The sequence below is a fragment of the Oncorhynchus tshawytscha genome, linkage group LG33 (genome assembly GCF_018296145.1).
Source record: "Oncorhynchus tshawytscha isolate Ot180627B linkage group LG33, Otsh_v2.0, whole genome shotgun sequence".
Classification (NCBI taxonomy): domain Eukaryota; kingdom Metazoa; phylum Chordata; class Actinopteri; order Salmoniformes; family Salmonidae; genus Oncorhynchus; species Oncorhynchus tshawytscha.
The window spans coordinates 11382896-11959611 of NC_056461.1; the positions used below are offsets into that span (position 1 = coordinate 11382896).

Below are 576716 nucleotides of genomic sequence, written 5' to 3' on the forward strand. Positions count from 1 at the left end.
GAAAGCCTTGGCCAGATCAATGAATACGGCTGCACAGTAATGTTTCTTATCGATGGTGGTTAAGATATCGTTTAGGACCTTGAGCATGGCTGAGGTGCACCCATGACCAGCTCTGAAACCAGATTGCATAGCAGAGAAGGTATGGTGAGATTCAAAATGGTCGGTAATCTGTTTGTTGACTTGGCTTTCAAAGACCTTAGAAAGACATGGTAGGATAGATATAGGTCTGTAGCAGTTTGGGTCAAGAGTGTCCCCCCCTTTGAAGAGGGGGATGACCGCAGCTGCTTTCCAATCTTTGGGAAATATATTTTATTTTGATATGTTTTCCTGTTACCCTTTCCCATTTTGTATCACACGATGTAATGGATCTATACTATAGTTCAGTTGGGGGCGGTAATGTAACATATCAAACCTTACCGAAGAAGAAGAAGACCGGAAGAGTATTTTTTCACGCTGTTTCGCATTTTCTTGCTCGCTCCAGCTAGTCTGCTCCGTCTGCCCGCAGCAGCAGATAGGCTAGGCCACTGCGGGAAAGATGGCGACGACGGATAAACAGAAACATGAAGGAAGAGTGAAAATCGGACATTATATTCTTGGAGACACACTTGGAGTGGGGACGTTCGGGAAAGTTAAAGGTAACCGTTATGGCCTTTCTTAGCGAGTTGCCACCGGCAGTTACCCGAGAGAGAGGATGGGGACGTTTCTCTGTTAGCTAGCCAGCCGTGTGCTAACACTTATTGGCCTCTAACGTCTTTTAGCTAGCTTGCTTTGCTAGGCTAGTTCGTCAACGTCGTTAGCTCAGCCAGGCTCTAGAATCAAACCGCTAAATTAGCGTACTAGGCGGTCTACCTTTGATCGATCAACGAATAGTGCTGTCATGTGTTCAATCTAGTTAGCTTGCTAGCCAGCTAACGTTAGTTATGTGGTCGAGTTACTCAGAGCTTTAGGTAACCAAGTGTACACGCTTGCTGGCTAACCGCAGTTGGCAAACTAGTATAATCTTAGCTCAAATTGCTAGCCAATGCAATACAACATTAATGGTTTCTCAACCAGGAAACCTGTTTATTCAGTTAACTAACGTGAGCTGCCCAGTTACACACTGACCATCTAGCCGTGCTAGCCCCATGCCATACATTAATTTATGCAAACTATCTTGGGCCTGGCTGAATTATTGAGGACAGACACATATCTCCCACACTTTCCATTTGTGTTGACACATTAGCCATTGTCCCTAGGTTGCTTTCAGTCGACACGGTCAAAATACCATACCTTTTCTAATGGCATATCACCTAAAACTATGATAGTCAAGAGGACCAAACTGACTTGTATAGCCCAGTTAGGTCCTAATATTAAGTCTATTTCAAACTAGAAAATGTACATTTCCCTTTTGTCTTCCTTGGCTTGGGATTTGAGAACAAAACTCCATATCAAGCCACCAACTAGACTATATAGCTGTTAATTCCTATTTCCTCCCAGTTTAGAACATGCTGGACATTGGACTGTTTATTCCATGACCTATTATGTTCTAAATGACTGGCTGCTGGGTTAATGCTTTACCAACATAACAGTTAAATCAATAGAAGTAATTTGTACAACCTCTTCTACCGTCCTCCCTCTCTGTATAGTTCAGTACATTTTTCACCTGTTCTTCTGACCAATTTTTAGTTAGGCCTATATTTGCTTGCGTTTTGCAATGAGGTGTGTGTGTGTGGGGGGGATGTAGGCCTATAAGCCGTGTAGAAGGAAATGGTAACCCCAATTTTTAGTTTGTGTACTGCTCACAGGTGACTCGGTGGTGGTGTAATTTGTATCACCTTTGGTTCTAAACAGCACATTGCAGATGTAGGCCTGTCAGTCATGATGCATAATGAATTGATTTGATTCAATGGTAAAATGCCATGCCAGTGTTTCACTGCAAGTAATGTCAGTCATCAATGCTGATTTGCTTGTGTCATTGTGTTAGCTGGGATCTGCTAAGCTCGTTATGACTGGATTCTTGTTACAGTATTTCCTAACCTCTCCTCCCTCCTGCTCTCTCTCGCTCTCTCTCTCTCTCTCTCTCCTGTAGTGGGGCAGCATGAGCTGACCAAACACCAGGTGGCTGTGAAGATCCTTAACAGACAGAAGATCCGCAGTCTAGATGTGGTGGGGAAGATACGTAGAGAGATCCAAAACCTCAAGCTCTTCAGGCATCCTCACATAATTAAGCTGTAAGTCTATAACCTCAGCTGCTTCAGGCATCCCTGCATCATTAAGCTCTAAGGCTGTGTACACACAAGCAGACCAATTCAGATATTTTTTCACAAATTGGTCTTTTGACCAAAAACATCAGCTCTGAAAAAGATCAGATTTGAAAAGATCTGATGTGATTGGTAAAAAGACCAACTAGTGAAAACAAAGATCAGTTGTGCTGCCTGTGTAAACGCAGCCTACATTAAGCTGAGAAGTCTAACTCCTCGGGTGCTTCGGGCATCCCCACATCATTAAGCTGTAAGAACCCCCAGCTTTTTAGGCATCCCCACAAGCTGTAAGTCTAGAACCTCAGGTGCTTGACACGTTCACACATCTTTGGAGGGGCGGCAGGTGGCCTAGTGGTTAGAGCGTTTGGCCAGTAACCGAAAGGTTGCTAGATCGACTCCCGGAGCTGGCAAGTTGTTCTGCGCCTGAACAAGGCAGTTATCCCACTGTTCTCAGGCCGTCATTGTAAGTAAGAATTTGTTCTTAGCTGACTTGCCTAGCTAATGTATTTTATTTTAAACCTTTAAGTCCAGAACCTCCAGCTTTTCAGGCATCATTAAACTGTAAATCCTAGATTATACAGCTCACTCTATCGTTTGGACCCCTACGTAATCCCACCACTGCCACATTAATGCCACCCAGAAAGCTATTTTAGGGCTTTTAATGGTGGGTTTTATAGTGTGCATCACTCTTTCCCTTTTGTTTTTGCTTCACTGATGCACACTTTTTTCTCCTCCAATCTCTCTCCCACCCACTTTCTTCCGTGTTCTCGCTCTCTCAACCTGTCCATCCCCTGACCTCTCAATTCTTTTCCCCGCTTGACCTCTGTCAGAGTAAGGGCAGCATAAATCCAGTGTTTTCATGATTTAGCTCATTGATAAGGAAGGATCAGGTCTCGCCTTTGTTTCCGGGTTCTTCTCTTATTTATTTTTTAAAACTAGGCCTACATCTATTGACTGAATGAAAAATCCCCGTACAATAGTCTTCTTGACCTGTGAGCGCCACCGAGTATCATTGCGTAGGCTTAGTTGGGGCATTTCCGGGCACCTGATCACTTGTGACTAGACCTGTATTTTCCCACTTAGCGAACTTTCTTTTTACACTCACCCCCTTGAGTCCAATTTGAAAATGACACGAGGCTACAGAAGAATGAGTGAAATTGCCCTTTGCCCTTTATTTACTGATGCCTTGTTTGTAGAGGCCAGTAGAATGTGAGTTTTCTGAAGCTGCGGTGGGACTGGTTTAACTTTGAACTTCACATGCTTGCTTCCTTTCCTTGGCTACTGTGCTGCTGTTTGAGACGGAGCTCAGGCAGCGAGCTTGTACGACACTTGTGTTGATAACCTTGTGGCACATGAATGAAGAATAGTAGCGTTTTGCACATGGATGCTTGCTCTAGGGAAGTAGGCCTATGTTTAGCCAGTTGAAGGGTTCCATGGCCAGTCTCCCTTACACCGACCAGCCATTGAATGGCCCACTAAGGAGTCTTCCTGCAAAATGTCTGCCTCTATGCTTAGGATCAATAAATGCCTCAGAAGTTGAATCTGTCCTGAAAGTGCTACTTCTCAATCTTAGACTTTATATAGCAATTTGCCTGCTTTTTATTGCTGTGGTAAAGCTGATATATAATTCTGTGGGTTTGTCATCCCTCTGAGAAGTTTGGTGATCCTTGACCATTTTCTCTAGTGTTAAACAGTAGTGCCCTGAGTTTTCTTGGTCAGGTGGGTGGCATGGTTATGGAAATCTCTTGGTCCAATCATGGCTAGCCTATTTTTTTTTCTCTAACTTTTGTGATTTATCCTATGGGACTGTAGGTACCAGGTGATCAGCACCCCAACAGACATCTTCATGGTGATGGAGTACGTGTCCGGAGGAGAGCTCTTTGACTACATCTGCAAAAACGGAAAGGTAAGGGGAAGAGAAATGTTATTTCCTCTAGCGTATGCAAGTTTTGGGAAAATTATAGACCTGTTTTTTTTGTTCAACCAAAAAAATAAAACATTAGGTGGTATTCTGGTATACGCCTATTTGTTGAAATACACGGTGGTTTGGGATTGTGGGTAGTCTTGTGCTCACCTGAATCTTATTAACTTAGCTCAGGGGTTTTCAACATTTTCTTGCCCAGGGACCCCCTCTCAGGCAAACCGTTGACCCAGGGACCCCAATCATATGTTAGCAAAAACAAAATGTATCATCCATTTTAAACAGAACATTTTAAAATGATTAGATTTCTATTGCTAATGTTTGTCTATTGAGATTGCATTGCTGTGTGCTCAATTTTATACACCTGTCAGCAACGGATGTATTTGAAATATACCCGGATCCACTAATTTGAAGGTTTGTCCACACACTTTTGGTCATGTAGTGTATCTGTGGTTAGGAGAGTTGGGAAGTATAATGGTTATGTCAATAATAGTCATGTTAGCACCTGCCTCATGTATGGACCACCCCTCTGTACACAACAGAAATCACAAAGCTCTATCGCTGCATTGCATTCTTTCCAATGGGTTTTTACGGCCACTAACACATTCAAGCAAAGACATTGACCAAATATCCAGAGTGGTTACAATACTGAAATGGACTGACTGGACAGCTAAAAAGGACATTTCTCACCTCTCGCGTGTGTTGCTGTGTCTGCGTTTTGTGCGTTTGCCATTGTGACTCCAGCTGGATGAGAAGGAGAGCCGTCGTCTGTTCCAGCAGATCATCTCAGCAGTAGACTACTGCCACAGACACATGGTGGTGCACAGGGACCTGAAACCTGAGAACGTCCTGCTGGACGCACAGATGAACGCCAAGATTGCTGACTTTGGTAAGTCTGTCACCCTCAACCTCACACCGACCAGCACCTTTCTACACCTGTACCTGATTTACACCTCCAGATCGAGCCACACCTAACTGTACTAGGCTGGTGTGGTTATGCATCCACTGTAGTTACTGGAACCCTGATGGAAAGGGTGTGTCTGAAATGAAACCCTAGCATTATATTGGACAAAACACTTTGTTTTGTGATATTGTCCGGTGTTTTCTGAAGGTTTGTCAAACATGATGTCGGACGGAGAGTTTCTGAGGACAAGCTGTGGTTCTCCGAACTATGCTGCCCCTGAAGTCATCTCTGGAAGGTACACTTGTCCTCTTTCTTTTCTCACCGAAACTGGCAGATGTGATGGGGAATATGCTAATGTATTCAAAAACTGCTCTTAGATTTCAATAAAGAGGACTGTTCAATTTCACTCTTTTGCTTTGTTGACAGACCCTACTGTTCTTAAGTGTCACTAAATATTCACCATGTTAAGACTCCCTTGGTTCATGTCAATGAGCAGCTCTGTCCTCTCCCCTCCCCTAGATGTCCTTCCTAGTTTATATGCAGGTAGTATTGTCCTCTGCTTCTGCCTGCTCTTTGGAGTCTAGACTTGGTTATGCTAAACTCCGTTTCGGAGTTTGTAAAGGAATTCCTAAATAAATGTTTGCTTGATTTGACCCTTGTGTCTTCCCAGGTTATATGCAGGTCCTGAGGTGGACATCTGGAGCAGTGGGGTGATCCTATATGCCCTGCTGTGTGGGACATTGCCCTTCGACGATGACCACGTGCCAACGCTCTTCAAGAAAATCTGTGACGGGATCTTCTTCACGCCCCAGTACCTGAACCCCTCCGTCGCCGCCCTGCTCAAACATATGCTGCAGGTGGATCCCATGAAGAGGGCCACCATCAAAGAGATCCGGTAAGGAGTGGCAAGAGATCAACTTCGTCTACAAAGTGCATTTAAACACCTATATGCTTTGCAGTAAAATAATAGTGCATCTACGTGCATCATTAAACTCCGATCACAGGGATGGCAAACTCCTGTCCTCTGTGCAGGCTTTTGATCCAGCCCAGCGTTAACAAAGTGAACCCACCCCTCCTGGTCGATATGTTTTCTAGCTGCCCTGTTAAGAGAACAAATGTCCCTATGAAATAATAGACTGCCTTGAACATGCTCTGTCTTCCCTCCCCACAGAGAGGATGAATGGTTCAAAGATGAGCTCCCCAAGTACCTGTTTCCAGAAGACCCATGCTACAGCAACAACATGATCGACGACGAGGCCCTGAAGGAGGTGTGTGAGAAGTTTGAGTGCACCGAGGAGGAGATCCTGACTTGCCTGTACAGCCGCAACCACCACGACCCCCTGGCTGTGGCCTACCATCTCATCATCGACAACCGCCGCATTATGTCCGAGGCCAAGGACTTCTACCTGGCCTCAAGTCCCCCAGACTCATTCCTGGACGACCAGCATCTGACCGCCGCGGCCGGCCTTAAGCCCCACCCGGAGCGTATGCAGCCCTTCCTGGCGGGGGAGACCCCTCCCCGGCCGAGACACACGCTGGACGAGCTGAACCCCCTGAAGTCGAAGCACCAGGGGGTGAGGCGGGCCAAGTGGCACCTGGGGATCAGGAGCCAGAGCAGGCCAAATGATATTATGTCTGAGGTGTGCCGTGCCATGAAGCAGCTCGACTACGAGTGGAAGGTGAGGGATGGGATAGAGAGATTGAACAACGGAGGGAGAATTGTAGAGAGTGGGGATGAGGGTGGTGGGAGGGAAAGGAGTGTGTAAAGAGGTCCGGTAGAAATAGACAGAACTGTCAAGTGGCCCCTCATATTTAAGTGGATCAGAGGTTTATTGGGATTTGCCTAGATAGTGATTCCACACCAAACTCAGACAAAAAGACAGTGATTAGTTTTGTTTTTCACAATTGTATCCATATAATAGTCCTTTGGAGGAAGGATTGTTGACATGTATATGACATTTGTATCTAAAAGCATAATTGAGAAATAATCAGTTGGCATATTTATTTTTGGTTTACCCCAGGCCTCCTTTAAGACGCTATAGTGCTTAATCTCTAAATGCAAAAATTTGCTCAAATTACGCTTTACCGCTTGCTCTATACGAGTATTTTGATTTCAATAATGTTTTTTACATTTTATGAATATTGAAAAACATGAATATTTGACATATTTCAATATTTTGATGAAAATATACTCCAAGGGCATATCAAAGTTCCAGAGTGGGATCCCTGCTAGTTTTAAAGTTCTGGCACATTTTATTCTGAGAAATTGGCTTAGTAGGCAATGCAACTAGTCACAGGCCCTCATTTTACTTGTATCATTGCAAATCACCAGCAGAGGCTACCTATATTGAATCCACTTTTATTTTCCTTCTGTTGGTAATGCTTACATTTTTTAATCATAATTCTAAAAATAGCAGAGATCCCAAACGCAAGGCCAACTGAATGGTTGAGTGCATGTATGGCACTATTTATGAGTGTGTGTATATGCACGGCATCAGCCTCAGGCAAACCGACATTAGCTGTAATAACATTGCCCCTCAGTGTTGTTCAAAGTTGATTTTTGTTCAGTTTTATCTTTGACTGTCATTCTATCCCCCGCCCAGCAGCGTCACTCTCACTTGTCTCCAATTCCACATCCCAAATCTCAGCTTCCCTCAGCCACTCGCACCTATCTCTGCTGGCCACCCTCTTCCGATTTCTACGCAACATATATCTTTCAACTATGCTGTGATGTTTAATGTACAATTTCAATCTATCTAATCAAATAGAATCCACAGATTGCGAGTTGAAGATAAATACTTTTACCAGCAGTATTAGTAATTGACGGACCCGGTCTCTCCAGATCTCCCAACAGTGCTATTTCTTTAGATCAATGTTATGCATTTTCAGCCATTACTAAACCTGAGACCAGAAAGCGGCTACTTGAGGGCAATGGCAAAATCAATGGTCTATTGATTCTATCCTCACTATAAAATCTGCAGCACTTCGATGATTGTATGCCTAAAATATATATTTAAAAAATAATAAAAAAAATTGGTGGCAAGAGTTCGATGTAATTTTAGCTGAAAAGCACGAAGTCTTGACTCTTGCTTCGTTTTATATCAACTCATACACACTATACTGTGGAATCGGTACATAAAATCTCTTCCCAACTATTTTGCAATCTGTATGGCACAGTTGTCAACATCCTGTTCCTCAAATGAAACTGGTATACATTCCTGTTTATGCTATTTTTAGTCCCAAGTTTTGATCCTTTATATTGGGCAGACAGGCCAGTTCCCTACTACCTCCCGCTGCCACCTGCCTCCTCCATTTTTGGGGTAAGCTGTAAATCAATTGATTATAATCTTGGATTGAGCAGACCTTCCTGTACAATTCTGTTAACTCAATGAAAGACAATTTACCCGTTTCAAACACTTGCCATAAATACAGGTATTCTATTAACCAACACATTTGAGTTAAGCCATATTTTTTCTATATTTTCAGGGGGATGAAATTGTAGCAAGTTTTGCAATGCTTGTTAAAATAGATACTTTTGAGTGATTTTCAATTAATTGAAAATGAGACATGACAATCTGCAAAAAGGCAATTTTTTTTAAACAATGAATGAGCTTTTTCTAGTTCTCTACTTGAGAACCATTTCAGGGTTCAATTAAAACTTTTGAATAAGTGATGCTTTTAGAGCCGTTTATTGCTTTTATATTTCATCTCAACCCACCCTATTCATTATATAGATGGGCATGCTTTATCTTTTCTAGTTTAGTGGGGGCGGTTTGCTCATATGATTTGAAAAATGAATCCTCAGGAGTAGGCAATGCCATAATTGAGTAAAATATGATATGACTTAATCAGGGCAATTTTTCCGTAAATAGACAGGTATACGTTTTCTAATGAAATTCATTGGAGAGCTCATTTATATCTTGTGATATGAATACCAACAATGTCTACTTCAGTCAGCCCATTTTATAGGTAATGTAAAAGTTTTATTTAAAAAAAAAAAAAATTTTTTAGAGCCAATATGTAATATTGTACACGTATCATAATTGTTTTACTCCAGAAAAGTAATCTAGATCTTCAATAAGACATCGCAGGGATCTAACTTGCGGACTTAATATAAAACTTGAGTCATCGGCATACATGGACACCATTTTGTTTTTAAGCCTTGGATTTCTAATCCTGTTATTTGATCTGATTTTTTTTTTAATAGCTAGCATTTTGATGGCCGTAACGAATAGATATGGTGACAGCGGACACCCTTTAACTCCTCTTGACAATTCTAAACTCTGAGAAGTAACCGCTATTTACTGTTTTATACATGCTATACATGACTTTTACCCATTTGTATAAGAGAATCACCGAATTTGGAAAAAAATCAAAGGCCTTTTCAAAATCTGCTATAAATACCAGGCCTGACATGTAATATGTTTCATGATCTTTTAGTTGTCGTATATTATCTCCAATGTATCGTCCATGTCGAAGAAAAAAAAATATATATATATATTTTTTAAAAACCTGTCTGATCAGGATGAACAATACTTGGTTTTTAAAAAATACTTTAATTTTGAGTGCTATGCATTTCGCTAGTGTTTTTGCATCACAACATTGAAGTGTAAGAGGCCTCAGTTTCTGAATCTTTAAATTTGCCATCTGGTCTTGTTTTAATAATAGTGAAATCAGACCTTCCTGCTGAGTACCTGGCAGACCACCATTTCTATAAGCGTAGTTAAAACAAGCTAACAATGGCGCTCTGCAACTGATACACCCTTAGAGTATATTATTGTCAATATATTGATCAAAAATGATATTGTCAATTCATAAATGTAATGTAAAAAAAAAGGTTATTGAAATAGAAATACTACTCGTATGGAGCAAGCGGTAACTTCACGAGCCCAATTTTAGCTTTGTAGCACCTACAGACTGTCTTAAAGGAGGATTCACTGTAGCCCAATCCCAAATAAACCTTAAAATCTATGGTCTTAATCTTTATAGTAGTTGTAATGGTGGAAGATCAAAAAAGGGGTAAAAACCTGGTTCTTTAAACATTAAGATGCTGTATATATATTGTTTTTTCTGTGTGGTGTAAACTACTGGCTCAGTCTGAGTTCTACTATCACCTAGAATGGAATGCTGCTGTTTCTTCTCTTGGGTTCTATTTCTGGTATGGCATGACCTTTAGACCTGAAGAATAGATCAGCTGACTGACTCTCATTTTGTATTCATCTTGGAGAAATGAGAGCAATTTCTGAAGGAAATGTTCAGTTTCCTGTTTATCCTCCTCTTGCCCTGATGGATAGAAAGCAGCTATTGATGGTTTAATGTGTTTGGGTACACAGTAGTGGGCAAGGCATTTCCGATACTCTCCCATAACATAAAGCACTGTTCGGCCTAGACTTTAGAACTGCTGAAATGGTGAAAGTGCTCTCTGTAATATTTTTTAGCAAAGTATACAAATTATACACAACAATTTTGATGACTGAACAAACAGAACATGAAATACAGACCACTGAAGCAGCTACAGAAGCCATGTTGAAAAATGTAATTTTACGCTGTGTATTCCATCTATTGTGTATCTTACCCAGCTTGTATGATTTAAAGTATGTGTAACTAATCTCCATATCCTCCTCCCCAGGTGGTGAACCCGTACTACCTGCGTGTGAAGAGGAAGAACCCAGTTACGGGCATGCAGACCAAGATGAGCCTTCAGCTCTACCAGGTGGACGGCAGGACCTACCTCCTGGACTTCCGTAGCATAGACAGTATGTCAACATGGCCGTAACCCTTTACTCTAACAACCCGTATGCGGATTGAAAACGGCCGAATTGGTCATTGATGAGCGCCTAAATTGGAAAGCGGTGGCTGTACAGTAACATGCTATACATGACATCTGAGCTCAAGGTCTCAGCTTTACAGTGCTGTATGGGGTTCAACTGACATTTCTGAGTGGTTGTCTTTACTGCCAACTTTGCCATTAATGGAAAATGCCTAAAGAAGTTGCTTTTCCCTGCTGTGCAATGTAAAGTGACTAGACATGGCACAGGTCTGTGTACAGGGCCTTTGTGTGTCTGGCTGTAACCACAGAAGTATGTTTAACATTCTCTTTCTCTTCTGTCTTTCTCTGTCTGAAGATGACATGTTGGAGGCTAAATCTGGGACTGCCACTCCTCACCAGTCTGATTCAGTGGGGAACTACCGCACGGCCCTTAAGAACGAAGCTGCAGCTGCTGCAGAGGGTGGGTCCCAAACTGAGGGGGCTAAGGAGTACGCTACCCCTGCCACATCTCTCCCTCCCACTAAGGCCTCAGAGAGCTCCCTGGCCTCCTCGCTCACCACCTCCGTTGACTCGACAGGAGGTGACCTCGCACCCATGACTGCGGTTCCGCGGCCCGGCAGCCACACCATAGAGTTCTTTGAGATGTGCGCCAATCTCATCAAACTACTTGCACGATAGCTTGCAATCAAATAAAACAACGTTAGCCTTTTTTCCTCTGAGTGTCTTTATAAGCAATAAGCATGCAACCGATTTCATGGCTCGATTCATCCCTACCGCAGGCGGGTGAGACTGCTAGGGTTGTTCCAAGGCACTGATGATGCAGGTTCAGTTCGCAACCCTCCTGACTGACTTGGGAGTTGTCAGAGCACGGGTGGGCTTTAGGAAAAGGTGAACGACAATGACCAAGCAACTTCATTATAATCATGATGACAGAATACTATTTTAGAGGTGGTTTTACATTTTCATGATCATTATTATTGGCCTATGACTATTTTCCCCCCTATTTGATCACGTTCCAAACAGCGTGTGTGTGCTAAGTGAGTGATGCACAGAATTTGCTGTACTGTGCTCAGTGGGCGTTGCTGTGCTTTTTTTCAGTAGAGAAAATAAACGCACGTTTCTGCGTGCGGAAAGGAGAGCTGTAAGGTTTGGGGGGTGCACTTAGGGTGGCTGAGGGGAACGAGGCACTTTTGCACAGTTCCGCTGTTCTGTCTGTTTCTCTATAGTAGATGTCTGAGATGCCTGTGCAAATTCGGGACACTGCACTACAGGCCTTTCAGGGGTAGCTGCACTGACCATAACATGGGTTGTCATGCCAACAATGTCCGTTTGACTCACTGAGGAAGTGCAATTACCCTCTCGATCGCGTCAGGCGAAAAAGGGAGTTACTACTTCTTCAGAATTATTATTATTTTTTTAGAAATTGAATTGTTAAGACTAGATTTCAATGTTTGTCTGTTTGGATTGGTCTGTCCCCTACATAATATAAAAAATATATATATGCATTTTGATTTGAGTGCTTTAAATGGGAATTGTAGATTTATATTGAGAAATTATTACTGACTGAAAGGTTCGTTTTTTTTTCGTTACGATGCCATTTTATTCCTTTACAGCTTTTTAAAATTATCAATTTTATTTTTTAATCATTTCTATGCACATGATTGTTTACCCTCACACTCTCAAAATGAGACCCACTGTCCTATAATGAATTCAAAAGTTAATTTTGTTAGATTTGTAAAATTATCTTGAGGTTAGGGGCTACATGTGTTCATAAATCTGAATGCGTGTTGACTGAGTGACATGCATTTTAGCAGGATTGAACTAATTTTGTACACACATGTCCATTGAAAGATCGGGGGCATTTGTAAGTGGTGATTTGCAGCAAGTACATGCAGTGCACGGACAATGTGTATTGATAAAGGAAACAAATCAATATTTTTCTGGTTTCAAAATTCTATTTCACTTTTCTTGTCCCACATTCCCCACAAGAAGCTACATTTGAATTTAAGTTTACATATTTTCCCAAACCTTAAATTTGTCATGTGCATCTGGAGAAAGTTTTTTTTTTCTGTCATTCTGTTAGCTGCCTTATCAATACTGTTGATCAGTTGTATATCAGTGAGTATAAAAGAGACATCTACTTCTATCCTCTTGCGTGGGGCTGGTTTTGGTCTGAAGAAATCTTGCGTATGGATTATGTGACTGCAAGGTCTCCTTTTTAGACCAAATACTCATTGAAATATTTATAGGACTACAAACAAACTTGTTAGTTTTCAAGGATGCGTAAGTTCTGATTCCAAGTAGTGCATAAGGTGAATTGTGGGGTTGTTTTGAAAAAGTGTGTGAGGCCATGATCGGCTTATGTGAGTTGCACATTGGGTGAGTAGTTTTTCTCTTAAGTGGGAGTGTTAAGTTCTGACTATTTGCAGGATCAATATCAATCATTGTATCTGTCTTAACTGCTTTAAACCTTGTTTTATTTGTTGTGTTAAGGGACCCTACTACTAGAATGACCAATGTAAATGTCAAATGGACAGTGTTTAAATCATTTGTATAAATAACTGCCTAATAAAACAGATCAATTGCACAAGTTTTCATGCATTACTTTGTTTCTGTTGGAGGCATTGGAAAATGTCTTTATTTTTTTTAAATCAATACTATGATGCATGGCTGCAAAAGTCAAATATTAGAAAGCTCTTAAACTCTTTAAATTTATCAAAATTCCTTTATCATTTGTAAAACTGATGTACAGTAAATTTGGAATGTGTTCATAACCCTTGACCTTTTCCACATTTTGTTACGTTACAACCGTATTCTAAAATGGATTTAAAGAATGTGATCTGCACACAATGCCCCATAATGACAAAGCGAAAACAGGTTTTTAGAAATGTTTGCAAATGTGTTAAAAAAATCTTCAGAAATCTTATGTACATGTCTATTTAGACCCTTTTATATGTCTATGTATATAGGGCAGTAGCCTCTAGGGTGCAGGGTTGAGTAAGCGGGTGGTAGCCGACTAGTGACGGCTATTTAACAGTTTGATGGCCTTGAGATAGAAGCTGTTTTTCAGTCTCGGTCCCAGCTTTAATGCACCTGTACTGACCTTGCCTTGTGAATGATAGCGGAGTGAACAGGCAGTGGCTCCGGTGCTTGTCTTTGATCTTTTTGGCCTTCCTGTGACATTGGGTGCTGTGGGTGTCCTGGAGGGCAGGCAATGTGCCACCGTTGAACAGGCAGTTAACCCACTGTTCCTAGGCTGTCATTGAAAATAATATAAGTCAGTTCTTAACTGACTTGCCTAGTTAAATAAAGGTAAAAAAATATATATATGAGACTTGAAATTGAGCTCAAATGCATCCTGTTTCCATCGATCATCCCTGAGATGTTTCTACAACTTGATTGGAGTCCACCTGTGGTAGATTCAATTAATTGGGCATCATTCGGAAAGGCACACACCTGTCTATGTAAGGTCCCACAGTTGACAGTGCATGTCAGAGCAAAAACCAAGCCATGAGGTCGAAGCAATTGTTCTTAGAGCTCAGATAGGATTGCTTCGAGCCACAGATCTGAGGAACGGTACCAAAACATTTCTGCAGCATTGAAGGTCCCCAAGAACACAATATAGCCTCCATTATTCTTAAATTGAAGAAGTTTAGAACCACCAAGACTCTTCCTAGAGCTGGCTGCCCCGGCTATATGCAATCGGGGGAGAAGGGCATTGGTCAGTTGATCAAGAACCCAATGGTCACTCTGACAAAGCTCTAGCGTTTCTCTGTGGAGATGGGAGAACCTTCCAGAAGGACATCAATCTCTGAAGCACTCCACCAATCAGGTCTTTATGGTAAAGTGGCCAGACGGAAACCACTCCTCTGTAAAAGGCACATGAAAGCCTGCTTGGAGTTTGCCACAAGGCACCTAAAGACTCAGACCATGAGAAACAAGATTCTCTGGTCTGATGAAACCCAGATTGAACTCTTTGGCCTGAATGCCAAGCGTCACGTCTGGAGGAAACCTGGCATCATCCCTACGGGGAAGCATGGTGGTGGCAGCATCATGCTGTGTGGATGTTTTGCAGCGGCAGGGATTGGTAGACTAGTCAGGCTTGAGAGAAAGATGAATGGAGCATAGTAGAGTGAGATCCTTGATGAAAACCTGCTCAGGACCTCAGACTGGGGGGTGAAGGTTCACCTTCTAACAGGACAACGACCCTAAGCACACAGCCAAGACAACGCAGGAGTGGCTTCGGGAGAAGTCTCAATGTCTTTGAGAGGGCCAGCCAGAGCCCGGACTTGAACCCGATCTAACATCTCTGGAGAGACATGAAAATAGCTGTGCAGTAACGCTCCACATCCAACCTCACAGAGCTTGAGAGGATCTGCAGAGAAGAATGGGAGAAACTCCCCAAATACAGGTGTGCCAAGCTTGTAGCGTCATATCCAAGAAGACTCGAGGCTCTAATCGCTGCCAAAGGTGCTTCAACAAAGTACTGAGTAAAGGGTCTGAATACTTATGGAAATGTGATATTTCTGTTTTAATTTGTAATAAATTAGCAAAAAATTCTAAATGTTTTGCTTTGTCGTTATGGGGTATTGGGTGTAAATTTGAGGAAAAAACTATTTAATCAATTCTATTTAATCAAATTCTAGTATAAGGCTGTAATGTAACAAAATGTGGAAAAAGTCAAGGCAACTGAATACTTTCCAAATGCACTGTATGTATAGAAAAGCAGAGCTGTCTTAAAACATTCTCACTCATGACCTCTAGATGGAATAGCAAGCACAGTTATGAGGGTTCCCCTCACTTATAGAGCACCACAGTGGAGGTGTCCTATCCATATCCAGCTTCTACCACCAAGCTATAAGACTGCAGAGCAATTAATCAAATTGTATTGGTCATATACCATTTTCTTTTAGCAGATGTTAATGCGGGCGTAGTGAAATGCTTGTGTTTAGCTCCAACAGTGCAGTAGTATCTAACAATTCTTAATAATACATACAAATATAAAAGTAAAAGAATGGAATTAGTAAATATATAAATATTATGATGAGCAATGTTGGCGTGGCATTGACTAAAATACAGTAGAATTGAATACAGTATATGAGATAAGAAAAATAGTATGTAAACATAATTAAAGTGACTAGCGTTCTATTATTAAAGCGGCCAGTGATTCCATGTCTATGTATATAGGGCAGTAGCCTCTAGGGTGCAGGGTTGAGTAAGCGGGTGGTAGCCGACTAGTGACGGCTATTTAACAGTCTGATGGCCTTGAGATAGAAGCTGTTTTTCAGTCTCTCGGTCCCAGCTTTAATGCACCTGTACTGACCTTGCCTTGTGAATGATAGCGGGGTGAACAGGCAGTGGCTCCGGTGGTTGTCTTTGATCTTTTTGGCCTTCCTGTGACATCGGGTGCTGTGGGTGTCCTGGAGGGCAGGCAATGTGCCACCAGTGATGTGTTGGGCAGACTGCACCACCCTCTGGAGAGCCCTGTGGTTTCGGGCAGTGTAGTTGCCGTACCAAGCGGTGAGACATCAAGATAGGATGCTCTCAATTGTACATATGTAAAAGTTTGTGAGGGTCTTAGGGGCCAAGACAAATTTCTTTAGCCTACTGAGGTTGAAGAGGTACTGTTGCGCCTTCCTCCGCACACTGTCTGTGTGGGTGGACCATTTCAGATTGTCAGTGATGTGTATGCCGAGGAACTTGAAGCTTTCCACCTTCTCCACTGTGGTCCAATCGAGGTGGATAGAGGCATGCTCCCTCTGCTGTTTCCTGAAGTCCATGATTAGCTCTTTCGTTTTGTTGAGGGAGAGGTCATATTCCTGGCACCACTCCGCCAGGGCCCTCACCTCCTAACTGTAGGCTTTCTGGTTATTGTTCAGTAGTCAGATCTGCTACTGTTGTGTCGTCTGCAAACTTGAAGATTGAGTTGGAGGTGTGTGTGGCCACAGAGTCATGGGTTAACAGGGAATACAGGAGTGGGCTGAGCACACACCCTTGTGTTGAGGAACAGAAAAGTGGAGGTGTTTGTTTCCTACCTTTACCACCTGGGGGCGGCCAGTCAGGAAGTCCAGAACCCTGTTGCACTGGGCGGGGTTCAGAACTAGAGTCCTAATGATGAGCTTGAAGGGTACTATAGTGTTGAAGGCTGAGCTATAGTCAATGAACAGCATTCTTACATAGGTATTCCTCTTGTGGGAATGGGCAGATGGGACAGGGCAGTGTTCAGGGCAATGGCGATTGCATCATCTGTGGATCTATTGGGGCGGTATGCAAATTGAAGTGGGTCTAGGGTGTCAGGTAAGGTAGAGGTGATATGAACCTTAACTAGTCTCTCAAAGCACTCCATGATGACAGAAGTGAGTGCTATGGAGCGATAGTCATTTAGTTCAGTTACCTTTTCTTTCTTAGGTACAAGAACAATGGTGGACATCTTGAAGCAAGTGGAGACAGCAGACTGGGATAGGAAGAGATTGAATATGTCCGTAAATACTCCAGCCAACTGGTCTGAGCATGCTATGAGGACGCAGTTAGGGATGCCGTCTGGGCCGGCAGCCTTGAGAGGGTTAACACGCCTAAATGTCTTACTCAAGTCAGCCACGGAGAATGAGAGCCCACTGTCCTTGGTAGCGAGCAGTGTCGGTAACACTGTCTTATCCTCAAAGCGGGCAAAGAAGGTGTTTAGCTTGTCCAGAAGCAAGACGCTGGTGTCCGCAACGTGGCGGGTTTTCCCTCTGTAGTCCATGATTGTCTGTAGACCCTGCCACATACGTCTTGTGTCTGAACTGTTGAATTACGACTCCACTTTGTCTCTGTATTGACATTTTTCCTGTTCGATTACCTTACAGAGGGAATAACTATGCTGTTTTATTCGACCATATTCCCAGTCACCTTCCCATGGCTAAATGCGATGGTTTGCACTTTCAGTTTTGCGTGAATGCTGCCATCTATCCCTGGTTTCTGGTTTGGGTAAGTTTTAATAGTCACAGTGGGAACAACATCTCCTATACACTTCCCTGTGATCTCAGTCACCGTGTCCGTGTATATGTCAATGTTATTCTCAGAGGCTACCAAGAACATATCCCAGTCCGCGTGATCAAAACAATCTTGAAGCATGGATTTAGATTGGTCAGACCAGAGTTGAATAGACCTTAGCATGGGTACTTCCTCTTTGAGTTTCTGGCAATAGGAAGGGAGAAGCAAAATGGAGTCGTGAGCTGATTTGCCGAAGGGAGGTCGGGGGCGGGCCTTGTAGGCATTTAGAAAGGGGAAATAGCAGGGATCGAGTGTTTTACCAGAGCAAGTACTACAGTCAATGTGTTGATAGAACTTCGGTAGCGTTTTCCTCAAATTTGCTTTGTTAAAATCCCTAGCTACAATAAATGCGGCCTCAGGATATGTGGTTTCCAGTTTGCATAAAGTCCAGTCTAGTTCATTGAGGGCCGTCGTGGTATTGACTTGAGGAGGAATATACAAGGCTTCGACTATAACTGAAGAGAATTCTCTTGGGAGGTAGCATTTGATTGTGAGGTATTCTAGGTTGGGTAAACAAGGTCGGGTGAACAAAAGGACTTTAGTTTCTGTATGTTATCACAATCACACCATGAGTTGTTAATCATGAAACATACACCACGCCCTTCTTCTTCCCGGAGAGTTCTTTATTCCTGTCTGCGCAATGTACTGAGAACCCAGCTGGCTGTATGGATGGGGACAGTATATCCCGAGAGAGCCATGATTCTGTGAAACATAGTATTTTACAGTCCCTGATGTCTCTCTGGAAGGAGACATTAAAGCTCATCTACTTCAATGTCCAGAGACTGAACATTAGCGAGTAATATACTCGGAAGCGGTGGATGGCGTGCACGCCTCCTGAGTCAGACTAGAAGTCCATTCCAAATACATCTTCTAAATTGGCGGCATCTTGGAGCAGCCTCTATGATAAGTTAAATTGCCCTGGGGTTATAAACAAAGGATCCAATACGGGAAAATCTTATTCCTGTTTGTAATGCTGGTGATTTACCGTCACTCTGATATCCAAGTTTTTTCTGGCTGTATGTAATAACACCCCAAAAAATTCTGGGCTAATTATGTAAGAAATAACACACTAGCTTAGGAGCTAGAAGCAGAGCTGCCATGTCTGTCGGTGCCATCTTGCTATATTTACCACCCAGACTATTTGCATTGACCCTGTATATGCATAGTAACTAAACCTCTACCTACATGTACATATTACCTTGACTAACCTGCACCCCTGTATATAGCCTCATTATTGTTATTTGTTTAGTAAATGTTATCTTAACTCTATCTTCTTAATTGTTAGTTAAGGGCTTGTAATTAAGCATTTCATGGTAAGGTCTCCTGCAGACTCCTCCGGTTCTGTCCACCAGTGTCAACATCGCGGAGAACGACCTTATCCAGTCAGGTGCAAGTGTAGCACATGGGGATGAGTGAAACTTACTCCTCAGCCTGAAGTGTCCCCACTTGTGCCAGTGAATAGCTGAAGTGGCCATTTTTATCTTCAGTAAACCTTTTTTTGCATTTAATTTGAACATGTTTTGAATCTTAATTGGAACCACAATACAGGTTCACTTTCATAGTCACTTTACAGATATAGGTTTATCATCAAATGGCATAGAATTAAAATCAAATAAATGTTTAATGGTCACATACACATATTCAGCAGATGTTATTGTGGGTGTAGAGAAATGCTTGTTGGAGCTAGAAGCAGAGCTGCTATATCTGTTGGCGTGGATGTTCTGGAACATGTTAATGTGGGAATATTGAAAACATGTGGCAACAACGACATTCTGTTACAATGTAACTACAATCAGCTGTCAGCACATTTTCCTGACAATTACACGTGATCTGACAAGAGGAAGACTGACCCACACAGATAGCTGGAGACTTTTCAAAATAGTTGTGCTGTTCCTTTCGTGCACCAACAAATTACTTCAAAATATCTGTACTGTCTCTTTAAATGTTGTGGTTAAACAAACAGGAGCTTCCGGGTTAAATAGAAAGCAGCACAGCATCGGTAATCGCGTTTTGTGAGTGTTGAAAACTCAATATATCCAGCCACATATTAAATCAAAAGCATTTGATGAAGAATGAATAACAGTTGAGGATAACTGTTAAACGTTAGCTATATGCTAGCCAGTTACTATCTAGCTAACATTCAAACATTAGCTTGCTAGTTAGCTATAGTAACTCACTTTCCACACTAGCCAATTCAATGTGAACAAACCTGCCTTTTTGACATTCCAAACATAAGGTTAGAAGTCTCAAGTGTCTGTCAGCAGTAGCGAGCTATTTGCAAGTAGAGAGGTTTCACAATTCTACAGTAACGTTACAGATAATTGACTCATTTCTGTAAAATATGGCTTCGTTCGGCTGGAAAAGGAAAGTGGGCGAGCGGGTGTCCAAGGCAGCGGTGCAGCAGTTTGAAGCCGCAGCGGAGAAGCCGGAGGAAGATGGAGTAGGCAAAGAGGACGAGGTGGACTGGCTTTATGCTATCAAGCGGCGCCGGGAGGTCCTGCTGGAGGACTGCGCTGCCAAAAGCAAGAGACTAAAGGAGGAAGGGGTGGTGCTGGCACAAGAGGGCAGGTGAGGGTGACAGCCTTGTTCATGGTCCTGATGTTCTTACATTTTGGCAGGAGTGAAAACAGGCAAAACCTAGGAAGGGACCATATAATAGGACCCAGAGAGGGATGGACAGATTGTGTGTGTCCAGGAAATGTTCCATGTGGCCCGGCCATTTACTAATCCGTTTTTTTGACACGCTCACGCCCAGATGTTTCGGAGTATTCCTCAGCATGCAGACCACACGCACACAGTCACTCAGACTCCACTGATATCCCCTATGGCTGTGTACCATTTTGGAACTGCCACAAAATGCTGCAGAAGTGCCTGTAAGTGACAGACTGGTGCCAGGGCCTGTGGAAAATGGCTCTCTGCCTTCAAGTTAAGTTTTATTGTCACGTGCAGTGAAATGATCTTCTTGCAAGCTCTTTCCCAACAATGCAGTAATCAATATCTGTAGTACTATTAAAAAAAGTAGGAACAAAAACACATGAGAAATAGAAATAAGAAGAACATAAGTAAGTAAGCTATATACAGGGTCAGTGCCAATACCATATTTACAATGTGCAAGGATACAAGAGTGGTAGGGCTGTTGCGGTGACCATATTACTGTCACTCTGGCAGCCATTAGTCATGACCACAGTCAAATTCCACAGAGTCACGGTAATCTCCTTTTATGCGCTCTGGACATGTGTGTTGGTAGTACCCATCTCGCTAACAAGCATAAGGACACTAATGGCCTGCTCCTCAGTGCTCTATTGTCCCTCTATCCACTCTGACATCATTGCAAATGCAATCTAAAATCGTATCATGCTTTTAAAACTCAACCATTAGGCTACATTTTTTTTACATCACTGTGGTGATCAATTTGAAGAAAGAAGTTAAACAACAGGTTGAAACTGAGTGGGAAACAGTTGTTGTGGATGTTGTTATGAAGCCAAACACAACGAAATGGACAGTGCTTTCTAAGGGGACTATTAATTCAAAGCATTTAAGACATTGCATGTAGAACACCCATACACTTGTGCATACAGGTCTAAAGAAACATGTGATGTTTCATATATGTTTTAATTTGTAAGACATTAAAGTTTATCATTCACAACTAAATTTGCCAAATAATTATAAATCTACCATATAGGACCTGTTTGAAATGATCACTTTTGCCCTCAACATAGCCTCTTCATATATGCGCACTCGCTCCGGAATGGGGGGAAAAATCCTTTCTATTTTATTCAGCTAAGTTCAATGATATTAATACGTAAAATCATGTAATATAAAATAATGACATGGGACTTATAAGCACATCTTATCAGCTAAATGAACTAGCCTACAGCCTATGGCATGGCACATAGCCAGATAACATACAGTAGCCCGACTCATAGCCTATTCGGTTCTTCTGAAATACTTTTTCTTCATATCATAATGTTTCTTCATAACTGCCTAAAATAAATGATGGATTTATTGTGATGGTGTATATAAAATGGATTTATTTAAGTGGAGATGTTCCAAATGTCTTCTATGTGTGGAGGCCTTAAGATGCTAAACATGGTTATGTTAATTAATGGTTCCAGGATGTGTTCCATTCCTATGATTAGTATTGACATTTTCCACCGGAAACACTCGCTGCTTCTACATTTTAGTGGCTGCAAAAAGTAGAGACCCCGTAGCATGGGCTTAGTTTTGCCACCGTTGGTTGGGGGAAAAAAACAAAAAAACAAATTGGAATCAACGGCTAAGCACTGTCAATGTACTGCTTGAAGCCAATGAGGGTTTTTTCCCAACCATTGGTGGCGGCACCGAGCCCATTTTACGAGGCCTCTGCGTTTTGTATCCACGAGATCAGGGCTCTCCAACCCTGTTCCTGGAGAGCTACCCTCCTGTAGGTTTTCGCTACAACCCCAGTTGTAACTGACCTGACCTTAAAAAAAAAAAAGAGGAAAAATGTAGGGGAAAATCAATAGCCAAGTCACAAAGAAAAATGGGTTGCACATTGACCTAAAGGTGAATTTAGCTTTTTTTATAACCAAATATGTTTTTATCAAGCAGGTAATTATTAGTCAGGTGCGCTTGATTAGGGTTAAAGTGAAAACCTACCGGACGCTAGTTCTCCAGGAACAGGGTTGTGGAGCCCTTCACTAGATGGAGAAGAAGCAATGGACTAGGCTGCGATGTAGTGATGTACTAGGCTGTCCGCACCATCCTCTGTAGAAGCATGCCATCGAGGGTGGTGTAGTTGACATACCAAGCAGTGATGTAAGCCAGTCAAGATGCTCTCAATTGTGCAGCTTCAGAACATTGAGGATTTAAGGGCTCATGCCCATAGAGAATGATACAGGCCTCTAGTGGCCAAAAGGCTAGATTAGAATGGGCAGCGCCACTGAGGACTTCCACCATTTTATTGTAGTCAACTGCCTTGATGACAGATTTGCACACTCTTGGCATTCTCTCAACCAGCTTCAGCTGGAATGCTTTTTCAACCGTCTTGAAGGACTTCCCACATATGCTGAGCGGTCCTACTCATCCCAAACCATCTCAATTGGGTTGAGGTCGGGTGATTGTGGGGGCCAGGTCATCTGATGCAGCACTCCATCACTCTCTTTATTGGTCAAATAGCCCATACACAGTTTGGAGGTGTGTTGGGTTATTGTCCTGTTGAAAAACAAATGATGGAATGTTGTATTGCTGCAAAATTCTTTAGTAGCCATTCTGGTTAAGTGTGCCTTGAATTCTAAATAAATCACAGACTGTGTCACCATTAAAGCACCATCACACCACCACCTCCTCCATGCTTCATGGTAGGAACCACACATGCAGAGATTATCTATTCACCTACTCGTCTCACACTCGTCTCTGCGTCTCACACAGACACGGTGGTTGGAACCAAAAATCTCAAATTTGAACTCGTCAGACCACAGGACAGATTTCCACTGGTCTAATGTCCATTGTTTGTGTTTCAAGTCTCTTCTTCTTATTGGTGTCCTTTAGTAGTGGTTTCTTTGCAGCAATTCGACCATGAAGGCTTGATTCGCGCAGTCTCCTCTGAACAGTTGATGTTGAGATGTGTCTGTTACTTGAACTCTGTGAAGCATTTATTTGGGCTGCAATTTCTGAGGCTGGTAACCTCAGATCAATGTATCCTCTGCAGCAGAGTTAACTCTAGCAGTCCTCATAAGAGCCAGTTTCATCATAGCGCGTAATGGTTTTTGCGACTGCACTTGAAGAAACTTTCAAAGTTAGACATTTCCGTATTGACTGACCATCATATCTTTAAGTTATGGCTTCAATGTATGGGTTCAATGCCATACAACACTCCTTCCGTGGCCTTCTTTTAAATGCCAGTAAAACTAAATGCATGTTCTTCAACCGATCGCTGCCACACCCGCCCGCCCGACTAGCATCACTGTGTCTCACTGAAGGTCGAGATATATCTCCCTCACTAACTTTAAACATCAGCCGTCAGATCAGCTTACCGATTGCTGCAGCTGTACACAGCCCATCTGTAAATAGCCCATCCAACCAACTACCTTCCTCATCCCCGTATTTGTTTTTGTTTTTCTGCTCTTTTGCACACCATATTTCTACTTGCACATCCTCATCTGCACATCTATCACTCCAGTGTTAATTTCTAAATTGTAATTACTTCGCCACTATGGCCTTTTTATTTCCTTAACTTCTTACTTCATTTGCACACACTGTATACAGATTTTTCTATTGTGTTATTGACTGTACGTTTGTTTATCCCATGTGTAACTCTGTTGTTTTGTCGCACTGCTTTGCTTTATCTTGGCCAGGTCGCAGTTGTAAATTAGGACTTGTTCTCAAATGGCCTACCTGGTTAAATAAAGGTGAAATAAAAAATAAAATACATTTTAAAATGATGGACTGTCCTTTCTCTGCTTATTTGAGCTGATCTTGTCATAATATGGACTTGGTCTTTTACCAAATAGGTCCATCTTCCGTATACCACCCCTACCTTGTCGTAACACAACTGATTGGTTCAAACACATTAAGAAGGAAATAAATTCCACAAATGTCATTTTAATAAGGCACACCTGTTAATTGAAATGGATTTATGTTGACTGCCTCATGAAGCTGGTTGAGTGAATGCCAAGAGTGCCTACTTTGAAGAATCTCAAATTTAAAATATATTTTGATTTGTTTAACACTTTTTTGGGATTACTACATGATTCCAAATGTGTTATTTCATAGTTTTGTGGTCTACACTATTATTCTACAATGTAGAAAATAGTAAAAGTAAAGAAAAACCCTTGAATGAGTAGGTGTCCAAACTTTTGACTGGTCCTGTATATTTCGATAGACCAAAGTATCAGCTGTCATACCATAAATGAAAACACCTAATTATACTTTTTCTCTCATAAAATGCAACTTTCTGGACTTATGTAAACTCTGTCAGACACCATAAAAGGCATTTCATTTGTACAATTATTGTCCAACAAGTGTTTAAAGGCCTTGATTAATTCTAGTATCAACACAAATCTCCATATTTATTTAGTTTGTTTTGTTTTATAGCACTTGTATGCGCCAGGGATCGTCTAAGACCAGTCACCCAGACAGGTGATGAAACTGAGTAGTTGTTCTGTCTGTAACAAAACACCTTCGTGGGGGGAAAACTCATTCTGATTGGCTGGGCCTGGCTCCCCATGGCTGTGCCCCTGCCTATTCATGTGAAATCCATAGATTAGGGCCTAATGAATGCATTTCAATTGATTATCCTTATATGAACTGTAACTCAGTAAAATTGTTAATTGTTGCATGCTGTGTTTTATATTTTTTTTCAGTAAAATTTGATCCCCTTGCCTTCTGTTTACATGACAGGATTTTACTCAGAATTAACAGAGAGCAGCAGCTTCTGGAAATAATCAATGCTGGCCTTCTGGAAGTAGATTGGAAGTAATCAATTCCTAATAAATATACAGTGAGTGTACAAAACGATAGGAACACCTGCTCTTTCCATGACTAAAGCCCTATTCTCACGGTACTAGTATTACTATAGAACGTTGATTATGCAATTATTACTCCAGCATGTCCGTTTTTCCAGCGGATGATTCGTACGGGATTTGTTTTACCAAACTGCCCCTGGAATAAAAAAAATGTTTCCTCATTCACAAGGCTGATATTGACCTGATGACCTTCCGTTTGGAGAAAGTCAAAATAATAGTGTTTATCAATAAGAACCATGAACTGTAACCTATGCAGACATTTAATTACCTGACAGATTTGGAAATTCATAAATTAATTGGCACAATATCATCCACTTCATCTTTCAAAAGAGAAGTATGGCATGAGGAAAGTTGATATAACCAAACGGATGATTCACCTGTAGGCTACGTGCATAGCACGTTGTTTTAAGCGTCTATTTGTTCCCATGTCCTTACCCAATCTGGGTGCAGCACCTGTGAAACTCTGTAATATCCCTCAAAACACAGGGATGACTATTCGCATGGGATAAGCATTATCAGAGGACCTTGGAGTTTGCCGATCCTATCCGAATAGGGCTGTAGGCTGACCAGATTAATCCAGGTGATATCTATGGTCCTTTAGGATTGCGTTGTCAAATGTGGCCAGAAGAGGGAGCCATTGAATTGGGAAGGCTCTGTATCAGCTAGGCTACTTTGTAGTGCAGCATTTCCCAAACATAGAATCAACTGGTTCACAGCTCAAACACCCATGCATATGCCACATGAGGTCTCTTCACATTCCCCAAGTCCAGAACAGACTATGGGAGGCACACAGTACTACATGGAACTCTATTCCACATCAAGTAACTAACGCAAGCAGTCAAATTTGATTTAAAAAAACACCTTATGGAACAGCGGGGACTGTGAAGCAACACAAACATTGGCGCACACACAGACGGTAACATACGCACTATACATACACATGGATTTAGTACTGTAGTGGTGGAGTAGGGGCCTGAGGGCACACAGTGTGTTGTGAATCTGTGAATGTATTGTAATGTTTTAAAATTGTATAAACTGCCTTAATTTTGATGGATCTCAGGAAGGGTTAATAGAGAGCCACATTTGTATTTATTTTGGATCCCTATCTTTTGAACCGTTTAATCTACACAATATTATGACCCCCATCACTGAAATATAAGACTGTCAGGAACATGTATGTATGTATGTATGTATGTATGTATGTATGTATGTATGTATGTATGTATGTATGTATGTATGTATATCTGTATATCTTAGTCTTATGTTTCCCTCTACAAGCCACGTATGACTCATTAGAAAAGAGTGGACAAGACTAAATTGGACTGGGGAAAAAATAACTTCACCAATGATGATACCTTTCTGATGCATTTCAATGTTTGATTACTTCTAATGAGCTGGAGCTAATGGTGTTATGTCTGTCTGTTGACTGCCCAACGTGGAGCAGAAGATTATCAGCCCTGTTTTCTCTGCTCGGTGGCAGGCAGATGTTGTACTAGACAGTGCATTATATTTCTCATTTGTTGTGGTTATTCCCTATCTATTCTCAAAAAAGCATATTTGCAGACATTCGGAATATTCCAGTAAAACTATAACACAGAAAATTATGAAATGACTCCAGGGGAATATAATGTTCATCATATATGTAGGCTACAGATGAATCTCAACTGTAAAGAATGATGTGAAAAAGTTCCTAGATGAGATACTGAGATGACTCAAGTTTTACTTACTATTTTTTCCCAACAGCAGTCTATACTTCCTTCAGATTGAAAGACTGTCAAAAGTACTGTCAGACTGATTTGTAATAGGCTGTCAAGTAAAGAGTAAACTGTTGAAGCAGAAGCTATACTTCCTGGGGTACACACAAAACATAGAACATGACAAAATACAGAACACTAATGGACAAGAACAAAAACACAAATTTGAACTAAGAACACTACGAGTAAAGAACAAGATTACTAAAGTCAAGTTGAGGTGAGTGTCACTCAAAGGTGACACACCTGTGATATATTTTTAAAAAGAATAGAAAATAAATCCATAAATAATACTAATCTCAAACATTCAAATGCTTTGTCAAGTAGACACTGATTGCGTGTCTTGTGGGGTATGTCTGGGTTTGTGAGCTGTGTGTTAACTGACTGAACAGACGATTCGGTTCTTTCAGCATGTCCATACTTCTTACAAAGACCAGCCGTGATGCACTCACCAATTAAATGGTTGAGGTAAACCCTTTTGTCTGTAATCCCTTTGCCCTTTGGGACAGGTGTTTATGAGTGGGATATTAATCCCACCTAGGGACACTTAACCAATTTTTTTTTTACTGTCAATAGCGGCAATGACGTCTTTTCTGACCCCTTGAAGGAAGTAATTTAACGCTAGTAATGCATTATTTGAAACCAGGATATTTGATAAGGTATAAACCAATTAACTATGCCTCTCGAGTGGCGCAGCGCTCTATAGCGCTGCATCACAGTGTTGAGGTCACAGCCGGCCGTGACCAGGTGTCCTATAGGGCGGTGCACAATTGGCCCAGCGTCATCCGGGTTTGGCCAGGGGGCTTTCCTTGGCTCATTGCGCTCTAGCGACTCCTTGTGGTGGGCCGGCGGCCTGCAAGCTAACCATGGTCATCAGTTGACTGGTGTTTCCTCCGACACATTGGTGCAGATGGCTTCCGAGTTAAGCAAGCAAGTGTTAAGAAGCAGCGCGGCTTGGAGGGGTCATGCTTCAGAGGACGCTTGACTCGACCTTCGCCTCTCCCGAGACCGATGGGGAGTTGCAGCAATGAGACAAGATCGCTATTGGATATAACGAAAATGGTGGATAAAAAAAACTTTCTGCTCATTACACTGAGTGTACAAAACATTAGGAATGCCATGATATACTGACCAGGCCTTATTGATGTCTCCTCTTAAATCCACTTCAATCAAGTGTAGATGAAGAGTAGACAGGTTAAATATTTATTTTTAAGTCTTGAGACATGGATTGTGTTTTTGTGCCAATCAGAGGGTGAATGGGCAAGACAGATTTAAGTGTCTTTGAACGGGATATAGTAGGTTCCAGGGGCACCGGTTTGCATGTGTCAAGAACTGCAAAGCTGCTGGGGTTTTCACGCCCAACAGTTTCCCATGTGTATCAAGAATGGTCCACCACCCAAAGGACATCCAGCCAATTTGACAACTGTGGGAAGCATTGTCAATATGGGCTGTCATCCCATGGAACACTTTCAACACCTTGTAGATGCCATGCCCCAACAAGGGCGAAAGGGGGTGCAAATTCAATATTAGGAAGCTGTTCGTAAAAGGTTTTGTACACAAAGTGTATTTTGAGTTTTTGAAGGTTGTTAGTAGCCTAATCCATAATATTCGGTTATATATTGAAGACTCTTCATATCAACAATCCAGTCCTGCCCAAGGCTCAGCTACTCAGTCATATTAAACTCTCCAACCCTCCCTTCTCTCTCTCTCGTCTTTCATCAAGACGTTCATAATATTTTTATCCCTACCAGTAGAATGAATATGATCAATCATTCTTTGTCATTAACCACAAGTGTTTAGCTTGAAGGAGCTGACAGTCATGTGTCCCAAATGGCAACATATTCCCTATATAGTGCACTACTTTTGACCAGGTCGCATAGGGTGCCATCTGGGATGCAGACACACAGTAATAACCTACCTGCCATGTCAGCGTGATCGTTCGGTTCTCTGTTCCACATTTGTCCTTAGGTGGGATGATGCTATTGAAAAATGCAGCTTTTCCCAAAGTAGTTTGACTGAATTTTAATAAGAAATTGAAAAGATGTTGGTATATGCCATGCTGAGTCAGCGCTATAATCAACCTCCTCTTGTGTTCATCTGGTGAAGGACAGCATACATAATTACCCCCTGTATTGTAGTCATGCAGCCATGCGTACGTCATGTTTTTGTGCATTAAAAATGTTTAATGAGGGGCAATTCTAGGGTAACGGGATTATGCTGAGACGTTTTTCACTTTAAAATGTATGCCAAACAAAGACCAATGATTTCAAAGTTAAAGGCCCAATGCAGCCATTTTATATCAATATCGAATCATTTCTGGAATTTTGCTAGGACTGTCTGGAAGTGGTCTGAGTGAGGAGGGGGAAAGTAGCTGTTATTGGCAGAGGTTTGGAACCCTCTTTATTGGCTTATTTACTAATTTACCGCATGGTGTTGTCACCATGGAAATTCGAAACGCCTGCCCATAATGCAAAGGTCCTGTGTAGATTGTATTTTCAACCAGCAACTATCAGGAAATAACACATTTCTTTAGTGTGTTTCATCAGCTGTTGTACAATATGATATAAAACACAGGCAGTGTTTCCCCTAAGATGTTTTTCAGCAGCGGTGGCAAAGTTTGCCAGAGGTTTCAAAGCTAATTCCCTGCAATTGTACACATTTTACCATGGCTTATGCCTTTTTCTTATGCTATCTGAGTGACTCAAACATTATCAATTATCAACAAAATCAATGACATTTTTGGAATTTCAGATTCTCCATGAGTGTCTTGTAGTGATTGATTGTTTGTTCTCAAAGATGATCTTATTGAAAAATATGTTTCTCCATTAACTTTTCTATATACTTTATCTGGTTTTAGTCATTTATGTTTACACTGAAAATGTTTTCAGTGGCGTCCACAATTTAGCAGTGGCGCAAATGGACATAGGGGAGACTGAGAGGAAAGAACAGAATTTTAACTGCACTGGGCATTTAACAAACTATACAACTCTATTTAGAATGACAACTTTGAACAATTTTTAAATAGTAATTTAAAAAATGTAAAAACATTTACTGTAAAAACTGCAGATGCTAAGTTTGGTAACAGGATTACAGTAAAGCTCCCCTCAGTTCTATTCTGTTACCAAACTTTATCTGCACAGTTCTTCCTGTAAATGTGTTTTTTTTGTCAAATCAGCATAATTCTGTTACCATGGAATTACTTGTCATTTTATATTGTTTTTGATGACATCATGAAGACCAATTTGGCTCACTCACTAGCCATTTACTATCACTAAAATTAAATAGGGGAAAAGATTCCCAATCAGTTGAATCAATCGAGATATGTTCAGCTGAAATATAATTATCAAGCTAAAAGTGGGAGTTTCTCGTGGAACAAACTACGCAGTGATGTGAACATGCATCACACACTCACATGAACACATACATTATGCTAGATTCGGAATATCATCATGCCATTATCCTTGTACAGTATGTGACCTTTGCAACTGACCTTTCAGCCAATGAATGCCCAAACCCCAGACATTAGATCCTGTTGCTCACCCTACTTTACCAGATGCATGTTGCCAGTGGTGACCAAGTGTAATTAGGTTAGTGAGAGAAGTAACTAGATTCTGCTGAGGAAATTGTCTCTCTGGAACAGTATGGCTGTCCAGGGGGTTTTAGGGCTGTGGTGTTCATTAGGGCATGTATGAAACCATTTTTAAAACGTTTTGCAATGGAAATGGGAATTCATGTTTCTCATTGAACCAGTAAGTCCATGTAGTCCCTCTGTTTTTTCTCACTTTTCTTCTGTTTGGTGCCTAATGAACAGAACCCTGCATACTGCCGGTTGGGGAAGGGATGTTGTTTGCGGTGTTTCCCCTCCTGTAACCACATTGACCCTGATGTCAACCTGCTTTACTGAGGGTTAGAAGCCCCTGAGGCCTTTTAAAGTTTGTTATCTGGTTAGAATGGGCAGATTACTCAGGGTTAGATACCCCTAATGTAATAAAGCATCTTCCCGTTATCAGTGTTGGGGAAGCTACTCTGAAAATACAGTTTGCCAAGCTACCAATTACTTCAGACCGGAAAAAGTTAAGCTACCCTAAAGAAAAACATAGTGTACTTAACTAAAGTTACGCTGAAAAAGTAGTTCACCGCATCCAAACTACTTTTGATAAATGATCATATGTACTGTCGTGGCCAAAAGTTTTGAGAATGACACGAATATTAATTTTCACAAAGTCTGCTGCCTCAGTGTCTTTAGATATTTTTGTCAGATGTTACTGGAATACTGAAGTATAATTACAAGCATTTCATAAGTGTCAAAGGCTTTTATTGACAATTACATGAAGTTGACGCGAAGAGTCAATATTTACAGTGTTGACCCTTCTTTTTCAAGACCTCTGCAATACACCCTGGCATGCTGTCAATTAACTTCTGGTGGCCGCCCGGAGTTTGTCAGAATTTGTGGGTTTTTGTTTGTCCACCCGCCTCTTGAGGATTGACCACAAGTTCTCAATGGGATTAAGGTCTGGGCTGTTTCCTGGCCATGGACCCCCCAAAAATATATGTTTTGTTCCCTGAGCCACTTAGTTATCACTTTTGCCTTATGGCAAGGTGCTCCATCATGCTGGAAAAGGAATTGTTCGTCAACAAAACTGCTCCTGGATGGTCGGGAGAAGTTGCTCTCGGAGGATGTGTTGGTAACATTCTTCATTCTTAGGAAAAATTGTGAGTGAGCCCACTCCCTTGGCTGAGAAGCAACCCCACACTGAATGTTCGTTGGATACTTTACTGTTGGCATGACACGGGGCTGATGGTAGCGCTCACCTTGTCTCCCCCCGGACAAGGTTTTTTCCAGATTCCCCAAACAATCGGAAAGGGGATTCATCAGTGAAAAATGACTTTACCCCAGTCCTCAGCAGTCCAATCCCTGTACCTTTTGCAGAATATCAGTCTGTCCCTGATGTTTTTCCTGGAGAGAAGTGGCTTATTTGCTGCCCTTCTTGACACCACCTCCAAAAGTCATTGCCTCACTGTGCGTGCAGGTGCACTCTCACCTGCCTGCTGCCATTCCTGAGCAAGCTCTGTACTGGTGATGCCCCGATCCCGCAGCTGAATCAACTTTAGGAGACAGTCCTGGCGCTTGCTGGACTTTCTTGGGCGCCCTGAAGCCGCCTTCACAGCAATTGAACCGCTTTCCTTGAAGTTCTTGATGATGTGATAAATGGTTGATTTAGGTGCAATCTTACTGGCAGCAATATCCTTGCCTGTGAAGCCCTTTTTGTGCAAAGCAATGATGACGGCACGTGTTTCCTTGCAGGTAACCATGGATGGCAGAGGAAGAACAATGATTCCAAGCACCACCCTCCTTTTGAAGCTTCCAGTCTGTTATTCGAACTCAATCAGCATAACAGAGTGATCTCCAGCCTTGTCCTCGTCAACACTCACACCTGTGTTAACGAGAGAATCACTGACATGATGTCAGCTGGTCCTTTTGTGGCAGGGTTGAAATGCAGTGGAAATGTTTTTTGGGGATTCAGTTCATTTGCAGTTTTCCGTTCAATTGCAATTAATTGCAATTCATCTGATCACTCTTCATAACATTCTGGAGTATCTGTAAATTTCCATCATACAAAATGAGACAACAGACTTTCAAAATTAATATTTGTGTCATTCTCAACTTTTGGCCACGACTGTACATCTGAAATGTCATAGACTGCAAATTGCAATGACAGATCACTCTGGAGTAATTTGTGAATAGATTGTTTGTGTTTAATAGGATAAATTACACAATGTTTAAAGAGAGAATTAGGCAGATCTGATGCCAAAAAAATGTTGGTCTACTTATTTTCTTTTCATAAAAATAGTGTTGTCCCAGTAGTTATCTACACCACTACATGGCAACAAGTAATTAACTACTGAAAACACTACAAAGATTAGCATTTAGATCAACTACCAACAAGCTGCTGCAAAATGTAGTTAAATTACTAGGTGAAATGCATGTAGTTGATTACTCTCCAACCAACACTGCCCTTTATTAGCTAGCTACTTGTTTGTGAGGCCTTTTTACAGTTTATCTGGCTAAACTTAGCAAAGAGGGTTTTATTTCTGTCACTTGTTCTTAAAATAAAATAACTATTTTTTTATTGACGCCAGACAGCATTTTTTGTGAGGTTATTCGTTTATTCTAATCTGTTGGTCTGTCATTCCCACATGGGGTGGGTGGATCGGTGTGGGTGGGGGGAACATCTGGGTGCGTCAGCCAGAAGAATATTTATCTGATTTAAAATCCTACACACTTATCCTATGGGCTCAACTTCCTCATTCACATCTAAATTACTCACTCACACTTACTGACTTGGGGTAAATGTTAATCATGTACATCATGTTCTAACTCTCCAGTTACATTTTTGCAAAAAACACCCTTATGTGTCACTGACATCACAGGTTTGTGTTGTTGTTTCCTTGATGCATACAACTGTAATGGTCTGCGGCAAAGATTTTTACACCTCTCTTCACACTTGTGCCACCTCATTTTTCACCCCTTCCTCTTTCGATCTTGAACAATAGTGTCCTATTGTTCACTTCATGAGAGGTTTTGAGCAAGCACTTAGTGATTTCAAGTGTATGGAGGTTGACTTCAGTGTGAACTGCTAAATTCTCATCAACAGCTTCCGATGGCTCATTTTTGACCCCATCCTCTCCACTGCAAGTCTCCCACAGCGTTGTTGTAAATGAGAATGTGTTCCCTTATCAACTCACCTGGAAAGATAGCCTAGATAATAAAATGAAAGTAGAAAGATTTACTTCCGGCTCCATGCAATGTCACCAGTGCAGCTAGAGGTGACAACTCTAGATCACTTTTACTCCACACACAGAAATGCATTCAAGGCCCTCCCTTTGGCAAATCAGATCATAATTTAGCGTTAACCAAACTCTGTCCTCTGGACCCCAAGGGGTGCGCATTTTGGTTTTTGCCTTGACGCTACACAGCTGTTCAAATGATCAAAGCTTGATGATTAGTTGATTATTTGAATCAGCTGTGTAGTGCGAAGGCAAAAACCAAAACGTGCACCCCTTGGGGTCCAGAGGACCGAGTTTGGGAAACCCTGCCATAATTCAATCCTCCTGCTTACATGCAAGAACTCAAACAGGAAGTACCAGTGATGCGGAGGTGGTCCGATGAAGTGGATGCTAAGCTACAGGACTGTTTCACTAGTACAGACTGGAATATGTTCTGGGATTCATGGAGTTTCCCACATCAGTCACTGGCTTCACTGATAAGTGCGTTGACGACGTCGGATCCATAGTAATCGTACATACATACCCCAACCAGAAGTCATGGATTACAGGCAACATCCTCACTGAGCTAAAGGCTAGAGCTGCCTCTTTCAAGGAGTGGGCTCTGATGCTCGATGAATGTGGCAAGGCTTGAAAACTATCACAGATTACAAAGGGAAACCCTGTCATGAGCTGCCCAGCGACACTGAACCATGCACGAGCTGTTATGGACAACTGTGTGGATCTCGCTCTCTGTAGCCGATCTACGAAAATTCTTGAAACAGGTTTACATTTGCAAGGCTGCGGGGCAAGACTGAATACCAGGATGTGTACTTGGAGCATGTGCTGACCAGCTGGCAAGTGTCTGTCTTAACTGACCTTTTCAACCTATTCCTGCCAGGACAACAACCTCGCCCTCAACGTCAGCAAGACAAAGGAGCTGATCATGGACTACAGGAAACAGAGGGGCGAGCATGCCCCCACCCACATCGATGGGACTGTAGTGGAGCGGGTCGAGAGCATCCAGTTCCTGTGTCCATATCACTAAGGAATAAACATGGTCCACACATATCCACACTGTTGTGAAGAGGGCACTGCCTCTTCCCCCTCAAAAGGATGACAAGATTTGGCATGGGCTTATCAGATACTCAAAGTTTGACAGCTGCACCATTGAGAGCATCTTGACTGGCTGCATCACTCCTTGGTGCGGCAACTGCATCACTGGGTCTAAGCTCCCTACCATCCAGAACCTCTATACCAGGCAGTGTCAAAGGAAGGCCCAAAAATTGTCAGACTCCAGACATCCGAGCAATAGACTGTTCTCTCTGCTGCCGCATGGCAAGCGGTACCAGCGCACCAAGTTTGGAACCAACAGGAGCCTGAACAGCTTCTAGCCCCAAGCCATAAGACTGCTAAATAGCTAATCAAATGGCTACCTGCATTGACCCTTTTTTGCGCAAACTTTCTTGCGCTGACTCTATGCACTGACTCTATGCGCACACACACACACTGGACTCTACCCACACGCTCACACATACTTACACTGACACCCCAACACACACTCACACACATGCATACTGACGCCACACACATTCACAGTCACCACATACACTGCTGGCTGCTACTGCTCAGTCTTATCTATTCTGTTGCCTAGTCACTTTACCCCTACCTATATGTACATAGCTAACTCAATTGCCACATCATTATTGCATCATTATTGCATCTGTCAAATATGACATTTCCACAAACTGGCCTAGCCTTAGCTTATTGTTTTTTTTTCTACAGATGACGAAACAAGTTGGTGGTCTAAGGTAGTTGGATAGCAGGTCAATGTCCGTGTTTGTCATTCTTGTCCATAACCTGAATGACTCAGGGCAGTCGTATGGTTAAAGATGTTAGATAATGCTTTGTGTTCTTTGTGTGGATGCATGCTTATGGTATTAAAGTGTAACTGACAGCATTTTAGCAACATTAAATCTTATTAGAATTATGTTCATATACACCCCCAGTACGAGGACATAGATATGGTCCTTTTTTTAAATTCTTAGAACGTTTGGGATTTACATATAGTAAAGCGTTTGTGAAAATAATATAGCAATATAGAGTGGGGAAAAAGGCTGTGTTTTGACAATTATTAGACACTGCAGGAAATAAAACTCAATAAAAATATCGGTGTCATCCAGGAGTCTACGGAGATCGGTGTGCCAAAGCCAATCAGAGCTGCAGTAGGCCTTTATGCAAATAAGCCATTTGCCACCTGAATGGATTTCGGCAAATATGTAAATACCATGGGAGTCCTCTTACATTTGAGAACTTTACAGTCCTATTGATCAAGTGATGAAAAAGTAGGCTATCTTATGCACATCAACAACAAGATAAATAACTAATGCTAGCCAGAGCAAGATGAGCTAAAATCTAATGAGGGAACGTTAGATAAACCCTCTTTTTCAGCTAGTGGGGAATTGTAGCTTGTCCCAACCAAACACCCAAGCTAACTGGCTAAAGATGGCTAGCTTGCTAGCTAGCTACTTCCAGACACAAATGAGAGAACACCTCACTCTGACCATTTTATTTGCCCTAGCAGAGCTGGTTAGGCATGTTATCTAGAGCATTCGTGACTAACTTACTGTTATCGCCTACGTTTAACTGTCACTGATCATATGCAATGGGTGTTGCGCATTCGTAAATTAATCAGTTATTCTGTGTCTCTGGCACACTCTGACGAGTGCTCTGAAAACGAAGTGTTCAGCCAGAGTTACTTTTCGAACGAATGAGATATGCTAACTAGAAAAGTCGTTAAAGTTCAGCATAGCTAGCTAGCAAAACAAATCACATTTCTTACTAGCTATCCAAATAACACCTGTATCTATAGCTGTGTATAGCCACTGAAAAATGATATTAGGTTAAAAAGTCAGTCACTCACCCACTCCTCCAATGGCATGACATCCTCCTAGCTAGCTTGCTAGCTGCCATCTAGCTAAAATTAGGCTCAGTGTTTTTAGCTAGCTAGGAGGATGTCATGCCATTGGAGGAGTGGGTGAGTGACTGACTTTTTCCCATGACTGATTTGTGATCATAGTTTGATTGTATATTGACATTCTCAGTCTTGGTTACATTTGTCTGTTTTTGTCCAATATATTGAGACATTGAAACTGAAATAGTGCATCCGAATGGAGGCAGCAAACAATGTACCAGGCCAGCTGTGATTTACAACTTGACAGCAATATTTTTTTAGGCTACCCAGAAATTATTATATGAATCATGCATTGAACTGCATCCATCTATTCTGCCAACAATGCCTTAGTGTAAGTCATGGAATGTTGAGTAAAATGGAACCTATTTTCAAACCTCTTATAAAGTTGGTTTGGTAGCATAAACTGGGAATTTGAAATTTGACTCATTATGATTGTATATTTGTTTCATATCTGCAAAGTAGTTTAAATGCTGTCAGTTCCACTTTAACTGAATCACTTCTCAGCCAATATTAACATATGTGAGAGAAGGTCGTTGAGGTGAGACAGGGAGAGCCTATCACCTTACAAGACATTATGGTGTGTTCTTAGTCAGCAGGACACAAACGGTACTGAAGCTCTTAAACTGAGACATTAAGGTTGGCTTTTACATTTTACACTCCAATACCAATTATCAAACCGTAATAGATAAAGTTACTTTTTACTTTTACAAAAACGTTATTGTTGCATGCTGAGTGAAGCTGGTAAGCAACCCCGTTGCTCCTGCTGCTCTCAGACGAGACACAAACAGACAGGCCGATGCCCTTACTCCTCAAGAAGGCCAGGCAGACTGTGTGTACATCCACTGGACCTTCTGTGAAGTGATAGCTACCTCCCAGGTTTATTTCAGTCCTGTGTACTACTTCTGGGTATGTTTGGTGCTGGCTGTGTCTAGAATAAAGAGGGACTCAGGTGCTGCCTGCTTGGTTTCATATGTACTTTCTAAGCAGGTGCAACACAAATCTATGAGTCAAATACAGAAGAGACTTAAATACTGGTGGGAAAACGGGCGGATGCTAGTCATACATTTCCATGAACCATTTCCTATCTGAGTCAGTCACATAGTTCAATGACAGATCACATCAACTACACCAGACAATAGTTATAGCTGAGGTGACTCATCTTGAACCATAGATTACCACTGATATCGTATGTCATTTAATAAGCTCACATTCTTCAGGATAATAGATGTCATATCCTCCTCCGATGAGGGACAATCACACAGGGCGGATCTGATTTCATAACTTTAATTGGTTTTCTTTATCAACCCTACACTGTTCATACAGTGTGAGCATGTGTTTGCGTTCCACAATGAAGGTTAATCAAACGGGAGGCTATCTGTGGGCATTGGTGTTGTATTACAGCATCAGTCTATTGTCAGATCTATGTCTGTCGAGTGGGTCATTCTGCCTGCCTGCCTGCCAGACAGACATCAGAGGTCTTGTCTAGAGCTAAATGAACTCCTAGTTGTATCAAGGGCTTAACAATGCTTCTCATGATGTTGCGGCCCATCCGCATCTAAACACTTTAACACAACAATGAGTCAGATTTTATGCCGTTTGTCACAGCTCAACAGAGGTGGGACCAAGTCACTATTATTCAAGTCACAAGCAAGTCTCAAGTCACAAGGTCCGAGTCTCAAGTCGAGCCCCATGTAGAATGGGCCAAGACTAGAGTCAGGTCCAAGTCGTGCAGTCTAAGAGCAAGCTAAAAATCTATACATGCAATGACTTTTTCAACTACAAATCTTTGTCTTTTTATTGAAGCTACCAGACACTTCTTCATTGTTTTGTCTACAACATTTTTATTAGCCTATGTAATTGTAAAACAAGGACCTTGTAGCTATGGTAAGGACATGAAATCAGCTGAAGGCAAGGCAGGTTGACATGCTCATAGTGTATATTTATTTACAGGTCTTGGTGATCCAATGGTGAAAGTGCCCTATCATGCAAAATACACCAAGTAGATTTACCACATACAAGGGCAATAGCACAAAAGAAATCTGAACGGACACCGGTAGAGGGCTTGACTGTATACCCTCTCCCTGAGAAACCAAATTGAAACTGTCTTACAGGAGCTCAAACTGGTAGGCCTAACGTAAACTCACCCCATTCCGCAACCGCAACATTCAAACGAGGCTACAAAGAAAACTAATGGGTCTATAGCGACTGTGACTTCAAAATCGGGGGTGTGAACTAGGTTTCTATTCAAGCGTTGATCGACATGGTAATGGCTCTATAGTATTGGAGAAAAGTTGAAAAAAACGGACCCTCCGTTACATCGGGACGTGTCATGTCGTAACGTACAGCACGCATAAAGCAACTATTTCTGTCTTACAATCTCTCTCCACCAGGTGTAGCACGACTCTCATCCTTTAAAAACAAGAAATTGACAGTGATGGGGGTAAGGGGGATTACCTAGTCCTTTTTTGCTTCATCATTGCATGCGATCATCATTCTCAAAGCCGCTGTTTACTTCTAAGATCACTTTCGCACCGCCCTAAAAACCCGATACAAATTCAACACAAACTTTCAAATAGGTATGTAATGACACATTATATAAACTCTTTATAGTGTTTTATTTACATTTTAGAGGCGATAAGGTGATAAGTTGGACAGATCGAGTGAAAATAAGCAATTTTCCCACACGACATCTCTCCTTCTCACTATCACGCATTAGTTTCGCTTCCCCACCCACCATTTTTAAAAAGACCCAACGAGGCTCATTGCCTGCTTGAATTATGCAGAAACGGGCAGCGTTTAGGTAATGTAATTGATTTTGTTGGAAAGGGGAGAAATTGTGCTTTACAATGGTATTGACATTACAGTTGATCTGGAAGTATTTTGTTTTTGGGGCGCTAAAATAAGGGCAATTGTACGGACCAAGGCGATGTACTAGTTTACATAATATAAGCATTTGCTCCCCCCCCCCCAGGACCATGCAATTACCCAATTGGAAATAAACAAACTGGTTCTACAATGTAAAAGGCAATTTCCACATCCATTTTTACATTGGTACATTCGTCTTAATCAGACTTAATGGTTATTATTAATGATATTTCAACACCATGCATACATGGAACAATCATTTTATCGTATTCAACGTTCTTCTGACTCCAAAGCCTGGGGCGCAGGACACAGCCTATTTCTATGCGCACAACAAAAATGACAGACATAGGACACAGACACATGGAACTCTGACATAAACAGTGAAACATGAACAAAGGAAAACATATCTTGAATAACAAACAGAACTTCGACCAAGAGTATTGCGAATGGCCGTGTGCACGATAAACATCGCGCCTACTCAGGGCAGGGTAAGAAATCGTTGGCAATAAATTGAAAATGTATCGTAGGCTTATCGAACATGAAACCGATGTCTATGTGTTGCAATGAACGGTACAGGGATTGGATGATGAAACGCTAGTAATTCTTGTAGTATTAGATGTAATATATATTTACCACATAGGGCCTATGCATTTAAAATGTGTGAAAGCAACACCAAACGTTTCAACAAGAGAGAAAAAAAAAACACTCCACTGGCCGGAGTTTGGAGAGCAGCGCCTGTGGTGCGTCCTTGCCACAGTAGAGAGATCAACACAACAAAACTGAGGGGTGGTTCTATTCTTTGTGGCCTTTTTATTTTATCTTTTGTCTTTTTTTATATTGCAGATACAGTGCCTTGCGAAAGTATTCGGCCCCCTTGAACTTTGCGACCTTTTGCCACATTTCAGGCTTCAAACATAAAGATATAAAACTGTATTTTTTTGTGAAGAATCAACAACAAGTGGGACACAATCATGAAGTGGAACGACATTTATTGGATATTTCAAACTTTTTTAACATCAAAAACTGAAAAATTGGGCGTGCAAAATTATTCAGCCCCCTTTAGCTAATACCTTTAGCGCCACCTTTACAGCTGTAAGTCGCTTGGGGTATGTCTATCAGTTTTGCACATCGAGAGACTGAAATGTTTTCCCATTCCTCCTTGCAAAACAGCTCGAGCTCAGTGAGGTTGGATGGAGAGCATTTGTGAACAGCAGTTTTCAGTTCTTTCCACAGATTCTCGATTGGATTCAGGTCTGGACTTTGACTTGGCCATTCTAACACCTGGATATGTTTATTTTTGAACCATTCCATTATAGATTTTGCTTTATGTTTTGGATCATTGTCTTGTTGGAAGACAAATCTCCGTCCCAGTCTCAGGTCTTTTGCAGACTCCATCAGGTTTTCTTCCAGAATGGTCCTGTATTTGGCTCCATCCATCTTCCCATCAATTTTAACCATCTTCCCTGTCCCTGCTGAAGAAAAGCAGGCCTAAACCATGATGCTGCCACCACCATGTTTGACAGTGGGGATGGTGTGTTCAGGGTGATGAGCTGTGTTGCTTTTACGCCAAACATAACGTTTTGCATTGTTGCCAAAAAGTTCAATTTTGGTTTCATCTGACCAGAGCACCTTCTTCCACATGTTTGGTGTGTCTCCCAGGTGGCTTGTGGCAAACTTTAAACGACATTTTTATGGATATCTTTAAGAAATGGCTTTCTTCTTGCCACTCTTCCATAAAGGCCAGATTTGTGCAATATACGACTGATTGTTGTCCTATGGACAGAGTCTCCCACCTCAGCTGTAGATCTCTGCAGTTCATCCAGAGTGATCATGGGCCTCTTGGCTGCATCTCTGATCAGTCTTCTCTTTGTATGAGCTGAAAGTTTAGAGGGACGGCCAGGTCTTGGTAGATTTGCAGTGGTCTGATACTCCTTCCATTTCAATATTATCGCTTGCACAGTGCTCCTTGGGATGTTTAAAGCTTGGGAAATCTTTTGGTATCCAAATCCGGCTTTAAACTTCTTCACAACAGTATCTCGGACCTGCCTGGTGTGTTCCTTGTTCTTCATGATGCTCTCTGCGCTTTTAACGGACCTCTGAGACTATCACAGTGCAGGTGCATTTATACGGAGACTTGATTACACACAGGTGGATTGTATTTATCATCATTAGTCATTTAGGTCAACATTGGATCATTCAGAGATCCTCACTGAACTTCTGGAGAGAGTTTGCTGCACTGAAAGTAAAGGGGCTGAATAATTTTGTACGCCCAATTTTTCAGTTTTTGATTTGTTACATTTTTTTTGAAATATCCAATAAATGTCGTTCCACTTCATGATTGTGTCCCACTTGTTGTTGATTCTTCACAAAAAAATACAGTTTTATATCTTTGTTTGAAGCCTGAAATGTGGCAAAAGGTCGCAAAGTTCAAGGGGGCCAAATACTTTCGCAAGGCACTGTATATTTTGGATTCTGTGAATTTAATTGTTTGCATAATTTCTAATCCCCTTTTTATATAAAAACAATCAGCACTACGACCCCTCCCCTGATTGGAGGAAATTAACGGACAACAATACTTCTATTGATATTTTCGCTCACATGTACGGTATGTGTAGTTAAATAATTATACATATTTCTATTTTCCTCTTTCTGCAAGTGCTGGGTTTTTACCCACAGCGGCCAATCCAGCATTCATTCATATCTTAATTCCAACCCTTCGATGTCCACAGGTTAACAAATCTTTGCCAGTATAATACCATTTTGCTATTTCCTTTTGCAATACATCCCTCCATTTTACTGTGATGTCTTACAAGGGTCTTGAACCTCCCTATTTGTAACATTTCTACCAGTATTTCCCTAAAATTAAATACTTTACCCAAGAGGGTAATGATATTTCCCATTGACTGATGATCGTGGTTTTTCCAGGTGCTCTAACAGTACATTTTACAGTTTTGAACACCTATTAAAACAACCAACCATTCATGGACCTGACTCTTAAAACGAGCCACCAATGGACAGTGTCAGAAAATATGCTCTATTGATTCTGTTTTTCTTCATGGCAGAGTCTGCCCCATATATTGAGAATTATTTTTGTAGCAAGTATTTTATATAATACTGTAGCTTAGATTGTCAATTGTTTTATATACAGTGCATTCGGAAAGTATTCAGACCCCTCATCGTTTCCACATTTTATGGCCTTATTCTAAAATGTATTTAATCATTTTTTCTCTCCTCAATATACAAACAATACCACATTATGACCAAGCAAAAACAGTTTTTTTTTTGACAATTCACCGAAAATGTTCGGTTTTAATCTGCAAAACCCACTCTTAAACACAGGATGAGCCTCTTAGTAGTTTGGAGTAAGATATAATTTCGGTATAATTGATGTTTTAACAGAGTTTTAACGCCTTAACGTTAGGTAGCATAAATGTAACTACATGTAAAGTGCGAATTTGCATTAGTATACGTATAAAATGTTCCAATGCAAAGTTACATCTCACTTTTCTATTTTTCGAGTTCTTACATACGCCAATCAGATTGCCGATGTCATGTCAGAATTTGTTTTTCCGGGGAGTGATGTAATATGGAGGACCTGGCAAGCCAGCCTATTTCCTATAAAGAAACAGAAATAACTTCAAATTGAACTAAATCATTTGCACTAATTAATACTGGCTACAATTACATTTTCAGCAAACTTACAAGCAAATATTTTATGAATTTATTAAAAATCAACTTAGCCCTACCAGCCTGCTAACTTTAACAATATGTTAGCGCTATGTGAGTCAGCTAATTGCTATCATCACCTAGCTTACAGCTACATTAAAGTAAACCAAAGTTTTGGAAATACATAATGCCATCTAACCAGTTGTCAAAGAATGTTAGCTACATGCAGCTATCTTACCCAGCAAGCAAGCCAGCCAGCTAACGTTAGCTATTTAGCCAACTAGCTATTAGCCTAGCCAAACACCAAGGTGATGGTTGGCAAGCTACAGCCCAACTATTGGGGACCAGCTAGTAAACAACTAACACAACTAAAACACAACCACAGATCAAAGCAAAGAGAGAGCAGAGATTTACAGATTAATGGCTGGGGCCCATCCGATAGCAAAACTTTTAAAAGCATGCAGGCTAGGTTGGCAACCAAAGCCAGGGGGAAGCAGGTGCTTCACTGGCAGATGGAGAGTCAGAGAAATCCCAAATGGATAGATTCCAGATGTCTGTCAGCTGACGCACAAGCACTAAGGCAAGGCGGGAAAAGTTACAAAACACCAGTAGCCGACTTCACAGAGAACATGCAGAGAAGTTGTCAAACAAAAAGGTGAACAGACGTGGTACTACAAAATAATAGCAAGCAGGTATGACTTTCTTTCATTTTGAGCCCATGGGAAGAAGGCACCAGAGCCTGCCCTGATAACAGGTTCCCACTAAATAACAGAGCTACAATGTCTGTGAAGAGCATGCTGCAGGGCTGCATGAGCCCGATCTGGTTCTTGTTTACATCACAATTCCTGTGATTGGTTCAATGTAGTTCACCACAGCCAACACTTGGTCTGGAATGTAATTACATGCGAGCATGGCTAGTTGCTAACGTTAGCCAGCTTGAGCTAGCTATCGAGCTAGTATATGAACTCTGTAGCACAGAGTAGATCCTCCATATGACGTTGAGAATTAGTGCGTTGTAATAACCAAAATACATAACCGTTTGTACCTATAGATAACCAGATCGTGAATACAACTAAGTCTTTGACACCATGTTGTTACATTGGTGAGTAAAAATGAATGCTTTCTATCCTTTAAAGGGATACTTTGGGATTTTTGCAATGAGGCCCTTTAACTACTTCCCCAGAGTCAGATGAACTTGTGGATACCATTTGTATCTCTCTTTGTCCAGCATGAAGGAAGTTAAGAGGTATTTTAGCAAGCCAATGCTAACTGCCGTTACCCATAGACTTCCAGTCATTGCGCTATCTGCTATCATGGTAGTTAAAGGGCCTCTGCCGAAATCCCAAAGTATCCCTTTAATATGTTTTAACCCTCAAGGCATGTTCATTATATAAATATCCCATTGAACTTTATCTGGTTTGTCATTCCAAAGGAATTCTCGCATTACTTGAGAAAGGATTTTCCTGTAGTCGGTAGAGCCATGAATAAATATGTAAACTAGAGAATTAATCAGGTTAATTTTCCCTTCAATGGACAGGTGTTTCCGTCTCCACGGTTTCAAGATCATATCTATTTTGCAAAGTGTTTTTCACAGTTTTCTATCAAAGTTAGTAGTTGGGAAGATTGCTAAACTTTTCTGAGATATGTGTACCAAGTACATCAACTTTGCCATCCGCCCATTTAATCGGGAGACCACATCACAATTTAAAGTTTATCTTTTAGAAACGCAATGCGTAATTTAGTACACACAGTGCTTTGTTTCTTCTTTTCCTGGTACTCCCTGGTCTTCTGTAAGCTTGGTATAGCCAAAGTAGTCGACATATTGCCAGATTGCAGGGATGGGCAAGAGATGTTGGCGCGCAGATCAATTTAAATTATTTTTGTAAATCAGTCCGGGTTGAACTTACAGAAGGTGCAATTTAGACATTTTGTTGTTAGTCACTCTCACAGATATCATATTAACATGGCATAAGTCATGGCAAAATGTGTAGAATTGCAGGGAATTAGTAGAATTGCATGAGATTAGCTTTCAAACTGTTTTTTAAAAATCCACCCCATAGCAAATGGATAGAATTGCAGGAAATTCACTAAAATTTCACCTCCTTTCTCTCTGCCTCATGGCATTTTTTAAATATATTTCATGACATTTCTTATAAAGTTTCTAAATCTTCAACTAGGGTTGGCTCTGACTGCATGTGGGGTATGGATGTTTGTAGGCAGACCCCCAAGCCACTGTGGCCCGCAAGGTGGGGGAGGCCCTCAACCAAGTCTCGTTTAGGGCCCTCTAAAGGCTAGTGCCGGCCCTGGCTACTGATATAATGCATTTATTTAAGGGTTAAGTAGTTTAACTGCACAAACAGATTGATTGAACAAATCAGTTGACTGTATGTCTTGGACTGTGGGTAGGGTACGCATTTCCTTGATCCACTGCGATCGCTCATGATGAATTCAGATTTTTTTGTTGCCCATCCCTGGTGTACAGTATGTAACCTTGATTTTGTGTTTGTGTTCGTCTCAGGCACTGGGAGGCCGTTAAGAGGTGGGATGAAGCCATCCAGATGACTCCAGAAAACCCTCTACTGTACGAGATTAAGTCCCAGGTACATTACAGCATTACAGTACTACAGCTCTCAGCTACTTATCCTCCACTCCTCCTGTTGTCTCTCTAGTTCGACAATTCTCCAGCCATCAGACGACAGCCAGCCAAATAGGGCCAGATACAGCCAGATAAGAACTTCCTCGGTTTGTCTTTGCTACAAACAGAAAATGTTGTTTTGTATGAACCTTTTTTCTCCCTTTCTTGTTCTTTGTGCTGGTACAATACAAATATAGTGCGTCGAATTTACCTCCAGATACAATTTGACTGTCGGAGGTAAGTTTCTCCTGGAAGCTCCCTTTAGGCCACGGATGGGCAATTGATGGCCCGCTATACAGTACCAGTCAAATGTTTGGACACACCTACTCATTCAAGGATTTTTCTTTATTTTTTACTATTTTCTATATGACAACTTTGCACACTCTTGGTATTCTCTGAACCAGCTTCATGAGGTAGTCACCTGGAATGCATTTCAATTAACAGGTATGCCTTGTTAAAAGTATATTTGTGGAATTTTTTCCTTAATGCGTTTGAGCCAATCAGTTGTGTTGGTAAAAGACCAAGTCGCTATTATGGCAAGAACAACTCAAATAAGCAAAGATAAACAACAGTCCATCATTACTTTAAGACATGAAGGTCAGTCAATACGGAACATTTCAAGAACTTTGAAAGTTTCCTCAAGTGCAGTCGCAAAAAACATCAAGATCTTTAATGAAACTGGCTGTTATGAGGACCGCCACAGGAAAGGAAGCCTCAGTTACCTCTGCTGCAGAGGATGGAGTTAACTGCACCTCAGATTGCAGCCCAAATAAATGTTTCAGACTTCAAGATACAGACACATCTCAACATCAACTGTTCAGAGGAGACTGCGTGAATCAGGCCTTCGTGGTTCAAATTGCTGCAAAGAAACCACTACTGAAGGACACCAATGAGAAGAAGACTTGCTTGGTCCAAGAAACACGAGCAATGGACATTAGACCGATGGAAATTCAAAATTGATTGTATGGGGGTGCTTTGCTGGTGACACTGTCTATGATTTCTTTAGGCTTCAAGGCACAATTAACCAGCATAGCTACCACAGAATTCTGCAGCGATACGCCACCTCATCTGGTTTGCGCATAGTGGGACTATAATTTTTTTTCAACAGGACAATGACCCAACACACCTCCAGGCTGTGTAAGGGCTATTTGACCAAGAAGGAGAGTGAGCCTGGAGGTGTGCTGCATCAGATGACCTGGCCTCCTCAATCACCTGACCTCAACCCAATTGAGATAGTTTGGGATGAGTTGGACCGCAGAGTGAAGGAAAAGCATCCAACAAGTGCTATGTGGGAACTTTTTTTTTTTTTTCACCTTTACTTAACCAGGTAGGCTAGTTGAGAACAAGTTCTCATTTGCAACTCCGACCTGGCCAAGATAAAGCATAGCAGTGTGAACAGACAACACAGAGTTACACATGGAGTAAACAATTAACAAGTCAATAACACAGTAGAAAAAAAGGGGTCTATATACATTGTGTGCAAAAGGCATGAGGAGGTAGGCGAATAATTACAATTTTGCAGATTAACACTGGAGTGATAAATGATCAGATGGTCATGTACAGGTAGAGATATTGGTGTGCAAAAGAGCAGAAAAGTAAATAAATAAAAACAGTATGGGGATGAGGTAGGTAAAAATGGGTGGGCTATTTACCGATAGACTATGTACAGCTGCAGCGATCGGTTAGCTGCTCAGATAGCAGATGTTTGAAGTTGGTGAGGGAGATAAAAGTCTCCAACTTCAGCGATTTTTGCAATTCGTTCCAGTCACAGGCAGCAGAGAACTGGAACGAAAGGCGGCCAAATGAGGTGTTGGCTTTAGGGATGATCAGTGAGATACACCTGCTGGAGCGCGTGCTACGGATGGGTGTTGCCATCGTGACCAGTGAACTGAGATAAGGCGGAGCTTTACCTAGTATGGACTTGTAGATGACCTGGAGCCAGTGGGTCTGGCGACGAATATGTAGCGAGGGCCAGCCGACTAGAGCATACAAGTCGCAGTGGTGGGTGGTATAAGGTGCTTTCGTGACAAAACAGATGGCACTGTGATAAACTGCATCCAGTTTGCTGAGTAGAGTGTTGGAAGCAATTTTGTAGATGACATCGCCGAAGTCGAGGATCGGTAGGATAGTCAGTTTTACTAAGGTAAGTTTGGCGGTGTGAGTGAAGGAGGCTTTGTTGCGGAATAGAAAGCCGACTCTTGACTTGATTTTCGATTGGAGATGTTTGCTATGAGTCTGGAAGGAGAGTTTACAGTCTAGCCAGACACCTAGGTACTTATAGATGTCCACATATTCAAGGTCGGAACCATCCAGGGTGGTGATGCTGGTCAGGCGTGCGGGTGCAGGCAGCGAACGGTTGAAAAGCATGCATTTAGTTTTACTAGCGTTTAAGAGCAGTTGGAGGCCACGGAAGGAGTGTTGTATGGCCATGAAGCTCGTTTGGAAGTTAGATAGCACAGTGTCCAAGGACGGGCCGGAAGTATATAGAATGGTGTCGTCTGCGTAGAGGTGGATCAGGGAATCGCCCTCAGCAAGAGCAACATCATTGATATATACAGAGAAAAGAGTCGGCCCGAGGATTGAACCCTGTGGCACCCCCACAGAGACTGCCAGAGGACCGGACAGCATGCCCTCCGATTTGACACACTGAACTCTGTCTGCAAAGTAATTGGTGAACCAGGCAAGGCAGTCATCCGAAAAACCGAGGCTACTGAGTCTGCCGATAAGAATATGGTGATTGACAGAGTCGAAAGCCTTGGCAAGGTCGATGAAGACGGCTGCACAGTACTGTCATTTATCAATGGCGGTTATGATATCGTTTAGTACCTTGAGCGTGGCTGAGGTGCACCCGTGACCGGCTCGGAAACCAGATTGCACAGTGGAGAAGGTACGGTGGGTTTCGAGATGTTCAGTGAACTGTTTGTTGACTTGGCTTTCGAAGACCTTAGATAGGCAGGGCAGGATGGATATAGATCTGTAACAGTTTGGGTCCAGGGTGTCTTCCCCCTTTGAAGAGGGGGATGACTGCGGCAGCTTTCCAATCCTTGGGGATCTCAGACCATGAGAAACAAGATTGAACTATTTGGCCTGAATGCCAAGCGTCACGTCTGGAGGAAACCTGGCACCATCCCTACAGTGAAGCATGGTGGTGGAAGCATCATGCTGTGGGGATGTTTTTCTGTGGCAGGGACTGGGAGACCAGTCAGGATCGAGGGAAAGATGAACGGCGCAAAGTACAGAGAGATCCTTGATGAAAATCTACTCCAGACTGCTCAGGACTTCAGACTGGGGCGAAGTTTCACCTTGAAACAGGACAACGACCCTAAGCATGCAGCCAAGATAACGCAGGACAAGTCTCTGAATGTCCTTGAGTGACCCAGCCAATGCTCTGACTTGAACCCGATTAGACATCTCTGGAGACACCTGAAAATAGCTGTGCAGCAACGCGCCTCATCCAACCTTACAGAGCTTGAGAGGATCTGCAGAGAAGAATGGGAGAAACTCTCCAAATTCAGGTGTGCCAAGCTTGTAGCGTCATACCCAAGAAGACTCAATGCTATAATCGCTGCCAAAGGTGCTTCAAGTACTGAGTAAAGGGTCTGAGTCATTATTAGGAAACATTTCTGAATGGGGTATTGTGTGTAGATTGGTGAGGGGGGACAAAAACAATTTAATACATTTTACAATAAGGCTGTACCGTAACAAAATGTGGAAAAAGTCGAGGGGTCTGAATACTTTCTGAAGGCACTGTATATATATTTTGGGGGGACTCCGTCGGGGTCTTAGAATAGTAGAATCACATGTTGCAATTTTGAAATGTGGCTGTGCATCAGCAGTTTTTCTCACGTCAGTCACTGACATTCACTCAATTAGCCCATGTCAGCATAAAAATATGTTGTTTGGTAAATTAGTCGAGCCAGCTATCCAATTACTGACCGGAGGGCCCCCGTTGAATTTGTTAGTCACTCTCACTCAGATATCATTTTAAAAACTGCAAACATTTCTCTCCACCCTATGGCGAAATCTGTATAATTGCAGGAAATTAACTGTAAAACTGCTAATCTTTCTCTACGCCTCATGGCAATTTTTGTTGAATTTCATGACATTTGTTAAAAATGACAATCTTCTCTCAAAATATGTAGAATTGCAGGAAATTACCTCTAAAACAATTCACTTAGGCCCCCCAAAAGTCTACGGCCGGCTCTGACTACATGTGTGGGTATGGATGTGGGTACGCAGACCCCCAAGCCACTGCGGCCCCTCATAATGAGTTCAGATTTTTTTTGTGTCCCCCACCCCATCAAAGTTTCCCATCCATGCTTTAGGCTGTCAGGAGAGAAGTTAGCTCTAGGACCATTTGTGTACTTGAGCTTTGCCATGAAAAAAAACAGCCATTGGACACGGAACGGTCTTTCATAATGACCTGCTGTTAAGAGAGAAAATACGCAGCTTGAGATTAGAAAGTGAGTCTCTTTATATGAGGGAGGATACAATTTCATTTCAAATGGTTTATTTGACCATTTCACTCTGTCCCTCCCTCCCCTCTCTCCTAGGTGTCATTGAGAGTAGAGATTAGGCTAGCTAGCCAACAGAGGGGTGGGTGTGTGTGTGTGTGGGTGTGGGTGGGGGGGTGTAATCATAAAGCAGAATAGCGATCTAAACCCGACTGTGATGTAGTCACACCACATGTACCCTGACATACTCCAACAGTATCTGTAACACAATTAACTTTCTCCTTATAGCCTGAACCTTTCCAATAAACATTCTCCCTCCACCCTTTTAATGGCTGACATTATTAACCATGATTATGAAATCTGAGTAGAAATTCATTACGTGACCTATGTGGCAAATAATGAAAGCTTCTGTTATTACCTTCTTTAGGGGAAATGTAATATCATGTTCTTTTACTCATGTTGTGTGCGCTTTTAAATGTTTAACTTGGTCCTCATGTCCTCGACTCTATTCTTGGTTGCTACAGATTAGTCATGCTTTAGAAGGGATACATTAACAGGGTCACATACACACACACACACACACACACACACACACACACACACACACACACACACACACACACACACACACACACACACAAGTCTACTTGTATGCTGTGTAGCGGAGGAGACATATCCCTCCCTCATTAAGTTATATTCTGATGTGTTTCATTACACATGAATAGTCTGACTGGTCGGTGGAATAAAAATATATGTCCCCATTAGTCCAGTCTCTGTCTTTTGGACGTTCTGCACTTGCTGCAAGACCAGCTATAAGGCTGTCTCAGAGGTGAGATGCCTCTCTCCGAGCCAGAAGACTGGGATGGAGACACAACTCTGACATTTGCCATTCACTTCCTCTCATCATGTTCCTCCCTTTAACTCACTCAGTTTCTCTGTGATGCTCACAGTCCTCTCTCTGTCTGTTTGTCCATCCGTCATGCTCACATGGTCCTTTTGTGTGTTCGTCACTCTGTTCCTTTAAAGTTTTGATTGGTTGGCATGAGATCGATCTCATTGCAGCCATGGCGTCACTTCACCGATGTCTTTCTGTTAGGCTGCATGAGAGCATGAATGATGAGGACAAACTTTTATTGTCCATTGAATATAACGTTTGCCTTAGAAAAACAGTCAAAAACATAAATCACAGAACGAACAAAATTTGAACCCAAGAGATTAGAGTTTTGTTACTAAGACTCATCCACCATGTTATTTTCTCACTTTCTAACCTAATACACAACATATATTTTTATTTTTTATTTCTTAGACAATCACTTATGGAGTCACTTCTCTTCCCGGGCACGTCCTCTCTGGGCCCGCCCTTTCTACCTCAGTACATTACAGCACTAGTAGCTCCTGTGGTCTGCAGTCCAAAAACAGATGGCGTCATTAGCAGTGTATCACTGGAGGTCGCTGTGTATTATGGCCAGTACTCTAACCCTCATTTGTAATGTAATAACAGGTCATTTACCAGGATCCTGCTGTAGCTCGCCTGCCATTGCTGAAATTAATACATAACATAGACCGTAGGACTGCACTATAATGTCAGGACCAATATGTTTTCCAGAGGGGTGATTCCTCACTAAACCAGGACAAAAAAATAGCATGATTTTTACAAAATGTCATCCTTAAAATATTATTTTTGGAGGAAGGATTGTTAGCATATAATTGATATTTTGATCTTAGAGCATAATTGAGACATGTATTTAAAGTTGGAATATTTTTGACTTTTTGGCCTTATATTGTTTAATTTTGTTTGTTTGTTTAATATTGTTTAATTTGTAGGTGCTACAAAGCAAAAATTGTGGTGTCATGAAGCTTTTTTGTTGTTGGACGTAAAAGACTAAAACACCAAGAAATCAGCTCCAAGTCCATTTTTATTTTGGAACTCTGTATCAAAGTATTCCCACGCATAATAGAGCTGTACACTCAATGGCCAGTTTATTGAGTACACCAATCTGGTACCGGGACGGACTGCCATTTGCCTCCAGAACAGCCTGAATTATTTGGGTAATGGAAACGTTGCTCAATTAGTACCAGGGGGCCTAACGTGTGCCAAGAAAATATTCCCCACACCAGGCAGGATGGGGCCATGGACTCATGCTGCTTACTCCAAATTGTGACTGTGTCAACAGGAACTAGGATTCGTCAGATCAGGCAATATTTTTCCACTCCTCAATTGTCCAGTGTTGGTGATCCAGCCTGGTCTCATATTTTTATTTTTTATTTAATTTTTTATTTAACCTTTTATTTAACTAGGCAAGTCAGTTAAGAACAAATTGTTATTTACAATGACGGCCTAGGAACAGTGGGTTAACTGCCTTGTTCAGGGGCAGAACGACCAACCTTTTGGTTACTGGCCCAATGCTCTAACTACTAGGCAGCCTACCGCCCCTCATAGACTCGACATAACATAGTAAATGTAAATCCGGGACATTCAAATTATTATGATTTGTGCCTTTTGGTGTGATTACATGAGGCAGATGGTTACTTAAGGCAAAACTAAAGGAGGGTGGTTTGATGGGTGGGCATATGATGCAAACCACTAGCATCCCGCAAAGGTTGTGTGTTCAAATCTCATCAACAGCATGGTCATTACACCTTGTGCTAGGGACAATAAAAGGCCATTCTAAATGTGCAGCTTTGTCACACAACACAATGCCACAGATGTCTCAAGTTTTGAGGGTGTGTGCAATTGGTATGCTGACTGCATGAATGCCCACCAGAGCTCTTGCCAGAGAATTTAATGTTAATTTCCCTCCCATAAGCTGCCTCCAACATCGTTTTAGAGAATTTGGCTGTATGTCTAACTGGCCTCCCAACCACAGGCCATTGTGCGTGGGTACAGGTTAGTAGAGGTAATTTGTACATGAAGGTAGGGGTGAAGTGTCTATACATAGATAATAAAGATTGAGTAGCAGCAGTGTAAAAACAAAGGGGGGTCAATGTAAATAGTCCGGGTGGCTATTTGATTAATTTAGCATGATAATGCACGGCCCCATATCGCAGGGACCTGTACACAATCCCTGGAAGCTGAAAATGTCCCAGTTTTTCCATGGCCTGCATACTCACCAGACATGTCACCCATTGAGCACGTTTGGGATGCTCTGGATCAACATGTACAACAGCATGTTCCAGTTCCCACCAATATCCAGCAACTTCACACAGCCATTGAAGAGGAGTGGGACAACATTCCACAGGCCACGAGCCTGATCAACTCTATGCAAAGGAGATGTCGTACTGCATGAGGCAAATGGTGGTCACACCAGATACGGACTGGTTTTCTGATCCACGCCAATACTTTTTTTTTTTAAAGATATGTGACAAGGGCTGTGGAGGTCACAAAGCCAATAACTGCCGGGGTCATGGTAATTGACATAAACACATTTAGCATCTCGTGGCTTCCCTACAAGCCACTGCTGCAGGCCTTTGGAACATCTACATTTGAAAAAGGCAAATCCATGCAATATAGCCTACACCTTCACAATAAATTCATGATTTATTTTAGACAGGTCTAAAGAAACATGAAATTAAGAAAATGTAGTCTATTTTAGAAGAACAGAATAGCATACTCTGAGTTGTCCTTATGTTAGGTCCTCATCTGGCTGTGCCATATGGCTGTGGGCTACACTAGTTCATTTAGCAGACAAGATTTGCTTAGAATTCTGTGACCTTTTACATTATTTTATAGTATGAAGAATAAAATGAACAAAGCTGAATAAAATATAAAGGAAATGTTCTCGAAACGATTTGAGGGACATATTCTGTGTTAAGCAGTTAACAAAGAAATAGGTACTCCTATATGCCTAATTTAGAGTTATTAATGTAACTTTAGTTGTTCTACAAACGTTGGGCTATATGTTTTGATTTTTAATACATTGAAAGGTTCCATGATGCGACTAATGATGATTTGAAAATAGTTGCATGAAAGGCATGAGCTCTGCTTTGTTTTTCTTCACAGGCTGTACACACTTCATCAGTCTCTCATTCAAAATTTGACAAGCACTTGATAATGCCTTGAATTTCCCGGCAGCATCACCTTTTGTGTGGCCGTAATCCTCCATAAACAAAATCCATGCCTTTTGTGGCCAGTGGCCATTGTGCCCTTGGCTGAATATAATAATGATAATTCCCTTCTCCTACAGTGCTGCTTCCTCCGAAGCACCTCTCACTCACATGGCTCTACATCACGTGATTGGTCTTTCTCACAGGCTAAAAGTGAAGACAGACACATCTGGGACGCAACTGCACAAGTCCTTATCCAATTCCGAGTTGCGTATTTAAGATATCGGAAGAACTGTCCACAATTACTTTTCGTCAGCCAACAAGATGAGTAGGCCTACCGAACAGCAAAAGCTTTTTATTTTTTATTTGACCTTTATTTAACATCTCAAAGATAATCAATGGAAACCGGATGCACATGAGTTGAATTTCGAGTCTCATAGCAAAGGCTCTGAATTCTTATGTAAATGAGTTATTTCTGTTTTATACTTTTAAATGTGCAAACATTTCTAAAAACCTGTTTTCGCTTTGTCATTATGGGGTATTGTGTGCAGATTCAGAGAAAAAAATCTATGTGATCCATTTTAGAATAAGACTGTAACGTAACAAAATGTGGAAAAAGAGAAGTGGTCTGAACACTTTCCGAATGCACTGTATGGGTACGGCTACGTGAGGTGTGCGACTATAATTAGAAAAAGCTGCCAAAAGAAATCATTATTTCTTGTCTTACGCTGGGTATCATTCACAAGTGGAAAATATATAATTTACAAGTGATGGGCTAATATTTGTTACCTGTCAGACTATTCTTGATTTAATCTTGTCTTTATGTATTCTAAATAATATATGTTTAAATATAATAATATATGTTTATGTATTCTAAATAATATTTGTTTTGATTTAGAGTGGACCATTATCATGCACCTTTCTCGAAACAGTGGCTGGGGAAAAAATGCATGTCATCTATGCAATTAAATAGCAAATGGAGAAATCCATAGATGGCCTAATGAATTCATTTCAATTGACTGATTTCCTTATGGACTGTTTATTTTTTTGTATTTCCGACTTTTAAGCCACTTTGCAACTACTTAGCGTGTTATTGAACCCTTCCCCTAATCTTAACTCTTTAAATGGATACAATGGGATTTTGGCAGTGAGGCCTTTTATCTACTTCCCTGGAGTCAGATGAACTTGTGGATACCATTAACATGTTTTTCTGTCTGGTATGTAGGAAGTTAGAGGTAGTTTCCCGAGACAATGCTAACTAGCATCATGACTGGAAATCTTTGGGTATCTTCTAGTAAATACCTCTGCCAATATCCCAAAGTATTCCTTTAACCTAACTCCTAACCTTAATCCTAACCTAACCCTTAGCCTAGCTAATGTTAGCCACAACAAATTGGAATTAATACAATTTTGCACATTGGAAACATCTAATCAAATCAAATCAAATTTTATTTGTCACATACACATGGTTAGCAGATGTTAATGCGAGTGTAGCGAAATGCTTGTGCTTCTAGTTCCGACAATGCAGTAATAACGAGCAAGTAATCTAACTAACAATTCCAAAAAAAACTACTGTCATACACAGTGTAAGGGGATAAAGAATATGTACATAAGGATATATGAATGAGTGATGGTACAGAGCAGCATAGGCAAGATACAGTAGATGATATCGAGTACAGTATATACATATGAGATAAGTATGTAAACCAAGTGGCATAGTTAAAGTGGCTAGTGATACATGTATTACATAAGGATGCAGTCGATGATGTAGAGTACAGTATCAACGTATGCATGAGATGAACAATGTAGGGTAAGTAACATTATATAAGGTAGCATTGTTTAAAGTGGCTAGTGATATATTTACAACATTTCCCATCAATTCCCATGATTAAAGTGGCTGGAGTAGAGTCAGTGTCATTGACAGTGTGTTGGCAGTAGCCACTCAATGTTAGTGGTGGCTGTTTAACAGTCTGATGGCCTTGAGATAGAAGCTGTTTTTCAGTCTCTCGGTCCCAGCTTTGATGCACCTGTACTGACCTCGCCTTCTGGATGGCAGCGGGGTGAACAGGCAGTGGCTCGGGTGGTTGATGTCCTTGATGATCTTTATGGCCTTCCTGTAGCATCGGGTGGTGTAGGTGTCCTGGAGGGCAGGTAGTTTGCCCCGGTGATGCGTTGTGCAGACCTCACTACCCTATGGAGAGCCTTACGGTTGAGGGCGGTGCAGTTGCCATACCAGGCGGTGATACAGCCCGCCAGGATGCTCTCGATTGTGCATCTGTAGAAGTTTGTGAGTGCTTTTGGTGACAAGCCGAATTTCTTCAGCCTCCTGAGGTTGAAGAGGCGCTGCTGCGCCTTCCTCACGATGCTGTCTGTGTGAGTGGACCAATTCAGTTTGTCTGTGATGTGTATGCCGAGGAACTTAAAACTTGCTACCCTCTCCACTACTGTTCCATCGATGTGGATGGGGGTGTTCCCTCTGCTGTTTCCTGAAGTCCACAATCATCTCCTTAGTTTTGTTGACGTTGAGTGTGAGGTTATTTTCCTGACACCACACTCCGAGGGCCCTCACCTCCTCCCTGTAGGCCGTCTCGTCGTTGTTGGTAATCAAGCCTACCACTGTTGTGTCGTCCGCAAACTTGATGATTGAGTTGGAGGCGTGCATGGCCACGCAGTCGTGGGTGAACAGGGAGTACAGGAGAGGGCTCAGAACGCACCCTTGTGGGGCCCCAGTGTTGAGGATCAGCGGGGAGGAGATGTTGTTGCCTACCCTCACCACCTGGGGGCGGCCCGTCAGGAAGTCCAGTACCCAGTTGCACAGGGCGGGGTCGAGACCCAGGGTCTCGAGCTTGATGACGAGCTTGGAGGGTACTATGGTGTTGAATGCCGAGCTGTAGTCGATGAACAGCATTCTCACATAGGTATTCCTCTTGTCCAGATGGGTTAGGGCAGTGTGCAGTGTGGTTGAGATTGCATCGTCTGTGGACCTATTTGGGCGGTAAGCAAATTGGAGTGGGTCAAGGGTGTCAGGTAGGGTGGAGGTGATATGGTCCTTGACTAGTCTCTCAAAGCACTTCATGATGACGGATGTGAGTGCTACGGGCGGTAGTCGTTTAGCTCAGTTACCTTAGCTTTCTTGGGAACAGGAACAATGGTGGCCCTCTTGAAGCATGTGGGAACAGCAGACTGGTATAGGGATTGATTGAATATGTCCGTAAACACACCGGCCAGCTGGTCTGCGCATGCTCTGAGGGCGCAGCTGGGGATGCCGTCTGGGCCTGCAGCCTTGCGAGGGTTAACACGTTTAAATGTCTTACTCACTTCGGCTGCAGTGAAGGAGAGACCGCATGTTTCCGTTGCAGGCCGTGTCAGTGGCACTGTATTGTCCTCAAAGCGGGCAAAAAGTTATTTAGTCTGCCTGGGAGCAAGACATCCTGGTCCGTGACTGTGCTGGGTTTCTTCCTGTAGTCCGTGATTGACTGTAGACCCTGCCACATACCTCTTGTGTCTGAGCCGTTGAATTGAGATTCTACTTTGTCTCTGTACTGGCGCTTAGCTTGTTTGATAGCCTTGCGGAGGGAATAGCTGCACTGTTTGTATTCAGTCATGTTACCAGACACCTTGCCCTGATTAAAAGCAGTGGTTCGTGCCTTCAGTTTCACACGAATGCTGCCATCAATCCACGGTTTCTGGTTAGGGAATGTTTTAATCGTTGCTATGGGAACGACATCTTCAACGCACGTTCTAATGAACTCGCACACCGTATCAGCATATTCGTCAATGTTGTTGTCTGACGCAATACGAAACATCTCCCAGTCCACGTGATGGAAGCAGTCTTGGAGTGTGGAGTCAGCTTGGTCGGACCAGCGTTGGACAGACCTCAGCGTGGGAGCTTCTTGTTTTAGTTTCTGTCTGTAGGCAGGGATCAACAAAATGGAGTCGTGGTCAGCTTTTCCGAAAGGGGGCGGGGCAGGGCCTTATATGCGTTGCGGAAGTTAGAGTAACAATGATCCAGGGTCTTTCCACCCCTGGTTGCGCAATCGATATGCTGATAAAATTTAGGGAGTCTTGTTTTCAGATTAGCCTTGTTAAAATCCCCAGCTACAATGAATGCAGCCTCCGGATAAATCGTTTCCAGTTTGCAGAGAGTTAAATAAAGTTTGTTCAGAGCCATCGATGTGTCTGCTTGGGGGACGGCTGTGATTATAATAAAGAATTCTCTTGGTAGATAATTCTACATTTGATTGAGGAATTCTAAATCAGGTGAACAGAAGGATTTGAGTTCCATGTTTCTTTCATCACACCATGTCACGTTAGTCATAAGGCATACGCCCCCGCCCCTCTTCTTACCAGAAAGATGTTTGTTTCTGTCGGCGCGATGCGTGGAGAAACCCGTTGGCTGCACCGCTTCGGATTGCGTCTCTCCAGTTAGCCATGTTTCCGTGAAGCAAAGAACGTTACAGTCTCTGATGTCCCTCTGGAATGCTACCCTTGCTTGGATTTCATCAACCTTGTTGTCAAGAGACTGGACATTGGCAAGAAGAATGCTAGGGAGTGGTGCACGATGTGCCCGTCTCCGGAGTCTGACCAGAAGACCGCTTCGTTTCCCTCTTTTTCTGAGTCGATTTTTTTTTTTTGGTCGCTGCATGTGATCCACTCGGTTACACTGGTTGTAAGGCAGAACCCAGGATCCGCATCGCGAAAAACATATTCTTGGTCGTACTGATGGTGAGTTGACGCTGATCTTATATTCAGTAGTTCTTCTCGGCTGTATGTAAAGAAACCTAAGATGACCTGGGGTACTAGTGTAAGAAATAACACGTAAAAAAACAAAAAACTGCATAGTTTCCTAGGAACGCGAGCGAGGCGGCCATCTCTGTCGGCGCCGGAAGTACAAAGAATGGGCAATATTGTACGTTTTGCAAATTTGCAACATATTGTACATTTTTAGCAAATTCGTAACATATGATACGAATTGTAGTTCATAATTTGTCATGCAAAATGGATGATGGACATCCACAAATTAATGCATACCATACAAAAAGTAACATATACTAAATAGAGTGTCCTGGAAAGAATAATATGAAATTCTGAGATCAGGCTGGGTGATCATGTGCCCACTGAAGCCGCCACTTGTTTTTAGCTGATAGGAGTGGAACCAGATGTTGTCGTCTGCTGCAATAGCCCATCCGTGACAAGGACTGATGAGTTGTTCCGTTCTGCATACCACTGTTATACTGCACCGTTATTTGTCTGTTAGTTTGCACGATTCTTGCCATTTATCTTTCGGCTTCTCATCAACAAGCTGTTCTCGCCCACAGGACTGTCGCTGACTGGAGGTTGTACTTTTGTCGCACCATTCTCGCTAAAACCCTAGACACTGTTGTGCACGGAAAGCCCATGAAGCTGGCCATTTCTGAGATACTGGAACCTGCGTGCCGGGCAGCAACGATCATACCATGCTCAAAGTCTCTTAGGTCACTCATTTTGCCCATTCTAACATTCAATCGAACAGTAACTGAATGCCTCGATGCCTGTCTGCCTGCTTTATATAGCAAGCCACGGCCCTTTGACTCACTGTCTGTTGGAGAGAACCATTTTCGTTAACAGGGTGATGTACCTGATAAACTGGCAACTCAGTGTATGTGTTCGTATACAGATGTAAGCAAGGTTTGAAATTATTGTTTTTGTCAAATATTATATATGTTTGGGCTTCTTGTGGCTATTTGTAATTATGTTCCCGGCTCGCTGACCATCAGCTCAAGAAAATATCAGCCTGCGGCTGAATCTAGTTGATGATCTCTGCTGTAGGTAGACACGCCATAACAGCTTTTTTTCTTTTTTTTTGTCGAGTGTTCATGCAGAGGTGTTGTAACGCCTTCGACTAGATTTTGTGTATAGAGCACACTTCTGGCAAAACAGAATTCAGTTTTTCCTCCAGGTTTTCTGTAATGTTGCAAACTAACATAAGCAAAAACTCTGCAGGTTGTGTCCTACCCAGTGACAAACAACATGCATTACCCCTTCTACGGCCATATGGGGGAGGGTTGTTAAAATGTAACAGAATTCAATTTGCCGCTGGAAGTCAGCAGACCAAACGAGCCGTTTCTACTAATTCAAAATACTCGAGACTTCCAAAGGAGGCGTGACAACAACATGGAGGTATGGCTATGCGAGACTACATTGCCTACTATGTCAATCTGTATAAACTGGGCCATAACTTTAAAATTAGCAGAGATCCTACTCTCAAACTTTGAAAAGCCCGTGGAGTATATTATGCTCAATATTATAAAAGATTTGGCTAATCAAAAATGGTAGATTTTCAACATTAATGTATATAGTTTTCAATATTTATTAATTCATGTCATTTTTTGTTGAAATTAAAGTACTATTCATATTACAGAACAAAGCTTCATATGACACCGATTCTTGCTTTTGTACCACTTACAGATGAAAGGAGGCCTGGCTAAGGCCAAAATGTCAACAATATTCCAACTTCAATTAATTAATTCTCAATTATGCTTTTAGATACAAATGTAAAATATATGTCAACAATCCTTCCTCAAAATTTAATTTTGTGAAAATCCCCCAAATTATGGTCTTTTTTTGTTCTGGTTTTGTGAGGAATCACCCACAGGCACATCACTAGGACTGGCTCCTCTGTCACACACGCAGAAGGATGTACATACGCAGGCCAGGCACGCATAGCGATCAATCCTTTGGTGCCGAGTGCTGTGATCTCATTTCCTGCTGACTCTGCTGAACTGACCAACAGGCCTCAGATATCTCTGTCACTGATATTGGAGGTGTGCGTCTCACTGTCTGAAAATGCATTTTATTTTTCTAAAAAGAAAACGATCCATCTTCACAATCCTGACTGAGCTATTACTCTGAGCTCTTGTTTATAACTTTTCAGTGTTCCCTGATCAATCATGTCATGTCATGGTAGTTATTACAATTTTATAAAAAAATGTATAGAATGGTGCATTATTGAACAGGGAACATATGACTCTTAAATATGATTTCTTTTTTTTAATCCCACAACCCCAAGACAACACACATACACACACTATTTTATTTTCATATTGGTGCAGCATATTGTTTGACCATTGCATTCTGAACCTTGACTTGCAGGTGCTGACCGTCCTGCAAGAGGTGTTCCCGGCGGTGCAGGCAGCAGAGATGGCTGTGAAGCTCCGCCCCCTGTGGTGGGAGGGCTGGCAGACACTGGGCCGTGCCCAGCTTAGTCTGGGAGAGGTGGACCTGGTCAGTATTACCGTACATTTGTCATACCATTGTGCCAGCCTGGTCCTTTTGAGCAACTATGGAGGATGTGTAACCAGGCCAGCTTGGTTGGCCCGGGTAGGTTTTGCGCTGTAGTGTGACAAGCATTCAAGTTGTGTTTTATGCACAACTAGGTAGCCTAACTTGAGATCCAGGTGCATAAAAACCAAGATATTAGTGCATAATGCACTTCTCCCTTTGACATCAATGCAAGGTTTAAGTGAACAACTGTAATGCATCTCATGTTAGGTTTCAGTCCACTGTAGGGAGGTGAGTCTGCAGAGAAGTGGCCCTAGCTTGTCTGTCATCCCCACATACACTAATGTGCCAGTCATTACCCTGAGCTCCTATTTATAACTGTTCTCTGTGTAATAAAGTGGCTCTTCTTTAAAAGCACATCCAAGTGCCCGGGGCATGGAAGATTACTTAAAGTGCCCAACAGTGCTCACCTGAACCTCTCTGTACAGTGGGTATCATACGTATTCACCCCCTTGGATTTCTTCACATGTTATCGTTACAAAATGGGATTGAAATGGATTTAATTGTTGTTTTTTTTGTCAAAATAGAAGAACAGTTCTAACATTTTTTTTTAAAGATTCATGAAAAATGAAAGTATTCACACCCCTGAGTTAATACATGTTAGAATCACCTTTGGCAGTGATTACAGCTTTCAAGTCTTCATGGGTAAGTCTCTAAGAGCCTTGCACACCTGGATTATGCAATATTTGCCAGTTTTGTTCTTTTCAAAATGATTCAAGCTCTGTCAAGGTGTTGGCGATAATGGTAAGACAGCAATTTTCAAGTCTTGCCATGCAGATTTAAGTCAGAACTGTAACTTGGCCACTCAGGAACATTAACTGTCTTGGTAATCAATTCCAATGTTGATTTGGCCTTGTGTTGTAGGTTATTGTCCTGCTGAAAGGTACATTTGTCTCCCAGTGTCTGGTGTAAAGCAGACTGAAGTAGGTTTTCCTGTAGGATTTTGCATGTGCTTAGTTCCAGACCATTTATTTGTATCCTGAATAACTCCAGAGTCTTTGCTAATGTCAAGCATAACCATACCATGAAGCAACCACCACCATGCTTGAAAATAAGTAGGCAGTTACTCAGTGATGTGTTGTTGGATTTCCCCCAAATATAAGGCTTTGCATTTAGGCCAAACGGTTTGTTCCTTTTGCAGTATTACTTTAGTGGAATATTTTTTTATTCAGTGTATTTTTATTTTCACTCTGTCAATTGTGGAGTCACTACAATGTTGTTGATCCAGCCTCCGTTTTCTCCCATCACAGCCATTGAATTCTGTAGCTGTTTTAAAATCACCAATGGCCTCGTGGTGACATCCCTAAGCAGTTTCCTTTCTATCTTGCAGCTCATTTTAGAAGGACGACTGTATCTTTGATGTGTCTAGTTGGTTTAATACATCATCCCCAGCATAATTATTAACTTGACCATGCTTAAAGAGATTAAATGTCTGATTTTGTTATTGTTACCCATCTACCAATCATTGCCCTTCTTTGAGGCTTTCAACAAGCTACCTCTTCTTTATAGTTGAATATGTGCTTGGAATTCAGTACTTGACTGATGATGTGTGTATGGGGGCCAGAGAAAGGGGTAGTTAGTCATTCAAAAATCATCTCAATCCCTATTATAATTTATTGTGTAATTTGTTAAACCAAATTTGACTCTAGAATTAAGAAGCTTTCCTAAAAAAAAGGAAGTGAATACTAATGCAAAGAGGATATTGAATTTTCTTTTTAATTTGACATTATGGAGAGTTTTGTGTAGAAATTTCAAGCTGTTTAAAGGCAGTCAACTTATTGTATGTACACTTCTGACCCACTGAATTATAAGCGAAATAGTCTGTCTGTAAACAATTGTTGGAAAAATGACTTGTGTCATGCAATAAAAAAAAAACACAACTAAATATTTTTTAATCCCACTTTGTAACACAACAAAATGTGAACTAAATCTAAAGGGTGTGAATGATTTCCACTCAGTGGCGACCCGTCATTCAGGTCAGGTGGGGCACCTTTTTAGCTTAAACAAATATAAAGTTTGGACAACCCTACTTATTCAAGGGTTTTACTTTTCTTTGTACTATTTTCTACATTAGAATAATTGTGAAGACATCAAAACTATGAAATAACACACATGGAATCATGTAGTAACCAAAAAAGTGTTAAACAATTCAAATATATTTTATATTTGAGATTCTTCAATGTAGCCACCCTTTGCCTTGATGACAGCTTCGTACACTCTTGGCATTCTCACAACCAACTTCACATGGAATGCTTTTCCAACAGTCTTTAAGCAGTTGTTGGCTGCTTTTCCTTCTCTGTGGTCCAACTCATCCAAAACCATCTCAATTGGGTTGAGGTTGGGTGATTGTAGAGGCCAGGTCATCTGATGCAGCACGGCATCGCTCTCCTTCTTGGTCAAATAGCCCTTACACAGTCTGGAGGTGTATGGGGTCATTGTCCTGTTGAAAAACAAATGATAGTCCCACTAAGCGTAAACCAGATGGGATGGCATGTCGCTGCAAAATTCTGTGGTAGCCATGCTGGTTAAGTGTGCCTTGAATTCTAAATATATCACTGACAGTGTCACCGGCAAAGCACCCACAACATCACACACCTTCCTCCATGCTTCACGGTGGGAACAACACGTGTCTCACAAAGACATGGCAGTTGAAACCATAAATCTCATATTTAGACTCATCAGACCAAAGGACAGATTTCCACCAGTCTAATGTCCATTGCTTGTGTTTCTTGGACTAAGCAAGTCTCTTCTTATTATTGGTGTCCTTTCGTTGGGGTTTCTTTGCATCAATTCGACCATGAAGGCCTGATTCACGCAGTCACCTATGAACAGTTGATTTTGAGATGTGTCTGTTACTTGAACTCTGAAGCATTTATTTGGGCAGCTATTTCTGAAGCTGGTAAATCTCGCAAACTTATCCTCTGCAGCAGTCGTAACTCTGGGTCTTCCTTACCTGCCTTTAAAAAAAATGTTTTTGACATTGATGTTGCTGACAAATGTAGTTTCTACTGACAATTGAGTTGTGGTCCGAAGTCTGGGTTTAAGGGTCTCTTTTCCAAGCTTAAAAGGATGAACATTAAACATTGGCCAATCTGTCAATCAAGCATAACTTCTGCTGCGCTCAAAACAACTGTAAACTCGGAACTGGGAAATCTGACTTCAAGACAACTGGGAACTCGAGAGAGAAAAAACCTCTGTCTGGGAAAATACGTTTTGAACGGTCATCCAACTCTGAATTGTAAGTCGGGAACTCTGGCCTCTTTCTAGAGTTCTGACTTGAAGATCACTGACGTCATCATGATTCGACTTTTCTGATTTCCCAGTTTTCTTGAAAGCACCATAAATCCAGAGAATACCAGACTTTGACAAAGTTTGATGACAAAATTTGCCCATGAAGTACCGCCGTGCCACCTTCCTGTTCAAGTGAGCACAGCACCACAAGGTGAGGTGTATTGTATGCTGCTGCATAAATGATGTAAGATGCCTGGGAGATATGTACACTATAGCTAAGAAAGTTATACTAAGTGTATGTTGTGTAGTAAGCTGTTTGTATCCCATGTGCCTCACCCAAATAATGTGGTCCCTTTCCCCTATTAATTTCACCTACTGTTCTGACTTGGTGGTGCACATGTAGCTTATAGCCTGTTTTAGAGAAATGTAATCATAGAATATTGTAAATGCTTTCATTGTCTGCTTATATGCCCCCTGTATTTATCACTCGGTTCTAACTTGGTGTACAGGGAGAATACTGTAAGAACGGCCCATTTTCTAAATTCTGTCGCTGTACATTTCAAAAGTGCTGAACAAATAGTTATATTGACTACATCTGTCCTACCTTGCTCATTAATGTCTCAATCGGAATTACGGATTGCCTCTTATCCGCTCGTCGTACCCTTATGCCGTAGTTTGTACATCTCAATTGTCAGTAGAAACATTTGTTTTAAGCAAGTCAGCCATATCAGCTATGTGTTTGTAAAAGGAAAAACATTAGGCTGAATGAACCATTTTGCTGCCAGACAAAGCTCCGCTGATAGCCAGGTGTAGCAGTGGTAAGGTGTTGGTACTGCTGTTGTGACTCTGCTGTTGGTACAGCTTTATGTAGGCCCTAACAGTTTGTGGGCACCATTTGTCACCATTTATAGTGTAATTAATCTATAGTTTAGTGTTGTGTAGTGGCTTTTCTGGAATGCATCTTTAAAAGAAAAATGTTGTTTTGTTTGCCCCATCAAGATGTACATGCTAAAATTGCCACTATCTGTATGAAAACTGGCTGGATCACAGTTAGACTACTCCTCTGCTGTTTAGAGAGGAGAGAAAAACAACACCTCGCTGAACTCAAGAAACCCTATGGCTAATGGCCCTGTGTACATTTCTCCATCTCTAATGTCCCAGGGCAACAGAACTGTCAGAAGTGTTCCCAAAACAACAATGGGAAGTGTTGAAAATTGCCTGAGCTGAAGCTCGCCAAATATATACACACTTCCAATACATATAATGGATAGGTATTAGGAGGAGAGGAGAAAGTGCCTGTCTATTTTAAGAGGGGCTTGTTCAGTCGAGTTTCAGGACATTGTGTGCATCGACATGTTTGAGTAGTGCGATGTTTGCACATGGACTGGCGCAGTGATCTCCGGCATCACATATTCAAGTCTCCTGTTTGTTTTTTCATGTTTGCTTTTCTCTCTCTCTTTTCGATCTACCTTATAGTTTTCGCTTAGTCTGTTTCCCGCTGTTTTTTTCTGGCATTTATCTTTCCTTTTCTCTATTTCTCTCTCTTTACCTAGTGCCCGGAATTCACTCTTAATGGCATGTGTGCTATAATTAGGTGTCTAACGGTTCACTAAACCAGCAGTGGCGACATACTCTCTCTAATCTGCTGGGAAACCAACATATTCCCAAACTGAAGATTTAAACAATGATGGAGAATCCTCTTGGTTTATCGACCCCACCACTCACCATCGTACAGAACATGTTCCTGGCTGCGCCTCAACAAGAACATGTTTGAAATGTGGCAATTATTTATTTCAGCTCAGATTTACTCAAGTCATACAATACAGCGTAGGCATAGCCTAGTTTTTTAAATTGTTATTTTATGTATTCATTCGGGTTCACAGAGCAGACCGAACCTAGATCCCCCACCCTCCACCCCCACCCCCACGGTTCAGTATGAACACATCTACTGTTGCACCCCTAACTCTAATAATGCTATTATAGTGCTATAATAATAAATCATCCAATTTTTAGATGGAGGTTATAACAAAAACAGGCCTTTAGAACCCATAGCACGGTTTTGCCATTTGGTTGGGGAATTATTGTTGTAATAAACTAAGGAGAACAGGGAACCTAATTCCACCCTTGACGAAACTATGCTTTTGAAAGAGTTGTGCGACTACAAACCATTTATCATGAGTCTTGACTTGCCTGAGTTAATTTGTCAAAACTCTGGTTCTTCTTGGCAGTTTCACTTGACTTAGCCTTTATGGTATTTTTGTTTGCATACCTGTGCCAGTTGGGGAAACCAAACCAGTCTCTTTTAGGAATGTTGGCCTAAAAAGAGCTGAGGTTTCCTTTATTAGAGAGTGGCAGAAAGTTGCAAGTCCCATCCATTTAACACACAGATACAGATCATAAAAGTCAGGGTGTGGTTGTGGAGCCCTGTAATAAGTGGCTTGTAAAATCACTTCACCACTTTGAATCACGTCGTGGTCTTGTTTGGACCCTCAGGAATATGAGGGAAAATTATCTCTGCTCTTTTTTTAAACTTTTTTTTTAACCCTTTTTACTTTTCATTAAATGCTTCCCTGTTTGACGCGTGACACATCCTTGGCCTGGGGCCTGAGTCTATGTTGGCCAGGCACTGGCAAAGGTCTTCTTTCCCATGGATGGAACGTGATCCTGGGGCTCAGTGTGAGTAGCATGCTGCCTTCATCATGGAGCCCAGGACAGGTACTGGGGAAGTGCTTAGCTTTCTTCTCTGCTCTGAAGCAGTAGCGAGAAAGGGAGCAGGAGAGTGAGACAGCCAGAGAGAGAGAGTAGGAGAGAGCAGAAGCGAAAGGGAGAGTGCATGAGCGAGTGGCTTCACAACATATGGGAACAGGAATCTATAACTAGTGCCTAGAGTTTTCCCTAGTGGAAATACCCATGGGACAGTTACCTAATGATCAAATTAAATAAAGTTGTGTATATATCTTGTCTCATTAATCTACTGCTGTGAAAAGCTTTTAGGCGGTGGCCAGCCCCATCTTGGAACTCATCACCATAACAAAAAGTTTGTTGTTAATGAGTTTGGTCGGAGATAGCTAGAAGGGATTCAGCAATGCTTGTTTTTAATTTTTTTATTTTACTACCCTTTTTCGTGGTATCCAATTGTCTCATCGCTATAACTCCCGTACGGGCTCGGGAGAGACGAAGGTCGAAAGCCATGCGTCCTCCGAAACACAACCTAACCAAGCCGCACTGCTTCTTAAGAATTTTCACAACAGCCAGTGAAAGTGCAGGGCACCAAATTCAAAACAACAGAGATCTCATAATTAAAATTCCTCAAACGTGTTTTAAAGGTAATCTTGTTGTTAATCCCACCACAGTGTCCGATTTTCAATTAGGCTTTACAGCGAAAGCACCACAAACGATTATGTTAGGTCACCACCAAGCCAAATAAAAACTTTTTCCAGCCAAAGAGAGTAGTCACAAAAAGCACAAACAGAGAGAAAATTAATCACTAACCTTTGATCTGCATCTGATGACACTCATAGGACTTTGTTACAAAATACATGCATGTTTTTGTTTGATAAAGTTCATATTTATATTTTAAAAATCGGAGTTTACATTGGCGCGTTACGTTCACTAGTTCCAAAAACCTCCGGTGATATTGCAGAGAGCCACATCATTACAAAAATACTCATTATAAATGTCGATGAAAATTCAAGTGTTAGACATGGAAATATAGATATACCTCTCCTTAATGCAATCGCTGTGTCAGATTTCTCAAAAACTTTACGGAAAAAGCAAACCATGCAATAATCTGAGACGGCCCTCAGAAAACAAATCCAATTTTCCGCCATGTTTGGAGTCAACAGAAATCAGAAAATATATTATAAATATTCCCTTACCTTTGATGATCTTCATCAGAATGCACTCCCAGGAATCGCAGTTCCACAATGAATGCTTGATTTGTTCGATAATGTCCATTATTTATGTCCAAGTAGCTACTTTTGTTAGGGCTTAGGTATACAAATCCAAACGCTCATGCAGGTCCCGCATAACTTTGGACAAAAACTTTTAAAAAGTTATATTACAGGTCTTAGAAACATTTCAAGTCCTGTATTTCAAGACTAAGTATAGAATAAATCTTCAGGATGTTTTTATCATAAATCTTCAATAAAGTCCCAACTGGAGAATTCCTTTGTGTAGAGGAGCAACCTCAGATTGTAAACACTTCCTGTTTGGATTTCTTCTCAGGTTTTTGCCTGCCATATGAGTTCTGTTATACTCACAGACATCATTCAAACAGTTTTAGAAACTCCAGAGTGTTCTATCCAATACTAATAATAATATGCATATATTAGCAACTGGGAATGAGGAGCAGGCCGTTTACTCTGGGCACCTTTCATCCAAGCTACTGCTCCTGCAGCCATAAGAAGTTAGAGCGCATCCAAACCGGAAGCCAGCCACACCAATGTGTAGGAGGAAACACCGTGCACCTGGCAACCTGGTTAGCGTGCACTGCCCGGTCCGCCACAGGAGTCACTAGTACGAGATGAGACAAGGATATTCCTACCGGCCAAACCCTCTCTAACCCGGACGACGCTAGGCCAATTGTGCGTCGCCCCATGGACCTCCCGGTCGTGGCCGGCTGCGACAGAGCCTGGGCTCGAACCCAGAGTCTCTGGGGGCACAGCTAAAAGTCAATCTACCACTAAGTGATGATATCTATGAGTTTGAAAATTACAGCTGATTGTGAATGAAATTAGTTGAATAGCCTACCATTAGAAATGCATTGCAGGGGCCTCCCAGGTGGCGCCTTAGACCACTGCACCACCCGGGAGGCCCCTGCAATGCATTTCTAATGGTAGGCCATTCAACTCATTTAATTCACGGTCAGCTGTAATTTTCAAACTCATAGATATCACTTAGTGGTAGATTGTTTGACTTATTAACCCCATTACTGTGCGAAGTAGGATTTCTTCTCCTCTGTTAGATAATAATGTGTAAATCGATGTACTTCTGCCTGGCCAGATGAATGATGGAGACTGGAATAATGTCGCAGTAAATCTCTATACTGAAACTAATGTGACTGGGAAAAGTTTTGTTCTTGACGTAGCTGACATGCTGATAGACGACAGCTACATTGTTGACATACTCATGCTTCGTCGCATCATCAAATTAGAGGAAATGATTATGCATATACTTGTACGTCAGACTTGCATACGGATCCTTTTGAACGCATCTATTACGGAACGTAGATATTAAACCACTAACAGTTCCGTCTTCATAAATCATGTGATTCCTTTGACTTTTAGTTGTGCACCATTTTTGACAGGATGTGGTGCAACGGTTATTTACTGTACACCGTCTGGTAGAGTGATCTTTGATTGCAATATGAACCAGCAATGTATGTCGTTCCCTATAGTAGTGGAGCTGCCTCTCAGCAGGCATTGTGATCAACAACACCCAATACTCCTTTAACTCTTAAATCAGTTGATTTAGGTCTGCTCTAACAGTTGAATAAATAGGTATTCGATTTCAAAGCATAGCCCTGAATCTTTCCCTGCCAGTAGTATAAAAAATACATACCTTTTTTATATTTTAAAAAGTTTGTTAGAGACCTTCCCTTAACAAAATCTCCTTGATTCCTATTTCAAGACACCTGCACCCCATTCCCAGTGAAAGGGACAGATGGCCATTCGCTAGCAATGTACATAGAAACAGGACCCCTAGTGACAACCAAAGCAGTTTTTTTTACTCATTAAGATTATTCAATTATTACGGCAATGCTTGACACTAGAGTTTACCGATATTACGATCGTCTATCGGCGATGCTAGACAGCCATTGTCGACTGTGACGACGTCGTAATGTGACAGACGGTGGTTTAGCTTAATTCAACAGTCATGTCTTGCGACGTCTCGCAGGGACACAAGTGTTTTTTGTTGTTAAATTTAAAAATTAAAAACATGGCCTATTTATTTTTTACCTTTTATTTAACTAGGCAAGTCAGTTAAGAACACATTCTTATTTGCAATGACGGCCTAGGAACAGTGGGTTAACTGCCTGTTTAGGGGCAGAACGACAGATTTGTACCTTGTCAGCTCGGGGGTTTGAACTTCCGGTTACTAGTCCAACGCTCTAACCACTAGGCTACCCTGCCGCCCCTATAATTTTTTATAATATTTTATTTTTATTTAAAAAATAATAATAATTAACGGACACTATCTTGTCTAGCTGTTTTTTAAAAAACGCGGCCTATATTCCCTTCTCTCTCCATAATGGGAGAGAACAAACATTTGGCCTATCAAGAGTGTAGGCCTATAGAAAAATCGCACGACAAGATTAAGCTTATTAAGAAAGACATGATCCATGTGGGTTGAGAAAATCCCTCTATGCGAGGTTGAAAACCAAATGGCCAATTACCTATCCTCCGCTAGGCCAATCATAAAAGCTTTAAGACAAGTTAAAGTTAGTAACAGTAGCTTTTTTCTCAAATATTCTAACCTACGAAGGTGTTGTCGTTGTGGCTTTCAAAAATAGCAAGAATGGGGGTCTATAGTCTAAGTTTAGGCATAGGTTTTTCTCAATCACTTTGAGAGCGAGAACAAGCAATATTTATTTTTCTATTATTTTGAGGCAAATTAAGCATTTATTATTCAGTGCTGAAGACGGTAGGCTGCTTTTATCCAACCCATGAAGTAGGCCCATATCCTGGCTCACGAAGACAGAGCGTTCCTCATTAGACAGTCACTGCTCCATCATGTGCGCACCACACAGACCGACACAGGCACACAAAAAAACTGTTCTGCTCCTCCACCAGAAAGGAATATTCGAAAATATTTGCTGTTGCCTGCACTTAGCCTCAGCCCAGGCTTTCAACAACATCTTTCGTCATGATTCATCCGCGCTATAGCCCAATTGTCGTTTTAGCAATTTTGTATTACTTATTTTGGAGGGTGGCCAATAAGGTTGATAGCATCGTATATCATGATGTTTTATGGGTACATAATCACAATAAGACAAAGGTTGGCATCGCCCAACCCTAGTTGAAACCTTTGCTTTCAAAGCTATTCATCTTCCCCATGAAATGTTTCTTTCATTACCAGTCGTTTGTGTTGTGTTCATTTTAAGTCAATAAAAGTATGTTTACAGAAAGGAAAATACCACAAGTCTTCGTCCTATCCACAGGCGGTGAGGTCTTTCCAGGTGGGGCTCCACCTGTGTCCGTCAGAGCGCCCCCTCTGGTTGGAGGACCTGGCGTGGGCACGGAGGCTGCAGCAGCAAAGACTGGCGGCACGGGACCGGACCCAGCGGGAGGAGGCGGCCCAGCGGGAGGTCCTGAGCGCTCCAGAGCTCCAACAGGACTATGACTTTGAGTCCGATGAGGTGGTGGCGGCCTGCGCTACCATGGCCGAGAGACAGCGACGCTATGAGGATCTGAAGAGGACGGCGGTGGTGGTAGACGCTGAGGGGAACGCAAGGGAGGTAACCGCGGAGGAGGAGGGGTCAGGGGACACACCCTCATCACAGTATCAGTTGGTCAAAGCACGAGGGCTATGAGATGTTTCTAAGAACTTAAAAGCGCTGAAATGTGTCTCGTGAAATGGGTATTTTTGTTTTTGAGTTTTCCATCTTTAGTCTTATGCATGTCGTTATTATGTTTTGTTGTAGTATACAAGAGACTGTGGGTGATGGCAGTAGATTTAATCAAGTCAATTATGCTTGTTTTTGTGTATTATGTATACAGTCAGGTCCAAAATGATTGGCACCCTTGATAAAGATTAGCAAAATACACTGGATATTTTTTTTTTTAAAGACTGCCCTGGCAGAAGCAACCGGGTTTTTGTCTAAAATGTCTTGGGGCCTCATTTATCAACCATGTGTAAATTTCTCACAAAATTCTGGCGTATGTGGAGATGCTAGAATTTGCATGCACATCAAATTAGTGGTATTTATCAATCTGTCCCTGGAACATATGCACATGTTTTCATTGATGAATCAGAGCGATGCAATATTTGTGTGCTTGTGAGCAAGCGTTTACAACCCCGCCTGTAAAACGCCCTCCATTCACCTTTTATTGTAACAAAAACAAACACATTTGCTCTGCGATTTGGAGATGTTGGAACTGGGCCATGTTAGTTTCTAAAAGAAAGTGCAATGGGAAATGTGATCACATTTCCTAAGAGGTGCGGGAAGAATGTTTTAATCTTTTGCAGTGACTTTTTCAGACCCCCAAAAAAACGCATGCCGCCTGTAGCGAGTGCCAAACACTCGCTGCGCATTCTGTAAGATGAATTGTCCTTTCGAACAATTTAAAGTAAATGCTACACCCGACAGGCAAAGGACACATTGTTGTTGAATATTTTGTTTTATCAATACGTGATTGTCTCCAGCCTTGGTATAGGCTCTGAGAATAAATAGTAGGAATGTAACGATTCACCGATTTTTAGGCATCAGTTCCCGGTTGAAATGTTTAAGATATAAGTGCATCTGTCTGGGGAACCCCAAATCTCATATTTTGTGGCAACTGCTGCTCTTCTTCGGTGTCGAACTAAGCATGTAATTGTGTCGACAGTCATTGATCTACAAGTAATTGTGCATGCGGAACAACCTCGGGCAATATCAATAGCCTAGTCAAACTGCGCTAGGTAGCGTCTTTTCCTGATCTGGAACATCTGTGCGTCACCTTCAACATTCGACTGTTTGTAAAATGGTTTGTGCAATATTAGGCTTTGTTTTTTTCTATGAAATGCGCTGTTGAAATTGTTTTTTACCTAAATAAAAGTAGCCTAAGCTACTGCTGGAAACAACTCCTCTGGCTGTACATAATTTCTTTACAACCTATTTTGATTAGGACTATGTTATAGTTAAAGCTGCAATATGTAGAGTGCCTTCAGAAAGTATTCATACCCCTTGAGTTATTCCACCTTTTGTTTCCTGCCTGAATTAAAAAATGGATGCAATATTTTTTTTCACCCTCATCTGCACACAACACTCGATAATGACAAAGTGAAAACATGTTTTTAGACATCTAATTTACATAAGCATTCACACCCCTAGGTCAATACTTTGTAGAAACACCTTTGTCGGCGATTACAGCTTTGAGTCGTCCTGGGTATGTCTGTATCAGCTTTGCACATCTGGATTTAGGGATTTTCTCCCAATCTTCCTTGCAGATTTTCTTAATATCTGTTGATTAAGCTGGGGAGCAGTGATGGAGAGCAATCTTCAAGTCTTTCCATGGATTTTCAATGTGATTCAAGTCTGGGCTTTGGCTGGGCTACTCGAGGACTTTCACATTCTTGTTCTGAAGCCCATCCAGCTTTGCTTTGGCTGCATTGTTGGGGTCATTGTCCTGTTTGGACATAAATCTTCACCCCCAGTCTAAGGTCGTTTGAAGATGGTTCTCATCAAGGATTTGCCTGTATTTGGCTCCATTCATTGTCCATCTATCCTAAGTCTCCCAGTCCCTGCTGCTGAAAAGCATCCCCATAGCATGATGCTGCCACCACCATTCTTCACGGTAGGGATGGTGTTAGACTGTTGATGAGCTGTACCTGGTTTTTGCCAGATGTAGCGCTTTTGCATTCAGGCCAAAGAGTAACATTTTGGTCTCATCAGACCACAGAATATTTTAAGTCTTTCACTTGCCTTTAAACAAACTCCAAGCGTGCTGTCATGTGCCTTTTTCTCAGGAATGGCTTCTGTCTGGCCACTCGCCCATAAAGTCCAGATTGGTGAAGTGCTGTAGAGACTTGTCCTTCTGGCAGGTTCTCCCATCTCAGCCAAAGAACTCAGTTGTTCTGTCAGAGTGATGTTTGGGTTCTTGGTCACCTCCCTGACCAAGGTCCTTCTTGCCCGGTTGCTCAGTTTGGTTCGACAGCCAGCTCTAGGGAGTCTGGGTAGTTCCAAATTTTTCCCAATGATGGAGGCCACTGTGCCCTTTGACACTTTCAACACTCTAGAAATGGTTTTATTTTATTATTTTATTGTCCCTTCCCAAGAAACATGCCTCATCACAATTCTCTGAGATCTACAGATTCATGGTATAGTTTCTGCTCTGACATTCACTGTCAACTGTGTGACCTTATATAGACAGGTGTGTTTCTTTCTAAATCATGTCCAAACAATTGGCCACAGGTGACAACTCAAGAATGATCAAAGGAGATTGGATGTACCTGAGCTCAGTTTGGAGTGGCATAGCAAAGGGGTGTGAATACTTATGTTAATTAGCTGTTTCTGTATTTAGTTTTCAATACATTTGCAAAAATGTCTGAAAACACGTTCACTTTGTCATTATGAGGTATTGTGTGTAGATGGGTAAATAAAAACTGTAATCCATTTTGAATTCAGGCTGTAACAATAAAATAAGTCAAGGGGTATGAACACTTTCTGAAGGCACTGTACTTGCTGATCGGGTCTTACTTTAGATTTGATTTCGATTGTTCAGGTTCACCATCAGCAATAGTTTTGATAGTTTTGCTTGAAACAATCAGTAGGGAAAGTGGGATTTTTACATTCAGCATCACTCCGTCAAGAGAAATATGGTATTATTTCTAACAAAGATATCTACATATATTCCAGGATGTTGTGTATCCCTGGAAATAATCAGAATTCCGGTAAATGTTAGTTTTGAAGACATAGCTTGTCCAAAAAAGTGGTCTCTTGGCACAACTTACTCTGTACTGAATGAAATATGAACACTTCCTTTTAAACCATATCTATCTTTCGTTCCCAACCACTTCATGTGGTTTCTTCCTTCACAAACTCCATTAAATGATGATCTCTACCTAAATATTTGGTCAAATTATACATTGTGTGTATGGTTCCCTAGAAACAAGGGTGGCTCAACTTACCCCACTCTCCCCTATATAGTATTTTTATAAATATATATATATACAGGGTGAAGTTGATAATTTCATAACGAGGACAGCAATCACTTTTGCTACCCGCACTGTCTGGTCGAAGCGGGAGAAGAGGAGAAGCTCACTCAGAGTCCAACTTCCAAACGGTCTAAACCATTCGATTATGAGACTGGGGTGAAATCCAATGTTGTGCACTATATTCATTGGCTATGTCATGGGGGGGATGCAGCTCCAACAGAATGGAATGTATAGCACCGAACCAAATCGCACAGAATCGTTTCAAACTGAAAGGGTTCGTTCCTGTATCGTATCAGAGCCCATGTATCTAGATTCGAGTCGAATCATCTTGAAAGGGAAAGATGCACATCCCTAGGCTATGACATTGCACTCCTATTCCACAGCAATACTGTAGCCTATCCATACTTTCAAATAATTTAAATGGGCTACCAGTCTATTTACTTTCGAGTATGGTTGGGTGAGCAATGGATAAATGGTAGCCTAATATTTGTTGTATAGCGGGAATAAACCAGTTGTCAGAAAAGGAGAGACATGTCCTGCAATATGATTATGATTTAGGCCTAGTAAAGGTCAAATACCTTTTATTATAATTCCTGTGCATCAAACACCTCCATTTCCCCCAAAATAAGTGTTTGCTTCCAATACAGTTGATCAACTAGAAGTTGTGCGTACGCATGGTCTGAGAGTGTGCGGTGTCTCCACGCAAATATCACCTCAAGTTGAAAATTAATAAATACATTCCTTTGCAGGAAAACTGGTGTACAAGAGTCTATATTTTGTGTGTGTGCGAACGCACCTGTATAAATGAGGCCCCGAGTACTGGGTAACTTTAATGATGCAGTTGGCCTTAACAAGGGCCCCAGGACCAGTGGAAACAAAATAGCCCCATACAATGAAAGATCCACCACCATATTTTACAGTAAGTATTGGGTTCTGCACAGGTGTCTTTCTTTTGTCTGCCAAACCCACCACTGGGTTGTGTGGCCAAGGAGATAATTTTTCATGTCATCCAACAAATGTTTGCTAAAGGCACTGACACTTGGATTGGATCAGGTGCGATGTGTAACAGGGTTGGTTATGTTTCCACTTGCCTCTAAAGAAATGTGTATTTAATGTTCAAGCACTCTTATTGGTTGGTTCAATTCCGATGACAATGAGGCATGTTGTTATTGGCCCCGCTTGCAGATAGGGGGAGATCGCGAACGTCAGGTCTCCCCAGTATGAAAATGTGATGCAAGGGGTAGGCCACGTTCTGAATAATGTATTCTACAATGTGTACAAGTTTGCTGTACATTTCTGATTTATTCATGTGTGGGTATATGGTAACTGTTAGGGATTGAGGGGCTTTCTGGGATGTGCTTTAGTATATGATTGCTTGCACTTTGGTATAAGTGTGTTAGCTAGCATGCACTGATGTAATGCTCACATAAGCTCACTGCTAACAGTTTTCTGCGACAGATTTGATCATTGACAGCCATCAACATCATTAAGCCTTGCACAACTAACGTGCTGTTTCCCATTTTAATCACACGTTATATTTTGTTTTGAATTGTGTTTATCCCCCAGTATGAAAATGTGACGCAAGGGATTTTACCATCAACATCATTAAGCCCTGCACAACTAACGTGCTGTTTCCTATTTAATCACAGATAATAAATAACGTTCAACTGGGACCACTGGCTGCGGTGATTTCTTTGAACCAAACACAACGCAAGGAGAGTACGATTAACATCTGTTACATATGGTCAGGTGAAAGAAATCGTCATTTTGGAATGGACATCTGTCTCTGGACTTGAACCCGATTGAACACCTGAGGGTGCAGATTAAGTGCAGATGAAGGATATAAAAGATTCTGAAAGATTCTCTATGGAGGAATTGATCTTAGATCCCTCCCAATGTGTTCGCTAATCCTATAAAACATTTTTGGAAAACGCTTGTTGCGTTATCCATGCAAGGTGAGGTATTGGAAATGACTGAGCAATTGTCTTAGTATAAAATAATACGTTACAAATTGTTTTGAGTCTACAATATAGCTCAGTATTTGTATTATTTATTTTCTAGTCTTTTTTTTGCTCATCTTTATAAACGGTGCCAATCATTTTCGACCTGAATGTATGTTCCCTGTTTAAGCTTTGTTGTTTATATCAATGCTCTCTTATTACTCCTATGCCATTTAAAAGACTGGTTTGGAGTGTAGCCCCAATACATTTTTTTCTCATTATACACTTGAGAGCTCAACGGTCACTCATGTTGGTTAATCCTCCTGAAAAGAGCATCCTGTTGTGTTTGGAATATGTCTGTCCATCCCATTAACTCAAATACATTCCGGGTCAGTTTCCCAGATGGATTAGACATAATCCTGGACTAAAAATCGATTGAATGATGATTATCCATTGAGCTTGCTTTTAAGTCCACTACTAGGCTAACCCTGTATCCGGAAAACTGCCCCTTGGTCTTTTTTTAAATATCTCACGTTATGAGAAGTTTCAGAACGTCTTCGTCAGATGACCGGGAAATGATCTCCTTGGAAAACTCCTCACTTGAGTCAATTGTGTCAGTTGAGCTGTTATTAAAAAATAAACCCTTGGAGAAACAAACCCCACAGAGAAATAATATTTCCAGGTTGGGATTTGTGTGTCATGTGAGCCTCCGTAGGAGATTGGTGAGCTGCTAAAACAATCCAACTTTGTCCGGAATGCCAGCAGCAGGCTGGCGCTGAAAACTCTGTGCCGTCAGCCTGGACTGACCATGCTGAAAAGCCTAGCAGCTTGAACAGTCATTTTGAATTTGAATGGCATCTTCTAAGAGCAAGATTGTTTTCATGGGACACTCATAAAAGGGTTTTGTATGACTGAAACGGGCTATCAGATTGTTGTTAATACAGACAGGCAGTGAAAGAGGAGCCCGGTTTCTGAGAGAATGAATGTGTCCTCCTTGGATTTATTGAATTCATATTGTTGGATTCTGGCTTGAAATGTACTTATTCATGTTGCCGTACCAGAACTTAGTGATAACTTTACATCTATAAGACATGTATATGTCTGGGGTCAAGGAAGGGTAAAGGGTAACTTGGTGTGTGGAAAGTTACTGAGTGATATGGAAAGTTACTCAGTGAGAAAAGAGAAGTACAGAAAAGTAATATTCTGTTCAAATATAGTGTTGAATATGAATGTTGCTAAGGAGGGTGGTAAAGGGAAACGGTCTAGTATCAGTTCTTGAAAAGGCAGACCAGCTGCGGAGGAACCGGGACCATGAGGGCTGTGGAACTCAACTCCAGGTTAAGTCAACAGATGAAGAGAGAAGACCATGTTCGGATTACAGTCTTATCTCTCACACACACACACACTTCCACGCCCATGAGGGTCCTGGACTGAGGCAGGGCCATGACAATACCAGTAAGAGGAACCTACTGTGTATCTGCCTAACGCCAAAGAAGGATTGGTTATCTTAGACATGCAAGGAGGTGACTCCGCCTAGTTGTGAGGTGTAAAGATGTGCTTGTGTGACTTGTATATTGTCTTTGCAGATGTATGACCCAATGGGGTGATTAAACTTGGTTAGAGCTTTTCCTAGTCATGAGTTTTTACTCTGTTTGTTCCGAACCTAACCATATGAAATAATATTTAGACAATTTCGTAATCTATGTCAAAAATCAAATCAAATCAAATTTATTTATATAGCCCTTCGTACATCAGCTGATATCTCAAAGTGCTGTACAGAAACCTGTATGTCACTTGTAATGGATGCAGAAATATATTTAATTAGTAAAGGCCGATTTATGCTTGATCTGAAAATGTGGTCGGCGGCTTCGTATGGAGTGTGACGCAATTGCGGCGCATCCAGAGGCATGCAGAGGCCTAATGACACTCCGTTAAATGCTTCGTATGGCTCTGCATTGACATGGTAGACAGTAGGCGGGGGCGGTACGACTCGTGTGAATACAAACTTACTTCCTTGACAACTTACTTCATCATTGCTCTACTCTGCTCCGCTGGTATGAGAACCCTGACGTCTGCATCACACAATAAATGCTGTACGCCCACTTTGCTTGAAAGACTCACTCTGACACAGAGCGTTTCACTAGAAAAAGGGGACCATGAATGTGTTGGTAACGGTCATTCATTTCATAGAACTGAGCTCATCCTCTGGTCATTTGTTGCCAAAACTAGTCAGTTGAAGAAACTGTAAACGACAGCTAGTTTGTTGTCTCATCTAGGATATCTCTTCTTACTGGTTGTGGTTTTGTCATTGGGTGGAGCTGTGAACACACAGTGGGGAAGGTAACTGTTTTGACCATGACAGTGCTCATAGCCTATTTAGTGTGAATTGTTATCATGTTTCTGTAACTGACCCAGCTGACGTTGTGTACTAATACTTTGTTTGTGTAAATAATGAGAATGTATCCATCTTACCTGTAAAGTGTACATTTAAAATAAATCAATTGATTACAAGTAACATTGCAAATGTAATTGGCCTTTATTTTTTGTTGCCATATTCTAGATTTGGACAGTGTATACAGTGTCTGTTGTATTCACTCGCACAGCGTAAGTCTATAAAGTAAAACTTGGTTGGCTACAAATATTTCTCACTCGTGGATGTACAGTACAGAAGCCTGACATTGTTCAAAGAGTAATATGTTTACATGTTTTTCATTAGAAAGGAGCTGTAGTAGAATTGATTTAGTAGAGCCAAAATTGCCTCTAAAACATCTCGGACAAAGCCGTTTTCTTCCGAATAAAACATCAAAGCAGCCAACCTGAACCACCAGTCTTTACAACTGACTACCTGTTCAAGGCCTCTCAACAAATACATTCTGGAAGGATGTGATTGATATTGAACAATGATCTGTCACCTCCATCAATGTATTCCTGTAATCTATTACCCCTGCCCTCAATAATCTGTCACTCCATCAGATGAATCCTGTAACCAGTACTGATGTTTAGTTGTAGCGCCATCAAGTAGGCTGGCCTGATCAATAACCTATTTGTTCAGAAGCCTTCATCAGGTAGTTCGGTCAATAGTAAAGCCTGGTTCAGTTTGGCTGCATGTGTTTTGCTATGTTTTCCTGTGACCTGCCTATGACCTTCCTCATCGAGCTCTGTGGGTGTTTCCCTACTTCTTATGGCCATAACAGCTTCATGCAATGTTTGCCTATTGATAATAATGTCAGTCAAAGTTATCATGAGGTCAGGTGGTCACTAAAAGGCTGGTCCAGGTTGATTGTGCTTTGCTGTGACCCCTTTCTGTGTTTACAAACTTTGCAGCATGAGGGTAAGTTGGTGGCAGAACAAGGAAAAGCATCTATTTACAAATTGCTTTTTTATTTTATTTATTTAACTAGGCAAGTCAGTTAGAAACAAATTCTTATTTTCAATGACGGCCTACCAGAAGGCAAAAGGCCTCCTGCAGGGACGGGGGCCTGGGATACATTTTTATTTTATTTTTAAATACAATATAATATAGGACAAAACACACATCACAACAAGAGAGATAACACAACACTACATAAAGAGAGACCTAAGACAACAACATAGCAAGGCAGAAACACATGACAACACAGCATGGTAGCAACACAACATAACAACAACATGGTAGCAACCCAACATGGTAGCAGCACAAAACATGGTACAAACATTATTGGGCACAGACAACTGCACAATGGACAAGAAGTTCGAGACAACAATACATCACACAAAGCAGCCAAAACTGTCAGTAAGAGGGTCCATGATTGAGCCTTTGAATGAAGACATTGAAATAAAACCGTCCAGTTTGAGTGTTTGTTGCAGCTCGTTCCAGTCGCTAGCTGCAGTGAACTGAAAAGAGGAGTGACCCAGGGATGTGTGTGCTTTGGGGACCTTTAACATAATGTGACTGGCAGAACGGGTATTGTATGTAGAGGATGAGGGCTGCAGTAGACATCTCAGATAGGGAGGAGTGAGGCCTAAGAGGGTTTGATAAATAAGCATCAGCCAGTGGGTCTTGCGACAGGTACACAGAGATGACCAGTTTACAGAGGAATATAGAGTCTAGTGATGCGTCCTATAAGGAGCATTGGTGGCAAATCTGATGGCTGAATGGTAAAGAACATCTAGCCGCTCGAGAGCACCGTTACCTGCCGATCTATACATTTTGTCTCCGTAATCTAGCATGGGTAGGATGCTCATCTGAATCAGGGTTAGTTTGACATGTGGGGTGAAAGAGGAACGATTACGATAGAGGAAACCAAGTCTAGCTTTAATTTTAGCCTGCAGCTTTGATATGTGCTGAGAGAAGGACAGTGCACCGTCTAGCCATACTCCCAAGTACTTGTATGAGGTGACTACCTCAAGCGCTAAACCCTCAGAGGTAGTAATAACACCTGTGGGAAGAGGGGCATTCTTCTTACCAAACCACATGACCTTTGTTTTGGAGGTGTTCAGAACAAGGTTAAGTGTAGAGAAAGCTTGTTGGACACTAAGAAAGCTTTGTTGTAGAGCATTTAACACAAAATCCGAGGAGGAGCCACCTGAGTATAAGACTGTATCATCTTCATGTAAATGGATGAGAGTGCTTCCTACTGCCTAAGCTATGTTGTTGATGTAAATTGAGAAGAGCATTGGACCTAGGATCGAGCCTTGGGGTACTCCCTTGGTGACAGGTAGTGGCTGAGACAGCAGATTTTCTGACTTTATACACTGCACTCTTTGAGAGAGGTAGTTACTAAACCAGGCCAAAGACCCCTTAGAGACACCAATAGTCCTTAGACGGCCAATAAGAATTGAACTGTCTACCATATCAAAAGCTTTGGTCAAGTCAATAAAAATAGCATCACGATATTGCTTAGAATCAAGGACAATGGACAAAGACATCATTGAGGACCTTTAAGGTTGCAGTGACACATCCATAACCTGAGCGGAAACCAGATTGCATACCCGAGATAATACTATAGACATCAAGAAACCCATTCAGTTGATTATTGACATTTTTTTCCAACACTTTTGATTAACAGGGCAAAATAGAAATAGGCCTAGAACAGTTAGGATCAGCTGATCACCCCCTTTAAATAAAGGACAAACTGTGGCTGCCTTGCAAGCAATGGGAACCTCCCAAGAAAGAAGAGACAGGTTAAAAAGGTTGGAGACAGGCTTGGCGATGATAGTCCCCATTGGGGATAGTCGCTTTAGAAGGGGTGGGAGATGAGGAAATGTTGGACTGGCAAGGAGGCATGGCTGAGTCAAATAGGAATCCTGACCTGTTAAGCCTACCCCCTACTTTTTCGAACATTCTATTAAAAATCGTGCAACATTTCAGCGTCCTGCTACTCATGCCAGGAATATAGTATATGCATATGATTAGTATGTGTGGATAGAAAACACTCTCACGTTTCTAAAACTGGTTAAATCACGGCTGTGACTATAACAGAGCGTGTGTTTCATCGAAAAGCGCAAGAAAAACTGATCACTGAAAACTGAAAAAAAAAAAAAAATATCAATGCGCCACTTGCATGTATTGTCTATGGGAGACCAAATTAAATGGGGCTTAGATTGCAAGTCCTACAGCTTCCACACGATGTCACCAGTCTTGTCAATTGCCTGGACGTTGTTTCTTGGTCAAACGAAGGAGAGAGACCCCTTTCCATCCGGTCTCCGACAGGAAGTTTTGGAAGAGAGATTTCCGAACATGATTTGAAGACGTGGAGCTATTGAATACACATCGCCCCGTGATCAATTTGATAGATTATTAACGTTTACTAATACCTAAAGTTGGATTACAAAAGTATTTAGAAGTGTTTTGTGAAAGTTTATCGTCGACTTTTTTGATTTAAAAAAATGACGTAGCGTTTTCAAACAGTGTTTTTTTATGGATCACACAGTTTTCATAGATCGAGTGGAGTGCCAACAAAGAAGCTCGTCAAAGGTAATGAATGTTTTATATTTTATTTCTGCTATTTGTGTAGCGCCGGCTACGCTAATTCTTTTGTTTACGTCGCCTTCAGGTATTTCGGGGTGTTGCATGCTATCAGATAATAGCTTCTCATGCTTTCGCCGAAAAGCATTTTAAAAATCTGACTTGTTGGCTAGATTCACAATGAGTGTAGCTTTAATTCAGTACCCTGCATGTGTGTTTTAATGAACGTTTGAGTTTTAACGAGTGCTATTAGCATTTGGCGTAGAGCATTTGCATTTCCAGATGGCTGGGTGGGACGCAGACGTCTCAGGGGACGCTAAGAGGAAGTGGTGATTAAAGAGCTCAGCCATGTGCTTCTTGTCAGTAACAACCACATCATCAACATTAAGGGACATGGGCATCTGTGAGGAGGAGAGTTTATTCTCCAGGTCTCATTTTCCAGAACTTCTTGGGGTTAGACCCACAGAGAGAGAACTGCTCCTTAAAGTAACTAACTTTGGCCTTCCGGATAGCCTGAGTGCACTTATTTCTCAACGATAGCCAGTCAGCCTGAGTATGTGTGTGACGAGCCTTTCGCCAAATGCAATTCTTGAGGTGGGTGTGTTTGCAAGATTATAGTCGAACCAGGGGCTGCACCTGTTTTAATTCTAATGTTCTTTATGGGGGCATGTTGTTAACAATACCACCGAAAATATCAAAAACGAAGGTCCAAGCGTCTTCGACAGAGGGGATCAAGCTGATTCTATACCATTTTACAGAGGTCAGTTCATGAAGGAAGGCTTGCTCATTAAAGTTTTTTAGCAAGCGTCTACGACAAATCAGGACAGGTCGTTTCACTGAGCAGCAATTACGAACACAGGCTGTAAAACTGTGAACACTTAGGTCATTACAGAAAACACCAAACTGATATCAGGATTATTTGTGAGGATAACATCGAGGAGAGTAGCCTTTTCTGGGTGTTCGGAGTCATACCTTGTGGGATTGGTAATAATCTGAGAATGATAGAGAGTCCCACTGCTTTAGGACTTGGTCAGGTGGTTTAAGCATGTCCCAGTTTAGGTCACCTAGCAGGACAAATTCAGACTTAGTGTAAGGGGCCAGGAGAGACCTTAGGGCAGGTAGGGTACAGGCTGGTGCTGATGGAGGAAGATAGCATCCAGCAACAGTCAACAAAGAGCTATTTGAAAGTTTAATGCTTAAAACCAGCTAATCAAATTGTTTGGGGACAGATTTGGTGGAGACAACCTGAGCACTGAAGGTGATCCTTGCTAAAGATTACCACTCCCCCACCTTAGGGAGATCTGTTTTGCCGAAAAAGGTTATAACCAGAAAGGTTAACATCAGTATTCAAAACACTCTTCCTCAACCACGTCTCAGTAATGACCAACACATCTGGATTGGAGCTGTAAACCCACACTTTCAATTGATCCATTTTAGGTAATATGCTTCTAGTGTTAACATACAGAAAACCCAGGCTTTTACAAGAGCAGAAATCATTGAAGCAGATATCAGAGTCAGAATTGGGGCTAGCAACAGTAGATGGGCCAGGGTGTACATGCACATTTCCAGATATCATCAACAGTAATACAATCAAGGCACAGCATTGGACAGGGAGAGCTCTGCAGTGCTGATTTATGACATCTGAATGTGCATCAGATGGCAACAAGATCCTATTGTACAGCAATTTCATCAAGTAACATGAATACAAAACCCGGCGAGTGGTGGTTAGAAAAGGATGGGAGGCCAATAGTCCATGTAACCAATAGAGAGTCAGAGTCCCGAGTGCGGGAACAAACAGTCTGTCCCACGGTTGGGCAAAGAAAGTTTGTAGTCAACAAAGTATGCAGGAGTCATGAGGAAAATAGCCAAATGCACAAGATTTTTTTTATATATATATAACAACTAGCCATTGTAAGCCATTTTAAGTTCAGAGTCACTCGTCCGAAAGGGTGTATGTGCTGGAGGCGTGCAAAAGCTCTGGAGAGAGGGGTGAGTGTGGTGGAGGTACCTGTACCAGATGGGGGGAGACTGTCTAGGGCAGATCGCCAGGTGGAATCCAAGCAGCAGTGCAGCAGGCAACGGGAGTAGGTGTCACCCACTTGGGAGAAGCTTTTATTTCTGGAGGCAGATTTCTTGTAGAAAATGCCAGTGAATGGTTGCTGAACAGCAGGAGGGGGCTTCAGAGAACGCTTCAAAGACTCCCTCCACTTGTTGGGCCTTAAGACCTCGACCCCTTTTTACTTCACACCTTCGTGCTAATTGAATTTGTATCTAGTCTGTCCTTGCAAGCCTGGGAGCCTTAACTCAACATTCAGTCCCCAAAAAGTAAAATAAATCATTGTAATGTACTTTACACCATTGCTATTTTCTGCATTGTAAAATAATAGTGAAGACATCAAAACTATGAAATAACACATATGGAATTGTGTAGTAACCAAAAAATATATTTTATATTTGAGATTCTTCAAAGTAGCCACCCTTTGCCTTGATGACAGCTTTGTACACTCTTGGCATTCTCTGAACCAGCTTCATGAGGTGGAATGCATTTCAATTAACATGTGTGCCTGGTTAAAAGTTCATTTGTGGAACTTGTTCCTTCTTAATGTGTTTGAGCCAATCAGTTGTGTTGTAAGGGTGATATACAGAAGGTAGCCCGTTTGGTAAAAGACCAAGTCCATATTATGGCAAGAACAGCTAAAATAAGCAAAGAGAAATGACCATCATTACTTTAAGACATGAAGGTCAGTCAATACGGAAAATGTCAAGAACTTTAAAAGTTTCTTCAAGTGCAGTCGCAGAAACCATCAAGCGCTATGGTGAAACTGGCTCTCATGAGGACCGCCACAGGAAAGAATGATGCAGAGTTACCTCTGCTGCAGAGGATACGTTCATCAGAGTTACCAGCCTCAGAAATTGCATCCCAAATAAATGCTTCACACAGTTCAAGTAACAGACACATCTCAACATAAACTGTTCAGAGGAGACTGCGTGAATCAGGCCTTCAAGGTCGAATTGCTGCAAAGAAACCACTACTAAAGGACACTAATAATAAGAGACTTGCTTGGACCAAGAAACATGAGCAATGGACATTAGACCGGTGGAAATCTGTTCTCTGGTCTGATGAGTTCAAATTTGAGATTTTTTGGTTCTAACCGCTGTGTCTTTGTGAGACGCAGAGTAGGTGAATAGAGTATCTCCGCATGTGTGGTTCCCACCGTAAAGCATGGAGGAGTCAGTGTGATGGTGTGGGGGTGCTTTGCTGGTGACACTGTGATTTCTTTAGAATTCAAGGCACACTTGAGATGGTTTGGGATGAGTTGGACCGTAGAGTGAAGGAAAAGCAGCCAACAAGTGCCCAGGTTATGTGGGAACTCCTTCAAGACTGTTGGAAAATCATACCAGGTGAAGCTGGTTGAGAGAATGCCAAGAGTGTGCAAAGCTGTCATCAAGGCAAAGGGTGGGTACTTTGAAGAATCTCAAAAATATAATATATTTGGATTTGTTTCACACTTTTTTGGGTTACTACATGCTTCCATATGTTTTACTTCATAGTTTTGATATCTTCACTATTATTCTGCAATGTAGAACATATTAAAAATAAAGAAAAACCCTGAATTGAGTATGGGTACTGTATGTGTTCGAACATCTAAAATCACAAACAAATTCCAATAGAAATCTCTGTCAGAGTTTTGGTTTAGTTGTCATCTAAATATGTTTTGACTTAGCTTTCAACCTTTTAAAAGCACAACAAAGTTCGAATGGGAATTCAATTTCAGATATTTTTTACTCATCAATTATTCATTTGAAGAGAAACTAGAATCAAAGCTGGACAGTCAGTGGCACAGATGGAACTATCTAAGCAGAAAATATATCTCCTTCAAATATTGATATTTCGTTGCGTTGACAACCAAACACAATTCAATATCCAGTTTGTCTACAAATTAATATTTGGCATGTTGGATTCCCATCTCCATCTGAACCAAACATCTAAGTTAAATATTTACACTGAACAAAAATAAAACGCAACATGTAAAATGTTTGTACCATGTTTCATGACGTTGTTTCAAAGGTACAAATTCAACATATTTTATACAAGGTTTAGCTATGTTGAAAAGTGGTTATCAGGATGACATAATCCTGTTGATGAATTTTCACTCTCAAAACAACAGTTTACGTAGATTACTTTTTTCAAATCAAATTTAAAGTACTTTCCACATAGATTCCACATTACAAAACATTGACAAATGATGTTGAAACCATGTTGATTCAACCAGTTTGTGACCAGTGGGAGGCCACTAAAAATATACTGTAGCTTTCATCTGGATTCATCTATGTCATGGAAAGAGCATAATGTTTTGTACACTCAGTGTATATGCCTTCCTACTGCTTGCTATTATTTCTATCTGATAATGTATGCATATTTAGGTGCACTCCTCAATAGGTTTGAGCTAATATTCTATAGGTGGTGCAGTAACTCAGGCAGAAGACAATTTTCCGGTGAGCTTCTTCCCAAGTCAAGTACTGTGTTTAAGTAAAAAAGACAAACAATGTCCCGTTTGGAACACTGACAAGTAGAGCATTAAATCTGATTGGGTAGGCCTGGCTCCCAAGTAGTTGGGCCTGGGCCCATCAAGGCCTACTTGTGCCTAAGACCCTGGTGCCCAGTGCGTACTTCAGCCACGCTGAAAACAAATCATCCAGTTTTGCAGTTCGCTGATATCACTTAATTGGGGGGAAAGCAATGGACATGCACACATATGAAGCTGATGTGTCATTTGAACACAACAAAAGACAGCAATTTAAATAATCGTTGTTATTTCAACCATACAAGCTCAGTACAAGTAAAAGAGTGAAATGCACGGAATTATGCGCTCAATATTCTTGCTTGATTTTTATACTTCAGGCATTGTTGTGGAGCTGTCAAGTTAACCAATATGATGCAAATGTTGAAATGTAGCATACTGTTTCAATCCATCTTGTAACAATTTTAAATGGATACAAACTAACTTGACCTTCTCACAGAGAAGAAACATTTATTTTTCATGAAAAAATTAATTCATTTTATGGGACACAGTTCACATTATAGCCTAATAACTATTTACAGTATATCACAACGTTTGTAGTAGTAGTCAGTGGTAAGCAACATTCTTTACTGATAGCATTCTGACAGCCTTTCAATGGTTTTGAGTTCTTGAAAAGTGCAATGAAATCTCCTTATAGTTTTTCTAAAAGTTCATATGACATTTTATGTTCATTACTGATGTGTGTGCTGGTATATTATATTGGTATTCTTGTAATAAGACTGTGACATATACAATAGATCCATCCATGTCAATAGATCCAATCTCCTACAATCCACTTTGGCACCGTATTTCCATTTTGTCCAAACACTAAACAGGACATCATGTTTCTGCTCGGCTGACATTCCATTTTGGAGCATCACCAATGAACTCAAAGTTCGAAGAATAACACAATCACTATAGAACGATTACTATTTCTCCTCTTATCGTGTCAGCTGTTAGTAAAACCAACCGTGTGTTTGCACAGCTCCCAGAAATCCTTCACCTGTGAGTTCAGTTTATCAACGTGTATTTCAGTTCAACCCGTCAGAAGTCCCAACCTTTTAGGCTATTAGAAGTCCTAAATGCCCTTCCCTCTGTGACTTTTCTGTATTATCAGCCACTCTGGCTGAGTTTGTGTTTGTGTCCATCAGATGCATTTCTCCTGTAAGTTCAGTGTCTCGTCTGTAAATGTCACATGCAGAGTCTTGTCCTTTCGGTCCAATCGCACCCTGTTCAGACGTGAAGGGTCAACTGTCCCCTCTGACCTCATTGATATCCTGGGGCCCTTTTTGGGATCGTTTTGCATCCCCTTACCCGCTGGTGTCTGTTGGTCCCGGAGCAGGGAGTGCTCCACAGCAGGGAGGCTAGGTCTTCCCTCTCCCCCTGTCCCTCTAAACCCCCCCAGCCCCCCTTTAGTCCCCTCTGGAAGGTAAAGAAACGTCTGCGAGGTGCTGATGACGTCCTTCAACTCGCGGGACACCAGTGACGGGGAGTCCAGGGAGACGATGGACGAATTCCGATGACCTTCACCTCCGCAGCAGAATTGACCACTGACCCCTGAGCCCCGCCCCTGGCTGCCCAAGCGACAGAACAAACACTTGATCTTCTCCACCAGCTTCAGTAGGACGGTCTTCCTCAGCAGGATGTAGATCCAGGGGTCGAGGATGGGGTTGACGGAGGCAATTCGGATGGCGTGGAGATCTGGGTTCTTCTCTATGGGAGTTGAACGGGCGTCAAATTCAATCCTGGACAGCTGGTTTACAAAAATCCGCAGCTGAGGGAGGAAGGAAGGGAGATGGACAGGGTTTAAGGGTTATTGGCTATCCTGTGTATGTATGAGGAGGATGTACATTGGAAGCTTCAATAGGTGTGTTCAATAAGATCTGGATAAGAGCATCTGCTAAATGACAAAAATTTACAAATTTTACAAAATGATTGATTTCCTATTGAATCCTGTTGAACTACTTTAATTAAATACAATTGAAGTAGCATTCAAGCCTGCTTTCTTCTTCAAACATGAATAACATTCATCTAAACCTAGCAGTTCTTCATGTTATTGTAGTGCAAGAAAAAATATACATTACGGACATACAGAACACACTATCATGGTTGAAAAACTTCTAACCTATTTGACTATGATGTTGTAACGTTGGCATAAGATGAGCATTGGCATTGGAGTGTACTAGGAGCAATAGTATCAGCAACAGGCAGCGGCACGGAAGCCTGGGCAAAGAGCCAATGAAAACACAACCCCACTCCCCATGTTAATCATCAATCATATGAACGTCTCTGGCCATTGGCTCTCCCCTGGGTCCAATTAAACAAGTGAAGTAAAGTAACTAGCTTATATGATAAGGTTGTTACTGGTAAATACAGTAGGAGGGAGAACTCTTAAGGACACTGATTATTGAACTACAGGGAAAGGGGGATACCTAGTCAGTAATACAACTGAATGCATTCAATTGGAATGTGTCTTCCACATTTAATCCAATTCCTCTGAATAGGAGAGGTGCGAGGGGCTGCCTTAATGGATATCCACGTCGTCGGCATCCAGGGAGCAGTTGTTATTCGGGGTTAACTGCTTTGCTCAAGGGCAGAATGGCAATTCTTCCACCTTGCTGGCTCAGGGATTCAAACCAGCAACCTTTCTGTTACAGGTCCAACACTCTTAACCGCTAGTCTACATGCTGCCCTTACAGGGTCTCTTTCAGCTAGTCTTTTCATTTTTTGTTTGGTGGAGTTTTTGAAGCTTGCAGGATGTACTGTAGTGGCTTGGTCCTCTCAATCAGCACATGGGGGGGGACAGCATATAGAACACAATAATATCTAATTGTAGACCAACGGGTCTTCTTCAGACCTTAAGCCCTCAGTTTTATTTTCCAGGGGAGGGTTTTTGAAGCTTGCGGGATATGATGTACTGTCTCTAGTGGATCTGTCCTTACATGTAACTCTCAAATGCTGCATGGGGATGGTTTATAGAACACAATATATCATTGGTCCTCTTCAGAACTTTTGCCCTCGGTACCTTGCAGTTTGTTTTTTCATTTTTGTTGTGGAGTGTTTTTCAAAGCGTGTAGGATGTACAGTCTCTAGTGATTCTGTCCTTACAGTATCCTCTTTTGACTATCATGCAGTGCATGGGGACAGAATGGCTTGTAGTATTCTTTGCACTGTAAAACCATAAAACGTGACACGTTTATAACGTAAACGTCAGTGTTTAAAACTTCAACATTACGCATTTAGATTAGACAACAAGTGTTCTCATCTTAAACAAAGGCGTTTAAAATGCAAGATTAAACATGACAGTCAGCTGTTTCCTGTCAGTTAACCAATCAGGAGAACACCTACTGTATATCTCCTAAATGATCCGATTTCAAACACTAGTGTTTACTTTCCCATCATCCTGTTTAGAGTGCATTTAGTCATTACAAAGTGATGTGACGTTCCATAACTTTTGTTCAGATCAGTGTTAGGAATGTCTGTCACCTTACCTACATTTCAGCACTTAACAGGACATTTGACTCAAGACATCTTTTCAATCGAGTGGTGTTGTTGTTACTCAACTGGGTTGAGTCAATTTCCGTTAACTCTCCGAGGCGAAAAGACGTGGGAGTGGCATCATTATCATATTTCTCAGCATGCTTTGTTGCAGTTTGATTTTTAGAATAGTTTGTTTTAATATATGTGTTTCCTCGTGTAAATTGATCCGAAACACTCAGATCCTAAACATTTGGTTTTACAGTATGTTCAGAGGGCAGAGTTTGGTGGAAATGGTTGACACTGGCTGAGCAGTAGACAGACAGACCGATCCCATCAGAAACAATTGCTACGTTCTCCCACAAGACAACATTTCACTCACAGCAAAGGGAACTAACAAGGAAAATCACTGACTACCAAACCAGGGGTTCAAAAGGGGTTCTGAAGGACATCCATGGGGGTCTCCACTGAAAGTTGACAAGCAACTTGGAAAATGTACCCTAAAATATTCCCACCATGGATACACACTAAATTTGGCTAGCAAATGGAAAACAAAAAGAAAACCCCACACCAACTCCCAAACATCACCTGGGCCAGCACAGGTGAAACACCACCCAGCAACAAGATGGACAAGCCAGCACAGGTGCAACAGATACCCACCAACAAGGAGACACCACCAATCGATAAGCTGATGAAATCTGAATATTTGCATTTCTCAAGGTACACACAAATGTGAATTAGCCTGTCTTCCTTATCGGTTTGCTAAATCACAAATACTTGTTATTCATGCTATCAAATTAGATATTCATCTAAAATATTATGAATCCAAGGACTTCTCTTTAAGGTTTTGTTATAGTTATAGTTTTGTTACTGGTGACTTTTGTATCTAAAGATAAAAGCAAAAATGATCAATAGATCAATTATATTTACTTGTTCTTATTTTTCTCAAAGTAAGGAAATGTTTCTAATGGCAAGAGCGCCAGAAGTTGACATCAGAGTTACCAGAGTAACAACACCTCAGCAGACAAGCGTCTGAACAATAACAGTGCAATCACACGTTAATTAATTACGCGTGAATTATAATCAAGCCTATCAATATCTTTCATTCGATTAGGAGCTAATTTACTAAATATTAAACCATTTTCTTTAATGCACATTTTGGGCATGTTCCCTCCAATTAAGAATGCGTATGCTGACGTATAAAGTTGTTACAAATGACACCACACCAACCAGAACGTTATCCATTCCTGCGCACACACAACGAGAGACACAAAAGAGAGACCAACATGTTGCGAAACTTTTTTTAAAATCTGTCAAACTATTGCAAGATGTCAACTTACCACCAAAGGTATGGAGCAGATGAGAACAACCACGGAGGTAGCGATGAGCAGAATGACCATCTGGATCTCTGCGCCGGCCAACCGTTGGAAGCTCCGTCTGCGCCTCAGGTCCGCTATGCGTCCTCCCTGGTCCGTACCCAGCGATGTTCTGCGGATGAACCGCTTGTGCATCATAATCAGCGCCCCGCATACCAGCACGTTGCATATCACCGTGGCCAGGATAAGAAAGGAGCTCACCCCGGCGTACATGTAGGAGAAGGCGGCGTGCGTGGAGTCATTAGTCCGCCAGTCGATGAAGCACCAGGTCCCTGGGAACTGTTTATTCACTTTCCCCAGCCCCATGGCAGGCAGCGCGCAGAACAGCACGTTAGAAATGTAGATGCCCGCAAGCGTCAACGCCGCAAGTCTTTGGTCCACGCAATGGTTGTAGAAATACGCATGGTTTATAGCCAAGTATCTCTCTATTGACATGGCACAGATAATGCTGAGGCCGACTAGAAAGAAGAAGAGAAGGATGAAGCCGGAGTACTGACACAGTGACTCTCCACCCGGCCACTTCCCTTGCACATAGGTGGCGATGGTGACGGGGCTGGCCAGTAGCGTGCCCAAAAGGTCGGTCACTGCAAGCCCGCACACCAGGGTGTAAAAGGTGGTTTCCTTCTGTTCCTTCCGAGACTTTCGGAGCACCACGATGGCGATGACGTTCCCCACCACTCCGAATATAAACATAATCACCGGGATAGTAGGCTCCCGGGGCCCACTTGTCATCGTGCCGTTATTCATACCCGACATTATTCTGTAAATGTCTATGTGGAACGAAATAGTTAGTTATTCTTCAGTGTTATCTCCCAAACCGTTGGCATGTAGACGATATAGTTACTCTTTCGTTGGTGCGTGCTCTCCAAGTTGCTCAATAACGTGCAAATCCACCCAAGTTCCATCATCTTATCTATCCTTTACGCACTCGAATAACCACTCTAACGAGTGTCTCCGTGTATACCTTCGTCTCTTCTGTTAGTCGCGAACTTTAGGTTTTTGACTATGAGAAGTGTTTTTGTCTCAGGCGTTCTGCACACCGCGCTGCAGTGTTCAACATGTTCAACTCCTCCTCTGTCGTCGCTCCCTTCACTTGTAAGTTTGAAGCAGAGGCTCCGCACTTTTGGAGGTGGAGCAGCTTTAAAGACGTCCTCCAGTTAATTGTTTTACTTTTACTGTTGAAAAGCATATCCCAGAAGGGGAGGACCATCCTCCTCAGTGAAATTTCATAAAAAATTAAAAATAACGAAACGAAATAATAATAATAATAACGAAATAAGTTATCCTTTTTAGATAAAACTATATTAAATATATTCATTCTTAAGTCATCAAGTAATTGATTAAAACACACTGTTTTGCAATGAAGCTCTTTCAACAGCACTCTCTGGGGGTAGCACCATGATGTAGGCAGAGAACAGCTAGCTTCTGTCCTCCTCTGTGTACATCGACTTCAATACAAAACCAAGGAGGCTCGTAGGCCTCACCCACTTTCATAGACCTACATGGTAATTATGAACACTTCTGGGGGATGACCATCAACCAATCAAAGGTTTTGCAGTATGAAGTGACATGCTGTCCATCCAATCACAAGATTAGAATCAGAGAATTAACATAGTGTGTTGTAATGGGGTTGTGCCGCAGAGCATTATGGGGGGGTTATGTGTTGAGAAGCTTGGTGAGTTGATGACATTGTTGGATAGAGATTGTAAAGTGATAGTTGAGCATTTTGGGGGATATTATTCAATTCAAATTAGTTTCTTCAAAATACAGGAGATGGAGGAGGTAGATTATACATAGTTTTCTTGGTTTTATAACTTTATTTTTGTGTCCAGTTATTGCAATTTATTTCAATTTGTTTTGCTAACTTCAGTAGCAAGTAGCAGTAGGTAGCTAGCTACCAGCTCGAGCAGCTACTGTATCTACCAGCCGTTTTCACCGCCAATCCTACTGAAAATGTTGTTGACTTTTTGTTGAAGAACCCCTTTAATTCTCTGGGTTACTCGGAAAAGGTGCAAATTAAAACCGAGGGTAGACCTCTGCCTGAGATCAGTTTTATGAAGAAGGATGAAAAGGTGAGTGGGCTTTCAATACCAATTGGTATCAAAAGTATAGCTGTATAGCAGGGAGCCTTTCATCAAGCTGCCTGTATTGCTGGCCTTGCCTGCTTTTTGGAAAGAATTGAGCCTTGGGCGAAAGGGGGGTACAGGGACCTGAAGAACATCCATCGTTCAGCTAAACTGCAAAACAAAAGCAGGAGGCATATAAATGCCCACATCAGATTCAAGCTTCTGGGAAAAAGCTGTATCGATCATGACGAAGGTCTGCATATTGACACTGTGCAACACACAACAAGAAAGTAAGAAGAAACAGGGATGTTATTAAGCGGTTTATCAACACCACTGTTTTGTACATAATGTTGCTGCTACTGTCTCTTATGACCAAAAAGAGCTTCTGGACATCAGAACTTGGATTACTCACCTCAAATTGGACGAGGAGTTCTTCTTCAATGAGTTGGACGTTAGGGATATACTACAGACACACGACCAGGCCCAGATCCCCGTGATTCACTGGAAATGTAGGTTTCGTGGAAAGAGATCAGAATGCCTTGTGAGGATCAGGGGACGAGTGGCGAATCTGCCCTTGCCTTCCGTTCTGCCAGCTAAAACAATAGCTGGTGCACGATATCTAATGAAGTCTCAAGGTTTTGCTCTCCTGAGGTAGAGTTTCTCATGATAAGCTGTAAACCACACTATCTACCTAGAGAGTTTTCATCTGTATTATTCGTAGCTGTCTATATACCACCACAGACCGAGGCTGGCACTAGAACCACACTCAATGAGCTCTATTCTGCCATAAGTAAACAGGAAAATGCTCATCTAGGTGGCGCTCCTAGTGGCTGGGGACTTTAATGCAGGGAAACTTAAATCAGTTCTACCTAATTTCTATCAGCATGCAACCAAAGGGAACAAAAATTCTAGACCACCTTTACTCCACACACAGAGACACGTACAAAACTCTCCCTTGCCCTCTATTTGTCAACTCTGACTATAACTCTGTCCTCCTGATTCCCGCTTACAAGCACAAAAATTGAAGCAGGAAGCACCAGTGACTCGGTCTATAAAAAAGTGGTCAGATGAAGCAGATGCTAAACTACAGGACTGTTTTGCTAGCACAGACTGGACTATGTTCCGGGATTCTTCCGATGGCATTGAGGAGTACACCACATCAGTCACTGGCTTTATCAATAAGTGCATCGAAGACGTCGATCCCACAGTCACTGTACGTACATACCCCAAACAGAAGCCATGGATTACAGGCAATATTTGCACTGAGATAAAGGGCCTCTGGGCCAGACGGATTACCAGGATGTGTACTCCGAGCATGCACTGACCAACTGTCAAGTGTCTTCACTGACATTTTCAACAGAGAGTAGTCTGTAATATCCCTGTCTTAGTCTGTAATATCAACATGTTTCAAGCAGACCACCATAGTCCCTGTGCCCAAGAACACTAAGGTAACCCGCCTAAATGTAGCCATGAAAAGCTTTGAAAGGCTCACATCAACACCATTATTCCAGAAACCTTAGACCCACTCCAATTTGCATAACGCACCAAAAGATCCACAGATGATGCAATCTCTATTGCACTCCACACTGCCCTTTCCCACCTGGACAAAAGGAACACCTATGTGAGAATGCTATTCAGTGATTACAGCTCAGCGTTCAACACCATAGTGCCATCAAAGCTCATCAATAAGCAAAGGACTCTGGGACTCAACACCTCCCTCTGCAACTGGATCCTGGACTTCCTGACGGGCCGCCCCCCAGGTGGTAAGGGTAGGTATCAACACATCCGCCACCCTGATCCTCAACACGGGGGCCCTTCAGGGGTGCGTGCTCAGTCCCCTCCTGTACACCTGACGGGTTGCATCACTGCCTGGTATGGCAACTGCTCAGCCTCCGGCAGCAAGGCAGTTTACCCACTGTTCCTAGGCCGTCATTCAAAATAAGAATTTTGTCTTAACTGAGTTGCCTAGTTAAATAAAGGTACAAATAAAATAAAGGCACTACAGAGGGTAGTGCGTACGGCCCAGTACATCACCGGGGCCAAGCTTCCAGGCATCCAGGACCTCTATACCAGGCAGTGTCAGAGGAAGGCCCTAAAAATTGTCAAAGACTCCAGCCACCCTGGTCATAGACTGTTCTCTCTGATACCGCACATCAAGCGGTACCGGATCGCCAAGTCTAGGTCCAAGAGGCTTCTAAACAGCTTCTACCCACAAGCCATAAGACTCCTGAACAGCTAATCAAATGTCTACCCGGACTATTTGCATTGCTCCCCCCACCCTCCTACGCCAGCCACTTTTTTAAAAACTCTACCTACATGTACGTAATTACCTCGACACCGGTCCCCCCGCACATTGACTCTGTACAGGTACCCCCTGTTTATATAGCCCCACTATTGTTATGTACTGCTGCTCTAATTATTTGTTATTCTTACTTTTTTTTCAGGGATTTTCTTAAAACTGCATTGTTGGTTAAGGGTTTGTAAGTAAGCATTTCACTGTAAGGTCTACACCTGTTGTATTTGGTGCATGTGACAAATAACATGTGATTTGATTTGATTTGTGTTTTTGGGCATGTAAGAATTGTCTTTTAGAGGACATGACGAGAGGGAAAGTTTCCGATAACAAGGGCAACTACAAGGAGCTTGCAGTGGTAACGTTACGACGCTTTACTTGCTGAACATATGGAACTTTAGACTGTCTTTTTTCTGGGATGTCGAAATCAATTCAGAATGATTTGATATCTTCCATTGTATCATCCATTAAGAGTTAGATTAAAGAGAGAGGTTGACGCAGCAATTTTTTTCACTGCGTGCTCAAGTAGGGGTTTTCACTTCCCTCCGGTATTTATTTAGCAAAGATGATAACAAATTATCACTCCACACAAGCAAAAACTCATTATATAAATGTTGCAGCAGCCTAGGTTAAACCTAAACATTAAATCAAATCAAATTTTATTTGTCACATACACATGGTTAGCAGATGTTAATGCGAGCGTAGCGAAATGCTTGTGCTTCTAGTTCCGACAATGCAGTAATAACCAACAAGTAATCTAACTAACAATTCCAAAACTACTGTCTTATACACAGTGTAAGGGGATAAAGAATATGTACATAAGGATATGTGAATGAGTGATGTTACAGAGCAGCATAGGCAAGATACAGTAGATGGTATCGAGTACAGTATATACATATGAGATGAGTATGTAAACAAAGTGGCATAGTTAAAGTGGCTAGTGATACATGTATTACATAAGGATGCAGTCGATGATATAGAGTACAGTATATACGTATGCATATGAGATGAATAATTTAGGGTAAGTAACATTATATAAGGTAGCATTGTTTAAAGTGGCTAGTGATATATTTACATAATTTCCCATCAATTCCCATTATTAAAGTGGCTGGAGTTGAGTCAGTGTCAGTGTCAGTGTGTTGGCAGCAGCCCCTCAATGTTAGTGGTGGCTGTTTAACAGTCTGATGGCCTTGAGATAGAAGCTGTTTTTCAGTCTCTCGGTCCCAGCTTTGATGCACCTGTACTGACCTCGCCTTCTGGATGATAGCGGGGTGAACAGGCAGTGGCTCGGGTGGTTGATGTCCTTGATGATCTTTATGGCCTTCCTGGAACATCGGGTGGTGTAGGTGTCCTGGAGGGCAGGTAGTTTGCCCCCGGTGATGCGTTGTGCAGACCTCACTACCCTCTGGAGAGCCTTACGGTTGTGGGCGGAGCAGTTGCCGTACCAGGCGGTGATTCAGCCCGCCAGGATGCTCTTGATTGTGCATCTGTAGAAGTTTGTGAGTGCTTCTGGTGACAAGCCGAATTTCTTCAGCCTCCTGAGGTTGAAGAGGCGCTGCTGCGCCTTCTTCACGATGCTGTCTGTGTGAGTGGACCAATTCAGTTTGTCTGTGATGTGTATGCCGAGGAACTTAAAACTTGCTACCCTCTCCACTACTGTTCCATCGATGTGGATAGGGGGGTGTTCCCTCTGCTGTTTCCTGAAGTCCACAATCATCTCCTTAGTTTTGTTGACGTTGAGTGTGAGGTTATTTTCCTGACACCACACTCCGAGGGCCCTCACCTCCTCCCTGTAGGCCGTCTCGTCGTTGTTGGTAATCAAGCCTACCACTGTTGTGTCGTCCGCAAACTTGATGATTGAGTTGGAGGCGTGCGTGGCCACGCAGTCGTGGGTGAACAGGGAGTACAGGAGAGGGCTCAGAACGCACCCTTGTGGGGCCCCAGTGTTGAGGATCAGCGGGGTGGAGATGTTGTTGCCTACCCTCACCACCTGGGGGCGGCCTGTCAGGAAGTCCAGTACCCAGTTGCACAGGGCGGGGTCGAGACCCAGGGTCTCGAGCTTGATGACGAGCTTGGAGGGTACTATGGTGTTGAATGCCGAGCTGTAGTCGATGAACAGCATTCTCACATAGGTATTCCTCTTGTCCAGGTGGGTTAGGGCAGTGTGCAGTGTGGTTGAGATTGCATCGTCTGTGGACCTATTTGGGCGGTAAGCAAATTGGAGTGGGTCTAGGGTGTCAGGTAGGGTGGAGGTGATATGGTCCTTGACTAGTCTCTCAAAGCACTTCATGATGACGGAAGTGAGTGCTACGGGGCAGTCGTTTAGCTCAGTTACCATAGCTTTCTTGGGAACAGGAACAATGGTGGCCCTCTTGAAGCATGTGGGAACAGCAGACTGGTATAGGGATTGATTGAATATGTCCGTAAACACACCGGCCAGCTGGTCTGCGCATGCTCTGAGGGCGTGGCTGGGGATGCCGTCTGGGCCTGCAGCCTTGCGAGGGTTAACACGTTTAAATGTCTTACTCACCTCGGCTGCAGTGAAGGAGAGTCCGCATGTTTTCGTTGCAGGCCGTGTCAGTGGCACTGTGTTGTCCTCAAAACGGGCAAAAAGTTATTTAGTCTGCCTGGGAGCAAGACATCCTGGTCCGTGACTGGGCTGGATTTCTTCTTGTAGTCCGTGATTGACTGTAGACCCTGCCACATGCCTCTTGTGTCTGAGCCGTTGAATTGAGATTCTACTTTGTCTCTGTACTGACGCTTAGCTTGTTTGATAGCCTTGCGGAGGGAATAGCTGCACTGTTTGTGTTCGGTCATGTTACCAGTCACCTTGCCCTGATTAAAAGCAGTGGTTCGCGCTTTCAGTTTCACGCGAATGCTGCCATCAATCCACGGTTTCTGGTTAGGGAATGTTTTAATCGTTGCTATGGGAACGACATCTTCAACGCACGTTCTAATGAACTCGCACACCGAATCAGCGTATTCGTCAATATTGTTATCTGACGCAATACGAAACATATCCCAGTCCACGTGATGGAAGCAGTCTTGGAGTGTGGAGTCAGCTTGGTCGGACCAGCGTTGGACAGACCTCAGCGTGGGAGCCTCTTGTTTTAGTTTCTGTCTGTAGGCAGGGATCAACAAAATGGAGTCGTGGTCAGCTTTTCCGAAAGGAGGGCGGGGCAGGGCCTTATATGCGTCGCGGAAGTTAGAGTAACAATGATCCAGAGATCTGACATGCTGTATGGAATGAAAACAAGATGATTTTTCAGTCTGATCAACTGTCGGCTATTAATAAGAGCAGATGCATACAGCCTATGTGCTTTGTCCATTTGGTCAGAGTAAACTAATTGGTCACATGATGTATTTATAGTCCACTTGTGTTTCAGTAGAAAATGTGATTGTAATCCAATTTGGTTTATGTTCAACATTGGACTGGCTAGGCTGCCTATACATTTTCAATCCAAAATTATTCATTGGAATTAATCAATCAACATAATAGTAATGACAGATGTGAGTACATGTTTTATAAAGCCTACAGTTGCATAGGTGTGCACGATGCAAATGATGCAAGCTGTGAGTTCTATTTTCTATCAGTTGTTGTCTGTGTATGGGTGGAGGAAATCCCCCTAATAATCTAGTCTAAATATAATAAAGTATAAGGTTGCTGCAGTTTGACAGATTTTTCACCCAGGGCCAGGTTTTTTTTTTGCAGGGTTTTTTAAAAACCAGTTGAACTGATTCGGAAAAACTCGTCCCATCATAGCCCGTATGAAACCTTTTACAACTAATTAATCACTGTCATACCTTATAGTGTCCAGAGTTTTCTTGGTTAGGTTAACAGATAAGGAAAAACTCTGAGACCTATGGTGCCACCAGTCTGCTTGCAGTTGTCGGTTATCGTCAGGTATGTGGATGATCGGGGCTTTATTCAGGAATATTTCTTGTGCTACTTTGATGTGTCAAGTGGGCGAGATGCATAGTCTGTGTTTGACTTTGTGAATTTTGAGATGTCTGAGTTTAACTTCATGGAGAAACGTGTTGTTCAAACCTACGATGGCGCAGCTGTAATGGAATGTATCTGCTATTTGTATTATTTCCAGCTAAGTCCCCTCCTGTTCCCCAAGAGATGATAACCACTCCACTCCACTACCATTGTCAACTCTCTCCTGATATCAAGTTTCAGGTAAGACCCAAATGCAGACTGTGTTGAAATAACAATGTTTATTACAGCAACAGGGGCAGGCAAACGACAGGTCAAGGCAGGCAGGTATCGATAATCCAGAGTAGTGGGGCAAAGGTACTGGACGGCAGGTAGACTCAGGGTAAGGTCAGGCAAGAGGTCGGTAATCCAGAGGAGGGGCAAAGGTACAGGACGGCAGGTAGGGTCAGTGGCAGGCAGAGTGGTCAGGCAGGTGGGTTCAGAGTCAGGATAGGCAAGGGTCAAAACCAGGAGGGCGAGAAAAGGAGAGACTAGGAAAAAGCAGGAGCGGAGACAAAACTCTTGTTGACTTGACAAACAAGATGAACTGGCAACAGACAAACAGAGAATACAGGTATAAGTATCCAGGTGTAAGGGGTGCGTGTTGGTGGCAGGGAAGTCAGGCGCAGGAGAACGAACTTTGGGATAAACAGAGTTGTTTAATAAATGCTGACAAAACTCCAAAACAACCAAAATGTATAAAATAACAAAGTGGGTACAAAACCCGTCGCACACCAACACTAAATAGCACATCACATACAATCAAAACAATCTCCGACAAGGACATGTGGGGAAACAAAGGGTTAAATACACATGGGATTGGAACCAGGTGTGAAGGAAGACAAGACAAAACTAATGGAAAATTAAAAATGGATCAGTGATGGCTAGAAGGTCGGAGACGTCGACCGCCGAACACCGCACGAAGGAGAGGGACCGACTTCGGCGGAAGTCGTGGCACCAGGGGACAATGGGGAGGATGGGTGACACCTGGAGGGGGGTGGAGACAAGCACAAGGATAGATTAAACAGATCAGGGTGTGCCACCTGGCATGAACTGAAGCCACTTCTCATGTGCACACTCCTCCACTGGCACATTGAATGTTTCCTCACCAAACACTGTGAGTATTCCTATCAATTGCATCTCATTACTGTATGTTGATTCAATCACATACACAATCACATTATTACACATGAATGATTTTACTCCTTGCTTGGATTAAATCATTCTTAACTCTTTTGTCTAACTGTGTAGTGTGTTGTGTTATTGTTTTTTGCCTTCCCAGTCAAATCCTGTCCTGCACTGAAGTCAAGCCTCTGAACACCTCATTTCATGCCTCATACCATCATTCAATCACTGTTTTGATCCCTTTCCAACACTGTGTAAGTAGCCCTCTCATTCCCATTCCACATAGATGTCTTTATTAAATGCTTTAGGTTTTTGAAACACACTGTCGTCTCTGTGCGTTCTACGCCCATACCGTAGGTCTCCCATCCTCCTCAATTTTTCAAGTCACCAGCTTCCACTGTATACCAAGTACAAATACAGTAAAGTACTGTACACACTTTTTCTCTTAGCTAAATAGTGTTTGTAGACAACTGCTAACTTCAAAGAGTGGGGAATTCAGGGAGTTGGTCTGATGGGAATCCTTGATGCTATTGGCCTCCCCCTTGCTTGAGGAACAATAGAGGATAGCCCCCCCTCCCCACACTTACCTGGACCACCTATTGAGATGTGCTTTTTGTTATGTAAATCAGGTGAAAATGAGACTGGAGTGCTACTTTAAAATGGTTATTGTTCAGCATATTTATTTTGGGCAGGATTACGACCCGAGGTAAGTGTGCACATAAGTGGAACATAATTTCCTTTTTATGGGTATTCTGATCTTGAACTAATTTAAGCATTTAAATAGCGTGCTATTCACCTGCTATTCGTTTTGGGTGGAGATCAAATAAATGAAGGTGTACGGAGGTGTGTCTACAAATTTACAGTGACACTGTATTCTGACCTTGACCTAATTCCCAAATAATTCCACCACCTTTACGCAAAGAAAATCAATGACTTAAGGTCTAGCGAACCTACTGGTTCCAAGTGGAAAAAGCATCTACTTTATTTAAAAAAATAAAAAATAACACCACTCTCCATGTACTGTAATTTCTAACTTCCATCTTGTACTTCCGGCGCCGACAGAGATGGCCGCCTCGCTTTGCGTTCCTAGGAAACTAACTTGATAAGAGCTATTAATAAGAGCTAGGTAAATGAGTAATCCATTTGGATAAGGGAATTGTAAATATAAATGACACTTGTTTTAGATATACACTCAGTGGCCAGTTTATTAGGTACACCCTTCTAGTACCGGGTCGGACCTCCCTTTGCCTCCAGAACAGCCTGAATTCTTTGGGGCATGGACATGTTGCTCATTTGGTATCAGTGGAACTAAAGTGTGCAAGGCTAACGCTTCTCACAACATTACACCTCCGCCACCAGCCAATGTTTTTCCACTCCTCGATTGTCCAGTGTTGGTGATCGTGTGCCCACTGGAGCCTCTTGTTCTTGTTTTTAGCTGATAGGAGTGGGACCCGGTGTGGTCGTCTGCTGCAATATAGCCCATCCGTGACAAGGACAGATTAGTTGTGCCTTCCAAATGCCGTTCTGCACACCACTGTTGTACTGTGCCGTTATTTGCCTGTTTGTGGCCTGCCTGTTAGCTTGCACAATTCTTGCCATTCTCCTTCGACCTCTCATCAGTGAGTTGTTTTTGCCAATAGGACTGCCACTGACTGGATTTTTTTGGTTCTTGGTAAACCCTAGACACATTCGTGCGTGAAAAGCCCAAGAGGCCGGACATTTCTGAGGGCCTAGAACCGGCGCGGCTGGCACCGACAATAATACCACGTTTAACGTCACTTAGGTCACTCGTTTTGCTCATTCGAATGTTCAATCGAACAGTAACTAAATGCATTGATACCTGTTTGCCTGCTTTATATAGCAAGCAACGGCCACCTGACTCACTATCTGTAGGAGCGAACCATTTTCGTGAACGGGGTGGCCACTGAGTGTATTTTATCTTATAATCGCTGTAGAAAAATGTGTAACCAGACATATGGCAGCAAACTATAGCATATCAACATATCAACTTTCCCACAGTAAAGTTTATGGAATGCTGTGCCTTTATGCAGAATTTGTCTTAATTATAGGCTACCCCGACTTTCTGTTTCCTATTTCTATCATGTTAAATATTAGCACCTATCAGTATAGACAGTCAGTAGGTCTAATGACACATATTCAACTGACAATTTGAAATAAATTGCCTCCAACACTCTACACAGCAAATTGGATGCAATCTATCACAGCGCCATCCGTTTTGTCACCAAAGTACCATATACTACCCACCACTGCGACCTGTATGCTCTCGTTGGCTGGCCCTCGCTTCATATTTGTCGCCAAACCCACTGGCTCCGGGTCGTCTATAAGTCTTTGCTAGGTAAAGCCCCGCCTTATCTAAGCTCACTGGTCACCATAGCAGCACCCACCCGTAGCACGCGTTCCAGCAGGTATATTTCACTGGTCACCCCTAAAGCCAATTCCTCCTTCAGCCGCCTTTCCTTTCAGTTCTCTGCTGCCAATGACTGGAACGAACTGCAAAAATCACTGAAGCTGGAGACTCATATCTCCCTCACTAGCTTTAAGCACCAGCTGTCAGAGCAGCTCACAGATCACTGTGCCTGTACATAGCCCATCTGTGAATAGCCCATCCAACTACCTCATCCTCATACTGTTATTTATTTGATTTATTTTGCTCCTTTGCACCCCAGTATCTCTACTTGCACACTCATCTTCTGCACATCTATCACTTTAGTGTTTAATTGCTATATTGTAATTACTTCACCACTATGGCCTATTTATTGCCTTACCTCCCTTATCCTACCTAATTTGCACACACTGTATATAGACTTATTTTTCTATTGTATTATTGACTGTATGTTTATTCCATGTGTAACTCTGGGTTGTTGTTTCTTTCGCACTGCTTTGCTTTATCTTGGCCAGGTCGCAGTTGTAAATGAGAACTTGCTCTCAACTAGCCTACCTGGTTAAATAAAGGTGAAATAAATAAAAAATATATTTCTTTACTGTTAGTTCCCTTCAGTTGGTATAGCGAAACATTATCATTCCATTTAATGACATTGCTTTGTTTATCTTTATTTGATTGCTCGTTAAACACAGTCACAGCCGTGTGGTTGTTGCTGAGGATCAAAAGTAATAGTTGATCATTTAAAAAAAGACATGTTGGCAAATTAAATCGTTATGTCATCCAGCTCTTCTTGGAAAGAGGAATCATCAGAAGCAGCCATTGTAACCAAATAATTTATCAGTCTCGGACAGACATTTACATTTTGAAACTTGTGGAAAAAATCTTTACAGCCCTTAACAACAATAAATACACCCTTGGCATCTTTTTAGATTTATCCAAAGTATTTGACATGGTTGATCATGAAACATTACTTTCTAAATTGCATTATTACAGTTTTCATGATTATAAATATTATTGGTTATGTTTATGAGTAAAAAAATGTTTTATGCAAACTGCTGTGCGTCTACTAGGGCTAAGATATCCTATGGTAGGCCACAGGGTTCGATAATCGAACCTTTGTTATTCCTAATCTACATCAATGACCTTGCTGCTGTGTCTTCTACCGTACTTCCCGTTCTCTTTGCTGATGATACCAATTTGATCTAATCACACAATAATTTTTATTCACTTATTAATGAAGCCAACTCCGGTATGGCCTAATTTTCTGCATGGTTCCTGGATAAACAAACTATGTTTACATTTTGAAAAATCCAACTATATTTTATTAAATAGTAAGAATAAGAAATATTGTTCAAAAAAATAATAATCATAAAATAGACAGAAAAGAGAATGAAATGGAACAAGTTACATCCACTAGATTCTGCTGAGATCTAATTGATGAAAAGTTATCCTGGAAAGATAATTCTCAATTTGTCTGTGGCAAAGTGATGAAATCTGTTGGTATCATCAGAAAGACTAGTGGTTTGGTTTGTCAGGCTTGCTTCCTAACTCTATACTGTAGCTTAATTGACCCATTTCTAATTTTCTGTAATATTGTCTGGGCCAGTAAATACAGTTGAAGTAGGAAGTTTACATACAGTTTAGCCAAAAACTTTCAACTCAGTTTTTCACAATTCCTGTCATTTAATCCTAGTAAACAATCCCTGTTTTAGGTCAGTTAGGATCACCACTTTATTTTAAAAATGTGAAATGTCAGAATAATAGTAGAGAATGATTTATTTCAGGTTCTATTTCTTTCATCACATTCCCAGTGGGTCAGGAGTTTACATACACTCAATTAGTGTTTGGTAGCATTGCCTTTAAATTGTTTGACTTGGGTCAAATGTTTCGGGTAGCCTTCCACAAGCTTCACACAATAATTTGGGTGAATTTTGGCCTATGTCTCCTGATAGAGCTGGTGTAACTGAGTCAGGTTTGTAGGCCTCCTTACTCGCACAAACTTCAGTTCTGCCCACAAATTTTCTATGGGATTGAGGTCAGGGCTTTGTGATGGCCACTCCAATACCTTGACTTTGTTGTCCTTAAGCCATTTTGCCACAACTTTGGAAGTATGCTTGGGGTCATTGTCCATTTGGAAGACCCATTTGCGACCAAGCTTTAACTTCCTGACTGATGTCTTGAGATGTTGCTTCAATATATCCACATCATTTTCCTGCCTCATGATGTCATCTATTTTGTGAAGTGCACCAGTCCCTCCTGCAGCACAGCACCCCCACAACATGATGCTGCCACCCCGTGCTTCACGGTTGGGATGGTGTTCTTTGACTTGCAAGCATCCCCCTTTTTCCTCCAAACATAACGATGGTCATTATGGCCAAACAGTTCTATTTTTGTTTCGTCAGACCAGAGGACATTTCTCCAAAACGTACGATCTTGTCCCCGTGGGCAGTTGCAAACCGTAGTCTGGCTTTTTTATGGTGGTTTTGGAGCAGTGGCTTCTTCCTTGCTGAGTGGCCTTTGAGATTATGTCAATATAGGACTCGTTTTACTGTGGATATAGATACTTTTGTACCTGTTTCCTCCAGCATCTTCACAAGGTTCTTTGCTGTTGTTCTGGGATTTATTTGCACTTTTCACACCAATGTATGTTCATCTCTAGGAGACTGAACACGTCTCCTTCCTGAGCGGTATGACGGCTGCATGGTCCCATGGTGTTTATAATTGCATACTATTGTTTGTACAGATGAACGTGGTACCTTCAGGCATTTGGAAATTGCTCCCAAGGATGAACCAGACTTGTGGCGGTCTACATTTCTTTGCTGAGGTCTTGGCTGATTTATTTTGATTTTCCCATGATGTCAAGCAAAGAGGCACTGAGTTTGAAGGTAGGCCTTGAAATACATCCACATGTACACCTCCAATTGACTCAAATGGTGTCAATTAGCCTATCAGAAGCTTCTAAAGCCATGTCATCATTTTCTGGAATTTTCCAAGCCGTTTAAACGCACAGTCAACTTAGTGTATGTAAACTTCTGACACACTGGAATTGTGATACAGTGAATTCTAAGTGAAATAAAAATTGTTGGAAAGATGACTTGTGTCATGCACAAAGTAGATGTCGTAACCGACTTGCCAAAACTATAGTTTGTTAACAAGAAATACGTTTTAATGACTCCAACCTAAGTGTTATGTAACTTCCGACTTCAGCTGTATATGATATTGGGATTACTCCGAGAATCACACATGGACATTTCCTATGGCCTCATATGGATTCATTCAATATCCTGAGATATGTGACATCCTATTTTCTCTCTTCATGTTGACAAATACTGACTGTATACATACACTACTGTTCAAACGTTTGGGGTCACTTTGAAATGTCCTTGTTTTAAAAAGAAAAGCAAATTTTTTTGTCCATTAAAACAACATCAAATTGATCAGAAATACAGTGTAGACATGGTTAATGTTGTAAATGACAATTGTACCTGGGAATGGCTGATTGTAATGGAATATCTGCATAGGCGTACAGAGGCCCATTATCAGCAACCATCACTCCTGTGTTCCAATGGCACATTGTGTTAGCTAATCCAAGTTGATCATTTTAAAAGGCTAATTGATCACTGGAAAACCCTTTTGCAATTATGTTAGCACAGCTGAAAACTGTTGTTCTGATTAAAGAAGCAATTAAACTGGCCTTCTTTAGACTAGTTGAGTATCTGGAGAATCAACATTTGTTGGTTCGATTACAGGCTCAAAATGGCCAGAAACAAAGAGCTCTTTTCTGAAACTCATCAGTCTATTCTTGTTCTGAGAAATTAAAGATATTCCATGTGAGAAATTGCCAAGAAACTGAAGATCTCGTACAACCCTGTGTACTACTCCCTTCACAGAACATCGCAAACTGGCTCTAACGAGTGCCCCAGTGCACAACTGAGCAAGAGGACAAGTGTATTAGGGCTTTCTCCTATAGAGCTCAATTTTTATGGAATCGTTTGCCTACCCATGTGAGAGACGCAGACTCGGTCTCAACCTTTAAGTCTTTACTGAAGACTCATCTCTTCAGCAGGTCATATGATTGAGTGTAGTCTGGCCCAGGAGTGTGAAGGTGAACGGAATGGCTCTGGAGCAACGAACCGCCCTTGATGTCTCTGCCTGGCCAGTTCCCCTCTCTCCACTGGGGTTCTCTGCCTCTAACCCAATTACAGGGGCTGAGTCACTGGCTTACTGGTGCTCTTTCATGCTGTCCCTAGGAGGGGTGTGTCACTTGAGTGGGTTGAGTCACTGACGTGATCTCCCAGTCTGGGTTGGCGTCCTCCCTTGGGTTGTGCCGTGGTGGAGATCTTTGTGGGCTATACTCGGCCTTGTCTCAGGATGGTAAGTTGGTGGTTGAAGATTTCCCTCTAGTGGTCTCTTTCTTTCTTTCTTTCTCTCTCTCGGAGGACCTGAGCCCTAGGACCATGCCTCAGGACTACCTGGCATGATGACTACTTGCTCTCCCCAGTCCACCTGGCCGTGCTGCTGCTCCAATTTCAACTGTTCTGCCTGCGGCTATGGAACCCTGACCTGTCGTGCTACCTGTCCCAGACCTGCTGTTTAATCTCTCTAGAGACTGTAGGAGCGGTAGAGATACTCTTAATGATCGGCTATGAGAAGCCAACTGACATTTTCTCCTGAGGTGCTGACTTGTTGCACCCTCAACAACTACTGTGATTATTATTATTTGACCATGCTGGTCATTTATGAACATTTGAACATCTTGGCCATGTTCTGTTATAATCTCCACCCGGCACAGCCAGAAGAGAACTGGCCACCCCTCATAGCCTGGTTCCTCTCCAGGTTTCTTCCTAGGTTTTGGCCTTTCTAGGGATTTTTTCCTAGCCACCGTGCTTCTACACCTGTTTTGCTTGCTGTTTAGGGTTTTAGGCTGGGTTTCTGTACAGCACTTTGAGATATCAGATGATGTAAGAAGGGCTATAAAGATACATTTGATTTGATTAGAGTGTCTAGTTTGAGAAACAGACGCCTCACAAGTCCTCAACTGGCATCTTCATTAAATGGTACCCGCAAAACACCAGTCTCAACGTCAACAGTGAAGAGGCTACTCTGGGATGCTGGCATTCTAGGCAGTGATTAATTACCCTTTTAAAATGATAAACTTGGATTAGCTAACACAACGTGCCATTGGAACGCAGGAGTGATGGTTGCTGTTTCAAAAACAAGGACATTTCTAAGTGACCCCAAACATTTGAATGGTAGTGTATGTGTTTTCTCAGCACATTTAAGATAGGAAACTGTATTGATATGCTTCTCATGGCTGAGGTCCATATCCTGATCTTGATATGCTTTTTGATATGCTGAAAATAAGGACGATTTCTGATGCATTTATGAGTTTTCACCACATGCTGAATAATTTGACAAATATGATATCCTTATTTTTCTTTCATGCACAAATCATTTTTGGATTCCCTCCGGATATTGAGCCATTAGATGTCTCGAGAGAGGCCTATGTGGACATCTTCGTTTCTCTATATGATGACAAATACTAAGAGTAGGCCTACATAGGGTATTTTCTCAGCAAATACAATGCATATGCTCTTGACTGATGTCCATATCAGGATCTTGATATGTGTTTTGATATGCTGAATAAGGGTCATTTCTGATGCTTACTTGAGTTTAATGCTAAATGCTTAATAATTTGGCAAATATTAAATCCATATTCTTTCAGACACTAGCCATAATTGTTCTATTCCCTCTGGATAAAGGTATGCGCAAACTACAAACTAAAAGTGCTGTAACTGGTAGCGGAGCAACAAGAATCACATGTTTTCTGCTTTTGAGTTCCAACTGTCATTTTTCATTTGGGCACCACAAATGAGTGTGTGGTCGAACTGACAACTGGAAAATCAAAGAAGTGAGAAGCTGTTCAGAAAATAACTCAAAGAAGTAAATGCTAAAGTGAGTAGCTAATTTGAGATGTTTTATTTATCTTAGCTAGTAACTAGAATCAAGGATGTTAGCTAATTTGGCCAGCAGCCAGGTGGTCTAGCTTACTAGACTTGATAGAGGGGTAAAAGCTAACTGGTAGCTTAGCTATCTAACAAATAACAAAATTGACTTCCCTTCAGGGAATAATTTTTTTTACCACCTATCAAGCCTCAAGGTCAAAGCTAACATTTTAAAACGTTTTGGCATATTTTGTATTACTGGTTAATATAATCTAACTAGCTAACTAACTTAGCTAGCTAACTAGCAAATTAGCTCACCATGAATGAAATTGGTAGAGTAGCTACCTTGTGCTATAGTTCTGTGATATTACAATATTTCCTTGCAATATAGACATTATTTTGATTCATGATTTATGCATTGACAGTTTGGAGTGGATCACAGACCTACAATACCACCTTAGGTCTTGACTGGTGACCCAATCTGCACCCATCGTTCATACCAAACAGGGTAGGCACGGGTAATGAGGACATCCTCATTGTGCAACACATCCTGACCAATGAGGAGGACTCCAATCAGGGCAAGTCACACCCAAATGGAAATAACCTCGAAATCGACAATAAAATCGAGCAAAACTCCTATAACACTGTACTGTGCTCTACTGTACTGAACTCTACTCTATTGTGATTTACTGTGCTGTACTATAATGTCCATACTTGTGAAACATACAGTAGATGTCTATGATTGGTACAGATTTGGTCCGATCTGGACCAACCTAATTTGGTCGTGTTTGGGGCGGCGTAGAAAAATAGCCAAACATGCAAAGGAGGATATCACCTTTGTGTACCTATTTAGGATACAACACCATGAAGAGAATGACATTCATAATTATGCATTTCTGTACAGATCAAGGACTCAGGATGACATTGTGTTACTGAGTGTTGATCCGCCTACCGTAGTTCAATAACCAAAATAAATGTTTTTAAACTCACGGTGTCATATCATAGCGAACACCCCATTCTTTCTGCAGACATCTGTGAATCTTAATTCAGAGTAGATATTTAACAGAGTTCTGGGGAAACGTTTTCACCAAAAACTGAAGGAGCATCTGCACTGTTCCTCAAGGGCATTCGGGATGGCAGATGGGGGAGCGTTAGCATCTCCTCTCTAATTTCAAAGGTTGTATGTTAGAAACCAGCGATAAAAAGTTGTTTTTGATATTTTTGTTTTAAGCCTATCCCAAACCTTAACCCTTACCTTTGCCATTCAGAGTTAATGCCTAACCTTAAGAATTTGGAGTTAATGCCTGAACTTAACCCTTTTGTTGTCTTAAGTGTCAAAAATGACCCACCCCTATGTTTAACAGCAGAGAAAACCCCCGAAATGAGACTTTTCCTAGAGTGACCCCAACATTAGAAAAAGTGAAACATCGTCTTTGTTCATATTTCCATGAAAGCTGTACTCCACCAGGGTACAAAGATTGTCTTAGGGTCATTTTTGATCCAGCAGTTATAAAATAATTTACACAGCACAAAAACCACAAAGACACACACACACAAAATGAGAAATTGAGATTATGCGTGCTACTGATTGAACTGAGCCAGCAGCTCCTGAAGAGGAAGATCCCCCTGCACCCCTTACACCTGCAGGAGGATGACTGCCCGCTGGCCCATGGTCATCTTCCATAACATCATTGATGTATCCTCATACAATGCCTTTGTGATATGGAACAAGATCAACCCTACCTGGATGCCTGATAAGCAGAACAAGAGGAGGATGTTCCTGGAGCAGCTGGGAAAGGCACTTGTAAACCCCATACATTCAAAGAAGGGAGTGCCTTCCCCACACAGCAGCCTCTGCAGCGCTTGTGAAAGCTGTTCAGGGGGTTGAATCTTGTCCTGATCCAGGCTGCAGCTGGCTGGGGCAGGCAAGAAGAGGAGATGCCAATTCTGTCCCCCAAGGAAGGACTGTAAAACAAATACTTTGTTCTGCACATCTGTGAAATACATCTGCAAAGTCCATGCGCACACACTTGCATACCGTCTTACTTGTGCTAATTAGAGTTGATTGATTTATGTTCTTCACGTTCTTCTTTTGTATCTATTATCTTATTTTATTATTATCTATTGTTGTTGTTTATACACATTGTGGGTGGGGGCAATGGTTTAAAAAAATGGGAGAAGACAAGTATTTTGTCGTTGAATTTCTCATTGTACGGTATAAAATAATATATCACGATGTTGCCAAAAAGGTTCAATACTCTTATTGTTTCCCTTCAATAAAATGCATTCAAAACTACTTTCTGCACATTTCTGCTTCGTTCTTAGGCTATTTAAGTGCTGTCTTGCTAAAAAAAAATTTGGACACCTATGCAGTACCTTTAGCAATAATAATAATAATAATAACAAACCTCTACTTTAGTAAATAAAACAATGATGACAGGTGTGTTTTAATAAAAATGAGTGATGTCCACTGATTAAATTCAGTCTTTCTGCATTGTGAAGAGGGAAAACCCAAATATTCACAAACTTTGTGATGAATGACAGATTGTTTCTTCATGCAAAATAGATTTGGGGTTTAAAATTCAATTAAGCTGCTTCATTTTAGGGGATTATTGAAGGCAGGTAATTTTTTACCCTTAGGACAAGGGGAGTATACAGAATGTTAAAACTACACAAGGCTTAAACCTTAATGCCAAACTCAACCTTAAACACTTTGAAATGTGATGTTTGAGAAACATGGAAAATGTCTAATTCTGACGTGAGACTGTGAGAGCTGATGGTAAATATCACATGTGCTAGCATGACTGACTAACAAGGCGACAGGTGCAACACATCCTCCAATCAGGGCAAGCCACACCCAAACAGAAATAACCTTAATCAATATTGGTGGATGGGGAACAGTTGTTGGTTAACACTCCAAATTGAGCTCAGCTACATTCAATTTGCTTTGATCATCCTTGAGACGGCACCACAAATTGATTGGAGTCCACCTGTGGCCAATTCAATTGTTTGGACACGATTTTAGAAAGAAACACACCTGCCTATATAAGGTCCAACAGTTGACGGTGCATGTCAGAGCAGAAACTATGCCATGAAGTCCAAGGAATTGTCAGTAGAGCGCAGAGAATTGTGATGAGGGTATAAAATCATTTCTAGGGTGTTGAAAGTTTCCAAGAGCACAGTGGTCTCCATCATTGGGAAAAATATGGAACTACCCAGATTCTGCCTAGAGCTGGTCGTCTGATGAAACTGAGCAACATACAAAGAAGGACCTTGGTCAGGGAGGTGACCGAGAACCCAATGACCACTCTGACAGAACTACAGAGTTCCTTGGCTGAAATGCAAGAACCTGCCAGAACGACAAATCTCTATAGCACTTCACCATTCTGGGCTTTATGGGAGAGTGGCCAGGGCTGAGAAAAAGGCACATGACCGCATGCCTGGAGTTTACAAAAAGGCGTGTGAAAGGCAAAAGATTCTGTGGTCTGATGAGACAAACATTTTATTCTTTGGCCTGAATGCAAAGCGCTATGTCTGGAGAAAACCAGGCACAGCTCTTCACCTGTCTAACACCATCCCTACCGTGAAGCATCGTGGTGGTAGCATCATGCTATGGGGATACTTTTCAGTGGCAGGGAGACTGGTAAGGATAGAGGGAACAATGAATGTAGTCAAATAGAGTCAAATCCTTGATAGCCTGCTTTGGAGTGCAAACGACCTTACACTGGGGGCAAAGATTTACATTCTAACAGGACAATGTCCCTTACATACAGCCAAAGCAACTCTGGAATGGCTTCAGAACAAAAATGTGAAAGTCCTTTTAAGTTGCCCAAACTTGAATCCCATTGAAAATCTGTGTAACAAGTTGAGGGTTGCTGTTCATCGCCTCAACCCAATTGAGATGGTTTGGGATGAGTTGGACCACAGAATGAAGGAAAAGCAGCAAACAAATGCTCAGCATATGTGGGAACGCCTTCAAGCTGTTGGAAAAGCATTCCAGGTGAAGCTGGTTGAGAGAATGCCAAGAGTGTACAAAGCTGTAAACAAGGCAAAGGGTGGCTACTTTGAAGAATCTCAAACATAAAATAAATTTAGATTAGTTTAACACTTTTTTGGTTACTACATGATTCCATATGTGATATTTCATAGGTAAAGTAAAAATAAAGAAAAACCCTTGAATGAGTAGGTGAGTCCAAACATTTGACTGGTGCTGTATATACTAGGCAGTGTCAGAGGAACATCCCAAAAATGGTTAAAAACTCCAGTCACAGATTGTTCTCTCTGCTACCGGACTGCAAGCGGTACCGGAGTCTCTACCCCCAAGCTATAAGACTACTGAACAATTTAATTGCCACTATTTACATTTACCCCCCCCATTTCTTTCAACACTGCTGCTACTCTGTATTTATTATCTCTGCATAGTCACTCTTTCTTATTTAACTATGCTAGTCAGTTAAGAACAAATTCTTATTTCAATGACAGCCTAGGAATAGTGGGTTAACTGCCTTGTTCAGGGGTAGAACAACAGATTTTTACCTTGTCAGCACAGGAATTTGATCTTGCAACCTTTTGGTTACTAGTCCAACGCTCTAACCAATAGGCTACCTGCCGCCACTTCTCTACCCCAACCTACATGTACAAACTACTTTGCCTAACCTGTACCCCTGCACGTTGACTCGTACCGGTACCCCCTGTATATAGTCTTGTTATTGTTATGTAGTTTTGTTACCTTGTATTTTTTACTTTAGTTTATTTAGTAAATATTTCCTTAACTATTTATTGAACAACATTGTTGGTTAAGGGCTTATAAGTAAGCATTTTAAGGTAACCTGCTGTACTCGGCGCATGTAAACTCAGTGCCATTTGTTCTTAGATTATAATTAATCTCATGCCTCTGTGCCTCACATATACAGTATGTTTTGTGGTCAACTCGTATTGCCCCACTAGTTAGTAATATACTACATTACTAATATACTACGCACACCTTGAAATACAGTATGTTGATGAGCCAGAGACTCTTTCCTCGCCCACAACATTTTCCCACAATGCACCATAATTAATATTGTAAATGGTATTTACTGCACATTCTACAGTTTTTTACTGTTGAAATTACAGAAAGGTTTTACAGTGTGCTGTTAAACAAATGTACGGTAATTTACTGTGCATTCTTCAGTAATCTGGGTTGGCAGGTAGCCTAGTGGTTAGAGCGTTGGACTTGAATCCCCGAGCTGACAAGATAAAAAACGTGGCAGTTAACCCACTGTTCCCAGGCCGTCATTGAAAATAAGAATTTGTTCTTAATTAACTGACTTGCCTAGTTAAATAAAGGTAAAATGAAAATAAAATCAATTATGTCTGAAGCTTTGTTTGATCATGTGCTTTTTCAAACTGTGTGTTGCAAAATGATGAACCACTGATTTCGCCATGGTTACGGTGCTCTCTTCATTTCAAGCTGCTTTCTAACACTGACTGCTACTGGACACTGTAATTACATATATAGTTCAAATGTTGTACAATATGTTTCACCTGACCAGTAGCTTAGCAGGTAGAGTAGGGAGCTATGGAACATGAGCGTATGAGGTTGAATCCTGTTGAAGGCACAATATTTAGAATATATATTTATGTGAAACTACACTTTCTGCACTGTTCTAATTCGTTTTTAGTATTTTATAAGGTTCTGTCTTAAGCATCCTAAATGCTGCCATTGATTCTGTTTTTCTATAGTAAAATTTAAGGGAAGAATGATGTCTACAAAACTGGGATTCCAACTGATTATAAGCTACTAAAGCCAATGACGTACCGCTGCACTATGAGATTTTATGAAAACAGTGGAATAAAATTATATTTATATGATAATCGCATGCTGCTATATTGCTGACCAGCAGTATGCATTGTGAACATATAATGAAGCTGCGCGTAATTTATGTTTTTTTCCCGGCGCAATTTGGTGAGAACGCTGAAGCCTTAAGAAAGCCTTTGTTACCCATTACTAGTGATCAGCAGGTGAATGGTTCAAATCACAGGCAGTCAGTCTCCACCAATACATATGGCCTTATGTCATGGAAAAGGCAATCTGATAGTCTATTATGAGCAATGACTTATACAAGTCACTTGTGCGTTGACATGTGTACTAAGTATCGAAAGCCACTGCCTCCAATAGTATTTATTTACTTTCATTAACATCTGACATGTACGAAGTCCAAGTGATTACCAGTACACGCACACATTATCCTGATCCAAGACAAACTTGACTTGAGTGACCTAACACGGAACGTTGAATTACTGAAGAAATTCTGTAAAAGACTTTAAAATAAGAAAATACTTATAGCGGCCTGGGAAAGTCTGAGAAATTGTTTCAGTCCCCAGGGAGCTCTCCACAGTAATCTTCCTATTTGGTTCTCGACACCGGTTGGTCCCATTGGTGTTACTCGGATCATGTGACATGGCACTGACCTCAGATTCTCAGAGCAGGTCCATCCTGCAACTGGGGACCCAATGAAAACATATTAACCAGAGAGAGAGCATCTTATTGGTTTTTGAGGGAGGAACCCATGGGCCACTAATGCAAAGTAAAAAATGCCTGTCTGTTGTAATCCTGTTGTGTATACTCTTTTTCTATCAACCGTGCGTGCGTACATTTCTCTGTGGTTGTTTGCAACATTAATAGGTGTTTATTTCTGTTAGTCTGCATGTGTTATTGTAACAGTTTGAGTGTGGTTATCTTCCCTACCAAGTCTTTGACTTGGTTGTTATTAAACCATCGCTGAAACTGTAACAATGGGAGAGAGAGAAATGTCAAGTTATTCAAGTTCCTGTTATTCACCTTTCAGGAAGAAGTCCTTGAAAGACTTTCGATTATTGATTGTAAGCTGTTCTTCACAACAACAACAAATGGTGTAAAAAAACAACCCAATTTGGGCAAATATTGCACAGAACAGACATTGGTTATTTTGACCCAGCAATGTCACAAACAACACAATGTTTTATCTTTGCTGGGTTATTAAGCTATGATCCACCAGGTCAGATCATAAAACTGGAGGCGTGGCTTAGTAGGGGTGTGGCTTTCAGATAGTTATTTTTGAACAAACGTGAGAGTAAACGTAATTTCAAACATGAATGACATTTACTCTCACATTCAAAAATAACTATCTGAAAACCACGCCCCCCCAATAGTCCACGCCTTTGGATTACCCAATTATGGGTTCATTTAACCATCAATTGGGATTTTATTCACATTCATACTGGGTAGACCCAGCAGATGTTATTTTTCTTCACATAATCATAGGTTATTTTCCAGATGCATGGCTTTCGGATAGGGATTTACGGCCACCCGTGAGAAAAAATGTCATTCCTGTTCATCATGGTATGCTTGTACAAATGAAATTTGAATTTCCCTTCAATATTTTTCCATAGTACATATTTACATTCCTGTAATACCATTATTATTTAAATATCATATCAAAGTAACAACTATCCCAACATTGGGATACACATAGGCACTTGAGGAACTCAACTAGTCTAAGCCTTCTTACACTACAAAAACACGAGCGCTCAATCTTGATAATTATTGACAATACAACAGAGCAAATGAACCTGAAAGACATTTATTCTCATGGGAGGCCAAAAATAAAAATCTGAAAGCCACGCCCCTACTAAGCCAGGCTTCCAGTCTTCTGAGCTGAGCTGGTGGATCATAGCTCAATAACCCAACTGGCTGGGTGAAATATATTTACTGCCCAATATTTACCCAACGCAGTTCTTATTTTTTTACCCAGTATTTTATTTAGTGTATGTACAGTATCAGTATGTCATTACTCTGATGAAGCAGTGATCATTTATTTTGTATTATGTGAAGTCACACACTACATATACAGTCGAAGTCGGAAGTTTACAACTCATTTTTCAACCACTCCACAAATTTCTTGTTAACAAACTAGAGTTTTGGCAAGTCGATTAGGACATCAACTTTGTGCATGACACAAGTAATTTTTCCAACAATTGTTTACAGACAGATTATTTCACTCACTGTATCACAATTCCAGTGTGTCAGAAGTATACATACCATAAGTTGACTGTGCGTTTAAACAGCTTGGAAAATTCCCGAAAATGATGTCATGGCTTTAGAAGATTCTGATAGGCTAATTGACATCATTTGAGTCAATTGGAGGTGTAACTGTGGATGTATTTCAAGGCCTACCTTCAAACTCAGTGCCTCTTTGCTTGACATCATGGGAAAATCAAAAGATATCAGCGAAGACAAAGACATCAGCTAAAAAATTGTAGACCTCCACCAGTCTGGTTCATCCTTGGGAGCAATTTCGAAATGCCTGAAGGTACCACGTTCATCTGTACAAACAATAGTACACAAGTATAAACACCATAGGACCACACAGCCGTCATACCGCTCAGGAAGGTGACACTTTCTGTCTCCTCGAGATAAATGTACTTTGGTGCGAAAAGTGCAAATCAGTCCCAGAACAACAGCAAAGGACCTTGTGAAGATGCTGGAGGAAGCAGGTACAAAAGTATCTATATCCACAGTAAAACATGTCCTGAATGGCCACTCAGTAAGGAAGAAGCCACTGCTCCAAAACCGTCATAAAAAAAGCCAGACTACGGTTTGCAACTGCACAAAGAGCGTACTTTTTGGAGAAATGTCCTCTGGTCTGATGAAATAAAAATGGCCATAATGACCATCGTTACGTTTGGAGGAAAAAGGGGAGGCTTGCAAACCGAAGAACACCATCCCACCATGGTACAGACATTTCACATTCTTAAAATAAAGTGGTGATCCTAACTGACCTAAGAAAGGCTATTTTTACTGTCAGGAAAAACTGAGTTTAAATGTATTTGGCTAAGCTGTATGTAAACTTTCAACTTCAACTGTACATAGTATGTGGACAACCCTTCAAATGAGTGGATTTGGCTATTTCAGCCACACCCGTTGCTGACAGGTGTATACAGCCATGCTATCTACATAGACAAACATTGGAAGTAGAGTGGCCTGTATTGAAGAGCTCAATGACTTTCAACGTGGCACCGTCATAGGGTATAATTTCTTCCCTGCTAGACTTGCCCTGGCCGACTGTAAGTGCTGTTATTGTGAAGTGGAAACATCCAGGAGCAACAACAGCTCAGCTGCGAAGTTATCATGACACTAGTCAAGACCCAAATGCATACACCGGAGGCAGATGGTTGGAGTTCAAGATGTTTAATAAACCCAAAGGGAATAGACAAGAGAATGGTCGTGGACAGAAGGTACAGAGTGGCAGGCAGGCTCGAGGTCAGGGCAGGCAGAATGGTTAGGCAGGCGGGTATAGAGTCCAGAACAGACAAGGGTCAAAACCAGGAGGACTAGAAAAAGGAGAAAAGGCACAGCAGGCAACTGGGGAAAACCACTGGTAGGCTTGGACATACAAGACAAACTGGTACAGAGTGCCAGGAAACACATGGATTAATACACTGGGGAAAACAAGCGACACCTGGAGGGGGTGGAGACAATAACGAGGACAGGTGAAACAGATCAGGGTGTGACAGAAGTGGCTAATTCCTTTTTCATTATGTTAGAACATATTTGTAAATACTGACTTTTAGGCGTTTGGAAGACTTTACCACCGTCTAGTGAATGTGCAAAGCAAATCATGACTTCAGCGGCATTATCTGATCCTTAGCTAGGAACTTTCGCTACCAAGCGTTAAGATTTTACAAATGAGCATTAACCTGTAATGGTGATTTTTTTCAATGAAATTACGATAAAGTGTAGATTCAGGTTTTTCTCAATGAACAGTTGAAGTTTGTAAGGATGATGAGTCACAGGAGCTCAATTCAGATTTTCCCCCTTCTCCCCAAAGTGTGCACTATTGCATTGCCCTCAAGGATTTAAAAAGCATTTGATCATTTGATCATCAAATGTTCATATCATAACCACTAACCACTACCACTACACAGTCTACATTGTTGTCACCATGTTCAACCACTCCACAAATTTCTTGTTAACAAACTATAGTTTTGGCAAGTCGATTAGGACATCAACTTTGTGCATGACACAAGTAATTTTTCCAACAATTGTTTACAGACAGATTATTTCACTCACTGTATCACAATTCCAGTGTGTCAGAAGTATACATACCCTAAGTTGACTGTGCGTTTAAACAGCTTGGAAAATTCCCGAAAATGATGTCATGGCTTTAGAAGATTCTGATAGGCTAATTGACATCATTTGAGTCAATTGGAGGTGTAACTGTGGATGTATTTCAAGGCCTACCTTCAAACTCAGTGCCTCTTTGCTTGACATCATGGGAAAATCAAAAGATATCAGCGAAGACAAAGACATCAGCTAAAAAATTGTAGACCTCCACCAGTCTGGTTCATCCTTGGGAGCAATTTGAAATGCCTGAAGGTACCACGTTCATCTGTACAAACAATAGTACACAAGTATAAACACCATAGGACCACACAGCCGTCATACCGCTCAGGAAGGTGACACTTTCTGTCTCCTCGAGATAAATGTACTTTGGTGCGAAAAGTGCAAATCAGTCCCAGAACAACAGCAAAGGACCTTGTGAAGATGCTGGAGGAAGCAGGTACAAAAGTATCTATATCCACAGTAAAACATGTCCTGAATGGCCACTCAGTAAGGAAGAAGCCACTGCTCCAAAACCGTCATAAAAAAGCCAGACTACAGTTTGCAACTGCACAAAGTTCGTACTTTTTGGAGAAATGTCCTCTGGTCTGATGAAATAAAAATGGCCATAATGACCATCGTTACGTTTGGAGGATAAAGGGGAGGCTTGCAAACCGAAGAACACCATCCCAACTGTGCAGCACAGGGGTGGCAGCATCATGTTGTGAGGGTGCTTCACAAAATAGATGGTATCATGAGTCAGGAAAATGATGTGGATATATTGAAGCAACATCTCAAGACATCAGTCAGAAAGTTGAAGCTTGCTTGCAAATGGTTCTTCCAAATGGACAATGACCCCAAGCATACTTCCAAAGTTGTGGCAAAATGGCTTAAAGACAACAACGTCAAGGTATTGGAGTGGCCATCACAAAGCCCTGACCTCAATCCCATAGAAAATTTGTGGGCAGAACTGAAGCGTGTGCGATCAAGGAGGCCTACAAACCTGACTCAGTTACACCAGCTCTGTCAGGAGGAATGGGCCAAAATTCACCCAACTTCTTGTGGGAAGCTTGTGGAAGGCTGCCCGAAACATTTGACCCAAGTTGAACAATTTAAAGGCAATGCTAGCAAACACTAATTGAGTGTATGTAAACTTCTGACCCACTGGGAATGTGATGAATGAAATAGAAGCTGAAATAAATAATTTTCTCTACTATTATTCTGACATTTCACATTCTTAAAATAAAGTGGTGATCCTAACTGACCTAAGAAAGGCTATTTTTACTGTCAGGAAAAACTGAGTTTAAATGTATTTGGCTAAGCTGTATGTAAACTTTCAACTTCAACTGTACATAGTATGTGGACAACCCTTCAAATGAGTGGATTTGGCTATTTCAGCCACACCCGTTGCTGACAGGTGTATACAGCCATGCTATCTACATAGACAAACATTGGAAGTAGAGTGGCCTGTATTGAAGAGCTCAATGACTTTCAACGTGGCACCGTCATAGGGTATAATTTCTTCCCTGCTAGACTTGCCCTGGCCGACTGTAAGTGCTGTTATTGTGAAGTGGAAACATCCAGGAGCAACAACAGCTCAGCTGCGAAGTTATCATGACACTAGTCAAGACCCAAATGCATACACCGGAGGCAGATGGTTGGAGTTCAAGATGTTTAATAAACCCAAAGGGAATAGGCAAGAGAATGGTCGTGGACAGAAGGTACAGAGTGGCAGGCAGGCTCGAGGTCAGGGCAGGCAGAATGGTTAGGCAGGCGGGTATAGAGTCCAGAACAGACAAGGGTCAAAACCAGGAGGACTAGAAAAAGGAGAAAAGGCACAGCAGGCAACTGGGGAAAACCACTGGTAGGCTTGGACATACAAGACAAACTGGTACAGAGTGCCAGGAAACACATGGATTAATACACTGGGGAAAACAAGCGACACCTGGAGGGGGTGGAGACAATAACGAGGACAGGTGAAACAGATCAGGGTGTGACAGAAGTGGCTAATTCCTTTTTCATTATGTTAGAACATATTTGTAAATACTGTCTTTTAGGCGTTTGGAAGACTTTACCACCGTCTAGTGAATGTGCAAAGCAAATCATGACTTCAGCGGCATTATCTGATCCTTAGCTAGGAACTTTCGCTACCAAGCGTTAAGATTTTACAAATGAGCATTAACCTGTAATGGTGATTTTTTTCAATGAAATTACGATAAAGTGTAGATTCAGGTTTTTCTCAATGAACAGTTGAAGTTTGTAAGGATGATGAGTCACAGGAGCTCAATTCAGATTTTCCCCCTTCTCCCCAAAGTGTGCACTATTGCATTGCCCTCAAGGATTTAAAAAGCATTTGATCATTTGATCATCAAATGTTCATATCATAACCACTAACCACTACCACTACACAGTCTACATTGTTGTCACCATGTTAACGTCAAAATAAACGTAGCTACTAGAACTAAGGTGTTAGTAAAGTGTGCAGTACAGTGTACAGTCAGCAGCAAGCAGTTTACCTCTTACACTGGCAGGCCCGGGTTGCAATACATTAATAAAACCAAAAGCTTACCTCGACTTGGAAGAGTATCAGTGTTGGATAGCCATAGCCAGCTAGCTAACATAACATCCCTCTCTGTTTGAGCTAGGTGTTTGAGTAAGCTAAACCAGCTAGCTGCATTCCCTAGCTAAGTAAGTGAAAGTCAAAAAAAAAAATACTACAAAATATAGCTCTCTCACTCTCTCCTCGCTCTCTTGCTTCTTCTTCATCTTTGAAGAAATGAATTTGTTGAAAACTGTTAAAATATTGTTTTTCTCTCTTTTTGAGTCAACTACTCACCACATTTTATGCACGGCAGTGCTAGCTAGCTGTAGTTTATGCTTTCAGTACTAGATTAATTCTCTGGTCCTTTGATTGGGTGGATAACATGTCAGTTCATGCTGTAAGAGCTCTGATTGGTTGGATGATGTCCTCCTGAAGCTGCAATAATTACTGTGTAAGTCTATGGAAGGGGGTGAGAACCACTAGCTTCCTAGGTTTTGTATTGAAGTTAATGTACCCAGAGGAGGACGGAAATCAGCTGTTCCATAGCGCTACCCTACACAGTGCTGTTGAGGCTACTGTAGTCCTTCATCCTTCAGTTTTTTTTTCAATTGCTAACAAGCATCGGTCAATACTGAAGCCACTTTTTCAAAACTCTTCACACAGTCTGCATTACCAACATGCATATTGGCCAAACAGTTAATCTCACCTCCAGCACTCAATCAAACCACCAAAACACTTCATACATGTCTCAAAATAAGCTTGTTCGACCAGAACACTGGCAACAATTCTCACTCAGAAAGCATACATTGTCACTCATAGCACACTGACCAACAAAACACTAACAACAGGGAGCATTACATAAATTACGAACTTTTCTCTTTGAAGTTTGAATGATTTTTTACATTAATCAGTATTTCATTGTAGAATAAGAATAACACCTTTTCACTTTATTGGCTGTACCAAAGTATATGTAGCAAAAATTAATCAGAAATGCAGTAATTTGCTTCAATAGCCTTTATTTTTTCTATATCTTTGCATATTGTAATTTACTTGTGAAAAATTAACACATTCCTGACATAAACTTGTATAGTATAATCACTCATACTGTACAGTACTGTGAGGATTCTAGTTATCCCTCTCTCCTACATCACATCTTATGTCTTCTCTGGCGATACATCTTGGAAAGTATCTTCTGGAGTCTCTAATACAACCCTGACCGTCTTCAGGAGAAGTGCCTCCACACCCCGCATTCATGGCATCTAGTAAGGACATGTGGTCATGTGGATGGTGGTCATAAACCTTCCACCTCCACGCAGAGAAACACTCCTCTATGGGGTTTAGGAAGGGAGAGTATTGAGGCAGGAATAGTACTGACATCCTGGGATGTGCAGCAAATCAGTCTGTGACTGCAGCAGAGTGGTGGAATGCCACATGATCCCACACAACAACGAAGGTAGGGGAGTTTCTTGCCCCTCTCTCCGCTGGCACAAGTTGATTATGTAGGTCATCCAGAAAATAAATTAGCCTCTCTGTATTGTAGGGGCCAATGAGTGGTTTGTGTAACAGCAAACTATCATTGGACAGTGCTGCACATATTGTGATGTTAGCTCCTCTCTGGCCTGGGACATCCACGGTTGCTCTCTGTCCAATCACATTTCTTCACATACGGCGTGTTTTTGCCAGGTTGAATCCAACTTCATCCACAAAGATGAATGTATGTGCAATTTGCCTGGCTTCCATCTCCATTACTCTCTTTGGCCTCCATTCATTCTCCCTCTCCCTGCCACTTCTTTCCCCACCAACCTGTCTTCCTTGAGCCATGTTTCCAAACTAAATAATTCTGAAGCCGTCCTCTTTTATCTGTTTGGTAACAAGACTAAAAGCAGGACACTTTGGTAGGTTTTCAGCTGAAATTGCAACCACCTGTGTTTGGAATGATTAAATATTTTGCCGATTTTCAATCTGATTACTGCAGAAATGCACGACATTTGCCATCATTCTGTTTTGAATGTATTTTTAACTGTTTTGGAAACAGTGTGTTAGCATTTGGAAACGTGCTGCAAATATATAGTTTTGCAAGTGGTGGAGTATGAATGAGAAAATAGATTTCGGAGAATGTGGTCATTAAATGCATTTTGTGCGAAAGCAATGTAAAATGATTCACAGTTTGGTCCACACACACTGTGTAGGGTAGCACATTTGGTCCGCCTGTTTCGCTGACTGTGTAAAGAGTTTTGACAATGTGACTTAAGTTGACCAAAACTGTGATCAATTATTTAGTGACGTGAATATATTTAGTATAGTTGTATCTAAAAATTATACATTTTTCATTGTTTCACTTTAAATAAAAAAAATTATAATGGCCCTCCCCTTCCTCCTCTGAGGAGCCTCCACCGGTGTGTGTGTGCGTGGCTCCCTCCTACACATATTTCCCATGCTGTCTGATCTGGGAGCGAATCCTTTTAAGGTCAAGTCCAGACGGAGTTTCACGGTTCTGGATAAAGAAATAAACATTCAAACAACGACATAAACAAAAGAGTACAAGAGGACAACAGCAAAAATCTGAGGGTACCATGTTCATTGGTAATTTGGTCCAGTCATGTAACATCTCAAAAGGCACTAAAAAGCTATTCTATGTCAGCTCTATGACCTGGATGTAATTACCGCTGAGACTCATGCTATGAAGCTTGTTATGACATGGTGTTATACACAGAGTCAGGACACCTGATCTTTGCATGACACACTGACCAGGTGAAAGATATAATCACTTATTGATGTCACTTGTTAAATCTGCTTCAATCAGTGTAGATGAATGGGAAGAGACAGGTTAACAAAGGATTTTTATTCCTTATGACAATTGAGACGTGGATGGGTGAATGGGCAAGAAAAAATATTTAAGTGTCTTTCAACGGGGTATCATAGTAAGTGCCAGGCGCACTGTTTTGTGTCAAGAACTGCAATGCTGCTGGGTTTTTCAAGCTCAACAGTTTTCCGTGTGTATCAACAATGGTCCACCACCCATAGGACATCCGGCCTACGTGACACAACTGTGGGAAGCATTGGAGTCAACATGGACCAGCATCCCTGTGGAATGCTTTCGACACCTTGTAGAATCCATGCCCAGATGAATTGAGGCTGTTCTGAGGGCAAAGAGAAAGTGTTTCTTAATGTTTGGTACACCATGTGTTAAAGAACAGTTATAGATCTCGCAGAGAAACAAGGGCCTCACATTGTTAAGTAAGTCAGGCACTATTGATTACCAACATATTTAGTTTCATACAGTAAATTCAATTAAATAGTCCTGTTCTGTACACCTTAGTTACAGCTTGGATATTCAAGATACAGAAAGAGAATAACAAATTTATTTGGCCATAAAATAAATCATGATCGCTCAATTACTAAACATCAAACATACTGAAACAATCAGACAAATCATTTTAGAAATTGGGACTATAAGGTTCTATCTGCACAAAGCATAGTTCTGAGATACTGGGCATAAAAGTTTTCATTTCTCAGAACTGTTTTGTAGTGAATTCTTCTTTCACAAACTGTTAAGGTCCTCACCTTTAAAGGTACCTAAAGTGCAAAGTATTTTAAAAAGTCATTACATTTATTTCAATTAAATAGAAAAATACAGACATTTAATGAGAATACCCGCCTTTCTTTCTAATCACATCATCAAATATACTATTTTATGTTCATCACACATTTATTAAAGCGATAGTTCCCTAAAATGGCAAATAAACTATATCCTATGGATTACTAGCAATAGATTTTTCTGGTGTCTGACACCCAAAGTCAGTAAACTACTTGCTAGTTATCAATAAAATGTGGTAAGTTTCAAATTTGAGTGAAATACTCCTTTTATGGAGGTTTTAGTATTGATATAGAACAAGACAAAAACAACAGAGCTTACACCATGGGCATTCTTCTGAAAAGTGAAAAGAGGACCAGAAGCTACTATCTGCTAAAAGTCCCAGATCTCAGAACTGTTTTGTGATGTTTTCCTCTTTCACGAGTCAATAAGTATATCACCTTACAAACAATTATTTTTGATTGACAACCCAGCATTGCGTGATTGGATTGGAGATAGAACCTCATAGCACCAAGTTAAAAGGTATTTGCACCAATATAACTTTCTTAGCAACTCTATGTGAATAACTCATTTTTTACCAAAATGTCACATAGAAACTTATAGACCCATAAATGATCTTTCGACCTCACAAGAATTCCATGAGTAAGGTATGTCAAGGAGTGTCTACCATACTTTAGTGTGTAAGGTTGTCTAACATAACAGCATATTCTTTAAAAACTAGGACAGCTGTGGTTTATCTCACCAAGTTGTTCATGGAAATGTGGGAACACCAATGTGCACGTGTGTGTGTGTGTGTGTGTGTGCGCGTGTGCATACGTGTGTGTGTATGCCGTCCCTAGGAGGGGTGCGTCACTTGAGTGGGTTGAGTTACTGACGTGACCTTCCTGTCTGGGTTGGCGCCCTCCCTTGGGTTGTGCCATGGCAGAGATCTTTGTGGGCTATACTCGGCCTTCTCTCAGGATGGTAAGTTGGTGGTTGAAGATATCCCTCTAGTGGTGTGGGGGCTGTGCTTTGGCAAAGTGGGTGGGGTTATATCCTTCCTGTTTGGCCCTGTTCGGGGGTATCATCGGATGGGGCCACAGTGTCTCCTGACCCCTCCTGTCTCAGCCTCCAGTATTTATGCTGCAGTAGTTTATGTGTCGGGGGGGCTAGGGTCAGTCTGTTATATCTGGAGTACTTCTCCTGTCCTATCCGGTGTCCTGTGTGAATTTAAGTATGCTCTCTCTAATTCTCTCTTTCTCTCTTTCTTTCTCTCTCTCAGAGGACCTGAGCCCTAGGACCATGCCTCAGGACTACCTGGCATGATGACTCCTTGCTGTCCCCAGTCCACCTGGCCGTGCTGCTGCTCCAGTTTCAACTGTTCTGCCTGTGATTATTATTATTTGACCATGCTGGTTGTTTATGAACATTTGAACATCTTGGCCATGTTCTGTTATAATCTCCACCCGGCACAGCCAGAAGAGGACTGGCCACCCCACATAGCCTGGTTCCTCTCTAGGTTTCTTCCTAGGTTTTGGCCTTTCTAGGGGTTTTTTCCTAGCCACCGTGCTTCTACACCTGCATTGCTTGCTGTTTGGGGTTTTAGGCTGGGTTTCTGTACAGCACTTTGAGATATCAGCTGATGTACGAAGGGCTATATAAATACATTTGATTTGATTTGATATGTGTGTGTGTGTGTGTGTGTGTGTGTGTGTGTGTGTGTGTGTGTGTGTGTGTGTGTGTGTGTGTGTGTGTGTGTGTGTGTGTGTGTGTGTGTGTGTGTGTGTGTGTGTGTGTGTTTCAGCAATAATTCTGCTGGTCCTTTCAGAGAAGACAACATTTCCTGTTTCTTTCTGTGTCAGACGAGACTTAAGGGGCATCTTCTGTATGTAATATATACTCACATTTATCAGGCTCCCTATAGAAATCACTGTACATTTGGATTAGAATGGGGCTTGAGATTCTGTAGGAGAAGTTACAAAAATATATTATTTTCATGTTTCTGTGCATGCATGCTCCAATGTGTGTGCATATGCACGCATTTGAGAGCTCTTTCATTCAGGCTGCCATATTGTTTGGACGTGGAGTTCAATCTAGGCCAACCCTTTCCCTCCAAATGGGAACAGTCACAAGGGGGCAAAGACAGTTATGGCTTAAATCATGCTCATCATCTTTACGCTTTCGTGTGCGGTTTTAACATAAGCTTTAGAGGAACAAGTCTTAACAATGTTAAGGTATTCCCCTCCGGCAGCTCAGAGAACAAATAACAAGTTCTACATGTCCCTCTTCCTTGCTTGAGTGTGTGTACGTGTGCGTGTGTGCAGTGTGCTCAGTGTGCGCACAGTAAATGTTGAAGTCTCATCATCAAACTAAACCATGCACGGCCTAGGAAACAGCTATGCTTTCCTAAATTCAAATGCTGGCCTCTCTCCAGTCTATACAAAATGTCTCAATTGACATGGATGCATGAGCTCAGCTGTTTGCTCTGTTTCATATTCTGACTCTGGCTGACATAACAGGTTAATATTTACATTACAGTCGATGTTGGAACCTTTTGGGACTGCAGGTTGGGATATTACTTTCCATGACACGCTGGCAGTCAAAAAGAGAACAACAATACTCTGTACATAGATTTACACTCAGTAAATAGATGGCACAGTTTGCATGTTTCAGAAAACATCATGTCACAATCCAAGGGAATACAGCTGCAAAGCTTTTCAACCCTCTTCCTCTTTAGGAACTCAGTGTCCTTGTGGTTAGAGTGTCCACTCTGTGATTGGAAGATTGTGAGTTCAATCCTTGTCATACTGACAACTGTCAAAACGGAACCTATTGCTTCTTGGCTTGGCACTCAGCATTAAGGAGATAGATTGGGGGGTAAAGCCCTGTAATAGATGAGGAAACGGTCCAGGGGATGTACTTGCACATCAAGCGGTGTCATGCTACAGGAGATAGGCACCTGCCCTATGAGCTGTTCTGGCTCACGTAAGGCTCCTTAACTCTGAATAATTCAGTTTTGTTTCAACCTGGTGAAGTAGTTGTGGCAGTAATGGAAGAACAAACTTTACATTTCAGTTCAGTTCAGCGTTCTATCATTGCGCTATCATCCCACTACATACTTGTCCTCTCTTGCATTCCTTTGAATTAAATGAGCTCTGGTAAATGCACATAAAACCTTACTGCAACTGTCAATTAACAGGGTTGGGGAGTAAACTGGTTACAAAAAAACCTGTAGCTGTAATCAGTTACATTAACAGCTAAAATATTGTAATCAGATTACAGATGCTTTGAAAAACTAGGTGATTACTTCTTGGATTACTTTTATATTCCAAAAGGATGTTTGCGATACATATTGACACCTTTCTGTTTTCACAATTACATTAATTTCAGCATTATGAAAAGGCGCAAGTTTAAGTTTGTTCCACCTGAGTGTGTCTGACCATAAATCAGAGACCACTATGATGAGACTCCATATGCTTTTGATTGATCATTTTTGTCTTTTTCTAATACCTTAGAAAAAGTAATCCAAAAGTAACTGAAAGTAATCAGATTATGTTAAATTGGGTAATCCAAAAATTGTGGTACTAATTACAATTTTGAACAGGTAACTAGTAACTGTAACAGATTACATGTGTAAAGTAACCTACCCAACCTTGTCATTTACCTTTAAAGAGAGCTGCTTAGCGACTGATTGGCTTAATGTCTTGTGTGTGTGTTTTAAGAGTATATGTCTGCATTGTGATAGTGTGTGTGGGTGTGTGTGTCCTTGCTTGCATATGCATGTGCGTTTACACTACGCGGGTTGACCTGGAGCTATCACCCCCTCTGTATTTAACATATCTGTCTCTGTGACCTGTCATCACTCTGTAGCCAGAAAATTAGATAAAGATACAAATAAAAAATAAACTTTGCAGAAAAATCTTTCAGAACCACAAACATGGCACAGAACATGCCAAACACCTCCCCCACCTCTCTTTATCTCTCTCTCTCTTACTCTCTCTCTCTCTCTCTCTCTTCTTCCAGTCACCTGTCTTTTTTCTTTGATGTTTCCATTTTGGTGTTGGCTGTCATTTCCACCCCTGGGCCATTCAACACAATCAGAATAAATCAAAACAAAATAAGAAAACATCTACCTACAAGGATACAGTTACACCATTGTCCAAATAAACAAGTAAAGACCTATCTGGATGTCTCATCAAACATAATTGTTGCAATTTCATCATTCTTTTCCCTCTCTTTTGCTTTGGGCACTCGCCTGGTGCACATTCATTATCCAGCAAAATAGCAAAACAACAACGAAAGCTGTGAGTCTTGTACAGATTGCAACAACATCACTTTTTGAAAGTACAGTGGAAAGTCATTCAGACACCTTGACTTTTTCCACATTTTGTTCGGTTTACAGCATTATTCTAAAATAGATTTTTTTAAAATTGTTCCTCTTCAATCTTCACCCAATGACCCATAATGACAAAGCAAAAACTGTTTTTTAGAAATGTTTGCTAATTTATAAAAAGATACATTTCACATTTACATAAATATTCAGACCCTTTACTCAGTACTTTGTTGAAGGACCTTTGGCAACAATTATAGCCTTGAGCCTTCTACAAGCTTGGCACACCTGTATTCGGGGAGTTTCTCCCATTCTTCTCTGCAGATCCTCTCAAACTCTGTCAGGTTGGTTGGGAAGCATTGCTGCATAGCTATTGTCTGGTCCCTCGAGATGTTCAATCGGGTTTAAGTCCGGGCTCTGGCTTGGCCACTCAAGGACATTCAGAGACTTTTCCCGAAGCCTCTCCTTTGTTGTCTTGGCTGTGTTCTTAGGGTTGTTGTCCTATTGGACACACAATACCATCTTATGACAAAGCGCCAACTGAAATGTTTGCAAATTTATAAAAAATGAAAAACAGAAATAACTTATTTACATAAGTATTCAGACCCTTTGCTATGAGACTCGACATTGAGCTCAGGTGCATTCTGTTTCCATTGATCATCCTTGAGATGTTTCTGCAACTTGATTGGTGTCCATCTGTGGCAAATTCAATTGATTGGACATGATTTCGAAAGGCACATACCTGTCTGTATAAGACCCCACAGTTGACAAGGCATGTCAGAGCAAAAACCAAGCCATGTGTTGGAAGGAATTGTCCGTAGAGCTCCGTGACAGGATTGTGTCGAGGCACAGATCTAGGGAAGGGTACCAAACCATGTCTGCAGCATTGAAGATCCCCAAGAATACAGTGGCCTCCATCATTCTTAAATGGGAGAAGTTTGGAACCACCAAGACTCTTTCTAAAGCTGGATGCCCTGCCAAACTGTGCAACCGGGAGAGAAGGGCATTGATCAGGGAGGTGACCAAAAACCCGATGGTCACTCTGACAGAGCTCCAGAGTTCCTCTGTGGAGATGGGATAACTTTCCAGAAAGACAACCATCTCTGCAACACTCTAGCAATCAGGCCTTAATGGTAGAGTGGCCAGACGGAAGCCACTCCTCAGTAAAAGGCACATGGCAGCCCGCTTGGAGTTTTCCAAAAGGAACCTAAAGGACTCTCAGACCATGAGAAATAAGATTATCTGGTCTGATGAAACCAAGTTTGAACTCTTTGGCCTCAATTCCAAGCGTCACATCTGGAGCAAACCTGGCACCATCGCTACGGTGAAGCATGCACACTAGAGTGTGTGTGCATGTACACGTGTGTGCGTTAGTGCGTGTGAGCACATGTACGTGTGTCCATGTGTTAGAACATTTCTGTCTCTTCTCTTTCTTTAATCTTTGATGCCGGGTGTAACGGCTTTCCTCCTCTTCGTCTGAGGAGGAGTAGCAAGGATCGGACCAATATGCAGAGTGGTAAGTGTCCAAGATACTTTAATAATCACTGAACATGACAAAATACAAAAATAACAAAGTGAATGAAAACGAAAACCGAAACAGTCCTGAATGGTGACACAAACAACAAAACAGGAAACAATCACCCATGAAAAACACAGGTGGGAAAAGGCTACCTAAGTATGATTCTCAATCAGAGACAACTAACGACACCTGCCTCTGATTGAGAACCATACCAGGCCAAACACAAAACACAACATAGAAAAACAAACATAGACAACCCACCCAACTCACTCCCTGACCATACTCAAACAAAGACATAACAAAAATACTAAGGTCAGAACTTGACACCGGGTTTGCTCTGGACAGGGGGGGAATGTTCTGCCTCACTCCCACCATCACACACTGACCTCTTTCCTGTGGACACGTGAGCTTCCCGTCCTCTTGGCTAATGGTGCGATCCACATCCTCTCAAATCACAAGACTTTTCTTTCACAGCCTACTTAAAGTGGGAAAAATAGAACTGGAATAAAGTAAAACTTTAACATTACTTTGAAAGTCAAAAAGGTGGTGCAGGGAGATACAGGCCAATAGGATTCATCCATTTTGTCTGTTCAAATTTGATCACTTCCTCATCATGTTCTTGAGCAGTGGTAAATAATGGAAACAAAAAACTCTTTGATGATACTCAGAAAGAAAGTGGCAGAAAATAAAATACACTGCTCAAAACATTTATGGAACACTTAAATAACACAATGTAACTCCAAGTCAATCACACTTCTGTGAAATCAAACTGTCCACTTAGGAAGCAACACTGATTGACAATAAATTTCACATGCTGTTGTGCAAATGGAATAGACAACAGGTGGAAATTATAGGCATTTAGCAAGGTACCCCCAATAAAGGAGTGGTTCTACAGGTGGGGACCACAGACCACTTCTCAGTTCCTATGCTTCCTGGCTGATGTTTTGGTCACTTTTGAATGCTGGCGGTGCTTTCACTCTGGTGGTAGCATGAGACGGAGTCTACAACCCACACAAGTGGCTCAGATAGTACAGCTCAATAAGGATGGCACATCAATGCCTAGATGTGGCAAGAAGGTTTGTTGTGTCTGTCAGCGTAGTGTCCAGAGCATGGAGGCGCTACCAGGAGACAGGCCAGTACATCAGGAGACGTGGAGGAGGCCGTAGGAGGGCAACAATCCAGCAGCAGGACCGCTACCTCCGCCTTTGTGCAAGGAGGAGCAGGAGGAGCACTGCCAGAGCCCTGCAAAATGACCTCCAGCAGGCCACAAATGTGCATGACTGCCATTAGGTACCGAGATGAGATCCTCAGACCCCTTGTGAGACCATATGCTGGTGTGGTTGGCCCTGGGTTCCTCCTAATGCAAGACAATGCTAGACCTCATGTGGCTGGAGTGTGTCAGCAGTTCCTGCAAGAGGAAGGCATTGATGCTATGGACTGGTCCGCCTGTTCCCCAGACCTGAATTTAATTGAGCACATCTGGGACATCATGTCTCGCTCCATCCACCAACGCCACGTTGCACCACAGACTGTCCAGGAGTTGGCGGATGCTTTGGTCCAGGTCTGGGAGGAGATCCCTCAGGAGACCATCCGCCACCTCATCAGGAGCATGCCAGGGCATTGTAGGGAGGTCATACAGGCACGTGGAGGCCACACACACTACTGAGCCTCATTTTGACTTGTTTTAAGGACATTACATCAAAGTTGGATCAGCCTGTAGTGTGGTTTTCCACTTTAATTTTGTGTGACTCCAAATCCAGACCTCCATGGGTTGCTAAATTTGATATCCATTGATGATTTTTGTGTGATTTTGTTGTCAGCACATTCAACTATGTAAAGAAAAAAATATTTCATAAGAATATTTCATTTATTCAGATCTAGGATGTGTTATTTTAGTGTTCCCTTTATTTTTATGAGCAGTGTATATACAAAGAGGGTGTGGGGACAAGTAAAATCGCCTTCTGCTCACATCTGTCAGACTGGCTTTTTGAGAAAAGTGAAACAGAAATGGTATATTTTGGACTAAAGAGAAACATTGCTCAAGCAGCGACCTGTGTTGATATACCACACATTATTGGAACTGCAGTGGGGAATCTTAAAGGGCCGGCAGCGATTCTCTGTCCCCAATGTCCTGGTTCCCATTATTAATGAAATGACCGTAACAGATCCAAAAACATCTCACTGTGAAGTACAGTGAAATGATTAAATGTTTTTTCTCTTCTCCGCACTAGTTCTTACCAAAACTTTCAATCATGCAGGCTTTTGTTTGTGTATGTAACTTTATGCAAGTAGATGTTAAGGCCTGCCGAACGTGTGTGTATTTTTAGCTCTGCCAGGGGCTGTTAGGGCCTGCTGCAGAGTGATGAAATATTTGCAGAGAGAAACAAAGCACTTCCTGTTTTACCACAGTTTCCTTTGTGTCAGAGCAAAGTGGCTCTGGTCCAGCGTGACTGTTAAGCTGACAGGAAGGCTAACCCTCAATAGAGGGTAGGGCCAGGGGTGAGAGCGGGGGGTGCACGAGCTCTGGGGGCCCATGCGCCTGTCATCGATCTCTATTTTTTATTTATTTTTATAAATCATTTTGATAATAACCCTCCAAAATGTAATTCATAAACCTTTTAAAATTCCATATGTACTGGGAAGCTAATGATTTGTTTCTTGGGCTTCAAGAACGTGACTGATCAAAGTGCCTCAGGCCTTGAAAAATGAAGAATTGAACTGATTCAGTTCAGTTCAGCATTTTTAATTGAGCCTCTCGCCTCAACACGTCAAAGAAAGAGGCAAGGGGGGGACAGGTTGTCTGGATACTGGACAGACGATAAATTAGCAGATGCATAAAGGATGTCTTTCGCGGACAATCGTTCTTGAGGGCTCAAACATAAAAAGCGATTGGCGATTTTCTTCATACTGGTGAACCTTCTGTTTGAGTTATGTACTTGCAATATCAATAGTCCCTTATCTCTGGTATATCTTGGCATGCATCATTCAAGGCTAAGTTTAAATTGTGTGCAGCGCAATGGACATACAATCTACAATGTCTCAGGACGACAAAAGAAGACCAGTGGAGTCTCAAGTTTAATTTGCCTTGATTGCAGCCCATTTGTATAGGCTATTAGCCAGACAAAACCTGCTGAGTTCAACTGATCCTTCTATTATTGTATTTATTTTGTTCTTGTTTTTATAAGTTAGCCAGGTCGATTTGTGATATGTGATAAGTGATGTGTCGAAAACCTTATTCATGTGTAAATACCATCTGATCACTGTTTTTCATTTGACATTTTACACTGATCTAGTTTATTTATCTTTCTCACTGCAATTGTTGTCTGTCGGCCTATCTGACGTGCTAGTACTGGGGGAATAGGGAGGGGACTGGGAAAGGGATGGGAGGGAGCCCTACGTGCAGCTAGGTTACTAGGGACTCGGGGAGGGGGATATAGGAATAAATTGTTCATTTTGTGTGTCTATGTATGTTTATATTGGGAAATGTTGAACAGAATGTTCAAAAAATAGTGGCTAAATGTATTCTCAAGCCGACTACTTTAAAAAAAATCATTGTTAGGCTATTTGATGTCATTTTTTGTTTTGTTTATAAATCACATTTTATTGGTCACACACACATGGTTAGCAGATGTTGATGTGAGTGTAGCGAAGTACTTGTGCTTCTAGTTCCGACAGTGCTGTAATATCTAACAAGTAATCTAACAATTCCCCAACAACTACCTAATACACACAAATGTAAAGGGGTGAATGAGAATGTGTACATATAAATATGTGGATGAACGATGGCCGAGCGGCACAGGCATGGTGCAATAGATGGTATAAAATACAGTATATACATGTGATGAGTAATGTAAGATACAGTGGCAAGAAAAAGTGTGTGAACCCTTTGGAAATAACTGGATTTCTGCATAAATTGGTCAAAAAATTTGATCAGATCTTCATCTAGGTCACAACAATAGACACACACAGTCTGCTTAAACTAATAATACACAACAATTATACGTTTTCAACTTTAATTACAAAACAAGTAATTATATTATTGCCGCCAGCCAGCAGCCTAAATCATGGCAGCCGTACGACACCGCGTATAGCTTCATGAAATGTTTGGCTTAACATGAGAAAATTACAACCAAATAGGCCTAGCAATAAACATTCATCCATTAGCTAAAGCAAAGCTATTGTCTACTTGCCCTGGCACCACAGGAAGCCTATCATCGATATGATAGACAGCCACATAGACATGTCGCAATTTCAGGACCATAGACAGCGATCAGTAGTCTACAGGGCAACTGTATAGTGGCTGACCGTTCTATTTCTTCCTTTTTTAGGGGCGGGGGGCCCAGAGAAACTGTATTACACCAATGCTGGTGTTGCTTATTTTTGGGGGATAGTGACAGAACTGGTTTTATCAGTGTCAGTCTCAACGAGCATTCACAAAAAGTTTATGATTGTTAATGTTAACTTTATGCAGTTCTTGAGTGGATTCTGTATGAGGTTTCAGTTGATTGCACCATTACATTAACAATTTGGAAAGAAAGTGGAAGTAATGTTTCCAACAGAAAGTTATGTTCAATAAATAACTAAAGTTCCTTAAAAATCTCATATCCACAGGAGTTTGGCTGACCCCCTGAAAAACATCCCCACATCTCTAACCACTTAACCTGCCATCCTCCATCATCACAAGTATGGACTGAAGGCATTGGCTCCCCTTCAGTAACACTTGTTACTTGAATATACACTGAGTGCACAAACATTTAAAAAGCAACCCCCACCCCCTTTTGCCCTCAGAACAGCCTCAATTTGTCGGGGCATGGACTCTACAAGGTGTCAAAAGCATTCCACAGGGATACTGGCCCATATTGACTACAATGCTTCCCACAGTTATTTATTTATTTTACTAGGCAAGTCAGTTAAGAACAAATTCTTATTTTCAATGACGGCCTAGGAACAGTGGGTTAACTGCCTGTTCAGGGGCAGAAGAACAGATTTGTACCTTGTCAGCTCGGGGATTTGAACTTGCAACCTTTCAGTTACTAGTCCAACACTCTAACCACTAGGCTACCCTGCCGCCCCAGTTATGTAATGTTGGTGGATGTCGATTGGTGGGTGGACCATTCTGGATACGCATAGGAAATTATTTTGCGTGAAAAACCCAGCAACACTGCAGTCCTTGACACAAACCTGGCACCTACTACAAGACCCCGTTGAAAGGCACTTGCATCTTTTGTCTTGCCCATTCACCCTCTGATTGAGGGAGGGGACTGGGAAAGGGATGGGAGGGTGCCCTATGTGTCTTAAAGGCCTCAAGGCTTAAGAATCCTCCTTTAATTAACCTGCCTCCTCCCCTTCATCTACACTGATTTGAAGTGGATTTATAACAAGTGACATCAATAAGGGATCATAGCTTTCACCTGGGGTGCGTTTTTAAATCCCCTCTGGCTATCTATTCCGATTACAGTGGACTCTCATCTGAGTGTGCCAGAGCACAGAATAACTGATGAATTTACAAACGCTCGACACCCGTTGAATATGGCCGGGTGTCTCTAAACGTCAGCAAAAAAGCGTAATTAAATTGTTGCCAGCAGCATAGTTACAGTCACCAACGCTCTGGATAACATGAAAACAGCCTAACCAGCTCTGCTACGGTGAGAAAAATGGTTAGAGTGAGGTGTTCTCTCAATGTCTGGAAATAGCCTGGGACAGTTGTGGGATGCAATAGATCCCAAATTAATACAACTAGCACTAGCATCCCAAAATATTTTTACACAATGTGACTGATGCAACAGTTCAAAACATCATCAAAAGTCACCGCCAATGCTTTTCTGAAACTTGAAACTAACACGCTACATATGTATGACAGTTAAGCTCTAAACCCCTTGTAAAGCGGACTAATGTGCTTAGTTTTAAGAAGTTATTTGGTTGTGATAGAAACGTTATCGAAACATATAGGCCTATGGGCTAGACAACTTGAGGTGTGCAACTAGGATTAGAAAAAGTTGAGAGAAAAACATGTCAGTTTCCTATGCTGGGCATCATTCACAAGTGGTAATATATCATTCACAACTGATAGGCTAATATTATCACCCATCAGACTATTCTTGATTTATTCTTGTCTTTACATTAACTAAATAATATATGTGTGAAATTTGTTCTGATTTAGAAGGAACCATTATCTTGAAACAGTCTGTCTTGAAACAGAGGCAGCGGGAAAAATACATGTCGTCTATGCACTTAAATAGTGAATGGAGGGCGCATTTCCTGTGGTTCGTTTTCATGCCAGCCAGGTAGGCTATACTCTTGCTGTAAAGATAAACAATGTGCTTAATATTAGGACAGTCGAGAAACATTAAACAACGATACAGAAAAACCCTCAAATTGCTGAAATAAGTAAATCAAATCAACAATGCTCTCATTTTTTCTAATCGTCAGAATAAGTGTGCATAAATGCTCTCGTGATTTGAACTTGCAACATTTTGGTCTGGCGTGCATTCATATCTCAGCAGTGCGACCAGATGGTTATTTGTTACCAAGAACATACAGTGCCTTCAGAAATATTCACACTCCTTGACTTTTTCCACATTTTGTAGTGTTACAGCCTGAATTTAAAAGTGATTGCATTTAGATGTTTTTGTCACTGGCCTACACGCAATACCCTATAAACAATACCCTATACACAATACCCTATACACAATACCCGATACACAATACCCTATAGACAATACCCTATACACAATACCCTATACACAATACCCTATACACAATACCTTATACACAATACCTTATACACAATACCCTATACACAATACCCTATACAGAATACCCTACACACAATACCCTACACACAATACCTTATACACAATACCTTATACACAATACCCTATACACAATACCCTATACACAATACTCTATACACAATACTCTATACACAATACCCTACACACAATACCCTACACACAATACCCTATACACAATACCCTATACACAATACCCTACACACAATACCCTATACACAATACCCTATACACAATACCCTACACACAATACCCTACACACAATACCTTATACACAATACCTTATACACAATACCCTATACACAATACCCTATACACAATACTCTATACACAATACCCTACACACAATACCCTACACACAATACCCTATACACAATACCCTATACACAATACCCTATACACAATACCCTACACACAATACCCTACACACAATACCCTATACACAATACCCTATACACAATACCCTACACACAATACCCTACACACAATACCCTACACACAATACCCTATAATGTCAAAGTGTATTTTTTTGTGTTTCTTTTTTAACCCATTAACTAAAAATGAAAATGTTTTGCCAATTAGTATTCAACCCCTTGTTATGGCAAGCCTTTGTAATGGCAAATAAGTTCAGGAGTAACAGTTTTCTTAACAAGTTGCATGGACTCACTCTGTGTGCAATAACGGTGTTTAACGTGATTTCTTATGACTACCTCGTCTCTGTACCCCACACGTACAATTATCTGTAAGATACCTCAGTCGAGCAGTACATTTCAAATAGATTCAACCTCAAAGACAAAGAAGGTTTTCCAATGCCTCGCAAAGAGCACCTATTGGTAGATGGGTAAAAAAAAAGCTGACATTGATTACCCCTTTGAGCATGGTGAAGTTATTAATTACTCTTTGGATGATGTATCAATACACCCAGTCACTTCCTAACTCAGTTGCCAGAAAGGAAGGAAACCGCTCAGGGATTTCACCATGAGGCCAATGGTGACTTTAAAACAGTTACAGAGTTTTATGGCTGTAACAGGAGAAAACTGAGGATGGATCAACAGCATTGTTACTTCACAATACTAATCTAATTGACAGAGTGAAAAGAAGGAAGACTGTACAGAATAAGAAATATTCCAAAACAGGCATCCTGTTTGCAGCAAGGCATTAAGGTAATACTGCAAAAGAAAATTGTGCCAGTGGTGGAAAAAGTACCTAATTGACACACTTGAGTAAAAGTAAATACACCTTTATAAAAAATGACTCAAGTGGAAGTCACCAAATAAAATCCTACTTGAGTAAAAGTCTAAAAGTATTTGGTTTTAAATATACTTAAGTATTAAAAGTAAAAGTGTAAATAATTTCAAAATCCTTATATTAAGCACATCAGACAGCACTTTTTTTTGATAGCCAGGGGCACGCTCCAACACTCTTTCCTGTCCTGCTAAGTATTCAAAATGTGCCGAGTACTTTTGGGTATCAGGGAAAATGTATTGGGTAGGAAGTACATATTTTTTTTGGGGGGGGGGTGTAGTGAAGTAAAAGTAAAAGTAGTCAAAAATATAAATAGTAAAGTACTGATACCCTAAAAAAGTACAAATGTAGTATTTTAGGTATTGTTTATGAAGTACTTTACACCACTGTTTGGCAAATCCAATACATCACATTACTGAGTACCACTCTCCATATTTTCAAGCATAGTTTTTTTAGGCAAGTTGAGAACAAGTTCTCATTTACAATTGCGACCTGACCAAGATAAAGCAAAGCAGTTCGACACACACAACGACACAGAGTTACACATGGAGTAAAACAAACATACAGTCAATAATACAGTAGAAACAAGTATATATACGATGTGAGCAAATGAGGTGAGATAAGGGAGGTAAAGGTAAAAAAAGGCCATGGTGGCAAAGTAAATACAATATAGCAAGTAAAACACTGGGATGGTAGATTTGCAGTGGAAGAATGTGCAAAGTAGAAATAAAAATAATGGGGTGCAAAGGAGCAAAATAAATAAATAAATAGAATAAATACAGTAGGGAAAGAGGTAGTTGTTTGGGCTAAATTATAGGTGGGCTATGTACAGGTGCAGTAATCTGTGAGCTGCTCTGACAGCTGGTGCTTAAAGCTAGTGAGGGAGATAAGTGTTTCCAGTTTCAGAGATTTTGTAGTTCGTTCCAGTCATTGGCAGCAGAGAACTGGCTGCATCATGTAATGGGTATGCTTGTAAGTGTTAAGGACTGGGGAGCTTTTCAGGATTAAAAAGAAATGAAACTGGAGTTCAGGGGAGGATGGCTCATAATAATGGCTGGAATGGGGTCAATGGAATGGTATCGACATCATCAAACACTGGATTTCCATGTTTTTGATACCATTCAATTGACTCCACTCCAAACATTATTATGAGCCGACCTCCCCTTAGCAGCTGTCATGCCCTGGTCTTAGTATTTTGTGTTTATATATTTATTTGGTCAGGCCAGGGTGTGACATGGGTTTATTTTGTGTTGTGTTTTGGTATTGGGGTTTTAGTAGGTATTGGGATTGTGGCTGAGTAGGGGTGTCTAGCATAGTCTATGGCTGCCTGAGGCGGTTCTCAATCAGAGTCAGGTGATTCTCGTTGTCTCTGATTGGGAACCATATTTAGGTAGCCTGGGTTTCACTGTGTGTTTTGTGGGCGATTGTTCCTGTCTCAGTGTTAGTTGTCACCAGACAGGCTGTATTAGGTTTTCACAGTTTCTGTTTGTTGTTTTGTATTTGTCGTGGTTCTTCTTTCATTAAACATGTATCGAACTAACCAAGCTGCATTTTGGTCCGACTCTCCTTCGACGGAAGAAAGCCGTAACAGCAGCCTCCGTTGCTTGAGTTATTTACCAAGAAGACAGTGAATGTTCCTGAGTGGCCGAGTTACAAGTTTGACTTAAATCTAATTAAACATTGATGGCAAGATGTTAGTAGGAGACGTCAGTGGTCAGCATGTGGGAGTAGTGGATTTTTCCCACTTGAACAGGAAAAATCCCACTTCCCACTCAGTTACCAACGCAGCATTAGGTACAATCATTACTACACATTGAAATGTAGATGGGCGCTATGTGCTGGCGGGGCTCATTGGCATATTTAGGGACATGGTGTAAAATATGTTGTATTCGTCAACAGTGGACATTTTGTACCAGTCTAAGTAGTTTTGTTATTGTTAAGTTGATGAAGAGCTACCCCCCTGTAGGTTTTATTTCCTAGAAAGCTACCCTCCCGTAGGTTTTCCTTTCAACCCCAGTTGTAAATAACCTGATTCAGTTTATCAACCAGCTAATTATTAGAATCAGGTGAGCTAGGTTAGGGTTGTGAAAACCTACAGGATGGTAGCTCTCCAGGAATAGGGTTGGACAGCCCTGGCTTAGAGGTTACTGTGCCTTTTCCAGCAGATTAATGGCATTTGGTTCACAGACAGTTGTTTAATTCTTAATAATTTACTGTCAACTAGTTGCAAGTGGGTTATTGTGAAATTCAGAGTGACTTATTGTAGGTAATTCTTCACTCACAAACTTGATGTCAAATCAAATCAAATCAAATGTTATTTGTCACATACACATGGTTAGCAGATGTTAATGCGAGTGTAGCGAAATGCTTGTGCTTCTAGTTCTGACAATGCAGAAATAACGAACAAGTAATCTAACTAACAATTCCAAAAAACTACTGTCTTATACACAGTGTAAGGGGATAAAGAATATGTACATAAGGATATATGACTGAGTGATGGTACAGAGCAGCATAGGTAAGATACAGTAGATGATATCGAGTACAGTATATACATATGAGATGAGTATGTAAACCAAGTGGCATAGTTAAAGTGGCTAGTGATACATGTATTACATAAGGATGCAGTCGATGATATAGAGTACAGTATATACGTATGCATATGAGATGAATAATGTAGGGTAAGTAACATTATATAAGGTAGCATTGTTTAAAGTGGCTAGTGATATATTTACATAATTTCCCATCAATTCCCATTATTAAAGTGGCTGGAGTTGAGTCAGTGTCATTGACAGTGTGTTGGCAGCAGCCACTCAATGTTAGTGGTGGCTGTTTAACAGTCTGATGGCCTTGAGATAGAAGCTGTTTTTCAGTCTCTCGGTCCCAGCTTTGATGCACCTGTACTGACCTCGCCTTCTGGATGACAGCGGGGTGAACAGGCAGTGGCTCGGGTGGTTGATGTCCTTGATGATCTTTATGGTCTTTCTGTAGCATCAGGTGGTGTAGGTGTCCTGGAGGGCAGGTAGTTTGCCCCCGGTGATGCGTTGTGCAGACCTCACTACCCTCTGGAGAGCCTTACGGTTGAGGGCGGTGCAGTTGCCATACCAGGCGGTGATACAGCCCGCCAGGATGCTCTCGATTGTGCATCTGTAGAAGTTTGTGAGTGCTTTTGGTGACAAGCCAAATTTCTTCAGCCTCCTGAGGTTGAAGAGGCGCTGCTGCACCTTCTTCACAATGCTGTCTGTGTGAGTGGACCAATTCAGTTTGTCTGTGATATGTATGCCGAGGAACTTAAAACTTGCTACCCTCTCCACTACTGTTCCATCGATGTGGATGGGGGGGTGTTCCCTCTGCTGTTTCCTGAAGTCCACAATCATCTCCTTAGTTTTGTTGACGTTGAGTGTGAGGTTATTTTCCTGACACCACACTCCGAGGGCCCTCACCTCCTCCCTGTAGGCCGTCTCGTCGTTGTTGGTAATCAAGCCTACCACTGTTGTGTCGTCCGCAAACTTGATGATTGAGTTGGAGGCGTGCGTGGCCACGCAGTTGTGGGTGAACAGGGAGTACAGGAGAGGGCTCAGAACGCACCCTTGTGGGGCCCCAGTGTTGAGGATCAGCGGGGAGGAGATGTTGTTGCCTACCCTCACCACCTGGGGGCGGCCCGTCAGGAAGTCCAGTACCCAGTTGCACAGGGCGGGGTCGAGACCCAGGGTCTCGAGCTTGATGACGAGCTTGGAGGGTACTATGGTGTTGAATGCCGAGCTGTAGTCGATGAACAGCATTCTCACATAGGTATTCCTCTTGTCCAGATGGGTTAGGGCAGTGTGCAGTGTGGTTGAGATTGCATCGTCTGTGGACCTATTTGGGCGGTAAGCAAATTGGAGTGGGTCTAGGGTGTCAGGTAGGGTGGAGGTGATATGGTCCTTGACTAGTCTCTCAAAGCACTTCATGATGACGGATGTGAGTGCTACGGGGCGGTAGTCGTTTAGCTCAGTTACCTTAGCTTTCTTGGGAACAGGAACAATGGTGGCCCTCTTGAAGCATGTGGGAACAGCAGACTGGTATAGGGATTGATTGAATATGTCCGTAAACACACCGGCCAGCTGGTCTGCGCATGCTCTGAGGGCGCGGCTGGGGATGCCGTCTGGGCCTGCAGCCTTGCGAGGGTTAACATGTTTAAATGTCTTACTCACCTCGGCTGCAGTGAAGGAGAGACCGCATGTTTTCGTTGCAGGCCGTGTCAGTGGCACTGTATTGTCCTCAAAGCGGGCAAAAAAGTTATTTAGTCTGCCTGGGAGCAAGACATCCTGGTCCGTGACTGGGCTGGATTTCTTCCTGTAGTCCGTGATTGACTTTAGACCCTGCCACATGCCTCTTGTGTCTGAGCCGTTGAATTGAGATTCTACTTTGTCTCTGTACTGGCGCTTAGCTTGTTTGATAGCCTTGCGGAGGGAATAGCTGCACTGTTTGTATTCAGTCATGTTACCAGACACCTTGCCCTGATTAAAAGCAGTGGTTCGCGCTTTCAGTTTCACACGAATGCTGCCATCAATCCACGGTTTCTGGTTAGGGAATGTTTTAATCGTTGCTATGGGAACGACATCTTCAACGCACGTTCTAATGAACTCGCACACCGAATCAGCGTATTCGTCAATGTTGTTGTCTGACGCAATACGAAACATCTCCCAGTCCACGTGATGGAAGCAGTCTTGGAGTGTGGAGTCAGCTTGGTCGGACCAGCGTTGGACAGACCTCAGCGTGGGAGCCTCTTGTTTTAGTTTCTGTCTGTAGGCAGGGATCAACAAAATGGAGTCGTGGTCAGCTTTTCCGAAAGGGGGGCGGGGCAGGGCCTTATATGCGTCGCGGAAGTTAGAGTAACAATGATCCAGGGTCTTTCCACCCCTGGTTGCGCAATCGATATGCTGATAGAATTTAGGGAGTCTTGTTTTCAGATTAGCCTTGTTAAAATCCCCAGCTACAATGAATGCAGCCTCCGGATAAATCGTTTCCAGTTTGCAGAGAGTTAAATAAAGTTCGTTCAGAGCCATCGATGTGTCTGCTTGGGGGGGGATATATACGGCTGTGATTATAATCGAAGAGAATTCTCTTGGGAGATAATGCGGTCCACATTTGATTGTGAGGAATTCTAAATCAGGTGAACAGAAGGATTTGAGTTCCTGTATGTTTCTTTCATCACACCATGTCACGTTGGCCATAAGGCATACGCCCCTGCCCCTCTTCTTACCAGAAAGATGTTTGTTTCTGTCGGCGCGATGCGTGGAGAAACCCGCTGGCTGCACCGCTTCGGATAGCGTCTCTCCAGTGAGCCATGTTTCCGTGAAGCAGAGAACGTTACAGTCTCTGATGTCCCTCTGGAATGCTACCCTTGCTCGGATGTCATCAACCTTGTTGTTAAGAGACTGGACATTGGCAAGAAGAATGCTCGGGAGTGGTGCACGGTGTGCCCGTCTCCGGAGTCTGACCAGAAGACCGCTTCGTTTCCCTCTTTTTCTGAGTCGTTTTTTTGGGTCGCTGCCTGGAATCCACTCCGTTGTCCTGGTTGTAAGGCAGAACACAGGATCCGCGTCGCGAAAAACATATTCTAGTGAAGTGAGTAGTACAATTTCATGGTGATTAGTTAGAATTGAAATAGCTTCAGGATTATCAGTATTATATTCACTCCAGCCAGCTTTTAACAGGACTGCAGAACTAACAGTGTACACATGTAATGTTTATGAACAGACCATATTAACTGGGATTACATTTCCTCTAATGGGACACCAAAAAGAGCTTGTTGAAAACCACACCTAGAATTAGCCATGCCTGCAGTCTTCTGACAGGCTGCCGCTGTTACAGTAGGCTGCCAGTCAGCAAGTGATGTGCATGTTGTCAACAGAAGAGTCAGTGAAGGAACAGAAGGTTAATGGCAAGACTGCTATTGGCAGCAAGTGTCCTTCCTGTAGGTTACTGTCAACATTTTGCCAGTAAATTATTGTGACTTTTACAATAACTTACTGACAAATAGTTTCCAGTTAAGAAATGACAAATTCACAGCAACTTCTGGCAACAATAATATCCTCTTCACAGTAAAGCAGTAAGGTTACGTTTGATACTGCAGCTCCGATGCATGTGTCGAAATAGCTAAGCAGTGTACTTCAAAAGCAGTGTGCCAATGCCTGTATCACTTTGTCAGACGCACGTGATCATCTGAAGCTGTGTTTGGTGGAAGACAAAAAGGCTGCACCGATCACGCGGCTACAGGGTGTGGCACATCATCTACACTGAACAATAATATAAATGCAACATGCAACAATTTCACCAATTTTACTGAGAAAGTTCATTTAAGGAATCAGACAATTGAAATAAATGTATTAGGCTCTAATATATGGATTTCACTTGACTTGGCAGGGGTGCAACCATGGGTGGGCATAGGCCCACCCACTGAATGCATTTTTCTCAAACAAAAGGGCTTTATTACAGACAGAAATACTCATTAGTTTCATCAGCTGTCCAGGTGGTCGGTCTCAAACAATTCCCCAGGTGAAGAAGCAGGATGTGGCGGTCCTGGGTTGGTGTGGTTATGCATGGTATGCGGTTGTGAGACCGGATGGACGTACTACCAAATTCTCTAAAATGATATTGGAGGAGGATTATGTTAGAGAATTTAACAATCAATTCTCTGGCAGCAGCTCTGTTGGACATTCCTGCAGTAAGCATGCCAATTGCACACTCCCTCAAAACCTGAGACATCTGTGGCATTGGGTTGTGTGACTAAACTGCACATTTTAGAGTGGCCTTTTATTGTTCCTAGCACAAGGTGCACCTGTGTAATGATCATGTTGTTTAATCAGCTTCTTGATATGCCACATCTGTCAGCTGGATGGATAATCTTGGCAAAGGAGAAATGCTCACTAACAGGAATGTAAACAAACATGTGCACAAAATTAGAGAGAAATACAGTTCTTGGTATGGAAATATTTGTGGGTCTTTTATTTCAGCTAAAAATACATGCTGCAATTATATTTTTGTTCAGTATATCATTATTTTAACCAGCATGTGCCACTAACATACACTATATTAATCAAAGCCTTGAGCAATGAACTTATTTTCAACACACCTAGCAGGCTTGACACACTAGAGCAGAACATATATCTAGGGCGTTGTTAAAGTAACATTAGCATAACCATCAAACACTTAAACTGACACAATAGTTCCACTGATGGTGGCACAAATAAACAAATATTGAACCACGCCCCAAAATATGCTAACAACGACCAGTACATTTCCAGTACCTCTCAAAGCACAGTGATGATCGTACCTTATATTCAAAATATTGGGTCGAACAATGTCCCATTATACATACAAGGTACTGAACTAGATGTGAGTTTATATGTGTACCTGTGAAGTGAAGTGTACCTTTGACCTTTTTGTACCGCAGGTTTGTACCCCAGGTTAAAAAAATAACAAATAAAGCAACACCTCACAGCACAACTCCTCTCCCCCATGTGGCTGCTTTGCGTGATGTATTGTTGTCTCTACATTCTTGCCCTTTGTGCTGTTGTCTGGACCCAATAATGTTTGTACCATGTTTTGTGCTGCTGCCATGTTGTGTTGCTACCATGTTGTTGTCATATTGTGTTGTTATCATGCTGTGTCGTCATGTGTTGCTGCCATGCTATGTTGTTGTCTTAGGTCTCTCTTGATGTAGTGTTGTGTTGTCTCTCTTGTCGTGATGTGTGTTTTTTCCTATATTTTAATTTAATTTATTTTTATCTTTAATTCCAGCCCCCGTCCCCGCAGGGTAGGCCGTCATTGTAAATAAGAATTGGTTCTTAACTGACTTGCCTAGTTAAATAAATGTTAAATAAATACAAATAAAAAAATGTGACCTACTTATTGTGCGTATGTACTGACATGTACAGAATGTGAACTGTATTTCCCCCACAACAAGACAAAAACCCTACAGGGAACCATGACACAATGTTTTAGGAAGGTCATTGGGGACGTCCCTGGAACAAACCGGGAACTAGAAAAACTTGCAAGGGACCATGACTGTTTAAAATTAATTAACGTAAATATTGCCTTTCAAAGTAAAATATTATAAATTGCATTTGATACCTGGGGTTTCACATGTGCTCAAATGTTGTCACGTGTAGTGTCATGGCCATGTTGTCATATTTATTTCACGAGATCGTGTTTTCACGTGTTCACATGTTGTCACATGTAGTTTCATGTTATCACATGTTGAAATTTTGCATCCCTATGTTGTCGCATAAAGGGCTTATCTGAAAAGAGCAGAGTTGGTCACATGCGTCATCAGGTAGACCAACCGTAGCAATCACTAACTCAAAGTGGCTGCTGCCTTCAATTGAGACCCAATCACTGGCCACTTTAATAAATGGATCAGTAGTCACTTTAAAACAAAGCCACTTTAATAGTGTGTACATATCATACATTACTCATATCACATATGTGTACTGTATTCTATACCATCTATTGCACCTTGCCTATGCCGCTCGGCCATCGCTCATTCATATACTTATATGTACATTTTCTCCTTCACCCCTTTTAGATTTGTGTGTATTAGTTTGTTGTTGGGGATTTGTTAGATATTACTGCACCGTCGGAACTAGAAGCACAAGCATTTCGTTACACTTGCATTAACATCTGTTAACCATCTGTATGTGACCAATAACATTTGATTTGATTTGATTTGAAGGTGACACAATGGAAAGTTGAGTTTCCCTTTCGGGTCTCTGATCTTCCATTGATGCGTTGTAAATAAACACAGCCAACGACCACCCAGCGACAGAGGCCACTGTTCCTTTGTGTGACTGTTGTCATAATGTCCTTGTTTATTAAAGATACAGTCAGGGATCTTAAGAAATAAAAAATGTGTAACATATTGTACAAATTGGAATTCGTAACATATATGTCGTTATGCAACATTTTCCAAAATGGTCTGATTGCGGCAAGTGTCAAGGGGGCGATCCCTGCCAAGGGGCCTTGTCCTGACAATGGCTCCTTGCTAGCTCCTTGCTAGCTGTTCTGTCTTTGCCCCTTCTTTTTTCTCATTGGGTCTACGGCAGACTACGCCCCCAAGACAGACAGACCCTACTCACAAGAGAGTGAGGGGATTTGATTCATCTGGGCCATACGCCCGGGTTAGGTGTGTTTTGCTCCGGGACAAAGTTGATTGCATTCATTTTGGAACCTGCTCCTGGGCGTGATCCAGGTGTCCGGTTCAAAGCCCACGGAGAAGTCGGCTCAAAACCAAAGTTGCGTAAGTAAACACGTGGAATAACGATTAGGATTCTGTGTTTTTACATGCAAAAGTGATTCTTTTTGATTAAAAAAAAAGTTTTTTAACTGCCTTCCCAATGAGAACTAGTTTGAAAATTCTAACATATTTGATGGAAAAAGGTGTGGTACGTTTCTGGACCGTGCTGCCTTGTTGACAACAGGACAAAGCGGCTCATATTTTTCTTTTCAATGTTCGTGTCACTTGCCATAGACCGGTGCCTCACGGCTAAGCATAATCAACTCTGCTCTTTTACTTTGCTTGTCGTGCGTAACAAGGAAATTAACAAGAACCAGATGGAGGTCGTGTACATTCTTTGCTCATCTCTGGGAAACGCAAAGTAATTCTTAGAGAGAGAAAGAGATAATATGACATTTGAAATGTCATTATTTTCTTGGAACTTCTGTGAGTGTAATGTTTACTTTTAATTTGTATTGTTTATTTCACTTTTGTTTATTATCTATTTCACTTGCTTTGGCAATGTTACAGTTTTTCTCAATTGCTAAAACACTAAAAACCCATTGGCTGAACAAAGTTCTCAGTTGCCTGAACTCATTTAGCTAAGTATGCAGTCTGTTGTCAATACCTTAAACCATTTCACATGGTAAAACACAATTTGCAGATCTCACTTAGACTTTTCAGCAAAACTAAACACATTCTCATTCTCAAAACACATTCTGCACTATAATGCACATGTCATCCATACTGGTAAACACAAGTGGCAACAATCAAATACAAATAGAGAACAAATGTCATTGATTCAACACAACCACTCAAAATTGATTTAACCTGTTTCAAATGATGCGACACAACCAATATAAGCCAGTTCAGAGATCAAACAGGTTGTTGAAGGTGGGAAGGAGAAAGACTGAGAATGGATAGAAGAAACAATGTGAGAGGACGAGGATGAGTGCGTATGCGAGGTGGGCGATAAGGAGGAAGAGGAGGAGGAGGGCAAGAAATAGGAAGAGGAGGACGAACAGGAAGAGGAAGACAAAGAGTGGAAATATCTGATGAAATTCGAGCAACAGTTATAGACCACGTTCTTGTCCATGGACTGACAATGAGGGAAGCAGGACTTAGAGTGCAACCCAATTTGAGCCGATTTTCTGTGTCCACCATAGTAAGGACATTCAGAGAAGAGAACAGGTACAGTATACTGCTGTATTTTTGTAATTGCAAATTTACTGCACTACACTATATGCAGCTGTTTCAATAGACATTTGTAAAGTTAATCACTGTATGTATTGTATTGTACTGCATGAATATGTTTTGTAACTGCACAACTACGTTTTGTAGAATTGCAAGGCTGCCACATGCAGGTGGAATGACAGCTATATTCACTCGGGAGCAAGAGGCCATTATAGTTGGCATGGTCCTTCATGATAATGCAATACGACTCCAGGAATGAGTGATACAAGACAACACACACTTCCAGGGAATCGACAGTGTGAGCATTTCCACAATTGACCGTGTCCTCCATCGTAACAGGATGCGAATGAAACAAGTATACAGAGTGCCTTATGAGCGAAACTCACCAAGGGTGAAAGAACTGCGAGCTCAGTATGTGCAAGTAAGTATACATTCAAAAACATTTACTGTAATCCAGATTGTCTACAGTACTAACACATACTATGTGAATGACATTACTCTTCAGTACATACAATGTATGTGAATCAGAAGCCTAATTGTACTCTACAGTATAGCACTGTCTCTGTAAGACTTACAAAATCCTACATACAGTATATTGTATTTCTACACAGACAATATTTGACTTGGAATCCTTGGACAGACCCCATGAGTTAATCTTTGTCGATGAAGCAGGCTTCAATCTAACAAAGAGGAGAAGGAGAGGCCGAAACATGATTGGACAGCGGGCCATTGTTGAAGTCCCTGGTCAAAGAGGTGGTAATGTCACAATCTGTGCTGCTATCAGCAACCATGGTGTTCTACATCACCATGTTACACTCGGGCCATATAACACCGAACAAATTCTAAGAGTTATTGCCAATCTAAGAGATATTTTATTTGAGCAGCAGGTTCAAGAGCAGCAGGGTCAAGAGCTAAATGAGAATCCCATTCACACCTATGTGATAGTGTGGGACAATGTCAGTTTCCACCGAGCTGCTCAGGTAAGGGAATGGTTTAACATCAATGGGCAGTTTATGAACTTGTACCTCCCTCCATACTCGCCTTTCCTGAATCCGATTGAGGACTTTTTCTCCTCTTGGAGATGGAAAGTGTATGATAGACAACTCTACACCAGAGTAAATCTGCTGCATGCCATGGATTTAGCCTGTGGTGATATTGGTGAGGAATCATGTCAGGGCTGGATACGGCACACAAGAGGCTTCTTCCCTCGTTGCCTCAGGAGGGACAATATTGCTTGAGATGTTGACGAAGTGCTCTGGCCTGACCCAGCCCAAAGACAAGAAGAAGCACATTGATCACATGTTTACTCCTTTGATTTTTGTCCCTTTTAGTATTGTATACTGTAGTACAGTGCATTGTAGGCTGTATACTGTACAATGGACAAATTGTATGGCCCTGAACATTGTGCTTTCCATTTATTAACAGTATTGACTGCTCAATAGATTTTGACTGGTTGCAGGTTCATATCAACAAAGAACAAGAATTACAGTATCACAGAGACAAAGGACAAGTTTGTGAGATGCAGGGTACAGTACTGTAAAAATAGGGGTACAAGGAGGAGGAAGAACAAAAAAACAAAATTGCAAAGAGCAAAGCAGAGTAGTAATTTCTGATCAATTTTGAGCAACTATGACAGAACATGTTTTCATTCATCAAAAGACAATGATGGAAAAATATGAATATTTTTTTAGATTCAAAATTTAGAGTCTCTACCTAACTTGCAGGAGACAACGCACAGTTTAATGAATGCCAGTCATTTCACTTCAATGTATTAACATTGAACCTAATAGAGATGTAAAAATATACACCGGAGAGGTAAAGTGAAATGTGTTGTTTTGCAGGGTCTGCCATAGTAGTACAGCACCCCTGGATAAAATTAGGGTTAGGTTCTTTGCTCAAGGGCACATTCATTTTTCAGGCTGTATCACATTTGGCTATGATTGGGAGTCCCATAGGGCGATGAACACTTGACCCAGTGTCCACGAGGTAGGCCGTCATTGTAAGTAAGAATGTGTTCTTAACTGACTTACCTAGTTTGAATTCATTTGTATTTTTACAGGGAGTGTGCACAGTAACATTAATCAATGTTTCAGTAAAAGTGCCAGTTTTAACAAATGGCTAATTTTCAACCACAATCCCTGGGCAGGTTTTTAAAAACAATTACAGACAATCAATTAGCAGTGAGCACACGCAGAGCAACATAGGACAAGCAAGACATAGCATGCAGACAGAGCAACATAGCACAAAAAGCAACAAGACAAAACCCATAAAAGCAACAAAGTGTTTCCACACCTCACAAGCTACAGACAACAGACATGGAAAGCGGCAATACACAGCTAGGGATTATGTTCACAAATCTGATTGACCTTTAGCCATGTCTTCATGGTTTTTGTGAAAGTGTGATAGGTGGTGCAGTTATGTGTGTCTGATGGCAGTGTATTCCAGACATGGGAAGCTCTCACAGAGAAAGCAGATTGACTAAAAGTGTTTTTCCTTAAGGGAACTATACAGTCACCTCTCTTGGCAGACCTTGTGGATCTGCTGCCATATGTTTGGGTTTTCTGTTTAACAAAAGTACTAAGTGGAGGGGGAGCCAGGCCATTTAAAAATGTAATGAAATCATTATAGAATGGTGTAATATTATTTAACTCTTGTGTTGAAACGTGTAGTCAGTGGGGGAAGTTTGGCAGCCAAATATATCCATGTCAGTATTACTGCCCCCATCTTACATACAGTTGAAAAGGAGGCAAGGAGAAACACTACATGACCAGAAGTATGTGGACACATGTCCGTCAAACATCTCATTCCAAAATCATAGGCATTATTATGAAGTCAGTCCCCTTTCCACCAGATGCTAGAACATTACTGCATGGAGTTGCTTCCATTCAGCCACAAGAGCTTTAGTGAGTTTGGGCACTGATGTTGGGCGATTAGGCCTGGGTCGCAGTCGGCATTCCAATTCCTCCCAAAGGTGTTTGATGGGGTTGAGGTCAGGGCTCTGTGCAAGCCAGGCAAGGTCTTCCACACCGATTTGCACAAACCATTTCTGTATGGTCCTCGCTTTGTGCACGGGGGCATTGTTGTGCTAAAACAGGAAAGGACCTTTGTTGCCACAAAGTTGGAAGCGCAGAATCGTCTAGAATGTCATTGTCTGGTGTAGCATTAAGATTTCCCTTCACTGGAAAGAAGAGGCCTAGCCCGAACCATGAATAACAGTCCCAGATAATTATTTCTCCACCAAACTTTACAGATGGCACTATGCATTCAGGCAGGTAGCATTCTCCTGGCATCCGCCAAACACAGATTCGTCCGTTGGACTGCCAGATGGTGAAGAGGTTTTTTCACTCCAGGGAACACATTTTTTCACTACTCCAGAGTCCAATGGCGGTGAGCTTTACACCACTCCAGCTGACGATTGGCATTGCGCATTGTGATCTTAGGCTTGTGTGCGGCTGCTTGGCCATGGAAACCCAACTCATGAAGCTCCCAACAAAAATATAATGTGCTGACGTTGCTTCCAGAGACAGTTTGGTACTCGGTAGTGGGTGTTGCAACCGAGGACAGACGATTTTTATGCGCTACGCTCTTCAGCACTCAGCAGTCCCATTCTGTGAGCTTGTGTGGCCTACCACTTCGCAGCGGAGCCGTTGTTGCTCCTAGACGTTTCCACTTCACAATAACAGAACTTACAGTTGACCGGGGCAACTTTAGCAAGGCGGAGATCTTTGTGGGCTATACTCGGCCTTGTCTCAGGATGGTAAGTTGTTACGGCTATGAGGTAAGTTATGTTACGCACGCCTCTATGAAGAGGGAACGCAACACCCTGCTACAACTAAGCTCTCCGTGAAGTGAAAAAGGTATGGACTGTAGGTGCGAGTAAGAATGACAGCAGGCAGAATGTGGTACCGTTTACAAGGACTTTATTCCTTTACACGGTAATATGGGGAAAAGGGGCTGGACGGAACTAAAGCAAAGAAAGTAAATCTCAAAGCCCCCTGCCTACCCACTTCTTACCTAATTTAGCACCACCTGGTGCCCTAACCAAAATACACAGGGTGGTCCACCCAGGTCTTACCTATTGTGCATAGACAATGAATATACTACGGGTATATGTATGCCCACGGGCCTCTTGCCTAAGCACTCCCTAGGTGCCTTCCCCTTCTCCCCTGGGAACAAATGAAACAGAATATTAAACAATTTTCACAAACAAACTAAGAAACAAAGGACATCAAATAAACTCCCAGAACATACCACTTCCCAGCAATGAACTCCCAGCAAAATCAACCTCTAGTAAAATCTTTGCAATGACATCCCAGCAAATCTCTCTATCACAATCAATCTCAGCAATCCCTACCTCCAGCAAAATCTCCCTCCTGAACAGAACACCAGCTTTATATATAGCTTCAGAAGGAATGGGTAATTGGCTGTGTCTTGACGAGGGGGCGGGGTCAGCTCTCCACTTAGCCATGGAGTCGACCAATCAGCTGCTTGAGGGATTTCAGGAAGCCATTTCCTGAAATAAACACATGCAAATACACAAACTACAACACATAAACTGGGGAACGTAACACGCCCACCACAAATTACAAACCTAGTTTTTGCAAGAACAAAAGCCAACGCATCCCCAGTTAGCAAACCCGTGATAGAGCGTCAGCAACCACATTCGCCGAGCCCTTCACATAAGCTATCTGTACATTATATCCTTGTACAATCAGAGCCCACCGCATAAGGCGGCGGTTCTGGTTGTACATTTGTTTCAAAAACACCAATGGATTATGGTCCGTGAAGACCATAACAGGCAAGGCACTGGAGCCCACATATACCTCAAAGAACTGTAAGGCAGAAAAACGTGCTGACAGAGATGAGCCAGGGATTGGCAACAAAACTAAAACTTGATCCCCTGGTGCAAATGAACAGCCAACAGCCTTTTGTCATAATGCAACTTCATGCGTTTTTGAGACGAGGAGAGAGACTTTTGGGCTAACGCACATGCGGCGTGCAGTCTCTCCCGCATCTTACTGACATAATCCATCACATTTTTAGGGGCGCTACTGGGTGTAGGAGATCAGATATGCTCCTTCAAAACTTTCAGCGGACCCCGTGGGGTGTGTCCAAACACAAGGTCAGCAGGGCTGAACCCTAAGGACTCTTGTATCGTTTCCCTTCTAACAAATAGGACAAAGGGCACCCCCTCATCCCAATCAGTACTGGTATCCATACAATACTTGCGTAGCAATGCCTTCAGCGTCTGATGCCAGCGTTCTAGAGCCCCTTGACTCTCTAGATGATACGGACTGGAGACCTGATGGGAAATACACAATGTCTTTAACACATTTGAAAACAGTTTAGACATGAAGTTGGATCCCTGATCAGTTTGGATTACTTTAGGGAGTCCAAACGTAGAGAAGAACTTCACTAGTGCCTTCACCACAGTCTTAGCCGTTATAGTACGGAGAGGAATAGCCTCTGGGTATCGAGTAGCACTGCACATTATTGTTAGTAGGAACTGGTTACCTGACCTGATATCCCTCTAGTGGTGTGGGGGCTGTGCTTTGGCAAAGTGGGTGGGGTTATATCCTTCCTGTTTGGCCCTGTCCGGGGGTATCATTGGATGGGGCCACAGTGTCTCCTGACCCCTCCTGTCTCAGCCTCCAGTATTTATGCTGCAGTAGTTTATGTGTCGGGGGGCTAGGGTCATTTTGCTATATCTGGAGTACTTCTCCTGTCTTATCCGGTGTCCTGTGTGAATTTAAGTATGCTCTCTCTAAGTCTCTCTTTCTTTCTCTCTCTCAGAGGACCTGAGCCCTAGGACCATGCCTCAGGACTACCTGGCATGATGACTCCAAGCTGTCCCCAGTCCATCTGGCCGTGCTGCTGCTCCAGTATCAACTGTTTTGCCTGCAGCTATAGGATCCTGACCTGTTCACTGGACGTGCTACCTGTCCCAGACCTATTATTTGACCATGCTGGTCATTTATGACATTTGTACATCTTGGACATGTTCTGTTATAACCTCCACCTGGTACAGCCAGAAGAGGACTGGCCACCCCTCATAGCCTGGTTCCTCTCTAGGTTTCTTCCTAGGTTTTGGCCTTTCTAGGGAGTTTTTCCTAGCCAACATGCTTCAACACCTGTATTGCTTGCTGTTTGGGGTTTTAGGCTGGGTTTCTGTACAGCACTTTGAGATATCAACTGATGTACGAAGGGCTATATAAATACATTTGATTTGATTTGTATAATGCATGGCTGTGTGCTCTACTTTATACACCTGTCAGCAATCCACTAACATAAAGGGTTGTCCACATACTTTTGTATTCAGTGCAGTCAGAAAGTATTCAGACCCCTTGTCTTTTTCCACATTTTGTTACATTACAGCCTTATTTGAAACTGGATTGATATTTTTTTCCCTTTAATCTACACACAATACCCCATGAAGACAAAGCAAAAACAGCGTTTTAGATCAAGTTTAATTTAAAAAATAAAATAATGAAATATTACATTTACTTAAGTTGTCAGTCCCTTTACTCAGAACTTTGTTGAAGCACCTTTGGCAGTGATTACAGCCTTGAGTCATCTTGGTATGATGCTACAAGCTTGGCACACCTGTATTTGGAGAGTTTCTCCCATTCTTCTCTGTAGATCCTCTCTGTCAGGTTGGATGGAGAGTGTCGCTGCACAGCTATTTTCTGGTCTCTCCAGAGATGTTCGATCGGTTCAAGTCCGGGCACTGGCTGGGCCACTCAAGGACATTCAGAGACTTGTCCCAAAGCCACTACTGCTTTGTCTTGTCTGTGTGCTTAGGGTGGTTGTCCTGTTGGAAGGTGAACCTTTACCCCTGTCTGAGGTCCTAAGTTCTCTGGAACAGGTTTTCATCAAGGATCTCTCTGTACTTTGCTCTGTACATCCTGACTAGTCTCCCAGTCTCTGTCACTGAAAAACATCCCCACAGCATGATGCTGCCACCACCATGCTTCACCGTAGGGATGGTACCAGGTTTCCTCCAGACGTGACGCTTGGCATTCAGGGCAAAGAGTTCAATCTTGGTTTCATCAGACGAGAGAATCTTGTTTCCCATGGTCTGAGAGTCTTTAGGTGCCTTTTGGCAAACTACAAGCGGGCTGTCATGCCTTTTACTGAGGATTGGCTTCCGTCTGGCCCCTCTACCATAAAGGCCTGATTGGTGGAGTGCTGCCGAGATGGTTGTCCTTCTGGGAGGTTCAACATCTCCACAGAAGAGCTCTGTCAGAGTGACCATCGGGTTCTTGGTCACTATGACCTCTATGACCAAGGCCCTTCTCCCCGATTGCTCAGTTTGACGGGCAGCTCTAGGAAGAGTCTTGGTGGTTCTAAACTTCTTCCATTTAAGAATGATGGCCACTTTGTTCTTGAGGACGTTCAATGCTGCAAAAATGTTTTGGTACCATTCCCCAGATGTGTTGATTGACACAATCCTGTCTTGGAGCTCTACTGACAATTCCTTCGACCTCATGGCTTGGTTTTTGCTCTGATATGCACTGTCAACTGTGGGACCTTATATAGACAGGTGTATGCCTTTCCAAATCATGTCAAATCAATTGAATTTACCACAGGTGGCTTCAAACAAGTTGTAGAAACATCTCAAGGATGATCAATGGCAACAGGATGCAGCAGAGCTCAATTTCAAGTCTCATAGGGTCTGAATACTTATTTTTTTTTTATACATTTGCAAAAATGTCTAAAAACCTGTTTTTGCTTTGTTATTTTGGGGTATTGTGTTTAGATTGGTTATTTTAGAACAAGGCTGTAACATAACGTGGGAAAAGTCAAGAGGTCTTACTTTGATGGAATTGGGAAAAGACCCCTTCCCTGCTGTCAAATTACCAAATAACCTCACTCGTTCTTTAAAAGTAATTTCCTCACAATCTTAAAAAAGCATGCTCCTTTCAAAAAATGTAGATCTAAGAACTGATATAGCCTTTGGTTCACTCCAGACCTTACTGCCCTCGACCAGCACAAAAATATCCTGTGGCGGACTGAACTAGCATCGAATAGTCCCGCGATATGCAACTTGTCAGGGAATTTTGCACGCCCAATTTTTCAGTTTTTGATTTGTTAAAAAAGTTTGAAATATCCAATAAATGTCGTTCCACTTCATGATTGTGTCCCACTTGTTGTTGATTCTTCACAAAAAAATACAGTTTTATATCTTTATGTTTGAAGCCTGAAATGTGGCAAAAGGTCGCAAAGTTCAAGGGGGCCGAATACTTTCGCAAGGCACTGTATATCCATCCTGCCCTGGCTTTCTAAACTCTTCGAAAGCCAAGTTAATAAACAGATCACTGACCATCTAGAATCCCACCGTACCTTCTTCACTGTGTAATCCGGTTTCCGAGCTGGTCACGGGTGCACCTCAGCCATGCTCAAGGTACTAAATGATATCATAACCACCATCTATAAAAGACAGTACTGTGCAGCCGTCTTCATCGACCTGGCCAAGGCTTTCGACTCTGTCAATCACTGTATTCTTATCGGCAGACTCAACAGCCTTGGTTTCTCTTATGAGTGGAATGTTATTAATATTTTTCATAAATTCATAATTAACAAACATTATCTTCTTAATCTGCCGAAATTCCAGTCTTCTATGTTAACTTGTTTTGTTATATTTCAGTCTTCTGTGATGTACATAAGTACATAAGTGCAATATTGGGATGCAAACTCAAAATTGAAGTCTGACGTTTACATACACTTAGGTTGGAGTCATTAAAACTCGTTTTTCAACCACTCCACAAATTTCTTGTTAACAAACTATAGTTTTGGCAAGTCGGTTAGGACATCTAATTTTTCCAACAATTGTTTACAGACAGATTATTTCACTTATAATTCACTGTATCACAATTCCAGTGGGTCGAAGGTTTAAATACACTAAGTTGACTGGGCATTTAAACAGCTTGGAACATTCCAGAAAATTATGTCATGGCTTTAGAATCTTCTGTTAGGCTAATTGACATCATTTGAGTCAATTGGAGGTGTACCTGTGGATGTATTTCAAGGCCCACCTTCAAACTCAGTACCCCTTTGCTTGACATCATGGGAAAATCAAAATAAATCTGCCAAGACCTCAGAAAACAAATTGTAGACCTCCACAAGTCTGGTTCATCCTTGGGAGCAATTTCCAAATGCCTGAAGGTACCACATTGACATTCATCTCTACAAACAAAGGTACGCAAGAATAAACACCATGGAACCAAGCAGCCGTCATAACGCTCAGGAAAGAGACTCGTTCTGTCTCCTAGAGGAAAACGTATTTTGGTGCGAAAAGTGCAAATCAATCCCCGAACAACAGCAAAGGAGTTGTCATAATACCCATAAAATGTAGCAGTCAAACAGGGAAATGGTTCCAATTGTTTTTCCCATAGGGAATTTTAGAAACACTTAAAATAAGGCCGGTGTTTCGTGTAGGCTTACCCTGGTGTGATGTTTTGATAACTCTCTCAGACAAGGTGACTTTTATAAATATATTTGGCTCTATTCACTCTCAGATTCGAAAATGCTAATTAGTATCAACATAGTGTCAGGCATATGTGTATAGGTGGCAGGGAAGTCAGGCGCAGGAGAGTCAAACGGAGTGTAAAATGGAGTCTTTTAATAATGTCATAGTAACATGCTCCATAACACTAAACAGGAAAAAGAACATAAACAAATATGGGTACGAAGACCCGTCGCGCACCTATACAACAAAAACACTACGCTGACAAATAAACAATCTCTGACAAAGACATGAGGGGAAACAGAGGGTTAAATACACAACAGGTAATGAATGGGATTGAAAACAGGTGTGTGGGAAGATAAGATACAAATGGAAAATGGATCAATGTTGGCTAGAAGACCGGTGACGTCGAACGCCGAGCACCGCCCGAATAAGGAGAGCCAACGACTTCGGCAGAAGTCGTGACACATAGACATCATGCAAGACTACAAATCCCTGCAAGCTCCTGCACGCCATCTCTAGCTGACACCTTTGCTAACAGGCATTGTGTCAATTTAAAACGTACACAAGACTGTTCATAGAATTGCCAGTTAAAGACATTTTGCCAATGTATTCATAAATGCAGAAGGCACATTTCAGTTGAAGGCATTCAGTTGTACAACTGACTAGGTATCCCCCTTTCCCTAATACATTTTGAGAACAGTAGATACACTACATGACCAAAAGTATGCGGACACCTACTCATCGAACATCTCATTCAACAATCATGGGCATTATTATGGAGTTGGTCCCCACTTTGCAGCTATAACACCCTCCGCTCTTCTGGGAAGGCTTTCCACTAGATGTTGGAACATTGCTGCAGGGGACTTGCTTCCATTCAGCCACAAGAGCATTAGTGAGGTCGGGCACTGATTTTGGACGATTATGCCTGGTTCGCAGGCGGCGTTCCAATTTATCCCAAAGGTGTTCGATGAGGTTGAGGTCAGTGCTCGGTACATGTAACACTGCCTTTCATGGAGATTTGTCTTCATTAATGTGTTGAAAGTCTTATTGGTTGGATAGATTTTTATAAAGCTAGCTTTAAATAACTTGTATTCCTTTAAATCACATCTCCCCGGGAAAGTGTCAGACGGGTTATGAGCAGGTGACGATGACCTGTGGGCACTGTACAGCCACAAGGGGCGGAAGGGGAAAAGTCATAGTCTGTGATAGGATTTAGCATTCACACATTTAAAAAGGAGTACAGTACACAAGGTCAATTATTGTTTTCATCGGTGCATTCAATTGTAATCACAGGAATGTGGAGGTACAAGACCTGGAAACTTACACTGCTGTTTTTGTATCCTTTAATGTGCTAAATTAAGATATTGGAGAGGACAGCACAGAAAATGTAAGAAAAAAAAAGATTATTGCATTGAACCTGAATTCGCTTTTGTATATTTCATATGTGTCATCATTTTTCAGAATTGGTATTGCATGCATTTTTATGTGTTTGGATTGAAATGGAGAAAATGTCAAATGAGTAAACGTTTATGGTCGGTATTTAAGACGTACAGTATATGAATACACAATAAGACAAGTTATTTAAAGAAAGCTTTATAAATGTCTATCGAACTAAAATTACATTTCCTAAGACTATCAGCGTGATGAAGAACAAAAATCATAAAATACAGTTTTACAAGTACACAGCATATGAGGAGGATGTGAACATTTGAATAACTCAGAAACTGTGTTCTGTGTCCTGATGAACCATAATACCTGATCTATATACTGTAGACTGAAAAAACACTACAACACCCCAGCTTTCCCCTGGTGGCGCGGAGGGTTACTGATTTGAACACAAATCCAAAGAACATGTGTTCAAACGCCACATGTGCAGATTGTCAACATATGAAGTGTAAATAATATGGTTGTGTTTCTATGATTACATTTCCCGTGAATTAAATTACATGCTGTGTGTCTACATCACCTTGTACTAGTGGGTCTAGAATACAATACTAAACGTGAATTGCTATTAAAGCTGGAGAGAAACATAATGGGGATGAATTCCAATCGTATTTCTTATGCTATAAGGAAATAGAAATGTGCATGCACAGCATGTGGTAATATGATGTCAAACTGAAATATAACATGTTCCAAATGTTCTGAGAACCTCCAAGACAAGGTCAAATGTATATTGCGTGAGCATCAACGGCATATTATGTTAAACCTAAAACAAATAGGTTATGAACATCAGAAACACTTACTTATTTGGAAAGTGTGGAACATTGTGCAACATTGAGTGACTTTTCTTTGTTAAAACAATATGTGAATATAACTAGAATGTTCTTGCAACATCCCAGACATCTCACATAACTTAATTAAATACTCTGGGAACCTTTAAAGAACAGGTGTTGTGTCAACAATTTTACAACATTAAGGGAATATCCTGTGCAACCTAACTTAAAGAATGTCATCACATTGTGGTTTGGGAATCCATCTCTTGTAATGTACCCGCACTGTTCCCACAACCTAATTAAACACTCTGGGAACCATTTAAAGAGCTCAAAGGCTGTTCTGTCAACATTCTTGCAATATCAAAGGAATGTTTTGTGCGCCCTGATGCAAATATTATCTGGGATGTCAGCACAAATGGACAATTTGATTGTTTTTGGAACATATCTCTTGTCATGTCCCGACGATGTTCCCACAACCACAACGTTCCCACAACCTAAAGACGTGACTGATGACGCAACACACTTCTGTGTTGTCTCCGTATTGCTGTACTGTTTGTTGCTATTTGGCAACCTGCAAAACCTTTTTGCTTTTTTACCAATTAATCAAACTCTGTATTTAAGTTTTACCAAGGTCTTAGTTTTTGTCCTCACACAACTTTTTAATTCAACGCTTAATCTGGACATACAGTACACCTAGGTGTGTCCAAACTCTTGACTGGTACTGTATGTCCAGATTAAGCGTCGAATTAAAAAGTTGTGTGAGGACAAACTTTTTTTTTACTATTGTCTGCATTGTAGAGTAATAGTGAAGACATCAAAACTATGGAATAACACATAGTTATTAACACATAGTTATTCCACAATAACACATGTAGTGACCAAAAAAGTGGTAAACACATGAAAATATTCTTCAAAGTAGCCACCCTTTACCTTGATGTCAGCTTTGCACATTCTTGGCATTCTCTCAAGCAGTTTCATGAGATACTCACCTGGGATGCTTTTCAATTAACAGTTGTCTCTTGTTAAAAGTTCATTTGTGCAATTTCTTTCCTTCTTAATGTGTTTGAGCCAATCAGTTGTGTTGTGACAAGGTAGGGTTGGTATCCAGAAGATATCCCTATTTGGTAAAATACCAAGTCCATATTATGGCAAGAACAGTTTATGGCAAGAACAGTAAATGACAGTCCATCATTACTTTAAGACATGAAGGTCAGTCAATCTGGAAAATTTCAAGAAATTTGAAAGTTTCTTCAAGTGCAGTCGCAAAAACCATAAAGCGCTTTGATGAAACTGGCTCTCACGAGGACTGTCACAGGAAAGGAAGACCCAGTCTGCTGCAGAAGATATGTTTATTAGAGTTACCAGCCTACGAAATTGGCAATTAACTGCACCTCAGATTGCAGCCCAAATAAATGCTTAACAGAGTTCAAGTAACAGACACATCTCAACATAAACTGTTTAGAGGAGGCTATGTGAATCAGGCTTTCATGGTCGAATTGCTGCAAAGAAACCACTACTAAAGGACACCAATAATAACAAGAGATTTGCTTGGGCCAAGAAACACGAGCAATGGACATTAGACCATTAAATCTGTCCTTTGGTCTAATGAGTCCAAATGTGAGAATTTTGGTTGCAGCCGCTGTGTCTTTGTGAGACGCAGAGTAGGTGAACGGATGATCTCCCCATGTGTGGTTCCCACAGTGAAGCATGGAGGAGGAGGTGTGATGGTGTCTGGGTGCTTTGCTGGTGACACTGTTGGTGATTTATTTAGAATTCAAGGCATGCTTAACCAGCATGGCTACCACATCTGGATTGCGCATAGTGTTTTTCAACAGGACAATGACCCAACACACCTCCAGGCTGTGTAAGGACTATTTGACCAAGAAGGTGATTGATGGAGTGCTGCATCAGATGACCTGGCCTCCTCAATCACCTGACCTCAAACCAATTGAGATGGTTTGGGATGAGTTGGACCGCAGAGTGAAGGAAAAGCAGCCAACAAGTGCTCAGCATATGTGGGAACTCCTTCAAGACTGTTGGAAAAGCATTCCAGGTGAAGCTGGTTGAGAGAATGCCAAGAGTGTACAAATCTGTCATCAAGGCAAAGGGTGGCGACTTTGAATAATCTAAAATCTCAAATATATTTTTGATTTGTTTAACACTTTTTTGGTTACTACATGATTACATATGTGTTATTTCATTGCTTGTTTTGATGTCCTTACTATTATTCTACATTGTAGAACGTTTTGACTGGTACTGTAGGTCAGGCAAAACTTAACATGGCGGTGTTCATCTTAGCTATCTCACTCGAATAAAGACCTCCTCCATTCCTGTCATCATTGAAATAGATTATGATAATAACTCACATCTCAAAATAGGAATACTTAATGTTAGATCCCTCACTTTGAATGTACTAACCACTGATCATAACCTTGATGTGATTGGCCTGATGAACATTGCTCAAGCCTGATGATTTTACTGTGTTAATTGAGGCCTCTCCTCCTGGTTACGCTAGTGACCATATCCCCCACGCATCCCGCAAAGGCAGAGGTGTTGCTAACATTTCCAACAGCAAATTTCTATTTACCCCCCTCAAAAAAATATTTGTTGTGTTTTTGCCTTTTGAGCTTCTAGTCATGAAATCTATGCAGCCTACTCCACCACTTTTTATAGCTACTGTTTACAGGCCTCCTGGGCCCTGTACAGCATTCCTCACTAGTTCGCTGAATTCCTGTTAGACCTTGTAGTCATGGCAGATAATATTGAACGTTTTGGCGACTTCAATATTCACATGGAAAAGTACACAGGCCGACTCCAAAATGCTTTTGGAGCCATCATTGACTCAGTGGGTTTTGTCCAACATGTCTCCAGACCTACGCATTGCCACAGTCACACACTGGATCTAGTTTTGTCCCATGAAATAAATGCTGTAGATCTAAATGTTTTTCCTCATAATCCTGGACTATCGGACCAGCATCTACTTACGTTTGCAATTGCAACAAATAGTCTGCTCAGACCCCACCCAAGGATGATCAAAAGCTGCTCTAAAAAACAAAAAACATTTGTCAAAAGAAATTAGCTCCCTGGTATACAGAGTCTGCATAGAACTTCCAGGACCTAGGAGTAATGGAGACAGTTTTTTTTAATCCTGTATCTCTTGACACATTCACACAAATAGTAATGGCCTCTAAACCTTCCAGCTGCCTACTGGACCCTATTCCAACTAAACTACTGAAAGAGCTTCTTCCTGTGCTTGGCCATCCTATGTTGAACATTATAAACGGGCTCCCTATCAATGGTCCCTCTAAACTGCGCACGTACGCGGAGCTCCCTGAGACTGCTGCACAAAGCCAAGAAATATCAGTCCACTGAGAGTTTTCCCTATCAACTTTTTTCAACAATCGGCCCATATCGAATCTCCCATTCCTCTCAAATATTTAAGAAAAAACTCACGGCGTTTCTGAAGACAAATAATGTACACGTAACACTGCAGTCTGCTTTTAGACTCCATCATCGTACTAAGACTGCACTCGTGAAGGTGGTAAATTACCTTTTAATGACACCATCGATCACTACATTCTTTTGGAGTGATTAGAAACCCTAATTGGTCTACACAGACAAATTCTTGCCTTGTTAAGATCTTATCTGTTGGAAAGATATCAGTTTGTGTCTGTGGATGGTTTGTCCTCTGACAAATAAATTGTACGTTTTGGTGTTCCTCAAGATTCTGTCTAAGGACCACTATTTTTTCACTATATATTCTGCCTCTTTGTGATGTAATTAGAAAACACAATGCCAACTTTCACTGGTATGTGGACGACACACATCTGTACATTTCAATGAAACATGGTGAAGCCCCAAAATTGCCTACCCTGGAAGCATGTGTTTCAGACATAAGGAAATGGATTGCGGCAAATGTTTTACTTTTAAACTCGGACAAAACAGAGATGCTAGTTCTAGGTCTCAAGAAACAAAGAGATCTCTTGATTGATCTGACAATTAATATTGATGGTTGTACAGTCGCCTCAAATAAAACTGTGAAGGACCCTGATATTACTCTGGACCCTGATCTCTCTTTTGACGAACATATCAAGAATATTTCAAGGGCAGCTTTTTCCACCTTTGCAACACTGCAAAAATCAGAAACGTTCACTTCTAGATTAGATTAATGCAATTCTCTTTTTTCTGGCTACCCCGATAAAGAACTAAATATATTTCAGTTAGTGCTAAATACGACTGCTAGAATCTTGACTAGAACCCCAAAATGTGATCATATTACTCCACTGCTAGCCTGGCTTCCTGTTAAGGCTAGGGCTAATTTCAAGGTTTTACTGCTACCCTATGAAGTGTTACATAGAATTGCTCATACCTATTTCTCCGATTTGGTCCTGCCCTACATACACTACATGACCAAAAGTATGTGGACACATATATGCACGTATAAAATCAAATTCCAAAACAATGGACATTAATATAGAGTTGGTTCCCCTTTGCTGCTGTAACAGCCTCCACTCTTCTATGAAGGCTTTTAACTAGAGGTTGGAACATTGCTGTTGGCACTTGCTTCCATTCAGCCACAAGAGCATTAGTGAGGTCGAGCACTGATGTTGAGCGAATAGCTCTGGCTCACCAGTCGGCAATCCAATTCATCCCAAAGGTGTTCGATGGGGTTAAGGTCAAGGCTCTGTGCAGGCCAGTCAAGTTCTTCCACACTGATCTCGACAAACCATTTCTGTATGGACCTTGCTGTGTGCACAGAGACATTGTCATTAGTGGTGGAAAAAGTAAAAGTTGTCAAAAATATAAATGGTAAAGTAAAGCACAGATACCCGAAAAAACTATTTAAGTAGTACTTTCAAGTATTTTTACTGAAGTTCTTTACACCACTGATTGTCATGCTGAAACAGGAAAGGGCATTCCCCGAACTGTTGCCTCAAAGTTGGGAACACAGAATAGTCTAGACTGTCATTGTATGCCGTAGGAGCCTGAATCATGAAAAGCAGACTCAGACCATTATTCCTCCTCCACTTTACAGTTGGCACTATACATTCGGGCTGGTAGCGTTCTCTTCGCATCCTGCAAAACTAACTACCAGCTATCAGTCAGCAAACCATTGCCAGCGGTCATCAGCTAACCTTCAGCTCAGAAAAGCTCTCGCCAGTTCGAACAACGTAACTCTAACCAGAGCATAACGGACGTATTATTTTTATCCCCGGATTCCTACCGCAAACTGAACATTTTCATCTGGATCTTCACAACTAGCTAACCGCAATCCCGGATGACTAATCCTGGCTAGCCTTTCCATCCCAGAGCAAGCACCAATTAGCTTGAAGCTAGCCCGGCCAGGGCTCCTGTGCTACCACCGAAGCATACTCCTGGGCTACAATATCCGGACCCCTTCTACAGCCGGTACGGGGTATTGAACCCCGCAGATCCCCTACGACTGGAATACCGACATAATGTGCCCGAGGACTCCAACAGGCCTCTCAGGCGCGACGCCCGCTGAAGGCCCATTATGCTAACCAGCTAGGCCTGCTAGCTACCTATAGAGCTACTTGGAACCCTACTAATTCCACGACTGGTCTATCGACGTCACCGCATGAAGAGGCAAAAACAGACTTACCCCCATCGCAACGTCCCCCAAAGGCTAACTTTCTAGCCCCTGCTATCTGCTTGCTTGCTAACCTTGTCTGCTAACTGCTAGCTTGCCTGCCCGGTCTGCTAACTGCTAGCCCTTGCTAACTGCTTGCTTGCTAACCCGGTCTGCTAAATGCTAGCCCTTGCTAACTGCTTGCTTGCTAACCTGGCCTGCTAACTACTAGCTTGCCCCGGTCTACGTGCTTCTACACCTGCATTGCTTGCTGTTTGGGGTTTTAGGCTGGGTTTCTGTACAGCACTTTGAGATATCAGCTGATGTACGAAGGGCTATATAAATAAATTTGATTTGATTTGATTTGATTACTAGCTGCTAGCTTGTTTAGCCCCGGACTACTAAATATTAGCTTGTTAGCATCGGCCTGCTAACTGTCTGAATCGCCATGTCCCCAGCCAGCCCAACCACTCACTGGACCCATATGTTCACTTGGCTACCCATACCTCTCTCTAATACCAATATGCCTCGTCCATTACTGTCCTGGTTAGTGATTACTGTCTTATTTCACTGTAGAGCCTCTAGCCCTGCTCAATATGCCTTAACCAACCATGTTGTTCCATCTCCTACATATGCGATGACATCACCTGGTTTAAACATCTCTAGAGACTATATCTCTCTCTTCATTACTCAATGCCTAGGTTTACCTCCAATGTACTCACATCCTACCTTACCCTTGTCTGTACACTATGCCTTGAATCTATGCTATCGTGCCCAGAAACCTGCTCCTTTTACTCTCTGTTCTGAACATGCTAGACGGTCAGTTCGTATAGCCTTTAGCCGTACCCTTATCCAACTTCTCCTCTGTTCCTCTGGTGATGTGGAGGTTAATCCAGGTCCTGCAGTGCCTAGCTCCACTCCCATCCCCCAGGTGCTCTCATTTGTTGACTTCTGTAAACGTAAAATCCTTGGTTTCATGCATGTTAACATTAGAAGCCTACTCCCTAAGTTTGTTTTACTCACTGCTTTAGCACACTCTGCCAACCCAGATGTCTTAGCCGTGCCTGAATCCTGGCTTAGGAAAACCACCAAAAACCCTGAAATCTCCATTGCTAACTATAACGTTTTCCGCCAAGATAGAACTGCCAAAGGGGGCGGTGTTGCAATCTACTGCAGAGAGAGCCTGCAGAGTTCTGTATTACTATCTAAGTCTGTACCCAAACAATTTGAGCTTCTACTTCTAAAAATTCACCTTTCCAGAAACAAGTCTCTCACCGTTGCCACCTGCTATAGACCACCCTCTGTCCCCAGCTGTGCCCTCGATACCATATGTGAATTGATTGCCCCCCATCTATCTTCTGTGCTCGTGCTACTAGGTGACCTAAACTGGGACATGCTTAACACCCCGGCCATCCTACAGACTAAGCTTGATGCCCTCAATCTCACACAAATTATCAATGAACCTACCAGGTACAACCCCAAATCAGTAAACACGGGCACCCTCATAGATTTCATCCTAACTAATTCGCCCTCCAAATACACCTCTGCTGTTTTCAATCAAGATCTCAGCGATCACTGCCTCATTGCCTGCATCCGTAATGGGTCTGCGACCAAACGACCACCCCTCATCACTGTCAAATGCTCCCTGAAACACTTCTGCGAGCAGGCCTTTCTAATCGACCTGGCCGAGGTATCCTGGAATGACATTGACCTCATCCCGTTAGTAGATGATGCCTGGCTATTCTTTAAAAGTGCATTCCTCACCATCTTAAAAAAGCATGCCCCTCTCAAAAAATGTAGAACTAGGAATAGATATAGTCCTTGGTTAACTCCACACCTGTCTGCCCTTGACTAACACAAAAACATCCTGTGGTGATCTGCATTAATATCGAATAGCCCCCGTGATATGCAACTTTTCAGGGAAGTTAGGAACAAATATACACAGGCAGTTAGCTTTTCTAAGGCAAGCTTTTTCAAACAGAAATTTGCATCCTGTAGTACTAACTCAAAAAAGTTCTGGGACACTGTAAAGTCCATGGAGAATAAGAACACCTCCTCCCAGCTGCCCACTGCTCTGAGGCTAGGAAACACTGTCACCACCGATAAATCCACTATAATTGAGAATTTCGATAAGCATTTCTCTACGGCTGGCCATGCTTTCCACACCCCGGTCAACTGCCCGGCACCCTCCAAAGCCCTCACCATTTCTCCTTCATCCAAATCCAGGTAGCTGATGTTCTGAAAGAGCTGCAAATTCTGGACCCCTACAAATCAGCAGGGCTAGACAATCTGGACCATCTCTTTCTAAAATTATCTGCCGAAATTGTTGCAACCCCTATTACTAGCCTGTTTAACCTCTCTTTCGTATCGTCTGAGATTCCCAAAGATTGGAAAGCTGCCGCGGTCATCCCCCTCTTCAAAGGGTGTGACACTCTAGACCCAAACTGCTACAGACCTATATCTATCCTACCCTGTCTTTCTAAGATCTTCGAAAGCCAAGTTAACAAAAAGATTACTGACCATTTCGAATCCCACCATACCTTCTCCGCTATGCAATCTGGTTTCAGAGCTGGTCATGGGTGCACCTCGGCCACGCTCAAGGTTCTAAATGACATCATAACCGCCATCGATGAGAGACATTACTGTGAAGCCGTATTCATCGACCTGGCCAAGGCTTTCGACTCTGTCAATCACAACATTCTTATTGGCAGACTCGACAGCCTTGGTTTCGCAAATGATTGCCTCGCCTGGTATACCAACTACTTCTCTGATAGAGTTCAGTGTGTCAAATCGGAGGGCCTGTTGTCCGGACCTCTGACAGTCTCTATGGGTGTGCCACAAGGTTCAATTCTCGGGCCGACTCTCTTCTCTGTATACAACAATGATGTCACTCTTGCTGCTGGTAATTCTCTGATCCACCTCTACACAGATGACACCATTCTGTATACCTCTGGCCCCTCCTTGGACACTGTGTTAACTCACCTCCAGACGAGCTTCAATGCCATACAACTCTCCTACCGTGGCCTCCAACTGCTCTTAAACGCAAGTAAAACTAAATGCATGCTATTCAATCGATCACTGCCCGCACCTGCTCGCCTGTCCAGCATCACCACTCTGGACGGCTCTGACTTAGAATACGTGGGCAACTACAAATACCTGGGTGTCTGGTTAGACTGTAAACTCTCCTTCCAGACTCACATTAAGCATCTCCAATCCAAAATTAAATCTAGAATCGGCTTCCTATATCGCAACAAAGCATCCTTCACTCATGCTGCCAAACATACCCTCGTAAAACTGACCATCCTACCGATCCTCGACTTCGGTGATGTCATCTATAAAATAGCCTCCAACACTCTACTCAACAAACTGGATGCAGTCTATCACAGTGCCATCCGTTTTGTAACCAAAGCCCCATACTCTACCCACCATTGCGACCTGTACGCTCTCGTTGGTTGGCCCTCGCTTCATACTCGTCGTCAAACCCACTGGCTACAGGTTATCTACAAGTCTCTGCTAGGTAAAGCCCCGCCTTATCTCAGCTCACTGGTCACCATAGCAGCACCCACTTGTAGCACGTGCTCCAGCAGGTAGATCTCACTGGTCACCCCCAAAGCCAATTCCTCCTTTGGTCGTCTTTCCTTCCAGTTCTCTGCTGCCCATGACTGGAACGAATTGCAAAAATCTCTGAAGCTGGAGACTCACATCTCCCTCACTAGCTTTAAGCACCAGCTGTCAGAGCAGCTTAAAGATCACTGCACCTGTACATAGCCCAACTGTAAACAGCCCATCTATCTACCTACCTCATCCCCATACTGGTATTTATTTATTTTGCTCCTCTGCACCCCAGTATCTCTACCTGCACATTCATCTTCTGCCGATCTACCATTCCAAATGCTATATTGTAATTACTTCGCCACCATGGCCTATTTATTTCCGTAACATACCTCATTTGCACTCACTGTATATAGACTTTTTTGTTTTCTTTTGTTCTACTGTATTATTGACTGTATATTTTCTTTATTCCATGTGTAACTCTGTGTTGTTGTATGTGTCGAATTGCTACGCTTTATATTGGCCAGGTCACAGTTGCAAATGAGAACTTGTTCTCAACTAGCCTATCTGGTTAAATAAAGGTGAAATAAAAAAAAAATTAAAACAAAAACCCAGATTAGTCCGTCAGACTGCCAGATGGTAAAGCGTGATTCTCCAGAGAATGCATTTGCACTTCTCCAGAGTCCAACGGCGGCGAGCTTTACACCACTCCAGCCAACACTTGGCATTGTGCATGGTGATCTTCGGCTTCTGTGCGGCTGCTCGGCCACGGACACCCATTTTATGAAGGTCCCGACAAACAGTTATTTTGCTAACATTGCTTCCAGAGGCAGTTTGGAACTCAGTAGTGAGTGTTGCAGCTGAAGACAGACGATTTTTACTTGATACGCGCTTCAGCACTCGGCTGTCCCATTCTGTGAGCTTGTTTGGCCTACCACTTCGCAGCTTAGCCGTTGTTGCTCCTAGACGTTTCCACTTCACACAATAACAAACTGACTTGTTGGAAAGGTGGCATCCTATGACGGTGCCACGTTGAAAGTCACTGAGCTCTTCAGTATGCACCATTCTACTACCAATGTTTTTCTGTGGCGATTGCAAGGCTGTGTGCTCGAATGTTATTCACCTGTCAGCAATGGGTGTGGGTGAAATAACTGAATCCACTCATTTGTCCATGTAGTGCACCTACGCGTACTCTACGGTCACTAGACGCAGGCCTCCTTATTGTCCTTAGAATTTCTAAGCAAACAGCTGCCGGCAGGGCTTTCTCCTATGAAGCTCAATTTTTATGGAATGATCTGCCTATCCCTGTGAGAGACGCAGACTCAGTCTCAACCTTTAAGTCTTTACTGAATGTCATCTCTTCAGTAGGTCCTATGATTGAGTGTAGTCTGGCCCAGGGGTGCGAAAGTGAACGGCAAGGCACTGGACTGACCAACCACTCTTGCTGCTCTTGCTGGCTCTGCCTGGCCAGCTCCCCTCTCTACACGGTGATTCTCTGCCTCTAACCCTATTACAGGGGTTGAGTCACTGGCTTACTAGAGCTTTTCCATGCCATCCCAAGGCGAGGTGCGTCACGTCGTGCCAAGCTTTTTTCACTTTACTCGATTTGGGTGGGTTGAGTCACTGACATGTTCTTCCTGTTCGGGTCTTGCGCCCCCTCGGGCTCATGTGGTGGAGCAGATCTTCGGGGGCTATACTCAGCCTTGTCTCAGGTTAGTAAGTTGGTCTCTCTACCTCTCTCTCTACCTCTCTCTCTACCTCTCTCTCTACCTCTCTCTACCTCTCTCTCTACCTCTCTCTCTACCTCTCTCTACCTCTCTCTACCTCTGAATGCTCGGCTATGAAAAGCCAACTGACATTTACTCCTGACGTGCTGCTAACCTGTTGCACACTCTACTACCACTGTGATTATTATTTGACTGCTGATCATCTATGAAAGTTTGAACATTTTGAAAAACAATCGGGCCTTTATGTACTCTTATAATCTACACCCGGCAATGCCAGAAGAGGACTGGCAAATGTTTTATACAAACATTGTATAATCATCAGCACGCCTGGACAGCTTTTGTGTTATGAAAACATTTGTCGCAACCAATTTTGGTTTGCTGGGAACATTTTAGTGAATCATCCTAAAGTTAGATAACATATGAAGTGTAAAAAAGATGGTTATGTTTCTATGATTAAGTGCTGTTAAAATGAAATGCCATGTGTTTCTATATCACCTTGTAGTGCATCGTAGAGAAATTACAAGATTATGTTATAATACTGTTATTGCATTGAATGGTTGTTTTATGCAACAGAATGGGGTTCTTAGAACTCTATTGTGTCTGTGTGAACTGAGAGGAGCTTCTGAGATTTAACTCTAGCAACTGCTTTATGGTGGTCTTGTCCTCTCTTGGAGCTCACATTCCATAGAATGAGTTGGTGTTTGTGTCCTGGGAGGTACCAGGGTGGAGATGGCTCGGGTATGGATAATGATGAGGGGAACCTTTTTTTAGGGGCCAGGCCCTGATTTCCACACAATGAGAACAGTCTTTACAGCAGATACTGTCTGTTGTGAATTATGACTTTCTTTCATACGAATCCAAACCTTGTGACCCATTCCACACATCTGTTGTTTGTTGTGTAGGCTAAGGGGGTGTATCTTTGCTATTAAAGGTGTTTGCATTCTTTCTCTCAGGGCTCGAACCCAACAGGCACCATGTTGGGTCGACCAGCCATCCTTATTACTCCATGCTTTCCTTATTAATACGTTATGAATAATCACCTGATTGGGGATTGACCTTGTCTCTTCTCAGTATTGATTCAAACTTCATGACAAGTGGGCCTAGAATACAATCCTCAAATGTGAATTGCCATTAAATCTGTAGAGAAACATAATGGGGATGTATTCCAATCTGCTTCCGTATGCTTTAAGGAACTAGAAATGTGCATGCTGAGAATGTTGTGGAAATATCATGTAAAATCTAACTATAACATAACACCTCCAAGTCAAGGTCAAATGTATATTGTGTGAACATCAAATCAAAATGTATGTGTTACATGCACAGAATACAACAAGGGTAGACCTTACTGTGAAATGCTTACAAGCCCTTAACCAACAGTGCAGTTCAAGAAGAGTTAAGAAAATATTTACCGAATAAACAAAATAAAAAATAAAAAAACTAACACTAACATAACAATAATGAGACTATATGTACCTTTACCGAGTCAGTATGCAGGGGTACATGTTAGAGGTAATTTGTACATGTAGGTAGGGGTGAAGTGACTATGAATAGATAATAAACAGCGAGTGGCAGCTGTGTACAAAATAAATGGGAGGGAGGTCAATGTAATAGTCCGGTGGATTAATTGTTCACCAGTCTTATGGCTTGGGAGAAGAAGCTGTTAAGGAGCCTTTTGGTCTTAGACTTGGCGGTCCAGTACCACTTGCCGTGCGGTAGCAGAGAGAACAGTCTATGACTTGGGTGACTGGAATCTCTGACAATTTTATGGGATTTCCTCTGACATCGCCTGTTATATAGGTCCTGGATTGCAGGAAGCTTGGCCACAGTGATGTACTGGGCCATACGCACTATCCTCTGTAGCACCTTACGGTCAGATGCCAGAGCAGTTGCTGTACCAGGCAGTGATGCAACCTCTCGATGGTGCAGCTGTAGAACTTTTTGAGGATCTGGGGACCCATGCAAAATCTTTTCAGTCTCCTGAGGGGGAAAGGTTTGAATATTATGTTATACCTAAAATAAATATGCTGTGAATGTCAGAAATGGTTGAACATTGTGCAACATTGAGGGAATGTTCTTTGCAACCTCAAGTACAATATGTGAATATCACACGAATATTCTTGCAACATCCCAGACAATTCCCATAACTTAATTAAATGCTCTGGGAACCTTTAAAGAACGTACACCAAGTGTTGTGCCAGCATTATTACAACCATAAGGGAATGTCCTGTGCAACCGAACAAAGAATGTCATCACAACTGAGAATATTTTGTGCTTTGGGAACTTATTTCTTTTAATGTACCCACACTGTACTCACAAACGAATGAAATTGTCTGGGAACCTTTAAAGAACTCAGAAAGGCTGTTCTGTTGACATTCTTGCAACATCAAAGGAATGTTTTGTGCACCCTGATACAAACATTATCTCACTGTCAGCACAACTAGACAGTTTTAGTGTTTTGCGTTCTGTTGTCATATTCCCACAATGTTCCCACAACCTAAAGAAACGTTTTAGGAACATTTAAAGAACTGACAAAATGTGTTCTGGGATGTTTTAAACAAACGTATAATCATCAAAACGGCTGGACAGATTTTGTGTTATGGGAAAATTTGCCGCAACCTAACGAATGTTCTGGGAACCTTAACAAAACCAATTTTGGTTTGCTGGGAACATTTTACTGAATATTAGGAGAACATTCCAATGAATGAGAATCTTAACTTATCTTCTGGGGATGTTCCCAATTTGCTGAGTAACTATGTGGGAATACATGGAAAAAACAACTTTACCAGGAAAGTCTTACAGCATCTGAACATAGCTACTTGACTCCAATTGACTGTTGAGTACAGATGATGACAAGGGCATGCATGAGGAGAGAGAGAGAGAGGAAAAGATACTGATGTATCATGTATCATATTCACAGCCATATAGTTGAATATCACACTTCATCAACCACTCCAATACTCTCTACTACAGATTGCTCACTCATCCGTCTTTAGAAAATTGCTGTTCATGTGGTTGCTTCCTCATGGCCAGATGAGATCTATCACAGATATTGTAGTGGCTTTGTTCCAGCTTTCTCTCCAGCCCAGTAAGTTTTCCTGGAATCTCCCACTCTCTAACCTCCCATACCCTCTGTGGACCTGTGACTGGAATTCCGATTAGATATCACAATTAATGAAATATTACAAGTCCTCTGAGGGTACACAGACAGTCTAAGATTACATTTGGGTCACAAAGTTGCTGTGTTTGCAAATGAGAAATAGATAAATGGTAAAAGTCTGACCTCATCCAACAAATCACAAACGTTCGTTTCAATATTGGGAGCAAGCTAAAGCCATGGACATCTGCTAAATGGATAACAGAAACTGAAAGTTGATTGACGAGAGAGGTAAAACTCCCTCTGAGTGTATTTCCATTGTCATTTGGGAATCCATTTTTGCCTTTGGTGCCATTGAGTCTCATGCATCCAATGACCGCATGTAGTTCAACTGCACAGATGGATCAGCCATAGAGTATATATTGATCTATATCATATGCTGTGGGTTCACATTATCCGTATACCTTATGGGTTCACGTGTGATATAACTTGATTAACCCATAAACCTGTCTAAGCCGGGGGAGTTCTACTAAGCTATATGGAATTGTTTTAAGAAGGTCATACCATGGATGTTTTAGCTATTTGATTTAGAATTTTAAGACCCCTTGATATATAAGTAAGATCAGGAAACATTTTTACATGTATTTGATCCCTTATTTTAAGGACAGCCAGGGGCATACTCCAACCTTCAGACATCATTTACAAACGATGCATGTGTGTTCAGTGAGTCCGCCAAATCAGAGGCAGTAGGGATGACCAGGGATGTTCTCTTGATAAGTGTGTGAATTGGGCCATTTTCCTGTCTCTGCTAAACATTCAAAAATTACTTTTAGGTGTCAGGGAAAATGTATGGAGTAAAAAGTACATCATTCTTTCTTGAGGATTGTAGTGAAGTAAAAGTAAAAAGTAGTTCAAAATATAAATAGTAAAGTAATAGTAAATAGTACCGATACCCCACAAAAGTAGTACTTTTTAAGTACTTTACACCACTGCATGATAGTTTGTAGGCCAAACCGTTCGGACATTACATACAACTTTATGAGAAGACCGATGTTTGTGATATCTCATGGTCTGACAAACACCACTCTCGCTCTGTCACCTGCACCGCAGATGCAGAAGTGTGACATAGACGGATGTGGTGGATTGAGATGCATCCAAAGCAAAAAAAACAGATTAGCTAGCTTAAACTGACAGATTTTTTTTAAAGGATTTTTTTATTATGCTAATTCGAATTCCGCAGACATCAACCTTAGCGGGATTTAAGGGCCAACCGTTTGACCAGCCAGTACCAGCAATCAGCGAAACGGTACATCTGTATTGCCATAGTCATGTGAAGATTAAGAACGTCAAAGCATAAAAAACTCGGAACCGCTCTTTCTGTATTTCAGGGCTCAAGTTTCTGTGGGAACGTATAACGGAACAACAGAGCACTTTGTATGACCCCCACCCTGGACGTCGTCAGGGATGCAGGGCTGACACCCAGGTCTCCCCTGCTGACCTTGTGGTCCAGGCGTTTACATGACGCACATTGGGAGCTCTGACCTAGAGGGCTTACAGGGCAGGGATGGAGTATCCAGGAGAAATTAAGACTATAATGTCCCTAGAAATACTACAACAACTGCTGTGGCACAAGAACTTCAAAATGTGTTGTTCTTTTTTTTGGATCTATATAATTATTTATGGTATTCCCCAGTAGTCAACAAATTCCACCCTAGCCCAAGGGAGACTTTGTTGTGCTTTGTCCATGTTATATTGAGAGGATAGGAGTACCCCTCTGTGCCCCTGTGTTTGTGTGTGCTTGCACATGCGTGTGTGTGTTTCTTCTACGGCCTGCAGCTGACTCCAGTTTTCTAAATTTGTTGGTGGTCCTATGCCTTTTGAAATGCCCTAACATTTCCTGTCGCTGGACAGCTGTCTGGCGTAGCTCCTTGCTGCCACTTCTCAAGTATCGAATCATACCAATCTCCTGAAATGTATTTATTTGCCACTCTATCAACTGTTGGCTTTCAACCCCTCTCTTCAGAACCATGAGATCAGCATACTTTACCATTAGCGAGTTCAAACAATAGGCCAAACCTGTTTTCAATCTTCAATAACCGCTTATCAGTCTAACTAAATGGCAGTGAAAGAGGAGTGTTTGGTAATAGATGGTGTAAGCCCTTTTCCCCTATGCCTTATTTACAAGGCTTTGGTTCAGGCCAGTCAAACACTTTCCCTGAAATCGTATCAGAATCTAAGAGGCTCCGGAATTCAGAAGTCTGTTTGTTCCAACTTCCAAACTTTAAAAAAATGTAACCTTTATTTTACTTAGGCAAGTCAGAACAAATTCTTATTTACAATGATGACCTACCAACGCCAAATCCTCCCCTAATGTTGATGACACTGGGCCAATTGTGCGCCACCCTATGGGACTCCCGATCACAGCCGGTTGTGATACAGCCTGGGATCTAACCAAGTATCAGACCAGGGTCTGTAGTGATGCTTTTAGCACTGATATTCAGTGCCTTAGACCGCTGCGCCACTAGGGAGCCTTTTGGTGTTGTCACTGTTTCTGCTAATATTATTAAGACAACAGGGATGCACAACTATATAAAATGCAAATATGGACACTATTTGTGCACGATATCTTAACCGCCATCAATAAGAAACATTACTGTGCAGCCGTATTCATTGACCTGGACAAGGCTTTCGAATCTGTCAATCACCACATCCTCATCGGCAGACTCGACAGCCTTGGTTTCTCAAATGATTACCTCGCCTGGTTCACCAACTACTTCCCTGTTAGAGTTCAGTGTGTCAAATCGGAGGGTCTGTTGTCCTGGCCTCTGGCAGTCTCTATGGGGGTGCCACAGGGTTCAATTCTTGGACCGACTCTCTTCTCTGTATACATCAATGATGTCGCTCTTGCTGCTGGTGAGTCTCTGATCCACCTCTACGCAGACGACACCATTCTGTATACTTCTGGCCCTTCTTTGGACACTGTGTTAACAACCCTCCAGGCAAGCTTCAATGCCATACAACTCTCCTTCCGTGGCCTACAATTGCTCTTAAATACAAGTAAAACTAAATGCATGCTCTTCAACCAATCTCTGCCTGCACCTGCCCGCCTGTCCAACATCACTACTCTGGACGGCTCTGACTTAGAATATGTGGACAACTACAAATACCTAGGTGTCTGGTTAGACTGTAAACTCTCCTTCCAGACTCACATCAAACATCTCCAATCCAAAATTAAATCTAGAAATGGCTTCCTATTTCACAACAAAGCATCCTTCACTCATGCTACCAAACATACCCTTGTAAAACTGACCATCCTACCAATCCTCGACTTTGGTGATGTCATTTACAAAATAGCCTCCAATACTCTCCTCAATTAATTGGATGCAGTCTATCACAGTGCCATCCGTTTTGTCACCAAAGCCCCATATACTACCCAAACCCACTGGCTCTAGGTCATCTACAAGACCCTGCTAGGTAAAGTTCCCCCTTATCTCAGCTCGCTGGTACCATAGCAGCACCCACCTGTAGCACGCACTCCAGCAGGTATATCTCTCTGGACACCCCCAAAACCAATTCTTCCTTTGGCCGCCTCTCCTTCCAGTTCTCTGCTGCCAATGACTGGAACGAACTACGAAAATCTCTGAAACTGGAAACACTTACAGTGGGGCAAAAAAGTATTTAGTCACCGACCAATTGTGCAAGTTCTCCCACTTAAAAAGGTGATAGAGGCCTGTAATTTTCATCACAGGTACACTTCAACTATGACAGACAAAATCAGGAAAAAAATCCAGAAAATCACATTGTAGGATTTTTAAAGAATTTATTTGCAAATTATGGTGGAAAATAAGTATTTGGTCACCTACAAACAAGCAAGATTTTTGGCTCTAACAGACCTGTAACTTCTTCTTCAAGAGGCACCTCTGTCCTCCACTCGTTACCTGTATTAATGGCACCTGTTTGAACTTGTTATCGGTATAAAAGACACCTGTCCACAACCTCAAACAGTCACACTCCAAACTCCACTATGGCCAAGACCAAAGAGCTGTCAAAGGACACCAGAAACAAAATTTTAGACCTGTACCAGGCTGGGAAGACTGAATCTGCAATAGGTAAGCAGCTTGGTTCGAAGAAATCAACTGTGGGAGCAATTATTAGGAAATGGAAGACATACAAGACCACTGATAATCTCCCTCGATCTGGGGCTCCACGCAAGATCTCACCCCGTGGGGTCAAAATGATCACAAGAACGGTGAGCAAAAATCCCAGAACCACATGGGGGGACCTAGTGAATGACCTGCAGAGAGCTGGGACCAATGTAACAAAGCCTACCATCAGTAACACACTACGCTGCCAGGGACTCAAATCCTGCAGTGCCAGACGTGTCCCCCTGCTTAAGCCAGTACATGTCCAGGCCCGTCTGAAGTTTGCTAGAGAGCATTTGGATGAAGAAGATTGGGAGAATGTCATATGGTCAGATGAAACCAAAATATAACTTTTAGGTAAAAACTCAACTCGTCGTGTTTGGAGGACAAAGAATGCTGAGTTGCATCCAAAGAACACCATACCTACTGTGAAGCATGGGGGTGGAAACATTTTTGTGCAAAGGGACCAGGACGACTGATCCGTGTAAAGGAAAGAACGAATGGGGCCATGTATCGTGAGATTTTGAGTGAAAACCTCCTTCCATCAGCAAGGGCATTGAAGATGAAACGTGGCTGGGTCTTTCAGCATGACAATGATCCCAAACACACAGCCCCGGGCAACGAAGGAGTGGCTTCGTAAGAAGCATTTCAAGGTCCTGGAGTGGCCTAGCCAGTCTCCAGATCTCAACCCCATAGAAAATCTTTGGAGGGAGTTGAAAGTCCGTGTTGCCCAGTAACAGCCCCAAAACATCACTGCTCTAGAAGAGATCTGCATGGAGGAATGGGCCAAAATACCAGCAACAGTGTGTGAAAACCTTGTGAAGACTTACAGAAAACGTTTTACCTCTGTCATTGCCAACAAAGGGTATATAACAAAGTATTGAGATAAACTTTTGTTATTGACCAAATACTTATTTTCCACCATAATTTGCAAATAAATTCATTAAAAATGGCCATGGCCTTTTTTTGCCTTTACCTTTCTTATCTCACCTCACTTGCTCACATAGTATATAGACTTATTTTTCTACGTTTGTTTTACTCCATGTGTTGTTGTATGTGTCGAACTGCTTTGCTTTATCTTGGCCAGGTCGCAATTGTAAATGAGAACTTGTTCTCAACTTGCCTACCTGGTCAAATAAAGGTGAAATAAAAATAAAATATATAAATCAACATTCAATCACTAACATACAGAAAACACTACTACACTTTTAGTAAAAAATGCTATCGAGTACCTAAAAGGGTAGTTTTGTGGCATGGACACAAAAGGGTACTTTTTACTTTATGTGGCAGTCCCCACATAAGAACCCTTTGAAGAACTCTTTTTGGTTCCAAGTAGAAATATTTAGGGTTCCATGCAGAAGCCTTTCCACAGTGGGTTTCCCAAAAGGGTTCTCCTATGGGGACAGCCGAAGAAGCCTTTTGGAAGCCTTTTTTGTAAGAGTGTACTACTGTTGTTTAAAATGTGGTTGAAAACATAAGTGCTGTTACATAAGACACATTAGCCCTCGATCAAAATATAAATACTAGGCTATAAATAAGGATATGTTGAAACCAATATAGAGGAAATTAGAGATTTCCAGTGGTCAAAATGCCAGGAGTTAAATTGTGGGCTAGCATATATCTCTGAGGAACTGTGTAGATACACAATATGGCTGCTATATATGTGGGCTCAGGATTAATGGATTGCGGAGAGCCAGTGTGTGTGTGTGTGTGTGTGTGTGTGTGTGCGCAGTGTGTATGTGTGCGTGTGCGTGTGTGTGTGTGCTCTTTCTGTCCCTGAAAAGTCCCTCAGACCTCTCTCAGCTCGAGCCTGACTGAGCCAGCTCCCATGCTACCATGCTGTGGTTCTTGATCTTGCTTGGTCTTCAAAAACATCCACTTTAAAAACATTGCCAAAGATATCTGTCCCGGGGACTCTTAAAGCTGGCCTTGCTTGGTTTTCGTAAATAGACTGTCCAAAAAATGTTGTGGGTTTGGAAGGGCCATCCACGACAGCATGGCATCATTGTTGGCAGAGACTGGTAACATTGGCCAGACATGGCCACCGCCTCCTTCACACTGTGGAGAATGCACTTACGGGAAGATTCTTGTGAAATACCAACCAGGGAAGGGCTCTGGTAGAGCCAAACATGCTGTTTGAAAGAGAGTAGAAAAAAATTGTTCACATGCAAACCAGGAAGGGAAATGTTTGTATTGTAAGATTTTGTTAGTTGAACATCTGTCATATGTAGGGAAAATTCCAAATAAAGTGTTTAAGTAGTAAAAGCTTTCCTTCTTTGAACGGTGCTGATGATGCCAAGCCTGGACAAGTGTGTACGGTAAGATGCTGGGCAAAGGAGAGGGATATGTGTGTAGGAAGGCAACATACTATGAGGGCAAAATCGGTTGGATCAACCCACCTAAATACAGCCGATTACTAATACATATTGGGTTAGGTTTAAGGTTAGGGTTAGGGTTAGGGTTAGGGTTAAGGGTTAAGGTTAGGGTTAGCATGCACCCATGTAAACAGTCCAGACCTAGGTTTAATAGTAGCCAAGTAAGCTCAACCAAGAGCAAAATATTTGAAAGAAAACAAATACGAATTGAGCCCTAATTGTTTGACATAATCACCTGTCTTCACTATAGAACATCAAATCAATATAGAAGACACAATGTAGTAAGTGCATTTACTTTTCTCAAACCAATATTACACAGTGCACATACACAGTAGCTATTTTAACAAATTATACAATGGGTTTCAAGTTGCACCATGCTCTCCGTTGAATTCCTTAGAATGTTCAGATCTTTTGAGTAATATATTGCTCAACATGAGACATGCTCTATTGCAATCTACTTAAACAGCCACCACTAACATTGAGTGGCTGCTGCCAACACACTGACTCAACTCCAGCCACTTTAATAATGGGAATTGATGGGAAATTATGTAAAATATATCACTAGCCACTTTAAAGAATGCTACCTAATATAATGTTTACATACCCTACATTATTCATCTCATATGTATATGTATATACTGTACTCTATATCATCTACTGCATCTTTATGTAATACATGTATCACTATCCACTTTAACTATGCCACTTTGTTTACATACTCATCTCATATATATATACTGCACTCAATACCATCTACTGTATCTTGCCTATGCCGCTCTGTACCATCACTCACTCATATATCTTTATGTACATATTCTTTATCCCCTTACACTTGTGTCTATAAGGTAGTAGTTTTGGAATTGTTAGCTAGATTACTTGTTGGTTATTACTGCATTGTCGGAACTAGAAGCACAAGCATTTCGCTACACTCGCATTAACATCAGCTAACCATGTGTATGTGACAAATAACATTTGATTTGATTAGATTTGATTTAAAGTAAAAAAATGACTCTTGTTTGTTTTGTTTGGCGCCCTGGCGGGAAAGGTTCCAGATGGTTTGTGTGTGTTTGCGCATGTGTGTGTGTGTGTGTGTGTGTGTGTGTGTGTGTGTGTGTGTGTTGTGTGTGTGCATGTGTGTACATCTGTGTGTTAGTGTCTATGTCTCAATGTGAGTGGATAGGGTCAGTTGAGAAAATGCTTTGGAAGAACATCAGTCAGTCAGTCAGTCAGTCAGTCAGTGGGTAGTAGATAAGCCAGAGCAAGGAGGCAGATAAGACATGATTGAGAGCTGCACTAACATGAGCTACAGTGTACAGAAGCACTGTGTGAGAGTTCTCATTGTATAGGACATGACTGCACAGCATTAGCCGGTCTTGACATTTTGTTCACTACAAGTTTCAAAGCACTGATGAATTGAGCTACTGACTGTCATCTGGTTTGATGGAAAACATGGATATTGGTAATTGTGCCTCTCACAGTCATACAGCTATTATATTTTATGGGCCCATTAGTAGCAAATGGAGCATGAGAGAATGCCAAGAGTGTGCAAAGCTGTCATCAAGGCAAAGGATGGCTACTTTGAAGAATATAAAATACATTTTGATTTGTTTAACACTTTTTTTGTTTACCACATGATTCCATGTGTGTTATTTCATAGTTTTGATGTCTTTGTTATTATTCTACAATGAAGGAAATAGTCAAAATAAAGAAAAATCCTTAAATGAGTAGGTGTGTCCAAACTTTTGAGTGGTAGTGTATATTGCACTTGTAATATCTGAAAAATGACCATTATCTTTTTTACTTCTTCTAAATGGCTTATAGCTAAATACTGTAGATGTCCAGCTACATTAATAACGCAATGAGACAAACGAATAGTGCCCGACTAAAAGCATAAATCATATTGCGTAATCAAATCATGTTTTTTTTAAAAATCAAATGGTGGTTGGAGGTTTTTAGAGTGAGTTATGAGAAACCCAATCTCGCCTTATATGTTCTTGGGTGTCCTCCAAAGGCCTGTAGATAGCAGGAGCTATGGTGAGGTCTGAGAGCCACTCAATCACACTGCATGAGGTCATGAGAGCCAATGCAACATCTTCTGCAGTAATACACAAGCCAAATGTCTCTAAAAGTCATTGACATCAATAGTGTCGGCAAATTAAACCCTTCGCCATATATTTTCTAGAATCTGTTAGGTTTTCATAAACATACAGATTTTTATGTTATGTCAGTATTCTGCATATTGTATTTTGTGCACAAGTACTTAAATAGTGTCTTATAAACCCATATGGTGTACGACACTGAAATAAAATCAAACAAGGCAATGGTAAACATGCGATCCCCCATGAATGCCTCCTTGGGCCAACTGAGATGTCACGTGTGACATTTCAGTTATAGTGTGTGACCACAGATGATCCATTATGTTGACCAGATTATCAAGTGGCTGCTCTAACAATGAAAACAAATGTCTTAGAAAATGGAAGGCAGTTAGCATGGGTACTAGTCTCTTCAGCTAATCCACTCCCTGTAATCCACGTCATGTGCCAAATACTTTTTGCAATGACAAGGAGTGGCAAAATAGTGGATTGTTAGCTTAAAAAGACTGGTAGTCGGACGAGAAGGCAGTCAGGAGGAGGCAAGATCAGGTGGGACCATTCTAGCCAATGAGAGGGTAGATACGCTTGTGAACAAGCAGCACAACTCCGATATGAAGTGATTTTTGCTGGGAAGTGACGTTCTACTTATCAGTCCACTCGTAAAAATCTAAGCACTACTAAACTTCTAATCGAGCAAATAAACCATTCCATTTTTTGTTCAACCAAATTTGAAACTCATTGACCTTCAAACAAAAACTCCTTGCATGAGTGGAAAAATCACCACCTGCTGGAGAATACAGACTTTGTGCCCACTTATCCCTCTCGCTTCGCCGCTCCCTCTCTGGTGTGACTAACAAATTGTGTAATTTGTTAGGCAGAAATTTTGCCACTAACATACGAACAATTGACAGTCCCCCCCCCTGATTTCAATCAATCATATACCATCCAGTACATTGTAGTATGATTGGCTGTAATAGCAAACTTATTGCCCAATAGTGGTAGATAGAGGATAGTTTATTCAGCAAATACATGCCATTTAGCAGACACTTTAATCTAAAGGCATAGATACATACATACATACATACATACATACATTTTATGTATGCATGTTCACATGAATCTAACCCACTACCCTGGCATTACAAGTGCCATGATCTACCAACTGAGCTACGAATGACAGTTTGGTCCTCAAGGGTTCTCCCCCTGCTGTTACAACAACAGCCCCACAGCACCACCCTCTGGACAACGCGTGTATATAATCTACAGACTGACTGAAGCGTTGTAATACCGCTGGCTATCACACACACTGGCTCTCCGCTGTAATTCCGCTGGCTATCGCTGTTGTTTTGCTATTAAGTTCATTTAAAGACTATAAAAATCCCTTTGTTAAGTTGTGAGAGAGACCACAATCCTCCTGCTAGCTGAGTCATCAAGGCAAAGTGGTTTGAACAGTCTTCTTCCACGGTATGAAAACAAAACAAGACAGGTCTCAAACAAGCTGCCTCAATAAATACTGCAAGGTTGGATCTTACCTGTTTTCCTCCCTATCTTCCCTGGAGAGGGGATAACAAGCCATTGCTTATCATTTCTCTTTTTAAGTCTCAGGTAATGACATCCCGTGGTTCCTGGATGGGGACAGAAGGAGGCTAACATCCTGTAATGTACAGCACAGGATTTATAGAGTAGCTACTGTATGTCAGAAGTCAATGATGTCATCTTAAAAAGAAGTGCTGATAAGATAGAGGTGTGTGGGTGGCTGTGGAATGTTCTTCTGTAAACATTTAAGTGGTATACACACACGCACACACACACAGAGAGAGAGAGAGATTGGGTGGTGTTGGGTGAGAGAGGAATGTTTATTTTACGTCTTGTAACTGACAGGAAGTTACTCAGCGGGGTCGTTGGGTTCTAAAGATGGGAATCAAAGAGCACCTGGGAAAGGGAACCATGACGAAACACTGATGTGACAGAACGCAAAATTGTAGCTGGTCCCATCAGATGACATACATGTAGCACACGTTAGCCCTATGCAAGGCATAACGGAGTTGCCAGCAACCGGATGCATTCGGTTTTCAGGGATACAGCTAATTTAACCTAGCTTCCTAGGTTAATTTAACCTAGCTGAAAACTGGATGTGGGAACTTCTCAGAGGCGTTTTCCTTTATGCCTGCTACGTTACATTAGCCCAATGCTAAACTCACCAGGTGGCAGTGATTAAATTATATCATCAAATCATATCAAATTGGATTTGTCACATGCGCCGAATACAAAGTTGCATGCTTACGAGCCCTTCCCAACGATGCAGAGAAATAAAAGTTTTAAAAAACTAGAACAACAATTGTAACACAATAAAATGATTGTGGGGGCTATCTACAGCATCTGCAGCAACTGAAATGACTGCAACACGTAACAAAGAGTCGCAGTTAGTTTCAGAGTGAGTGGCAAGGAATAAGTTAGCCCTAAATATTTATTAAACTAAAAGCATAGTATTTGGGACAAAACATTCACTAAACCCTAAACCACAACTAAATCTTGTAATAAATAATGTGAAAATTGAGCAAGTTGAGATAACTAAACTGCTTGGAGTAACCTAGATTGTAAACTGTCATGGTCAAAACATATTGATACAATAGTAGCTAAGATGGGGAGAAGTCTGTCCATAATAAAGCGCTGCTCTGCCTTAACACTATCAACAATGCAGGTCCTACAGGCCCTAGTTTTGCCGCACCTTAACTACTGTTCAGTCGTGTGGTCAGGTGCCACAACAAAGGACTTAAGAAAATTGCAATTGGCTCAGAACAGGAGAGCACGGCTGGCCCTTGGATGTATACAGAGAGCTAATATTAATAATATGCATGTAAATCTGTTCTGGCTCAAAGTGGAGGAGAAATTGACTTCATCACTATGTGTATTTATGAGAGGTCATGTTGAATGCACCGAGCTGTCTGTCTAAACTACTGGCACACAGCTCGGACACCCATACATACCCAACAAGACATGCCACAAGAGGTCTCTTCACAGTCCTCAAGTCCAGAACAGACTATGGGAGGCGTACAGTACTACATATAGCCATGACTACATGGAACTCTATCCACATCAAGTAACTGATTCAAGCAGTACAATTAGATTTAAAAAAACTGATTAAAAAAACACCTTATTGAACAGCGGGGACTGTGAAGCAACACCACACAGGCACACACACATGCATACACACAATAACATAAGCACTATACACACACGTAGACATGGATTTGGCACTGTAGATATGTGGTAGTGGTGGAGTAAGGGCCTGAGGGCACACAGTGTGTTGTGAGATCTGTGAATTTATTGTAATGTTTTAAAATTGCATTAACTGCCTTAATTGTGCTAGACCCCAGGAAGAGAAATCTGTGAATGTATTGTAATGTTTAAAAAAAAAAAAAATGTATAGGCTGCCTTAATTTTGCTGGACCCCAGGAAGAGTAGCTAATACAGATACAAACGCAAGAGGAATAAAATACACAATAATTAAGTTATATACAGGGAGTACCAGTACCAGATCAATTTGCAAGGGTATAAGGTATTTGAGGTAGATACTGTATGTACATAAAGGCACACAGCAAATGAGCCAGTGTTGATTTTTCAGTGTTACATTTCTTGTGTTGATTCAGGAGTTAAATTCACACTGTAAGAGTGGTGTGAAATAACCCCCAGTTGTCACGTCTCTTGTCGGAATGAGGATCGGACCAAAGCGCAGCGTTTTAAGTGTTCATGATAGTTTATTTCTCACAAAACACTCAAAACACTCAAAACACACAAAATAACAAAGTGAAAAACCGAAACAGTTCTGTCAGGGGCAGACACTAAACAGAAAAGGCTGCCTAAGTATGATTCCCAATCAGAGGCAGCGATAGACAGCTGCCTCTGATTGGGAACCACACTCGGCCAAAAACAAAGAAATAGAAAACAGAATTAAAAGAAACTAGAATGCCCACCCTAGTCACACCCTGGCCTAACCCAAATAGAGAATAAAAGCCTCTCTATGGCCAGGGGGCGTGACACCAGTGCTGGTGTTAATAACCAGAGTTATTGTTTTACACTTTGGTGAGTATAGCACAGCAATCAAAACCATTATTATCATACTAATCAGCATACTCTAGATTTTTTTTTAGAATTGTTTTTTTATATCTGTGTTTTTTGCATGTACATTGCTTGATTACTTAATCTTACGATACACAGAGATAAGTAATATACATTTTTCTAAACTTTAGGTAGTGGTTTAAGTAGCCATGTACCTTACTCTGACACTCATTCTGCATGTAAGTTGCAGGTGAATAATCATTCCAGCTGCTGTACATCTGAACTAAAGGACATCAATGAGAAGAAGAGACTTGCTTAGTACTAGTTCGTATATTAGTACTAGTATCAAGAAGCCTAGTCAAGGACGCATCAATGCAATATTGGCACATAACATATTGTTAGAGATCAACGGAACAAAAGTAAACCTTGAATTTGCAGGTGTGAAATATCCCTCTACTGGCCAGGGTTGATCCATTTTAAGAAGTGCCAGTGGTTGGTGGAAGTCAAAGATCTTTGATAGGCGATTTATGTTGTTTTGCAAGTATGGTTTTGCGTAGGCTATTACAGTACTTATAATAGGCTATTTGGGCAGAAAGCTAATCCTCTTGAGGTCTGGAAGCACAGCATCCTGAGCGCATACAGTGTGATTTGTTTATCTGATAAAAAATATTTTATTACTGTAAATTGACTGGATATATTGGATATATTGGACTGGATGTAAATTGACTGGATATATTCACTGCCGTGTTAAGCCTAACATTAAGCTCATGAATTATGGGCTAACATGCATATGCTTCTAACGCTACATCTCGAGCCTTTCTCTGTCTTCATGGTTTTGTTGTGCAATTAGGCACCTGGCCTCCCCACTGCCAGCTATTCCTCTTAAATATTGTGGAGTCCCAGGAAAAGGTTGGACAATTATTTTGAGGTATTTTATTTTACTAATAGCCTAATTGAAGACAGATGCACACTTACTCTTGCTTGCTGAATGTAAAATACATTCATTCTTTGGAAGGGTAATAGTTCTATGTGGAACCATTATGACTCTAGAACCCTTTGAGCTCTTCAATGGTTCTTTACAGTTCACAAAAGGGTTCTTTGCTCTTTAAGTGATAATTAAAATGTAGGGGAGGCATCTCATTAGAATAAAAAATAATGGTTCTAAATAGTATCAAATAGGGGTTATTTGGCTTGTAGCTATAGCAGAACCATTTGTGGTGCTATTTAGAAGCCTTTTTTGTAGGTTCAATAAAGAACCATACTCAAGTTCTAAATGAAACCTGTATGGTGCTATAAAGTACCCATTTCTATGGTTCTATAAAGAACCATTAAAAAGCTCTATATACACTCTAAAAAGAAAAGGTTCCTGGAGGATCCTTTAGGGGTTCTTCAAATTGAAGCTGTGGGGAACCCCTATAGTTCTTCAAAGAACATCTATTAATGGTTCCTCTAAGAACATTTTTGACACCCCCCATTATTTTTTCATTATTATTAATCAGCATAACAATTACAACAATAAGCACTATTTTTTAGTTGCCAGTGTTTTATTATGATTTTAGTGGCAAAGCAGAATTATTTTCTTTTAAATATGAGGAAAACCCCAAGTCAAATGTATCCTCTGGCATGTGGATGCTGATAATTATAATTATGCAGATGGGTAACAAAACGTAGACACAACGGTATTCTTACCTTGGTTTTTGTGGTAAAAATCGAGAATTAAAACACTTTTAACTTTTGACAACAATTTTCATACACTTACCTTTTACAGAATGTAGATCTTCTGGGATCTTCATTGAAGAGCTAAGGGAAAAGCTGCTGTGACTGAGTCCTATAAGGTTTTAGAGAAAACATTAATTAACATTTATTGTAGATGATACATGTGATCTGCATAACATTATGAGACAAACCAATACCAATTGTACCTTTGTGGGCCTCCTCGTCAGTATACCTACAGACACATAAATATACTACATGACTGAAGTATGTGGACACCTGCTTGCCGAACATCTCGTTCCAAAATCATGGGCAATAATATGGAGTTGGTCCCCCCTTTGCTGCTATAACAGCCTCCACTCTTCTTGGAAAGCTTTCCACTAGATGTTGGAACATTGCTGCGGGTACTTGCTTCCATTCAGCCACAAGAGCATTAGTGAGATCGAGCACTGATGTTGGGTGATTAGGCCTGGCTCGCAGTCAGCATTCCAATTCATCCCAAAGGTGTTCAATGGACCTTGATTTATGGACCTTGCTTGTCAACCACAAAGTTGGAAGCACAGAATCATCTAGAATGTCATTGTATGCTGTAGCGTTAAGATTTCCCTTCACTGGAACTAAGGTCTGAACCATGAAAAACAGCCCCAGATCATTATTCCTCTTCCACGAAACTTTGCAGTTGGCACTATGCATACGGCCAGGTAGCGTTCTCCTGGCATCCGCCAAACTTAGATTAGTCTGTCGGACTGCCAGATGGTGAAGCGTGATTCATCACTTCAGAGAACGCATTTCCACTGCTACAGACTCCAATGGTGACAAACTTTACACCAGTCCAACCGAGGTTTGGCATTGCGCATGGTGATCTTACGCCTGTGAGCGCCTGCTCGGCCATGGAAATCCATTTCATGAAGCTCCTGACGAGGCAGTTTGGAATGCGGTGGTGAGTGTTGCAACCAAGCACAGATGATTTATACATGCTACGCGCTTCAGCACTCGGTGGTCCAGTTCTGTGAGCTTGTGTGGCCTACCACTTCGCGGCTGAGTTGTTGTTGCTTCTAGACATTTCCACTTCATAATAACAACAGCACTTACAATTGACTGGGGCAGCTCTAGCAGGACAGAAATTTGACCAACTGACTTGTTGGAAAGGTGGCATCCTATGACGGTGCTCTTCAGTAAGGCCATTCTACTGCCAATGTTTGTCTATGGAGATTGCATGGCTGTATGCTAGATTTGATTCACCTGTCAGCAATGGGTGTGGCTGAAATAGCAGCATCCACTCATTTGAAGGGGTGTCTACATACTTTTGAAGTGTTAGGGCAAAAACCAAAACGTGCACCTTTTGTGTCCAGTTTCTGTTTTAGAAATAATTTTTAAAAGAGTGAAAGTGTCAAATAACACAGCCATTTGCACAAATAATAAAATATAGATTGTATCATCAGAAAACAATATGAATTTAGATCATGATGGGAGAAACCTTACCTTAAATTAAGTGCCTCCATGAGCTGCTGCACCTTCTTCACGATGCTGTCTGTGTGAGTGGACCAATTCAGTTTGTCTGTTGACGTTGAGTGTGAGGTTATTTTCCTGACACCACACTCCGAGGGCCCTCACCTCCTCCCTGTAGGCCGTCTCGTCGTTGTTGGTAATCAAGCCTACCACTGTTGTGTCGTCCGCAAACTTGATGATTGAGTTGGATGCGTGCGTGGCCACGCAGTCTTGGGTGAACAGGGAGTACAGGAGAGGGCTCAGAACGCACCCTTGTGGGGCCCCAGTGTTGAGGATCAGCGGGGTGGAGATGTTGTTGCCTACCCTCACCACCTGGGGGCGGCCCGTCAGGAAGTCCAGTACCCAGTTGCACAGGGCGGGGTCGAGACCCAGGGTCTCGAGCTTGATGACGAGCTTGGAGGGTACTATGGTGTTGAATGCCGAGCTGTAGTCGATGAACAGCATTCTCACATAGGTATTCCTCTTGTCCAGATGGGTTAGGGCAGTGTGCAGTGTGGTTGAGATTGCATCGTCTGTGGACCTATTTGGGCGGTAAGCAAATTGGAGTGGGTCTAGGGTGTCAGGTAGGGTGGAGGTGATATGGTCCTTGACTAGTCTCTCAAAGCACTTCATGATGACGGATGTGAGTGCTACGGGCGGTAGTCGTTTAGCTCAGTTACCTTAGCTTTCTTGGGAACAGGAACAATGGTGGCCCTCTTGAAGCATGTGGGAACAGCAGACTAGTATAGGGATTGATTGAATATGTCCGTAAACACACCGGCCAGCTGGTCTGCGCATGCTCTGAGGGCGCGGCTGGGGATGCCGTCTGGGCCTGCAGCCTTGCGAGGGTTAACACGTTTAAATGTCTTACTCACCTCGGCTGCAGTGAAGGAGAGTCCGCATGTTTTCGTTGCAGGCCGTGTCAGTGGCACTGTATTGTCCTCAAAGCGGGCAAAAAAGTTATTTAGTCTGCCTGGGAGCAAGACATCCTGGTCCGTGACTGGGCTGGATTTCTTCTTGTAGTCCGTGATTGACTGTAGACCCTGCCACATGCCTCTTGTGTCTGAGCCGTTGAATTGAGATTCTACTTTATCTCTGTACTGACGCTTAGCTTGTTTGATAGCCTTGCGGAGGGAATAGCTGCACTGTTTGTATTCGGTCATGTTACCAGTCACCTTGCCCTGGTTAAAAGCAGTGGTTCGCGCTTTCACTTTCACGCGAATGCTGCCATCAATCCACGGTTTCTGGTTAGGGAATGTTTTAATCGTTGCTATGGGAACGACATCTTCAACGCACGTTCTAATGAACTCGCACACCGAATCAGCGTATTCGTCAATATTGTTATCTGACGCAATACGAAACATCTCCCAGTCCACGTGATGGAAGCAGTCTTGGAGTGTGGAGTCAGCTTGGTCGGACCAGCATTGGACAGACCTCAGCGTGGGAGCCTCTTGTTTTAGTTTCTGTCTGTAGGCAGGGATCAACAAAATGGAGTCGTGGTCAGCTTTTCCGAAAGGAGGGCGGGGCAGGGCCTTATATGCGTCGCGGAAGTTAGAGTAACAATGATCCAAGGTTTTTCCACCCCTGGTTGCGCAATCGATATGCTGATAAAATTTAGGGAGTCTTGTTTTCAGATTAGCCTTGTTGAAATCCCCAGCTACAATGAATGCAGCCTCCAGATAAATGGATTCCAGTTTGCAAAGAGTCAAATAAAGTTCGTTCAGAGCCATCGATGTGTCTGCTTGGGGGGGGATATATACGGCTGTGATTCTAATCTAAGAGAATTCTCTTGGTAGATAATGCGGTCTACATTTGATTGTGAGGAATTCTAAATCAGGTGAACAGAAGGATTTGAGTTCCTGTATGTTTCTTTCATCACACCATGTCTCATTAGCCATAAGGCATACGCCCCCGCCCCTCTTCTTACCAGAAAGATGTTTGTTTCTGTCGGCGCAATGCGTGGAGAAACCCGCTGGCTGCACCGCCTCCGATAGCGTCTCTCCAGTGAGCCATGTTTCCGTGAAGCAAAGAACGTTACAGTCTCTGATGTCCCTCTGGAATGCTACCCTTGCTCGGATTTCATCAACCTTGTTGTCAAGAGACTGGACATTGGCGAGAAGAATGCTAGGGAGTGGTGCACGATGTGCCCGTCTCCGGAGTCTGACCAGAAGACCGCCTCGTTTCCCTCTTTTTCGGTGTCGTTTTTTTGGGTCGCTGCATGGGAACCATTCCGTTGTCCTGTTTGAAAGGCAGAACACAGGATCCGCGTCGCGAAAAACATATTCTTGGTCGTACTGATGGTGAGTTGACGCTGATCTTATGTTCAGTAGTTCTTCTCGACTGTATGTAATGAAACCTAAGATGACCTGGGGTACTAATGTAAGAAATAACACGTAAAAAAATAAAACACTGCATAGTTTCCTAGGAACGCGAAGCGAGGCGGCCATCTCTGTCGGCGCCGGAAGTATCCCATACATGGTTTGTTATTCTGATCAGCCATATTATATTGTTAAAATTCCATAGGTGTTGTGTTAATTGTGTTAATATTTTGTAGTCGTTATTGAGCAGACAGATTGGACACCAATTATTGAGGAGAAGCAAGCCTTTATTGGGTTTAGGGATTAATGTAATCAGACCTTGAGTTAAACTGGGAGGGAGAGCATTATTTGTGATGCTTTCAAAAAAGACCTCAGAAAAGGGGCTAACTGTTGAGAAAACGTTTTGTAAAACTCAGCAGATACAGTATACCATCAGTCCCAGGAGACTTATTCTGTTTAAGGTGTTCAATAGAATAAATGATCTCTTCAACTATTATAGGGTCATCATATTATTCCCTCTCAGCCTCCCAAATGTATTGTGTTTTTTTAACCCATATTTCACCAGGTAGTTGACTGAGAACACATTCTCATTTACAGCAACAACCAGGGGAATAGTTACAGGGGAGAGAGGGGGGGGGGTGAATGAAATTATTTCACCCCCCCCCCAGAGAATAATTTTTGTTGTTGTTGAGGACACCTCACAATACTTAGAACGATACAACTTCCTGTAGAAGTTGCAACTAAAGATAGAGATTCATTTGGGATCATCTGTGATGAGACCATTCATATTTAATTGATGAATTTGATTATTTTTAGAGTGTTATTTTTCCAACCTGAAAAAAATAAGATGAATTTTGTTCACCCTCCTCTAGCCATTTCTTCCGAGATTTGACAAAGGCTCCCTCTGCTTTCAGATCATACTTATCATCCAACTTGTGTTGTATATCAAACAGAACAGATTTGTCCTCCTTTGAGAGACTTTCTACAGGCTTTTGAACAAGAGAGGATCTTTGTAGTTACAATTTCTTCTTCAGCTCTCCTTGTCTTGGCAAGAATACTCCCATATTTTCTTAAGTACTTTCCAACCTCATATTTAAAAAGCTCCCAGTTATTGCTGTATGAATTGTCATTCATAGCGTTGTTCCAGAAGTGTGTCATTCAATTGTTTGTCTCCATCTTGACCAACTCATGTTTTAATATAGAGCTATTAAGCTTCCAGTATGATGCTCTGCCAAGGTCATTATCAGAGATAAACCGTTAAATGTCAATATAAATAGCTCTATGATCAGTAAGGGGAGTGGCAAGGATGTTAACAGAAATAACCTGTTTATCAAAACATTTAGACACCAGCCAAAAATCTATGCGTGATTGTCTGGAGCATGCCTTATTACTCCAAGTGAAAGACTTGTCATTAGGAATCTTTGCTCTCCAAATATCTATAATATCAAACCTTTCCATAAACTGCCTCAAACTTGTATTCATAGAAGTGGACTGTCCCTCAGGCCATCTATCAATACAATTATTCAGAGAAGTATTAAAATCCCCACCTACTGTAAGTAAAATATTAAGGAACTTGGTTAGCCAGCGGAGAATACGCTTTTCCAATGATTCAAGTAACTGATCATTTTCAAGTTTGGAATTGTACCCATAAATGTTAGTAATAATAATAATGATGTTGTTACAGTTGATAACAAGACAAAGAAAGTGACCAAAAGAGTCACAGTCGGAGTGCAAAATACTTCCATTTAAATGATTCTTTAGAGTGATTACTCCAGCAGAGCGTTCAGAACCATGAGAGAGCCATACATCATTTCCCCACCGAGATCTCCAGAAGTTGACATCGGATGAAATTGAATGAGACTCCTGTAGAAAAAAACATAAATCTGTTTTGAACTGTTTGGCAAATAAAAATAAGGCTTTGCGCTTACCTTATGCGTTAACCCCCTAGCATTGAGTGAAACTATAGACAACGACAAACTGGAATATAGAACAGAAGTACTACGAGCTAATATAGATTTAAACGATTGAGTGAGAATAGTTTAAGCATAGCAAATATAACTGCCAGACACAACAAAGAGCTTGCTCACTGCATATAATGCAGGTAAAAATAGCAAAAGTGAGAGAAAAAAACAAATTATAAATAGACATTACCCCAGTAGTCCTGTACAGTTAGAACGGAAGTGACATCACCTAACATGCTGACCACACACACATACATGTTATTCAGTCATTATTCAGTCACACATAAAACGGTCAACCGAATCGTTTCTAGTCATTTCTCCTTCTTCCAGGCTTTTTCTTCTTTGGACTTTATAGGGCCATTGGCATTTAACTTTATAATAAGGTGTATTACCACAACTGACCGACTGACCTCAGTTCAACTTTCAATCACCCACATGGGTATAACCAATGAGGAGCTGGCACGTGGGTATCTGCTTCTATAAACCGATGAGGAAATGGGAGAGGCAGGATTTTCACCGCGTTGACTTCTATTTTAGCCCTTGACGCTCTCGCACGCCAACGAGCGTCAAGCGCTAAAATAGAAGTTCTATTTGTGACGCTGAACGTGTGAAAATCCTGCCTCTTTTTATTTTACACCCCATAACGACAAAGTGACAATAGGTTTTTAGAAATTTTTGCAAATGTATATATATATATAAAATACGAGGCTCGAAATTGAGCTCAGGTGCAACCTGTTTCCATTGATCATCCCTGAGATGTTTCTGTGTCTTGATTGGAGTCCACCTGTGGTAAATTCAATTGATTGGACATGATTTGGAAAGGTCCCACAGTTGATTTCAGAGCAAAAACCAAGCCCTGAGTTCGAAGGAATAGTCCTTAGAGCACCAAGACAGGATTGTGTTGAGGCACAGATCTGAGGAATGGTACCAAAACATTTCTGCAGCATTGAAGGTCCCCAAGAACACAGTGGCCTCCAATATTCTTAATTTGAAGAACTTTTCAACAACCAAGACTCTTCCTAGACCTGGCCGCCCGGCCAACCTGAGAAATAGCGGGAGAAGGGCCTTGGTTGAGGAGGTGACCAAAAACCTGATGGTCACTCTGACAGAGCTCTTGAGCTCCTCTGTGGAAATGGGAGAACCTTCCAGAAGGACATCAATCTCTTCAGCACTCCACCAATCAGGCCTTTATGGTAGAGTGGCCAGTCGGAAGCCACTCCTCAGTAAAAGGCACATGACAGCCCGCTTGGAGTTTGCCAAAAGGCACCTATCAGACCATGATCAACAAGATTCTCTGGTCTGATGAAACCAAGATTGAACTCTTTGGCCTGAATGCCAAGTGCCATATCAGGGGGAAATCTGGCACCATTCCTACGGTGAAGCATGGTGGTGGCAGCTTCATGCTGTGGGGATGTTTTTCAGAGGCAGGGATGAGGAGACTAGTCAGGATCGAGTGAAAGATGAATGGAGCAAAGTACAGAGGGATCCTTGATGAAAGCCTGCTCCAGAGCGCTCAGGACCTCAGATTGGGGCGGAGGTTAACCTTCCAACAGGACAACCACCCTAAGCACACAGCTAAGACAAAGCAGGAGTGGCTTCGGGACAAGTTTCTGAATGTCCTTGAGTGGCCCAGCCAGTGCCCAGACTTGAACTGATCGAACATCTCTGGAGAGACCAGAAAATAGCTGTGCAGCGACACTCTCCATCTAACCTGACAGAGCTTGAGAGGATCTGGAGAGAAGAATTGGAGAAAGTCTCTAAATACAGGTGTGCCAAACTTGTAGCATCATACCAAGATGACTCAAGGCTGTAATCACTGCCAAAGGTGCTTCAACAAAATACTGAGTAAAGGGTCTGAATACTTAATACTGAAAAAGGGACTGACAACTTAAGTAAATGTAATATTTCAGTTTACATTTTTTACAATGAGCAACATTATCTAAAACACTGTTATTGCTTTGTCTTCATGGGGTATTGTGTGTAGATATACGAGGGGAAACAATATTTAATCCAGTTTAGAATAAGGCTGTAACGTAACAAAATGTGGAAAAAGTAATTGGGTCTGAATACTTTCTGAATGTACTGTATACAAAAGTATGTGGACAGGCTGTAATCACTGCCAAAGGTGCTTCAACAAAATACTGAGTAAAGGGTCTGAATACTTAATACTTACTTTAAATTTGATAGCTCTTTTTTTTTTTTTTTTTTTTTTTTTTTTGCCCACCAAAAATGTAACGTGTTTTTGCTTTGTCTTTATGCCATATTGTGTGTAGATTGAAGTTTTTTTTAAAGTACATTTTAGAATAAGGCTGTGTGTCACGCCCTGGCCATAGAGAGGCTTTTATTCTCTATTTTGGTTAGGCCAGGGTGTGACTAGGGTGGGCATTCTATGTTCATTTTCTATGTTTTGTATTTCTTTGTTGTGGTTCTCAATCAGAGGCGGCTGTCTATCGTTGTCTCTGATTGAGAACCATACTTAGGTAGCTTTTTCCCACTGGGTTTTTGTCGTTAGTTGTTTTCTGTTTTTGTGTCTACACCAGACAGAACTGTTTTGGTTATTCCCTTTGTTATTTTTGTATTTAGTGTTCAGTGTCAATAAAATAACATGAACCACGCTGTGCTTTGGTCCTCACCTTCTTCCACCAATGGCCGTTACACTGTGATATAACAAAATGTGGAAAAAGTCAAGAGGTCTGAATACTTTCTGAATGCACTGCAGCAGAATGATTGAATTAGCATTATTTAGGAACCCCCCATCCATTTGAGGGGACTCATGTCCAGTGGCGACCTGTCTTTCAGGGCCACACCTGTTTAGCTGTTTTGCATGTAATTTCGGCATTCATTTGTGTTCCATATCAGTTTGCAAACGATGTACAAACAAAATTATCCCTGACTTAATAAAGCCCCATACAAATATGGTATTTTTCTTGAGTCAGACAGCTCCAAATTGCATGTGTTTTAGCCTAGCTCCGTGCTTTCTGTGGTGGAGGGGCAGCCAGCGAAAATACAGAGCCGTAGGCATTGGTAATCTTCTCGTAAAGTGCCATGATAGGCTCAGTGTTCTATTACTCACGGGGACACTATGTCACCGCAGATTCTATAGGGCGAGCTGGGCAGTTCAACCCCCCATTGGGTGCTGCCATGGATTTACTTTAGAAGTGTCCATCCAAGAAGGCTCAAGGCCATTGGCCACAGATAAAATGATGTCCAATCACGGGATATCTACCGTAGCTTTGATTGGACTGATCATGTCAACATCACACTTTCAAAACATTAGCTAGCATACTATACATGCTTATACTTAGAGCTAAGTGTTACTGATTTAAGAATAAACATGATGAATTTACTGAACATAAATGTGATAATGTTTGCGTGTGGTTCAAAAGTCAAAACTCACAGTGACGTTTGTTATTATTGAAGGAGAATGCAGTTCTTTTCGACTTGCAGAAATCCACAAGGAGTCAGTAGAAACCATATTGATTTAAGCAAGTCAGCCATATCAGCTATGGTTTTTAAAAAGGCAGTAAATGAGGCTGAATGAACTGTTTTGCTGCCAGACGAGGCTCCGCTGATAACCAGGTGTAGCGGTGGTAAGAATTAACTTCATGGTGCTGGAAGGAAAGCTCTGCTCTTGGGTCAGCTTTATGTAGGCCTGACTGCGGGCAATGTTTGTCACTGTTAAAGGGCAATTCATATATTGTTTAGCATTGTGTAGCAGCTTTGCAGGTATACATCTAAAAAAAATTGCCCGAGTTTGCCCCACCAAGATTTCCGTGCTAAAATTCCCACTGCTCATGTCTCATTCAGCAGGTCTGAGACCCCCTGGGCCTCCGCAATTTGCACTCTGAGCTATGTGTTTGTTGTGTAAAAATGGGCTGTATTTATGGTGCAAAAATAAATGGAACCGTATTACCACTAGAGGATGCTATCACTCAGTTTGATGCAAAGCTCCCTGGTCCTCAACCAGACCGCTCTCTGTGTAAACACCCATTCTCTTACTTAGCTTATTAGAAGAGTTCTGGCATTTTCTATTTATCTCAGTGATCGTAATTTGAGTAATTCAGCAGATACTCTTATCCAGAGCGACTTACAGTAGTGAGTAAATACCCTTACACACACACAAACACATCTCTGTCACTCACTCACTCACTCACTCACTCACTCACTCACTCACTCACTCACTCACTCACTCACTCACTCACTCACTGCTGGATATCACTTAAGCAGAGTAAGATCTCCAGTGCTGTGTCTAAAGATGCTATTGACTTTGCAGTGAAGAAAGAGAGACTGCCATGCTGCCCCTGCCAAGTTTCCCCTCCTCAACATCACTGGCCTGTCCTATGTACTAATAACGAATGACCGCTCAATCCTGGTCTGACATGGACAGACAGGGAATATTTTATGGATCCTTAAGTAGTTTTTGCGGGTATCTGAACTTTACTTTACTATTTATATTTTTGACAACTTTTTACTTTTACCTCACTACATTCCAAAAGAAAATAATGTATTTTTTTACTCCATTTTTTACTCCATACATTTTCCCTGACACCCAAAAGTACCAAAAGTTACATTTTGACAGGAAAATGGTCAGTTTCACACACTTATCAAAAGAACATCCCTGGTCATCCCTACTGCCTCTGATCTGGCGGACACACTAAACACAAATGCTTCATTTGTAAATTAATGTCTGAGTGTTGAAGTGTGCCCCTGGATATCCGTAAATAAAAAATAAAAATTGTGCTGTCTGGTTTGCATAATATAAGCCATTTGAAATTATTAATACTTTTACTTTTACTTTTGATACTTAAGTATATTTGAGCAATTCCATTTACTTTTAGTATATTTAAAACAAAATACTTTCAGACTTTTACTCAAGTAGTATGACATTTGAGTACTTTTTCCACCACTGGTTGAAGCATCCATCATCAATAGGAATGACAACCTTTGTGTTCTCGGATATTCAAAAACGTGTCTTATAAGAGTAAGAGAACAAGAAAAAAGCCATAGATGTTGTAGTTCGGAGGAAGGGAAGGGAAAGAGGATACCTAGTCAGTTGCACAACAGAATGCATTCAACCGAAATGTGTCTTCTGCATTTAACCCACTCCCTCTGAATCAGATGTATAGTAGCTGTGCTCAATTTTTTTCCACAGTCAGTGTCAGCTGAGGTAAAATAACTAGAGCAGCTCATTAGCCCAGCCTTCTAACCAGTCAGTCAGTCAGACGAGGACAGTCTCTGCCCAGAGCACAGTCAGCAGTGGTGGAAAATATATACTTAAAATATACTTAAGTATCAAAAGTAAAAGTATGAATAATTTCTAAATGCTTATTATAAAGCAAAGCAGGTGGTACTATTTTCTTGTTTTTAAAATGTACAGATAGTGGCACACTTCAACATAATTTACAAAAGATGCAATTGTGTTTAATGGGTCCACCAGATCAGAGGCAGTAGGGATGAACACGTTATTTTGTGTGTGAATTGGACCATTTTCCTGTCATGCTTAGCATTCAAAAGTACAAGTATTTTTGGGTGTCAGGGAAAATGTATGGAGTAAAACATACAATATTTTCTTTAGGAATATAGCGAAGTAAAAGACGTGTAAAAGACATGTTCCCAGCACAGGAAGATGTGCAGACACAACACTGAGTTCAGCAGGAGGGTGGACTAACACTGAGGGGTTGCCTTCAGCACACACACACACACACATATTAAAGGGCAGGCATAGCGGGGTGCCTGTGACACATGCCTTGATAAAACAGGTCTGACAATGTAATGGGAAATTATTTGATTTGGATTGTATTTACTGTTGATATGGATTGATATGGAACGTCTTGGAGCAACAACGGCTCAGCTGCGAAGTGGTAGGCCACACAAGCTCACAGAATGGTACCGCCGAGTGCTGAAGCATGTAGCGTGTGTAAATCGTCTGTTGCATCACTCCAAACTGCCTCTGGAAGCAACGTCAGCACAATGTTCGTCGGAAGCTTCAGAATTTTTATTTTATTTTTTATGGCAGAGCAGCCACACACAAGCCTACATTTGGTGGAGGAGGAATAATGGTCTGGGGCCGTTTTTCATGGTTCGGATTAGGCCCCTTAGTTCCAGTGAAGCGGAATCTTAACGCTAAAGCGTACAATAACATTCTAGACGATTCTGCTTCCAACTTTGATGCAACAGTTTGGGGAAGGCCCTTTCCTGTTTCAGCATGACAATACCCCTGTGCACAAAGTGAGGTTCATACAGAAATGGTTTGTCGAAATCGGTGTGGAAGAACTTGACTGGCCTAACCTCAACCCCATCAAACACCTTTGGGATGAATTGGAAAGCCTGCTGCGAGCCAGGCCTAACCGCCCAACATCAGTGCCTGACCTCACTAATGCTCTTGTGGCTGAATGGAAGCAAGTCCCCGCAGCAATGTTCCAACTTCCAGTTGAAGGCCTTCCCATTAGAGTGGAGGCTGTTATAGCAGCAAAAGGGGGACCAAATCCATATTAATGGCCATGATTTTGGAATGAGATGTTCGACGAGCAGCTGTCCTCATACTTTTGATCATGTAGTGTATGTAATAAACATAATTGTATGTGGGGGAAGACGCAGAAAAGACGCAGACAGACACATTCCCTTGGGCCAAGGGAAACAGGAGTTACTTACCATGTAAGTAAAATATTTTATTATGTCGTTTTCACTTTACAGTTACATTTTAGTAATTTAGCAGTTGCTCTTATTCAGAGAGACTTACAGTTAGTGCATTCATCTTCATTACTTGTTAGTCTATAAGTACTGATGTTCCTACCTTTGACCTGTTTAACTGTCAGTATCAAATGCCAGTATCAAATGCCTGCCATTGTTGAAGACTGAGCCGTGGACTCATTGATAATGAATCGAAATCTGGAAAAATGTGGAAAAAGTGAATGGGTCTGACTACATTTCCCGAATGCACTGTACTTAATGAAACCACAGTAGAAGGGCAGGAGCTCAGCAACCAACGTGAAATATGCTACAGATCTGAGAGGTCCTTACTGTACAAGCATTAGACAGCCTTACATTGTGTTTTAATATCTCGACATCATAATAACTGAAAGTAGAATAACATATATAAGTCTACTTACTGTTGGCCTACTGTTTCTGCCTGAACTCTTGACCTGTAACAGACCCATATCCTCATCAACATTAATCACAGCAGGATACTGTCGAGACCTCCTCTCTATCACCGGCACTTAGAGATAACTACTACCCACAAACCCCTTCTCTCTCTCTAATCGTCCTGTTGTGTGTGGCGCCATGGTGATGAGGTCTTAATCTCTTACACACCGCTAAGGCAGGACAGATGGCCACCACCTGACCAAGGAACCATAGAAACAGCACCCTGCCTCTGAGGTCAGATATGTCATTCATCATGGACACTGGAGAAATCTACCGCAATCCACCTGATAAGGAAGCTAAGGTGCAGGAAGATCAGAGAGTAAATGACATCATTTAACTTTTCATGTGTATAACTTCTCTAAATGTATGATCCCATTTGCCCATTTTTTTAAATAATCCTTCAAAAATTTATAAAGACCAAAGACCAAAACATTCAGTCCAGGTGTACCTTAATTGTATTTTTTATTGTTTTTAGCAATAAGGGGCTCTTTTAGGGGCTCTGACAGTCCTTTTTGGTCGTTCTGCTGAAGTGCTTCCTGAAACAGTTGGACAGCGTCCGTTGTCAGTCAGGGTGTTCTGACTGAATTGTCCATTTCTAAAGGCATTTTACACTTCAGCAGTATCCTCCTGATGATCCTCAGTCCCTTGAGTGAATGGCTGAAGCCTTAGATCCACTGTTTCGTCTCAGTTGTGATCCATGCTCTGTTTGGTACTCATAGGATCGCGATGCAACTTCTCTCTGCACACACCCTTGCTGCTTCCAGGTTCCTATAGTGATGTCTCTGAGTCGTACATGATCTCCAGGTTTCAGTTCAGGCAAGTGTCTTGCGCTTTTGTCGTGTCGCTGTTTTTGTTTGTCTTTCTGGTCTTCCTTCGCGAGGTTGACTTTGTGAGCACCTCTGGGTGTTAGCCAGTCCTCATGGACGGGTAGGTTGGTTCTAATGCGACGTCCCATCAATTTTGTGCAGGTGAAAGTCCGTTCTGCAGCGGTGCGCTGCTGTAGATCATCAGATTTTTTTAGGAAATCCTCATTTCCATCGTGTGCCTTTTTCATCAGACCTTTGACAATTTTGACTGAACTCTCTGCTAAGCCGTTGGACCTTGGGTAGTTGGGGCTGGAGGTGTTGTGTCGGAATCCCCAGTCATTAGCGAACTATCGGAATTCGGAACTTGAAAACTGCGGGCCATTGTCCGAGTACAGTTCAGACGCAGCCCCATGTCTTGCGAAGACTGATTTCAGGTAGGTGATTACAGCTTTGCTGGAGGTCGTTGGCAGTGTTGCTACTTCAAGGTAGTTTGAGTAGTAGTTGGTAACAACAATGTGACTTTTGCCATTGCTGTCAAAAAAGTCAAGTCCAACTTTGTAGTTGGGTACTGAATGAAGCATTAGCGGCTGTGCTTGCTGCTTTGGCCTGTAGGTCAAACACAGTTCACATGAAGCAGTGGTCTGGCTGATTTCCTGGTTCATTCTTGGCCAGTACAATACTTCTTGTGCTCATCATTTGCATTTTTCCTCACCCAAGTGGCCCTTGTGTATTTTCTGTAGCATTTCTTTGCGTAGTGTCATGGGAATGACAATCTTGTTGCCTTTGAACACTATGTCATCCACAACGGTGAGCTCTGCTCTGCACATCCAGTAATCCTGTATTCTCCTCGTTGTTTTTCTGTGCAGGCCATCCTATCAGTGTTGTTTCTTTCAACTCTGTTATTGTTTGGTCAGCTGCGGTCTCTCTTTTGATCTGATCCATTCTCTCAGAAGACACAGGAAGTGATGCTATGATCATGTCGACGTAGGCCTGAATCTCAGTGTTTTTCTGTGTGTCGAAGCTCTCTTTCTTTTCGACTGCTCGAGAAAGAGTGTCGGCGGCGAACATGAACTTTTCCGGAGTAAAGATCATCTTCACATCATACTTTTGCAGTCTGAGAAGAAGAAGTTACAGGTCTGTGAGAGCCAGAAATCTTGCTTGTTTGTAGGTGACCAAATACTTATTTTCCACCATAATTTGCAAATAAATTCATTAAAAATCCTACAATGTGATTTTCTGGATTTTTTTTTCTCATTTTGTCTGTCATAGTTGAAGTGTACCTATGATGAACGTTACAGGCCTCTCTCATCTTTTTAAGTGGGAGAACTTGCACAATTGGTGGCTGACTAAATACTTTTTTGCCCCACTGTATATCTTGACCAAAAATACAGATGCCTTTTAAATTCTCATATGTGTTAACAAATACGACTAATAAATCTGTGGCTAAAATAAATCAAATATGGGTGGGAGATTGGACAACCATGTCTAATTCCTCTAGTAATAGAGAAACGAGGGTATGTTCTATTACTCGTAGCCACCAAACTGCTAGCATCACAATACATCATCCTTATCACTTTACAGAAATTCTCCCCACACCCAAAAGTAGAGAGTTCTAAATAAAAGGTTGTGCTCTAAAGTGTCAAAATCATTTTTACAAAATCTAAAAACAATATAAACCCATCTTCTTCTATGAACTCACAGGAACCTTTTTTTAGCCTATTAGCATAGACATTGGCTTGTGACTTATAGTTGCCAACAACGTGATTGGTCTCCAATTGTCCGAGTAAAGAGAGTCCTTCTTTGGTTTTGGGTATAAGAACTGTCATGTAGTAACTATCATTAATGTGTTTGACTGTTATTTTATAAAATAATGACATACCTCGTTCAATTATTATACAAATAAATTAATCATATAACAATTAATTAAGTAGTAATCTGGGAATCTGTCACCAAGGAAAAAGTTATTTAACGAGTTACTATCTCCTGACTAAATATCTCTTACATCAGTCAGTCAATTAATTAATTATTATTTACCTTATCAGTTTCATTCTAAATGTCGCAAAATTCCCTAGCATAAATGATGAATCAACGATATACAAATTGGCCTAATTATTTATTTACTAACTAACTAAATCATCATACAGAAATACATAAACACACACACACACACGGTATAGTTATTGGTTACAATCACAATGCAATGAAAGGTCTCTGGTGGACTAAACCGATATGACGGCTTGTTACACAAAATGGCGGATTCAAAAGAAAGGGAAAGGGAGAGACAAAGGAATTCCACGATTGTACATACAGCTGATAACTATGCTCATGGAAATGTGAATACTTTGCTCATGAACAGGCGCTCATTTGAAAGAATTGCAATGTACATATTTACGTGTGGATGTCTTTGCTGTCTCTCTGTTGAAAACACTCAATCCATCTACGGGAAGTAATTCGACAGAAAGTCTCTGGTTGTCCGCCAGAGGTCAGCATGTCCTTTGTAGCTGTAGCGTCTCTGTCTCGGGGTGTCTATTAGACCGGATCTTCCAGAGGAAGTGTTCATTCGAATGGATCTTTCAAAGTACCACCCGGTGGTTCTTGTCAAGTTTACTAGACTAAACAGCTCCAGTCTTCTTCTTCTTCTTCTTCTTCTTCTTCTTCTTCTTTTCAGAGTTTCTAACCATTTCGTACTTTTCAGCTCACGCTGTCGGTCACGCTGGTCTAATGTAGAGCTAGAACCTTTTTACACGCCTGTAGCAATCCGGCAATGGTCTCTAGAAATTTAAATTCCTACCATTTCAACGTGCAGCCACGCTCCACGTTTTTCTCATCTCATAGAATCTAACCATTCGTGACGTCCAGTTCAACCCCATCCGCCTGCTTGGTCTGGTATGTTAATTCTTCACGAGGGGTTTTATGCACTCTAGCAAATGGGTCGTTCCATGACGTCGACATAATGTCTGTGCTCACGTGGGTGTGGTCACTGACTGGTATGTTAATTCTTCACGAGGGGTTTTATGCACTCTGGCAAAAGGGGCGTTCCATGACGCCGACATAATGTCTGTGCTCACGTGGGTGTGGTCACTGACTGGTATGTTAATTCTTCACGAGGGGTTTTATGCACTCTGACAAAAGGGGCGTTCCATGATGCTGACATAATGTCTGTACTCACGTGGGTGTGGTCACTGACTGGTTAAGACTTTATATGAAAAACTATTCTCTCATTTAAAAGGCTAACATCACATTACATCTTCTCACAAATAGTTTCATATTTAATCATATAAGTTCCTCAACATTTAGATGTGAATCTGATATATTTGTAGAGGTACAGTTATTTAGTTATACTGTCCTTCATGATATCACAAAACAACAACTGTTGGACTTGTCTATTCTTTAAATACCCACGGATCATTCCCAATGTTTGGATAACAGAAATGTTGTTTCATTATCCAGCCTTTTGATGTTGTAGTTTTGGCTGTAGAAAGAGTGATTTACTTATTAATAATCACTTCAAGCTCATCAGATATAATACATTAACATACATGGATGAAATGCTTTACCTAGTCTGCCTACTTTTCTCCAAATTAAATAAATAATATGTCATTTCTCACCTTTCTCAATCCATTTGGCCTTTGAGAGGATGAAGGCACCCTGTACCTTATCGTTGCATATGTCATCCATTTCATATTGCCATTTAGCAAGCTCAGCTTTTTCATCGTCATTTAAATCAAGTTTACTGCTCAGCCTGTTAACATCAACAATAATATATTTATTTTTTGAGCATTTTTTTGTTGTTGCATTTCATCAGTAGTGATGGCAAGACATCGAATTCTGAATTTAATAATTTCCCATTTGTTAGTAGCAGAAAGAGCAGAATCGAGACAGGTCTCCCTGATAAGATCTTTAGACTGTAAACAAAAATGCTAATTCTTTAAAAAGAAAATAGTTACATTTCCAGTATCCTTTAGAAAAACTATTGTCATCATCAAAACAAAAAGAAAGAACAATGGTCTGTCAGAGGAGCTGAGGAAATACTACATTCACTGACAAGATTCAGAAGATTGGACAATAATCAATTCTAGAGTTGAATCTTTTGTCGCTAGTTGTAGAGTTCAACCAATAAAATAGTTTTAAAGTTGGATTCTGAGAACGCCAAATATCGGAAAGTTGAAAATTGGAGCAGAAATGAAGAATTGAGTTATTAAAACAATGGGCTGAATGCCTGGTGGGATACCTATCCATCAGGTCATCAGGGGCAACCATTATAATCACCTCCAACAATAATGTTATCTGTTGAGTAGTCGTTTTTTTCAACTCAGTTAAGAGTTTGCTAGATGAGCCATGATCTTATCACCCTATTGTGAAGTCCAACATTTTATGTCAACATCTGAGGAATATGTCTCTTGTTCAAGGATAAAAAGGAAAGAGAAATGTTGAAGGAGAAGAGTATCCGAGAAAAAGAGTTGTCTGGAATAAACAGGGACCCTGAATAATATGAAAGTAACATAAGCGCTTCAGAATTATCTTGATGAACAGCAACGACCATATATGAAGAAAATAAATTGAGATTTACTTACATGATATCGATCTTGAAACAAAGTGAAATAACTAAAAACTGACTGATATTTTAGCAAGCCATCAAATGACAGCAAACAACAAACACACTTAGTGTGCTTACCTTGGTTAATGTTTACATACAAAACGTGCCACTACAAAACAATATGGCCCTATGCAATATCACCTACAGTGCCCTCGGAAAGTATTCAGACCCCTTGACTTTTTCCACATTTTGTTACGTTACAGCCTTATTCTAAAATGGATCAAATTAAAATAATTCCTCAGCAATCTACACGAAATACCCCATAACGACAAAGCAAAAACAGTTTCTAGAAATGTTTTCAAATTTAAATACCTTATTTACATAAGTATACAGACCCTTTGCTATGAGACTCTAAATTGAGCTTAGGTGCATCCTGTTTCCATTGATCATCCTTGAGATGTTTCTACAACTTGATTGGAGTCCACCTGTGGTAAAATAAATTGATTGGACAAGATTTGGAAAGGTACACAGTTGACAGGTAAAAACCAAGCAACGAGGTCGAAGGAATTGTCCATAGAGCGCTGAGACAGGATTGTGTCGGGGCACAGATCCGGGGAAGGGTAACAAAAAATGTCTGCAGCACTGAAGGTCCCCAAGAACACAGTGGCCTCCATCATTTTTAAATGTAAGAAGTTTGGAACCACCAAGACTCTTCCTAGAGCTGGCCGCCTGGCCAAACTGAGCAATCGGGGGAGAAGGGTCTTCGTCAGGAAAGTGACCCAAAACCTGACGGTCACTCTGGCAGAGCGCTACAGTTCCTCTGTGGAGATGGGAGAACCTTCCAGAAGGACAACCATCTCTGCAGCACCACCAATCAGGCCTTTGTTGTAGAGGGGCCCAACGGAAGCCACTCCTCAGTAAAAGGCACACGACAGCCAGTTTGCCATTAGGCACCTAAAGGACTCTCAGACCATGAGAAACAAGATTCTCTGGTCTGATGAAACCAAGATTGAACTCTTTGGCCTGAGTGCCAAGCATCCTGTCTGGAGGAAACCTTGAACCATCCCTACAGTGAAGCATGGAGGTGGCAGCATCATTCTGTGGGAATGTTTTTCAGCGGCAGGTACTGGGAGACTAGTCAAGATTGAGGCAAAGATGAATGGAGCAAAGTACAGAGAGATCATTGATGAAAACCTGCTCCAGAGCTCTCAGGCCCTCTGACTGTGGCGAAGGTTTACCTTCCAACAGGACATCGTCCCTAAGCATACAGCCAAGACAACACAGGACTGGCTTCAGGACAAGTCTCAGAATGTCCTTGTGTGGCCCAGCCAGAGCCCGGACTTGAACCTGATCGAACATCTCTGGAGAGACATGAAAATTGCTGTGTTAAGCAATGCTCCCCATCCAACCTGACAGATCATGCGAGGATCTGCAGAGAAGAATGGGAGCAACTCGCAAAACACTGGTGTGCCAGGCCTTTAGCGTCATGCCCAAGAAGACGCGAGGCTGTAATCGCTGCCAAAGGTGCTTGAACAAAGTACTGAGTAAAGGGTCTGAATACTTGTGTAAATGTGATGTTTCAGTTTTACATTTTTATGAATGAGCAAAAATGTCTAAAAACTGTTTTTGCTTTGTCATTATGGGGTATTGTGTAGGTTGATGAAGGGGGGAAAACTATTTAATACATTTTAGAATAAGGCTGAACCTAACAAAATGTGGAAGAATTCAAGGGTTCTGAATACTTCCGAAGGCACAGTATATGCTGTGTTCAGATAAACGGTTGCATGAATAAATGAAGTGTGATCATAATCATTAGGATAAGATATCCTAAATTCCCCCTTGCCTTCAGATGTGAGCCAAATGGCACACTTGCACTTGATGCTGTATGTGTTTTTAGGCTATGGATGAGAACGTGAACTTGACATTTCCAAACGTTTATGCGGCTTCGCGATCTATTGACAGCAAGGGTTGCATTAAAATAGGCACAGTATTTTTTTAATGATGCATTTGAAGTGAATTATTTCGCAAAAAACATACAGACAAAGCATTCACTGTGAAAGTTGATACAAGTAGGCCCTTCATACTGTATATAGGCTACGTGCAACACTTTGTTCAATTCATCTGAATCAGTTATTCGCTTTCTTGCTCAAATCGCGAGCAACACCTGCCAAACTCAGACATTTCTCTCAAAACACAGGAATGTCAATTCGCATGGGACTACTTTTCCCTAAAAAACAGTAGGTCACTCTGGCTGGAATTGTTACTCTCCTGCCATGTAGAAATTACTGACATGGCGGATTCGGACAGGACGAAAATGACAGATGTGGTGTTTTGTGCTTCTGTGCCTTAAATACATTACCCCACCTCCCCCAGTAAAACTAATCTTGTCCGAATAGGGTTTATGTCATGGATAGAGTATGTGTTCTTAATGTTTGGTTTGGACACTTCGTGTGTGTGTGTGTGTGTGTGTGTGTACATTGTTCAATCAATTGGTGAAAAAGAGCCTCAAATACCACATTCATTTGTACATATCCACTGTATACATGAATTGCGGCAGAGTTGGTTCCTGTTTCAAACACGTCTTCGGTCACCTTTATGTGGGTCAATCAAAAATACCCTAATGATTGGATGACAATAGAGCCTCCCACAATGCAGGTGATGGAGAAGAGCAACTGCAGGAACATGCAGTTGACTGCAGCCAAAACTTCAATAACTTTGAACACATGATTTTTTGATAAACTTCATGCACTCGACATGTAGGCGCAAGTTGGACCATTTTTATCCCCATAATGCAACAAACTTTGAAGGGCGGTGACCAACCTGACAGATCTCATCTCGTTAACATCTCCTTAATTCACTGTAAAACCAAATAAGTTCTGGCTACTCAAACAATTTGATGAAAGTGATTCCCCAAAGAATATCTGTTAAGAAACGTATAAAGCGGAAGTGAGTAGTACTACCTTAATATGAGTAATACAAATGTTTTTTTAGAGTAAGGTATATGTAAGTTTAATGACCCCACTAAGCCTCGCATGCAATAATTTCCCAATGTGCCTTGCCTTTTCGATTGAATTGTAGAGTTACCACCCATGACTGTATTTGTTAGTGACAGAGACATGATTGTTGAATTCATACTTTGTCAGTTCTGTGACCTTCACCAAGTGAGACCTGTCTAATCGCACTTAATATATCTGGGTACATTTATTTTAAATGATTTTGTAGTCATTACTCAAACTGATAGTGTCACAGTGGGTTCAAATTTGAGATGTATCAGCTGTAAAAAAAAAAAAAAAATTATGCCCCCACTAAGCCACGCTTCCAATATATACTGTGTGCCTTGGCTTCCAATATATACTGTGTGCCTTGGCTTCCAATATATACTGTGTGCCTTGTCTTTTTCGAGTGAATTGTAGTTACCACCAGGAGCACAACTTTCACTGAAATTGCATTTTTTGTCCCCCCCAGTTTTATTATTGGAAAGTGATAGGAAACGAGGCAACGGTGTGCTTTTGTCACGTCCTGACCATAGAAAGCCTGTATTTTCTGTGGTAGAGTAGGTCAGGGCGTGACTAGGGGTGTTTAGTCTAGTTTATTATTTCTATGTGAGGTTCTAGGTTTATTTTTCTATGTTGGTGTTTGTGTATGATTCCCAATTAGAGGCAGCTGGTAATCGTTGTCTCTAATTGGGGATCATACTTAAGTTGCATTTTTTCCACCTGTGGGTTATAGGATATTGTTTATGTTTAGTTGCTGGTTAGCACTGCATTGTCATCACGGTTTTTTTATTCTTTATTTTGTTTTGTATTTGCTTAAAGTTTCACTTTCATTAAAATATGTGAAACTCAACATACGCTGCGCCTTGGTCCGATCATTATTATTACGAACAACATGATAGCTTTAGGACCATGCGGACGCCTCCGAGCGGTCGGGTAGGCTGTTTGGAGTGTTTATCTGACTGGATAAAAGGAATATATATTTATATGTCCCCCCACTTCTAAAAACAACAGTTGCGCCCCTGGTTACCACCCATGACTGTATTTGTTAGTGACAGAGACATGGTTGTCAAATTTGTTTAGTTTCAGCCATGTGGCCTTCACGGAGTGAGTTCCTAGATGGATTTTATCATTATAATTAAATTCTTTATGACAATACATTACATATCTCATAAGGCCTTATTTTGATGCCTAGCTTTACCCCAATAGAGTGGCCTGAAACTCATGGTTTACATGCGACATCAGGACTACGAGTTGGGTTGCAGAATTCTGTTCATTTTCCCCAAATTCCCAGATTTTCAAAACATCCTGGTTGAAGGATACGGGAACCTTCCAACTGGGATTTCTGGGACGCTTGGGCAATTTATTAGAATTTTGCAACCCTACCTGCAAGTCACGTTATGCTGATTTGCAAAGTGAAGTGTATTTCCTATTGGAATTAGTGACGTTACATTTGATACTGGAGCTCCGAGGCATGATTCGAAATCGCTAAGCATTTTACTTTGAAGCAGTGTGCCGATGCTTGTATCACTTTATCAGAAGAGTGTGATCAATGGTGTCCAAATCTTAATTTTGTCAAACAACCACCTAATTGGTTTTGTATTGGTTTTTAGTAAAAGACAAAAAGGCTACCCTGCGCATGTGCTGCGGCATGTGCGATGTCAGCTATAATAATTTTGACCAGTAAGTGCTGCAAAATAAATAACATTGTTTTCTAAACTAATCTAATATGTTGGATTTAATGCACCCGTTACTGTGATGGTTGTTCCAGTTTAGATGATTGAGGTAGTCTCAATATTTAATCTTCCTTACTCAGTCAGTCATTTTTTTATGCAGGTTGTGTGGTGATTAACAATTCTACTTGTTGGACATCCTAATTCTGGTTGTATTTCAATAGGACTTACACATTACTTTGCCAGCCAATATAATGTGGTTTGCTGACCTTAATGTGGCTTTTAAATCAGGAGATTCCCAACACCGCTGTGTTAGGTTTTAACCAGGTTGTCATAAATTGTCATAAATAATACAATTTTAAAAACTAATAAGGCTGGTGAAATTGTTCATTGAGGGTTCTAGGAAGAACCCTCCAAAGATAAAATGGTTCTCGGTACCGCACCTTCATAGGGGTTCTATGAAGAACCTTTAGATGATCAAATGTTTCTTGGTAGAACACTTCATAGAGGGTTTTAGGCAGAACCCTTCATAGTGGGTTCTAGGTAAAACCATATACAGGGGATTCTCTAAGAACCCCGCATAGAGGGGTCTAGATTGAACCCTCTGTAAAGGGTTTTACCCAGCACCAAAAAGGGTTCCCCTATGAGGACAAACCGAAGAACCCTGTATGGTTATACTTCGCACCTTTTTTTCCTAAGAGTGTAGCTGTCTGGCTTTCGTCTTTTGAACACTCCTTTCATGTCAAAAGCGTCTTCTTTTGTCAGACAGTCAAGATAGGCTTTGTTCTAATTAATATGCACACATCTGTTTATTGTGATGTATCTTACCATATCAACAACTGGGGATTCACAATGAGGGGAGCTGGAGAATGTAATTAAGGGAATACTAGGGAATGCCGTGATATTATCAAATCAAATCATCAAATGTTATTTGTCACATGCGCCAAATACAACAGGTAATTTGACTTAAGGCACTTGGGAATGAACGGCATATATGCAGTTGTATAAAAAAAATCTAATGCAATATATCGTTTTACAAATACAACTAAAAAGGTATTTGTTTGTGGATAGCGAATTGCATTTGTGGAAAGCGATTTACATTTGTGGATTGGTGATTTACATTTTGTGGATTGGGATTTACATTTGTGGATTGGTGATTTACATTTGTGGACTGGTGATTTACATTTGCGGAAAGTGATATACATTTGTGGATTGGTGATTTGCATTTATGGTAAGTGATTTACATTTGTGGAAAGTGATTTACATTTGTGAAAACATTTGGCATGATATTGATCCCATAGTTTGATTCGCTGTGGATGGGAGCAAGAGCGCACCAGAGCACCGATTTCTCGTGTCCCTCTCCTCCCCCAGTTGCAAATCATGACACAATGTCTAGGGGTATAAAAGCAGGACCACTCCTTTCACAGCGCACTGTAAGTGTGGTGACGATCACTCAACTCCGTAGCCGGACAGGGGTGTGTGCTGCCTGGTGTGAATGCGAGGATGGCGACGCTTGTGGAGTCCGCAGATATTGAGACTTTAAGCAGCTCGAGCAACGTTATGGCATCCCCGATGTCCGCGAGTCTCTCGCACCGTTTTGTTGACAACAAATTTTACCTGCTTGTGGTTATTGGGGAAATGGTCACGGAGGATCACTTGAAGTGTGCCATTGCCGATATAGAAAAAGGTAAGAAGACTGAGGGATGCGATATCCTATTACGATTTTGAGGATGTGGTGTAGGCTAGCCTATGATGGTAGCGGCAGCAACAACATGCTTTGTCATAGGCTACAACTATACTCTATCTTATTTGGAATATTGAGAGAAGAACTAGCCTAGGCCTACATCACGCGCCAAGTCTGGATCCATGCTTTTGTAACTTTGGCTACTTTACGCATAACACTATCTAATTTTGGATGTATCCACTTCCATAAGCATTATTGACAATGATGCTCTCGGGCAACCAGAAAAATCGTGAACATTATTGTGTTGTTGTTAAAGTGATGTGTTATTGCAGGCTGCGTGCACGGCCCATCCCAGTGTGGTATCTGCAAATCGGTGGTTAACGCAAATCAAACAGATGGCATCGGTCCACACCTCAACACCCTTTCCCCCTTCACCTTCCTCCATACACCATTTCTATAGGACAGAATATATTATGTTATGGAAAGGTATATCCTACCTTTCCATAACATAATATATTCTGCAGTGTTACTTTAAATCAGTCACACACGTGGAAAAACTGTCGGGATTCGGGAATGATTCAGCATTCTTATTGTGCGTCAATGAGACATGTTTTTGCTTTTCTTGGGGATGTCATGCGGATCAGGGCCAGGATATAGACCACCTGCGTCAATACATTTGTCATGTTTTTGGTTTAGTGCATCCGTTGTTTCGTTGTCGTAAATGTATTCATAGGCCTACACATCACATTTTTACCTCCGGGAATAACAAAGGAGGGTGTAGGCTAGGCTTCTTTTTGGCCGGTGGGCGCACTCCAATAGTTCCATATTTTGAACACGATGTTGCTTTATGTACATGCGTGATAACACTCCTATTGCTGCTGCATCTTAAATCATCCACCGTGCCCGCCCCAACAGGACCCATCCCATTCCTCATCCTTGCTTTCTCATTCCTGTATCATGGTCTCTCTCATCCGACACCGGCATGTAGGCGTGGCCCACTCCGCACTGCGGTCCCTACGGAAAGTCGTAGGGAGCATTATTCAAACATAAACATAAAGGCGTTTGGGAATGACGGTGCTTGTGTCGTCTGTCAGCATTGGTTGGGCCTTGGGTGGTCATACAGGTTGGCATGACAAGAAGAAACTGTGGCGGTAGAAAAAAATGTGTGGGCGGATTACAGCGCCATGTTTCGTAAACTTGTGGAACACTGAAAAACCTGCTGAGGCCTACTGCACAGGAGTGATCAATGACAATTAATGCTGTGGTTTTCTACTATATTCTATTGTTTACAGTATAAACACACTATTAACAGAATTGCATGGATTATAAAAACAACATATGATGGAATCCTACACGTTCATATTTTAGGCCATATTCACAAAAAAATGTGTTTATGCTTAAGTAGATGGGGTCTATATTTTGAAGAGTTATTTATTAATTATGATGGCAAATCTGTTCATCTGTTCCCTACGGGATTTTAAAGGGAAAACTAGACATTTGTTTTGAAACCTATTATAATATTTATGTATTTGTCATTATTATGCGTTTGGTTGCGTTCTTGGCTAGCTTGTTGCATGTGTTGTTTAATGTCTGGTTTGAATGGGTCATGTCAGATATCAATCAGGAATTGGACACAGCTGCATCATGCTGTGCACACAGTTCCAGTAATGCTTCGTCATCTTCTAGCAGGGCATTTTCTCTCCGGATGAATCAATCAGCACAGACCAGGCTTCACCCTTTGGTTTTCTACTGTTTGTGTCTTCATCACCTCCATGATGTTATCCCTGGACTTGACCGTGTACAGACTGCTTGTCAATACGTTGCACCTTATTTTGTCCTATAGGCCTACTGGTTGTTATCTGCACTTTGGGGTCAATGTTGTTACTGTCTTGTATTACAGTGGGGTAAAAAAAAGTATTTCGTCAGCCACCAATTGTGCAAGTTCTCCCACTTAAAAAGATGAGAGAGGCCTGTAATTTTCATCATAGGTACACTTCAACTATGACTGAGAAAATGAGGGAAAAAAATCCAGAAAATCACATTGTAGGATTTTTTATGAATTTATTTGCAAATTATAGTGGAAAATAAGTATTTGGTCAATAACAAAAGTTTATCTCAATACTTTGTTATACACCCTTTGTTGGCAATGACAGAGGTCAAACGTTTTCTGTAAGTCTTCACAAGGTTTTCACACACTGTTGCTGGTATTTTGGCTCATTCCTCCATGCAGATCTCCTCTAGAGCAGTGATGTTTTGGGGCTGTTGCTGAGCAACACGGACTTTCAACTCCCTCCAAAGATTTTCTATGGGGTTGAGATCTGGAGACTGGCTAGGCCACTCCAGGACCTTGAAATGCTTCTTACGAAGCCACTCCTTCGTTGCCCGGGTGGTGTGTTTGGGATCATTGTCATGCTGAAAGACCCAGCCACGTTTCATCTTCAATGCCCTTGCTGATGGAAGGAGGTTTTCACTCAAAATCTCACAATACATGGCTTCATTCATTCTTTCCTTTACACCGATCAGTCGTCCTGGTCCCTTTGCAGAAAAACAGCCCCAAAGCATGATGTTTCCATCCCCATGCTTCACAGTAGGTAGGGTGTTCTTTGGATGCAACTCAGCATTCTTTGTCCTCCAAACACGACGAGTTGAGTTTTTACCAAAAAGTTATATTTTGGTTTCATCTGACCATATGACATTCTCCCAATTGTCTTCTGGATCATCCAAATGCTCTCTAGCAAACTTCAGACGGGCCTGGACATGTACTGGCTTAACTGCAGTCCCTGGCGGGGGACACGTCTGGCACTGCAGGATTTTTGAGATTATTTTGACTTCCGGGGTGAGATCTTGCGTGGAGCTCCAGATCGAGGGAGATTATCAGTGGTCTTGTGTTACTGATGGTAGGTCTTTGTTACAATATTGTTTTGTGTCCCAGCTCTTTGGTCTTCTGTAACTGTTTGAGGGTCAGGTGTCTTTTTCACAAGTTCAAACAGGTCCAGGTAATGAGTGGAGTTATGACTAGGTCTTGAAATCTTCTTGTTTGTTGACCAAAAAAACAAATGATACTCCCACTAAGCTGATGGCGTATCACTGCAGAATGCTGTGGTAGCCATGCTGGTTAAGTGTGCCTTGAATTCTAAATAAATCACAGACAATGTCACCAGCAAAGCACCCACACCATCACACCTCCTCCTCCATGTTTCACGATGGGAACCACACATGCAGAGATCATCCATTCACCTACTCTGCGTCTCACAAAGACATGGCGGTTGGAACCAAGAATCTCAAATTTGGACTCATCAGACCAAGGATAGATTTACACTGGTCTAATGTCTATTGCTCGTGTTTCTTGGCCCAAGCAAGTGTCTTCTTCTCTTCTCATTGGTGTCCTTAAGTAGTGTTTTTTGTTGTTGCAGTAATTCAACTACGAAGGCCTGATTTACACAGTCTCCACTGAACAGTGGATGCTGAGATGTGTCTGTTAGTTGAACTGTATGAAGTATTTATTTCGGCTTCAATTTGAGGTGCAGTTAACTCTAATGAACTTATCCTCTGCAGAAGAAGTAACTCTGGGTCTTCCTTTCTTGTGACGGTCCTCATGAGAGCCAGTTTCATTATCGCGCTTGATGGTTTTTGCGACTGCACTTGAAGAAACTTTCAAAGTTCTTGAAATGTTCCGGATTGACTGACCTTCATGTCTTAAAGTAATGAGTGACTGTCGTTTCCCTTTGCTTATTTGACCTGTTCTTGCCATAATATGGATTTGGTCTTTTACCAAATAGGGCTATCTTCTGTATACCACCCCCACCTTGTAACAACACAACTGATTGGCTCAAATGCATTATTAAGAATGAAAGCAATTCCACATATTACCTTTTAACCAGGCACACCTGTTAATTGAAATGCATTCCAGGTGACTACCTCATGAAGCTGGTTGAGAAAATGCCAAGCGTGTGCAAAGCTGTCATTAAGGCAAAGGGTGGCTACTTTGAAGAATCTCAAATATAAAATAAATTTTGATTTGTTCAACACTTTTTTGGTTACTACATAATGTGTTATTTCATAGTTTTGCTGTCTTCACTATTATTCTACAATTTTCTTTATTTGTGCTATTTTCTACATTGTAGAATAATCTCTCCTTGGCACTGCTGCTTACATATATATATGTATATGTATATGTATATATATATATATATATATATATATATATATATATATATATATATATATATATATATATATATATATATATATATATATGTATATGTATATGTATATATTTATATATATATATATGTATATGTATGTAAGCAGCAGTGCCAAGGAGAGATGATAAACAACAACATAATCCTGGTTATCATGACTCAGCCTTGGTCAGCAGCACCACCCAAAGCACCTGGCAAACTGAAGTTAAAGCACTTATAGATATTTCCATTTATAGATTTCCACTCTCATGCCAAATGGTATATTTTAATTCCAGGACAGGCCCAATGAACTGAGTGAGACCAATGTTTAATAGATGCTGGCGACAACATTGAAACTTATAAATTGAACAAATCTGGACCTGCTGCCAACCCAGCTAACACATTTGGTTCCTTGGAAGTTGTGGGAATGTACATTTTTGGTTTCCTATTGGTTCTGGGAATGAAGCCATAAGTTTCCTGACCTGTAAAACTGAATGTTTTTTCAATGTTCTGAGAACAGAAGTGAATATTTAGCCTGTTCTGAGAATGTTAATTTTATGTTGTAAATAAACAAGGTATTTCTTTTTACATTTTTTAAATACATTTGCAAACATAAAAAAAAAAAAACTGTTTTTGCTTTGTTTTTGCTTTGTCATTATGGGGTATTGTGTGTAGATTGCTGTAAAAACACATCAATCTTAGAATAATGCTGCAACATAACAAAATGTGGAAAAAGTCATGGGTTCTGAATGCTTTCCGAAGGCACTGTATGTCCTGCCTCAAACATCATTATGCCTAAACCAATATACAGCTACACTGGCATCAAAAGACATTCAAATCCAAAATAATCACTGCTGCACACCAAAGCAAGGGAGATTCTGAGAACGTTTTACTTTCCTATGAGGTTTTATTTATCTTCTGAGAACACAAATTATAAGTTATTTGAAGGTAATTAAATAATGTTCTGAGAACATGTTTCAATGAGTCTTTCAATAACACTGCTAGCTTAGGTTAACTGTTTTGTACTCCAGGCACAGATAGGACACATGGAAATTCATATGCTTAGGCATTAATCATGCAAACATATTTATTTTTTATTGTGGCACAGCGTCAGTGAGATTCAAATCTATGATCTCCTGTTCTCTATCAATGGAATTAGTCCGCTGGATGGAGCTAGCATGACATGTTGTTTTAACACATACATAGCTGTTCATTTTAGTCTATTCAAACAGACCCTATTTCAAAGGAAACAAGTGCTCATTAAGATCAGGATGGGCCAATTAGTGGGCACAGCCAACACACCTCGGCACACTTAACAAGATAGAGGATAGAGAGAGTTTTGTTGATGCTGAGAACGGAATGTAAATGTTTTTAAATAACATTCTTAGAACATTACTAATGTTTTCTTGTGTTTTTTATGGAACGTTATCTTAATGTTCTGAGAACATGACTTTAAAAATAATAATGTGGAAACCTTCAGAAAGCGTTATGCTAAAGTACTGACATTCCCACAGAATAATATTGTTTCTTAACAATCTCTGAACATTCTGAAAGCATGACTTTAAATAGAACCATGAGGAAACCTGTAGAAAACATTATGCTGAAGGACTGAAATTCTCACAGAAGAATGATGTTTCTTAACATTCTCTAAACATTTTGAGAACATTACTTTAAATAAAACCATGAGGAAACGTGAAGGAAACGTTATGCTGAGGTACTGCCACAGGTATTCCCACTTAAGAAACATATGGTTCTCAGAACATTATGTGCTAGCTGGGTATCCTGCAGCATTCCCAGAACATTATGGGAAGGTATGCAAATTAAACACAGGACAACCACGCTCTCACCAAGCTCTAAGAAACATATGGTTCTCACAATGCTACCTGTTACCTGCTAGCTGGGATGGCCCTTGATGCAACATGCATGGGGAATATTCATAGTGTGCTAGCCTCTGCCTGGCTAGCCTAGTGATAGAAGAAGTGGGTTTTTGCACTGATGTCTTTCTGTTCCTCCATCTTTTTGTTTTGTTTTCCGTGCAGGGATTCGCTCATGGGACACCAACCTCATCGACTGTAACCTAGACCAAGAACTCAAGCTCTTTGTCTCCAGACATTCAGCCCGTTTCTCTGCAGACGTACGAGGTAAGGTCAAGCACAAAACAAACGTGAAGATGTGACAACGCACCATTGGCTACTTTACAGTCAATGTGTGTTTAATGTTGGATATTCACCCTATACTTCACTTCTTTACATTTTCAGAGGATGCCTCTCGCTCTCTCTCTCTCTCTCTTGCTCTTTCTCTCCTTCTAACTCTCTCTCCTTCGTCAGGTACTAGGTGCAGTAACCCCCAGCAGTATTTAGTGTGTGATCTCTGTGCTGTCTGTGATTGTATTATGTGTCTCTGGATCTGTAGTGTCAGCATTGAGCTTGGCTGTCTCCCTATAGAGTGGGCAATAAAGCAGTGGTCCTGATAGACTAATAGCTAGCAGGACATGTGGCATGATAGTGGACAGGGTGACCTTGACCGGGAACAGACGTGCAGCCGACCTTTTGGCTTCACAAGGGGTCCCATTTTATAGGCCTTATTCCATAGGGATAATCTACCTAATATCCATGTTATTACAATGGAATATACAGCTTTTATTACTATGGAATATTGTCTCTGTATTGTAAAGTATAACCCATACAGGTCATGATCAGCTAGGCTGCCCATTGGGCTGATGGCTCCAGCCAAAAGAGAATAGATGGCAGGTGTCGTGGTTTGTGTTAATTACAAGCACACACCTACCTGGTGTAAGTTTGAACTGTACCTAGACAGTATACATAGATTCATATTTTTACTATCCTTGGAAGAGAACATTTCCCACATCTCCACGAGTACAAAGGCTATTTTAAGCGTAGGGGTTAGGTTTAGGGTTACAATTATGGTTAGGGCAAGGGGTTAGGTTTAGGAGTTAGGGTTACAGGTTAAGGTTTAGGGTTTAGGGAAAATAGGGTTTTTGAATGGAAATCAATTTTAAGTCACCATGAGGATAGAAAAACAAGTGTGTTTGTTTGTGTGTGTGTGTTTGCCTTTATGATCTCACCTCTCTGACCTTGGGTTGTGTCATTGTCAACTGACAGCTGGTGAATCAGCAGCAGTTTGTATATTTACATACCTAGAGGTTTGCATATTCAATTTGTTTAGTTTATTCTTGCCAATGATTGTGTGATGTTGGGATATCCTTGGTGGATGCAGTAGAATAAATTGAGTCATGCTACATTAAAATATTATGAAATCCTAAAAATTATTTTTTTAAAGATGCTAAATATAGATGAAAACCAAAGCCATTTATTACCATAGTGGTCGAAACTGGATTCTAGCTGTGTGGATTCTTGCTGTGTGTCTAGTTAAAATACACTTCTAATGTCGACCGCTAAACAGTGACACAGCAGGGGTCAGTAGCCATTTTACTTTCACCTCACAGAGCATAAAAGCCTTTAAGTGAGGTGAACTGTCCTCCTCTTTATTCCTCCTGTTATCCCTCTCGCTCTCTTTCTCTCCTCCAGCCTCGCCCTCTCTTCCTCTCTGTGTGTGTGTTGTTGCCGAGCAACGCGGCCCGAGTGCAGATGCACAGGAGAACCGTGGGTAATTAGCTCGATGAACCCCCCAGTGGCCTGGGTCTGGGCCTCACAATGACTGATGGAGGGAGGGATAGAAGGAGGGAGTTGGGGGAATGAGAGACAGATGAACTCCTCAGTAGCCTGGGTCTCACAATAAAAGGAGGGAAGAGAGGGATGCACTGTAAAAAAAAAAGGTTAAAAAGAAGAAAAAATAAACATGTTGATTCAACGTACAATATGATTGTGGGTTTGCTCAATAAAATAGCATTGAAGTTGATTTAACATAGGATTGTCATTTTTTTATTTTTTTATTTTACTAGGCTGTAACACATTCTTATTTTCAATGACAGCCTAGGAACAGTGGGTTAACTGACTGTTCAGGGGCAGAACGACAGATTTGTACCTTGTCAGTTCGGATATATGAACTTGCAACCTTTCGGTGACTAGTCCAACACTCTAACCACTAGACTACCCTGCCACCCCGTAATGTAACCAGCTGCAATAGGATTGTGAGTTGGCTCAGCATTTGGGCATATAGCTGACCCAACATACATTATCAAGTTAAATTGTATGTTCACTCAACTTTGAATTTCAGGTTGAGTGAACAAACAATTCAACTTGAGAATGTATTCTACCTTATTTACAGTGCCTTGCGAAAGTATTCGGCCCCCTTGAACTTTGCGACCTTTTGCCACATTTCAGGCTTCAAACATAAAGATATAAATCTGTATTTTTTTGTGAAGAATCAACAACAAGTGGGACACAATCATGAAGTGGAACGACATTTATTGGATATTTCAAACTTTTTTAACAAATCAAAAACTGAAAAATTGGGCGTGCAAAATTATTCAGCCCCCTTAAGTTAATACTTTGTAGCGCCACCTTTTGCTGCGATTACAGCTGTAAGTCGCTTGGGGTATGTCTCTATCAGTTTTGCACATCGAGAGACTGACATTTTTTCCCATTCCTCCTTGCAAAACAGCTCGAGCTCAGTGAGGTTGGATGGAGAGCATTTGTGAACAGCAGTTTTCAGTTCTTTCCACAGATTCTCGATTGGATTCAGGTCTGGACTTTGACTTGGCCATTCTAACACCTGGATATGTTTATTTTTGAACCATTCCATTGTGGATTTTGCTTTATGTTTTGGATCATTGTCTTGTTGGAAGACAAATCTCCGTCCCAATCTCAGGTCATTTGCAGACTCCATCAGGTTTTCTTCCAGAATGGTCCTGTATTTGGCTCCATCCATCTTCCCATCAATTTTAACCATCTTCCCTGTCCCTGCTGAAGAAAAGCAGGCCCAAACCATGATGCTGCCACCACCATGTTTGACAGTGGGGATGGTGTGTTCAGGGTGATGAGCTGTGTTGCTTTTACGCCAAACATAACGTTTTGCATTGTTGCCAAAAAGTTCAATTTTGGTTTCATCTGACCAGAGCACCTTCTTCCACATGTTTGGTGTGTCTCCCAGGTGGCTTGTGGCAAACTTTAAACGACACTTTTTATGGATATCTTTAAGAAATGGCTTTCTTCTTGCCACTCTTCCATAAAGGCCAGATTTGTGCAATATACGACTGATTGTTGTCCTATGGACAGAGTCTCCCACCTCAGCTGTAGATCTCTGCAGTTCATCCAGAGTGATCATGGGCCTCTTGGCTGCATCTCTGATCAGTCTTCTCCTTGTATGAGCTGAAAGTTTAGAGGGACGGCCAGGTCTTGGTAGATTTGCAGTGGTCTGATACTCCTTCCATTTCAATATTATCGCTTGCACAGTGCTCCTTGGGATGTTTAAAGCTTGGGAAATCTTTTTGTATCCAAATCCGGCTTTAAACTTCTTCACAACAGTATCTCGGACCTGCCTGGTGTGTTCCTTGTTCTTCATGATGCTCTCTGCGCTTTTAACGGACCTCTGAGACTATCACAGTGCAGGTGCATTTATACGGAGACTTGATTACACACAGGTGGATTGTATTTATCATCATTAGTCATTTAGGTCAACATTGGATCATTCAGAGATCCTCACTGAACTTCTGGAGAGAGTTTGCTGCACTGAAAGTAAAGGGGCAGAATAATTTTGCACGCCCAATTTTCAGTTTTTGATTTGTTAAAAAAGTTTGAAATATCCAATAAATGTCGTTCCACTTCATGATTGTGTCCCACTTGTTGTTGATTCTTCACGAAAAAATACAGTTTTATATCTTTATGTTTGAAACCTGAAATATGGCAAAAGGTCGCAAAGTTCAAGGGGGCCGAATACTTTCGCAAGGCACTGTACATATTTCCCAGAGTGCCTTTCCAGTGAATTGTAGTTACCGCCCATGCCTGTATTTGTTAGCGACAGAGACAGCATTGTTGTATTCGATGCATTGTAGTACTTTAGCCATCACCAAGCGAGTGCCTAAGTCAAGCCTGGGCAAAGGTTGGCCTGATGGCTATATGTGGACTGCAACTTGATTCAATATGGCCTATGGAATCATGCTCAGATCACAAAAATAATTTGCTTTACTAAAGTGTTGAGAAAAAAAATGTGTTATTCAAATTAAAAGCCCATTGAATACTTGCCTTTGTGTAATGATTTAACTCCCATGGCTTGTGGGACATTTATTTTTAAGGAACATATAAACAACTGCACGAGGACAGATAGTGACTCACAGGTTAACACACATCACAGTTACAAATAGTAGCTAGCTATAAATTGCGCAAAAATTTGTTTTTCAAGATTTCAAAGAAAAGGAAAGTAGACAATGAATGTAAGGGTGTTCCAGCAAAAGTGGACATAGAAATATGTCCTTATTGAGGTATCAGGGAAAGCTGTGTGCTAAGGGTACAAAGAGAGCATTGCTGTCTTGAAAGACTACAATTTGTCCCGACACTTCCAGATGAGGCATGCAGAGAAATATAGGAATATGTCTTCTGAGCAGATGGCAAGTGCATCAAGTGCAGAGTTGCTTTCTCATTTGCAAAAGCAGTAAGGACTTTTCACAAAACTGCATTCATTAAACAACGGAATTGCGAGAGCTAGCTACAGTTGAAGTTGGAAGTTTAGGTAGGAGTCATTAAAACTCGTTTTTCAACTACTCCACAAATTTCTTGTTAACAAACTATAGTTTTGGCAAGTAGGTTAGGACATCTACTTTGTGCATGACACAAGTAATTTTTCCAACAATTGTTTACGGACAGATTATTTCACTTATAATTCACTGTATCACAATTCCAGTGGGTCAGAAGTTTACATACACTAAGTTGACTGTGCCTTTAAACAGCTTGGAAAATTCCAGAAAATTATGTCATGGCTTTAGATGCTTCTGATAGGCTAATTGACATCATTTGAGTCAATTGGAGAAGTACCTGTGGATGTATTTTAAGGCCTACCTTCAAACTCAGTGCCTCTTTGCTTGACATCATGGGAAAATCAAAAGAAATCAGCTAAGACCACAGAAAAAAAACTGTAGACCCCCACAAGTCTGGTTCATCCTTGGGATCAATTTCCAAACGCCTGAAGGTACCACGTTCATCTGTACAAACAATAGTACGCAAGTATAAACACCATGGGACCACGCAGCCGTCATACCGCTCCGGAAGGAGACGCATTCTGTCTCCTAGAGATTAACGTACTTTGGTGTGAAAAGTGCAAATCAATCCCAGAACAAAAGAAACGGACCTTGTGAAGATCCTGGAGGAAACATGTACAAAAGTATCTATATTCACAGTATAATGAGTCCTATATTGACTTAACCTGAAAGGCCGCTCAGGAAGGAAGAAGCCACTCCAAACACCGCCATAAAAAAGCAAGACTACGGTTTGCAACTACAAATGGGGACAAAGATCGTACTTTTTGGAGAAATATCCTCTGGTCTGATGAAACAAAAATAAAACTGTTTGGCCATAATGGCTATTGTTATGTTTGGAGGAAAAAGGGGGAGGCTTGCAAGCCGAAGAACACCATCCAAACCATGATGCACGGGGGTGGCAGCATCATGTTGTGGGGGTACTTTGCTGCAGGAGGGGCTGGTGCACTTCACAAAAAAATGGCATCATGAGGTAGGAAAATGACGTGGATATATTGAAGCAACATCTCAAGACATCCGTCAGGAAGTTAAAGCTTGGTCGCAAATGGGTCTTCCAAATGGACAATGACCCCAAGCATACTTCCAAAGTTGTGGCAAAATGGCTTAAGGACAATAAAGTCAAGGTATTGGAGTGGCCCTCCACTAGGCAGAACTGGGCAGAACTGAAAAAGCATGTGCGAGCAAGGAGGCCTACAAACCTGACTCAGTTACACCAGTACTGTCAGGAGGAATGGGCCAAAATTCACCCAACTTATTGTGGGAAGCTTGTGGAAGGCTACCCAAAATGTTTGACCCAAGTTAAACAATTTAAAGGCAATGCTACCAAATACTAATTGAGTATATGTAAACGTCTGACCCACTGGGAATGTGATGAAAGAAATAAAATCTGAAATAAATCATTCTCTCTACTATTATTCTGACATTTCACATTCTTAAAAGAAAATGGTGATCCTAACTGACCTAACACAGGGAATTTTTACTAGGATTAAATGTCTTGAATTGTGAAAAAATGAGTTTAAATGTATTTGGATAAGGTGTATGTAAACTTCCGACCTCAACTGTATGTACTGTCCCACAAAATTGCTAGACATAGCAAGCCAATTGCTGAGGGTGAATTCATGAAATAATGTTTAATTGACTCTGCAGCAATACTTTGCCCCGACAAGATAGCTGTTTGAAAATGTTTCCCTGTTAAGACGAACAGTGAAACGGCATGTTGAGGACATTGCAGAGAATATGGAACAGCAGTTGAAAGACAAGGTAAATTATTTTTTGGTTGTTGATATTCTTACGAGGCATAACCCCAGACTTTGAAATTACAGAGAAGCTTCCTTCAGTGCAGTTAATGAAGACCACAGGGAAATATTTGTTGGAGGATGTTAGTAAGTGTGTGGCAATGCTGGGACTGAGTTGTGAAAAGTTATCCAGTCTGACCACTGATGGGTGTCCAAACTTGGCAGCAGAAAACATTGGCCTTTTGAAAAGGATACAAGATCAAGTAGCTGAGCTGAACCCAGATCAGAAAACTATTTTCCTGCATTGCATTATTCATCAGGAGGTGCTCTGTAAATGTGTTCTGAAAATGAGCCATGTTGTGGATACAGTCACTAAAGTGGTAAACTTCATAAGAGCAAAATCTTTAAACCACAGGCAGTTTGTCTCACTTTTAGAAGAGACAGAGTCGGGTCATGCAGATCTCCCCTACCACACAAACAGTAGATGGCTGAGTTTGGGGAAGGCACTTGAAAGGGTGTGTGACCTGAAGTCGGAGATTGCTGAGTTTTTGCAAATGAAAGGAAAATATGTGGATTTCCCTCAACTGCAAGATAAAGAATGGTTGGCTGTTTCTGCCTTCACCGTGGAAATCATGGCCCTCATGAATGAACTGAATTCCGAACTACAAGGGAAGGGCCTTTTTGCACATCCTTGTCAAAGCCTTCAAGGGAAAATGACTCCTCCTGACCGACCAAGTAGAAGCCAACAATCTCACCCACCTTCTGACACTACTAGTCGGTTCCCTGTCAGATGACCAGCGGGAGAAGTATACATCGCTGCTGCGTGCTTTGAACGGTAAGTTTTCTCAGTGTTGGAAAATGACATGCTGTTTGTTTCCTCTCCTCTCACCTTTAATGTGGATAACACTCCCACTGACCTGCAACTTGAGCTTATAGATCTTCAGTCTGATGCCGTGATTGGAGAGCTATTCAAAACAATGTCACTGATAAGGTTCTATGCATCTCTCGATGAACAAAACTTTCCAAAGATTAGGCGTCATGATCAGAAGATGTTTGTACTGTTTGGGTCAACCTATGTATGTGAACATACATTTTCAGTGATGAAATATAACAAGTCAAGGCACAGATCATCTCTCAGCAATCCTGCGCATAGCGATGTCAGAAACTATACCTGACTTCACTGCTCTAGTCAATGCCCATCAGAGACTTCACTCCCCACACTGGTTGAGTAGTTTAAATGTAATGTTGAGCTCTCTCTCTTTCTTGTGTTGTTGTGCATACCCGTTAACAAGGGTTCTGTCCGTGGTGCTGAATGCACAGTGTACTTTTCCCTCCGTGTAGTTCATTGCATGTTTAATAATGAAAATACCTACCAAAAGGAGAACATGGATGTGGTTTATTTCTGTTCATGTTAAACAAGTATAATACGTATCATATCTGGAGATGATTTACAGTAGATGTATCTGTCAACACAGTCATACACATGATTTATAATCCTGTCATTTGATTCTGACCCGCAATGGCAAAAATATATTCTAATGTGGCCCACCATGGAAAATAATTGCCCAGGCCTGGCCTAAGTGAAGATGTTATCTTTAAAAATAAACACTTTATGACATTACATTTATCATAAGGCTTTTCTTTGAGAGTTACACCCTAACACAGTGGGTTGAAACTCTTGGTTTAGAAAAATGGCATTATGCTTGCTTGCAAAGTGATGTGTATATCCTATTGGAATTTAGCCACAGAGTGGATATCCAACTTTTTTAATCACCCGCAACCTGCATTCCGAATGACTGCCAAGGTAGAGAATATTGCTTATTGAGACTACCTTAATGATATAAACTGAAAAAGCCATCTCAGTAACAGGTGCAATAAGTCCTTCTACTAACAGATTAGAAAAAAATATATGTTATTTGTGTTTGTGTAGCATACAATTAATCAACCAATCAAAGTACATGCAAAAACACAGATATTGAAACAAAGCAATTCTGAAAATCAACCTGCAAGATAGCATGCTGGGAAATATGATAATAGTGGAAAAGGTTGAGCTGTTTTAAGCAAACATGAATTCGTAATTTCACTCAACAAGCTTGTTTAAATTCAGCTGATTTTGAGCGGAGTTTGTTGACACTAATACATTATCTCATATTCTTGTCCTTCTGAAGTCCAGTCAACTTGCAAAATTACGCTGATTAAGTAGTTGGTGAAGTTGGCTTTTTTACAATGTGGAGGGAGAGAATAATAAGCTGTGTAAAGTCTTATAACATAGCAAGGATGATTTATGAGAAGCTTCTCATCTAGTGTTCCCCACAATCAAAAATGTAATTAGATATGATATAAATAAATAATATGCTCCTAGGATATAATTGACTAGAAATGTCATTACCATTTTGCATGGTGTATAAATGATGGTGTTATTCATGTTGAGAAATGTACTATGCAGGTGTGCTTTTAAACTGTCTTCATTGTGCTGTAAATTGGCCTGGTTTTAACACCGCTTCCCCAATAAACACAATTATTAACAAACATAATTAAGCAAGTGCATCTGTTCTCATGTTGATCCTCAATTAAAAGCTTTGAAAACATCAAAAGCCTACCATACTAACAGTGTTATCAATTATAGTTAATAAAAACAATTTAATCCTGGGCAATGCCATGATAACGGAGTGACACTGAGACTCACACTGAGACTCATATTTTTCACTTTGAAATGTATGTCCAACCAAAACCAACGATTGCAAAGGTAAACAAACTATACAAGTCTATGCACAATGACTACTTTTAACAATTTCTACAGAACATCTTACAAAATTACATTTACTTGAAGAACAGTAGAGATGCAAAGTTTAGTAACAGAATGACAGTTTGTGCACAATACCCGAAAGGACACTTTTCACCAAAACCACTAGTTATTGCTGAAAGGTTTAGGTTCCACAGAATAAATCAGGAATAGGGAGAATCAGTGACGATGGTTGCTGCTGCATTAAATAAACTATCAGAACACTGTGAGTTGAATGATGTTCTAAATGACACCATTATAAACAGACTAGTATGTGGGCTATGGAGTGAAGCTATACAAAAGAGACTATTGACTGAAAGTAATCTGACCTTGGCAAAGGCCATTGAAGTCAGTGTGTCCATGGAACTAGCTGCTAAAGAGGCTCAGCAGTTGAGTTCATCAGTAGAAGTGCACAGAGTTGCAACTGATATCAGAGACAGGGAGATCAAGGCACATTATTGTTATAGATATTTCATTTGACCTTTATTTAACTAGGCAAGTCAGTTAAGAACAAATTCTTATTTATAATGACAGCCTACACCAGCCAAACCCTGGGCACTGCCCTATGGGACTCCGAGTCACAACCAGTTGTGATACAGCCTGGATTCGAACCAGGGTGTCTGTAGTGATGCCTCTAATGCTGAGCTGCAGTGTCTTAGACTGCTGCGCCACTCTGGAACCCCTGTGGTAATGTGGGACATCAGGCGTGTACATGCTGCTTTAAGGACATGGATTTCTGAGCCTGTGATAAAAAGGGCCACATCAAACGAGCCTGCAGAAACAAAAAGAGCTCAGAGAAAATGCCAAAGACTGAAAACAAGAACGAGACATTCCAGGAGCAGATTATGCATTCTGGTGAAGAGAAGCGGATTGCTTTCGCATCGAGGACATTGAACAAAAGCAGAAACGAACGCACAACTAAGCCCTGGACATCATCTTTGGAGTGTTTCAGTTTCACCAGGATCTGTACTGGAGGAACTTACAGATCATGGTCCACTGACGAGCATCTTTGGACCGCATACTGATGTTCCGTCACTTAATGCAAGCTTATCAAATAAAAAATGAATACAATTTTAAACAACAGATGTAGACCAGCAGAGACTGCTGAGGGGAGGACAGCTCATAATAATGGCTGGAACAGAGCACATGGAATGGCATCAAACACATGGAAACCATGCGTTGATATATTTAATACCATTTCACTTATTCCGCTCCAGCCATTACAACGAGCCCGTCCTCCCCAATTAAGGTAGCACCAACCTCCTGGGTGTAGACTAACAGAATACAAAAGTATTTTACCCTTGTAGGATGGTAAAAATTAGGGCGACTAAATCAATGGAGGCCAGAGGAAAAAAAGTGGTCATAAATCAGGAAAATTGGCTGGATGCTGTGGGAGAATAAAGGCTACCATCATCTTTCTTCTCAAATCCAGAGGACATAAAACAATACAGAGGTAAGACAGATATCGATTTTGAGACATGAGTATTTTCATATGTTAGTTTAGGGTGTTCATATTAAACACAAAGTACCTGTTGTTTTTCAAAGACTTCTCACAAAAACAAGCGTATCTCTGTAACGTGTCAACTGTGCGTACCACAAGATTTTTTATTTTCAAAGCCTTTTTACATTTGATTCAGCTTGTGTCATGCTTATTTAGCTATTTGTGACACTCGGAAATAACTAGGAATACGACGACCCCCCAAAAAAAAAAAAAAATTGGGGGCTGCACCGCATCTGTCAACTTAGTTCAGTGCTTATTATTGGAAGTATTAATAAACTATGAAATACAGCTGTTTTATATAATGTTAATGATATGTTAGAGAAAGACCCATTTTGGACATACCCTAAAGAGGGGAGACGAGGTCAGTGAAATATCAAGGGACCTCTGGATTCAGTTCAAATCTAATTTTATTGGTTACATGCACATGGATTGCAGGTGTTGTTGCGAGTGTAGCGAAGTGCTTGTGTTTCTAATTCCGACAGTGCAGCAATATCTAACAGGTAATCTAACAATTCCACAACAACTTCCTAATACACACAAAGCTAAGTAAAGGAATTGAATAAGAATATATACATATAAATACAGTTTAAGTCTGAAGTTTACATACACCTTAGCCAAATACATTTAAACTCAGTTTATCACAATTCCTGACATTTAATCCATGTAAAATGTGCCTGTTTTACGTCAGTTAGGATCCCACTTTATTTTAATAATGTAGAGAGAATGATTTATTTCAGCTTTTATTTCTTTCATCACATTCCCAGTGGGTCAGAGGTTTACATACATACACAGTATTTGGTAGCATTGCCTTTAAATTGTTTAACTTGGGTCAAAAGTTTTGGGTAGTCTTCCTCAAGCTTCCCACAATAAGTTGGGTGAATTTTGGTCCATTCCTCCTGACGGAGCTGGTGTAACTGAGTCAGGTTTGTAGGCCTCCTTGCTCGCACACGCTTTTTCAGTTCTTTCCACAAATGTTCTATAGGATTGAGGTCAGGGCTTTGTGATGGCCACTCCAATACCTTGACTTTGTTGTCCTTTAAGACATTTTTCTACAACTTTGGAAGTATGCTTGGGGTCATTGTCCATTTGTAAGACCCATTTTTTATTTATCCGTTATTTTACCAGGTAAGTTGACTGAGAACACATTCTCATTTACAACAACAACCTGGGGAATAGTTACAGGGGAGAAGAGGGGGATGAATGAGCCAATTGGAAACTGGGGATTATTAGGTGACCATGATGGTTTGAGGGCCAGATTGGGAATTTAGCCAGGTCAACACCCCTACTCTTACGATAAGTTCCATGGGATCTTTAATAACCTCAGAGAGTCAGGACACCCGTTTAACTTCCCATCTGAAAGACGGCACCCTACACAGGGAAGTGTCCCCAATCACTGCCCTGGGGCATTGGGATATTTTTTAGACCAGAGGAAAGAGTGCCTCCTACTGGCCCTCCAACACCAATTTGCGACCAAGCTTTAACTTCCTGACTGATGTCTTGAGATGTTGCTTCAATATATCCACATTATTTTCCTGACTCATGATGTCATCTATTTTGTGAAGTGCACCAGTTCCTCCTGCAGCAAAGCACCCCCACAACATGATGCTGCCACCCCCGTGCTTCACGGTTAGGATGGTGTTGTTTGGCTTGCAAGCCACCCCCTTTTTCCTCCAAACATAACGATGGTCATTATGAACAAAGAGTTCTATTTTTGTTTCATCATACCAGAGGACATTTCTCCAAAAAACACAATCTTTGTCCCTATGTGCAGTTGCAAACCGTAGTCTGGCCTTTTTATGGAGGTTTTGGAGCAGTGGCTTCTTCCTTGCTGAGCAGCCTTTCAGGTTATGTCGATATAGGACACGTTTTACTGTGGATATAGATACTTTTGTACCTGTTTCCTCCAGCATCTTCACAAGGTCCTTTGCTGTTGTTCTGATATTGATTTGCACTTTTCACACCAAAGTACGTTCATCTCTAGGAGACAGAACACATCTCCTTCCTGAGCGGTATGATGGCTGCGTGGTCCCATGGTGTTTATACGTGCGTACTATTGTTTGTACAGATGAACGTGGTACCTTCAGGTGTTCGAAAATTGCTCCCAAGGATGAACCAGACTTGTTGAGGTCTACAATTTTTTTCTGAGGTATTGGCTGATTTCTTTTGATTTTCCCATGATGTCAAGCAAAGAGGCACTGAGTTTGAAGGTAGTCCTTGAAATACATCCACAGGTACGCATCCAATTGACTCAAATTATGTCAATTAGCCTATCAGAAGCTTCTAAAGACATAATTTTCTGGAATTTTCCAAGCTGTTTTAAAGGCACAGTCAACTTAGTGTATGTAAACTTCTGACCAATTCACTGGAATTGTGATACAGTGAATTACAATAATAATAATCTGTAGGTAAACAATTGTTGGAAAAATTACTTGTGTCATGCACAAAGTAGATGTCCTAACCAACTTGCCAAAATTATAGTTTGTTAACAAGAAATTTGTTGAGTGGTTGAAAAATGAATTTTAATGACTCCAACCTAAGTGTATGTAAACTTCCAACTTCAACTGTATATGGATGAGCAATGACAGAGCGGCATTCGGCAAGATGCAATAGATGGTATAAAATACAGTATGTACATATGAGATGAGTGATGCAAGAAATGTAAACATTATTAAAGTGACTAGTGATCAGTTTATTAAAGGGGCCAATGATTTCAAGTCTGTATGTAGGCAGTAGCCACTCAATGTTTGTGGTGGCTGTTTAACAATCTGATGGCCTTGATATAGAAGCTGTTTTTCAGTCTCTCGGTCCCTGCTTTGATGCACCTGTACTGACCTCGCCTTCTGGATGATAGCGGGGTGGACAGGCAGTGGCTCGGGTGGTTGTTGTCCTTGATGATCTTTAGGGCCTTCCTGTGAAATCGGGTGGTGTAGGTGTCCTGGAGGGCAGGTAGTTTGCCCCCGGTGATGCGTTGTGCAGACCTCACTACCCTCTGGAGAGCCTTACGGTTGTGGGCGGAGCAGTTGCCGTACCAGGCGGTGATCGAGCCCAACAGGATGCTCTCGATTGTGCATCTGTAAAAGTTTGTGAGTGCTTTTGGTGACATGCCAAATATCTTTAGCCTCCTGAGGTTGAAGAGGTGCTGCTGCGCTTTCTTCACCATGCTGTCTGTGTGGGTGGACCAATTCAGTTTGTCCGTGATGTGTACACCGAGGAACTTAAAACTTACTACCCTCTCCACTACTGTCCCGTCGAAGTGGATAGGGGGGTGCTCCCTCTGCTGTTTCCACGATCATCTCCTTTGTTTTGTTGACGTTGAGTGTGAAGTTATTTTCCTGACACCACACTCTGAGGGCCCACACTTCCTCCCTGTAGGCCGTCTCGTCGTTGTTGGTAATCAAGCCTACCACTGTAGTGTCGTCTGCAAACTTGATGTTTGAGTTGGAGGCGTGCATGGCCACGCAGTCGTCGGTGAACAGGGAGTACAGGAAAGGGCTCAGAACGCACCCTTGTGGGGCCCAAGTGTTGAGGATCAGTGGGGTGGAGATGTTGTTACCTAACCTCACCACCTGGGGGGCGGCCCGTCAGGAAGTCCAGTACCCAGTTGCACAGGGTGGGGTCGAGACCCAGGGTCTCGAGCTTGATGACGAGTTTGGAGTGTACTATGGCGTTAAATGCTGAGCTGTAGTCAATGAACAGCATTCTCACATAGGTATTCCTCTTGTCCAGATGGGTTAGGGCAGTGTGCAGTGTGGTTGCGATTGCGTCGTCTGTGGACCTATTGGGGCGGTAAGCAGATTGGAGTCGGTCTAGGGTGTCAGGTAGGGTGGAGGTGACATGGTCCTTGACTAGTCTCTCAAAGCACTTCATGATGACGGAAGTGAGTGCTACGGGGCGGTAGGCGTTTAGCTCAGTTACCTTAGCTTTCTCGGGAACAGGAACAATGGTGGCCCTCTTGAAGCATGTGGGAACAGCAGACTGGGATAAGGATTGATTGAATATGTCCGTAAACACACCAGCCAGCTGGTCTGCGCATGCTCTGAGGACGCTGCGGAGGCCTGCAGCCTTGCAGCCTTCATGTCATCATGAAGTTAGACATCCTGGTCCGCGACGGGGCTGGTTTTCTTTTTGTAATCCGTGATTAATTGTAGACCCTGCCACATACCTCTTGTGTCTGAGCCGTTGAATTGCGACTCTACTTTGTCTCTATACTGACACTTAGCTTGTTTGATTGCCTTGCGGAGGGAATAGCTATACTATTTGTATTCAGTCATGTTTCCGGTCACATTGCCCTGGTTAAAAGCAGTGGTTTGCGCTTTCAGTTTTGCACGAATGCTGCCATCAATCCACGGTTTCTGGTTTGGGAATGTTTTAATAGTTGCTGTGGGTACGACATCGCCGATGCTCTTGCTAATAAACTCGCTCATCATCAGCGTATTCGTTAATGTTGTTGTTTGATGCAATGCGGAACATATCCCAATCAGTTTAGTCGGAACAGCGTTGAACAGACCTGAGCACTGGAGCTTGCTGTTTTAGTCTCTGTCTATAAGCAGGGTGCAACAAAATGGAGTCGTGGTCAGCTTTTCCGAAAGGAAGGCGGGGGAGGGCCTTATATGCGTCGCGGAAGTTAGAATAACAATGATCCAGGGTTTTACCAGCCCTGGTAGCACAATCGATATGCTGATAACATTTAGGGAGTCTTGTTTTCAGATTAGCCTTGTTAAAATCCCCAGCTACATTGAATGCAGCCTCAGGATATGTGGTTTCCAGTTTACATAGAGTCAAATAAAGTTTGTTCAGGGCCATCAATGTGTCTGCTCGGGGGGGAATATATGCGGCTGTGATTATAGCCGAAGAGAATTCTCTTGGTAGATAATGCGGTCGACATTTGATTGTGAGGAATTCTAACTCGATGGTGCAGCTGTTGAAATTTTTGAGGATCTGTGGACCCATGCCAAATCTTTTCAGTCTCCTGAGGGGGTAAAGGTTTTGTCATGCCCTCTTCACAACTGTCTTGGTGTGTTTGGACCATGATAGTTTGTTGGTGATGTGGACACCAAGGAACTTGAAACTCTTGACCCGCTCCACTTCAGTCCTGTCGATGTTATTGGGGGTCTGTTCGGCCCTCCTTTTCCTATAGTCACGATCAGCTCCTTTGTCTTGCTCACATTGAGAGAGATGGTTGTTCTACAAAGTCATAAAGGGAAACTAAGAAGAAGCGAGGCTCAATAGCTGGTGTCAGGAACAGACTACGGAGGGGGGGAAGCTGTCACCTGCTCCCGGTGATCACCCTGTCAAATGTGTGGTCACTAAATAATAAACTGGATGAGTTAGCGGCAAGGTCTAAATTTGAAGAGGACTTTAGGAGACGAGCCACAGAAACGTGGCTCAAGCAGGACGATATTGATTTGAACATTGATGGATACACTGTTATTGGAGCAGATCGAGACAAATCAGCTTCACATAAATCAACATGTATCTTTGTAGGGGCTGCGTATCTTTGTAGATAATACTTGGGCCATGCAGTGTAATGGGATTGAACAAGTATGCACCAGAGACTATTATATTCTCATTGTATCATTCAGGCAATTTTAACTACCATGCGAGTTTGGACAAATTGCCATTATTCTGGTCAATGTGCCTGGATCTAACAATAAGGAAGCTGCTGACAGGATTACAGACTGTTTCAATGCTGCGCTTTCACGATCAACTGACCAGTCTGTATTTTTGCTTGGGGATTTTAATATGCTCTTACCTTTTCCATTACAGATCAACTGGACCTGAGCATGCTACCCTGACCTTGGTGAACATGGTGGCTAGTCACCTTCAACATGCAAAATCCTATGCACACATTTTATTTATTGATTTTAGTTCAGCTTTCAATACAATGCAAATACACACACTGCTGAAACGACAACTGGACCTGAATGTCAATGAAGGCCTCGCATGTTGGATCAAGGACTTTTTAATTGACCGCCCACAGAGGTTTTCCTCATGAATGGGGCCCTCTCTGATGAACTGACCCTGAACACAGGGGCGCCCCAGGGGTGTGTCCTTTCCCTGTTGTTGTTCACAATCTACACTAATGAGATGAAGATCCAAGGAAACAATGTGAGCCTTTTCAAGTACGAGGATGACATGGCTCTGGTAGGGCTCTTTTTTAAAGATGCTACGTCAGATGGGGACAGCTATTTTAAACAGACCAACAACCTTCAAGAATGGTGCCGGAAATCGTCTGAACATCAATGTGGAAAAGACAAAGGAGCTGATCATCAATGGCAACAACTTACCAATGTCCCAACTACTCTTTCTGAAAGACCAACCAGTGGAGGTGGTTGAGTGTTTCAAATACCTAGGGACACAAATTGATAACAAGCTGAGGTTTACAGAGAATGCAGACTGTATTTTTTTTTAAAGCAAGCCAGCGCCTGTTTTTAATCAGGAAATTGAAGGGGTTTGGTGTCAGCAGCTTGGTGGAGAGCATCCTCAAGTTCAATATGACAGTCTGGTATGGTAATCTGAGCATGAGGAGCTAAGGCAAACTGACCAGAATAGTAAACACAGCTAGCAAAATAATTGGTCGACCACAGGCGCATTTGAGCAGTCTGTTCCACAAGGCAACAAAAAGAAGGCACTGGCTGTTTGAGAGGCTTCCCTCTGTTCGGCGCTACAGAATGCCCATGGCCCAGAAGAACATGTTCAAACATTGTTTTTTTTTCTTGTGCTGTTGGACTACTAAATGCAAACTAAATTCGGTGTATGTAGTTATCTATCCAGTGCAGTTGGGACAGCGGTCGGTTGTGAGTGAATGTTTTAATGTCCTCTATGTTTTTAGTGTATGCAACATGATGGACTGACTGGTTTAAATGTGTATGATGTGAGAATGTATGTGTATGTGATCCTTTTAAGGGACAGTGATGCCAAAGAAAAATGTCCATTCTGGATGGACAATAAAGTTTTATTCTATTCTATTCTATTGAAGATGTTAGAACTGTCCATATTTACATTTCGTCAGCCAACAAGATGATTAGGCTCAACAAACAGCAAAAGCACCAGCCTATGTCAATTTACTATCACCCACAAAAGTTGCCCTATTCTATTGGTCAACATGTCCTTCTGTGCGAGAAAGAACCCTAATCCAAACATAGTCTGGGACAGTTGTTGGATGCGATAGATCCCAAATTAATACAACCACTCGCATCAAAAAAGTGTTTAAAAGCAATGAGGCTGATGCAACAGTTCAGAACGTTTAGCTTCACATGTTGATAAACTATTTCGGCTATTTCTTCACATTATAAGCGCAGCAATGCGCACACGTGTGAAAGTGTGAATGTTCCAAAATTCAATCAATTAACAGGCCAACACCTTTCTCGAAAGTGACCACAAATGTGATTATGCATGTAATGCTTTATCATAATGGTGTTTTTTTTATGGTGAAAATTATCTTCCCCTATCTTGCGCCGCCTATGTATGCCAGTTATAAAGCAGATTAATGTGCTTCATTTTAAGAAGTTCTTTGGCCACTTTAGTTGTGATACAAACCTTATCAAAACATATAGGCTAGGTTACATGAGGTGTTCGACTATGATTTGAAAAAGTTGCAAAAAAAAGGAACGTGCTGTTTCTTGCTTTACTGCACACTTTGGGCATAATTCGCAAGTGATAATATATCGTTCACAAGTGATAGGTTAATATTGTCACCCACGGAATATTCTTAATTTAATATTGTCTTTACATATACTAAATAATATATGTGTAAATTAGTTTTGATTTAGAATGGACCATTATAATACACCTGTCGTAGAAAAGGGGAATGTATGCGTTTCCTGTGGTTCATTTTCATGCCAGCAATGTGCTTAATATTAGGAAAGTTGAGAAAATATATAATAGGCCTAGCTTGTAGAAAGCTGATGGGATCCTCCTATTTTTAATAGAGGCCATCAAAACTGTTTTCTCACGCAACTGCAAAGCCTATAGAAATATTGCACAACATGAGCTCTCATGAAGTGTTTGATTTGATGTTTGATTACATTTTCATTGATGTCAGTGATTAGAGGGACAATAGAAGGCTGTTAGCCAACTTTAGGAGTTAGAAAGCTTGGTAGGCTACTAATGACCATCAGCAGCATCAGAGCTTGGAGAAGCCTAGTTACTGTGACTAAACGGTCACGTGGAATTTGACTGTGGTGATTTTATTTATTTGTTATTTAACCAGGCAAGTCAGTTAAAAACAAATTCTTATTTACAATGACGGCCTAGGAACAGTGGGTTAACTGCCTTGTTCAGGGGCAGAATGACAGATTTTTACGTTGTCAGCTCAGGGATTCAATCTAGCAACCTTTCAGTTACAACACTCTAACCACTAGGCTACCTGCCACCCCTACAAATGACTTGTGACCGCCGGTGTGGCGGTAAAACAGTCACCGTAACAGCCCTAGCCATGGGATGTTTTTTCCACACTGTCACTGCCATTGAAACTATTTCTTTGAAGTTTTTCAATACATTTTAATATTTGTAGCTACTTAGCTACTAAGTAAATACCTGCAGTCAACTTGTGCAATACGTTAGGAGATGAAGCAGATCGCGTTCTTCATTTCACTTTATTTTACATTATGAAGCTTACTGTAGTTCCCCAGTGTGTATTGACAGGGGTCGCATTTTATATTGTAAGTCAAGTGTTTTTTTGATTCATTAGACTAATCAGGGTGTGCAACTATAGAAATAATGTAGCCAGCTACATTTCCTAATATTTTGCGTAAAGTTAATCTCACATTTTACCAGAGAAAGTAGGCTGGTAAATGTACCAGAGAAAAGTAACTACACATCAGTCACAGCGTTGTCTGCTGATAGAATGCAGTTCATGAATTCTCATCCGAGTGGAGTGGTGCAACTGAAGAACAAAATTTGTCTGATTCCGAGCAGAAATTACAATAAGAAACATTTTAGATCTGCGTTTACAAAACGCAGCAAGAGATTCCGCATTAACACAAGCCTTAAGATGAACATGATAGTTATCTAAGTAAGTTACTGAATTAATAAGGTGACAGGGCATCATATTGTGTAAGCTTTCTGCCGTGTTTGAGAGGTCAAAGCCCTTTGGATGAGTTATCTGTACAGCTGCCACTGATATCTTTTGATTTCCTTTTTTTTTGTTTTTTTCTCCTCACCCTTCTTGGCTCGTTTGCTCCTACCCCAACTTCTCAGAGCAGAAAAGTCAGGCCCATTGCCCTAGCGACTCCAGACTCCACACAGAAACAGGGTGTACACACTTTGCTTCAGTGTGGGGTGACAGGGTAGCCTAGTGGTTTGAGCGTTGGACTAGTAACCGGAAGATTGCAATTTCAAACCCCTTAGCTGACAAGGTACAAATCTGTCGTTCTGCCCCTGAACAGGCAGTTAACCCACTGTTCCTAGGCTGTCATTGAAACTAAGAATTTGTTCTTAACTGACTTGCCTAGTTACAGTGCCTTGCGAAAGTATTCGGCCCCCTTGAACTTTGCGACCTTTTGCCACATTTCAGGCTTCAAACATAAAGATATAAAACTGTATTTTTTTGTGAAGAATCAACAACAAGTGGGACACAATCATGAAGTGGAACGACATTTATTGGATATTTCAAACTTTTTTAACAAATCTAAAACTGAAAAATTGGGCGTGCAAAATTATTCAGCCCCTTTACTTTCAGTGCAGCAAACTCTCTCCAGAAGTTCAGTGAGGATCTCTGAATGATCCAATGTTGACCTAAATGACTAATGATGATAAATACAATCCACCTGTGTGTAATCAAGTCTCCGTATAAATGCACCTGCACTGTGATAGTCTCAGAGGTCCGTTAAAAGCGCAGAGAGCATCATAAAGAACAAGGAACACACCAGGCAGGTCCGAGATACTGTTGTGAAGAAGTTTGAAAGCCGGATTTGGATACAAAAAGATTTCCCAAGCTTTAAACATCCCAAGGAGCACTGTGCAAGCGATAATATTGAAATGGAAGGAGTATCAGACCACTGCAAATCTACCAAGACCTGGCCGTCCCTCTAAACTTTCAGCTCATACAAGGAGAAGACTGATCAGAGATGCAGCCAAGAGGCCCATGATCACTCTGGATGAACTGCAGAGATCTACAGCTGAGGTGGGAGACTCTGTCCATAGGACAACAATCAGTCGTATATTGCACAAATCTGGCCTTTATGGAAGAGTGGCAAGAAGAAAGCCATTTCTTAAAGTTATCCATAAAAAGTGTTGTTTAAAGTTTGCCACAAGCCACCTGGGAGACACACCAAACATGTGGAAGAAGGTGCTCTGGTCAGATGAAACCAAAATTGAACTTTTTGGCAACAATGCAAAACGTTATGTTTGGCGTAAAAGCAACACAGCTCATCACCCTGAACACACCATCCCCACTGTCAAACATGGTGGTGGCAGCATCATGGTTTGAGCCTGCTTTTCTTCAGCAGGGACAGGGAAGATGATTAAAATTGATGGGAAGATGGATGGAGCCAAATACAGGACCATTCTGGAAGAAAACCTGATGGAGTCTGCAAAAGACCTGAGACTGGGACGGAGATTTGTCTTCCAACAAGACAATGATCCAAAACATAAAGCAAAATCTACAATGGAATGGTTCAAAAATAAACATATCCAGGTGTTAGAATGGCCAAGTCAAAGTCCAGACCTGAATCCAATCGAGAATCTGTGGAAAGAACTGAAAACTGCTGTTCACAAATGCTCTCCATCCAACCTCACTGAGCTCGAGCTGTTTTGCAAGGAGGAATGGGAAAACATTTCAGTCTCTCGATGTGCAAAACTGATAGAGAAATACCCCAAGCGACTTACAGTTGTAATCGCAGCAAAAGGTGGCGCTACAAAGTATTAACTTAAGGGGGCTGAATAATTTTGCACGCCCAATTTTTCAGTTTTTGATTGGTTAAAAAAGTTTGAAATATCAAATAAATGTCGTTCCACTTCATGATTGTGTCCCACTTGTTGTTGATTCTTCACAAAAAAATACAGTTTTATATCTTTATGTTTGAAGCCTGAAATGTGGCAAAAGGTTGCAAAGTTCAAGGGGGCCGAATACTTTCGCAAGGCACTGTAAATGAAGGTAAAAAAAAGAGTCAGTACTGGTCGTCAGACAAGCATGTGTCAAAACTTTGTTCATTTGCACAATGTCTCTCGTTCACATATGCTTGTAAATGTCCAAACTCACCAAAAATTATATTCGGTAGCTCCTATCTATAGATGTATACCTTTATGAGCTGGATTGCCGGTCTTTGCAATTTGTTTATTTTCTTATGCATATTTAGCTAGTAGCCTCTGTGGAAATTCATTATTACTTGTGCTAATGTTGTTAGCATTCTAATACACACAATAGTATTTTTGGTGCCCCCTTGTATACTAATCCGGTAATACCTTAAATCCCTGGCTAAGAGAAGGACGGTATGACCATATGAAAATCTGGATACCGCCCAACCCTAGTTTCACATGGCCTTTCCTTCCCACTGAGAGAGAGGTGGAGGGGTTGGAAGGACAGAGGGGTAGAGGGATGCAGGGGGTGGAAGAGGGTAGCAGAGAGGGCCCTTTTATCATCCAAGCAACTGTAATTGCCAGGGGTCAATCTAGCTTCAGTGGCCCTTCCATTATTGTTATCTCTTTCTTTTAAGGGGTAATGTAAAGGGATAAAGTAAACAGAGGCATTTTCCAAGTTGCACGGAGATGGGTGTGTTAGTTGTGTTTCTAGAAAATGAATGCTGGGACTGTGGCCTAGTACTGCATATAGCTGAGTTTTAACATTTTATTTTTGGGTTGAACTGTTCCTTCTGTTCTCTGCAGAAAAGTAAAGTAGGGCACTAACCAAAGCATTTGATCTACATAGAAACCCTGAAAAAGGGAACAAAACGCCCACTTTTTCATTCCATTAGCTGCAGGGCTGTGCACAGTCCTTTTTGGGGGGCATGTGCTCAACCCAACAAACAAACAAAAAACACTCAAACGCTGTCACAGACTCGTCAAGCAATTATTGCAAGAGGGGAATGCAGCACAATCTGATGAGTAAAGTATTTTGCTAAACTATTTTGAAGTGGAAATGCTGCACTTATTAATAATGACCAACACAATTTCAGTTAAAATAGACGATTGTAAGAAATACTGTAGCCTACTATTACTATTTCCAACCCAACTCCATTTGTTGCCATGCGCAAACAATCACTGTGCAATTGTAGCCTGTCATTACAGCCATAAACGGTTATGCATTTTCTAAGTGCAAGATAGGCTACAGAAATAAACTGTGTTTTATACCTACATGTGGGGCTGAAAGTCATTCATGTAAGCAGCCAATTTCAAATAGGGATATATCATGTCACTTCTCTGGATTCCAAAGCAAGCAAAATCATATGGACTATTGGTAACGGAGGTTGCAGGATTGGATGGAAAGCATGTTCTGTCTGCATCATCCCATCAGCCTGCCAGCAGTATGCTCATTGCCAGCGAGGTAGTGACAAAAACTTTGTTGAATCTCAAACTAACGATAGCAACGCCACAGCTAGCAAGGTTAGCATTAGCTCTGAGAGCACTGACGACAGTTCAACACGGTTCCTCTCCGCAGCCACTTCCAATTCTTCTGGTATGCTTGCTACTCTCCTCCGGGAAATTCAAGATGGTAAAAAAGGACTTTCACTAAAAATGTACAAGAAATCGTCTGAACTTCATTCTTCCTTTGACGGCCTGAAATCCTCCCTGAATGATCTGCTTTTGAGAGCAACTGAGGCTGAGTTGCACATCAGCACCATTGAAGATACCATCACATGTCATGACCAGGTGATCAAACAACTGCTATTCCTATCTCAAAAACAAGGTGGACTAGATGGAGAACCAGAGCAGACGTAGCAACATCCATGTGGTGGGATTGAAGGATGACAGCAAGGGCCGTGATCCCATCATTTCTTCACTAAGTGGATCCCTGATGTCCTGGGCATAAACAACTTCACCAAGCCACTAGAAATCAAACGCACCCACAGAACCTTGATGCCAAAACCCACACCAGATAAGCCCACACGGTTCTTCTATTTCCAGGACAGGGAGAAGATACTGTGACTTGAAAGAGCCAAAGGGGACATCACCGTTGCTGGCAAGAGGGTCCATCTTTTCCCGGATATGAGCGTTGATCTCGCAAGTCGTCGCAAACAGTTCACTCCAGCCACCACAGACCTGAAGGAGAAGAATATCACTGACTACCTCATTCACCCCGTGTGGATGAAAGTTCAGTACAATAGCTGAAGCCATCTCTTCGACACGCCGAGAGAAGAACTGAACCGCGTTTGAATTACAAAGGTCTATCGGTGGGATTTGACGCAGTTATTGGATTTATCTTGTTTTTGCTGTCCTGGGATTGAACTGCTAATGTCTATTTTGAATTTGGATGTGATTACCCCACGATTCGGCCGCTACAGGTGAGTGGGACAGTTACTAAGTTCTATTACACTCGTTATTATGGGACATTTAAGGGACAGCATATTTTGGTTTTGATATTGACTGGGCGACACAAAATCAGTAGGCCTGGGCCTATTGCTTTTCCCCTCATTTATGTTTCTCTTCTTCTCCTGAAAAGAGACTCAAGCAGCCCTTATTGTTGACAGTAAAATATTCAGCATAGAGAGTTCATAGATTTTAGTTTATGTCAAAGTTTAGGTAGTAAGAGCAAGATGGAAAGTGAGCAACAATGTATCTCTACAAATGTTTTAGTCCAACTATCGGGTTGGGTTTTTGTAAATGTTGTTTCCTTCCAAAAGAGACACATGGCGCCGGAGGAGATGGCCGCCGTTTTACAGTCTCCTAACCAATTGTGCTATTATGTGTGGGTTTTTCTTCGTGATATTTGTAAATTATTTTGGACATAATGTTTCTGCAACCGTATCTTACGGAAGAAAAGAGCTAGGATATCAGGACTGCGATCACTCACCTCGGATTAAACAAAGATTTCATCAACAGCAACAACAACAAGCAGGACTCACACGATATTCTCCAAACACCCTACAGGGCAGACATCCCAATTATTCGCAAAAGGAAGCGACGCAGAGGACGAAGAGCCGGATGTCTCGTCCGGACCCGCAAAAGACAACTAGGAAAGCTGCCGTTACCGTCAATATTACTCACCAACGTGCAATCATTGGACAATAAACTAGACAGAGTACGATCACAAACATCCTACCAATGGAACATCAACAACTGTAATATCCTATGCTTCACGGAATCGTGGCTGAATGACGACATGGATATTCAGCTAGCGGGATACACGCTGCACCGGCAGGATAGAATAGCACACTCCGGTAAGACGAGGGGGGGCGGTCTGTGCATATTTGTAAACAACAGCTGGTGCACGAAATCTAAAGAAGGCTCTAGATTTTGCTCGTCTGAAGTAGAGTATATTGTGATAAACTGCAAGCCACACTACTTCCCTAGAGAGTTCTCAGCTATACTTTTTTTGGCTGTTTATTTACCACCACAGACAGATGCTGGCACTAAGACCGCACTCAGTCAGCTGTATAAGGAAATAAGCAAACAGGAAACTCACCCAGAGGTGGCGCTCCTAGTGGCTGGAGACTTTAATGCAGGGAAACTTAAATCAGTTCTACCAAATCTCTATCAACATGTTAAATGTGCAACCAGAGGGGAAAAAAATCTAGATCACCTGTACTCCACACACAGAGACACGTACAAAGCTCTCCCTCGCCCTCCATTTGGTAAATCCGACCACAACTCTATCCTCCTGATTACTGTTTACAAGCAAAAATTAAAGCAGGAAGCACCAAGTGACTCGGTCTATAAAAAAATGGTCAGATGAAGCAGATGCTAAACTACAGGACTGCTTTGCTATCACAGACTGGAACATGTTTCTTCCGATGACATTGATTCTTCCGATGACATGATTCTTCCGATGACATTGAGGAATACACCACATCAGTCACTGGCTTTATCAATAAGTGCACTGAGGATGTCATCCCCACAGTGACTGTACATACATAACCCAACCAAAATCACGCTCTCCGTAGCCGATGTGAGTAAGACCTTTAAACAGGTCAACATACACAAGGCTGCGGTGCCAGACGTATTACCAGGACTTGTGCTCTGGGCATGTGTTGACCAACTGGCAGGTGTCTTCACTGACATTTTCAACATGTCCCTAATTGAGTCTGTAAAACCAACATGCTACAGCTCAGCATTCAACACCATAGTACCCTCAAAGCTCATCACCAAGCTAAGGATCCTGGGACTAAACACCTCCCTCTACAACTGGATCCTGGACTTCCTGACAGGCCGCCCCCAGGTGGTGAGGGTAGGTAGCAACACATCTGCCACGCTGATCCTCAACACTGGAGCTCCCCAGGGGTGCGTGCTCAGTCCCCTCCTGTACTCCCTGTTCACCCACGACTGCATGGCCAGGCATGACTCCAAACACCATCATTAAGTTTGCTGATGACACAACAGTGGTAGGCCTGATCCCCGACAACGACGAGACAGCCTATAGGGAGGAGGTCAGAGACCTGGCCAGGTGGTGCCAGAATAACAACGTATCCCTCAACGTAATCAAGACTAAGGAGATGGTTGTGGACTACAGGAAAAGGAGCACCGAGCAACTCCCCATTCTCATCGACGGGGCTGTAGTGGAGCAGGTTGAGAGCTTCAAATTCCTTGGTGTCCACATCAACAACAAACTAGATTGGCCCAGACACACCAAGACAGTCGTGAAGAGGGGACAACAAAGCCTATTCCCCCTCAAGAAACTAAAAAGATTTGGCATGGGTCCTGAGATCCTCAAAAGGTTCTACAGCTGCAACGTCGAGAGCATCCTGACCGGTTGCATCACTACCTGGTACAGCAATTGCTCGGCCTCCGACCGCAAGGCACTTCAGAGGGTAGTGCGTACGTCCCAGTACATCACTGGGGCAAAGCTGCCTGCCATCCAGGACCTCTACACCAGGCGGTGTCAGAGGAAGGCCAGAGGAAGGCCCTAAAAACCCCAGACCCCCCAGTCATAGACTCTACTACCGCATGGCAAGCGTTACCGGAGTACCACATCCAGGCTTCTCAACAGTTTTTACCCCCAAGCCATAAGACTCCCGAACATCTAATCAAATGGTTACCCAGACTATTTGCATTGAGTGCCACCCCCAGCCCCTATTTTACGATGCTGCTATTCTCTGTTTATCTTATATGCATAGTCACTTTAACGATACCTACATGTACATACTACCTCAATAAGCCTGACTAACAGGTGTCTGTATATAGCCTTGCTACTCTTTTTTCAAATGTCTTTTTGCTGTTGTTTTATTTCTTTACTGACCTATACACACACACACACATACCTTGTTTTTTTCCGCGCCATTGGTTAGAGCCTGTAAGTAAGCATTTCACTGTAAGGTCTACTAGACCTGTTGTATTTGGCGCACGTGACAAATAAACTTTGATTTGACATAGGTCACTTCAAGTATTACCTAATTATTTTCATAATAGTGTATACCATTCAGTTATCAATTTGAAACCCAGCCCATGCTTAATCCACTAACATATGTCACATTATACATAAAAGGAAAAGAGGAAAAGAGTGTATACATACTGTACCTTAAGAAATGAAAGGCTGACATTGTGTTCTTTATAACAAACACATCGTACAGCAGGTGAACACAAGAAGTTAAAGAGGGAATGGGTGGGACATGTTTTTGCGTCTTCTTTTAACTCCCAAGCAAGAGGAGCTGCAAAGTAGAAACATCCCCTTTTGTGTCAGCAACACCATATATGATCACTCAGGCAGGTTTGTTTTGGTGCAGGGACATATAGTATGTCTTCGAAGTCTTGGACCCTATTGAATATTTATGCTCCCAAACTTTGATGACCATATGTTTATTCAGAATGTCTTCCTTCAGATTGCTCAAGCACCAGGATGGCTACTGGCTGGAGGATATTTAAATGTTTGTTTAGATACAGTTCTTGACAGATCTGATAAACCCTCCCCTCTTAAAAAATCCGCCAAGCTCACCATGTCATTCATGAAGGATCTCAATTTACTAGACGCTTGGAGATAGAGGCACCCACAAGATAGGAACTACTGTTTTTATTCACACCCACACAACACACACACATGCATAGCTTTTTGCTGTTTCACAAATTGTTAGATACTGAATATCTCCCCAGATTGCTTACTGACCATTCTCTGGCAATATCACTCTCCATCCTTACCAGGGTAAATGGAGCTTATAAATGGAAAATAAATTCTACTCTTGAAGCAACCTGAATGTTGTGCATCCATCGAAGAGCAGATTCATATTTTTTTCTTTGATAAACAAACCCTCTGCTCCTGACAGTTTCATTCTTTGGGACGCATTGAAAACCTATCTGAGGGGACAAATCATTGCCTTTACTAAAGGGTTGAAGAGAAAACACGATGCCGGAATGAATGTCCTTTAAATCTGAAAATCTTGAGCTCGATAAAAACCTATCAAAGAGGCCCGACTAAAGACCTATACGGGCTCTTGGTAAATAAAAAACTGCAATATAGTACGCAGAACACATATCAAACTGAGAGGGCCTTTACTAGATCAAAACAATGATCCTACGAACTTGGAGAGAAAGCCCATATAGTATTGGCATGGCAACTGAAAACAGAGGAAAGTAAGACAATTCATGCTATAGAAACTCTTACTAATGAGATATCCTTACACCCTACTGAAATGAATGATACTTTGAAGAAATACTCTATACTTCCCAATCAGAGATCAACTCATTTCTCTCCTCTCTCAACCTCCCATGCCAGAGGAGGACAGAGAGTGCCTGAGTGATCATTTCTCAGTCCCTGAATTGTTGGAGGCCATTAAATGTTTGCCTTCTAATTAATCTCCTGGGGAGGATGTTTTTTCCCCCAGAGTTCTATAAAGAATTTAAGGAGCTATTGGTATCCTACCTTACGGAGGTACTTAAAAAAACGGGAACCACAACTGCTTTTCAGAGTCTTTTTCTGAACATGTGATTACAGTAATTCCCAAGAAAGGGGAAAACCCCCTAAAGTGCACCTCCTATAGGCCACCAAGATGTTAGATCAGACTGGCTTCATAATTAATAGATTGTCCTCCAATAATCTCAGAAAAGTATTTGATACAAAAACAATGCCTAGTGTTGCAGTGTCTCTCAACCCCGAAAAGGCCTTTTCTTTCACTTTTTAGAAAAGTTCGGTTTAGGCATCATGTTTTTAAACTTGGTAAAATCACTCTCGTAAAGCTAAGATCTCATTAAACTAGGATTGCAATCAATGGGATTACTTCCTCTTCTTTCCCTCTCTATAAGGGGAACAGACAGGGTTTCCCTATTATCCCACACCTCTTCGCCCTCGCCATTGAACCGTGGGCTGAGGCTATAACAGAATATGTGCTTTGAAATTCACTGCTCGACTGAGGGACCTTACAGATAATTTACAGATAATTGTATTTGTGGGGTACAGAGATGAGGTATTCATTCAAAAATCATGCTTATCTTATCATGTGACTTGTTGAGCACATTTTTACTCCTGAATTTATTTAGGCTTACCATAACAAAGTGGTTGAATACTTATTGACAGTTCAGCTTTTCATTTTTAATTAAGTTGTAAACATTTCGGAAAAAAAACATAATTCCACTTTGACATTATATGTAGGCCAGTGAGAAGAAATCTCAATTTAATCCATTATACATTCAGGCTGTAACACAACAAAATGTGGAAAAAGTCAAGTGGTGTGAATACTTTCTGAAGGCACTGTACACGGCTTTGAGTTTGGGCTATCAGTTTTTGTGGTCGACCTTATCTTGATTCTAACCCAGAACATTCCCTCTCTCACTTGCGGAACCTATTAGAGTGTTATAGTTCATTTTCTGGATACAAGATACATTTTTTTTTAAAGTGAAATTTGAACTTTGTGTTTGACCATCATACCATCAAGCAAAATGGTTTCAAATATTTGGGCATATTGATGGATGGTAACCTGAAGAACCTCTATAAACTCAATTTGGCCAGCTTGTTGCCAAAGGTGGAGGATAACCTGTGTAAATGAAAGGACTTGCCACTTGTTTTACTGCGTAGAATTAATGTAATTCAAATGAATGTCCTGCCCAGATTTCCATATTTGTTTAAATCTCTCCCCATCCCTGTACCCGCAGCATTAATTTTCTCTCTCAACAAGCTGACTAGACACTTTATCTCGCCCAGTAAAACGCCTAGGGGTTAGCCAGGACAAACTGACCCTTGATTAAGGTCAAGGGGGCTTAAACCTCCCCAATTTTAGAATGTATTACTTGGTTGTGCACTCTAGACTATGGCCCTTCCCCCTCATGGTTGAACATCGAAAGGTTTCATGTACGTGAGGACACTAGGGCAGATTTGTTTTACAAATGGGACATGAAGTCTATAAAAACTATCACAGACAACCCTTTAATTATACATTCCGTCCTGACTTGGTTTAAATTGCATGAGCTGTTCAGACGAGAGGGATTAATTCCCCTTAAACCCCTCTATGGAACAATAGATTGCTTCCCATGTGTCTCCAGAAGGAGGCCACGGAACACTCCTTCCGTGGCCTCCAACTGCTCTTAAACGCTAGTAAAACCAAATGCATGCTTTTCAACCGTTCACTGCCTGCACCCGCACGCCTGACCAGCATCACCACCCTGGATGGTTCCGACCTTGAATATGTGGACATCTATAAGTACCTAGGTGTCTGGCTAGACTGTAAACTCTCCTTCCAGACTCATATCAAACATCTCCAATCGAAAATCAAATCAAGAATCGGCTTTCTATTCCGCAACAAAGCCTCCTTCACTCACGCCGCCAAACTTACCCTAGTAAAACTGACTATCCTACCGATCCTCAACTTCGGCGATGTCATCTAGAAAATTGCTTCCAACACTCTACTCAGCAAACTGGATGCAGTTTATCACAGTGCCATCCGCTTTGTCACTAAAGCACCTTATACCACCCACCACTGTGACTTGTATGCTCTAGTCGGCTGGCCCTCGCTACATATTCGTTGCCAGACCCACTGGCTCCAGGTCATCTACAAGTCCATGCTAGGTAAAGCTCCGCCTTATCTCAGTTCACTAATCACGATGGCAACACCCATCCGTAGCACGCGCTCCAGCAGGTGTATCTCACTGATCATCCCTAAAGCCAACACCTCATTTGGCCGCCTTTCGTTCCAGTTCTCTGCTGCCTGTGACTGGAACGAATTGCAAAAATCACTGAAGTTGGAGACTTTTATCTCCCTCACCAACTTCAAACATCTGCTATCTGAGCAGTTAACCGATCGCTGCAGCTGTACATGGTCTATCGGTAAATAGCCCACCCATTTTTAAATACCTCATCCCCATACTGTTTTTATTTATTTACTTTTCTGCTCTTTTGCACACCAATATCTCTACCTGTACATGACCATCTGATCATTTATCACTCCAGTGTTATTAATCTGCAAAATTGTAATTATTCGCCTACCTCCTCATGCCTTTTGCACACAATGTATATAGACTCCCCTCTTTTTCTACTGTGTTATTGACTTGTTAATTGTTTACTCCATGTGTAACTCTGTGTTGTCTGTTCACACTGCTATGCTTTATCTTGGCCAGGTCGCAGTTGCAAATGAGAACTTGTTCTCACCTAGCCTACCTGGTTAAATAAAGGTGAAATAAAAATTTAAAAAAATAGATGGCCTGATAAGGGTATTACTCTTCTGAAACATTGTTATGAGGAGGGAATTCCTATGTCCTTTGAACTGCTGCAACAGCAATACCACTTGTCTAACAAAGACTCCTTTAGTTACCTACAACCTAATTTTATCAGGGTGAATCTCAAGGGCCAGTGGAACCTACCGAAGATGTCATCTATCGAACAACTCTGCCATGTGGACCAACCACTGTTCAAGACCATTTCCTATGTTGACGATCTATTTATGTCAGGATTACCACTGCCTGGGTTAGATAAACCCTGAATTAGATGGAGAAAAAAATATCTGGGTATCCAGCTTGATGAGGGGTTATGGAGTGACCTATGCAGGGATGGTGTTACATCCACATTGAACTCCAGATACAGACTGATCCAGTTTAATTTCCTCCATCAGCTCTATATCACCCCATCTAGACCTTCACAAGTTCCACCCTGGTATCTCCTCCCTATTTTTTTTTAGATGAACAGTAGATGAAGGAACATTCCTCCATTCAACTTGGCAGTGTTCAAAACTACCGTTTCTGGCAAGGGTATGTGATGCCATATCCTCAATCCATGGGGTTGCGTTCCCCTTAGACCCAGAGGTTTGTCTACTGGGTAACTTTACTAATTCCTATCTTTTAAAAAAGCAGAAATATTACTAGCAATTGCCAAAACATGTATTGCCTTGAAATGGAAAGCAGATACCCCGCTGCCAATTGGAATGTGACTATCCAAAGTTAATAGTTGTATCCCACTGGAGAAAATGACTTATTCGTTGAGGGACAAGTCAGAGACATTTTACAGAATTTGGCAACCCTTTATTGATTTTATGGAGAATCTCCCCTCACATCTCATTGATTGCATCTCTGTATAATCCTCATCTAATGTTTCACACTCAATGTGCAATATGTAGCCTCCTGTATTTGACTGTGTGAGCCAATGTCTCATTTATTTTTTTATTTTATAAACATTTTGTAGGTTCGTTGTCTTGTAAGGTTATTGTCACATTGTTATATTGTTGTCAAATGTCTTGAAAAATTCAAAAATGGTATATATTTTTCATTTTTGAGCAAATTATACCACCACCGAAAAGGGGCATTTGCTCGACATAGGTAGATGAAGCATGGCAACAGTCCTCTTACCCATCCTCCTTAGGGGGAGTGTACCAGCTTAATGGAGGATATCCTGTTGAGCACAAGAGGCGTAGGCCGCCGCCTCCTCCACCACCCAGCCCTCTCAGGCTGCTTTTGGAAATATGACCAGGCTTAGCAAAGGCAGGTTGGATTTAATCACATTATCAGGCACGTAATGTGGTTGAATTTAACTCCACATGTAAAACTTGTAAAGTTGTTTTTCTGAGAATTGATTTCATTGTTTTTAATGTAACCTTGTTACATCTGTGCACGTGCCTGATTTAGCTGCCAACTGCTAAGAAGATGGGGCCGGTAGAGAAATAGCCTGTGTTTGTGATGTTTGTGTATGGAGATTGTGTTTCCCACAGTCAATTATTATTCTCATACAGAAACACAGAGGCCCCGGTTCTAGGCTGCAGGGTTCTGCTTATCAATCTCCATGAAGACCATGGGGTTGAAACATTAAATCTGATGCTGTTAAGCCAGCCTTTGAAAATGAATGAATACACGGCAAGAGAATACAGTAATAGCTCCAGCTTTGAACTGCGCCAGGAAGTACAACACATAGTCAAAGAGACAACCAGTTATTTTGAACATGAACTAAGCTAAGCTTGTTCCGCAATTTTAAAATCACAGTTCTCTCCCTTGAATAAAATAAACGCTGTGGATTTCCAATAGAAGTCTGTGTGTCAGTATCAAAAGCTGTAAATCTTATAGGCAGCTATCCAAGACAAACAACAACAACTGCCATAACATTTCCACCATGGATTAAAAAGAAGTCCTTCAACTAGGAACTACGTCTGCTTAACCTATTCCTCCTTTCTAATTTGGAGTGCATGATCCATTGGCCATTGAAGATTTAAAAATATATATATACATTACAGGATACGCAACCAGAAAAAGTAACATTACTATCGAGCTAAATCTATTCCTCTGATATGTGAGCCAGTCTTGCATTAGTGGCAGTAGATTGAGCACCTCCTCCATAGTGAGTGACAGCCCTCAGGAGGAGGGTACAGCAGGTGTGTTAATGGGTAGGAGGATCGATCGGGAATATGAAATATGTATGGCTAAATCAGCCCTGAGGCCAGAACCTACTGCTGTATGGAGCCCCCCCAGACATTCTCCCTCTCTCTGAGATAATCACAACTGGTAGTCTTTCTATATACCAGCAGAGCAGATCCCCAACCCCGCCCTCAACCTCCAAGAAAGCATCATGCATTTCAGTTATTTCTGTTCTGTTGCAATCACGATGTTAGTTTTACAAATCTGTCCTGGTTTTCCACTAGTGATAGAACTTAAGCTTTTACAAGTGTTGGCATGTTATGATATGTGATAAATCAAAAAAAATATTTTTTGTAAATTATGAGGAACATAAACGCCTGTCTCTTGAATCAAGTAATGTAGCAGGAGTATACCATGGCTGTAGAACCTCTTGGTAAATACCACCACGGCTCACCACGATGAGTGAAAGAAGGAGAGGAGGAGACAGAGAGAAAGATCGATTCCCACTGGGCACACACTTGTTGAATCAACATTGTTTCAATGTAATTGCGATGAAATTACGCTGAACCCGCATGGAATAGACATGGAACTGACATCTATGCCCAGTGATTTGGGATGCCACTCAGGTGATTTAAAGGAAGGCATCGCAACTACTATAGGTGAATGATGACTCTGTGGTTGCCCTCAGTGTGTTGGTGCAACTTGGACCAGAGGAGCACAAACAAAAGGCAGAGGCACACAGTTGGATTAAATAGAGACTACATGACAGTTTTGTATTGTTATATTCTGATGCTCACCGACTCACTGTTTGCTCTTGATTGGGTAGTTATCAGGAAGCACAAGTCCTGTTTCCTCATTAAATTATGTGTCGCGTAAGAACACTGAATTCATGCATTAACATGTTGAAGGGTTACCCAGTTGGTTCTTAATGTATAATAATGGCGAAGGAAAGTATTCAGATAAAGCAAGCTCCTGAAAGTTCCTAAAACAGTGATTTCTTGTTTAGTCAGATTCTGAGTAGCTGGGCTGACTCTCGGATCCAGCCATTTCATGGCTATATTGGACAGGCAGTGATAAAGGCCACCGCTAGAGGAACATGACCATTTACATAGTCACATTAAGACTGTCAGAAACATCTGTATCTGAACAGTTTGATTAATAGACAGACAGACAGTAGAGAGAGAGAGAGAGAATACATGAGATTCCACAATAAATTATTAATGATTGCCTTTTGATATTAAAGGAGAGCATTATGGAGTTGGAGTTACATGATTAACAATTTAATGAAGAAACACTGGATTCATAAGATTCATATTGAAACAAATAGACTACAAAGAGATGTTTCTTTCTCACCGATTCCCTGGTTGAATTGGAAGTGACTGGGGGTAACTGGTGGTAATGGCTTCTTGGTGACAGTCTGTGGCTGGTGGTAGGTGGGTGATTAGTAGGCTGTGTGGGTAATTGGGTGTGTGCAGCCTTGATGATTGAGTGGAGGAGACTACTAAGAACATTTCGTCTCTGGAGGGCAGACATGCCATACTGGCCTGACAGGGCAAAGGAAAAAAATGATCTGCTGCAACTGTAGCCTCTGATTTAATAGGGCCATTGAATATTTTCAGCTATTTAAGGCATGCTTTTACATGCACCCACTATCAATTTTTTTTAAATCAATCAGCAAAAAATGTAAGTATTTCATTTATATATTTTCCACAGCACACATTGATTGAGTTATTCTTTCTCCCTTTGTTGTTTTCAGGGCAGAGAATTCTTCACCACAAAAGCAGCGTTCTCGAGACAGTAGTTCTTATCAACCCTTCAGATGCAGCTGTCAGCACTGAGGTAAGTACATTCCATAAGTACATAAATGGTCTAAGGCACTGCAGTGCTTGAGGCGTCACTACAGATCCGGGTTCGATCCCAGGCTGTGTTGCATCCGGCCGCAACCAGGAGACCCATGTGGCGACACACAATTGGCCCAATGTCGTCCGGGTTAGGGGAGGGCTTGGCCAGCTGGGATGTCCTTGTCCCATTGCGCTCTAGCGACTCCTGTGGCGGGCCGGTCTCATGCACGCTGACACGGTCGCCAGTTGAACAGTGCTTTCTCCCACACAATGGTGGGGCTGGCTTCCGGGTTAAGCGAGCAGTGTGTCAAGAAGCAGTGCGCCTTGGCAGGGTCTGTTTCAGAGGATGCATGGCTCTCGACCTTCGCCTCTCCCGAGTACGTACGGGAGTTGCAGCGATGGGACAAGACTGTAACTACTAATTGGATATCACCAAATTAGGGCGAAAAAGGGCTATATACAGTGGGGAGAACAAGTATTTGATACACTTCCGATTTGGCAGGTTTTCCTACTTACAAAGCATGTAGAGGTCTGAAAAAAAACTGAAAAAACACTGAAAAACATCTTCACAGCATGATGCTTCCACCACCATGCTTCACCGTAGGGATGGTGCCAGCTTTCCTCCAGATGTGATGCTTGGCATTGAGGCCAAAGAGTTCAATCTTGGTTTCATCAGACCAGAGTATCTTGTTTCTCATGACCGGATTCCTTTAGGTGCCTTTTGGCAAATTCCAAGTTGGGCTATAATGTGCCTTTTCTTGACGAGTGGCTTCCGTCTGGCAACTCTACCATAAAGGCCTGATTGGTGAAGTGCTGCAGAGATGGTTGTCCTTCTGGAAGGTTCCCATCTCCACAGAGGAACTCTGGAGCTCTTTCAGAGTGACCATCGGGTTCTTGGTCACCTCCCTGACTAAGGCCCTCCTCCCCCGATTGCTCAGTTTGGCCGGGCGGCCAGCTCTAGGAAGAGTCTTGGTGGTTCCAAACTTCTTCCATTCAATGGAAGAAGGCCACTGTGTTCTCGGGGCCCTTCAATGCTGAAGACATTTTTTGGTACCCTTCCCCTGACCTGTGCCTCGACACAATCCTGTCTCTGAACTCTATGGACAATTCCTTCAACCTGATGGCTTGGTTTTTGCTCTGACATGCACTTTCAACTCTGGGACCTTATACAGACAGGTGTGTGCCTTTCCAAATCATGTCCAATCAATTGTATTTACCATAGGTGGACTCCAGTCCAGACACATCTCAAGGATTATCAATGGAAACAGGATGCACCTGAGCTGAATTTAGAGTCTCATTGCAAAGGGTCTGAATACTTATGCAACTAAGGTATTTCTATTTTTAATTTTTAATACATTTGCAAAATGTTTTCGCTTTGTCATTGTAGGGTATTGTGTGTAGATTGAGGAGGGAAAAAAATATTTAATACATTTTAGAGTAAGGCTTTAACATAACACAATTTGGAAAAGGGGAAGGGGTCTGAATAGTTTCCGAATGCACTGTACATTTTCTACGAACCCAGTATATTTTACAATAGTTATGTTTTGTTTGTTTTTAGTCCCATCCTTCAGCTCAACTCAACTCCTCCCATCTGTCTCTGAACACCATCCAGTTTTGATTTCTATTTGCCAAATATTTTTGAACTGTGCTGTGATGTTTCACAAAAGTTCCGAACCTTTCTATTCTCATAGATTCTACATATTGTACATGTAATTTTTTTATTTCTAAGAGTATTATATTATTGATCGATTGACTATGACTTTTTAATAAGAAAGTAACACAATAAAATAACAATAAAGAGGCTATATACAGGGGGTACTGGTACCGAGTCAATGTGCCGGGGTACAGGTTAGTCGAGGTAATTGTTCAGCCGTCTTATGGCTTGGGGATAGAAGCTGTAAATCACCCAGCAGTGCTATTTGCAGAGGGGGACATAACTTGGCAGGGTGTCTGGGGGTCATCCCATTTTGGGGGGAAATCTAAAGAACATTTCCTGCATGTCTACACAATATAATATGACCCATGGCCCTTCTAGCCATCTCTATTTAGAACAACAAAAAGTAAGCAAAAATGCCCACAGTCATCAAGCTAGGTAAGAGATCATTAAATATGTTTAAGTGATTGATAAGACTAAACTCGATCCATGATAATGCATTAATCAATATTGTGTTGCACACCAATAGCCTAACAAATGAACAACTCTTACAAATAAAGTACAAATACAACTTTTGATTGTCTTTAAAACAGCACACCCACCATATAATTCATATCATAGGCCTAATAGTACTTGCACACAATATAGCTGGGTCACCCCGTCCTGCCCCTAGGGGTAGCGCCCCAACCTAACACACCCCACTCAGCTTTAGAATCTTAGTGAAACATTCATTATTGGTTTCAGGTGTGTTAAGCCAGAGTGACAGCAGTACAGCAGACCCCCAGGGCCAGGACTGAGCAGCCCAGCAACTAGGAATTGCCTAAATCTCCCCTGACGTGGGCATGTTTTCAATATAGACTCCTTTTGTCATACAGTATTCCATATATGACATCCAGACCTTATGAAAGTTGCACAGTAAACCCTTAATCTTAAAACAAATCTAGTGATACTGTACATAACTTGACATTTCTTCCATACATTGTGGGTGGATAACCAACCTTCCAATTAATTTTGTATATATCTTTTTTTTATTTAACCTTTATTTAACGAGGTAAAACCCATTGAGGGTTCTCTTGGATAATATAATGTATAAATGTACACCAAGGTAATTATTTGAAAACCCGACTGAAATGGAGATAGAAACTGAGTTACTACAAAGAAAGTCTTTCAACTGTGAGTTCACCAGGTTTTCCAAAACCTTTGCCAGTACAGACAGTTCATAAATTATAGGTCACACAGTTTCTTCTGACAACAGTCTCCAGTATCAACATTTCCATGCAAACAAAAATAGGGAGAAGGGAGAATCTGTAGACATGCTGAGATTAAAGAATTCAGCCAGCCTTCAAGACCACAACATATGCAAATATGTCCCCATTTGTGTTATACACTTCCAGCAGAATAATACCATTTCTGAGTGCATGATATTCAGTTTCACTGGCATATTGTACATTCAATGGATGGTCTTAAACTGCAGTAATTTATGTCTGAGATTATATGAACCTGACGGGGCATTCTAACATATCTGTATATGTTCATCATCATCAATAGCGTCTCCCAGGTCTTCCTCACAATTTTTGTTTGACATGTTTTGTGTCATCGGGAAAAACCTCTATCAACCCTTAATACCATTTGGAAATCAACTTTAGAGGTTTGTCAGACTGCCTTAAAATAGCATCTGGCTTGTACAGTGATTGCTGTATAGAGAGAATAAAGTATTGTATCTGCAAAACTTCACCTCACAGACTGGTCTTCCCTGGCTGCCTGACTCTGCTGAGTCCCCTGTCACCGTCTGATCCTACTAAAATGAGGCATGTCAAAGAATTACCTTGGTGTACATTTATACATTATACACTGCTCAAAAAAATAAAGGGAACACTTAAACAACACAATGTAACTCCAAGTCAATCACACTTCTGTGAAATCAAACAGGACTCTTGTCACCATCTGATCCTGCTGGGACTCTTGTCACCATCTGATCCTGCTGAGACCCTTGTCACCATCTGATCCTGCTAGGACCCTTGTCACCATCTGATCCTACTAAGACATGATGAGCATAGTGTTGTGTACTGACTGCACTAGAGGGCTGCATTCCTGCGGGAAACCTGCTGGACATGCAGGTCTCGACAGAGATCATTGCAGCACGACTCACAAGTCCTCAACTGGCAGTTTCATTAAATAGTACCCGCAAAACACCAGTCTCAACGTCAACAGTGAAGAGGCGACTCTGGGATGCTGGCCTTCTAGGCAGAGTTGCAAAGAAAAATACATATCTCCAACTGGCCAATAAAAAGAAAAGATTAAGATGGGCAAAAGAACACAGACACTGGACAGAGGAACTGCACCCCGAGTCGCCTCTTCACTGTTGACGTTGAGACTGGTGTTTTGCAGGTACTATTTAGTGAAGGTGCCAGTTGAGGACTTGTGAAGGCATCTGTTTCTCAAACTAGACACTAATGTACTTGTCCTCTTGCTCAGTTGTGCACCGGGGCCTCCCACTCCTCTGTCTATTCTGGTTAGATCTAGTTTGCGCTGTTCTGTGAAAGGAGTAGTACACAGCGTTGTACGGGATCTTCAGTTTCTTGGCAATTTCTCGCATGGAATAGGCTTCATTTCTCAGAACAAGAATAGACTGATGAGTTCCAGAAGAAAGTTATTTGTTTCTGGACATTTTGAGCCTGAAATGCTGATGCTCCAGATACTCAACTAGTCTTAAGAAGGCCAGTTTTATTGCTTCTTTAATCAGAACAACAGATTTCAGCTGTGCTAACATAATTGCAAAAGGGTTTTCTAATGATCAATTAGCCCTTTAAAATGATACATTTGGATTAGCTAACACTACTACGTGCCATTGGAACACAGGAGTGATGTTTGCTGATAATGGGCCTCTGTATGCCTATGTAGATATTCCATAAAAAATATGCCGTTTCCAGCTACAATAGTCATTTAAAACATTAACAATGTCTATACTGTGTTATTTTAATGGACAAAAAATGTGCTTTTCTTTCAAAAACAAGGACATTTCTAAGTGACCCCAAACTTTTGAACGGTAGTGTACGCCTAAAATAACATTGTGGGACTGCGGTTGGGTTTGGGACCAGTTCTTGCGGTTGCTGGTGGGAGTCGGTGTCACGCCCTGACCTGAGATATCTCTGATTTCTTTATATTTTGGTGTGTACTAGGGTGGATACTCTAGTTTTTGTATTGTCTAGGGGTTTTGTATTGTCTAGGGGTTTTGTATTGTCTAGGAGTTTTGTATTGTCTAGGGTTTTTGTATGCCTAGGGTTTTGTAGGTCTAGGTATTTGTATGTTTATGGTGGCCTGATATGGTTCCCAATCAGAGGCAGCTGTTTATCGTTGTCTCTGATTGGGGATCATATTTAAGTAGCCATTTCCCTTTGGTGTTTGTGGGTTCTTGTCTACAGTAAGTTGTCGTTGTGCACTTCAGTAGCGGCACGGTTCGGTTGTTCTTTATTGTTTTTGTTCGGCGCTCATATAATAAATAGAGAATGTACGCATACCACGCTGCACCTTGGTCTCATCATTACAACGAACGTGACAGTCGGACAGAAAGCCAGCAGGTGTGGGCTTGACCTCTACTGTGCACCATGACAGTGAAGCCTGTAATGTTATTGCTGTTTATTACTGTGCCATTGTGAAAAGTAGGGAATTAGCTTGGGAAACTGACAGATCAATAATGCACATTGTATATACTGACTAATACAAATCACATTGCACTGATTAAAAGGTCAGAATATTAATCTTCAATCATTTGGCTGCTAGTTTCATCGTTTGATTCAGGTTTAGTTTGATTGAGGCAGAAATAATAGCTAATGTAAGCCAACTTTTAGCCAGCGCTCTCTCTAATGGTACATCAACTGGCGAAAGCTTGCCAAGTTCATTTACTTCTGAAATGTGACAAAACAAAGGCTACAAAACATGTCCATACAAACATCTGCTGTTAGATAGCAATATGAGGTGGCTATTATTACTATCTGACAGATAACTAGAGGCTAGAGTTGATCAGGCTGTGATAGCTACTCACTAGCATAGCTTATTCATTCACTTATTCATTCACCTCAGTCGAGAGGGTATGAAACATTAGCTAACTTTACTTGCAGGTTACAATACTAGCTCAGCATTGCGAATAAACACTAGTTTAGTTTTTTTTCTGTTAAGTTAAACAGCAGTTACCTTGCCAGCTACATCAGTCAACTAAAGAGTAGCCAGTTTCTATTTATTTTACAAGCCGGTGAACGAGCGCAACACATACACTGAACTATGCTCAACTCTCCCGTGCTGGTGCAGCCAGCCTTCCAGAAGTTTTGCCTTCACACAACCTGTCAGCCCGCTGTCAAGAGTGGCCCTAAATCCAGTCGGATAAACACCCAAAACAGCCTACCCCACCGCTGCCTTGTTTTGTATGACATTCCAATGATAAAACTGAGGAGGACAAAAATGCAATTTCAGAATTTGAGGGACATGTCCTGTCCGTCAGTCGTATTGCTTGGGGATAGAAGCTGTTCAAGAGCCTGTTGGTGTCAGAGTTGATGCACTGGTACCTCTTGCCATGCAGCAGCAAAGAAAATAGTCCATGGCTTGTGGTTGGAGTCTTTGACGATTTTCCGGGCCGTCTTTTCACACCACCTGATATAGAGGTCCTGGATGGCAGGGACCACAGCCCTAGTGATGTACTAGGCTGTCCGCACAATCCTCTGTAGTGCCATGCGATTGAGGGCGGTGTTATTGCCATACCAAGCAGTGATGCAACCAGTCAATGTACTCTCAAGGTACAGCTGTAGAAACTTTTCAGGATTTGAGGTCCCATGACAACTTTTTCAAGTCTTCTTCATGACTGTGCGTGTGTGTATTGACCATTTTAAGTCTTTAGTGATTTGGACATCGAGGAAGTTGAAGCTGTCTACCTGCTCCACTGACGCCCCTTCAATGTGGATGGGGCATGCTCGCCCCACCATTTCCTGTAGTCCAAGGTCAGCTCCTTGGTCTCGCTGATGTTGAGGGAGAGGTTGTTGCTCCGGCACCACACTGCAAGGTCACTGACCTCCTCCCTGTAGGCTGACTCATCGTTGCCGGTGATCAGGCCTACCAACTTCGTGTCGTCAACTTGATAATGGTTTTGGAGTTGTGCGTGGCCACACAGTTGTGGGTGAACAGTGGGGGCCCCTGTGTTAAGGGTCAACGTGGCGGAGTTGATGTTGCCTACCCTCACCACCTGGGGTCAGCCCGTCAGCAAGTCCAGGATCCAGTTGCAGAGGGAGGTGTTCAGACCCAGAGTCCAAAGCTTGGTGCCGAGCTTGGAGGGGACAATGGTGTTGAACGCTGAGCTGTAGTCAATGAACAGCATTCTCACATAGGTATTCCTCTTATCTAGATGGGTGAGGGCAGTGTGGAGAGCAATTGAGATTGCGCCGTCTATGGATTTGTTGTGGCGGTATGCAAATTGGAGTGGGTCTAGGGTGGCTAGAATGGAGGAGTTAATGTGTGCCATAACCAGTCTCTCAAAGCACTTGATTACAGAAGTGAGTGCTACAGGGTGGTATTCATTGTGGCATGAAGCCTTAGAATTCTTAGGAACAGGAATGATTGTGGCCATCTTAAAACATGGGGATTACAGACTAGGACAAGGAGAGGTTGAAAATTACCATGAATATGCCTGCAAGCTGTTTTGCGCATTCTCTGAGAATGCGCCCTGGAATACTGTCGGGGCCCGCGACCTTGCAGGTGTTGACCTGATTAAAGACCCTTCTCACGTCAGCCTCGGAGAGCGAGATCACCCAATCCTCTGGGTCGGTGATGGACCCGGCTCAACATTGTTGTTGTCCAAATTAAATGCATTTAGTTTGTCTGGTAGAGAGGCATTGTTGGGCAGATCACGTTTGGGTCTTCCTTGCAATCCGTAATGGATTGTAGCCCCTGCCACATGCCTCCGGCGTCGGAGCCTGTGTAATATGACTTCACATCTTTCCTATATTGTCCTTTTGCTAGTTTGACTCTGCAGAAGTCATAGTGGGCCTTCTTGTATTTATTCCTGTTTTTGGCAGTAGCATAAACTATGATTGCAAAAGAGATTCATGTCACAATTGCACTGAAACTCCAATGAAACATATGTCTTTCTGACATGTTTGATGCCTTTTTTCTGCCTAGGTTTGTCAAATGATCTCAGACACAGCCAGACACAAGCTGCTGGTGCTTTCAGGACAATGCTTTGAAGACACAGGAGAGCTGATTCTGCAGTCCGGCTCATTCTCTTTCTTCAACTTCATAGATATATTCACAGACCCCGAGGTGAGTCAAATTGAGCAAATTGTTTGCTAAACAATTACTATACAATTATAATTGTATAGTTTGTAACACAATTCTTAATCTGCTGAAGTTTACTGACCTATCAATGAGCAACCCTCATCAATACATCAGATACAATACAATACATTTGTCATCTGTTATCTGTCATAATTGTGTTAATAAATATATTCTGTTTGATCAAACAGTCATGATTTTTATCTCAAGTCTGAAAATATCTCTCTCTTCCCCAGATTGGTGAATTGCTCATCACTATTCACCCAGCAAACAAAGCAAGCCTAGCCCTCTACTGCCCTGAGCAAGGCGACTGGAAAAATTCTAACCTGGACAAACACAACCTACAAGATTTCATCAACATGAAGCTCAACTCACCCTTGATACTCCCAGAGATGGAAGGTCTCTCAGAGTTCACAGAATACCTGTCGGAGTCAGTAGAAATCCCATCGCCATTTGACATGTTGGAGCCACCAACCTCTGGTGGTTTCCTGAAGCTCTCAAAACCATGCTGCTACATCTTCCCCGGCGGCCGCGGCGACTCAGCCCTCTTTGCGGTGAACGGGTTCAACATGCTTATCAACGGGGGCTCCGACCGTAAGTCCTGCTTCTGGAAGCTGGTGAGACACCTAGACCGGGTAGACTCCATCCTCCTGACCCACATCGGGGATGACAACCTGCCTGGCATCAACAGCATGCTCCAGAGGAAGATGGCTGAGCTGGAGGAAGAGCTGTCCCATGGATCCCAAGCTACCGGCGACTGGGTGAAGAACCTCATATCCCCAGACATTGGAGTTGTGTTCTTGAACATTCCTGAGAATATAGGGAAGCCTGCTGAACCCAACTTCAGGGTGAGGAGAAACATTGAAGAGGTGGCACAAACTCTCCATTACCTGAGCAAGCTGAATCTGAGGCCCGAGCCTCTGCAGAGGCCGGTCGGGAACACAATCGACCCCATCATTCTGTTTCAGAAGATGGGTGTGGGGAAGCTTGAGATGTATGTGCTTAGCCCATCAAAGACCAGCAAGGACCTGCAGCACTTTATGAAGCAGTGGACAGGTAGTGAGAACGACAAAGCCTCTGTTCTTCTGCCCAATGGAAAAGAATCAGAGCTCCCAATCTCTTACATGACCTCAATATCTTCATTGATCGTGTGGCACCCATCAAACCCTTCAGAGAAGATAGTGCGAGTTCTTTTCCCTGGAAATGCCACTCAGTATCACATTCTTGAAGGTTTGGAAAAACTAAAACACTTGGACTTTTTGAAGCAACCAGTTGTCACTCAGAAAGAGCTATCTTCTAACTTGGCTCCAGCCTTGAAGCAGGCAAAGTTGAAACATAAAACTGACAGCAAGGAGAGTCTGAAGTCAGTCTCAAGGCCATCACCAAGCAAAAGTTTCAAGAAAGAGTCAAAAGAGGAAGCTCCAGAGAAGGCAAAGACAGATGCAGAATCATCTCGAGAAAAGATCCAAAAATTTGAGAAAAAAGAGAAACCTTTGGTGAAAAAGGAGAAAGCGAAGGCACCGGAAAAAGAAGTGAAGGCTAAAGCAGAGCCGACACATGAAACTCCAGAAAAGAAGAAGCCTGAAATTAAACCAAAAGCTCTTAAGGAGAAGATTATCAAGAAAGAACCCAGGAAGTCTGTAGAAAAGAAAAATGATGAAAAGGAGGTAAAGAAAGAAGTAGTGAAGGAAGATGAGAAGCTAACATCTAAAAAGGAGGAAACACCCAAAAAGGAACAGAAGGTAAACAAAGAAGAGGTAAAGAAAGACATTTTAAAGAAAGACAAAGATTTCAGGAGAGATTCCCCAATGAAGGTAAGGAAGGAAGAGAAAAAGGAGCAAAAGAAAGAAGATCTAAAGAAAGACATAAAGAAGCCATCCAAGGATGTAAAAAATGCTTCATCTGCATTAGGTGAAGGGAAAAAACTTGCACCAAAACCAAAACCTCTGAAAAAAGATGACACTACAAAGAAAGACTTTGGAAGCCCTTTTAAGTCCAAGGGGAAACCAAAAGTCACCCAGAAGGACACCAAAGCCACAGATGCTAAATCTGCTGCTGCAGGAGCTGCAGCTGTCACAGCGGGAGTGGTAGCTGCCACTTGTGCTGTGGAGGTCCTTGAGACAGAAAGAGCCACGATGTCTTCTCCAGAGGACCTCACCAAGGACTTTGAGGAGCTCAAAGAAGAGGAGATCGTTCAGGAGGAAGAGCCGGTGGTGGTCCACAGAGAGGCCCTCCTGCACTCTAAGGAGTCTCCTGAAGCAGAAGAGTCTCTGGATGAGGGGATCACAACCACTGAGCATGAAGGAGAAAGCAGGGAGACCCCAGAGGAACAGGAGCATAAAGGCAAGTTGAGTGGCAGCGGCAGTGAGAAGTTTGAAGATGAGGGAACTGGGCTAGATTACGAAAAGAAGGGAGAGACAGAAGAGGTCCATGAGCCAATGAGAAGGGAAATGGACAAGCATATACATGCTGAGGATAGTGAAGACAAGGACTCTGAGGATGAGGGTGCGGATGCAGACCAATATGTAAGAGATCATAACAGAAATGAAAGAGAAGTACAGAAGCTGGGTCTGTCTGTGACACACCCTCACATAACATCTGAGCCTCTCTCTCCGGCTGCATCTATTCATGATGAGACCCTTCCAGCTGGCTCCGACGACGACGAAGTAGCCTCAGATGATGAGAACCGAGACGAGGCATACACTGCTACATCTGGCCACACCCAGTCAACTATTGAGATCTCCAGTGTGCCTACTCCAATGGATGAAATGTCCACTCCAAGGGACATTATGAGTGATGAAACCACTAACGATGAGACAGAGGATTCTCCCTCTCAGGACATGGCCAGGTTTGGAGGAACCACGTTAGGAGACTTTGAGAGGAAGAGGCTGTCTCCGCTACAGGACGGCCCTGAGTCAGACCATTCAAAGAGTAATGCCACTGAAGGCAGGGACTACCACGCTTCTGCGTCCACAATATCTCCACCATCGTCACTGGAAGAGGACAAAGAGGAAGGATTCAAGTCAGACAAATTTGGTCTTGATTCGGCAAGACTCAGCTCTGCACTCTCCACTACTTCTCCTCTCATACGCTCCCCTTCAGCTCCCAAAGGAACCTTTGACTCATACCCATCTGGATTCGCTGTACCAATTGAGCTGTGCACAACACTTTCAGGATCATCAAAGGCAGCAGCAGGGTCTTCCACCAGCCCCGATGACAAGACATTGGAAGGAACCACCTCACCTCATTCCTCTGGTCACACACCTTACTTTCAGTCTCCTGTGGATGAGAAGTATGGCTCTATACCACCTGCAAATGACCATGGCCCTGTAATCGTAGAGGTTACGGGTGACAAAGAGGATTCCATCAGGGTCAGCCCCATGGATGACCCAATTCCAGACCACACCTCACCTGTAGAGAAGGTGCTCTCCCCAATGAAGAGCCCACCACCAGTAAGAGGAAAGTTTGATTTAGATCAAATGTTAACAATACACTTGAGTCAAGATGAGAAGAAAAATGGAGCTAGAGACAGTAACTCAGTCTCATCCACAAACCCCTTCGCAGGTTTCAAAGAGGAGAGTAAAATGTCGATCTCAGAGGGAACCACTTCTGATAAATCGGGCAGCCCTGTTGATGAGGCTGTAGCAGAGGACACTTTTTCACATGTCGCCTCGGCTTCCACCACCTCACTGGCCACCAGCTCATTCCCAGAGCCTACGACAGATGACGTTTCCCCTGCTCTCCACGCTGAAGCCGGCTCCCCTCAATCAACGGAGGTGGAGGACTCCTTGTCTGTCTCTGTGGTTCAGACTCCAACCCCCTTCCAGGAGGCAGAGATCTCTCCCAAGGGGGACAGCCCCAGGCCCATGTCAATCTCTCCAGACATCTCACCAAAGACGGCCAAATCAAACACACCAGTACAGGAGCCCAAATCCCCGGAACATTCGACCATGTCATTTGGTCAGGAGTCCCCTGACCACTCATTAGCCCTGGACTTCAACAAACAGTCTCCAGAGCACACCTGTGCAGGCAGCTTGCGTGCCACGGAGAATGGACCGACAGAGGTGGACTACAGCCCGTCAGAGGACAATGATTTGAGACCCGCTGAGCAGTGCCCACCCACTATGGACAAGCCTATGCTCTTCAAAGAGAATGACTCAAGTCACGCCACCTCTGTGTCTCCTTCAGATGCATCCCAATCCACCCCCTCGACCACTACACCTTGTCAGATGAGGGAAATGTCACCTGTCTTAGCCCAGCAGATGGACAAATCCCCTGCCATCCCCTCTTCATCCTCCTATACTTGCTTCACACAGAAAACAGAGATGTCTCTGGGAGCAGAAACTAATCCCTTCAAATGTGGAGATTCCAAATCCCCTGTCAGTCCCAAGGTTCCCTCCCCATCCTACCTTCCACTCTCCTCAAACCTCTCTGACTATCAGAAGTGTGCAGGTGGCTCCAAGGATCCAGACTTCTCCAAGAAGAGCCCTTCTTCTGGTTCTAGAACAGATGTTGACCTATGCTTGGTGACTTCCTGTGAATACCGACACCCTAAGACAGAGCTGTCCCCCTCCTTCATAAACCCCAGTCCCCTGGAGTACTTCATGAATGAGGAGAACCCTCTGGAGGAAGAGAAGCCCCTGGCTAAGTCAGATGGAGGACCTCCACCCCCCAGCAGTAAACTACACGCTAAGCAATGTGAAGAGACTCCACCAACCTCCATCAGTGAATCTGCCCCGTCCCAGACAGATTCGGATGTTCCCCCTGGGACTGAGGAGTGCCCTTCAATTACCGCAGATGCAAACATAGACTCTGAGGATGATTCTGAGACACTTCCCACTGACAGAACCCTAACGTACAGACAAGCAGATCCTCCTCCCGTGGCCCCCAGGGACTCTGCTCCGTCTCCAGCCCACCCAGATGTCACCATGGTGGATCCGGAGGCCGACAAGCCACCCCCTGACGACAACAACCAGACCAAGGACAAGGACTCAAAGGCAGAGGGAGCTGAGAAAGCTAAGAAGAAGAAGCTCACCAAGACCAAGTCCTCCTCTCCGGCCAGAAAGACTGGGCTCTCAAAAGTAAAGGATTCAAAAGTAATAGCCTCTCCCAAAAAGAGTGCAGGAGAAGGGAAAGATGCCAAAAATGCCACCAATACCTCTGCGTCAAGGGGTGTGAAAAGTGCCACATCAGGTAAGACCTGGTACTCATCACTCATCTTTTCATACTTAATCATGTGTTTAGATCTTTTGCTTCTTTTTCTGATTTAAAAAAAAAAACAAGTTTAAGGTTTAAGCGCTATTTGCCTCGGTATAGTTTCACATTTCTTTCATCCATGATGTACGTTGATTTTCTAACATCTCTGTCTCAGGTTCAGGTAGTGGAAAGGCGGCAGCGGCAATGCCCGTACCCAACTGCCCTCCCACATACATGGACCTGGTTTACATCCCAAACCACTGCAGCGCCAAGAATGTGGATGCAGAGTTCTTCAAATGGGTCAGGTCCTCCTACTATGTAGTCAGTGGCAATGACCAGACGGCCCGGGAGCCCAGCAAAGCTGTCCTGGACTCACTGCTGGAGGGCAAAGCCACGTGGGGAAACAACATGCAGGTACAGGGAGACAGTCAAAATCTATCAGAATTAACTGTGTTATAATGCCATAGTATCAGAAAGATAGAGAGGATAGACAAGGCTTAAAAAGTGTACATAGAGGAAAAATAATATATACCTGTATATATTTGCCTTTTAGAGTGGAACCAAACAAAGCTCTGAGTTTTTGAAAAAATAGTATTCAAACCCTAACCTCTTTTCCCTGTTGGCAGGTGACCCTGATCCCGACCCATGACTCAGAGGTGATGAGGGAGTGGTACCAGGAGACTCACGAGAAGCAGCAGGACCTGAACATCATGGTGCTGGCCTCCAGCTCCACCGTGGTCATGCAGGATGAGTCCTTCCCCGCCTGCAAGATAGAGCTGTGAACCTGATCCCGGGCCTCGTTCCGTTCCAAATGATGTGTCTCTTCTTCCCTTCATTTCTCCCTTCACTGGAGTGTGCACTATTTAACATTCCAAGATGCACTTTCAGAGTGAGGGGACTGATGGAGGGAAGGGGTCGTAGTAATTTAGATTGGAACAACCCTCTGGACTCTCCTGATCAAAGGATCTAGTAACCGAGAGATCTAGTGATCAAGTGGATCATGTTGTTAGTGGTATCTTTGAGTTGGTGTGAGGGATGACGTAGACATAGAGTATAAACCACGTAAACATGTCATTTAAACAAAGGCTATTTGACAACATTAATGAACAATGCATAGCTTACATTACAATTATGTTTGAGTTTGAAATGACAACCGCAAATGTAATTGTCCACAATACTCAAACAAACTATCTCACACAAGTTAGCATCAGCTTTGTGGAACACTTTGAATAAGGAACGATGTTATAATAATATCCGGTATGCATGAAATATATGACCTAAACCAGTGTGGAGAACATGAAGAGAAGGTCCCATCGTATATATTGGTGCTCTTGACGTAGATTTATTTATTCAGAAAACTCTCTTTCCCAGGAGCACCAATTATATATGTATCAAGTAACATATAGATAGAAGAATCCATGAGAATACACTTGTTCATACTGGGGAAAAAATAGGTCTGACAATAATAAAAAATAGATATGATGAAATTCATTTATCCTCAAGGTTGGGACTACCAATTTAAAAGTCAAAATACTTCTGGTACATACATGCTGACAACTTAGATATTGGGTGTGATAGTTTAATAGGTCATCAAGCAGTCTCAATCCACTGATTACATCTCTGTCCATGAAAATAACTAATATATAAGATTGATTTAACCCAGCTGCGTACACCAAAGGATCAAGGAGAACTCATTTAAGTTATTGCCTTAGGAAGTGAATTGAATGTAAAAGATTGATGCACTGAGGACAAATAGAAGGCAGCATAAACCTAAAATAAAATAAAAAACGAGTTTGTCCCCAACTATCAGATATCTGTCTCTATCTGTATAGAGCTAGTTTCGTTTGAAACTGCAGTGACGGAGTATGAAGAAATACATAGAGCAAGTTCAAGTTCAACTGCACTGAGGGGCCTGTGGATCATGTTAACTGTCTTATTCCATTGCGACTATTTTGAGAACAATACAATTCTAGTAAAGATGTATCCATTCGTTGTGTATCCATTCTGTTTGCGCAAAATATTGTTGATTGTTTTGCCCATTAGTTAATAATGGGCGCCATGATTTTAAACATTTTATCTCAGTGTTTTTAAAAGTTGTTATTTATTCATTTTAAACGTATACAATTCAGTATAAAAATAATGACCTTCTTGCGGGAGAATTGTTTAATGCAAGGTCAAACGTACATTGCAAATAAGTAGAACTTGTTGGCCAAATGTCAAATATGTTTCTTGACCAATTGAATTTGAAAAACACTGTTTCAAAATGATATCTGTAACGTTCAGAAAGATTCAGAAATGGTCTGCTAACGTTTGTGTTGTACTGATTTCAATAGAACTCTATGTACTGTACTCTCCTGCTCAGTCCGTCCTGCAGCCTTTTGTGTCAACCACAAATGGAGCCCTAGCGACTGTTTGAATGTGCCACAATATGTTCCGGCTTGTGAAGCTTTCCTAAGCTTAGAATTTTTATTTTTTTTATTTTTTAACACTGTACTATAATTATATATAGCTTTGTGGCAGGGTGACTGGCCAAAAGAAATGTGGCATGAGTAATGTAAAATATACCAAGTATTTTTTGTCTTTTTATGGATGGGGAAATCTGCCCTTAACTGCCAAAAGAACAATGCAAAGGCTGTGCTAATTAATATAAGACATGGGGACAGACGTCGGTTCAACGTCTTTTGATTTACATTTGGATTAGTCTTCAAACTATTGTGAATTCAACATGAAATCAACAAAAAGTGTTGACATGATTAGATTTAGATTCAAAGTTGGGTGTAAAAAATAGTCAATTCGCTTATGTTGATTACTTTTTGCAAATCCAATCAGTTTTTCACATTGATTCAACGTCATCACATTGAATTTCATTTTTTAAATGTTGTGGAAACAATGTTGATTCAACCAGTTTTTGCCCAGTGGGAGGTACATTAATAGTTGGTTGTCTTTGGGGTGTTGCCTGCTACGCCATTATGGCATGGAGTGAAAAGTGAAACGAGCGGCCCCATCCTCTGACTATGTTGGCCGTTTTAAGGTCTTTAAATCTGCTCCATCATAGTCCATGGCCCTGTAGCTAATCAAAGAGGACGTATAGAACCTCGGCCAACCACAGGTCTGTAGAAAAATATATATGGCAGTACCTCTGCCAAAATCACTATGTGTCAGGTAAAGCGCTGTATAGATATGCCTTGAGAAGAGTAGAGCACGGGGGAGAGTGACTGTTTTGGGTGTGAGTTCCAGGTGTGAAAGACAAAAAAAACTTTAAAAGCCAGGACAAATAATAAGAAATGTAGCGCGAAGCCATGAACAGAACAATAGAAAACTCCAACCGCACACGTCAACCACAAATGACCGTGCCTATTTGGATGCCATGAACATACAACCATCCTTTACTCAGAACAAACGGTCACTGTTAGGTGAAAACTCACAACGTAGACAAATTAGTACAGTCAACCAACCAGAGGCAGGGACTTAGTTACTGTCTCCATGGCAACACAATTATCCAGTTGTCCTGTACAGCTCTGCAACAGGAACCTTTAACCATAAACATAACCATTCTGCCGTTCAACTACAAACTATGGTGACCGACCGACCACGCACACCACTCTTTCTTGACCTTTCCTCACGCTACTGCTTTATTGTATTCCTTGCTTTCTATAATCCCTGTAATCTCTCTATCTTTCTCTCTTTTGGATGATTGTTAATACTGTCTGCAGCCTTGTGATATAAAATTGTCTCGTGATCTCTGCATCCTCCCTCTCGTTTTCCAGACTCATACCTAATGTAGAGGTTAGTTTCAAGTGAAAGTATTACTTAGTGCTTTTCTGATATTTGCGTGTAGTATCTCCTCTCCCCTCCTATAGGACATTTGATGTAAAGGGCACAACTATTAAAAAGGAAACCTACAAAAAGAACCACAATAAACTCATGTTGTGGAGAATCATGAATGTGTGTCTTGGTGTCCTCCTTTCCTGAATGAATGTACAATATCAGTCAAAAGTTTGGACACACCTACTCCTTCAAGGGTTTTTCTTTCTTTTTTTACTCATTTCTACATTGTAGAATAATAGTGAGGAACAGAGAGAAGGGAGGAGAGATTGAAGGGAGGAGAGACGGAGATGAGGGAGGAGAGATTGAAGGCCCAGGAAGTCAACCTGTTTGTCACACTGGTTATAACCACTGGGATGGATAGGGGTGCTAGTCTAGTCTAGGCTGCAGCCCTTCTTGAGACACACATTGTCCCATGAGGAACATGTTGTGCAGAGTTTTAGGCAATGAGGGTGTGAGAAGCATGATAATGTAATAATTTAACTTCAGCTGAAAATGTAAACAAAACTGAAAAAGGTAAAACAAGCCATCAACAATCAATATTATTGAAACTGATGGAACAAATAATCAACTAACCGTTACGATAAACTAGACTATGGGCATTGCACTCGCAGGTGGTCTATAGAGTTTTTAAGGTGCCCTTTCCCATGGCAGCATCATTACCAGCAGCACGTTAACGTGTGTCTGTCTGTTTGGGCCACAAGAACGCATGTTCAGTTTGGAACAGGTTGGAACAGAGGCTTAATGAGCTAGTTACAGGGGAAGGTTATCACTGTAACCCCTCCAGATTGACACAACCACACACTCACGCTCACAAGAACACACATACACTTGTAACTCCTCCAGATGACATGAATTACTCATAAATGCTGATGGGGAATTCCCCTAATTAACTGTGCCCAGCCCAGTAGCCATATGGGGTCATTCTGAGTGCAAACATTGTCACTCGCTATCTATTCTGAAAAAAAAAAAAAAAACTCAACATGCAACGATTTCAAAGATTTGGCTAAGTTACAGTTCATAGAAGGAAATCAGTCCCTAATCATTGGATTTCAAATTACTGGGCAGATGGGCAGCCATGGGTGGGCCTAGGAGGGCATAGGCCCACCCCCTTGGGAGCCTGGCTCAGCCAATCATAATGAGTTTTCACCCCACAATAGGGCTTTATTACAGACAAAAATACTCCTCAGCCCCTCCCCTCACTGACGATCCTGCAGGTGAAGAAGCTGGAAGATGTGTGAAGAAGATGTGGAGGTCCTGGGCTGGAATGGTTACATGTGGTCTGCGGTTGTGAGGCCGGTTGGACGTACTGCCAAATTCTCTAAAACGACGTTGGTGGCCACTTATGGTAGAGAAATTAACTTTAAATTATCTGGCAACAGCTTTGGTGGACATTCCTACAGTCAGCATGCCAATTGCATGCTCCCTCAAAACTTGAGACATCTTTGGTATTGTGTTGTGACAAAACTGCACATTTTAGAGTGGCCTTTTATTGTCCCCGCACAAGGTGCACCTGTGTAATGATCATGCTGTTTAATCAGCTTATTGATATGCCACACCTGTCAGGTGGATTATCTTGACAAAAGATAAAATGCTCACTAACAGGGATGTAAACAGAGAGCGAGTCAGAGAGAGCGACTCGGTGGCCCATGCCAACCGTTTCAACCAGGACATTTATTTATTAATGATGATGGCACAGGCCCACCCCGGGGCACTTTCCAGCGCCCAGACGAAGAGCACACAGGGATAAATCAAAGAACAGTCCGTCGTTAGTGGAATAACTTGGCAGAGTCAGAGGAAAAAGTCTGGGTTGCAAACTAGACCCATTGTATAAGCTATGTGAATTGGTCAGCTGGTTGTGGCTGTCCACTTTAAAAGCCACTACAAACCTGCAGTATGTCTGATGTTTGCATATAAGATAATTATTATTCTCCAAAATGAAGACAGATTATTAAATGAGATCCAAGAAATCTCATTTCTCAAACCATCAGGTAGTGGCATAAGAACAGAGCTTTTTTAAGGTCTAGGAGGCCTTACAAAAAGTACATACTGTATCAGCGACTCAGGCTCCACAATGTCACAGATAATCCAGCAAGGGATGTAAACCAGCCAGGATGCGGGAGGAGAGGACTAGCAACCTAGAGGATGGGGCAGTCAGAGTGTCAGAAGAATGTGTCTAGTCAAGGACATTCACCAATTATCTGATCGTCTATTATCTGATCGTCACACTGTCTATTAATGTGTGTGGGAGAGAGAGAAGGAGAGTTCAGACAGAAACAAAGAAAGGGAGAGAGGGAGACAGAGAGCGAGAGGAAGGGAGACAGATGCAGAGAGAAAGAGGGAGAGACCGAAAGACAGATGCAGAGAGAGAGACCGACCGACCGACTGTTAACACAGTGTCCTTGACTTCTTTCTTGTCATGTCATTCTCATTGGCACCAAATGTTTTTTTTTACTATAAGGGATAGAATGCGGTCAGACGATCAGATAATTGGCATATACATTACTGTTACTGAATTTCCATGTGGGCGAGGATATAGGACATTTTTATCAAAACCTATTAACTAGGGAAGAGGAATTTATAAATGAATTTTTCATAACATAGTTACAGCAAATCTCCTTATTGTATGGGACACTTTTAATTCAATGTGCCTTTAGTGGCCATGCAATTCAATACTCATCTCTAAAACAAAATCAATTTAGGTCAAAAGAGTCCATACTAACAAGGTAGAAGGTCTAACAAAACAGATAGATAGCAATAAAACTGTACCATAGAGGCTAAGAATAAGTTACAGGAAAAACAAAAAGAAATGGAGGAACTTATTCAAAAAAGATAGTGTAATATGTTATAAAAAAAATGAAGCAAACTGAATAGAATATGGGGAAAAATGCACCAAAATATTTCTGTATCTTCATCATAGAAATGCTACCAAAAATTATTTACTGAAACTTGTTACAAATGATGGAGTCACCCACAAATCACCAAATTATATTTTGAAAGAGGAAGCAAAGTACTTTAAACCTATGGGTTTCCATGTGGCACAGTGGTCTAAGGCACTGTGTCTTAGTTTTAGAGGTGTCACTACAGACTGGTTCAATTCCAGCCTGTATCACAACTGGCTGTGATTGGGAGTCCCATAGGGCGGCGCACAAATGGCCCAGCATCGTCCTTGTTAGGGTTTGGCTGGGGTAGGCCGTCATTGTAAATAAGAATTTGTTCTTACGTGACTTGCCTAGATAAATAAATAAAATATCCTCTAACCAAAGCTAATTGTATGGATTTTCTATTAATGATGTCAAATTAACAGCCATACAGAAAGACTCATCTGAAGGAGAAATTACAGAGGAGGAAAGTCTTGATACAATTAAAGCCTTTAAGTCCGAGAAAACTCTGGGGCTGGATGGCATAACAGTTGAGGCGTACCCAACCTTTTTTGACATACACATAGGACCGTTATTAGCATGTTTTAACCACTCCTATGTAAACGGTAGATTATCAGACACTCAACAAGGAGGTCTGATTTAATTATTACTGAAACGGGATCCAAGTGGGAAATATAAAAATTGGAGGCCCCTTACATTTCAGTGTTGTGATGCAACAATTTGAGCAAAACGTATAGCACATAAAATATTTAAAGGTATTGTTGGACATTATTCATTCTAATCAGACAGTTTTTTTTACATGGACCATACACTGGAGATAATATAAGGCAAGTACTAGTAACAATAGAACACAATGAAAAATCTAGGAAACCAGGCCTGCTATTCATAGCTGACTTTGAAAAGGCTTTGATAAATTACAACTGGAGTTTATATATAAATGCCTGGCGCATTTCAATTTTGGAGAATCTCTTACAAAATGTGGTGTAAAATAGTAAATAATAGCTACTTCTCAGAAAGTTTTAAACTGTCAAGAGGAGTAAAACAAGGTTGTCCACTATCTAATTATTATGGCCATCAAAATGTTAGCTATTAAAATCAGATCCAACAATAATAGCAGGGCTCCAAAAAGAGAGACTGGGGAAAAGCAGAAGCTGAGACAAAACGCTGGTTGACTTGACAAACAAGACGAACTGGCAACAGACAAACATAGAACACAAGTACACAGGGGATAATGGAGAAGATGAGCGACACCATGATGGGGTGGAGACAAGCACAGGGACAGGTGAAACAGATCAATCTTCGTAAATTATATTAAAAATAGGACTGTTGGAGTTATGTCACACATGGATATGGACATACAGTATCTGCTCTAACCAAAATTACAACCAACTAATTGCAGCATTACCGCAAAAATGGAAGAGGAAAGTGGAAGGGGGAAAAGGTAAGGATCTTGTCTTTCGGCCCTATATTAGAGACCATAATTAGTTAAAGAAAATTGTGAAAAATCCAAAAGTATACCAGTTTCATTTAAGGACCAAATTGACAGCCATGCAATCAAGATTGCAAAATAGTTGGGATGAGATTTTTGACGTACCGATTGATATGCAAAACGAAGCCGGATTCAACACATACAACATTCCCAGCTCTGCAGATTTTGCTGCGAAGCGACAGAATCATTAGATAATTTGTTCTGGCACTGTCCATACTGTATGTAGCTTGTTTTTGGTCACAGGTCCAAGAATGGCTGAAGAACTGCAATATTTACCTGGAGCTAACCCTGCAGATAGCACTACTGGGTGATCTGAAAATGTCATTGATCAATAGTATAATAATACTTTTAGCAAAAAAGCTTCTCCTTCACCCAAATCCAGATCGCAGATGTTCTGAAAGAGCTGCAAAACCTGGATCCGTACAAATCATCTGGGCTAGACAATCTGGACCATCTCTTTCTAAAATTATCCACCGCCATTGTTGCAACCCTTATTACCAGTCTGTTCAACCTCTCTTTCATTTTGTCCGAGATCCCTGAAGATTGGAAAGCTGCTGCGGTCATCCCCCTCTTCAAAGGGGGTGACACTCTAGACCCAAACTGTTACAGACCTATATCCATCCTGCCCTGCCTTTCTAATGTCTTTGAAATCCAAGTTAATAAACAGATCACTGACCATTTCGAATCCCACCGTACCTTCTCCGCTGTACTATCCGGTTTCCGAGCTGGTCACAGGTGTACCTCAGCCATGCTCAAGGTACTAAACAATATCATAACCGCCATCGATAAAAGACAGTACTGTGCAGCCGTCTTCATCGACCTGGCCAAGGCTTTCGACTCTGTCAATCACCGTATTCTTATCGGCAGACTCAATAGCCTTGGTTTCTCAAATGACTGCCTTGCCTGGTTCACCAACTACTTCGAAGTTAGAGTTCAGTGTGCAAAATCGGAGGGCCTGTTGTCCGGACCTCTGGCAGTCTCTATGGGGGCACCACAAGGTTCAATTCTCTGGCCAACTCTTTTCTCTGTATATATCAATGATGTCGCTCTTGCTGCGGGTGATTCCCTGATCCAACTCTATGCAGACGACACCATTCTGTATACATCTGGCCCTTCTTTGGACGCTGTGTTAACTAACCTCCAAATGAGCTTCAATGGCATACAACACTCCTTCTGTGGCCTCCAACTGCTCTTAAACGCTAGCAAAACCAAATGCATGCTTTTCAACCGATCGCTGCCCACACCCGCCCCACCCATCTAGCATCACTACTCTGGACGGTTCTGAGCTAGAATACGTGGACAACTACAAATACCTATGTGTCTGGCTAGACTGTAAACTCTCCTCCAAGACTCATTTCAAACATATCCAATCCAAAATCAAATCTAGAATCGGCTTTCTATTTCGCAACAAAGCCTCCTTCACTCACGCCGCCAAACTTACCCTCGTAAAACTGATTATCCTAATGATCCTCGACTTCGGTGATGTCATCTAGAAAATAGCTTCCAATACTCTACTCAGCAAACTGGATGCAGTCTATCACAGTCCCGTACATTTTTTTACCAAAGCTCCTAATACCACCGACCACTGCGGCTTGAATGCTCTTGTCGTGTATTTGTCTATACCGGATTAAGTAATATGACATGCTATTCTATAAAAATAATTTCTCTGTAATTAATATTACCTGATTAAGCTAATCAGGTAGATAATTAACTAAAAAGTTGGGGCACCACGAAATAATGTTTATAGAGCTGTTATCTTCCGAATAAACTCTTAAAGACCTAGTAATATTTTACACCAATAACAGTCCATATTAATCGTCACCTTATTTCAGTCTCATCTGAAAGTTGTAAATTCTTGGTTATCTTCACGAACCCTGGCTAACAAGTTAAATCAGCAATACAAACTTTGGTTTAATTATTTTTTATTTACTAAATACCTAAATAATCACACAGAATTACATAAACACAGAATGGATAGTATGTCATACAGAAAACGTCCCTGGTGGACAGAGCCAACATGACGGCTGGTTACACAAAGGAAAGGGGGTTGGGTTTGAGTGAAAGAGTGGCAAGACTGAGGAACAAAGGGAGAAGCTATGCTATAATAAATACAGTGTCTTATGCATTCTAAATTACTGCCCATTTGAAAAAGGAGAATGGAATAAATATTCACTCTGAGCTGTGCTTCGGTAGGTTGGTCGTAGATGCTGGCCTTGTAGCCCAACAGAGATCGTCCTTGTCCTTTGAAGAGTGTCTATGGTGGTAAACTGGATACTTGATAGTATTGTGTTGTTTGTTAGATAGATCCTTTGTCCGTCCTTTCCTAGCCCATGTTTACAGCTAGATACCCTAGGAGGTATCACTTCTTTAGTGAATAAGAGTTCAAAGTTCATACGAAGTTGCCATCCTTTAATAAGCTCATGCTATATTCTGGCTGGCAAGTCAGTTAAGAACAAATTCTTATTTACAGTGATGGCCTAACCTGGAACAATTGTGCACCACCCTATGGGACTCCCAATCAGACAACTTTGTACACTCTTGGCATTCTCTCAACCAGCTTCATGAGGAATGTCTTGAAGGAGTTCCCACATATGCTGAGCACTTGTTGGCTGCTTTTCCTTCACTATGTGGTCCATCTCATCCCAAACCATCTCAGTTGGGTTGAGGTCGGGTGATTGTGGAGGTCAGGTCATCTGATGCAGCACTCCATTACTCTCCTTCTTGATCAAATAGACCTTACACAGCCTGGAGGTGTGTTTTGGGTCATTGTCCTGTTGAAAAACAAATGATAGTCCCACTAAGCACACACCAGATGGGATGGCGCATCGCTGCAAAATGCTGTAGTAGCCATGCTGGTTGTGTGCCTTGAATTCTAAATAAATCACTGATTTGTGGAGTGCTGCAGAGATGGTTGTCCTTCTGGAAGGTTCCCCCATCACAGAGGAACTCAAGAGCTCTGTCAGAGTGACCATCGGGTTCTTGGTCACTGGGTGGCCAGCTCTAGGAAGAGTCTTGGTGATTTCAAAATTCTTCCATTCAATGCTGCAGAAATGTGTTGGTAGATCTGTGCCTTGACACAATCCACACAATCCATTTTAGAATTAGGCTGAAACATAATAAAAAAGTGGGAAAAGTAAAGAGGCCTGAATACTTTCTGAATGCACTGAATACTGCTCTTGCACGGTGTACACATCATAGCCCATAAAACATATTCTTCAAGTTTCAGACAGCAACAACAAGAAGAATGCTAACAGAACATAACATTGTAAGTACAAGTAATTATACAAATGGTAAAAAAGGTACATAGATTTTTTAAATATATTTTATATATATATATATATATATATAAACAAATAAATGCAGAAAAGAATGTAACATTATAAAAGTAAATACATGTTTTGTGAGTCTACATTGTCACTGGTTTCGGTACTACGTCTTCTTTCCTCTTTCATAAATTCTTCTGTAACTGTGGCATTTTATGATAACAGTTTCTATTCTAGGGTCTCAAAACTACAGCTGAAATCAACAGTTAAAGTTACACTTACTATATGGTCGATGTCCTCAGATCTTCTTGAGGTTGAGTGCTTTCCAGACTCTAGCTTCAGCTCTTTATCAAATTATGGCATGAGGTCTGCCTGCTCTCCAATGGTCTTGCTGACTTTCTGTGGCTTCTCAAACTGGGCATGGGCCCCTTAATGTTGGATGAGGTATTTTGTGTGGCACATATTGTGTTTGCAGTTCTTGCATCAAATACATTGGTATTGCTCTGGGTCGATTACCTGGAAGACATACAGCATACTAATTCTTTCCAAAGGACCTCTAAGTATCTTGGACTTTGTGCCAGAAGTAATTGTAACAGTGACCTTAAATAATAGGAAAATATGGCCTCTCGGGTGGCACAGTGGTCTAAGGCACTGCATCCCAGTGCTAGCTGTGCTACCGGAGACTCTGGCTTCGAGCCCAGGCTCTGTTGCAGCTGGCCGCGACCGGGAGGTCCATGGGGTGACACACAATTGGCCTAGCATCGTCCGGTAGGGATATCCTCGTCTCATTGCACACTAATGACTCCTGTGGCGGGCCGGGTGCAGTGCTCACTGACCAGGTTGCTACACATTGGTGCAGCTAGCTTCCGGGTTGGATGCACGCTGAGTTAAGAAACAGTGCGGCTTGGTTGTGTTTCGGAGGACGCATGGGTCTTGACCTTTGTCTCTCCCGAGCCCATACAGGAGTTGTAGTGATGAGACAAGATAGTAACTACTAACATTTGGGGAGAAAAACCCTCCCTAACCTGGATGACACTAGCACTAAATAAAAAAAATAATAGGAAAATAAGGTTTGAATATCTGAGATTGTGCATTTTGCAACACATTTGCAATAATAAACGTATGCGCCACAATTGTCAAGGAAAAATAACATTATCTAGGATACAATTGAAGTTGATCAACTGAAGTTATTATTAAATGTGAGCCTGTAGGACTTGTGCAACAATGTTTTCAACCGATATGTTGAGTCTATGAACACTGTAATGACTCATACTGGGACAATAAACAAACAAACAATCTAACAAAGGTTCACCTGTAGCTGCATGGCCTATTGCATTGACAAAAGAGCTGTAGCTATGGTGTTTGAAGGTCGAGCACTTTAACTATGCTGCGATTAGCCTACTTTCGTTGTTGTCACTTACAGCCGATAATAAACCAAAAACCTGTGCTTGTATCAGTTGAATTCCTATATCTTGCGGCTGGTCAACAGTCGCTGGGGTTGGGTTCCTGAATAGGCCTCCTGGCCTCTCGGTGCTTTCCTGAACAGAGACACTTTTGGTACTTCTGGGGGTCGAGACAGCTGCGGCACATCTTTTCCTTCTAACTCTAGTATTGCTCTTTCCCCCACAAAACAGACGATTCTTTCCACATTATTGGCACTTCTTTTATATTTGAGTAGAAGATTGCGACAGGAGCCACATACTGCTTTTGAAAACCCATCACTCAGTGCGACCGGTCCCATTATCTCTTCTTATTAAGCCAGTGTGTAGTCTGGTTGCAATAAAGATGATTTGCCTCTCAAAAAGTTGTGTTTGTTCCTGTTACAGTCGTACGGTTCAACACAAACATGGCAAATGTCAACATATTTTGATGGGGTTTTAATTGCCGATTTCGCTGCAATGCTCACGCACTGTTGCACCTACAACAGTGGTTCCCAAACCCCCCCAGAGTTGTATTTCTTTTTTCAAGCAAGAGTTCCAGCTTTAAACTTACTCTTGGGTGATGGGTGATATATCTGGTGAGTATGTAGCCCATGGAAGAACTGGGATATTTTCAGCTTCCAGGAATAGTGTACAAATCTTTGCTACATGGGGCTGTACATTATCGTGCTGAAACATGAGGTGATGTTCGGCAGATGAATGGCACGACAATGGGACTCAGGATCCCGTCACGGTATCTCTGTGCATTCAAATTACCATCGATAAAATGCAATTGTGTTCGTTGTTTGTAGCTTATGCCTGCCCATACCATAACCCCACCGCCACCATGGGGCACTCTGTTCACAACGTTGATATCAGAAAACCGCTCGCCCACACGACGCCATACACGTTGTCTGCGGTTGTGAGGCCAGTTGGACGTACTGCCAAATTCTCTAAAATGACGTTGTAGGTGGCTTATGGTAGCGAAATTAACATTCAATTCTCTGGAAACAGCTCTGGTCGACATTCCTGTAGTCAGCATGACAATTGCACGCTCACTCAAAACTTGAGATATCTGTGGCATTGTGTTGTGTGACAAAACTGCACCTTGTAGAGTGGCCTTTTATTGTCACCAGGGGAACCCATCCTACTTGAAGGAGCTGGAGCAGTTTTGCCTTGAAGAATGGGCAAAAATCCCAGTGGCTAGATGTGCCAAGCTTAAAGAGACATACCCCAAGAGACTCGGAGCTGTAATTGCTGCAAAAGGTGGTTCTACAAAGTATTGATTGTTGGGCGGTGAATAGTTATGCACACTCAAGTTTTCTGTTTTTTTTGTCTTATTTCTTGTTTGTTTCACAAATATGTTGCATCTTCAAAGTGGTAGACATGTTGTGTAAATCAAATGATACAATCAAAGATCCATTTTAATTCCAGGTTGTAAGGCAACAAAATAGGAAAAATGCCAAGGGGGTGAATACTTTCATATGCCACTGTAGGCCAACAAGTGATATGTTTCAGTTAGATAGGATTTATAGCAATGGTTATCAACTGTACTGCAGGGATGGAACGTAGGTTGCAGAAAATTGTGGTTGTGGTTGCAGCCACAGAGAGGTATTTGGGTGTGCGAGACTTGACATCAGAATAGTTAAACGGTGTGTTAAGGGGTGGTGTCCCATCCTTTCAGGTTGTTGGCCTGAGGTAGGACTAAATAGATTTAAATAGTGGAGTAGGGTCATGTTATTTTTATTTTTTGAGTGTAGTAGTGTTAGATGGTAGGGTTTTTTTTTTTTCAAGCAAAGAATAAGGGAGTACTGACAATGTTTCTCGATGGAGATGCAATGTCTGTGTGCTCAATTTTATACACCTGTCAGCAACAGGTGTGGCTGAAATAGCCAAATCCACTAATTTGAAGGGGTATCCACATACTTTTGGTGATGTAGTGTCCGTATAGCGCCTCCCACATTACCCCATTGTAGTTGAAATGTAAAATGTTTAAGGTAAGGTTACGGTATGGACGTCCCAAGGAGGCCAGATAGCACTTAACATTTCGTGTTTGAGGACATATTTCCATTATAGTGGTCACTCGACTATCTTGTCAATATAAAATAACATATTTGTTATACCATATTGGTTGGAAGCAAATTGTGTATGAAACACTGCCTCCTGCAGGTTATATGACGTTTTGCCTTTCTGTTCAGCATGTGCGAAATTCATTTATTTGACTTGATATAAACACTACCAGACATCGGACAGCGAATAAGAATGGAGATGAGATGGAAAGAGATTGATTATTTTACTCCAAGACAGTCCATTGGTCAGAATAAATATTCGTTTTACGTAGACATTTGGAAATCCGATGTAAAAAAAAAAAAAGTAAACACGGTGACAGGGCGCAGACATTTTGGAATGTACCAACTAAATCGTGAAAAAGTCGAGCATAAAACGTATATATATATATTTCTCCATTGTTACATAAGTTATTAATTGCATGGTAAACAATAACTATAATTAGTCAATGTATAATAGTTTGCTGTGCTTCTAACAAACCCGGCGCAGCGAAAGCAGATTTTTTTCTTCACCCTTGGTTGTCGCAGTAATTGTACAGTCAGGGGGCAACATGGCGCTTGGAAGAATCAGTGTCTGCTTCCGAGTACTGCTTCATGATATTCCCTCAAAGGGATTATTTCGTGGCCTCATACAATCGGACTGTATGACATGCAGGGTAGGAGGTATATGAATAACGTATTTTATGTATATGATGTCATGGTGCCGTTTCTGTGCCGCTAGCGCTTGCTTGTCGACCACCACGGAATCTGTCTCGACTCAATATCAATGTTGTTGTGACGGCGGCTGAGCTGTCTCTCCTGTCATGTTATCATATTTATCTATCTTGGAACTACTTCAACTTTCCATACGAATGTGTAATGCATGCAGCCAATTATCACAAGTGTTGAACTTGTTCAGATAAGTGGGAAAGTACAGTACAGTACCCGGTCCTGTCCAGATGGCCTACAGCTTTTGTCAAATTGACATCAGTTTTTTTGTTGCATTTGAGCTAAAGCCCTTTCTCAACCTTAACCTAATTCATATCCATGTATATGCTGACTACTCCTGTTGCTTCATTCATTTCAGCAAAAAGGCATCTGCTGTCAGAGGATGTTGTCAAGCTACAAGAATTTCAGCAGCGGAAACTGGCAGTGGCTCATCAAGTGTCCGGATCAAAAAGTAGGCTACTAATTCTGATATGACCTTACTGTTTGGATCTAATACTACCGTACCACAACTACTACTTTTTGAAGTTGACAGACCCATGTTATATTCTCCAGGTCATTATATTGAGGTATTTAATCAGAAGCTGATGAAGAAACAGCTAGTATTGAAGGATGAGTTAAAGCTGCTTCTACACCTTTGCCAATCTGCAGAGGACATGGTCACAGCCAGAGGTGCCATCTACAGGTATGGGTCACAGTGAGATACTAGTTTCTTGCTAATGCATTGTGGCCACTGGCCTGATGATTGAGTATTTCATACTTCACATATTCAGTGGTGTCAAACCCTATCCTGAGTATGCTCACAATTAGCTGTCAAAACAGACCAGAAGATGAAGTCTCCTCAACTGTGTTAGCGACAGATAAAGCATAAGTTTGAAATAGTTTAATGCAATCTTGTAGTTTGACTAATGCTGGTAGTCTGGGGCTCCTTAGTGGCGCAGCGGTCTAAGGCATTGCATCTCAGTGCTAGAGATGTCACTACAGACCCTGGTTCGATTCCAGGCTGTATCACAACCAGCCATGATTGGGAGTCCCATAGGGTGGCGACACAATTGGCCCAGCATCGTTAGGTTTTGGCCGGTGAGGCTGTCATTGTAAATAAGAATTTGTTCTCAACTGGCTTGCCTAATAGTTAAATAAAACAAAATTCAGTTGAAATTCGTCATGGTTCTGTGTTTGTATATGTTTGTGTGTTCTGCTGTCCAGGTACCATGAGGAGAACAGAAACGTAGCATTTGGAGAGTTTAAGTTTGGTCCTCTCTTCATGAGGCTGTGCTATGAACTGGGGCTGGAGGAGATGGCTGCTGCCACACTGACAGACAAGGTAAACAATCTATTAATACGCAGTACTTAGACTATAATAATTAATCATCTCTGAATGAACTAAGAATAACAAGTGCTATAGAGATCATATGATGTAATTATTTTAGTGCAGTCCCATAGATTAGGGCATTGATTGAAGTGTACACATACTGTATTTGGTCAAGTTGTAAATATACAATCTTCTTTCTCTAACAGGATTTGAGAGGATTCTTCTCGGACTCAACCTCCTTCAATATTGCCATAGACATGCTGTTTATGAAAGGATTATATGAGAGTAAGTGACATCCTTTTAATAATAAAAGCCAGCAGGCATTCAACAAGAAAGGGTATATTTATAGATGACTGATCTCTGTCATCACTAAACCCTGTCCATACTACTAGGTGGTCTGGATGTACTGCGAGACATGAAGAACCAAGGTGTGCCATTCAACAAGGACACGTTCACATTAGCAACTGGTACTTGCTATAAACTGGTGAGGATTTGTCCACCTTGCAGACATTGTATTGTTCCACCCTATAGACCTTTTCAACTGTCAAAACAATAACATGTTCTATATGCACGCACAACCAAGAGGTTCCAGAGCAAACATCCAGTGCTAGCTAGCTAATTAGTTGGCCAGCTAGCACAAAATAACAAGTTCATATTTCTTGATTCAACCAAAAAAAACAGAACAAACGTGTCATATACACAAATTGACTTGCTACCAGAGAGACACTAAACAAAATCCTAAGACAGTGTTTATTTCCAGTTCATTCTCTTTTTGCTTTGGTGGTGTTAGCTAGTTGCAAATTGGCTAGCACGGCAAATAACCACATAGCTAGCGTGATCAGCGTACCTTGTTAGCCAACTAGATAAATTGTTGGCTGTCGTGAGAGAAATTAATCTAACAAAACTAAATGTAGCTAGCATACGAGTCCAATGTAAACAGGTTTCGTAATGCTTTAGTTGTTAGGAGTGTACTGATAATAAGTAGGACACGTGACATCCTGTCAACTTTGATGGGAAAAAAACAATGCATATTCATGGCATGAGGCTAGTAACATAGCATCTCGCTCAACTGAATACAGGCGGTTGACGTCAACAACCCTCATTGAATATTCCAAAAGGGATTACAATAGTGACATGTATCTTATCAGTATATGCATAACATTTGTCAATAGACAGGTGATGTAATGCCCTGTTTCCTGTTTACCAGAACACTCCAGAGTCCTATAGAATCTGTACTGCCCTGATGGAGGAGGGACAGACCAAAGGACACATGATACCCAGGCACGCCTACTGCTTCACTGTGGCGCTAGCACTTAGACAGGTTGGTCATCCATCCTCTCTCGCACTCTCGCTTTCTCTCTCATATACAAATGTGATTCAGTATATTTTATTTTCCTTCCAGAATGATGTTGAAAAAGCACAATCCATGTTTGGTCAGATTATGAGCACTGACAGCAGAATATGCCAAAATCTCAAAGTGAGTTCTAATATTCAGTCTTCACTATATCTTTGTAATGTGTCTAGCTCCCACCCTGGGAGCAGCCTATTTGATGTAGTTTTGTGGTGGTGTTCCAGGTTCTGATACTGGCTATGGCAGGAGCTGTAAAAGAATCCCTCTTCATCCTGACCCTAGCCTTGGGTTCTAGCACCACTGTCTTTATCAAGAAGCCTGAATTTGCACAGGAAGTGGTGAGAAAAACACCCTACAAATGGATGTTTGTAATGTCTGATGCATAACCTATACATTATTATCTCTATACGTTATTATCCAGTCACAAATATAATTCATCAATACGTGTGTGACGTATTTCTTAGGTGGACCTGGTGCGTTTGCGGAGTGAGGACAGTCCTTTGATGGCGGGTGTGGAGGAGGCAGTGTCCCGTCTCCAAAATGCTGGTCAGGTGACACAACGGAGCCTGGACGAAATGTTGTGTCACACCCCCACGGGGAAGAGGAGGATGCCCATAGGAATGATGGAGGAGAGATTGATCAGCCGGAGGACTCTGAGGCCCCTGCAGTCCACTCTGCTTTCAGAGTGAGGAGGAGGACTAGGTGTATCTCCCAGCATGTTTGAGGGGATCGGTTTGTGGTGCAGAATCGCCAATCTTGACCCCATAATGAGTAGTTATTTGGGATGCAAGGTGATTTGTAGATCAGTGATTCTGTGCAGTTCGACTGCAATGTAGTCATCCTAAACTTTAGCTGTCCCAGTCATGGCCATCTCACACCACTCAAAAGGGACTGAACAGAGATGGTCTCTGAGCTTTGCTCTCTCTCTCTCTCCACCTGGACCTTAGTTATACTGTACCATTCAGTGAAATCAACCTTTCCTCTCAACCAGAGACCCCTCGGTAATCCTTCCTTCTTGGTATTTTTGGTCTATCCTAAAATATGCTTTAGGATAGAACCGATATACTTGTAAGTTCAATGGCTTGGGAGATCCTTTAGAGCCTTTCAGAAAGAATAAACTCCTGGCTGTGGAAAGGCTCCCTTGAATTCAAGGGATGCTCACCGCACATCAATGCAACACTATAACATCAGACATTGACAGCAATGTGTGGAAAGAAGAATGTAAGGGTATGTGAGACACACCTGTAATTGTTTGATCAAAATGTATTAAATATTGAATGCTATAAAAACAGTCTTTTTCTTAGTTTTGATAGCACTAATATTTTTCCTCTACTTTGCTTTGATTCCTGTCACCAGTTCCTCCTTACATTAGGTAGATGCATTTTATTTTTAACATTTTATTTCACCTTTATTTAAACAGGTAGGCCAGTTGAGAACAAGTTCTCATTTACAACTGAGGCCTGGCCAAGATGAAGTAAAGCAGTGCGACAAAAACAACAGAGTTACATATGGGATAAACGAACGTACAGTCAATAACACAATAGAAAATCAATAACACAAATGCGTCATAGATATACCTGAGTAAATCATAACACTCATTATGTATCCCTAAACATTAGCATTACATGCAGTGGTGGAAAATGTACACAACTGTCATACTTGAGTAAAAGTAAAGATACCTTAATAGAAAATGACTCAAGTGAAAGTCACCCAGTAAAATACTACTTGAGTAAAAGTATTTGGTTTTCGATATATTTAAGTATCAAAAGTAAATGTAATTGCTCAAATATACTTAAGTATCAAAAGTAGAAGTATAAATAATTTCAAATTCCTTATGTTAAGCAAAGCAGATGGCCACATTTTCAAGTTTTGTTTTAATTTGCACACTCCAACACTCAAGACATCACAAACAAAGCATGTGTTTAGTGAGTTAGCCAGATCTGAGGCATCAGGAATGACCAGGGATATTCTCTTGATAAGTATGTCAATTAGACCATTTTCATGTCCTGCTATACATTCAAAATGTAATGAGTACTTTTGGTTGTCAGGTGAGCTGTATGGGGTAAAAAATACATTATTTTATTTTGGAATGTAGTGAAGTATATATAAAAGTTGTCAAAAATATAAATAGTGAAGTACAGATAGCCCCGGAAAACTACTTAAGTAGCACTTTAAAGTATTTTTACATAAGTATTTTACACCACTGATCACATGATTGTATCTTGAATGCACCCACCCATTTAATTTTGGCGCTGTAGAGTGCAGTATCTGCAGGACCAGCAAAGATTGTTATAACTAAACCAAGATAAACCACAGCGTGTCGTTTCTGATGGAAACAAATGAGTCATAGTGGGCAGAACAAGCACGTGCTAGTGAGATCCTATTGGGATCCTATGCGTTCCAGTATATTTCAGTTAGGTAACGCCTACTCTGCCAAGGGTGCATGTGCAATACCGCAATTCGCGTTTGCACTCCTAAACAACGCTTCTTTTTTCTTTTTTTACTTTTGCAAAGGGTAAAGTCTACAAAACTTAGTCCACTCTGTTCGTATCATAATTGTAGTTTTAGGAACAGAAAACTTTATTGAGCTGTTTCATCGATGAGAAAATTAGCAGAATTTCGGACAAAATCCATTACGGTCCATCTTCTCCCACTGCTGGCCACTGGGGTTTCTCAAACTACCCGCCAAGCGGATGCTTCTCATTTATACATCCGGTGAAATATCTGTCTCATTGCTCTATCTGTGGTACTAGCCTCTGCTGAGTCCAAAACAACTTGATGTTCCGGTTTTCAGGGGAAATGGAATGCTTGTGACGCACCATCGTCACTAGATACCACGGCCACGAAGTCGTAAACACTGCATATTAATACAATGTATTGAGTTAAAATGTGATTTTAAGATAACATTAACCCTAAGCTTAACCACACTGCTAACCTTATACCTAACCATAACCTTAAACTATGACCAAAAAGCTAAATGTTTGTTTTCATTAGTTTTTTCAATATAGCCAATTCTGACTTTGTGGCTGTGCTATCTAGTTGAAACTGAGACATAATAATAACGCTGTGACGCAACTAACAAGGCGACAGTCTATCTTACCACCTCTGAATGTACTATATTGGTTGAACAATGCAGGAAGGAGAGCGTCCCCTAAAGTGTTTTTTCTTCTCATCAAAACCAGTATCAAAGACCATACAGTATGGTTCTAGAAATTATGCGCCAGTATATAGGTAGTATAGACAAGATGCCGCCGACAGATATGGCAGCTCTGTTTCTATCAACTTTGCAGTATTTTGCTTTTTTGTGTGTTATTTCTTACATTATCAGCCCAAAATGTTTTTTTTGTGTTATTACATACAGCCGGAAATTACTTTTGGATATCAGAGCATCGGTAACTCACCAGTGTTACGACCAGGAATACGACTTTCCCGAATTGAATCCTTTGTTCATACCCCCAGGACAATTGAGGCTGCTCGAAGATGCCGCCGGCGGAGAAGAGGTATTCGGATTGGACTTCTAGTACAACTCAGGAGGCGTGCACAACATCCCATGCTTCCGAGTATATTACTTGCTAATGTTCAGTCTCTGGACAATAAAGTAGACGAGCTCAGGGCGAGGATCTCCTTCCAGAGAGACATCAGGGACTGTAACATACTCTATTTTACGGAATCATGGCTCTCTCCATACAGCAATCTGGGTTCTCAGTACATCGCTCAGAAAGGAATAAAGAACTCTTTGGGAAGAAGAAAGGTGGGGGTGTATGTTACATGATTAACTATTCATTGTGGGATTGTGATTATGTACAGAAACTCAAGTCATTTTGTTCATCCGACCTAGAATACCTCACAATCAAAAGCTGACCGTATAACCTCCCAAGATATTTATCTTCGGTTTTATTCACAGCCGGGTATATTCCCCCTTAAGCTGATACCACAATGGCCCTCAAGGAACTACACTGGACTTTGTGAAAACTGGAAACCACATATTCTGAGGCCGTATTTATTGTAGCTGGGGATATTAACAAAGCAAATTTGAGGAAAACGCTACTGAAGTTCTACTAACACATTGACTGTAGTACTTGCGATGCTAAAACACTTGACCACTGCTACTCCAACTTCTGGGATGCCTACAAGGCCCTCCCCAGCCCTCACTTCGACAAATCAGATCATGACTCCATTTTGCTCATCCCTTCTTGTAGGCAGAAACTCAAACAGGAAGTACCCGTGCTAAGGTCTGTTCAACGCTGGTCTGACCAATTGGAATCCATGCTTCACAATTATTTATTTATTTTTTAAATTTAAATTTAAATTTTTACCCCTTTTTCATGGTATCCAATTGTTTTAGTAGCTAATATCTTGTCTCATCGCTACAACTCCCGTACGGGCTCGGGAGAAACAAAGGTTGAAAGTCATGCATGCTCCGATACACAGCGCGCATCCAACCCAGAAGCCAGCCGCACCAATGTGTCGGAGGAAACACCGTGCACCTGGCAACCTTGCAATCACCATCGTACTGCACACTGCCCTATCCCATCTGGACTATCTACTATCTGGAATACCTATGTAAGAATGCTGTTCATTGACTATAGCTCAGCCTTCAAATCAAATCAACGTTTATTTGCCACGTGTGCCGAATACAACAGGTGTTCACCTTACAGTGAAATGCTTACTTACATGCTTTAACCAATTGTGCAAAAAAGGTATTAGGTGAACGATAGGTAAGTAAAGAAATAAAAGCGACAGTGAAAAATAACAGTAGCGAGGCTATATACAGTAGCGAGGCTATAAAAGTAGCGAGGCTACATACAGACACCGGTAAATCATGCTGATTGAGGTAGTATGTACATGTAGATATGGTTAAAGTGACTATGCATGTATGATTAACAGAGAGGAGCAGTAGCGTAAAAGAGGGGTTGGCGGGTAGTGGGATAAACAGAGAGTAGCAGCAGCGTAAAAGAGGGGTTGGGTTAGAGGGGCACACAATGCAAATAGTCCGGGTAGCCATTTGATTACCTGTTCAGGACTTTTATGGCTTGGGGGTAAAAACTGTTGAGAAGCCTTTTTGTCCTAGACTTCACACTCCGGTACCGCTTGCCATGCGGTAGTAGAGAGAACAGTCTATGACTGGGGTGGCTGGGTCTTTGACAATTTTTAGGGCCTTCCTCTGACACCGCCTGGTGTAGAGGTCCTGGATGGCAGGCAGCTTTGCCCCAGTGATGTACTGGGCCGTACGCACTACCCTCTGTAGTGCCTTGCGGTCGAAGGCCGAGCAGTTGTCGTACCAGGCAGTGATGTAACCAGTCAGGATGCTCTCAATGTTGCAGCTGTAGAATCTTTTGAGGATCTCAGGACCCATGCCAAATCTTTTTAGTTTTCTGAGGGGGAATAGGCTTTGTCGTGCCCTCTTCACAACCGTCTTGATGTGTCTGGACCATTCTAGTTTGTTGGTGATGTGGACACCAAGGAACTTGAAGCTCTCAACTTGCTCCACTACAGCACCGTCGATGAGAATGGGGGCGTGTTCGGTCCTCCTTTTAATGTAGTCCACAATCATCTCCTTAGTCTTGGATATGTTGAGGGATATGTTGTTATTCTGGCACCACCCAGCCAGGTCTCTGACCTCCTCCCTATAGGCTGTCTCGTCATTGTCGGTGATCAGGCCTACCACTGTTGTGTCATCTGCAAACTTAATGATGGTGTTTGGAGTTGTGTCTGGCCATGCAGTTGTGGGTGAGCAGGGAGTACAGGAGGGGACTGAGCACGCACCCCTGGGGGGCTTCAGTGTTGAGGATCAGCATGGCAGATGTATTGCTACATACCCTCACCACCTGTGGGTGGCCCGTCAGGATGTCCAGGATCCAGTTGCAGAGGGAGGTGTTTAGTCCCAGGATCCATAGCTTAGTGATGAGCTTTGAGTGTATTATGATGTTGAACGCTGAGCTGTAGTCAATGAATAGCATTCTCACATAAGTGTTCCTTTTGTCCAGGTGGGAAAGGGCAGTGTGGAGTGCAATAGAGATTGCATCATCTGTGGATCTGTTTGGGCGGGATGCAAATTGGATAGGGTCTAGGGTTTCTGGGATAATGATGTTGATGTGAGCCATTACCAGCCTTTCAAAGCACTTCATGGCTACGGACATGTGTGCTATGGGTCTGTAGTCATTTGGCAGGTTGCCTTTGTGTTCTTGGGCACAGGGACTATGGTGGTCTGCTTGAAACATGTTGGTATTACAGACTCAATCAGGGACATGTTGAAAATGTCAGTGAAGACACCTGCCAGTTGGTCAGCACATGCCCGGAGCACACGTCCTGGTAATCCATCTGTTCCCGCAGCCTTGTGTATGTTGACCTGTTTAAAGGTCTTACTCACATCGGCTACGGAGAGCGCGATCACAGTTATCCGGAACAGCTGATGCTCTCATGCATGCCTCAGTGTTGTTTGCCTCGAAGCGAGCATAGAAGTGATTTAGCTCGTCTGGTAGGCTCGTGTCACTGGGCAGCTCGCGGCTGTGCTTCCCTTTGTAGTCTGTAATAGTTTGCAAGCCCTGCCACATAAGACGAGCATCGGAGCCGGTGTAGTATGATTGAATCTTAACCCTGTATTGATGCTTTGCCTGTTTAATGGTTCGTCACAGGGCATAGCGGGATTTCTTGTAAGCTTCCGGGTTAGAGTCTCGCACCTTGAAAGCGGCAGCTCTACTCTTTAGCTCAGTGCGAATGTTTCCTGTAATCCATGGCTTCTGGTTGGGGTATGTACGTACAGTCACTGTGGGGACGACGTCCTCAATGCACTTATTGATAAAGCCAGTGACCGATGTGGTGTACTCCTCAATGCCATCGGAAGAATCCCGGAACAATTCGTTCCAGTCACTGGCAGCAGAGAACTGGAAGGAAAGGCGGCCAAATGAGGTGTCGGCTTTGGGGATGACCAGTGAGATATACTGTCTAGAGCGCGTGTTAAGGGTGGGTGTTGTTATCATGGGCAGAGATAAGGTGGAGCTTTACCTAGCATAGATTTATAGATGACCTGGATCCAGTGGGTCTGGCGACGAATATGTAGCGAGGGCCAGCCGACTAGAGCATACAGGTCGCAGTGGTGGGTGGTATAAGGGGCTTTGGTAACAAAATGGATGGCACTGCGATAGACTGCATCCAGTTTGCTGAGTAGAGTATTGGAAGCTATTTTGTAGATGACATTGCCGAAGTCGAGGATCGGTAGGATAGTCAGTTTTACTAGGGTATGTTTGGCGGCGTGAGTGAAGGAGGCTTTGTTGCGAAATAGAAAGCCGATTATAGATTTAATTTTGGATTGGAGATGTTTAATATGAGTCTGGAAGGAGAGTTTACAGTCTAGCCAGACACCTAGATATTTGTAGTTGTCCACATATTCTAGGTCAGAACCGTCCAGAGTAGTGATGCTAGTCGGGCGTGCGGGTGCCGGCAGCGAACGGTTGAAGAGCATTAATTTGGTTTTACTGGCGTTTAAGAGCAGTTGGAGGCCACGGAAGGAGTGTTATGGCATTGAAGCTCGTTTGGAGGTTAGTTAACACAGTGTCCAAAGAAGGGCCAGATGTATACAGAATCGTGTCGTCTGCATAGAGGTGGATCAGGGAATCACCCACAGCAAGAGCGACATCATTGATATATACAGAGAAAAGAGTCAGCCCGAGAATTGAACCCTGTGGTACCCCCATAGAAACGGCCAGAGGTCCGGACAACAGGCCCTCCGATTTGACACACTGAACTCTGTCTGCAAAGTAGTTGGTGAACCAGGCGTGGCAGTCATTTGAGAAACCAAGGCTATTGAGTCTGCCGATAAGAATACGGTGATTGAGTCAAAAGCCTTGGCCAGGTCGATGAAGATGGCTGCACAGTACTGTCTTTTATCGATGGCGGTTATGATATCGTTTAGTACCTTGAGCGTGGCTGATGTGCACCCTTGACCAGCTCGGAAACCGGATTGAACAGTGGAGAATGTACGGTGGGATTCAAAATGGTCAGTGATCTGTTTATTATCTTGGCTTTCGAAGACTTTAGAAAGGCAGGGCAAGATGGATATAGGTCTATAACAGTTTGGGTGTCACCCCCTTTAGAGTGTCACCCCCTTTGAAGAGGGGGATGACCACAGCAGCTTTCCAATCTTTAGGGATCTCGGACGATAGGAAAGAGAGGTTGAACAGACTGGTAATAGGGGTTGCAACAATGGCGGCGGAAAGTTTAGGAAAGAGAGGGTCCAGATTGTCTAGCCCAGTTGATTTGTACTGGTCTAGGTTTTGCAGCTCTTTCAGAACATCTGCTATCTGGACTTGGGTGAAGGAGAAGCTGGGGAGGCTCGGGCAAGTAGCTGCAGGGGGTTAGAGCTGTTGGCTGGGGTTGGGATAGCCAGGAGGAAAGCATGGCCAGCCGTAGAGAAATGCTTATTAAAATGTTCAATTATCATAATTTTATCGGTGGTGACCGTGTTTCCTAGCCTCAGTGCGGTGGGCAGCTGGGAGAAGGTGCTCTTGTTCTCCATGGACTTTACAGTGTCCCAAAACTTTTTGGAGTTAGAGCTACAGGATGCAAATTTCTGTGTGTATTGGTTCCTGACTTCCCTGAACAGTTGCATATCGCAGGGACTATTCAATGCTATTGCAGTCCCACACAGGATGTTTTTGTGCCGGTCAAAGGTAGTCAGGTGTGGAGTGAACGAAGGACTATATCTGTTCTTAGTTCTACATTTTTTGTAAGGGGCATGCTTATTTAAGATTGTGAGGAAATTACTTTTAAAGAACGACCAGGCATCCTCGACTGACGGGATGAGGTCAATATCCTTCCAGGATACTCGGGCCAGGTCGATTACAAAGGCCTGCTCGCAGAAGGGCTTTAGGGAGCATTTGACAGTGAGGAGGGGTGGTCGTTTGACCGCGGACCCATAGCGGATGCAGGCAATGAGGCAGTGAGGCAGATCCTGATTGAAAACAGCAGACGTGTATTTGGAGGGCAAGTTGGTCAGAATAATATCTATGAGGGTGCCCATGTTTACAGATTTAGGGTTGTACCTGGTGGGTTCCTTTATGATTTGTGTGAGATTGAGGGCATCTAGCTTAGATTGTAGGACTGCCAGGGTGTTAAGCATATCCCAGTTTAGGTCACCTGACAGAACGAACTCTGAAGATAGATGAGGGGCAATCAATCTCATATGGTGTCCAGAGCAAAGCTGGGAGCTGAGGGGGTCTATAACCGGTGGCAAGAGTGAGAGACTTATTTCTGGAGAGATTCATTTTTTAAATTAGAAGTTCAAACTGTTTGGGCATAGACCTGGAAAGTATGACAGAATCTCTGCAGTAGATTGCAACTCCTCCCCCCAGTTCTATCTTGACGGAAAATGTTGTAGTTGGGTATGGAAATTTCAGAATTTTTGGTGGCCTTCCTAAGCCAGGATTCAGACTTGGCAAGGACATCAGGGTTGGCGGAGTGTGCAAAAGCAGTGAGTAAAACAAACTTAGGAAGGAGGCTTCTGATGTTAACATGCATGAAACCAAGGCTTTTTCAATTACAGAAGTCAACACATGAGAGTGCCTGGGGACACGCAGGGCCTGGGTTAACCTCCACATCACCCGTGGAACAGAGTAGGAGTAGGATGAGGGTACGGCTAAAGGCTATCAAGACTGGTCGTCTAGTGCGTTGGGGACAGAGAATAAAAGGGGCAGATTTCTGGCCGTGGTAGAATAGATTCAAGGCATAATGTGCAGACAGGGTTATGGTGGGGTGCGGGTACAGTGGAGGTAAGCCCAGGCACTGAGTGATGATAAGAGAGGTTGCATCTCTGGACGTACTGGTTATACTGGATGAGGTCACCGCACGTGTGGGAGGTGGGACAAAGGAGAAATCTGAGGCATGTAGAGTGGGGCTAGGGGCTCCACTGTAAACTAAAACAATGATAACTATGCTAAACAACAGTATACAAGGCATTTTGACATTTGAGAGAGACATAAAGCGAGGCATAAAGCAATCACGTGTTGATTGGGAGAGCTAGCTAAGACAAGAACGGGTAAGACAAGAACAGCTAATCAGCGAAGACAACAACAACAGGTAAAATGACAATGAATGGGCAGAGGGTCAGTTAACTACACACAGGGTCTGAGTTCGGGGCTAGGGCCGACAGATAAACAAAAAAACAAAAGCAAAATGGAGTACCGTGATAAATGAACAGTCCAGCCGGCATCAGCTATGTAGCCAAGTGATCATAGGGTCCAGTGAACAGCAATAGATGGAGTAGGGAAGCCGCGGCGTAGTCGTTACTGCATTTAAAGTTAGCAGGCCGGGGTAAGTAAAAGCATCTGCTCCGATGTCCGGCAAAGGCCGATTGAGGGCACAGCGGATGGAATTATGTCTGCGGACCAGTTGTGGTGGTATGTCAGGGCGCCGTGTCAACGAAGGGACCAGGCCAGATGGCGAAAGAGGTATTGTAGTTGTAGTAATTTTGTTTGCTAGCCGGGAGATGTGCCTGGCTCAGGGCTAACTTCGGGGCTGGGTCACTCGGAGGCAGCTAGCTAGCTGCGATGACCAGGAGTAATGGTCCAGGGTTTACGACAGGAATCCGGCATTGTAGTGGAGAAAAACAGTCCTAGGCTGGCAGGATTTATCCAGGCTAAAAAACGGCTGGTGCCTGTACAGAGGGTAAAGGCTGCTAGCAGTGGCTAAATAGCTAGTAGCTAATTAGCTGGTTAGCTGCTGATGGCTGGCTTCTGATGAAAGTTTTGGCAATAAGGTCGGAAAAAAATAGCGGATCCGTGTCACATTGAGTGAGGTGGGTTAATAACGGAAGGTATATTTAATTTTAAAAATGGAAAAGAGATTGAAAAATAAATTGAAATATATACAAAAAAGACGAAAAATACAAACAGCAAACAAGAGGACGACAAACCACATCTGCACTGCTACGCCATCTTGGTTTTCCAAGAACCCCGCCCTGTGCAACTGAGTCCTGGACTTCCTGACGGGCCACCCCCAGGTGGTGAAGGTGGGAAACAACACCTCCACTTTGCTGATCTACCGCACAGGGGCCCCACAAGGGTGCATGCTCAGCCCCCTCCTGTACTCCCTGTTCATCCATACCTGTGTGGCCACGCATGCCTCATACTCAATCATCAAGTTTCCAGACGACACAACAGTAGACCTGATTATCAACAATGATGAGACGAGAAGGTGAGGGCCCTGGAGAAGTGGTGCTGGGAAAATAACCTCTCCCTCAACATCAACAAAATGAAGGAGCTGATCGTGGACTTTAGGAAACAGCAGAGAGAGCACGCCCCTATCCACATCGATGAGACCGCAGTGGAGAAGGTGAAAAGCTTCAATTTCCTTGACGTACACATTACTGTTGATCTGAAATGGTCCACTGTTGAAGGAATTCTAAATTCCTCAGTTTTATTTCCCAATCAAAATTAAACACTCTGTCAATGCATAAAGGGTTTGTAAGACCCTTTATTTTATAAGAATGGACAGAGCCCCGGTCTTAAAAGTCAGGTAACAGCGTTTAATTCAAGAGAGTACTGGCTTCATACACATTTTACCACAGGTTATAAACTGAAAATGACGTCAGCATTTTCTAAATGTTCTATCTCTTCTTGACACTGGTAGAGAGGCCCTATAGTTCTCGAGCCTTCCCTCCTCTCCTAAAGCCAAGGTCAGTCAGTGTAGATAAGCATTCTAGACAGTCTGGAGATAGTCCGTCCCTGCCATCTGGAGATAGTTCATTCATTTGTACCAAGGCATTGTTCTAAACTCCTGACTATATTATATACAATTGGGAATGGGAGCAAGAGAGAAAATTCATGCATGTACAGTACATAATAGCATTTGGACTAGTCAGTCCTGATTGAAATGTATACATAATTAGTCATCATTGATAAAAATTCCCTTAACATCCACCCACACAGACAGTGTGGTGAACGAGGCGCAACAGCGTCTCTTCAACCTCAGGAGGCTGAAGAAATTCGGCTTGGCCCCTAAGACCCTCAAAAACTTTTACAGATGCAAAATTGAAAGCATCCTGTCGGGCTGCATCACCACCTGGTACGGCAACTGCACTGCCCGCAATCGCAGGGCTTTCAATAGGGTGGTGCGGCCTGCCCAACGCATCACTGGGGGCACACTGCCTGCCCTCCATGACACCTACAGCACCCGATGTCACAGGAAGGCCAAAAGATCATCAAGAACATCAAACCACGAGCCACGGCCAGTTCATCCCGCTACCATCCAGAAGGTGTGGTCAGTACAGGTACATCAAAGCACGGACCAAGAGAATCAGCTTCTATCTCAAGGCTATCAGACTGTTAAATATCCATCACTAGCCGGCTACCACCTGGTTACTCAACCCTGCACCACTCCGCCAGGGCCCTAGACTGCTGCCCTAAATATACATAGCTTGGAATGGAACACTGGTCACTTTAATGTTTACATACTGCCTTAATCATTTTATATGTATTTACTGCATTCTAGTCAATGCCACTCTGACATTGCTCATCCAAATATTTATATATTTCTTAACTCCATTCTTTTACTTTAGATTTGTGTGTATTGTTGTGAATTGTTAGATATTACTGCACTATTGGAGCTAGGAACACAAGCATTTCTCTACACCCGCAATAACATCTGCTAAATATGTGCATGTGACCAATAAAATTAGATTTGATTTTGATCTAGTTTCAGGTGTTTATTTTACCCCTGCGACGTGCTGGCAGGCTACGTTAGGTTACTGCAGTACCACCGCTAGAAACACACCCACATGTAAACAAATGGTGACGTACAATATTTTAATCAGTCCAGGGAGGTTCATGGTGGACAGAAGTGAGGGAGAGGCTGAAAGCTGTGGCTAGCGATCAATCGTTGATAATCAAACAATCAATCAATCAAACTTTACTCGGTGTGGGAGCGGTTCGGCACTGCTATGCTGTGACTGGGTCAAAGATGGTAGGAGATAGTGATGGAGAAGAAAGTGAAGCAAGTATGGAGCATAGCGGTACAAATAAAGAGGGGAGTGAGAAAAAGAAAGCGGGAGAGAAAGGGAGTAGGGGTTTGATGGGGAGCGAAAGGTCTATGGAGGCAGAAAAAGGAGTTTGAGGAGAGAACCGTAGCTTCCAACGCTAGCGGCAGTTCAGAGGTAGAGTGCCGAGGAAGGGCAAGATAAGTCGCGAGGGGAGCATGGAGGTGAGGAGGAGCATAAAGTGATTATGAAGTTTAGGGAGGAAAGGGAGAGTTGGAACAATGAGTCCGATAAGGTTGACGGCTGTGATAAAATACTTGATTGGGGAAGTTATCCATGCTAAAGTGTTAAGAGATGGGAGCTTGTTGGTGTTCTGTAAAGTCATGGCGAGGAGTGAAGCAAATAGGGAAGTAGAAGGTGGTGCCGAGCAGCTGGACTGATCAAGCAGTGGATTAAAGATTAAATTGCAAGCAGGGTAGCCTAGTGGTTAGAGCGTTGGACTAGTAACCGGAAGGTTGCAGGTTCAAACCCCCGAGCTGACAAGGTACAATTCTGTCGTTCTGCCCCTGAACAGGCAGTTAACCCACTGTTCCTAGGCCGTCATTGAAAATAAGATTTTGTTCTTAACTGACTGGCCTAGTTAAATAAAGGTAAAAAAAACAAAACAAGGGGTGGAGTTAGGGTAGATAGCCTGTCTATTCTGTTCCACTTCAAGGACCAGGTACTGCCAAATAAAGTCATCATAGGATATACAGTACCAGTCAAAAGTTTGGACACACATACTCATTCAAGGGTTTTTCTTTATTTTTACTATTTTCTACATTGTAAAATAATAGTGAAGACATCTAAACTATGAAAAAACACATATGGAATTATGTAGTAACCAAAAAAAGTGTTAGTGGAGTTTATCATTGAGGGACGTAGTGGTTCGTAGGGACAGCGATGTAGGAGGGGATATGCCACCTTCATAATGCAAGATAATCCTTATAGGATGCTAGGCAAAGGTATTAGATGGGAATATGTGGTGGTGGAGGTGTGGTTGAGAGGAGGGGTGCTACGTAGGCGGGTGTTTGGAAGGGAAAAGTGGGATACATTTCAGGAGCTGAGGGAGCAGGTGATGGCTTGGGTGGATATGAGAGGGGATGTGGATAGTATGAATAACTGGGTGAGAACAGCATTTGTGGGGGCAGCTACTGAGGCTATACCAAACAGTTCAGGGAGGAGGAGGAGGAAAGCAGTCCAATGGTGGATGGAGGAGTGAGGGGAAATGGTGAGGAGTAGGAACAGGGCATTTAGAGTACTGAAAAGGATGCATGACTTCCAACATCTGATTCAGTGTAAGCAGGCCCTGGTGAGGAGAACTATCCGTCAGGCAAAGAGGTCATGTTGGCATCGGTTCTGTGACACCAGTGGAAGGGTGACACCTGTGGGAGAAGTGTGGGGGATGATTAAGAGGATGAGTGGGGTTAGAATGGAGTGGGATTATCCAGTGTTGACGAGTGGGAAGGATGTGGCAGTAACAGATGAGGAGAAGGCAGAGATGATGGCCAAAACGTTTGTTGAAGTGCATATCTCTGCAAATTTGTCAGAGGAGGGGCAGAGGGGGAGAGATAGAATGAGAGAGGAACATCCTGGAGTGCTGGATAGGAGGAAGGATGTCAGTGATGTGTTGAATGCACCATTTACCATGGCTGAGGTGAAAAGGGCAATAGGTAAGGCTGGGTTAACCTCACCTGGGAAAGATGAGGTATGCTATGTTATGTTGGCCCATTTTAGTGATGAGGCACTGGATAAGGTTTTGGTGTTGTATAACACAGTGTGGGAGGAGGGGAAACTACCAGGCAGTTGGAGGGAGGCAGTAGTGGTACCAATCTGGAAGCCAGGGAAGGACCCAACGAGACCAACAAGCTATCGGCCAGTAGCTTTAACATCACATGCATGTAAGATTATGGAACGTATCATTACAGAGAGGCTAACTTACTTTCTGGAGAGCAGGGGGCTAGTATCGCCACATCAGAGTGGGTTCAGGAAGGGAACGGGAACTATGGACCCAGTGCTCTGCTTAGAAGCAGAGGTGAAGAAGGCTCAGGTGAACATGGAGACTGTTGTAGCTGTCTTTGTTGATGTGGAGAAGGCGTATGATATGATGTGGAAGGAGGGGTTGTTAATCAAGCTTGATATTATGGGGGCAGGAGGAAGAATGTACAACTGGATAAAGGATTTCGTGTTTGAAAGGTCTATTCAGGTGAGGGTGGGAAAGTGACTATCAAGCAGCTACCTGGTGGATAATGGTACACCACAGGGGAGCGTGATTAGTCCTCTGTTGTTCACAATCATGATCAATGATTACTCAGGTACAGCCAGATATTGGGAGGTCGTTATTTGCAGATGATGGGGCCTCATGGAAGAGGGGAAGAAATGTGCCATACATAGTCAGGAAGGTACAGGAAGCAATTGAGGAGGAAGAGCGGTGGGCATTAATGTGGGGATTCAGGTTCTCTGTAGAGAAAATTCAGTGGTGCTAAATGTGACGAGGTAAATGTCTGACGAGGAAGGAGTGGGGAGCTGGGCTTTCCTCATTGAGGACCATGTATGCTGCATTGATTCGATCTGTAATAGACTATGGCAGTATAGCGTATGGTTCGGCAGCCCAGACCTCATTGGAAAGGCTAAATGTCATACAGGGGCAAGGACTCAGAATATGTAGTGGGGCGTTTCGGATCTCCCCAGTGGCTGCACTACAGGTGGAGATGGGGGATATGCCATTGTGGATTAGGAGACAGTAGCTGGCAATGAATTATTGGGACAACCTACAGGGACATGGGGTGTCTCATCCTGCGAAAGGGATTTTACAGGAATGCTGGGAACATGAGCGAAAACAGAACACAAGCTTTGACTGGGTGGGTAATACCCAGGTCGAAGGAGATGGGACTGTATTGAAGGGGTTTTAGTCGGTGGCTACTCCCGCCTCCAGTAGTTAATCTAGAAGTGTTGGAGAGACTACAGAAAGATAGGGAGGGTGATGATCCATCTGATTTGTTTAAGAGAAGTCTGGATACTGTGTATCAGGATTTTGTGGCCATTTACACAGATGGTTCAAAAGATCCAATGACAGGACGTACTGGGTCAGCATTTGTCGTGCAGGAATGTGGGGTGGCAGTCAGGAAACGTATTACAGATCATCTGACTGTATATATGGCGGAGCTGATGGCCATACTGTTGGCCTTGCAGTGGGTGGAGGAAGTCAAGCCACACAGAGTAGTTATTTGCTCTGATTCATGTGCAGTGTTGATGAGTCTCCAGTCCTTTAGCTCACGTAGCAGACAAGACCTGCTTTATGAGGTGCTGCAAACCCATGGCAGGGTTAAACCGACAAGATTGACTTGGGTCCCAGCCCATTTGGGGGTGGAGGGGAACGAGGCAGTTGATGTACTGGCTAAACAAGCACTTAGAAGTGGGGATGTTGATGTTGTAGTTTCAATGAGCAAGGAAGAGACAAAAATCCTGATATGGACAGTGATGGTGCAGAGATGGCAGGAGCTGTGGAATAGAGATACTAAGGGCAGGCAAGGCTATTTTTAGGGACAGAAGAGACAAGGCTATTTTTACAAGATTAAGGGTGGAACACAACAAGTTCAATAAATTATTATATGTGAAAGAGGCTGGAATCTAGTATGAGGGAGAAGGGGATACAGGAAATTCGTTTAAAGAGTATATTAAGTAGAACGTCATTAGATATAGTCTCAAATATTTTGAAATCGTTTTAACGACAACCGGGCTGGCAGGTAGGATTTTGTTTCTCCCCCACACTCCAGTACAGTACGTGGCGGTACTGCGCCATAACGTTGGATGCCAACCGCTGATAAACCCCACCGAAGAAGACAGGACAAGAAACAGCGGAGAGAGCAGGTCGTAATAATCGTCATTTTTGAATGGTGTAAATGAATAATGGTAGCTGTCTAATTTGAAAGAAAAACGGATAACTGGCAAGTTTGTAGGATAGGAAAGTTGGTTGACATTGGCAGTGACAAGCTAACAGGCTTTGGCGACAGAGGCAACCGTTAGCGTCTAAGTTAACCAGTCTGCTAGCTATGAGCTATCTTGAAGACAAAACCATGCTCAGTTGATAACCGCCGTAGATTGTTATCTAGCTAGCCAGAGTAGAGACACGATCAAAGCTATCGTTAACACGAAATATATGTTTTTGTCAACTGTTGAGATCATTGACGTTGGCCAGGTAACGTTAGCTTTCGTTGTCCTAGTGAGCCCCAGCCAATGGCCATTGTTATATTGACAAGGCAAGTCACTGAATAATTTATTGGGGCAAAATGAACTCCGACGAGGCAGCAGCTCCAAAACCTGTCACCGATGATGATGGCATGTCATGGTGGTATCGATGGCTCTGCAAAATCGCTGGGGTCCTGGGCGGTGTATGTAAGTAAACGCCAACCATCCATTTTCTTATCTCCTGTGGTTGCACCTGCTTACTGTATACACGACCGTCCGATTCCAATCGGTCCTGGCGCACCCTGCTTCCACGTCTACAGTCTCTAAATGTTTTAATGGGGTCTATGCCTTTCATGACAGTGACAGATCATGAAGCATGTTACCGGCAAGCATTTTAAACGTTTTTCTCATGACCTATTCCTGGCATACTAGCCTATTGTTTATTTATTTAACATGGCCCTTGACCAAACATCGAATAAAATAAAGTTGTATTTATCACATGCGCCCAATACAATAGGTGTAGACCTTACCGTGAAATGCTTAAGTCCTTAACTAACAATGCAGTTCAATAAGTAGTCATTTACTAAATAAACAAAAGTAAAAATGAAAAAAAAAAAAAAAAGTAACACAATAAATTAACAATAAGGATGCTATATACAGGGGTACTGGTACGAGTCCATGTGCGGGGCTACAGGTTAGTCAAAGTAATTTGTAAGGTAGGGTTTAAAGTGACTATGCATAGATAATAAACAGCGGGGGGGGGCCATTTGATTAATTGTTCAGCAGTCTTATGGCTTGGGGTAGAAGCCTTTTTGACCTAGTGCTAGACTTGGTGCTCCAGTACCGCTTGCCGTGCGGTTGTAGAGACAACAATTTATATATAGGTCCTGGTGGGCAGGAAGCTTGGCCCCATTGATGTACTGGGCTCTATGCACCAACCTCCAACCTCTGATACACACACAGAATTGTGAGTATTGTGCTGTTGGATAATGAGGCTATATTCTCTTTAGGAAGCTCTGTTGGTGTGCTTTCTTTGAAATATTACAGTGTTTAGTCAAGGCCTTCAGTCTCCTCACTGAGCCCCTGTCTGCCCGCCCAGACAAAGCACTGGCACACCACTCTACCCCCACATCTCTTTGTACAGTGCTAAACCCATTGGGCACATGTTCTGATTCAGAGTGGTTGGGTTAAATGCATTCAGTTGTGCAACTGACTAGGTATCCCCTTTTCCCCTCACTGCACCAGGAGGCTGGGAATGGGCACAATCATAGGCTGTCTGCTTGCCTGACTGGCACACATCTTCTAAGTCATCTATTCAGTGATATACTCTAGCAGACATTATAAAATAGAAGCTATCTTCCCTCAGGGACTCCGTGTGAGACCAGGGGAGAAGACTGCCCTTCTTATTAAAGCCACGGAAGTTCAAGGCTGACTGAAGGCATTGTTAGCAGAAAAAAGGTTCCCCTATTCATAGTGAATGGAAAAATAGCAATCTTCGTGGTCAGTTTTCGTGTAAAAAATTAAACCAAGGCACCAATAATTGCTTCACTTCCTGGACGAGCTCAAACTGCACACTTAACTCAATGGTGCATTGAAGCCAAATTTTCACATAGGAATGTATGGTGACACATGATCAATGGCTTTGTCCATTCATATATACAGTCATTTTGTGAGACACAGAGTTGATGTTTGTGCTTATGTTGCACTTCCCCAGCATTAGGCCTATTGCATCCCTCCCCTCCCTTCCCACCTATCCCTTTCCTGCCTTGCTGTGGCTGTGATACCGGAGTATTGGCCGCTGTATCACATTCCCATGCAGGACCGTTGCATAGTCAATGGGCTCTGTATTATTCAGCATGATGTAGAATCAGAGTGCAGGATAGGTCCTATATGCTTCCTCTGATGTTAGCTGCTGCAGAGTACTGCATGTATGTGTGTCTTCTTGTGTGTGGGTGTCTGTGGTTGTATGGCATGAGTGTGCTAGTTAGCTGAATGGTCTCGTCTGGTACTGTGGGATTAAAAAAAAGGATTCAGTGCCATAACTTTTCATTTAATCACACTAGTATAAGATCTCCATCAAGAGCCTCCGGAGTGGCGCAGCGGTCTAAGGCACTGCATCGCAGTGCTTAAGGCGTTCACTATAGACCCGGGTTTGTTCCCGGGCTGTGTCGCAGCTGGCCGCGACCGGGAGACCCATGAGGTGGCGCACAATTGGCCCAGCGTCATGAGGGTTTAGTCGGGATGTCCTTGTCTCATCGACCTCAAGCGACTCCTTGTGTGGGGCCGGTCGCATGCACATTGGTGCGGCTGGCTTCCGGGTTAAGCGAGCAGTGTGTCAAAAAGCAGTGTGGCTTAGCAGGGTTGTGTTTCGGAGGACGCATGGCTCTCGATCTTCGTCTCTCCCGAGTCCGTACGGGAGTTGCAGTGATGGGACAGGACTGTCACTACCAATTGGATTTCACGAAATTGGGGAGAAAAAGGGAGTCTTTTTTTATTCCATCAATCAGTCACTAGTAGTGTAAGGTTTCTCTCCTGATAGAAATCCTGAGCCGTGTTTTCAAGATTTTCTATGCTGCAGTATGTAACTTTTTGGGTGACCTAACCAAATTCACATAGAAATAGGAGTTACAGATATGTCATTCTCATTGAAAGCATGTCTAAGAAGTGGTAGATCTGTTTTAAGTGCGCTATTTCTATGCTTCATGTCTTTTATTTTCGGTTTTGTACACCAGTTTCAAACAGCTGAAAATACAATATTGTCGGTTATGGAAAATATTTCACAGCTGTTTAGATGGTACAATGATTCTCTACACTTTACTTGCTTGTTTTGTCACAAACGGAAATTAGGCAAACTATTAGAATTTTAGCAACCAGGAAATGGCTTGAGCAATTTCTGCATACTGCATCTTTCAACGGTTTCAAACCCCACAAGTTAATAATTTTGCCAAAATCAAAGTTGGGTACAAAAGACAAGATGAGCTACTGTAGTGGGCTGTGTGAATTAATTTACTTAAGTCTGTACCAACTTGTGTGTGTACACAGTACAATGGATATAATACGAGTAAGTATACCATCTGTTCATTGTCTTGGTCCCTAATCATGCTCACAGTGGACTGGTAGCACCCAGCAGAGCCAACCAGGCAGTGCATAGTTAGGGGCCTTGTAGGAACTTAGCAGGGGGCCTGTAAACTCTGATTAATACCCATCATCTGCCTCCTATTTGTCTCAAATATAGCTCTCTGCCAGAGAAGAGCTGAGCCTCTTGTGTTGGTTTCCCTGGTATCAAAACCATGTTTAAATGACAAATTCAGGCCCTTGTGGTTTCTAGTTAAGCTTTATTTGATTTGAGTTTGTATTAATAAGTTTGTATGAATCATCTTTCTAACTTGGAACAAAGACTCCTTTTATTATAGTCTGTTGGTATTCATGGTGTCCCTATTTGTGCCTGTATGTACTTGATCTGGTTGCATAATGAGAAATGTAACATTGCATGTAATATAATTTTCTCTCCCACTGAAGCATGTGCCATCTCAGGAGTGTGGATGTGTGTCACTGTCAACCCCTTAAACATCGCAGCTGGAGTATGGATGGTGTAAGTTTCAGTTTTCCACAATATGATCCTTACGTGTGTGTTTGCTCGTGTGTGTAAAAAATATTCACCAGCGCTGTGTTAACGTCCTCCTCCTGTTTCAAGGTTGAATGCCTTTGTGTTGTTCCTGTGTGAAGTCCCATTCTGCTGCCAGTTCATTGAGTTTGCGAATGCAGTGGCGGCTAGAGCGGACAAATTCAAGCCATGGCAGAAAGCCTTCTTCTACTGTGGGTAAGAACTGGACTGAGACCTGCTGGCTTCACAGGTCTCACCTGTCCATTTGTCTTGGCCTAGAATTTAAATGAACCTTTAACCAGTTGATTAACCCACTACCACTAATGTGATCCAGTGTTTCCCATACTCCTTCCTTGGGACCCTTAAGGGGTGCACATTTTGTTTTTTGTCCTAGCACTACACAATTGATTAAAATTAACCTTGATGATTATTTCAATCAGATGTGTAGTTCTAGGGCAAGACCCCCCTTGGGGTCCAAGGGACCGAGTTTGGGAAACACTTATTTTTTAGGGTGGCACTTTTTCCTATATCACAGTTGAGAAACACACTTCATATTCTCTGTAATCAATCCCTGTTTCTCTTATTTCCAGGATGGCACTGTTTCCCATATTCCTGAGCTTCTCCATCACCACGTTGTTTGGGAATGCCATTGCCTTTGCTACAGGTGTCCTCTATGGTCTCGCCTCCCTGGGCAAAAAGTATGACTTTTCTATTTATACTTTTAGTGACAAGATTTTGGTTTGAATGTACGTATTTTAGATGTCATTTTTTTCCCTCGCACTTTTTCCCCTTTCAGTTCAAATTTCTCAATCAACATTTAGATTTTCAGGTGTTATTAATCAGTAACAAGATTCATTAAATGTAAAATCTTGTAACAGGAGACTGCTTTGTTCATACCCCTTATACACTTGAGTGACAAAAAGTAACCCTGTGAATCTCACATTCAACATCTCCCTGTTTTCTTTGGAAAATCTGACCATAATTCTATCCCGATTCCTGCTTACAAGCAAAAACTAAAGCAGGAATTACCAGTGACGTGGATGCTGCACTGTTTTGCTAGCACAGACTGGAATATGTTTTGGGATTCATCCAATGGCACTGAGGAGTATACCACTTCACCGGCTTCGTCCCCATAGTGACCGTACATACATATCCAAACCAGAAGCCATAGATTACAGGCAACATCCACACGGAGCTATAGGCTGCCACTTTCAAGGAGCGGGACACTAATCGCTACACTTATAAGAAATTCCGCTATGCCCTCAGATGAACCATCAGTCAAAGCTTCAATACAGGATTAACATTAAGTCCTACTACACTGGCTCTGACGCTTGTTGGATGTGGCTGGGCTTGCAAAATATTACGGACTACAAAGGGAAATTCAGCTGCAAGCTGCCCAGTGACGCGAGCCTACCAGATGGGCTAAATGCCTTTTATTCTCACTTTGAGGCAAGCAACAATGAAGCATGCATGAGAGCACCAGCTGTTCCGGACGACTGTGTGATCACGCTCTCCGTAGCCAATGTGAGCAAGACCTTTAATAAACAGGTCAACATTCACAAGGCCACGGAGCCAGATGGATTACCAGGACGTGTACTGCGAGCATGCGCTGACCAACTGGCAAGTGTTTTCACTGACATTTTCAACCTCTCCCAGACTGAGTCTGTAATACCTACATGTTCAAATTTATTTATATAACCCTTCTTACATCAGCTGCTATATCAAAGTGCTGTACAGAAACCCAGCCTAAAACCCCAAATAGCAAGCAATGCAGGTGTAGAAGCACAGTGGCTAGGAAAAACTCCCAAGCAGACCATCATAGTCCCTGTGCCCAAGAAAGCAAAGGTAACCTGCCTAAATGACTATCGCCGCGTAGCACTCAAGTCGGTAGCCATGAAGTGCTTTGAAATGCTGGTCATGGCTGACATCAACACCATTATCCCAGAAACCCTAGACCCACTCCAATTCGCATACCGACCCAACAGATCCACAGATGACGCAATCGCACTCTACACTGTCCTTTCCCACCTGGAAAAAAGGAACACCTATGTGAGAATGCTGTTCATTGACTACAGCTCAGCGTTCAACACCATATTGCCCTCAAAGCTCAATCACTAATCTAAGGAACTTGGGACTAAACACCTCCCTCTTCAACTGGATCCTGGACTTCCTGACGGGCCGCAGCCAGGTGGTAAGGATAGGCAACAACACATCTGCCAAGTTGATCCTCAACACAGGGCCCCCTCAGGGGTGGGTGCTCAGTCCCCTCCTGTACTCCCTGTTCACCCACAACTGCGTGGCCAAGCACGACTCCAACACCATCATTAGGTTTGCTGATGACACAACAAAGGTAGGCCTGATTATCGACAACGATAAAGACAGCCTATAGGGAGGTCAGAGACCTGGCAGTGGTGCCAGGACATCAACCTCTCCCTCAAAGTGAGCAAGACACAGAAGATGATCATGGACTACAGGAAAAGGAGGGCCGAACACACCGCAATTCACATCGACAGAGCGGGTCGAGAGTTAAATTCCACACCACCAACAAACTATCATGGTCCAAACACACCAAGAAAGACGTGAAGAGGACACGACAATGCCGTTTCCCCCTCAAGAAGCTGAAAACATTTGGCATGGGTCCCCAGATCCTCAAGTTTTACAGCTGCACTGACCGGTTACATCGCCTGGTATGGCAACTGCCTAGCATCCGGCCGTAAGGCGCTACAGAGGGTAGTGTGTACAGCCCAGTACATCACTGAGGCCAAGTTTCCTACCATCCAGGACCTATATACTTGGCAAAAAATCGTCAAAGACTCCAAACACCGAAGTCATAGACTGTTCTCTCTGCTACCGCACGGCCAGCGGTACCGGAGCCCCAAGTCTAGATCCAAAAGGCTCCTTAACATCTTCTATCCCCAAGCCATAAGACTGAACAATTAATCAAATGGCCACCCGGACTATTTACATTGACACCCCCCTCTTTGATTTTACACTGCTGTTACATCTATGCATAGTCACTTTTTCTCTACCTACATGTACCGATTACCTTGACTAACCTGTACCCCAGCACATTAATCAGGTACCCCCTGTATATAGCCTCATTATTATTTTTTTACTTTAGTTTATTTAGTAAATATTTTCTTAACTGCATATTCGGCGCATGTGACATAAGATTTAACTTGTCATTGCTTTCTTCCCTGCTTCTCTCTCCTCCCTCTTTTAGGGGCGATGCGGTGAGTTACGCCAGGCTGAATCACGAGAAACAGGGGGATGAGGAGAAGATGACCGGGACGACAGACGGGTCAATATAGTGAGATGGCTATCCCATCATCCCTTATTTGTTCCCACAGAGGAATAACACTATCCTTAACCAAGGGACAATGATGTCATCCCTGCTCCTCTCCTCCCTCTCAGTTACTGAGTTTATTTATTTACCTAAATGGCTGCATCTTTGATGTCTTACTTGGTGTAATTTTTCCATATATATTTAATGTTGTTTGGTCCTTAGTGTGAATTTTGTTTTCATGACATTTTAACAAAGGTTTAGCTGCTGTGCTGTTTTTGTTGTCCTGGTTACTGGGGTTACCCTTTTTGGCAAGTAGGAAAAGTTATGTACCCTCTTAGCCAATCCGCCTTTCAAGAAACCTGGGCGATAGTGAATGTGAAAGCTTTGTTTTTGTGAAGTTATTTCCCCAAATCATGTTACTCTCATTGTGCCGCCGGAAATTCATCCATTGAGAGTTATCCCAAACGCATATCCATTCCATCCAGTAAACCCAAAGATAACAAGTCCTCTTTTTGTTTAATATCCATTACTTAGGTTTAATGTACCTACAGAGGACCTCGGACACGGAACTATGATGTAACCGTGAATCACAACATCTTTCAGTGCATGTATAAAAAGAGCTACTTTATCAGCATTCTAAAAATGTGCATCTAATCAAACAGCTGCGTGTGTCTTGAGAAAACCCGATTAAGAATGTGAGTTGAATAGCTATGCTGCTTTAGCACCTCTTAACCTTTCAAATGCTATTGGTGTTCTCTTCTAGAACCTGATTGATCTATGCCACCTCAGAATGTTTGTGACCCTACATACAGTAGTGGGATCTGCCCCATGGACGCATGCTTTAAAGGACTGATGAGGGAATGTGTCTTGATTCAGGGACTATTTTGTGTGTAACACACAGAGCCATGATTTGCCTTTGTCCCTCAGTCAGGTGAAATATACACCGTTATGTCCAACCTCTGATCACAGGTACTAATGTGTTGTTCAGCAACATGCTACCGTTGGGATTATTTCCCACTTTAGCTTGGAAATAATTTAGGTACTCATTGAAATGGTCACCCACAACCAGTTCTCAGGTAGGCCTATTTTGTTTCCTTGATACTGGATAACTAGCTAACATGCTATTGCAGGTCACTTTAACCAATGCAAAAGGTACTATCCACATGAACCAGCTTTTGTAAAAAAAAAAAAAAAACACTGAAGGAACACCAGCGATAATCTCACTAAGGCATACAATATAAAATACTATTTAGGCTTAAGTTCATCAATATGCAACATATGCATGTTAGCAGCTGTCTAATGTAGCTTCACTGTTACCTTCCCTGACACGGGAAGACTACATGTTTCATGCATTAAACCAGAGGTCTCTATTGCCCATATATAGGAGTGACACTAATCCTTAGTTTATCATGATCTCTAGGCACAGAAGTTCTTCATGCCTACAGCACAGCTACACAATATTATTGGAACAATGGGCTCAAAAAAGGGAAGCGTTAACAGGTTGCAGTAGAAATGATAACTGACCTGTTGTTTGCTGTAAGGAGTGTGTGCATATGCTTCTGTGTATTGATGTTGAATTTGGTTTGTCGCTTATTTATGTCACGATGAACTGGAACTTCAAAAGGTGGCCACAAACTCAGTTGCTTATTATATGGTATTGTTCTCTCCCCATCTGAAAAAATAAAAACATTCTGCCTTTTAAAACAATGCCCATCTTTCCACAGTTATTACATGATTCCTGTACATAAGTGTAAAAACATTACATACCGCATGTGATTAAAGATATCAAACTTTTAATGTTAAAGCCCACAAATGCAACAGCTTCTCTAAACCTAACCTGTGGATGTTAGAAGATAAGAGATTACATTTTAAAACCCCGATCTGAACAAAAAGAACACTGAAGAGGATGTACCAGACAATGAATGAAAGATCGATGCATAGTTGAAGGAGCACTAGGATTTGAGCTGAGTGGGATTTGAATAAAGTCAATATCAATTTGAACAAACTTCTTTGTGCAATCCTTATGGGTCACCAAACTATCCACTTCCCAAAGACACACTTGTTATTAATTCAGTCAAGCCACCTGTTCTGTACCACCTAGTCAATGGTTAGTCCACAGTCCCATAACAGAATGATGCAGTTAAGACTTCAGAACCAGTCAGGTTCATTTGAGTTTTGCTGATTTGGGCTTCCTTGGTTCTTTGGTCTTCTTGGTTAAGTCTGGGTTGTTATGACTAGCCTTGATCTCTGCTTCCCAATTCTTCTTCGCCATCGTGTACAATCTCATAGTCGCCTGGGCGTCTTGGACCTGCAAAACATTCTCAGACATTGGCTATGGCTCAGAGGACTACTGTATAATTGTGATCTATTTTTTTATATATATTTTGTAATGTTGATAAAAAGCTCATTTACGGATGAATGTTCTCCCTGCTGTACTTTGACGTTAAGTATTTCTCTACACAGGAGTTTCAGAGAGGGCCGACCACTCTGAAAAGAAAATTACACTGTTCATACCTTCCTCTTATAGTGTTATTAGTCACACATAATCAAAAAAAACAGTCTTTACCTTCACAATTTTCTTGAAAGGTTTATACTTCTGTGTGTCTCTGATTCTCTTTTTTGGGTGATCCAAGAGCAAAATCTGAAAGATTTCAGTATGGAAAGTTTATGTAAACGTGGACAATGATCGCAAGTCAAGTCAGGTTTTAGTTAGTGTAGGTTAGATCATAGAAGTGTACCTTAAGGTCATTGTGAATGGCGTGTCCCACTAGCGTTCTCCCCTGGAGGATCTCAGCCACCTCTGTCTGTACAGTCTTTACATTCTCACCTGCAGCATATAACAGCATTGATGAAACAAAAGTCACATTTGAAAACAATGCACAGAAAATCTAGTCCAAAAGGACAACAACTGTTTCCAAAGCCATCATAAGAACATTAATATAGTGTAAAAAGAGGTCTGAGGTTGGCTCATGCTGGGCACCGTTTTTGATGTTCTCCGGCCGGATGCCGCTAACAGCTGTCCTGTAGTCTGTCACCTTCTCTGTGGGCTTGACGTGTTTGTCGTAGATGCACTTCCCAAACTGGTTGACAAGGGAGACCCGGGCTACAATGCTGTCCTCTCCATCTGGCCCCACACCCACCATCTCACAGTCCATAGCTACCGCCTTGGTAAGGCTGACAGGTGCCATGATGAACAGGGAGAGAAAAAGGCTTGGTCACACCAGAAAAATAATTTCATTCAAGTGACTGAAGACAGCCAACAACATTCTGCTCTGTACTTTATGGTGAAGTAAGCTCAGGGCCCATATCCACAAAATGTCTCAGAGTAGGACTGCTAATCCAGGATCTGGCCATATAGTCTTATAGAAAGCGCTACTTTTCCAACTCAGCTGCTACCGTCATAGAGCACATGCAGATATACACCTTACGATTAGGAGCTGCTGGTGTCCTCCAACTTACCCCTCGAACCCCCTGTCCTTGACCAGCGCCTTCTCTGTGGTCTGGGCATCTGTCTTCCGAATGCCTTGCATCTTCCTCATGATATCCGCTGCCTCTGTCCCCACTGTGGCCTCAATGTCGTCAGGGTCCACGTCATCAAACCACATGTCCGATCTAGTAGAGGACAGATTACATGTATTAACCCGCACACACATTAACCAACACTGAGGTGCCAGTGGAAATGTGACAATTTGACCTTAGGTTTGGATGCAAGTTTGACAACTGACTATTGAAGTGACTAAACACTCGGACACAAACCGTGCACATGCCTTTCACTACAGTGAGAGGTTGTTGAAGTTAAAATCTCAATAGTTATATCTACACTCACACCTGTCAGATGTTTTGCTTATGAGCGATATTGGTAACACTGGATGGACTTACTCAGTGGGTTTCTTTTCCTCCACTTCCTCTATTTTCTTCTTCTTCATCTGTGTTTTACCATCCACCTGGGCGTTGTTCGGTTTCTTCTTCTTGGCATTAGGCTGTTCTGTCCCCGATGTTCCTGGACCTTTCCCATTCACCTGGGATTTATTGGGAACGGCACTGTCCTTCCCTACTTTCCTACTGTACACCTGCATGGGCTTGGCATCATTCACTGTCTTTGATAAGTCTTTAGCAGGCTTCTTATCCTCCACCACCTCATCCTTCTTTGAAATGTCTTTAGTGGGTTTCTTAGGGACTTCCTTCTTTGAGTTCTGCGTAACTGGTTTATTTTTTACTGGCAGGGGATTGGATTTGAACACCTGCAAGTAGAGAGTGAGCGAGCTTTAATAGCATCACAGCATCCCATTTTAGACAGTAATGACATTGCACCAATGCCTTCAGGTCTGTATCATCTATCCAAGATATTTATCACAACATTTCTGACTTAGCCAAGTCATAACCAAGTCCTTACCTCTAGTAACGTTTTCCAGTTGGCTGAAAACTGTTCGGCATCTTTCGGGGGAAGCAATGCATTGGTTTTACCTTGATCTTTAGCCACTGGTTGTTTCTTGGTGTGTTCAAAAAACTTCTTCTTTACAAGTTTCTTTTTCTTTTGGTCCAGGCTGGATTCTGGCGTTTTAGAAGAAGCAGCAGAGTCCGTTTTCTCTGGCTTGACTTTAGACATATCTCGAGGACTATGAGCTTTGATTTAGAAAATATGTCTGTCAATTCTCTTCGAATTTGTTTGAGTTAGGCAAGCTAACGTTAGCTGCTAAAGACACGTTGCAGTGTAATGGCAGCCTGAACTTTCATTATAACTTTAAGTCTTCACGTCTCATTCTAAAAAGTAAACATTGTTAAGCGACTAGCCTTTGACTTAATATGTGACAGCCGACTATACTTCAAACGTCCTGTTGCTCAGTAAATTGGCTTCTTGGATGACGTTAGCTTGCTAGCTAGTTTTGCGAACATGTGATCAGGAGATCAAGCATTAGTTAGTAAATTAGCTGGCTAATTACATTTGCTAAAGCAATGATTTGACGGTTTGAACCGCAATAGTTCACCTCTACAAATACCTTAATGAATACTTACAACCTCGCCATACTCGTTATGCTTTACAAACAGATATCTACACATGTTTTTCCGTACGTCGTGCTGAAATGTGTCACAAATGTGAATGTCCGACAGGAAACGAGGGTTGGTCTTGGTTCCTAGAAACATTTTCTTTCTTCGTTTCTTCTATGCTATCATGGCGGTCCGCAAACAATCGCATGCCGCCACCTACTGTGCTGGAATGTACGATCAATCACGATCTGCTTAATTCAGCACTACCATGAAAAAAAATTCTAAACCAAATAAATCCCTGACTTCTACCACACCCTCCCCAAACACATTAAACTTGATCTATATCATGCTGAAACACTCCACCCTTAGGATTGTTCTGCATGTCGACAACCATTTCAATCTGTTACCCCCAATATCTCTTTTGCTGTCTCCGCAATAACCTTCAACCTGGCATTTCAGCTTTCCACATCCCGAGTCGTATTGATAACTGTACCAATAAAATCTATGAAGACAATTTCATTCATTATCAAAGTGTCCTTTGACACAGCACATTCATGAGCACAAGATTTCTGAACAGGCCTCAAAACCATGCCAGGACCATCAGAAGCACCAGCCCTGACATTAGGTCCACTTACTACAGGTACATCCATGTAAGCTCCATCAGTCCGCACTGTAGTTCTACCAAACTGTTTGACGGCCTCTGCATACGATACATCATGACTGATCCTATATCTCTGAGCCTCTCTAGCCTCTCTGTACCTGGCTTCCACCAAATGCTGCACTGTGTTCTCCCCCACAATTACAGCACTTAACCTTCACATTGTTTCGCCGTAATCATGTGCCCCTCCACACTTGGCACATATTTTCTTTCCTTTACACTGAGCAGCAACATGTCACATTCTTTGTCATTTAAAACACTGCAGTGCATATGGGACAAGTTCTCTAACATTGAAACTAAGGAATCCTACCTGTACGTTTCCCGGCAAGACCTTCTCAAACTTCAGCATCACTGACATCACAGAAGCTTTCACTTCTTTGACCCTCTTTCCTAATGATCAACCTTTTGGGCTCAATCTCTCTGCCTCCCTTCACATTTTCTTTAATATCATCTGTGGACATAGATATTGGGACCCCAGTGATGACTCCCCTCAATCTAGCATAAGCACCAGGGACATGGCTTCTCTTGCGGGGCCAGGCTACCACACAATATTAACAATCTACCATTTCCATTAACCAAGCTAATTTCATTTCACCTACCTATTTCTCTACGGCATTAATTAGTTGGATAGGGTGTAAGTGAGGCCCTGTGGTCTCATCAAACACTATCACCACTTTCCACTCCAACACCTAAGTAATTTTGCTTCCTACCTTGGCCCTCTTCATGCTTTCTTTACTAGATGCTCCACTGCTTTCTGTATCATGATCTCTCATTTTCCTATCTTTCCACTACCGACCATTCCGGTCCTTGTCCCTCATCCTCCTGGTCCAAATCATCACACCTGACACCAATATTGTTTGCGTTCCAGCACAGCTGTTGCTTCACCAACTTTTTCTCAATTTCCTCCATTTCATCCGCACTACTCACCACCATTTCCCATTCCCCGAACTATGGATCAAATCTTACACCCTGCTTAGACAATGCATACAGCAAGTCCGCTTCTTCAGTGGGGTTTATCGGCGATTGGCATCCAACATTATGGTGCATTACCGCCACCTACTGTACTGGAGTGTGGGCCAGAGACAGTGAGAAACTAAATCATACCTGCCAGCACCGTTTCTCTTAAAAGATATAACAAACTATTTGAGACTATATCTAATGACGTTCTACTCAATATATTCTTTAAACTAATTTCCTGTATCCCCTTCTCCCACATATTAGATCTCAGCCTCTCTCTTTGCCTCTGATACTGCCCACACTGTAGCAATACATGCTCCACGGTATCTGTTTCCTGGCAATAATCACACTTTCCCCTTGGATGCTTTCCGATCACATTTAAGGTCGTATTCAACTGGCTGTGTCCCAGCCTTAATCTTATGTAAATACCATCCTCTCTTCTGTCCCTTCCTGCCATCCTCCCCTCCCCGACTTTCCTCTGTACTTGAAAAAAATGCCTGCCCTCCACTGCTCCTGCCATCTCTGCACCATCACTGTCCATATCAGGATTTTTGTATCTTCCTTGCTCATTGAAACTAAAACCTCAACATCCCCACTACTAAGTGCTTGTTTAGCCAGTAGATCAACTGCCTCGTTCCCCTCCACCCCCATACGGGGTGGGGACCCAAGAAAATCTTATCTGTATACAAATTTGACTAATCCTACAATGGGTTTGTAGCACCTCATAAAGCAGGTCTTGTCTGCTACGTGAGCTAAAGGACTGGAGACTCATCAACACTGCACATGAATGAGAGCAAATAACTACTCTGTGTGGCTTGACTTCCTCCATCCACTGCAGGGCCAACAGTATGGCCATCCGCTCCACCGCATATATAGCCAGACGATCTGTAATACGTTTCCTGACTGCCACCCCACATTCCTGCACGACAAATGCTGACCCAGTACGTCCTGTCATTGGATCTTTTGAACCATCTGTGTAAATGGCCACAAAATCCTGATACACAGTATCCAGACTTCTCTTAAACAAATCAGATGGATCAACACCCTCCCTATCTTTCTGCAGTCTCTCCAAACGCTTCTAGATTAACTACTGGAGGCGGGAGTAGCCACGGTGCATTTACAGGAATAGCTACTGTTGGACTAAAATCCCTTTAATACAGTCCCATCTCCTTCGACCTGGGTATTACCCACCCACCCAAAGCTTGTTTTCTGTTTTCGCTCATGTTCCCAGTATGCCTGTAAAATCCCTTTTGCAGAATGAGACACCCCATGTCCCTGTAGGTTGTCCCAATAATTCATTGCCAGCTGCTGTCTCCTAATCTGCAATGGCATATCCCCCATCTCCACCTGTAGTGCAGCCACTGGGGAGATCCAAAACGCCCCACTACATATTCTGAGTCCTTGCCCCTGTATGACATTTAGCCTTTCCAATGAGGCCAGGGCTAACGAACCATACGCTATACTGACATAGTCTACTACAGATCCAATCAATGCAGCATACATGGTCCTCAATGAGGAACGCCCAGCTCCCCACTCCTTCCTCGTCAGACAGCGCATCACATTTAGCACCTTTTTACACTTTCCCACCCCTCTCTCTGCCCAGATCAGTCTACTGTAAAAGTATACCCCAAGGAACCTGAAGGCCCCCACACTCTCCAAGTTTCTCTCATATAACATCAAGCATACCTCATCTCCCACCTTCCTCCTGGTAAAGAACACTGAGTTCTCTACAGAGAACCTGAATCCCCACATTAATGCCCACCGCTCTACCTCATCAATTGCTTCCTGTACCTTCCTGCCTATGTATGGCACATGTCTTCCCCTCTTCCACAAGGCCCCATCATCTGCAAATAACGACATCCCAACATCTGGCTGTACCTGAGAGTAAACATCATTTATCATGATTGAGAACAACAGAGGACTAATCACGCTCCCCTGTGGTGTACCATTATCCACCAGGTAGCTGCCTGATAGAAACTTCCACACCATCACCTGGATAGACCTTCCAAACAGGAAATCCTTTATCCAGTTGTACATTCTTTCTTCTATCCCCATAACATCAAACTTGATTAACAACCCCTCCTTCCACATCATATCATACGCCTTCTCCACATCAAAAAAGGCAGCTACAACAGTCTCCTTGTTCACCTGAGCCTTCCTGACCTCTGCTTCTAAGCAGAGCGCTGGGTCCATAGTTCCCGTTCCCTTCCTGAACCCACTCTGATGTGGCCATACTAGCCCCCTGCTCTCCAGGAAGTTAGCCTCTCTGTAATCATATGTTCCATAATCTTACATTCCATAGTCTTACATACATGTGATGTTAAAACCATTGGCCAATAGCTTGTTGGCCTCGTTGGGTCCTTCCCTGGCTTCTGGATTAGTACCACTACTTCCAGCTGCCTTGTAGTTTCCCCTCCTCCCACACTGTGTTGTGCATCACCAAAACCTTATCCAGTGCCTCATCACTAAGATGGGCCAACATAATATAGCACACCTCATCTTTCCCAGGTGACGTTAACCCAGCCTTACCTATTGCCCTTTTCACCTCTGCCATGGTAAATGGTGCATTCAACGCATTATTTACATCCTCCCTCCTATCCAGCACTCCAGGATGTTCCTCTCTCTCCCCCTCTGCCCCTCCTCTGACACATTTGCAGAGCTATGCCTTGGACAAACGCTTTGGCCATCATCTCTGCCTTCTCCTCATCTGTTACTGCCACATCTTTCCCACTTGTTAACACTGGATAATCCCACTCCCCTCTGACCCCACTCATCCTCGTAATCATCCCCCACACTTCTACCACAGGTGTCGCCCTTCCAATGGTGTCACAGAACCGACGCCAACATGGCCTCTTTGCCTGACAGATAGTTCTCCTCACCAGGGCCTGCTTACGCTGAATCAGATGTTGAAAGTTATGCATCCTTTTCAGTACTCTAAATGCCCTGTTCCTACTCCTCACCATTGCCCCACACTCCTCTGTCCAGCATGGGACTGCTTTCCTCCTCGTCATTAGCATAATGTTTTTTTATACGACTAAATTACAAGGTAGCATACTCTGCTGACACTGACACACAGATCAATAAAACGACGTTGTGTGATCCATATAGTAATACAACAAACCCAACCTCCATGCCCCAAATCCCCTCAACCTGCCTCTCTGAACAGATAACTTCTGATCCCCAGCAATAACCACGATAACCACTGCCAGTAGAAGATGGCATAGAAAGGTTTTTCACAAAAATACTTTAACACCAGGGAGCAGTGTTGTCTTAATGATTCATCACATTCATCCTGTTTCAGAACAATGCACCCAAATCACACTTCAACATCCAAGACAATACATGTAGGTCTACATTTGAAGTATTCTTTATGCATCAAATCAAATCAAATCCAATTGTATTGGTCACATACACATGGTAAGCAGATGTTAATGCGAGTGTAGCGAAATGCTTGTGCTTCTAGTTCCGACAATGCAGTAATAACCAACGAGTAATCGAACCGAACAATTTCACAACAACTACCTTATACACACAAGTGTAAAGGGATGAAGAATATGTACATAAAGATATATGAATGAGTGATGGTACAGGACGGCATAGGCAAGATGCAGTAGATGGTATAGAGTGCAGTATATACATATGAGATGAGTAATGTAGGGTATGTAAACATATAAAAGTGAAATTGTTTAAAGTGGGTAGTGATACATGTATTACATAACCTTTAGAACTTCGATAAAGGCCATAATATGACATGGCCCATTATTAATAGGATGATTTGTTATTAGCGTTACTCCATTTGAGTATCATGGTTAATTGCCAAAGCAAGTGAGGTAGATAATATACAAAAGTTAAATAAACAAAACAACCATCTGTGTCTCCCCCCACACACACACACACACACTCACACAACTACGTAAACTCTCGTGCGTTTTTCCTGAGTGCACGCGCCTCCGCCGCTGTCATTGCTGTTCCCGCCCTCAGCACGGTACAGCAGCACCACATACTCCGTTTGAAGATTATGCTGCGGCTTCTGGCCATTTTGTAGAAGGCAGAATGAGGAGGTGAAGAAGAAAAAAAATTACGCACTAGGAGGGAAGGACAAATTCGGAGGGCGCTCACGAAGAGACAGTCAGCCTGAAAGCAAGATAAAAAAAAATATATAGATATATATACCCGCCTCAGTGGTTTACCATCGGTACACCCCGTCTGAATCGTGGATTATTACGAGGAAATCGCATTGGAACCATGAGCTGGGGGTCAGAGCTATGGGTAAGTACCAGCGCTTTATTTATTAGCCCAGATAACGGTCTATCAGTGGCTATCAATAGTAGAAAATATCCCGAAGACTGCTTGTAAACCAAGCCTGAATGTTTATTAGCTTACATTGCAACAACTGCTATAAAAGCCACACCATCTTTCCCAGTAGTCAATCAGCTCATTCCAACGAAGGCGAATTCAAATTGATCATGTTCCCTGCCTTGACTGACATGTAGCCTAGGCTATTGTATAGATGTGGTCAATATGTCCAGTTCTAACTGGGGCAGTTAGGTTTTCCAGACCGCTGTGCATGTGGCTGTTGTAGATTGTACATCATAATGATGATCTTCACTGAGCTATTTCACAATGCATCCAATTCAACACAATTCAACATAACACTAACATGCGTATCTGAAACACACCCCTTTCTTCGGGTTTCCAGGCAGTGCTTCGGCTATTTCACCGCTATTCCATTCCTGACCATATGAATTGGTCTCTCTTGTTATGAGAAAGCTGAACACATTTTAATAGCCTACATATTGACACGGACTACACATTATTCTATGTAAATGAATGATTGGGGGTACCTGTAAACTCTGAAAATACCTAATATACTCAAATGCCCACATTGTGTGAATATTTAACAAAAAAAGAGCAGCAGGTATATGATGGATTCTTATCAGTGCTTATGGATTTTGTTTTAGATTTAAGCGGCCTACACATTTCCTACATATGGTTTGTCTTGGCAACAGAGGAGAGTCTGAGTTGATGGTTGGAAGTTGAACAGGATATACCAGGGCTGCGGTTTCTCAGAACCGACACTGACACAACTCACTCACTCACTGGGCTGTATAACAGTTAGTTCTCTCATGTCTCACACATAGAACCAACAATCAAGTAAGCACCCTAATCAAAACTGGTTGTGCAATGCTGGATCGTCAAAACTCACTTGATTTAGCGAAACCAAACCATGTGATTGCTGTCTGTCCAACTTTATTTTAAATAAAGAGGAGGAGGAAGAGGGTGAGGAAGTCAAATAGAAGTAGGGGGAAGAGCTGAATACCACTGCAAATTCCACAGCTACGATCCCACATTTCATCCACCCACTCATGTGCCCTGATACCAGAATTTGAAGAAAAATGTAAGCTAGTTGGTTGACCTACAACAGACATCAATCACTGTATAATAGCCTTGAAGAAAGGCTCTCACTTATTTCAGCTTGTCTGCTTTTGGTGCCCAAAAGAAAGCAACTTAATTCTATATTCGAAGAGGGGCTTCAGATGTGAAGGATTCCAAGATATAGGCCTACAACAGACCACACACACAAAACCCAAATCCCACATAATGTGTCATAAACTCCGGCATGAGAATGAAGAAGATTACAGGACTGCCACAGCTATTTTTACGGAGCCCTAATAAGCAGTCACAGCCTGTGGAATTCCTCTTGTTTGCCTTTTGTTTCAGAAGTTGTTGTTGTGCTGTAAAATGAGACACTGGTTCCAAAGTTACAGTGTGGGATGCCATGAGAACCTGCTTGATTGCCTGTTGCGTACTTCACATCTGAAACATGCTTCAATCTCAGTGATAGGAACAAGTGGGAAATCTTGTGTGTGTGCTTGCGCTAAGTTCCCTGCCTCCTACAGATGAAGTCAGTTTTAGCAGATGGAGAAACAGCGGGGTCTGGAGATGGTTAAATCTGGTACGTGTTTCTCCTGATGAGAGAGACGGAGGTAGAGAGAGAGGTGGGGAGAAGGAGAGGGCTACAAACGGGTCAGTTCTCCTGAGTTCTTCTCCAATAATTTCCCTGGTCCAAGTTTATGGAGAACACTTAGTGCTTCTGAGGCCTCGTATTTGTGCCATGACATCAGCCCTATTTTTCTTACTACAGTTTAGTCATTTAGCAGACAGACACTCTTATCCAGAGCATCCTACAGGAGAAATTAGGGTTAAGTAACTTGCTCAAGGGCACATCAACAGATTTCTCACCTAGTCGGCTCAGGGATCCGAACCAGCGACCTTTCGTTACAGGTCCAACGCTCTTAACCGCTAGCTTATTGCCGAACCAAGATGCAGTGCTCTGCTGGCCAGATAATGGTGATAGATAATTGCCCCAGGGTGTTCCAAAACGCTTTCCTGTCTGCTTTCTTTCAGAAAAGCATACAGTGGTAGTGTTCACAGTGGAGGTGGACCGTTTGCAAATAATGTATTGCAACTAGATGCTCAGTGCTTTGATGGGGCTGAATAAGAACCAGACACTCTTTAAAACATTTTTTTTTTACAACCAAACAGACTTCTACAGGTGTGAGCTGGGGATGTACAGTAGCCTAGTAGTGGTAAAGCTGCTAGTGTGTTCGGTGTCCCTTGCTGTCATGCAAAACCCAATTTAAGATTGGGGTAGGCACTGTCTTTCGCCCTTTGTCCTGTGTTGACATCTCTGTGCTGTCATTTGTAGAACAAATGAAGAGTTTATTTCCAAAACGCTATATCCACAAATTTTTCACAGCTCTTTTTTTCTTCTGAAATTATTGCTTATGGGTACCCTCATGTGTGTTTAAAATATTAGTGTTCTAGGATTTTTCATTCATAGATTTTAGATACAAAACACTATGTAAATTGTTTAGCTAGAATGGAATGTTCATATCCTGTATATTTGATTGTGATATGTGGTTGTCTCACCTAGCTATTTTAAGATGAATGCACTTACTGTACGTCAGTCTGGATAAGAGCATCTGTTAAATGACTGAAATGTCAAATGTAACTAAATGTTTCACATACATATCTCATATTACTGTAGTGAATAAAAACATTTTTTTTCTAAATATTCATGTCACAAATGTATTATTTGTACATTTCGTTATAAAATGTTTTGTCATTTGTTACATTTGATTGTAAAAAACCTAGCAGTACTACTTATATCTCTGAGAGTGAGGCGGATATATAGCATTTTGCACAAAAAAACCATTATTATTTGTCTCTCGAAATTAAACCATCAAGTGATAGATTTTAAACATTTAACAACCCCATGCCATGATTAGATAGTGGGGAAAATACACCAATCACTTTCATAATTTCTTTAAAACAATAAAATATTAATTCACCAGCATTTCTGAAAATGATTATATAGCGTTTTGGAATGAAACTCCTCAAGTGCATCTTAACTTACGTTTGTAGGCCTATGTCTAGAACCAAGATGACACGAGTGGACTACCTTGAGTGGCAAATAAATGTTTCCAGTGTTACGTTATTTATTGCTTTCTTCAAGGCCAGTTTTATCCATTTTAAATGATATGTGACAGAAAGGGAAGGAATGGTGTGTTGCCCCATGGGTCTTATCAAGCTCAGCTCGTGGTGTTTTCGGCCTGTGCACACACAGAGAGTGAGGAAGTGATATTTCAGGAAGTGAAGTCAGTGTCACAGTTAACAAGCCGTGTTTCTCAACCACTCGAGAAGAACATCACTGGAGAGAGTTATAGACCTAGTGGACAGACTTCTTGTGATGTGACGCTCTCAGATGTTTCTGCTGGTCTTGAAAAGAAAAGGTGGGGAAAGACCAGAATAAGCCTCTTTGCAGGCTAAATCATGTGGTTAGGTTACCCGTCGTTAGAGAGAGAATGTTCCATTTAGGTAGTAATGGTACAGTTTTGGTTAGTTGCTCTTTTCTGTTTAATTGAAAATCGTTCTTAGTTACTATCTGTTTTCAACTCTGGCTTCATTGTAACAAAGCAGCAGCTCCCCGATGCTTTTTTTTGAGTGGTTGTGAGAGTGAATTTGACACACAACTGTGGTCAACAAGAGTTGCTGTAGGCCTATGTGGTCATTCAACTTATTTATGTTTCTCATCAAACAGATACCTTTGGTGAGGTACTTGTGTGTGTCTGTCTGCGTGTGCGAGCCATTGCGAGTGAATAATACCAGTAATAGGCTACCGATGGGCTGACATAAGAGGCTTAGAGTTATTGCATTCCATATGAGTAGAATCACTTGTGGTAGTTTATAGCCTACCCCCACGTAATGATACTGGGGATGAATCTTGTCATGTCTAAATGAAAAGGAATGGGTCCATGGCTAGGTCCATCGCCGCATTCCTTCAGCTAGTTGTGGTGTTGTCCATAGGCTACTCCTACACTGCACACAGCCTTCCACTGAGATAAAGGGAGTCTCAGTTAGACAGTTTATTGGAAAATCCATTCGGCTTCTCTCTCTCCTCTTGCATGAGGTTGACTTCAGAAATAATCTGATTTCTATTGACCTGCAGACAGGCATTTTCCACTTGACACAGAGAGCAGAAAGTTCTGCACAGTGTAGATCGAACTCAGAAGTGACTCAGTAAATCTAACTTGCATTCTATTGGCTCTTAGTTCTTTTGGACAAATCCTTTCTCTTGGCCTTGCAGCTCCGAATTCAGTGTTCTTATATAGTAGGCCTAGCTGTCGTTCCTCATTGTTATAATTGATGATGCAAAATGACATTCAAATAAATAGGCAGATTACTCCTACCTGTTCACTAGGTTTGGTTTGTTTTTGTTATGAATACCTTTTCTCGGAGCTAGTACTAAATATAGGCCCACTGGTGCCATATTTAACATGTCATGTGTAGGCCTAATCTCTGTGGATCATTCTCTGGTCCAGAGGGCATGTAGTCTCTCCTGAGGTGTCTGTGTCCCTCTTGTAACCCAGCAGGAGGTATGAACACTGGACCTCTCCCTGCCTCTCTCTCGCTCTCTCTCTCTCTCTGTGTGCTGCCACAGATCTCTGAGACTACTCTGGGACACCCCGGTGGTGTAGGCAAAAATCTTCCCTGGCTTAATTTCATCAGCCTTAGATATGCTAATTGTTCTTTTTTTTTGTTTGCGTAAATTGAGTAAGGAGACCAGTATCTTGTGTATGCACAGCTTTAGCTTTAGCTTTAGTCTCTCTCTTCCTTCTCTGAAGCTCTGCTGTACACAAATGCTGCTATTGACGGAGAAAGTCAAGGGTGGTGAACCGTGATTGGTTCGCAGTGGGGACCGGGCCAGGAATACATTTTGTAACTACAGAAGCACTGAACTCTACACTGTAACACATTGCAGCAAGTTTGTCACAGTTAGCGACTGTAATTCTATATTACAGTACAGTACTGTAAAAAGCAATGCATCATGGGGGCTCAATGGCATTCAGTTACACTGCTGTAGAATTACAATGAAACCTTGATAGAGGCTATATTTGTTGCCCCCTTACAGTACCATACTGTTTTGTTTTGTATTTTTGAATCTAAAAACATTTTCCTGTAAGTCTACAGTATTTTACTGGCTATTGTGCTGCCAGTAATTTACTGTAATTCAGTACCACCCCCACAGAATACAGTACCATACTGTAATTTTGGAACACTTGGTATTGTTGTGGCTCATCAACACATTTGGAGGCGTGCCTTCTAAGAGGCTATACTTGTTGCCCCCGTTAGTGAGAGTGCTGTACCAATTGACATGATATGTGGTAGTAGTTCTACCTCATTAATATTAGGACCCAAACAACATCTCATGACCATCGGGGCAGTAGGGTAGCCTAGTGGTTAGAGTGTTGGACTAGTAACCGGAAGGTTGCAAGTTCAAATCCCTGAGCTGACAAGGTACAAATCTGTTGTTCTACCCCTGAACAGGCAGTTAACCCACTGTTTCTAGGCTGTCATTGAAAATAAGAATGTGTTCTTAACTTACTTGCCTAGTTAAATAAATACAATTCTCTCAACATTTCTAAATGTAGGTGTGGAAGATCTTCACTGAACTAATTCTGCTTTGGGAGTGTTTCCTTTGTTTAGACTATATGTAATTATGTATTACAGCATACCAATTAATAGTTGGTGTTTTATCACTTGCACTTGTAGAGACCTAACAAAGGCTTCTAAATTGGCAGTGAGTGCAGGACAAAACCGATCAAAAGGACATAGCTAAACACTCAACCATTAAAGGTTTGATACTTGCTGCCACTCATTCACTATATGCATTTCTTTATTTTTTTACTATTTTTACAATTTTTTTAAATTACTATTTTCTACATTGTAGAATAATAGCAAAGACCTCAAAACTATGAAATAACACAGATGGAATCATGTAGTAACCAAAAAAAGTGTTAAACAAATCACAATATATTTTATATTTGAGGTTCTTCAAAGTAGCCACCGTTTGCCTGCTTTGCACACTCTTGGCATTTTCTCAACCAACTTCATGAGGTAGTCACCTGGAATGCATTTCAATTAACAGGTGTGCCTTGTTAAAAGTTCATTTGTGGAATTTCTTTCCTTCGTAATGCGTTCGAGCCAATCAGTTGTGTTGTGACAATGTAGGAGTGGTATACAGATGATAGCCCTATATTTGGTAAAAGACCAAGTCCATATTATGTCAAGAATAGGTCAAATAAGCAAAGGGAAACGACAGTCCATCATTACTTTAAGACATAAAGGTCAGTCAATTTTGAACATTTCAGTGCAGTCGCAAAAACCATCAAGCGCTATGATGAAACTACCCATAACATTAATCTAAAACAGGCTATAAGCTACATGTGCACCACCAAGTCAGAACAGTAGGCTAAGTTATGAGGGGGAAAGGGACAAAATTATTAGGGTGAGGCACATGGGCTACTAACAGCTTACTACACAACATACACTCAGTATTACTTTCTTAGCTACAGTATTCATATCTCCCTGGCATATTACATCATTTATACAGCAGCATGCAAGACATTTTTGGAATCACTGTTATGCTGTGCTGACTTGAACAGGAAGGTGGCGCGGCGGTCCTTCTTGTGGGCAAATTTGGTCATAAAACGGTGTCATCAAAGTCTGGCATTCTCTGGATGTATGCTGCTTTCAAGACAACTGGGAACAAGGTAGAATCCTGACGTCAGTGATCTTCAGGTCGGAGCTCTGCTCCACCTGCCCCGAGCGACGGATCGCCACTCAGCATGGCAACATTCCATGACAGAGGGAAGCCTAATCATTTACGTTCCTATAATCTTAATAAAGCTCTTAATTCAGTTACGCTAGAGGGATCATAGCAAGTAGACCGTACACATACTACACAGTACACTGCTCAAATCCCGGCTCTGAAAGGGAAGAACGTTCCCGGGGTTATTACTTTAACAAGTTCAACACTCCGTTTAGTTTTTCACTTCTCATAGGAGTTTGGCCAGGGTTAGCACGAGAAGGAGACAGACAAACACACACAGACATACAGTACCAGTCAAAAGTTTGAACTATTTCAACTATTTTCTACATTGTCGAATAATAGCGAAGACCTCAAAACGACAAAATAACACACATATGGAATCACGCAGTAACCAAAAAAGTGTTGGAGATTCTTCAAAGTAGCCACCCTTTGCCTTAATGACAGCTTTGAGTAGGTCCAAACGTTTCACTGACACTGTAGATACTCTCACTTATACTCACACATTCCCATACACACATTGAGGCAGCTCTCACTCTCTCATTGACCGGCCGATGGAATCAGGGAGGGCGACACTGCTCAGAGAGCAGCAACTGAAAGTGAGTTGTTTTTTTTTGGCTCAATCACAACTCCACAACAAGAAATTGAACACATTTCTGTGCCAGTCTTGGCCCTTAATAGCTGCATGTTTAGCTGACAGGTTCGACGGGGACAGCAGCAGCGGGGGAGCAGAGGGAGGAATGTTAGCCTGGGTCTAGTGGTTTAATTGTAGCCACATGCCTGTCTGTTGGCCCGACACCCGTTAATTTAATAGAGAAGGGGAAAGTGGTTTGTCGGGGACTCGAGGAGGCCCTTTGAAAGTACCTCAAGTTGCTTTTCTCTCACACTGTTTTAGTGTAGTGTAGTGGAGGGTTCCAGACTGCAGCCACAGGGCAGGGCTGGAGTCCCAGACTCACTGAGATTAATCTAAACCTCATGGGCTTTGTTTGTTTGACTGGCGCTCATGCATCGATAGTTGTAATAGATACAGACAATGCCGAGCTCTTGTTGGGTAAGTACTGAGTACAGTACTGGGCTGTGAATGGCCCAGGGTTTTAAAGTTTGAGATGTGGCTTTCCTCTCTAGTTTCCTGAGTTCCTTCTCCTCTGCTGTTCCGATCCACACACCTGGTCTGGCCCTGGATTCCCCCAGGGTCCCTGTCCCCTGCAATGTACCCCATGCTGTTCACTTGACATTCAGGGCACTTCCAGGGCTGAAACCCAAGCCTGCTTGTTTCCTCTCAGTGAGAGAGTCTTAATGGAAAAATCCACCCCTCATTCCTTTAATTTACAGTGTTAATTAACACTAATATTTGAGAACAATATTCTTTGTGAACAAATGTTTAATTTTGGCATTATAATAAAGTTGGTAGCAACATGTAAAATCATTGTGGCTCAAGTTCACTACAAAATCCACAATGCAATGCTCTCTCTATGGGCTGGATAGCTAGCTATCTAGCAAACGTACACTACATGACGAAAAGTATGTGGACACCTGGTCATCGAAAATCTCATTCAAAAAAAATGGCCATTAATATGGACTTGGTCCTGTCTTTGCTGCTATAACAACCTCTACTGTTCTCGGAAGGATTTCCACTAGATGTTGGAACATTGCTGCAGGGACTTCCTTCTATTCAGCCACAAGAGCATTAGTGAGGCCAGTCAAGTTCTTCCACAGTTTCAGTTGACCGGGGCAGCGGTAGCAGGGCAGAAATTTGCCGAACTGACTTGTTGGAAAGGTGGCATCCTATGACAGTGCCACATTGAAAGTCACCGAGTTCTTCAGTAAGGCCATTCTACTGCTGATTTTCTATGGAGATTGCATGGCTGTGTGCACGCGATTGGTCGACAGTCTGCTGGGGGGAGGGGGTGTGTGATACGCTCCTTCATTCATTGGATTCCTATCTCCTTTCTATAATATCTCTGGCAACTGCACCATGTTATGCACCCTGGGCTAAAGAGGCAGACAAATAGGAGAAATGTGCTAGAGCCTCCGTTAAATTAAACATTTCTCGAGGTAGGAATTTCGTAAAAACATGATCAATGGCTCATTCGAGAGCAATATTAACATTCCTAATAGGTGAACCTTTCCTTTAATGAAGTGGGAGGTCAGGGGACTGGGACCCTAGTGGGGGAGAGAGCCCCAATGTCCCCTTTCCCTGTTGGGACAGAGGGGGTTCCATACTCCTCTTCCTCCTCCTCCTCTTCCTCCCTCTTTTCACAACTCATTCACCCACCTGCCGAGTGGCAGTGTTACTAATGTCTCCCCCTCCCCCTCCTCCCTAACGCCCTCTCTGACCCTCAAGGAGGCCTGAATAGGTTCACCTCTAATTCTTCCACATGACTCCAAGGATGGAAGGAAGGACAAAGGAGAAAGAGCTCAGGAGCATTGAAAGAGATAAGGAGAACCAATTTTCTCCACAGGGGAGGAGGAGAGAAGGAGAAGAGTGAAGGGTGAAGGGGAGAAGGAAAGACTGAAGGGTGAAGGGGAGAAGGAAAGAGCGAAGGCATTAAAGGGTGTGCAGTGTTTTAGGGAAATAAGGGAAAGTGTGAGAAAGACAGTGAGAGAGATGTAGGGATATGCAGATTTTCCCCAGGCATGATAAAGCAGTAGCCTAATGATTTGCATGATATGATGTGTTGCTTTTCATATTGCTTCTGCCTCTCTGTCATTGTGTGGTTTCACAGGATGTGCCTCCTCAGTTTCCCAGTCTCTTTCCCTAAAGGGAACTGCTCTCCTGAAACCGGTAGCCAACTCAATGACAGGCTACACTAAAAGTAAACTTTTATTTAACTTAGGCAAGTCAGTTAAGAACAAATTCTTATTTACCATGACGGTCAACACCAGCCATAGGGTGCTGGGCCAATTGTGCACTGCCCTATTGGACTCCCAATCACGGCCAGTTGTGATACAGCCTGGATTTGAACCAGAATGTCTGTAGTGATGCTTCTAGCACTGAGATGCAATGCCTTAGACCACTGCGCCACTCGAGAGCTCCACAGGGGAGGAGGAGGAGGAGAGAAGGAGAAGAGTGAAACGTTAAGGGGGAGAAGGAAACTACTCAACCACGTTTTCAATGACAAATAGCAGAACCTTGGCTCTATGATTCAAATGGGTTCTGTTTAATCTGGTTTAGTCTACCACACACACTAAGCTTGTTTAGGACAGGTGACGGAGTGTATGGTCTCCCCCCACTCTCCCCTACTACTTTTGGGGACATGTTTTTGTGTGGCTCCCATCCCTGTGTTCCTATGGGAAGGACTGAGGTCTTCCTTCTCACTGTGCTGTAGGACCTGTAATCGTCTGGAGACGTCTCTGTCTTTGTAACCCTCTCATCAACACCGTGAGAGAACACGAGTGCAGCCTAATCACAGTAGCCCTGGCCACCTGTGTGAATCACCTGTGTGAATCAGTGTGTCACCTGAACCTGGTCCCCACCCTCTCCGCCCCTAATGCTGTCTGCTATTTGATCCCCAGTAAACAATAATGGGGAACAAATGACTGTCATTTGTCATGTTTTGTGTCGGCTCCCTGCATACCTTGCTGTGCCAGAGAAGACAAAACGCAATGATCGCTCTCTTCCTTAACTTGTCACACACATCTCAAGGCTCATGAAACAACAACTCAGATTGTAAATTAGCTACTGTAAGTAGCCCAATCAAAACCTTAGATCCAGTCCAGTTAAGTTTTTGGCTAATGGTCTCCTTTAAATGGTTATCTTACTGTACTTTCAGTTGGGGATGAAAAGAAAACACGTCTTGATCAATGCATTATATCCTGATATTTTCACTTGCATTTCATAGTTGGGGTGAGTTGAGGATATGTGTAGGCCGGACTATGTGCTTATTAATAGCTTGCACATCTCTCAAGTCAAGTGGGTGTGCTCTACAGTCAGTGTTTTGTCTGTGACTGTTTGAAGTTACAGGCTTCAATAGTTAAAATTAAATTGAAACATTCACCACAGGTTTCCACAGTTTAATCAGTGATGTAGGCCTACACACGATGAGCCTAGATCACAAGCGCAGAGAGAGAAGTCAGAACAAGTGAGTGCTACCAATGTTTCTCTGAAGCAGAAGTTGACCCTGGGCCTCCCTCATGCAGATTATTGGCTCTTGCACCACACGTGTTGCTTAGCAACCTAAAACATGAACTGAATAAATATTTATCTGGTTTGAGATTGACTCTTGAGATGCAGGCAAGAAGAAAACACAAACAAACCAAGATGTTGTTGACTTCACCGTTGATAGAAAGTTGAGATGAACAGATGTTTGGGAACATTATAAAATATAAATCTAGCAATTTCTTCTTGCATACTGTGTATGTTTGCTTGTCATATGAGAACAGGATTTCCTCCAATGTTCCAACTCATCTCTGCGTCAGACCACAGAATGCGCGCTCTCTCTCTCTCTCTCTCTCTCTCTCTCTCTCTCTGTCTCTCTCTCTGTCTCTCTCTCTGTCTCTCTCTCTCTGTCTCTCTCTCTCTGTCTCTCTCTCTCTGTCTCTCTCTCTCTGTCTCTCTCTCTCTATCTCCCTCTCTCTCTCTCCCCCTCTCTCTCTCCCCTCTCTCTTGGGTGGGGCAATGTGGAGGAACTAGCCCCAGCCCTGTCCCCATGTGTAATGGTTTGTGACACGTGCCAGACGGGTGTTCTCTCCGTCCCCTGTCTGACAATGATGATGTCACAGTGTGTGCCCCACTTGCCAGGTCCCGGGTTAAACTCATCCATTTAGTGATGATGACCCAGGATATCTATGTTTCCCCCAGGCCTAATGTGTGGTCTGTGGTGGAGTCTATCTGCTGCTCTGGATCAAGATATCTGACATGATAGATCTATGCTCATGTTGGAAACATTCGATTGCTCTTGCCTTGAGTGATGAGAGGCAAAACAGGCCTAGACTTTTTACTCGAGATCTCATATCCAAAATGAACCTAACCTGCACTGTATCTAGGCAATAATGGTGCGTGGTTGTTTATAAAGAGGATTGATCTGTATCTAGTGCAGCCGTCATGGTTGATCACTCCTGACTCATCATTGATTTGGCTCTCTCTCAGGGCAAAGGCAAGTGACTGGCTGATGATTGCACAATTCAGTTCTAGTGTGTCATGCATCCAACAAGGACGATCGCCGCAAGGTCAACCTATCCTATCTCATGCTGTCAGATGCTCTGATGGAGGACTTCTTCTTTGGAAGACAGAGAGACCGCATCACCATCCTCTCACTAATGTAGTCAAATGGTCATGCAAGTACAAGAGGTCGACCGATTAATCGGAATGGCCGATTTAATTAGGGCCGATTTCATGTTTTCATAACAATCGGAAATCTGTATTTTTTTTAGACCTTTATTTAACTAGGCAAGTCAGTTAAGAACACATTCTTATTTTCAATGACGGCGTAGGAACAGTGGGTTAACTGCCTTGTTCAGGGGCAGAACGACAGATTTTCACCTTGTCAGCTCGGGGGATTCAATATTGCAACCTTACAGTTAACTAGTCCAACGCAATAACGACCTGCCTCTCTCTCATTGCACTCCACAAGGAGACTGACTGCCTGTTAAGCGAATGTCAAGCTCAGCTCGTGGTGTTTTCGGCCTGTGCACACACAGAGAGTGAGGAAGTGATATTTCAGGAAGTGAAGTCAGTGTCACAGTTAACAAGCCGTGTTTCTCAACCACTCGAGAAGAACATCACTGGAGAGAGTTATAGACCTAGTGGACAGACTTCTTGTGATGTGACGCTCTCAGATGTTTCTGCTGGTCTTGAAAAGAAAAGGTGGGGAAAGACCAGAATAAGCCTCTTTGCAGGCTAAATCATGTGGTTATATTAAGTTAAAATAAGTGTTCATTCAGTATTGTTGTAATTGTCATTATTACAAATACATTTTTTATTATAAATCGGCCGATTAATCGGTATCTGCTTTTTTGGTCCTCCAATAATCGCTATCGGCATTGAAAAATCATAATCGGTCAACCTCTAGTAAGTACCATACGTTTCAGTAATGTTTGATTTTCTCCTGTCCAAATACTGAAAGGATGACGTGCCACTTTCATTTTTCGCTTCACCTGGCTAACACGAGGAAGAAGATCGCCTCCCAGGTCCAGCAGGCATAGCTCCATGTTTCTTCCTCGTAGAACTTTGCATTATTTCCTCTGTACTCTAAACTCAGGTTTCACTACTGTTCTCCCTGTGACCTCAACGAGAGACCCCAGTAGGGAGCTTTGGAATGTACTGACCGGCTAATGTCAACGTTACGTCTGGTGAATTTAACGTCTTTTCCTCCGTAAATTGAAAAGAGAGTGGTATAGAAAAAAGTGGTGGCTATTGTAGCTCTGCTAATATAAACAGACTTGCCAGTGCTGATCACAATCTTCTCATTAGAAACCCCTTTGAGAGAAATCTTGGAAGAGGTCTACGAATGAGCTCATTCTAGTGTAACACATATGACATTAACAGTGTGCCTCTCGGCCTGTCTGTTTTCTTATATCTCCGCCATCAGGTATTCAAATCGTTCCTGTTTTTCAATCACCGGGGGACAGCAGTTCATTATGCCAGGTGTTGTGTGGATTTTTTTTTCTTTTCAAAAGGAAACAGGTCCATTGATTGGTCCCCTGGGTAGAAGTAACTGTTGTTTCTTTGGAGAGGAAACAGACCTTTTGAAACAGGAAGTTGTTGCGATACCCTGATAGTTCTCCATCGTTTTGCACAGAGTCCTGCATTGAGTCCTACCTTGCAGTGTAGACTATGTGTCTATAAATGTATTGTGAAGGATGTTAGGAAAATGACAGAGAGAGAATCAAACTGGCCACAGTATAATATGACAAATCCATCCACCACGTTGTCCTCCCTATCCAGTGATACAGAATGCAGGGAAGTGGTCCAAAAGCTATTCACAAACCTCCAGAAACAAATTAGTCTCAGGGACCAGATCAAGAGGGTATGCCACAAGTCACTCTCAACAGATGTGTTTGTAAAGGGCTCTACGGCTGGCAAGCATGTCCAACGTTCCACTGATTTCACAGTAGAGATTCCCCCCCACCCCCTTTTATTTTGTCTTTTCAATTCCAACTGCACGGATTGTTGTTGAAAAATATGACCCGTAACCTAAAGCAGCAAATGCATACAAGAAAATTAAAGTAGAAAAATAGAAGTCGTAACAACAAAAACAATAAAGCGTTAGATTTTTGGGGGGAGATAATATGCAGACCAGATGTGCTTACACAGTACATGAAAGAGCGAGGACTCTGTGCTTTGGAAGGCAGGTGCTTTTAATGGCCGTTTGATGTCAAGTGATTCCGATGATTTAACTGATTGGCCCAGGCCTATCTCTTGTGTCAGTTAAATTAATATGTATCTCACTGGCTGCTAGCCTAAGTAGCGGAGTAAGAATGAACTATAGCCTTTTAGGCAGATCCAGCCTACATTGCTTCACTCGCTCACTCGCTCACTCGCTCACTCACTCACTCACTCACTCAAACTGTCATGGATCTAATCCTCTGAAGAACCGAAGAGATCGTGTGGTTCAGGGGGTTCACTAACAGGGATTCTTTTTTTTTTGTGAGGCGAGTCTGAATGTTGTTGAGGACATTATAACGCTTGACTCCTCAAATCCGTAAATTCATCACATTAACTTTCAATTGCTGAATCAAAACTAATAGCCAGATGTCTGTCCATGTTAGATTGTACAGCAATGTAGAAGCCTCCCCATCTCCCCAAAGTGCAGTCTCTGTAAACCCATGTGGCCCTAAGCTTTCATGTCATCATCACTGCAGAACATCTTTGCTCTTCCATCCATAGCAGACTAATTAACCAGTATGTCCCCGACAACATCCATTCCCCCAGAAGGACCATCTGCAAGGGCATACCATTTCATCCCCGTCCACAGGCACATTCTCAGTCCGGGTGATAGATCTGTGAAGTGTCATACCTTCTATTTTCGGGTTTGAAATGAGAGGAAGGTGCATAAGTAGGCTGACGTGTCTCTCTCTCTCTCTCTTACGTAAAACCTGGTTCTCATTTCCACAATGGCCTACTTTGATACGTACTCATGCATGCAGCTCGCCTCCGTCTAGCCCCATGGAGGTACAGTAGAGTTGGACCACACAAACATAATGCAATCTTATCCCTCACTCCACATACCCACCATGCCTCAAACCATATATGGATAGACACGGTGTACTGCCAGATCATCCAAAAGAACTTGCCAGAGTGACAGCCAGGAGCCAGAGCAGTAGACGCAACCAAAACAGCATTCCTTTATTTGGTGGTTTAGGAAATATCTCTAATCACAACTGACTAATAAAATAGAAATGTCTCCAGTCCAGACTGCATGAAACCCTCTCTGATGGTTGGAGAGAGAGAGAAAGGGTCACTTCACAAAAGGCTTGAGGGTTGTTTCCTACTTCACACAGAGTATGTCTATACTGCCCCATCTCGACACTTGAACCTTTATGGCCAAATTGTTGCCCTTGCCATTTCTGTCTGTGTTTATGTCTGTACAGACCATGAGGTCACGGCCTTTCCGGGCCTCTACGTGATGTAGAGAGTGGTACTATGTCATTAGTCAAAGATTTATGGACAATGTTGGAGTGTTGACTAAACGAAAACACGGGAACAGACACCATACACTGTTGTGTTTACCTGGAGGGTGTGCGTGCCTGCTTAAAAGACATGCGGTACAGGCAATCTGAGCCCCCCAAAATAGAGTGTTGGGTGTATAGTGGCTGGCAGGAGGTTGTGTTGAGGTGGATTCCTACTAGGGGGTGATTTGATCCTCCCCCTTGTGGTGTGAACTGACCCTGGTGGTCTTCCTGGACTGCGATATGAAGCAGTGCTAAATAAGATTGGGAGGGCCACGGTAAAACGAGAAGCCCTTCTACTAGAGTTACACTACCCTCCTTCCTTTAGCCTTCAGTGAAAGGCTATGGGCTATTTATGAACAGAGGTCTTTGGTGAGTCGTTCCGTGTCATTTCAGCAAGCCATGACACCCACCATCTCAGATTGTTCTGAAATTGTTTCTGGAGTTAGAAACAGGTACGATTGGCATTCCTGAACAATTATTTTACTGTTAGGTCTCCCTAGTAGGCATGTTACTTCTGTCGGTAAAAGGAGGCTTTACAACATCCTTACCTTCGCAGCGAGGAAAAACATCCTTTTACAGTGGATTAGTGATAAGGTTCCTTCTATTAAAGATTGGCATAAGATACTATTTGAATGGGTGCCTCTGGAATATCTGACATGTACATTGCATTCTAAAACAGACCAGTTCTACAAAGTATGGGAACCTTATCTAAATTACCTAGAACCTGAGGTATCAGCTATTATGCTGCAAGGATTCTCTTAGAATGGCGGGGATCTGTGTATTTCAGAACTACACTGTACGTTCCATGTGTGGAACCTAACCTCTTGGTTCAAACTGAGCTTTTTTGTTTAATTTCTGTTTGTAAGTTTGTTTAAAATGTATGTATTGAGAGACGCAATGATGGTGATGGGGTGAGAGAAGCACAGAGCGGGAAGAGGAAAATGGTGTACGTATGTATGGGTGTGTATATGTGTGTGCGTGCGTGTATGTGTGTGTATATGCATGGGTATATGTATGTATGTGTATGTATGTATGTGTATATATATATGCATGTAGATATGTGTAAGTGGGTGCTGTTTTTCTTGTTTTTGTTCTGTGTGCTTTGTCTCTGTTGTTGTATCTCTTAATATGGGTGAAAATCGTGAAATTCCAATAAAAATACTGTTACCAAAAAAAAAAAGAAATGTAATTGTATCTCAGCTAAACTAATTGATTGCACCCAAATTGGTCATTTCTTTCAATAAATATGGTATCCAACATCCGATTTGGACCAAACTTCTTCCTACCAATGAGAAAGACATGAGAAATCTTTCTTTTTTTAAGCCACCCACGGAACCCACACCCATGCCAACCCCACCTCGACAACCAGTATACAGTATCATCAGTTCTCTATGTTTGACAAGTAGTAGGAAGCTGCAGTCTGAAGTATTGCTTACATAGCCCATACTATGTAACGTATTCCCTGTGAATCTAGTGATGTTTTTTCCCCCTCCCTGTTCAGAGCAATTAGTTATTGAAGCCGGTTGCATTATTTACCGTAAAGTAGTGTGAAAGTAACAGGTTCTGACCAATAGATGCCGCTGTTCATGCTATACCAGCACACTTGTTTATCCATTTTTGCATGTCTCTGGTGTTTATTAAATAGAACACAACATTTCCTTTGCAACTTTGGGTAGAAACCAATAGATTTGGCACATGATGACAATACATTGTGTGGTCATGTCTACAATTCTAGTCAGTCCTCCATGAAAGCAAATTATTTGTTTAATGTTTTTCTGTAATACTCATGTTTGGAAAAAGTCACAGGATGGTTTTTCAATACCGTCAATACCGTATAAACTGTTTATTAGATTTTGATTGATTTATTTATACATTTGAATATCTGTAGCTACTTTTGAAGTAAATACCTGCAGTCACCTTGTGCAGTACATTAGGAGATGAAGAACATTGCGTTCTTCATTTCATCTGTCACATTATTATGTAGCTTATGGTAGTCCCCAGTCACGTGGTGTTTGTTTACACGCACACAAAGAAAAGAGACCAACGAAAAGAGACCGGCGCCTTTTGAGTCACTCACTGTCGTGCAGAGTGCAGTATGGAATGCCAAAATAAATGTTTGCCAGTTAACTGTATGAAATGTGCTAGATGCTCTGCAATTGTGCATTTGGTTTTCTAATTTAGTAGCTAGTTAGCTATCTAGCTAAGTGGTGAGCATCTTCGCAATACACTCGTTAGCATTTATGTTGCATTCTCTATGAGGAGTCCTTAGTACACTATAACTTAAACTCATCCCATTCCGTACAAATGTGCGCAACCGCAACATTCAAACGAGGCTACATAGAAAACTAATGGGACCATAGCGACTGTGTTGACTTCAAAACCGGGGGTGTGAACTAGGTTTCCATTCAAGCGTTGATCAACATGGTAATGGCTCTATAGTATTGGATAAAAGTTTAAAAAACGGACCCTCCGTTACATCGGGACGTGTCATGTCGTAACGTACAGCACGCATAAAGCAACTATTTATGTCTTACAATCTCTCTCCACCAGGTGTAGCACTTCTCTCATCGTTTAAAAACAAGAAATGGACAGTGACGGGGTAAGGGGGGATACCTAGTCATTTTTTGCGTCATCATTGCATGCGATCATCATTCTCAAAGCCGCTGTTTACTTCCAAGATCACTTTAGCGCCGCCCTAAAAACCCGATTCAAATTTGACACAAACCTTCAAATAGGTATGTAATGACACATTATATAAACTCTTTATAGTGTTTTATTTACATTTTAGAGGCGATAAGGTGATAAGTTGGACAGATTGAGTGAAAAAAATCTATTTTCCCACACAACATCTCTCCTTCTCACTATCACGCATTAGTTTCGCCTCCCCATCTACCATTTTTAAAAAGACCCGACGGGGCTCATTGCTTGCTTGAATAATGCAGAAACGGGCAGCGTTTAGGTAATGTAATTGATTCTGTTGGAAAGGGGAGAAATTGTGCTTTACAATGGTATTGACATTACAGTTGATCTGGAAGCATTACTTTTTTTGGGGCGCTAAAATAAGGTCAGTTGTACGGATAAGGTCAAATGTAAATTGTAAAATGAGGTCAAATGTACAAAAGTGAGTGAGTTTACGTTCTATACAAGAGTATGTGGACACACCTTCAAATTAGTGGATTTGGTTATTTCAGCCACACCCATTGCTCACAGGTATATAAAATCAAGCACACAGCCATGCAATATCCATAGCAAATACATTGGCATTTGAATGGCTTTACTGAAGAGCTCAGTGACTTTCAACGTAGCACCCTCAGGATGCCACCTTTCCAACAAGTCAGTTCGTCAAATTGCTGCCCCGGTAGAGCTGCCCTGGTCAACAGCAAGTCGTGTTAGTGTGAACTGGAAAAGTCTAGGAGCAACAACAGCTCAGCCACGAAATTGTAGGCCACACAAGCTCACAGAATGGGATCACCAAGTGTTGAAGCGCGTAGCGCCCACTACCGAGTTCCAAACTGCCTCTGGAAGCAACGTCAGCACAAGAACTGTTTTCGTCGGGAGCTTCATGAAATGGGTTTCCATGGCCGAGCAGCCACACACAAGCCTAAGTGCAATGCCAAGCGTCAGCTGGAGTGGTGTAAAGCTCTCTGCCATTGAACTCTGGAGCAGTGGAAACGCGTTCTCTGGAGTGATGAATCACGCTTCACCATCTGGCAGTCCGACGGACAAATCTGGGATCTGGGATGCCAGGAGAACGCTACCTTCTTGAATGCATAGTGCCAACTATAAAAGTTTGTTGGAGGAGGACTAATGGTCAGGGTGTGTTTTACATGGTTTGCGCTATGCCCCTTAGTTCCAGTGAAGGGAAATATTAACGCTACAGCATTCAATGACATTCTAGAAGATTCTGTGCTTCCAACTTTGTGACAACAGTTTGGGGAAGGCCCTGTCCTGTTTCAGCATGACAATGCCCCCGTGCACAAAGCGAGGTCCATAAAGAAATGGTTTGTCGAGATCGGTGTGGAAGAACTTGACTGGCCTGCACAGAGCCCTGACCTCAACCCCATCGAACACCTTTGGTATGAATTGGGACTACTAGCCAGGCCTAATCGACTACTAGCCAGGCCTAATTGCCCAACATCAGTGCCCAACCTCATTAATGTTCTGTTGGCTGAAGGGAAGCATGTCCCCACAGCAATGTTACAAAATCTAAAGCTTTCCCAGAGGAGTGGAGGCTGTTATAGCAGCAAAGGGGGGACCAACTCCATATTGATGTCCATGATTTTGGAATGAGATGTTCAACAAGCAGTTGTACACATACTTTTGGTCATGTAGTGTACTTGTTAGCATTTTGTTAGCAAAAGTTCTTTTTTGGGGGCTTTGAATATTAGTTTATTTTTAAATAAATACCTGCAGTCAACTTGTGCACTAGGTAATAGATAAAGCAGATCGCATTCATCATTTCGCCCCTTAGATCATTTTTCATTATGAAGCTTTTTCATCATGAAGCTTTTCCGGTACTAGTTTCCCAAAAGAGAGGTTTGAGCCAGTCACTTGTGTTTGTTTACAAAGAAGCACAACAGGCAAAATGGGAGCTCTTTAAGTGCGGTGATCAAGTTACACTTGTATGAAATTCACTACTGTTTGCCAGCTATATATCTTAGAACTATTGAATTATAACTGCACATTCTCTCCAGCTGGGTTTTGCGAACTAAGTGGCTAACAATAGCTTGCAAGATCAAGCTTCTTAGTAACAGCAGCAGAGACACTCCCCTCCTGGAATAAATACTTGTTAATCTAACTGCAGTGTCCAATTAACAGTAGCTACTACAGTGAAAAAATACCACGCTATTGTTTGAAGAGAGTGCACAACAACAAAACATTTTTTACCACGGCAACTGGTTTGATACATTCACCTATGAAGGTAAATGAAGTACTTACATTCAGTAATCTTGCTCTGATTTGTCATCCTGAGGGTCCCAGATGTAGGCATAGTTTTGTTTTGATAAAATAATTGTTTATATTCAAATGTAGAAACTGGGTTCTACAGTTTGAACCCCTGCTGTCTCCGGCCATCTAGATGTGTGAAGGTTAGTGTTTTTTCCTGTAGGGAAGCTAATTATTCATCATGTATGACATTCCTGGGGTGTGTAAAATTACATTTTTTATTATCATAGCATTTTTGTATGTTCCATATAGTTATGTACTTCAAAATGTATCAATTGACCAATTCGGCACATCTTTTAAAAATGTATTTACTTTTATTTCACCTTTATTTAACCAGGCAGGCTAGTTGAGAACAAGTTCTCACTTACAACTTCGACTTGGCCAAGATAAAGCAAAGCAGTGCGACACAAACAACAGCACAGAGTTACACATGGAATAAACAAAACATACAGTCAATTCACAATAGAAAAAAGTCTATATACAGTGTGTGCAAATGAGGTAAGATAAGGGAGGTAAGGCAATAACTAAGGCCATAGTGGCAAAATAATTACAATTTAGCAATTACACATTGGCGTGATAGACGTGCAGAAGATGAATGCGCAAGTTGTGATACTGGGTTGCAAAGGAGCAACAACAACACAAATAAGAGTATGGGGATGAGATAGTTGGATGGGCTATTTACATATGGGCTATGTACAGGTGCAGTGATCTGTGAGCTGCTCTGACAGCTGCTGCTTAAAGTTAATGAGGGAGATAGGAGTCTCCAGCTTCAGTTATTTTTGCAATTTGTTCCAGTCATTGGCAGCAGAGAACTGGAAGAAAAGGCGGCCAAAGTAGGAATTGGCTTTGGGGGTGACCAGTGAAATATACCTGCTGGAGCACGTGCTACGGGTGGGTGCTGCTATGGTGACCAGTGAGCTGAGATGAGACGGGGCTTTAGATGAGGCGGGGCTCTAGACGAGGCAAAGACTTATAGATGCCCTGGAGCCAGTGGGTTTGGCGACGAATATTAAGCGAGGGCCAGCCAACGAGAGCATACAGATCACAGTGGTGGGTAGTATATGGGGCTTTGGTGACAAAATGAATGGCACTGTGATAGACTGCATCCAATTTGCTGAGTAGAGTGTTGGGGGCTATTTTATAAATATACAGAGAAATATAGTATACAGAGAAAAGTATACAGAGAAAAGAGTCGGCCCAAGAATTGAACCCTGTGGCACCCTTATAGAGACTGCCAGAGGTCCGGACAAAATGGTCGGTGATCTGTTTGTTAACTTGGCTTTCGAAGACGTCAGAAAGGCAGGGTAGGATAGATATAGGTCTGTAGCAGTTTGGGTCTAGAGTGTCTCCCCCTTTGAAGAGGGGGATGACCACAGCAGCTTTCCAATCCTTTGGGATCTCAGACGATACGAAAGAGAGGTAGAACAGGCTAGTAATAGGGTTTGCAACAATTTCAGCGGATAATTTTAGAAAGAGAGGTTCCAGATTGTCTAGTCCTGCTGATTTGTAGGGGTCCAGATTTTGCAGCTCTTTCAGAACATCAGCTATCTGGATTTGGTTGAAGGAGAAATGGGGGAGGCTTGGACAAGTTGCTGTGGGGGTGCAGGCCTGTTGACCAGGGCAGAGGTGGCCAAGTGGAAAGCATGGCCAGATGTAGAAAAATGCTTATTGAAATGATCAATTATCGTGGATTTATTGGTGGTGCTCTTGTTTTCTAGCCTCAGTGCAGTGGTCAGCTGGGAGGAGCTGCTCTTATTCTCCATGGACTTTAGTGTCCAAGATCTTTTTGGATTTGTGCTGCAGGATGCAAATGTCTGTTTGAAAAAGCTAGCCTTTGCTTTCCTAACTGCCTGTGTATATTGGTTCCTAACTTCCCTGAAAATGTGCATATTACGGGGGCTATTCGATGCTAATGCAGTACGCTACATGATGTTTTTGTGCTGGTCAAGGGCAGTCAGGTCTGGAGTGAACCACAGGCTTTATCTGTTCCTGGTTGTACATTTTTTTAATGGGGCATGCTTATTTAAGATGGTGAGGAAAGCATTTTTAAAGAATAACCAGGCATCTTCCACTGACGGAATGAGGTCAATGTCTTTCCAGGCTTCCCGGGTCAGGTCGATTAGAAAGGCCTGCTCGCTGAAGTGTTTTAGGGAGCGTTTGACAGTGATGAGGGGTGGTCGTTTGACCGCAGACCCATTACAGACGCAATCAATGAGGCTGTGATTGCTGAGATCCTGGTTGAAGACAGCAGAGGTGTATTTGGAGGGTAGGTTGGTTAGGATGATATCGATGAGGGTGCCTGTGTCTACGGATTTGGGGTTGTACCTGGTAGGTTCATTGATAATTTGTGTGAGATTGAGGGCATCAAGCTTAGATTGTGGTATGGCCGGGGTGTTAAGCATGTCCCAGTTTAGGTCACCTAACAGCATAAGCTCTGAAGATAGATGGGGGCAATCAATCCCCATATGGTGTTCAGGGCACAGCTGGGGGCAGAGGGTGGTCTATAGCAAGCGGCAACGGTGAGAGACTTGTTTCTGGAAAGTTGAATTTTTAAAAGTAGAGCTCATATTGTTTGGGAAAACTCCTGTCAGACTTATTATGTAGTGATGTAATTCTTCACTGGATTTGTCTGAAACTCTGCAAACACACTGATGCCATCTGGTGGCCAAAATCTAAATTACACCTATACTCCTATCTGAATGTATGGCCTTTCTCTTGCATTTCAAAGACAATACCCCCCAAAAAATGAAACTGCATGTTTTTTTGTTTGTATTATCTTTTACCAGATCTAATGTGTTATATTCTCCTACATTAGTTTCACATTAACACAAACTTCAAAGTGTTTCCTTTCAAATGGTATCAAGAATATGCATATCCTTGCTTCAGGTCCTGAGCTACAGGCAGTTAGATTTGGGTATGTCATTTTAGGCGGAAATATAAAAAAAGGGTCCGATCTTTTTTAACAGAATAACCACCATTCAGGAGGATACAGACAGATCAAGGTGCTATCTCGAACCTAAAAGGGTTCTTCAGCTGTCCCCATATGAGTACTCGTTGAATAACCCTTTTTGGTTCCAGGTAGAGGGTTCTGCATGTAACCCAAAAGGGTTCCCTTATGGGAACAGCCGAATGACCCTTTTGGAACACTTTTTTCTAACAGTGTATGCTTAGATATGCAGAAAAATAAACATATTTTTGACATAGAACTAAGCATAATGACTATGGCTCATGTTTGCTGGAAATAACCATCCTCACATCCTTTATGCCCCCTCAGATTTTGGGGGTGCATGACACCCCTGCACGTTACGATAGCTTATAACTGAAATGCTCTGAAGAGTTTCCCTTGCTTGCTGTGGTCTGGGCCTGCATAAGCCTAGTGTTGGCGGCCTTGGAGAGGGATTGAGTCTTGCGTCTGAAATGGCAGCCTAGTATCTACTGTACTACTACTATTATCTACTGTACTACTACTATGGTCTGAAGTAGTGCACTACATAGGGAATATGGTGCCAATTTGGATTCAACCTCAGTGCTATCTCTGGACAGCTGGTCCTCTGGGCAGGGGTGCCATTGTTGTGACATTACATTCACTGTTAACTGCTCGCCCTTGCCCATTAAACACGCCGATGCTCAGCGTGAGTGCTAGTCTGCGGCAGGGCATGGAGGCTGCCAGTTGGCTGTATGTTTGGGGCTTAAGGTTCATTCGTTGATGTAAAGTAGTAGGACCACTAGCTAGTATGGTAAGGCCTACAGTAACAACAACACAGGGCCTGCACCGTGCAGCTGGGAAGATGTAGACTAATCGGAATCACCCTTCCATGTCACCCAGCCACCCAATGTTATCAAGGTCTAGCACAGGGTTGGGCAACTTCTATCCTTGTGGGCCGGAGTGGTGTCACACTCCCCCCCCATCCCTAGCAAACACAACTGTTAAACTAATTGCGTTCTAAACTGAAGATCCTGATTCGATTATTGGAGTCGGGTGTGTATGCTGGGGCTGGGGCAAAAGTGTGACACCAATCAGGCCCTGAGGACTGGAGTTGCCCATCCCTGGTCCCAGACCAGATCAGATCCTGAACAGAGACCCTCTAGAGCAGAGGTGTTCAACTCTTACCCTACAAGGTCCAGAGCCTGCTGATTTTCTCTTCGACCTGATAATGAATTGCACCCACCGGTTGTCCCAGATCTAAATCAGAGGTCCATAGTTGAGTTTGAGGGCTCTAGAGTATTGGAAAGCTGTATGGGTTCCAATTTCCTTATACAGTATGGATGTGTTCCAATTCCCTAATATATTATACCAGCAAGAGCCTATAAGCCTATAGTTCAGTATGCTTTAGGCTATATGTTTTTCCACCCACTCTTCATCTGCATAGCTCTATCACATGGTTGGTTAAATCCTAGAAATCTCTCTTTATTTTAGTTTGCCTTTTATTCTAGACAAAATGCGATTATGTAAGAAATAAGACTTTGATCTCTTTCAAAAATAACAAACTGAAAAACAGCTCTAAGAACAATGGCTGACGTGTGTTCATTGGCCCGGTGTAGTAATCTCAGAGAGAACGGTGACATTTGATTGGGCGGTGGGGTAGCGGGGGGGTCGGGGTGAGGCGAAAGGGTTTGTAATCAGATTAATAACCACGTCAAAACCAGGTTTCTACTGAGTCATGTCATGAGTCGTGGGCATTCTGGGTAAAGGCTGGTAATGTTCTAGACTGGTTAGATTGGTTCTGGAAGTCTCTCTTCATCCTTGGTTTCTATCTTTGTCCCTTTTGGTTCTTTCATCCTTTTTTTGTTCGAATCTTCAGTCTGTTGGAGTTATTGTTGTGATCTACAAAGGCCATCTTGGTCAGAACGTGTATTATTTTCCTCCATTGTGTTTTTCACCTTCTGAAATGGATTAAAGTCCTTGTCTGCCCTATACCATTCTCCTAAATTGGTGTGCAATGACCATGAGCATGTTGCGCAGGCGGAGTGAGTTCTTTGGACTCCTGGACACTGTGTGCTCGCCCAAAACAGACACGATGAAAACGGATGTGCTGAGAAGGGCCTCGGCACCGAACCCGGGGATGGGTGCAGGGACGGGGTTGAGCCATGAGACCCAGAAGCTGACCCCGTCTGAGGAGTATCTGCAGACCCTACTGCAGATGAAGATTACCAGCTCTGTGAGTGTACATCAGTAACTGGTGATTCTATCCTCATCTTCAACATCTCCGTCACAGTTAGGAGACAGTTACGCACCTGAGCGCCACAGTCTGTACAATACCGTTAGTAGGAATTTAATCTGCAATGCATTACTTTAAAAAAAAATACATGATACAGTATCTGAAGGAACCTTACTTGGTTTAAATTAAATGTTGGCTATGTAACACTAGCACAAATCTACTGTCACTTGGTGTCAGTTGAACTTCGGAGCTCAGGGACAGGGCGTTTATTTGTCACATGGAGGCGGTTAGCCTAGTGGTTCGAGTGTTGCCAGTAACCGGAAGGTTGCTGGATCGAATCCCCGAGCTAACAAGGAATAAATATGTTGTTCTGAGCAAGGCAATTAACCCACTTTTCCCTGGGTGCCGTGGATGTTGATTAAGGCAGCCCCCCCGCACCTCTCTGATTCAGAGGGGGTTGGGTTAAATGTGGAAGACACATTTCAGTTGAATACAATCAGTTGGACAACTGACAAGGACTTTCCCTGATGAGCAAAGCCCAAATGATTTCTGCTGTAAAGGCCTCAATGAATGAGTTATTACCACCCTTCCAGTTACAGTGACTCACAGCCAGGGATCTAAATTAACATGTTTTAATTGGTAGCACTGGTGCTCCAAACTTAAACAAGGCAACAATAAACATGTTGTCTCCCACGATTTAGGCAGCAACAACCCCGCCCCCAATTTGTGACAATTATTCAAACAATTAAGTATTTTTTTCCCTCGCCGGAAATCCGCACTGATAGCTCACAATGGATGGGACGTCAGAGAACGGACTCGACTGCTTGATAGAGAGATGCATTGAAGTTTTCAGTTATTACTATAGCGCCTCCCTTTTGCCAATCAGTGTAATTTTGTGAATGTCGGATCTCCGTGGCGAGACACATCATTCACCCAAGTTTCGTCAAAATAGGGCCAGTGGTGTCTGAGGTATCGTGTGTAACTAACGCACGGCGATAGATTCATAGTCCCACCCTTTGCCAATGTTAATACATTGTTAGCTGCATCTGTATAGAATTACAGTGCCTGTAGATAGTCGACACTCTCTTTCAAAATGTTCACCATTTGTGAATGGGCGGAGCTTCTAGATCCTTATAGGGAACTTATTTCTCATGAGGAGATGCATATTATGTACAGTGGCTGGCGAAAGTATTCACCCCCCCGGCATTTTTCCTATTTTGTTCCCTTACAACCTGGAATTAAAATAGATGTTTTGGGGGAGTTTGTATCATTTGATTTACACAACATGCAAAATATTTTTTTATTGTGAAACAAACAAGAAATAAGAGAACAAAAACTGAAAACATGAGCGTGCGAAACTATTCCCCCAAAGTCAATACTTTGTAGAGCCATCTTTTGCAGCAATTACAGCTACAAGTCTCTTGGGGTATGTCTCTTTAAGCTTGGCACATCTAGCCACTGGGATTTTTGCCCATTCTTCAAGGAAAAACAGCAATCTTGAAGTCATTCCACAGATTCTCAATTGGATTGAGGTCTGGGCTTTGACTAGGCCACTCCAAGACATTTAAGTGTTTCCCCTTAAACCACTCAAGTGTTGCTTTAGCAGTATGCTTAGGATCATTGTCCTGCTGGAAGGTAAACCTCCCTCCCAGTCTCAAATCTCTGGAAGACAAACAGATTTCCCTCAAGAATTTCCCTGTGTTTAGCACCATCCATCATTCCATCAATTTTGACCAGTTTCCAAGCCTCTGCCTACGAAGAACATCCGCCTGGCATGATGCTGCTACCACCATGCTTCACTGTGGGGATGGTGTTCTCTGGGTGATTAGAGGTGTTGGGTTTGCAACAGACATAGCGTTTTCCTTGATGAACAGCTGTATATATACTGAGATCATGTGACACTTAGATTGCACACAGGTGGACTTTATTTAACTAATTATGTGACTTCTGAAGGTAATTGGTTGCACCAGATCTTATTTAGGGGCTTCATAGCAAAGGGGGTGAATACATATGCACGGACCAATAAACATTTAAAATAAATTGAAACAAGTAATTTTCTTCATTTCACTCCACTAATTTGAACTATTTTGTGTATGTCCATTACATGAAATCCAAATATAAATCCATTTAAATTACAGGTTGTAATGCAACAAAAATAGGAAAAACACAAAGGGGGGTGAATACTTTTGCAAGGCACTGTACAAAATGTCATGACTGTAGCTCAAAAGTGACAGGATATATGCTTGTTCAAAGTTTGGTGGGGAACAAAAAAAATGCAGGAAATATAATGAGCCGAGCTTATAGGTCCTTATGAGGGTTGAATGTTTTTCCAGTATTTTACAAAATGTTCCATCCCAAGAATAAGTCACTGTTCTCTCGGGAAACCTGGTATTTTCCACCAAAACCGGAAGTCATTGAAAAGCATTATAAAGCATATAAAGTACATTCGGCAAGTATTCAGACCCCTTAACTCTTTCCACATTTTGTTAAGGTACAGCCTTATTCTAAAATTGATGCAATAGTTTGTTTTCCTCATCAAACTACACACAATACCCCATAATGACAAAATGTAAACAGGTTTTTAGAAATGTTTGCAAATGTATAAAAAATGTCAAACAGAAATACCTCACATACAAAGTACCCTTTGCTATGAGAGTCGAAATTGAGCTCAGGTGCATCCTGTTTTCATTGATCATCCTTAAGATGTTTCTACAACTTGATTGGAGTCCACCTGTGCTAAATTCAGTTGATTGGACATGATTTGGAAAGGCACACACCTGTCTATATAGGTCCCATAGTTGACGGTGCATGTCAGTGCTAAAACCAAGCCAGACGGAAGACACTCCTCAGTGAAAGGTCCGCTTGGAGTTTGCCAAAAGGCACCTAAAGGACATTCAGCCCTAGTCCTTATGGGAAACATGTTGCTTAAGAGGAGATGCAAATACTGTATGTACAAAATGTCATGACTGTAGCTTGTTCAAAGTCTGGAATTTTAGTTGATTACTATAGCCTATAGGAAGGAGGTGAAATCTAGTTTTTTTGTTTATTATAAAAAGCTAAAATGTTGATACAAATACCTGCAAGCTGAGATCTACTGCTCAGATTTAAGGCTATGCAACAATAACTTATTCAAAACAGTCTGTAGCAATGAGGTTTGTGCATATTGGCTATGCTTGAATTGCCTTGCTGATGTTGTTCTTCTCTGACCATTTCCAAATGATATTTCAAAACTTAAGGTTTATGATCACACCGGAAATAGATCAGTTGTTGTATTGCTTGTGAGGCACAGCTGAGTGGGCATAAACTATTTTATTTTATTTCAATTTACTGACGATGCCTGCATCTGATTCAGTGGAGGGAGGGAGGGAGCAGCCTTCTGCTCTCTCACTGTCCGCTGAGACTGACCATGACCAAAAAAGGGACACCGTCTTCCAGCTGATGGCGAAACTTGAGTCACTCCGCATTATTTTGGCCTCATCCACAAATTCATGTTACTCCTATGACCAGAGGAAGTGAAGTATTTCCACTAATAATAACAATGCAAGCCTTTTGATACACTCGTTCATTGCAGCTGCAGTGCTGGTTGAAGTGGAAGAAGGGAGAAGCTCGTTTTATGGCGTATAAAAGTGTTGAATAAAAAGGGGGTTGACAGAGCTGAATGAAAACGTAAACATGAACAACTCACTCATAAAAACAGCATCTCTTTGCTGTATTCGTCGACAGTCTCTCTTTTAAACGTTTGGAACTCTCACAGTATCCATTTTGCTGTCCTCTCGAGGAAGCTGCAGACACTGTAATCGTAGGGCCATCTGATTGACGAGCCTTAGGCCTATAGGTGCACTATAGGTGCCCGCGGGGTATGGCACTCGGCGGCAGCAGTACAGCAAAGCCTAGTCATAACAACGATTATTCCTGGTGATTTTTTTTTTTCTTCTCCCCTAGTCATATTGATGCTCCCAAAATAAAATTCCAAGTAGCACAGCTAAATATTTAGGAGCATATGCGACCACAATGGCCTCACTTTAGAGCCCTGCTAACAGCAGAACGCACACACGTGTGGACAGACACACCACGACTAGCCATGGTCGTGTTGCTATAAATATGTGCGTGGCATGCAAACAACAGCACTAACACACATGCTGATGTCAGCACACTCAGACAGCTGCGTTTATGCAAAAAAAGGATGTGTGTGTATACATATTTTTAGAGGGCCGCTTTGAATACTTTATCAACAGCTCAACTGGGTGGAGTAAAACTCTCCGACAGCTGACACAAAAGTATGCTTATAGGAGGCTAAATATTAAGGGAGAACTTACATTCTAAACGCCATATGGGCTTTTTATATTGCATGGGGAAGATCAGAGCTGGTTTTAGTCAGGGTGATGTGGAGTCATTGCTTGTGGTTCAGAACAGGCTGAAACGGCCACATCAAGAGAAGGGAAGGAAGGGAGAGGTCTAGGTTAATGATTACAGTCTTGTGTAAAGTCATTGTTTAGGGGGGAGTAGGGCAGGGGGGCGGTGGGGTTGAAGGGGGCACTTAAGGTGCTTTTGTGCCTTTTTAGTTCAGCAAGGCAAATGTTTGTGGTGATACTCACTGTCCAGTGGAGAGCTGTGTGTGTGTCCCTTTGTATGTGTGTGTGTCTGTCCCCTCCGCCTAGGGGTTACTGAGTCCTCCAGTGGAGATTATTATTCCTGCCCAGTCCAATGGACAAAGCCTCTGTGTGCTTGGGACCCAGGTCGGCATCTCCCACTAAATATTTGCCCTGGTGGTCGGACGCCCAATACTCGTGAGACACGCTGGAGTAGCCTAATGCATTGATAGGGCCGGGAGGAAACAAAACAACTATTTTGCAGAGTACAACTCTCCTCTCTGCTCTACTGTGCCTTTGTGTTAAGGTCAGACAGAGAGAGAGAGAGAGAGAGAGGGGAGATTGTTATATGTCATGACATTTGTTGGTTGTTTAGAATAGGAAAACTACTGAGCAATCATACATTTTCCTCTATGCTGCTGTAGTTTATTAGACTGGCAAGGACTAGAACTTCTGTCGGTGCATGTGGACTTGTTAGCACCAATTGGATATTCATCACAAAGAGCTAATGACCGATTGAGTGGGGCGGGGCGGGGGGGCTTTTACACAACCGACCAACCGATCAGGGATTTATTGTTCATCAGAGTTTCTCATTGAGAGATATTCTTAGGAAGACCTAATTGAAACCCCCCTTTCACCTCCCACTCTTGTGAAGTAGATATGACATACAGAGATCAAAGATAATGCCGTATTAGGAAAGTACTTTGTCCCTGTTAGCTAAACAACGATGATGCTGATGACCGTTTGCTCTGTATGTTTAGTTTAAATAAGGAGTTGTAAGGACCACAAGTCCTAAGGACTTTAGGTTACATCATATGACTCGGTGCGTAGGTCCAGTAGTTTGGTATCTCAGCAACAAAAAGACCTGGGGCAGCTTTCCTCAAGATGCTAAGATCAGGATCGGATTCCTGATTATTATCCTGGTCTGTTATTTAGAAAAAACCAAATCACCCTAATTGCGCTACTGTTAATACTATGTGATACTTTTCAGTGGAATTACTTATTCCTCGTGACAAGGGCCGGAAGTTTGTCTCTGACCATGTGAACTGACCAGGAAAACCTCTGGGCCGTAGTTAGGCCTATAGCCAATCCATTTTTCCTTGTCAGGTCATATGATCAGGAAAGTCTCCTCTGAGCCCTACTCATAACATCTGGTCCACACTTTTGTCCTACGACACACTTCTATTCTATTCTACTGTGATGTGAAGGATCTCTGACCGAGACAATGACTTTTGTGCCCTCGTTAGTTATAGTCCCATTGTCTATCCTGTCTATCCGCCCAGCAGAACATCTGTCCCCTCTGTCTCTCTGTGTCACCTCTGTTGGGACATCTGGTGTCCCCCTCTCTCTCTCTCTCACGTGTGTCCTGTGGTATGACTATTATTTCTGGAGGAACAGTGGGAAACTGTGCTACTTCTGGATGTTAATGTTTTCTGTCTGCATGATATTATGGGGCTCCAGAGTGGCACAGCGGTCTAAGGCACTGCATCTCAGTGCTAGAGGCATCACTACAGACACCTTGGTTTGAATCCAGGCTGTATCACAACTTGCCGTGATTGGAAGTCCTATAGGGTGGTGCATAATTGGCCCAGTGTCATCCGGGTTTGGCCGGTGTAGGCCGTCATTGTAAATTGTAAAATAAGAATTTGTTCTTAACTGACTTGCCTAGTTGAATAAAATAAAAATAAATTATTACTGGTGGTATTCATAATTTTTTTATTTAACTATGTAAATCAGTTATGAACAAATTCTTATTTACAATGACAGCCTATATATATATATATACACACACAGTACCGGATACACCTGCTCATTCAAGGGTTTTTTATTTATTTCTACTATTTTCTACATTGTAGAACAGTCAACACATCAAAACTATGAATTAACATATGGAATCATGTAGTAACCAAAAAATAGTGTTAAACAAAACATTTGTTATTCTTCAAAGTAGCCACCCTTTGCCTTGATGACATGTGTTTGAAAGCATGGTGTTTTGTAGACTCACTCCCATTTATGACATTTCTGTGACTATGCGATAATAAGCTACCTATGTGTAGGCCTATCTTTAGCACCTGGTTGGTGTGTGTGTGTGTGTGTGTGTGTGTGTGTGTGTGCGTGTGCATGCGTGCTTCCTTAAGATTTTCTGACCCACAGAAACATGTAGGTCCATGACTCTTGGTCACTTGGACAACTACTTAACAGGCTATTAGATAGCGTTCTCTTATTTCAGCTGACCTGTTCAACCTTAAACACGGACCCCTCCCCTCTCTCTCTTTCTAATGGCCTATTGAATGCCTCTTCCCACTGGGCACAGCTTTCCATTTATTGAGAACACTGACCTGTAAAGAAGGGTTGGAGGTAGTTGGTTGTGGATGGGCAGGCTACAACATTTGGATTGTAACTTATGGTAAGGTATGAGACAGACTAGTCCTAGCCTGTAATGATCAGCAGGGTTTTTGAGTCTGCCCGGTCTACTACAGTCTTTCATTGGTATGAAAGGAAAATAGCAAACCACCAACCTAGAGTTAGGTGCCAATAAAATAATGGGAATCGCAATCTAAAAAGCTTATAGAGGAGGTTTCTCTAGATCTGGCTTCCTTGTGTCCTCTCTCCCATCAAGAAGAGAGGGCGCCGTGTCAAACGTTTCATCAGAAGTTGTTGTCTTCTTCCAAGGCCTGTCGTGGTGAATCATCCTATGTTGGAGCTTACAGGGCCGTTATTATACACGTCTTGTCTCTGGGAGATTGCGGCTCTTTGGTGTTCTGTTCTGAACAGAGATTAAACAGAAGCAACAACAGCAGTCTCTCTGGAGAGTTGAGGTCAAGGGAGGGAGGGAGGGAGGGAGGGAGGGAGGTTCGAGGGGGAGAGAGAGCCTTCCAAAATATTTGGCAGTAGTCAATGATTTGCAGACCCTATCTAAGTGTTGTTGACCACCTTCGGGGGCCAGCATAATGGGGGCATTGTTACCCTCTACCACCCTCTGTAGTTGAAAAAAAAGTGTAGAAACTAGCCAGGTTATTGCCTAGGGGGCTTTATGCAAAGTCATTGCATTATTTTTCAGTGCCAACAGAAGTTATATTTTACCTTTCATTCTGTGTTAGACAGTAAGGGGCTAAGGAGAGAGGAGAAGGAAGAGGATGAGAAGAAGGAAGAGAGAGAGAGAGAGTGATACAGAAGGGTAGCAGAGAGAGAGAAGCCTGGATAATACCAGGCGTGATACAGAAGGGTAGCAGAGAGAGAAGCCTGGATAATACCAGGCGTGACACAGAAGGGTAGCAGAGAGAGAGAAGCCTGGATAATACCAGGCGTGACACAGAAGGGTAACAGAGAGAGAAGCCTGGATAATACCAGGCGTGACACAGAAGGGTAGCAGAGAGAGAGAAGCCTGGATAATACCAGGCGTGACACAGAAGGGTAGCAGAGAGAGAGAAGCCTGGATAATACCAGGCGTGACACAGAAGGGTAGCAGAGAGAGAAGCCTGGATAATACCAGGCGTGACACAGAAGGGTAGCAGAGAGAGAGAAGCCTGGATAATACCAGGCGTGACACAGAAGGGTAGCAGAGAGAGAGAAGCCTGGATAATACCAGGCGTGACACAGAAGGGTAGCAGAGAGAGAGAAGCCTGGATAATACCAGGCGTGACACAGAAGGGTAGCAGAGAGAGAGAAGCCTGGATAATACCAGGCGTGACACAGAAGGGTAGCAGAGAGAGAAGCCTGGATAATACCAGGCGTGACACAGAAGGGTAGCAGAGAGAGAAGCCTGGATAATACCAGGCGTGACACAGAAGGGTAGCAGAGAGAGAAGCCTGGATAATACCAGGCGTGACACAGAATGGTAGCACAGAGGTCGGGCCGAGGTGCACTCTGAAGCTTCATCATGTATTAGCAGCCCTGGAGAGATGACCAAACCAAACTATGGGATTAAATATAAAATAAGATTGCATTCCCCTGCATGCTAATGCTTGTCAACTGGCCTACCTACACAGAGCCATATAGTAGTATAGAGATATATAGGTAAGCAAAGGCCTATATAGCTAGGTATAGGCCTTAAATAAAATCCTTTGCTAAGCTACTTTACCACAAACAAGCACATCTTTGTGCATTTTTGTAACATACTGTATAGCATTAGCCTCCTTAGTGCCTCCTTTGTTGTTCATTTCAAGCCTTCGCAGATCTCATGGAGGAGTGGGGTGATATAGCCTACGGTACGGTATATTGATTTGACTAAATATAATTAAATGGGCCGATCCGATGTGCAGTACAATAGTGGATCGGATAAGCCCTGAATCAACAAGTGTAGGAACGGCTGTGCCTGTCCCAGATCGCTGTGGAAATGAGGTCAGAGGTTACAGCTGATACAGAAGTGGGGCACGAGCAGGGGGCCATGGGATAGGAGGGGGTGAGATGAGAGGAGAGAGAGGGACTGCGCCCCATAGTCAGGATGTTTTCCTCGGGAATGAAACAATGGGACGGCGTGAGGGGTTTTGAACACGAAGGCAGATGCCGACAGGGAATTTCTATAGATTTCAGATTCAGAAATAGATTGAAACAATGAAGATGGAGTCTCTCATGAAGCCGAGCGCCCAAGTTTCTGATGAGCGAGACTACAAATGCCGTGACTGTCTGGCCCCCTGCCTCTTCCGGATTGTCTAAACACATTGTTTTGACGTGTCAAGGCAGTAGAGAATTGTGGTGATGGTTTTCTGTGATATCAGAGTGCACCTTTGACACAGATTCCTATACTCTCTGTCGTTTTCCTTGATATTTTGTTCTGATATGCAGTGTTATTCATAATTTATTAGCACTTTTTCCGCCTGTGGGAATCGCCTGGCCAAGGTGTTTTTTTTTCTCCCTTTCTAGTGGAAAGCCATTCGCTCCCTTTCTTCTCTCTCCTCTTTCTGAGATCTCTCTCCCTTTATGCGGTAGAACGTGTCTTCTTAGTCGTGTATTCAGACCACGTGTCACCATTGTGACACATCTTTTCCCAGAAGTGTCCCCCACTGTCCTGCCTTGGGTTGTCCAGCTAATGAATGAGGGGATGTTGGTCATCTGCATTATCTTTCATCAAAGTGACCCCTCCCTCTTTCTCCAGTCCAGTCCCTCTCATCCCATCCTTTTCTTTCTTCTCCACCTCTTTTACGCCCCTCTATCCCCCTCCCCCCTCTCTGAATTATTCCTCCTCTGACATCCCACTGAGTTCATCTCACGCCTGACGGAGCATTTAGCTTGCATGCTCCCAGGCTACGGCTGGCCGCAGATGCAGAGTGTGTGTAGGAGGAGTGTGTGTATGTGTGTCTCAGTACTGTATCCCTCTCTCTTGCTCCGGGACCCCTTCCCTTCGTTCTCTCAGACTCACCAGGGTAGATGTTGGTCTCCTTGGTGAAAATAGGGATAGGAATAGTGCGCTTGACCCTTCGAATGGTCACTGGACTTCCTTGGTAACCCATTCTGTGTACTTTCAATGGGACTGGATACCGTCAGTATTTTCTGGAGAATGATACCCTTTCCAACCGAACCACAGTGAGGCTTGACTGGCTGTTCCACTCTGGGCAGAGGAGAGTTGGACCTTGGTTGGATTTTGACGTTGGACAAGGGTGGATTCCCCCCCCCCCCCTGCGACTATAGGATACCATGCTGCCTCAACTGCCTCAACTAAGAAGGGTAATGTGACTTAGCCTACGTATTTTGGGTCAAATAATACACTGGCAAGATATGCATTGGATCCCAGAGGGTAGAACTTGAAACATGAATTTCCAAAAGTGGTCCTCCTACTTCTGTGGAGGGATGCGTGTGTGAGTGAGGGGGATGTTTGTGCGTGTTAGTGCGCGGCGTGTTTGGATGCAGTGGGGGTGTGGAGAAGTTCCGTATTATAGCACATTTTCATTTGGAGGACGCTCATTATGTGGTTGTATGGTGAGATCCTGTCGAGTGGCTGCTATCCAGTGTTTTAATTAACCAAACCCTGTGAGGAGATCTGCTGAATCTATTTGGCACAGAGGCTGGCAATGAGTGGCGAGCACCGCTTCAGGGACGAAGGGATGAAGAAGGGAGCAGAGAGAGAGAGAGAAAGAGAGAGAAAGAAAGAAAGAGGAGAGCATGCTGCAGAGAGTGCGTGAGAGAGGGGGGAGTGAGGGATAAAGACAAAGAAAGAAAGAATATGATATGAGAGGAAGCTACACTGGCATGTCTTTTTATTTCAATAGAATAGCCAAATGTTTTACAATTCTCTTCACATGAGTGGGTCCACTGAGGGATGTTCGTGTGTAAACCTTCAACCGAGTACGTATATGCCTGCTACATCAGGTTAGTGCGGGGCAGGGAGAGAAGATAGCACGATGGAGATGGATAGAGAGCAGTTGTTTCGCAAGCTATCTCTACCTGAAAATACATGATCTAAGTGATTGATAGCTGCTATTCTGCAGTCATAAAAGTATGCCTTGTTTACTTTGAAGAACTACTAAAATAGTGATTGTGTCAGACAGCATAGGCGGCAGCTCTATGGAGATGATAACTTGAAATGAAATAATAAAGTCGTCAAATGAAACACATTTTAATATACACAATATACACTTGTATTTTGAAAAAGTAAATCAATGTGAATAAATAAGCAGTAATGGGAAGTCACGACCATCATGGGACTTTTATTCATTGTTTTTTCTTTTTCTTTTTTTACAGCATTTTGCAACCCGCATAATGCATAGCGTTTACAAAAATAGTGAAGACTGAAATCGAAACTTGATTATTTGTTAATAATTTAACCCGAAACTGAGCCAACCTAAAAAAGCACTATTCGCTCAGCACTAATGATAGCCTACAGAAAAAAAGAACTGTCCCCCAAAAAAGTATATATTTTTTGGGCATCAAGCCCATATACTAAACTGCAGAACCCACATCCACTTCCTGTGCCAAGGAGCTAGCTAGCTGTAGCAGGCTGGCTGTGTAAAACGATGGATTAAAGCAGCACAAAAGACACCCCCACTAAGAACGCTGTCATGCTGACTGGGACGGTAGCTCGGTCGACAGTTGGGGAATATCCTGCACCGAGGGATTCTACTTTGGTTGAGGTGGACTACAGATGATGGGGGACTGTTGGAGCTATTTGGAGGTTTTGGCCGGGTGGGCTTTACTTGGCTCATTGCGCTCTTGCGACTCCTTGTGGCAGGCCGAGGGTCTGCAGGCTGACTTTCGGTCGTCAGTTGAACAGTGTTTCCTCCGACACATTGGTGCAGCTGGCTTCCAGGTTAAGCGGGCAGTGTTAAGAAGTGAGGTTTGGCGGGTTATGTTTCAGAGGACGCATGACTCAACCTTTGCCTCTTGAGCCCGTTGGGGAGTTGCAGCAATGAGACAAGACTGAAATTGGGGGTAAAATACTATATATATATATATATATATATATATATATATATGTGTTGTGTTATGCCAACACATATTATATATGACTATGGCCAGTGATGGTGTCTTGTGAAAAACTCATGTATGGCCTTGTGTCAATTGAGAACGGCTGACTCAATCAGTCAGTGGTTCTCAATTTTTTCATCATTGGCCCCCAGCTGTTCCAGAGGTAGCTCACTGGGTTTGACTTGTCAATTAACACGATAATAACACCTATGGAATATATATATATATATATATATACAGCTACCCTGTTTGTATGGTATTTAGATTTTTTTCCTGCCACGTGGTGATTTTGCTGAGTTTAGCTTTAATAACATCATCAAGTTTTTCTCTATTCTACACATACTTAGGCTATATGACAGAGGAGAGACGTTGCGTGAAAAGGATTCGTGTGACTATCATGTACCTCATGCTTCCTGTTCAACTCCAAGGTACAGATGAGTACAGTTAGGTTGAATAACTGAATGAATCTATGAATAATTTACAAGGCCATTGTGGGTTAGCCTTTCACAAGACACCGTCACTGGCCATAGTCATGCATTTCACTCTAGGCTAAAAGTAGTCTACAGTGAAAGTCCTTTTACTTGGAAGTGAAGAGGAGGCTGAATGTGTTTTTGTAAATGGTGGGGTCAAGGAGTTCGTCAGTGGAGGTGTTTCTGCTTGTAACCACTAGTGTACAGCAATACTACAGGGCGCCAATATCTAATTTAAGAGACTAGGAGGACCATGGATGTCGTACCCACACTATAAGCTGTTTAGAAGAAGAAAGAAAACCAAAACCCCACAACGGCACCCAATACATGAATTACACATATCAGACAGTCTATAAAGTAAGTCAAGCATTGTGTCTTATTGGTGGCTTTGGCTGGTAAAAACAGTCTCTTTGGAATCGGTACCGCTAGCTCCAAGAAGTACCAGACCCATAAGACTTTTACTAACAGACAAACAACGCTAAGTTAGAAAGGCTAGCTAGACCCACTGTTCAATTAAGTGACCTCAACTCTTTCTGTTTTACCATGTTGCCTTATTAGAAGGCAGGTGTGCCAAATAGACTTGGATAACAAGTTAAGTGGCAGCAGCAACGCGAGAGAGTAGGTCTAATTGTCGACTGTAAAACCCTTGGCCTTTTGAGAAGGGGAAAATATTAGCACAAACAGTGTTGCCGTGAGTAATTTTGTGTAGGCAAGGTACAGCCATTATAATGGATACCTGGAACTGTTAAACCTCTTGACATTTCAAAGCTGCTGCCGCGTTATCAACACGCATGGAAAAGGTCATGTAGTCAACTTTTGGTCCTTGGCAACTACTGTAGTGAGATTTGTGTCACTGCAAGATGGCTGCCCTTAACCAAATCTCAGAATGCTGCGTCAAAAACGTTAGAACTGTATTGGGATGTTATATTCATTCTTGCATCGTTCTCTCTCTCTCTCTCTCTCTCTCCTCTGTTTACAGGATCAGTTTGATAACTTGGAGAAGCATACACAGTCGGGCATCGAGTTTGTGGAGAGGTACACCAAATTCGTCAAAGAGCGATCGGAGATTGAAATCAACTATGCAAAGCAGATTAAGTGAGTTCTGCTTCTTTATTGCCCACTTATGACCTTAGTCTAGGCCTCTGTCTAGATGTTTCACAGGTGAATGAAATGGATAGTACTCTTTAATAATGTAATCATTTCAGTCTCAGCCTTCTTCAGCGTACAGAGTATATAATGATTATAACATATAAGATATTTCACTGCCATTAAAAACAAGCATGTCATGCTTCCGCACAGGCAAAGTCAATGACAGTTTGACGGTGTTCATCTCATTCAGCCTGCAGTGAGCACATCACTACTGTGTTGGTTTTAGTGAGGTCGTATCAGAGAGCCTGGCAGACTCAGCGATGTTAGCTTTAGTCAGGTGGAGGGCTAAATAAACAGAAAAAGGATGCCTGGAGCGGTAGTCTCTCGCTTTCTTTCTTTCCATCTCTCTCTCTCTCTCTAGCTGTCTGTTTCTCTCTCGGTCTCTCTTTCTTTGTTTCTCTCTGCGTCTCACTCTCTCATTTCTCTCTCTCTCTCTCCCTCTGGCACGATAGTGTTTTTCTCTCGCTGTTTTCCGCTGGAGGCGAGAGGAAGTAAGGTGGGGGGCGGGTTGGGGGCATGTGTTGCCATAGTAACGAGGTATCATCATTATCAACACCAGCCAGCGCTGACCCACATTTATTTTTTTCCAAACACGGGGGAGTGTCAGTCGTTTAGTCCCGCCCCCCTTTTAAACCTGCGCTCTTCCTCCCCTCAAATTCCATCAAACCACATTTTGGGATTTGGTTCCCCAGGAAGGAGGGTAGGGGTGAGGGGATATTCTTCCTAAGTCCTCTTACACCCCAACAACAAGCAGCAGGGATCTTCCCCCCAAATCCCTTATCTCGTTCCCTAGAGAGGCCCATTAGAGGGCTACACACTCTAAGTACTGACTACTGACCAACCCCCATCCAGCACCCCTCCTCTGCACCCCTAACCCCACCTCCTTCTCTTTCTAGATAAATCTTCCTTTACCAAGGAGATAATAGAACTATTAGTTCCTCACTCTCTGTTTGCATGCATAGCGCACACACACGCATGTTTGTACACACACATACACACACACACACACACACACACACACACACCACATGCCCTAATTAGTTTCCATCTGTGTCGGACTTTGGTATCTGTAACACAGAGATAGTACTTTATGGAGCGATTTCAGTGCCAACCAGCCTCACAACCAAGGACCATGTGTATGGCGTCGTGTGGACGAGCAGTTTGCTGATGTCATCGTTGTGAACAGAGTGCCCCGTGGTGGTGGGGTTATGATATGGGCAGGCATAAGCTATGAACAATGAACACAATTGCATTTTATCGAAGGCAATTTGAATGCACAGAGATACCGTGGCGAGATCCTGAGGCCTATTGTTGTGCATTCATCCGCCGCCATCACCTCATGTTTCAGCATGATAACGCACGGCCCTATGTCGCAAGGATCTGTACACAATTCCTGGAAGCTGAACATGTTCCCCATGGCCTTCATACTCACCAGACATGTCATCCATTGAGCATGTTTGGGATGCTCTGGATTGATGTCTACGACAGAGTGTTCCAGTTCCCGCCAATATCCAGCAACTTTGCACAGCCATTGAAGACGAGTGGGACAACATTCCACAGGCCACAGGTTTTCTGATCCACGCCCGTACCTTTAAAAAAAAATGTATCTGTTCCAACAGATGCAAATCTGTATTCTCAGTCATGTGAAATCAATAGATTGGGGCCTAATGAATTTATTTCAATTGACTGATTGACTTTATATGAACTGTAAAAAATCTTAGAAATTATTGCATTTTGTGTAAGTATAGTTTTGTTCAGTATAGTTGAAATGCCCTGTCATAGCCCTTCTAGGGATAGCCTCTCCACTCCCTATTTAATATGGCTTTTGTGACTGACTGGGTTAGAACCCGTTCTCCTGCGTGTCACAAGACTGAGTTAGCCCACTTAGTTAAAGCCTATAAAGATAAGTTCATGTAAAGGACGATACGATGCTTGCTTAACGAGTACCCCTTCCCCCTGATTTAGCTCATACCGAGACGCAAACTCAGGACCTCTGCCTCGCAAACACGTGACCGCTCACCTGAAGCACTCCAACCCACCGCGCTATTGAAAATTGTGCAAGGAGCGACACTTCAGGCTGATAAGTGAGTTTCACAGATCCCTATCTGCTACATTCACCTCCTTAACTCAGTCCACAGCGACCCCAGCGGTTGAACCAGCGCTACTGTAGATCTGAGTCCAGTGGCACCATTGCAATGGACGTCACGCTGCCTGCTTAGCGAATACCGCTTCCCCCTGATTCAGCTCATATGGAGACTCGAACTTAGGACTTCTGCCTCGAAAACACATGTGACCGCCCTCCTGAAGCATTTCAACCCATCGTACTATTTAAAAAAAAGGCCTACTTCAAATTGCGCAAGGGCCGATACTTTGAAATGATCTGCTACACTTATAAAAGTCTTTGAAATCCAGCAAGGTGACTTGGCGTGGTTTGGAGATCCATGCTTATGTGATGAGAACCTTGCCTGAGACCTGAAGACGTGTTAGTTTGACATGTGTTTGTTTGTGTTAGACATAGTCTAGTTTCAAGCAGGGCAGACTGGCCATCTGGTATTTTGTGCAAATGCCAGATGGACTGGTAAATTTCTTCGCCCATTGGGCCTGTCTAACATGTTTTGGCTAAGTTATTTGGCTAATAATGGGGGCCGCATGGAAAAGAATGGGCCGGTGTGTTCAAAATGCCAGGGACAGGTTTTGGTCCCAGTCTGCCCCTGGTTTCAAGTCTACAGCAAGGGTAGTCATTATAAGATGAACATTTGACTCGGTTGAGACTGTGTAAGCCTGTTGAGCTAAAGCCTAGGCTAAAGCCTAGCCATTGGTCCTGTGACTTGGATGGATCTCTTCAAGTAGGTCAAAGGAGGGTGAAGTGTAACACAGGTGGTTCTGTGACCACGCTCGTGTGATAAGAAAGTTGCATTTTCTAGTGCACAGGAGACCTGTGTTATAACCCAGTCAGTCAAACTAACACATGTCTTCATGTCTCAGCCAAGGTTGTTCATTACATGGCCCCGCGGGCAGTCTGATCCCACGAGCTTACATGAACGGTTCGCTACAATCGTTAATCAGTCGGGTATTTACGAGGTTACTCATCACATGGATGGATCACCAAACCGCCTCTGTTGCACTCATTAAATGGAGTGCAACAGATCCTTCTGCTTCTGTTTGCCACAGAAAGTGTTGTGGCTGTGCAGTAGGCCTGATTTCGAACCCAGTCAGTTATATTGGTGTCGTGATCTCTGAGTATGAGGTTAAAGAGGGGTGAAATGTAACCCGAGACTTGGAGACTTGTGTTAGCTTCCTGGACTAATCCCCATGGGCTTCATCTAAGTGGGCTAACACAGTCCTGTGACATGCAGGAGACCTGGTTTCTCACCCAGACGACCTACTGCTATCACAGAAAAATATGATTTGCAAGTGACAGAATAGATAGCCCTGTTTCTAAAGCTTTCAACAAGGTTATTCATTTTTTTTTTTTTTGACACAATGTGCATCATTGTATGTGTATCTTTGGACTAATTAGTCTCCAACCAATCAATTTAGCTCGTTAAAGCAGATCGAATCTACCTGGATCACTCCTAGATCTAATAAACGCTAATGAAATTGGCCCTTGGATCATCCGCCCCTCGTCACACCTCTGTGCTGGAGGAAGTTAGATTTATAAATTTTTTTCTTCTCCTCGCTCTCTTTCCTGCCTCTCTTCTCCCCCGTGTGTGTCTCTTTTTCCTCTCCTCCCTCTCTTGAACCTTTTTTGAGGTTTTTCCCCCTCGCTGCTGCAATTCTGCTGTAGCTTGACCTTGTCCGTGTGAGTTCTGATAGAGCTGCGATGTCTGTTGGATCTTTGATAGATCTGTTCTATGGTCTCTGGGCCTGAACATGGCGACAGCTCTCTGCCGCGTATGAAACACCTCACAGATGGGTTAGCATCTCTGCATCCGCTATTAGAACGGACTCCTCGACAAGACAAACACCTCACTCTGCTCCGCAGATACCACGGCACCACAATGGTCGAAGAGAAATGGTCGGAAATTAGACCAGAAGCATACAGTGAGCTCAAAGTATTGGGACAGTGACTCATTTTTGGTTGTTTTGACTCTCTATTCCAGCACTTTTGGATTTGAAATGATACAATGACTATGAATGGATCGTGAAAAAGACATGCTAGCTTCTCACCATTACATTAACAGGGGAGGTTAGCATTTTTGGGGAGGTATGATGTTTGTGCGGATAGTCTGTGCGTTAACCTCATAGTCATTGTATCATTTCAAATCCAAAGTGCTGGAGTACAGAGCCAAAACAACAACAAAATGGTCACTGTCCCAATACTTTTGGAGGTCACTGTATTTAAAACCGTGCATGATATAGTGTGTAGACAGGCGGCATGGCTGACTGCACAATACACGGTGCACAGTACCATTAGACCTACCATTTCACCAAACCAAACAGCATGCGCTGGTATAATCTAGGTTAAATCCTCCTCCACTGTACCGAATGGATAAACACGCACAATGTTTCATTATTGTACAGAAGGCTACAGTGCCTTACGTTTCCTCCCCCAAGCACAGTAACACACATTGGCATAATCCACAGTACAGTAGAGTACAGTAGGCTAAGGACTATCATTGTGCATACTACTAAGAAGAATGGGGGTGTGGGTGGTACAAACACACTGTCTAGAGAAAATGACACCGTATCACCCAATATGGGGCACACACACACACACGCGCGCGCACACACACTGGTCTAATCCTTAAGTCCTATGAGCACCCCCTGTCTGTCTGTGTGTTGGTTAAATACTCTATGGAGGAGCAGGAGGAGGAAAGCCAAATGCATTTTGATATGACATCTGGCCATGAGAGACATGCAGGGTAAAAGCAAGAGAGAAAATGAAGGAGAGCGGGGGAAGAGATAGATCTGCCTGGCAACAGAGCAGACACCATGAGAGAGTAGTAGGGGGTTGTGGTGAAGAGAGAGAGAGAGAGCGACAGTGAACGAGCAGACATGCTGTAGTGTTTTTACCACATCCATGATTCGTTCATTCCTTCTTTTTTTTTTAAACACATCCCATGCGTGGCATTTCAATGCTAGTACTGCCGAGGAGGAACACGTGCATGTCTCACTGGCAGAGTTAGGCCCACATGGTAGCCTAATAATGACCTTTGCTACTGTCAATGGCCATAACAGTTGTTGTACCAGCATTATTAATATTGCCTCTATTATATTGCCGCAGTAGCTTAGTCGTTGAAGAGGCAGCGGTCGTTTCATATCTCCCCCCCGCCATTGACCATTAATATTAATGACCACGACGTCGCAGGGGTTCTGTTGATATTCTAGTGTTTCTATTGACCTTCATTGTGCTCACGATGTGCGACCTGACCTCCATTCCTCAAATGAGAGGGTTAATGGTACAAACATCAGCATAGTAAACAGCACACCATGCATGAGTGAGAAGGCCTAGCTACAATATAGCAGGGTCCAAACACACCAGAAAAGTCGTAAAGAGGGCACGCCAAGAGAGCATCCTGACCGGTTGCATCACCGCCTGGTATGGCAACTGCTCGGCATTCGGCTGTAAGGCGGCTGCAGAGGGTAGTGCGTACGGCCCAGTACATCACTGCGGCCAAGTGTCCATCGCAGGACCTATGTACTAGGCGGTGTCAGAGGAAGGCCCCAAAAAGAATTGTCAAAGACCCAAGTCATAGACTGTTCTCTCTGCTACCGCACGGCAAGCGCTATCAGAGCGCCAAGTCTAGGTCCAAAAGGCCCTTTAACAGCTTCTAACCCCCAAGCCATAAGACTGCTGAACAATTCATCAAATGGCCACCCGGACTATTTACATTGACACACTGCCTCTTTGTTTTTACACTGCTGCTACTCGCTGTTTATTATCTATGCATAGTCACTTTACACCTACCTACATGTACATATTACCTCGACTAACCTGTACCCCCTGTATATAGCCTCGTTATTTTATTGTGTTAGTTTTTATAAATGTTTTTACTTTAGTTTATTTCTTTTTTTCTTTTTTTTTTTCTTAACTCTTTCTTCAACTGCATTGTTGGTTAAGGGCTTGTAAAGTAACTGTAAGGGCTTGTAAATAACTGCATTGTTGGTTAACTGCATTGTTGGTTAAGGGCTTGTAAAGTAACTGCATTGTTGTTAAGGGCTTGTTTGCAAGGGCTTGTAAAGTAACTGCATTGTTGTTGGTTTAAAGTAACTGCATTGTTGGTTAAGGGCTTGTAAAGTAACTGCATTGTTGGTTAGGGCTTGTAAAGTAACTGCATTGTTGGTTAAGGGCTTGTAAAGTAACTGCATTGTTGGTTAAGGGCTTGTAAAGTAACTGCATTGTTGGTTAAGGGCTGTAACTGTATTGTTGGTTTGTTGTTTTAAGGGCTTGGCTGTATTGTTGGTTAAGGGCTTGTAAAGTAACTGCATTGTTGGTTAAGGGCTTGTAAAGTAACTGCATTGTTGGTTAAGGGCTTGTAAAGTAACTGCATTGTTGGTTTAAGGGCTTGTAAAGTAAGCATTTCACGGTATATTCTACACCTGTTGTACTCGGCGCATGTGACAAATAGCATTTGATTTGATCTACGCTCTTTACAAGGAGCACATGTGCTCCGAAGTTGAAAGATGTAGGTGCACACAAATTCATTTAGGAGCACAATGAAAAAATATTTGAAGTAATAAAGCTAGAATCCTTCATTTTTTGAGGTGTACTGGTGCTTCTAAAAAAATAAAAAAGTTCCAGGTCGCACAGCCAAATATTTAGGCGCGTATGCGAGTAAAATGGTGGCATAGTGGAGCCCTGATATGACTCACCGTTCGCTGCCTGGCTGCCGTGCAGCACGCCTCATTGCTTCCTGATTCGCTCTGCATCTGTCTGCTGAAGTCTTATTGGCTTGTGTGGTGTGTTGCCGTTTCTAGGTGGATTCTTCTAATTGGTTTACCTGTTTTTATTGGCTGTCTGGTAGAGTCTACTGTACATACACTGAGTGTACAAAACACCTGCTCTTTCCATGACAATGACTGACCAGGTGAATCCTGGTGAAATCTATGATATCTTATTGATGTCACTTGTTACATCCACTTCAATCATTGTAGATGAAGGGGAGGAGACAGGTTAAATAATATTTTTTTTAGGCCTTGCGACAATTGAGACATGGATTGTGTATGTGTGCCATTCAGAGGGGGAATGGGCAAGACAAAAATATTTAAGTGCCTTTTGAACGGGGTATGGTAGTAGGTGCTAGGCGCACCGGTTTGAGTGTGTCAAGAATTGCAAAACTGCTGGGTCTTTCTTGCTCAACAGTTTCCCGTGTGTATCAAGAATAGTCCACCACCCAAAGGACCTCCAGAAAACTTGAAACAACTGTGGGAAGTATTGGAGTCAACATGGGCCAGCATCCCTGTGAAAACCTTGTAGAGTCCATGCCGCGATGAATTGAGGCTGTTCTGAGGGCAAAATGGGCTGCAACTCAATATTAGGAAGGTGTTTCTAATGTTTTTTACACTCATTGTAGATTGAGTAACCTACTGTGTGTGCTTGCATGTGCGGAGTGCGTGCATGTGACTGTTATTAAACTGTGTGACATATATCAGGTACAGAGCGATAACCAGAAATAGGCGCGGAGTTGAGCCGACTATCGCTAGCAAACAGAGAGAGAGGCTGACAGAGAGAAAGAGACAGGGGAAATGAAGGAGACAGAGTGAGGGTTAAAGAGAGAAAGGAAGGAAGGAAGCGAGAGAGACAGAGATTTTGTCCTGGCCAGGTCACGTGGTCTGGAAAATCTTCTGGCCCTAACCATAATCTCCCCCCCCTTTTCAGCATTCTACTAGTGCTGGCCTGTTCTATTCTACTCACTCGTCTCATGCATCTTCTTGGTGACTGATTGTGTATTCGCGCTCCCGAGGCCATAAGCATTATTACTGGAACAGGGGGATGGATGTGGGGGGGGCGATGGCGTAAAGCACTCTGGCAGATTGAACAGTAGTGGATGATCCATTGGCACAGTGACATGGACATCAGTAATGGAGGAGGCATTAGGGTATTTCAGCCCGCCTGCTGTCCTATTGTATCAACCCAATGGGATAGTATACACATGCTTAAAATAGTAGAAAGAATCCTACTTATTGTTACCCAGTACTGAAATAACAGACTACGGTTCTTCTCTCCTCACAGGAATCTATCAAAGAAGTATCAACCCAAGAAGAACTCAAAAGAGGAGGAGGAGAACAAGTGAGTTTGAGACTTTGCAATGCGACCATTGCAAATCATTGATAGTTGTTTTTTCTTCAATGAATGACATGACTTGAGCATGTTGTCACCCATCAATTGCTGTGTCAGCCCCTCCTCTGACATCACTTTCTGTGACCTCTGACCTGTCAGGTACACATCATGCCGGGCCTTCCTGTCGACACTGAATGAGCTGAACGACTACGCAGGTCAGCACGAAGTCATCGCTGAGAACCTGACCTCTCAGATCATCACAGAACTCTTGCGGTACCTCACGGAACTCAAGGCTGAGAGGAAATCGGTGAGACCACACTTCCTGTTTATATTCTGATGCCCTCCGTGTACTGTATATTATTTTCTATTCTGTTCTACTCTATTATTTTATACGGTATGTGATATCTATCTTCTATTTATTTGTACCCATCCATTGATCCATCCATCCATCTCTCTGGTCTGTCTCTCAGTAGACTGGTCTGTCTCTCAGTAGACTGGTCTGTCTCTCAGTAGACTGTCGGTCAGTTAAGAGGCGACTCCGGGATGCTGACCTTCTAGGCAGTGTTGAAAAGAAAAATCCATATCTCAGACTGGTCAATAAAAATAAAAGATTAAGATGGGCAAAAGAACACAGACACTGGACAGATATATGCCTTTTTCTTTGCAACTCTGCCTAGAAGGCCAGCATCCCGGAGTCGCCTCTTCACTGTTGACGTTGAGACTGGTGTTTTGCGGGTACTATTTAATGAAGCTGCCAGTTGAGGAATTGTGAGGCGACTGTTTCTCAAACTAGACACTCTACTGTACTTGTCCTCTTGCTCAGTTGTGCACCGGGGCCTCCCACTCCTCTTTCTATTCTGGTTAGAGCCAGTTTGTGCTGTTCTGTGAAGGGAGTAGTACACAGCGTCGTACAAGATCTTCAGTTTCTTGGCAATTTGTCACATGGAATAGCCTTAATTTTTCAGAACAAGAATAGACTGACGAATTTCAGTCTAAAAAAGGCCAGTTTTATTGCTTCTTTAATCAGGACAACAGTTTTCAGCTGTGCTAACATAATAGCAAAAGGGTTTTCTAATGATCAATTAGCCATTTAAAATGATAAACTTGGATTAACTAACACAATGTGCCATTGGAACGCAGGAGTGACGGTTGCTGATAATGGGCCTCTGTACACCTATGTAGATATTCCATTAAAAATCTGCCGTTTCCAGCTACAATAGTCATTTACAACATTAACAGTGTCTACACTTTATTTCTGATCAATTTGATGTTGTTTTAATGGACAAAAAATGTGCTTTTCTTTCAAAAACAAGGACATTTCTAAGAGACCCCAAACTTTTGAACGGTAGTGTACATATGAAATGTGTAAAACAGCATGTAAACATTATTAAAGTGACTTGTGTTCCATTATTAAAGTGACCAGTGATTCTATGTCTATGTATATAAGGCAGCAGCCTCTAAGGTGCCTGGTTGAGTAACCGGGTGGTACCCGGCTAGTGATGGCTATTTAACAGTCTGATGGCCTAGAAGCTGTTTTTCAGATGTCCTTGATTATCTTTTTGGCCTTCCTGTGACATTTGGTGCTGTAGGTGTCCTGGAGGGCAGTCAGTGTGCCCCCGGTGATGGGTTGGGCAGACCGCACCACCCTCTGGAGAGCCCTGCAGTTGCGGGTTGTGCAGTTGCCGTACCATGCGGTGATACATCCCGACAGGATGCTCTCAATTGTGCATTTATAGAAGTTTGTGAGGGTCTTAGGGGCCAAGACAAATTTCTTCAGCCTCCTGAGGTTGAGGCGCTGTTGCCTCCTCCTTCACCACACTGTGTGGGTGAACCATTTCAGATTGTCAGTGATACAGTGGGGCAAAAAAGTATTTAGTCAGCCACCAATTGTGCATATTCTACGACTTAAAAAGATGAGAGAGGCCTGTAATTGTCATCATAGGTACACTTCAACTATGACAGACAAAATGAGAAAAAAAATCCAGAAAATCACATTGTCTGATTTTTTAATGAATTTATTTGCAAATTATGGTGGAAAATAAGTATTTGGTCAATAACAAAAGTTTATCTCAATGCTTTGTTATATACCCTTTGTTGGCAATGACAGTCGTCAAACGTTTTCTGTAAGTCTTCACAAGGTTTTTACACACTATTGCTGGTATTTTGGCCCATTCTTCCATGCAGATCTCCTCTAGAGCAGTGATGTTTTGGGGCTGTTGCTGGGCAACACGGACATTCAACTCCCTCCAAAGATTTTCTATGGGGTTGAGATCTGGAGACTGGCTAGGCCACTCCGGGACCTTGAAATGCTTCTTACGAAGCAAGTCCTTCGTTGCCCGGGCGGTGTGTTTGGGATCATTGTCATGCTGAAAGACCCAGCTACATTTCATCTTCAATGCCCTTGCTGATGGAAGGAGGTTTTCACTCAAAATCTCATGATACATGGCCCCATTCATTCTTTCCTTTACACGGATCAGTCGTCCTGGTCCCTTTGCAGAAAAACAGCCCCAAAGCATGATGTTTCCACCCCCATGCTTCACAGTAGGTATGGTGTTCTTTGGATGCAACTCAGCATTCTTTCATTCCTCCAAACACGACGAGTTGAGTTTTTACCAAAAAATTCTATTTTGGTTTCATCTGACCATATGACATTCTCCCAATCTTCTTCTGGATCATCCAAATGCTCTCTAGCAAACTTCAGTCGGGCCTGGACATGTACTGGCTTAAGCAGGGGAACACGTAGGCGTAGTGTGTTGGTCAAGTGTTTTAGCAGCGTAGGTACTACAGCCAATGTGTTATAGAACTTCGGTAGCATTTTCCTCAAATTTGCATTGTTAAAATCCCCAGCTACAATACGAAATACTGTAAAGTTGCTTTGGAGCTAGAAGCAGGGCTGCCGTGTCTGTTGGCGCCATCTTATCGGGTTGTCTATTGGTCTATGTTTGCGGTCAGTCTTGCTCTTCTACACTACTTACCCATAACCATACAGTTTATTTTATAGACAGTAACACTTTCAAGCTTTATCCAGAAACCCAGACACACTTGCCCACAGGAAAGAGAGAGAGCGAGGCCTATCCCGTCCACTTGCCCTATCCTGTACAATGAGGTCATAGTTGTGTCAAGATACTGTAGATACACAGCCAGCCGCCCAAAGACTGGCCATTGGGCCAACACATGACTCCTATGGGTGTGTCCCAAATGGCACCCTATTCTCTATATAGGGCACTACTTTTGACCAAAGAGAATAGGTACCATTAGGGTTGCAGCCTATGACTTATATGGAACAAATCCATATACTCATCTACTCATCTATCATTTAGAGGATATTTTTCTCTTATAAACTCCCTTTTAACACATTTGTCCTTCCCATTGTAAACATGCATTAACACAGTAGTAATATCTTAGTTAGGATTCAAGGAAAACAAAATAGAGGCCACCTTTTAGACATTAGTTTTGGTCAGAGGCAAGGAGAAACTACTCAACTAGAAAAAGAGCAGTTTGTCAGAAAAACTGTCACGGCCCATCATGTCACGGAAGCTCTGCCAGGGAATAGATCAGAGTTGAAAACTGTAAAGAGCTGCAGGGCGTCAGTGGCTGACATGACCTTTCCCACTGACCTCTCTAAACATGTGTCTACACACCACACAGTCAAGGACAAGACACTGTATGCCCTCCCTCTTGAGCTTCCCTTAAAAGACCACAGCAGGAAAACAAGGAACCCTGAAGGACTATTGATTAAGCCATTTTTTTCCTAAAGCTCAGTTAGAACAACATAGAGATTGCGAACACAGAGAGGGGGATTTCCAGGGAGCTCTTCTAAATGTCTCTTGAGTTTGTTTGAAGAAGAATCCTCAGGCCCTCAGGGTTTGCCCTGGTCTGTAGGCTTTGGGTCTGGTTTGGTCTAGCTGGGCTCGGCTCGGCCTGGGTCTGGCCTCAGGTCTGGGTCTCTGTCTGTCTATTGTCTTGTGTTTGGCCCCGCTCCCAAAGGATTGGCCCTCAAGCACTAGAAATGTTCCCCTCAGACTGCCTGCAGGATGCTATTGCAACCGACCGGCACACTCGCGCACACCCTCCTTTTCCGCCTCCTCCGTCTCTCTGCTTTTCCCAGGGCAGTTTGCTCTCTTTTCTTATTCACCTCTCTTTTTTACAGTCTTTAATTACATTTCTTACACATACACACTCGTCACCTGGTAGTCCGTCATCCATCTTCCTGATCAATTTAATAACGTTTGGCTACAATCACAATGTTGCCTTGAGTACTGCCAGCTAGCCTCGTATCTAACTCTAAACCAACAAATGCCCACATCCAGCGATAGTAGCCTCTCTGTAAGCCAACATTGAAGGGGCTTTAAAAAAAAAATGGTTTTAAGGACAGTAAATTGTTTTTATCTGCATGATAGAGATGACTGATGTAATGTCTGCTTCCAAGTCACACTCTCAAACACAAAGATCCCCTGAACTCGGCTCACTTTCCAGCCCACTTTCCAGCTCACACTCTCAAACACATACAGATGAAGTCGGAAGTTTACATACACTTAGGTTAGAGTCGTTAACCTGTTTTTCAACCACTCCACAAATTTCTTGATAACAAACTATAGTTTTGGCAAGTCGGTTAGGACATCTACTTTGAGCATGACACAAGTCATTTTTCCAACAATTGTTTACAGACACATTATTTCACTTATAATTCACAGTATCACAATTCCAGTGGGTCAGAAGTTTACATATGCTAAGTTGACTGTGCCTTTAAACAGCTTGGAAAATTCCAGAAAATTATGTAATGGCTTTAGAAGCTTCTGATAGGCTAATTGACATCATTTGAGTCAATTGGAGGTGTACCTGTGGATGTATTTCAAGGCCTACTTTCAAACTCAGTGCCTCTTCGCTTGACATCATGGGAAAATCAAAAGAAATCAGCCAAGATCTCAGAAAAAAATGGTAGACATCCACAAGTCTGGGTCATCCTTGGGAGCAATTTCCAAATGCCTAAAGGTACCACGTTCATCTGTACAAACAATAGTAAGCAAGTATAAACACCATGGGACCACACAGCTGTCATACCGCTAAGGAAGGAGACGCGTTCTGTCTCCTAGAGATGAATGTACTTCGGTGCGAAAAGTGCAAATCAATCCCAGAACAACAGCAAAGGACCTTGTGAATATAGTGGAGGAAACAGACACAAAAGTATCTATATCCACAGTAAAACGAGTCCTACATCGACGTAACCTGAAAGGGCGCTCAGCAAGGAAGAAGCCACTGCTCCAAGACCGCCATAAAAAAGCCAGACTACGGTTTGCAACTGCACATGGGGACAAAGATGGTACTTTTGGGAGAAATGTCCTCTGGTCTGATGAAACAAAAATAGAACTGTTTGGCCATAATGACCATCGCTATGTTTGGAGGAAAAAGGGTGAGGCTTGCAGCTGAAGAACACCATCCCAACCGTGAAGCACGGGGGTGGCAACTTCATGTTGTGGGGGTGCTTTGCTGCAGGAGGGACTGGTGCACTTCACAAAATAGATGGCATTATGAGGGAACAAAATTATGTGGATGTATTGAAGCAAAATCTCAAGACATCAGTCAGGAAGTTAAAACTTGGTCGCAAATGGTTCTTCCAAATGGACAATGACCCCAAGCATACTTCCAGAATTATGGCAAAATGGCTTCAGGACAACAAAGTCAAGGTATTAGAGTGGCCATCAAAAAGCCCTGACCTCAATCCTATAGAAAATTTGTAGGCAGAACTGAAAATGTGTGTGCGAGCAAGGATCCTACAAACCTGACTCTGTTACACCAGCTCTGTCAGGAGGAATGGGTCAAAATGGGTCACCCAACTTATTGTGGGAAGCGTGTGGGAGGCTACCTGAAATGTTTGACCAAAGTTAAACCATTTAAAGGCAATGCTACCAAATACTGGGGGAATGTGATGAAAGAAATAAAAGCTGAAATCAACTATTATTCTGACATTTCACATTCTTAAAATAAAGTGGTGAACCTAACTGACCTAAGACAGGGAATTTCTACTACGATTAACTGTCAGGAATTGTGAAAAACTGAGTGTAAATGTATTTGGCCAGAGTGTATGTAAACTTCCTACTTCAACTGCAGATCCCCTGAACGCAGCTCACTCTCCAGATACCAATCACCTGAATTCGGATCACCTGTTCACACACCTGTATATCATTTACACACACTATTCAGTTCAGTTCTTTGCACCCCATCATTGTGAGGTATTGTTTTTTTTTTGTTACACGTTCTATTCAGAGCTCTGTTTATATCCATATTAGTTCTCACGTGTATCATAGTTCTTGGCCATCCTCACTAACAACGCCTGCCTGTCGTCAACCTCTTGCCTGATCTCACAGACTACGTTATTAGCCCTTTTCCCTGCCTGTACTGTCACCTTTTTGGAGCCCCTGTGTATGACCTTCTGCCTCTCCCCGGACCCAACTACCTGCCTCCTCCTGTGGTCCTTTGCAAATAAACACCTGCTGCACCCTGCGCTTGAAGCCAGCAGTCTGTCTCCCATCGTATTCATTCCAACTGACTCTGTTCCCCAGTATTCAGCTACAGTTTCTTATTATTCCCTCTGTAACTAACCCTAAGTCAGTCAAACCCTGGTTTATTGACCCATAGAGACACCGTCTGGGGCTCGATTCTGGCCCTTTGTTCAATGTTGTCCTTATTTCCTTATTGGTAAGAATACCACAGCATTTGGAAGTGGTTGTTTGTTGTGCTACCAGGTTGTTAGCTTGTTTGTGGAGTGCTGTAACCTGGTGGTCAGTCTGTTTTTAGCTCTGTCTAGCAGCCAACTTCCTCGTCGTTGTCATGCCAAACACGCAGCAGAAACCGACTGGAACAGGTTGTTGTACAGAGCACCTGTGTTGTGACGGTGTTGTTGAAAATAGAACGTTATGTCTGTGCATGTCGATAACACGCGAAGCCCGAGAGCTACACATGCTTATTCAGAATTTATGAGCGTATCTGTTTACTAGTTTGCTTGTAGTAACATAGCATTGGCTATATGAAGCATCAGAAGAAGCAGTCTAGAATAGAAATAGGTGGCCTTCTTCAGAGAGACCCTCTACGCTAAGCGTGTGGCCCAGAGTAAGTAGCCTAATATGTATAGATACTGGACTGTTATTTAGCAGTGAGAGAACGGGAGTAAGTTCTGCCTCTCTTTTAATCTTTTGGACACATGCAAGTATTAACACAGTCATCAGTATCTACTGTAGCCATTTGTTTTGCTGTAGAAACAGACCGATATCTGCAGACATAGACAGACAGAGGGATTATAGGATGGCTGAGTCAGTCTTGTCTACGGATGTCCCTTCTGGGGGCTTACAGTGGCCTACTGGCCTTTCAGTGGGACAGCACAGCACAGGTGTAATCGATCTACAGCATTAAATGAATACCTTAACCTCCATTAATTCCACAGTTATGGAGCTGGGTTTTGGACTGGAACCCCCCACTTCCTCTCCCCTCTCCCTCCCCCTCCTCTTCATCCTCCCATTTCTCCCTGTTTGAACCCTCAGAAAGCCCAGCTCTGGGGGACAGGGGGAGGTGGGGAAGGGGGCACACGATGTGAGAGGGGGGTCAGTCCTCCTCCTTCCCAGATGCTTCTGAGCTTACGGTATATGGCAGTCTCTCCGCCGGGAGTCAGGCCAGGTGGGTCTGGTTTATGTAAGTGGCTGTATCCCTCTTTTTGGTCTTAGTGCTGTAGTAGGCCCCTAGAGGTAAGAAGAGTCACTGCCGCCTGAAAGTAGGTGAGGCACACATACACACTTTTACATACCATTAGGCTAAATACATACATTGAAATATGTGTTCATTGAGTCATGTAGAGTGGGAGATTTGAGTGACACATTTGAGTGAAGCATGCTGGTCTAGAACATTAATGCTGCCATAAAAACACAGCACAGTCCATATCCAAGGGTGGATGAGGCTAGCCAGATGACAACACATGGTGTGTATAGAGCAGGCAGGGTTAATATGGGATGAGACGGCTAAGTCTCTGAGGCCTTAGTACAGTTGCTGAGTTTATGCTGAGGAATCATTAAGATGGTCACTCAGCAACAACACACAGCCTGCCCTGAGTAGCAGACCTGGGTTCAAATACTATTTCAGGTATTTCAATTAGTCTTCAATACATTTCAAAACAGGTTTATTCAGATAGCCTTTATTTGAGAAAAACAAGTAGTTGAGTATTAGAATGCATTTGGAAAAACACTTGGAAAGTATTTTAAAATAGTAAAATGCTCTGACTCAAATATACTCCCATACTTTTAACCCAGGTATTTGAAAATAGTATTTTAAACCGTTTTTGAAAAATACATTCAAGTACAATTTGGTTTACTTTTTTTATTTTTTATTTTTTTAAATAAATAACCATTCAAAGACTCAAATAAAAGTACTTATTTTGGGCTGTGTATTTGAAAATACTCAATACACAGAACAAAGTATTTAAATAACAAATACTCAAATACACATGTATTTGAACACAGGTCTGCTGACTGTTCTCTATGGACCTCCATGCCCTGCCTTGCTCAGAAGGCTTTAGCTGCATGCTGTAGCCTAATAAGGGCCTGGAAAGATCTCGTAACGTTAAACGCTTTTAAACGCTGTCGAGAGCATCTGGGATTGCTGATTAGTTGGACTACTTGTAGATGTCATGATGGGCGTCTGAATGGTATTTTCATGTATTTCTGTGTTGTTATATGAAGTAAACATGCTGGCAGTAGCGCTGGGATTAGATGATTAGTAAGTACGCTTGTAGAGGTCTTGATAATGGGTCTCTGATGATTTTATCAAATTAATTGCCTGATCTGTTTAGGCCTATTTTGAAAAAAATAAACATTGCTCTAGCAGTGTGTTTGAGGATTAGGAGGTTGCCCAGAAGTTCTAACCAGACCACAATGTGACAACTGTCCACATTGGCCATCAAATATAAACAAAACCAACTGTTAGAGATGTGAAAAAACAATTGAAAGAATCTGTTGAAAAACTAAAAGGGAAAAACAAAAGGGTCATTAATGTCCTTGGCTAGCTTGGAGAGGGATACAGCTCTCATTCATCATGGGAAGAACGGTGCAGCTGAGTCGTTGAGAATGTTTCGTATCTGGAGCTGGTCTGGAGGCTGGGACGGTCTGCTTTGCTCTGCCTGTTACATTCCTCTCCCGTTGTGTGGAAAGATAAATCAAAACCAAAGAGAGGAGGTGGAAGAGGAGGGGAGCAGAAGGAGGATGAGGATGAGGGGAGGGGAGGAGGAAGAGGTGGGGGGCCGAGGTCTCCTGTTCTCTCCCCCCAGACAGACCCAGACCCCAGTCATAAATGACCGCTCCTCACTGTGACTCTATACTGTCTGAAGTGTCCTTCAATGAGCTAAACACGAGGGTTAGTGTTTCGCTAGGTTTTCGTAGCGTCTCATATATGTCTGTCTGTGCAGACACACTGGTGGATAAATTGTGGGTCTTTATATCCGCCAGTCAGAGTTAGTGTGTATGTGTGTCTTCGATACGGTTAGCTGCACTCGGGTCACTAATTCTCCAGACCTAACAGTGAAAAATGTGTACCTGCGCACTGATCATAATAGCTGGTGCCAGAGAGACACAGAGAACCCAATAATACACATCTGATCCTCTTGCCCGGTCCATCTATTCCACTCCAGTCCCACAGCTCCCACCATAATACATATCACTCAGAGAGAATGATGATTGGACTCATGAGCTTGGCATGGTGTGTGTGTATGTGTACACGTGAGAGAGAACCAGGGAGAGAGAGAGAGAGAGTGTGTATGTGTGTGTGTGAGAGAGACTTTTTAAAATCATTTTTAAATCCCCTTTATTGGGTCAAGACTGTACAGTGCTTGAATATTCAATCTGAAATCATGCACCACCGCGCTCATGTGTACCAGCCTGTGAAAAAAACAGCAGTTTGAGAGGGTTTAAGAGAACAACTCCAGATCCCACTCATTGCCCAGTGTATAATCCTCCATTGAAGGTCAGCTGTCCATTTGTCGATTGGCCGCTTGTATAGCGATCACCAACAGCCATTTGGGGAAGTGCCTGAACCAAACAACTCAGCCCACCTCATTGACTTTACCCCTTCCAGAGAACGTGCATTCACACCTGTTGTGTACATCACATTCTTTCCAACTGCCTTGAACTCCCCAGTTCTGGGGTCATGAATGACAGCAGCAGACCCTCGCCCTCCTGCACTGCCCACGCAACAGCAGCAGTGACATTCAGGGCGGGGAGGACTCACTCTTGGCCCTCAGTCCACTGGTCAGAATGTGTGCTGTGGGACGCAAAACCTTGATAGATTGCTGGAAAGGACTCACAGACCACCTTTCTAATCTGCTTTAGCAGGCGGGATGATGACCGGCTTAGATATGAGATATGATCTTATATTCTGCACACAACAATGCTACAGGTCTACCATAAAAATAAAAATAAACGTTTTCAAATCTCTCTCTCTCGAACTGGCATGGATCTAATCCTCTGAAGAACTAAAGAGATTGTGTGTGTCAGGGGGTTCACAAATTTTTTGTAAGGTGAGTCCTAAATGTTGGTGTGTGAGAGAGAGAGTCTTTTCTTTTCTGTACCAGGAGCATAGTGCACAATTCCTTTGTCTGGGAGAAGAACACGTGTCCAAGTAAAAGGCTACCAACTGAACCTGGCATCACATGAGACACTTCATCTTACCGATCTTTTCAAATTCTCTTCTACCTGACTTGGACTCAACCCGCATTCTTAATCATTATCCCAAAATCTAGGCAACCAGCAAAGATTTTGGAGAAAGTCAAGAACATGGTAATTTAGACTGAGGGGAATACAAGCCAAAGTGCATGTTTGGAACATTAATCAGCCTTATCAATAATGCATGTTTCTCTGCCAGTCTCCCATCCTCTGAATGTGAGAGCCTTCGGAGCTTCAGGTCATTGACCTGTTGAAATGCCAGCGGGCTCCTTGGCAGCCCCAAGCCCCGGCAGTTAACATGTTGCTGTTCTGAAGAGTGGAGGAGAGGGGAAGGAGAAGGGGAGGCTATGCGAGAGGGGAGATAAGAGGTGTGTTCCCCTCCCCTGGTGTGGACCATACGTTCTGGATGGACCGGGGCCAAGTGGATCACAGCAAGGCAGTTCAGTAATTTTAAATGGCCAGATAGTCTACAGACAGTGCTTCTCAGTGTCTGCCAGTCTATGTTGTCCATACAGATGCACCTGTACAATCTTAGGGGAAAAAAGGTGCTATCTAGAACCTAAAAGGGTTCTTTGGCTGTCCCCATAGGAGAACCCTTTGAAGACCTCCTTTTGGTTCCAGGTAGAACCCTTTTGCTTCCATGTAGAACTCTTCCCATAGAGGAACCCTTGGAACCTTTTTTTGTTTTGTTTTAAAAGTGTAGTATATGTTCTCATCAGACTAGACCTGCAGCATCTTTATTGCAGATGGGTCTGAATCAGAGACACGAGGCAGACTCTTTTTGTTTTAGATGGTGCCCATGCCTCGTAAAGATGTCCAGGTCAGAATCATACACTTAGAAAACTTGTTTTACTTTAGACTCGCTAATGTTTTCATATGGCGTCCATGCATCGTATCGCCATATATCTCTGCCACATACTGTAGGACTATATATTCCATCACAGCCCTCCGTACTACAGTACTGAAGCATTGGTTGTTCTCAAGAGTAGCTTGTTTGGGGAGGAGTGTTAATGTCTCAGTTTGTGTCCCATATGGCACCCTATTCCCTATGAGCCCTGGTTAAAAGAATTGTACTATATAAATGGAATAGGGCGTAATTTGGAACACAGCCTCAGTGTGGTTTGTTTATCTTTGATGTGATGGAAGAAGGGTTGATTTGAAACGACATGGAGAGTTGGCTGTCTTCCCCCTAAAACACAGTCTCCGTTGCGTTTGCATTCGTAAACTTCCCTCAGAAATGTTGTCATGGAGAAACAAATATTTGCTTCACGGAGAGAGTTGGTCATTAACAATGTCACTTGATCCGGTCCTTTCAGTGTCTTGTGTCTTGTGAAATTACTTGCCGCCTGCCTCTCTGTGTGGCGACCTGAGGAAGTAAATATTATTCTGTCAGTTATGATACATTTACAAACATGTTACCTTTTAAAGGGGAGTTTGGGGAGCGACCCTTTAGTATATTTTCAGTTAAAGAGTTGAGACACTTGACTACACCACTGGACTCCCCAATGCATTTTAAAAGGGTAGGAAGCATGTAACACCACAGTGTGGTCAAGATGTATTAACTTAGTTGTAGTCACGGTCTGGTTACCTGTAAGTACAAACATAGTTACCTTTTTGGGTTGTTACAAATTTATATAACGGGTGGCTGTAATCCTGAATGCTGATTGGTTAAAACCGCATTCCAGCCTGTGTCTATTCCACAAGTTACCACCGGCTAAATCTATGAAGTTAAAATGCCTATTTACTCTGTTCCATCTGACTGCGCAATCCACTGTCCGATCAGCCCAGCCAGGCAATTTATAAACTTGATCTCCACTATAAAAAGCATCTTGTCACGTCTACTCCCGCTCCCCAGCCCTCGATGTTGCCAATTTACTCATTATTACGCACACCTGCCACCGTCGTTACGCGCACCTGCACCTCATGAGACTCACCTGGACTCCATCACCTTCCTGATTACCTCCCCTATATCTGTCACTGCCTTTGGTTATTTCCCCAGGTGTTATTGATTCTGTTTCTTTGTTTCATGTCTGTACGCTACTCTTGTTTCTTGTTTTGTTCCTGTATTTACTAAATTCACTCCCTATTCTTGCTTCCCCATTCTTAGCGTACACTTTACACATCTAGACATTTTCTCACAATTCTTTTAGACTAAGATTTTGTTTTCAACAGCAGAGATTTGTATAAACATTGTTGTCTGTCTCTCCGACATTTGCAACATTGTTTCAATATTCAAATTCGATCTCCACCTGTCCCATAGTATTGAACGTGTCGGGAGTTGGGAGTCGGGACGAGACTGACAGACAGGCAGGCAGGCAGGCAGCATCTCTCAACCAGTTGAAATCATGAATCAGTTGGCCACATTTTTATGGATATATACAAAGAAATGTCAATTGAAAAAAGGTCAAACTAAACTAAGTGCAGCTAGTTTAGCTAGTCTTTCCAGCTTCAGTTTGAAGTGATTGTGTTAGCTGTGTTGTTGGCTAGCTCCTCTGAACAACAGTGTCCTGACGAGAGAGCACATTTTCTATGCCAGGCGAAATTGCACCTCATTAGCTCATTGTTATGGATGTATCCAAATAAATGTCACCCGAAAACAGCTTAAAACGATCGCAAATGCAAATTCTGGCTGCGCTGTTTGACGTGACTGTAAATTAGACATAGTTGGCTAGCTAGCAAAAAAGAGATAAGAACGCTCCCAGCCAGTATGGCAATGGAACATTTAGAACAAACGACTGGGTCACATCCATAGATACAGGACAAAGAAACTGCATTGGGACTTTTGATGTGTATCCTAATACAAATCCATATGTTACATGTGGTTACATTTATGCTACATACCCTTTAAAGTGTCTCACACCATTGTGTGGGTGAGCCATTCCCTTTAAGAACTAAAGGACTTCCTCTGAAACAGTTTGAGGACTTCTTCCTTTGACAGCTTCCCCAAAGATAGTCATGGTTTTACCAGTGAGATAGGGAAGTGAGAATTGAGATTCCCAAGGTCAACCCAGTTCATTCATAAAGCCTAGACATTGATAGACATGTACTGTAACTATTTAATTGGGAAGACATTAATTCTTTGTTAATTTCTTGTCATGTGTGTTTGTATGTGTGTTTGTGTGTGTATGTTTGCGTGTGTAAGTACGTGTGTCTGTGTGTGTGTGCGCGTGTTTGTTGTGTGCGACATGCATGCATTTGTGCCTGTGACGTGTGTGTGTGTGTGTGTGCTGAGTACAAGAGTTACTGGCAGAGGCCATTTAGATTAGAAGCACTGACACGTCACTGAAATACAATCGCTGGGATTTTCATTCTGTGTAATAGCCTGTGTCCATTATTGAACGCCTGGGGTAGATATTCAACACAGCTACTGAGGCTGAGACCAGCACAGACTGGTGCCTGCTGGGGATAGCTCTCTTTCATTCGTTGTTGATTTCAACTGCTTCAGGAGCGATATATTATTAGACCTTTATAACTGATAACGCAGATTTTTATGTCCGTTTATTAGTCTTTCTTTTTAACATGTTCAATGACAATCCAGAGAAGAAGTACTCACTTTTTTATATACCAGTATACATATTTTTCCACTAAGAGGGCTGCAGAGAAACGTGCTCTGTCTTTTGGCCACGTGTGGTCTCAGTCATCTCCTTCTCTCATTCTTTCCCTGGAGGGGGGAGGCCAAGTGGGGCCTGTTAGAAAAACACCCAGCGTGTTTACTGAGCGTGCCCAGACCAACAGCTGCCATGTCCTCCATGCACAATATGCCACGCTTGGCAAGGCTGGCACTGGCAGCCATCTTAGAATATCTCTCTCTGTATCAATCTCTATCTGTGTTTGTCTGGGTATGTCTATGTCCTTTCCTGCTGCCATTTTATATCACCCTGTCTTTCCTGTCTATGCCAACATTCTCTCACACACACACACACACACACACACACACACACACACGTCCATGGTCATGCCTCAGTACAGCCTAATTGTTTTCTGGTCCTCTGGGCTCTGGCCACCTGTGTTACATTTGGGGGGGGTGAAGATGGGTAATCCCCGGTGTTTCCCTGCCCGGGTCCTCGAGTACTCCCAGACAAACACACCTCTTTCAACTCATTGAGGGCTTGATGATTGGTTGACAAGTTGAATCAGGTGTGCTTGTTGTCCATGGTTACAATACAAAATGTGTACTGTTGGGTGTACTGGAGGACCAGGGGTTGGGAAACACTGCTCTAATCTACCAGCCAGCTTCTGTTTTGTTCTGCATTTTTTCATTTTTAAAGTAACATTATGTTGTATGTTGTAATGAGAATCTCCTGGTGTTTCACGGCATGCGTCCTGACAGAAACATCAACCACCCTTCATTTCATCTGCCTTCCTTCTCTTTCATCAAGGGCAAACTCAGCGTTTCTCTCCCTCTATTTCTTTACCCCCCTCCCTTGATTTCTTGATCCACTGCCCTTGTAGATATGATTTATAAGCAGACATTGTAATAATAATAATAATCTCTCTCTCTCTCTCTCTCTCCCCCCCCTCTCTCTCTTTCTCTCAGCATTTCCATGATGGACGTAAAGCACAGCAACACATTGAATGCTCGTGGAAACAGCTGGAGTCGGTGAGTACTGTGTGCAGTATAGTATTACCGACTAGAGTATTATAGTCAGAGTACTACTACAGTTATGACAACGCAGTAGTCATAGTGTGCATGCAGTTGCTACATTGCAGTATGGTAGGTGGAAAAACTGAAGCCCATTACCTGGCAGTGAGAATGGCAGCTGGTCAAGTTTAGTGGGTATTGAACTGTTGAATAAAAATCACTCGGCAGGAATTTACACAGGAGTATACTCGTAAAATACAGCCGTAATACAGCCATTCCATCCCAATGAGAAACTAAACCGAAACAATGGCCCTTTTATTGGGAATGAGAAAGAGTGTCAAGACTAGAACAGCAGTGCTCAAAGTTTATCAACGGTCATAACTGCATCTCAGATTGAGATTGAGATTAGATCAGATTGAGAAGTGAAGTGCAGGAGGGGAAATTGTGTGGTGCCCTATGCTTCCTGGACAAGTGGGATTTGTATCAAAGGTTTCATTTATACTAACATTTGACCATTAGCCTTGTTAAATGCACTGCCAGAGACTGGTCAGAATGCATGGAAGCAGATTAAGATATTCCCTCATTAACAGGTTAACAGGTCCGACCGAGGTTTTCAGAAACACGGACGCTTTGTTATCGAGAACCTCTGATCTCAGAACAGCTGTGTTGAGTAGAGTTTCAAGGACACTGCAACAAATGATTGTGCATTCCTGAAGCATTTTTCCTGGACAAGCCTAGAATAAAGGGTTCTCTCCAAGCTGACCTCATGTCGTGAAGCAGGAGGCCAACAAAATGAAGGCGTGGAAGAAAGGAGTGGAAGGAGTGTCTATGTGTTTGTTTTCTCTGTAAAGGAGAGCCTATCCCTGTGATATTTTTTTTTTTTGGAGCCTGTGCAGGACATTCCCTATCACGGTGTGGTTGTCCTTTGAGGGAGTGAGAGGAAGAGAGAGAAAACAGAGAGAGAAAACAGAGAGAGGAAAACAGATGGAGAGAGAAGGAGTGAGGGAGAGAAAGAGGGAGAAAACACAGAGAGAGGAAAAAATATACTGTATATAGAGAGAGAGAACATGGCAGCTCTCCTCCCTCTCTCTGTCCTCAATGTCCCCATTGTGCTTGGAGCAGCTAGGCAGGGATCAGAGTGCACCCTCACAGAACAAACACTAATTGTTCAGAGCAAGGGATGGAAGAAGGGATGGTTTTGCGCACAAACGGCCACCATGAACATTTATTTAATCTTCAGACAGACTTGACTTTGAGAGAGAGAGAGAGAGCTTCTGCTGTGTCAGAAGCCGCATGTCCAATGTAGGATAACTGACGTCTATGGCACACAATGTCTCATTTGCAACTATATGACGTCCACTTTGTGTGACGTCAAATCCCTCTCCATTCTCCCAAGTTTCCAAAGGGCAAATGTATATTAGCCTATATTATTAGTGAGCATATCTAGGCCATACTGTATATGAGTGAATATAATATACTACAGTAGATATATTGCACCGACTGAGGTAATGTTATATTAGTGAGCTTATCTAGACCATAATATGTATGAGTGACATCTAAATGAACTGTGTGACTTCTCCCCTCAGAGTAAACGGCGGTTCGAGAGGGACTGTAAAGAGGCGGACAGGGCGCAGCAGTACTTTGAGAGAATGGACGCCGACATCAATGTGACCAAGGCAGACGTGGAGAAGGTATGTTCTGTCACTGCTCTCCCGCTTACCACAAACCAATCACAGACTCTCCTGCTTAACACCAACCAATCACAAACTCTCCTGCTTAACACTAACCAAACAAATGCAGATGCTCACTGCTCTCCTGCTCTACACCCGACCAATCCCTCTCTTTGTACTGTACCACGCCCCCCCTCTTTCTCCCTCTCTCCCCCTCTCCCTCTCTCACCCACCCCATGAGGGTGAGGCATCAGTAACAGTTTGTTTCGCTGCAGGGCTTTCTGTACAGGCTGGCACTGTCTCTCTCAGTCAGCAGCAGCACAATGACAGTGATCTCCCACTTCTCACCACGGCTGATAGCAGAACTGACTGAGTCCTCATTATCACTGCTGGCCAGGCCAGAAGCAGAGTAGCCAGTCACTGTGGCCTGCCTGTCTACCGTGTCGCTTGGCAGCACAACCAGCTTTGTGTCCGTGTGTGGGTTGAGGGGGGGGTTGTGTGTGTGTTTTGTGTGTGTGTGTGTGTGTACATTGTTGTCTCTATCCAAGCCTCCATCCATGCGTGCTGGGAAAAGTAGTATTTGAGTCGTGTGAATGTGTTGTCTGTTTATCTGTGTTTCTGCTCTCCCTGGCCAATCTCACCAGTCACCTCAATTGTGGCCTTTTTATAAAAAAAGCTTTTGGGGCCTTGTGTCGATGCCACCTCATGTGTCCCGAATCATCGGTCGGGAATCGGGATAGCCTCTGACGTCCTTGCCTTTAACCCACACAGTGCCGCCCATGCCACGCCATGCTTCAAGGCATCATGGGTCACCACCGCCAGCATCCCGGCGTGTTGCTTCATCAGCAGTCCGCCCAGCAGCGACCCAGGCTCAGAGCTCAGAGCTGACATGGCTCAGATCCGATTATGATGCTAATACAGGCCTGAACAAGAAGCCTCTATGTCCCCACTGAGACTGACTCACAGCCAAACAGCCACAATGGGTGGGCTCAGAGCATTGGCTCGGACCAGAGCAGCACTGTACAGAACTGGACTGACAGGAACTGAACTGAGATACAATATCAGCCCTGATTCTCCCTCAACAACAAAAACAGACCACATAACCAAGTCTGGGAAACAAGAGTGGCACTGTGTATGAGTCCCCTATGTTTTTGGAAATGATCTCTCAAGTAATTCCCTGCTTGGTTATGAGAAACCAACAAGTCTTTAGTAATAACAGGGATGTTTTTACTGCATGTGAAGATTGATGTTAGTCAACGTAAAATTGGTGACACTCTATATATAATGTTATGGTAAGGGAAGGCAACATAGCTCTTGGGAGTCTTGTATGTAGAGCTTATCATTGCCAGTGGATTGTCTGATACATTAACATTCCACTTGTGGTAAACAGGCCCAGACATAGATAAGCACGAGTCTGTAAGTACTCACACTCTACCCCCACACACAGTACACACATTGCTGTGTTCTCCAGTTGTGTGTTTTTCTATCTAACGGAACACTGCAGCAGTGTTAACAGTTCCTACATTATTCGTGCATAGTATCTGTTGCGTGGGTGTTTTTGACTCTGACCTCACTCTCCTCCTTTAACATACTCCGATTCGCTTTCTCTTCCGAAGACATGGAGAGAAATAAAACGCAGAAATCGATAACGCTTTCATTTCCTCTTTTATAATACACCAAGCTGACTTTGGGATTTTCAATTTTTCCCTTCCTTTTTATTATTTTTGTGACATAATTTCCCGGCATCTGCTCTTTTACTCTGTGCCGTCTTCTTTCCAACAGTTACTCAGCCTTTGTCTTGTTGCTGTTGTCGTGGCAGACCATAAGCGGCCCGCTATCGTTCTGATCATAGTGTCAGATGGGGAAAATGTGTCTCTCTGTTTCGGTCTGGGAATCGGAGAGCTGGGGTGGAATGGTGCCTTACTATTTTAACGTGACCTGTGTTCCTCAACTCTCTCTCTTACACTGACACATAATATCATCATGGACACAGCATTGCAAACACACTGAGATCACTAGTACAAAGTCGTGTACCAAATCCATCACTTTCTATCACACACAGAGTGATTCTTGTTATCCTTGAACAAATCTACACTGAAACAAAAGGTGCACATCTCACACACGTGCTTACGGGTTTTGAAAGGAGAGGGCGCCTGTACCACGTCAGATTGAAATGTGTTCCGTTTCATATACATCCCTGAAGACTGAAATAGAACGAAACTGTTTGACATAGAAACACTGGATTCTCATCAGGTTTTCATTACGAAACATATGAATAACGTTCCACCCGCGAGGCCAAAGAGGGCGCTTTCGGTCACTGACTTAGGAAAGGGCTACCCCAGGCCACGTAAGAGGTCTGCTCGATGATCCTGGCAGACAGTTCAGCCGTGTGAAACCAAAACGCCTCCATGTGTTCTTGCTCCTACTCTGTCTGAAGAGACCGATTCCCTCCCTCGGTCATTTTCGAAGACCTTGGGAGTGTTACGAAGGCATATGACATGTCACCACCCCAACCATGAATACGTTGATTTGAGTTATGGTGATGGTTGGATAACTCAGTGTTGGATTGTGTTTTTATGTGTTTATCTTGTGGTATGTTATCACAAGCACTGCCGAGAGAATTCGGTAATGCGGAAACTGTTGTAAATCTTAACCTTAATACACTCCTAACTATGTTTAAGATAATAGCCGTATTCAACATGGGATATATTTAGACTAGGGAAATCCAAGGCTGTGTAGTCTAAGTTAGGACCATATCTCAGAGCGGTCGGTAATAATCAGAGAGACTGGAGTTTGTTGAGCTGGGGTTCTTGTGGTTTTAGTAAGCAGCTGGCGCAAACCTCACAGCTTCCGGTCTTCCACTGATGGGGAAAAAAATACCACAATTACGGTTTGGCTGCTTCACCGCTTAGATTTAGACAGGTCCCCGTATGGCTCTGTGTGGACCCTGTACTTTCACTGAGTCTCCTATGGAGTGTTGTCTTAGTTGGAAAGCACTGACGATGGTAGAAAAGAAGCTTTACTGCTCGGTGCCCCTCACGCCTCAGTTGTAAAGTGCTCTAGAAAGGCACGATAGAGGCCTACCACTTGTAAATTATGGACATTTCAGTGGGAATTACAAACATTTAGAAGCCTTTTTAAAACTCCAATACACTGCTTTGCAGGAAAAATTCTCAGCAACAAAAGAGTGATTCTGTATTTGTTTAGCTACTGTGGTTAACAATACCAGTGTTAAAGTAGCCCTAACGTGACGTTACCCTGTTCTGGAACAGCTTTGTGTTGATTTACCCATCATCCACGTACTTCCCCCTTCTCTGGATGAACTCGTCCTCATTGGTCGAGGACATGTAGCAATGACTCAGTGGTGGAAAAAGTTGCCAATTGTCATACTTGAGCAAAATTAAAGATATCTTAATAGGAAATGACTCAACCAAAAGTGAAAGTCACCCAGTAAAATACTACTTGAGTAAAAGTTAAGTATTTGGTTTTAAAATATACTTAAGTATCAAAAGTAAATGTAACTGCTAAAATATACTTTATATACTATAAATCATTTCAAATTCCTTTCAAGAATTAAGCAAAGCAGACAGCACCATTTTCTTGTTTTTTAAATTTACGGATAGCCAGGGGCACACTCAAACGCTCGCGCAACACAAGTGAAGCATTTGCGTTTGGTGAGTAGGGATGACCAGGGATGTTCTCTTGATAAGTGCATGAATTTGACCATTTTAATGTGTTGCTAAGCATTCAACATGTAATGAATAATTTTGGGTGTCAGGGAAAATGTATGGAGTAAAAAGTTCATCATTGTCTTTTGGGATGTAAAAAATTAAAGTTGTCAAAAAATATAAATAGTAAAGTAAAGTACAGACACCCAAAAAAAACTACTTAAGTAGTACTTTAAAGTATTTTTACTTCCGTTTTTTTTACCCCTCTGCTAGGACTAAACTGGGTCCTGTTCAGCAGGAAGTGGCTAACACTTTTGTGTGTGTATTTTTGTTGTTATTTATTTTCCTGCCATACCTTGAAGCGAAGTTCCCACAAGGTAGGTCCACACTGGGCAGAGCATGTGTTTATATCTGTGGGAACGCACACACACACACACCGTCTCGAGTCTCGACCTTGTTTCTCAACATACACACAGGTCACCCCCAAAAACACAATCACCTGTTCAAGCCTTGCTAGTGACCACACCGACTCTCATTGAGCACTGTCCTATATCTGTACTCTGTCCAGTACTGGACAATGTCCATATGTCCTCTCAGGTATATCTGTATAGCTATGTATTGTAGTTTTTATTTTATTATTTACCTTTAATAACTTATCTTTGGTGTCTTTGTACCGTTTTCTTTTTTTTCTGTGTAAGAACAGAGAATTGATATCTCAGTCACTCGATATGTGTAAACTTCTGCTTTGCTTTATCCTCATACCGTTCACATGAATCCACATCTTGCTCGGCTTATGGAACTATGCAAGCAAAAGCATCTATAAGTTATCTCTGTCCATTTTCTTCTTTTCCCAAAACACTCACACTACCATTACCACATTTTCGCCTGTAAGGTACATTGATGTGTGTAAGACATTTCAGTCTCGGAATAGCTTTGAAGCTTTCGGTTTTGTTTTCGAGATTGAAGCGTCTTCTACAGAAGAGGTGGGAGTGGCGTGTGTGTGTGTATCACAGAGGTACGTAGGTTAGCTGCTGTTTACTTCCTAGAGCGTCGACAGGATGTGAAAGGGGCTGTGAGGTTTTGTCATCAGTCGTGTTGCCATGGTGGTGTGTGCCTGTCATTCCGCACACCTGCCTCTCTCTTACACGCATTCACGGGCCTTCTGCATAGGTGTGGTAGCGAAGAGGTTGTGTCCTTCCCCATTAGCTGGCTGTGTGTGTAACTCTGGTTAATGTGTGGGTGGAGAAGACTGGGCTAGACTGTGTCTCTATCCTCCAAGATGTGTAGGAGGAGGAATGGGGAGATGAAACCTCTCCCACCTGTCTGTCCCTCTGTCTCTGTGTGTGTGTGTGTGGGGGGGGGGGTTAGGGTTATGAAACTGGACGCTGTCCTTCTAATGCTCCTGCTAGGACTCTGAGATAGGAGACTTTGGCCATGTCCCTTGACATGTTTGTTTTGTCGATGTTGGTGGTTTATCAATGACAGATGGCATGATAATCAACATGACAGATGAGATGACATAGAGCTTTTTAGTCTGTGGTGAATTCCATTCCTCCCATTCAAGGGTTAAGTTGGGAGTATTTGTCGCTCCTACGGTTCTTTCCTGTTCAGGTGTGTGTTTCTCACTCATCCCCAATGGCTGCTGCCGCTACTGCTACTCCCTCCACAGACCTGCACCTGTGATAGTGCGTTTATGCTTGTGCGTATGTGTGAGTAATCTCTCTGTATGTGTGTGTGTGTGTCATGAGGCCACCAAGTTCCTTAAGTGTGTGTGTGTGTGTGTGTGTGTGTGCGTGTGTGATGTGTTTGTTGTCCTCCTCAGGCGCGGCAGCAGGCTCAGATGAGACACCAGATGGCTGCTGACAGTAAGAGTGAATACTCCAACTTCCTGACCAAGTTCAACCAGGAACAGAACGAGCATTACTACACTCTCATCCCCAATATATTCCAGGTAATTCATTACTACACTCATCCCCAATATATTCCAGGTAATTCATTACTACACTCATCCCCAATATATTCCAGGTAATTCATTACTACACTCATCCCCAATATATTCCAGGTAATTCATTACTACACTCATCCCCAATATATTCCAGGTAATTCATTACTACACTCTCATCCCCAATATATTCCAGGTAATTCATTACTACACTCTCATCCCCAATATATTCCAGGTAATTCATTACTACACTCTCATCCCCAATATATTCCAGGTAATTCATTACTACACTCTCATCCCCAATATATTCCAGGTAATTCATTACTACACCCTCATCCCCAATATATTCCAGGTAATTCATTACTACACTCTCATCCCCAATATATTCCAGGTAATTCATTACTACACTCTCATCCCCAATATATTCCAGGTAATTCATTACTTCACTCTAATCCCCAATATATCACACACACACACACACACACACACACACACACACACACACGTCCAGAGTAGCTCCGAGTGGAAGAAGAAAGTATTTCAATTCTCGTATGTCTCCCTGAGAGCCAATGGAAAAATGTGGAGCACCTCTAAAACCACAGTCCTTTTCACTGGATAGAGAACAATAGAGAGACAGAGAGTACATTTTCAGACCTATGGAAGGTTCTTGAAACCACTGCGCTCAGAACTTTTGGTGGGGCATTGACCCGACGTCTTCTGACCTATATGTCTTTATATATCAGTCTGTTTAGTCCTACCCCCTCAGCAGCATAGTGTGGGACAACTTCAGGGCCACTGTGAGCAGGTGTTTGTAATAGCATTGTCATGCGTGCTGAACATGACGTGTTTGTGTGGGTGTGTAGAAACTCCAGGAGATGGAGGAGAGGCGGATCGAGAGGGTGGGTGTGTCCATGAAGACGTACGCGGAGGTGGACCGCGAGGTGCTGCCTATCGTAGGGAAATGTCTAGACGGAATGACTAAGGCTGCCGAGTCCATTGAGCCTAAGACTGTGAGTACACACACACACACAAAATTGTGAGTTTAGTACTGTACCAAGTCACAACCATGTGGGTGCTATGTGTTGTTGATGGTATTCGCTCCTCACCAGAGTCCAGGCTCTTTGTATGACTAAATTCAAAAACACTGGAGGTATGTGCCTCGCCCATCTGCCTCAAATGCTCATCTGCTCGGTCATAGTAGAGCCTGGGATTACAACTCTTTTCCCTGGAGCCCTGTCACCCACTCACTCACTCAGCCACCTGACTCAACCAATCACCACTGAGCTAATTTAGACCCCGTCTCCTGACACTCCTAAAGTTAATGGTTTCAGAGAGCGAGCTGGGAAAACAGCAGGGAAGCAGGAGCAATAATGAGAGAAAGTGGGAAGCGAGAGAGAGAGAGAGAGAGAGGGAGAGAGAGAGTGTGAGAGAGAGAGAGAGTGTGAGTGAGTTAGAGTGTGAGTGAGTGAGTGAGTGAGTGAGATGTGAAGGAGAGAGAGAGAGATGTGAAGGAGAGAGAGAGAGAGTTATGTGAAGGAGAGAGAGAGCGATAAGGTTCGCTTTGAGAGCGAAAATTCACAATTACACTCATAATTAAACAACTGTCTTTGCCAACCTCCTGTCTTCCCCAAGGGGCTCTCTCTCTCATCTGCCTGATGGAGAATGTTGCTAAGTTAAGTATCACACTACATCATGGCAGGAGGGAGCAGCTTTTCTGGATCTGGCCAGTTTATTGTCTGCACACTCAAAGTTAACTAGCAGTTCCCTACAAAACTGGGAGAAGATGAACTGATGCACTTAACCAGATAACAAACACCCATGTTGTTATTTTATCTCAAGTCATTGATGCATGAGTCATTGATATTGGCCAAAACAATTAGATTTTTCAAGCATTCAATCCAGTATGCTAAGATGGCGGACCATATCTTAGTGCAAGCAATAGAAAATCATCAGCTTTTGATGTGTTTGTGTGTGGGTTAGAGAAGGAAGGGGAGATGACTAAGCTAAGGCCTGTGCTTTTGCCTGTTCCAGGAAACAAAATAGGGATAACAGAGGCTGATGACCTCTAACCTTTGACCTTATCAGTATAGATAGGCTAGAGATCAAGACCTCACAGCCTGCTGATTAACGAGCTGCTTCCTGACTGTCAGTCCCTGACGTCTGGTGTTTTCACCATAGCTCCTGTGTGACAGTTCCAGGTCATTCCCCTCTTCCTCAGTTCAGGCTGTGGAGCCTCCCCGACCTCCGGTCACCCCCTGCATCCATCTTGATTGAGCCGAAGTAATGAACTGATAACAACAACTGGAAATAGTACAATAACAAATCAAGTCTTCCTGGTCTAGGACATTTCTGTCCTATGCTATTTCTGGACTTGGTTGAGGAAAACACAATCTGGTTTTAGGAATAGAAAGAGAGTGAACAGAATTGTTTCTTTTAGATCAGTGTTTCAATCCTGTCTATATCTTTTCTCCATCCAGTCATATCCAAATGTTTGCTTAGCCATAAGATCTGAATTCCCCCTACTATCTCTCTCCCCACTTGATCCCACCCCACCAGGACTCGAAGCAGGTGGTGGAGTCGTATAAGTCTGGGTTCGAGCCCCCGGGGGACGTAGAATTTGAGGACTATGGGCCAGGCCAGTCCATGAAGAGGACGGTCTCCGAAACCAGCCTGTCCAACTCACGAGGAGAGGCCAAGGAACGACCCAGCAAGAGCAAGGGCAAACTGTGGCCTTTCATTAAGAACAAGAACAAGGTAACACACACACACACTCTCTCACACACCTACTCGAAGGTCAAGCCTAAATTGGGGGGGGTTACCTCACTTCATTCTCCCTGTACAAGAATAAAGGACAAGAATGTGCATTGTTTTTGGCCATACTGTCTTTAACAGGGCTTCGATAATTGTCAGAGACTTCAGGGGACATTGTTGTAGGTCTTGGTGTTACTGTGTAGTAAATAACAGTAAAATGTGACTTTAATGTTTCATTTGGGTTGTCATTATAGTTCTGTTGGGTTGTTATTTATTGTTCTGGTCATTTTGTGATTACAGTACGTTAGTAGTGTTGTCAGTGTTATTATTTGCCACCCTTTACCCCCCCCCATCCCCCTGCTGGTTACTCACTGGTCATCAACATCATCCTCACTGTCGTTGAGCCACCAACCAACTCTTAACTTTAACGTGTTAACATAACAACAACAACAACAACCAACTAATGCATCCTCCATAACTGAGTCCCACCCCTCCTCCCTTCCACTCCCGCTCTCTGGGCCGGACAGATTAACTCACTCCCCTGCCTACGGACCGTCTGTCCTGTAGCCTAATAACAGTCTCCTTCATTGACCCTCCTCTTACACCGGGGGGGGGGTCTGTCTGGAATGGCCTCTTCTCCCACAGCACGGCCCCTTGGTTCTGTATGGCTAGGCTGTCTAACACGGGGCCATTTGGGATGAGGGTCTAAGGTTGGAAGTGGCACCATTCGTACCTAATGGTGTCACTTCGTGATAGAGCTAGGGTGTGTGTGAGCGTCTGTGGCGTGTGGGTGTGCATGTCACTCACTAGCGCCGACTCCCTGCGGTTTGAGCATGATGTGTGTTGTTTGTTTTGTGTTCGTCCTGTTATATTGTAAGTGTGTTATATTTATGAGACTCTAAAGCGTAAGGGACAACTAATGACAGGGTGTTTGTCCTTACCTTTTTTAGTGAGGCCATGCACGTACTGTACCCCGAGAGTGTTAAGGCGTCCGGATGCTTCCCATCCAAAACAGTTTGAGCGTATATTACGATAACATTTTGTGACGTTTTTTTGTTTGTTTTTGGTCTTCGGCAAGGTATGTTTTTCTGCTGTTCGTGCACACAATATTTTTTCTTGAGGCAAGCCCAAGTTCGGAAGCCGAAGTCTACGTCCCTTCGCCGGTGATTGGTCAACAGTAGGGATTCTTCAATAAAGTCATTCAAGGAGAGACACCTCGTTTTCGTGCACATTTTTTCACTCAAGAAATACTGCACCAAACATCTGAGATGTAAAATTGTGCGACCAGGAGCTCCTCTGCAAAAACGTCAAAATGAATGACAGATTTCTTTCAGTTATCTTCGATTAATTCTATTAATTATTATTATAGACTATTTTGAGAAAGTGTATACTGGCTACGGCATCCCAAGAGGGACAAACAGTCCTATTGTTTTTCAAGTCAAGGTCTTAAAAAGGGAGTATACGAGCACATTCGTTCAAACCAAAGCATCCTGACGCCTTTAGGGGAACAGAATGTCCTGGAAGGACAAAGACACACAGGGAATCAGAGAGGTGCGGGTGGCTGTCATAATCGACCTCTACGCCTTTGGCGCCCGGGGAAGTGTGGGTTAACTGCCTTACTCAGGGGGCAGAACAACATATTTTTACCTTGTCAGCTCGTGGATTCGATCTAGGGACTTTCCAGTTACTGGCCCAACGCTCTAACAAGTAGGCTACCTGCACAGTGAAAACATGTGAGACTTGTATCAGAGCAGAGCTGATACGGAAGACACGTGTTAGATCCTAGCCCTTTGCTATCTATAGAATATCTATGTCCAACTAGAACTCCTCTCTGAATTAAAAGAGCAGCAAACCATTTACTTGATTTATTTACGTTTCATTAACTTTGGTTTTAAAAGATGGGTATCCAAAGCGCTTTCATGCATGTTCTCTCACTGAGTATCAAAGCAATCTGTCAGTACAAATGGCAGATCTCTCTCTAGCTCCCAAAGGGCTGATAGCTCATTAATTGAGCGTTAAGTGGTTTGGGATTGCAGGAGTTCGGTTTCTGTGATTGAAATTCAGCCGCTGTCACATCTCGGAGGATATGGTGAATTTCTAGTCCAAGAGCTCGCATGTGATGACGTTTCCCCCCCCCCCAAAAAACCACTTGCTACAAAATGGAAGCTTGCATGTGCTTCCTGTAAAGCTGTCTGTTTAAATGTGTGGCAGCTGCAGCACCTTGCAATAACACTCTATTAACACTTCTGACTCACTCTGTTTAGAAATGTTACGGCCGTCGCTTGACAAGTTGTTTTTACTTCACGTTTGTTTGTCTGACAAGATTATACCACATAACAGCTGGTTACTTATGACACTGGGTTGGTTTGTGTTTGACATCTCTTTTGGTTGTCTTTGTTTCCGTTGGGTTTTTCTGTTACCTGTTTTTAACATTATTTGGGCCCTTATTTATCTCGTTTTGTGTTCCTCCCTCCTTCCTTTTTTGTCCTCTTGTTTTGATTCTGCCCCTTTTCCTCCTCCTCCTCTTCTTCTTGTCCTCCGTCACGGCTCCCTCTCATACTGGTAGCTTATGTCCCTGTTAACGTCCCCGCACCAGCCCCCCCCTGCCCCCCCAGCCTCCAGCCCCCCCTCACCCTCTGCTGTTCCCAACGACCCCCAGTCTCCCAAGCAGAACAAGGAGCCCCTCTCCAATCGCTTCAATGAGTTCATGGCCTCCAAACCCAAAATGACTTGCCTCCGGAGCCTGAGGCGAGGGGTAAGTGTGTGTGTGTCGTGCTGTGAGTGTTTGTGGTTGTGTGTCTGTGAGAGTGTGGTGAGTGTGTGTGTGTGCGTGCGTGCATGTGTGTGTGCTCGCCTGTCTCTGAGCTCTGTGACGTCGCTGTATGGGGGAGGTTATACTCCAGTTGGCATCAGGCCTAAATTCTTCAGGTATCTCTTAATAATCTGTAATTGGCTATCGATTAGATCTTCATGATTTCCCAGTGTGCCAGAGATAACATCTCAACCTTACAATGAAATTTGCTGGTCCAAATCTATTTAGGACAACTCTGTCTATCCTCCAGCCTCCTCCATACGGCGTTCTGCCTGTGTCTGTATCTGTGTTACGCTTCTCTAGCATGCTTCCATAGTTCTGCGCTAGCGGAATCACATATTCAGTCGTCTGTCTGTCTGTCTTTCCAGACATAAACTCATGAACTCTCCAACATGTTTCCTCAGTCTCCACTTTGAACTCTAAAACTGCTTCACACACAATGACAGTGTCACCAGAGCTCCCTCCCAATGACAGACATGTGTAGGTATCCTACCACATTGTAGCTCTCCTTGGAGAGTCGCCATGATGATGCAATGAAAGAAAGCACAAGTAGTACATTTGCTAGGTGTAGTAATAGGGAGAGTATAAGCAACTGGAAGAAGTTTCATTTTTTAGTCAAGAAGTACTTCCTTCCTTCCGCCTATCTGGGTCAAACTGAAAATCAGTAACAGTATAACGTGTTAAGATTATGCATAAAGTCAAAAGTCACAGTATATTGATTAGGACATTGCGCTGGCCGCTATTGGCTGATTGAGTCACTGAGTCTGTCGGGCCTGGCCTGGCTTGCAGCAGGGCTTTTTTAGACGGCCCTGGGGTTCGACACACCCTCTTTATCTGCAGGCACACACACACACTGCAGCTATGTGGTGTCATGGCGAGTTTCTATTCCTAAATCAGCCAGAACCGTGATCCCTGTCCAGGTCACGCCCACGGGGCCGACAGAGCTCCCTCTTGACCTCAAGAACGTGCTTAGCTGCTCACGTGTTCCTTCCGGCCTCAACTAATACAGTTTGTTTATGTTCGTATCTTTTGAAGGGCAACAGTTAGAAAATGCACTAGAGCCATATATTTCTCATAGCCCAGCCCACAACCTATGATGTCTGGGAAATAGTAGTAGTAGTGTAATTAAAACAATGTTCTCTCTGTGATAAATGATTGAAGGTCAGGAGAAGGAGGAAGTAGGGCAAATCTAGCAGGAAGTGAACATTTCCCAAACAGGAAGTGGAGTAATGGCCATCTTCTAAACTGGCAGGCCAGGGTAGTTCTATATCTGAAGCATTGTTTTCTGTTAATGTTGCGGATTCAAATGAGTTCATTCCTGTATGACCTTTCTGTAACATTTGAATGAAGTGAAGGGAAAGAAAGGAAAAAGGTCAGGTTTTTGTTTTGGTCGGGCAGGGCGATGTATTGAGCACGAGATTGCCTATGTTTTATATGAATCTCTCAACATTCTCTTCACTCCTTTTCATTATCCATATGGATGAAGTATTTCTGTTGTTTTTGTATGTGTATATTAACGTTGTTAAGAATACTCGTAGACATCAGTTTTGTGTTAAACTTTCTTTTCTTTTAGGAACTCATTTTAAAAGCAGTAGAGAAGTCAGTTCAAACATGAGCCGTCTGCTCTGCACAAGCTGGAACGGGTGGCCATATTGCCTGCCCTGCTTAAACAGCTGCTGTGCAACTGCACAGCACCTCAATGTCATAGTAATCCACAAGGCCTCTTAAAGAAGCCATCTATCACTGGTCACACGCATAGAGATCCTATTAAATGACTAGAGGTGCTATGTCAAACCCCTCAAAGTTCCAGCATGGTATGAAAATGGCAGCCATACATGCGGTAAAGAGGTGAATCGTACTCGACCAAAACAATGGAAATGCCCTGGTAATGCATGGGGGAAGATCCTGAATCTCCTCATTGCCCCACAGGAAAATGAACCTACAGTTAGTATGAAATACACATATAAACAATAGCCTATGTTGAAGTAAAACTTGGAGTAAATTGCTTGTATGGATGTCAACCAACACATGTTCATGCCATCGTCACCAATCAACTGCATTACAGTTAAAAAATACCACCACTGGTTTCTGTAGGGAAAGGGGGATACCTAGTCAGTCAACTGAATGCATTCACCGAAATGTGTCTTCCGCATTTAACCCAACCCCTCTGAATCAGGGGTACAGGGGGGGGGGCTGAGGGGTACAGGGGGGGGCTGCCTTAATCAACGTCATCAGCGCCCAAGGAGCAGTTGTTGTTGGGGGTTAACTGCCTTGCTCAAAGGGCAGAAGGGCAAATTTTCCCACCTTGCCAGCTCAGGGAATCGAACCAGCAACCTTTTGGTTACTGACCCAACATTTTTAACCGCCAGGCTACCTGCCGCTCAGGTATGCTAGCTATGCTACCAGCTTATACGAATGGGAGTTAGCATTTAACAGCCATGTCTTTCGAAGCCTGAAAAGGGACAGCTTCTAAATGCTATGCAGCGAAAACTGCCCAAAATCTAAAAATCTAACTGAAGTCAGCACATTGTGGGCCTGTTACAATACATAAAATCCGGACGGATTTGACATATATCCACTTTGTTAGATCAGATTTGTTGAATGTGGGCCAATCCGGCGTCCTTCTTCTACCACCCATTGACCTCTTTATGGCATCCATTGTGGTCAGGGAGAAATCCAAACCAGTCTAATTGGAATGAATGGCACTAGAGGGATAGGTGATGCATTTCCTGCTTTTACTTATGAAGGAAATTTAAAGTAAGGCATGTGATAAATTAGTAATTGTGTAATAGAATTATTGTCAACCTAAAATATTGTCATCAAATTAGAAATACAATTTACACAGGTTTCTAAAAATTGCCTGTATGAATAGCCTCTAAAATATATATGTAAATAGACCATAAATGTCCCAATGTCTATGTCCTATCATCAAATGATTTCAGCCTGGGTATGGCTGTAGGTTGACTGCATTGTTTGTATGGAATGTTATATTGACAGGTAATTTGAAACTTTATTGAAATCATTCCACTTAAACTGGCTGGCTGGCTAGCTAACAAACATACTGGGCAGATAATCTTCAAATTCATTGTTTTACACAATATCTCATCACAGCATTGGCTGACCAACTCCCTTACCAAAATGGCTGACCTTTTGTACCGTCATAAGAAGATTCATGTCCGCTGTAGTATTCTAATTCCTAATTCTATGGTCACACGAACCAAGTTATTTGTCAATCGTAGTACAGCACTACACTGCACAGGTGCTATTAGTGAGTGAAAATATGAATATTATCATTTCAATAAACCTCAGTATTGACTGAGCAAAATATTAGTTATGAAATGTGTTATCTTTGACAGGGCCAATGGCTTTGAGATAGCCAATGTCCGTTTTCTTTCCTTATGACAGGTTATATAACATGTGATATGAGTGTGTATTTTAATGTCATGCTAGTTGTGTCTGTAGGTTGGGTTCTGGGTTCAGTCTTTGGCCAACAGCTGCACAGCAGAGGTATGCTTTACCCAGCATCCCCCAGTGGGAGGGCTTGTCATTCCTCAGCCCTCTGGGGCCAGCCCTCTGATCCAACGCCAGATATACAGAGAGAGAGAGAGAGAGAGAGAGTGTGTGGTGGATATAGCAAGGATAAATGATGACAGCATCATCAGTGTGAGTCAGAGAGTGTTTCTGTGAGAAAACACAGAAAGAAAGAAAGAGATGGATGAAGTCACTGTGTGTGTGTGTGTGTGTGTGTGTGTGTGTGTGTGTGTGTGTGTGTGTGTGTGTGCGCGTGCGAGAGTGAAAACCCATTAGCCTCATTAGTAGCCCTGTGCTAATTGATGAAGCTGTGTTGTTCTCTCTCATAACCATGGCAGCAGCCTCCTACTCGCCCTCTCTCGCTCTGTTATCACAAAGACTGGAGGACTCAGGGCATACCCACGTACGCTTTCGAGGCCAGACAATATGTCGTAAGTGTGTATGTTGGCCGATGCGTGCGTGCGTGCCTTAATTAGGAAATATGTGTGTGTGTCTCAGCCATGTGCAGCACAGACAGTAGTCTCATATCATGATGATGCACTGACAGTATATACACTACCGTTCAAAAGTTTGGGGTCACTTTGAAATGTCCTTGTTTTTGAAAGGACATAAAATAACATCAAATTGATCAGAAATACAGTGTGGACATTGTTAATGTTGTAAATGACTATTGCTGGAAACGGCAGATTTCGCATGGAATAGCCTTCATTTCTCAGAACAAGAATAGACTGATGAGTTTCAGAAGAAAGGTCTGGCCATTTTGAGTCTATAATCGAACCCACAAATGCTGATGCTCCAGATACTCAACTAGTCTGAAGAAGGCCCGTTTTATTGCTTCTTTAATCAGCACAACAGTTTTCAGTGCTAACATAATTGCAAAAGGGTTTTCTAATGATCAATTAGCCATTTAAAATGATCAACTTGGATTAGCTAGCACAACGTGCCATTGGAACACAGTAGTGATGGTTGCTGATAATGGTCTTCTGTACGCCTATGTAAATATTACATTAAAAAATTGTCCGTTTCCAGCTACAATAGTCATTTACAACATTAACAATGACTACACTGTATTTCTGATCAATCTGATGCTCATTTAATGGACCAAAAAAAAGTGATTTTCTTTCAAAAACAAGGACAATACATAGAAATAATAATTTATTTCCAGTCAGATACAGTTGCCATTTTAGATATTTTTGTTTCCTTCTAAATGAGGCTAGTGTCTGTGACTGCCTTACTGTATTTCACATGGCCCTTCTGCCCTGTCGTAAGACCACAAATGATCAGAACCAGGGATGACCTCATTTCCTGTCCCACATCTCAGCTTGTGGCGCTTTCTGTTGCAACACCACCAACCCCAGAATTGCATTGGACTCCTGCTGCAGTGGACATTTTTGGTAGGGGTCAATTCTCAAAGTGTCACAAGCACGACCCTTAAACTAAGGAAGTGGGATTGGAGCGTGGTGAATGATGGGTCTCCCCACCATTTGCTCCTTCATCTTGTTTTCTGGGGTTCACAACATTGGGTTGTGGTGCTCATAACACTTTTTTTTGGTGGGGTTTAATCTACCCAGAATTCACCCCTCCAGCGCATCCTTCTATGTGCTGGCACCATGGCACCATAGCCTATCTGTATACCATGTACCTGTATCTACCCATCTGTCTGAGACGTCTGACACGTCACGTTTTGACCCTATACACTCAGCTACAACAGATACTGGGGAACAACAGACCTCCACTGTCTATTACACCAGCAAGTTCTTAACAGAAATACCACAGTGAGAACACTTGTCAATGTCGAGAGGGATAATTAGGCACGATGGGGAGGCTGATCGAAGGCCCATTCCAGGTGAATGACTTGATTACAGGACCAAAGGGAGTATGGCCTGGCCTCATCATGGCCCCCCGAGTGCGGCCTTTGAGCTGTTAACTGGATTACAGGTCGTTCGCTGTAGCTGGAGCGACCCAGTGTGTGTTAAAAGTATATCTTTCCTTTGTTTCCTACAAACTACGCCCTCATAGTAAGTCATTACAAGGATTAAAGCTGGAGCGACCCAGTGGGTGTTAAAAGTATCTCTCCTCTCTATAACCATGGAGCTCACAATAGGCTCTAACGATCTTTAATAGTGCAATCACTGTATGTGCAATTAAACCGAAGCAACCTCTTACATTATGATTTTTCCAGTTCTCTTTTTCTTCTTCTATCATTTGCCTTAATTGTCCTTTAAATCAAACAAATATAATTAATAATGAATCTTTGATGAACCAAGTGGTTATGGTTGTAGTTCGACCTTACTGAACTCATTGATAAAGAAGGCTGCTACTAGCTCCTGATTACTTGTGCTCATAGGCATGTATCCTGCCTGCTATAGCTTTGAATCTATGAGCAACTTCTCCCTAGTCTGAGTGCCAGTCTGTTTGTGCTTTCTTGACAACTCAGACTGGCCCAAACAGACTGGCACTTAGGCCCACCTCTCCCATGAGTGAATGTCACTGTTTGAAACATATCGTCTCTATGTGAACATGCGAACTGTCATCATGCTTTACTGTGACACACGTAACCACTGCCCCCTGCTGTTAAATGCTGTCATTGTGTGTGTGTGTGTGTGTGGGGGGGTACAGGGAGAACAGAGAGGGGGGTGTTATCATCCATCCTCTGACCTCCTGTTTTCCTGCAGTGGGTGTCTCGACTCACCTCTCTCTCTCTGTCTCTCCTTCTCTCACTTGGCTCGCTCTCATTTGCCGTCCTGTGCAGTCTAGACTTGTGAGTTGGCTTCCTTGTCATCACCTCAAGTCATTTTAAAACCCAACTCTTATTTTGTCATTCATCCCTGAAACCTGACGTTGAACTTCACCAGACGAGAGAAGAGTTAACTAGAGCCATACGTTATATCGGGAGATAGTCCTGAGAATGACCGGTTATTGTCTTGGAATAGCGTCTCGCTGAGGTATTGCAGACTTAGTTTTTTTCCATTGTAATCAGAACAAACTGTGGGAGCGTCCAAACGAACCAGCATCTGCAAAGAGCCTCAGACCTGTTGCACCTCACGTATCTGATCTGCCGTTTTTCACAAATGATCATGGGTCTATGCATTTGCTGTTCAGTTTGTGAAAGCTCTGGTTATCACCTTGGTCAAGACGAACATCTTCGAATCCAATGACCGCAGCAATCTACCATATACAAAGCATCCAAGACTTCTACCTTCCCCTTTCCAGGTTTTCAAACACCCAATTATTTTCCTCATATGGTGAAGTTTGGCTAAGGAACTGCTTTTTCTTCTCAATATCCATGTCAACAACAAACGACATGCTGTGCATGTGCATGCAGTACCAGGAGGAACCGAAATGGACAATTGCTATGTGTTATTCTGCTGTTGTCTGACTTTTATCTGTTCTCTTTCTCTCCTGCTCCACCTGCCGTTTCTCTCGCCTCTCTTCTACCCATGAAGCTTTCTCTCAAGCTGGTAAGCATGACCGTAACACTGCATGACCGTAGTGGCGTGAACCGCATTCTGAGCGTCGTGTGCACGTCCACCTAGCACCACGACGTGGTTGAGAATTCTTGTGTGGCCGCTGTTTGTCGGCGTTTGGTCCCTGTCGTCCGTTGTCTTTAATTTATTTAGTCATTTTGTTGTGACATGAGGATGGATTTTGCTGATACAGACCCGTGTTGTTGTCTCATAATTGTTGTTTTTGTGTGTATTATTATTGTTTGTTGTGTCTCTCCCCACTGTGCCTGTGTGCTCTGTGCAGATCACACTCAATTCCCACGTCCGGAATCTTATTGAGGTGATCAGAATTACAGTTAATGTTTTGTTTGTCCGTCAGACCTGGGTTTTCGAATACTATTTGAAATCGTTGAAGTCGTTTTCTTTTAGTTTCATCACAACAGACAAGCTCAGTCAAGTATTTGAAAGGATTTCAAATAGTATTTGAACTTAGGTCCGTCCGTCTGTCTGTCTACTAGTTCCATCCCCTTTGATTTGTCCTCATACTCGTTAGATGCAAAGATGGATGATTCCAATAGATGCATCATAATCATAGCTGATATCAAAGATATAGGGTGGATACTGTAAAATCAAAGATGTGATACATGCTGATTTTGATAAATAGTCATTAACAGTGTTCTTAGTATGCACTTTGCAAGCCTCTAAAGATGATGTTTTTCAGCCTTCGCTGCCAAGCTCAGAGTGGTTCTGATGTAGAAATTAATGGCCCAAAAAGAGCTAAACTAAAATGTCCAGACGATGCCGAGCCTTCCAGGAATACCAAGTATTTTCCACTGAAATGCAGAACAGATGGGAACAAATGAAATTGAGCTTTTTTTTGTCTCAGTCAGGTAGAAACTCAGAGATCCTATTACATTACTAGAGGGGCTATGTCATAAACCCTCAACGTTCCGGAATGGGGTGAAAATGGCATCCATATTGGTCAGAGAGAAATAATCAAAACCAGTCTTATTGGAATGAATGGCAGTAGAGGCATAATCCTGGAAAATAAAAGTAAGGCATATATATCAGTAATTGTGTACTAGAATTATTGTCAACCTAAAATATTGTCACAATTATAAATACAGTTTATACAGGTTTTATACCAATTGTATGTATGACATATATGTAAACAGGCCATAAATATCTGAATTTTGGTTTTCAATATCAATGCTTGTTGCATTTACAAGTTGTCAAAGTCTTATCGTCAACTGATTTCAGCCAGTGTACTGTATTGGCTGTGGGTTGACCACATTGTTTGAATGGAATGTTGGCATATTGGCTGTTTAATTTGGAAACATTTATGGAATCATTCCTCTCAAAGATAAATTCTGTAAATGCATTATTTTACACAATATCCTATCACTGCACTGGCAAACCATGGTTGACCAACTCCCTGACCAAAATGGCAGATTTTTTGTCCTATCATTAGAAGGGTCATGTCCATTCTAATATTATAATTCCTAATTCTATGTAGAAACGAACCTCTTCCCCAGGCTCAATTGCTGCAGAGAGAGAGAGAGAGAGTTGGTGGTGGAGGAGATTATGTAGAATCTTATTTCAAATTCCATCTATGGCAGTCTTCAAGTCCTCTGCATCAGACTTCTACATTGGAGCCCTGTGGGAATTTTGATTTGATAAATCATAAACTACAGAATCCACTGCCTCGAAATAATTGCTGTAAATCTCCTTAGTCAACCCCAATAACATAAGCCACGTGATGATCATTAGTTCATTACTTTGTGTGTAGTAGTAATTATTGAGTGGTCAACATTGACAAATGCATGTCAAACAAATCCTTTGGGAAGAGATTAGAAAGGATCGAGATCAGTTGACCAGTGGTTAAATGTAATCAAGTAGATATGCAAATGTATATCTGAGTGTGAAATGTATGTTGAACAGGTAAGTTTCTGGGTAAAGATACACAACATGACCAAAAGTATGTGGACACCTACTTGTCGAACACCTCATTCCAAAGTCAATGGCGTTAATATGGAGTTGTCCCCCCCCTTTGCTGCTATAGCCTCCACTCTTCTGGGAAGGCTTTCCACTAGATGTTGGAACGTTGCTGCGGGGGAATTGCTTCCATTCAGCCACAAGAGCATTAGTGAGGTCGGGCACTTATGTTCGGCGATTAGGCCTGGCTCGCAGTCGGTGTTCCAATTCATCCCAAAGGTGTTCGATGGGGTTGAGGTCAAGGCTCTGTGCAGGCCAGTCAAGTTCTTCCACACCAATCTTGACAAACCATTTCTATATGGAGCTTGCCACAAAGTTGGAAGCACAGAATCATCTAGAATGTCATTGTTTGCTGTAGCATTAAGATTTGCCTTCACTGGAACCAAGGGGCCTAGCCCGAACCATGAAAAACAGCCCCAGAGCATTATTCCTCCTCACCAAACTTTACACTTGGCACTATGCATTGGGGCAGGTAGCATTCTCCTGGCATACGCCAAACCCAGATGGTGAAGCGTGATTCATCACTCCAGAGAACGTGTTTCCACTGCTCCAGAGTCCAATGGCGGCTAGCTTTACCACTATAGCTGACGCTTGGCATTAGGTTTGTGTGCGGCTGCAACAGTTCTTGTGCTGACATTGCCTCCAGAGGCAGTTTGGAACTCAGGAATGAGTGTTGCAACCGAGGACAGACGATTTTATGGGCTACGCGCTTCAGCACTTGGCGGTCCCGTTCTGTGGGCTTGTGTGGCCTACCACTTCGCAGCTGAGCCGGTGTTGCTCCTTGACGTTTCCACTTCACAATAACAGAACTTACAGTTGACAGTGGCAGCTCTAACAGGGCAGACATTTGATGAACTGACTTGTTGGAAAGGTGGCATCCGATGACGGTGCCACGTTGACAGTCACTGAAGTCTTCAGTAAGGCCATTCTACTGCCAATGTTTCTCTATGGAGATTGCATGGCTGTGTGCTCGGTTTTATACACGTGTCAGCAACGGGCGTGGCTGCAATAACCGAATCCACTCATTTGAAGGGGTGTCCACATAATTTTGTATATATTGTGTCTCACCTGTATAGCACCTTGTCTCATGAAAGAATTATCGCCTGTGTGGAGTATTTTGTTTTTACATCAATCAACAGCAAGCAGGCTGTTCTTTATTCTAGTGATCAACCATTTGTATAAATCATGTAAGTATGAATTTGAGCATGAACCAGACAATGTTGCATGTTTTCTGGTTGGTAAGTGTTGTACGCAGTGCAGCTAGATGAGGTAAGGAAGGTCATCGCCATGGTAGCCTGGCCTGCTGCTGTGTTTATATTGGCTTTCTCACCAGTAAACCCCAGTGACCTCTGACCCTTGACCCCTGGCGAAGTAGGACGTTGACCTTTGTCCCATTTATGATACAAGTATTGTTGTCTGAGCCTTAACATATCCAGTCCAAGCACATGATCAGATAAATACCATGAATACTATGGCTAGTCAAAGAAGCCAATCTGAAAGCAATATATAAAATGTGAGGAAAGCAACAATGAATCCCATTTGAATTGCTAACAATACAATGACAGTTAATTAATGTATTATTATCCACAGTAGCGTGCCGTGGTTCTGGGGCCTGGGCCTTCAGTGAAGTCCTACACAGTCCCACCCGAATTAATCCACCTCTTATTTCCATCATTATGATGCCATGGCTCTAGACACTATACATTTAGACAGAAACGCAGTATAACCAGGCGTTGCGTCACCTTGAAATTGACATTTTTATTCAGAGAATTGCAGGGGAAGAGTACAGTACCTTTTCATTGTGCAGCTTCGTTGCCCTGCGCGCTTGTTCGTTGAGCTGTAGATCCACTCGGGTGTCCCCAAAAGTTTTCAAAAGCACCATTGCTTGTAAGTGCCCAGCCGTACTTTGGTGTCTCGTTGCTGCCTTGGTTAGACAACTCAGGTTTGCAAAGCCAGTGTGGCTCCAAACACCAAATCGATCACTTGCAAATAATAGGCATTCCCAGCAGTACAGTTTGCAGTGCTTCTCGGAGCCTGTGAGTCATTCATAGTTGAAAGTGGCGAACGAACCCCTTTCCCGCCTGTGACAGGCTTTGTAGCGTTGGCGTCTACCTCTCCTGACAATGTCTAACTTTTCTTGAAAAGTTTGTCTTGAGAATGGCGTTATAATTATATCCTTGACCAAATCGATATCTTCTCCTTCCGCCATTGTGGGTTGAAAAAACAGCTTAGTAGTACGCAAATTAATTTGTTGATCAATTTCAGTTTCCTAGTTCTGAGACCTGCCCATATAGGACCTGCCTCTCAATATTGGTAATCCAATCAAAAGACGTGCACGCACTACGCCTGCGAGCTGGCTCCTGTGTAACACTGGAGCCAGCCAGCAGGCGTACAATAGCCAACTCTAAAGCTGATTGGTTGACACTAAATTTTAATTTCCATTCACTTTAAGCTACAAGCGCCCGCACTGTTGATTCTGAAGGCCTGAGGGCAGATTTTAGACCCCTGGCAACACATGATGGCTGAATATGATTGGATAAAAGATCTAACATAAAGACCAGCCCTCCAAATCTCAACCTGGGGCTGGAAGCAGTGCAACCAAGAGGAACGCTATGAAATGAAGAGTGTAACTCTTACTCTGGGGAATAATTTAATACATATTTGTGGGAAAATATATTTAAAAAATATATATATTCTGATGATGCTTAGGCCAGCAGAGAAGGCCCTGCTGGCCCTGACGGCCCACCACTGATTATCCATTGTATTGTATTGCTGTACAGTGATTTGTGACACAATAATTACCTGTGTATGTAAGAAATATAACCAAATAGTACCACCAAGTGGTGTATCTATGAACTGCAGTATATACAGGACATATACAGGCAGCTTACTTTGGAAAGTGGAGCAGGCCCAATTGAACACAGAAAACAGAGAGAATGACTCATCATCAGAGATGAGTCATCAGAGATGATCGATATTTATTCTATCCAGGAAGCTCCTTCATTAGGAAATGCGATCCTCTGCCCTTAAATGGCCCCACAGTTTCCATTTCAGATACACTACCTCCTTTTACGCTTCTCTCTTGGCAGTTATGGTGATACTGAAATATGAACACCGAAAATGTGATTTGACTGGATATGAAGTAATGTGATGCATCCTAATATCTTTTCAGGCTTGGGACTGAATAGGTTAAAGGTGGTTGAATGGCTCACAAGTACACAGAGAAACCCCCTAAGGATTCTGAAGGATTCTAAGCACCTAAAGGATTCTGGTGTTACATAGAGATACTGAACATCTGAGAGGGGTGTTAGAATATGTTATACTGTATATTCATCCGTTTAGAGACACGATGTAGAATGCTCCTGAAACTCACTTTGTCCACAACTTTTCTTCCACTCTTCTACTATCTCTCTCTCTTTTTAATTTTTGTATTTATCTCTCTCCATAAGGGCTCTGGACCAGAGGACTTCAGCCACCTGCCCCCAGAGCAGAGAAGAAAGAAGCTTCAGGCCAAGATAGACGACTTAAACAAGGACATCCAGAAAGAGATGGACCAGAAGTAAGTGTGTGTGGGCGTGTGTGTGTGTGTGTGTGTGTGTCTGCAACATAAGCCTCAGCCATATTTGTATGGAAATGATGTCCTAACTCCTCCATAAAAGCTCCCCCAAGTCTTTACTGTCAGTCAGACTTTTTATGGACCAAAATTTGCCCAGTAAAACTTTGGGATGGATATTAATACTCAGGGGTAGATTTAGGGGAAATGTGGTTGTCTTGATCAGCTTTAGACTAGGCTATCTATTTGTCGGAGCATGTCATGAGTATTCATGTGTCACTCTCTCTTCCTCTGTCCGTCAGAGATGCCCTAACTAAGATGAAGGGGGTGTATGAGAAGAACCCTCAGATGGGTGACCCTGCCAGTGTGGACCCCCGCCTAGTAGAGATGGCAATGAACATCGAGAAACTGCAGTCCGAGGTGCAGAAATTCGAGGTGAGTCATGAGTAACTCTCTCAAACTATCCCAGATAGGAATGTACTGTATTTCTAGATGCTGGAGGTACTCAGTGTTGTTAGTAGCATAGTTATCTTGTTTGGCTTTGCTAAGGCAGTACCTCATTAGATCAAACAGTAAAGTGCTCCAGAGTCCTGACTTCTCCTCTTCCTTATTTGGAAATGATGCACTGCCTTGGCGGCCTCTATTTGTTTTGGCTTGGTGTAATAGAGAAAGGAGCCTTAGTAAGAAGGCTATATCTGACTCTGGACTGCACTGCACTAGCAAATCTCATCTCACAATCCTAACGTAAGCGTGTGTGTGTGTGCGCGCGCGCGTGTGTGTACCAGGGATGGCTAGCTGAGGTGGAGGGGAGGTTACCATCGAAGAGCGATCCTCCCAGGAGACAGAGTGGTCTGTACGAGACACAGAACAGCAACAGCAGCACGGTTGCCAACAACTGTGCACAGGACAGAGAGAGGTACAGTAAACACACACACACACATACTCCATTACTCAACACTTTGTAGTTTGTTACTGTAATGTTGTGTTGTGAGGTTGCTATAGTTACTGTGTGTGTGTGTGTTGGTCCTTGAGCAGCCCGGATGGCAGTTACACAGAGGAGCAGAGTTCAGAGACTCAGGTCAAGGTGGCCATAGCCAACACTCCAGAGTTTGATGATGAGTTTGACGATGGGGATGAGGAGACGCTGCCCACTATCGGCACCTGTAAAGCCATCTACCAATTTGAAGGTAATACACCTTTAACAGGTAATACACCAATCAGAGACAACAACACGGGTAATGTGGGCTTGAACATCTATTTGACTATTTGAGAGATATGCAACAATAACACTCTTCCACCTTGTTTTGACACTTTACTGCCTTTCTCTCTCTCTCCCCCCTCTCCTTCTCACTTTCTCTCTTTCTTATTCCACCTATTTTCCTCCTCCTCCCCTCCACTAGGTCATAATGAGGGGACTATATCAGTGACAGAGGGAGAGCTGTTGTATGTGATAGAGGAGGATAAAGGTGATGGCTGGACACGCGTCCGCAGAAACGAAGAGGAGGAAGGCTACGTGCCCACGTCTTATGTCGAGGTCCTTTTGGAAACAAACGCCAAAGGTGCTATGACGTACATTTAACTGAAGGGGTTTTCTTTTGGGGCCGAGGGGGGGGGGGCTCGGGGAGTCGAGTACACTCCTCCCACTCTCTTCCACTCTGAATGATGGACCAACCAGAAGTCTCCATGTGCCTCTGTCATGATTACCATGTAGCTGAGACCGGTCCCATGCACTGTGGTGTTGTATGTGATGGGTATCTCAATGCATTTGGGAGACAGGATAGTTTTAAAAGAGGTATTGGCTGTTTTTGGTGTAGGCCAAAGTTATCCCTAGACACTGATCTTGGGTCGTTTTTTTACATTCCCCACAATAATGGTTAAGATCATGATTGGGGGTGGGGAAGCTGATCCTAGATCTGTACCAAGGGGGAAACTTGACCCCGGAGCGTTCTTTTCCCACTGGTTCTGAGAGAATTCTCTCCTCGTTACCTCTTGTTTGCCAGGAGAACTTTCTGTTGTTACTTCCAGTCAACTCGATGGGAATCAGGGCCAGTTGTACGGACGATATCAATGAGTGCTGCTGTCTTTTTTGTTCTTGACATGCTTGCAGTCATATTTCCCCCAAAATGTTCTTATCACCTGACAAAGGTGTATTTTATCATATAGAAACTGGCCTCAAAGGTAGACTAGAGTTGTGGTCAGGATGAAAACAAAAAGGCAAAATGTAAGTGCGTGTGTGTTTGACTACAAATGTTGATGGTCTTAACCACTGAATCATATTCCCACAGAGGCCAGTATCGAGGTGATATTTGGAGAGAACAAAATATTATGTTACACTTTTTTTTGAGGTTAAACCACGGGATTGTGTGTGTGGGGAAAAAACTGCTTGCTGTCCCCAGTAGTAAAGCATGCTAGATTGTACAATGTAGAAATATGCTAATTATTATTTGATTCTGCTCTAAAAACAAAAAACAAAAAAACATATGCAATCATATTTTTTTTGTACTGTGACAAATGAATGTACCGAATCACAACGCTTCACCCCCATACATAGGACTGCATTCTGTAGCTCAGGAGGCTATTATAGCGATCAGTGAATATCAACTCCTCTATCCTGGATTGTCTCACTCCTCTACTGTTAAAGATGCACGAATGTCACAGACTAAAAGGTCCAAGGAAGGGGCTATTTTTTTTCTTCTTCTGGGCCTTTATTTTCCAGAACGGTTGTAGAGGAATTCAGGATTGAGAATGAGCTGTACCATTACTCTCTCCCTCATTCTCGGTGAGAACATTGTGAGAACTGATTTTTTTTTTGTGTGGCTGATTGTAACATCGGTGCTTGGTTGCCAGATCATGCATGGGTTTTGATTAGCACCTCGGTGCAGATGAGTCCATTTGAAAAGCATGGTCTGTGCTACAGTATGGTGTTGAAACTGTTTTATGCCACTAAAACATCCAGCCATTTCTCTTTTAAAGATTACTGAAGTGTGCAAACGTAGGGCCAAAAGGCATGCTGGAAGAGACTCCAACTTTGTTGTCAAATCTCAAAAAGCTCAACAAATATGCTTCCGCAACTCTTTCTCCTATACCGGTGAAAGTAATCCCGTCTCTGACAGTGCTATTAACACAACCATTTCATCACCCTGCTAAATGGGGGTCCAAATGAAATGTGAGGCATGTTATGGTGGTCGTCATTTTCTCTTTTTTCCCCCCTTTTTTTTACGTAACATGTTTTGGTGCATGTTACAAGGTTAAGTGTCTCTTTTCGTTTTTGGGAATGATAGATTCACACCAGACTTAACATTTAGAAACAGTATCATAAAAAACATGACTTGTAAGGTACAGCAACTAATATTAACGCCAGAGAACAGTTATTTCCTTTCAAAGGCAATTGCAAAGAATAGTTCTTCTTCCACCTCATTTAGTATGTGAACTATATTTTCTTTCCCTGAGATCTCTCTCTCTAACGTGTTCTTTTTTTTTCTTCATTTTTTGTTTGTTTGTTGTTTTTTTTCTTTCAAATTGCAGATTCCTAAAAGTGTGAGAGGCTGGCTCAGAAATGGCAGGGCAAGCAGCCTCGGAGACAGAGCAACCACATTCACGTTCCTTTTATTGTCATAGAGTCAGAAAGAGAGAGAGACATGACCGAGACAAAAACGGGAGATCGATAATGATGCATCTCAATTTCCAACCCGATACATACGTAGAGTTCTCTTCTTTTGCAACAGTTTCTGACCAGAAGAAACAATAATAAGCATCACAATTTTGCACCCGTAAATCTTTTAATAGTCCATTACACATTTATAATTTTGCTTCCGTTGTCGCTGCAAAGCTTTGCCTCTCGATGTACTAACTCAGCTTCCGCTACGCGGCGTTACCATGGCGGCTGATAGCGCTCTCTCCTCAAATCCCAACCCGCTCCCATGCCACCCCTCCCCAAACCCCTTCCTAAAGCACGGCAGGGTGTGGTCAGAGGCAAGACCAGCTCCCCCTCATGGAAGGGGGGAAGAAGCAACACAATCTCCCCCCACAAACCCGCTTACACCCCACCCATACCATCTCACCTGACCAGACCATCAGACAGGAAAGCTGGAGAGGAAGCCAAACCGTGTCCCTCCAGTTCACCCTTGCATTCAAACCAATCAGGTGGATACAGTTGCCGTATCTCTCTCTCTCACTCATTGACTCAGAGCCATCATCATAGAAGGAACCGTCCAGATTCAGCATCACTTGGAGAGCCGTGGAGTACCCATGGAAACAACACAGTCATTCCACTCTCTCAGACCGCAGCTCCATATTTTGCAGGTTTCAAATGGACTAAAACATGGACCGATTGGTCATCTTACTGTATGTGTGTATGAAAAAGCTTAATTTATGGTGTGTGTCTTCTGTGGTGTTTGTCAGTATCATGTACATCCTCCATACGTGACTGGGGAGGGGACAGGACTAGGAGCTCCAGGACCGAGAGGGGTTGGGGTGGGAAAGGGGACAGGTTCACTTTACTTCATCTCACCTGCACTCTCTCCCTACCATACTATCATGTGTTGTTACTGGCATCCACTCAAAGTGGTGGAAAAAGTATCCAATAGTCATACTTGAGTAAAAGTAAAGATACCTTAATAGAAAATTACTAAATTAAAAGTTAAAGTCACCCAGTAAAATATTACTTGAGTAAAAGTATATAAGCATTTGGTTTTAAATATACTTAAGTATCAAAAGTAAATGTCATTGCTAAAATATACTTACGTATCAAAAGTAAAAGTACAAATGATTTCACATTCCTTATATTAAGCAAACTAGGAGGCACTATTTTCTGTTTTTTTAAATTAACAGATAGCCAGGGGCACACTCCAACACTCAGGCAACACTCAAACAAATATCAAACGAAGCATTCTTGTTTAATGAGTCCGCCAGATCAGAAGCAGTGAGGATGACCAGGGATGGTCTCTTGATAAGTGAGTGAATTGCAACATTTTCATTTAAGTATTCAAAATGTAACGAGTACTTTTGGGTGTCAGGTAAAATGTATGGAGTAAAAAGTACACTATTTTCTTTAGGAATGTAGTGAAGTAAAATTTGTCCAAAATATGAATAGTAAATTCAATTACAGATATCCCAAAAAATGACTTAAGTAGTACTTAATAAAAATATTTTTACTTTGAAGTACTATACACCACTGATCTCATCTGCTCCTCTCTCTGGCCACACCCCTCCCCTCCTCAAACCCCTCCACCGCAGGTGGCAGATGCTGGTCATTGGCTGCGTTGATGGCCATGTCACAGCTTAGGATGGGGCTCCTCTCGGGCAGTGCGTGCAGTATGCATGCATGCCCTGTCTCCTCTTTGACTCGGGGGGAATTTGCCCATGTCGCTTTTTATTTCAGTTAACTCACATTGCCTGTTACGCTTCTTAACCTGTTTGTCACCTTTTTGGTTCTGTGCCTGGGGATCCTCTACTAGCGCTTCCGTATTTTGTTTTGTTGTTGTTTGACTGTTCCTCGTCTCTGAAAGCATGTTCACCTACCTTTGTTTTTTTTTTTACAGTGAGTGTGTGCTCTCCCTCACAGTAACTCCTCCTGCTCAAAATCTCAGCTAAGAACGTTTTGGATTCCCGAAACTTCTGTTTCTGAATGATTTTATGCATACAGTACATGGTTATAAAATGTCATTTGTCAATTTGTTATACTGTATGTAATGTTGTTTGCTGACATTGTACATGTTTGAGAAGTGTGTCGAAGGCAAGTGGTCGTTAGCTTCCACTAGCCTCATCCTGTGGATACATACTGTGCTGTGTAACGTCTCCACTGTATATCCTACCCAACAGACAGAATGTCCCCGGAAGAAAACTTGAGGATTAGTTAAATGTCTCATGTAATTTGCATGGTCCACTTACTACTGTATATGGAAGTATTGTAATACTGTGATCCACACACACACTTTCTTTCCCACAAGGTTGTGTGCGACTGAGTATGAGACGAGACAAACTTCATTTTGGGCCTTAACTAGTTTAATCCATAGACTTAGATAGACATCGCATCATTGTATCTGTCCCATTATGGCATCTGTGAGGGCATGGGCAGCCCATTGAGGCCATCTCCATTTTGAAGTAGTCCATTTTCTTCTACCATGAGTTGGCAAACAAACTGAAAGGGTGCATATTGCCAGCTGGAGTGTGTATGAACAGGTTTAAACAGGTTTAAAGCCAAGGTTGGCAATTTACTGCCACCTGCAGTTCTAGAATGTTTGCTCATGGGTATACTTCATTGGCTGATCCCTCCTGGTGACCTGGATGGAATTATGTGATCCTTCCTTAACCCATAGGAAGTCCCACCCAGTTGACTACTTCAAAATGGTAAAAGTCCTCAATGGCACTGCCCATGATAAAATGGGCTTTTAGGCACTAAAGTCCTCTATCTCTCTCTATGGATTTATCCTACCACTTAGTGTAAAGACGGATGTCATTCTATTATCTGTGGTATGTTGAATAGGTCAAGACGTCTCTTGGTTTCTTTTTTATAAAGGTTTGGAGGGGGGGGGGTTATTTTGTACGTGGCAGTCAAGGTAGATTACCCATAACATCTACAGAGATGATGATGTCCACTGTTTCCCTCTCTCAAAGGCACATACATTTTTTATTTTGTTCATTTTATTTATCATTATTTTTTTACCAATTTTGGGTCAATGAGATTTTAGCTTTTTATTTTGTAGCTAGTTGTTTCTTTAGCTGGAAAACTGTTGCACCTGAACTACAAACCACCTATAATGATGAAACCAGTTGTTTGATCTGCCTGAAGTCACTGCAGACGAAGTAATGAATAACAAATATTTGTTTTGTCTAATGAAGCCGTTAGTGATGGCACCCTATTCCCTATTTCGTGCACTACTTTGACCAGGCTCAAGAGTGTCTTGAAACTTTTCTTTATTACAATATTACTACTCAAGCAACATTTCAAAGGGCAGCAACTGAAATTGTATCAATGCAAACCGTGTATATTATCATTAGAACAACAAACGAACAGTGATCCATCATCATTTGGAGTCCCCGTTACTTGTCATAATATAAAAGCAGCGCAAATCTATAAGTTCTTTGGCCGAGGATCAGGTCAGGTCAAAGTCTCCTTTTGCTATTCCCATCCGTCCATCTCTTATTTTGATTATTGTGGATATTGATTTGGCAGTTGTTTTGTTTGTGAGAAGTGAAAAGGCAAAACTGATTCCCATGCAGACCGTCAGAAGGTGCATATCTGTAGTGCGCCGACAGACAGATAGAGCCACTCAGAAGCGAGCCAGTATAGAGGGGAATCTGCTTATCTCCTCTCCTGCTAATACTGGACTCGGATCATCCTAGACCTTCAGCCTGGCCCCAGTGCACCTGTACAGAAGAAATGGCTTGTTGGAATTAGAGAGAATATATATATAAATATATAAATAAATATTGATTCAACTAAGACAAAAAAAAAGGAAATAAACAGTCTATTTTTAAGGTTTTAACGATTAAAAGGACCTACCGTTACTTTTTTTCTCTCTCGCTTTGCTAAGACTTTGTTTTATTGTTTTTGTTTTGTAAAGTCTGCCAAATGGTGTGTTTCGCACTTTTTTGTTGTTTGTGTTCCATTTGGTATATGCTTGCATTTCGGAGCACTGAATACTTTGTATTGTGTTAACTGTGCCAATTAAATACATGTTGAAAATAACTGGTCTTCGCTGTGGTCCGGAGAACAACACTGCCACATTGTGCAAGGACAATTTGAGGGGGGAAATTCCATTATCCATCATTTGTGGAACTTCTGATGCTCTCCAAGTCTAAGACTGGCGTTCGTTCTGCTGTCAAATAGCCCCACAAATGCTCCTCTTTCCATCATGTTTGGAAATGCTGATGGTCCCTGACTGTCTACCTTTTGTTTCAGTGATTATTAGCAGGCTAATGTTGACACGTTGACATTTCTGCCCAGTTTAGTAGTTTAGTCATTCAAGTAAGTTTTTTCCAAGAACAAACAACCTGGGTTAGAGGTTAAAATGGAATAAACTTGACTAGAACTGAATACAATTGTGACAATACCAGGTGAATCACCTGAGAATGGGGAGGGTGTTAGCTTACCTCAGCGAGGTCCAGTATAACCACAGGTTGCACAAGTCCACGATCCACCACAGACGACTGATTAAACTCAAGTCACACACTGTCCACTGGGGGAGAACGGGGGAAGGTGGGAAAGGCGAGGAACGTGTTGGTCAGAAGAAAAGTAAAACTATTGACAGTGAAATCGTCAGATGACTGGCGTATTACTTGCCTGGTATCATCACCTGTCGTAGTGAAACCATCTGGGAAAAGAACAGAACCCTACCAGTGAGAAAGATTAGATAACCAATACATGCAGTATAAAGACTTGCGTACAATCGAATGTATTTATAAAGACCTTTTACATCAGTTGTCGGGCACACTTTAAAATACTTGCGTATCAGTGAAGATAAACATTAGAGAAAGAGGAGAAAGAGATGACAACAATGCCGTTACACAAACGGAGCATCCATACACCTACTACATGAAGTAGCAGCAGTTCAGAGCGAGAATAAAACAAGACTACAAGCAAGAAACCGATAGAGTTGAAGGAGTCGCTGTTCAGGCCTCTGACTGTACCTCCACCTGCCAGCGGTCTAAGCACAGGCCCCAGTCTCTCCGGGGTGAAGTAGGGATGGTTGGACAACTTAGGGTTGGAGAGGCTCTGTCTTGGGGCTTGCCTAAACATCAGACTGTTATCATGGTTACTCCATGGATTTTCTGTCTGACTGAAGTCGCACAAAAAAAGACAGTCTCTACAAGACAGAATGTGGAATAAAATGGTATTTACACTTACTTTACCGGTTGTACATGCTGCTGGTCCTTTTGGCGGTAGGAGTTGGAGATATCCACAGGAAAGTGTTGCTAGGTTCTGTCGCTTGTATTTTCATTCTCTTGGCCCATTGAACATGACGCACAATATGTAAACAATAGTAGAATGTAACCGAATGTAGTATGAGTCGTTATATTTGAGGTGATACACGTATCTGTTATGAGGAGTTGTAGTGTCATCCAATAATCACTCTCTTGCGGCATTCTAGACCTCAGCTGAATCTGGTAATGACTGGTGTGACTGTTGAACAAGTTGAGGAGACTAAATTACTTGGTGTTACCTTAGATTGTAAACTGTCATGGTCAAAACAAAGATTCAATGGTTGTAAAGATTTAGGAGAGGTCTGTCTGTAATAAAGAGATGCTCTGCTTTTTTGACACCACACTCCAAAAAGCAAGTCCTGCAGGCTCTAGTTTTGTCTTCTCTTGATTATTGTCCAGCTGTGTGGTTGAGAGCTGCAAGGAAAGACCTAGTTAAGCTGCAGCTGGCCCAGAACAAAGCGGGACGTCTTTCTCTTCATTGTAGTCAGAGGGCTTTTATACAGTTGAAGTCGGAAGTTTACATACACCTTAGCCAAATACATTTCAACTCAGTTTTTCACAATTACTGACATTTAATCCTAGTAAAAATTCCCTGTCTTAGGTCAGTTAGGATCACCACTTTATTTTAAGAATGTGAAATGTCAGAATAATAGTAGCAAGACTGATTTATTTCATCTTTTATTTCTTTCATCACATTCCGAGTGGGTCAGAAGTTTACATACACTCAATTAGTATTCGGTAGCATTGCCTATAACTTGGGTCAAACGTTTCTCATTAAGCCATTTTGCTACAACTTTGGAAGTATGCTTGGGGTCATTGTCCATTTGGAAGACCCATTTGCGACCAAGCTTTAACTTCCTAACTGATGTCTTGAGATGTTGCTTCAATACATCCACATACTTTTCCTCCCTCATGATGCCATCTATTTTGTGAAGTGCACCAGTCCCTCCTGCAGCAAAGCACCCCCACAACATGAAGTTGCCACCCCCGTGCTTCACGGTTGGGATGGTGTTCTTCAGCTTGCAAGCCTCCCTCTTTTTCCTCCAAACATAACGATGGTCATTATGGCCAAACAGTTCTATTTTTGTTTCATCAGACCAGAGGATATTTCTATATATCTTTGTCCCCATGTGCAGTTGCAAACCGTAGTCTGGCTTTTTTATGACGGTTTTGGAGCAGCGGCTTCTTCCTTGCTGAGCGGCCTTTCAGGTTACGTCGATGTAGGACTCGTTTTACTGTGGATATGTATACCTTTGTACCGGTTTTCTCCAGCATCTTCACAAGGTCCTTTGCTGTTGTTCTGGTATTGATTTGCACTTTTTGCACCAAAGCACGTTCATCTCTTGGAGATAGAGCGTGTCTCCTTCCTGAGTGGTATAACGGCTGTGTGGTCCCATGGTGTTTATACTTGCTTACTATTGTTTGTACAGATGAACATGGTACCATCAGGCATTTGGAAATTGCTCCCAAAGATGAACCAGACTTGTGGATGTCTACAATTTTTTTCTGAGGTCTAGTCTGATTTATTTTGATTTTCCCATGATGTCAAGCAAAGAGGCACTGAGATTGAAGGTAGGCCTTGAAATACATCTACAAGGACACCTCCAATTGACTCAAATGATGTCAAATAGCCTATCAGAAGCTTCTAAAGCCATGACATCATTTTCTGGAATTTTCCAAGCGGTTTAAAGGCACAGTCAACTTCTTACCCACTGGAATTGTGATAAGTGAAATAATCTGTAAACATTTGTTGGAAAAATTACTTGTGTCATGCACAAAGTAGACGTCCTAACTGACTTGTCAAAACTATAGTTTGTTAACAAGAAATGTGTGGAGTGGTTGAAAAATGAGTTTTAATGACTTCAACCTTAGTGTATGTAAACTTCCGACTTCAACTGTAAATACTATGCATGCCAGTCTCTCTTGGCTAAGAGTTGAAGAGAGACTGACTGCATCACTTCTTATTTATAAGAAACATTAATGTGTTGAAAATCCCAAATTGTTTACACACTTACCCCACCAGACATGCCACCAGGGCCACCAGTCTTTTCACAGTCCCTAAATTCAGAATAAATGCAAGAAAGCGTAGTTTTATATAGAGCCATTATTGCATGGAACTCCATTCCATCTCATATTTCTCAAATAAACAGCAAACCTGGTTTAAACAACAGATAAAGCAACACCTCTCCCCTATTTGACCTAGATAGTTTCTGTATGTATTGATATGTAGGCTACGTGTGCCTTAAAAAATTTATGCAGTTCTGTCCTTGTCTATTAATGTTATTTCTGTATTATCTATAGTTTCATGTTTTGTGTGGACCACAGGAAGAGTAGCTGCTGCTTTTGCTACAGCTAATGGGGATCCTTATAAAATACAACATTTACAAAAAAATACCAGTTAGTTGAATATTACATTTTACAATCGAGGTATAGACACTTATAATACCTCATATACCAACGTCTCATATGTAACGCTTCATACTATACACATCATTGCTATCAGCTGACAGAGGCTGGAGGGGAGAAAACCACAGCGAACTACTACCAAACAACATTATTAGTCTTCGAGACAAGGGCGAAAGTAGGTAGACAACTAACGAAAATCAGACACCTAGTTGTTTCATAGCGTATCGTTTTGTTTTAAAACGATCTGGCTCCAATTCGAAAATATTTTGTTGACTTCCTGGATTGAAAAACGTGGTATCTATAACTCAATGTCATTGGCCCACACTAAAAATATGTAAATAAATACAATGCATTCTGGGAAGGTTATATTAATTCAACGAATAAAACGTATATAACCACTGATTTGGATGTTAGAAAATATTACACGTATGGGGACATAATACGTTTTACTCTTATTGTATATTTGCCCAAAATGTCAGATTCAATTTTACCAACCGTGAACGAGAAGTTGATATTCTAGCAGTGGGTTATATAACGATAATTTCCATATCTTTTTCTGTGTTGTATGAAAGGAGAGAAGGTTAGCACTCCCCTTGACAAGGATGGAAGAGGCCCTAGTGGCCTTCAACACACATATGGTTAAGGCATTGCCACTTACTTCGTGGCATCTTCAACCAAGTTTTTAATTGATACATCTCTTGAAATTAATTTAATTCTCACAGAAATATGTACTTCACACACACAAAAAGACATGATAAGAATTATGAACCATTATGCTTACTTAGGACTGTTATTTCATTGGCTGCTTTTGGTTTGAAGAATTATCAATTTGCATTATTAATATTCACAAAATGAAGTTGCTACTCATGCCCCAAAACATAATAAAACAGATAACAGCAAGTAACACTGTACTGCAGATGAGAATGCTTCTTAATTACATACTGAAATCTTTGTGTAGGTTTTTTCAATTTATTTATCTGTTATTTTACCAGGTAAGTTGACTGAGAACACATTCTCATTTGCAGCGACCTGGGGAATAGTTACAGGGGATGAATAAGGCAATTGTAAACTGGGGATTATTAGGTGACGGTGATGGTTTGATGGCCAGATTGGGAATTTAGCCAGGACACTGGGGTTAACACCCCTACTCTTACAATAAGTGCCATGGGATCTTTAATGACAGAGAGTCAGGACACCCGTTTAACGTACCATCCAAAAGACGGCACCCTACAAAGGGCAGTGTCCCCAATCACTGGCCTGGGGAATTGGGATATTTTTTAGACCAGAGGAAAGAGTGCCTCCTACTGGCCCTCCAACACCACTTCCAGCAGCATCTGGTCTCCCATCCAGGAACTGAAGCAAGCCAGCAGTGGTATGCAGGGTGGTTTGCTGCTGGCCAATGACCAGAAGAGACCAGAAGAGGGCAGTCATGTTCTACCAAAGACAGAACAAGATCAATTCCTGCCTCAAACCATATCCCTCATAAAGGTATGCCTGGCCAGCGGGTGAAGTGTCTGTAATAAAGATTGCTAAAATATTTGTCTCTGTCTCTGTGTAAGACATCAGGGCCCTCTGCCCAGACCACAGACCACAGCAGGACACCTCGGTGTGTGTGTGTGTGTGTGTGTGTCTGTGGCTCCTGCATCAGGCAGGCAGACTGGTGAGATAGGTATTGCAGCAGTGTATGACTGGGTTCTCTACTGCTCTAGCTCTATCTAATATGTGCACCCTGCTGAAACTAGTATTAAACCTTTGTCATCAATGACTTTGATAATATTTTGATGTTGTAGCCTGCAGGCCTGGAGGCGGGTAGTAGCCTGGACTGAACTGAGAGAGTTCCGGGCTACTGAGATATTAAAGTCTGTGCCAGTATAGAGGTGAACAAGTTCTTTAGGCTTTGTTATATTAGGTTTTTGTCATGTTCAATTTCAGCTCTAGAGGAAGACATGAGGGGCCCGTAACTCTAACACCCTGCACCGCAGAGCTCAACCGTGTTGTGTGTCATCAGTTCCAGTCCCTCCTCAGTAATTCTCGATCATGGGAGCCCTTTTTCACAGCCAAGACTGTTTGCATGATTTCCATTCAAATGAGTATGTGCACTTCATGAGAACCGAATGAAAGGAAACGCAGTCAAAACACAGACAGCATCGGTGAAGAGTCAGGAGTCAAGAGTCCCTGGACCACTGACAACAAACCCCACGCTGTCAGGTAGGCTAGCCTAAACAAAATTACAAATGTGGATAGACACAAGTATCCACATTAAATTTAAAAAATAAAAAACACTTCAAATCCATGGTGTTTGTTCTATTTGTTTTTGTTTTGTTTTCATTCAATTAGTGAAAGAACGGCAATTTTTTAACCATCTGTACTTCATGGTAAAAAAAGAAGAAGGGGGGATTCATTTTGAAAAGCAGGGGGTGAAAAGGGAAAGATGTGAGTGTAAAACGTAGGTCAGCAGCAGCTGGGTCTGTTGGTCGATCGGTCCTCTTCTCCATCTGGAATAAATATGTCGTCACCGCCGCTCTGCTCCCCTCCACGCAGCTAGCTGAGGCTGAACTGAGCGCTGAGGTACTCCTTGAACCGGGGCTGTCTGCAGCCCAGTGGAGCTCCATGGCTTATTCAGTGGTCCCAACAAAAAGCCCCAAACGCTGTCCAACTCCCCTGCATCAACATCATGACCATGGTCAACTGCCAGCTGGCTTTAAGACCTTTACATGGTCAACAACAGTCTATTAAAAAAGGTTATTGGGAATAAGGCCTACAATATTAACGATTAAAAAAGGTTATTGGGGATAAGGCCTACAATATTAACGATTAAAAAAGGTTATTGGGGATAAGGCCTACAAGGTTACAGAGAAGCAGTATAGAATAATAGACTAATTATTTAGATGAATTATATCTGCCTCCCCTTGCATCCATTTGTAGATAGATAGGCCTACAGTATGTGTGTGGACAATACATGAACACGCCCTTTAGGTGCTTTCACAGCTACAGTAGCCTAGCTGGTGGTCGTAAGCCATCTCTTGATGATGTTATCCATTTACAATGCAGGCCTGCCTATGTTTTATGACCTAAAGTTTAGGATCAACTTCTCACTTTCCTGCAGGCAGTGGGCAGTCACTCTGCTGACTAGCCTATAATTTTGCCTCTCTCATTTGCTGGGTGCTTATTAGTAGGGGAAGGAAAGGTGGAAGCAGAGTTGATCTGGGGAGAAGGAGACTGAAATCTGTGTGTCACAAACCTTAAACCCCCAAGCAACCAGAGAGATATTCTCTCTCTCTCTCTCTCTCTCTCTCTCTCTCTCTCTCCTGCATGCATGCATTCTTGTGGGATCGAATGAACTTTGCGGGTGTAAAGAGTAGAGTTTCCTGTCACAGTATTTTCACATGAATAGGATACATGGGGTCATGTTTGGTTGCGCAGCCTAGCCATGCAAAGCCAGCTCCTTGTCTGAACAGTTTCCTCATAGTTGTTCTACTTCACAAAAACATTTCTGTATAGATTCACTGGAAGTTCATTGATAAACCTTTGAAAAATCCTGTCTTAAGAGAGAGAGAGGGAAAGACTTGCAGAGGTGCAGTGTTAGAATTTGGTGATCTAATTTTGTCCAACTATACTGAACAAATATATAAACGCAACATGCAAAGTGTTGGTCCCATGTTTCATGAGCTGAAATAAAAGATCCCAGAAATGTTCAGTATGGGCAAAAAGCGTATTTCTGTCAAATATTTTGCACAAATTTGTTTACATGCTTGTTAGTAAGAATTTCTCTTTTGCTAAAATAATCCATCCACCTGACAGGTGTGGCATATCAAGAAGCTGATTAAACAGTATGATTATTACACAGGTGCACCTTGTGTTAGGGACAATAAAGGCCACTCTACATTGCGCACAGATGTCTCAAGTTTTACTGACTGCCAGAATGGCCACCAAAGCTGTTGCCAGAGAATTGAATGTTCATATCTCTACCATAAGCCTCCTCCTACATCATTTTTGGGAATTTGGCAGTATGTCCAACCGGCCTCACTACTGCAGACGAATGGCGTCATGTAGTAAAGCAGTTTACTGATGTCGACGCTGTCAGCAGAGTGCCTCATGGTGGCTGTGGTGTTATGGTATGGGTAGGCATAAACTATGGACAACAAACGCATTTTATTGATGGCAATTTGAATGCACAGAAATACTGTGATGAGCTCTTTAGGCCCATTGTGAGGCCCAATTCCCAGTCATGTGAAATCCATAGATTAGGGCTTAATGAATTCATTTAAATTGACTGATTTTCTCACAGTAAAATATAAAAAATTGTTGCATGTAGCATTTATATTTTTGTTCAGTATATTTGAAAATTTCCCCAATGTTAAACCAGTTGGGGAAAGTTCTTAGAAACGTAACTATGTTAGAACCTTTAGAAAACGTTCTGTTCCATAGGGCCTCACACAATTGGCCCAGTGTTGTCTGGGTTAGGGGAGGGTTTGGCCTGGGGGGCTTTACTTGGCTCATTGCACTCTAGCGGCTCCTTGTGGCAGGCCGGGCGCCTGCAGGCTAACTCTAGTTGTCAGTTGAACGGTGTTTCCTCCGACACATTGGTGCAGCTGGTTTCCGGGTTAAGCGGGCGGATGTTAGGGAGTGTGGTTTGGCGGGTCATGTTTCGGAGGACGCATGACTCAACTTTCGCCTCTCTCGAGGCCGTTGGGGAGTTGCAGTGATGAGGTAAGATCGTAATTGAAATTGGGAGAAAAAAATGGGGTAAAATAATAAAATACAAAAAACAACAACATTCTGTTAAAGTAATGAAATACCAAGAATATTACTTTTTTTTGTTCCTTAAATGTGCTGAGAATGTTTCATAGCCAACCAACTTTCCTGCACCATTCCCAGAAAGTTGTGGGAAAGTTGTATGCAAAATAACCATAGGACAACCACGTTCTCACCAAGCTCTAAGAAACATATGGTTCTCGGGGTGTTATGTGCTAGCAGTGGAGAGCTATGTCCTGCCAAGAAATGTGCTTATTTCCTGAGAAACATCTGGAAATGCTAAGAAAAATAAATTGATGAAAAAAATTGAAAAGGGTACAATGTAAAAAATGATTCATTTTGATGTAATTCTTCTCAAAAATCACCTCTTGCTGGGCCAAAGATCAGCAGCTGGCATTTGGCTTGTGAGAGGGGTAGGATTATTGACTGAAAGTGACCATGGGGTTATAGCCCAGACAGACTGATCCAAGAGAACTGAGGCCATCTCATCCCCTCTCCTTTTCTTTCTTGATCACTTTTCATTTTCTAGTCTCCTTTCTCCTAGTCTTGTAATCATTACCCAGCTAGCACATTTGATTCCTTGGAAGTTGTGGGAATGTATGTTTTTTGGTTTCACAATGATTGTGGGAACAGAGCCATATATTTCCTGAGTGGTGAAAATGACTGTTTTTTAAACATTGTGAGAACAGAAGTGAACATTTTGTCTGTTCTGGGAATGTTTTACTCTGGTTCCTTTAATGTTTTCCTGGAAGGTTTTATTAACGCTCTGAGAATTTGAAATTATAAGTTATTTAACATTTTTTAATAACTTTAAAACATTCACTGAATGCCTCCTGGGTGGCGCAGTGTTCTAAGGCACTGCATCGCCGTGCTAGCTGTGCCACCAGAGATTCTGAGTTCAAGTCCAGGCTCTGGTAAGTTGAGGTAATTAAGGTCATATATGTAGGTAGGGGTAAAGTGATTATGTGTAGATAATAAACAACAAGTAGCACCAGCGTAAAAAAAAGGGCCCCCCTTTTTTTACGCTGTTGAATGCAAATAGTCCGTGTAGCCATTTGATTAGCTGTTCAGCAGTCTTATGGCTTGGGGATAGAAGCTGTTAAGAAGCCTTTTGGACCTAGACTTGTAGCTCCAGTACCGGGTGAGAGAACAGTCAATGACTAGGATGGCTGGAGTCACAGCCTGGTATAGAGGTCCTGGATGGCAGGAAGCTTGGCCCCAGTGATATATTGGGCCATACGCTACTATACCCTCTGTAGCGCCTTGCGGTCGGAGGCCAAGCAGTTGCCATACCAGGCGGTGATGCAACCAGTGCTCTCGATGGTGCAGCTGTATAACTTTGTGAGGATCTGAGGACCCATGCCAAGTATCTTTAGTCTCCTGAGGGGGAATAGGCGTTGTCATTCCCTCTTCACGACTGTCTTGGTGTGTGGACCAAGATAGTTTGTTGGTGATGTGGACACCAAGGGACTTGAAGCTCTCAACCTGCTCCACTACAGCACCATTGATGAGAATGGGGGCATGCTCTGCCTTCCTTTTCCTGTAGTCCACAATCATCCCCTTCATCTTGATCACGTTGAAGGAGAGGTTGTTGTCCCAGCAACACACTTCCAGGTCTCTGACCTCCTCCCTATAGGCTGTCTCATCGTTGTTGGTGATCAGGCCTACCACCATTGGAGTCGTGCTTGGCCACACAGTCATGGATGAACAGGGAGTATAGGAGTGAACTAAGCACGCACCCCTGAGAGGCCCCCATGTTGAGGATCAGCGTGGCAGATCTGATGTTACTTACCCGTACCACCTTGATGAAGTCGGTGATTGATGTGGTATACTCCCCAATGCCATTGGATGAGTCCAGGTACATATTCCAGTCTGTGCTAGCAATACTGTCCTGTAACTTAGCATCTGCGTCATCTGACCACTTCCTTATTGAGCGAGACACGGGTACTCCCTGCTTTAGTTTTTACTTGTAAGCAGGAATTAGGAGGATAGAATTATGTTCAGATTTTTTTCCCTTTGTTGCACATAGAAATGAGGTAAAATGGATTTAAGTTTCCCTGCATTAAAGTCCCTGGCCGCTAGGAGCGCAGGCTCTGGATGAGTATTCTCTTATGGCTTTTTTACAGCTCGTTGGGTGTGATTTTAGTGCCAGCATTGGTTTGTGGTGGTAAAATAGACAGCTACAAAAAATATAGATGAAAACTCTCTTGGTAAACAGCTTATCATGAGATACTCTACCTCAGATGTGCAAAACCTTGACACTTCCTTAATATTTGATTACGTTTTTGACAAATAGACACAGACCCCTTGTCTTACCAGAGGCAGCTGTTCTGTCTTGCCGATGCATGGAAAAAGCAGCCAACTGTATATTTTCCATGTTGTCTTTCAGCCACGACTAGGTGAACCATAAGATATTGCAGTTTTTAATGTCCCTTTGGTAGGATAATCTTGAACAGAACTCACCCAATTTATTCTCCAATGATTGCACGTTGGCCAATAGGACAGATGGTAGAGGCGGGTTACTCACTCACCGACTAATTCTCATAAGGCACCCCAACCTAAGTCCCCTGTATTGGCATCTTTTCTTCATGCGAATGATGACTCGTTAAAGAAAAACCTTTGTCCAGTTCGAGGTGAATAATCACTGTTCTGATATCCAGAAGCTCTTTTCGGTCATAAGAGATGGTGGCAGAAACATTATGCACAAAAAATGTTACAAACAACACGACAAAACACACAAAATAGCACAATTGGTTAGGAGCCCGCTAAAAGGCAGCCTTCTCCCCCGGCGCCATTCTTATATAAAGTATTTTAGGAAACTTTCTGTTAAAGTAATGAAATACATTGTTTTTGTAAAGTTCCTTAAATGTACTGAGAATATACCAAAGCCAAGTAACTATCCTGCACCATTCCCAGAAAGGTGCAGGAAGGTTGTATGCAAAATATCCGTAGGACAACCACACTCTCACCAAGCTCTAAGAAACATATGGTTCTCAGAACATTATGTGCTAGCTGGGTAAGTAGTGTTTTCTAATTATGAATTTCCCATGTTCCTATTACAATTAATACGTTCTCTATCAGGCCAAACATGGGCTGGCTAACCATTTTGAGTCTGGGGTTGCATTCAAGCCATCGAACTGTCTCGTTTTGTGCAATGTAATGATACTTATTGAATAGAAGGAAATTTAATTTGTCTCAATCAAATCAGTGTCATATGTCATGATTTGACTTACAACGTTAATCTGAAGACTGTTATTTATCTAATCAACTAAATATGTTTAATTGTTACCCAATTAAATGAATCATGTAACAATTAACTCATTAGGATCTGCGGCACCAAGAGAGCGGTTCTATAAAGAGTTACCATCTCCCAAATTAAACTCCAACGGTTGTTACCTATCACATCTACAAACAGTCAACTTATTAATCATAACCTTGTATCATATCATCATTCTGAACAGTCGTGACCTCTTTGCATCTGCAAAAACCTGGGCCTTACTTATGATTCAGTACTACACAAATTGGTTTCATTATTTTTTTACTAGCTAACTAAATGGTAACACAGGATAGACATACACACTTAATACGTTAAAAACAGGTCCCTAGCGGACTGACAACCAATATGGCTGCTTGTTACAAAAGACATGGAGAAGGGGGCAAAGAGGTACAGAGACACTTGAAAGGAAACACTTTGAAGTTTGTGGAAATTTGAAAGGAATGTAGGAGAATATAACACAATAGATCTGGTAAAAGATAATATAAAGAAAAACCAACCGTTCTTTTGTATTGTTTTGTATCATCATCTTTGAAATGCAAGAGAAATGCCATAATGTATTATTCCAGCCCAGTTGCAATTTAGATTTTGGCCACTAGATGGCAGCAGTGTATGTGCAATGTTTTACACTGATCCAATGAACCATTGTATTTCTGTTCAAAATGTTGTATCAAGACTGCCCAAATGTGCCTAATATGTTCATTAATAACTTTTCATGTTCAAAATTGTGCACTCTCCTCAAACAACAGCATGGTATTATTTCACTGTAATAGCTACTGCAAATTGGACAGTGCAGTTAGATTAACAAGAATTTAAGCTTTCTGCCAATATCAGATATGTCTATGTCCTGGGAAATTGTCTTGTTATTTACAACTCATGCTAATCTCATTAGCCTACGTTAGCTCAACCATCCCATGGAAGGGACACCTATCCCAAAGAATTTTTAAAACACAGGGTAGCACCATGCCATAGCCGGAGGACAGCTAGTTTCCATCCTCCTCTGGGTACAATGACTTCAATACAAAACCTAGGAGGCTAGTGGTTGTCAACCCTTTCCATGGAGTTACAGAGTAATTATGACAACTTCCGGAGAATGTCCTCCAACCTATCAGAGCTCTTGCTGCATGAACTGACATGTTGTCCACCCAATGAAAGGATCAGAAAATTAATTTAGTACTGAAAGAATAAGCTACAGCTAGCTAGTACTGCAGAGCATGAAATGTGGTGAGTAGTTGACTCAGAGAGAAAGACAATAGTTGAACAGTTTTGAACAAATACATTTCTTCAAAAATGAAGTAGAAGCAAGAGAGAGAAAGAGAGAGAGAGCTAGATATATTTTGCTGTATTTTTTCCCCCTTACTTAGCTAGCAAATGCAGCTTGCTGGTTTAGCCTACTCAAACACCCGGCTCAAACAGGGATGCCATGTTAGCTAGCTGGCTATGGTTATCCAACTCTTGAACTTTTCCAAGTCATGGTAAGCTTTTGGTTGTATACATTTTTTTGCCAACGGGGCCCGCTGGTGTAACTGCTAAACTGCTTGCTGACTGTACACTGTACTGCATGATTGTAGCTGGTTTACTAATGCCTTAGTTCTAGTAGCTAGCTATGTTGACTATGACGTTAGCTAATATGGTGACAAAGATGTAGGCTGTTTGTAGAGGTTAGCAGTTACGATATGAAGGTTTGGCTTGGAAAGGTTTTTTCACCTGGTCACAGACAGCTGATGTGTTATTCACTAAAGTCCACAAGCGAAGGGAAAACGTGAGAGGAGAGCGAGTAGATGCAAGAAGGAATTATACAACAATCAAAGGGATCATGCTGTTTGTACTGTATGTGGCTGCTATGAAAGTAAACTGTGTCAGGGGTGTAATCATTGCATCGATTCTGTTGAAAAATGTTTCTTAATTGGAAGCAAACGGAATGAAACTCAGATAAACATACCTGAATTTGTCCAATAGAAACTCTCGTTTGCAACTAATTGACTAACGATTACACATTAGATCAGCTAGATGCAGGTAAGAGTGTGCAAGGCGGCATTGCATGTGTCAATGCCTGTCGCCTTGATTACTCCAATTTCTCTCGACCTGTGCACCTATGCTGTAAACTTTCGTTAATAGGCTAGGTTTTACTGTAGCAACCTCATGATGGGTATAGGGAATTTTGACCTATCTATGTTACATTGAGCTTTGGTAAATGGAATATGAAAGTCATCCAATATGCTTTAATAAGAAATAAGGCCATGCTCCAAAAAATAATAATCATCCTCCCTCATCTTAAACGGCACTGACCGCCACTGGTACGTATGCTCAAATGTAATAACACATGGGCACACACACTCTTATTCCATTCCGTAAGCCATACAGTGCATGTGCCAGTATGGAACATGACATTGGGGAAATGAATGCCTGCTGCGTTTTCCGTCGGGTTACAATGAATGCCAGAACGTTGAGTGAAAGGAATATGTTTGCCACAGCACAAAGGAACCCTTGTTTGCCTAACCACTCTTTGTGGTCTTAATGGACATTTTTGGAAGGGCCTGTTTTTTTTGTGCTCCTCATAAACTGTGAGTTTCTACCATGTGTGACTGCAGCAAGATGGACCGAGAGGACGGACGCTTCGGATCATTTGACTATCTCTGACTCTTCAACAGCCAGACCACCCCACAGGACTCTCATACTGGGAACACCAGAGATAGGTAAACCAATCACGTGGAGCCAGTATGACCAATGCTGAACCTAGGATGACATAGTGCCTAACCTACCAAAATCCCCAACATATGCACACAGCCCCACTCACACACAAATTTGCGCGTACATACACAGACACATGCACACTCGCGTACACGCACACCTATATAAAGCAAAACTATGATACAAATACTGTATGTGCCCCCACCGCAGCACTTCGTACAAATCAAGATATATTGCTTCCTGTTCCCTAACGCTCCCCATGTATGTACTGTCTTTACCCACTCTTCATTCTGTCTCTTTCTCTCTCCCCTCTCTACCATCAACTATTTTCTGTTCTATATGTTCTCTCACTTTCTCTATTTCACTCTCACTCAAGAGAAGATCGCCAAAGATCACAATTGGCTTTAAGAAAAGCTCTTCTTTTCACGATGTCTCCTTTTCTTTCTTTCTGTCTTTCCCTTGTGTGTTCTGTTACTGGCATGATTCCTAGTTAACCCCTGACAAGGCCCTGATTGGCCAAATACACTTTGTGTACAGGATGTGTCCTCCAACCAGATCCCCCCAGCCCTGACCCTACGGTGATGGGGGGAGCCAGGAACCACTGATCCTCATTGGTTAGATCCCAAATGGAAGTTCAGATAGAACTTTGGACTCCAAATGTGTTGTCTTGGGCTGTGTTTTTGAATGTAATACTATAGCAAAGCAAATATACTGTAGGTCTGAACTCTATCAATCATCTTTTCACTCATCAAAGGAAACTGGGATTGCTGACAGCCTGTTTGACTTGACTATTGCATTATTAACAGTGTAACAGATGTAGTTTTTATAATGAAGCCATCACATTGATTGCTTCAGCTGACATTGAATTGTATCAACATTTCCTCCCTTCAGCACTAGAGACCTAAAAGTAGTGTTGGACATAGTTCGGTTACTGTCCGTTTTCCAGGAGGGCGGAGGCTAGGGTGGAGAGTGGAGGGAGGCTGTGCATGCTGTGTAGTTGTGCATAGTGGATCCTAGTTGTGGATAGTGGAGGTCCTATGGGAAATCATGGTTTAGACCCCAGCCAAATGGGTCAGCATTACAAACAAGCAGGCTGTTTATGAAAGGCAGCTGCTAAGGGCGGTTTCTTTATTAGCATCACAGACATGGATGGAGAGACAGCTAGCATCCTCAGTGGACATTCCTCCCCTGAGCTGGTGCTGGAACTGTAAACGTATAATATATATCTTACTGTCCAGGGGAGGATGCTGCATTCCCATGTTCTTAAGGTCCGTGTAGGGTTGGGCCTAAAAAACGCTAGGCTACACAGCAAATTTACAAGCGTTAAAATCTTGGTGTTTAAGGTACCAAGTGTTGTGAGTGTTATATCTGAGTGTTGATTCTAGTGGGGTTAACACGAGTGGGATGGAAATTGACACCACATGCAGTGAATAAATTAAGTGCAACTTTAATCACAGTGGCATCAACACTGCATGGTGTTGTTGTTAATCGACTGTGTTGACTTAATTTTGGTTAACCTGCTGAGTGAAAAATATGTGGGAGGGACCTCATTATCATTCTTCCCAGAAGGCTCCGTTGAAGGTTGATTTTTAGAAGTTTGTTTAATATCTATGTTTCCGCATTCACATTGGTTGATTCGCTGATCTTATACTATACAAAAATAACTTACATTTTTCTAACCTAATCCAATCTGTAAGGGGATGGATTTATTCCACCCGTAACTGAAATGGTTGTTCCAGTTTAGATGCTTTAGGTAGTCTAATATTGCAATTATTTTGCCATAGTAGGTACTCTGAACACAGGTTGTGGGTAATAGACTATTTCAATTGTTGGATTCTGATAGGAATTACGATCAAATTGTATTTGTCATATGTGCTGAATACATCAGGTGTTGATTTTACCATGAAATGCTTACTTACAGGCCTTTTCCCACCAATGCAGAGTTAAAAAGTAAGAAAATATTAAAATACAAATAAAAAAAAGGGCATAGTAACACAATAAAATAATAACGAGGCTATATCCAAGAAGTACCGGTACCGAGCCAATGTCTAGGGGTACGAGTGCCTTCAGAAAGTATTCATACCCTTTAACTATCTTCAACATTTTGTTGTGCTACAGCCTGTATTTAAAATTGAGTAAATGTTTTTATTTTATTCACTGGCCTACACACAATAACATATAATGCTAAAGTGGAACAATGTATTTCTAAATTTTTACAAATGAATTAATAATGAGTAATAGTCAATAATCAATAAGTATTGATTATCAATAAGTATTCAACCCCTGCATGGCCTTCAGCCGAAACGCGTTGGTTTTTAAAAACTTTGTTTCTATTGAACATGCCATACTAATAAAGGCATTTTAATTAATTATATGAAGAGTGCCTTGGTCCTCCTTTCTTTTTGATGACCAATTTACCCCTTTTACCATAGAGCACCTTCTATCTACCAAAATGTACCATTGTGTACCTTAGTACAATACTTAGCTTCCCTTCCTCCTCTTTCTACAAGTATTCAACCCCTTTCTTATGGCAAGCCTAAATAAGCTCAGGAGTAAATATTTGCTTAACAAATCATAAATTGCATGGATTCACTCTGTGTACAATAACAGTGTTTAACATGAATTCAAAGTTTATTGCCATGCCGTGCTGGATCTGCAGAGGGGAGGAAGGACAACCTGAGGAGCGGACAGACACAGAAGGAAACCCTAGACCCGGAGATAAGTGGTGGCACACCCCTATGGACTGCTTTCTCCGGGTGAAGGTTAAATCTTTGGTCCCTCCTCTGCACCTCTTCTTATGGCGTTGGTATTGGTACTGGTGCCAGTTAAAACTGGTCTTAACTGAAGCAGCCATTTTCGTGCCCCAATTCAGACGTTGTCTTCGTCCAGGACTTAGCAGCTGACTTGAGGGTGGTGAACCTACTTAACCAAACTTTTGTCATAGTCCTGGATGCATTCATTATGAAGCTGTACTGTAACTACCTTTGATTCTGTGTCTGAAAGTGGAAATGCTCTAAACCTACTAAACAAGGCCAAATCTTGGAAATGTCTGAATTCTGACCAAAACTGTTCTACTAACTGGGTGGTCTTGACTTTCGATGATTCTTGTGGCCTTGGGTGTTTCACCAGGCGGTTCAGGTCAGAAGGCACAAAGCCCATAATTCTCTGGAGAACTGCCCTGCTGAGGACAAGGGGGCAGAGGGAGTAAAGGCTAGTCACAGCAGCGCGTCTACTCACCTCAAGGCCTGCTGTCCATTGTCTCATCCTCAGGTAGCTGGTCCTGTTCTGGATGCTGTGGGTGGTCCGGAGTGGTCCATGAATATGGGTGTCAAGTATGGCCGCGGTCAAAACACTGTTACCGTTCCTTATTCCGCAGCCCTTCAGGTGTTGTGGTGGTCCGTGCACTAGAGGAACAGCACCAACTGCAATCAAGTCACTCTTACATGCAATGTCTGCTAGTCCATCGAAATAAAATAAAGTAGAAGAGAATAGAGATAGGGACGCAACCCCAGAAAATCTCCACCGCACATGCTTGTGCATAAAGAAGAGAAACCAGAGTGCTGATCCTTAACATGTGTTGACAATACAACAGAACAGATGAACCGGAATCATATTTACTCTCACATGTGGCCAAAAACAACTATCTGCAAGCCATGCCCCTACACAGCCACGCCTGCAGTCTTCTGATCTGACCCGGTGGATCATAGCTCAATAACCCAGCATCAACAAGCCAACTTAAAGAAAACAATGGGTTGTTTGTAACCCAACTGGCTGGGTCAAAATAACCCAATGTGTGTTCTGTCCAATATTTACCCAAATTGGGTGTTTTTAATAACCCAGGATTTTTTTGAGTGAAGGCTGTAGTCACACTCCAGGCATACACTCAATGACAAACACTATGGGACCAGTCCTTTGGATGTGTTTTTAAGTAACTCAGCGTTTGGTGTAAATCATGCACTGGTACATTAGCAAGAAATAAGTGAGAAACGTGAGTGCGTGCAACTTTGTGTAAATGAGAAATCATCCCTACAGTATGTGTGCTTTATGTTTCAATTTACTGTTGTCCTTATCAATGCTAGTTTCTAGTTAGGCCTCTTTCTCAGTTTTAGAACTGCGATCTGTTTCCCTCATCTTAGTTCACATGAGGGTGGAGAAGTCTACAGGCTAACTTCCAGCCCTTAACTACTAGACATTGACTTTCAGGGTTTTATCCTGTATGCTATTTTAAAGTCCCAGCAGCTAACATACGGCAACATATGCCGTAATTAAAACGTCAACACACTACAGGCGGCACCACATACTCCTCTACATGCCACAATTAAAACGACCAGCCATATCTCTGTTGTTGAAGTTATTGCGAGATACTTCATTTTCTTTGGAGATTGTGTTGGGTATTCACGACTCAGGGAGGGACAGGCAGCTACAGAACCTCATGCTGTTCCTCCCCAGTCAGGCAGTCACATTCACAATCCCCTGGTGTCATCAGACAGGTCAGCCACACGCTCGGACACAACCTCTTTTTCTCTCCATAATTTATTTATGCAAAAAGTCGCCTAGCAACCTCTACAACACCAGACCCCCACCTCACCTCCCTCTCCCATCATTCATCTCCTTCTGTCTCTCTTGCCCCCCACCTCTCTCTCTCTCCTACCCGCTGTCTTTCTCTTTCTCTCCCTCTATCTCTCACTCTCTCTCCCACTTTCTCTCTCTCTCCCCCCACCTCTGAATGTGCCATTTGCAGTTGACCTATTTAAACAGACCAACATCTGGTGCAGCCTGACTGTTGCCTTTGGGATATCCAGGTACCATTGGTAGTCTGGGGAACTTCCAACTGTCTGAGTCACAGACTCTTGCTCATGGAACAGACGAGGCTGACACACACACACTCACTCACACATATATATTTTTTTTACACACACACACACACACACACACACACACACACACACACACACACACACACACACACACACACACACACACACACACACACACACACACACACACACACACACACACACACACATGTTTTTTCATCTCTCTCCCTGTACTTCAGGGTCAGATGGGGGATAACCCGACAGTGTGTGCGTGCGTGCGCTTGTGCGTGTATGTGTGTGTGTGTGTCAGCCTAGTCTGTGTAAATGTAAATGCCTGTTCCATGAGCAAGTGTCCGTGACTCAGACAGTCCTATCCAGCGTACTAATCAGAGCAAGATAGCTCTCTCTCTCTCTCTCTCTCTCTCTCTCTCTCTCTCTCTCTCTCCCTCTCCCTCTCTCTCCCTCTCTCTCCCTCTCTCCCTCTCTCTCTCTCTCTCTCTCTCAATTCATCATTGTTCAAGCAGCCGCTTGGCTCTTTTGGAACTTATCTACTCTTGACTCTTCCCCTTCTTCCTCTCTGTCTGAAACCAAATGTTTTCAGTTGAAAAATAACAGGATCAGAGCGCGCTGCCTCCGGTCTGCCTTCCTGACATCATCCAGCAGAGCACACATCTGGAACATTTACACTCTTAGTGTGTGTGTGTGTGTGTGTGTGTGTGGGGGGGGGAGACGGGAGATGTGGGAACTGGAGGAGAGGAAGGGGGTCTGTGACACATCGGCAGCTAGAAAGAGTAGGGGAGAGAAAGAGAGAGGGAGAGGAAAGAGAGAAGAATGAGAGACAAGAGGGGAGAGAGTTGGTGTGTTTAGCTGAAAACATAGACAACGAAGAATGCAGCCTAGGCAAGAGAAAAAAAACTGGGCAAACACATTCTTGGCTAAAACACTCATGTATTTAGAGCTTTCGATCTTTAAACAATACATTTGACATTTTGACATTTTAGTCATTAAGCAGACGCTCTTGTCCAGAGCAACAGTAGTGAGTGCATACATTTTCATACTTTAAAAAAAAAAACCCTGCTAAGCAGTTTTCGTTAGCCTTATCATTCCAGCGGAGAAACGTGATGTTAGATCTATTCTTAAGGGGTATATTCTTAAAGGAATCCTGGGAATCTAAGTGTCGGTGTGGTGGAAGAAGTTATCCCAGTAAACATGACCCCATTGGCCCCATGTGGGTATTCGTGGGCAAGGTGGGAACAGGCTAGCCCACACCAAGCCCACATCAGCCCAACACGGGCCAGCACAGACCAGCCTGACCCAGGCTAGCCCACAACAAGTACAACACAGGCTAGCCTACACCAAACCCACAACAAGCCCAACACAGGCTAACCCACACTAATCCCACACCAGACCAAGACAGGCCAGACCACACCAAGCCGAGCTAGAGCTGGGGGCTCATTAGAATATTTGGGTGTGTGGTTTGCACACAATTATTCTTCTGCAACCGTTACTGAGAGTGTCGTTCCAGTTTAAATGTCCTCTTATGGGATGTCCATATTAACTTGTATTTGTATATTGCCAATAATAAAGTATTATTCTCTGTCTAACTTGGTTGTCTTTCTAATACCATGTTTCTTAAATCCCTTTAAGGTTTAACAATTATGCAGTTCATGCATTTCATTTAATTCCTATTAAATTGCGAAGGTGTTTTCGGCCCAATGTGGGCATCCTATATGGGCCAATATTTTTTGCCCGCATTGGGCCAACATCGTGCCAATGTGGGCATGCTTGCTGGGAAAATATGGGCTTACTTCTGGCAAAGTGAAGGCTGCCCTCACCAGATATGGGCTTGCCTGCTTTGGGACCACATTGTTCCAATGAGGGCATGTTGGCTGTATCCCATTTCTGTCTGTTTCTTCACTCTCTTCCTGAGTGCAACATTCTCCACTCTAGCCTTGCCTCCGCCATTCGGAATGCATTAGGGTGATATAGCAACAGTGAAAAGGTATACACCTAGCTGTGTGTTCCCACAGCCTCCCAGACTGCTTGGTTCCAGGTCCAATATGATAATAACCCATCCACCCTTAGAGCTTTTCTGTTTGATTTGTTTGCTTTCTCCTATATTTCCTGTATTAGTTTTAGTGGAACCCAGAGCAGGTTTAGTTGTTTATAGAATAAGAACATCTCCAGCTGGCCTGTCTGGAGAGGGTAAAGGTGTTGTGGTGATGATACGTAGGGAGGGAGCTGGCTAGTTCCTATTTTCACCACTAGAGGGCACTCTAGTTTCCTTACAGCCTTCTGATCAAACTGATGGCATATGAATGCTTATTAGGGGCAAACAGTATAATGTACAGTCATAGAGTTTCTAAACCCAGAGGCGCAACAATGCAAACATTTCCGGGAACGCTTAACGAAACAGATCAAGCAGACCAGGCTGGGGTTTGGGGTTTGATTTGACGGCCTGCACATGCAGAGTTCGGCATGAGACGACCGTTAGAACCGATGACGTGTTTCTGCGCATGAGCTTAGCTAGCCAATGTCACCATGAATGTGATCGGAGATTTCTATTGCAGAAGCAGTTGATGCCTATCTTCACACTATACTGTCTTTGGTACAGTTTTCGGGCAGAGGGTGTTGGATCAGCAACGGCTTTAATGAAAGCCAGAAGGACATGACGTTGGATCGAAGTGAGCAAGTAGACAACCTGTACCAATACACAGGTTGACATTGAAAGACAGGAAATGACAGAGCACTGAAAGATGTGAGTGGCACAGATGAAAGAGCGAGAGAGATGTTTGCCAGATGTCTCTGTTTGGGTGACTACAGTATTACCAAAGATGAGAGAGAGAGAAAGAGAGAGACAGATGTCTCTGTTCGGGTGACTACAGTATTACCAAAGATGAGAGAGAGAGAGAGAAAGAGAGAGACAGATGTCTCTGTTCGGGTGACTACAGTATTACCAAAGATGAGAGAGAGAGAGAGAGAGAGAGAAAGAGAGAGACAGATGTCTCTGTTCGGGTGACTGCACTACTGCCAAAGATTCTATACACCGTAGAAAAAACAACTCCTTGGATCAAAAAAAAAAAAAACCTTCAACTGGTGACAAGTAAATGAGTTAGGATTTCTCAATTGAAAAATATTACGTTGTTGAAACCAAGTATATGATTGAACTGTTTTATTTGATTATTACCAAACCTAGCGTAGCACCCCATATTATCTGCATATTCGACACTATTTAAGAAATATATTACTTTCGACAGTGTTATTTTGTGATCAAGCCATCAATGTTTTATGATTATTGGTGTGGTAAAAATGTTAGCTAACGGGTTAGCATGTTTGACAATATGTCCCGTATTATCGGCCTCCTTACCATATATATGTTTCACTTTGTTCAAAACACAGACACCAACCTCGTATCCAGTAAAAAATCAAATGACTTGCCTGTCAACTTTTCATTGCGTAGCCTGGTGCGCCCGCCTGTAGTGTAGCCTGTAGCGTAGCCTGGTGCGTAGCCTGTAGCGTTGCCTGGTGCGTAGCCTGTAGCGTAGCCTGGTGTGTAGCCTGTAGCGTAGCCTGGTGCGCCCGCATGTAGCGTAGCCTGGTGTGTAGCCTGTAGCGTAGCCTGGTGCGCCCGCCTGTAGACTGCAAAGTGTTTTTTCACCAACATCTTCTTCAGTGTTGTAACCAAATAATTTGTCATTATTTGTTTTACAGACTAATCTTATGTTTTGAGAAAGCAGATACAAGTTCAATACGAACATATAAATGGGTATGAATAGTTTAGGCAAAAAGTTGGATATTAAATCATGTTTGATCTGTCGTGCAGTCGAATTTTGCATTGTACAAGTAATATATATATACACATTTTATGGGACACGCCATTTGTACATACACATTTGTATTTAGTTCATTTAGCAGACAACTTTTAACACAGCATATTACCATTGCAGGGTGAAAGTGGGCCCAAAAAATGGCAAACTATTTAAAAAATGGTAAAGAAAACTATTTAGCATTTTGAAAATACAAATTACATCTCTCGAAAGTAGCTTGTTACAAAATACATTGGAATGTAGTTCAGCCCAGTGTAATAAAAATGACAGAATACTCAGAAGTAGTTGAAATACACATTTCAAATACATGTAAGAGAAATACTGCCCATCTCTGTCTGTGGTATTACTCAGTTAGGGGAGTTCCTTTCTCAACATTGGTTTATCTCTCATGAACTACCTAGACTAAACCACATCTCCTCTCTCCTCATTTTCCATGTGATTCATCCATTTCTTTCTCCCCATCTCGTTTGTTGTTTACCTTTCCCGCCTTTCTTCTCAGCTCTTATTTTTTTTACCTCTTCTCTGCCATTTTATCCTCTCTTTACTCATCCATTCCTCTTCCATAAACACAGCTCTTCCACTCAAATTTCTACTTCCATTTTCTCACAATCCTTACTCCCTTTTCCACAATGCTGTCTGTCCTATGGGCTGGTTTGGGGCCAATTTAAATGACTGAAATAATTAATCTACACAGATTTCAAAGAAAGAGGGAGGAGAGTGAGGTACGAGTAAAGTTGGGATAGACGTTAATTAGAAAAGAGAAAGATGGATGAGAGAGAAGGGATAAAACAGCAAGACAGAGAGTTTAAGAAAGAAGGGGGTGGGACAAAGTACAATGGTGGGAGAGAGGGAGAGTGTATGGAATGCAGTCTCCCCAGAGAGCACACATGTGTAAGGTTAGAGATTCGTGGACTCAAGCCTCTCTCTCTCTCACACACATCTCTGTTGGAACAGAGAGGCCTGCAGCACAGCCAGGCTGCAGCACAGTCATCTCCAGCAGGGCCTGTAGAACACACTGGACCCTACAGTATGTTAGAACAATACCACAACTTGCTCCTCCTGCAGCACTGAGCACAGAGCCAGGGAGCACAGCCACTGCAGACCCTGACACTGGAGAGGACACTGTCTAGCCACTTTATCCAATGGAGTTCTTCTTTCCCTCTTTAAACTTTTATTTTCCTCCTTTCGGCTCCACAGTTTTCTCTCTAACTCCCCCGTACTCGGTGGAACTGAACTGTCATCATGGAGTCTCATTCAGTCTCTCCCTCCACCCCATCATTCCGTATGAGAATGTCCCAGAATGTTTGGGTTTCATTTCAATCTCTGAACCTCCGAATGTCAGTCAGAACCCCCAGACGTTTTTCCCTTCACAGCAGAAAAGTGAGTCACAGTGATAAATTCCAAAATGTTATGTTCTGGCGGATTCTCAAGGGAAGCCATTAGTATGTTTTACTGTGCGTACTACAGTATAAGCTCAGTGGAACTGGATTCACATTTGATAAATGTAACAGCGCCAGGATATCATTTGATATAAAAACGCATACATTTTTACCGCACTACAGAAGCAGAGATTAGGCCTATGGCCTGCTGTTTTTAGGGAAAACCATTAGCTGACAATAGCTGACTCTACCGATCCCCTTATCTGTCCTCATACGGCGATAGCCAGGGGAAAGCTCAGCTTGAACATGACTACTGGTCCAACTGAGCGTGAACGTTTTTTGATCCAATCCTACTTCTCCTCTTTCTGTGCCAAGATCTCTGGCTGTTTCTTCCTTCTGGTGTTTTGCGTGTCTCACATTTTCCATGTTATTGTTTTTTCTTCCTGGGGAGTAATGACTCTTCAGTCACATTGTAGTTGGACTGTGCTGTGGTCGTTCAAACACTTCAGGCAGAGCGTGGCTTCTGAGGGGTAGATATGATTTTGCGTCACGCCAGTTTCTGGGCTAAGAAACAGTCGTTCTCTGTGCTCATGCTGGTTGTCTTGGATTTGGTTGTTCTTCATCGTAGCTAAAGAGAACACGTTGTATGTACATGGTTACTCCATGGTATTCATATTTGTATTTGTGCACAGCTGGTCAGGCAATTTTACATTCAATTTCTTCCCACTGGGCAAAAACTGATTGGATCAATATTGCTTCCGCATAATTTCAACCCCAAAAATCAATGTGATGATGCTGAATCAATGTGGAAAACTAATTGGATTTGCAAAAAGTAATCAATGTGAGGGCATTTCGTCTTTTTTCACCCAACTTTTAACATAAGACCCCTTTCACAGCCCCCATACTCAACTGGCGGACCACGGTCCGGGCTCAGAACGGGTCAATATGGACTGCGGGTTTTGGGGAATTTGATAGGGCTTCGATCCCTGGTATCGTATAAGCACACACAAGACATTTGTAGAAATGCAGGAATGAGCTTTAAAATATCTACATTTACTTCCGCCAACAAGAGGGGTGTGAACAGTTTGGGGTTTCGCATGGGTTGGGAGGTGAAGTGTGTTACGACACCGATAAATTTCAATATCCATCTGACCTTTGCCACCCAGAAAATGTGTGTGACTGGACCTTCTCAAATTGTTCTTGAGTACCCCTACTCTAGAGGTTTCAAGAGAATACCCTCAGCAATACCTTTTTTTGAGGAACAGCCTGTTACATTCTGCAGTGAGCCAAGTAAAACTATGGAAGCCCATCCCCACCACCAAAAGAAATGTACAATGTGGATAGTTGATTATACAAAAAGGATGTGTTTTTTTCATTTTTAACATGGCACCACAGGTCCCAGAGTGGTGGGGTGGATTTTTTTCCCCTGGGGCCCTGAGTTTTTTCCTGTTCTGGTAGGCTAACCTAACCAACTCTGGACCCTAGTTGTAGTATGATATAGTAATTAATCAGCTTTAAAAAATGGTTGTATTTTGGGTGATGATCTGACCAGACAATTCTTCTAATCAGGGTCATATGGTTTAAAATTCCTGGCCATAGGGAGGATGAAAACCTTAAAATCCTGTCAAACTGCAGCAACCTTGTACTTGTTCAAATAAATTATATTTAAAACTAACATGGGGTGGGGGGGTCCCACAGACAAAGAGACAACAACTGTGATTGGATAATAGAACTAATAACAGGGCTGATGTCACATTGGTATAAATGGGTCGGGAGACAGGCGCAGGAATGCGTAAACGTTTTTAAAATTTCTTACCCAAATTTCGGCGTGACATGTAAAGGCACGGGGACGAAGACCATTCAAACAATATACAAAAGACAGGGTAGAAACCCAAACAAAAGAGCGAGGAGTACCTCGAATAAATAACACAAGCCCACAATGAGTAACACACGGGACGAGACCCGTAATCATCTGAGCAATCCACAATGGCACGAAAGCCAAAACACACAGCACAGGTGCTCACACGCACCAAAGGACATTGTAACAATAATCGACAGGACACTGGTAAACTAAGGGCACACTTACACAATTACTAATCAGTGGGAATAGGGGCCAGGTGTACATTTTCCCAGAACTCAAATAAGTGGGCCCATAATAAGCTATTAATAATCTTATGTTTCCCCAAGAACGACAACATGAATAGCATACAGCTGGCAGGTTTTAAACTTTTTCGGCAGGATAGAACAGCTACTTCTGGGAAGACAAGGGGTGACGGTTTATGTATATTTGTAAACAACAGCTGGTGAATGAAATCTAAGGAAGTCTCAAGTTTGTAGACCACACTGTTTACCAAGAGAGTTTTGATCTATATTCTTCGTAGCTGTCTATTTACCACCACAAACCAATGCTGGCACGAAGACTGCACTCAATGAGCTGTATACGGCCATAAGGAAGTCGCTCACCAGAGGCGGCACTTCCGCTAGCAGAACCCCTCACCAATAGCCAATGAAATTGCAGGGCGCCAAATACAAATCAACAGAAATCTCATAAATCAATCATTGACAGTCATTGACTGTTCTATACGCTGCCGCACGACAAGCGGTACAGGAGCGCCAAGTCTAGGTCCAAAAGACTTCTTAACAGCCTCTACCCCCAAGCCATAAGACTCCAGAACAGCTAATCAAATAGCTACCCAGACTATTAGCATTGCCCCCCCCGTCCTCTTTTACGCTGCTGCTACTCTCTGTTTATTTTCTATGCATAGTAACTTTAACTCTACCTACTCGTACATATTACCTCAATTACCTCAACTAACCGATGTCTCCAAACATTGACTCTGTACTGGTATCCCCTGTATATAGCCTCACTGTTGGGATTTTACTGCTGGTCTCTAATTATTTGTTACTTTTACTTCTTAATATATAAATATCTATATTTTTACTTATCTATTTTTTACTTGACACTTATTTTTTCTTAAAACTGCATTGTTGGTTAAGGGCTTGTAAGTAAGCATTTCACTGTATGGTCTACACAAATGCAATTTGATTTGATTTGGTGGTTAGCTAATCATTAGTGTATGTGTGCATGTAGCTAGCTAACATTAGTTATGCATTTAGCTAGCTAACATTAGCAAACACATTTTTTCTCTAGCAGCAAACTCTGTGAGTAAGATTACCTGCAGTCAGATGCTACCTAGTTAGCAAGGCGGAAAGCATAGCTAGTGGATTTTCTAACTAACTAGCTTGCTGTAGCTATCCTGATATCTTTGCCAGAAAGTGTTTGCTTGTAAAGGCCCTTGTAAGAGTGGTGCGCCAGCACAAACTGTTTCTGCCTTGATACATTTGATTACTGCACCATTTGTATTAGCTACACTCTTGGAAAAAAAGGGTTCCAGGATTTTTGGAAGAAAGGGTTCTTTGATGATTCTTTGGAAGGAAAGATGATTTATTTGGAAGAAAGAAGGGTTCTACATAGAACCGTATATAATATTCCCAAGCATGCTCTATTGAGGCGAGAATCTCTGAATTTGTTGCTTTATGTGCATTGATTGGTTGATTAATTTGTTCTACACAAAGATAAATATAATTTATTTCTAAACTAATCCAATTTATTTAACCACTCAGGACAGGGAGAGGCCACTAATTATACAGGTGAGTGTACAACAAAAGTCTTTAGTGTTGTAATTTATATACAGTGTATGTGTACTTATGACAATGTTGTTGACTCTGTGTGTGTGTGTGTGTGTGTGTGTGTGTGTGTGTGTGTGTGTGTGTGTGTGTGTGTGTGTGTGTGTGTGTGTGTGTGTGTGTGTGTGTGTGTGTGTGTGTGTGTGCGTGCGTGCGTGTGTCCAGGTGCTACAGTTGCTGTGCCAGGCGTGGGCAAACCCCAATGCCAACCCTCTCTGGAGCTACGCTCAGGTATCACCCCCCAATCGTGGATTTCAGGAGACAGCAGAGGGAGCATGCCCCTATCCACATCGACAGGACGTGGATAGATTCAAAGATTCAAGTTCCTCGGTGTACATATCACTGACAATCTGAAATGGTCCACCCACACAGACAGTGTGGTGAAGAAGAAATGTGGCTTGGCCCCTAAGACCCTCACAAACTTTTACAGATGCACAATTGAGAGCCTCCTGTAAGGCTGTATCATGGCCTGGTATGGCAACTACACCAGGGCTCTCCAAAGGGTGGTGCGGTCTGCCTAACGTATTACCGGGGGCTCATTGCCTGCTCTCCAGGACACCTACAGCACCTGATATCATAGGAAGGTCAAAAAGATCATGAAGAACATCATCTACCCGAGCCACGGCCTGTTCACCCCACCCTCATCCAGAAGGCGAGGTCAGTACAGGTGCATCAAAGCTGGGACCGAGAGACTGAAAAATAGCTTAAATCTCAAGGCCATCAGACTGTTAAATAGCCATCATTAGCCGGATACTCAACCCTGCACCTTAAAGGCTGCTGCCGTATGTACATAGACATGGACTCACTGGTCACTTTAATAATGGAACACTAGTCACTTTAATAATCTTTACATACAGCTTTACTCATTTCATATGTATATACTGTATTCAACTGTATTTTAGTCAATGCCAATCTGACATTGCTCGTCCTAATATTTATATATTTCTTAATTCCATTCTTTTACTCTTAGATTTGTGTGTATTGTTGTGATTTGCTTGATACTACTGCACTGTTGGAGCTCGGAAGACAAGCATTTCGCTACACCCACAATAACATCTGCAAAATATGTGTATGTGACCAATAACATTTGATTTGATTTGAACACGACATCACAGTATTCAAACGAAAAAGTAGGTCAAACGATCAGAGCTGTTCACACTACCTTCTGACCTGTCCGCCTCTGGGTTGTGTTCATTTGAGAAATGGAAAACATTTCCCTACGTGAAACGTCAATGAGCGTTTTGTTATGGGCAAATGAACACAACCCTGATGTCCTTCCACCTGTCAGAGCTGCATGCCGGTAGAGTCATCTGGACGGCGGCTTAGTGTGTGTGAGTCGGCATGGTGATGAGGGAGTGTCTCCGCTCCTGTATGGACATCAACGGAGCCAACCTCAAATTCGAGGGACAGTACAGTATTGCACCTCCCCCAAGGTTTTGGGTGCATCAATAGCCTGAAGTGGCTCAATGTCAATATTTTCTGTTCTCTGCTCATTCTGATCTGAAAGAACTGGACGGGTGAAAACAAGTAAGAAAGTGCTTTCACATATCTGCTGTTCAGATCACTCCAAATGAATGAAAGGAGATAGAGGAAGCCACTGTAGACTACTGGGGTGCACCACTACAGTATGCTTTGGCTGCCTTGCTATGAGTTTAGGACCCAGGTAAGGGTGTGTGTTAGGTGTTGTGTTTCTCTCTCTCTCACTATGAAGAGACCATGGAGCTGCTCTCACCGATGACTCCACTGTCTGATGAAGAAACAGAACCATTTGATGACAGATTGGATCTTCCTCAAGAGGTCAAATGGCAGACTGTACTTTCTCAGGCAGCACCATCCCAGGCTGCTTCAGTGGACCATAAATCAGATAAGAGATAGCAGTATCATAATCAAACCCATAACACTCTTCTTATATAACTACATTCATGAACATAATGTTGCTTGTGAGACTGAAGTTTTATATTTCATTCAAATCATTACAACTTAATGAGTCTTCCCATGGGCAGTTAAGAAGGTATGGCATAGAGCTCGCCAGCTTATAGTCCCAAAAAACTGAAATTTGTTACCTCTGTTTTGTTCAGTCATTCCTGTGGGGAAAATGAATGGTGAAATAATAGGGTTTTGTATTAAACAACAAAAATAAGGGCTAAGGTTATAGTAGATTTAGGAGATCTAATACGTTTTGGTCTATGAGATAATATCAGTCAGTTAACATGAACTTTGTGAATTATGAAGCTTTTATGTGCTTTTTTGATTACATCCAGTGGGGAGAACAAGTATTTGATACACTGCCGATTTTGCAGGTTTTCCTACTTACAAAGCATGTAGAGGTCTATAATTTTTATCATATCATCACTTCAACTGTGAGAGACGGAATCTAAAACAAAAATCCAGAAAATCACATTGTATGATTTTTAAGTAATTAATTTGCATTTTATTGCATGACATAAGTATTTGATACATCAGAAAAGCAGAACTTTATATTTGGTACAGAAACCTTTGTTTGCAATTACAGAGATCATACGTTTCCTGTAGTTCTTGACCAGGTATGCACACACTGCAGCAGGGATTTTGGCCCACTCCTCCATACAGACCTTCTCCAGATCCTTCAGGTTTCGGGGGTGTCGCTGGGCACATAGGTACACTTCAACTGTGAAAGACGGAATCTAAAACAAAAATCCAGAAAATCACATTGTATGATTTTTAAGTAATTCATTTTCATTTTATTGCATGACATAAGCATTTGATCACCTACCAACCAGTAAGAGTTCCGGTAATCACAGACTACTTTTTCATTAAGAAGCCCTCCTGTTCTCCACTCATTACCTGTATTAACTGCACCTGTTTGAACTCGTTACCTGTATAAAAGACACCTGTCCACACACTCAATCAAACAGACTCCAAGCTCTCCACAATGGCCAAGACCAGGGAGCTATGTAAGGACACCAGGGAAAAAATTGTAGACCTGCACAAGGCTGGGATGGGCTATAGGACAATAGGCAAGCAGCTTGGTGAGAAGGCAACAACTGTTGGCGCAATTATTAGAAAATGGAAGAAGGGGGCGGAGCTAGCATGTTGGAGTGAACGGCTGTGAGTGAGAGGCTCCTGCAACTTTTTTGCGAAATAATCTAATTTAACCTAGTTTATGGCACTTTTTTACAACAAACGTTTTTTTCTAATACAAGATTGTAACTTTTTACATGAAAATGCCGAGTAATAAGCGACCAAAGGACAATAAATCCACAGCGGAGGCCTACTCCCCACTAAACAACGAGACAGACATGGCGGGAGGCACATGCAACAACGTGACACTTACAGAACTTACCCGGGCTTTGGGGGAGCTACGTGTTGCTATAGCTGAGGATCTTAAGGCCACTATAGCTGAACTGGACACCAAAATCGAGAGCATCATTCGAACGGTCGCTTCGCATGGCCAGAGTATTGTGGACCTTGAGAAAGCTTCTGAATTCAACGCTGGTAGGATCGAGGAGTTAGAGAAGCTATGCACGTCATTGCAGGATAGTGTGCAGAGGCTTTCTGTGAAAGTGGTGGACCTGGAGGGCCGATCCAGACGTAATAACCTTCGCGTTGTTGGTCTGGCAGAGGGGGTAGAGGCGGGCTCTCGCCCCACCGACTTCTTCGCCAAGCTATTGAAGGATGCAATGGGATCGGATGTTTTGGATTCGGATCCCCAGCTGGACCGTGCACATCGCTCCCTTGTCCCAGTGCCTGGACCGGGCCAACGTCCTCGCCCAGTAATCATCTGTTGTCACAGTTTCAAGACCAAGGATCTTATCCTGCGTGAAGCTCGAATGAGGGGCAACCTGTCACATAAAGGGCACCCATTCCGTGTCTATGAGGATTATGCGCCCGATGTGGCAAAGCATCGCGCCTACTACAGAGATGTCATGACCAAACTCTACAAACTCCATCTTCGCCCAGCCTTGCTCTTCCCTGCAAGACTAAGAATTACCCCGCCTTCCGGTGAGAAGATTTGGCTCTCCTCGGTTTTGGACGCAGAGAAGTTTATCCGGGGATATACACCAATCCCCCGTACAGGTTAGAGTGCCTTGTCATTGCGTGTTAGGGTCTGCTCATGGACTCGAATCCATACTATACCATACTGGGTGAAACCGTATTAAACGGGCTCAACAAGGGCTACCAAACATGTAAGACGCTGAGCCGACCAATGGATGGCGGTCAGAGCTCTCATTTAACGTTAAATTCACTTTCATCCCGGCTGTGCTCAGAGCGATGCATATTTTTACTTCCAGGTTTGATCACTTACACCTTCGGATAGATATACTTATATTCCCCCACTTTTGTTTTGTTTCGTTATTTATTTAAAAATCCTTACATTATTCTTACTACCATACCATTTATTTATTGTTTGCAGGGGACTGGGGGTGATGGTTGGGAGGGGGCAGATGCAGACACCTGGTTAGCAAGTTGATGTTTTGTGCCGTTCTGTCTTTGTCTAGCCGTGAGCCGCTCTCCCGACTAGAGTCCCACCAGCCCTCTGTAGTGCTTATGGCTGTGTAGGTGTGCGTACATATAATTACTATTTGTACTTTATTACTATTTTCTCTTTGTATTTTAGTATTATGTATGTGTATATTTTAAATCAGTGTAGATTGTTATTCTGGGGTATGAATGTTTGTATGTGTATATGTGCATATGGATGTATATACATATTCTTTAAATATATATTTTTATATATGATTTTTTTTGTGTGGGTATGTATGTATGTATGTATGTATGTATGTATGTATGTATGTATGTATGTATGTATGTATGTATGTATGTATGTATGTATGTATGTGTATGTGTGTGTATGTATGGATGTATGTGTGTATATGTGTATATATATATATATATATATATATATATATATATATATATATATATATATATATATATATCAAACATAAAGATATAAAACTGTATTTTTTGTGAAGAATCAACAACAAGTGGGACACAATCATGAAGTGGAACGACATTTATTGGATATTTCAAACTTTTTTAACAAATCAAAAACTGAAAAATTGGGCGTGCAAAATTATTCAGCCCCTTTACTTTCAGTGCAGCAAACTCTCTCCAGAAGTTCAGTGAGGATCTCTGAATGATCCAATGTTGACCTAAATGACTAATGATGATAAATACAATCCACCTGTGTGTAATCACGTCTCTGTATAAATGCACCTGCACTGTGATAGTCTCAGAGGTCCGTTAAAAGCGCAGAGAGCATCATGAAGAACAAGGAACACACCAGGCAGGTCCGAGATACTGTTGTGAAGAAGTTTAAAGCCGGATTTGGATACAAAACGATTTCCCAAGCTTTAAACATCCCAAGGAGCACTGTGCAAGCGATAATATTGAAATGGAAGGAGTATCAGACCACTGCAAATCTACCAAGACCTGGCCGTCCCTCTAAACTTTCAGCTCATACAAGGAGAAGACTGATCAGAGATGCAGCCAAGAGGCCCATGATCACTCTGGATGAACTGCAGAGATCTACAGCTGAGGTGGGAGACTCTGTCCATAGGACAACAATCAGTCGTATATTGCACAAATCTGGCCTTTATGGAAGAGTGGCAAGAAGAAAGCCATTTCTTAAAGATATCCATAAAAAGTGTTGTTTAAAGTTTGCCACAAGCCACCTGGGAGACACACCAAACATGTGGAAGAAGGTGCTCTGGTCAGATGAAACCAAAATTGAACTTTTTGGCAACAATGCAAAACGTTATGTTTGGCGTAAAAGCAACACAGCTCATCACCCTGAACACACCATCCCCACTGTCAAACATGGTGGTGGCAGCATCATGGTTTGGGCCTGCTTTTCTTCAGCAGGGACAGGGAAGATGGTTAAAATTGATGGGAAGATGGATGGAGCCAAATACAGGACCATTCTGGAAGAAAACCTGATGGAGTCTGCAAAAGACCTGAGACTGGGACGGAGATTTGTCTTCCAACAAGACAATGATCCAAAACATAAAGCAAAATCTACAATGGAATGGTTCAAAAATAAACATATCCAGGTGTTAGAATGGCCAAGTCAAAGTCCAGACCTAAATCCAATCGAGAATCTGTGGAAAGAACTGAAAACTGCTGTTCACAAATGCTCTCCATCCAACCTCACTGAGCTCGAGCTGTTTTGCAAGGAGGAATGGGAAAAAATTTCAGTCTCTCGATGTGCAAAACTGATAGAGACATACCCCAAGCGACTTACAGCTGTAATCGCAGCAAAAGGAGGCGCTACAAAGTATTAACTTAAGGGGGCTGAATAATTTTGCACGCCCAATTTTTCAGTTTTTTATTTGTTAAAAAAATTTGAAATATCCAATAAATGTCTTCCACTTCATGATTGTGTCCCACTTGTTGTTGATTCTTCACAAAAAAATACAGTTTTATATCTTTATGTTTGAAGCCTGAAATGTGGCAAAAGGTCGCAAAGTTCAAGGGGGCCGAATACTTTCGCAAGGCACTATATATATATATATATATTTATTTATTACATTTTTTATTACATTTTTAATTTTTAATGGGGGGAACGTTTAATTTAGCAAATCCTTGTTCCGATCTCCTGACCCACAGTATGTAAAGGTACGGCTGACTATGTCGGTTGCGGATGGTTTATTTTTTGACCGGCAGTGCTTAGCAATATAATCTTGAGGCTATATCTTGCTTATCTCTGGAATTGACCCAGGATGACGCTTAAATGCGCAATATGTTTAAGTTGCAACTTATTCTGTTTAGGTTTATTAGATGCTAACTGAACACTTTATTCGCGGGAGCCTCCTCAGTTCATATGTTAGTAGAAGTTCTAGGATAGTGAGAGGTGAAAGTATAGTTGGGATTTTATTTTTGTTTTACCTCTTGTTCGAGGTCGCGCCGTGCTTTTTTGGCATCGGCCAGACAATGTGTTTATTATTTTTATTTTTCCTTTTTTTTCTCCTGTTTGTGCATGCCTGTTAAATGTGGGTTAATGGGGGGGGGGAAAGTGTTGGGGAAATTAGGGGAACAGGGTGGGAAGTAAAGGTGCTTGCAGGGGGAAGGGTGGGTTGGATACTGCCCGGGTGTAGGTGCTACATATGCTGATCGTGATGGTTGGTTGCGCTTTCTTACCTTTTTATCAAGTTACATGGTATGCAGGCCACCATAGGAACTACAAACGAGAGGAGGGCGGGGCTTACATTCACTTCCTGGGATGTCAAGGGTTTAAACGAACCAATTAAGAGGGGCAAGGTCCTAGCCCACTTGAAAGCACTCTCGTCTGCTATTATATTTTTGCAAGAAACCCATCTGAAGAATAACTCTCATAGCAGACTTAAGTGTAGGTGGGTGGGGCAAGTGTATCACTCTAACTTCTCTGCCAAAACGAGAGGCACAGCGATTCTGGTACGGAAAGGAATTCCCTTTCTACATAAAACCACTATTGCGGATGTAGAGGGTCGGTATGTGATCGTAATAGGAGAAATCCACTCTACCTCAGTAACTCTACTAAATATCTATGGGCCAAACATTGATAACCCCTCTTTTTTCAAAAGAGTCCTTGCCCTGATTCCAGATATCTCCCATACTAAGCTGGTCATTGGAGGGGACCTTAACTGTGTGCTAGACCAATATTTGGATAGATCCTCTACCCGGCGAACCCCTACCTCCTATTCAAGCAAATTCTTGAATACCTACAAAAAAACTTATTTGATATATGGAGGATCGCTAACCCTACAGGTAGGGAATACTCCTTTTACTCTCATGTTCACAATGTTTATACTCGAATTGACTACTTTTTGTTGGATGCTAGACTACTCCCCTATACCTGTAATGTGAGGTATCATGATATTATAATCTCGGACCACAGTCCACTCACCTTCTCCCTGAGATTGGGTGACATTGTACCAAACAAGAGGGTCTGGAGGTTGAATCCTCAGCTCCTCACAGAACCAACATTCTGTGAATATCTTAAAGACCAAATTAAATTTTTCTTTGATACCAACGACAACACAGAGACTTCCCCAGCATTATTGTGGGAAACACTGAAGGCTTATCTGAGAGGCTGTATCATCTCCTTTCAGGCTGCCAGGAGTAGGCAAAACAGAGGAAAACTGGAAGAACTGGAGGGACAAATTCACTTACTGGATAGGGAGAATGCTAGCCACCCATCTATGGAGAAACATAAAAAAATTACCTCTTTAAAATGTGAATATAATCAGATTCTCTCAGCTAAAATTGCTAAATCTTTTCTCTATGCCAAGCAAAAATAGTTTGAGTTTGGTGACAAACCACACAAATTACTCACCAGACAACTTCGAAAAAATGTGAGTGACCGAATGATTCACAAAGTTAAATCTGCATCTGGGGAATTACTCTCTTCCCCCAAAGACATCAATGACAGATTCTGTCAGTTTTATGAGACTCTATATACATCTAAAGCGGATCCTAACCCCTTAATTATGCAAACATTTTTGGAGGTCTGTAATCTTCCTGCCCTGAACCAGGAAGATTCTAACTTCCTGAATAAGGAAATATCTCTTGATGAAATTCGAGAAACAATTAAATCTCTAAAGAGTGGCAAGACCCCGGGCCCAGATGGATACCCTGGTGAATTCTATAAAACATTCAGCAACATGCTCTCTCCCTACCTGCACAAAATGTTGGTTCAGGCCAATGAGGATGGAGCTCTCCCTTCTACTTTGGATGAAGCGTTCATTACAGTTATACATAAGAAGGGTAAAGATCCAGAAGAGGTAGGGTCATACAGACCAATATCTCTCCTTAATACAGACTAAAAGATTTTAGCAACAACTCTGGCTAACAGGCTTAGCACTTTAATTGGCAAATTTGTCCATTCGGATCAGACCGGCTTTATCCCTAACGGAAACTCATTCTTCAATCTCAGGCGCCTCTTCAATATTATGTATTCTCAGAGGTTACCCAACGTGGACCTTGCTGTAATATCTCTTGACGCCGAAAAGGCCTTTGAGTGGCCCTATCTATTCAAGGTCCTACAGAAATGTTATATTGGAGATTGGTTCATAAATTGGATCCAGCTTTTATATAGGAACCCCTGTGCCAGAATACTCACTAACCAATCATTGTCGCCCCGATTTAACCTTAACAGGGGGACAAGGCAGGGTTGTGCGCTGTCGCCTATGCTCTTCGCCCTAATTATCGAACCGCTCGCTCAGACGATTAGATCTCATGCAGCAGTACACGGCTATAATACTAAAGATACTCTAAATAAGATTTCCCTATACGCAGATGACATCCTCCTCTATGTAACAAAACCCCAGGCTAGTATCCCAGCTATTCTTGATGTAATCAATTTGTTTGGTACCTTCTCGGGATACAGAATAAATTGGAACAAGAGTGAATTAATGCCCATACGGTCGCAAAACACCTCCTGGCTAGAACATCTCCCATTTATATTCAGAAAAATTTACCTACCTAAGAATTGTAGTTACCAAACAATACTCCTTACTATTTAAAGAGAATTTCCCCCCTCTGATACAAAAACTCAAGGCAAACATACTATTTTGGAGAACTCTCCCAATTTCTCTGCTTGGAAGAATTAATGCCATTAAAATGGTCTTCCTCCCACAACTGCTCTACCTATATCAGAACATCCCAGTATTCATACCTAAATCCTTTCATAAACAACTGGACTCAATTATCAATCCTTTCATCTGGGATTATAAAACACACAGGATAGGTAAAAAACACCTCTGTTAATCCAAGATGGAAGGAGGATTGTCTCTCCCAAATTTTATATTTTATTACTGGGCCGCTAACCTCCGCGTTGTTACGTTTCTGCTGGATGACGCACTTCCGGCATCCAGCTGGCTTAGTATGGAGCGTGAGGAGTGTCACCCCTTCTCTATTGGCGCTGTGATTTTGTGGCCTGTCAATCTGGAGATGTCACTTTATTGTAACAATCCTATTATACATAGCACAGTCCAAATCTGGAAGCAAATTAAAGTCCACTTTGAGCTTCGACCAATGTCATTCATGCTCCCTGTCGCCAGGAATCCCTCCTTTGCCCCTTCTAACCTTGATAACACCTTTGAGCGATGGGGAGAGCTGGGGATAAGTACCATAGGGGATTTATACATAGAAGGGACCTTTGCTTCCTTTGAGTTGCTGAGGAAAACTTATAATCTTCCCAGAAGTAATTTTTTCAGATACCTACAAATTAGAGACTACGTTAGAAAACACCTCCCAACATTTGGGAATTCTAAACCTTCCATGTTTGACGGATGCATAAAAATATGCCCCACCTCAGATAAACTGATATCGCGTCTATATGATGCTTTTCAATCTGTTAGCACACCTTCTACAGATGCCATCAAGGCAAAATGGGAGGAAGAACTAGGGACTGACATCTCGGTGGCAGACTGGGAAGAGAGTTTGGAGTATATCCACACTTGCTCCATTAATTCCAGACATCGTCTCATACAATTCAAGGTATTACACAGATTACACTATTCCAAAACTAAACTGCATAGGATATTTCCTGATACATCCCCTACATGTGATAAATGTCAGGCTGCGCAGGGTACACTACTCCACTGCTTTGCCCTATGCTCTAGCTTGCATGGATATTGGTGTGGAATTTTTGGGATCCTCTCTGAAGTTTTGGAGACTTCAATAGATCCAGACCCGCTTCTGATAATCCTGGGAGTATCTGCGTCCCTAAACGGATTAACCAACCCCCAAAAACAACTAATCCCGTACGGTCTCATTTCGGCAAAAAAACATCTTCCCTCTTTCTTTCTACGTGTCCTTGTTTTGGATGTCGTGTTTTGTATTATTTGTTTTGCACCCAGAACTCTGGGTCTTGTTGTTCCTGTATGCTCTTTTATGTTTAGATAAGAATTGTATACCTGTCTTGTATACCTATACACCATTCTTGTGTGTGTTTAATAAAAAATATTTGAAACAGAAAATGCAAGAAGTTCAAGATGACGGTCAATCACCCTTGGTCTGGGGCTCCATGCAAGGTCTCATCTCGTGGGGCATCAATGATCATGAGGAAGGTGAGGGATCAGCCCAGAACTACACGGCAGGACCTGGTCAATGACCTGAAGAGAGCTGGGACCACAGTCTCAAAGAAAACCATTAGTAACACACTACGCTGTCATGGATTAAAATCCTGCATCGCACGCAAGGTCCCCCTGCTCAAGCCAGCGCATGTCCAGGCCCGTCTGAAGTTTGCCAATGACCATCTGGATGATCCAAAGGAGGAATGGGAGAAGGTCATGTGGTCTGATGAGACAAAAATAGAGCTTTTTGGTCTAAACTCCACTCCCCGTGTTTGGAGGAAGAAGAAGGATGAGTACAACCCCAAGAACACCATCCCAACCGTGAAGCATGGAGGTGGAAACATAATTCTTTGGGGATGCTTTTCTACAAAGGGGACAGGACGACTGCACCGTATTGAGGGGAGGATGGATGGGACCATGTATCGCGTGATCTTGGCCAACAACCTCCTTCCCTCAGTAAGAGCATTGAAGATTGGTCGTGGCTGGGTCTTCCAGCATGGCAATGACCTGAAACACACAGCCAGGGCAACTAAGGAGTTGCTCCGTAAGAAGCATCTCAAGGTCCTGGAGTGGCCTAGCCAGTCTCCAGACCTGAACCTAATAGAACATTTTTGGAGGGAGCTGAAAATCCATATTGCCCAGCGACACCCCCAAAACCTGAAGGATCTGGAGAAGGTCTGTATGGAGGAGTGGGCCAAAATCCCTGCTGCAGTGTGTGCAAACCTGGTCAAGAACTACAGGAAACGTATGATCTCTGTAATTGCAAACAAAGGTTTCTGTACCAAATATAAAGTTCTGCTTTTCTGATGTATCAAATACTTATGTCATGCAATAAAATGCAAATTAATTACTTAAAAATTATACAATGTGATTTTCTGGATTTTTGTTTTAGATTCCGTCTCTCACAGTTGAAGTGATGATATGATAAAAATTACAGACCTCTACATGCTTTGTAAGTAGGAAAACCTGCAAAATCGGCAGTGTATCAAATACTTGTTCTCCCCAACTGTAAGTTCGATAAAATACACAAAATACACAAAAGTTAGCTGATGAAGATGATCTCATAGAAACAAAACACAATAGATGTCCTAAGCTTGTGCTTACCACAGACCTTATTATCAGTGTTTATCCAAAAATACCATTCATTTCCCCATACAGTGCCATGCAAAAGTATTCCCCATCGCATTTTTACTATTTTGTTGCATTACAACTGTAATTTAAATGGTAGACTTCGATCTTAGTCCTGTATAGCCTGTTTGATGGTTCGTCAGCGTGCTTAGCAAGTTTTCTTATTGGCGTCCGGACTATGTCCTGCTCCTTGAAAGTGGCAGCTCTAGCCTTTAGCTCAGTGTGGATGTTGCCTGTAATCCATGGCTTCTAGTTTGGATATGTACAGTGCCTTGCAAAGGTATTCATCCCCCTTGGCGTTTTTCCTATTTTGTTGCATTACAACCTGTAATTTATATGAAATTTTATTTGGATTTCATGTAATGGACATACACAAAATAGTATACATTGGTGAAGTGAAATTTAAAAAAAAATTAAAAAACGGAAAAGTGGTGCGTGCGTATGTATTTACCCCCTTTGCTTTGAAGCCCCTAAATAAGATCTGGTGCGACCAATTACCTTCAAAAGTCACATAATTAGTTAAATAAGTTCACCTGTGTGTAATCTAAGTGCCACATGATCTCAGTATATATACACCTGCTCTGAAAGGCCCCAGAGTCTGCACCACCACTAAGCAAGGGGCACCACCAAGCAACTGGCACCATGAAGACCAAGGAGCTCTCCAAACAGGCCATGGACAAAGTTGTGGAGAAGTACAGATCAGAGTTGGGTTAAAAAAAATATCCAAAACTTTTAACCTCCCACGGAGCACCATTAAATCCATTATTAAAAAATGGAAAGAATATGGCACCACAACAAACCTGCCAAGAGAGGGCCGCCCACCAAAACGAATGGACCAGGCATGGAGGGCATTAATCAAAGAAGCAAACAAATAACCCTGAAGGAGCTGCAAAACTCCACAGCAGAGATTGGAGTATCTGTCTATTAGACCACTTTAAGCCGTATATTCCACAGAGCTGGGCTATACGGAAGACTGACCAGAAAAAAATAAGCGAATGTGTTTAGTGTTCGCCAAAAGGCATTTGGGAGACTCCCCAAACATATGGAAGAAGGTACTCTGGTCAGATGAGACTAAAATTGAGCTTTTTGGCCATCAAGGAAAACTCTCTGGCGCAAACCCAACACCTCTAATTAACCCCAGGGGCGGCAGGGTAGCCTAGTGGTTAGAGCATTGGACTAGTAACCGAAAGGTTGCAAGTTCAAATCCGTCATCCGTCAAATCTGTCATTCTGCCCCTGAACAGGCAGTTAACCCACTGTTCCTAGGCCATCATTGAAAATAAGAATTTGTTCTTGACTGACTTGCCTAGTAAAATAAAGGTTAAAAAAAAACATCCCCACAGTGAAGCATGGTATCGGCAGCATCGGCAGGGACTGGGAAACTGGTTAGAATTGAAGGAATGATGGATGGTGCTAAATATAGGGAAATTCTTGAGGGAAACCTGTTTCAATCTTCCAGAGATTGGAGACTGGGACGGAGGTTCAACTTCCAGCAGGACAATGACCCTAAGCATACTGATGAAGCAACACTCGAGCGGTTTAAGGGGAAACATTTAAATGTCTTGGAATAACATTGAGGGGCTGCTGCCAACATACTGACTCAAATCTTTAGCCACTTTAATAATAAAAAATGGATGTGATAACTGTATCACTAGTCACTTTAAAAAATGGCACTTTATATAATGTTTACATACCCTACATTGCTCATCTCATATGTTTAAACTGTACTCTATACCATCTACTGCACCTTGCCTATGCCGTTCGGCCATTGCGCATCCATATATTTATATGAGGCATATTCTCATTCATTCTTTTACACTTGTGTGTATAAGGTAGTTGTTGTGAAATTGTTAGATTACTTGTCAGATTTTACTGCACGGACAGATCTAGAAACACAAGCATTTCACTTCACTCGCATTAATATCTGCTAACCATGTGTATGTGACCAATTAAATTTGATTTCATTATATGTTCAAATAAATTGAACTAGTATTCGTTTGGAAGGTAGTTAAAGCATTTTTATCAAAGCAATCACCTTTGCATGTGAAAACAGAATCCTGCTCATCACTTACCTCACTTTTGTTTTGAGCCAATTTCACAGTGGGCTTTGAACGGCCGCCTGGGCCTGCCCAGGAGGGAGTCCGGGTCCAAAACTAATGTAATCAACTTTCACCTGGTGCAAAACAGGCCAGATTAATCGAATCCCCTCACTGAGTGTGGTTACATGAATGGTCAGATTAATATAATAGTTTGAATTAAAACGTTTACATGCTTAACAAGAAGAACGATTTCCATAGCAATCCTGTTTACATGGGCACATCTGAAATCGTGCTACCTGATTGGCAGAAAATCTGCAATCTAAATAAACAACTTATTTCTGTTCTGACATATAAAGTTTGTATGTGAAAACTACTTCTAAGACACATACATCCAGTTGTTATGAACACACTTTACTGGTGCTAAAGAGGGAGGCTTGTACGGCTTGTGCTAACACGAGGTGTCAATAATTAAAAAGATTGATCAACAAACTTAGATTTTAACTTTACGCCGATTAATTAAGATAAGCAGAGTAAGGTGTTTACATGATTATTGCGTAATCTGCCTACTCCCATAATTAGTTTAATATCAAATTATTGGTGTGCATGTAAATGTACTCACTGACTGTTCCGTTGACAACATGCACATTACTTACTGATAGGCTGCTACTGTACAGTATGCTTCCAATCAGAGGATTGCAGGTGTGGCTCATTCTAGGCGTGGCTTTCAGTTAGCTGTTTTTGGTCTCCTATAAGAGGGAATGTCATCCCAGTTTTAAAAAAGTATGTTCATAAACAGTGAGCCTATACACTGTCAGATCTGCAGCTTTGTTTTAAGGCTGACATGTGCATTTATTACTGCTTCTCTGCCTTTTGGCTAAGATCAAGTGTAGTGTAGTACCTTTAACAGTGGCTGCATTTTGATTGGAGAGGCGATCGTAGGCCGGAGAGTACCCGGGAAGTTGTGCTTGATATAGTTTTGTTTAGGGTATTCTTTAATTCCCAAATTTTTTTACCCCTTTTTCTCCCCAATTTCGTGGTATCCAATTGTTTTTAGTATGAGACTATCTTGTCTCATCGCTACAACTCCCGTACGGGCTCGGGAGAGACGAAGGTTGAAAGTCATGCGTCGTCCTATACACAACCCAACCAAGCCTCACTGCTTCTTAACACAGCGCGCGCATCCAACCCGGAAGCCAGCCGCACCAATGTGTCGGAGGAAACACCGTGTACCTGGCAACCTTGGTTAGCGCGCACTGCGCACGGTCAGATTGGATTTCTCCAGAAAATTCCTCCAGGAAGAGCTGAAGATGATAGTCGTTAGTCAGTACAGGGAGCGGTTCAGCCAGAGGCAGACACTGCAGGACTTTTTTGACACACGTGCACCGCCAAGTGCGTATTTTACATGGACGACGTCAACATTTTATGCACCGACCTGTTATCTGTCGACAGGATTGACTGGTACGGACGAGCATCTGGGGCGAGACTGAACAGAGGCCCACTTTTTCGGACCGTGGGCAGACCCAGACTTGACCAGACTATCACAGTTAAAATGACTGGCAAGAGTACTGGGGGTAAAGTGCGACCGGGAGGGAGGAAGAAGCGACAACTGGAGTGGGATCCTGGGGACAGTAAGAAAGAGATTGGGTTTTTGGGGACTTCGACAGATTACTTTTGAGGGCAAGGTTTTAATCATTAAAGCTGTGATTTTTACCTGTGCTTTTATTAATCGGTTCTGTTTTTATCCCCCTACGAACAACTATTTTAGTGCTGGAATGGATGGTCTTTCAATTCCTGTGGTTAAGCAAGTGGGAGAGGCTGAAGAGGGAGGTGGTCAAGAGGCCCAGGTCCAAGGGGGGGAAAGGCTTGCCTGACCACTACTTGTTCCTGGGCAGCCAATACACACTGTTACATCTCACTCTTGCCACCTCCCCGGTCAAAAACAAGACCCAGGCCCTCGCACGGTTCAGTCTGGGCTCTTACCTCAGGACTCTGAGGCTGATCCCAGTTTACCTGCGAGCCCAAGTATCTTTCCTGCTCCCCACACACTACGTCCAGCTCCAAAAGGTTTTAAGATATTTTAAACTGGAGAAAGAGACAGTCACGGTTTTAACTAAACATTGCTCTCTTTTCTCTCTTGTACAGGAGCGGGAACCAGTGTGTCCAGTGCGTGGGCTTGCTCCAGGTGAGCCCACAACGTGGCCCATCCTGCTCTGCTGAACCAGCACCGGGACCTGTCCTGGAATGGTCGCCCATGGGATCCTCCTGGTCAGGACCGTTATGCACTCCCGGGGCATGGCGAGGACACCCGCGTTCCCCCGACCAGGCTGCGGCCAAGATGAGTCGGAGAGTCACTTGCTCTGGGATTGCAGAGCCGCCAGGGACATGTGGAAGGAAGCAGACCCCCTGATCTCCCCATGTCTGCCAGCAGGGGAAGACCTAATGCCCCAGCTCATGCTGTATGGCGTGGGTCGAAGGCCTATTCCACCGAAGGTCTTCACCAAGCTCTGGCCCCCTCTCATGTGTCTGAAGGATGCACTGTGGTCCTCCCACAACCTGCTGGTAGCGAAACGAGTAGAAAACCACCCCGCAGGCAGTGACCATGGTTGCCACGGAAACCCTGGGGTGGTATGGAAAAAAGGGGGCCTCGACCCCAGGCGAAGGGTCCCCCACAACACCCAAGGTCCCGGCGGTCATGGCCTGACAGCTCTGCGGCGCCTACCTGTGCAAAGGACCGAAGACAGCTTTTTTAACAAAGTGGCTTTTTAACATATTTTCATGTCTTAAAATAGTTTTAACTTTGTAAAATCAATTGTACACATTTTAAATGGCTTTTACAGATTTGATGTTTTACAAGAAAAAGTACTTTTATTCATGGTTGTTTCTATTGTTTTTAACATGTACTTTTTAACAAATGTAAATGTAATATTCAAATGCTGTTTGTTATGCTTTTATAACGTTTTTCTGTGTAAAATGTATAAATATATATGTGCTGTTTTTAAAAGAAATGCAACAATAAAACTTTTCCAAAAGAAAAAACAGAATTTAATACCAAAGAACAATAAGATTTTGTCTCTAGATAACTATGTAATTGTAATAATCACTTTCCTACCAGACCATCATCTCAGTGAGTGTGATGGATTAACTACAGTAAACTACTGTGAATTTTACAATAGCCCACCTGTAACAAGTGGGAATTTAATTCGCATTATTAAAAAAATCCCCCATCAAAATCCATCAATTTAAGATAGAGATACAGTTTCTGTTGTTTTGCTTGGACTGCGTTTCAATCCAGTACATCCGCCAACGTCGCCCATCTGCGATGAAAGTGGCAGAGCTATAGCTGTGTTTGTCAGACCATGGGACATCCTGAAAATCTGTCTTCTCACGGAAATGTCTGTAGCGTCCGAACTTTTTGGCCCACAAACTATGAACCCTCACAAGACTAGTCTGTGTCACGCCTTGGTCATAGTATTTTGTGTTTTCGTTATATATTTGGTCAGGCCAGGGTGTGACATGGGTTTATTTTGTTGTGTTTCGTATTGGGGTTTTTGTAGGCATTGGGATTGCGGCTGAGTAGGGGTGTAGCATAGGTTTGGCTGCCTGAGGCGGTTCTCAATCAGAGTCAGGTGATTCTCGTTGTCTCTGATTGGGAACCATATTTAGGTAGCCGGGGTTTCACTGTGTATTTTGTGGGTGATTGTTCCTGTCTCTGTGTAGTGTTCACCAGATAGGCTGTAATTAGGTTTTCACATTTCGTTTGTTGTTTTTGTATTTATTTAGTTATTTCATGTATCGCTATTTTTCATTAAAGAACATGAGTAACCACCACGCTGCATTTTGGTCCGACTCTCCTTCAACAGACGAACGCCGTTACAGAATCACCCACCACACCCGGACCGAGAGGCGTGGTAACAGGCAGAGACAGCAGGAGCAGCGAAAGGAGGAATGGACATGGGAGGACGTTATGGATAGCAGGAGTATGGAGTATACGACTTGGGAGGAAATAGACAGGTGGGCGGTCGACCCAGAGAGAGTGCCGGAGCCCGCCTGGGATTCGCTGGAGCAGTGCGAAGAGGGCTATAGGAGAATGGAGTCGAAGAGAAAGACACGGCGGCGCAGAAAGAAACCCGAAAAGCACCCCCAAAAAGTTATTGGGGGGGGGCTCAGGGAGAGAGTGGCAGTCAGGAGTCAGACCTGAGCCAACTCTCCCTGTTAATCGTGAGGAGCAGCGATCAAAGGACTTCTGGACTTGGGAAGAGATATTGGACGGAAAAGGACCATGGGCACAGCCTGGTGAATATCGACGCCCCAAAGAAGAACTGGAGGCGGCGAGAGCGGAGAGGCGCTGGTATGAAGAGGCAGCACGGCGACGCGGATGGAAGCCTGAGAGTCATCCCCAAAAATGTATTGGGGGGCTCATAGGGAGTATAGCGATGCCAGGTAGGAGACCTGCGCAAACTCCCTGTGCTTACCGGGGGGCTAAAGAGACCGGGCAGGCACCGTGTTATGCTAGTGAGCGCACGGTGTCTCCAGTGCGGGTGCATAGCCCGGTACGGTAAATACCAGCTCTTCGTATTTAGCCGGGCTAGAGTGGGCATCGAGCCAAGTAAGGTTGGGCAGGCTCGGTGCTCAAGAGCTCCAGTGCGCCTGCACGGTCCGGTCTATCCAGAGCCACCTCCACACACCAGTCCTCCGGTAGCAGCTCCCCGCACCAGACTTCCTGTGCGTGTCCTCGATCCAGTACCACCAAGTTCCAGCACCACGCACCAGGCCTTCAGTGCGCCTCGCCTGTTCAGCGCTTCCAGAGCCTTCCTCCTCTACAGCGCTGCCGGAGCCTCCTCCCTGTTCGGAGCAGCCTGAGCTGCCAGACTGCATGGAGCAGCCTGAGCTGTCAGTCTGCATGGAGCAGCCAAAGCTGCCAGTCTGCATGGAGCAGCCAGAGATGCCAGTTTGCATGGAGCAGCCAGAGCTGTCAGTCTGCATAGAGCTGCCAGTCTGCATGGAGCAGCCAGAGATGCCAGTTTGCATGGAGCAACCAGAGCTGTCAGTCTGCATAGAGCTGCCAGTCTGCATGGAGCAGCCAAAGCTGCCAGTCTGCATGGAGCAGCCAGAGCTGCCAGTTTGCATGGAGCAGCCAGAGCTGTCAGTCTGCATAGAGCTGCCAGTCTGCATGGAGCAGCCAAAGCTGCCAGTCTGCATGGAGCAGCCAGAGCTGCCAGTTTGCATGGAGCAGCCAGAGCAGTCAGTCTGCATAGAGCTGCCAGTCTGCATGGAGCAGCCAAAGCTGCCAGTCTGCATGGAGCAGCCAGAGCTGCCAGTCTGCACGGAGCAGCCAGAGCAGCTAGATCCGCCAGTCAGCCATGATCTTCCAGATCTGCCAGTCAACCAGATTCTTCCAGATCTGCCAGTCAACCAGATTCTTCCAGATCTGCCAGTCAGCCATGATCTTCCAGATCTGCCAGTCAACCAGACTCTTCCAGATCCGCCAGCCAGCCAGGATCTGCCGGAGCCAACTACCTTCCTGAGCTTCATCTCAGTACTGGGCTTCCTCTCAGTACTGGGCTTCCTCTCAGTCCCGGGCTTCCCCTCAGTCCCGAGCTGCCCCTCAGTCCCGAGCTTCCCCTCAGTCCCGAGCTTCCCCTCAGTTCCGAGCTGCCTCAGTCCCGAGCTGCCCCTCAGTCCCGAGCTGCCCCTCAGTCCCAGCTGCCCCTCAGTCACGAGCTGCCCCTCAGTCCAGTGGGGTTCTGGGTGAGGACTATTAGGCCATGGTCGGCGGCGAGGGTGGATTATCCCAGGACGCGAAGGGGAGGAACTATGACATTAATGGAGTGGGGTCCATGTCCCGAGCCGGAGCCGCCACCATGGACAGACGCCCACCCGGACCCTCCCTATGGTTTTGAGGTGCGTCCGGGAGTCCGCACCTTAGGGGGGTTCTGTCACGCCTTGGTCATAGTATTTTGTGTTTTCGTTATATATTTGGTCAGGCCAGGGTGTGACATGGGTTTATTTTGTTGTGTTTCGTATTGGGGTTTTTGTAGGCATTGGGATTGCGGCTGAGTAGGGGTGTAGCATAGGTTTGGCTGCCTGAGGCGGTTCTCAATCAGAGTCAGGTGATTCTCGTTGTCTCTGATTGGGAACCATATTTAGGTAGCCGGGGTCTCACTGTGTATTTTGTGGGTGATTGTTCCTGTCTCTGTGTAGTGTTCACCAGATAGGCTGTAATTAGGTTTTCACGTTTCGTTTGTTGTTTTTGTATTTATTTAGTTATTTCATGTATCGCTAATTTTTTCATTAAAGAACATGAGTAACCACCACGCTGCATTTTGGTCCGACTCTCCTTCAACAGACGAACGCCGTTACAGTCTGGAGATAATGTAAGTGATGAGTAGATTACTGTACCCGTTTTAAAAAATGAATGAAAGTACAGTGCTGTGAGAAAGTAGTTATTTAGTTTTATCTTTACCCCTTTTTCATGGTATCCAATTGGTAGTTACAGTCTTGTCTCATCACTGCAACTCCCGTATGGACTCGGGCGAGACAAAGGTCAAGAGCTGTGTGTCCTCCGAAACACAACCCAACCAAGCCACACTGCTTCTTGACACAATGCCCACTTAACCCGGAAGCCAGCCGCACCAATATGTCGGAGGAAACACCATGTCAGCGTGACAGAGCCTGGACTCAAGCCTTAGACCACTGTGCCATTCGGGAGGACAGTTTTCTCTACTTTTGCATATTTTTTATACTGAATGTTATCAGGCCTTCAACCAAAAGCTAATATTAGATAAAGGGAACCTGAGTGAACAAATAACACAACAATGACATATATATATTTCACAAACAATGTTATGCAACACCCTATGCCCCTGTGTGAAAAAGTTATTGCCCCTTCACACTCAAAAGCTGGTTGTGCCACCTTTAGCTGCAGTGCTTCCTGTATTTGTTTATCAGTCTCTCACGTCGCTGTGGAGATGTTTTGGCCCACTCTTCCATGCAGAACTGCTGTAACTCATTTTGGGGTTTTCAAGCATGAACTGCTCATTTCAAGTCCTGCCACAACATCTCAATTGGGATTAGGCCAGTCCAAAACTACACATTTGTTGCTTTTAAGCCATTTTCATGTTGGTGACTGATTGAACGAATCCTCACTATCCTCACTAATAGCATCTGCAATTTACCAGTACGCCCAGACCCTTGATTTGAGAACGAAAGATATCTCAGTTTCAAGGTCTCCGCTTAGAGAGAAGAAGCCTTGTGAGGTATTGGTCTGTCAAATGCATGAAGCAAATGTTAATGATGAATTAATTATGAATGATGAATAAGCTAAATCATATAACTGCAGTATATAAGAGAACTAATGGGACTGCCCCGGGAGAGCTCCTGACAGATTGTTGGAACCTCTCCAGTTAAATGTTAATAAACAATTATTAATTTTAGATTGACTTTGAGTGTCCCCGTGTAGAATTTCCATGACAATTTGGCGTCACAAATTGGATGATTGATTCTGCCTGCGGAGCTTTCCAGTGGGGGTTTGCGAGGAAAACCAGTGGTGCATTTTATAATAGCGCGAGGGAAATTCCTGTCTGACCAAAAGATGAGAAGGACCTGCCCAGACCCTTACTCTGAGCTGCCCAGGAGGAGACGCATCATCTGCAAACATGACAACTGATTTCAGTAAGTCAATTTAAATGAATTTGTATAAAAATATATATATTTTTAATAATAAAACTGATACCATTAGTCTTAAGTCAAGTAATAGCACGAAGTGGATGTCAAAGTTGTGTGAGTGTGGAAAGTATTAAACTGATTGAAATTTGGATATTAAGCTGTTAGAAATGTAGATAATAAAAAAGACTATCTTTCCATGACAGAAGTTTGCCAAAAACCACTTCGAAGAATATTCTATAGACAGATGATTCAAAAGTATAACCTTTTGGGCGACATGGGTCCCATTATTCCTGCCAAAAACCAAACTCTGTATTCTACAGTAAGAACCTTATACCAATGGTCAAGCATGGTGGCGGTAGTGTGATGATTTGGGGATGCTTTGCTGTACTCTTAGTTTATGGTTGACGCATCTTGTTGGCCATTGGCGTTTCCCAAAAATGTCAAAGCACGTGATTGCATCCAACTGGTATTTAAAACTTCACAACTGTTAAATTCCCACCACCCGCATGGTTACGAACACAGCTCTATATGTAATATATTGGGTAGAAAAATGTACCATTATACTAGATTATCCGCACATGTACCCTAAAAGGTACAGACAAGTACCATGTTCCTATGTGTACCTCTGAAGGGAACAACGCTATATCGTAACCGTACTCTTATTTTTGAGAGTATATGGATATATGTTCTTGGTAACAGATAACCATCTGGTGGAACTTCTGAGACGTTAATGCACTCCAGACCCCAAGTTGCAAGTTCAAGTTCAAATCCAGAGAGCATTTATGCACACTTAGGGCTAGATTCTATCAGATCTGCACTAGATGGCACCCACATAAATTGTTTTTGCGCTGTCGAGCTGTCAAATCCACAATCATGTCCTGGCATTATACCTGAAGTGGAAATTGCCATTGCCTGCACTGAGCTGCATTAAGAGAAATCCCTGGAATGTGATATGTAATCTACACATCAGTAAGGCTCATAGAAATCTTCATTATTTTCTTTAATGATTAAACATTTGAATGTCATTATTTCTATATAGTCTACACTTTCATGTTCTGAACTTTGAACGCGAGTAGGATGGTTGTGGCTTCGTGACAATGACCACACGAGCAGCCACTCACGGATTTGACATCTGTAATGCAGTTACACCTCCAAAACACTGCTATCTGACCACAGCCTGCACAGCCATAATCTGCATAATCTGTAAAGGGGACCAGCCTACCTCGACCCTACTTCAACAAAACCCAGCAACCTGTGAGGGAAAGAGGACCACTTCTTTAAAACCTGCCTAAATTCTTACGGCGGCAGGGCAAGTGCCTATGCCACCAACCCCACTAACCCAAATTTTAACCCCCCACCACCTCCACCAGACAACAACATGAAGACCCAGAACCAGACCTTTCCACATGCGCCGCCTATCCCACCACCAAAGATGTCCCAGAAATTGTCCCCACCCACTACACCAGACAACAACAACGAAGACCCAGACCCAGACTTTTCCACATGCCCCTGCCCAACCCATCACCAAAGACGCCACAGAAATGGGCCCCACCCCTTTCACAACCCAAGACGCCCCAGAAACGACACTCAACCCTGCCGGCGCATCCACCACCATCCCCTTCCTGGCCACCTCCACCTCCATCAAACCCTGGGCCAGAGAGGAGCTGGTTCCCAAGCCCACCCGCCAAAAGAAACCTCCCCTCCCCTCTCAAAATTCCCCTACTCCTCTGGCAGTCAAGAAGAACCACAATGCCCAGAACACACAAAATCTAGACGACAGACAAAAAAATGAAAAGGAAGACACAACAACACAACGGCAAAAGACCAGACAATAAAAAAAACTGAATCAGAACTCCAAAGCCAGCACGTAGGCTCCCCGATGTCCTCTACACCTCAGAGGAACAATCTCCCCCTCCTAAACCTTTCCCCATACCCCCCCACACACACACACACGTTTTACCACCCCTGATCCCTCCACCCTAGAAATTGGCTCCCCCTCCTAGATGCCTCAGCATCCAGCCTTGCCGCCGCATAGCTCCTCCTCCAGCCCAGGTTGATGGACATACTCTCCACCCACCCCCCACCATCCTTCACCATCTCTCTTCTCCTTCCTCCCTCTACACATATTCCTCTCACAGGACCAGATCAGAACCAGGAACTTTGGATATAGCAACTACAGATTGCCCCTTTAAGTCTATCAAAAGTGTACGAGTTTGAGCATGTACCCATTTAGGCCTATAGATTTATTAGTCTTACCATCATGAATTAAAAGCCTTACTTTTGTTCCACAGGCTGGGATACGCACTATGCAGCTGTTGCAAGATCTCCTTTTTCACTGGCTATCCATTGGTTTCAAAAACAATGATTGATAGGCAGCTTAAACGTCTTGAATTCAACCATTATTGGGTTCAAATACACATTTAGATTTGTGAACAGCCATCCACATCAACCCTGGCCATCGTGAACAGCCATCCTCAACCCTGGCATCATGCATAAATTATATACAAATGAAAGAAAGCATTCTAATTTTGAATTTTGTGAAGTTAGTGTTGGAGAGGTGGTAACAATTATTGTTGTCCGTTAACATTGAGAAGACAACCTAGATGGAAAGTTACTGAGGATGGTAGCAGACAGTGTTCCCACTCATATTTGCCACATCTTTAATCTGAGTCTGGAGAAAAGTGTTTGTCCACAGACCTGGAGGGAGCCAAAGTGATACCGCTATCCAAGGATGGTAAAACACCCTTTATTGTCTCTAACAGCCGACCAATCAGCTTGCTGCCAGTTCATAGTAATTTTGTCAGAAATGGTCTTTGACCAAATACAATGCTATTTCTTTGCGAATAATTTAACGACTGACTTTCAGAACGCTTATAGGGTGGGAACTCAACATGTACTGCACTGACACAAATGACAGATGTGTGGCTGAAAGAAATGGTCAAATAAAGATTGTACAAGCTGTATTGTTCGATTTCAGTGCAGACCATCATTTGTTATTGAAAAAACAAACGTGTTATGGCTTTCCATGATCTGCCACGGATAGAGAGCTAGCTATCTAAGATAACACTGAGGGCTTTCTTTAATGGTAGATTCTCTGATGTTGTACATGTATAGTGGTATTCCACAAGGGAGCGGTCTTGGCTCTTTACTATTCTCTATTTTTACTTATGATCTACCACTAGCCTTAAACTAAGCCTGTGTGTCTATGTCTGCAAATGATTCAACATTATACATGTCAGCACCCACAGCTAGTGAAATCACTGCAACCCTAAACTAAGGAGTTGCAGTCAGTTTAAGAATGGATGGGTAGGAATAATCCTTAACACATCTAAAACTAAAAGCATTGTATATGGTACAAATCATTCCCTAAGATCTAGACCTCAAGTGAATCTGATTATGAATGAAGAGGAGACTAAACTTATTAATGTTACATTAGATTCTGAACTGTCACGGTCAAGGCATATTGATTCTATTGTTGTGAAGATGGGGAGTGGTCTGTGTGTTATAAAGAGATGCTCTGCATTTTTGACCCCACATTCAACCAAACAAGTCCTGCAGACTCTGGTTTTAACACATCTTGACTATTGCATGGTTATATGGTCAGGTGCAGCGAAAAAGGACCAAGGAAAGCTGCAGCTGCCACAGAACAGAGCATCACATCTTGTCCTTCACTGTAAACAGAGTGTTAATATCAACAAGATGCCTTCCAGTCTCACTTGGCTTAAAGTGGAAGAAAGAGTGACTGCATCACTTCTTGTTTTTATGAGAAATATAGCTATGATGAAAATTCCACATTGTCTGTATAACCAAATGACATACAGTTCTGACAGATACACATACGTACCCAACCAGACATGCCACCAGGAGTCTCTTCACAATCCCCACATTCAAAACAAATTTAAGGCAACGCACAGTATTGTATAGAGCCATGTTTACATGGTGTGCCCTTCCATCTCAAATTACACAAGCAAACTGCAAAATCAGTTCTCCCATTATTTATTTGAAATGTACGTACTGTAGCTCTGTCCTTGAGCTGTTCTCGTCTTTTATTGTTCTGTTTTATTAGTCCCACCAAAAACAGTATTCAGAAAAGGCTAAATTTGTACTTGTTTGGAGGCAGAGCTCATTAAAATAATACCCAGCTTGCTTTGCAAGCGTTTGACCAAAAATGGAAGTGGAAAAACAATCAGCAGACACAGTTATCAAGAGTGACTTACAGTCAGTGCATTCAACTAAGGGAGATAAACAACAACTTATCACAGACGCAGCAAGAAAAAGAAAAAAACTTACTGAGAATGTTCTGGCAAGTGGTCTGTTGGTGGTCTGTTTATACTCTAGGTTGCTCTTTTTTTGGTCATCATTGTGGCCACTTATTAAGCGTGTGAAAAAAAGTGCATGTGACAGGTGGGAGCAATAATGCATCATCTGTTGGGATGTTGACTTGGCTTCTCTTTCTTGTATTATTAAGAGGCTAAAATATTATTACAGCGACATTTTTTTTATTTTCAACGTCAATACACAATGTATTTTCAACGTCTGGAAAACAAGTTATCTTTTCACCTTTCATTCGGCACCTAAAATGCACCTCATTTTCAACGTCAGGGAAAATGCGTGTATTTTTCCGATGTCTGGAAAAGACGTCTTTTCAACAACCCAAAATTATGTACAGTATTTTCACCTTTCATTGATCACCTAAAATGCTTTGGGAAAATACATCTAAAACATGTATTTTCAATTGAATTTTGCTTAATGGGGATCCATTGTTTTGGACAATTCATGGGTCTGTTTCACAGAGGCTTTTCTTTGGGATGTGACTACCTTTAAAAATAAACAAAGCCCCGGTACCTACTCTTAATTAAAGTACCTGCGTTTGTGTTTTCTTCTCCTTTTCCCACCATTGCTGCTCCTGTCTGGTCAATAAACTAAACTCAAAACGGGGAAAACAGAGAACAGTTAGACACATGCCATTTGTCAGTCACATATCAGAGTGAGAGAGGGAATTAACGAGTGTGTGTATTCGGGTATGTGTTTATGTGTGTGGAGGTTAGAGTTTGATCATAGAAATAGCTGTTGTCATGGACTACAAGTTCAAAGAGAGGGAGAGAAATAGAGAGTTGGTAGAAAGAGGAGAAAGGAGAGAAGAAACCCCTCTCTTCATTAACTGATGATCATGGTAAATGGCTGTCATTTACTCTCCTCCCTTTTTCCCCTTTCCCCTCCCTCAGACATCCCCTCTCTTCCACTTGACACTATGTAACCTCTGACCCCTTACCATCCCAAGTCTCCAGGAGGACAAACTTGACCTCACGTTCTTCCCTCCCTGTCAGCTTTGGTCTCTGTAAGGGGTGGTTTAAATTACATCAGCTATCATCCAGGGGATCTACACAACCCTTACACCTCAACAACCCCCCTCTTCCCTAGCCATAGCACTGAAAAACACTGTCTCCTCCAGTCCCCCCTCACATCCCTCCTAACCTCCCACCTCCCTCTCACAATGTATCCCCTGTCTCTGGATTCCACTCTAGCACCACTGAATCCACTCTCTAGCCCCCCTAGTCTGTAGCCCCTTTCCTCCCACCCCCCAACCCTGGCCCTGGGTACTGCTACACACCAATAGAATCCCTGGAGACAACAGACTCTATCCCAATGTTGATGTATAAGTTCACATGGGGTCGTGACCTCAGTGGGCTTCCTTCACCTTCATACAAATGATTATTATTGCATGTCCATCTTCTCTAGCTCTCTGCTTCCCCTGGCCTACTGCAGCTGCCCCTTGTTCTCTAACAGACCTGGGTCCAAATAGTGTACATTTTCTTTACAGTTTTGATTAGGCCTGCATGGATTGCCAGATTGACCGTTTTTGCACTTCTGGGACTATTCTGTTTGATCCCCTTGCATCAGGCGAGCTCAGGCAAAGTGTCTTGGCTCTGTGTTAGTGATGCTAGGGTAGGGAGTGAACTTCCGACTTCAACTGTACACTCTCTGTCTCTCTGTCTCTCTCTCAAACACTCTCTCCATGTCTCCTTCGATCTCGTCTCTTCCCATTTCAATCAATTTCGCTCTCGATTTACACTGGCCCATCTCCTCATCTGGAGACAGAAAGAGCAATTGAGAGGGTGCGAGAGGTGAGGGATCAGTGTCAACTCTCCTACAGAGAGTGTACACTTAAGCTGAGCATGTTTACCTGACATCAGATTATTTGAATGTGTTTGTTCCTTTCCTGTAGGGCTGGATGCTCATTGATGTCATTAGATCAATTTGTATATGGTTGAAATGCAATGTTGTATACAGTAGAAGCATAGTGGAAATAGTGTGTTCCATGGAATTCAGATCAAAATGGGTGCCCTACATCTCTTGCCTAAGTGTGTGTATGTTTATGCTGTATGTGTGTTTCGTGTCTGTTTACAGTGCATTCGGAAAGTATTCAGACCCCTTGACCTTTTCCATATTTTGTTACATTATAGCATTATTCTAAAATGGATTCAATTGTTTCCCCCCCCCCCCCTCATCAATCTACACACAATACCCCATAAAGGCAAAGCAAAAACAGGTTTTTAGAAATGTCTGCAAATGTATTAAAAATAAAGAACTTAAATATCACAGTTACATATAAGCATTCAGGCCCTTTACTCAGTACTTTGTTGAAGCACCTTTGGCAGCGATTACAGCCTTGAGTCTTCTTGGATATGACGCGACAAGCTTTGCACACTTGTATTTGGGGAGTTTCTCACATTCTTCTCTGCAGATCCTCTCAAGCTCTGTCAGGTTGGATGGGGAGCGTCGCTGCACAGCAAATTTCAGGTCTCTCCAGAGATGTTTGATTGGCTTCGAGTCCGGGCTCCGACTGGGCCACTCAAAGACATTCAGAGACTTTTTCCGAAGCCACTCCTGTGTTGTCCTGGCAGTGTGCTTAGGGTGGCTGTCCTGTTGGAAGGTGAAGCTTCGCCCAGGTCTGAGGTCCTGAGCGTTCTGGAGCAGGATTTCATCAAGGATCTCTCTATGCTCCTTTCATCTTTCCCTTGATCGTGACTAGTCTGCCAGTCCCTGCCGCTGAAAAACATCCCTACAGCACGATGCTGCCGCCACCATGCTTCCCTGTAGAAATGGTGTCAGGCCAAAGAGTTCAATCTTGATTTCATCTGACCAGAAAATCTTGTTTCTCAGGGTCTGAGAGTCTTTATGTGCCTTTTAGCAAACTTCAAGTGGTCTGTCATGTGCCTTTTAGTGAGGAGTGGCTTCTGTCTGGCCACTCCACCATAAAGGCCTGATTGGTGGAGTTCTGCAGAGATGCTTGTCCTTCTGGAAAATTCTCCCATCTCCACAGAGGAACTCTGGAGCTCTGTCAGATTGACCATCAGGTTCTTGTTCACCTCCCTGACCAAGGCCCTTCTCCCCCGATTGCTCAGTTTGGCCGGGCAGCCAGCTCTAGGAAGAGTCTTGGTGTTTCCAAACTTCTTCCATTTAAGAATGATGGAAGCCACTGTGTTCTTGGAGACCTTCAACGATGCAGACATGTATTGGTACCCTTCCCCAGACCTGTGCCTCGACACAATCCTGTCTCTGAGTTCTACGGACAATTCCTTCGACCTCATGGCTTGGTTTTTGCTCTGACATGCACTGTCAACTGTGGGACCCTATATACACTACCGTTCAAAAGTTTGGGGTCACTTAGAAATGTCCTTGTTTTTGAAAGAAAATCATTTTTTGTCCATTAAAATAGCATCAAATTGATCAGAAATACAGTGGAGACATTGTTAATGTTGTAAAGGACTATTGTTGCTGGAAACGTCAGATTTTTAATGGAATATCTGCATCGGCGTACAGAGGCCCATTATCAGCAACCATCACTCCTGTGTTCCAATAGCACATTGTGTTAGCTAATCTAAGTTTATCATTTTAAAAGGCTAATTGATCATTAGAAAACCCTTGTGCAATTATTGGCCAACTTTAGACTAGTTGAGTATCTGGAGCATCAGCATTTGTGGGTTCGATTACAGGCTCAAAATGGCCAGAAACAAAGAACTTTCTTCTGAAACTCGTCAATCTATTCTTGTTCTGAGAAATGAAGGCTTTTCCATGCGAGAAATTGCCAAGAAACTGAAGATCTCGTACAACGCTGTGTACTACTCTGTTCACAGAACAGCGCAAACTGGCCCTAACCAGAATATAAAGAGGAGTGGGAGGCCCCGGTGCACAACTGAGCAAGAGGACAAGTACATTAGAGTGTCTAGTTTGAGAAACAGACTCCTCACAAGTCTTCAACTGGCAGCTTCATTGAATAGTACCTGCAAAACACCAGTCTTCAAATTCCTTGGTGTCCACATCAACAACAAACTAGATTGGTCCAAACACACCAAGACAGTCGTGAAGAGGGCACGACAAAGCCTATTCCCCCTCAGGAAACTAAAAAGATTTGGCATGGGTCCTGAGATCCTCAAAAGGTTCTACAGCTGCAACATCGAGAGCATCCTGACCGGTTGCATCACTGCCTGGTACGGCAATTGCTCGGCCTCCGACCGCAAGGCCCTTCAGAGGGTAGTGCGTTCGGCCCAGTACATCACTGGGGCAAAGCTGCCTGCCATCCAGGACCTCTACACCAGGCGGTGTCAGAGGAAGGCTCTAACAATTGTCAAAGACCCCAGCCACCCCAGTCATAGGCTTTTGTTTCTACTACCGTATGGCAAGCGGTACCGGAGTGCCAAGTCTAGGACAAAAAGGCTTCTCAACAGTTTTTACCCTCAAGCCATAAGACTCCTGAACTATTATACCAGGACTGAACTACTATACCCGGACTATTTGCATTGTGTACCCCCCCCCCTTCCCAACCCCTCTTTTACGCTGCTGCTACTCTCTGTTTATCTTATATGCATAGTCACTTTAACTATACATTCATGTACAAACTACCTCAATTGGCCCGACCAACCAGTGCTCCCGCCCATTGGCAAATCGGGCTATCTGCATTGTGTCCCACCACCCGCCAACCCCTCTTTTTACGCTTCTGCTACTCTCTGTTCATCATATATGCATAGTAACTTTAACGATACCTACATGTACATACTACCTCAATAAGCCTGACAAACAGGTGTCTGTATATAGCCTTGCTACTCTTTTTTCAAATGTTTTTTTACTGTTTTATTTCTTTACTTACCTAGACACACACACACACACATACCTTTTTTCCCCTGCACCATTGGTTAGAGCCTGTAAGTAAGCATTTCACTGTAAGGTCTACACCTGTTGTATTCGGCACACGTGACAAATAAACTTTGATTTGATTTGAAGAGGTGACTCCGGGATGCTGAACTTCTAGACAGAGTTGCAAAGAAAAAGACATATCTCAGATTGTCTAATAACAAGAAAAGATTAAGATGGGCAAAATAACACAGACACTGGACAGAGGAACTCTGCATCTCAGAGTCGCCTCTTCACTGTTGACATTGAGACTGGGGTTCTGCGGGCACTATTTAATGAAGCTGCCATTTGAGGACTCGTGATCGAACCCCCAAATGCTGATGCTCCAGATACTCAACTAGTCTAAAGAAGGCCAGTTTTATTGCTTCTTTAATCAGAACAACAGTTTTCAGCTGTGCTAACATAATTGCAAAAGGGTTTTCTAATGATCAATTAGCCGGGAGTGATGGTTGCTGATAGTGGGCCTCTGTACACCTATTTAGATATTCCATTAAAAATCTGACTTTTCCAGCTACAATAGTAATTTACAACATTAACAATGTCAACACTTTATTTCTGATCAATTTTACGTTATTTTAATGGACACAAGTATTTTTTTTATGGTGGTGTATACATATTTTATTTCTAAAAACCTGTTTTTGCTTTGTCATTATGGGGTATTGTGTCCAATTCTTTTCGAATGCATTGTATACTGTGTGTGTGTGCGTGTGCGTGCGTGTGTGTGTGTGTGTGTGTGTGTGTGTGTGAGCCTGTGCTTGTAATAATACATGTGTCTGGGTGTTTCAGACTGTGTTTCAGGCACCACTTAACCCACTTAAAAGAGTCACTGTGTATGCGCGTGCGTGTGTGACTTGCGGTTTTCACGTTTGCATTAGAATGAACTTGAAGAAAGAGGAGAAATTACTTTTGTTTCACCCACTGTCTCAAACTCTCCTCCCACTCATTTACTCTCTCCATCCTGCCCTCGTCTCTCGCTCTCCCTCTCCCTTGTGCTATTGAAACAAATCAAGTGTTTACTGGCACGCCTCATGTGTTTTTATTTGAGGCTTTCTTCCTTTTTTAAAAACTTCTTCTCAGAAAAAAAAGAAATAAAGATCACCTGGAGAACACTGAGGGGGAAACTGGAAAGTGTGATTCAACTGCAAATGCCTGGTAGGCAGCCTCCAGGGTCCCTCCCTCCATAAGTGAGTCCCACACCAAGCAGAGCAGAGCCCAGTAAGCAGCATCAGTTCTTTGTGTAAACCAGAGGGAAGAGGAGATGTGGCCCGTGAGGCCGACAGAGGTGGAAAGAATGTGCTCTCCAGCCGGTTAACACGTTAACATGGAAGAGAGGAAAAGAAAACCTTGTTCAAGCAGCCGGTTGGTGTTTTTTCCCACCATCCCAAACACCTCATCCGGCATCTAGAGACAGGGAATTGGAGGTAGAGGTAGAGAGAGAGAGAGAGAGGTAGAGAGAGAGGTAGAGAGAGAGGTAGAGAGAGAGGTAGAGAGAGAGGTAGGAGAGAGAGAGAGAGAGAGAGAGAGAGAGAGAGAGAGAGAGAGGTAGAGAGAGGTAGAGAGAGGTAGAGAGAGGTAGAGAGAGGTAGAGAGAGAGGTAGAGAGAGAGGTAGAGAGAGAGAGAGGTAGAGAGAGAGGTAGAGAGAGAGTGAGAGAGAGAGAGAGAGGTAGAGAGAGAGAGAGGGGTAGAGAGAGAGAGAGGTAGGGAGAGAGAGAGAGAGAGAAAGGTAGAGAGAGAGAGAGAAAGAACTGAGCCATCACTTTTTCCACATTCCAGTGGTGTGACCTAACCCCTTGCAGAGCAGAGGGGAATCATTCCTGCCTCACTCTCTGTGGGGGAGCCCCATGCTGTGCGGCTCTGAGGGGTTGAGCTGCTGCCACACGGCCAGGCAGGGGCCTCCCTCCCCAGATACAGGGGCTGGGGATACCCCTACCTCTCTGGGTCATCCTACAGTGTGTTTCACAGTAATTTAGGTCATTTGACTAAATCTTGATACAGGATGCATTATATGTTATATGTGCATTACAGTTTGCGGCGGCAGGTAGCTTAGTGGTTAGAGCGTTGGGACAGTAGCCGAAAGGTTGCTGGATCGAATCCCTGAGCTGACAAGGTATAATTCTGTCATTCTGCCCCTGAACAAGGCAATTAACCCGCTGTTCCTAGGCCGTCATTGTAAATAAGAACATGTTCTTAACTGACTTGCCTAGTTAAATAAAACATATTCTCATCCTTAATTGGGAAAAGAAATGAAGCACACCCTGTTGCCATATCTTTTAAAGAGGAAAACTACATTCATTTATCATACCAGCCGTTAAGTTAAAGTATGGGAGATTCTAGAGGAGATATGTACCAGTATGTCTGTCTGTGGAAGTTCAGGGGTCTTTAGAGTAGGAAAACACTCCCCTCACACTTACCCCTCCCATTCGTCTGCTAATGCCATTAAGGCCAGGAGCATTGGGGCCTTAGTGGAAAATTGAAAGAATAAAGGAAGAAATAAACAACCAAAACAACAGAAATGCAGACAGCAATGAGGGCTCCTGTTGTTTGAGTAAACAAGCCCACCTAACTGGTGTGGGTGTATGGTGCGCGGGTCAGCTGTTTGTTGACTTGCAATTGCAAATAACCCGTCCGCAACCGCCAGACTATATGTGATAAAGTGAAAATCTAAGGCTCGCAACGGACCCTAACCCGCTAATATTGAAAATGCTCTGTTTTGACAGTGGGTGCCGACTTTTTGGGGGCCTGATTTAGATATGTGTCACGACTTCTGCCGAAGTCTCTCCTTGTTCAGGCGGTGCTCGGCGTTCGACGTCACCGGTCTTCTAGCCATCATCGATCCATTTTTCATTTTCCATTGGTTTTGTCTTGTCTTCCCACACACCTGTTTATGCTTAAAATGTCCCTACATTTTTGTTGTCTATTTGTCTATAATTAGATAGATGCAGCTTCTCTTCTGTCATTATATATTGCCCTATAAGACTAAATAAACCCTTGCTCACCAGAGTAACGTCATAATTTGATTGAATGAATACTTCAATTTAGTTGACATTGGTAAAGTTTTCTCTTTTATCTCTGCTTCTTTCGAGGAGCAAAGACGTTTAGGGACCGGGGATTAAATTAGATAACGGGAAAAAATTGGGAAAGATTTTCTTTGTAAAATATCCAACTGACATCAGTTTGACTAGTTATATGGAAATAGAAAGCTATGAAAATGACCCAACATGTTTTCAATTCGGCTTGGATGCATATTTTATATTATTATATTGTATGTGGTTGAAATACTGTAGGCTACAATCGGCTTTTATGATGCTGATAAAGATAATTTGAAGTTGTTATTTTTGCCTCCATGGATTGACGTTAAGTTTTTCTGCCAGTTCCCAAAAGCATTTGGTGATTAGCTTGGAGGCTATTTGGCACAAGTGCAGTTAGGCCCTAATGTTTAGGCTTACGCACAAATTTTTTATTTTTTTATTTAACCAGGCAAGTCAGTTAAGAAGACATTCTTATTTTCAATGACAGCCTGGGAACAGTGGGTTAACTACCTGTTCACGGGCAGAACAACAGATTTGTACCTTGTCAGCTCAGGGGTTTGAACTCACAACCTTCCGGTTATTAGTCCAACGCTCTAACCACTAGGCTACCCTGCCGCCCCAATGCCAGATAGCCTAAAATAATGAAAGAAAAACCTCAACGTAGCCTGTAGATATAAATTGCAGGCATTTTTTTCAATAATTCAACACGGCCACCACCCACCCACCTGCCATTCATCCACACACTATTTCATGACCCTTAACCTGCCCACCCCGCAGTGACTGCGAGTCATGAGTCGGCGCGCGCTTCACTAGTGTGCTTGGAGGCAGAGATAGGCAGTATTTCTGTTACATGTATTTGAAATACATATTTTCATTACATCTGAGTATTTAGTCATTTGAATAACACGGGGCTGAACTACACTCCAATGTATTTTGTTTTTTCAAAATACTGTCATTTGTATTTTGAAAATACACAATACTTTTCAACATCATTTTTATAGTGGTTCACATTTTGTGGCCCCACTTTCACCCTGCATTGGTATCAGATGTCTGATAGCAATATGGTGTGATAAGAGTGTCTGATAAAATAACTCAATATAAACCTGTGTAAAAAAAAATATAAATACTTTGGGGAGGGAAAATGTACTTGATCACAGTCATAGCAAGAAAAGCAATTTTGTAACCTTTACTGAGAATGTTGTTTGGGCTGGCTACTTGCAACAACAACAACAAACATATTTTTGTATTTTAAAATACAAAATACATGTATTTTAATTAAATACATAAAAAATACAAGTATTTAGAAGTTTATGTTGATACATTGATCTTCATGGTATTTTGGATCTGTATTTTCTAATTGTATTGCCAAGATTTTGCCCATCCCTGTGTGTAGTAGGTGTCAGTCCTCCAGGGGGTCTCGGGCCATGTTGTGGTTAGTTCACAGAGAAAGACCCCCACTTGTTGGTTGGACTGTCTGCTGTCCCATGTACGAGCCAATGGGAAGACCCTGTCACCAATCACCCAGAGAGGGAGTGGATTCTAATGTTCCACGTCGAGCCAACTTCCTGCTAGGGGCCAAACCACCACCTCCTCCCCCCTGACCCTCCCCATGCTCCCGTCGTTGGGGGCCGACCCCCCAGGAGAGGTGACATGTCATCCAGCGTGTCAGCAAGGTCCCCCAGGATCCACAGTGTAAATCAGACAGACAGACAGACAGACAGACAGAGAGAGAGAGAGAGAGAGAGAGAGAGAGAGAGAGAGAGAGAGAGAGAGATGTTTTCCAGATGTCTCTGTTCGGGTGGCTACAGTATACCAAAGATTGTACACACTGTAAAAAATGACTCTTTGGATCAACCCACCAAATATACTTCAACTGGTCACAAGTAAATGAGGTTTTGTCAATTGAAAAATACAGCAGTTGTTGTGTGTGTGTGTGAGTGTGTGTTAGGGAGAGAGAGAAAATAAGAGAGGGAGTGGGAGTGCAAGAAAGAGGGTTAGAGAGCTAGAGAGAGATGACACCCAAGGGAAAGGGAGGGAGAAGGGGATGAGGGGCTATGACTGTCCAGGGTACGACTCACCCTGGCTGGGATGACTCAACAGCAAAGCAACCCCTTGCCAGAGATCCTCCACGTCAGCACTACTCCCCCAGCAACCAAGTGGACCCTTCAGCTAGATTTGTGAGACACTCGTCTGAGGGGAGGGGCTTACATAGGTCATTGTCAACAAAGGGTTGACCAGACTAACCTTGCTTATGTATCATATAGCAAATTCTATTCCGTCTTTCTGCGTATCTGTATGAAATTCCATGACTTTGTGTGCGCAAGCATGGGTGCGTGTGTGTGTGTGTAGCTCTGTGTTTTCCCTAGCCATGCGAGAGGCTGCATGTGTGTTTATTTAAAACAGTGATGAATGAGAGGAGGGGGACTCTAATGTCTTTAGCAGACAGGCTTCTCTGTAAATAGGCAGGTAGCACAACAGCCCCCTGACCCAGCCAGCACTGGACCCCTCTCTCTTTCTGTCTCTGTCTTTTTCCTTCTCTGATTCACAACCAATTTTGAAACCCCTCTTTTCCTTAGTCTCACTCCCCCTTCCCTCCATCTCACTCTTTCTCCGATCTTGATCTGACTTTGTTCTCTGTACATAGCCAGTTGAACACCAATGGAAGCGTCTCCCGTCTCACTCCTGTTGTACCATCAGGGTCCTCCTACCTGACCGTAGATTCCATTCGCCTAGTTGGCTTCTCAAGGTGATTTAGAGAAGAAGATTGGAGGTCCTCCTTAGCTCAGTTGGCAGAGCATGGCACTTGCAATGCCAGGATAGTGGGTTTGATTCCCAGGACTACATACAGAATGTATGCATGCGTGACTGTAAATTGCCTAGAATAAAATAATCTGCTAAATGGTCCTGAAATACAAACAAAGGCTGTGTGGCAGAATCTATATTTTACAACTTCCTTGTAGGTGCTTATATTTGTCCTATTTCATGTGGGGTATTTTTGCATATCCAAATTCACCCTTGGAGAGTAGGGTCACTGCCAGTGCAAATCTAAAGCAATTAGGGTAAGTGCTCAAGGGCACATGAACAGAATGGTCACCTTGCCGGCTAAATTATTAGCAACCTTTCCGTTACTGGCCCAATGCTCTAACCGCTAGGCTACTTGCCTCCTGATGTGTTTCAATAGTCCCAGGATAATTCTTTCAAGTCCTCCCTTACAATTCACAAATCATTTTTAATTTATGAGTAAAATATACAGTATGAGTTCAGTTCATTTTGTCTTTGAGAGAGCAGTTAGTGTATCTGACAGAGCCCCATTGTTAGTTTCAATGGCTGGTTATAAAGCTGAGTGGATGCCTCTTTCTAATGGTCTTTGTAGCTAAATTGGTAGATCATGGTGCTTGTAACACCATAGTAGTGGGTTCAAATCCTGGGGCAATTCATATGTAAAATGTAAGTTGCTTTGGATGAATGTGTCTGCTAAATGGCATATTATGCAGTGTGCTACTTTTGACCAGGTCCCATAGGGGAATAGGGTGCTATTTGGAACGCAGGATATCCACCCATAGGGCTCTGGTCAAAAGTAGAGCACTACAGAGGGAATCGCATGGGCTTTGGGATGCAACCCCAGAGAGAGGAGGAATAACAACATGGCTGAACAAACACAGCAGAACAATAAGGGTTCAGAAAATGTAACTTCAAGAACCTATGAGATGTCTAGGATTGTTGTAGAAAACATGTTTTTGTAATTAAAATAAATTTGGCACTGGGCTACAAAACTGGACTGACAAATGTAACAATGTTTGACAGCCTGGGCCTTAGTTCTAGGCATGGCAGGATACATTGCGTATACTTGGCATCATCTATCAATCCATCCCACTTGAAACGAACAGCAACATGCTCTAAAGGCCCTATAAAGGGTTAATTACTTCATTCAGCTAATATATCCTATGGAATACAGTGGCTGGCGGTGTCTCCCATAACTGACGAGTTAACAGTCGTTAATGGCAAATACAAAAATGATCTGCTCTGGTAAAAGGAGTTGGTTTTCTCAGAATCCATCCATTTTGAAAAGCTTTGGGACCTGTGCGCTTTATTCTGTACTCCATCGATTTAAGGGGAAACAGGACAGACAGACCAATATTCAAGAACCTTCAGAGCTGAGGATATGAGCGCAACTGATCTTTTCTCTTTGCTCAAGCTTTGATGAGTTGGACGTGGTCCATGGTTCTTTTCGCTCAATCACCTGCCTCATGTATCCCAGGGTTTGGCAGCCGAAGGGGGCAGGGCAGAAGTGTGTGTGTGTGTGTGGGGGGGGGACAACAATGTGAAAACCTGCCCCCACAGACACACCACTAGTCCAGGAAGATGAGTTCATCAGAGACCAATGATAGAGCAAGTAGGTAGAGGACAGGTAACAGATGTGGGTAGAGGGGGAGCGAGCTGATGTTAGAGTTTAGACTATTGAGATGTGGGTAGAGGTTACCATAACCATACCCTGAAAAATCTGAATTTAAAAAAAGATATACACTACCATTCAAAAGTTTGGGGTCACTTAGAAATGTCCTTGTTTTCCATGAAAACATACATAAAATGAGTTACAAAAGGAATAGGAAATATAGTCAAGACGTTGACAAGGTTATAAATAATGTTTTTTTTTGTTATTGGACATATAAAGAAATACAAAATACAAATTGAACAGATATATCCTTTTACCCCCTACACTTATTGAACCACATCCTTCCCTTTAACAACAAAAGCATCATAGATACACAAATAAAATAAATTTACGATTGGCAAAAATATATAAATATGCACACAAGTACACATACACAAAAATAAAAAACATCACAACATACTATCCCTTCCTTCCCACACCCTCCCGTATCCCGTTGGCCAAAATTCTTACTTCTGATCCATAGAAGGCAACTGTTCAAAAAAGGAAATTAAAGGCTGCCATCTCAAGGAGGAGTTATCAGTACATCATCTCAATGTATTTATTTTTTTCTAAGTGCACAAAAGACATTACATCTTTCAACCAGGATGATGCAGTGGGAGGTTTGAAGGATTTCCAGCTAAGCAAGATCTGCCGGTTCTATCGCAAGAGCAAAAAGGAGCGGGAACATAGGGCACCCATGACGGGTTCCTCTGGAGAGCGGGAACTATTTTGAATGTTGAGAGTTGGTGTGTACACTAGCCGTAGGAATAGAGCAGACGTATCCATGAGATGAAATTGGACCCAAAACCAAATCTTCCCAAAATCTTAAATAAATAATCTCACTCCAACCGGTCGAAAGCCTTCGCCGCATCAAGAGAAACAACAATTTTGGGGTCTGGAGAGATCGAAGAAGAGAGTATAATTTTCAAAAGCAGTCGTACATTGGAAAACAGTTGTCACCCTTAGATGAAACCCGTTTGATCATCAGATATGACATCCTGAAGGCAGGGTTCCAACCGGCATGCTAGAACCTTAGCTAATAATCTAACATCAGAAAAGTTCAAAAGTTAAATGGGCCGATATCCACCACATTCCGCCAGATCTTTATCTTTTTTAAGTATAAGTGAGATAGAGGCTTGGGTTAGCATCAGTGGAGAGAGCCCTGTGATAACGAGTCGGTGAACATACCTTATAGTAATGGGGTGAGTTGATCTCAGAATTTTTTTGTAAAAATCAACGACGAAGCCATCAGGGCCTGGGGACTTGCCACTTTCATTAACTTTAGACCCTTTGTTATCTCACCAATATGCAGAGGGTTGTACAGAACTTTACTCATGTCCATATTAATGGATGGGATATCCAAGTTATCTAAAAAGTTGTCCATAACCGTATTATCTGATGGGTGTTCGGATTTGTAGAGGTTAGAATAAAATGACACGAAAGTTGAATTTATATTAGAGGGATCATGGTGCAAGCGGAGATATATACCTGAGGGATAAGATGAGATGCTGACTGGCATTTAAGTTGGTGTGCCAAAAAGCGGCTGGCCTTGTCTCCATATTCGTAGTACGTCCCCTTCGTTGCAACAGAAACTCTGCTTTATCAGTGGAAAGCAGTTTAAATTGAGTTTGAAGTTTCAGCCTCTCTGCATATAATTCAGGGGATGGTGGAGTTGAATATTGCCGGTCTATTGCCAGGATTGATTCCACCAGTTCCTGATGTTTCAGTTTTCTTTGTTTGACATAATGAGTGTTGTAAGAAATGATCTTTCCCCGTAACACAGCTTTGAACGTCTCCCAAAGAAGAGAAGGGTAGGTGTCATCATTTTTATTTGTTGAAATGAATATGAATGAATAAATGGACCTCGCCGTTACAGGTGACACGGAGCCGAGCAGGATAAATCAGCACAAAGCGAATTCCCTTCTTGTACAGAGTGGACTTGGTTTTGTTGAATGCGGTCCGTTTCTTCGCCAGGCTAGAACTGACATCCTGGTAGAACTTGATCTTGTGGCCTTGGAAAGTGATGTCACCATGTTCCTTTGTCCACCGAAGGACAAGCTCCTTTTTTTTGTATCGATGGAACAGTACTATGATGGGATGCCATAGGCCGCCTGGGCAAGGTTTCGGTCCTAGGCTGTGGTGGGCTCAATCAAGTTCAGGGAGATTGGGAAAAGCCTCATTGCCCAAAGCTTCCTTGAACAGCTCCGCCACAAAATGAGTTTATATCCTGTCTCATAATCCTCTGGCAGTCCAATCATGCAGATATTCTGGCGTTTTGAACATGAAATCAAAACTTCCACTTGTAGCTGCATTTAAACTCAGTTTTTCACAATTCCTGACATTTAATCCTATTAAAAATGCCCTGTCTTAGGTCAGTTAGGATCACCACTTTATTTTAAGAATGTGAAATGTCATAATAATAGTAGAGAGAGAGATGTATTATTTCAGATTTTATTTCTTTCATCACATTCTCAGTGGGTCAGAAGTTTACATACACTCAATTAGTATTTGTTAGCATTGCCTTTAAAGTGTTCAACTTGGGTCAAACGTTTCGGGTAGCCTTCCACAAGCTTCCCACAATAAGTTGGGTGAATTATGGCCCATTTCTCCTGACAGAGCTGGGTTAACTGAGTCCAGTTTATAGGCCTCCTTGCTCGCACACGCCATTTCAGTTCTGCCCACAAATTTCTATAGGATTGAGGTCAGGGCTTTGTGAGAGCCACTCCAATACCTTGATTTTGTTGTCCTTACGCCATTTTGCCACAACTTTGGAAGTATGCTTGGGGTCATTGTCCATTTGGAAGACCGATTTGTGACCAAGCTTTAACTTCCTGTCTGCTGTCTTGATGTTGCTTCAATATATCCATATCATTTTGCTTTCTCATGATGCCATCTATTTTGTGAAGTGCACCAGTCCCTCCTGCAGCAAAGCACCCCCACAACATGATGCTGCCACCCAGTGCTTCACGGTTGGGATGGTGTTCTTCGGCTTGCAAGCCTCCCCCTTTTTCCTCCAAACATAACAATGGTAATTATGGCCAAACAGTTCTATTTTTGTTTCATCAGACCAGAGGACAAAAAGTACAATCTTTGTCACAAGGTGCAGTTGCAAACCATAGTCTGGCTTTTTTTGGAGGTTTTGGAGCAGTTGCTTCTTCCTTGCTGACCGGCCTTTCGAGTTATGTTGATATAGGACTCCTTCTACTGTGGATAGAGATAATTTTGTACCTGTTTCCTCCAGCATCTTCACATGGTAGTTTGCTGTTGTTCTGGTATTGATTTGCACTTTTCGCACCAAAGTACGTTCATCTCTAGCAGACAGAACGCGTCTTCTTCCTGAGCAGTATGATGGCTGTGTGGGCCCATGGTGTTTATACTTGCGTACTATTGTTTATACAGATGAACGTGGTACTGTCAGGTGTTTGGAAATTGCTCCCAAGGATGAACCAGACTTGTGGAGGTCAACAATTTTTTTCTAAGGTCTTGGCTGATTTCTTTTGATTTTCCCATGATGCCAAGCAAAGAGGCACTCAGTTTGAAGGTAGGCCTTGAAATACATCTACAGGTACACCTCCAATTGACTCAGATGATGTAAATTATCTTATCAAAAGCTTCTAAAGCAATGACATCATTTTCTGGAATTCTCAAAGCTGTTTAAAGGCACAATCAATTTAGTGTATGTAAACTTCTGACCCACTGGAATTGTGATACTGTGAATTATAAGTGAAATAATCTGTCTGTAAACAATTGTTTGAAAAATGACTTGTGTCATAAACAAAGTAGATGTCCTAACCGACTTGCCAAAACTATAGTTTGTTAACAAGAAATGTGTGCAGTGGTTGAAAAACAAGTTTTATTGACTCCAACATAAGTGTATGTAAACGTCTGACTTCAACTGTACTGTATATAGTACCAGTCAAAAGTTTGGACACACCTAGTCATTCCAGAGTTTTTTTGTATTTTTTGTACTTTTTTTCTACGTTGTAGAATAGCAGACAGAATAGTGAAGATATCAAAACTATGAAATAACACATATGGAATCATGTATTAACTAAAAAAGTGTTAAAGGATAGGTCACCCTCTCCCCTTAATAATCCTGCCCCCTGAATCCAAGTGTTTAACACAGGGGAGGAGGACCAGTAACTTTCTGATCAAACTTGTTCAATTTAGAAGCAGCCGTCATTTTTTAGACATTGGTCATCATACTGTACTTTGATCTGGTTTTATCCAAATGTCATTCAATTTCATGAAAGACATCATTTTGACTGTTCATGACCTGTAATATTTTTTGTGATACCTAAAGGGATCCTGAAATTCAAAATATTCAAATAGCTAAATTATCCTTGGAATTACCATCTTCAAACAATTCCCCGGATTAATAGCCAACAGCCAGCAAGCAGCAACTCCCTGTCGAGATGAGGACCCCTGTCTCCCCCTTCCATCCCTCCCTCTCAGCCTTTCCCCTTTATCCCTCTCTCAATCTCCCTCTCAGACCCTCAGAGTCTCTCTCTCATAATCGATATCTCCCTCCCCAGAGGTGGGCAGTATTTATGTTACATGTATTTGAAATACATATTTGTATTACTTCTGAATATTTTGTCATTTGAATTACACTATATTTTGGAAATACAAAAAACTTTTCCTTACCGTTTTTTTTTAATAGCAATTCCATTTTCTGGCCCCCATTTCCCCCTTCATTGGTATCAGAAGTCTAACAGCACTATGGCGTGATAAGAGCGTCTATTTAATAAAGAAAATATAACAATGTACAGTACCAGTCAAAAGTTTGGACACGCCTACTCATTCAGGGGTTTTTCTTTATGTTTTACTATGTTCTACATTGTAGAATAATCGTGAAGACACCAAAATGATGAAATAACACATATATAACACATATGGAATATTCTAATACCCGCAAAAAGTGTCAAACAAATCAAAATATATTTTGGATTTTAGATTATTCAAAGTAGCCGCCCTTTGCCTTGATGACAGCTTTGCAAATTCTTGGCAGTCTATCAACCAGCTTCCCCTGAAATGCTTTTCCAACAGTCTTGAAGGAGTACCCACATATGTTGAGCGCTTGTTGGCTGCTTTTCCTCCACTCTGTGGTCCAACTTCTTCCAAACCATCTGAATTGGATTGAGGTCGGGTGATTGTGGAGGCCAGGTCATCTATTGCAGCACTCCATCACTCTCCTTCTTGGTCAAATAGCCCTTACACAGCCTGGAGGTGTGTTGGGTCATCGTCCTGTTGAAAAACAAATGATAGTCCCACGCAGCGCAAACCAGATGGGATTGTGTATCGCTGCATAATGCTGTAGTAGCCATGCTGGTTAAGTGTGCCTTGAATTCTAAATAAATCACAGACCGTGTCTCCAGCAAAGCAACCCCACACCTTCACACCGCCTCCTCCATGCTTCAAAATGGGAACCACACATGCGGAGATCATCTGTTCACCTACTCTGCGTCTCACAAAGACACAGCGGTTGGAACCAAAAATCTCAAATTTGGACTCATCAGAACAAAAGACAGATTTCCACCGGTCTAATGTCCATTGTTCGTGTTTCTTGGCCCAAGCAAGTATGTTGTTATTATTGGTGTCCTTTAGTGGTGGTTTCTTTGCAGCAATTCGACCATGAAGGCCTGATTCAAGCAGCCTCCTCTGAGCAGTTCATGTTGAGAGTTGTGTCTTGTCCTTGAACTCTGTGAAGCATTTATTTGGGCCGCAATCTGAGGTGCAGTTAACTCTAATGAACTTATTCCTTTACAGCAGAGGTAACTCCGGGTCTTCCTTTCCTGTGGCAGTCCTCATGAGAGCCAGTTTCATCATAGCACTTTATGGTTTTTGCGACTGCACTTGAAGTTCTTGGAATTTTACAGATTGACTAACCTTCATGTCTTCAAGAAATGATGGACTGTCGTTTCCTTTATTTGAGCTGTTCTTCCCATAATATGGACTATGTCTTTAACCAAATAGGGCTATCTTCTGTCACAACACAACTGATTGGCTCAAATGCATTAAGAAGGAAAGAAATTCCACAAATTTACTTTTAACAAGTCACACCTGTTAATTGAAATGCATTACAGGTGACTACCTCATGAAGCTGGTTGAGAGAATGCCAAGAGTGTGTAAAGCTGTCATCAAGGCAAAGTGTGGCTACTTTGAAGAATCTCAAATGTAAAATATATTTAGATATATTTAACACATTTTTTGTTATTACATGATTCCATATGTGTAATTTCATAGTTTTGATGTCTTCTCTATTATTCTACAATGTATAAAAATTGTAAAAATAAAGAAAAACCCTGGAATGAGTAATTGTGTCCAAACTGTATACTGAACAAAATATAAATACTACATGTAAAGTGTTGGTCCCATGTTTAATGAGCTGAAATAAAAGATCCCAGACATTTTCCATGTGCATGAAAAGCGTATTTCTCTGAAATTCTGTGCACAAATTTGTTTACATCCCTGTTATATCCTGTCTGTTAGTCCCTGTCCGGGGGTATCGTCGGACAGGGCCACAGTGTCTCCCGACATCTCCTGTCTCAGCGTTCAGTATTTATGCTGCAATTATTTATGTGTCAGGGGGCTAGGGTCAGTCTGTTATATCTGGACTTTTTTCCTGTCTTATCCGGTGTCCTGCGTGAATTTAAGTATGCTCCCTCTAATTCTCTCTCTCTTTCTCTATTTCTCTTTCTCTCTCTTCTCTCAGAGGACCTGAGCCCTAGGACCATGCCTCAGGTCCCCAGTCCACCTGTTCATGCTGCTGCTCCAGTTTCAACTGTTCTGCCTGCGGCTATGTAACCCTGACCTGTTCACTGGACAGTGTCCCGGACCTGCTGTTTTGGACTCTCTCTACCGCACCTGCTGTCTCTAACTCTGAATGAAAAGCCAACTGACATTTACTCCTGGGGTGCTGACCTTTTGCAAACTCTACAACCATTGTGATTATTATTATTTGACCCTGCTGGTCATCTATGAACGTTTGAACATCTTGGCCAAGTTCTGTTATAATCTCCACCCGGCACAGCCAGAAGAGAACTGGCCACCCCTCAGAGCCTGGTTCCTCTCTAGGTTTCTTCCTAAGATCCAGCCTTTCTAGGAAGTTTTTCCTAGCCACCGTGCTTCTATATCTGCATTACTTGCTGTTTGGGGTTTTAGGCTGGGTTTCTGTACAGCACTATGTGACATCGGCTGATGAAAAATGGGCTTAATAAATATATTTGATTGAAATTGTATTGTTAGTGAGCATTTCTCCTTTGCCTAGATTATCCATCCAGCTGACAGGTGTGCATATCAAGAAGCTGATTAAACAGCATGATCATTACACAGGTGCACCTTGTGCTGGGGACAATAAAAGGCCATTTTTTAAATGCGCAATTTAACAGATGTCTCAAGTTTTGAGGGAGGGTGCAATTGGCATGCTGATTGCAGGAATGTCCACCAAAGCTGTTGCCAGAGATTTTAATTAATTCATTATCAAAAGCTGCCTTCAACGTTGTTTAAGAGAATTTGGCAGTACGTACAACCAGCCTCACAATCGCCGAACACATGTAACCACGCCAGCTCAGGACCTCCACATCTGGCAAATACCTCCCCACCCACCTGTGGTAGAAAAATATTGCAGCGTTCCTACCCCCCAAATGAATTCTCATGACTATGGAGGTTACATTTGAATGGCCTCACACACCAGTACAGTGGTTAGAGTTGAGTCTATTGAGATGTTGGCAGAGGTGATATTAGAGTTTAGACTAGTATTGTTTAAAAGAACGGAATGTATGTAGGCCGTGAATGGCGTCACACACCAGTATTGTAGGGGGCGATGTATGCACCTAAAAGTTGGATTCGATCCAAATCAAATCAAACTATTTTGTCACACGTGCCGAATAACCTTACCGTGAAATACTTACTTACAAGCCCTTAACCAACAATGCAGTTCAAGAAAGAGCTAAGAAAATATTTTCCAAATATACTAAAAAAATAATAAAAAGTAACACAATAAAATAACAATAACGAGGCTATATACAGGGGGTACCGGTACCGAGTCAATGTGCGGGGGTGCAGGATAGTCAAGGTAATTTGTGCATATATGTAGGAGTAAAGTGACTATGCAGAGATAATTTACTCGAGTAGCAGCAGTGTAAAAACAAATGGGGGAGTGTCAATGTAAATATTCTGGGGGGCCATTTGATTAATTGTTCAGCAGTTTTATGGCTTGTGGGTAGAAACTGGTAACCACTTAAGGAGCCTTTAACAGGTTAAAACCTTTTGAGGATCTGGGTACCCATGCCAAATCTTGTCAGTCTCCTGAGGGGGGAAATGTGTTGTTGTGCCCTCTACATGACTGTCTTGGTGTGTTTGGACCATGATAGTTTGTTGGACACCAAGGAACTTGAAATTCTCGACCTGCTCCACTTCAGCCTCGTCGATGTGAAGGGGGTGTGTTCGACCCTCCTTTTCCTGTAGTCCACAATCAGCTCCATTGTCTTGATTACGTTGAGGGAGAGGTTGTTGTCCTGGCACAACACTGCCAGGTCTCTGACCTCCTCCCTATAGGCTGTCTCATCATTGTCGGTAATCAGGCCTACCATTGTTTTGTTGTCAGCAAACTTAATGATGGTGTTGGAATCGTGTTTGGCCACGCAGTCATGGGTAACCAGGGAGTACAGGAGGGGACTAAGCACACACCCCTGAGGGGCCCCAGTGTTGAGGATCAGACATGTTGTTGCCTACCCTTACCACCTGGGGTCAGCCCATCACGAAGTGCAGGATCCAGTTGCAGAGGGAGGTGTTTAGTCCCAGGGTCCTTAGCTTAGTGATGAGCTTTGTGGGCACTATGGTGTTGAATGCTGAGCTGTAGTCCATGAACAGCATTCTCACATAGATGTTCGTTTTGTCCAGGTAGGAAAGGGCAGTGTGGATTGCGATTGAGATTGTGTCATCTGTGGATCTGATCCACCAACCAAATCCTAAAGAAGAAGCAACGAATCCAAACATTCACTGTGGCCACAGCCTGGTGTCAAAGCTTAAGTAACCAAAAAGACAGCAGGAGCAGTCAGAGAGAAAGTTCAGCTGTAGATTTACTGTCATATCAAAGCTAAAAATGTTGATGGAATCTTCAGCCTATGATTTTGTGAAATGTGAGAGAGAGATTTTGTAAGGTTATCTTTTTTAAGCGACGGTAGATGTAAGGGTGTATAAAATGTGCACGTCTGTTACGTACCCTCTTCCTAAATCAAACTTAATGTCACATCACCTGACACCTTAATTCATTGTAACCTACCAAGAGGCGTTGACACAAAACAAAACAACCAACACACCACCTACACTAAAGATGCATTTATATCCGGACAAAAATGTAATCACAGCTTCAAAGATGGACTAGAGCGCCTCCATGCCCATTTAAGTCATGATTTAAAGCCGTGTTGTATGATTCCAGACCAGGAAAGTAGCAGTTTGAATAGAAACCCAAACCAAACCCACACGTTCTCTCTTCTCCTCCATAGGCTATTGCACTGTTCTGCTTTTCCACTGGAGCGGTCAGACAGAGAGTCAGGACCACAGGGAAAGATAATTACTAGTTTGGACCTCGGATATGAAACCATAAAAGGATGAGATTTTCCAACCACTGACTGCACAACTTTTCAATTGCATGCCTTCATATGCAGTGGTGTGCTATAGTTTAGACTTCTCACTTGCATTGGTCTGAATTTTGAACCATGAGTAATGGCATCCCACTTTTGTGTGGAAGTGGAATGAAGATAGAGATAAGTGACCATTGCTAAGTATATGTTTTAGTATCCTTACACGTTTGGTGCGAGGGTCTTATTGTGTTCATCAAATCCTGTTCTGCCTTCCTCATCAACACCCTGTTCCAACACCAACTTTATGGATGTGTGCATCTCTTTACCACCTCTAGAGATGGTGGATGGGTGTACCACAGAGATGGTAAGCTCAGTTATGGCCCTTAGATTGGAACATAGTTTGACAGATAGATAACACTGAGCTGGAAGCTTGTCATTGGGGCCCCCAATTTAGCCTCACTCAGAGAAAGTCATTAAGAGGAAATATTGCTGCTTGTTTCCAGGAAGACTGTTCTTTAACCTTCCCATGGATGGACACGGGGGATCTCTGCCTGCCTGCCTCTCTGACTGCCTGCCATCCTCCCTCCCTCATAGCAGCTGTCTGGCGCTACTCATCCCAAACTCCAGAGACGTCCTCCCCTCTTTCTTCTCTTCCCTAAGCCTCCGCCTCCCATTGCCTTCCCCAAGCCATCTCCCCCTCCTCCTCCGCCCCCATTTCCCCAAACTACACCCATGAGACAGAACATCAAAGGAAATGTCCTTTAAAATATTTTTTTTTGCGTTCCAAGGTGTTAAGGCTACGGCCTTGACAAAAATGCCGCTTGTAGTAATTGTATGGTTATTCCATTACGTTGATGTAAAAATCTCTCCTTCACTCTCTCTCTCTCTCTCTATAGATGTTGTTAAACGTCTCTCTCGCTTTCTCTGGATGCTACCTAGCTTGAGATTGGCTTTGGCCAAACCACACCCTCAGCGCACCTGATTGGCTTAAAGAAATTGTAAGCAGCGGAAAATTGGACACTTAATGTGAATTATATTTTTCGACTTCAATGTAAAATGGAAAGGAACTATAACCAACCAGAAGAAGGCTGACATTTATTGTCATGGATCTTGCAAAAATGGGCTGTTATGTGTAAATTGATGAGGGACATGTTTTTGTTTAATCCATTTTAGAATAAGACTGTAACATAACAAAATGTGGAAAAGTCAAGGGGTCTGAATACTTTCCAAATGCACTGTACATAAGCATCCACACCGTTGGGTCAATACTTTGTAGAAGCACATTTGGCAGTGATTACAGCTTTTAATCTTTATGGGCAAATCTCTAAGAGCTTTCCACACCTTAATTGGGCAACATTTCAAGTCAAATCAAATCACATCAAATTGTATTTGCCACATGCGCCGAATAGAACAGGTAGACCTTACAGTGAAATGCTTACTTACAAGCCCTTAACCAACAATGCAGTTGAAAGAAAATACCTCAAAAAAGGTAAGAGATAAGATTAACAAATAATTCAAGAGCAGCAGTAAATAACAATAGCGGGGCTTTATACAGGGGGTACCGGTACAGAGTCAATGTGCGGGGGCGTCAAGGTAATTGAGGTAATATGTACATGTGGGTAGAGTTATTAAAGTGACTATGCATAGATAATAACAGAGAGTAGAAGGGGGAGGGGCAATGCAAATAGTCTGTGTAGCCATTGATTAGCTGTTCAGGAGTCTTATGGCTTGGGGGTAGAAGCTGTTTAGAAGCCTCTCTGCTGCCGCATGGCAAGCGGTACCAGGAGCGCATAGACTTGGCGCTCCGGTACCGCTCGCCGTGTGGCAGCAGAGAGAACAGTCTATGAATAGGGTGTCTGGAGTCTTTGACACTTTTTAGGGCCTTCCTCTGACACCTCCTTGTATAGAGGTCCTGGATGGCAGGAAGCTTGGACCCAGTGATGCACTGGGCCGTACGCACTACCCCTGTAGTGCCTTGCGGTCAGAGGCTGAGCAGTTGCCATACCAGGCAGTGATGCAACCCTTCAGGATGCTCTCGATGGTGCAGCTGTAAAACCTTTTCAGGATCTGAGGACCCATGCCAAATCGTTTCAGTCTCCTGATGGGGAGTAGGTTTTGTCGTGCCCTCTTCACAACTGTCTTGGTGTGCTTGGACCGTGTCAGTTTGTTGGTGATGTGGACGCCAAGGGACTTGAAGCTCTCAACCTGCTCCACTACAGCCCCGTTGATGAGAATGGGGGCATGCTCTGCCTTCCTTTTCCTGTAGTCCACAATCATCTCCTTTGTATAGATCACGTTGAGGGAGAGGTTGTTGTCCTTGCACCACATGGTCAGGTCTCTGACCTCCTCCCTATAGGCTGTCTCATCGTGGTCGGTGTTCAATCCTACCACTGTTGTGTCATCGGCAAACTTAATGATGCTGTTGGAGTCGTGTCTGGCCATGCAGTCATGAGTGAACAGGGAGTACAGGAGGGGACTGAGCACGCACCCCTGAGGGTCCCCCATGTTGAGGATCAGAGCAGCGGATGCATAGCTACCTACCCTTACCACCTGGGGGTGGCACTTCAGGAAGTCCAGGATCCAGTTGCATAGGGAGGTGTTTAGTCCCAGGATCCTTAGCTTATTGATGAGCTTGAGGGCACTATGGTGAGCTGAGTTGTAGTCAATGAACAGCATTCTCACATAGGTGTTCCTTTTGTCCAGGTAGGAAAGGGCAGTGTGGAGTGCAATAGAGACTGCATCATCTGTGGATCTGTTGGTGCGGTATGCAAATGGGAGAGGGTCTAGGGTTTCAGGGATAATGGTGTTGATGTGAGCCATGACCAGCCTTTCAAAGCATTTCATGGCTACAGATGTGAGTGCTACGGGTCGGTAGTCATTTAGGCAGGTTACCTTGATGTTCTTGGTCACAGGGTCTATGGTGGTCTGCTATGGTGGTCTGCTTCAAATATGTTGATATTACAGACTCAGACAGGAAGAGATTGAAAATGTCAGTGAAGACACTTGCCATTTGCCCATTTATTCTTAAAATAATTATTCAAGATTTGTCAAATTGGTTGTTGATCATTGCAAGAAAACCATTTTCAGGTCTTCCCATAGATTTTCAAAACTGTAACTCGGCCACTCAGGAACATTCACTGTCTTCTTGGTAAGCAGCTCCAGTGTAGATTTGTCCTTGTGTTTTAGGTTATTTTCCTGCTGAAAGGTTCATTCATCTCCCAGTGTCTGGTGGAAAGTAGACTGAATCAGGTTTTAGTCTAGGATTTTGCCTGTGCTTAGCTCCATTCCATGTCTTTTTTTATCCTGAAAACGCCCCAGTCCTTAATGATTACAAGCATACCCATAACATGATGCAGCCATCACTATGCTTGAAAATATGGAGTGTGGTACCCAGTAATGTGTTGTATTGAATTTTCCCCAAACATAGCACATTGTATTCAGGGAAAAAAGTTAATTGCTTTAGCACACTATTTGCAGTTTTACTTTAGTGCCTTGTTGCAAACAGGATGCATGTTCTGGAATGTTTTTGTTCTGTACAGGCTTCCTTCTTTTCACTGTGTCAATTAGGTTAGTATTGAGGAGTAACTTCAATGTTTTTTCCTATCGCAGTCATTAAACTCAGTTTTTTTTAAAGTAACAATTGGCTTTATTGTGAAATCCCTGAGCGGTTTCCTTCCTCTCCAGCAACAGAGTTAGGAAGGACACCTGTACCTTTGTTGTGACACCATCCAAAGTGTAATTAATAACTTCACCATTCTCAAATGGATATTAAATGCCTGCTTCTTTTTTTTACCTATCTACCAATAGGTGCCCTTCTTTGCAAGGCAGTGGAAAACCTCCCTGGTCTTTGTGGTTGAACCTTTTTTAAAATTCACTGCTCGACTGAGGGACCTTACAGATAATTGCATGTGTCGGGTAGAGCTATGAGGTAGTCGTTCAAAGTCATGTAAAATGCTTTTATGCAACTTATTATGTGACTTGCTATTAAGCAAATGTTTACTCCTGAACTTATTTAGGCTTGCTTTAACAAAGGGGTTAAATACTTATTGACTCAAGACATTTCAGCTTTTCTTTTAACATTTTTTTTATTATTATATTTTAAGAATAATAATTGATCTTTGACATTATGGAGTATTATGTGTAGGCCAGTGACCCCCCCCAAAAAAATCTACATTTAAATTTTACATACAGGCTGTAACAACCAAATGTGGAGAAAAAAATCAAGGGGGTTGAATACTTTCTGAAGGCAATGTACATCATACGGGCTCATATGTTTTTCTGCCGTGGGTAAATCTGCGATAGCCTACAGTGCATTCGGAAAGTATTCTACCCCTTGACTTTTTCCACATTTTGTTACGTTACAGCCTTAATCTAAAATGTATTAAATTGATTGTTTCCCCTCATAAATCTACACACAATAGCCCATAATGATAAAGCAAAAACTTAAAAACTGAAAAGAAATTAAAAACTGAAATATCACATTTACATAAGTATTCAGACCTTTACTCAGTACTTTGTTGAAGCACCTTTGGCAGCGATTACAGCCTTGAGTCTTCTTGGATATGACGCTACAAGCTTGGCACACCTGTATTTGGGGAGTTTTTACCATTCTTCTCTGTAGATCTTCTCACATCCACTCTGTCAGCTTGGATGGGGAGCCTTGCTGCACAGTTGTTTTCAGGTCTCTCCAGAGATGTTCGATCTGGTTCAAGTCCAGGCTCTGGCTGAGTCACTCAAGGACATTCAGAGACTTGTCCCGAAGCCACTCCTGCGTTGTCTTGGCTGTGTGCTTAGGGTCGTTGGAAGCTGAACCTTGGTCCCAGTCTGAGGTCCTGAGCGCTCTGGAGCAGGTTTTCATCAAGGATCTCTCTGTATTTTGCTCCGTTCATCTATACCTCGATCCTGACTAGTCTCCCAGTCCCTGCTGCTGAAAAACATCCCCACAGGATGATGCTGCCACCACCATGCTTCACCGTAGGGATGGCGCCAGGTTTCCTCTAGAATTGAAGCTTGGCATTCAGACCAAAGAGTTCAATCAGACCAGAGACTGTTGTTTCTCAGGGTCTGAGAGTCTTTAGGTGACTTTTGGAAAACGCCAAGTGTGCTGTAATGTGCCTTTTACTGAGGAGTGGCTTCCGTCTGGCCACTCTACCATAAAGACCTGATTGGTGGAGTGCTACAGAGATGGTGGTCCTTCTGTAAGGTTCTCCCATTTGCACAGAGAAACTCTGGAGCTCTGTTAGAGTGACCATCAGGTTCTTGGTCACCTCCCTGACGAAGGCCCTTCTCCCCCGATTGCGCAGTTTGGCCGGGTGGCCAGCTCTAGGAAGAGTCTTGGTGGTTCCATTTAAGAATGACGAAGGCCACTGTGTTCTTGGGGACCTTCAGTGCTGCAGAAATGTTTTGGTACCCTTCCCCAGATCTGTGCCTTGCCACAATTATGTCAATTATGAACTCTGCAGACAATTCCTTCGACCTCAGGTTTGGTTTTTGCTCTGACATGCACGGTCAACTGTGGGACCTTATATAAACAGGTGTGTGCCTTTCCAAATCCTGTCTAATCAATTTAATTTACCACAGGTAATCACGTTGTAGAAAAATCTCAAGGACGATCAGTGGAAACAGGATGCACCTGAGCTCAATTTCGAGTCTCATAGTAAGGGTTCTGAATGCTTCTGTAAGTAAGATATTTCAGTTTTTTTATGTTTAATACATTTGATTTTTTTTAGATTTTTATGTTTTTTTGCTTCGTCATAATGGGGTATTGTGTGCAGATTAACAACAACATTTAAATATTTAATCAATTGTAGAATAAGGCTGTAATGTAACAAAATGTGGAAAAAGTCAAGGGGTCTGAATACTTTCCAAATGCACTGTATATCATATAGGGTAGGGTACAGTATAGGATAGGATAACGACACAATCATTTTGGTTTATTTGGGCTTGGCTCATAACATTTCTGCATATTCTGTATGTCTAATCAGGCTTAGGTAGAATCAGTCTTAAATGATCATGCCTATCAAAGCTTTAATCTAATCTAATCCAATACTGGGTTGCCCTGGAGAAAAGTGATTATTCTCAGGGTGGACCATTTTGTAAAATACCTGGAAAATATTAAACCCTAATCTGTAGCTTATTCTTTAGATGTTTGGGGCTACTGGTGAAACATGATGTGCAGGCATAATCAAGTGCACAGTCTTTAGGGTGTCTATAGCCTTCCGTCCAATTGGCGACAGATGTTCATGCTAATATTGAAAAATCTGCATAAAAACAAAATGCACATTTCAGGGTATCCTTTAGGACAATTTGGCACCGAACAACATGACCGGGAATTTTTTTAATTTACCAGACATTTTAGAAATTTACCCGACATCCATATGCATTCAGATCCAACTTGTCTGAGCCAGCGCCATCAATTAACAAGGGATATTGGCCAAATGAGCCGCATTTACGTGTCCTTAAAAACAGCCTATGACAAATTACAAACCACTATTCCTTGTGTTTCGATGTGTACCATATACACAACTTCACAGCAAGTGTTTTTATTTTGGTTTTAGGCTACTTTCTTATAACAGTAATTGTCCACCTAATGGTTCATCTGTCAGAGATTTGAGCACTAAATGCATCAGGGTATTGCATGCATATGCCTATAGGCTTAGCTGTCCACTATATGATGTTAATATTAAAAGAATTAGCCTATATAAAGGAAGAGAAGCTTAGGCCTAGCCCCAGAAAGATAAAGATGGAGAGAGAGAGGGAGAGAGAGAGAGAGAGAGAGAGAGATGGAGAGAGAGAGATAGAGAGATAGAGAGAGAGATATGCCGGCAGCATTCTACAACACCGACAAGCATTTCTTAATGTCAGATATATAGCTATGTAATATAGCCAGCTCTCTCTTTCTCTCTCTCTTGCTTCTTCTTAATTCTGTAAGAAATGTATTTGTTCAACACTGTTGAACTATTCTCTTTCTCTCTCTGAGTCAACCTTTCACCACATTTTATGCAATGTAGTGCTAGCTAACTAGAATGTTGTATTCACTTGAAAACAATCATGTAAATATGCATTACATTGTGGTGTTGTAGGCTAGTCTAGGTATTATAATTGTATTGTCCCCAAACAAGATCAACAGGGGAGATTTTTTGAGCTGTGTGTCTCATGTCTTCAATGTTCTTTCTTGTAGAATGATGCACCTGGCCTCTCAACTGCCTTTGAACTATTCCTACTTGTTCTTGTCGATTCATATTCAAAACTGATGCAGCTTGTAATGTTTTTATGTGTGGTATTATTCCTCGTTAGTCTATTGCAGATCTGGACAAACGATCCACCTACCACTATTGTCACTATGAATGGTGGATAGAGGGCAGGATGGACCGTTAGACTGGTAGACTACACTGACCTGTGGTATATAGTAAAATATAGCACACGGAAAAGCGTAGTGCATAAGGGAAGTATTAAAACACCTTGATATAGGGGAGGCGCATGGAAGCACATGAGGATATTTGGCTAGGATGAAAGAATTTATATAGTAACATCTGCAAAGGAGCGAATGTAAACCAGGGGGAAAAAACGCACTTCCCTCCCCTGTGCCCAATAAAAAACCACACAACCCTCCCCAAAGCAAGAAAATAAGTTTAACAGCCCTCCCCTATTTTGGACCACCCCCAGTAAATTGCTATCTTTCCCTAACGCCTAACTCTAACCTTTAATTAAGACAAAAAGGCTCATTTTTGTTTTCATTAAATCCTCTTGAATGTAACAAAATGTAATTGAAAATGTAATCTACGTAATCCCCAAAAGTAATTATTTATCATGAGAGGGCCTTAAACAATAACTAGTAATGCTGCATACTCCAAGAAAGGTTCAAAACTCACCTTTCTGGAAAAGAAAATTGTTGCTGAGATGTAGTTACTTTTGAGGACTCAAACTCAGGTACACAGTACAAAGATGATACAAGTAGGAAAATAGGAAATATTTATGATGTATTTCCTATTCAACAAAACTGTATGAATGAGGCTTCAATTGACTTGCATTTTTCGAAATATAGTATAATCAATTATATAAAACGACTGACTATAAGATTTCACCTTCCTTATGACTGTAAAATACATATTTGTATATTTAGTGTTGGAGAAAATGGGCATATTTTCTAAAAGTCTCTCTGGATCAAAATGTCTGTCTGCCTCCATCGCTGTAAACGTCTCACAGAGCTATAGCTTGGCATTCTGAACTCTTTAGGAACTCACATTTCGTCTCATATTAATATTATCCATCTATGACAAACAGAAAGTGTTTGAAAATCTATGAATAATTTTAGATTACTGGCTTTAAATCGATCTCTGAATGTGCTACAAGGACGAAACCACTCTCTCCTGCTGCATTATGATGTAAGGATTCAAGGCATTGTTAGTGGCTGTGAAGTAGGTTTCAGCCAGGAATTGATGTACAGTCGGAAGAGCGAATGAAATGGTAGGAGCGACATTCCAGCTTCAAGTGGTGTCAGATTTCACATCCTGCTTCATACATTTCACTCTTGTGTCTGTGAGAATCAGGGCTACTGCTCAATGCAAGCCATTTTGATATATGGTGTCCACAGATCAATTTATAAGCAAAAATGTCAGTCAGAACCAGTACCAGAACCACACAGCTCCCTAAACAGGGGACTTTACGTCGAAGTGGTTGATTTTACAATATAGCCAATTTTGACTTTGCAGCTGGCCAATCTAGCAGAAATCATTCAGTTCTGCCTCCAGGTCTAGATTCATGACAATAAATATCAACCTGCTGGTAAGAAAGGAGAGCGATAAGAGGAGAGAAGAACAGAGAGCAAGGGAGACAAGGGTGGTAGAGAGAGAAAATTAGCTATTTGAGATAGGAAATGGGGAAATAAAGAGAAAAGTGAGAAGGGGGCAGAGAATAGAGGGAATAAGAAGAGGAGGGGTCGAGAAAGAGAGAAAAGAGGTGGGAGGGAGATAGCTGAGAAAGGAGTAAAAAAGTGAGTGAGTGATAGTTAGAATGGGAGAGATAATGAGAGAGAGAGAGAGCGAAATAGAGAGAAAGGAGAGAGAGGGAGAAAAGGCTGAGTGCGAGAGATAATTGGAACGTGAGGGAGCGAGAACGAGAGGCAGAGAAGCGAGTGATGCAGAGGGGTGGGATGGAATTCTTTCAAAAGTGGATGCCAAGACAAATGTGCAGCTGTCAGGTACTTTTGTTAAAAACATGTTGGAGCTGCAATACAGAGCTGCTATCCAGACAAGTACTTGTTTTAACACCACTGACAACACACAGCAGAGAGAAATTATTGTAGAGGAAAAAGAGAGAAAATGAGAGTGCAGATAAAAATAGGAAGACAGAGAAACAGTGAGATATTGGTAGAGAGGGGTGGGGGGAGAAGGAGGTTGACAGAGAGAAGAGAAGTAGAATCAGGCAAAGAACTCTACCAACAGTAAAACAGGAGAGGGAACTGGAAGCATTAGGGGAAAAAAGAAAAGAAAGAAAGTTAATTAATATAACTTTTTCAGTTCACCATGATTCCCCCACCCTCCCTGTGGACCGCTGAGCCTGTGAGCATTATGTCAGCAGCAGTAGCAGAGAGAGAGAGAGAGAGAGAGAAAGAGAGAGAGAGAGAGAGAGAGAGAGAGAGAGAGAGAGAGCGAGAAAGAGAGAGAGAGCATATGTTTCTGCTATTAACCCGATAGGCTCTGGAGGAACTATAGGAGAACCTTATCTGTGCCTGCGTGGGGAGGGATTGAGGGAGGGGAAAGAGTGAGAGAAAGAGGTGGAGTAATAGACCGACAGGGCGGTCTCTTCCAACCACTCTCTCTCACCGCCTCCTTCCTATAGGATAGATATGCACACCCCTTCTCTCATGCACACTCCCCAATTTACATAAACTGTACAATGCGGGGACGAGGTCAGGATGGAGAATGGGAAACATGAGCAATATTTCTATCGGAGTTCTATTTCCTATTTCTGTGACTGAAGAAGGTGAGAGTACCACTAGTTACCCTGCTGACTCACATTGCTTCCCGAGTTTCATGAGCACTGAAACATGTGAGTGATGTTACCATGGGAACATAGTGTCCATAGAGCTTGCCTGCTGTGTCCGCCTGGAGTTGAGGTTCAACATGAATGGAATGTGAGAGCCCTGGGCTAGCTGGGACTTTTGTGGCCCCAATTCGTGATGGAATGGGGCCAGTAGAGCACACAGCATTCAATTCTACGATGAATCTGATCATTTTAGCACTACTTGTGAAGCCCACGGATACTATGAGTTTCTAGAGTAGTCCAGGGCTGGTCGGAGCCTAAGGCTTACAAGACAATGGGTCACAAGGCTAGCTCAGGCACTCCCGTTCAGGCTTCTTGTCTCTAGCCTGGTTAAACTTAAATGAATGGGTGCAGTGTTCAGTCTGGTTTCACCATACTACCTTATCCCTGCCACATGCTGTAAAACACTGGTGCAAGAAATAGCCTGTTGACTTTATAGCAACTGTCCTCTCCAATGTATAGTGATGCCATATAGTGCAGTTACAGTAACATTGACGTGCACCATGCTTCCACATGTAGTTGGGATCTTCTCAGATTCAATTATTAAGTCATTAAACATGTTGCTTCCGGATTGAGGACAGGGACCTGAATTCACCAGCCCCGCCCGCCTACTGCGTGTGGCATGCTGTCTGGTTGCTGTCGCCATGGTCGCTGTGTGACATGGTGAGTTCCAGACAACTGGGAACTCTGAAAAATATGAGGTCATATCATCAAAATCAACATATAAAATCAATATCATGACCCAAGTGATGTTCAGGTCGGAAAGTCTGAGCTCTAGAGGCCAAGTTCAAGAGTTGGAATTCCAGGTTGGATGACCGTCCAAAACTATTTTGTCCAGTTGGAGCAAGTCCCGTGTGCCTGATGTGTTTGGGTCACCGTGTTCTGGTTGTTATGGTTATAGAGCGGAGCTCAGGGGCTCATGAAGGTGACGCCTATGATGTCATCAGATGAGGTATTCAGGTCTCCAGGTTTATGGTTTTCCTAATAATGATTGACAGATTCAATAGGGAATCCTAGACTCATTGTTATAGTTTTAACTAATGTATTATTGTTACTTAATTTCCCAAAAGAAAATGACAGCAAGATTGGCTCTCCAAGTGTCCTTTGTTTCTGTAACCTGCTGCCCAGATAGACAATTACATCAGAAGAGATGGCTTCTGCTTCAGCTGCTGCTGTGAAATGATAATCTCCTGTCTATCCTCCCTGGTGGGATCGAGTGTGGCTCATGGCTGGAGATAGGGTCTCTGAATATACGGGACACATAATGTGTGTGAACATCCCAGAGAGAGAGAAAGCGAGAGCGAGCAGAAACAGTTAGCTACATCCACACACAGCTGCCCTCTCGAAAATGCTGGGTAAATAATTGGACAGAACACACGTTGTGTTATTTTTGACCCAGCCAGTTGGGTCACATCAGAAGACAGGAGGTGTGGCTTAGTAGGGGCACGGCTTTCAGATTGTTATTTTTGGCCACCCGTGAGAGTAAATGTAATTCCAGTTAAGCTGTTCTGTTGTATTGTCAACTCTTCACAGTTGAGCATTGACAATTTTGTAATTTAGTTTGGTTTATACAAATTGAGTCACTCAAGTGCCTATGCGTAGGTTGATATTAGTATAGTAACCACTGATATGATTTGTCTTTATTTTGTGAAAGTTTTTATTGATAATTTACTTTTGTTTTTGTTTACATCGTTTATATACCTAAAAACGGCATAAAACAGCATTCGAGTATTACATTTACATTTGTTAAAAAGTACATGTTAAAAACAATAGAAGCAACCATGAATAATAGTGCTTTTTCTTGTAAAAACCTCAAATTCTGTAAAAGCCATTTAAAATGTGTACAATGATTTAACAAGGTAAAACATTTTTAAGACATGAAAAACATGTCAAAAAGTCACTTTGTTAAAAGGCTGTCTTTGGTCCTTTGTACAGGAATGGGATGAGTCTTTATCAAACTCGCCTCCTCCTGCTCCTCCTCCCCTAGGCGCATCTCCCTAGGAGACGCAGCGCTGTCAGGCCGTGGCCACCGGGACCTTGGGTGTTGTGGGGGTCCCTTCGCCTGGGGTCGAGGCCCCCTTTTTTCCATACCACCCCAGGGCCTCCGTGGCTACCATGGCCACTGCCTGGGGGGGTGGTCTCTAATCGTTTCGCTACCAGCAGGTTTCAGGAGGACCACAGTGCATCCTTCAGACACATGAGGGTAGGCCAGAGCTTGGTGAAGGCCTTAGGTGGAATAGTTCTTCGGCCCACCTCATACAGCACGAGCTGGGGCGTTAGGTCCTCCCCTGCTGGCAGACATGGGGAGATCAGGGGGCCTTTGAACTCCCAGAGCAAGTGCCCCACCGACTCATCTTGGCCGCAGCCTGGTCGGGGGCACGTGGGTGTCCTCGCCATGCCCCGGGAATGCATAACGGCCATGACCGGGAGGTCACTTGCCTGTAGCAAGCCCGCAAACTGGACACACTGGACGTAGTGTGTGGGGAGCAGGAAAGAGACTGAGATCAGCCTCAAGGTCCTGAGGTAAGAACCCAGCCAGAACCGTGCGAGGTCCTGGGTCTTGTTGTTGACCGGGAAGGTGGCAAGTGTGAGATGTAACGCTGTGTAGCGGCTTCCCAGGAACAAGTAGAGGTCAGGCAAGCCCCCCAAAACCTAGTCTCTGTCGTACAGTCCCCAGGATCCCACTCCAGTTGTCGCTTCCTCCTCCCTCCCGGTCGCACTTTACCCCCAGTACCCTTATGTCAGTCATTTTAACTGTCAGTGGTAGTCTGGTCAAGTCTGGGTTTGCCCATGGTCCGAAAAAGTGGGCTTTTGTCTTGTCTCTGTTCAGTCTCGCCCCAGAGGCTCGTCCGTACCAGTCAGTCCTGTCCAGGGTCCTGTAGACAGATAACAGGTTGGTGCATTAAATGTTGATGTCGTCCATGTAAAAAAATGCACTTGGCCGTCATCCCCCCCACTTCCCGGGATACCCACCCCACTGATCCGTTGGTCCCTTCACAAGACCTGTGCCAGTTCTCAATCTTATTTATATATTAATATGTGAAAAAGGGAAATTAAAACATGAATTAACCCATGTTTGGGTAATCCAAAGGCATGGCCTATTGGTGGCATGGCTTTAAGATCGTACTTTTTGACCACCCGTGAGAGTAAAAGTCATTCATGTAAGCCCAAAAGGTTCAGTTCTCTGAACAGGAATTTAACAGAAACCCCTCTTCAATAATAAACGAGGTAAGTATCTATATACATTTATTTTTGCTTAACCTCAACATTTTGATAGTGAAATAGGATCACATTATAGCTGTAAGTTTTGACCAGTATATACATGATTAGAATGTGTATTATACCTGGCACCGTAAAAGAAGATGTTGCCCACACTAACCAACTGTTGGCTGTATGACCATAAAGTCTAATATGTTTCTTCTCTCTTTCACAGACGATCGTCAATCGAAAGGGCATTGCTACCTACACAAACAAATGTACTTCTCAGAAATCATTAACTGTTTCCAATGTCTGGTTATTCATTATAAAGCCTGGCTTTAGTTTAGGTGACAGAGATTACAGGACGATCATCACAGTATGTGTGTCCTCCCTCTCCTCCTCCATTCTTGCTGTTTTGGGCTGGGTTTCCCAAAAACATCGTAGCACTAAGATCATCCTTCGTTCATTTAGTTTCAATGAAATGAAGATGATCTTTAGTGCTACGATGCTTTTGGGAAACACAGCCCTGTCAAGGACAAAGAATCACATCTGTCTATCTCTTAGAGCACAGAGCTATTTAGCATGGGCGGCCAGCACCACAGAGAAAGAGGTCGGAGTTGGGGTCAATTCCACTTAAATTCCAGTGAGATTCCACTTTCCAGTGAGTTTCTCCATAGGGAGTGGAAGTCGATTCCAGCATTGCCTGGAAATGTAGATGGAATTAACTGCAGCTGTGTCAGTGTATCTATGCAAGGGGATGGCTTGCACTACTGTGCAGTGGTTTGTTGTAGGCTACGCCTAAATGCAGAATCTCCTTTAACACGACTGTTCTATAAGGTGTTGCAGACCAGTAGTTTCCAAACTTTGTCACTCGGGCCCCCCTTCCAGCATTGGGAACACGCAACGTGCACGTGAGCGTCTGTGCACCACATCTATGGGCACAAGCACTGTTCATGACACAAACTGTTCACACCCACCTTGTTGGTGTAGAAAATTGTGCAGGTTTAAAGCTTATTGGGGTGCAGAGTAGATTTTGCAGTGTTAAAGCTTTTTAAAACTGTAGGGGGGGGAACTGTTGCAAGCACACAGTGGTCTCTACTTCAGTAACTTGGGGGGTGATTTGAATACTGAACGTTATGTTCCTCCATCAGAAGGACTTTATTACATTTATTTGAGTTTGTCAGTCATATAACAGGGACTATAACGGGAAAGAAACCAACTCAATTTTGTCTGCCTAGTTTACTTTCCCTTTTCTGTGCCTCCAAAAAACAGAGAGGGAACTGCAGCGAGGGGTTTCATCAGAACTCCCATGGAGAGAGAGAGAGAGAGAGAGTGAGAGAGAGAGAGAGAGAGAGAGCCTGGGACTCTTTATTATTAGTCCTCTCTCTCTGTTACATGACGTCATATCTTGGTTGATATTACACACTTAAAACAAATGGTTCCATACAGTGCCAAATAAGAAGACACTCTCATACGGTTCTAAATGGAACCTTTATGGTGATTTGAAGAACCATTTCCTACGGTTCCATAAATAACTATTAAAAAAAGGTTCTATATAGCAAATGGTTCAGCTATGGTTGCAAACATTTTTGGGGCAATACAGAATCCTTTTTAATAGTGATTTATATAACCTTTATGGAGAATAGTCCTTTCTCAAGCTCACAAGTTGTAGAAATAACCTCTTTAAGATTAATACAGGGTTATTTTGGGGGGGGGGTTAACCATAGTATATTGTTAAACACTCTTTTATTATTGTGTTCATGGACAAGTTGAATCAGGCGAGTCAGCTCTGAAACAGAAACAAACAGTGAACCACTGATGTAGATACCAATTATCAATTAAAACAAGAACCCATTTGAGTCTATCACAAAACACTATTGTTAGCCATAGTCATAATATTCACAAAATATCATAACACAACACATTGGGTAAACTGGAATGACACTCTAACTCATGTTTGCACAAAAAGAGCTGTGTTCAAACCACGCCCCAAAATATTCTAATTTTACCGCCAACTCTTAATTTTTGTTATCACTAAACAGCATAAAAACTTTTGTGAACTGTGAAGACCCAATGAAGAGCTCAAAGGACCGTTCATTATGATTCCACATAGAACCATCACCCTTCCCAAAGTACCCTAGAGTGTACTCATCCTCTCCTATACCAGGGGTGGGCAAACCTTTTGGCTCGAGGGCCACATCAGGATTTTGAAATTCAACAGAGGGCTGCATTTTTTGGGGGGACCAATTGTTTGTTAAAATCAATGCACAGGGGCCTTCCGAGTGACACAGCAGTCTAAGGCACTGCATCGCATTACTTGAGGCGTCACTACAGACCTGTGTTCAATCCCAGGATGTGTCACAGCTGGCCATGACTGGGAGACCAATGAGGCAGAGCACAATTGGCCCGGTGTTTTCCGGGTTAGGAGAGGGTTTGGCAGGCCGAGATTTCCTTGTCCCATCGCGCTCTAGCGACTCCTGTGGTGGGCCGGGTGCAGTGCACGCTGACACGGTCACCAGGTGTACAGTGTTTCTTCCGACACATTGGTACATGTGGCTGGCTTCTGGGTTAAACAGACATTCTGTCAAGAAGCTGTGTGGCTTGGCTAGGTCGTGTTTCAGAGGATGCACGGCTCTTGACCTTCGCCTCTCCCGAGTCCATATGGGAGTTACAGTGGTGGGACAAGACTGTAAATACCAATTGGATACCATGAAATTGGAGAGACATTTCCTTAAATAATTTTGTATTGGTTTAAACACTTTATGTGTACCTACGGTTCAGTAGATCAAGGGAAAACTATGTCATCCACATGAATAGGTGGAAATGTATTTGTGTTTAACCATTGGCATGTTCTCTGAACCCACAACTCACAGTCAGAATGTTGAATGGGATCTCAATGTCTTTACAGGAACCTTTTTTTCTAATAAAAAAGTTCATGTTCATATTCAATCAATAATATGCTTTAGTACATGATGTCATATTTAGCCAGAATTATATGAGTGTTCAGTTAATCTTAGGTGTTCTGTAATAGAAGTGGTTCAGTGAACCATTATCTCAGCGGGCTGGCACTCAGGAGACCTGGGTTCGAGTCCAATCATTAGCCCATTCTCCAGGGAGCCATTGCTCTTCATGAGTGTGAATCATGGCTGTAATACAGGTCATCATTAGCAATGCCATCTGCTGTCCAGAGGATATGAATAGGTTACACCAGCTCTCCATATCACCACAGGACTCTGCTGTGACCTCAGAAAGTTAGCTAGATGACAACTAAAATGAAGTTTCAGCTTGTGCACTCTTGCTTTCTTGGCCACCATGTTGAAAAAGCAGTGCATGTTAGCTTGACACTCACTGCCCTCCTCATCAAGTATATCAGCCTGGCCACATTAAACAGACATTAGTTACTTTTGTTTGTACCTCCATTAAGTATGATATGTTATGTTAGAAAATAATGTTTGATTACTGAGAGAAGTTTTATTTTTTTACTACCAAATCTATTAAAAAAAATATATAAATGGCATGTTAAATAATAAACTAATCCCAAACAGCGAATCACTTCCTCATCCTCAATGTGCAGTATGTGGTCACTGAAAAAACATGAACAAAGGCTGCAAAAACATTGAAATGTGTTCTTTTAGAAACGGCAAAGCTCTCGGTATAGTGGTGCAGGTCTTTAGAAGTTGTACACATGAAATTGTGTCATTCCGAACTTTAACCCAGATAGAGGTTCTTTGGGTTGTAACCATAGCGGAACCCTTTTTGGTGCTATAATAGAACCCTTTTTTTAAATGTTCAATAAAGAACCAGGCTCATAAGGTTCTAAATGGGACCTGTATGGTGCTGTAAAGAACCCTTTCATAAGGTTCTACAAATAATAATTCAAAAAGGTTCAGTTTAGAGTGCTTGTAGTTGTGTCACAAATCACCTAGCAATCGCACCAGGTGCCATGTTGGAAGACCAGTCAGTCTGGTGGAAGTCCTCCAATGATCCTCATGGCTGGCTGCATTTTGCTATCACCGGAAACTTCGGGAAGATTGCCCAATATTTCATTTTTTTAAGGACTCAGAAAACAGAGGCTGTGGAAGAACTTATGCAAATAAGTAAATATATTTTGAAAATCATAGCTACAGGAACTTTGTGTGCAGGCTAACTCAAATGAGCTGCTAACGTAATGTTCGCTAGCTAGCGATTGTTACATATTGTATAGATAGCTAATATGAATTTAGCTAGCTGGTGATATTTAATTCACTTGGCTAACTACCTATCTTGATGTATTTATTGTTGTAACTCTAATTGCATTTGTAGCTAGGTAGCTAGCTAGCTAACAGCCAAGGAAGAGGGTGAAATTATTAGCTAGCAGTTCCAGCTGTCAGAGAAGGGAGAGTAGGGTATTCTGGATAGGACAGGTGCCATTGTGGGAGGACATTATGAAAAGATTCTCCAGTTCCTGTGCAAAGCGCGAAAAAAAATACAAGGACAGAGAGATATAGCAACATAATATTCAGTGCTGTATAATTTGAGTATAATGCAGCCTGTTTCTCTACACAGTGTGCAGGCGTCTTTTCCAGCCCACCACTAACACACCTGATTCAATTGGTGCTATAAAAAAAAACTTTCCCAAGGTTCTATAAAGAACCTTCCTGAAAGGGAAATTGCTAAATTTTTCAACTTCATATTCATCCTCTCCAGCACCAACCCAATATCAACATACAGTATGTGAAAACTCAAAGGTTATTTGTAGATCCTTTTGAAGAACCATACATGGTTTTTAATTCTGGTTAGCTATATTATATTAGTACAAACTCTTAGCAGTCATTATTGTTTTAATTGACAAGTTAAATTAGCTATGGTACAGTTGGGGGTCCCTTTGGAGAGAATTGGAAACTACTGAGTTAGTCAACTCTTCTCAAGTGACACAAGGCAACATATGAATCATTCACAAAACACCATCACTGGTCATAGTCATATATAACTTATAATTCATCTTCTTCTTCTTCGTCTTCGATGAGGTATAACAGCGATTGGCTTCCAATAGACGTTGCGTTATCGCCACCTACTAGACTGGAGTATAACTCCCTTACACTTTGCTTGAAAAATGTTTTAAAAAATGAACAAATTAACTACGATCTAACACAACACTCGCTAAATAAAATTAAAAAATACATAAATAAAAACTATTTAGTCCAACATCAGGCCAACAGCTTGAAAGGATGGAACACCACCACTTAACACACCCTGTAACTCTTCTGATGTCAAGTCTCGCACACCCAAATACCTCTCTGCAGCTGCAACCACAACCTCAATTTTCTGCGACTTACGTTCCATCCCTGCAGTACAGTTGATAACCATTGTTAAATGCTACAAATCCAATCTTACTGAAACATATATTACTTGCTAGTTTATCCCGCTGTACTGGTACAGATCTACTACTCACACCACTCCTCTCAGGATCCCTCCCCTTTGACACATCTTCCTCTCCTTTCTTCACTGCCTCGGCATATGACAACTTCTGCACTACTCTAACCCTTGGAGAACTCAACCTGCCTATCTCACACCTGACATTTCTGAAACCCAGCACCATGGGCACCCCTACAATTAACACATACTTTCCCCCAATGTTACACATTCCTTTGTCTCATGCCCTTCTGCACACTTCTCACACCTAGGAACTTCCCTCCTAGACACTGCTGCCACATGTCCATAAGCTTGACACCTGTTATAGTCATAGCTGTGTACATTCCCCCTATTTGGCACAAAAGCTTGTACAGGATAACTTATATATCCTAACATTACTTTGTCGGACAAAGACTCAAAACATCAAAACTCAAAAGAACAGACAACGACTCTTCTGTTTCCCCACTCACGCCACCCTGTCCCTTTCAGTTGGTCAGCTTTCACATTACCTCACATTACCACTACCCCAGTAATCAGACCTTTCAATGGCACCCTTAACTTGAGAGCAAAACAATTACAATTGCTTGCCCCCATTTGTTTAACACGGAGCGCCCACTCTCTCTGACCAGCAGAAACACAAGCAATTATCACAAGACCACTTTTGGTTACCCTCACTGATTCCACAGCACCTGTCTCTGTTTTCACCCACACTGAAACCACAAATTGATCAGCCAAAAGGCAAGGCTACCCTTTTTCCCAAAACTTCAAACCTACTGTCACAGACTAATCTTTATCCTGACCCTCTGTGCAAGCCTCGGGCTCTGAGAACTTCACCACACCTACCACCTCCGATACCTCGTTCCCTTCTAGTTCTCCTGTCGTCAGTTTACTCTGCTTACACTTTCTACCATTCTTCTTTAACAAACCGTCTCATTTTTTCCCAGCCATTTTTAACCGACTCAAGATCGCCCTCTTGCTCTTAAACATCCTCTGCCTCTCTTTTCCCCTCCATTCCTCCTCCCTATACCAAGTCTCCTTATGGTAATACCGCACTTCTCCTGACAGACATCTTGCTCTTGCCTACTTAAGGGACACCAATTAACCAGCTGTCACAATCTCCATTGTAAAGCAACTGCTTCTTCTTTATCAACAGCTACCGTGACACTTATCCATCTCCGACCACATCCACTGTGTCCCAGATTTCTACTTCATGCAGCCAACTTCCATATCTAACACATATAAAATGAATGGCATGACATAACACATTAGATCAACTGGAATGACATTCTTACTCACGGTTGCGAAATAATAGCTGTACGCAAGCCACACCCCAAAATATTCTAGAGAGCCGCGGCCTCTACGTTTTAATTATCACAACAACAAAAAATTCTGAACCGCAAATAACCATTGAAGTGCTCAAAGGGTTCTTTGAGTCATTATGGTACCACATAGAACCATTACCCTTGCCAAAGAATCCTTGAGGAATCCTCTTTTCTTAGTTTTCCATGTAACCTGCTACTACAGGTAGCTGCCAACATAAAGGAAACACCAACATAAAGCATCTTAATAGGGCAATGCGCTTTGGCATAGATAAGTGTCAAGAACTTCCTGTGTGGAAACACTAGCTTTCAATATACTTTGGTTTACTCATTTACTCAAGTGTTTCTTTTATTTGGGCAGTTTGGGGTAAGTTTCTCAAAAACAAGTGAAAATCGCAAAAAAAGATGTCTGAGCCTTTATATAACATGCCATTTACAACAGAAATACAGTAAAAAAAAAAGTAATCTAAAATGTAGGTTTCCACCTACATAGACATACCCAAAAGTAAAGATTTATAATGAGAGGGCCATAAACAATAGCTAATAATGCTGTATACTAATAATGCTGAACAACTAAAATCTAACCTTTGTGGTATTTTTAAAAAAAATTGCTGATGTGGACTCACTTTTGAGGGCACAAGCCCAAGTCCACAGTAAAGATATAATTTATGATGTACAGTGGGGCAAAAAAGTATTTAGTCAGCCACCAATTGTGCAAGTTCTCCCACTTAAAAAGATGAGAGAGGCCTGTAATTTTCATCATAGGTACACTTCAACTATGACAAAATGAGAAAAAAAATCCAGAAAATCACATTGTAGGATTTTTAATTAATTTATTTGCAAATTATGGTGGAAAATAAGTATTTGGTCACCTACAAATCCACCCCTTTTTTTCCCAATTTTCACCTTAAATTACATACCCAAACCTAACTGCCTGGAACTTAGGTCCTGAAGCAAGGATATGCATATTATTGATACCATTTGAAAACACTTTGAAGTTTGTGGAAATGTGAAAAGATTATAGTAGAATATAACACAATAGATCTGGTAAAAGATAATACAAAGAAATGCAAGAGAAAGGCCATAATGTACTATTCCAGCCCAGCTGCAATTTAGATGTTGGCCACCAGATGGCAGCAGTGTATGTGCAAAGTTTTAGACTGATCCCATGAACTATTGTATATCTGTTCAAAATGTTGTATCAGGACTGCCCAAATGTGCCTCATTTGTTTATTTAATAACTTTTCATGTTCAAAACTGTGCACTCTCCTCAAACAATAGCATGGTATTATTTCACTGTAATAGCTACTGTAAATTGGACAGTGCAGTTAGAATAACAAGAATTTAAGCTTTCTGCCAATATCAGATATGTCTATGTCCTGGGAAATTTTCTTGTTACTTACAACCTCATGCTAATCGCATTAGCCTACATTAGGTCAACCATCCCATGGAAGGGACACTGAACCCGCCACAGAATGGGCAGACAAAGCAGCCACCTGGCCAGGCGCCGTAGACGCGTACATCACACACTGCTCCCAAGTGTATTACTAGCCAATGTCCAGTTGAAATTCGAGCAAGGGTTGCCTTCCAGAGAGACATTAGAGATTGCAACATTCTCTGTTTCACGGAAACATGGCTCTCTCGGGACATGTTGTCGGAATCGGTTCAGCCACCGGGCTTCTCCATGCATCGTGCCAACAGAGATAAACGCTTCTCTGGGAAAAGGAAGGGCGGGGGTGTATGCTTTATGATTAACAACTCATGGTGTAATCATAATAACACACAGGAACTCAAGTCCTTCTGCTCACCTGATCTAGAAATCCTTACAATCAAGTGCCGGCCATCTTACATACTAAGAGAATTCTCATCAGTTATAGTCATAGCTGTGTACATTCCCCCTCAAGCAGACACCAAGACGGCCATCAAGGAACTTCACTGGACTATATGCATACTAGAAACCATACATCCTGAGGCTGCACTTATTGTAGCTGGGGATTTTAACAAAGAACATTTGAGATCAAATTTGAGAACAAGTCTACCTAAATTCTTCCAGCATATTGATTGCGCTATGCGCATGCACAATATCCTCCACTACTGCTACTCTAACTTCCGGAACTACTGCTACTCTAACTTCCCTTCGGCAAATCCGACCACGGCTCCATCTGGCTCCTCCTGTCTTATAGTCAGGAACTCAAACAGGATGTACCAGTAATGAGAACTATTCAATGCTGGTCCGACTAATCGGAAGCCAAGCTTCAAGATTGTTTTGATGACATGGACTGGAAAATGTTCCGGTCAGCCTCAGAGAACAACATCAACCTATACGCTGACTCAGTGAGTGCGTTTATAAAGAAGTGCATTGGAAATGCACCCACTGTGACTATTAAAACCTACCCTAACCAGAAATCGTGGATGGATGGCGGCATTCGCTCAAAACTGAAAGTGCGATCCCACCTCATTTAACCATGGAAAGAGGTCTGGGAATATGTCTGAATATAAACAGTGTAGCTATTCCCTCCACAAGGCAATTAAACAAGTGAAATGCAGGTACTGGGACAAGGTGGAGTTGCAATTCAACGGCTCAAACACGAGACGTATTTGGCAGGGTCTACAAGAAATCACGGATTGCAAAAATAAATCCAGACAAACTAAACACCTTCTTTGCCCGCTTTGAGGATAATACAGTGCCACCGTCGAGGCCCGCTAACAAGGACTGCACCCCCCTCTCTCCTTCTCCGTGGCTGACGTGAGTAAAACATTTAAACGTGTTAACCCTCGCAAGGCTGCTGGCCCAGACGGCATCCCTGGCCGCGTCCTCAAAGCATGCGCAGGCCAGCTGGCTGGTGTGTTTACGGACATATTCAAACGCTCCCTATCCCTATCTGTTGTCCCCACATGCTTCAAGATGGCTACCATTGTTCCTGTACCTAAGAAGGCAAAGATAACTGAACCAAATGACTACCGCACTCACTTCTGTCATCATGAATTGCTTTGAGAGACTAGTCAAGGATCAAAGTACCTCCACCTTACCGCCCACCCTAGACCCAATCCAATTTGCTTACCGCCCCAAAGGTCCACTGACGATGCAATCGCCATCACACTGCAAACTGCCCTATCCCATCTGGACAAAAGGAATACCTATGTAAGAATGTTGTTCATTGACTACAGCTCAGCATTCAACACCATAGTACCCTCCAGACTCATCATCAAGCTGGAGGCCCTGGGTCTCAACTCCATCTTGTGCAATTGGATCCTGGACTTTCTGATGGGCCTCCCCCAGGTGGTGATGGTAGGAAACAACATCTCCACTTCGCTGACCCTCAACACTGGGGCCCCACAAGGGTGCATGCACAGCCCCCTCCTGTCTTACCTGTTCACCCATGACTGCGTGGTCATGCACGCCTCCAACTCAATCATCAAGTTTGCAGACGACACAACAATAGTGGGCTTGATCACGAACAATGACGAGACTGCCTACAGGGAGGAGGTGAGGGCACTCGGAGTGTGGTGTCAGGAAAACAATATCTCACTCAATGTTAACAAAACAAAGGAGCTGATCGTGGACTTCAGGAAACAGCAGAGGGAGCACCCCCTATCCACATCAAAGGGACAGCAGTGGAAAAGGTGGAACGTTTTAACAGACTAACTGAAATGGTCCACTCACACAGACAGTGTGGTGAAGAAGTTGCAACAGCGTCTCTTCAACCTCAGGAGGCTGAAGAAGTTTGGCTCGTCACCCAAAACCCGGACAAACTTTTACAGAAGCACAATCGAGAGCATCCCGTCGAGCTGTATCAACGCCTGGTATGGCAAATGCACCGCCCTGAACCACAAGGCTCTCTAGAGGGTGATGCGGTCTGCACAATGCATCACAGGGGGCAAACTACCTGCCCAGATTGACACCTACAGCACCCAATGTCACAGGAAGGCCAAAAAGATCATCAAGGACATCAACTACCCGAGCCACTGCCTGTTCACACCGCTACCATCCAGAAAGCGAGGTCAGTACTGGTGGATCAAAGCTGGGACCGAGAGACTGAAAAGCTGCCTACGTTGAGACCCAATCACTGGCCACTTTAATAAATTGATCACTTGTCACTTTATACAATGCACTTGAAATAATGGCACTTTAATAATGTTTACATATCTTACATTACTCATATCTGTATTGACCCTCCCACTCTGTCTGCCTTATTCTTACTATTTGCTCTTGTTTTCCTTATTAGGATGTCGGTGGGCAGAACCGGGAGGGCCCAGGAGTGTCCCGGGATAAATACACCTCTTCCCCATTCATTGAGGAGACTCTCTCCATGCAGACATACTGTTTCATTTTGGTTGTGTCATTTTTGTGGCCTTTTTGTGTGTTTGTTTGTTTGCTTTGGCACCTTTCAACACCCATCATTATCCCATCTATGCACGCAACCACTCACTTACACTACTGATTACATACACTATTGTATATAAGTTACTTCAGTTAATAAATATATTTGTATTATTCCTTATCTTCATGTTGTCTCCCTTTTTGTTACGGGCTTTGAGTGGGTTCGTGACATGTCACATGTATATACTGTATTTTATACCATCTATTGCACCTTGCCTATGCCGCTCGGCCATCGCTCATCCATATACTTACATGTACATATTCTCATTCACCCCTTTAGATTAGGTAGTTGTTGGGGAATTGTTAGATTACTTGTTAGATATTACTGCACTGTCGGAACCAGAAGCGCAAGCATTTCACTACTCTCGAATTAACATCTGCTAACCATGTGTGTGTGACAAATAAAATGTCATTTGATTTGAATTAGGGGACTTTACATCTGAGATGAAAGTAGGGAGGTTGGTTTAGGAGGATGGGTGAGTAAGTGTGTACCGCAACTGTCTAGTAATCCAAAGTTGTAGCATCGGGGACAAGTGTAGCATTTTAGCTAACACTTCCCCTTGTGTTTTTCCTAACCTTAACCTAATGCACCCCCTCCAAACCCCTGGGCAAAGGGGAGCCGGTTTCGAAAGAGGTCACACAACCGGAAAAGCCCCTCACCACACAACTCCAGTTCTTAGATGACGACGATGACCCAAACTGGACGAAAATGACCAAACGGAAAAGACCAGACAATGAACCAACAAGAGACCAGACCAAGAGACCTCCCCAGAACCAAAACTCAGATGCCAGCAAACACAAGCCCCTATACCCTCTAAGAAACTATCTCCCCCTCCCAGTCCATTACTTCCTCTGATCGTTCATTCCTTTCTCCTTACTGTCCCTGATTCCTCACTCCCACCACCAATGGCCCCTGAAGGCTCCTATGATACCATGTACTGCCCCTGACTCCTTCCCCCTACTCCCTAGCAACCCAGATCCACATCCCTTAGCCCTCCCTGCTCCTGATCCCGCACAGCAGCAAACCAGCCAGCCTCAGTCCAGACCCCGCAGACCCAACAAACTGCATTCACCCCTCCCGTCATCCCCCATTCCATCACCAAGACAGTACAGGGTTTCACCAGGCAGTCAGTGGGGAGGTGAACAGTGAACAGCCAAGAACCACCCATCACAAACTACCCGCTAAAGGCCCTCATCCAAATCTGCAAAGACATGTCTGACACCAGACCTGGACCCCCCACCCCAAATAACGCATCATCATGACACTGGCAACACACCGAACAGAAGGACTTTCCCCAGACGACCGTTCATGGTTGCCTCCCCACTAGGGAATACATCTATAGATGGCACAAGGTACATACAGAGACCTGCCCCCACGAAGGCACTCGCACTGAACCCACCTACCAACTGCGTGTGAGTGCTCTGTGTCCAGGTGGGTCTTAGCCCTGCTTGCTCCCTCTGTCTTCCAGCGTCCATCCTTGCCGCAGCATCGCTCCTCCTCCAACACCAGCCCAGGCCAATGGACATACGCTCCATCACCCCCTGCTCCGTCTCCATCCCTTTCCCCCTTCCTCCCTCTACACTTATTCCTCTCACAAAACCAGGAACCACTCATCACCAGAAGAGGGGCGGAGTGAGGACTAAATCTCCAGACCTACACATGGGGTGAGCAGGCCACAGGGGAGTACCATCACTGACCTCCGGGTCTTGTGCTTCAAGGTGTGCCTGCTCGGTCCTCAGGTTGTCCTTCCTCCCCTCTGCAGATCCAACACCAGTCCTGGTTCCAGCACCAGACCCAGTCACCGGACCAGAACACTGGAAGAGGTGCAGAGGAGGGACCAATCACCAGACCTTCACCCTGAGCGAGTGGAACACAGGGGATTGCAACATTTGACCTCTGGGTCTAGGGCTCCCTTGTGTGTCTGATTGCTCCTCAGGTTGTCGTTCCTCTCCTCTGCAAATCCAGCACCAGCCCAAGCACCAATCCAGATCCCATTGGCCAGGCCCAGCACCAGATGAGGCATGGAGGAGGGACCAAAGATCACACCTTCACTTAGAGCAAACAGGCCACAGGGAAGTACCACCATTGACCTCTGGGTCTAAGGCTCCCTTGTGTGTCTGCTTGCTCCTCATGTTGTCCTTCCTCCCCTCTACAGACCCAGATATCGACCCGGCACTTGCAGCAGCCCCAGTTCCCGGTCCTGTTTTTGCCCCTGCTTCCTTTTTGATAAAATTTGTGATTTTGATTTGTTTTTTGTTCCCTGATTGGATGACCTTTTTTTTTCAAATAGTTTTGGGGGATACCAAAAGGGATCCTGAAATTCAAAATCAAGTAGCTGAATGATCCTCGGAATGACCATCTTAAAATATTTCCCCAGATTACAGTTTTTTCTGAATGCTTAAACACATAGTGATTCATGAAGCACTATCTCTGAAACCATTAATACTCGTAGCCAATACATTTACCAAGTGTGCCAAACGGAATGCACGGTCTCTGCTTTACACTCAGTTTGTCATTTTATAACACACTTTTTGCAAAACTGTAAACCCAACTCACTGCTTTACACTCAGTTTGCAATTTAATAACACACTTCTAGCAAACTGTAAAGAGAGAGGATGGGGAAGAGGAGGGGAAGTCAGGAACACAATAACTGATTAATTCAGATCAACTGTGGTTGACTATGTTGTCAACCACGGGATGAGCATGAGGGAGGCTGGGCAACGGGTTCAACCAAATCTGAGCCGCTATACTGTTGCAGGTATCATCCGGATATTTAGAAATGAGAACCGGTAAGTAAGTGCTGTAGTCTTACTGGCACAGTAATATGTACTGTACCTTCATAATGAGAAGGATCTATCACTAAAACCATTCAAATGTTTTTACAGAACTGCAAGAAAACCAGTATCTGGTGGAAGAGGTTGACTGTTCACCCCAGAGCAGGAGACCCGCATTGTAAACATGGTCATTGCAAATAACTGCATCACTGACTTGATCTTCCTGTCCGGCTGTTATAATCTCCACCCGGCACATCCAGAAGAGGACTGGCTACCCCCCATAGGCTGGTTCCTCTCTAGGTTTCGTAGGTTCTGGCCTTTCAAGGGAGTTTTTCCTAGCCACCGTGCTTCTACACCTGCATTGCTTGTGGTTGGGGTTTTAGGCTAGGTTTCTGTACAGCACTTTGTGCTTTATAAATACATTTGATTGATTGATCAGAATCAGAAAACTGCAGGACCACATAATGGCAGATAACACCAAATTCTAAAACGTCAACAGAGTGAGTCTCTCTGCATCGTCTCATCCACTGAAACGCAATAGAATTAAGATGAAGCAGCTGTACAGAGTCCCTTTTGGAAAAAAACTCAGACCATGTAAAACAACTGAGATGTGAATATGTGGAGGTAAACTATACTTGGCACTGGATCTGGAAGTGTATGGTGCTACATCATACTGACTGATCCCTGTCGTATCGTACTGGGCTACATTGTTTTGTCTTGTGGCGGCAGGGTAGCCTAGTGGTTAGAGCGGTGGACTAGTAACTGGTTGCAAGTTCAAACCCCCTGAGCTGACGTTCTGCACCTGAACAGGCAGTTAACTCACTGTTCCTAGGCCGTCATTGAAAATAAGAATTTGTTCTTAACTGACTTGCCTAGTTATATATAGGTAAAATAAAAAAATAAAACGTCTCTTTCAGAGTGTCATGGAGCTAGAAGCAGATCATGAGTTAATATATATGGACAATGCAGGTTTCAACCTTGCAAAAACAAGGGGCCGCTGCAGAAATATCATCGGACACCGTGCCACCATCAATGTCCCGGGACAACGTGATGGCAACATAACCATGTGTGCGGCTATTAGTCAACAACGGCATTCTTCACCATCATGCAATCCTAGGTCCATACAACACTGCACACGTTAACAGACTAATCCATAATGACCAGGGGCCCTGAGCAGCCCAGGTACGTTATCATCTGGGACAATGTTAGTTTCCACGGGCTGCTGTGGTCCGCAATTGGTTCACAGGTCACCCACTTTTCATCGCACTCAATCTCTCCCCCATACTCTCCGTTCTTGAATCCTATTAAAGAATTCTTCTCTGCGTGGCGTTGGAAGGTGTATGATCGCCAGCCCCACCAACACATACCCCTTCTACAGGCAATGTAGGAGGCTTGTGGAGACATCGATCAGGGGTCATGCCAGGCCTGGATACGGTACTCCAGGCGATAGTTTCACGCTGCCTAGCTCAAGACAACATCACATGTGATGTGGATGAAGTCTTCGGCCAGACCCATAAAGAAGGCAATTTTTTTTCCTGTTCTTTTTTTCTAGCACAAATGTTTTTGTTTTCTTCTACTGCACTTTTGTTGTTTGAGGAGTGTTAGAAAAATGTTTGTATTGATAGTGTTCGGGAATACACATCCATACTTTACACATTTGGATACCTGTGTGTATGTGTGTTTGCTACATGTATGACAAAACTTTATTGCAAACTGCTATGCCCTGCACACAGAAAAAGCAAAAGACACAAGTGTTTTTCATTTATACTATCAGTGAGTAGTTGGTGCTTCGTGTGCTTCTTCAAATGATGGTTTGTGTGTACTGTATTGACGCAAAAAAACAATTTCTTAAAAGAGTTTGAAGAGTTTTGCAAGAATTGTTTACTTTTGCAAGAGATTTATAATGTTTTTCTGGTTTGGTGTAAGGTTTTGTGGTTAGTGTGTAGAGTTTTTCAAAAATAGCGTATAGTTTCAAAGATAGTGCCAAAGCAATCAGAAACATTTTTAATAGCAGCAGCTCCCTGTCGAGATGAGGATCCCCATCTCCTCCCTCCATCCCTCCCTCCCTCTCTGCCTTTCTCCTTCATCCCTCTCTCAATCTCCCTCTCAGACCCTCAGTTTCTCTCTCTCACGCTCTATATCTCTCCCCAGTATATGTATTTGTATATGTATATGTACTTCTGAGTATTTTGTCATTTGAATTACACTGTATTTTGTATTTTGTATCAGAAAATCTGAAAATCTGACAGTGTTGTTAACAAAAGGCTAAGCTTGTGTTTGAATATATTTATTTCATTTCATTTGCGATTTTCATGAATAGGAAACGTTGCGTTATGGTAATGAGCTTGAGGCTATGATTACGCTCCCGGATACGGGATTGCTCGACGCTAGAGGTTAAGACATGAAGGTCAGTCAATCTAGAACGTTAAAAGTTTCTTCAAGTGCAGTCGCAAAAAACAGCAAGCGCTATGATGAAACTGGCTCTCATGAGGACCACCACAGGAAAGGAAGACCCAGAGTTACTGCTGCAAAGGATAAGTTAACTACTACTCAGATTGCAGCCCAAATAAATGCTTTGCAGAGTTCAAGTAACAGACACATCTCAACATCAACTGTTCAGAAGAGACTGCATAAATCAGACCTTCATGGTCAAATTGGTCCAACAAAACCACTACTAAAGGACACCAATAAGAAGAAGAGACTTGCTTGTGCTAAAAAGCACGAGCAATGGACATCAGACATCTGTCCTATGGTCTGATGAGTCCAAATTTTTGATTTTTGCTTCCAACTGCCATGTCTTTGTGAGACGCAGAGTAGGTAAACAGATGATCTCCACATTTGTGGTTCCCACCGTGAAGCATGGAAGAGGAGGTGTGATGGTATGGGGGTGCTTTGCTGGTGACACTGTGATTTATTTAGAATTCAAGGCACACTTAACCAGCATGGCTACCACAGCATTCTGCATTGATACACCATCCCATCTGGTTTGCACTTATTGGGACTATAATTTGTTCTTCAACAGAACAATGACACAAAACACACATACAGGCTGTGTAAGGGCTATTTGACCAAGGAAAGTGATGGAGTACTGTATCAGATGACCTGGCCTCCACAATCACCCGTCCTCAGCCCAATTGAGACAGTTTGGGATGAGTTGGACCGCAGAGTGAAGGAAAAGCAGCCAACAAGTGCTCAGATTTTGGAACTCCTTGAGAGAATGCCAAGAGTGTGCAAAGCTGTCATCAAGGCAAAGGGTGGCTACTTTGAAGAATCTCAAATATAAAATTAATTTTGATATGTTTAACACTTTTTTGGTTATTACAAGATTCCATATGTGTTATTTCATAGTTTTGATGTCTTCACTGTTATTATACAGTGTAGAAAATAGTAAAAATAAAGAAAACCCTGGAATGAGTAATTGTGTCCAAACTGTATACTGAACAAAATATAAATACTGGTACTGTATAATGTGAACATGTTGATAAATATTTTGAGGGAAAATCTACTTGATACAATTGTGATATGTTGTTGTCTCACCTCGCTATCTTAAGATGAATGCACTGTTAGTCTCTCTGGATAAGAGTGTCTGTTATTAAATGACTAAAATGCAAATGTAAATATTAACAATTGCAAAGCATGCCAGAGTTTTTTTTCTAATGAGCTCCGCCCTGAAACAAGGCCAATAATAATACCCGGTGTGCTTTGCAGTTAATTTTGGTATGTTCATTTTCACATATACGTTTTCATTTTGGTCATTTAGCAGACACTCTTATCCAGAGTGACTTCTTCAACTAAGGTAGAATAACAAGAACATACTGTATCACAGTCACAGCAAATAAAACGTTTTTGCAACCGTTAAAACCATTGTTGCTGTTCGGGTCGGGTACCTGCAAATAATATACAAGATGCATATATTTAATTAGTTCATATTGATCCTTCTTGTCCTCTTCCCTTGCTCCCTCCCCCCTCCCCCTTTGTATCCCTTTCTCTCACTGCCAGCCTCCTTGTCACGTTCTGGAGATTCTGGAAAGTGCCACCTCGCCATTTCTATAAATCCCTAATTTAAAAGGGTTTACGCATCACGTGTGAGTCTTTCCGAATGTTTCCACCAACCAACGTGTATACAGGAACTTTCTATGCATTTTAGCCCTGGTGCACTGCAGTTATGCTATAATGTACATGTTATTTTTTGTTGCTTTCGGCTCCTTTGCTAGAGTTGAATAGTGTTCAATCATACAGTATTTTGCCATACTGTAAGTTATGTTTATAGACGACTCAAGAAAAATCAGATAAAAAAATAAACCGTGTGAAGTCCCAGTTTAAAATCCCCCTTTCTCTCTTGTTTTTTCTTCTCAATTCAGGACAAAGGAGTGGAATCACACACATCTGCTGGGAACATGGGGGCCAGCACAGAGAGAGAGAGGGATGGACAAGGCAGAGAAAGAAAATAAGAAATCAAGGGTTGAGAGTTGCGGAGCAACGAGAAAGGCAGAAGATTAAGAAAGGGAAGATATACTGTAGGGAGAAATATAAATAAATGATGAATGGACATACACAGGGGACGAGAATGAAAGGGAGTGAGGAGATAGGGAGTGAATCCTGGCTTGAAGTCTAGTTGTCAAATTCAGCCCGAAGACAGAGATCTAGAGTAAAACTCATCAGAACTCAGAGCACATGCCCCGAGAGGACAGCACGCATCGCTGACACGAACTTCAAAGAGCAGGCTTCAGAGGCAAGCCAAGAACAGTCTCTTGCCCTCTCTCTCTCTCTCTCTCTCTCTCTCTCTCTCTCTCTCTCTCTCTCTCTCTCTTAAGATGGATTCCAGCTTTAACCTCTTACCAACCTTCAACCTTACTTTAACCTTGCATCATTTCATTCTTCCTGTCTCTAACATCTTTTTCTGCTATTTCTGGCCCAAATCTCCTCCCTTTTCACAATTTTTCCTTCTCCCTCTCTCTTTCCCTTACGCTGTCATTCCCTTACTATCTCTCTTTCTCACACTCTCTGTCTGAGGTGGCGAAGTCCCCTCCCTAGTCCTCAGGCTTGAATGGAAGCAGTGGAGTATCCACGCTAGACACTGTGGACAGATCGTACGCAGGCCCTTCCACTGACTAGCAAAAACAAAAGCCAGCCTTAGAACACTATTCCCAAATATTACTTCATTAGTTTATCTATGTCAAGGTGTTAGCTATCAATTTCTCTGAAAACAGCCCTCTATAACTGAAAACCATTGTTCATGGTGGATGGTGTCAGGAGTCACTACATTTGTTTAAATAGTATTTGTTATCTTTCAATTAATGTAACTGTGCTTGATTGAGCCTGGCTGGTGCAACATAACAAATGGAATAGTCTGGAAAGTTGTAATGGATGCGTGCTGGTGGCAGGGAAGTCAGGCGCAGGAGAACAAACTTGGTATAAACGGAGTCGTTTAATAAAGTGCTCACCAACTCCGAAAACCAACATATACAAAAATAATGAACGTGGCTACAAAACCCGTCGCACACCAGAACATAAATAGCACCAATACATACAACAAACCATCACCGACAAGGACACGAGGGGAAACAGAGGGTTAAATACACAACATGTAATTGATGGGATTGGAACCAGGTGTGATGGAAGACAAGACAAAACCAATGGAAAATGAAAAATGGATCAGTGATGGCTAGAAGGTCGGTGACGTCGAACACCGCCCGAACAAGGAGAGGGGCCGACTACGGAGGAAGCCGTGACAAAAGTGTTAACGCCGCCCATCTGGCACACCAGACTGACTAAATCCAATGCTCAAAGTATTTGAAATTCTTAATTACCAGAAATTTTGAAAAAACTGAGTGGGCGGGGAGCTTATTCATGAGCTCACCTTGACTGACAGCTCTTTGAAACACCTATTTCAAGCAACTTGGCTGCAGTGAGCAGCTTTGCAGTAAAATAATCTCAAGCAAATTTGGTGATACACAAAACAACTCAAACAACATTGAAGTTGCATACATGATGTACATTTTTTTTATACATTTCCTGTTTGGCATGTCTCTTGAGAAGCAGTTCACACCAGCACTGACGAATGGGATGACTTGACAATTGCATCTGAATTTAGAACAATCTTTCCGCCTCTTCTGTTCCATGCTGGCTGAAGACCTAGCAAGCCAGTAACTAGCTAACACCAGATACAGATGAAAGGGGAACATATAAGTGTCTTTGCCATAGATGAATAGGGTAAACTTTTAATTATATTTTCTGACATCCTACAGTCAAATTGTGGCACAATTAAATTAAATATACTATAGATTCCATGGCAGTTTTATGCCATATGGTTTTTCCAAATCTACCTCTTCCATCTTCCCAAAAACCCCTTGCCCTACACACGCACACGCACACGCACGCACACACACACACACACACACACACACACACACACACACACACACACACACACACACACACACACACACACACACACACACACACACACACACACACACCACTGAGAGAGAGACCCATAGAAAAAGCCCCCCCCTTCCTTTCTCCGACTATGCCATTCATATATGGCTGTCCTCTTTTTTACAGAGCTAAGAAGAGACATGAAAACCAAATAACTGTAGAAACCCAAGTTGTATGTGTGTACAGTATGTGTGTTTACTTTGAATCTACCAGTAACTTCCGGCGCCGACACAGTAACTTCCGGCGCCGACAGAGATGGCCGCCTCGCTTCGCGTTCCTAGGAAACTATGCAGTTTTTTGTTTTTTTACGTGTTATTTCTTACATTAGTACCCCAGGTCATCTTAGGTTTCATTACATACAGTCGAGAAGAACTACTGAATATAAGAGCAGCGTCAACTCACCATCAGTACGACCAAGAATATGACTTTCGCGAAGCGGATCCTGCGTTCTGCCTTTCACCCAGGACAACGGAATGGATCCCAGCCGGCGACCCAAAAAAACGACTTCGTAAAAGAAGGAAACGAAGCGGTCTTCTGGTCAGACTCCGGAGACGGGCACATCGTGCACCACTGCCCAGTATACTTCTTGCCAATGTCCAGTCTCTTGACAACAAGGTTGATGAAATCCGAGCAAGGGTAGCATTCCAGAGGGACATCAGTGACTGTAACGTTCTTTGCTTCACGGAAACATGGCTCACTGGAGAGACGCTATCGGAGTCGGTGCAGCCAGCTGGTTTCTCCACGCATCGCGCAGACAGAAACAAACATCTTTCTGGTAAGAAGAGGGGCGGGGGCGTATGCCTTATGGCTAACGAGACGTGGTGTGGCCACAACAATATACAGGAACTCAAGTCCTTCTGTTCACCTGATTTAGAATTCCTCACAATCAAATGTCGACCGTATTATCTACCAAGGGAATTCTCTTCGATTATAATCACAGCCGTATTTATTCCCCCCCAAGCAGACACATCGATGGCCCTGAATGAACTTTATTTGACTCATTGCAAACTGGAATCCACACATCCTGAGGCTGCATTCATTGTAGCTGGGGGTTTTAACAAGGCTAATCTGAAAACAAGACTCCCTAAATTGTATCAGCATATCGATTGCGCAACCAGGGCTGGCAAAACCTTGGATCATTGCTACTCTAACTTCCGCGACGCATATAAGGCCCTGCCCCGCCCTCCTTTCGGAAAAGCTGACCACGACTCCATTTTGTTGATCCCTGCCTACAGACAGAAACTAAAACCAGAAGCTCCCACGCTGAGGTCTGTCCAACGCTGGTCCGACCAATCTGATTCCACACTCCAAGACTGCTTCCACCACATGGACTGGGATATTGCGTCAGACAACAACATTGACGAATACGCTGATTCGGTGTGCGAGTTCATTAGAACGTGCATTGAAGATGTCGTTCCCATAGCAACGATTAAAACATTCCCAAACCAGAAACCGTGGATTGATGGCAGCATTCGCGTGAAACTGAAAGCGCAAACCACTGCTTTTAATCAGGGCAAGGTGACCGGAAACATGACCGAATACAAACAGTGTAGCTATTCCCTCCGCAAGGCAATCAAACAAGCTAAGCGTCAGTATAGAGACAAAGTAGAATCTCAATTCAACGGCTCAGACACAAGAGGTATGTGGCAGGGTCTACAGTCAATCACGGATTACAAAAAGAAAACCAGCCCCGTCACGGACCAGGATGTCTTGCTCCCAGGCAGACTAAATAACTTTTTTGAGGACAATACAGTGCCACTGACACGGCCTGCAACCAAAACATGTGGCCTCTACTTCACTGCAGCCGAGGTGAGTAAAACATTTAAACGTGTTAACCCTCACAACGCTGCAGGCCCAGACGGCATCCCCAGCCGCGCCCTCAGAGCAAGCGCAGACCAGCTGGCTGGTGTGTTTACGGACATATTCAATCAATCCCTATCCCAGTCTGCTGTTCCCACATGCTTCAAGAGGGCCACCATTGTTCCTGTTCCCAAGAAATCTAAGGTAACTGAGCTAAACGACTACCGCCCCGTAGCACTCACTTCCGTCATCATGAAGTGCTTTGAGAGACTAGTCAAGGACCATGTCACCTCCACCCTACCTGACACCCTAGACCCACTCCAATTTGCTTACCGCCCAAATAGGTCCACAGACGATACAATCTCAACCACACTGCACACTGCCCTAACCCATCTGGACAAGAGGAATACCATGTGAGAATGCTGTTCATCGACTACAGCTCGGCATTTAACACCATAGTACCCTCCAAGCTCGTCATCAAGCTCGAGACCCTGGGTCTCGACCCCGCCCTGTGCAACTGGGCACTGGACTTCCTGACGGGCCGCCCCCAGGTGGTGAGGGTAGGCAACAACATCTCCACCCCGCTGATCCTCAACACTGGGGCCCCACAAGGGTGCGTTCTGAGCCCTCTCCTGTACTCCCTGTTCACCCACGACTGCGTGGCCACGCACGCCTCCAACTCAATCATCAAGTTTGCGGATGACACAACAGTGGTAGGCTTGATTACCAACAACGACGAGACGGCCTACAGGGAGGAGGTGAGGGCCCTCGGAGTGTGGTGTCAGGAAAATAACCTCACACTCAACGTCAACAAAACTAAGGAGATGATTGTGGACTTCAGGAAACAGCAGAGGGAACACCCCCTATCCACATCGATGGAACAGTAGTGGAGAGGGTAGCAAGTTTTAAGTTCCTCGGCATACACATCACAGACAAACTGAATTGGTCCACCCACACAGACAGCATCGTGAAGAAGGCGCAGCAGCGCCTCTTCAACCTCAGGAGGCTGAAGAAATTCGGCTTGTCACCAAAAGCACTCACAAACTTCTACAGATGCACAATCGAGAGCATCCTGGCGGGCTGTATCACCGCCTGGTACGGCAACTGCTCCGCCCACAACCGTAAGGCTCTCCAGAGGGTAGTGAGGTCTGCACAACGCATCACCGGGGGCAAACTACCTGCCCTCCAGGACACCTACACCACCCGATGTTACAGGAAGGCCATAAAGATCATCAAGGACAACAACCACCCGAGCCACTGCCTGTTCACCCCGCTATCATCTAGAAGGCGAGGTCAGTACAGGTGCATCAAAGCTGGGACCGAGAGATTGAAAAACAGCTTCTATCTCAAGGCCATCAGACTGTTAAACAGCCACCACTAACATTGAGTGGCTGCTGCCAACACACTGACTCAACTCCAGCCACTTTAATAATGGGAATTGATGGGAAATGATGTAAAATATATCACTAGCCACTTTAAACAATGCTACCTAATATAATGTTTACATACCCTACATTATTAATCTCATATGTATACGTATATACTGTACTCTATATCATCTACTGCATCTTTATGTAATACATGTATCACTAGCCACTTTAACTATGCCACTTTGTTTACATACTCATCTCATATGTATATACTGTACTCGATACCATCTACTGCATCTTGCCTATGCCGCTCTGTACCATCACTCATTCATATATCTTTATGTACATATTCTTTAAGACAGTAGTTTTTGGAATTGTTAGTTAGATTACTTGTTGGTTATTACTGCATTGTCGGAACTAGAAGCACAAGCATTTCGCTACACTCGCATTAACATCTGCTGACCATGTGTATGTGACAAATAACATTTGATTTGATTTGATTTGATTTTGTCTGCGGTATGCCAGTTAATGTGAGCCTGTGTGTGTGTGTTTTTGTACTCTTCAGATTGAATCTAACACAGGTCTGCAAGTAGCGACACTGCATTGTGTGTTCTAGACTGTTTATCGAGACTAATCTGTGTCTTGGCAGTATGCTGCCATGTTAAGAGTTTCCATAAGGCTGATGCCAAACCTTAATAAGGTGTTTGTGACGCATCACATTTAATGGAAAGAGTACAACTGGGATAAATGAGAAGATTACTCTGAAAAGCGTGTGTGTATGCGTGCGTGCGTGCGTGCATGTGTATTAATTAATGAAATAACAATGGATATCATGTAGGGGACCAACTTTAAATGAACAATGACTTTACCGACTTCATCAAACCTTCGTAAACACTTATAAGGCCTTCATAGATGCTTCACAAGTCATTTCATTGAACATTCCCATTTGGTTCAGTAGAGCTCTCATGGTTAAGGTTAAACAGTGATCGACACTGTAAAACCATGAAACGTGACATTAATAACCAGTGTTTAAAACTTCAACATTAGGCATTTACATTAGCCAATAAGTGTTTTCATCTTAAACACAGGCGTTTAAAATGCAAGATTAAACATGATAGTCAGCTGTTTCCTGTCAGTTAACCAATCAGGAGAACACCTACTGTATATCTCCTAAATGATCTGATTTCAAACACTAGTGTTTACTTTCCCATCATCCTCTTTAGAGTGCTATTAGTCATTCTAAATTCGTGTTACTTTTCATAACTTTTATTCAAATCAAAGTCTGTCACCTTACCTGCATTTCAGCACAACTGAACAGGACATTTGATTCAAGAAATTTTTAAATCTCGTGGTGTTGTTACTCGACTGTGTTGAGTTCATTTCTGTTAACTCTCTCAGAGTGAAGAAAATGTGGGATGGGCTTCATTATCATGTTTCACAGCATGCTTTGTTGCAGGTAGATTTTTTTAATAGTTTTAATGTTTCCTCTTAGACATTGATTGATTCATTGATCTTGTACTATTCAAAGATAAATTACTGACATTTTTCTAAACTAATCCAATCTGTAAGGGGTTGGAATCTTTGCACATGATATTGATATGAATTTTTGAGTTTAAAGGGTTAAGTTAGTCTTGTTTGTTGAGTACTTTACCATATCGGTCATTCTGAGCGCAGGTTGTGGATGATAAAATATTCAAATTCTTGGCTATCCCCTCTCTGGATGGAATCTTATGAGAATAAATGATCACATATTGGTATTTGCAGTTCTGATGTGGCCCGTTAGCCAACATCTTCAGGCCATAATGTTGAGGATAGGTCTTACAAAATGTGGTATTAAAGGACTTACTTTTAAACACTTTCACTTAAGAAGGCCATACCAAGAATGATTTAGCTGTTTAATTTAGAATTGAACCCCTTGAAGTATCTCAAAAATATATTTCAAAATGATTTGATGCAAAAAAATGTTTTGGCCTTGCTGCTATTAGCCCGTGCAAATGCATTGAATAACATATTCACTATTTGGAACAACAGATAGTCCCCCCCCAAAAACAAAAACAAAAGGAAGTTTGTTCTGAAGTGTCTGTCCTATATCTGAGAGACATAAGAAAGATCAGGGAACATTATTATATTTTTTACACCTTATTTTCGCCACTAAACAGTGCCAGGGTACTATTTAATGAAGCTGCCAGTTGAGGACGTGTGAGGCGTCTGTTTCTCAAACTAGACACTCTAATGTACTTGTCCTCTTGCTCAGTTGTGCACCGGGGCCTCCCACTCCTCTTTATATTCTGGTTAGGGCCAGTTTGCACTGTTCTGTGAAGGGAGTAGCACACAGAGTTGTATGAGATCTTCAGTTTCTTGGCAAATTCTCGCATGGAAATAGTCGTCATTTCTCAGAACAAGAATAGACTGATGAGTTTCAGAAGAAAGTTCCTTGTTTCTGGCCATTTTGAGCCTGTATTCGAACCCACAATTGCTGATGCTCCAGATTCTTTAACCAGAACAAGAGTTTTCAGATGTGCCAACATAATTGCAAAAGGCTTTTCTAATGATCAATTAGCCTTTTAAAATTATAAACTTTGATTAACAAACACAACTTGCCATTGGAACACAGGAGTGATGTTTGCTGATAATGGGCCTCTGTATGCCTATGTAGATATTCCATAAAACATCTGCTGTTTCCAGCTACAATAGTGATATATAACATTAACAATGTCTACACTGTATTTCTGATCAATTTGATGTTATTTTAATGGACAAAAACTATTTTCTTTCAAAAACAAGGACATTTCTAAGTGCCTCCAAACTCTTGAACGGTAATGTACAGTTGAAGTCGGAAGTTTACATACACTCAGGTTGGAGTCATTAAAACTGGTTTTTCAACCACTCCACAAATTTCTTGTTAACAAACTATAGTTGGTTAGGACATCTACTTGGTGCATGACACAAGTAATTTTCAAACAATTGTTTACAGACAGATTATTTCACTTATAATTCACTGTATCACAATTCCAGTGGGTCAGAAGGTTACATACACTAAATTGACTGTGCCTTTAAAACAGCTTGGAAAATTCCAAAAAATGATATCATGGCTTTAGAAGCTTTTGATAAGATAATTGACATCATTTGAGTCAATTGGAGGTGTACCTGTGAAAAGGTCATGGGAAAATCAAAAGAAATCAGCCAAGACCTCAGATTTTTTTTTGGACCTCCACAAGTCTGGTTCATCCTTGGGAGCAATTTCCAAATGCTCGAAGGTACCACGTTCATCTGTATAAACAATAGTGCGCAAGTATAAACACCATGGGACCACGCAGTCATCATACTGCACAGGAAGGAGATGCGTTCTGTCTGCTAGAGATTAACGTACTTTGGTGCGAAAAGTGCAAATCAATACCAGAACAACAGCAAAGGACCTTGTGAAGATGCTGGAGGAAACAGGTATAAAAGTATCTATATCCACAGTAAAATGAATCCTATATCGACATGACCCGAAAGGCCACTCAGCAAGGAAGAAGCAACTGCTCCAAAACCGCCATAAAAAAACTAGACTACAGTTTACAACTACATATGGGGACAAAGATCGTACTTTTTGTAGAAATGTCCTCTGGTCTGATGAAACAAAAATCGAACTGTTTGGCAATAATGACCATCGTTATGTTTGGAGGAAAAGGGGGAGGCTTGCAAGCCGAAGAATACCATCCTAACCATGAAGCACGGGGGTGGCAGCATCATGTTGTGAGGGTTACAGCATCATGTTGTGGGGGTGCTTTGCTGCAGGAGGGACTGGTGTACGTCACAAAATAGATGGCATCATGAGGTAGGAAAATATGTGGACATATTGAAGCAACACTTTAAGACATCAGTCAGAAAGTTAAAGCTTGGTCGCAAATCGGTCTTCCAAATGGACAATGACCCCATGCATACTTCCAAAGTTGTGGCAAAATGGCGTAAGGACAACAAAGTCAAGGTATTGGAGTGGCCATCACAAAGCCCTGACCTCATTCCCATAGAACATTTGTGATCAGAACTGAAAAAGCGTATGCGAGCAAGGAGGCCTACAAACATGATTCAGATACACCAGCTCTGTCAGGAGGAATGGGCCAAAATTCACCCAACTTATTGTGGGAAGCTTGTGGAAGGCTAAACGTTTGACCCAAGTTAAACATTTTAAAGGCAATGCTACCAAATACTAATTGAGTGTATGTAAACTTTTGACCCTCTGGGAATGTGATGAAAGAAATAAAAGCTGAAAGAAATAATTCTCTCTATTATTATTCTGACATTTCAAATTCTTAAAATAAAGTGGTGATCCTAACTGAACCTAAGAAAGGGAATTTTTACAAGGATTAAGTGTCAGGAATTGTGAAAAACTGAGTTTAAATGTGTTTGGCTAAGGTGTATGTAAACTTCCGACTTAAACTGTATATGAGCAGAATTCCAACTATGGACCTATGAAAAACCTACCTTTTACCCAAACGTTTAAATTCTCTCACACAACTTAGTTAAAGTCTTGTAGGAACTCTAGACTATGGAAAACGTGTCCCGGTCCTGTAGTTTCTACGAAACAATCTGCTCGCAAAGATATAGCACTTAGGGCCAAGATTCTCGATTTAAATAGCGTTTTAGTCCAGGACTAGGAACCCAAACTGGTCACAAAGACCAGATGAGCCTTGATAACTCAGTCTCAACACAACCTTCTCTCAACACAACCTTCTCTCTCTCAGGCATGTGTCAAAGTGCAAAAAGGCATGTTTGAAACCTACTTTGAAAGGTTGAAATATCCTTTTGGAACAGACTCCTGGATTCTTCCATCTTCCAGGTGTTTAGAATTTGGACAGCATAAAAAAGTGCTCCTGTCATCAACGCCAGAACATATCAATTCTGAACAGCACTCTCACCGAATGAGTTCAGAACACTGCAGATAGACCAAGTTTCTACATTAGGCAAATACAACTTTTGACAATTACATTGTCAAGCTGGCTATGAATGAGTTTGAATACAGTATGAGGAATACACTATATGATTCATGGAGAATCTACACTGAAAGTGGAATGTGTTTCAAGGTCAACTTCTCTGGTTTTATGAAACGATGTGCATCAGAAACATTCATTCTAGTGTCAAAACTGACTGCAAAGTGTAAAATAGGATTATTTTGGTCATAAAGTCAGTTTTGTAAGTGAGTTCATCACAATTTACTGGAGGGTTGGGTATGGGATTACAATCATGCCCACTAACACGAAAGAAGCACCTGTGCTGATTGCGCTCTATCAGCTTCACACATTCTATCCAATCATAGCAGCCAGAACCTCCAGACAATGAGACAGACCTGCTCATTACGCAGTGCCTCAGACTTGTTTGCATAAGACAGTGCATCACCAATGTTATGTTGAAATAACCCTTGGCCCAAAGCCGTTTATGGAGTGGCAACTTGCTGATGTGTTTGATAGTGTCAATCATTCGAGTCTGCCACATTTTTGGGCAAAATGATAATTGAGATGATCCAAGCAAACTTGTATCCCAACTGCAACTTGTCAATATTCCAAAACCCTGCATCTTATGTCCCCACGCAACCTGCCAGAAAGACACACACTGTGGTAATATATAGTATGAAAGTTGGAAAAAACTATACAGCACCAAAGAACACACATCGCCACTCTTTGGCCTGGCTACTCAATGTGCCTGCTAGCTACTACTTGTTAGCTTCATTGGCAAACACAGAGCTTTTTTCTAGCTAAACACTTAGAAAAAAGACTTCCAAAATGGTTCTTTGCGGAGGGATTGGGTTCTTCCAAGAACCGTTTTGATCAGAAGAACCCTTACAAAGAACCTTTAACCTAGAACCTTTAACAACCTAATAACCGTAAAAACAATGTTAATATTCTTTGGAAGGCAAGAAGGGTTCTACATAGAACTACATATAATATTTCCCAGCATGCTTTATTGCAGGGAGATTATCTGAATAGGTTATTTTTCCCCCATTTTTGTGGTATCAAATTGTTACTGTCTTGTCTCATTGCTACAACTCCCTCACAGACTCAGGAGAGGCAAAGGTTGAGAGCCATGCGTCCTCCGAAACGCCACCAAGCTGCTTCTTAACACAGCGCGCATCTCAACCCACATGGGTTCATGGAGAATCTACACCAATGTGTCAGAGGAAACACCGTACACCTAGTGACCTGGTCAGTGTACACTGCACCCGGCCCACCACAGAAGTCGCTAGTGCATGATGAGACAAGGATATCCCTGCCAGCCAAACCCTCCCTAACGACACTAGGCCAATTGTGCACCATCCCATGGGCCTCCCGGTCAGCTGTGACAGAGCCTGGGCTCGAACCCAGAGTCTCTGGTGGCACAACTAGCACTGCACCACCCGGGAGGCCTAATACCTGTGTTTTTGCATGTACATTGATTGGTTGATAACTTTTATTCTACACAGCAAGTTATTTTGGGCACTGCTAAAAGAGTGTGTAGTTTGTGCTTTATTTATGATAGTTTGACAGCTTGCAGATGATGAAGCTGTATACATGTTATTGGAGTGGGCAGCCAGACTTTCCCGACTCGATAGATTGTATGCAGTGCACTGACTAGTTTTTCATGCACATTTTTTTTTACTTGAAAAATACTGCACCAAAAATGTTAGATATATGTGAAATTGTGCGACTAAGACCTCCTCGGCAAGAACTTCTAAAGTAATTGTAGAATTCTTGATTTATCGTAGATTAATTCAGACTATTTTAAGGAAGTTACTATTTTGAGCAAGTGACTATGTTTCAAGTTATATAACGTGCACAATTACAGTGAAATGCCTTTCTTGCATGCTCCAAACCCAACAATGCAGTAATCAATATCAATGTAGCATTAAAAATAGCATAAGGTAGAACAAAAACACGGGAGAAATAAAAACAAGAAATAAGAAGAACATGAGAAAGTAAGTAAGTAAGCATGTTATATACAGGGTCAGTCAGTTCCAGTAGCATATTTACAATGTGCAGGGATACTGGAGTGATCGAGGTAGATATATATATGGGTAAGGTGACCAGGCATTAGGATATATGATAAATAGAGTAGCGGCAGCATAAATTATGATTGTATGTGTGTGTATGTGTGTGTGTGTGTGTGTATGTTTGTGTAGTCAGTATAAATGTGTGTGCATGTTATGCGTGTGTTGAAGTGTCAGTGTGTGGGAGTGTGTAGAGTCCTGTGAGTTTACATAGAGACAGTTCAAAAATAAAAATGAAATACAATGGTCCACTCAGATAGTCTGTGTAGCCATTCTGTTATCTATTTAGCATTCTTATGGCTTGGGGATAGAGGCTGATAGAAGCTTGTTAGTGTCAGACTTAATGCACTGGTACCGCTTGCCATGCGGATGCAGAGAGAACAGTCAATGGCTTGGGTGGCTGGAGTATCCTTTCACACCTCCTGATATAGAGGTCCTGGATGGCAGGGAGCTCTGGCCCAGTGATGTACTGGGCTGTCTGCACCACCCTCTGTAGAGCCGTGCGATCGATGACGGAGTTGTTGCCATACCAAGCAGTGATGCGGTCAGTCAAGATGCTCTCAATTGACCAAATGTTGACTGTTAAGAGTCATACATTACATGGAGGAAAGCCTTCACCCAATATTAAGTAACACACTTGGAACATACAAAACTCTACGTTTTGATAATTGAAATTGGAATATGCTGCAAGTCTTCTTAATTCCCATGCATTTGCCTTTTGTCTTGCAAAAGTACTCATCCCTCTTGGCGTTTTTCCAATTTTGTTGCATTACAACCTGTACTTTACATTTATTTTTTATTTGGATTTCATGTAATGGACATACACAAAATAGTCCAAATTGGTGAAGTGAAATTTAAAAATGATACAAAAAACAAAACAGAAAAGTGGTGCGTGCATATGTATTCTCCCCTCTGCTATGAAGCCCCTAAATAAGATCAACCAATTATCACATAATTAGTTAAATAAAATCCACCTGTGTGCAATCTAAGTGTCACATGATCTGTCACATGATCTCAGCATATTTACACCTGTTCTGAAAGGTCCCAGAGTCTGCAACACCACTAAGCAAGGGGCGTCGCCAAGCAATCAGCACCATGAAGACCAAGGAGCTCTCCAAACAGGTCAGGGACAAAGTTGTGGAGAAGTAGAGATCAGGGATGCGTTATAAAAAATATCTGAAACTCTGAACATCCCAACATCCCACCATTAAATCTATTATTTAAAAAAATGGGAAGAATATGGCACCACTGCTAACCTGCCAAAAGAGGGACGCCACCAAAACTAATGGACAAAGCAAGGAGGGTATTAATCAGAGAGGCAACAAAGAGACCAAAGATAACCCTGAAGGAGCTGCAAAGCTGCACAGCGGAGATTGGAGCATCTGCCCATTGGACCACTTTAAGCCGTACACTCCACAGAGCTGAGCTTTACAGAAGAGTGGCCAGAAAAAAGCCACTGCTTAAAGAGAAAAATAAGCAAACACGTTTGGTGTTCGTCAAAAGGCATGTGGGTGACTCCACAAACATGGAAGAATGTACTCTGGTCAGATGAGACTAAAATGTAGCTTTTTGACCATCAAGGAAAATGCAATGTCTGGTGCAAACGCAACACCTCTCATCACCTGAGAACACCATCCCCACAGTGAGGTATGGTGGTGTCAGGTTCATGTTTTGGGGATGTTTTCCATCGGCAGGGCATGGGAAACTGGTCAGAATTGAAGGAATGATGATGGATGCCAAATTCTTGAGGGAAACCTGTTTGTCTTCCAGAGATTTGAGACTGGGATGGAGGTTCACCTTCCAGCAGTACAATGACCCTAAGCATACTGCTAAAGCAACACTCGAATGGTTTTAGGGGAAACATTTAAATATCTTCGGATGGCCTAGTCAAAGCCCAGACCTCACAATCCAATTGAGAATCTGTAGTATGACTTAAAGATCGCTGTACACCAGCAGAACCCATTCAACTTGAAGGAGCTGGAGCAGTTTTGCCTTGAAGAATGGGCAAAAATCCCAGTGGCTAGATGTGCCAAGCTTATAGAGACATACCCCAAGAGACTTGCAGCTGTAATTGCTGCAAAATGTGACTCTACAAAGTATTGACTTTGGGGGGTTGAATACTTATGCACGCTCAAGTTTTCAATTTTTTTGTCTTATTTCTTGTTTGTTTCACAATAAAAAATCTTCAAAGTGGTAGGCATGTTGTGTAAATCAAATGATACAAATCCCCTCAAAATACATTTTAATTACAGGTTGTAAGGCAACAAAATAGGAAAAATGCCAAGGAGGTGAATACTTTTGCAAGCCACTGTAGCAATGGACTTAAAAAAAAGAAGAAGGTCTACAACATCTCATTACACACGCTCTTCTCAAAGGGAAGATGTGTTGGTAGCTGTTTATGTGTTGGTAGCTGCCCGTTCAAAGTATTGCAATTATAAGACCTACCCCCATCTTCAGCTGTAAGTAGAGAGCATGACAGATCGGTCTTGTTAAATTCTATGGCTATGAGAAGCCATGGGATAATTACCCCAAACACTACAGTACAGTACAGACATCCCGGCAGGGTGGAGCTGGAGCTGGAGCTGGGGAGATGTAGGCATGGTTTGTGTATGCCAGAGCTAGACAACAGGCGACAAGCTTTCGGGTGACGTTCCTTCATGAGAGCTCAATGTCTTTCAGGGTGAGACAGAAGAAATGTGTCTGTGTCTGAAAGAAATCGGAAGATAACTTCAACAAACAGTCCAAACAAAGCCCATAATGAAGATCTAACTAACACCAGCTAAACAATGCACATCGCTAATGCATAGCATCTGCTAAAAACAAATTCCTTACACAACAAAAGACACAGAGCTGGCTAGCATCCCCACTCAACTCTAAAGAGACAAGGTCTGCCTGAAGAGCTAAGCTGGCGCATCAGTGTCCCTCATGGGCAACTACAGAGATGCATCTTTCCATTGGGTCCCTACAATCAAGCTCAGAGCGACAGTCAGAAAAATACATACCAATACAACACGACTCATCAGTACACTTTTCCATTGCTTATTGCTCATTCTCCACTGACCTTGTCTTCAGGACAAGAGCTGGCTGGTGACAGGATTAATTCTCTGTGAACTATGAAATGCCAGTAAGGCATCAAATTAAGTCCTACTTCTCACCATCACTGTGACAAACAGCTTGTGGAGAAGCATTGATAATTAATGAGATCATGATGTTAATGGTTGGACAACAAGTCTTAGGAAAACCATCCCTCTGGGCTGTTTGATTGAACAGGCATACACTACATGACGTATATGGACATCTGCTCGTCGAACATCTCATTCCAAAATGATGGGCATTAGTATGGAGTTGATCCCTTCGCTGCTGTAACAGCCTCCACTCTTCTGGGAAGGATTTCGATCTTGACAAACCATATCTGTATGGATCTCACTTTGTGCACAGGGGCGTTGTCATACTGAAACAGGAAAATTGGAAGCACAGAGTCGTCTAGAACATTATTGTATGCTGTAGCATTAAGATTTCCCTTCACTGGAACTATGGGGCCTAGCCCAAACCATTAAAAACAGTCCCAGACCATTATTCCTCGTCGACCAAACTTTACAGTTGGCAGTAAGCATTCTGGCAGGTAGCGTTCTCCTAGCATCCACCAAACCCAGATTTGTCCATTAGACTGCCAGATGGTGAAGCGCGATTCATCACTCCAGAGAATTCCTTTCCACTGCTCCAGAGTCCAATAGCGGCGAGCTTTACACCACTCCAGCCGACCCTTGACATTGCGCATGGTGATCTTAGCCTTGTGTTGCTCGGCCATCGACGCCCATTTAGTGAAGCTCCCGACAAACAGTTATTGTGCTGACGTTGCTTCCAGAGGCAGTTTGGAACTCGGAAGTGAGTGTTGCAAACAAGGACACGCAATTTTTGCGCGCTTCAGCACTCTGCGGTCCCGTTCTGTGAGCTTGTGTGGCCTACCACTTTACGGCTGAGCCGTTGTTGCTCCTAGATGTTTCCACTTCACAATAACAGCACTTACAGTTGACTGTGGCAGTTCTAGGAAGGCAGAAATTTGACAAACTGACTTGTCGGAAAGGCGGCATCCTATTGCGGTGCCACGTTGAATGTCACTGAGCTCTTCAGTAAGGCCCTTCTGCTGCCAATGGTTGTCTATGGAGATTGCATGGCGGTGTGCTCGATTTTATACACCTGTTGGGTGTGGCTGAAATTGCCGAATCCACTATTTTGAAGGTGTGTTCACATACTTTTGTATATACTGTATAGTATATCTCCTAGATATAGGACAGACACTTCAAAACTTTATTCCTTATGATTTCTTTTTTGGGCTGTCTTTTTTGCCATTCATGAATGCGTTATTCAATGCATTTCTTTGGGCTATAGTAGTAAAGGTCAAATTCAATATTCTATTTTTTTGGGATACCTAAAGGGGTATCTTCAAAATCAAAATCAAATAGTTGAATGATCTATGTTATGACCATCTTAAAATGTGCAAGGATTGTTTCCAAGAGACCATTCTCGTAGTGCTTTCCTGCAGTCAATGACCAAAAGCACCCTCTTTGGCCTCATGGGTGGAATGTTTTTCATAATTTCATAATTAGTAAAGATTACTTACTGTTTCAGGTCAAATAGTTTTGTTGTATTCCAGTCTTCTGTGATGTTTAAACAGTGTAATATTGGGATGCAAACTCAAAATTGAATAAATGTCAACTCTGTATCTGACATGGTACAGGTGTCTTCTTTTTTTTAAGCCCACAACCATGTGTGTGAGGTTTATACTTTTGTTTCAAAGTAGCTTTGTTTAAAACTACCAAGAATCCCTCGGCGTGACCCTAATTTTGCAGTAAAAGGTTAAATGTCAAATAGAACATACCCAGAACGTGGTTACCACGTGGTTCTAAACACAATTCATGGGAACATTGCAAGAACATTCATGTGTCCAGTTTTCTGTGGGTTAGGAGAATATTCCATCAACGTCCCACCAAACATACACAGAACATTGTTGTCATGTTCCCTGGGTATTTTCACAGAGTCTATAGGGATTACTCTACACCCAGCCAGAGACAGTAGCCGCAGCTTCGCCCTTGCAAAGAAACCTGAAACAGATTGGCTAGTGAAACGCACCCTCGGTCCTCTGATTGGTCCAGCAAACTATCAATCAACACAGGTTGGGTGAGCTAGTGAAGAGATTGATGATTTGCAGTACAGCTATAGGATCGGGTGCAGTACAAACGTAAAATTGAAGGGAGAGTGGATTGTCATAATAAATAAATATGTAGCTTAAAAAAGAATGGTAATCAAGAATATGATTAATTGCTTACTTTATAAGCTCACCAGCAATGGGGAAACAATTAGTAGCCAACTGCTCTTTTGGTATGCAAAGATGGCTTGAATTTGATCATTAACTTATGATGCTTGCATTTGGAATTTGTTGTTAAAATTCATATTTACTGTGGCGAAGACGCATCGTAGTCGCGGCTTTCCACTTGTTCTCTCCATACTTCCATCAGCGGACAGTACTTTTTTCCTCTAGTTGAAATGTGTGCTGTTGCTTTCACACATTTAAATGCATATGTGGTAAATCTATATTCCATATAATACTACAATCATTACTAGCGTTTCATCATTCCATCCCTGTACCATTTATTGCAACAATTAGAGGTTTCTGTTTCATGTTTGATAGGCCCACGATACATTGTCATTTTTTCATTTAGCCAACCATTTCTCACCCTGCTCTGAGTGAGCGCAATGTTTATTGTGTAAATGAGCGTTGGCAAGACTCATGAGGTAGAAGTTCTATTTATTCAACGTATGGTTTCTGTTGGTCATATTTCCAGGGTTATGTCGGCGTTCCGTGTGTCTGTGTCCAGAAAAACAGGCAGCGTTTCTCAGCCAGTCCAAATCATGAATCACCTGGCATCATTTTTATGGATTTAAATACAAAGAAATGTCAATTGAAAAAGGTCAAATGAAATGAAGTGCAGCTAGTTTACAGTCTTTCCAGCTTCAGTTTGAAGTGATTGTGTTAGCTGTGTTGTTGGCTAGCTCCTCTGAACAACAGTGTCCTGACGAGAGAGCACATTTTCTATCCCAGGCGAAATCGCTCCTCATTAGCTCATTGTTATGGATATATCCAAATAAATGTCACTAGAAAACAGCTTAAACGAATGCAGATACTTTGCTGTTATTCTGGCTTTTTGACATGACTCTAAGTTAGCCGTAGTTGCCTAGCTAATTAGACTTAATGATTATTAATGATATTTTAACACCATGCATTCATGGAACAATCATTTATCTTTATAATTTTTGTTTGAGGATGCTAGACAGCCCTTTTCATGATGTTGTCTTCAACACATTTTTCATTAGCCTATGCCAACACATTTATTTAATAGGCAAGTCAGTTAAGAACAAATTCTTATTTGACAATTACAGCCTTCCACAGCCAAACCCTCCACTAACCCGGACAACACTGGGCCAATTGTGCACTGCCCTGGGAAGATCGAATCAAGATCTGTAGTGACACCTCTAGCACGGAGATGCAGTGCCTTAGACCACTACACCACTCAGGAGACACCATGACATTACATAGGCCAGTCAAAATGTGTTGAAGCCAAAATAATGAAAAGGGCTGTCTGGTAGCCCTATAAAATAGACAAAGATTGATCCTTCCGCAGGTTCACCTACGGAAACCTTGTTACGACTTTTACTTCCTCTAGATAGTCAAGTTTGATTGTCTTCTATATTATTTTTAACTTGTTCTACTTGGGATTTAGTCCCACCTCTATATATTTGACAAATTTGCTTATACAGAAATGATTCAACATGTCTTCACTTGGGATTTGATCTCACAACCTCTTGGTTCACAGTATTCCAACCTTCCTGCTACAGTACGTCACCTTGTCTGTGTTAGGTATCAGTTAATCTGACTACTAATGTGCCTTCACCCTGTTGCTTACACCAATCAAGTTGTTTCAGATCTACACAAGTATCTGGGGAGGAGATTTTAGGGTTTCTTCTGGACAGGGCCTAACTATACTGGCCCAATGAGCAGATGCCCTAGAGACATCTTGGGACAGTGGTTAGGGTGTTAGTAATTGGTGTTGGTGGCTGAGGTTTGAGACTCTCTAGGGGAGTCACCCTACTCTCACGTTCTTAGTAAATCTCCACTAAAAGTTCACTCAAGCTTTTTTGTTTGTTTGTTAATCATAGTGATTCAGGAGTGTCATTAAAACAGGTTATTGTGTCCCATCATACAAATATACGGACCTTGCATTTTTTTGATAGAAGTAAATCAAATCAATGCTGAGAACATAATCAAATGAACTGCTAACAGACATGGACATGGTGGCGTTGCAGGAATGTCGGCATGCTATGAACCATTAGGTTTAGTAGTTCAAATCCCCTGTGAGGGCATGTTAAATAAAAATGATTGTATAAATGAGCAATGTAATCAAACACTGTGTCAGGACAGTTTGGGAAGCCCTACTGTATGTTAAATGATCTGTGTGTAAATATCCCTTATGAAAAGAGTGATTGGTTTGCCTTGTGGGGCAGAATGTTTCTTTGGTACAATCAGGTGACCTCCTGACAACTTTATACACAGAAATGTTCTTGTAATGTTCCCGTAAAATCTGTCTAGAACATGAATGTCTTACGTTCTTAGAACATGGCAACCGCGCTCTGTGTATGTTTGGTGGGACGTTGATGGAATGTTCTCCTAACCCCCACGGAAACCGGACGCAGGAATGCTCTCGCAACGTTCTCATGAAATGTGTCTGACATGCATATTTTGTCTTTCCACTTTCCATTTAGCTAATCCTCTCTGATTGATCGTACCTGGTGGACACCCTGTTTTTCGGGCTCACTTTCTTCGATGAGGACAAGCCTCTGTTTTGCCGACCTTTCTTTTCCGACACAGCTTTGGTAATAAAAGTCTAAGACAGTAACCTGCAGCTGTGGGGAGAACGTGATGAGACAGGTGGGAAGGCTGAGTCATCAGAGACTATGGAGTTCCTTCCCTAATGACAGACAGTGTGTGCATCCCAAATGGCACCCTATTCCCATGGGCCCTGATCAAAAGTAGTACACTACATAGAGAATAGGGTGCCATTTGAGACATACACAGTGTTTTGTCTTCCTCTGAAGTGTGTATACTTTCCATGATTTTCAGTCTTAACATTTAGCAGGTTCTCTCCAATTTCCCTAACAGAAAGCGTATGCGTTGAGACACAAGGAAATGGAGGCACACACAACGGTGGAAAATATGGTGTAATGCCATAGAGTCACGTGCCAAACAAGCTTTAACAATGTCCCATTAACACCAACATGTGTCTGCAGATACGTTCTGTCTATAAAAGCAATGGCTGCCTTGCTTGCTAAAGATGTTTATTTTCCTAAATAATGGAATTTTTTATTTAACCTTTATTTAGCAGTCATGCTGAGACTACGTTCTCTTTTGCAGATGAGCCCTGCATGAATACATCAATAAACAACAATTACACTATACATATCTATACTGAACAAAAATATAAACCCATGAGCTGAAATAAAAGATCCCAGAATTTTTCCATACACAAAAAAAGCTTATTTCTCTCAAATTTTGTGAACAAATTTGTTTACATCCCTGTTAGTGATAATTTCTTCTTTGCCAAGATAATCCATTCACCTGAGACGTGTGGCATATCAAGAAGCGGATTAAACATCATGATCATTACAGAGGTGAACCTTGTGCTGGAGACAATAAAAGGCCACTCTAAAATGTGCAGTTTTGTCACACAACACAATGCCACAGATGTCTCAAGTTTTGAGGGAGCATGCAATTGACATGCTGACAACAGGAATGTCCACCAGAGCTGCTACCAGAAAATGGACTGTTAATTTTTCTACCATAAGTCCCGCCAACAACGTTTTAGAGAATTTGGCGGTACATCCAGCCGGCTTCATAACCGCAGACCATGTGTAACCATGCCAACCCAGAACCTCCACATCCGGCTTCTTCACCTGCAGGATCGTCTGAGACCAGCACCCAAAAACCACTGATGCAACTTAGGAGGATTTCTGTCTGTAATAAAGCCATTTTGTGGGGATAAACGCTGCATCCCAAGTGGGTGGGCCTATGCCCTCCCAGGCCCACCCATGGCTGCACCATTGCCCAGTCATGTGAAATCCATAGATTAGGGTCTAAGTAATTTATCTCAATTGACTGATTTCTTTTTGGTTCTGGGTAGAACCCTTTGCAGAGGGTTTTTATCTAGAACCTTCTATGTATGTAGGGTTCTTTAAAGAACCCCCTGTATATGGTTCTACCTAGAACCCTCTATGAAGGGTTCTAACAATAACTATTTTAGAATCTAAAGGTTCTTCCTAGAACCCTCTATGAAGGGTTCCACCAGCCTTATTAGCCTTAAAAATTCTATTATATATGACAATACATGACATATATCATGAGGCCTTTCTTTGAGGGCCTTTCTTTGGTGTTAGGAATCTCATGGCTTACAGGCCACATCCGGCCTGCAAGTCACATTATGCTGGCTTGCAAAGGTATTTGTAATTCATATTGGAATCCAGCCAAAGTTGGAATATCCAACAGGTGGAATTGTTAATCACCCGTAACCTGTATCCAGAATGACTGCCAGAGTATGGAAGATGTAGTACTGACACTCAGCAGTGGAAAAAGTACTTCATTTTCATACTTGAGTAAAAGTAAAGCTATCTTGATAGAAAATGACTCAAGTTTAAGTGAAAGTCACCCAGTAAAATACTACTTAAGTATCAAAAGTAATTATAATTGCTAAAATATACTTTAAGTATCAAAAGTAAAAGTATAAATCATTTCAACATCCTTACATTAAGCAAACCAAACGGCACATTATTTTTAAAAAATTGACGGATAGGCAGGGCACGCTCCAACACTCAGACATAATTTACAAACGAAGCATTTGTGTTTAGTGAGTCCGCCAAATCAGAGGCAGTAGGGATGACCAGGGATGTTCTCATGATAAGTGTGTGAATTGGAATATTTTCCTGTCAAAATGTAAAGAGTAATTTTGGGTGTCAGGGAAAATGTATCGAGTAAAAAGTACATCATTTTCTTTAGAAATGTAGTGAAGTAAAAGTAAAAGTTGCTAACAATATAAATAGTAAAGTAAAGATTCACAAAACATTGACTGAAGTATTACTTTAAAGTATTTTTACTTAAGTACTTTACACTTCTTCTGAGACTACCTGAATCATCTAAACTGGAACAACCATCTCAGTAACTGGCATAATAAATCCAACAGATTGGATTAGTTTAGAAAACGGTATGTTATTTATCGTTGTGTTGTCACGTTCTGACCTTAGTTCTTTTATTATGTCTTTGTTTTAGTATGGTCAGGGTGTGAGTTGGGTGGGTTGTCTACCAGAGCTGCCAGAGTCTCCCGTCTGTCCGGAGCTGCCAGAGTCTCCCGTCTGTCCGGAGCTGCCAGAGTCTCCCGTCTGTCCGGAGCTGCCAGAGTCTCCCGTCTGTCCAGAGCTGCCAGAATCTCCCGTCTGTCCGGAGCTGCCAGAATCTCTCGTCTGTCCGGAGCTGCCAGAATCTCCCGTTTGTCCGGAGCTGCCAGAATCTCCCGTCTGTCCGGAGCTGCCAGAATCGCCCTTCACTCCGGAGCTGCCGGAGTCTCCCGCCTGTCCGGTGCTGCCGGAAACTCCCGTCCATTCGGGACCCGTGGCTTGGGTCCCCAGTCCGAGGTCGGTGGTGAGGGTCGCCGTGTTAAAGAGGCCACGGAGGCGGGTAAAGAGGCGGCGAAGGACTATGGTGGAGTGGGGTCCACGTCCCGCGCCAGAGCCCCCACCGCAGACAGACATCCACTCAGACCCTCCCCTATAGGTTTAGGTTTTGCGTCCGGAGTCCGCACCTTTGGGCGGGGGGGGGGGTACTGTCACGTTCTGACCTTAGTTATTTTATTATGTCTTTGTTTTAGTATGGTCAGGGCGTGAGTTGGGTGGGTTGTCTATGTTAGTTTTTCTATGATTTGCTATTTCTGTGTTTGGCCTGGTATGGTTCTCAGTCAGAGGCGGCTGTCAATCGTTGTCCCTGATTGAGAACCATATTTAGGTAGCCTGTTTTCTATTGTGTTTCGTGGGTGATTATTTTCTGTTTTGTGTCTTCACCAGACAGGACTGTTTTCGGTAGTTTCTAGCCTAGTTTCTCTTTGTTATTTCCGTGCTTCCATAATAAATAGGGACACATACCACGCTGCACCTTGGTCCTCACCGGGGCGGCAGGGTAGCCTAGTGGTTAGAGCATTGGACTAGTAACCGGAAGGTTGCAAGTTCAAACACCTGAGCTGACAAGGTACAAATCTGTCGTTCTGCCCCTGAACAGGCAGGTAACCCACTGTTCCTAGGCCATCATTGAAAATAAGAATTTGTTCTTAACTGACTTGCCTAGTTAAATAAAGGTAAATAATAACCTTCTTCCACCAACATGTGTAACATAAAATGTATCAACCAATCAATGTAAATGCAAAGACAGAGATATTAAAGTAAAAAAAACTATTCTGTAAATCTCCATGCAATAGAGCATGATGGGAAATATTGTATATGGTTCTTTGGAGAACACTTCTTGCCTTCCAAACAATCATCAAATAACCCTTTCTTCCAAAAAGGGTTCTTCTGATCAAAACGGTTCCCTCTACAAATAAACCTTTTGGAACCCTTTTTTCTAAGAGTGTAGGATCCTGTGTGTGTGTGTGTGTGTGTGTGTGTGTGTGTGTGTGCGCGCGCATGTGCGTGTGCTTTTGCTGCTGTATCTGAATTCCCCCGTTCTGGCCATTTGAGAATCTGTCATTAGAGAAGCCACAACATCAGTTGAGTTCTGTGATTCAGCCCCCATCACACCACTGTTTAGGAATGTTTTGACTTGTATGATGGGACAATTATAGGGTGACAGAAGATGATAAAACATAGGTACAGTAGAAGACAACCCAATTGTGTTTGTATGAGGCCATTTGGTGTCTTGAAGTTGGGAGTTAGAAGCTTGAAAATGCAACCTGTTTCCACCTCTCTTTAGAGATCATGAAGTATTGCATATTTTAGTATTATATTGTCACGCTCAAATGTGAGATTCCCATCATCCACTGAATCAGAGAGACACAGAGAGAGAGAGACAGAGAGAGAGAGACACACAGAGAGAGACACAGAGAGAGAGAGACAGAGAGAGAGACACAGAGAGAGAGAGAGAGAGACAGAGAGAGAGAGAGAGACACAGAGAGAGATTCTAACAGGTAGAATAAACCTCTTCCGAATGGCATGGCTCACAATTTTGTTTTTTTATTCCCGGTGATACCAATCACCCCACTGAAGACATTCTTTAAAAAAGTATACTCGTCCATAACAGACTTTATATGGGCAAATAAAACTCATAGAATAAAAAGAAAAGTTTTGCATCTTCCAAAATCTGAGGGGGATTTCAACCTTCCAGACTTGGAATTGTATCAACTCAACTTTTCAGAATTCACAAAATGGGTTCATAGAAACGTTAACGACTTGGTCATTTAAAGTAAACTAAAAGTAATACATTTACTTCCATGACAGAATTAAAAAGCAATTTTGGATTGGCCAACGTACAGTAGATATGTTAAAATATATGCAACTTAAAAGCTTCATTTCACAAAAGGTCCATTTGAAAGCTTTTGGACACTAGAATAGTCTGGAGGGAATCCTATTTGAGTCAGAAAAGGATGTGCATTTGATAGGTAAGATATACAAAACCTTGCAGATAGCCTATCTAACTGACAATATATTTAAAAATAAATAAACTATTGGAACGAAGACGTAAACAGAACTGATATTGGCACACGATGGAGGGAATGTTGGAACATAACTAACAAAATTACAGTGAATGAAAATGCACGCTCAATCCACTCTAAACTAATGTATAGGATTGATTATACAAGGGACAAAATGTACTTATTCTACAGCGGAATCATGTCTTAAGTGTAAAACTAACAATGACTCAGTAATCCATGCCTTCTGGGAATGCTATAAAGCCCCAAGGTTATGGGCGGAGTTACAAGGTCAGCAGTCAGAAGTTTTACAATGTAAATGTACTTCTAATCCATCTGTCTACATATTTCAAGACATGGCATATGAGGGTGCAGTGAGATACCCGATGGGTTGGACAATACTTTTCTCGTCAATCATCTTGAACAAACGTGTAGTTAAAAACTGGAAATCAACCAATCCTCCATCGTTAACACAATGGAAAAGAAAAATACTTTAATGGGCGACAGAGAGAAACAAAATGGTGCAGTTTGATGCAATGTGGTGGAGAATGATGCGGGCTCTGGTGATGAAGGGGGTGAGCAGGTGGGTCTGGGCAGGTGTGATATCGTTGATATTTGTGTGTGTCAGTATGTCATCATTTGTATGTGTATGTTTTGTAATGTTTGTAGAGAAAAAACATTTCTGAAGCTTCAAGCTAGCTAGGCCTTATTCCTTCACCTTTCTCTGTTTGAGTGTGATATACAGTAAAGCTTCCGTCCCTCAAACCAGGGACCCTCTGGACAAATCGACAACACCCACCCTCGAAGCATCGTTGCCCATCGCTCCACAAAAGCCTTCAGATCAAGGGGAACAACTACTTCAAGGTCTCCGAGGGAGTGACGTCACCGATTGAAACGCTATTAGCGCGCACCCATCTAACTAGCTAGCCATTTCACATTGGTTACATTAGCCTGGGGAGTCTCTTCAGACAGCTTCATTTCATCCACATGCCAACACTTAAGCCACACTGACTCACTGCCTACACTAACACATTTCTGTAAATTTACACCAAAACTTGTGCAGTTAGCGATTGCAACTCTCTATTACAGTATAGTACTGTATAGAGCAATGCATTATGGGAGCTCAATGCCATTTTGCTAAACTGCTGTAAAATTACAACAATTGCAATTTTACCATAAAGTACTTTATTATGGTGCATTGTGAGAAAAAGTTTTGAGAAATGGGCGTCAAATGAATCTGTAGCTCATTAACATATTTCAAGGCATGCCTTGTAAAGCCATATGTGTTGCACCCATTAGTGAGAATGCTGTACCCCTCAGAATATAGTACCATACCATAAATGTTTATACTGTAAATCTACCGAAATGTGCTTTACTGAATATAATATTGACTGTAATTTATTGTAATTCAGTACCACCACACAGAATGCAATATTGTGATTTTGGAATCTAAAAGCCTTTTCCTGTGAATCTACACCAATTCACTAGCTATTGTGTGGCCAGTATTATACTGCAATTCAGATCCACCCCATAGAATACAGTACCATACTATACATTTGGAGTGCCAAAAACCTTTTGTGGGTGCATGGTCTTGTTTTGCTCATTAACCCATTTGAAGGTGTGCCTTTTAAGAGGCTTTACTTGTTGAAACCATTAGTGCTGTACCAACCTGAGTGGGAAAGGGGGTCACTTCTTCACAACCTGCTCCAGTTTCTACACTGGCAGGACAAGGGCCAACGCCACCATCCCATATCCCTACCCCCTTCACCAGACAACAACAATGACCCAGACCTTTCCACATAACCACCCAACCCACCACCCACGATGTCTCAGAAACAGCTTCCACCTTCGCACCCCCAACAAATCCCTTCCTTTCCACCTCCACCCCCTCCAAACCCCTGGTCAAATGGGAGCTGGTTTTGAGAGAGGCCATACAACCGGAAGACCCCCGACCTCACAACTCCAGTTCTCAGATGACGACGTTGACCCAAACTGGACAAAAATGACCAAACGGAGAAGACCAGATAAACAACAGACCAACAAGTGACCACCCCAGAACCCAAACCCAGACCCCAGAAAACACGACCTGCCAAACCCCCTATCCCCTCAGAGAAACCGTCTCCCTCCCCATCCATTACTTCTTCTGATTGCTCCTCCCTGCCCCTTACTGTCCTCTGATTCCCCACTCCCACCACCAACTGCTCCTGACCCACCTACCATAACTCCTACTATTCCTGACTACTCCCCCTGCCCCTTAGCGACCCAGATCCACACTACCTAGCCCTCCGTGCCCCTGGTCCCGCACAGTAGCACTCCAGCCTCAGTCCAGACCACCTGCACCCTCTCAGCCATTTTCACCACCCCCTTCCCCACATGGAGTACAATGAGATTGCAATGCCTATCCTCCATGTTGTGAGTTTAATAAAAAAACAAAAACATTTGTGAGCATCTTTTAGAGGCCGTTTTATGGGAGACTGCCCCCCGATTGGACCAGCCATATGACACCTTGTACAAAAACATTCCAGGCATTCTCTGAAAGTGTACACACACAACACATCTCACTTGAAGAGTTGTCACCTGGATGTACACTGATTTGGAAGATATTATGCAAATGTGAAAATGACACTTTTTTAAGAGACATGTTGGTTGCTGAGAGATTTTTCCACATTTGTTCGAATTCAAGTAGTGTGATTTGCCAAATGAAAGCCAATGAAATTCATACAAGTAACAATGACAGATGATACCTTCTATTCTTCCTAAATTATTATCAGGACAAACTTTTTTTTGAAATCAGTCAACACTCAAGCTACAACTATGTCAATGAATGCTAAATCACATTAATAGTAAGAGAGTAGTGTTATTATAAAACGTGTTTCCCGAATGTAGATGTTATTGTGCTCTAAATATACGAGTCCCATTCCACGAGCATGGCTGAAGATCTATGCCAGTGTCAAAGGATCAGCACCTCTCCGACCCTGCGCGCTCCAGTTGTCATGCGTGTCAGAGGGACAGCTGGGGCAGGTGCATATCAGTCTTATAATGTACAGCTAATTTTGGAGGATACCTGCAACCCGTATGTATTTGATGTAGCTGTTCGATACAGTTTATACTTCACAGTGTGTCCAAAAGCCTAATTTTCTATGTTATCATTCAAAATATTAGAATGGTTTCACATTAGCTGTAACGGGGGAAAAAAACAATGTATCCTATTGAATATGAAAACAATATTTATCTCTTCTGGTCCAAAACGTTTTTATATCTCCCGCTTTAACGCCCCTTCTCAAAATTGGCAGATTTTGTTGGTAAGGGAATCTATGTTTACAATGTTAGGTCTACTCCTGAGTGCAGATAGAAGCCACGGTTTGTTGCAGAAACTTCAGCGCACGGAGAGAGGGCGTAAAACCTTCGCAAAACTTTCCTCTATTCCACAGCCAATGGCAAGGCCCGATCTATAAATCTAGCCCTCTGATTTGCTTTCCTGTCCTGTTCCTAGCCTGACTGACAGCCTGCAGGATATCTTTTTTCCTCCGTCTTTAGTTCCAAGGGCTCCAGTGAGATTGAGAGGGGGCAACACTTCTGATCAGAGGCTCAACAGCGCAGGGCAGTTTCTTCAGAGGAGCGAAGAGGAAGAGTGCGCGAGAGAGGGTGCCCCATCCTTCACACAAACTGGAGGAATCCACACTCCAACACTAATGGCTGTTTGAGAAAATAATAATTTCCCCCCCTCTCTCTTTCTCTGGGACTTTTGGCTACTAGTTCTCTCCTAATCAGAAATTGTCACACGTATTTTTTCAGTTGCTCTTGAAAAATTAATCCGCCTTTGCCGTGGACGTCCCTGGCGACCATGGATACCCATATAAGATGGAAAGTAAAACGGAGGATAAAGGACGCGCAAATCACTTTAGCAATAATTCTACTTTTTGTCACATCGCAAGCCAGTTCAGGTAAGATCCCTTTCGGACACCGCAGCCTGAATTTTTTTGCAGGCTATTGCTGCTTAGCACTTTTTGTCCCGTCTTCTGTTTTAGACAGTAAAATGTTCTCATGTGCAACAAGTCCCTATCATACCCTTGTGTCCCGGTAGCAGCAGCATTTGTACGCCTCTCTAAAAACGTGCTTTAGTTGTCTGGTTTCTGGAATGTGGTCCACATTATTGGTGTCATAAACTGAAATGACCGGGGGCCCGGTCAAGGATTTTAAATGGCACTGGTGCTTGTTCGCATACTTTGTCCTTCATAGTTCTCTCCAGTTTGTTGTCAAAGTTTATAGATTTGTTAAGACCCGATGCATTGAAGACTTGCAGCGCCAAACGAGAACTCATTTTCCATGAACTTGTGCCAAAAGTTTTCTCTCTCATCCATTCAGATGAATTTCGCTGCCTCCGGCGATGGATTTGTGCATTCTGAAAGATGGGGTCATCTATAGACATCTATAGTGCTACTTCTGATGCACATATTTTTGCATACATTATTAGTGTCTTTAAAACTTTATTGTGTTGGGCGCACATAGGCTACACGTTGCCATGGGGTTTGTAGGCCTAATTTATAGATATATAGAGTATACCTTTTATTTCCTGCCTAGTGTTGAGTTGATCAACCTGGAAACAATGCCCCGTATCACTTTTTATGGCACGATATCATCTTTCTTTTTTTAGGCCTACTTAATTGCATTTTATGTAGCATAACTGGAAAAAACATTATGCAGTTTTTGTGGATATGATATCAAAAAGGTAGTAATTGCCTTAGTTTTCGTATATGGCAACATTTTGTCTTAAGTTGGTATTTTAAACTTGATGACAAGGACATCCAACACTGTCCTCCAGATTCCCACATGAAACAGTAAGTCAAAGGGGTATTTATTTAATGAGAAACAGAATGGAGCTCAGCTCTCGTGAGAGGGCGTGCCCGTCCATCGTCTGAAGTAGCAGGGTGGAGCCTATGGATGCGCGTGGACTTTTCTGACATACCTCATAACCGCTATAACAGTGCAATGTCTCTGTGAATTCTTCAAGGTTATTTAAAAAAAAAAAAATACATCCCATAAATATTTGTCTGGCAATCCTCCAGCATTCCAGCTGTCTGTTTTATGTGCCCTGTGATGACAAAACAAGGTTATTTATGATCACTTGTAACCTAAACTTTTTTTTGAAAACAGTGTGCCTGTGAACCTATATGGTTTTGCAATCATGCTGTTTTACGCTGCTTTTCAACACCCTTATTAGAATGTCAAATCACTGTTGGAAATGAATTGTATGAGTTAGGAATGAATGGGATTCATGATATCCTCATTGGTTCCGGTTTTTGGGTTCGTCAATGGTTATTTGGACATTTGCTTATCAGGATTAGGCAAAGGCTGTGCTTAAACCGCTTCACCTTGAGTGATTTGTAAGGGGGGCTCTGGCTGAGAGTTTTCCTTATGCGAGGGAGGAGACTTCTTTTTTTTGCCCGGACCTCTCAATTTCTAACAGGTATGAATACAGAAGTTAATCACGCAGCTGACCAAATTACTCAAGATTTGACTTCTGGGCTAACAGAGATTGCATGTAGCTAGGTGAAGGAGGGGGGTCCGAGCCATGGACAGGAGCAGTGGGGTGGGAGTATGAGTCAGGCCAAGGCCTAGTGGCCTGGCCTACATATATTCTTAGCTCACTGGACTGCCTGGCATGGTAGGTGGCTGAATGGTGCTACAGTGGAGCTCTCAGTCAGTCAACCAGCTGGGTCAACCAGCCAGCCAGTCAAAAGGCTGTTACATAAACAGATAGCCTGGTCTGTTCTCTCCACATACCTCAAAGGACGAGGCAGAAAAAACCCCCACATCTGAGCTGAAGATGCGGCGAGCTGGAGTGGATTCAATTAAATTCCCTATTTGACTGGAATTTGATAACCTAATTTGATTTCCAGTCAACCTAAGTTGCATGGACGTGCACAGACATGTCAGAGTGGTGTGCTAATGATGGAAACAAATTCATATTCATGTGAATTATCAATGCAGACCGATAGTTGATTATTGCCTTTTGGGTTACACAAGGGGTTGGCCTTGAACTTTTTCCCTGTAAAAGAAATGGCCAGGTCTCTCTCTCGAAAAAGAGGTCTTCTGTTTTCAAATCAACCTGGTAAATTAATGGTAAAAAAAATCCAAGGGCTGTGGTCTTGTTATTGGTTATATGTCATTGACCGAACCATACCCAGTTCCTAGCAATTAATTATATATACACTAAATGACTGACAGGAGGCGCTGTTTTGAAGCTACCACACCTCCATTATTCTAGAAACCATTTAGGAAACTATATAAATGCATTTACTCATGTCTACATTTGTTTTTGCCAGGTTTATTCTATTCCAGACACCTTAATGCATACCTTTAAATTATATTATGTAAGCTAAACATACGAATAAAAAAATATCTATACTTTTTTCCTATTAAAGTATAGTTTTTAAAAAGTACTAATTTTACTGTCCCCACTACAACAATAAATACTTAAATACGTGTAAATTTGTCCTTGAAACATTAAAAATTATATACTTTAGAATTCCATTCATTCCAAGGGAGTACTGCTTTTCTGAGGAGTGCCAATATGGCCACTCAATGGCCAAAACATAGCATCGACATTACAAGGTTCATATACATCATTAGTTCCGAGTCATGTCAGAATAGCTCCAGATGACTTGAAGAGTTGGACTGGAGTTTTACTAGGGTTATAGGGCGTTGGACAGAACTCACCATGAAGCTGCTGGCTGCTGGCTTTAATCAACTCTTAAAGACCAACAGAAGAAAACAACCAGAGTTAAATGATTGCCTGTGATGCTGCAACACTTCCTGAAACCAGTGCAAGTATGAGTGAAGTTTTAACTCGGTATTGGCTAGCAAGAGCCTAGCAAGAGCCTTATTTCATTGCTATTGTTGCCAATGTCACCCTAAGCAGTTTTTTATACAAAAATGTAACCAACAATCATGAAAATATTTATTTTACAGGAAATAAACATAATACATATTCTAGCTAGATTATCAAGAATAACTTTTAAACTGTAACATACATAGTGTGTAACAGCTGTTGAATTCCACCAGATTACCTGATTAACAGGTTACAGTGCAACAAAATACCCCCGTATCAAGATCAGACAGGTCTCGACTAGGTTTGCACGTTTTGGGGAATATTCCGAAGTAGAAACTTTCTGTGGGAATTAACCAGAATATATGGGAATTACCGGAAATATATGAAAATTAATACAATTTAAATGTAGTGGCTGTGTCTTGATTGTGGGATTCTAGGATTTTTGCTCACCGTTCTTGTGATCATTTTACCCCACGGGGTGAGATGTTTTTTGCATTTTTGCATATATTTGCCATATCATAAGGAGACAGAAACATACAGTGCCTGACAAAAGTTTTCACCCCCCTTGGTGTTTTTCCTATTTTGTTGCATTACTACTTGTAATTTAAATAGATTTTTATGTGGATTTCATGTAATGGACATACACAAAATAGTCCAAATTGGTGAAGTGAAATGATTAAAAATAATAATAAACTGAAAAGTGTTGCGTGCATATGTATTCACCCCCTTTGCAATGAAGTCCCTAAATTAAAGTCCCTAAATTAGATCTGGTGCAACCAATTACATTCAGAAGTCACATAGTTAGTTAAATAAAGTCCACCTGTGTGCAATCTAAGTGTCACATGATCTGTCACATGATCTCAGTATATATACACCTGTTCTGAAAGGCCCCAGAGTCTGCAACACCACCAAGCAAGCGGCACCACCAAGCAAGCAGCACTATGAAGACCAAGGAGCTCTCCAAACAGGTCAGGGACAAAGTTGTGGAGAAGTAGAGATCAGGGTTGGGTTATAAAAATATATACCTGAAACTTTGAACATCCCACAGAGCACCATTAAATCCATTATTAAAAAATTTAAAGAATATGGCACCACAACAAACTTTCCAAAAGAGGGCCTCCCACCAAAACTCACGGACCAGGCAAGGAGGGTATTAATCAGAGAGGCAACAAAGAGACCAAAGATAACCTGAAGGAGCTGCAAAGCTCCACAGCGGAGATTGGAGAATCTGTCCATCTGTCCACCACTTTAAGCCGTACACTCCACAGAGCTGGGCTTTACTTAAGAGTTGCCTAAAAAAAATAAGCATACATGTTTGGTGTTCGCCAAAAGGCTTGTGGGAGACTCCCCAAACATATGGAAGAAGGTACTCTGGTCAGATGAAACTAAAATTGATATTTTTGGCCACCAAGGAAAACACTGTGTTTGGCGCAAACCCAACACCTCTCATCACCCCGAGAACACCCTCCTGATGCTGCCACCACCATGCTATGGGGATATTTTTCATTGTCAGGGACTGAGAAACGAATTGAAGGAATGATGGATGCCGCTAAATACAGGGAAATTCTTGAGAGAAACCTGTTTCAGTCTTCCAGAGATTTGAGACTGGGACGGAGATTCACCTTCCAGCAGGACAATGACCCTAAGTATACTGCTAAAGCAACACCCGTTTGGTTTATGGGGAAACATTTAAATGTCTTGGAATGGCCTAGTCGAAGCCCAGACCTCAATCCAATTGAGAATCTGTGGCATGACTTAAAGATTGCTGTACACCAGCAGAACCCATCCAACTTGAAGGAGCTAGAGCAGTTTTGCTTTGAAGATGGGCAAAAGTCCCAGTGGCTAGATGTGCCTAAAGAGAAAATACCCGAAGAGACTTGCAGCTGTAATTGCTGCAAAAGGTGGCTGTAGAAAGTATTGACTTTGGGGGGGTGAATATTCATGCACGCTCAAGTTTTCTATTTTTTTGTCTTATTTCTTTTTTGTTTCACAATAAAACATATTTTGCATCTTTAAAGTGGTAGGCATTTTGTGTAAATCAAATGATACAACCCCCCCCCCAAAAAAAATTAATTTTAATTCAAGGTTGTAAAGACAACAAAATAGGAAAAATGCCAAGGGGGTAAATACTTTCGCAAGCCACTGTAAACCTTTTACCTTATCATAAGTAGACATAATTGCATATGATTACATCCTTCCAATAGAAAAAAAATGATTTAGTAACAAATTAAACTTTAATTAAATGAGTTGACTCTTCACATGGGATGATTTCCATGAACAACAAAAGAAAGGGAATATTGAATGATCCCCAATGATCCATTGCATCTCCCAAAAACATTTTCAACAGAAACTAAAGCTTTAGTTGTCTCCCTCTCAGGGTTCCATGTCTTCTCCTAGGACCTCGTCAATGTCCACCTCTTGAAAATCAGACTCAGGCCTCATCTTCACTGTCACTTTCCAACCTTGTTGAGGATAGCTCGTTGTCAGGCTCAAAAAGCCTCACATTTGCCCAGATGGCCACCAATTTTTAACCCTTTTGGTTTAGACTGTTGCGCGATTTGGTGTGTGTGTTCCCAAACAAGGACCAGTTGCACTCTGAGGCGGCTGATGTTGGTGGGATTTGGAGGATGATGGAGGCAACAGGGGAAAGAGCCTCAGATCCACAAAGTCCCTTCCACCAGTTGGCTGATCAGATATGTTGGCACGACTGCCATATTGCATCTCCATTCCAAAGCACTTGCTTGGAAGTGTACTTCGCCAGTCTGCCAAGAACCTTGCCCTCATCCAGGCCAAGTTGGCAAGACACGGTAGTGATGACACAATAGGCCTTGTTGATCTCTGCACCAGACATGATGCTTTTGCCAACCTTTATTGGGGTCCACTGCATCATGTATGGGCTTCAGGCAGAAGTTTTCATGCTTTTTGATGTATTTCAGAACTGCAGTTTTCTCTGCTTGAAGCAACAGTGCAGCAGTTCGGATTTCTTCTCTTACATCTGTAAGCAGTCTGAACATCAGACAGGATGGCATTGTCTCCCCCAATCCATGCAATGGCTACTGCTATAGGTTTCAGGAGTTTCAGGCTGCTTACCACTCTCTCCCAAAATACATCATCCAGGAGGATCCTCTTGATGGGGCTGTCCATATCGGTATACTGTGATATGGCCATTTCTTGGAGAGACTCCTTCCCCTCCAGGAGACTGTCAAACATGAAGACAACACCACCCTAATGGGTGTTGCTGGGCATCTTCAATGTGGTGCTCTTATTCTTCTTACTTTGCTTGGTGAGGTAGATTGCTAATATAACTTGATGACCCTTCACATACCTAACCATTTCCTTGGCTCTCTTGTAGAGTGTATCCATTGTTTTCAGTGCCATGATGTCCTTGAGAAGCAGATTCAATGCATGAGCAGCACAGCCAATGGGTGTGATGTGAGGGTAGGACCAAGCAGCCTTCATGTTTGCAGCATTGTCTGTCACCAGTGCAAATACCTTCTGTGGTCCAAGGTCATTGTTGACTGCCTTCAGCTCATCTGCAATGTAGAGACCAGTGTGGCTGTTGTCCCATGTCTCTGTGCTCTTGTAGAATACTGGTTGAGGGGTGTAGATGATGTAGTTAATTATTCCTTGCCAACTAACATTTCGACCACCCATCAGAGATGATTACAATACAGTCTGCTTTCTCTAGGATTTGCTTTGACTGTCACTTGAACTCTGTTGAACTCTGCATCCAGCAAATTAGTAGATAAAACATGTCTGGTTGGAAGGGTGTATGCTGGGCGAAGAACATTCAGAAATCTCTTCCAATACACATTGCCTGTGAGAATCGGAGGTGAACCAGTTGCATACACAGCTTGAGCAAGACCTTCATCAGCATTTCTCTGACTACGTTCCTCTATTGAGTCAAAACAACTTCTGATTCCTGAAGGACCATGAGCTGTTGCTATCAATAAGGTGTCTGATTCATCATTTTCACCTCGAATAGAAGTAGAGGGACTTTTGTCAGAGGTTGCTTGTTGTGAGCGCTGAGGGAACTTTATGCAATTGGCCAGATGATACTGCATCTTTGTTGCATTCTTCACATCTGATTTGGCACAGTATTTGCAAATGTACACAGCTTTTCCTTCTACATTAGCTGCAGTGAAATGTCTCCACACATCAGATAGTGCCCGTGGCGTTTTCCTGTAAAGATTTGTAAAAACAAATTGGAAGGAAAAGGTTTTAGCATAAATAAAATTGAATTACCTTTATTTACAGAACAAAATACATCAATTCGTAGTCAAGAGCTCTGGAAAAGGTAATGTAGTGTTGACGTGTAAACGGAAATGCATCAACTCTGGTGTCGCTCAAGCAGTCAAATAGAGTAACGTTTCAAGCCTTAGTAATGCCAAGGTGTGGAGTCTTCCAGGCCAGTTTCATCTTCAAACATCCTTTTCTCTTTCTCAGCTTCTGGTCATCAGCTGTCAGATATAAAACACAGTGTTAGTAGTGTGTTAGGCAACTCTGTTCTTGGAAAGCAACTCAGTGTGTAGGTTCTTTCCAGCACTGCAGTAGCACACTTGCTTCAGCTAATCATAGACCAGACTTAAGACCTGGTTCTTTGAATGTGTGTTAAGTGATGGGCTGTAGCAAAAGCCTGCACACAGTAACTCTCCAGGACCAGAGTTGGAGAACCTTGGTTTGAACTTACAATATATTGCTGCAGAGTAAGTGTGCATAGGGAATAAAACAATATGGTGGAAAATGCAACAATTGAATGGCCAAAGCCAAGGGGTGCAATACTGTCGACCAACCACAAGATTTTGCTAAATACACATGAATGTAAAGCAAGGTCAACAGGAGTCCATGAACTAAACATAAAGTCAAACATTAGTTCAATAGCTAGCTAGCTAACTATGTATGAAATCATTTTTGCGAACTCTGTTAGACTGGGCCAAAAGACAGGAGCCCAGTGCCAAATAGGTGGTGTAGAGAAATGTGATTCTCGTTAACTAGCTAGCAACAACCCTAAATTTCTGCTACACACAAACTAGCTAGCTACCTATTCAATATTTTTATTCATCCCTGCTAGTAAGTTGATGTTAGTTAACGTTAGCTACATCTGGAGCTAGCCAAAAGTTAGCTGGCTAGTTAGCTAGCTCTCTTCATTCAGCTCAATAGCAAATAATTGAAATGTACAGCACACATTAGATGTTCAGACATTAGACCTACTGTACACTCTTAGAAAAAAGGGTTCCAAAAGGGTTTTATTTGCGGATGGATAGGCTTCTAAAAATAAACATTTTGATCTGAAGAACCCTTTTTAGAAGACAAGCATTCTTTGTAAGGCAAAGGGTTCAACCTCGAACCTTTAACACCCTAATAACAATTTTTAGATGGCAAGTAGAATTCTTTGAATGGTAAGAAGGGTTCTACACTGAACCATATATAATATTTCCCAGCCTGCTGTATTCACGAGGTGATTTTCAGAATTGTTTGTTTTACTGTAGTATCTGAGTTTTTGCATGTACATTGATTTGTTGATCAGTTTTATGCTACAGAAAGATAAAAAACATACCGTTTTCTAAACTAATCCAATCTGTTAATAGTTGGATTTATTGCACCAACTAGATTGAGGTAGTCTCAGTATATCCTACTTTGGCAGTCATTCTGAATGCAGGTTGAGGGGGATCAACAATTCCACTTGTTGGATAGCCTAACTCTGTCTGGATTACTTGGAGTGATTACTGTAAACTGTCAGATGTGGTGTGTCCGGATGTATCCAAGGACCTGGATTCAGTGCTGCTATGTATCAGAATCTGACATAAAATCTGACACATTTCTAGCTGATACTTTCGAAACTCCACTATTCAGGTCCGGAACGTTTGATGTCAAGATGAAATGACACTGTAAGACACACATTGATACAGGTCATTTCAGGCAGTGTTAGGGTACATGAGAAAATGGTCAGCTTTGATTTACAACTTGTGAAAGCTCTGTCGTATCAGGGCAGACAAACATTATAGTTAGCTGGTAACTCACACTAATGACTCCAGGTTCTCCAGGGGGTTCAGCAGTAAAGAACACATTATCATGACCTAAACCAGATAACCCCTCTATATTCCCAGGGAAGAGCTGACTGCTGGAAGCACACCCTGACCTGGAAGCACACCCATCTCTTTCAGAGACATCCATCCAGAAAACCTCTGGTTCTGATCAGGCTTACTAATCATCCCCTACTGTAGACTGGTCCCAGATCTGTTTGCACTGTCTTGCCAACTCATGGCCATGGGAGTTGGTAAGACAGCACAAACAGATCTGGGATCAAGCTAGACTTCACCTACACAGTGGAACTACTGCATCATCGTCTATCTTCAGATTAGAGGATTCTAGATGTCTATCTGTGATTGCTCACTACACATGCAACATCGTCTACATGGCAGAATCTAGGCCTATCGGTTTATCACGTCGTTGATTTTTACGTTTTCAACACAGTGTAACAAATTAAAAGAAATGTGTTGAGTAATATCATTCCAATATCAACACAGCTTTGGAGTAGCCCCAAGAAGGCACCATTCTCCACTGAAATTATATAAATGAAACAGTTTTTATTTCAGTTGTGATATGAAACAGTTTTTATGATTAGGCATACTGTACAAATTAACACGTTAACACTCACACATGATAATAATCTTTACTGATAATAATGTAAAGATTTTATCTGGAAATAATTAGCATATAATTAATAAGGGGTGTGTTGTTTCCTGTGGCTATTGGTTTGTACCATTTACTGGTATTGGCCTTTCTTTTGTTGAGAAATATTTGCATATGTCTTGTTTTCCATTTCTCTTTCCAAATTGGGTCCGGTATATTTTTTTTACACAAGCCTTAGGTCAATACAATCCAGTTTTAATTGTGTGGTGGTTTAATACAACATTTAGTTGTCCTAGAACTCGTAGCAAACAGAAAGTTCCTGGCCCAAACCTCATCAAAGATGGTGACAATGACAAGGAGAGAACAAAACAGAACCGTTCTCACAACTATCAAGACCTACGCTTTCTATAATGAAGTCATTTGAACTGTACAAGGATCAGATATATAATGACACAAATGTATTTCTACTAACGTTAATCCCACGTGTCATCAGAGGTAGCGATTGACCTCAGTTCAATGTTTATAGAGTTTATTTATGACCAGGTTATCTTCTCTTGGCATAAATGAGAGTACAGAGAGAAAGTCTGGTAATACCTTGAGACCAACAGGACACACATTAATCCATATTGCGATGATTTGCCTCAATTGATGCGATATGCCGCGGGGGCGGCAGGATATGCCACGGGGCAGCAGGGTAGCCTAGTGGTTAGAGCATTGGACTAGTAACCGGAAGGTTGCAAGTTCAAACCCCCAAGCTGACAAGGTACAAATCTGTCGTTCTGCCCCTGGACAGGCAGTTAACCCACTGTTCCTAGGCTGTTATTGAAAAAAAGAATTTGTTGTTAACTGACTTGCCTGGTTAAATAAAGGTATAGAAATAGAATGATACATTTATAACATTAATGTGCACCATATTTTAAAATGATCTTTAAACTACTGTTACTCGGTTGATGGTTGTAGGCATCAATTGTCCAATTAACAATTTCCCATATTAGCAAACTTATTTAATTTCAAACTGCACCTTTCTCTAGTACAGGCTACTTATCGTAATAAACAATAACTGCAGAATGCCTGCGTTAAGTGATTGGCATGGTCGGTGTCGATAATCTTTGGTTTTATCATCCCAGTTCTAGCCCTGTGTGTGGTGGGTGGGGTTAGTTAAAGTTTGAGGATCTTGACCTTCAGGTGACCAGCGCTGCCAGATTTACAGTTTCAGAGCCTGAGGAAAGGAATGTCTGCTTTAGGATCGACCAGTGGTTGAACTACTATTCCTGGTTTTACTTAACTGGGGTGAGTTTTAGAAAAACATTGATATCATCTTTAGCCGTAAGATCCTCGTTCAACCATTGCCTAGTTCTAAATTTTTGTGCTTTTGCATTGGCTGCTTAGGACATGAGGGGCACATACTGTAAATAAAGAGAAAGAGGTGCATTTTGGGTACTGTGTCGAACTTGCATGACATGATTAACAGGCACAAAAAACCATGCCCATTCTCGCTTTGATGACATTTTCAAGAACTAAAAACAAAGAAGGTAGAATGTGATTTAAAGGCCCAGTTTTTGATTTTCATGTGTTTGATATATACAGTATTTCCACACTATGTGGTTGGAATAATACTGTGAAATTGTGAAAATAATGATAATGCCCTTTTAGTGTAAGAGCTGTTTGAAAAGACCACCTGAAATGTCTGCCTGTTTTGGTGGGATGGAGTTTTGGCTAATTTTGGTTAATTAGTTAATTGACCAATAAGAAAGAGAGTTCAAACCTCTCTACCAATAACAGCTCGTTTTCAGTTCTCCCCTTCCCACTCAGACCACTCCCAGACAGTCCTAGGAAAATTCTTGCTTTGTTTATTTTTGACCAGTAAGGTACTTAATTGCTTGCTACACAGAAATAATTTGATTTTGAGATAAAAAATGGCTGCATTTGGGCATTTAGTGGTTGAAACATGGGTGATAAATAGCTGACTTACTGACTCCAGCTAGCTGACTCTGTCTTTATCTTCATTTAAAGAATTTTAATTCCTTGAGCTCTATGAGGTCATTTTTATTTGACTCTCTTTGGGAAGTTGTTGCTGTATTAGCCATCTGGCTGCCTTGTTCACTGCTTCCACAAAGTCACCCAGCAGAATCAATGGAACCTTTTCACAAAGCTTCAAACACATTTCAGTGTTTTGGTCTCTTTTTCTAATGGTTTGTTATAATTAATTAAGTAAAGGTTGTTGTCTGCGTCAATAGGAATCATTCCCCTAGGTCTGGAACTGTCAAACTGCTTTATTCATCAAAAATACTGCAATAACATTCCTTGAATACCTGGGCAAAAATGAAAACGTGGGTGGATCGGGGCCAAAGCCACACACTACTCGATATGTAAATGTTGACTATACTGCTTGTTGTTTTCGGTCTGAAAGGGACTATGAGTAATGGAGTCTTTGTTATCTTATGATTCATGGAGTTTCTCCAATATTGAACGTTTTTATCCATTTGTTCTTGATTAAAAAGTAATGGGAGAATACTTGTTGTTTCACTGTGTGCTCGTTCAGCATCTGGATCCGATAAGCTCCATTTTGCCTTCTGCTGAACCTAAAAAAAAGGGGGACAAAGACGTTCCAGAAGTTTTTATCCCACTGCTGGTGGAACAAGGCACTATGCAATAAAATACTGTTGAATTTTTCTCAAGAAAAGTTCACCATTTGTACCTCACCGGTTTTAGGCTTTTCACTGGAAATATACCTGCATCACATTAGGTGAGAGGCTTTGTAAACGGTGTGAATTTCATAGCAGCGAGGTTTGGAGCAAAGCAAAGCAACCTGGGTCATTAAAATGTTATTTTTATGTAAAGGTTGACTTTACTATGGGGTTCAAAGGTCAGATACAGCTGGGCTGCATCTGTTTTTTGTCCTCCCGCCCTCCACCCTCCATCCTCTCGGGTTCCACTCGGTTCCTCTCGACCTTCAGTTGGAACGGTTCCTCGACAAAAGGAAGTTTCCATGATAGGTTTCTATCACATTCCCCCTGATGCCATGCGTGTGTGTTGTATGAAAGGAGACGGCAAGGCTCTTACTAATTGATGCAGTATGTTCATGATCAAGCCTTTCTGATGGCCATGGCCTCTCAACCTGGTGTTGTAATGGGAAAATCCGGGACTGTTCTATTTTGACTGCAATATTTTGAAACACAGACACAGACTCCAGACTGATGGCATTTGAGCATTGCAATCAAGTAACAGCCATGAAACCCAAAACGGAGGACATTCCTTTCAATCCCCAAATCCAACCCCCATCATTATTAGCTATTGTTTGTCCCTTCTGAGCAAAAGCAGACACACTTCTGCCCAAGCTTTTCAATGACTATATTCTTGTCCCCTGATATGGGAAATCGTTTTGGGGTCTGCAGTTCTACTGAATCAGATAAGTAGTGGTTGTGTGGAGTGAAAATGGCTGTGTGTGTGTCTATCACCGTGGTGCAGGGGAAAGAATCTGAGTTAGCTGGACTGTAAGCAGTGACCCTGCAATCTCATGAGCCACTTCAGACTGTGCCTGCAGCCATTAGGGTGTGGAACTGAACAGACCGGCCGGTTGAGCAGTTCATGTTTTAGTTTATGACCCCTAGCCTCCAACCAGCTCCATCCAATGCCTGATCAACAGCAAAGACTGACACATTCTTCTTTCTCCTCACTCACATGCCACTTGGCTTTTTATATCTGTGCAGATGATGGAATGAGATGGGTGATCAAATAATATTCCTGGTCAGAAGTTTGACCCTCTCTTTGTCAGATTGAAGGATATCCTCTGTATGACACTCATGTCGTGAAGATTTCAGTGCCGTGTTAGTGACTGTTGGGGACAGTGAAACACTGTTCTCTCAATAGTACATAGACTGCCCCAAAGGACCCTGGGACATCTTATTGGCCATCTTCCCACGATGCATCCGGATGGGCCAGAGTTTTCGAGCCAGGGCAGGGATTTGACAGGAGACTATGGTTGGGCTTGGTCATGATCCTCTATTGAAATAGCGAAAATAGGCTATTATTTTGATTTCATAGAGAAAAGTAGAGTTGCTTCATATATATTCTGTCTCAGATAATTAAGTCAAGACGCTGTTGGTTTAAGTTGACAACCCATAGCTCCAATAATGGTTGTAGGGATTTAGTCTTTTCATCAGTGTGTCTTTCAAGTAAGTGTCTGTTTGTGTTTTCTAAAGACGTTCGACCTTGCCAGTGTAGGGCTGGTAGTGATAGTATGCTCTTGCAGTTGGTAGAGTAGTGTCATCGACTATGCCAGTTTTCACTCAACACCACCTTTATACACTGTAAGAACAGAAGTGTTATACCATTTAGCTATTGTCCAGCCAAAATAATTGGGCATTCAGCTCAGCTCTCCAGGACAGCAGTACTGTTCTCCATCAGGGGTTATTATAATGATTGAGCATGGAAAGCAATGCAATGAGTCATCCTTTCCAACCCTAGTCCCCATTCCCAGTCAGCCCTAGCCTCAGTCCTAGCCACAGTCTGGGCATCAGAACTACTGACTGAAGTGTTTTACGGGGTAATAGCATGATTCCCTTCTCTGGTAGCTAGCTCCACTCCAGAAACCTCTGGAGCAGTGGGGGTTTGTGCCGTTTAAGATTAGGGAGGCCCCATTTTTTTTAAAATCATTGCCTTCCCACTGGGCACAGACATCAGTTCAACGTCTAGTTTTATTTACATTCGGTTGAGTTCTCAAATCACATGAATTCAACGTGAAATCGACAGAAAATGTCACCACGTCATTGATTTTAGTTAAAAGTTTTCCACGTTGATTCAACTTCATCACATTTATTTTTGTCAGTTGAAATTGTCCTCTTGGTTATTTCTATTACAGTGTATTGGATGACTGTCATTCATATTCCATTCACCCAGCTCAATGTAACATCGATAGGTTTAGGCTACTACATGATACTCAAATGTGCTCTATACCCTACAACCTAGCCTACAAATTAACGTGTTAACTTAGGTGCATAGGTCAAGAGACAAATTGAAGAAAATATTTTCTAGAAATATTCTAAAATAAGTTCATATTTTCTAGAAATAGGCATGGAATAATTGATGAGACAACCCATATTCAAGAATAGCTTAGGAAAATGATCATTTTGCACTTTTGCCTGCATTTAGCTGATCTGGGGTGTAATCATTAGTCCAAACAGTTGCAAAACGACAGTTTCTATTGGACAAAATCAGGTCAAAATCAGGTCCAATAGGTCCATCCCCATTTCGTACCGTTTGTTTCCGTAATTTTTTAACATTTTGCAACAGAATCGTCAGAATGAATACACCCCTGATCACCCGCATACACATTTCACATTCATAGCAGTCACAGAGGCCTTCAGCATCATCACTTTGCTTGTTATATAATTCCTTCTCGCATCTACGCGCTCTCCTCCTCCCACCTTTTCCCTTATCTTGTTGACTTCAGTGCAGAACACAACAGCCGTCTGTGACCAGGCGAAAAAATTTATCCAAGCCAAATCTTCAAACCATAACCGCTAACTGCTACACAGCCTTGTTGTCACCATATTAGCTAGCGTCATAGTCAACCTAGCTAGCTACTAAAAATAATGCATTAGTAAACCCACAATCTAATCCATGTGTACAATCACACAGTGCAGTGTGCAGCAAGCAGTTAGACAGGTGGGCTCCGGTGGCAATACACACAAAAAAAAGTGGGTTTCTCAAGGATTCTTTGGGAAGAGGATTGTTCAATGTGGAACCATAATGACTCAAAGAACCCTTTGAGATCTTCAAAGGTTATTTAGAGTTCACAAAAGTGTTCTTTACTCTTTTAGTAATAATTCAAATGTAGGGGAGGCGGCTCATTAGAATATTTTGGGCATAGTTTGCGCACAGCTCTTTTTGTGCAACCGTGAGTGACAGTGTCATTCCAATTGATCTAATATGTTGTGTTATGCAATGGCTTGTTGCACATGATTATGGCCAGTGACAGTGTCTTGTGAAAGACTCCGGTATGGAGGGATTTTTTCAGTGTGTAGCTGTAGCTTATGCTTTCAGTACTAGATTCCTTCTCTGATCCTTTGATTGGATGGACAACATGTCAATTCATGCTGCAAGAGCTCTGATAGGTTGGAGGACGTCCTCCGGAAGTCATCATAATTACTGTCTAAGTATATGGAAGTATATGGAAGGGGGTAAGAACCATTACCCTCCTAGGTTTTGTATTGAAATCAATGTATCCAGCCTAGAGGAAGATGGAAAATAGCTGTCTGCTGGCCTCACCATTGTGCTACCCTAGAAGGTGCTGTTGAGGCTACTGGCTACTGTAGACCTTTATTGCAAAACAGTATGTTTTTATCAGTTATTTGGTGACGTTAATATATTTAGTATCGTTTTATCTAAAAATGTAAAATTATTTGTATTTATTTTATGCTCTGGAGCCATTTTATTTTTTGCTTTATAAGGTCATCAAATGTGCTGGGGGGTTGGGTGATGGTGTTTGGAAAGACCATATAAAAGAGAGACAGAGAGACAGACATAAAGAAACAGCCTCTCCTCACTTTGCATCGCTTAGACCCAGGGCAGGGCATCAGCCACACATGAACCTTGCTAACAGGTGGACGTGGAACAGAACGAGGTTGAACAACACAGAACGTGTGAATCTCACATCACTGGAGAAGTCAGTTGATTAGCACCTGTAAAACTGAACTAGTTTTCGAAAGAAAGTATGTTCTGTAAACGATGGTTGATTCCATCCACGTTTCTGTAAAAAGTCCTGCTAGCGAAGAATGACTGATATGCCGGCGGAGGTAGTTCTCAGGCACAGAGCACAGACGAGTTACGGCAGACATAGAGTGACCCCAGTTAACACGGACGTCAGTTGTGCTGAGCTATGAGAAGGCTGTACTGCTGTGTTATTATGGTGGGCCCTCCTGCTCTCCTTGTCCTCAGCTCTGCTGCAGAGCCACAGGCCACAGCCACACTCACTTCAGTAATTACTATCGCATAGAGTTGTGGTTGATGGATGGAAGACATTCTCTGTGCTTTTATTCTCTCTTTCTCTCATCCCCTCTGAGAGTGATATAAAAATATTTTTATTTATTATGGATCCCCATTAGCCAAGGCAGCAGTTACTCTTCCTGGGTTCTGGCAAAATTAAGGCAGTTATACATAAAAACATTGCAGTACATTTTTACAACAGATTTCACAACATATTAAGTGTGTGACCTCTGGCCCCTACTCTATTACCACATATCTACAACACAAAATCCATGTGTACGTGTGTATAGTGGCTTATGTTATCGTGTGGGTGCCTATGTTTGTGTTGCTTGAAAGAGTTAGAATGACACTCATTTCCTTTTATCTGCTCTCTCGTTTGTCTTTCACATAAATGTTTTCTAGTTCTATCAGTAATTCTCTCTATCTCACTCTCGCTCTCTCTTTTTCTCTCTCTCTCTTTTAGAGAAAGTGAGGTGAAAGAGGAGTTAGTGTGTTCCTTCTTCACCTGGCAGGTGGGCTCTATGTCTCCTCCCTTAGTGTCAGCCGGTAGTGTCAGGCCAGGGCAGGACAACCAATCCCCCCACCCGCTCAAAACTGGGACAGGAAATGGCTGCCATGGAGACAGTGGAAGCGAGTTCCAAAGATTGCCAGGAGTAGATCTGTCTGTGAACAAGTCCGACTGGTGTTTGACTGGTCGTTAGAACCCACAGTATGAATAAATGGTGCCAAAGGGAATGACGGATGTTTTAGGGGCTCCTGGCCAATTATGCTGTTTTGTGGTTTTTTTTGAGCTGATTTGAACTTTTTTTGTACATCATTTTCCCACCATCATTTCCTATCAGAACAGCTATCACTAACCCCAATTTGGACGAGGACTTCTACTTCAATGCGTCGGAGGCGAAAGACATATTGATTATGGCCCTAATCCACGACACTCAAAGAAGATGACGGCGCTAATAGAGGCTGGCGCGCGGGCACCCTGATGAGACTAAGGCAGTGAAGGAATAAATGGCCTCTTCCCTCTGTTCTATTGACTAGTGTGCAATTGCTGGAGAATAAACTGGACAAGCTCTGTTTGAGACTATCCTATCAACCAGACATTAACAACTGTAATATAACATGCTTCTCGGAGTCATGGCTGAACAAGACATGGATAATGTACATCTAACTGTTTTTTCTATGCATAGGTAGTACAGAACGGCAGAGTCCGGTCAGACGGGGCCGGGCGGGGCAGGGGGTGGTTTGTGTCTCTTTATTAACAACAGCTGGTGCGCAATCTCTAATATTGAGGAAGTCTCAAGGTTCTGCTCACCTGAGTTAGAGTACGTCATGATAAGCTGCCAGTTCAACAACTTTTTGTTGTTGTTGTTCCCCTCTAATCAGGGATTGATTTAGACCTGGGACACCAGGTGTGTGTAATTAATTATCAGGTAGAACAGAAAACCTGCAGGTTCCCGGACCTCGTAGGGAAGAAATTGGCAACCCTGTTCCTGGAGTGCCGCAGGCACACTAAGAAACGTAGTTAATTAATCATTTTGGTGATTGCCTAAATTCAAAACACCTGGTCTTCCAGGTCAGTTAAATGATAAAAAAAGAAGCACCTGCAGAACTCCAGGACCAGAGTTGCCTATCCCTGTCATAGGGTAAGAGTTGAGTACCCCTGCTGTAGACAATACTATTTACCAAGAGAGTTTTCATCTGTATTTTTCATAGCTGTATATTTACCACCACAAACTGATGCTGACACTAAGACCACACTCAACGAGCTGTATACGGCCATAAGAAAATGCATATCCAGAGGTGACGCTTCTAATGGCCGGTGACAACTGAAATCCGTTTTACCTCATTTCTACCAGCATGTCTGACACCTGTGCAACTAGAGGGAAAAAAACCTCTAGATCACCTTTACTCCACACACAGAGACGCATACAAAGATCTACCCTTCCGTCCTCTGTTTGGCAAATTGGGACCATAACTCTATCCTACTGATTCCTGCTTACAAGCAAAAACTCAAACAGGAAGTACTAGCAATGCGCTCAATACGGAAGTCATCCAATGAAGTGGATGCTAAACTACGGGGCTGTTTCGCTAACACAGACTGGAATATGTTCCGGGATTCATCCAATGGCATTGAGGAGTTTACAACATCAGTGACTGACTTCATTAATAAGTCCATCGATGACGTTGTCCCCACAGTGACCGTACGTACATATCCCAACCAGAAGCCATGGATTACAGGCAACATCCGCACTGAGCTAAAGACTAGAGCTGCTGCTTTCAAGGAGCAGGACACTAAACTGGACGCTTATGAGAAATCCCACTACGCCCTCCGATGAACCATGGAACAGGCAAAGCTTCAATACAGGACTAAGATAGATGCTCGTCAGATGTGGCACTGAAATGTATTTTTTTCAATACATTTTGTAATCTTTAGATATAGTTTTCCACATTTCTAAGGCACTGGCTTGAAATGTAATTTCATGAGTAGTTTTGTTATAATTTTGGGTGTCATGTTGAATATTGATCTATGACTTTGGATAAGTAGGCCACAAAGCCTGTTAGAACGTATGTATCATTGGCTCAGTGACAGTGCTTTCTGTCAAAAATTTCTGGGTCATTGAGTTCCCTGATGATGACATGGAATTGTGGTTTTGTGTCTGTGAATAAAGGTAGGCATTTTACTTTCTACTCGTTCCTGCATTTGAAAGGAAACAGCTCAGGTTCGATTCATCATTTCCTCAAGAAAAGTCCAAGCAATTCACATAATTGTTTCAAAGTGGGTCACTATAGCAACAGCCAGACTGTTGAGATCTAGAAGTCTGATAGCATTGGAAAGTACTGTCTGTTCTGCCGTGTGTGTTTATGTGTGTGTATGTTATGTCTTTTGTTAGTTTTACCCTGTTAGGATTATTGCACTTTAGCTTATTTTGTTTCTGCTCGTTGTTCGTCTTGTTCATGTCTGTCCAAATTGATGTTGGGAGAGAAGGTTTGTTCTGGAATTTCGAGCGCCGTCTTATTTTGTTGTTAGTCACCCAGCAGTCAACCCTCGGTCCTCAGAAAGAGATCAGCAGCGAGAGAGACAGAGGAGGCAAGGGGGCCCCAGGGAGCGGTGAGAAATGAGAAATGAGAGAGAGAGAGAGAGGAGAGAGAGAGAGAGAGAGAGAGAGAGAGAGAGAGAGAGAGAGAGAGAGAGGGAGAGAGAGAGAGAGAGAGAGAGAGAGAGAGAGAGAGAGAGAGAGAGAGAGAGAGAGAGAGAGAGAGAGAGAGAGTAAGTGAAAGAGAGACAGAAAGAGAGATAAGAGGGACTGAGAGAGTGGTAGAGAAAGAGATGCACGGAGAGAAAAGACAGCGAGAATCGAGAGGTAGAGGGAAGGGGGAGAGAGCATGGAGGAATAATAGTGAGGAGAGAAAGAAAAGAAAAGACGAGGGAATGACAAGTAAGGCCAGACGTCCTAAGAGGGAGCTACAGAAGGTGATGGCAGAAAGAGAGAGAGAGAGAGAGAGAGAGAGAGAGAAAGAGAGAGAGAATGCCTTCGTCTCTCAAGAGTGCCATTTC

The 576716-nt window shown here is 42.4% G+C and overlaps 9 protein-coding genes and 1 non-coding gene across 35 annotated transcripts in view; 8 read left to right on the forward strand and 2 right to left on the reverse strand.

The window, feature by feature from the left end:
- Window positions 1-445: 445 nt before the first annotated feature.
- On the forward strand, window positions 446-13422 carry LOC112230882 (5'-AMP-activated protein kinase catalytic subunit alpha-1). Its single transcript, XM_024397228.2, has 9 exons — window positions 446-635; window positions 2069-2210; window positions 4053-4146; window positions 4906-5050; window positions 5273-5360; window positions 5736-5960; window positions 6237-6744; window positions 10695-10821; window positions 11191-13422. Exons 1-9 carry the CDS (start codon window positions 536-538, stop codon window positions 11511-11513), a joined length of 1752 nt encoding a protein of 583 aa, XP_024252996.1. The 5' UTR covers window positions 446-535; the 3' UTR covers window positions 11514-13422.
- A 6386-nt stretch (window positions 13423-19808) lies between these two features.
- LOC112230883 (tetratricopeptide repeat protein 33) lies at window positions 19809-73861 on the forward strand. Its single transcript, XM_024397229.2, has 4 exons — window positions 19809-20435; window positions 45912-45993; window positions 61658-61789; window positions 72240-73861. The coding sequence occupies exons 1-4, from the start codon at window positions 20209-20211 to the stop codon at window positions 72609-72611; spliced, it is 813 nt and encodes a 270-aa protein (XP_024252997.1). The 5' UTR covers window positions 19809-20208; the 3' UTR covers window positions 72612-73861.
- Window positions 73862-87586: 13725 nt separating this feature from the next.
- LOC112230884 (prostaglandin E2 receptor EP4 subtype) lies at window positions 87587-94350 on the reverse strand. The gene is made up of 2 exons (XM_024397230.2): window positions 93201-94350; window positions 87587-90157 (listed from the first exon to the last, which is right to left on the reverse strand). Exons 1-2 carry the CDS (start codon window positions 93990-93992, stop codon window positions 89531-89533), a joined length of 1419 nt encoding a protein of 472 aa, XP_024252998.1. The 5' UTR covers window positions 93993-94350; the 3' UTR covers window positions 87587-89530.
- Window positions 94351-215990: 121640 nt separating this feature from the next.
- On the forward strand, window positions 215991-274914 carry LOC112230885 (microtubule-associated protein 1B). The gene is made up of 7 exons (XM_024397231.2): window positions 215991-216255; window positions 222473-222574; window positions 257727-257809; window positions 265628-265768; window positions 266017-270973; window positions 271152-271390; window positions 271603-274914. The coding sequence occupies exons 1-7, from the start codon at window positions 216072-216074 to the stop codon at window positions 271756-271758; spliced, it is 5862 nt and encodes a 1953-aa protein (XP_024252999.1). The 5' UTR covers window positions 215991-216071; the 3' UTR covers window positions 271759-274914.
- An 11519-nt stretch (window positions 274915-286433) lies between these two features.
- On the forward strand, window positions 286434-290570 carry ptcd2 (pentatricopeptide repeat domain 2). 2 transcript variants are annotated; one of them, XM_024397233.2, is made up of 10 exons: window positions 286434-286582; window positions 286986-287078; window positions 287180-287309; window positions 287831-287948; window positions 288143-288221; window positions 288329-288420; window positions 289144-289257; window positions 289339-289413; window positions 289512-289625; window positions 289752-290570. In XM_024397233.2, the coding sequence occupies exons 1-10, from the start codon at window positions 286471-286473 to the stop codon at window positions 289974-289976; spliced, it is 1152 nt and encodes a 383-aa protein (XP_024253001.1). In that variant the 5' UTR covers window positions 286434-286470; the 3' UTR covers window positions 289977-290570. The 2 variants fall into 2 exon arrangements, with proteins under 2 accessions (XP_024253001.1, XP_024253002.1); XM_024397234.2 differs by having other exon boundaries at window positions 286458-286575.
- A 15385-nt stretch (window positions 290571-305955) lies between these two features.
- LOC112230889 (calcium channel flower homolog) lies at window positions 305956-313866 on the forward strand. The gene is made up of 5 exons (XM_024397236.2): window positions 305956-306691; window positions 310004-310076; window positions 310179-310304; window positions 310679-310786; window positions 313312-313866. Exons 1-5 carry the CDS (start codon window positions 306586-306588, stop codon window positions 313397-313399), a joined length of 501 nt encoding a protein of 166 aa, XP_024253004.1. The 5' UTR covers window positions 305956-306585; the 3' UTR covers window positions 313400-313866.
- A 1284-nt stretch (window positions 313867-315150) lies between these two features.
- On the reverse strand, window positions 315151-318458 carry LOC112230888 (RNA exonuclease 4). Its single transcript, XM_024397235.2, has 8 exons — window positions 317768-318458; window positions 317254-317615; window positions 316834-316986; window positions 316355-316548; window positions 316113-316201; window positions 315941-316015; window positions 315787-315861; window positions 315151-315682 (listed from the first exon to the last, which is right to left on the reverse strand). Exons 1-8 carry the CDS (start codon window positions 317978-317980, stop codon window positions 315539-315541), a joined length of 1305 nt encoding a protein of 434 aa, XP_024253003.1. The 5' UTR covers window positions 317981-318458; the 3' UTR covers window positions 315151-315538.
- Window positions 318459-323955: 5497 nt separating this feature from the next.
- On the forward strand, window positions 323956-415896 carry LOC112230890 (formin-binding protein 1). 23 transcript variants are annotated; one of them, XM_042311516.1, is made up of 19 exons: window positions 323956-324244; window positions 363304-363419; window positions 371650-371706; window positions 371857-372004; window positions 386932-386994; window positions 388563-388667; window positions 394137-394265; window positions 395120-395266; window positions 396813-397010; window positions 399574-399762; window positions 406103-406111; window positions 406797-406811; window positions 407101-407136; window positions 412241-412350; window positions 412647-412779; window positions 413130-413260; window positions 413377-413549; window positions 413745-413903; window positions 415870-415896. In XM_042311516.1, the coding sequence occupies exons 1-19, from the start codon at window positions 324221-324223 to the stop codon at window positions 415875-415877; spliced, it is 1950 nt and encodes a 649-aa protein (XP_042167450.1). In that variant the 5' UTR covers window positions 323956-324220; the 3' UTR covers window positions 415878-415896. The 23 variants fall into 23 exon arrangements, with proteins under 23 accessions (XP_042167450.1, XP_042167444.1, XP_042167449.1 ...); XM_042311510.1 differs by lacking the exon at window positions 323956-324244 and adding an exon at window positions 331688-331747; XM_042311515.1 differs by lacking the exon at window positions 323956-324244 and adding an exon at window positions 331688-331747 and having other exon boundaries at window positions 413377-413531.
- Window positions 415897-424233: 8337 nt separating this feature from the next.
- On the forward strand, window positions 424234-424361 carry LOC112231526. The gene has a single exon (XR_002950485.1). It is a non-coding gene; the product is annotated as a U6atac minor spliceosomal RNA (small nuclear RNA).
- Window positions 424362-556255: 131894 nt separating this feature from the next.
- LOC112230892 (collagen alpha-1(V) chain) overlaps window positions 556256-576716 on the forward strand; it is a 127192-nt gene continuing 106731 nt past the window's right edge. For all 3 annotated transcript variants that reach the window (XM_042311160.1, XM_042311161.1, XM_042311162.1), the window contains exon 1: window positions 556256-556652. In XM_042311160.1, the coding sequence (XP_042167094.1) occupies window positions 556553-556652 (100 nt within the window). In that variant the 5' untranslated portion in view covers window positions 556256-556552. The remainder of the gene's footprint in view (window positions 556653-576716) is intronic.

Excerpts from the sequence above, each read along its gene's own strand:
- LOC112230889 (XM_024397236.2), top strand. The coding sequence starts at position 306,586 with ATGAACTCCGACGAGGCAGCAGCTCCAAAACCTGTCACCGATGATGAT. Across the intron at positions 306,692-310,003 it reads TGGGGTCCTGGGCGGTGTAT|CATGTGCCATCTCAGGAGTG; the intron begins GTAAGTAAACGC and ends CTCCCACTGAAG. Across the intron at positions 310,787-313,311 it reads CTCGCCTCCCTGGGCAAAAA|GGGCGATGCGGTGAGTTACG; the intron begins GTATGACTTTTC and ends TCCCTCTTTTAG.
- LOC112230882 (XM_024397228.2), top strand. The coding sequence starts at position 536 with ATGGCGACGACGGATAAACAGAAACATGAAGGAAGAGTGAAAATCGGA. Across the intron at positions 636-2,068 it reads GACGTTCGGGAAAGTTAAAG|TGGGGCAGCATGAGCTGACC; the intron begins GTAACCGTTATG and ends TCTCTCCTGTAG. Across the intron at positions 5,051-5,272 it reads CGCCAAGATTGCTGACTTTG|GTTTGTCAAACATGATGTCG; the intron begins GTAAGTCTGTCA and ends TGTTTTCTGAAG.
- LOC112230884 (XM_024397230.2), bottom strand. The coding sequence starts at position 93,992 with ATGTCGGGTATGAATAACGGCACGATGACAAGTGGGCCCCGGGAGCCT. Across the intron at positions 90,158-93,200 it reads TCTGCTCCATACCTTTGGTG|CTGCGGATTTTTGTAAACCA; the intron begins GTAAGTTGACAT and ends TTCCTCCCTCAG.
- LOC112230890 (XM_042311510.1), top strand. The coding sequence starts at position 331,703 with ATGGAATCAGGGAGGGCGACACTGCTCAGAGAGCAGCAACTGAAA. Across the intron at positions 388,668-394,136 it reads CCAAGGCAGACGTGGAGAAG|GCGCGGCAGCAGGCTCAGAT; the intron begins GTATGTTCTGTC and ends TGTCCTCCTCAG. Across the intron at positions 412,780-413,129 it reads CCGAGGTGCAGAAATTCGAG|GGATGGCTAGCTGAGGTGGA; the intron begins GTGAGTCATGAG and ends TGTGTGTACCAG.
- LOC112230888 (XM_024397235.2), bottom strand. The coding sequence starts at position 317,980 with ATGTCTAAAGTCAAGCCAGAGAAAACGGACTCTGCTGCTTCTTCTAAA. Across the intron at positions 316,549-316,833 it reads AAGGACAGGGGGTTCGAGGG|CCTTACCAAGGCGGTAGCTA; the intron begins GTAAGTTGGAGG and ends GGCACCTGTCAG. Across the intron at positions 316,016-316,112 it reads CCATTCACAATGACCTTAAG|ATTTTGCTCTTGGATCACCC; the intron begins GTACACTTCTAT and ends GAAATCTTTCAG.
- ptcd2 (XM_024397233.2), top strand. The coding sequence starts at position 286,471 with ATGGCGCTTGGAAGAATCAGTGTCTGCTTCCGAGTACTGCTTCATGAT. Across the intron at positions 287,079-287,179 it reads TCAAGTGTCCGGATCAAAAA|GTCATTATATTGAGGTATTT; the intron begins GTAGGCTACTAA and ends TATATTCTCCAG. Across the intron at positions 288,421-289,143 it reads CTGGTACTTGCTATAAACTG|AACACTCCAGAGTCCTATAG; the intron begins GTGAGGATTTGT and ends CCTGTTTACCAG.
- LOC112230883 (XM_024397229.2), top strand. The coding sequence starts at position 20,209 with ATGGCTTCGTTCGGCTGGAAAAGGAAAGTGGGCGAGCGGGTGTCCAAG. Across the intron at positions 20,436-45,911 it reads GTGCTGGCACAAGAGGGCAG|GCACTGGGAGGCCGTTAAGA; the intron begins GTGAGGGTGACA and ends TGTTCGTCTCAG. Across the intron at positions 61,790-72,239 it reads GTCTGGGAGAGGTGGACCTG|GCGGTGAGGTCTTTCCAGGT; the intron begins GTCAGTATTACC and ends TCCTATCCACAG.
- LOC112230885 (XM_024397231.2), top strand. The coding sequence starts at position 216,072 with ATGGCGACGCTTGTGGAGTCCGCAGATATTGAGACTTTAAGCAGCTCG. Across the intron at positions 270,974-271,151 it reads TGTGAAAAGTGCCACATCAG|GTTCAGGTAGTGGAAAGGCG; the intron begins GTAAGACCTGGT and ends TCTCTGTCTCAG. Across the intron at positions 271,391-271,602 it reads CGTGGGGAAACAACATGCAG|GTGACCCTGATCCCGACCCA; the intron begins GTACAGGGAGAC and ends CCCTGTTGGCAG.